The sequence below is a fragment of the Scophthalmus maximus genome, chromosome 6 (assembly GCF_022379125.1).
Source record: "Scophthalmus maximus strain ysfricsl-2021 chromosome 6, ASM2237912v1, whole genome shotgun sequence".
Taxonomy (NCBI): Eukaryota; Metazoa; Chordata; class Actinopteri; order Pleuronectiformes; family Scophthalmidae; genus Scophthalmus; species Scophthalmus maximus.
The window spans coordinates 20,556,668-21,114,666 of NC_061520.1; the positions used below are offsets into that span (position 1 = coordinate 20,556,668).

At 44.8% G+C, this 557,999-nt stretch overlaps 41 protein-coding genes, 3 long non-coding RNA genes and 1 pseudogene across 104 annotated transcripts in view; 30 read left to right on the forward strand and 15 right to left on the reverse strand.

Annotated features, from left to right (window-relative positions):
• Nucleotides 1-7,058: 7,058 nt before the first annotated feature.
• Nucleotides 7,059-10,701, reverse strand: LOC118309481 (potassium channel subfamily K member 15-like). Its single transcript, XM_035631656.2, has 2 exons — nucleotides 10,053-10,701; nucleotides 7,059-8,125 (listed from the first exon to the last, which is right to left on the reverse strand). The coding sequence occupies exons 1-2, from the start codon at nucleotides 10,444-10,446 to the stop codon at nucleotides 7,149-7,151; spliced, it is 1,371 nt and encodes a 456-aa protein (XP_035487549.2). The 5' UTR covers nucleotides 10,447-10,701; the 3' UTR covers nucleotides 7,059-7,148.
• Nucleotides 10,702-15,482: 4,781 nt separating this feature from the next.
• On the forward strand, nucleotides 15,483-19,082 carry LOC118309752 (opioid growth factor receptor-like protein 1). The gene is made up of 8 exons (XM_035632222.2): nucleotides 15,483-16,042; nucleotides 16,548-16,610; nucleotides 17,037-17,078; nucleotides 17,207-17,261; nucleotides 17,357-17,435; nucleotides 17,525-17,591; nucleotides 17,676-17,824; nucleotides 18,180-19,082. The coding sequence occupies exons 1-8, from the start codon at nucleotides 15,605-15,607 to the stop codon at nucleotides 18,508-18,510; spliced, it is 1,224 nt and encodes a 407-aa protein (XP_035488115.1). The 5' UTR covers nucleotides 15,483-15,604; the 3' UTR covers nucleotides 18,511-19,082.
• Nucleotides 19,083-19,754: 672 nt separating this feature from the next.
• Nucleotides 19,755-41,956, reverse strand: dido1 (death inducer-obliterator 1). 3 transcript variants are annotated; one of them, XM_035631470.2, is made up of 17 exons: nucleotides 41,837-41,956; nucleotides 40,254-40,347; nucleotides 38,786-38,904; nucleotides 37,424-38,492; nucleotides 34,320-34,734; nucleotides 33,417-33,764; nucleotides 31,404-31,626; nucleotides 28,099-28,660; nucleotides 27,850-28,009; nucleotides 27,572-27,688; nucleotides 27,273-27,425; nucleotides 26,814-26,961; nucleotides 26,202-26,712; nucleotides 25,910-26,054; nucleotides 25,735-25,824; nucleotides 25,419-25,617; nucleotides 19,755-24,273 (listed from the first exon to the last, which is right to left on the reverse strand). In XM_035631470.2, exons 3-17 carry the CDS (start codon nucleotides 38,865-38,867, stop codon nucleotides 20,330-20,332), a joined length of 8,166 nt encoding a protein of 2,721 aa, XP_035487363.2. In that variant the 5' UTR covers nucleotides 38,868-38,904; nucleotides 40,254-40,347; nucleotides 41,837-41,956; the 3' UTR covers nucleotides 19,755-20,329. The 3 variants fall into 3 exon arrangements, with proteins under 3 accessions (XP_035487363.2, XP_047188677.1, XP_047188678.1); XM_047332721.1 differs by having other exon boundaries at nucleotides 27,318-27,425; nucleotides 41,837-41,901; XM_047332722.1 differs by lacking the exon at nucleotides 38,786-38,904 and having other exon boundaries at nucleotides 41,837-41,896.
• A 369-nt stretch (nucleotides 41,957-42,325) lies between these two features.
• On the reverse strand, nucleotides 42,326-59,709 carry zmynd8 (zinc finger, MYND-type containing 8). Of its 9 annotated transcripts, none has more exons than XM_035631480.2 (22): nucleotides 59,201-59,321; nucleotides 58,954-59,098; nucleotides 54,797-54,861; nucleotides 54,422-54,573; nucleotides 48,822-48,965; nucleotides 48,499-48,612; nucleotides 47,987-48,052; nucleotides 47,697-47,789; nucleotides 47,517-47,604; nucleotides 47,322-47,377; nucleotides 47,154-47,231; nucleotides 46,919-47,034; nucleotides 46,329-46,828; nucleotides 46,105-46,239; nucleotides 45,797-45,952; nucleotides 45,082-45,609; nucleotides 44,401-44,925; nucleotides 44,101-44,297; nucleotides 43,747-43,827; nucleotides 43,584-43,662; nucleotides 43,236-43,475; nucleotides 42,326-43,063 (listed from the first exon to the last, which is right to left on the reverse strand). In XM_035631480.2, exons 2-22 carry the CDS (start codon nucleotides 59,028-59,030, stop codon nucleotides 42,888-42,890), a joined length of 3,666 nt encoding a protein of 1,221 aa, XP_035487373.1. In that variant the 5' UTR covers nucleotides 59,031-59,098; nucleotides 59,201-59,321; the 3' UTR covers nucleotides 42,326-42,887. The 9 variants fall into 9 exon arrangements, with proteins under 9 accessions (XP_035487373.1, XP_035487369.1, XP_035487378.1 ...); XM_035631476.2 differs by having other exon boundaries at nucleotides 48,822-49,043; XM_035631485.2 differs by lacking the exons at nucleotides 58,954-59,098; nucleotides 59,201-59,321 and adding an exon at nucleotides 59,633-59,709 and having other exon boundaries at nucleotides 48,822-49,043.
• Nucleotides 59,710-64,898: 5,189 nt separating this feature from the next.
• On the forward strand, nucleotides 64,899-97,945 carry ncoa3 (nuclear receptor coactivator 3). 5 transcript variants are annotated; one of them, XM_035631474.2, is made up of 25 exons: nucleotides 64,940-65,026; nucleotides 68,603-68,717; nucleotides 82,844-82,911; nucleotides 83,406-83,557; nucleotides 85,066-85,170; nucleotides 85,444-85,604; nucleotides 86,801-86,901; nucleotides 87,069-87,243; nucleotides 87,333-87,518; nucleotides 87,879-87,965; nucleotides 88,832-88,975; nucleotides 89,725-89,872; nucleotides 90,005-90,576; nucleotides 90,722-91,698; nucleotides 91,797-91,908; nucleotides 92,106-92,345; nucleotides 92,547-92,759; nucleotides 92,879-92,996; nucleotides 93,092-93,263; nucleotides 93,750-94,118; nucleotides 94,785-95,003; nucleotides 95,094-95,349; nucleotides 95,452-95,647; nucleotides 95,754-95,952; nucleotides 96,059-97,945. In XM_035631474.2, the coding sequence occupies exons 5-25, from the start codon at nucleotides 85,085-85,087 to the stop codon at nucleotides 96,068-96,070; spliced, it is 4,743 nt and encodes a 1,580-aa protein (XP_035487367.2). In that variant the 5' UTR covers nucleotides 64,940-65,026; nucleotides 68,603-68,717; nucleotides 82,844-82,911; nucleotides 83,406-83,557; nucleotides 85,066-85,084; the 3' UTR covers nucleotides 96,071-97,945. The 5 variants fall into 5 exon arrangements, with proteins under 5 accessions (XP_035487366.2, XP_035487364.2, XP_035487368.2 ...); XM_035631473.2 differs by lacking the exon at nucleotides 68,603-68,717 and having other exon boundaries at nucleotides 64,899-65,026; XM_035631472.2 differs by lacking the exon at nucleotides 83,406-83,557.
• Nucleotides 97,946-100,871: 2,926 nt separating this feature from the next.
• id1 (inhibitor of DNA binding 1, HLH protein) lies at nucleotides 100,872-102,183 on the reverse strand. Its single transcript, XM_035631490.2, has 2 exons — nucleotides 101,685-102,183; nucleotides 100,872-101,466 (listed from the first exon to the last, which is right to left on the reverse strand). Exons 1-2 carry the CDS (start codon nucleotides 102,045-102,047, stop codon nucleotides 101,431-101,433), a joined length of 399 nt encoding a protein of 132 aa, XP_035487383.1. The 5' UTR covers nucleotides 102,048-102,183; the 3' UTR covers nucleotides 100,872-101,430.
• A 24,310-nt stretch (nucleotides 102,184-126,493) lies between these two features.
• Nucleotides 126,494-130,582, reverse strand: LOC118309895. The gene is made up of 4 exons (XR_004793640.2): nucleotides 130,344-130,582; nucleotides 128,814-128,922; nucleotides 127,597-127,666; nucleotides 126,494-126,571 (listed from the first exon to the last, which is right to left on the reverse strand). It is a non-coding gene; the product is annotated as an uncharacterized LOC118309895 (long non-coding RNA).
• On the forward strand, nucleotides 129,368-178,312 carry sulf2a (sulfatase 2a). Of its 6 annotated transcripts, none has more exons than XM_035632515.2 (25): nucleotides 129,368-129,505; nucleotides 131,631-131,674; nucleotides 132,612-132,708; nucleotides 144,432-144,562; nucleotides 152,072-152,140; nucleotides 167,937-168,180; nucleotides 168,904-169,143; nucleotides 169,258-169,409; nucleotides 169,825-169,994; nucleotides 171,779-171,929; nucleotides 172,213-172,388; nucleotides 172,491-172,619; nucleotides 172,937-172,993; nucleotides 173,118-173,247; nucleotides 173,628-173,835; nucleotides 174,219-174,501; nucleotides 174,600-174,696; nucleotides 174,787-174,881; nucleotides 174,968-175,027; nucleotides 175,107-175,273; nucleotides 175,459-175,601; nucleotides 175,780-175,888; nucleotides 175,983-176,016; nucleotides 176,554-176,607; nucleotides 176,993-178,312. In XM_035632515.2, exons 6-25 carry the CDS (start codon nucleotides 167,982-167,984, stop codon nucleotides 177,021-177,023), a joined length of 2,685 nt encoding a protein of 894 aa, XP_035488408.2. In that variant the 5' UTR covers nucleotides 129,368-129,505; nucleotides 131,631-131,674; nucleotides 132,612-132,708; nucleotides 144,432-144,562; nucleotides 152,072-152,140; nucleotides 167,937-167,981; the 3' UTR covers nucleotides 177,024-178,312. The 6 variants fall into 6 exon arrangements, with proteins under 6 accessions (XP_035488408.2, XP_035488406.2, XP_035488410.2 ...); XM_035632513.2 differs by lacking the exon at nucleotides 129,368-129,505 and adding an exon at nucleotides 130,694-130,822; XM_035632517.2 differs by lacking the exon at nucleotides 129,368-129,505 and adding an exon at nucleotides 130,694-130,822 and having other exon boundaries at nucleotides 174,243-174,501.
• Nucleotides 178,313-179,597: 1,285 nt separating this feature from the next.
• Nucleotides 179,598-211,604, forward strand: arhgap46a (Rho GTPase activating protein 46a). 7 transcript variants are annotated; one of them, XM_035630471.2, is made up of 11 exons: nucleotides 186,816-186,920; nucleotides 187,014-187,193; nucleotides 192,083-192,589; nucleotides 200,870-202,301; nucleotides 204,339-205,005; nucleotides 205,243-205,335; nucleotides 207,437-207,510; nucleotides 207,773-207,972; nucleotides 208,644-208,735; nucleotides 208,833-209,002; nucleotides 210,059-211,604. In XM_035630471.2, exons 2-11 carry the CDS (start codon nucleotides 187,105-187,107, stop codon nucleotides 210,251-210,253), a joined length of 3,519 nt encoding a protein of 1,172 aa, XP_035486364.1. In that variant the 5' UTR covers nucleotides 186,816-186,920; nucleotides 187,014-187,104; the 3' UTR covers nucleotides 210,254-211,604. The 7 variants fall into 7 exon arrangements, with proteins under 7 accessions (XP_035486367.1, XP_035486364.1, XP_035486366.1 ...); XM_035630473.2 differs by having other exon boundaries at nucleotides 204,339-204,981; XM_035630474.2 differs by lacking the exons at nucleotides 186,816-186,920; nucleotides 187,014-187,193 and adding an exon at nucleotides 179,598-179,761.
• LOC118308961 lies at nucleotides 190,507-192,015 on the reverse strand. 2 transcript variants are annotated; one of them, XR_004793372.2, is made up of 3 exons: nucleotides 191,890-192,015; nucleotides 191,469-191,739; nucleotides 190,507-190,641 (listed from the first exon to the last, which is right to left on the reverse strand). It is a non-coding gene; the product is annotated as an uncharacterized LOC118308961 (long non-coding RNA). The 2 variants fall into 2 exon arrangements; XR_004793373.1 differs by having other exon boundaries at nucleotides 190,524-190,641; nucleotides 191,632-191,739.
• Nucleotides 211,605-213,309: 1,705 nt separating the features above from the next.
• On the forward strand, nucleotides 213,310-227,604 carry phf20a (PHD finger protein 20, a). 4 transcript variants are annotated; one of them, XM_047332752.1, is made up of 17 exons: nucleotides 213,310-213,775; nucleotides 215,692-215,798; nucleotides 217,054-217,225; nucleotides 217,564-217,648; nucleotides 218,041-218,123; nucleotides 218,244-218,832; nucleotides 218,910-218,960; nucleotides 219,057-219,326; nucleotides 220,203-220,397; nucleotides 220,575-220,670; nucleotides 221,337-221,492; nucleotides 222,059-222,240; nucleotides 222,802-222,901; nucleotides 224,007-224,202; nucleotides 224,365-224,806; nucleotides 225,383-225,566; nucleotides 226,220-227,604. In XM_047332752.1, the coding sequence occupies exons 1-17, from the start codon at nucleotides 213,650-213,652 to the stop codon at nucleotides 226,360-226,362; spliced, it is 3,177 nt and encodes a 1,058-aa protein (XP_047188708.1). In that variant the 5' UTR covers nucleotides 213,310-213,649; the 3' UTR covers nucleotides 226,363-227,604. The 4 variants fall into 4 exon arrangements, with proteins under 4 accessions (XP_047188708.1, XP_035486373.2, XP_047188710.1 ...); XM_035630480.2 differs by having other exon boundaries at nucleotides 213,315-213,775; nucleotides 218,041-218,117; XM_047332753.1 differs by lacking the exon at nucleotides 213,310-213,775 and adding an exon at nucleotides 214,935-214,957.
• Nucleotides 227,605-228,677: 1,073 nt separating this feature from the next.
• On the forward strand, nucleotides 228,678-262,990 carry ndrg3a (ndrg family member 3a). Of its 4 annotated transcripts, none has more exons than XM_047332923.1 (17): nucleotides 228,678-228,861; nucleotides 241,931-242,014; nucleotides 245,520-245,552; nucleotides 255,450-255,555; nucleotides 255,685-255,805; nucleotides 256,077-256,139; nucleotides 256,235-256,295; nucleotides 257,294-257,380; nucleotides 258,598-258,654; nucleotides 259,118-259,221; nucleotides 259,455-259,520; nucleotides 259,626-259,677; nucleotides 259,783-259,830; nucleotides 259,919-259,954; nucleotides 260,048-260,099; nucleotides 261,357-261,395; nucleotides 261,918-262,990. In XM_047332923.1, the coding sequence occupies exons 2-17, from the start codon at nucleotides 241,958-241,960 to the stop codon at nucleotides 262,088-262,090; spliced, it is 1,155 nt and encodes a 384-aa protein (XP_047188879.1). In that variant the 5' UTR covers nucleotides 228,678-228,861; nucleotides 241,931-241,957; the 3' UTR covers nucleotides 262,091-262,990. The 4 variants fall into 4 exon arrangements, with proteins under 4 accessions (XP_047188879.1, XP_047188881.1, XP_035485927.1 ...); XM_047332925.1 differs by lacking the exon at nucleotides 261,357-261,395 and adding an exon at nucleotides 260,487-260,515 and having other exon boundaries at nucleotides 228,680-228,861; nucleotides 261,918-262,124; XM_035630034.2 differs by lacking the exon at nucleotides 261,357-261,395 and having other exon boundaries at nucleotides 228,681-228,861.
• A 1,034-nt stretch (nucleotides 262,991-264,024) lies between these two features.
• On the forward strand, nucleotides 264,025-267,440 carry LOC118308745 (src-like-adapter 2). Its single transcript, XM_035630035.2, has 8 exons — nucleotides 264,025-264,427; nucleotides 265,042-265,154; nucleotides 265,261-265,360; nucleotides 265,446-265,532; nucleotides 265,918-266,021; nucleotides 266,199-266,351; nucleotides 266,459-266,588; nucleotides 267,008-267,440. The coding sequence occupies exons 1-8, from the start codon at nucleotides 264,186-264,188 to the stop codon at nucleotides 267,129-267,131; spliced, it is 1,053 nt and encodes a 350-aa protein (XP_035485928.2). The 5' UTR covers nucleotides 264,025-264,185; the 3' UTR covers nucleotides 267,132-267,440.
• A 240-nt stretch (nucleotides 267,441-267,680) lies between these two features.
• Nucleotides 267,681-279,478, forward strand: trpc4apa (transient receptor potential cation channel, subfamily C, member 4 associated protein a). Of its 2 annotated transcripts, none has more exons than XM_035630031.2 (18): nucleotides 267,681-267,947; nucleotides 270,055-270,183; nucleotides 270,303-270,419; nucleotides 270,584-270,641; nucleotides 270,766-270,821; nucleotides 270,985-271,113; nucleotides 272,347-272,548; nucleotides 272,658-272,843; nucleotides 273,614-273,756; nucleotides 273,836-273,967; nucleotides 274,078-274,136; nucleotides 274,224-274,409; nucleotides 274,610-274,700; nucleotides 274,815-274,955; nucleotides 275,085-275,196; nucleotides 275,869-275,981; nucleotides 276,143-276,349; nucleotides 276,729-279,478. In XM_035630031.2, exons 1-18 carry the CDS (start codon nucleotides 267,822-267,824, stop codon nucleotides 276,864-276,866), a joined length of 2,325 nt encoding a protein of 774 aa, XP_035485924.1. In that variant the 5' UTR covers nucleotides 267,681-267,821; the 3' UTR covers nucleotides 276,867-279,478. The 2 variants fall into 2 exon arrangements, with proteins under 2 accessions (XP_035485924.1, XP_035485925.1); XM_035630032.2 differs by lacking the exon at nucleotides 267,681-267,947 and adding an exon at nucleotides 268,373-268,517.
• A 105-nt stretch (nucleotides 279,479-279,583) lies between these two features.
• On the reverse strand, nucleotides 279,584-294,554 carry myh7ba (myosin, heavy chain 7B, cardiac muscle, beta a). Of its 2 annotated transcripts, XM_035630028.2 has the most exons (44): nucleotides 294,515-294,554; nucleotides 294,037-294,199; nucleotides 293,432-293,535; nucleotides 293,205-293,348; nucleotides 292,916-293,072; nucleotides 292,489-292,516; nucleotides 292,049-292,145; nucleotides 291,468-291,491; nucleotides 291,267-291,359; nucleotides 291,101-291,164; nucleotides 290,906-291,004; nucleotides 290,713-290,816; nucleotides 290,490-290,628; nucleotides 290,257-290,375; nucleotides 289,750-289,899; nucleotides 289,360-289,530; nucleotides 289,087-289,266; nucleotides 288,871-289,003; nucleotides 288,725-288,789; nucleotides 288,284-288,371; nucleotides 288,084-288,201; nucleotides 287,851-287,974; nucleotides 287,520-287,656; nucleotides 285,543-285,798; nucleotides 285,200-285,442; nucleotides 284,857-285,033; nucleotides 284,593-284,738; nucleotides 284,416-284,506; nucleotides 283,943-284,332; nucleotides 283,726-283,852; nucleotides 283,497-283,615; nucleotides 283,188-283,384; nucleotides 282,915-283,098; nucleotides 282,519-282,684; nucleotides 282,299-282,423; nucleotides 282,090-282,205; nucleotides 281,790-281,982; nucleotides 281,496-281,699; nucleotides 281,005-281,130; nucleotides 280,642-280,812; nucleotides 280,431-280,535; nucleotides 280,239-280,334; nucleotides 279,953-280,087; nucleotides 279,584-279,705 (listed from the first exon to the last, which is right to left on the reverse strand). In XM_035630028.2, the coding sequence occupies exons 2-44, from the start codon at nucleotides 294,128-294,130 to the stop codon at nucleotides 279,694-279,696; spliced, it is 5,811 nt and encodes a 1,936-aa protein (XP_035485921.2). In that variant the 5' UTR covers nucleotides 294,131-294,199; nucleotides 294,515-294,554; the 3' UTR covers nucleotides 279,584-279,693. The 2 variants fall into 2 exon arrangements, with proteins under 2 accessions (XP_035485921.2, XP_035485923.1); XM_035630030.2 differs by lacking the exons at nucleotides 292,049-292,145; nucleotides 293,205-293,348; nucleotides 293,432-293,535; nucleotides 294,037-294,199; nucleotides 294,515-294,554 and having other exon boundaries at nucleotides 292,916-292,996.
• A 17,696-nt stretch (nucleotides 294,555-312,250) lies between these two features.
• On the reverse strand, nucleotides 312,251-316,153 carry snai1a (snail family zinc finger 1a). The gene is made up of 3 exons (XM_035631793.2): nucleotides 315,437-316,153; nucleotides 314,378-314,899; nucleotides 312,251-313,739 (listed from the first exon to the last, which is right to left on the reverse strand). Exons 1-3 carry the CDS (start codon nucleotides 315,510-315,512, stop codon nucleotides 313,555-313,557), a joined length of 783 nt encoding a protein of 260 aa, XP_035487686.1. The 5' UTR covers nucleotides 315,513-316,153; the 3' UTR covers nucleotides 312,251-313,554.
• A 1,926-nt stretch (nucleotides 316,154-318,079) lies between these two features.
• tp53inp2 (tumor protein p53 inducible nuclear protein 2) lies at nucleotides 318,080-320,469 on the forward strand. Of its 2 annotated transcripts, none has more exons than XM_035631795.1 (4): nucleotides 318,080-318,243; nucleotides 319,008-319,201; nucleotides 319,530-319,635; nucleotides 319,842-320,469. In XM_035631795.1, exons 2-4 carry the CDS (start codon nucleotides 319,093-319,095, stop codon nucleotides 320,086-320,088), a joined length of 462 nt encoding a protein of 153 aa, XP_035487688.1. In that variant the 5' UTR covers nucleotides 318,080-318,243; nucleotides 319,008-319,092; the 3' UTR covers nucleotides 320,089-320,469. The 2 variants fall into 2 exon arrangements, with proteins under 2 accessions (XP_035487688.1, XP_035487687.1); XM_035631794.1 differs by having other exon boundaries at nucleotides 318,081-318,243; nucleotides 319,011-319,201.
• A 213-nt stretch (nucleotides 320,470-320,682) lies between these two features.
• On the forward strand, nucleotides 320,683-324,412 carry LOC118309541 (glutathione hydrolase 7-like). The gene is made up of 15 exons (XM_035631792.2): nucleotides 320,683-320,805; nucleotides 321,044-321,249; nucleotides 321,325-321,476; nucleotides 321,561-321,678; nucleotides 321,759-321,826; nucleotides 321,908-321,981; nucleotides 322,083-322,264; nucleotides 322,375-322,462; nucleotides 322,547-322,677; nucleotides 322,790-322,878; nucleotides 323,256-323,384; nucleotides 323,478-323,595; nucleotides 323,689-323,826; nucleotides 323,920-324,010; nucleotides 324,108-324,412. The coding sequence occupies exons 2-15, from the start codon at nucleotides 321,079-321,081 to the stop codon at nucleotides 324,239-324,241; spliced, it is 1,683 nt and encodes a 560-aa protein (XP_035487685.1). The 5' UTR covers nucleotides 320,683-320,805; nucleotides 321,044-321,078; the 3' UTR covers nucleotides 324,242-324,412.
• Nucleotides 324,413-325,865: 1,453 nt separating this feature from the next.
• Nucleotides 325,866-331,926, forward strand: cyldb (cylindromatosis (turban tumor syndrome), b). Of its 3 annotated transcripts, none has more exons than XM_035631791.2 (14): nucleotides 325,866-325,991; nucleotides 326,313-326,829; nucleotides 327,170-327,299; nucleotides 327,665-327,912; nucleotides 328,009-328,177; nucleotides 328,802-328,934; nucleotides 329,137-329,241; nucleotides 329,547-329,626; nucleotides 329,752-329,818; nucleotides 329,907-330,039; nucleotides 330,145-330,253; nucleotides 330,372-330,490; nucleotides 330,575-330,779; nucleotides 331,018-331,926. In XM_035631791.2, the coding sequence occupies exons 2-14, from the start codon at nucleotides 326,395-326,397 to the stop codon at nucleotides 331,221-331,223; spliced, it is 2,139 nt and encodes a 712-aa protein (XP_035487684.1). In that variant the 5' UTR covers nucleotides 325,866-325,991; nucleotides 326,313-326,394; the 3' UTR covers nucleotides 331,224-331,926. The 3 variants fall into 3 exon arrangements, with proteins under 3 accessions (XP_035487684.1, XP_035487682.1, XP_035487683.1); XM_035631789.2 differs by having other exon boundaries at nucleotides 325,877-326,036; XM_035631790.2 differs by having other exon boundaries at nucleotides 325,912-326,102.
• Nucleotides 331,927-333,031: 1,105 nt separating this feature from the next.
• Nucleotides 333,032-343,392, forward strand: top1a (DNA topoisomerase Ia). Its single transcript, XM_035630025.2, has 21 exons — nucleotides 333,032-333,182; nucleotides 333,658-333,682; nucleotides 335,744-335,840; nucleotides 335,986-336,094; nucleotides 336,730-336,782; nucleotides 336,882-336,974; nucleotides 337,097-337,166; nucleotides 337,338-337,429; nucleotides 337,570-337,685; nucleotides 337,796-337,917; nucleotides 338,012-338,134; nucleotides 338,975-339,162; nucleotides 339,244-339,388; nucleotides 339,593-339,736; nucleotides 339,909-340,094; nucleotides 340,176-340,244; nucleotides 340,384-340,498; nucleotides 340,662-340,789; nucleotides 341,558-341,652; nucleotides 341,744-341,893; nucleotides 341,994-343,392. Exons 1-21 carry the CDS (start codon nucleotides 333,150-333,152, stop codon nucleotides 342,094-342,096), a joined length of 2,256 nt encoding a protein of 751 aa, XP_035485918.1. The 5' UTR covers nucleotides 333,032-333,149; the 3' UTR covers nucleotides 342,097-343,392.
• An 810-nt stretch (nucleotides 343,393-344,202) lies between these two features.
• zhx3a (zinc fingers and homeoboxes 3a) lies at nucleotides 344,203-357,673 on the reverse strand. Of its 2 annotated transcripts, none has more exons than XM_047332952.1 (3): nucleotides 357,514-357,673; nucleotides 346,372-349,267; nucleotides 344,203-345,822 (listed from the first exon to the last, which is right to left on the reverse strand). In XM_047332952.1, exons 2-3 carry the CDS (start codon nucleotides 349,068-349,070, stop codon nucleotides 345,789-345,791), a joined length of 2,733 nt encoding a protein of 910 aa, XP_047188908.1. In that variant the 5' UTR covers nucleotides 349,071-349,267; nucleotides 357,514-357,673; the 3' UTR covers nucleotides 344,203-345,788. The 2 variants fall into 2 exon arrangements, with proteins under 2 accessions (XP_047188908.1, XP_035485919.2); XM_035630026.2 differs by lacking the exon at nucleotides 357,514-357,673 and adding an exon at nucleotides 357,326-357,460.
• Nucleotides 357,363-374,632, forward strand: fam83d (family with sequence similarity 83 member D). 3 transcript variants are annotated; one of them, XR_004793317.2, is made up of 6 exons: nucleotides 357,363-357,494; nucleotides 359,974-360,540; nucleotides 361,993-362,160; nucleotides 362,281-362,405; nucleotides 362,585-363,586; nucleotides 374,283-374,632. XR_004793317.2 is itself a non-coding variant. In XM_035630027.2 (4 exons), the coding sequence occupies exons 1-4, from the start codon at nucleotides 360,055-360,057 to the stop codon at nucleotides 363,477-363,479; spliced, it is 1,674 nt and encodes a 557-aa protein (XP_035485920.2). In that variant the 5' UTR covers nucleotides 358,917-360,054; the 3' UTR covers nucleotides 363,480-363,934. The 3 variants fall into 3 exon arrangements, 1 of the variants encoding a protein (XP_035485920.2); XR_004793316.2 differs by lacking the exon at nucleotides 357,363-357,494 and having other exon boundaries at nucleotides 358,917-360,540; XM_035630027.2 differs by lacking the exons at nucleotides 357,363-357,494; nucleotides 374,283-374,632 and having other exon boundaries at nucleotides 358,917-360,540; nucleotides 362,585-363,934.
• Nucleotides 371,475-374,632, forward strand: LOC118308952 (protein FAM83D-like; the record flags this gene model as incomplete). Its single annotated transcript, XM_047332568.1, has 3 exons — nucleotides 371,475-371,894; nucleotides 373,491-373,658; nucleotides 373,769-374,632. Coding segments are annotated over 3 exons (840 nt in total), but the record flags the coding sequence as incomplete, so codon positions are not given.
• Nucleotides 374,633-391,775: 17,143 nt separating this feature from the next.
• Nucleotides 391,776-393,665, reverse strand: LOC118309754 (transcription factor MafB). Its single transcript, XM_035632223.2, has one exon. The coding sequence runs from the start codon at nucleotides 393,391-393,393 to the stop codon at nucleotides 392,407-392,409; it is 987 nt and encodes a 328-aa protein (XP_035488116.1). The 5' UTR covers nucleotides 393,394-393,665; the 3' UTR covers nucleotides 391,776-392,406.
• Nucleotides 393,666-396,206: 2,541 nt separating this feature from the next.
• On the forward strand, nucleotides 396,207-399,675 carry si:dkeyp-97e7.9 (DEP domain-containing mTOR-interacting protein). The gene is made up of 9 exons (XM_035631515.2): nucleotides 396,207-396,903; nucleotides 397,053-397,231; nucleotides 397,346-397,469; nucleotides 397,721-397,899; nucleotides 398,097-398,309; nucleotides 398,396-398,533; nucleotides 398,655-398,725; nucleotides 399,305-399,409; nucleotides 399,503-399,675. The coding sequence occupies exons 1-9, from the start codon at nucleotides 396,821-396,823 to the stop codon at nucleotides 399,626-399,628; spliced, it is 1,218 nt and encodes a 405-aa protein (XP_035487408.1). The 5' UTR covers nucleotides 396,207-396,820; the 3' UTR covers nucleotides 399,629-399,675.
• Nucleotides 399,676-399,982: 307 nt separating this feature from the next.
• On the forward strand, nucleotides 399,983-404,244 carry adnpa (activity-dependent neuroprotector homeobox a). 3 transcript variants are annotated; one of them, XM_035631513.2, is made up of 4 exons: nucleotides 399,983-400,402; nucleotides 400,940-401,052; nucleotides 401,273-401,365; nucleotides 401,466-404,244. In XM_035631513.2, the coding sequence occupies exons 2-4, from the start codon at nucleotides 400,945-400,947 to the stop codon at nucleotides 403,785-403,787; spliced, it is 2,523 nt and encodes an 840-aa protein (XP_035487406.1). In that variant the 5' UTR covers nucleotides 399,983-400,402; nucleotides 400,940-400,944; the 3' UTR covers nucleotides 403,788-404,244. The 3 variants fall into 3 exon arrangements, with proteins under 3 accessions (XP_035487406.1, XP_035487407.1, XP_035487405.1); XM_035631514.2 differs by lacking the exon at nucleotides 399,983-400,402 and adding an exon at nucleotides 400,416-400,772; XM_035631512.2 differs by lacking the exon at nucleotides 399,983-400,402 and having other exon boundaries at nucleotides 400,781-401,052.
• A 494-nt stretch (nucleotides 404,245-404,738) lies between these two features.
• On the forward strand, nucleotides 404,739-407,926 carry LOC118309413 (bcl-2-like protein 1). The gene is made up of 3 exons (XM_035631516.2): nucleotides 404,739-404,923; nucleotides 405,601-406,264; nucleotides 407,331-407,926. The coding sequence occupies exons 2-3, from the start codon at nucleotides 405,737-405,739 to the stop codon at nucleotides 407,469-407,471; spliced, it is 669 nt and encodes a 222-aa protein (XP_035487409.1). The 5' UTR covers nucleotides 404,739-404,923; nucleotides 405,601-405,736; the 3' UTR covers nucleotides 407,472-407,926.
• Nucleotides 407,927-411,068: 3,142 nt separating this feature from the next.
• Nucleotides 411,069-415,063, reverse strand: gata1a (GATA binding protein 1a). The gene is made up of 6 exons (XM_035632508.2): nucleotides 414,894-415,063; nucleotides 413,261-413,475; nucleotides 412,656-413,162; nucleotides 412,086-412,231; nucleotides 411,870-411,995; nucleotides 411,069-411,744 (listed from the first exon to the last, which is right to left on the reverse strand). The coding sequence occupies exons 2-6, from the start codon at nucleotides 413,472-413,474 to the stop codon at nucleotides 411,457-411,459; spliced, it is 1,281 nt and encodes a 426-aa protein (XP_035488401.1). The 5' UTR covers nucleotide 413,475; nucleotides 414,894-415,063; the 3' UTR covers nucleotides 411,069-411,456.
• Nucleotides 415,064-419,041: 3,978 nt separating this feature from the next.
• si:dkey-13a21.4 (uncharacterized protein LOC494576 homolog) lies at nucleotides 419,042-422,031 on the forward strand. Of its 2 annotated transcripts, none has more exons than XM_035630591.2 (5): nucleotides 419,042-419,188; nucleotides 419,463-419,589; nucleotides 419,740-419,958; nucleotides 421,118-421,243; nucleotides 421,768-422,031. In XM_035630591.2, exons 1-5 carry the CDS (start codon nucleotides 419,127-419,129, stop codon nucleotides 421,852-421,854), a joined length of 621 nt encoding a protein of 206 aa, XP_035486484.1. In that variant the 5' UTR covers nucleotides 419,042-419,126; the 3' UTR covers nucleotides 421,855-422,031. The 2 variants fall into 2 exon arrangements, with proteins under 2 accessions (XP_035486484.1, XP_035486485.1); XM_035630592.2 differs by having other exon boundaries at nucleotides 419,081-419,218.
• Nucleotides 422,032-422,739: 708 nt separating this feature from the next.
• On the reverse strand, nucleotides 422,740-436,113 carry hcfc1a (host cell factor C1a). 2 transcript variants are annotated; one of them, XM_035630590.2, is made up of 28 exons: nucleotides 436,084-436,113; nucleotides 434,340-434,544; nucleotides 433,622-433,770; nucleotides 432,566-432,726; nucleotides 432,251-432,459; nucleotides 431,952-432,036; nucleotides 431,717-431,823; nucleotides 431,439-431,618; nucleotides 431,085-431,327; nucleotides 430,807-430,955; nucleotides 430,517-430,699; nucleotides 430,211-430,432; nucleotides 429,711-429,815; nucleotides 429,345-429,561; nucleotides 428,801-428,937; nucleotides 428,554-428,701; nucleotides 428,189-428,409; nucleotides 427,029-427,971; nucleotides 426,651-426,796; nucleotides 426,423-426,557; nucleotides 426,085-426,319; nucleotides 425,582-425,857; nucleotides 425,393-425,499; nucleotides 425,166-425,300; nucleotides 424,887-425,072; nucleotides 424,509-424,806; nucleotides 424,344-424,407; nucleotides 422,740-424,246 (listed from the first exon to the last, which is right to left on the reverse strand). In XM_035630590.2, exons 1-28 carry the CDS (start codon nucleotides 436,096-436,098, stop codon nucleotides 424,207-424,209), a joined length of 5,301 nt encoding a protein of 1,766 aa, XP_035486483.2. In that variant the 5' UTR covers nucleotides 436,099-436,113; the 3' UTR covers nucleotides 422,740-424,206. The 2 variants fall into 2 exon arrangements, with proteins under 2 accessions (XP_035486483.2, XP_035486482.2); XM_035630589.2 differs by having other exon boundaries at nucleotides 429,294-429,561.
• A 6,609-nt stretch (nucleotides 436,114-442,722) lies between these two features.
• LOC118308953 lies at nucleotides 442,723-444,976 on the forward strand (annotated as a pseudogene).
• On the forward strand, nucleotides 444,842-449,489 carry opn1sw2 (opsin 1 (cone pigments), short-wave-sensitive 2). 4 transcript variants are annotated; one of them, XM_035631543.1, is made up of 7 exons: nucleotides 444,842-444,980; nucleotides 446,294-446,693; nucleotides 447,429-447,597; nucleotides 447,736-447,901; nucleotides 448,185-448,424; nucleotides 448,961-449,041; nucleotides 449,240-449,489. In XM_035631543.1, exons 2-7 carry the CDS (start codon nucleotides 446,315-446,317, stop codon nucleotides 449,342-449,344), a joined length of 1,140 nt encoding a protein of 379 aa, XP_035487436.1. In that variant the 5' UTR covers nucleotides 444,842-444,980; nucleotides 446,294-446,314; the 3' UTR covers nucleotides 449,345-449,489. The 4 variants fall into 4 exon arrangements, 3 of the variants coding, with proteins under 3 accessions (XP_035487436.1, XP_035487439.1, XP_047188625.1); XM_035631546.2 differs by lacking the exon at nucleotides 444,842-444,980 and having other exon boundaries at nucleotides 444,987-446,693; nucleotides 449,005-449,041; XR_004793483.2 differs by lacking the exons at nucleotides 444,842-444,980; nucleotides 449,240-449,489 and having other exon boundaries at nucleotides 444,987-446,693; nucleotides 448,185-448,768.
• Nucleotides 449,490-454,696: 5,207 nt separating this feature from the next.
• opn1lw1 (opsin 1 (cone pigments), long-wave-sensitive, 1) lies at nucleotides 454,697-457,006 on the forward strand. Its single transcript, XM_035632561.2, has 6 exons — nucleotides 454,697-455,021; nucleotides 455,455-455,751; nucleotides 455,881-456,049; nucleotides 456,137-456,302; nucleotides 456,388-456,627; nucleotides 456,721-457,006. The coding sequence occupies exons 1-6, from the start codon at nucleotides 454,919-454,921 to the stop codon at nucleotides 456,817-456,819; spliced, it is 1,074 nt and encodes a 357-aa protein (XP_035488454.1). The 5' UTR covers nucleotides 454,697-454,918; the 3' UTR covers nucleotides 456,820-457,006.
• Nucleotides 457,007-457,889: 883 nt separating this feature from the next.
• Nucleotides 457,890-464,847, reverse strand: LOC118309341. The gene is made up of 2 exons (XR_004793460.2): nucleotides 464,714-464,847; nucleotides 457,890-463,417 (listed from the first exon to the last, which is right to left on the reverse strand). It is a non-coding gene; the product is annotated as an uncharacterized LOC118309341 (long non-coding RNA).
• tfe3b (transcription factor binding to IGHM enhancer 3b) lies at nucleotides 464,141-473,193 on the forward strand. The gene is made up of 9 exons (XM_035631346.2): nucleotides 464,141-464,315; nucleotides 466,536-466,761; nucleotides 466,862-467,086; nucleotides 467,714-467,809; nucleotides 468,623-468,734; nucleotides 468,860-468,916; nucleotides 469,211-469,286; nucleotides 469,431-469,578; nucleotides 470,945-473,193. Exons 2-9 carry the CDS (start codon nucleotides 466,570-466,572, stop codon nucleotides 471,395-471,397), a joined length of 1,359 nt encoding a protein of 452 aa, XP_035487239.1. The 5' UTR covers nucleotides 464,141-464,315; nucleotides 466,536-466,569; the 3' UTR covers nucleotides 471,398-473,193.
• On the reverse strand, nucleotides 472,766-475,322 carry si:dkey-245f22.3 (uncharacterized protein LOC492819 homolog). Of its 2 annotated transcripts, none has more exons than XM_035631348.2 (4): nucleotides 475,186-475,322; nucleotides 474,392-474,532; nucleotides 473,615-473,851; nucleotides 472,766-473,522 (listed from the first exon to the last, which is right to left on the reverse strand). In XM_035631348.2, exons 1-4 carry the CDS (start codon nucleotides 475,220-475,222, stop codon nucleotides 473,236-473,238), a joined length of 702 nt encoding a protein of 233 aa, XP_035487241.1. In that variant the 5' UTR covers nucleotides 475,223-475,322; the 3' UTR covers nucleotides 472,766-473,235. The 2 variants fall into 2 exon arrangements, with proteins under 2 accessions (XP_035487241.1, XP_035487240.1); XM_035631347.2 differs by having other exon boundaries at nucleotides 474,392-474,535.
• Nucleotides 475,323-475,622: 300 nt separating this feature from the next.
• cxxc1b (CXXC finger protein 1b) lies at nucleotides 475,623-482,326 on the forward strand. 3 transcript variants are annotated; one of them, XM_035630634.2, is made up of 14 exons: nucleotides 475,623-475,779; nucleotides 477,753-477,868; nucleotides 477,969-478,069; nucleotides 478,182-478,324; nucleotides 478,890-479,045; nucleotides 479,257-479,403; nucleotides 479,515-479,622; nucleotides 479,735-479,913; nucleotides 480,480-480,687; nucleotides 480,875-480,985; nucleotides 481,097-481,146; nucleotides 481,228-481,324; nucleotides 481,498-481,650; nucleotides 481,944-482,326. In XM_035630634.2, the coding sequence occupies exons 1-14, from the start codon at nucleotides 475,777-475,779 to the stop codon at nucleotides 482,088-482,090; spliced, it is 1,719 nt and encodes a 572-aa protein (XP_035486527.1). In that variant the 5' UTR covers nucleotides 475,623-475,776; the 3' UTR covers nucleotides 482,091-482,326. The 3 variants fall into 3 exon arrangements, with proteins under 3 accessions (XP_035486527.1, XP_035486526.1, XP_035486525.2); XM_035630633.2 differs by lacking the exon at nucleotides 475,623-475,779 and adding an exon at nucleotides 477,306-477,332; XM_035630632.2 differs by lacking the exon at nucleotides 475,623-475,779 and adding an exon at nucleotides 477,516-477,663.
• Nucleotides 482,327-482,956: 630 nt separating this feature from the next.
• On the forward strand, nucleotides 482,957-496,146 carry mbd1b (methyl-CpG binding domain protein 1b). Of its 4 annotated transcripts, none has more exons than XM_035630626.2 (17): nucleotides 482,957-483,106; nucleotides 483,757-484,694; nucleotides 485,505-485,645; nucleotides 487,355-487,496; nucleotides 487,659-487,945; nucleotides 488,036-488,118; nucleotides 488,227-488,270; nucleotides 488,673-488,813; nucleotides 488,908-488,991; nucleotides 489,351-489,371; nucleotides 489,467-489,559; nucleotides 489,830-489,991; nucleotides 490,077-490,256; nucleotides 490,361-490,438; nucleotides 490,517-490,588; nucleotides 493,345-493,482; nucleotides 493,585-496,146. In XM_035630626.2, exons 2-17 carry the CDS (start codon nucleotides 483,877-483,879, stop codon nucleotides 494,056-494,058), a joined length of 2,958 nt encoding a protein of 985 aa, XP_035486519.2. In that variant the 5' UTR covers nucleotides 482,957-483,106; nucleotides 483,757-483,876; the 3' UTR covers nucleotides 494,059-496,146. The 4 variants fall into 4 exon arrangements, with proteins under 4 accessions (XP_035486519.2, XP_035486521.2, XP_047188611.1 ...); XM_047332655.1 differs by having other exon boundaries at nucleotides 482,961-484,326; nucleotides 484,372-484,694; XM_035630628.2 differs by having other exon boundaries at nucleotides 482,960-484,694; nucleotides 490,098-490,256.
• Nucleotides 496,147-496,501: 355 nt separating this feature from the next.
• ccdc120b (coiled-coil domain containing 120b) lies at nucleotides 496,502-513,627 on the forward strand. Of its 2 annotated transcripts, none has more exons than XM_035630629.2 (11): nucleotides 496,502-497,479; nucleotides 504,306-504,464; nucleotides 504,551-504,651; nucleotides 505,431-505,561; nucleotides 506,559-506,660; nucleotides 506,758-506,875; nucleotides 507,032-507,091; nucleotides 507,432-507,585; nucleotides 507,690-507,791; nucleotides 508,913-509,950; nucleotides 511,056-513,627. In XM_035630629.2, exons 3-11 carry the CDS (start codon nucleotides 504,603-504,605, stop codon nucleotides 511,150-511,152), a joined length of 1,851 nt encoding a protein of 616 aa, XP_035486522.1. In that variant the 5' UTR covers nucleotides 496,502-497,479; nucleotides 504,306-504,464; nucleotides 504,551-504,602; the 3' UTR covers nucleotides 511,153-513,627. The 2 variants fall into 2 exon arrangements, with proteins under 2 accessions (XP_035486522.1, XP_035486523.1); XM_035630630.2 differs by lacking the exon at nucleotides 496,502-497,479 and adding an exon at nucleotides 501,390-501,549.
• Nucleotides 513,628-514,324: 697 nt separating this feature from the next.
• LOC118309896 (SRSF protein kinase 3-like) lies at nucleotides 514,325-522,012 on the forward strand. 5 transcript variants are annotated; one of them, XM_047332941.1, is made up of 15 exons: nucleotides 514,325-514,526; nucleotides 515,655-515,936; nucleotides 516,017-516,125; nucleotides 516,236-516,323; nucleotides 516,557-516,644; nucleotides 516,888-516,994; nucleotides 517,097-517,262; nucleotides 517,425-517,441; nucleotides 517,534-517,590; nucleotides 518,979-519,312; nucleotides 519,413-519,522; nucleotides 520,162-520,269; nucleotides 520,369-520,438; nucleotides 520,526-520,618; nucleotides 520,925-522,012. In XM_047332941.1, the coding sequence occupies exons 2-15, from the start codon at nucleotides 515,705-515,707 to the stop codon at nucleotides 521,146-521,148; spliced, it is 1,803 nt and encodes a 600-aa protein (XP_047188897.1). In that variant the 5' UTR covers nucleotides 514,325-514,526; nucleotides 515,655-515,704; the 3' UTR covers nucleotides 521,149-522,012. The 5 variants fall into 5 exon arrangements, with proteins under 5 accessions (XP_047188897.1, XP_035488412.2, XP_047188898.1 ...); XM_035632519.2 differs by having other exon boundaries at nucleotides 514,326-514,526; nucleotides 517,416-517,441; XM_047332942.1 differs by having other exon boundaries at nucleotides 514,329-514,526; nucleotides 517,416-517,441; nucleotides 519,425-519,522.
• A 2,313-nt stretch (nucleotides 522,013-524,325) lies between these two features.
• On the forward strand, nucleotides 524,326-530,822 carry comtb (catechol-O-methyltransferase b). The gene is made up of 6 exons (XM_035632524.2): nucleotides 524,326-524,528; nucleotides 526,350-526,521; nucleotides 529,391-529,508; nucleotides 529,604-529,797; nucleotides 529,889-530,020; nucleotides 530,105-530,822. The coding sequence occupies exons 1-6, from the start codon at nucleotides 524,341-524,343 to the stop codon at nucleotides 530,282-530,284; spliced, it is 984 nt and encodes a 327-aa protein (XP_035488417.2). The 5' UTR covers nucleotides 524,326-524,340; the 3' UTR covers nucleotides 530,285-530,822.
• Nucleotides 530,823-531,475: 653 nt separating this feature from the next.
• grm6b (glutamate receptor, metabotropic 6b) lies at nucleotides 531,476-544,126 on the forward strand. Its single transcript, XM_035631016.2, has 11 exons — nucleotides 531,476-531,840; nucleotides 532,922-533,518; nucleotides 536,671-536,887; nucleotides 537,909-538,044; nucleotides 538,223-538,377; nucleotides 538,682-538,822; nucleotides 538,916-539,116; nucleotides 539,885-540,024; nucleotides 540,214-540,837; nucleotides 540,908-541,219; nucleotides 542,655-544,126. The coding sequence occupies exons 1-11, from the start codon at nucleotides 531,826-531,828 to the stop codon at nucleotides 542,892-542,894; spliced, it is 2,778 nt and encodes a 925-aa protein (XP_035486909.2). The 5' UTR covers nucleotides 531,476-531,825; the 3' UTR covers nucleotides 542,895-544,126.
• A 102-nt stretch (nucleotides 544,127-544,228) lies between these two features.
• On the reverse strand, nucleotides 544,229-549,229 carry LOC118309190 (TRAF-interacting protein). Of its 3 annotated transcripts, none has more exons than XM_035631019.2 (16): nucleotides 549,028-549,229; nucleotides 548,720-548,840; nucleotides 548,564-548,621; nucleotides 548,372-548,455; nucleotides 547,907-547,946; nucleotides 547,695-547,822; nucleotides 547,503-547,597; nucleotides 547,119-547,232; nucleotides 546,889-546,976; nucleotides 546,704-546,793; nucleotides 546,529-546,617; nucleotides 546,256-546,411; nucleotides 546,115-546,160; nucleotides 545,922-546,026; nucleotides 545,774-545,824; nucleotides 544,229-544,838 (listed from the first exon to the last, which is right to left on the reverse strand). In XM_035631019.2, the coding sequence occupies exons 2-16, from the start codon at nucleotides 548,815-548,817 to the stop codon at nucleotides 544,731-544,733; spliced, it is 1,350 nt and encodes a 449-aa protein (XP_035486912.1). In that variant the 5' UTR covers nucleotides 548,818-548,840; nucleotides 549,028-549,229; the 3' UTR covers nucleotides 544,229-544,730. The 3 variants fall into 3 exon arrangements, with proteins under 3 accessions (XP_035486912.1, XP_035486913.1, XP_035486914.1); XM_035631020.2 differs by having other exon boundaries at nucleotides 548,939-549,229; XM_035631021.2 differs by having other exon boundaries at nucleotides 549,153-549,199.
• A 1,129-nt stretch (nucleotides 549,230-550,358) lies between these two features.
• On the forward strand, nucleotides 550,359-557,532 carry mon1a (MON1 secretory trafficking family member A). The gene is made up of 6 exons (XM_035631018.2): nucleotides 550,359-550,492; nucleotides 551,109-551,260; nucleotides 554,381-554,755; nucleotides 554,839-555,604; nucleotides 555,794-555,941; nucleotides 556,452-557,532. The coding sequence occupies exons 2-6, from the start codon at nucleotides 551,137-551,139 to the stop codon at nucleotides 556,590-556,592; spliced, it is 1,554 nt and encodes a 517-aa protein (XP_035486911.2). The 5' UTR covers nucleotides 550,359-550,492; nucleotides 551,109-551,136; the 3' UTR covers nucleotides 556,593-557,532.
• A 389-nt stretch (nucleotides 557,533-557,921) lies between these two features.
• The window catches only part of mst1rb (macrophage stimulating 1 receptor b), a 16,603-nt gene continuing 16,525 nt past the window's right edge, over nucleotides 557,922-557,999 (forward strand). Inside the window, exon 1 of the mRNA XM_035631012.2 lies at nucleotides 557,922-557,999. This exon is cut by the window's right edge and continues 189 nt beyond it. The gene's annotated coding sequence lies outside the window, so the exon portion shown is untranslated.

Below are 557,999 nucleotides of genomic sequence, written 5' to 3' on the forward strand. Positions count from 1 at the left end.
CGTCTGCTCCTTCGTTGCAACGAGGTGCAGGATAATACCCGGCCTCGTGTTGCCAGAGTGTGTAGGCAGCTACTGGATGACGAAGGCATTGATGCCATTCACTGGCCCTCTCCAGGTTCCCCGCACCTAAATCCAATTGAGCACACGTGGGACGTTATGTATCTTTGCATCCTACGCCGCTAAGTACGACCACTGACAGTCCAGTCATCAGGAACATGCCCAGACGTCGTCACGAGTTCAAGCAAGTTGGATCAGCCTGTGGTTACATTTTTTACTTGGATTTTCGGTGTGATTTTGGATCCAGCCCTCAGTGGGTTGATGATTTTGGCTTCCATTGACCATCGTTACGTCATTTGGTCCTCAACAAATTCTGCAATTTGCATCGGCAAAGATTTTCAACTTGAATAAATTGTTCATCAAGATCTCATGTGTGATTTAAGTGTTCCCTGTATTTTTTGGAAGCAGTGTATGAATATTATTATATGAAACCTTATAATAGTTACTCTCCATGTGCATTTTGTACATATCTGTACCAATACAGGATTATATTATCCTATCTTAATGGATGTGATAATTCAATGAACTAAAACAATAAAGCATAAAGGACACATTTATGTAGAGTAACTATATACACACGTCCCTAAGTGAAGACAGCTGCAGTAAATAAGGACTCGAAGCGACGTGGCTGTAGCGGAGAACAATAGTTTGCTCTAACTTTGGCTCTTGCCATCGCAATCCAACATTCGCTGCCAAACTAATTTACACCTGCCGCCAGCACTCTTCATAGTTGCCTTGGAAACAAAACTTGCGGTAGCTTTTTCCGTTTAGTGAAAGTGAAGTAACTGATGCATTATATGCTAATCAGAAATAACAGTGTGGGTAGGATGGTGTGGATGTTCACCGAGTTGGCATACCAAGCAGATGCAGATGTGTGTAACGCTGTCTGTTTCCCGGGCAGACATTTAATGATGAATGCCAGCCGCAGCTCCGCTGATGGAAACGTCTGCTTCCTGCTCAGCAGACCAGCAAAGACACAGTCAATGGAATATTAAAATCATTATATCTGACAACGAAGAAGAAGAAGAAGAAGAAGAAAAAATGAAAGGACTGGAGGCGGGAGAAAATGCCGTGATGGTGCTGCAGTGATTTTTCAAAAGAAACAATTTCACCGGGGCTGGAGTTTTCTCAGATGCTTCTGCATGCGGTCATCACTGATATGATAAAAAAAATAATAATAATCTCTCTATTTATGGTGGACAATGAAACATTCGACAGGGAAGGACTTTAATTGACAGAGATTCTATAAGATGGTAAACGGAGGAACACGCACACACTGGAAGAGCTGCCGGAGTTCAACGCATCACTTCCCTCTCACCATGTGGACGATGGCTCGAATGGCTAAATAAATGCTGCCGATTTCCGTGGCTGCTCTTTGTTGCCATTGCCTATTCTCAAAAGGCTGCTCCTAATGAGCGCGGCTCTATATATATATATATATAAAAAACAAACATACAGCAGTGACTGCTGATACAGTTCAATGATTTGGGCTCATGCGAGTTGACAGGGAGAAGACAAAAAAGAATAATAGTGGGACGAAACTGAAGTGCAGTGCAATGAATTATTTAGTGCCGGGGTCGGACTACTTGCTCATTTAGGAAGATTAAGAAATGAGGCAAATCACTCTGTTGTCAATCTTTTAAAGTTCTGAGCTGAATAATTACCAATAAATCAGGTTCCGTTACCTCCTATTCTTTGCGAGGGGCCTCTTTTCTTCTCTTCCTCTGCATAGTACGTCTAAAAAAAAAGTCAAAAAGTCAAAAAAGGACGCATTTCTTATCCAATGGCCATTGTGTTCTCCGTGGCCTTATCTCTCTCATTCAGATTGTGCCGCGACAGCACATTTAGAAAGCACATTTGTGCGAGTTCTGTGCGGCGTTGCTGCATATAATGAGAAAAAATATGCCGCCGTCGCCGCCGCCGGACAGGAGATAAGAGTGACCCGTGCGACACCGAGAGGCGTTCGGCCACAGACTTTGAAGAACAGACAAATATGCTCATCTCGCAGCGGCGTATCTTTCGGAACGCCGCTTCAGTTTTCGTTCGACGCCGCTGAGACTTTGTGTGCCATTGCTTTCGTGATAAGCTCTCGGCCTGACTTCGCAACGCAACCTGTCCCGTGCTGTGTTTGGCACACTTTACCGAGAGCGACACTTCCCCACCGATCGGCTCCCTTTCCCCGAGCCGCTGTCTTGTTAACTGGTACAACTCGAGGAGGAAACGGATAACAACCGACCTTGATCAATTTCACACCCCCTCGTCTCGACGGATGTTCTTCATGCTCAGCTCAAAGTTCACCGTCACGTGAGTGACAAGAGAGAGTTCGTAGCCAGACCGGCGTCTTTGTGCTGGCGTCTGCGTGAGGCTGCTTACTTGCAGGGCCTTGAGGTTGATTGCAAACATCAGCATGTTGCAGGTACTTTGGTCAAAACTTAAAGTACTGGACGGACAAACACCGATTATGCCGTTGGTATTAGAATGAGGGGTGAGGTCGAATTGTCAAATTGGCTTAGGGAAGTTTCCTAAGTCTTGAAGTGACCCGGAAGTATTTGATCAGCAGCCATGAGGAGAGCTGTTCGGATTCTCTAAATGCAAAGGAAAGGAGCTTCAATGCTTCCTACACACTGGACCTTCCTTTGTGAGGGTAAGGAGATATAGACGCCCCACAATTCATTGCGGCAGCGGCATTTAACGTGACGCGACACGCACGAACGTAAACGATTCCATCTGAGGTAGAAGAAGAAGAAGAGTGTGAATATGACCCAGAAGAGACGCACGTCATCATGTCAGTCACTGTTACATATGAAGCATTTACATCTGATGTCCCGCGGTGGTAAACCACTCTGAAACATGCTGATGGGGCCGCTGCGCTCTTTTTGTAGTTCGTCTTCGGAAATTTGTAGTTTCACCGCGGCAGACGCACGTCAACGACATCGGCCGTCGCGTGACGACGTAGAATAGTGAAAGTGGCGTCGGATTGTCTGAGCAGCAAGTCCTATGAATCCTCCTTTACACCTTTCCTTGACCTCTTGGCGTTTTCCACTGAGGTCAAGGAATAGTAGATAGGAAGGAGAATTCAAACTCACCCTTAGCTTTTATCCTATTACAGTAGGAACTGCGAATATACGTAGCAAGCGCCAGCCACGCGACATATTCCGCCCTCCGTTGAACCAAGCAGCGAGCATGGCTAAAAAATTAAAAAAAAAAAACATGCAATCAACTCATAACGTGGTCGTATGTGCCTGTGAAAGAACCTTAGCTTCTGTTGTAGCAGGACTTGAATTCAATGGGACGTGGGGTTTTTTTTTAAATTTTAAAATGAAAAGAAGAATGATTGACCGAGGACAGTCAAACACACTACGTGGACACTTGAAGGCTGAGGCGTCTAACCTCCGAGGGGACGCGAGCTTCGAGGGCAAACACAGACAACGGTATTATTCCCTGGACCCGATTGGCAGCCTGTGATTTCTGTCATCGGACTTGTTAGCGCGGACTCGTTGGCCTGTGGATTATGGTGAGATTTCAAATTCTCCACCAAGACTTGAGAGAGACACAGTGTCTGACCGGAGACGAGAACCACTGAGTAAAAAAGCACTGTTTTCACACTGTTCGACAGAAGCAGCCAATTGGCTGGAAATTAAAACTAATGAGCAATTACCCCACCAATGAACCGCTATTAATGTCTATTTCCCCAGTGCTCTCCAACTAAATCCTAATTTCTGCTCATTTGATCCATCTTTTCAAACTTGTTTTTATTTCCTTAATCTTTCATTGTGTTCACTGGGAGCCTCAGACGATTCCCTTTTGCTTTTTCCAATTGCACATCCAAGACTCATAACTCATAATCTCCCAGCCCCTCCTCAAAGACAGTAAATGCAGTGTACACACTGCAAACGCGGGCCTATTTCTCCATAATCAAAACATGGCAACCGCTGTTGGTTCAGTTTATTTGTACATTCATGAATTCTTTATTTGCATGCGGCTCCCATAATGAACCTCCCGACCATATTTCTGCCATATTAAAACTATTTACCCTTTGGAGAAAGTCGAGCTGCACTCTGCCTGAACTGGCTGCGTCCGATTTAATCTCGTAACCCGCACCAGGCTACTGCACATGAAAGACCCTTCAACATGGCACAGTAATGACTTAACAGGGGGTGTTCACACGGAGAAATATCCAACAATATAATCAATTATTCACCCACTCCCTCAGCCCTACAATAACAGCACGGTGCAGGATAGGCGTGTTTGCGTTGCTTTGATAATGGAATTCAACAGTGTGATCCATGCACCGGTTGGGTAAACGGGAGGTTACTGCTGTTTTGGGATTAATTGTGCCGTGCAGATATTAACATGGTGAATTCAAGCTCACGCGCGGTCAGTTCCGCTCTTTCAGAGCCAAGCATAACATACAACGTGGTGGGGATTTCATCCGACAATAAGACAACCACTTATCCCAAAAAGGAGCGGACTTCCCACGGGACTGCATTTCCTTAAATGTGAACAGATGTGAATGTGAGTGGACTCACCTGAAGTGTTCTGCTTTCAGAAAAAACTTTGTGTTTTAAAAAAGATCACTACCACCACCTGCAGCTCACTGCCTGCAATAGCAATGCGCATACGGTACATTGCTCTCCTTAGCATCTTTGTGGAAGACAGCTGAGTGGATTGCCACCCACTTGACTGAGGTCACACCTCCTGACCTCAGTCGTGCGGGAGGTACGCCTTACTCCGCGACGGCGTGTAGCTGCTCATTCTGCACGTCCAATTCATTTTCAGCCATCATTTGCATGGTTTCTGCGTTGTGTTGTTTTGTTCTTTTGTCGGCGGTCTGCATGGATCGTTTTCAATACTTCTAGGCTCGGAGTGCTGGAGCGGTGACGGTCACAGACATGAGGAGCCATCCGAAGGCCTCACAAGGGAATAAAGGGAAGCACCATCTGCAATATTAACGGGGTGATTATGCAAATGAGATACCAGCTGTCGTCGCTCAGAACCGTGATCTTCACGGCACGCAGACATGGCGCTCATTGGTGAGATGTTTCCTCTCCCTAAATCAGGGGCTGATACTCCTGCAGGCTGATTCACGTCTGCACGCTGGTTAAAACATTTATTCCCACAGTGGAAATCTGAGTCGTAGTTCATGTTGCCAGAAGAAGAAACGAATTCCTCCTGTCACGCTTTAAATCCACAGAACAACACTGATGGTACACATCAGAGTGAGGCTCTTTAAGGGCCGTCCTGTGAACGGTTTGACACACAGAGTAATGTGAGCGTAGAAGCCGTCCCTACAGTGTAGTGTCACTTTTGAGGTTCCAGAAATCCGAAAAGGAAACTTAGCCACGCAAAGATTTTAGTCACTACACCTGTGCTGCAGACCTTGAAAGAAGTCCGCTTTTGTTTTTAGACCAATGCTGCTCCCTAGTGTGAGAAATGGGAATAAGGGGAAATTAAATGCAAGACACTGCTAGTTCCAACACGGGGCTGTAAAATAATATTATGTCATGCAAAACTGAAGTGACCCTCATGTTGACCCTCCTCTCTACTCTCTATTCTGATTCAAAAAGGCAGATGAGCAGAGGTAACGCTGGAGCTTCAGTGGCTTTTCCAAGTGGTGCTCAGCAGGGTAGACGGCATCTCTATGGATTGTCCTTGATTTGAATACTGGAATAGGATTCAGCAGGATATTTCTAATTAAGGTGCAGAATTCGAAAAAAAAAAAAAAAAAACCCTCTCCACGATGTCACCCTCCAGAGTGAAAATAGAAATGGGAGAAGAAGAGATGAATGTGAGGCAACATGAAGATGAGTGGACAGCCCACTAAACTTTGTGCTTCTTATATCATACACGGAATCCAAACTATGAACCACGTGTTATTCAATTATTTTTCTGTAAAGTTGGTGGACCCACCCAAGACATTTAAGGGAAGAAAGGTCAAAACTGAAGCCACAGATTCCCTGAGTTTTCGTCCCTTGCAAGGATACTAGATCCTATGTTCCCCATGACGCAGCCACTTGTTTGACCCTTCCCTGCCTGGTAACTGCTCACCATTTTGAACCTCCGCAACCCCCTTTTTACAAGGCAGGTTGTTGGTTATATGCTCCGATCTCAAGACCAAGGCCAGATAACCCAGATGGTGACATGATCACCTCCTAATGACGTCATCTGGGTTTTTCAGAGAAGCTTTAGTAAAATTCCTCCAGCAACACAGGCGATATTATACAATTGTTTTCACAGGCTGGGTTCTACTCTTTGAGACAGGTAAGCTGACCTTTTCTGTATACATTTGGTGGACTACCCCTTTTGAGTTATTTTGTGAATAAATGGCGTATTTTCTATGGCAAACAAAAACAACTTGTTTTTATTCTTAATATTTATAACGTGGGATTAAAGGCCTTTTTCTTCGACTCAGTGGTTTGTATCAAAAAATCTGATTTGAATAATAGAAGCGTGCGAGTCAACCCACACATCTACGAAGGCGATTAAACACTCATTTGGAGACATTTCTAATTTGCCACCACCACTTTCAGGGCAACTTCTCATGTTCCATTCTGTGTGTTGACACACTCATTCATCAGAGGGGACGCGCTCTGCAAATCACAGTTTTAACTGAACGCTGCCTTTACTGCACCGTACGTGTCCGTCTGCAGTTTTCCACTGCGCCAAGCACGGAATGGGGATGGACACGTTACCTAGGGAACCAGCCGGTGCGACAGAGTGTACGTTCCTATTAGAACACGGCTATGATTACTGACTGGAAATAACTGAAGGTCACAGGTGACAACACTGAGGAGAGTCTGAATCTGAAATAGTCACTTATTTTTCCAGTAGCTGGTCACACACTTCGTAGAATAAACCTTTTACACAGCAATGAAAAACATGGGTTTATATATCGCATATTTAGGTTTTTAAACATTTAGTAGACGTTTAGTAGAAATCTTTAATGTAAATACATATATATATATATATAATAAATCATGTGATTTTCAAGATATGCTACATATTATTTGATAATAAGTAATGCTACATTCATGACGAGAAAATCCCAATCAAAGGCCATTTGGACTCAAACTCCGGAACTTCACAAAGAGTTAGAATGACTTCCTCCTGGTGTGAGGATTGATCTTGCCCAGGCAGAGCGCCACGCTACTAGGGGAGGCCTGTGACGACGCAGTGCTGGAGCTGCACGAGGCCCGGTCCACCCTGTAGGAGATGGAGTTGTAAAAGACGGGGTTGCTGTGGCCACGCTCCTGGTCACAGTGAGACGGAGGGGGGCTGTCGTGAACGTCCAGGCCGCAGCAGAGGCAGGAGATCAGGGCTCCGAGTCTGCTGGGTTCAGGGAGCTTCGAGTGCTCTCTCTGTTCGGATGACAAAGGCCCGCGGTCCTCTGTAGGAGTAGGGAGGAGGCTCATACAGCTGGTGCCCCCCTCCATGGGCAGGCTCAGGTTGCACCGGCTGCTGCGTCCATCTTTTCCGTCTTCATATCTCACCCCGGCAGTTCCTGCTTCGGCGTCCGACACCTCCCTGTCCTCCCGCGTGTCTTTAGGCTGCGGTGCCTGCTCCTCTCGCGCTGCCTCAGGCCTCACATCAGGCTGATCTGAGCTTACGGTGAGGAACCTCAGGACCACCAGGTTCAGAAAAGCTCCAATTACTGTCAGCCCAACCAAAATGTACATGAAGCTGAAAGCCACATAGGGGGATCGCCTTTGGAGAGCATTGTTCTTTTGCAGGGCCACAAAATCCCCAAAGCCGATGGTGGTGAGCGTGATGAAGCAGTAGTAGCAGGCATTGAAGAAGGTCCAGTCCTCAAAATGGGAGAATGCCGCGGCTCCGATACACAGGGTGCTCATGCAGGACAGCAGACCCACCAGGACCATATTCCCCATGGACACGTCCACCTTCCGCAGGCCCAGGCCCTGCTTGGACCTACGCAGGAGGTAGCGGACAAATGTGTTGATCCTCTCGCCCAGGCTCTGGAACATGACCAGCGTCAGAGGAATGCCCAAGACTGCGTAAAACATACAGAAGGCCTTGCCAGCATCAGTTCGGGGAGCAACGTGGCCATAACCTACAGAGTCACAAAATGTCAAGTGCGGCTGTTAAATGTCTATGAACATTCTCAGGCATGAAAGATAAACTAAGGCTTTAAACAAGGTTAAGATGCTCACTCGTCTCTTAGCGCAGGCCCAAGTAAAATCCTAAGTCTTTAAATTACGGTGTCAAACACTAAATCATGAGTTTTACAGCCAGCTGACAATTTGATGGGTAATTTATCCTTTAATATGGTTAAATGTGCATAAATCAATATTGCAATCCGTGCAAGTTTAATGTGAATCAGCTCATTGTGGCCAAATCACAGAGAATTATCACAAAGCTCTGCAGCACTTTAGAGGTTCACATTATAAAAGCACAGTATGCTCCATGGCTGAAGAGACACAACCAGCTGGTGAAGAAAACGCTTCTCTGCCGAAAAACATGACAACAGTTCATCTTTTCACACACACACACACACACACACACACACACGTGTACTCACTTAGACAGACCTAAGGTTAAAGTCGCGTTACGCCTCCGTCCTACGAATATCTGCTTGTGGCAGAGTCTGTACACACCCACACAGTCTCACTCGAACCAGTTCTACTCAGGAAAATAAGTGAATACACCAGTGGGTGGGGCCATGAGTGTGAAGAACGTTTAATAACTGGCCAGGAAACCTGAACTTCTGATGGGGGAAAAAAGGGAAACATGAACATTTCCTTTCTGCCTGGCAAGGTGGCCCTCTAGTCCTGATTATGTCCTATTCCTTGTGTTCTTCAAAAGTATACCCATCTAAATATGGCCAACAATAACAAACAGCAGTTGACCTATCTTGAAAGCCGCAACTGCACATGTATTTGGGTAATGAAGGCGTTTAAAAGGTGGGATCTGTTGTCAACAGTGCCACTGTGCGTGGGGAAAGCAGCTGAATTGGTTGTGCCACCGGGCTGCTGTGTTGTGTGTCCACAAATCAAGATTGCGTTCACATTTAGATGCGTTGTGCAAAATCCAAAGGCGAATATTAACAGTGATATTTGATACTTGCCCCTTGTAGAGATGAAAGGAAAGATTGTAATGGAGGACAGAGACTGTCGGTCAACTGGAGCTACACTTCAATGTGCAACCAGTTTTCACAGTACATAAAAACATCTGACAAGTCAAAGAAATGGCTAAGTCCTGCTGCACACTGCTCCCTGCATCTATGCTCAATAGAGTCCAATCATATTTGATCAAAATACATGCCTGCTCACAAGTTGGTCATGTGGCTTATAATGGTGGCAGTATATTCAGCCGTGTTCATGCAAAGTGGTCCTGTTTGAAATAGACATGACATTCAAATTACATGAAATTCATATAGGTGCAAGTGTAGAGCAACTTAGTGGACTGTAGTGGATGAGAAGTTCTACATTGGGTTGAGAAGTCTCTTCTTTGTTTCCCATGTATACCGTGCATGAATGTCACTGTTGGATTTAAACGTGTATGAATGGATGTTTTCTGTGAAGAAGAAAATTTCAAAACTTTTTGCATGCAGCCGCCTGTCAATCCAACACATGAGCATGTTTCACGATAAAAACAAATCACTTTGCCTATCACTTTGATGCGGATTGTTAATGGGTCGTTCATTTGCCACAAGTTGCCATTCAACATGTTTTTATTTTCCCTTTTGAATTATTGTATTTTAATGTGATTTTATGTGTTTCTTCACAATGCTTTTAATGTTTTATGCTAAAGCACTTTTAAATTGCCTTGTTGTTGAAATGTGCTATACAAATAAACTCGCCTTGCATTACATTGTAAAATCATAGTAATGATTTAAACCTAAGTCCCACATTAAAGTTAAGCGCTCGGCACGCGCGCGCTCGCATCCACACACGCGCGCGCGCTGCTTTGCCTCTATTGAACAAGCACACGTGAAAAAGAAAATGTAAGAAAATATCGTAGCCTCCTGTTGTACTTGCCAATCGTGGTGATAACAGTGACAGCAAAATAAAAAGAGCCGGCGAACTTCCACTGCGTCCCGGCGCGGTGCGGCTCCGCCAGCAGCACCACCCTCTCCACCTGCCTGTAGTCGTCCTCGGTGAAGCCGTACTTTCTCTTCAGCGCGTTCAGCTTCTGCTCCAGGGCCCTTCTCCTCGCACCCTCGCTCTCCGACTCCAGCGCGTCGAAGACGGCGGCGCCCACGAGCAGGTAGAAGACGATGGAGAGGATGAGGGAGAGGGTCCTGATGGTGTGCGTCTTCATCCTCCACTCCAAGGTGCGCACGGAGCGGAGGCGCGCGGGCGGGAGGGCGCCGCCGCCGCGGCTCGGGGGCGCACGGAGGACACGGCAGCATCCTCCTCGGGCTCCATCCATCTTCGGCGGCTTGATGTGTTGAGGCTCCCTTGGCCTGATAGGGTTACCTCAGTTAAATAGGTTGCGTGTTGAAATTGTAGCCTCTTCTATTAGGGTGTGATCAGGTGAAATGGCTCCAAACCCCGCAGGGTTACCTGAGATCAGCCGCTGGCAGCACCTTGACTTTCCACAGGATGTTACTGTATAGCCTGCTTAAAGTTGCTCACGTGGCCTTATTTAGTTCATCGCCTTAATCTTTAAAGGTTTCATTCACACGTCTGCAGATTTCATTACAGTCCCCTTCACACAAAAGGGTGTTTTTTTTCCTAATGTCATTCCTGTTCGACTGGATGTTTGTTCAGAGTCTGAGCTCACCTTCAGTCTGACACAAGTTGATTTTGGTGACATCACAAGTTCTGTGGAAGGAAGCCAATCATGGTCCAATATGCAATTTACACAAGATTAATGTGGAACAACCCTCAGTGCATGTTGCATTGAGAAGTGACTTTTATATTAAATAGGAGACTTCTGTGATGGAAGAAGTATTCAGATCCAACATTTAAAAGAACTTATTCACAGAAATTGAATATATTGTTCATAACTGTGTTCATATATGTTTAATGAGCTTCAGCAAAGACCCTATGTTTTTTCGTCAACTTTGAATGAGTTAAATATAGTTACATGAGGTGGACCCGACCTCCGTGTGAGTCGTCATGTTTGCTACGTCGTGTTGAATACTGTTATACAAAACGGTCCAGAATACGTCGCATTCGCGTTGAATTTTCAGCGCTGACGGAAACTGGAAATGGAATCAGCGGTGCGCCACCATAAAGTGTCCTCGTCGGGTACTCAGTTGAATGCGGTTTGCAACTTTACCACCAGATGGCGCCAGAGAGTTACACACTGGAGCTTTAAATAAAAGTAATCAGTTACAAGTGAAGGTCCCGCATGAAGAATTCTACTTTTGTATTTGCAGAGCAGTTAGAGTATAAAGGTAAAATGTACAGTAAAAGTACTGGTGAGGTCCTTCCGTCAAATATATAACATTGTTAGATGATTAATACTAAAGCATCATCATGAGGATATAATTTAAATAGTCTGTACGGTATTGGGCTATTGATAAAATGTATTGTCTGTAAGTAAGTGTTGCAAGAAAAACTAATTTAAAAAAAACTTTTCTATAAATTTACAGGCAAAGCAATGAATAAAAGTTAGTTCTCAGTTACAGGGGCAGTAAGCGATTCTAAAGCAATACTCCTTTTGTGTCAATCAGCGAATATTGCCTGACCGTCCGTCGCTTTTATGCGTGCCGAAAAAAAATCCGGATTTTGGGTGCAGCCCAGGCTCCGGAAATCAAAAAACAAAAGGATGGTGTGGACTGCACCACACAACAATGCAATGGCGGGTTTTATAAACATCACTCGTCGACACATTAGGAGACCTGCTAGCCGGTATCGCTGCAACTCCATTGTTTTGGCCTAGCGGTTAGTGCGTCGGACTCCCATACCTGAGGTTGCAGGTTTGCAGCCTGGCCAGAGCAGTAAAATCCCAACAACAACAAAGAGAGAAACAAGCTTTCTCCAAAAATCGCTTACTGCCCCTTTAAGATACACCATTATGCCAGTTTCTTCTACTTCTTTCAAGTATTTGTACTGAAGCATTAACTTTCCCAGACCGACTTTCTCGGCTGTTGGTCACTGATCCTGCGCGTTTGAAGGGGTTTGGGATGCACAAGTGTCAGTGTGTGTGTGTGTGTGTGCGTGTGTGTGTGTGTCTGTGGCTGCCACACAGAGCAGCGCTGCAGAAACAGCTGGCCTTTCCAGACCCTACTCCCTTGATTATTTTGCCCTGTGAAGCGTTCATGTGTGGGGTATTAACAATGTGCTCGGCTAAAGTATTACTCTGAGCGATGAAGCATTAGCTGCCGGCAGCACTGACCTTTATCAAGCACACTTAGTCGCTGAGTGATCCGCCGAGTCATCGTCATTAACTAAGTCCAACACGGGGACTGGGAGGGAGGGAGAGAGAGAGCGAGAGAGAGAGAGAGAGAGAAGAAGGCGGTGCAGACGATTTGTGGGTATGTAACAGTTCAGCTCCTCGGCAGCCCGGCTCATGGAGCTTCACCGAGGGTTTCAGAGACATCTGCAGGGTTTTTGGCTCAGTCTCATGCTAATTGGGTTCACAGCAGAGCAACCAGAAAATCGGCCGACCACTGTAACCCAACACTGCGAGTTATTCCACTTTCACATCCTACTTGAAGTTCCCATCGCTTTCCAATTTGTGGGGCCTATTCATGCACTAAACCCGGCCATAAAGAGCCAGAGACCTGCCATTAAAATCCACATTTATGGCCCCCTCCCCACCCTACAGAACATATGGCTATCTCTATACTGTGTTTTTATCTCCCAGAGACAGTGCAGGACCTCATCCCGCTGCAGTAAGCACAAATGGATCCATTGCCGAGGACATGTTTTACAGAGTCCCTGAGAGATAACAGCCGCGCCACAGTCCACTCAATAAGAGCACAGAGAGCTTACCTCAGTACTGTGCACAATCAATTCCTCATGCAAATTTCAAACAGTGTGTCATAAAAAATAATAATGTTATAGTCATTAGTAGATACATCAACTCAGCGGTTTACTGAGTAATCACTACGAAGGACAAGTGACTTTTTTGTTAATAAAGGCCCCCCTGTAGTTCAACAACATGAGGTAATGATGCTGCGTTATCGGAAATGCTCATCTCGTTTCCCCGCGCCCTACGGGAAGGTTCATACCTTCCCTTTATCTTCCACAGGAAGACATTACGGGCAGGATGTCCACCGACTGGAGTCGAGGCTCTCATCAGTCCAAGTGCCGTCCGCGTTAAAAATGAAGCGGGGGAGTACACCGCAAACATGATAAGAGCAGTTGACGGCAGCGGAGATAAGGACAGTCTTTTGTGATGATTGTATAATAAAATGCATGTTTACTAAAAACAAGTTAATGCATACATGGTTGCAGGTTAATGTCTTTTTGTTGTAACTGAGGGAAACTGTATTGACTGGCCTTTTGGGGAGGGGTTCTGGCGGGAGGACGACTGTGACAAACAGTTATCATGCGGGTCAGTGTAACTGACTGCAATTATAGTGGTTGTGTCAAATATAAATCTGTTAATGTTTGGCAGCGGGGTCATTTTATCCTACGAATGATGATAAAGGGGAAAAAACTGATTATAATTTAAAATAGATTTTCTTTCATTCTTGCTATGGTATGCTAAGGTTTTTTGTTTTGATATCATTATTTCTTTTGGAATGACGTAACACATGGAACGGATGGATGGATAAGGGCCCATGTTCTCCATTGTTTTTGTTCATGGTTGCAAAAATGACAAGCAATACACTTCTAAAGGTCACAAAACTCACATTATTGTCGATGCAAAAGTTTGAATAACTTTGATGGCACTCAAATACGACTAGATAAATAGTTATATATGTATATATATATATACCAAAAGGAGTACGGTTGCATGGCAATGTTGGTGCCCTAGGCAAGATTTTTGAGCTGATGATGTATTGATTACGCATAAAAAATTATTCAAGAAACCTTTGAGGTTAAGAATAATTTCATCATTTTAGGACTCATTTTGCAGCTGCAACTCAAAGCTAAATCGGGACAGTCTCGGATGGTGGATAATAACTTGCATGCATTGGTTTCTTGCATTACTGCAGACAGTGTTCATCATGTTGTCAGCTCGCGACTGAGAGTTCAGGGGCAGTTTATCTGGACCCGAACTGCAGACGACCAGACTCCATTAATGTTTTAACAGCTTTAATGGTCTTTTCGAGCAATACCGTAGAGGGTAAGGATTGAAAGTGACGACGTTGAGCAGTTAGGCAGAGGAGCTGGGGCAAGGCAGCGTGAGTTCGGCAATTGTCTCCTGACTGAGGCCCCGTCCACACCACAAGATATTTCGAAAAACACCCCCCCCCCCCGCATTTTCCTCAGCAGGGGGCCTGAAACTTCTCCGTAATGATGGACTCATTGGAAAGACGCATCTAGCTGTAGAAACACTGTAGCACCTATTCCCGGCCTATATGTGGCGCTGTTTTCTGCTACAGAACTCCACTAAAAAAAGAAGAAGAGGCGGAGCATACAAATACTCGTAGAAGAAGAAGCCGAACAACAACAACAACAACAGCACGAAGATGAAGATTTAAAAGGATGTGGCGTTTGATTCTGTCCGTGCTCCTTTTTAGCTCATGGTAGTGATATAGTATATAATAGTATATATTGCCCTAGCGACTCAAGAAGAGTCAGCATCTGATGCAGCACCGTCGCAAGCCTGTAGTCCGCCATTGTTGTTGTTGGAGATGCCGCAGGCGAGGGGTGGGGCGGGGTCGATGACATCATCGCATGCGTGTCTGGCGTTCACATGAACTCAAATACACAAACTCGGGGGGCGGGGGGAATTTATCTTCTCCACCCTGGGACCTGGATTCAAAAGAGTGCGTTTCAAGGCAGCGAAAACTCCGGGTGCGTCTGGACGGGAGGCCCATACGTGCGAGACTTCCGCGTATGTACAACAAATTTGCATTTGAGTAGACAGGGCCTGTCTTGGGCTGAGTTCCAGGACTTACATCTGGCACTGCTGGCCTCAGAAACTCTCGAAGACCCCCCCCCCCAATGGAGGACGGCGCCCTTAGCATTCCCCCATACCGCCTATGCCCAGGGCCGGCCCTGTTGCACGCTCACTAACACTCCGAATTCTAACATCTCCGGATCTGAGTAAGACGTGGGAAGGCCTGGTTGTGATCACACGTGACACTGCACTGTACAATGAAACAACAATACAAGACTTTACACCTTTATATGAAGCATGGCAGCCAGAGCTCCGTCAATTTGAAAAGGTGGAAGGGAAATTTGAATCGGCCAATAGTACAAACTCTGTGGACATAACTTGTATTTAATGAATCGTCGAGTAAAGGTGTTACTTGGGACCTGGGTCTTGCGTTTGGGGTCTGACATAGTTTGAGCAAGTTTCATAACTCCGCTGCTCCGTTTGGAGGCGGTGACGTCAGCCGTGGCCGCGCGACTTGCGTGCTTTCTTTGTTTGGTTTTCCAGTGAAACGAACAGAAATGAAAGTGAAAGAGGAAGAGAGCAGGGTAACGCTTCGCCCCACGGCGCCGGCGGGGCAGAGATGACTCCGCTGTCGGGCCTGCTTCGCCTCGCCACACGCGTCTCCGTCGCGGCGGCCTGGTTCGTCCGCGGCCGGCTCTGTCCGCTGGTCGCGTGGCTGTGGCGCCGCAGCAGGCTCTTCTTGGCGTCGAGAGTGTTCACCCCCGCGGCCACGTACGTGCATTTGGCGGTGGGCTGGCGAGGGGAGCGCGGGAGCGCGAACGAGCCGGAGGTGACCGACGGAGGAGACGGAGTCGGCGAGACCCGCGTCGAGGAGGGTCGACGCGAGGCCGGCCCGGGGACCGCGGGCCCCGGGGACACCGACGGGGAGGAAGACGCCGCGCTGTACCGAGCCGATCCCGCGGACGAGTTGTACTGTGGGTACGACTCAACCTGGGAGGCGGAAGTGAGCGACGAGCGCACCCTCGCGGGGAGCTGGCGTCCCGCGGCGCCCAGACCCGTGAGTACCCCACGGGCCCCGGGCTGTTGGCTGTTAGTTTTTATTTTCATGATATCATAATCTAAACCTTAATCTCATGCGAGTAAATGGGTGGGGGGCTGGAGCCAATCCCAGTTGACATCGGGCGAGAGGCGGGGTTCACCATGGTCGCCAGCCTATCGCAGGGCCACATACAGAGACAGACAACCAATCAGTCTCACATTCACACCTACGGCCAATTTAGAGTCTCCAATTAAACTAACCCCATTCTGTGTGGGAGGACCCACAGTCCAAAGAACCCGGAGAGGGTACATGGGGAGAACATGCAAACTACACACAGAAAGGACCTGGTTGGTTCGAACCCTGAACCTTCTTGCTGTGAGGCGACAGCGCTAACCACTACACCACTACACCACCGTGCAGCCGTTGCTGGAATAGACTACCTTTTTGCTTTCTTTCTGCATGAGTATGATCAAAATACTTTGAATAAAAAAAACTGATCTTTCGTCTATTGTCCACTTACCAGTACAAGTTTAGCAGATTTGAAAATGCTGCGAGAGACATGTACAACTACAGGCACGACTACCCTGTAAGTACACAAACACACAAACACACACACTCACACTGCCCTACATTTAAAGGGATAGTTCAGTGATTTTGAAGCGGGTTTGTATGAGTTACTTATGCATAGTTTATATGTTACCTTGGCGCTTGAAAAAAATGGTTAAACGGCTGTTTAAAGCAGTGAAAAAAATACGTCCTCCAGCGTTCAATTGAACGGATGTTTATTTTTTAAAGACGTTTAGCGGTGTGGTCCCCTCTGCAACAGTGCGACTCAGACTCACACTACTTCCACTTCTCCTCCAAACTCCGTTAAATGACAAACGCTGATCCCCATCCCCATAAGCGAACATATTAACTATGCATAAGTAACTCATACAACCCCACTTCAAAATCACTGAACTATCCCTTTAATAAGTCCCGCCCACATTTTTTCTTTTATGTCATCCCACAGTCGCAGATCAGGGTGCAACCCTGGAGCCAGAACGTGCCCTCTGTGAGTACACTTCACACATGTTGACGGGATCTGCAGCAAGGGTGGTGCTTTCATTCATTTCAAAATAAAATTAAAATATCCGTGTTGTATAGCTGTAGGATTCATTTCCCATCTCTTTTGTTGAGCAGGACGACAAGCCTAATTTGTGTTTCTACCTCGGCAAGAAGCCCTCTTTACCTGACGGTAGGCCTACACCTTCTGGTACATTATACACTGGGATTTGTTTTATATATCAATTCAAATGAATTGACTTTTGGATTGCCATTTCTATTTGTGAGGTGTCTACATACACAATTTCCACAACGATTGGTATGGAAACTACGACAAACTGGAGTATGTACACACTTATATTCAATGGTAAGTTACTCTGTAACCAAAGATGGGATGTAACATGTTCAGTTCCCTTTTCATGAAATTAATATTCATTTTTATTTCTTCTTTCAAAGGTTGTTCCCACTGCAAGAACCTGGGATGAACAATGATGCCAGCACACTGACAAAAGGAGAAATTGAGGTCAGCTTCTGAAAAGCTACTTATGTGAAAATTTGCCAAGAAAGTGCCTCACGAGTCTTGACAGAAGTTCTACCTTTCCTGCAGGACTTTCTTGCAAACGGCACAGCGAGGGAAAACCTGCTGAGGTCGTACGAGCTGATGTTGGACTTCTATGGCATCATGTTGTGCAATGAGAAGACGGGAGAAGTCAAGAGAGCCTCACACTGGAGAGACAGATTCTGCAACCTGAACAAGTAAACTGTCTTCAACAATAGCAATAATAAAACATAAGCTGCTGTCAGACAAGCATACAGACTTTTTCAGAGGGGCTGTGAGAATGCAAATGTCAGCCCAATGTTCCTGCCTGGCCCCTAGTAACATTTTCCGCGATTCATGGTGGGCGAGTGGGCATCACCCTCTCACCTGAATGTTCTGGAAGTGTTCCTGCTCCTGTGAATGCATCTGACTGGGACGGTCTCCTGCTGCGTCCTTCTTATGTGAGCGGCAAACTCCGGAAAATTGTCTGAAAAAGTGGGTCGGATATTTTGCGGAGTGTGCCGTTATCTGAAAGTAACAAAAAGTAACCCTTCATTTGTTTGTCATTGACAGTCACACTCACAACAACCTGCGAATCACCCGCATCCTGAAGTGCCTAGGGACCCTGGGGTTTCCCCATTACCAAGCGCCCCTGGTCCACTTCTTCCTGATGGAGACTCTGGTCCGAGGGGAGCTGCCAAACATCAAAGACAGTGTCCTCAACTACTTTGTGTTCGCCGTCCTCGATAAGAGGGAACGCAGGAATCTCGTCAAGTTTGCCTACTTGAATTATGACCGTAAGGATGAGTTCGTGTGGTGCCCGCGGAAAATACAGATGATGTGGTCAGGGCTGTCGGCGTCCGAGCCAGGGGATGGAGATAAAAAAGACGGTTATGAATTATGAGTCTGAGTCATGAGTATCTGAGTCTAGACGACGTAAATGAAGCCAAAGACAAAGCAAATGAAACTGTCAAAGCAGAATCTCTTAACAATGTTGAAAAACCTGTCACCGGGCCCCGCAATGCTGATGAGTGATGACTGCAGTTACAATAGATTTGTCTTGGCGGAGGTGGTCACAAAGCATGACACGCAATTCTGCCAAATTAAATATTCAGTCAGAGCAGGAAAATACAGCTTCAGTTATGATGCCTTATCCAGCGATGCACATGCACGTGATCTTCACATATTAAACATTTTCTCACTAGTTCATACAAATGGTTTACACACCAAATCTGAAAGCCTAATTATGTATGCAAATGCGTTAACTTTTGTATTCAGTTTAATTTCTGGGATTTTAATCATATTTCACTCATTTCATTTCTCCTCTCTCTCTGTTACCATGTATTCATGTTTTACACAGTAAAAGTGCAACATTTATAGAAGTGCTTGTTCCTTGTGGAAAGGTGGGACACCACTCATTTAGGAAGCTTGTCCGTTTCACTGTGATTAATAAAGCTAAAACCATTGTTCCCAGTTCTTATTGTCTAAAATCATCATTATTTATTTTCTTATTCTGTACGTTAACACCCTGTTGTCGGATAAGTGCCCTCTCACTCTTGTTTTTATTCATAATTAAAAGAATTTTGCATATTGATCTTGATTATGGTCAAAAGAGTCAAATAACAGTTCTGTCCTCCTGGGGTTGCAGTTGAAGCCGAGTTGATATCATGCCTGAAACAGAGGGTAGATGCTATTAGAAATTCTGTGCTCAAGCCCGGTGCTATTGTCTTACTGCAGTATCAGTTTTGATCATTAAGAGATTTTACAAAACAAATATTTCTCCTTATCATATCTTTACTTTTTGTATGATTTCCTACATGTAAGGCATCTTTCTAGGCTTAGATTTAAAACTTTCATCACAACACAACGTATAAACATTTTGTTGGTGCTGAGATCCCACCTGTACTTGGGTACATGTAGATATAAACTGCAACTTAAGTATGATCTCTAGTCCAAAACTGATAAATGCTAATACGGAGGTTAAGATTAACACTAAAATTAAGAAATATAAAAGACAAACATACAGGTTATGCATTGGCATAGTGATCTGTCTGTCATCGTATAAGTGAACCACAGTGTGAAAGCAAAGAAATGAACTCACCGAAAACCAAATTTGTAATATTGTTCACAAAAATACATCATGCAAGATAAATGTCAAACTGGTTTTTATTAGTTGAACTGAAACAAACTCAAGACATGTCATTAACAACCACTGAAGGGTACATACTGTAAATAGTTGAAGCCTTGTGTTCAAAGCTGCTTGACATAAACACACATTGGTGTATCAACAGTGTTGCCCCTCCGTCCACGTTATCCATCTCAGATATATGGCTTTGATTTTCTCTACTTAGAAAAGTATGATTAAAAACATCAGTATATACACAAATATATTCATATTTACATATTACAAATGGTCTGTTAATCGGTTGCATTATTGTTTTTTTAACTGTGCTGACATGAGGGAGGTACATGTGATAGGACTCAATGACCTACTTGAAACATGTTCTAAACAAGTAACTTAGACGGCCTTCATTTTTTTTCTTTTTTTCAAACGTGATTTAAACAAACACAGGACCCTTAGGTGACAAAGATAATACAAACATTGTTTAAAGTGGGAACACAAGTGTGGAAATTTAACTAAATGCTGCGTTTACAGTGATGATTTCAACTGGTGAAAGATTTCAGAGTCTCAAAACAGTAATATAGTGTCTGTGAAACAGAGACTAGGACGTGCTTTTGTCTTTTTCTGCAGTTTTATCACCATCCTTGGTTGTGTTGTGTTTATTGTCCTTTCTCTCCTCTCTCTTTTCCCGGCTTCGGCTCTTGTCCCGACGATCTCTGCCCTTGTCCTTGTCCTTGTCCTTCTCCCTTTCCCTGTCACGGTCTCTGTCCCTGCCCCGATCTTTCCCACGGTCACGATCACGCTCCCGGTCTCGCTCCCGGTCCTTGCTTCTGGACCTATCCCGTTTTTTGTCTCGCTCGCGCTCACGGTCACGGTTCTTCCCTCTGTCGTGCTCCTTTCTGTCAGAGTCTCTTTCCCTGGCCTTGTCCTTTTCTTTGTCTCTCTCCCGTTCCCTCTTCTTGTCTGTCTCCTGCTCCCTGTGTCGCTCTCCCTCCATCTCCCTCTGCCTATCGGCCTCCCTCCCTCTGCTGCGGTCTCTCTCTCGGCTGCGCTCCTGAGCCCTGTCTCTTTCCCGGCTGCGCTCTTGAGCCCGGTCTCTTTCTCGGCTGCGCTCCTTAGCCCGGTCTCTTTCTCGGCTGCGCTCTTGAGCCCGGTCTCTTTCTCGGCTGCGCTCTTGAGCCCGGTCTCTTTCACGGCTGCGCTCTTGATCCCGGTCTCTGTCTCGGTTACGCTCTTGATCCCGGTCTTTTTCTCGGATACGCTCTTGATCCCGGTCTTTTTCTCGGTTACGCTCTTGATCCCGGTCTTTTTCTCGGCCACGCTCTTGATCCCTGTCTTTTTCTCGGCCACGCTCTTGATCCCTGTCTTTTTCTCGGCCACGCTCTTGATCCCGGTCTCTTTCTCGGCCACGCTCTTGATCCCGGTCTCTTTCTCGGCCACGCTCTTGATCCCGGTCTTTTTCTCGGCCACGCTCTTGATCCCGATCCCTTTCTCTGCCTCTGTCACACTCTCGCTCTCGGCTCCACCGTTTTCCCTGCCCCCTTTCCCATGGTGGCCTACCAGCATGGGGGACTTCCCGCTCTCTTTCCCTCCTGCGTTCCTCGAACAGCTCCATCACTCTCTCTTCCGGGGGTTGCAAGGGACCAGGATCAGGTTCCCTGTGCCCTCCTTCAAAGCGACTAAAGCGATCTCCAATGTGAGGTTCTAAGTCCTCATGGGTGGTGGTGCTGCTCCTCCTCCTCATTTCAGGAGAGTGACGGCGCCAGTGATCATCCCTGTGCAGATCTGGACTGTGGGCCCCTATGCGACTTGGGGGGCCTATGGGGGCCTCTGGAGGAGTTGGCAGTAGCGGCCCGCTGTGGCGTACAGGCCTCGCCTCATCTGAGAGCCTATCGAAGCGGTAGCGTTCTGATCCTCCAAAAGGCAGAGCTAGATGAGGTCTATTCTCCTGCAGCGGAGGACCTCTGTGTTCATCAAAAGATCCTCGGTGTGGTGGAGAGGAGAGTGGCCTGGAGCTCCCATACTGGTTATGCTGACTGAAGTGTTGTCCACTCATTTCTCCAATGGGAGGTCTTCTATCCTCATACTGCTTAGGTGGAGGTCCCCGGTATGCAGGACCTGGCAGGAGGCCCTGATTGTCTTTAAAGATATGGTGAGGATTTGGATTCTGGTCCAAATTAAGCTTGAAAGAGTTAGATGTGTCTTTGTTATACTGTTCTGCAGGGCCTCTGGGTTGGTCTACCAATTGGGGTTGGGTCCGGAGGTCACTGTACTGAGAGGGAGGGGCTCCCCTAGGCCCAGGGAAGTGTGACGGAGGGGGAAGCCTGTTCTCAAAGTGACCAGGGGGAGGACCTGTGAAAGGTGGACGGGGATCTCTATTTGCAGGGAAACTAAAAGGTGGTGGTGGTGGTGGACCCGAGAATCTGGGCGGAGGTAAGTTGTTTTGTCCATCATAAGTACGAGGTGGGGGAAGCCCTAGAGGGGGACCTAGAGGGGGACCTTGTTGTCCAATGGGTTGAGGGGGATGGGAGAAGTCAAACATTTGAGGAGGAGGACCTCTTTGGGCCACTGGAGGGAATGGTGGTGGTCCCCTGTGTGGCAGGATGTTCTGAGGAGGTGGTCTAGGAAGTGGCTGCTGCTGATGCTGCTGCTGATGCTGCTGCTGCTGCTGCGGCGGCAGTGGCTGGGTGCCTGGCCACTGGTTCTGATAGGGAGGGTATGCAGCCGGAGGTCGGCCATATTGCTGACTGCTGTCACCTTGCATCGGGGGAGGAGCACGTACAGGAGGAGGAACATGGATGGGCGGGAGAGGTCCCTGCATAGGAGGGGGCCCTGACATTGGAGGAAGACCTTGCATGGGTGGCGGCATAGACATTGGTGGAAGCCTCATCATCACGTTTTGTCCTCGCATCTGATGAGGTGGGGGGAAGTTGGATGGAGGGGGAATGTCAGCCTGATGTCTGTACTCACTGTCAAAGCCAGGTGCTGACATGTGACGCGACACGTGATGTGTCTCAATCATTGCCGTGCTCTGAGTGAGCACTGGGATTGTCGAAGTTATTGAGGCGTTTTCAGACTCCTCATAATAGCTTCTAGCTGGTGTATCTTGGCTATTCTCCTCATACAAGTCTTCACCACCTTTTAAAATACTGGCAGCGTTTGGCCAAATACTGTACTTGTCCAGCTCTGTTTCTGTCTCGACTGGCTCCGCTTTCTCATTTTTCACTTCTTTCTCATCCATGTAGTTGACCTCCATATCAGGTTCCACCTCCTCTCCTAATAAAGGAATTGACACCTCTGCCTTGTCTGACTCCATGAAGGGCAGGATCTCACCTTTCACTTCCTCTTGAAGCAGTGCTGTCTCTTCGCCTTGTGTCGAGTCAGGGAGTTCAGGAACTTCGGGCAGCAGTGGCTGTGAGGGAAGAGAAGAATCTGCCAACAGAGCAGATGTCTCCTCTTTCTCCTCAGGTTCATCAGTCGGTCTACCGCCGGCGGAAGCCTGGCGAGGATCCCTGCTCTGACGAGGATCTCTCCTCTGGTTGATCAACGGAGCAACGGGTGAAGACTTTACTAGTGCCTCCACCTGTTTGCCAAGCTGTAGTAGTTGGCTATTGGCCAAAAGGGATTTGGTAGGTTGAGTTAAGAGTGTGTCTGGCAGTGTCTGTGCGGCACTAGGTGTCCCTGCAGATAAAATTTGCTGATCTCCCTGTTTCTGGACTGTCTGATCCGCAATCTGTTTAAGGCTCTCCAGGATCTTTTGTGGATCGGTTTTACATTCAGCCACAGCCTTAGCTTGAACTGGGACTAAAGTTTTCACCTCTTCAAATATGGAATCATCCTCTGGGTCATATGCCACATCGTCAGCTTCACTCGTAACCACCTCGGGCTGCTTGGGGACTTCAGGTTTGCTTACTATCTCAACAGCCTTACTGGGCACATTGTAACCCCTACCGGGATCATACTCTTCTTCTGGGTCATATGGTCGGTCATCTTCATCCTCCTCCTCCAGCACCGTTTTGTCCTTAGGAATCTGTGAATACTGCTTCACAATGGGGTTTAGCATAGTAGCTGGTGGGATTGTGAGTTCTCCGCCCTGGTCAGATGGAGAGTTAGAAGCTTCTGAGTCCATTTTTTTTGTCCTAAAAAGAGTGTTGAGGATGGTCTGAAGAGGAGAGGCAGCTGCTGCAGCAGCAGCAGTAGAGCTGGATGGGGAGTCTTTGCCAGTGGTAGAAGATGTGGGTTGAGCTTTGACAGAGGACAGGAGGGAAAGGATTGAGGCGGCTGTCACAGTGCTGCTTGACGTGTCAGAGGAGCTTGATGGTGGTGATCCTGGGGGAGTTGTACTGAAGGGGATTTCTAGACTTTGCCGTGCGCTTCTCTCTGCTCTGACCGAGGGAGATGGCTTTTGAAGGCCAGTGTCATCAGCGTCTTTGGTTTGAATCTTGGACCGTTTCTCCTCAGTTTCCAATGGAGCACCAGCACGCTTTCTGTCCTTCTGGCAGATCAACAGCCCCAAGAGGAGGTTGGGGCGAGCAGGTTCAAGCCCTGTGAGATTAAAAAATAAAAAATAAAGATCAAGTAATTGTCATTGTCATTTGTACAAAAACTGTTGAGTATTTCTGACTGAAGCAATGAACCAGGTGAAATGAGAGCTTGTAGATTTTCCAAAATACATTCAGAAAGAAATATTAAATATAAAATCAAAATCTTTCAAAGGCAAGATTGTACTGTATACAACAAATGACAATTGTGACTATCTACATTTCAGTGATAGACGAGTGGGTTAGAGTTAGTGGTTTGAGAATTAAATTCATTTTTATCAAACATGCTGACATAAGCACCGGCTGCAGAGAAATCTTTGTAAACATCAGGCCTGAGTTGGTTATTGCAGTGATTAGTAGATGTTCTGCAAATAATAAAGATACAAACCAAAAATAAAACCACTGAATCATCAACTGACTAACTATAAGATGGCAAAAAAAGACTGAATTAAGACTGGAACAAATTATGAACTCTAATATTGTTCTGACTGATACAGAGTCAGATGCATAAATTGATCTCAATAAATTTGATTTGGGATCATTAACTCACTGTTCGGGGGGGGGGGGGGTAGATGTAGGAGTAGATATGTTTGAGATCCTCTGACATGGACAACTATGTACTTACCACAGCTGCAATTGCCATGTGGTACTGTTGAGTGTTGTATTGCCTGCAGAGCTCAGAGCTGCTGACTCTTAAATTAGGGGGGGACATATTTAAAAGAAATATATATTGTTTCAATCCAGCAGTGCAGCATAGTACAAAGTGACTGACAAGTTACCTCATAGCAATTTATGAATTGCACATGTATTCAATTTTGTTAATATCAAGCCAAGTCTTAAGAATCAACAGGCTGAGACTGGACTCAAATGGCACCAACCTGCGATGCAAACTTCCTTTATTAGAAATGTGTGATACAGACTCAGATACACAGCACGGCAGTGCACAGAGGTGTTAACCAGGGGACGTTCGACAAGAAGTGTGAGTGCCCCCTACAGTACAAACCCTTGAATCAAACAAGCTCTCATTTCAACTGGAGTCAAATGCAAAGAAGTACAGACAAATATACTCACCACGTGTACAACACAAAAATAGAGAAACAAATACAATTATATACATAGAAATATTTGCGCGTCCCTGAAACTGCTTACCTGGCCCATCAAACGGTAATAGTTTGGAGGGTAAAGGGTCCTTTGAGCCCAGTGGGATGAGATAGAGGTCTTTGATGCGGCGGTTGTTGTTATTGGCCACCACACCGAATCTTTTCCTGCTGCTAAAGTAAGAGAAGAGAGACACGTACGCCACCTCCTCTTCCTCTGTAGCTGGATGGAAGCGGATCAGACACAGCTCCTGTGAGCACAGGCCAAAAAGAAAAAAGAAAAAGCACAATTTTCAGTATTCTAGTGATGCAAGGCTATTAAAATTAAAATGGTGAACACTCGTCTATGAGCTAATCCTCTCACAAACCTTGGAGAGCGAAGTCTTCAGCTTCCCAACATAGTCCCACACTGTGTTTGGAGGTATTCGTCCTCCAATATGAATGGTGTCTGGCAAATCCTGCAGAACGTCAACAGAACTATGAATGATGTTTGACATCATGAATAAGTCTTCCAATTCGAATTTAACCCAAAAATTAACTGACCTCCTTCAGGTGTTCAAAGGATCCTGACACCAGGTAAGCCTTGGTCACAAACTTAGCCACCATATGCATGTTGATAAATCCTTTCCAAATCTTTTCTTGCCCATGGAGGAAAATTGCCGTCTCACCCTCGGGAGGCTCAGATGAACTGCAAAACAAAAAACCATGTTCCTTTTAGAAAAAGTCAAAAGCTGAATCTCGTATTAGGTTTATTGAATCCAGAGTCCTACTTAAGAAGAGAACATTACCCTGGAGTTTAAAAAATAAATACTACCACTATACTGATATTACACACCTTGTTTTCGATGACTTGGAGGCAGCCGTTGAAGATGGTGAAGCCGGGGGCATCGGCAGTGGCACTTTAGGTACAACCTCCACTGGAGCAATAACAGGAGCAGGGAGTGGTTCTGCTAAGTTGTTGGTGGGCTTTTCCGGAGCAGTGTAGGTGACAGTCACACTGGAGCTGTGCCTGGCCATGCGTGGGTCTCTGCGGGTGATGCTGACACAGGAAACGGCGGGGGCGACAGGTGTGGGGGCCTGGGCTTGGGGCGCCAGCCTGCTGAGGTCCTCCTGGTAAAGCTGCTGCTGCGATTCAGTGACATCCATGTTAGACTGGTAAGACAGAGGGACCGGGTGTTGGTAGGCTGAGGGGTCTTGGTGCTGGTTGACCACGGCGTCCTGTGATTGGCCCACAGAAGAGACATCGTCGGACCTGGATAAATGCAGCTCTTGTCTCGAAGGCCTAGTTTCAGGCTTCTTAGTCAGTTTGGCTTTCTTAGATGCTGGCTCATCTTCCATCCTCTGACCTAGTGCACAAGAATAAAAAAAAATAATAATAAAATGATCTGCTACATAACAAATGATTCAAAAGATTGATTTTTTTACTTCATGTCTGACTCTTATGTACCTGTGCATATTTTACAGTTGAGGTCAAACAGATGAGTCCTGTGTTCTGAAGTGGTGTCTTTGAGCATGTTACTGAAAATGTCTGGCATGCTGCTGCCACTGCCCCCCTCGCCAGCAGAGGACTGAGCTGAGACGGGCTCGTCTTGGTCCTGACGACACAGAAAAGAGGATCACAGTCAAATATATTTCAGTCACTTCACATCCATAATTCTTCATCACAGTGTATTTTGCGCATGGTCTATGCAAGTAGGCTTAGTGCCAAAAAGGTGGTTAAGGAAGATGGAGCTTCAGAGAGAAAGGAATTTACATTGACGAACAGGACAGTTGGCAAGATAAACAACCTGTGAAGTCTTGGCTACTGTTTATACAACAGCCAGAATTCACAGTTTGTGCATCAAGGCACCCAATGTGTAAGTGAAAGGTAGTAAAAGCAGGAAAAGAAGAGCATGCCACCACTTACTGCAGCGGAAGCCATGCGAGATGAAGCAGTGGAGGCAATACATACATCTGCATCGGATGTTGGTGGAGCGTCTTCGGCATCCATGCTATGGGAGCTAGAGTCATGCCTGTTGCCCAGTCTGGACTGGCCTGAATGAACTCTGGGGGACTGGGCCTACAATAGACAACCATACAGTATGTTACTATTTATTCTTCTTGTTGAACGTTTAAATAAAAACAGACTGATTGCCCAACACGGAGCTCTCTGAACCTCATCACTCCACTCGTGTTCCTCATTTAATTAAGAGAAGAAACACTTACCCCGGGAGCGTCAGGTTTCCTCCACTCAGAGATTTCTTTAGAAAGCAACTCCTCGGCGCTTAGTCTCACCAGTCTAAAGGGACTAACCTCACCACCCACAACCCTGTAGAACAGGCCCTGGGACAATCATAGCACACCGTCATTCAACGTCTCAACATGAGGGAAATCAGAAAATCACAGACATATCCACATGGACAAAACTCTAATAAAAGACAAAAACTAGATTTGTACTTCATTTGAAATATATATACTGCATGGCATTCCTATGGATGACTCACTTTGTTTTTAGGATCCTTCAGGTTGAACATGAGGGACCTGTATTTGTTCTTGTACTTGCTGTCGGTGCTGAGGCAGATGTTGAACATTTCCTTCTCAATTGCAACTGCCAGCCGTCCCACCTCACTCTCGGTCATTTTCAGGTCATCGCTGTCGCTCACCCTGGGGGGTTAGGAACACGATACAGAAATGTGTATAGTCAGGGATTTAGAAACAATAAAAGGTATCCTGAACGAGAGTGGGACACTCACCTCTTAAAAAGGATGTCGGTGAGCGAGCGGCGGATGTTCTGTCTCATCTGGTTGTTGGGTGGAGGTGGCATGGTGGACACAGGAGCCGCCGACGAAGGTGGATGCGAGTGTCTGGATGACGATGAGTGGCTGGAGGGAGCTGAGGAAACTTTGGATGATGGGACTTTAGGGGACGAGGAGGACTGACTGTGGGATTGAGTGTCCTTCTGCTGTGGCTGCTTCTTAGGAATGGTGAAGTTGGACTTGATGACTCTCAGTGCTCCCGTGACGTGGATCGGACCCCGAGGGTAGGACGACGAGGCGTGGGCAGGCGACGGGGCTGGTTTCTTGGACTTGGCTGCAGGTTTACTGGGGGGCGTCGCAGGTTTCTTGGAAGTCTTCGAGCTGGATGCTCTAAGGTTAGGCTTCTTGCCCTTCGGGGAAACCTTTGCTGCTTTAGTGGACGGGGATTTCTTGTTTCCTTTGACTGGTGTTGCAGATGCTGGGGAAGGCTTCTCAGGAGCCGCGGCTGGTTCCTTCTCTTTCGGTTCCTTCTCACTCGGCTTCTCCTCTTTGGGAGGGGCTGAAAAATCAAAAACAAAATCCAACATTTTAAAAATACGCAATCATACAATGATCAGCGATGTAGTGCGCCAGTACTTAGTAATGTATACACATTACAGGTAATCACATTGCATTTATAATTCAGAAAGTACAATGTTATATTTTTAAAAAATCCATATAATAGTGAGGTGACATTTTATCAATTTCCCAGTTGACAAAACTCAAATAATCAAACCTGAAATAGAAGAATTAATAATGAAAACCTCCCTTAGGTGACACACACAGAGTTGACATGACTTTGAACACATTGCAGACAACATTGTAAATTAAAGGTCACAGTGAGCAGACCAATGGTCCCTTATTTGCAGCAGTGAGCGCAGATGCACTATTTATGTAGGTCCATTTCAGTTTTTCTTCGGTCCTTCCTCATAAGCAAACTTGTTTCTCAGTACCCATTGATCCTAAAACAACTCTCAGAAGACAAGCTTCTCTCACTTGGAAAGACATGCAGCGTGACATGAATCGCAGCCCCGTGTCACAGACTACTAAAGCAGAAGTAGACTAACACTGCATGTCAGAATGAAAAAGGAAAATGTCATTTGGTAATAATTAAGTGGTTGATTACACCAAAGGCTATGAATATAAAACGTATTTATATCACAGACCATCGAATGATTATGGGATGAACTCTGACCCCACATGCAACTACACCCAAGTTTTGCTAAAAAATTCAGTCATTTGGATAAATCATTAAAGTACATGAATGAATTATATTCACATAAAGTTAATAATGAATTTATCAAGCAATATTCACCAAGACAAATATGTCAACAATACTTCTCAGATCATTCTTCAAACTGTCATCTGCACTTACTAATGCTTCAGCTGTCATGTCTAAGTGGCATATTAAAGCTGCTGTTTTAAGCATTAACCCCACTTGAACATGAAAAAAAACTATGGACACCTAATGCATAAACCACAATGATTTTGTTCAGAGCAACATTTCTGAGACCCAAAGCAACCAACATCAACCCATTTTTCTGAGAATCATAGGGTTTCACAATAAAAAATATCACTCAGCGAGAAAATTGGCTGTGAATGAGAAAATCAATTGGCCATAATTGCCTCACTGACAATCAACGGTCATCCTACTTTCCTGGCCGGACGTGATGCACTTATATTACATTAACATTGCATTTTCCATTCAATCAATACCCTAATGCTGCCTTCAATGACCCCTTATAACGAGAGGCGAACGAAACTGAAAATGTCCAATTTTCACTGCAATAAACTTTTCCCCCGTCAACTTATTTCAAAATCTTATCAGGTGAAAAATGTGAGAACAACATCCAAGGTTGGCTCTCCCTCTTCTGAGTCTGTGCTCATCCCTGGTCCTCCGTCTTCTGCTGTGGCCCTTCTGAACTCGTCTGCAATTTCCCTGGGTGCTCGGCTCTGGACTGGTCTTTCGCAGCACCGTGGACAGAGCGGCCACGCAGGTTCCGGCACTTCACCGTCTGGGGGCTCTTGACGGTCACAGCTCCACATTGTGTGCAGATAAATCAGTTGTATATGCTCGTCTGCGCTCAAGTGGTCAGGATATCCTATGGCAAGCCAACACTGCTCACATAATCAATTGAGGCATCGGAAAATATGTTATATCACCTTTTATTTTAAAGCCAGTTTCCCTCGAGAAGGGATGCATCGTATTCAATATGAATGAAAAAACTTAGAAAAATGTCAGTTTGTTAGCCACAATCCTATGGGCAGGAAGAAAAAAAACAAGGTTGGGCTTAACAGCTGATATGATCAGCTCAACATGAGTTCGCTTCACTGGTCCAATTCAACATTGGGGAAGACTGAAACACCTACCTGTCGGAGAAAGGGAGGGAGGCACCTTTTGTTTTTTGGGACCAACAGCTGTGGTGATGAACCCGGGAAGTGGAGACTCACACAGGCAAATCAAGCAGGTCATTTGAATTCACGCAACAAACAAAGGCGCGCACACACCATCCCATTCATCACATCTCATAAAGCATCAGTCTGCTGACGGCTCTGAATTTGAGATTAACCTCCATTTGTCTCTACCATGTTCCTTTACAGGTTTTCATCTACAAACCTGTATATGGACAAGGCGCTTCAAAGGGCTACTCCTCAGATTTAGTATTAAAAAAAAGAGGTCAAATCAGTGGAGAAGAGACCAAGGTGTCGTAGCTTTTAGTCCAGAGATCCAAAAATGCTGGATCCTACAATTCACATAATGCCTGAATCTTTCCAACCACTGCATCGAGTTTGTAACAGGCTCACTGTTGGAAGCCAAGGCACAGCTGAGACAACCCTGATGACATCATCAGTTTCTCCGACTTCACAAAGCTACTGCGGAGCCAAAGAACACACTGTTTACCTGTTCCCAGAGGCTGAGTAACACTGCACTTTAGCTAATGCAATGATTTGGATGTGTGGGATGTACAGATTGCCCCTTTCAAAATAAATGTCTTTTGGATTATTGAATACTTACCCAGAGCCAGGAGAGACACTTACCTTTGCACAGCTGCCAACATTTCATTGAGTAACAAACTTTACAGTGAATAAACTCAACACCTTCCAATGCAGTCAAAGGTCTAGTGTACAAATGAGTTCATGTTCTTCCCCCGGATGCACGGATCATTTCTAAATGACGTTGGCAGGACAGGGACCACATTTATCAAGGAATAACAACGATGTGGTTTTCGACAACAGCTTAAGACCATCAAAGAGATACATACACTTTTTGTTTAAAACTGTTGGTGATATGGGTGTAGTCTTTTCTGGTGTTACTGCAATGTAATTATGGTCGCTGGACCAGGACGCAGTGGCTGGCGGGGGCGGGTGTTCCTCAGCATGCTCATCTTCATCATCCTCCTCATCTGGATCAGGGCTGTAGTCTTCGTCAGAGTCAGACTCGTCCCGAGTCGTCTTCTGCGTCTTCTTCCCACCAGAGGCGCTCCTCTGCATGGACAAAAGAAACATACATTCAGGCCTTTTAGCAAAAACACAGTGAGCATGGTTTGATCAACTTGTTTGGCTTGTAATCTCAGAATAATAATAAGAAATGATTGACTGAGTCTTTGGTCGTCCTGCTCTCCGTATGGTCTTCTCTAATCACAGTGTGCACAGTATAACTAATGGAAATTAACCTATTGGCACTTCTGAACACTCCCCAGACTGGCATCCTCTTACACTGTACTGCAAGAAGCATCTGAACTTCTGTAAACGTAGACATATTCCTATTAAAAAGCTACACTGCGGACCTAATTATTCTTGGAAAGTACATTTTACTGGTCTGGGCCGCTGCGCCAAAAAACTTGCCGTCAGGACCTTGCATGAGAGAGCAAGTTCACCACGGTCTGGGCTTTCTTCAAATAGTCGTTCTTCAAGTTTAAACACCATGAGGATCGTCTCCTTGACCACACACATCACTGGAAAATGATGCCAGATCACAATTCATTTAGGATTAAATATATCTCTTCAGTGCATCATTGTTTTCTCACTCCCCAATCCTTTAAAAGCTCAAGTTCAGTCCACCAGAGTTCTCCGATTAATAAGACAACAGCATGTTTAATACTGCTATGGTCACATTGAAGAGGCATTGGTTTGCAACAACTGGAAAATAACCTCAGAAATGATTTAACTCAAGACTAGGACTATTGACTCTTGTGGGAAATCTAAAATGCTGTCGGGGCAAAATTATATTACTATCATGAAAATAAGAGATACACAATGTGAGCCCCAAAGTTATAGCAAGAATGCTGCTATATACTGTAAATATATAGTCTAATAACTATAAACATAAATGGTACAGGACATTAGAAATCCAGATACTGTGAAGGCATAAACATGTTTAAACTGCACAATGACAGTTTGTAATTTAACTGTTGTATAGAATAAGTATTAAAAGTTTAAATAAAGTTCATTCAGATAATTCTGTTAAATACTGTTACACAATCACTACGGTGTACGGGAAAACGATTCACTTTCACAATCCATGGCGATGCTTCTATAAAACAATTTGACATTCAAAAAGTCAAACTGTAACTCAAGTTATTCATTTTGACGCCAACCTGTGAAATCTGAAACTAGTGGCCTCCCACGAAGGTTAACAATGGAGTACGGATTACGTGTGTTACATGGATTCATTGTTTGGTTTTACAAAATCAGACAATTTTAAGTTGCTAACCTGCAGCACCTGCCAGTTACCACGTTCATTCTTTTTGATTAGCAAGAAATCCTGACACTGCCAAGACTAATCCTACAATGTTTTAAAAAATTCCAAACTAAAATGACTGTAAAACCATACTTGTCACAACGGTTCCCTAAATGTTGTGTGCATGTATGTATGTATGTATATATATATATAAATATATATATATATATAATGTAAATGATTATTATGATTCAAGTCATCCAGAGACAGGGCACACACTGCAATCCAGTGGTGGATGAGACTAGTGCTAAGCCACACTAATAATAGACCAAACATTCAGCAAGCAATACAATTCTCTTCAGGAAATTATAACTAGAATGTAGTCAAGATATGAGATTAAAAAAATTATATCTATATCACTATGACACAGATTGTTTGGCAGCTACACACAACTTCTAAGAAAGTGCTCTCCGTTTTCGTAACAGACATTATAACTTGTAGTCGTCTACTGCCCACAAGTTTTCCTCGTTAGGTGAAAGGCACGAACGTTCCTGCTTTCAGGACAAAGACCATCGCTTCAGGTGGTCCAAGTTACCTTTGGTGTGGACTTGGTTTTCGGAGCCTCTTTGATGTCAGTGATGGACTTCATAGTCGCGGCAGCGTGTCTCAGGATACAGTCGTTTCCACAGTACACAGAATCTGGCTGGGCGTTATTCTCGCAGCCTGGACCGATACATTTGGGAGAGGCGGAGTCCTCCTGAGGCTTCGGCTTAGACGTCTTCTCTGGCACCTCCGCTGTTTGTGATGTGTTCACCTCCACATTGGACGCCACTTTCTGCTCAATGTCTGGTGATGCCTTCTGCTCTGCTGCGGCCGCTGCTCTCTTCTCCACCACGAGTGCCACTCTCTGGTCTGATTTTGGCAGGGCTGAGTGCTGCAACGCCTGCTCCAGTTCAGTACAAAATAAGATACACAGCTGATGGCAAGGGATCTCAATGAATTTACTATTCATTTTATTGCTGGCAACAGTAATTTGTGAAATCGTGAAGACCAATTATTTGTTTAGCTGCTTTGTGCTGAAATGCCTTCAAAACATTTTTGTCCAGAGATTTATACTTGGTAAATGTCATCAAGAAAGCAGATCTGGAGACAATGGCCTCTGAATTTTGGGTCTGAATCTCCATTCTCGAAAAAATTTAAATTAAAATATGAATAACTCTATCACCCATTTAGACTCAAAATACAGAATGAAGGATAAATAAATACAACTCTTAAGCCCTTTGACAGACTGTTAGCATACTATAGCATGAAATATGAATCAAAACGTTCACCGTGGCATCATAATTGATAGTTTTGATTACGCAGAAAACACTTAACACACAAGTTAAAGTACACACTGGATAATATGTTCACCAACTCAGACAATGATTTGCGAGCTGTACTCGTATAGACAGGGTTACTTAAAACATTTAGGTTGAGATCAGTTGCAAGGACCTACCGGCTGAAAGATCTTTATCTTCTTTTTCCCAGTTGGATTAATAGCTTTCTCTATTCTGCCTTTGATGCCCACATCCTCTGATACAGTTCCAGTGGATGTGGAGGACAGGGCCGCTGCCAAAGCCTGAACAGCTGAAGGACTGGTGTCGGCTCCACTCATATTTGCTTTCTCACCGGTTGCAGACGAGGTCATAGCAGAAGCAGTGGGAGAGCCAACGTCAGTTTTGGTCTTCCCAACCTCTGTACTTGTTGAGAGGACAGATGTCGCGGGCCTGACCACCTGGTTTTTCTTAGCAGTGCAGTTGGGGCAGATGTAGTCCTCCCCATTTCTCTCCATCAGGCGTCCACGGGCCTCGGTGATGCCCACACAGTCTCCGTGGAACCACTCCTCACAGCGGTCACAGCAGATCATAAACCTGGAGAGCACAAGACATCTGTTAGGCCATTTTCCAAAACAATGCTCAACACAAACAGCTCAAAATGGAAATCTGACACAGCATGTGGTTGGTTACATAGGACCGAATGGTTAGTTACTTCAGATGGTTTGTTACACATGATCATATGGTTTGTAAATCTATCTGGCAGGGCTTTGTTGCAAACCATTTGGGGAAAGGCAGGCACTCATAAAAAATATTGGCAGGTGATTGGACAAACCATTTTTCTATCACGGTTGCTGAAACAAGTCGGGAGAACAGCAGAAACATTGCTTCCATAGAGAAAACGCTTCAGTGTCACTCTTTGCGCTTCTTTTGATTTAGAACTTCTCTCCAGTTCTGATATAACCGACAGTATATTAGCGCTTTCCATAAATCCGACTGTCGGCCAAATAGCGACTTCTAATTTATTACTTATTACTAATAAGTCTAGTCGGCTACTTTCTCACCCTCTTTCCTTGATTAGTAACCAGGACCATTATTTAACTCGGCTGCAGAAGATAACATGCTATTATTTTTAGGCAGCCTCATTTACACTTGAGCATTGCCTTAGCGCTTGATGGTAGCCATGCCCAACACTTGGTACTGGCACGATCTCCAAAACGACAACAATCAATCACAATTTCCAGCTTGGGACAAAAATCATTGCCGGCTTCCGTGCTCAGGTACCACGCTAGTACGCTGCTAAAGAGAAGTACGCAGGAAAAAAACTCCACGACCAGATGAACAAATACCATGTTCACTAACTACCTCCTCTCTCCAGGTTCATTTTGACATTTGATATCTGGCGGAACCTGTAGCAGCATTGACGTGAGTTGATTGGCTAGCACCAGCGCTTGAGTAGCTTCAGTAGTTTGGCAATGCATGACATCACTTTGGCTGTCGCACAAATTCGTAACGCCATTGAAGCAACTCTGGTTACCCAGTAACTGCCTCAGAGACTCCTATTTGAAAAAGATGGGCCACCAGCGCCTCCAGAAGTAGATGACGTGGATGACTTGCATTGCCTTGTATAATGGCCGATGTTCAGTCCTCAGATGCAATGTGAGGTTTGCGAGGTTTCCCAGCATCACATTAATTACCATGCACAGTGGGAGCAGGGGACTACAATAAAGCAACTGCGCGAAACATTAAGTTAAAGTTATTTTATGTTTAGTAAAAAAAAATTGTATAATGATCTAATTATGGTGGGACATATATACATATATATATACTATAGTTTGTATCATGCAAACATTGCATATGCATCCCCCCAGGACATCTTTTGTTGCAGTGACACCGTAGTCAGTTTGACTCTGCGGTGGGCGTGACGTGATGGTGCAACCCCTGGTACAACAACCTTAACGGCCCAAGACGTCACCCCGTTCAAAGTGAATGAACATTTTTACCGTTTAAGCCTCCGACGTGCATGTGCGAGTGCTCAGTTAGAGAAAGGCCCTTGTTTCTATTTCCGTTTGACTGACATATTTGAATACCAAGCCTGTTTTTAATCCACCCCTGTGCTTTATCAACCCACCTGTTCAAAAATCAAGTTTAAAATTGATTCAACCGTTCTGTTCACAGTCTTTTGACAGTGAACAGCAGCAGCAGCAGAGGGAGGAGGACGGGAGGAAGGCCTGATAATGACTCATGTCTGTGTTCTTCTCTCTCTAAACTTAACTCAGGAATATCCTTTATCTTACCGAGATGTGTTTTCAGTGACACAATTAATAGTGACTTTACTGTTGTGAAGATTACTGTTGCTGCTCTAGAAACAGTATTTAGTTGTAATGTCAGATGCTCCAGATCGCATTTAAAAAATAAAATGATGTAATTGAACTTCCTGCAATAAGATATATAAATATTTTCTCCAGATCATACATTTAATCCATGATTTATATTTGTTTTTACCCTGTCACAGTCTTTTTCTCCTGCTTTGTGTGTAAGAAATTGAAAGTTCCATCTTAACTTTCTAATTCCTTATTCTTATTTACAATAATTCACTGCATGTTAGCATGGGGGTATTTCGGGGGCAAGCCCCTGAGCTGGCTGGCTCATCCATATGCTTTAACAGCCTCTATGGAAACTGCTACAGGAGCCACTTGTTAACAAACATTTGCTTTTCATTTTTGTCACACAAGAGGCATTTATAGCAGCCAGTACTTCCTCCCAGCTTGGACACAGTGTTGTCCAAACCACTTTGGTTTTGCCACAAGCAAAAATCTTTGGGCCTGTGGAGATGGATTCTTGCTTGCCAAGACAATAGGTTATTATACTTCTTCGGGGCAGACAGGACGCTACTCTGACTCGCATTTACAAAGTGACAAGAGGGGGATGCTTGGATAGGGCCAGCTAGTTAGCATGCCAATTCCATTTAAGGAAAGTAAGTGATAGAAAAAGAAGCAAGAAAAGAGTTAACGTTACCACCACTGGAGACATTTACTAATGAGTAAAGGAATTAAGTCTGATGCTGAACTTGCAATTTTTCTACAAGAATGCTGTTAATGCTAACATTGGCAATGTAACAATAGCAATAACTTAACACAACCCCTTAAGAATGAAAATGACAATATAATTAACTCAATGTCAAAAAAGAAAAGTTATAATAAATTTCACTTGCACATCATCATCATCTTTTAAGCAATCGTGAATAGTAACCCACAAATAATGTCACAGTTAATTAAAAAAATACCTTTTGTTGTGTTTCTGACGACAGATGCAATAAAGGGCATTGGGGTCGTATCCTCCTTCATCAGAGTCAATGGATGATGAAGATGAAGACGAAGATGTTGACGAGTCATTCTCATCATCGATGTCCTCCTGCATCTGGGGGTTGCCAGGCTTTCCAGCCGCTTGGGGAGGTGTAGGTAAAGCTTCCCTCTTGACAGGAATGTTGCACTTGTTGGCAGGAGCTTTAACAGGGGTACTGTTCTTATTGGCTGCCTTCTTTTTGTTGACATAGGTTCTGATTGGTCCACGTTTTACCACCATTGCAGCAGGCTGGTCTGCACTGTCCTCGTCAGATTCCTCGTCCGATTCGGCTTCGTCACTTTTCTCCTCTTGTTCGTCTTTCTCCTCGGCAACCTCTTTCTGCTCAGAGTCCAGCTCTGGCGGACGCTCTGCAGTGTTGGTAGTCCCTACATCTTCGGGCTTGGGGTCATTCTTTTCATCTTTGTTCTCCCCATTGTTATCCTGTAACTGGTCTTCCTTGTCATGATCTCTGCTCTCCTCATCATTCTCAGAGCTGCCCTCATCGTTGGCTGTCGCTCCACCACCCCCTCTCGTCTGCCTGCCACCACGAGTTTGCCTTAGAGTCTGCTTCCTTGTGCCACTTCTCGTCCTCCTCTCCGGGGACTCCACCTTGTCCTCTACAGCCTTGGTGTCTGAATTACCATCGAAGCTGGCCTCTGAGGCGGTCTCTGCATCAGTTGGGGTTTGGGAAGGAGGATCTCCACTTTCCAGACTGGGGGGGGCGCTCCTTCTTAGCCCTCTTTTGGCAGTCAAGAGGAATTCTTCAAGTTTGTCCGTACGCTTTGACTGCCTGCCACTACGCCGTACAGGACAGCGGCTTTCAGAGCTATTGGTTACGGCCTCCACCGGCATTTCTCTCTTTGCAACAGTGGACTGGCGGAAACCCCAAGTCTTCTTTAGCTCACTGTTGGCCTTGGATGATTTCTCTGGTTCCTCTAGTGTCTCTTTAGATACATTCTCGCTTTCAGTTTGAAAATGTTCCTTCTGTTCGCTATCCCCTTCTTCAACATCTGCACACAGAAAATCAGAGCAGGCTGAGAAAAAATCATGGCTTGCAATAAACAGAGTGCAACATAATAACACTGACAAGAAATTACTGATTTTTTTTTTTGCCATACATATATATTAAAAACCAATTTCAAAATGTTTGCTTGACCTGGATTTGACCCTTACTTACCCCTAATTTTCACCCATATACAAAATCAATCAAAGATTACAGAAGCTGACACCACCATTGTGCCCAGTTAATGCTACAACATCCCCACCCCTTTCTCGTGAAGGAAAAGAAGCTCATCCAGGGTACCTTGAGAGCAGCTATCCATACGGTCCTGGCTCTGCTCTGGCACAGGAGCTAGAGAGAGCTCAGGGCTCACATTCTCATCCATAGATGATGGAGTCAACCACTACTTTCAAACTGAATGTCTAAAGTTAAGAGAAGAAAACAAGAGACCAGCTATGAATCACTCTTTTCAGTTCATAACATGACAAAAGCTGAGGGTGCAAGGGCTACAAGGTTTTTATTCATTAGCCAGTATAGGGATATCTCAGAGTGTTGGAAAGAAAAAAAATAGTTGCTTCTGTTACAATCTTGCTCCGAAATAGTGTTAAAAACACGAGAAATGTTGTTGTGCAATACACTAGCTCAACAAATGTAGCTGCTATGAATGAGGGAAAGACACAATACAAAGAGGAACACCAACAGAAAAATGTAAGAGGCATTAAGTATCAAAGAATTGTTGTAGAACAGCCTTCACTGTCAGTGCTGAGTGGTCATAGAACTGTACAAAATCACTTTTTGTTGTCTATGGAAATGTTTGTAATAGAAGATTAAGAAAGTATTAAATTTCTGAATAAAAATTTTATAAAACTGCCTGGGTCTTACATTACACAGCTTTGTAAATAGGGTCAAATTGTATTGCTTTCTTCTAGTATAGATTTCTTCAGTCTGTAAAAACTTTTGCCTGGATTATTTTGTATGACTGTGTGAAGTAGGTTGCGCAGTAGCATTTTGTAATTACGGCAGTGTACTTGCAAAAGTATAGGGCAGATAGTTACTTCTATTACAAGTTTCTCACTCAGAGGGAGCGACCGCAGCACCTGCTGTGTATAGTCACATCATGTGCGTGTCCTCTCTAGTCTAAGGCGAGAGATACAATTGCTTTTAACCATGCATAAACATCATGACCTGTGTCCATTTGGTGCACTGGTAGTGCACATCCTAAGAAATGAACGGGGGGCTAGGGGTTTCTGTCATGATATCGGAAGTAACCATAGGCTACCCTCCTCCAGCAACGCTATGATATTATGTACAGAATGGAAATCTGGTAGTTCTATATGGTCTGATTTCTGTGGTTTGCCCTCTAGTGGAATGCTCCAGTAACACGCGCAGTAAAAGGGTAGTACACAGCAAGTATGTGAACAATTGCACTCAGAACACATCTGGTTGTCTACACAAACGTGTGGCTGAAAAGCAAGTGTATCTTCAACCTAATGCTGCAATTTAGTATCATAATGCCATGTAAAACTCCCACAGAACATAAAAATGATACAGAATTTTATTTAAAATAAAAATGTTTATTGCTTACTAATAAAATATAAAAATATCAATATTTGGTATTTAAACCAACAAACCATTATAAATTATATTATAAAATGAAACGTGTCTTTGTGTAAAGTCTTACTGCAAATAAGAATTAAGAAAAAATAAACTTCATTAAGGACTCTCCTGGGGCAAATCTGTTATTCATTAATTCAAGAGAAAATGACTGTACCTGCAGTTCAGCGGTGATGGGTGGCAGAGGGCGCCTTCAAACCAAACAAAGTCTTTGCAGCAGCAATCATCAGTCTTGGTAAAACAAATTGGATCTGCCAATAAGAGAAAAACACCCGTTAGGACAACCGCTGAAAGGCTAAGATAAAACAACAGTTAAGATAATAAAACGATACCAAATAAAAATCTGGTTATTTTTTTAGAAACTAAACAGGTTTACTCAAACTGAATATTTCCAAAATATGTGCACTCAATTAAAATGTAAACATTAAAAACAAAAAAAGAGTCAAACATACATTAATTTGAATGTACTTTGAACAACACTGTTCAAAGTAACTGCAACCAGATCGAAGAACAGAATGTGAGAGGTTGTGCAAATACGGTTTGAATTGTATTACATCTCCCGGTAGTAGATCATTTAACATACGCATGCATGTGTATACAATTAAGTCTATCATAGTAAGATCGGCTTTTTGTGTTATTCACACTGATTCATTGATGAGCCGTGCACACTGCACCGTCAACACCGAGGACAGAATCCACCCAAAGACTGGAGGCGATCGAGCACTATTCGTCCGCCGGCTTGCCCGTGGTCACGACACCGTGCCACGTGAAGGGGGCTGTTGCCAGGAGAGGTGGGAGGGGCCCGGCGAAAACAATGATTGCGTATATTTTAAACATTCTGGCAAAGCGACAAAACCCACTTTCATGTGCAGATTCTGCAAGACGTCATGTCGGCAGCGGTGCACCGCTTTTTTTTTGTCGTTCGCATCTGTAGGTTGTTGCTCGACGCCGGAGGGAGCAACGCCGCACACGGCCGTAGTGCGCATGATGTATAGCTCACAACTCCGCATCACAACCACGCGTTGATATCGAACGCGAATGGGCTCGCGCGACCTGAACACATGTACGAAACGCGTTCAAATGGGGAAATATATACATATTTCCTTTTAAAAACTACCATTACATTCTGCACATCCACGACGACGGCCGCAAAGCCAACACGCTATCGAACCGCGAAACAACTAGCACATCTACCGTCGGCTAGCGTGACAACCATACACATGAATTTGGATATGAGGCGGGGACGTGTTGCGACTCTGTGCATGCGCTTAAGCACACCTTTGTTCCAGCGCATCGATTCAATTCAAAAAGAAGGGATCGACGGGTTGCAGAACGTGCACCTGTAGCTAGCGAGCCCTGGCTCAAGCTAATAGCCACCACGAGCACGGACATGCTAACAGCGGCCAAGACCTAGCCGTTAGCCGTTCAGATAACCGAACGGACAATTGCCAACGTCACAAGAGACATTTCATATTTACCAATAAGCCATGACTGACTAACTAACCAATAAAGCTGACCGGAGTCAAATGTAACAGCGAGGTCTGACAGTAAACAACTTGAACATTAAAAGCTAACGTCAGGCGCTTCATGTTCAACCTTGCGTCGGATAGCAGAAAAGGGGGAAACCCCCAACAAGAGGACAAAAAGCAGAGGGGGGGGGGAGAACGACTCCCCCCCCCCAAAAGAAAACCCACCGTGACACTACTCGAGACAATAATATGTTGCAATCTACCCACTTACACGCTAGAAATACCGATGATATGCCCTCGCGCTTTCTTCGGTCAATCCTCCATTTTCCTTTCTCGCTGGAGCTAACTGACTGCGGCAGATGGCTGACGGATTACTGAATCCTCAACGCGCCTGCAGCGCCCCCACTGGCCGGGAGGAGAACTGCGGGGTTTATTTGGCTGTATACATGTCAGATAAACTATAAATATACAGCACTCTTTTATATATATATATAAGCTACATATATACTTTAAATACCCTTAATTGAAAAGTGTTTGTGTTTTTTTATTTTGTTGAAAAGAGCCAAGCGTGAATTTGCCTGAATTTCAAGTATATTTCATTTAAGATTTTGCTGTCTGTGACCAGCAATTTTTCAAGATCGTTTTATCTGAAGTTGAGTTTCCGAGAGTGCTGATTAAAGCCTACGTACCTCCTCAAACTATAGTCGAACCGATGCAAAAAAATGCTCAAAACTAATCAGACCACAGTGTATCCATAGAATCAGCTCACTTAAAATGTTTGTATTTGTTACTTTCTTTGCAGTATACAGCAGGCAACATTAGAATAACAAATAAATTAACATAAAATACAAAATAAAATAAAATGTACAGACATTTCTGTCACCAGTCCTCTAACCTAAAACTGAGGTGGTCCAATAACATGGGTTACATTTTTTTCAGTTTTAAACTGTTTTACTGTTGTCCTTTACACTATGTGTATGTTTTGTGACACTCAGCATGCTCTTTAAGATCTTTATACTGACAGCTCTCTATAGGCTGCATCAAAGTGCATCAATATGCAGTATATATTTTTAAACTGCCCCCTCTAGTGGTTGCTAACTATCTGCTGCCAGTCTTGTTTCGACATTTAAAATGTTCAAAAGACCACTGCACTGCGTGCTGGGGTCAGTGTGTGAGCCCTGAAAGGCAGACAAAAAAGATATAAATAAAAGTATTCTGGATTGCTCCCATAACAGCCACTTGAACAGAACAATTTACATGTACATATCCTTGTAGTGAAAAAACAATATATACATTTACATTTTTAAGTACGCTAAGTTGGGTTATGACAGAGTGACAGCAACACTGTCAGCACTTTTCTCCATGTCACAGTCTTTTTCTGATGGTGCAGAGACTGGCATGTCTCTGAGAGAGTTTGGCCCACTGCTAGTCTGCCCTAACCCTTTGTTTGGGGGGTCTGCTGTCGACTCAGCCTCGGGTTCTTGCTGTGGGGCTGTGGCTACAAACAGAGCAAAAGTGGGGGAAAAAACGCATTACATCGATGAAAATGTCAGTATTATGTCAGTAACATGGCGGGTGATTAGGCAGGCAAGCAAAGGAAGGGAGACGTTCCTCCTCCTTTTTTGTGTGAATGTCATGAACAGCATGTTGAGGCTGGCATGTGCTGTTACCTGACTGAGTGCAGGACTTCATGTGCTCCGGCCAGTGGGCCTGCTGACAGGGGTAGTCACAGTAGCTGGTGTTCCAGCAACAGTAGAAGATGGCTTCTTTCCTGCAGTTAGCGCACCACTGTTTCTTCTTGGTCTCATCCACTGCTTGTTGCTTCTCCAGCTCCGTCTGTTTCTTCACCTCAGTCACCAACCGCTCTCTCTCCTGCTCCAGACTTTGCCTCATCTCCGCCATTGTCAGCTCTAAATTGAAACGCACAAACATGAATCTCACACGAGTATAGCACTGTTGACACTGGGAAAAGAGATCTACATGCAATGGATTTTTTTTGTATATTCCCCAGGTCTCACCAAGATTGTGCTTCATTTCTGACAACTCTTGTTGATGCAACCATTGTAATTTCTCTATTTCAATTCTCAATCGTCTTATCTGTAGGAAAAACACGCAGGCATTAAAGGGCAAATGCAAAGCAATGGTCTAATTCATACTGAGTGACACAGAGTAAACTCCTACCTCTGCTATTGTGTTCCCTGAAGTACTCTTAGAAAGGTCATTGTAGATTTCAGTCATTGTACCTTTGATTGCATCCATTATCTGGAAAAGACCACACTATTATATGAATAGGCAATATTAAAATCTGAACAGTTTTTTTTTACATAGTGTTCCTTGAATTCATTCAATCTGGTATGAAGAAATATTTCTGACGTGACATTAATCTGATGGGATCAATATAATTTTGTATATTTTACACAGCACAATGTTCTTAATGTATTTTAGAGTTTATCGTGCTCCCAGGATGACCCAGTAAGTCCTAAAGATACAACAAAAGGGAAGATTGCACCTCGCAGGACAAAAACATTTACTAACTTTATTTGTGTACTTGGCAATGTCTGCAGCCACATCGGCAGAGGCAGTGGGGATATACAGGTCTGTTGCCACTGATGATGAGGAAGCAGCTGTGCCTAGACTTGATGTGGCCATCATGGCAACAGAAGCAGGGGTACTGGTTACCAGGGTGATGGCAGATGTGTTTGTGGTGAGTGGAGTGTCTTTTTGTTGCACCGCTAGAAAACAAAAGACTATTACTCAACAGCACGATTATGGACAATTGATACATGCATACAGTATTGTCCCACACTTCTGTCAAACTAAAACCATGTCGTCTACCTTTGACAGCCTGTCTGGTCTGATAGCGTGTGCTTTGTGAAGACTGCTGTGCGGAAGACGAGGACACAACCGCTGCCGAGGCATTCCCAGCCTGAGTCTGGGTTAATGCTTGAGCCTGGCCTTGCCTGGGTGATGACGGCTGAATTTGGGTGGTTGCCACAGGTTGCTGGTTCTGTTGCTGACGCTGCACCTTCTGCATGTGCCACTTCTGCGAGGAAGTCTGAAACTTGGCAGTGGGATTCCACACCACAGCTCTCTGCACCACCGGCACCGTCTCTCTGGGCAGCAGAGGGCGCTGCTTCTTCAAAGCTGGAGTGGCGGAGGCTGTGGAGGAGGAGGAGGAGGAGGAGGGAGGCGAGGCTGTGGCACTGGACACAGACGCAAGGCTTATGGTTGTGGGGGAGGGAGCAGTGAAGGAGACCATGGTGACAGGAATGGCCATTGGGGACTGCGTGGAAACACTGGAGGGTGTGGAAAGAGCTGCACCGTTTTGAGACGGGACAGTTGATGGGGTCAGGGCTTTGCCTACAAGAAGTAAAACAAGAATCTACATTATTTATCAGTTTCACCCGTACAAAGTTACTAATGCTTCAAATTGAATACTGCTGAAAGCTGACATTGAATACAGTGTTTGTTTGATTAATTCTCTTGGGATCACCAGAAAAAAATGACATCTCTCACCTTCCGCTTTACCAGCCGATAACTCTTTTACGGCAGTGGTGTCTTTCATTCTCCTCTTCCGGTCTTTACCCCCCTGTTCCTCTCCAAGGTCAATAACCAGCTCCCTCTCAGAGTCAGAGTCCTCCACTGGCATAGGCTGCTTTGCCTCCTCCTTCACCTGAGTCTTCTCTCTGGGATTAGGTGATGCCGGAGGTGCTTTGGTCGTATCTGAGCCCTCTTTTTCCGAGATAGTGCTTATTTTCTCTTTAGTCGGAGCATCTGATGCTGTTGTAGTCGCGATGCCTGCTGCGGACTCGGATGCCAGGAGTGTATCCGTTTTACTCTCCTTATCTTGGCTTGGAGAAGGTTTGACTTTACTTTTGGTGGGGTCCTTGTGGGCTTCATGATTCGGGGCTGCACCCTGGTCATCCCTGGTCTTTTGCTCGTCGTCACTGGCATACTCACTGTCACTTGAGTCCGATTTATCAGAGTCTTCTGAGTCACTGTGCTCCACACCTTTATACACATCCACAGATATCTCATCAATACCTGAAAATGTAAGGGAAGAGGGAGGATATTACACTGCAATTCAACATGTTTTAAATCAGAGGTAGGCATATAAAGATGTAACAGGAAACTTCCTATTAAGAGACACATTGGCAAAATGCGTTTTATTAGGCAACATTTCAATGAAGACACACATCAGAATTGTCTATTTGTATTTGTCAGCACTGACCCAACTGTGCCTTGCAACTCTCAATGGTTTTGTCCAGGTTGAGCTGAAAACGGCTCTTAATCTGTCTTTTTGGAGATGTGAGGACGGGTGTGGCTCCTTGCTTCTGCTGAACTGTTTCACTGAGCTCTTTTAGGTCCATTTCTGCTTTGCTCCGATCTGGAACACAAGAGAAAGATATTATTTCTTTATCTATTATTTCCATTTCTAGCGGAATCATGTCCAACAGCCATCTGTATTCGCTCACAGGGGACAGACCTTATTATACAAATTCAGGCTTATTACTGTAAATATTTGGCCTAAAGATTGACCTAGATTGAGGTTCAGAATGCTTCCTGTCGGTGGTGTCTTCTCCTGCTTGGGGCCGCCAGCAGCTTGAGAGTGGAATGGTTTAGGGCTGTCCAATGAACTGCCTGCAGGGCCAAGTCGAGGGTGGGCAGGGGAAGCTGTTCAGAAAAAATTAATGTTAGAATAAGTCTTCTCCCATTAGACACAACATACTTGTTGCTATACAAAACTGTGTCTGGTGGAATACCTGTACAGTCCATGGATTCCTCTCCGGCACTGTACTGGCTGTTGGGGGCTTTTGCCTGCGACTTGTCTGCTGTCTCCTGTTCTCCATCCGAGCCAGTATGAGTAGAGGAGTTGGTGCTCATTGGGGAGCGAGGCATGTCACTGAGAGCGAGCCGACGGCCAACTGTTCCCCCTCCAACCCCAGCCGCAGTCAACATGGTCCTGGCCAACGGGATTTTGGGTGACGCTGTCATATCAAAGCTCAGCTTGATCTTCTCCTGTTTCTCAGGTTTGACTGGGGTGGACGAAGGGTTGGAGGGATCCAGCAGCATCTGGAAGTTGTTGTCAGGGGTGTAGGGCGTCCTGAAGGGGGCGTAGTTAAACACTCCAAACTTCTTCCTCATGTTCTCCACATAGACTTCCATCTCTTGCATGGCACTGTTGAAGATGCTTTTGGTCTTCTTCACAGAGAATGGAATCTCTTTGGACATGAGGTAGCAGTTGTTTAAAGGAACCCATGCCCTGAAAGATAAATATTCACGTCATTATTCAGTGTTACAATAAACATTGAAAGGCTCCTCTGGGCCCGAACTGAGCACAAAGGGCTGATACCTGTCATGTTGACCAAAGAAACGGGCGTCCACCTGTCCATCTTTGTCCCGCAGAGCTTTAGCAGGCCAGAATGGAAATCCTTTCAGTTTGGCCCACACTAGAGGATGTGGGTTACTCTGCAGATGTACAGTAAAACACTAAACCTGAGTGGATGTATTCCACTGCTCTGTGTTTGAATAGTCACAAAATCAGGGGGAATCATCAACAGATACTTCAAGTTACTTTACTAGCTTACACAAGGCTCACAAAACCAGTTGTCTCTCTTTTGGCAAGCAGACAGATAACATTCAGGGCAAACTTCAATCTCGTTCATCTGCAAATAAAAAAAAAGAAGAATAAAAATTTCAGTCACATCTCGAATTTTTAACTGATTAACAAATAATGTTGGGACGTATATACTCACCTCATGTTCACAGATTTTGACTATAACTTTTGCTGTAGCTGTGAGTTTGTGATTGCCTGAAATAAGGTCATACATTTGTGTTAAATTATTTGTTAACAGTGTATTTATAAATATAATAATATTCATTCATATCACATATATATCACCCAGTCTTAAAAGATTATTTTCATATGGTGTCCAGAATTTGCGACATACCTCCATTATAAATAATACAGTTGTGCAAAATCCATTTAGCATCTGCCAAGAAGGCCTCTGTGCAGCCGTACATTTTCTTTTTGATATTCTGCAGAGAAAAAACAAAAGCCAGTGCTCACCTGTCACATTGTTCAATTTATCATCATTTCAAATAAAATTGTGTGACAGCTCATGTTTTACCTTCTCAAGTGTGCAAAGATCCATAGGATGAAAAATGTACTCTGCATAATCTGGATGTTGTTCAAGAGATACAGGTTTCTGGAAGGGTTCAGTCTACAAACATTGAGTAGAGAGAAAAAAGACTGAAGGTAAGCAAACTCTCGGGCCAAACTAACGACACAACCTTCCTCTATATCACATACACATGCTACCACTACTACTTAACTCAAAGAGCCGCTTCAAACAAAAGGAGGAAAAACCAGTGGAGGAGAAAATCATGACGGGGTCTTGTTAGTGGTGTAATTGATTACCCAATTAAAAGTCTTTCTCTGCGTGGAAGCTGCATGGGGGGAGCGAGATGACAAGCGGGGATGATCCTGAAAGAGAGTGAGAGCGGCAGCTGTATCCTCACCACCAGCTAACATGTTTACCCTCATGGTTTCCAGCCATGACAGGCCCATAATAGCACAATGACTGGGATTGTTAGTTCTGTTATTAGACATTATTTGCACATGCAAATCAATAACATACCCAGCTGGACAGATCTTAACATCTAGCACAACTGATGGGAATATGATGATCAGGAAGAAAAAAAGCGTGTCTTTTGGTTGCATAAGCAAACTATAAATTAAAAAAGGCCAGGCGAGAACACATGCCAATAGCCAAGTGATACATCAGAAAAAATGTACAATTAGAAAAGGCAGAATTTTAAAAGAGAATTAACGGGAAAAACTCATCTGCAGTTAAGCCACCTCCCCCAAAACTATATAATCAGTATGATGGCATGGTTTTCTGATACAGGCAGTGGTCCCAGAATACTTACACCTGGTTGTTTCATCTTCTGAAGGGCAAACTTTAGTAGGTAAGACAGCTGGTCTATAGTTAGCATCATCATGGCTTTGCTCTGAGTCTCTATGCACTCGGCAACTGTTATTTTCTAGAAGACATCAAGGGGAAAAGAGTTGAACACTTTGGTTATATCTTATCATTGCACAGAATGTATGTAGTCTGAACACATTTTCTAACTCATGTCCAAGCATACTGAGAGGTCCTCCGTGATTACACAAATATTACAGTGGGTCTCGACCACAGGCTTTGGAATACGTTTCCAACACGCACACACTATGCACAACCCTGGGAGAGTACCTCACACTCCGGACAGAACCAGTCGCCCTCAGGCTCGGCTGGTAGTTTGAGGCACTTGGCATGGTACACCCTGGGGCAGAGCTCACAGCAGAGCACTTGGCCCTCGCGGTGGCATAGCCAGCAGTAGAAGTCATTCCTGCCGTCCTGCGGTACAACATCAACAGGGTCTGTGGTGAGTGCTGGCTGCTTCACATAGTAAAAGGGACCATGTCTTAGTTCTGACTGGAATGCAGGCAAAAGAAACACAAAGTTGGGGAAGGTCAAAATCAGGCCAGAGATTAGAAAAGCCAAGCAGACATGCACCACACCAACAACAGACACACAACACTGGCTGCTGTGCATCCTGATAAGTGTTATAGACTAAATGCGTTAATGAGTTTGCCATAACCATTGAGATTTCAAATTGTGATTGAAATGACATCAAATGACAATGTGACTGTATGACTCAGTTCTGTGATTTTAGTCGGTGTTTGAGGAAACAACCATCAACAATGTGGGTAAACAGCATCGACAGTCGAGATTAAACTGGTAAAATCTCAAATAGTTACAGTGGCTTCTAACCATTTAAAAAACAAAACACATGAGAAGTGACATAGGAAATGATATGATAATATGTGTAATGCTTTTTAAGAAAAAAAAACTAATACTTTTGGAAATACATTTGTAAATGTAAAATAAGTCGTTGGGTATATCTAATATACAAAATAGACAATAAATTGGGAAAAAAGAAAGAAAATATGCATAAAGAGAGAAAGTAAATATTAAAAAAAAATAATAACATACATAACCCACCACTAGATGTTTACTTCATTAGTTATAATACATTAATTATTTTTTTGATCTATTCTTTAGTATGTATGATAATGTCTGAAAATATATGCCAAGATCTGTTTGTTTAAATGTTATTTGAGATCGTAAGTTCTTCAAGAATTTCATTTTAAGAGTATAAAATTTGTCTTAAATGATGACCAAATTATTACTTTAATGTTGATTGCTAGAGAAATCAGAGTTGTAGAAATTTAATTTCCAAAATATATTTTAACATCCAACTGCAAATCATAGCAATTATCTTCTGTATTAATTTAAAGGATAATATCTATGTAAAATCTTAGGCAACATTGTAAATACAATATTGCATGTTCTGTCATCAAGAGCTCAGTCTGTCCATTCATGGTGCAAACCCCCGCATATTATAACAGTCGACCAGGTTTCTAAAATCACTCTCGATGTTTTCTCTCCATCTCTATGAAAAGAGGGAAGTTATGGTGAATGCCTCTCTTTTTATCAAAGATGGATTGAAAATTCCAAAGATCTTTCTGTAACACTGTTTGGTGTTTCATTATGGAAGATATAGATCACTCCTGGATGAGTTTCCCAAAGACATAAACAATGAAAAGCTAAGCAGTGATTATCACACTGAACCTGGTGTATTCACCTTGAGCACTGCTTTTGCCAAGGATGTCCCTGAGATATCCAGCCTTTAAAACATCACAAATGTGTGAGCCATAGCCCAGTTTGCCGCAGCACAAATGTCCTGTACTGAAGCTCTTTTGAACAGTGCCGATAAACTGGCCATGCCCCTGACGGACTGAGCCCAAACCCTAGGGGGACTGAACCCCCTTAGATCTAAAGGCCAGAGAAATCTCCCCAATCCAAAGAGACAGCGAGACTGGTGTGACAATGGCTTGCCTTTATGGGGAGTAGCCCGAGACCCAACAAGTTGATCCGGTTTTCTGAACCCTGCTGTCCTAGTCACACACACATGCAGAGCCCACACTGGGCATAATGTATTGAGACTTTTCGCCTCCCATGACAAGAATAGTGGTGGGTGAAAAGCCAAAAGCTCTACAGTGGGACATCTGCAGGCCGACCTTGGTGAGCCGTGGGGCAAACTACAAGCAGGAAGAACAGATAGAAATAACCTGAAAACACTTACATGTTTTGCTACGGTTGAAGCCAAAACAATAGCGTTACCGAGAAATGAGGGCAACCCCCAACTGTCTCCAGCGGCTCAAATGGATGATGAGAGATCGCTTCCAATACAACTAACAGATCCTACAGAGGAATCAGGGGCCTGGAAACTGAAGCTTGCCGTGTGCACCCTTCAAGACACCGCCAACTCAAGATTGTTTCCCCATTGGCTTATCTCCAAAGACTAAATGAAATGCTGTGATGGCAGATCACTAGACTTTAATTGTATAAACGGCCTGCACCTTATCAACCAATTCAGACGGTTAACAGAGGATATAGGACACCATGACCTTGGGAAAAAAGTGCCAAAAATGCATTTGTGCAAAGAAAACTGACCAAAGTTCTGACAAATTCCATTTCACTACTCGGCCCCACATGGCGGCACCCACTCTGATAGGCACCCATCCGTTGTCATAGTTACCCCGATTTACACCATCCTCAGCACGCTGACGCGAGAGCCGTCAAGTCCTGCCAGACATGCCAGTGTTATTTTCAGCCTCTGGTTGACGTGACAGCGTAATGCTACCACCCAACGCTGAAAATCCCCAGCCCCAGCTGTACAACAGATATTACTAAAGCCATGATGCCAAGCAGCTGTAGGTTCTGAAAGGAATGGCTTGGTATTCAAAGGTTCTGCTCTGAGAGTCCCACCTGAGAAACCTCGTGTGCAGGCTAGACGGCGATGTGTTTGTCGCAAATCAATTGCCTGGGCAGATCACACAAAATTGCACTTGCACGCGTGTTAACATCCTGAACATTTATTTCCATAGATGCAGTCCTTCAATGTGGCCCAGGGAGCATTTAACTCCATGCAGAATGTGGTCTGGGTCATCGGATCTCTCAGGACGGTTGTCAATGCTAGGTCTGAACGGGGTCTGAAAGGGGACACCCCAGAAACTGGAAACCACCAGTTGAACTAGTAACACAGAGTCATCCTCCTCGTCCTCTATCTATTCCGTGTCCCATGGTGTTCCATATTGCTTCTGACAGGCACTTTCTGCCTCCTTTCCAGGAACTTACCTGGCATCGACATGACCGGGGGTCAGCCAGCGATACCTGAGCATGCTTAGCACTCTTGCAAGATATGCATATCGGATTAGGGCCCAGCCTGAGGTGAACAACGTGCATCATGCCAGGCACGGGTGGGATGCAGCCTCTTTAATCTTAAATTCTGAGATTATCTGCCAATGACTGCAAAATGAATACAATAATAAATATTATACTGTACTAGGCATGCTGCAATGTCTTGGCCCTTTCGGTCAATAGTGTTAGCATGAGCCAGAAGTGTACTGTAAGAGTTTGCTCGCGGTGACACATCAGCAGAGCTAATGAAGGAATACAAACTGAAACCGAGTATGCTTGCCATAATGCATTAGCCAGGGGGTACAATGTTACAGTCACTTGTACAACGTTAAGTAAATACAGGGTAAACGTACGAACGGCTCGCCTTTACATGGATCCAGATTATCCTGTTTACGTAAAGTCAATTTCTTGCAAAGAGCCTACTCAGTAAATACAGATTAAAGGCAGGCCCTGCATTTGGCGATGTACTCCTCAACGGGTCGTCTGTGAACCGGCCAGCCAAACTAGCTTGGACGAGCTGAGGGAGCTTGTGCAGTTTCTTCGTAGGAACAAAGCAAGGATGATTTGAGAGGAGCTGGTTGAGTATGATAATATGAGGGAGCCTGCACAGTTCTTCCTGTCTGTCACCAACAGACAGGTAGAACTGTGTGGAGCTTCCAAAGATTGTCCCACCAAGTGATTCCAATCACTGAAAGGGGTTGGAAAAAGGACTGTCTGCAAGTGGAAAATGTGAATGCATTTGTGTACAACACACAATCACATGCCTCTTGTGCATTTGTGAACTGCTTTAAGCACAAAAGCATCAACGCAAGCGCATAAAAACTGAAACTAAAAGATGAGGCACCACATGATTTATTTTTTGGATTGCTGAGACATTTTCTAAAATAGAGGTAACTAAAAATCACCTGTTTGAATTAGAAGTGTACATATAGCATTTCCTCAAAACTCAGTACTAATCACCCAATGCTAATTGAGAATCTTAAATATCGGCTACCAGTGGCGTCCAATAAGATGTGAGATCAACAATTACTTAGAGTGTACGTCAACAATATTTATTCATATTGCAGAAAATCCTAATGATAACACTGTTAAGATGCAAATATGACACATTAACAGGATATACTGCACAATGAGTGAATAATTAGTAAATTGTAAAAAACTCTGGAAACAACAATTGCCATTTTACCTTTCTCAACATACTGGGCCTCAAAAACATCAACAATAAGATCTAAGTGGAGCAGTCTGGAAGTGGAAATATCGGTTTCAGGTACGTAAGAACATGCGCCATCATTCAAATGTCAAACAGCGATATTGCAGACTTCAAAACCTCCAAAAACTGCCTCAGTATCACAAGAACGTATGGTGTATACATATCCCAGTTATACAAATAATATAAGCAGGAAACAATATCTCTGTCCCATCCGAGGGATAAACTGTTGAGTACTTCAGAAGTCAAGGGCAGAAGGAGGTCATTTAAGAAAAATGTACTGTAAAAGTCTACACACACACACACACACACACACACACACACACACACACACACACACACACACACACACACACACACACACACACACACACACACACACACACACAGACACACACACACACACACACACACACACACACACACACACACACACACACACATAATCACTTCATGCAATGAATTTAACTGAAAGAACTTCAACCCGGGCTGCAGGCTGGTGTAGTGGTAAGCACTTTCACCTCACAGCAAGAAGGTTCTGGGTTGGAGTCCCGGTTCAAACCAACCAGGGCCTTTCTGTGTGGAGTTTGCATGTTCTCCCCGTGTATTCGTTGGTTCTCTCTGGGTTCTCCGGCTTCCTCCCACAGTCCAAAGACATGCAGAATGGGGTTAGGTTAATTGGAGACTCTAAATTGACCGTAGGTGTGAATGCGAGAGTGAATGGTTGTTTGTCTCTGTATGTGGCCCCGCGATAGGCTGGCGACCTGTCCAGGGTGAACCCCGCCTCTCGCCCAATGTTAGCCCCCCCCCCGTGACCCTTACATGGATAAAGCTGTAGACGATGGATGGATGGATGGAGAACTTCAACCCTATATCCTGAGTTAGGCAAAAGTTGATTGTAGTGGGTAACTTCTAGGTTTGGATGTGTGAGCATATGTAATGTGTTTTGATCATGATGATGATGAGGGCATTCCTGCAAAACAGCATTTGTGCTCAGTGAACCTACCCTGAATAAATGCACTTCCATCGACAACACAGAAAAACACGTTTCTCACAATTGTGCCATCCAAAATATTGATCATGGAATCTGAAAGCTTTTGCAAATGCTCTATCTCTATGGACACCTTCAACTCATGCTGTAGATCATATCAATGCACCTACAACTCTAATTTCCTGAATCTGAAGGTCTGAATGTAGCAGCTATGTTGATAATATAATATTATTAAATAAGTTGTTGTCTGGTGTAGTCTGAATATCAACCAGTTCCTGAGTGATATTAGGTTTTAAATCCTGTTGTCCAATCCTTTTTTTTGGTATTCCGGGTTGTTTTTATTGTTACCTGGTCTTTGCTGCTGCTGACAGCACCTGGTTTCTTCTTCTTTTTCACTGGGCAGGGAGAGGTTTCCGCGGAGGAGTGACCATTGGATGAGTGAGAGGGACTAGGCATCTTTCGTTTTTGGGCCATCCGCTCTGTTGACCCTGTGTCAGAAACTGCGGACAAAAGTCAGAGATTACACAAACCGTGGAGAGCGAACCCATGAGCCAAGAAAGGACACACCAAAGTTTCCCTGCACTCACATGTACATGGTGGCATACAATACAATATGAAACCAAAATAACCAAAGCAAACCTATTTTGCAAATCCCCGCATTTCATAAGCATAGAAAGAGAGCTTTGCCAACCTGTCTAAAAACCCACGTGTACTGTATGTTACCTTTGGATCGTGTTGAGATCTCCATTCCTTCTGTTGCAGGTTCTTTTCCTTCTTCCTCTGCCACACTGATGCAGAAAAGATTATTGTCAAATGTTTGCAAGTCCAACATTAACCTATAGATAAAGATTTCTCATATCCTTAATTACGCTATTATAATTAAGTGGAAAAAGGTTATGTGTAAACCAAAGGGGTCTCAAATGTTGACCCCTACTCTGTCTGATAAAGGCAAAGAACAGTCAACCGCAAAAAAACAAAACGATGTGCAATGCAAAAGCGGATGTGCAAACTGGCCAGGTTGTCAGTGCTAGGCCCACATTCCTGAAGAAGTTTGATTAAACAGTCTCACTTCTTAATGCATTCCCTTAATCCGACTACAGTTGCTCTAGACAAGAAAGGTCAGTTTTTCAACAGGCTCTCTCTCGACTCTGATATAATTCTGGCTAGACTTGCCCAGCTGGAAACATGAGCATAATATGTGTGAGCCATAGCCCAGTAGCCTCACAATCATGTGATTGAAATGATGTTTTCACCAGTCACAAATTGCTAAATTGTGTCAGATATATGGTTGCGTTTTTCACCAACAATTCATGTGAATGAACATTTCCTTTTGTCAAAAATGTTGAAATACTGAAAAAATAATTGATATTCACGTGATTTCAATAAACGCAACAAACAATTATTTTTTTAAAAAATGAATGTAACACTGTGCTGCATGAATACAAATGACATGAAATAGAAATTCATGTTTCAGAATTTCCATGACTCATCAAAGTTCTAGAATATTGAAAATTCAGCATATCACACAAACCACACATCAGCAGCTTAGACACAACACGTGCACATCATCTATATGCTCAGTGTGTTGTCCCATTCTCCAATTATAAATAGAACTCGCCTTTCTCCACCGGCCACAGGTCTATAAATAGTAAACATGACAACACAGAGCAGAGTAATCTACAGTGTCTGAACCTTCTGAAATCCAGCAAGTGAAAAGCACGCAAACTCACTACCCGGCTCTTTTAAAACATCCAATTAATTCATTGATGAAGTGACCTAATAACAGACCGCGTATATCACAATGGACTTGCACAATCGCAGCCCCAGTTGTGTTGTGAAGAATTTCCTTGAAATGTAAGCCACAGTGTACTGTGCACCACCCTTTATTCAAAATCTGCCCAACAGGCTTTTCTCAGTATCAGTCCAAGGTGATTCACCTTGGCTTGCAGGCGCCCTGTTGTCGATCCCACTACTGTTGCCATTTTCTCTGACGCCACAGCAGAGGCACCGGCCTCGCTGCTCAGATGGATGCTGTTCTTTTTTTTTCTCCAATTAGTATTTCACTTACTCCTGAGCAAAACGTTATTTGGATTTGATTTTGTGTGTCATTCGCTGCAAACGAGAGAAAAAACACTGCTTTCATTTGAATGACTTTGTTCACCAACACCCACACCCCTCTTCTTCCATCACAAAATAAGGATGAAATGACAGACAGAAACACGGCTGATCTGCAGACACAGTGCAGTGCAGAGAGCAGTGAAATGGCTTAGCTGGCCTCCTCATCTATGCTGTCTGGGCAGCCACAGACAATATACCCCAGCAACGTCCTGTCCTGTCCTGGTCAGGAAACACAGCAACAAGAGGCAATGAAAAAAGACATGGACAGGGACGAGGAGGAAAAATCAATGCTGCCCAATCCTGACACAAACATTTTCAAATCAGAGACAACAGAGCACACAACACATTGTGCCTATTGTAACCCACTAAGACACCCCTTCCCACATCCACCACTGCCACCACAGCCATGCTTCGACATAGGAAATTAACAGCATACCTTTTTCCTTACTCACATACAGCTTCTTCAGCCTACTCTGTAATCTTTTTCAATTATTGAGGGCGTTGGGGGATGAGGGAAAAGATGGGTCCAGGTTTCCCAGAAGGCCTTCTCTCCCTGCTGCTCTCTTCTGCAATTGTCAATCTTTAACCTCGGCTGCAGACTGCCGATTGGCTCCACCAACACACGGAGGAGCCTGATTGGGCGCTCAGCCTCGGTGTGCCACACAGGCTCTCTTCTCCCCACTCTCCTTAGCCATAATGCTGCATTGCAGAGAGGACTGATCCTCACGGCTGCTAAGAACCTCCTGACAAACCAAGTCTCTCGCTCCCTTAAAAACCACCATGCAGACATACATGTATACTGCCCGTGTGCCTTTTATCAGACACAGAAAATGCAGCTCTGCAGGCTTTTTTACCGGGAGAGGATCAGATTCCCTCCCTTCGCTGTGCTGTCAGCCAGTGTATGTGTAATGGCGTCTCTCCCTCTCTCTCTCTTTTTCTCTCTCTCTCTCTCTCTCTCTCTCTCTCTCTCCCTCTCTCTCTTTCTCTCACTGACCAATATGTGCACCGCACACACGACACATACACACGGCACCAGTCGAATCTACTGTGAAGGACCACATGCAGCTTATAATGAGCCCCCAGTCTGTTGATATGCAGCATGGGCCCTAATAGTGGACACAAAGACAATGCCTGGGAAATGTCACAGGCCTCCCAGACAGCGTGGAAGGCATAACCCTCTCTCTCTCCCTCTCTCCACTTCTCCTTCAGCGTACGCTCCCTCATACTCTAATTTTTCCCTGGAGATTTGAGTGTGACCAACAATAAGCTGGGGGGGGGGGGGGGGGGGGGGGGAGAGAGAGAGAAACTGGAATAAACTGCTGAAAGCAAAGCCACACATCTCTCTGTAGTCATTTCGGCTTTACCAGCTATATGCATTTTATTTTGTAAAAGTGGAACTTTAAAAAATGACTACAAAACAATGCACACAATTAAAAGACATCGGTGCGGATAGAACTCAAGCGCAAACCACCGTCTAAATCAGACACAGAGGCCAAAATGTCAAGGCCAACTGACGGATCTAAGTCCAAGAAGGTCAGCTGTTGGATTTTTGTTTTGTTTTACAGAGATAAACCAAACTACACAGGCCTAGTGTCTGTGCAATGCAGATTTAAGTGTGCCTACACCATTCCTCGCACCATAGTGGAATGAGGGGATTAAACGCATTACCAAGCGCCATTCACAAAACACTGAGGGGGGGATTTGCTGTTTCAGCCACTGCAGACAGCTCCTGAACCCTGGTCAAGCAACATCATGTGCGCCATTATATGCAGGCCATATTTCCCTTGGTCTTATCAGAAACAAAGCCTCCGTCACACATCATCCACTAATAACGATATAAAATCACATTTCACACCACCTGAAGTCCATTTAATGTTCAATGTTCATTTAATGTAAAATAACAATATTGCTGAGCTGTAGGGAGAAAAAAAAAGATGCAATCCTATACTCAATTGACTGATCTTTTTTGTCTGAGTCATGCACACAGAAAACCAACACCAACACCATTACGTATAAACTGAACTCAATCAAACCTTGTCGACTGCAAACAGGTTTTCAAGCCTCTCTGGTGAGCTGAGGTTTCTGTGCAGAGCCCTTTCAGAGGAAGTCCTTCCCTTCTTCTTTCCTTCTCTCTTACATACAAATACCCAGTGTGCTTGGAGCAGAGGGACAGAAAGGGGAAGCTCTCTAAAATGGCTGACACTCGGCAGCAGAGAACAACACAGGGAGGCAGTGCACACCATTAGGCTCAGGCAATTCCTCCAGCCCTGGGATAAATAAGCTGCCCCGGCATTATTTAGTCTGTAGATAATAAGTATTTCAGATAAACCGGCGAACGGGAACAGTTTACAGGATTAGGTGTGAAAAGCATGTTTTGATTCACACAGATAAAAAGGGACCTTTGGATGAGGTGTACTAGATTTTGGGTGAAGTGGGGACAAATCAGGCAACTAGACCGTTTACAGTCACTTTTTCATTGCCGTGGTAGTAGTCTGCTAACCACAGTGCCATGCTGCCATGCCCTCATGCCAGTGTGAGGCCTATATTAGACTTCAAGTGCTGTCAGTCTACCATCTGTTAATTCCCCCCTGTACTGCTCCCTGTCTCTCCCATCTCTCGCCTGGACTCCCTCACCAGGCCTGCCATCCTGGCAGCCTAGGCCAGGGGAAGCCACAAAAACTCAGTCCTCTTTTAATCTTCACAAAAGAACAGCATGTTTTTCTAAGTCAGTATCTCATGAATATACAGTGCATTGACCTTACACTTGACCTGTGGCCCCCTGCTGCACGTGTCCAGACAGCCACCCAGCGAACAGAGGCGGTCTGTTGCAGTGTGCCATGCTATGCTCTCTTTCCAAGCTCCACTCCTAGGCTGTGGGGTGACAAACACTCTTCCCCCTCCCCCAGTCTGCCAGACAAACATGTATTATTACTCAGGCACGGCTCACACACAGTGGCTGGTGACTTATCAACAGAGTAGAATATGTGAAAGAATGAAAATACGGCTTACCTCTGTGGATGCATGGCTAAAAACTCTGTGTGATATGTCAATGCTTATTAAAACATGGAGGACAGCCCTGTCAGCCCTCACCCTGCTCAGAGCATAGCCACGGCTCCACAAGCTGGCCGACCGACTGCTCTCATGCAAGACACTCTGGGACTGGCCGTGCGTGCCGACCAAATGTAAGGCAGCTGATGATTGGCTGGTGCATTTCCTGGCTTCTCTTCTTTTGTTTAGCACAGGCGAGCTCAGTACTCAGATCGCAGTACTCGGAGCAAGAGAAGCAAGGCCCAAATCCCCAAACAAGAATCAGCACACTGCACACCTATCAGCTACCAGGGTGACTGAATACAGCTGCTCTTAATTCATTTTACAAGGAGTATCAAGCAAGCTTTCGGTGTAGCCGTGAAAGTTAGTCAGCAGAAGGGCATAAATACAGACCTGGGGCTGTATGCTCAAGGAGGAATTTGTCTCACTAGTTCCTGCCCTCAAGTTAAACCAACCCTCGTCGTGCTATATAAATAAAAGCATTGAGTAAACAGGCACAAAATGAAATGCGCTCGTTCTTTGACCTGCAAAGGTTTAATGGCGATGCTCAAAGAAAAAATCAGACTGACAGTCATGTGGTTTTCCTGGCTCGAGACTTTGAACTGGTGAGATCACATGTTAGCAATGTTGCTCCAGATAGGCCAAGATTATACCGTCCAAGATGCTCTACGTTTCTCTGGTATCATTCGGCCATGGGGTCAAGATTCAGCAAGATTTACGCAAGATTTAATGATTTGCATGAAAGTGGATCATGCCTAATATAACCTTGTTAGTACAGTTCTCCTGCATTAATCGCAACTTTGCCCCAAGTTGGAGCTTGGATTTCTTTATTTTGCCGAATGAATACCTTGAACATGTTATGAAAGCTCAGGACTGTTCTTTGGAAAATGCATTTCTAATCACACAAGAAGGAAGTTTCTTGTAGTACCCAGTGTGTGTGTGTAATGTGCATGCACTTCCGACACACATGCAGAGACAACTTGCAGCAGGGAGGGACTAGTGCCTCGCTAACAAAGACTTAACTTTATTTTAAATGTCGGAGGGAGAAACCCAGTTCAAACTGCGTTAAAATAATCAATCAAACTTTTTTTTAAAGAGTCTGCATATAAACTATGTGAAAAAACTAGCAAAGCAAATTACATGGCAAAAGCAAAACACTATTTCAAATGTAAATCTGACATGTGGTTAACACAGACACTTGGTTGATGCAACCTTTATACAAATTAGCCACCAACCTTTATCAAATATGCAAAAATATCTGTCAAATTAACAGGTATTGATTGATATCCATTTGTCCCCTGTGTCCATACGGTGAATGTTTATGAACTGAGACTCAGTCTTCGAAGTCAATACAAAAATGCAATTGCTGACTGAGTAGACTGTAGAGACAGTACAGCTGGCTGGTCCTTCAACGGGAAGAAATGCAGCAGCAGCCTCTTGTGGGGGAAAAACCGTAAAACAGCAGACTACACGCTATAGGCCAGAGAGTCTCAAAAGGAATTGATACCAAATATGATAAGGCAGGTAATACACAGTATATAAGAGAAGGTGAGGCCTTAAAGCAGTAGTCGTTATATTTTCACTCATGCCTCATTTAGCCATGGGCATGTTAAAATGAACCTGCAAAGGGGGGGGCTCAATTTATGTATGTATGCATGTATGTGCCTTGTCACCTTCAACTGAACATCATGTAAAGTGCCCACAGAAGCTACAAAGTGCATATGTTTTTCTGGAATACCACGTAAGCAGCAATGCACCCTGTGTACGTACTGTACAATGTCAACAACACGTACTGAAGGTCTTCGAACGAAATTTTGAATTTCGGAGGGCATCCTGCTGACAAAATGTGAAAGTTCAATACTGATATGAATGTTGAGTTGTGTATTAAGTTTCAGAAACTTGGCTCTAAATTTTGAGTGTGTAGGAAATGGCCAAGGAAATGTGTGGGTTAGTAAATCTACAAAGTCTTAATGATAGCAGCTAGCCAGGCAGACGTGTTTGTTCTTTTGTTTTTTAAAGTAACACAGAACAAGTCTGACAATCAACAATAAACAGAAGATGTTAAGATCAAAATAAAGAAATGGAATTTCAAAATTATGTATACTTGCTGTATCTATATCATACTTAATCCAGGGTCATAGAAAATAATTCTTCAAAGTAAAACCGTGTGCGCTCACGTTTTTTTTTAGGTTTAATGTCTCCATGGATGCGTTGAAGTCTATCATAAAATTATTAAAGTTTGGGGTATGATTTAGAAAATCTTGCCTTATGAATGTGAAAGCTACCAATTATGACGATTGGGTCAACCCTGTAACACAGAGGTCTGTCATTACGTTCAAATTCGGTGATGATGTCTTCGGGCACAGCTGTTTCAGAATGACCAGATTCATCATAGACAAGAAGAGTGGAGACCACGACAAAACAAATGCATCCAACTGTTCCTGGCTCGGCACGTCAAATGTCGAGGAATTTGGCGATTATTGTGTTACACGGGTAGATGTTGAGCGAGATTTTAAACTGAATTTCTCTTATTTTGTCAGAAACGCAGAATTCGAAGGGGCAGTTTGTTATCCAATAGTGAATTCAAAAAAGAAAAAAGTTCCTTATGAGTTTGTTTGAACATTTACCTTCATTTAATGACATTGTGATAAGTTAAATGAGATTTCCAGGCTAACTTGGTCGTTAGCAAACCAATGCAGGAAATGTGTAGTAAAGTTGCCGAAACAAAAAAGTAAACTGGGAATAACGTTGCGTTTCCTCATTTCAACTACATATATTTTATGAAATTGGAAAGCTTTTCACTGTCACATCCCCCCGCCAGTAACATTCGCATAATGAACTTTTAGGCGAATTAGCAAATAAGCAAAAGTTCCCACAAATGAAGTTGGCAGCGTGCTGCAGTCCAAGACTAAACGGTGCGACTCCGCTAATGGCGTCGTGGAAATTAAATGTACAATAGTATGTTCACATCCAGCAATAAAACGTGGCCATAAAAAGATGATCATTTCTTACATGCGTTCATGTCCAGCCAACGACGGTGGCCCACGAGCCTCCCAGTTGGCCGAGAGGTAACGAGCCCACAGTCCACTAGATGGCGCTGCAGTCGGACTTTCACTGCTCCGGCCAGCTCCGTGAAACGCCCCAACTATAAAAAATAAAAATAAGATAAATCTTCCTGGAGCTGTATGATTATTTCTTCTTTTTTTTTTTTTTTTACGCCAGATGCCTTGACATGTATCTGACCTGGCCTTGAAATGGGGTGAAAGTCCTTGACCTACACAAAAAGTTCTGTGGCAATTATAAGAAGGCACTTTGTACACAGTGCTTGGGATTTATACTGTGTTTTTTAAAATCAATTTCAAGGGACTGTTGTGTAATCAGACATGTGCTTTGCTTTATATTGACTTGTGGTTCCTGAGCCGAGGTAACAATCATGAAAAAGGTCAAAACTATTTCAGACAGCGAAAAAAAATAATTTAATAAATAAATAAACATGCAGTTACACCTTAGTGTCTAACTTTCTGTGCTTTCACTCTATTTTTCTTTTTTAGTCCTGAAATTGAGTAGACAATGCAAAGGCCGGAAATACTATATCAGTCATTTGCCCATATCATATACTGGTTTCCTGCTCTTTGACACCATGACAATACAATCAGTCAATCAACTAATCAATCAATGATGAGACAATCAATATGTTCTTTATTGAACGTGTTACCATTTTAGACCCAAGTTATTGTGGAATGAAGGCTGCACTTTTTTCTTTACCTCTCCGTAATTAAGTCTTATTAAGTATGATTATATAAAATGCTAAGGAATATAATCTGAAAATTGTTCCCCCTCCGCTCTTCATTATGACCTTATTTAGCCATAACTTGCGTTCGAGCTGATAATGGACATGCAAGATCTCACTTCTTTTTTTTTATCCCATTTGCATAGTGTCGAGAAGTTGGGGGATGGGAATGTGTTTGGAACAAAGAAAGGCATGCTGTTAGCTGTTTGCAGGTAAACCCATCTGAATACATTAATGATTATGGGGCCATACCCTGTCCTTTCAAACTGTTATCTCCTGTCCTTTCAAAGCAGAGAGGGTGAGTGGGGATGGGATAAAGTGTCTCACACTTACTGAGGGGGAGGTCAGTTTGCCATGTTTTGTGGGGGAAGGGGAACAAACAAGAGGGCCAATGGGCCCCTCCTGGGGTCTCCGTGGAGTGGAGGCTCTCTCACGCAGGCAAACAAATGAAAAATATGCAACATCACACAATTGCAAGCCCTTTTGCAGCTAGTTATTTCATCATGTCATGAATCATCAAGAATCCCCTGACATTAGCAAACAATCTGCACAAATTGGGACAGATCTATTTGTCATCATGGTTTGCATCAATATTGTAAAAAGAAATTAATGAATGAATTACTAATTGCATAACAATTCAGGAAAAAAATGATGTCTTCCCAACAACAGCCAAGTCAATTTTGTGAATTGATTGAATGAGAGAGAACAATGCTAGAACAGTGATAATGAACCTCACTGATTTATCAGCAGATTTGCTTTAACTAAATATATTTCCATGCTGTGTAGACACGTTTGATATTTTTCCTTGTCAAGATAGATAGATGGATAGCCTTTTGGAGAAGGTGCTCTGCTGTCTGTCCAGTGTGAGGTGGAGGGGATGGCCAGGGTTATCCATGATGGATACCAGTTTGTTCAGTGTCCTCCTCTCACCACAGCTTCAAAAGACCCAGCCTTCTTAATTGGTTTATTAGGTCTGTTGGTGTCGCTGGCTGCGATGCTGCTCCCCCAGCAGACCACATAGTGAAGAACAGTATGCATGGCAACAACAGATTGGTAGAACATTTCCAACATCTTGCTGCACACGTTGAAGGATCTCTGGTTTGCAAGATGCCAAAGGGCCCAATGCGACACAGTGGATGGAGTGTTCTTATTTTACAGATGAATATTTGGCAGTTAAATGTATTCATGTTTAGGTCAGGCCACATTACATACCCACGTCATACTTGACCATCAAATTGCCTGGACTTTTGTAATGACCCAGAGAAACAGTGTCGGGAAAAAACATCTTTTACACTGAGTTTCAAAAGAAATTGCTGTAAAAAAAAAAGAAAGAATCAATGTATTCACAATGTGTAAATGTTAACCATAAGAAGTGTCAAATGGTATTAAAAAAACAGGTTCTTAGATATATATTTTTTCATATGAATTTCTCTGTGGGAGAACAACAACAACAACAACAATAAAATACATTTGCATGTATTTATTCTGAAGAACATAATGTAGGCAGGCCACCCATTTGGTTGCCCTCAATGGATATGAAATGATAACAGAGATCCCTGCACACTTGATTCATTTCATTGAGACCACTGCATGGATAGAAGTGTAGGGAGATTTCTGTAGTCACACACGTAATAATTTGGTTGACTATGGTTGTGATGGGTCATTTGCATGAAGCAGCTTTTCCACCAGCCTATAAATAAAATGTTAAATCTCTCCTCTAATAATATCAGTGACTGCTGCTCATATCACCTATGGGCATCGGCGTACGTGTAGTTCCTTCGCGCGGACGTCTCAGACGCTTTGACGGGGCTCGCCGGGCGACGGCAACTACATTACCCAGAAGTCCCCGCGGCTCCGCGACGAGCTGGCTCCCCCCCCCCCTCGCTCTCTGGGAGTGTTTCCCATTTAAACAAACACCGTCCTGCCGAAGATGGCGGAGAGTTTGTAGAGGCGTTCAAAAAAAGAAACTGCTCCACTCAATGAAAGCGTCGAAGCCGGTGAGTTTTCCCCCTTGCAAACGCGCGCTCTGCGCTTCGGTTTGCGAGCGAGGTTGTTTCTAACGCCGGTGCTGTTGTGTGTGTGTGATCGGACGCGCGAATTCGTCTCGGAGAGGGCAGTTGGTGTTGCCTCCGCTTCCGAGCAGCGCTGTGTGGTTTTTTTTTTTTTTTTAAGCTACCGTGATACAACGAAGCACTTACCCGCCGCGGTCTGTTTGTTGTGATCGTTTCGGAACCTCCGCACGCGACACACGAGAGCAATTGTCGGCACGTTCGGTTTCAAACAGCGAGCCGATTTCGTCGGTTCCGCCGTGCGTCGGTTCCGTCCGCCGACTCCAAAGTTTACGAGACCCCGGACTCTGCGACTCGCCGAGGTGCAGGAGTCTAGTCGCTACTACTCCACTCGCTCGTTTTGAGTTTCCAAAACGTGATTGTTAACTTTTTATTTTTTATTTTATTTTTTTTAGCGTCGTGCTTATTGTCCACAACACATGTTCACAAAAAGTCTGGAAACTACGTTTCTTCATTTTTTTTAAATTTTTATTTTTTTTAAAAACCAGACGGTCTGACCTGCCTCACAGATTCGACACAAGTGTGGCGTGCAGGAGTCGTTCACACTAACACCAGTGCTCACACCGCAGCAGTTTGGTTATTGCTCGTGTTTTTTTTGTTTTTTTTATTAAACTTCCACCATGAATTTAACTGGACGGCAGACCCATTTTTAAAAAAAAAAAAATCATATGTCCTGTACCCTACAATGCTTAATCGTTGTCTTTGTCTATACCTGTAATCTCCTGACACGCATCATTTACAATCATGTAACAAATTATCAACACGCTGATTCGCGTGACGTAAAGGCACAGGGGGAAGGTGGGGGGGGGGGGGGGCGACGACAAATGGCCGCTTCTCAGAAAAAGGATGCCACATTTTTCCTGATAGTGTGTGTGTGTCTGTGTGTGTGTGTCTGTGAGTGTGTGTGTGTGTGTGTGTGTCTGTGTCTGTGAGTGTGTGTGTGTGTGTGTGTGTGTGTGTGTGTGAGAGAGAGAGAGAGTCGCAGGTCACGATAAACTCCCCACTGTACATCACTGTCCCCAAACTGCTGACAGTCACACTCCTTGGGTTGGCTGCCCTGGAAAATCCACTGCATCTGTTATTTATTTGCATAGCTGTAGTGAGATTACGTATCCTTGACTGTGACGGCTGGTATAATGGCCCATCGCACTATGATGCATGTTGGTTTTCACTGCTGATAAATCATATTTAGGTACGTGTGCTTCTGTGCGTGTGTGTGTGCAGACTGGCAGAGAGAGAGATGGATGTGTTTTAGGGCCACTGGCAGGGTTCAGGTAGAGTCCAGGTTTTTTTCCCTTTCCCCTCTGCTCCCATAAGGTTTAACGCTGAGCGCTCCGATCTTGACTTGGTTGAAGCACATTCTTGGTGAGTCTGCAGGCAAACAATGAGGAGGCAGGTCGGTCATTCCACCGGAGCGGCTGATGTCTAGGTGTGCTGTCGCTCTCTCTCTGCCCTGGGGCCATCCCTGCCAATACTTGCAGGCATTTACAGCTCAGTGCTCATTTCCACGTGAGAGTCTCCGAAATCATTTAGGTATTTTTTCGGTCTTACCGCTTCACGGTCTGTAGCTACCGAGCTGAATACTGACAAATGCTCATGCTTTTACAATTACATGCCGGCCGCTCATTTAATGGGCTGCCATATCTCAAAAATGGCGTGCAGCTGAGGATGGAGCGGTGACAATGGCGCTCCGGCCGACAGATGAGCCAACTTGTCTTTACTTTGAGTCTGATGGAATGCCATTACTCAAGCCCACGTACGTGGTATTTTTGTGACTGGTCGAACGGCCACTGTGGGAACCTGTCCAGTGAACTGCTTCTGCTCATATTCTCGGCAAACGGAGCCCCCTGTCCCCCATTCTCTGTCCCTTTATCTACCACTTTCTTTCTCCCTCACACAGGGTGTCAGGCGGTGTTAACAATGAATCAATCTTTGGGGGGATTCTTTGACTGCAGATGGGGTGAAGAAGCAGGGGACGCACGGCCTTCGCTCTTTGTCTGCCGGCCCCTGTGCTCTCAATAATTCATTAACTTATCACTTTTTTTCTCATGGGGCCAGGAGAAAGTCTCTCTGTGGTATGATAGATACTGTGGTTACATCACATTGTCTGATTGATAATCGAACAAGCATACATTTAGGGGCATTATTGATTTGGCTAATACCCATACAGCCTGGATTTGATGTTAAATATATTAGCACGCAGTGATCAATGCAATTAAAATGCAGAATGCATTTTGTGACATGGTTACCAAACAGACTTAATAAGGTAATAATTAATGAAATTATGTAAACATATAATAATACAATTTATTTGGTAGATAGATACTCAATACAGTCAAGGCACTGTCTCCCCCCCCCCCCCCCCCCCCCGCTATGAAATGTGTCATTGTAGATGTATATGGATAAGTTTTATTTCATCAAAAAAAGCATGAATTTGCATTCAAATCTTCTTCAAAACAGTGTTTTAAGGAATATTTGGTGAACATTTCTGCTAAACGGAGGCATTGACGTCTAAATATCGACTGGTATCACATAGAAAGAGTGGGAAAAATAAGTGGAGGGCTTGCCAATTTCAGTGTGGCAGAGCCAGTTTTGATGACTGTCTGTAGTCTGTCTTTGTCGAGCTGCATTTTTGCGTCACGGCTGTTTGAATAGACAGCATTCTTTTCGAGTTTCGTCAGCCCGTGAGCCTGAAGTGTAACTAAGAGACGGAGATAATGAGTTTAGTTTCAAGTAGCTGCCAATCAGTCAGATGGTATGTGTTCAATCTAAGAGTAGTCGCCGTGTGGATGAGCAGTGGCTCTCGGAGGAACCCTTGATGACACACAGAGCTGAGAAGACGGCTCGATTGTTTTTGCCTGATTGAAATCTGACTCCTTGGTGTTTGTGCCTTTTTTTTTGTTGGGCAGCAGCAGTACTGGCGGTGCAGGCCTAGTCGAGGATAATGCCAGAGTTGTTGCATCCAACTGGTGACTTACAACAAAGGCTTGTCATTCAGAGAGAGTGTACATCTTTACTGTTAGTTTCTAGTTCTTTTCGTCAGAGTTCGTGTGATTTACCTAGGCAGGTTTCCAGGAGTATTCATCAGTTTTACAGGACTCTCTGAAGCTTTCCTCTGCACCAGTTAGACTTGACTGTGACTCGTCATTGGAGGCTGTTTTACAACCAGGTTAAAGAACACAAAAGTTTCCTGTGGCCAACTGGAGCTGTGTAAAACATCCTGTGTAGTCCCCACATCTCAAGGTCACGCATGCAACGACATGGATCTTCCTGTGTTTGTGTTTGTCAAAGTGTGTATACCTCTCACTGGCGTGTTGGTGTGGTGGCACTCAACAGGTAGTTGGGGTTTTTTTCCGCCTGTCTCTCTCTCGGGCTAAATATAGAAAACTCTGCTAAACAAGACAGTCGTCTTTTCACCGCCGAAATATGTACAGCCAGTTCGCCCAAAACGAGTGAGAGAACGAGGCGAGAGCCGCTCAACCCAGATTTTTATTCACTATTCAGATGACGCCGCGGCCGGTCGGCCCCACTCCCGAGCCAAGCGGTGCAGTTTGCACTCTGACTGCATTCGAAGTCACATCTCATTCATCCCCTCGGTCCCCTCTTCTTCAACTCTGAGGTAATACCCACGTGTTAGGCTAGCTGAGCCATATGTGAGCCATGCACACTTCTAAAAGCCAAACGGGCAGCCTGAAGCAATCATTGCACCCAATTCCAGTTTATAACCAGCAAGGATTTGGAACAGTTCACTCTCTGTAGTCCCCGTTGATTGGATGAAGGCAAGATTTTATTAGGGAAGGGGGTGCCAAGAGCTTTGTCCCCCCTCCTCTCTTTGCCCTTCCTCTTTAACTTCAACTCCCCCTTTAACTTTCGCTCCCCCAGCTGAAGAATGCTTGTAAAACGGGTTCACCTGAACAAGCCAGTGGGAGGGTAGCTCCCCGGCCTAGTTTTGTTACCGTTGTAAAATGTTAGCAAGACCTTGTTTGTGTTTTGTTTAGGGCCCCCTTTTATAGAAAAAAAGTGCTTTGGAGGGGAGACAGCAAGGGTGAAAAAAAGTTTGGTTTGTGAGATAACTGCTACCAGATGCTCTCTCTGTCTGTTATTCAGTGCAAAGAGAAGCAGAGAGAGGATGAAGAGGGGAAGAGAGAAGCAACACCATCATTTCCCAGTGAATATCTCATCTGCTACATTTAAACTTCAATCTTCTCCCTGCCTAAAGTTTTCTTGTCCGATCTCTGCCTCTATCGAATATACAAAAATTAAAAAAGGTCTGTTAGCGCAATTCTCCACACGCCGAAATCTAGCAGTCTCAAATGGTTGTTTGCCCTAATTGTTTTCCTTTTTTCCCCGTCCATACATCTCCTAGATGAAACTGTTTCACGTTGGACCCATGTGGCAGCAGGGTGTGGTTTCTGGGCCGGTCTTGATTGAGGGGCGGCTGTGGCTGCCACCGCACCGCAGCCAATTGTAAGAGGATACGAGTCCACGCAAACAGGGCACCGAGTGTGTCTCCTGTCTTACGTTTCACTGGCAACGTGAAAGTTCCTTTCATTAAGAAAATTAGCCCAAGTTGCAGTGCGCACGCAGACATTTTGCTCACAGCACTGTGCCGGGCCAAATTTTGGATTTTCCACCGAGTGCGATTTCTCCTTTATTGCAGCCTTGAGTTCAAAGAAAAGTCAAGTCGTGAACGACAAACTTCCACGCCATCGTTAAAGGCTCCAGACTTACTACAGCATGTCAACACAGGCAAGGCATGTGTCAGATAATTTATTATTACCCCTTTTTTCTTCAACACTTATTCCTTAATTGGGCTGATTCCCCCCCCCCCCCTCTCTTTCTGGATGAAGTGTAAAATGTTCCTTTCACCATTGCTGCTCTTCACTCTGCCTGGTGAAGTCACCCCTGTTTATGGGGCTTGTCGTTAAGGAAACACTCCAATCAAAAGGTTGCTGCTCTGGAGCTTACCGCCGTCCCCAGAATAGCCGAGCTAACACTGGCCTCCTGACATTGCCACATCATATCAAGCGTTGCACCTATGGCGGAGTTCATATACCAAACAACCCTAAACAAAAGTTGACCATTAGGATGATCCAGTATTTCGTATGGGGGTTATACGTCTGTACGTTTTGGCAAGTGATCACCATGTTTCCATTCCGCTGGCTTCTTGTGATGCTCATGTGATTGCTATTGCCACAGTGGAATAAGTGATTCTATATGTCAGCAGTATGACTAAAATCTGAGAAATAAAGGTCCCCGTTCAACCAGCACCACAGTAACAATCTATATTACCCTGATATTGGATATAATCATATGAGAAGTACAATTTTGAAAGTTTTGACAGTCGTTGGGGTCAAACACAGTCACTGCAGAGCATACACGTGGATCAAGTCAACTGACAAGGTTTTTCTAAGTTTTAATAACTGTTCTTGGACGAACAAGATAAGGATGGTAAAAAAAAGTAGTTTATCAATACAGGATACTAAGCAACGGTGGGCAATATCGAATCATGATCCTCGAACAACAAGTAAGCGTCTTATGTCAGAAAAAGACAAATAAAAATATAATGTATTTAAAACTAAGAGGTTTGGTCTTCTGACTTGGACCAGCTCAAGTAGAGTTTGCATACTTTAATTTTCACTAAATGTTTCGACAGATTGCTGGTGTTACCGGCTTTTTTTGCAAAACATTTTTGACACTTGTGGCAACGAGCGTTGTCTCCATCGATTTGAGTGAAATACAACCAGCCCGTTTAATACCGGGTTTCGATACCCATCTCTACTCGCTAGCCTAGCAACATTAAATGCGACAAATAACCCACAATGCAATGCTCTGTAAAATACCCTAATTACCCCGGGAACTCTCTCCATTAAAAAAATGAATATCTGTTGGATGTTGTGAATATGCGCTAACAAGACTGCATTGTATTAGAGTCATAACAGTATCCGTGTTCCACCCAGCTCCCTCACCCCCAATACTGAGTTGACAGTTACACTCAAAATTTTTAACTGTATTTAAATTAAAAACATGCTCTCTGAAGATTGCTTGTTTATTCCTCCTCAATCTTCCTGTGCTAAGCTTTTTTCCCCCTCATAAAATTAATTGAATCTAATTTCTTGTAATTAGACCTCTCTGCCTACAACAAAATTACAGAGAGTAAATGGCTGCTGGCTCCAATTTGCCACCACAAGGCTGGACAATTATCTCGGCCGCATGCAGATGCTGCTGTCGTGTTCAAGCCTGTGGCCTCCACTGTTAAACTTGACCAGGTGCAGGATTGATGCTTGTGTTTATTCCATGCTCATGTCCAATTTAACACATTTTCAGCCAGAACGTCTGCAACATACCATGATCTTACCGAAAGCTGCACAGTGATGCAGTGCTATCAGAGACACTCGCAGCTTCAAGAAGAAAACAGATTATATTGATGTCAGTTAAAGCCCAAGAACAGTGAGGCAGGAGATGTTCATTCAGTTTCCTGGAGAAGTCTGTGTCACTGCCATTGAATCTGAAAAAAACTATTTCTGGAAGCTGATGATTGTTTTTGCTTGTGGCAGGAACAATAATTACACATATGCAAGTTTTTTGCTGCTTGACTACAAATCATTTTAACATGGCTATAGAGGGGCTACAGTCAGTTTACTTAACAGTAGATACAGAACATGTAATCGTCGCCAGGCAGGAGCCATTTCGATGTATTTTGTATCAGTGTGGGGTCTCAGCACCAGTTTGACAAATCTCTCACTCTACTCAACTTATAGACAAATTGTGAACCCCTACAGGAGAATATTTGATTTGATAAAAGTTGAGTCCAGTCCAAGGCGCCTTACAGGCTCTTGCATGAAAGTATCACAAAATGAACAGCACGGCACTATATTTTCTTTTCTTCGTACATTCGGTTTTGACGACTTGAAAGCCATCCATTTAATTGCGAGCAGCGTGTGGCTCTGCAACAACACTGACCCCTCAATGTTTTTTTCGGTCGGTCGAAACTGCGAAGGGCGTTTCGAAGCATAGGCCGACGCGTGTCAGTGTGTGTCGTCCCACTCCCTTACAGTGTGAGGGACGTGATTAGCAGTGCAGGCTTAATCACTCTGCAGATGGGAACCGAGTGCAGTGTCACCAGGACAAAGACAAACCCACAGTTGGATTATGGTTCGGCCGCGTGTGTTTGTGTGTGTTCAGTGAGACTGAGCGACTCTGATTTGACTCATGAACAACTTCTCCGGAACAAGCCCAGCGGAGCTCCTCGCTTCTTTTCGCCCCATTTGCTTTCTCTGTCTGTCTTTCGACACTTGGTCCTCGTGACCCCTGTATCCAGCCTGTCCCCATAAGTCATTTAAACACACTTTTAATAGTGTTAACCTGGAACCGAGTGGCATGTGGTGGTGGGGGGGGGAAACAGACCGGCTCTGTAAAGCACTCCCGGTGAGGACAGCTACAGAAGCACGACTAAATAGCACAGAAGTAGATCTTATCAAGAGCCACGATGACTGGTGTTACGTCACATCTTTTTATAATGCATAGAATTCTGTGACACCATAGGTCAACCATACCATAGCAAAACTAAAACAGCCTCTTTTGAACTGTAAAATGATTCTCAGATTTTTTATTTAATTGTGTTATTTATTTCAATTTACCATGGTTGAAAGCTCATCACTGGGAGTTGAAAGAAAGCAGGTAGTGATTGTTTAAAAAAAAAAAAATTGTAGTGAGAGTTTAAAACCCCCAGGTCTCCCCCTGCCCTGTTACCCGTCTCACCTAGTCTCTGGAATCTTTTTTTTTTTACCTAGGCTCTGTCAACACATGAAACTGGCCAGTTGCAAGAAAGGAAAAGGAGTAGTAAGGGGAAAAACGGGAGATGGGAGGCGGTGCAGTTGTGAAACTGGCGTCAGACCATCTTTTGAGTGGAATTCTTTGTGGGGGTCAGAGTTCAGGCGCTGCAGTGTGGCGCTGCGATTGGCTGAGGAAAGGTGAAATGAAAACCACAGTAAACTTTTGACCCCGGTGCAGGAGCTCAGCGGGAACGCCCAGCCCCAGCTCTGGTGCGGTGGAACAGAGCCCGCTCTCTTCCTGTGTTTACTCCGCCAATCCAACAGGGACGGCGGGGAGAGGAGGAGGAGGAGGAGGAGGAGGAGGAGGAGGAGGAGGGGGAATGAGCGCAGAGAGGGAGGGAAGAAAGACACGAGCAACAGGGAGGGTGGGAGGGCGGGAGGGAGGAGAGTAAATGGGCATTGCTGCGCTGCAGTCTGAAAATGAATATCTGCCTTTTTACAGAGAGGCACAGTTGAAACGTGTACACCAACGCGCCCGTGGATTGGACTGTGCTCCTTGAAAGCACGGTCAAATCTGAGCGCCGCCCTTTTTTATCAACACGAGGTCGTTAAAAGATATTGGCAAAACTAATTTGCAGTGGTTGACATATCTTCACACTCAATTATCTGCGGCTTCACGAGATTTGTCTACCCACCGGCATCTGCATCAGTTGCCAGTGGAGATGTGTGTGTTATCAGACCGGACAGCATGGAGGCTGATCAGGCCCCGGAGCTCTGGCTCCCCAGATAAAAGGCTGTTTAGCCATTGATTAATGAACTCATTTCCATAATATTAGCCCAGAGTGATCACAGCTGCCTGTATTTTGTTTGGTCACTGTGGTCTCCTCTTGACGTTGCTTTGTGTCTTTTTACTTCGTAATACACGCACGCACGCACGCACGCACGCACGCACGCACGCACGCACGCACGCACGCATGCAACATGTCAACCTTATGGCAAAAGAAGGGATTGTCAGAGATGCAGCATTTGAGCAATGCTGTGCAAAGAGCCAGCAGGTTTCATCTGTGCCGGCGCAGCTCTTTTCCTGTTCCTATCTGTTCTTTGTCTGTATTAATGATGGATAGTTGTTGGAGATGCAAGTGTGACACACACACACACACACACACACACATACACACACACACACGCACAAGCACACAGTGGAATCTGCCATTTCTTTTGTCTCCACCTTCATTTATTTCCCCCCGGTTTTTCTACACATTGGAATTTGTGTGTGCATCACCCATTTTTCTCACACAGTCTAAGCTCTGTGTGTTGTGTGTGCATTGGGTGAGGGTGGGGGATGTTTTTTTCTTGGGGAGGGAAAAAGCAATCCCATGAAGGCAGTTTTCTCTCTGCTTTGAACTACCTTCTCTCCCTCACCACATTCATCTATGGATATTGTGCACGCTACAATTTTGAAGAAAATGCTACTAGAGCGAAAGGCGGTTTGCGTTGTTGTTGTTGTTGTTTACAGATTTGCCTGTTGCCGTTGTGAATTTTGTGAGGAAATTTGTGATATAATTTATGTCAACAGCAGTCACTGTAAATGAGGTGCAGCTGGGTTAGGCAGAGTATAATTTACTGATAATTCTCCCCACATTTTTTTTCATTTGCAATGTTTGTGTCTGCCTTAGATTATTATATTTATAAACCACTCCCACATTGAACATTGCTGGCGTTTTTTTATTGTGTGTGACATAAAGTCGGGTCGAAAGGGAAGATACAGTGTGTTTTTGTGTCATGAGGGCTGGAGAGAGCAAAAGACGTGAAGCGCCAAAGCAAGTTTACATGTGTTGAGTTCAGAAATGGAGATTAAAGATGCAGGATGGATGAATTGGTTCTGACAAGAAAGAACACAATCATCCCTTGTGTCAACCCCAAAATATGCAGCAAAGACACACAAAAGTTGTCACAGAAGGTAGAAGTATCAAGAACACCTTGTGGTCATTTTCAAATTGCAACCACTATAAAACGAGGAAGGCTCAAAATGCTTGTATGACCTTGTCTCCACCCGCACCAAATAAAAGGCCAAGAGGACCAACTCAGACACTGTGACTTCTTCGTTTTCCAAATCTATCAGTTTTTTGTTACTTTGAGCTTTCATTCGGTGAAGTGTCTTTGTTGAGCTGGAGTTCTAAAGAACCGGGGTTACATTATGTATGCCGACATCAGGCCATTGTTTATTCTTATGTAAAAGCTGCATGTGCAGTTTCTTGGCTTGAATAAATACAGTGAAATCCACCGTTGTTGAAATCCACCCGTTTTCATGCACAATTGTTCCAATAGAAATCGCTAATGAATGTTTTACTGCAGACACATGTTTCAGAGACAGCGATTGTATTTGTGGAAGGTTTTAATCAAATATTGAGTATTAAGTGTACCGCGATCGCCTACAAATATTGTTTACAGGCCACATCTCCCTGAATTCTTAAGAGTGAGGCTTCATGCTGTGCCTGATTCTTTTTCTGAAATGCTTCACAAACTTTAAAAAAGCTTCAGTGTGGGTGTGTTTCTGTCTGCTCTCCCAACTCCACCCCCCTGCCCTCTTCTGTCACAGTTACGTCACCACTGTGGTTTTGAAAGCTGTGCTTTATTCCACTGTAAACTGCACTTGGGGGGCTTTGACATCAACCCTAAGTCAGTCTCGCTTGTTGGTGCTCTTCAATTGAAAGACTTATCAAAGTGACAGAGTCTGGTGAAATTAAGCAAATTTGTCTTTTTGTAGGGGTTTTTAATTTGTGTCGATTCACAACTCTGACATGGTTTGAATGGCCCTTCACATTCAAGGTATGCAGAGGAATAAAGTGACAGAAAGGTTTTGCTTTTCACTAGACTCCTTTCAGACAAATGTGTGTTGTCAGTCTGTTTTTTTTTTAAGCTTTGCTGGAATTTCACAGCTGCGTCGGCACCTAAACGGAGGCTTTCTTTGAACAATCTACCGCTCCACTTTCTCAAAATCCACACTTGCACACACATGCCTGACACATGTCCTCCTCATTCCCATCCTTGAATCTCATTGTGTGGCTGCACTCTCCATCCTGACATAAAACTCCGGACTCCGGTTGGGTCCTAATAGTTTCATTAAAGTCATGTGTGAAATTGGCAGGAAAACGGCTAATAAGCAATATTCACCAGCAAGAGAGGAGCACTCGACTCTCAAAATGAATGGGGAACCCCCCCCCCCCCCCCCCCAAACTATTAAGATGATAGACGGCTGCTAAACTAAGTGAAATTTGGTTCTGAAATATATGGAGCAGGAGCAGTAATGTCACCCATGGCTCCATCGTTTTTCCGGCCGTCTATCCCGGCTAAAAATCATTTGTTCTAGCAAAGACTTCATAGGAAAGTTTCCATATGTTAGACACAGCAAGTATTTAATGGCATGGATCCTTTCCTCTGTTAACATTTTAATTCATAATGTTTGGTTAGTTTTTCAATTTGATTTCACGGTCTGAAAATAAGGCTCGAGCTCCTGTGTCTTTTTCTTTTTGTACTTTCTGATTTCACTGACATCACTGACCATCAGCAGTTTGAGCTTTTAGAAGCATTTGTTTTCACCTTCATTCTACTCCACTCTTTCTTCTGACAATAGTTCTCTTTAATTGTGGTTGAGATACTTCCTTGTTCCTTTCTTCCTTGTTGTGGCCCAGAAGGAAACAGTACTTTTGGATATGGACGTGCACACATGTCCTTTTTCAGTGTGTAGTTTAGTGTTTCACTTACACTTTATGGAAGCAAAAGACCCACTTTATTTCGATTCATATCGTTGCACCAAGTTGCAGAGTTAACTGCACAAGCTTGTGTCTCTTACAAGCACCTCGAGAGGCTCCTTATGAACTATTTATTGTTGTTGTGCAGCATATTATTCTGTGCAACATTTTAAACGAGTTGGTTGTAATTGACAACACATGCATGTAACATTTCGAACCAGTTATTAAGGCAGCTCATCCTATGTCGTGGACCTAGGACTTGGTGTGACTCGCGTTACATCAGTCGGTTTAGCTCGCAGGATCTACATCTCCAAAGGCTTCCAGTAAGGACTCTGTTTCAGTGTGAATAGGTTCCTATCTTTCAGGACAGGTTTGCCAAAAACTATTTGGTTTTTTTGGGCATACACCAAACTATTTAAGAACAGGAATTCAGATCAGAGAGATCTGCCTTAAAGCTCAAAATCTATCTTTGGTGGAGAGGGAAATTTACACATTATCCAAATATACTGAATACACACATATATATATTTTATCCCATGAAATTATTAGCACTTATTATAGGGAACATTTAATTAAGGAAAAGTAGATCTTATTCCTGTATCACACTTACTAAATGTTTCGGGGGGGGGGGGGAGAAGGAACACTTTTTAATATTCAGTTATCTTCTTGACTGGAGTCATGACTGCAAGTCTGCAGGATCAAGTTTTGATAAGACGAACAAATTCCAGGATTCCTTGTTAAATGAAGAGACTGAGGGTCTGGATTGGTGTGAGCTCCGATTGCACCCAGTGTACAGCTGCTTGTATGTTCAGTGAGAGGTGGAGAGCTCCTTTGAAGACAAACAGGAAGTCATTCTGTCCTTTTTGTTTCCTTTTTGCACTTGATGTCCCAAACCCTCAAGTGGACACCTTTTGTGTTACTTTATTGCCGTGTGCGTGTGTGTGCGTGCGTGTGTGTGCGTGTGTGTGTGTGTGGGTGGGTGTGTGTGTTAAAGATGACGTATACTTCTAGTTGCGCATGTCTGCCATGATTCCTGATAAGAAAGAAGCTCATTGTCGTCACAGTATTCTCAGTATGTTTGGGCATTTAATTTCGTTGTTCTGGGGGATCTATAATTGTGTGTGTGTGTGTGTGTGTGTGGACCCAGTTTGTCTGTTCTTTGTTTTGGGTGGGTCAGTGTTTATTGTTGGGCCTGCCACTCTTTGTCTCAGGGAGCTCAGATTGCAGGCTTTATTTCAGGCAGAGCAGGAATGTCCTCCTCACTATTCTGGTCCTGACTGACTGACTGACTGACACTGCTGCTGTTCTGGCCTTAAGCCAAATGCCTTCGTATCGAAATAATGCATTTCTATTACACGAACTGCATGATTTAATGGTGCACATTGCAGGAATTGTTGTAGCGTTCCAAGCTTACCTAAGGTATCTCCTCAGCCTCAAATCTGGAAAAGAATAGATGTATTCTTGGAGATCCACAGGTGTGGTCAGCTCTTTTTTTCTTTTGTACCTTCGAGGAATACAGGAAAAGTAGCACAGATTTATATCCTCTAACAAATTCAAATACATTTCATGCAAAGAGTTTCACACAGGTTATAAACTGTGTGCAGGATCACGCTCTGGGAGAAAACCGATCAGGGGGACAGATAGCCTTTGTCCCTGGACTCACGGTGCCCCCTTCATTTATTCATGCGAGTTATTTTTGATGCAAGAGTGTATATATCCTTGTAAGATCATCGTGCCACGGATGATGTTTAAATACTTGTTTTGTAGCGCATGATTGGTTTGGGTGTGGCTGTAATGTTCGCAGATAATTTAGAAGATATGAGGAAGTAAACCCCCCCTTCACAGACAAAGGGCTTAGTAATACTCTACAAATCAGAACCAGTAGTTCAGTGTCAACAACAAAAAATGTCTTCTCAAATCAACAATGTGGTTGTTTGTTAAAAACTGAAAAAATTAACCATTTACAGTACATAGTCTGTCGCACCACTGACCTACTCTTATGACTTCACATAAAAGGCCTGGCAACAAACAAAAAAATGAACCACCTTTTAATTTACAGTATGTCTTTTACAGTCTACGACCTTCTCCCGTGGAGACATGAAGCTGCAGCCCTGTCAGTCTTGCCAGAACTGTCCACACACGCAACAACATTTGACCACGCAAGAGACAAAAAAACACGGTGGAAGCTTCCCCTCTGAAAGTAAAGCAAATCCTGAAGGCAGTTGTTGGGTTGCATTTCAGATTTAAAACCTAAGAAAACAGTGACGAGCTGGACAAAAGCAAAGCCACGTGAAAGGTGTGCAAAATGGAGGTGAAATTCTGTGGAAACGCCGCAAACCTCAGAAGTCATCACCCAGAAACACAGTCTGAAAAAAACGTCTGCTCAAAAACAAATCCACCGGAGAAGCCATTGGCCTTAAAGTTACCAGCCAATCCTCTATGTGCCCAAAACGTAAAGTCTGTCTCACCTTCCGTGTGCAGGGATGTAAACCTACACGGCCACATTGAAAATGATGGCCTCTGAACTAACCATGCTTCATTTAAACAACATGTCAGTAAAGTGACACGTTTCATCGTTCAGTAAACCCATGTATGTAGATGTGAAATACAGCGTCACACACTTTGGGTCATTTCTCTTCTGACATCATTTAGTGTGTTACCAACCACTGTAGCTGCCCTGGTGATGTTGTTGTTCTTCTTCTTCTTCTTCTTCATAGTAGACTGAAGATATGTTTACATGGTTAATATATTGAATTTGTTAGCCTATTCAGGGTTGTTGGCCTGACAGAGCGTAATGTCTCCGCACCACACAATGTGCAATACAAAAAAACTTTATGTTGGTCATGATAAAAAATAATGAATGTAACTGCCTTGGTGTCAATCCCTAGCTGAATCGATATTGAAACGATTTGGAAAATCAGTGGACGATACTCTAGCCCCAATCCCTGATCTATATTCTTCTGAGCAGCAGTTTCCCCTTGTAAATATTTTTCAGCATAGGGCGCACACGCCCAACACTAAATCAACGTGTGTGTGTGTGTGTGTGTGTGTGTGTGTGTGTGTGTGTGTGTGTGTGTGTGTGTGTGTGTGTGTGTGTGTGTGTGTGTGTGTGTGTGTGTGTGTGTGTGTGTGTGTGTGTGTGTGTGTGTGTGTGTGTGTGTGTGTGTGTGTGTGTGTGTGTGTGTGTGTGTGTGTGTGTGTGTGTGTGTGTGAAGGTCCCTGCTAGCGCCTCCAAAACGGAACTGTGCAGCAGCAGCAACTCAAAACCAGTCAGACACGTGTAATTCTTTTTTTTTTTTTTTTTTTTTTTTTTTTACAGATTTAGTTTAGCTTTAACATTTAGTTTTGACTTGCAGTCCAGTGTTTTCAGTATTTCAATGTTTTGAATATAGGTTTTTCTTCTATTTCTTTTTTACTTAAAAACATGATGTGATATTCGACTTAGACCTACTAAGACCCTCTGCATCAAAGTCAAAAACATAGCGTTGCGGGCAGCATGTATTTTTTCTGTGATTCCCTGCACGGTTTAGCTCAGTGCACTGTCGCCTCTCTGCTCCCCTCCCCCTCCCTGTTCCCCTTCCTCCTCCTCGTCCTCTTTATTCTACTCGGTCTGTCTTGACTCCTCCTCCACCTCCTGCGGTCCGTACTCGCACAATTCATGCTCACATCTCTGGGTCTGAATTGCATTTCACTTCCAGGAGTTCCCCGTGCACGAGAGGTGTGCGCTTGTGCTGGTCTCTGTCAGTTAACGCGGTTGGACAGGACAGGGATTAACCAAGTTTAACAGGAATCTTGAAATTTAGACTTAAGGGTTGAAATATAAGGTATAAATCATATGCTAAAGAACAGTAATATGTGGCTTTTTTCACTCTGGTTTCAGTGAATTATGAATTATTTGTTTTGGTGTCCACATGCAGGTATTAAACTGTGGCGGGTCAGTTGACTGAAAGGGAACGTTTTTCTCTTTTTCACTCCGTTAAATTATTCAGCTGCAGCATTAGCTCAGTAGCAGCTCTGTGTTTGGGACTGATGTGATCAGTGGTCTGTGTTGGAGGAACACACACACACACACACACACACACACACACACACACACACACACACACACCAGAAACTACTGCCTACATGATGGTGATTTAGATGAGGCATAATGAGACAAAACCTGAATGGAGGCATTATGATTGATTTTTCTTTTCCATTTCAGTAGTTGACACGTTTATCCATAAAAATTGAATTTTGTTTATTTTTTTCATATTTATATTTCTTTAATGAAATTGTGATTTTTATTTACATTCCTCAGAGAACAGCAAAAGCTCAAAAGTGAATCTAAAGGTCACACGTTTTTGATGTATTATGAAGAATTTGTATTTCGAGCTGTGTGATTATTAATAGATTTCATAAGGGGAAGAACATCTGACGGGCTTATCTCTGTGCAGCGGCACGAGGGTGCTAAATGTCCGTGTTTTTGGAGCAGTTTGTTCCTAAACACCGAAGGTCCTCTGAGTAAAGGACAGGTCTCTTGATATTAAAGTGAGGCCCAAAAAATATATTATATTTGACTATAATATTTTGTTCATCTGTTTTCAGATGTGGGTGACAAGCTCATGAAAGATTAGTTTCTGTTGCTATGATGCAACCTCATCCAATTGCTATGATGAGGAAGTTAGTTTGTCATTTTGCATAAAAGGGGGGGGGCATACTCGGTTGCTTCATGTTTATTACAAACGGTGACAGAGCAACAAATGAAGCATTGCTTACAGTCGAGGCGGTTCTTTGATCAGTCACATTTGATTAGTCTTTGCAGGGACTTTCTGTGAATACTGTCATTTGCACCATGTTGTTCCCTCGGAGTCGATTCGTCTAAGACAATGCCCACACTGTTTGCATTTTAAAATGAAAAGACTAGCGTTTTTAAGCTCCATATCAGAAAAAGTCTCCGACCTAAAAACGCATATCACATGACCGGTCTAGTACCCTGGTCAATGTCTACTCCGTGGTCGGTTGCTCAGTCCCGTTCAGACCTGATAAAACGCATCTGTCCTGAGTGATCTGATCGCAAGCGGTCGGCATGTGAACGCACCCAGGACGCAATGTGGACATTTGAGTCTCAGCCTCAGTTAAAGGACCTCAAAAGTCCGGAGTAGTGTGGATGCCAGGGAAACATGTAGCTACAGTGATGCGTCCGCGTGTGGATGTAATCTAAGCTTTGGAAAGCATCATACAGAAGCAATCATACAAGGTGTGAGGTGAGCCGTGGAGTTTCCCTTAAGCACCGAAAGGCTGGACGCAATACCTATAACATTGAACGGGATGGAGAGTTCTTTTTAAGAAACCTCAAAATCTTAAATTCACAATTCAGAGTTGTAATTACCTGTTCTGTTCATTGTTGAGAGGAGGAACCCTCTGCTGATAATTTGGTTCCAGGTTAAAAACCTCATGAACCCGTGAGCACTGACGGAATCCAATGTTTTAAAATTAAGCTGAGCTAACGTCAGCGAGCAGCTCGGCTAAACAAGCCCACAGCCCCTCCTGACATCCTGTGTCGGCTGAAGAGCGACAGAGACACATTGAAAAAAATACAAATTATTAGAATTTACACGTTTTTCAACACAAAACTTTATTCGGTGGTTTTAATTATTGGGTCCGTTTATTTTGGAGGGGAGGACACCTCAGTTGAATAGTTGGCTTCCAATAAAGGCAATTAAGAAGAGACAAAATTAAGAAACCTAATCTAAAAATAGTTTTTAGACATTGAGGACGACAACTCCAGTGCGGTTTTTATGATGAAAATGAAATGTTGCAAGTGTACAAATGTTGCAAAAATCTAAATCTATAAAAAAAAAAAAAAAAAAGAGCACAGCCTCAAAAGGAGGCTTGTTGAAGAACCCAGTCCCCATGCAGCCGGCTACCATTTTCACCCAGCTGGACATATAATATGTAAATAGGGTGGATGAGTGGCCAGATTTCCAGGAAAGGGAAGTGGTGACGCAGTGGAACGGGCTGAGGGGAGGACGCAAACAGGATGCTATGTGCTTTGGCTTCCTGTGCCGTTTTAGAAATCATGTTTTTTCCCATGAATTTCTGTGAAAGCAAAACATATGAAGACTTCCTGGTGAAAACAGCATTTTTCACAGACGTGCCAGTATCATGTTGAGTCATCCAGACATTCGGAGGTTGCAACAGCTCTTGACCTTTTCGTTTTACCTTTCTGTTTTCAGGAGATGTTAAGACATTGAGGAGACACTAGACCCTGAATGGAGCTTGACTGGGGCTTGTACTGGCCAAGGTGAGAACGTGGTATATGTAGCAACACACAAACACACACACACACACACACACACACACACACACACACACACACACACGCCAGGTCAATAAACCATATCAACCGACCAAACAAAAGTTGAGACCAATTTCATTTCTAACTATGAGATGTAAAACTTCTCACATTGGCAGCTGCTCAGGGTGGACCTGGTGGTTTGTGAACGTCGTTTTTTGTCCACGAGTAAGTTTCACATTGTCAAAACGAGGCTGCTTCAGTTCAGTGGCATACTGCCAGGCCTGTTGAGACGCATCTGTGGTTTTCGGTGGGCTGCTGCTGCTCACAGTCTCTCACTGTGCTCAGAAAGGCAGTTGTCAGATCTCAGTCCTGTCAAACTTTGATAACGTGCAAAATGCAAGTCCACTAATGTCGTGCAGTTGTGTGGATTCCACGAGAGCACCCGGTCGTTGTTGTGCTACAGTTGTTTAAACCTGTTTACGTTTACTCTGGTTTTTCAGCATTACCTCCCCATAACCAGAGTAGAAACTACCCCCACTGTGCACTCCCTGCTCTCAGAACGGCTCCCCGCAGCCCCCTGCTCTGCTGTTTGTCCGTTTCAGGATGTGAAGCTGACTGAGGGCTGATGTCATCTTTCTCCACTGCTGCAGAGGTGAGCCTTAGGACAGAAACCAGGAAAGGAGGAAGGAAGGAAAGAAGGAAGAGAAAGAGACGCGAGGAGGGGGCGCTGGCAGGAAGAGTTGCGGCCAGAGCAGGATAGGTAGATTTAGAGAGCGCTGAAAGATAGACGGACAAGAAGCAATGCGATGCAGATTTACGGCGCAGAGTGCGTCTCGGAGACTTGGTGCTCCTCTAATTGTGGCAGTGATGGTGGCTGACTGGACTGCATGTCCTAGCCTGCTGCTGTGGAGCGGGAGTTGCATAATGGTTCTCATCCGTTCGACAGTTTTCCACTCTGGAATGAGCTCACTCTGTGTTTAAGAGTGCTCGCGTGTGCTCGTGCACACATGCACACACAAGGCAGACTTGTAGTAGAACGGTCGTGGTTGGACAACCGCACGCTACAGCTTTGTGTGTGTGTGTGTGTGTGTGTGTGTGTGTGTGTGTGTGTGTGTGTGTGTGTGTGTGTGTGTGTGTGTGTGTGTGTGTGTGTGTGTGTGTGTGTGTGTGTGTGTGTGTGTGTGTGTGTGTGTGTGTGTGTGTGTGTGTGTGTGTGTGTGTGTGTGTGTGTGTGTGGGTGGGAATTGGAAAGAGCTGTGACCTTAGAGGCTGGCTGCAAAGGTGTCCTCCATCATGAACTCTGCAGGGGTCAGGCGCAGGGCAATGTTGGAGCAAGAAAACAAGGGCAGGGTCCCCAGCCCACTACTGCTACACCCAGGGAGGGAGGGGTTGTCTGAGGATGGTATTGGGGGGGAAATTGCAGTAAAAACCTATTGGAAGAAAGAACGGATGTAGGCACGTATTGGGAATGCTGAGGGCGGAAGAGGGATAATTCTTACCGGTCCCTGGAATATATTGTGAAGCGTTGCCTGGATTGTTTCTAGGCTACACGAACCTGAGCAGGGTTTGTTTTTGCTCATGCAGTCGCAGGCAGGCAGACAGACAGACAAAGACTGGTGAATATGTGCCTTCCTGGGACAGTAGCTACGAGCACTGATCTCTCTTACAGACTTTGCTGCGACATGTCTGTGCATGTAAGTGTGCTCCAAACGCTCTGTGTATGCAGTATGTGTGTGTGTGTGTTGTCGCTGCTGGCAGAGTGGTATCATTCTAGCGGGCACACTGGCTGAACGCAGGATGACCCATTTCCCCCGAGGCGCCAAATCACTACATCATCATCAGCCGCTTCTCGCAGTAGCACAGATGAGATTTCACTTCCATCAAGCACTAAGAAGGAAACAAGGCTGCTTTAACTCACTGGATGGTCCACACTCATCATAAATCTGTAGGAATCTACTCCCACTGCTTCATTCATAACCTCAATAACTTGGGGATTTTGTTGATTTATTTCCCCAATAACTTGACACGAAGCTTTCAGGGTTTGCCTGAATCTAGAGTAATATCAGAGTGGACTGACCGCTCAGGCCACTTGAGCTGTCAGTCTATTTGCACCGCATATGTGTGTATGTATATATGATGTGCGACTGTGGGCTTTTTCAGGTGCTGATATGTGCTGAAGATGAGTGGCATAGGAGACAACTCATTGGAGCCGCTGTGCTCCGACCGCAAACGTAAACTGTCCACCTGCGACACGCTAGGCTTAGGGTAAGTACTGCAAAATTCTGCGAAGCATTGTTCATTTATCAGGCCACTGTGGCTGCTGTTGTTTCTGGTTTGAGTGTCGGCAAGTGCATCAGGTCACTTCCTTCCTCCTGGCCTCACGTAAACGCCACTGCCTTCCTGGTTCGACCGTGCGTCTGCCAATAGCGAAAAACAACTGAGGCATCAGAGCCCAGGCTGTATAGCCTGCATACGGACGGGGCATAGAGAGGTGAGGTTGCCATGGCAACACGTCTAATCCCCTTGGCGCCCCAGCAGGTGTGACAAGCGTCGGAGGGAACAGGAGAGCAAGTACATCGAGGAGCTGGCTGAGCTCATCTCCGCCAACCTCTCCAACATCGACAGCTTCAACGTCAAGCCTGACAAGTGTGCCATCCTCAAGGAGACTGTGAGGCAGATTAGGCAAATCAAAGAGCAAGGTACTACCACTGTACAAATCACTCACACAAGCACACACACTCACTCCTGGTCACGGGCAGAGCATTCTCTGAAAAGTTAGAATTGAACCATGTTTTGACTCCAATCTGATGATGATTTAACTGTCGAAAAATGTTTTCCTCTCGTTTGTGTTTGTATTGTAAACAGTGAATAAAGTTAGGCTGAATCATGATAATGACCCTGCGGCAGGACAGATGATGCCACTGATGAAGTGGTGTGTTTGGTTCATTGCCAGGCTCCTTCAGACTGACAGCCAGGTCGGCTGTTGGTATCACTGGGGGTAAATGAACACCAGTAATTGAGACCAGTGGTTGTGACTGAGGGCTGTCAGTGGCCGTGTTTATCTTTTGGTGGCAAATCCTGTGTCTCAGTGGGAGACTAATGACACTGCTGACTCAGAAATCAGACCTTAAAGAGAATCGCTCGATCCCTAGGCTGTTCAACAATTATATTTGCAGATTCGACGTGATTGCATGAGTACAGGAACATATTTCTTGCTGTTGGGTCGAGATTAGATCTGTGAAGTTAAGTGGGTAAAGAAGAGAGAGTGAGCAATCATACTGGAATCTACCCAGAGGGTCACAGCTGGCTACTGCTGGCCCCGGCGTTGTGCAGCCAGGTTGCTATAGTTACAGGATAGGAATTATGAAGGGCCTCTTCTTTCTCCTCTTTTATGTCTGTTGTCCATTTAACTCACCTTTTCCCTCCCTGTCTGCTCATCTTTGCGTTTACATCTGTTTCACCAGTGTCTGTCTCTAAGTCAGTCGTTTGCTCGTGTAGCTGGTTCAGCTCGAGATGGAATGAAATCCATCCAATGACATATTATTTTTCTTCTTGCTTAGTGTCTCTCACCACAGATGGCCCTGCTATATAGAGTGAGTGGTATCTAACTAAGCATCAAACACATGCAGATTTAAAAATAGAAAGGCACGCCAACCATGCAACCGTAACTCGCGCTGCCACCTGCTGGAGAGAAGAAGAACTTTATTACACTATAGATGAAGCAACTGTAAATCGAAGAATTGCTGGCTCGAAAATATTACAAATACATGAAAATAGAATTAAAACATCCATTATACTGTGGCTGGAGAAGAAAAACACAGCTTATCTTCTCTTGTGAAAATTCTGTCTTCAAAGTGTTTTGATCAGTTGTGCAATGTGCTTCAACTGTCCTCAGGAAAGAGTTCTTGCAGTGATGATGATGTCCAGAAGGCGGATGTGTCCTCCACTGGTCAAGGGGTCATTGACAAGGACCATCTGGGACCACTGCTCCTACAGGTCAGCTTGGGGACAATCCCTGCAGAGCAAAAGACTAACACCAATTAGTTGCCCCTTCAATATGCTGGATCAGTGCTTTGCTGAACATGTGCATATGTTTCTGTAAACACTATGTTTACATGTGCCTCTTTCATCTCTTCTGTCCTCGTTTGCCCCGCTGTTTTCAGGCCTTGGATGGCTTCCTGTTCGTGGTGAACCGAGAGGGCAGCATCATCTTTGTGTCGGACAATGTGACCCAGTACCTGCAGTACAAGCAGGAGGAGCTGATCAACACCAGTGTGTACAGCATCATCCATGATGAGGACAGGGAGGAGTTTCACAAGAATCTCCCCAAGTCCAGTGGTGAGACATGAGTTATGCATGCACACACACAAACTCACACACAGTCATGCTCATGGGTTTACCAACATCCCTTTTTTTTTTTTTCAAAGCACCAAATGGGGCATGGGGTGAGGCTCCCCGGCAGAAAAGTCACACCTTCAACTGTCGTATGCTGGTGAACTATGGTCATGGTCCGAGTCACGGGTTGTCAGATGAGAGACCTGGAAGCCAACGCTATGAGACCATGCAGTGTTTTGCCCTCACTCAGCCCAGGGCAATGATGGAGGAGGGAGAAGGTAAAAGTCAATACTAACAGCTTTGAATTCTTCTTTTCTTTTTTTTCTTTTACAGTTGAAGCAGTAGAAAATAAACAAGTAAGAATAACAGGTGGAGTTGTGGCAACAGTCTATACTTTACACCGATGTCGTGGATATGATTTAACCAGCACGTCTGGTACAAAGTAGGATTTGTTTACCTCTCCAGGTGTCTTGCATACACATAGTGTGTAGCTTTGTGTGTATCTTCTATTATTTTATATTATCAGTGTGTGTGGGTGTAAATATTGGAATTTAATACTGGAACTACAAGCACAATGTCCAGTTTCTCCTCCAGTGTGGTTAAATGAGGACTCATGATTGTGTTGTCTCTTCCCTCAGATTTGCAGTCGTGTATGATTTGTGTGGCGCGACGCATCACTGCAGTAGAGAGAACCGAGAGGTTCAGCACTCGCCATGAACTGTCTGGTAAGTTTCCACTGTGCAACATCTAAGAGATCCCAGTACATTTCCCAAGTGTGTTCATTTTGTATACCAGACATGACCTTTATTTATTTTTTTAAATGTTGTTACGCACACCACCTTACAAAGTCAAAGCTTTGTCATTTTTTTATAAAATAAACACTAGAATTATAATTCCCAATTCATACCATCGGCACCTGCCCTGATATGAGACTGCGATCTTCAATCCACATTATTCTCGAAATGGTATTTCCTGTTTCTCAGTTAAAAGCCAGGTCTCAAATATTATCCGGATGTATGATGTACAATTCGACTGCTTTAATTTTATAAATTCAACAATATGTTATTTTCTGCTGTTTGTTGTTCTGATAACTCATCTTAAGTATTATTGTCTTATTTATTTTTTCACTAATGATGTGTGTTTGTTCATCCTTTAACTCGTCCTTTAAATCCGTCTGGCCATTGTTTCACAATAAAGGCCCTCTTAAGATATTTGGGTCTTTCTGTCCACTGAAACGCTAAAGGACTTTTAATGTGAAACAGTTACAAGAAGGGCTTACTTTGTATCAACATCTTAATGCAGTAACTTTAACAGGGCAGAGCTGATCAAATCCAGCCTCCCTAATAAGATATGACTAATTACACTTATCAAACAGGGAATTAGAAATAAAGGCTGCCTCTAATAAATCCTGTTACGTTCTGCAGATGAGGTGATAAAATAAACCCTCTGCAGTTTCTTTTTGGGAAATACATTGTTTCGAGATGTACACCATAGATTTTGAATGCGCGTAATCGGGAAGTTATTGCTTTTTACCTCTGCCACCACTCGTCATTATCGTTTACTAATCCCAGACGTGCATCTTCTATTGCAGGTAAACTGATTGAGATTGAACACCAGAGCTCTCTTCACACCACTATGCGTCCAGGCTGGGAGGACCTGGTGAGGCGATGCATGCAGATGTTCCTCCAGCACAGCGAGGGACAGCCCTGGTCCTACAAACGTCACTATCAAGAAGGTACGTAATGTGGCATTTGGTACCACACGAAGAGGTGTATGCAATGATAACTTAATTTCCACCACGGTTTTGCATGTGCATGGTAATCTAGAATCAGAGCATTGGCACAGACATGATCCATTATTATGGGAACCAGGAAGGCGAGTTTGAGCATTGTCAAAACGGCAGGAATCACACGAGTACACAATAAATACACCAGAACACAGAGCACCTCATTAAAATGTTTGCTTGGATAGACACAGACCTTTTTTTGGTGAATAACAGTATATCAGTATTAATAATTAAAGAGTACATTCGGTTTCAGTACATTCGGCATTCAGACATCGCAAGACACAAAGAATAGACATTATTTACTTTGTGGGCATATGTCCAGAGATATTTCCATTATGGCTGCCAGAAAATTAGTGAACATTTACGCTCACAAGGCTGCTGTTTTTTTATGTGAACAAATGTAAAAATCAAGTGTATCCTTACAACTCAACACGTTTAAAATAAATCATCACTTTTATGTCATCAAATCAGTTAAAAAAAAAAAAAGTATTTGTATAAGAAAATTTAAATGTTGGTTTTGTGTGTAATGAAAAAACAAAGAACATCACGGAACACCACACCTTTATCAATTATATGGAACGTGTGCGCCCCTGGCAGCTAGCATTAGTGTTATATTTTTGCTTTGTTAATGTGTTTGGTATTTTCCCCATTGTCAGCTATTTCTTGGAGGCTTGAATTATCCTTTTTGTCTACTCCAGCTTTCCATAATGGTCATGCGGAGACCCCACTCTACCGCTTCTCGCTCTCTGATGGCACCCCAGTCACAGCCCAGACAAGGAGTGACCTCTGCAGGAATCCCAACACCAACGAACCGCACTCGTTCTTGTCCACACACTTGCTACAAAGGTTCAAATGCTCTAACAATTGAAACTAGCAAGAACGTGTTTTTGATTAACTTGGGTGAATGCTTGACTGAATTGTACAGCCAAAACTTTGTTCTGTTTTTAATTATTCTTATTTTTTCACATTTTCCTAAAGGGAGCAAAATGGTTATCGCGGAAATCAAGGAGGAGGCATGAGGCCCCAAAGCATGGGTGTGAATAACCCCAACCAACAGATGAGCATGGGCCCAGGAGGGGGCATGGGCATGAACAGGGGCTATGGTATGGCCGAACAAGGCAACATGCCACAACATGCACATAGAGGAGTGCCCCCGTACGCTGGGGGCAACCGAATGAATCCCATGAACCAGATGAACCAGATGAATCCCATGCATCAGATGAACAACATGGGCCAAATGAATCAGATGAATCAGATGAATCAAATGAATTCCATGCATCCGATGAACTCCCCCATGAACTCGATGAACCAAATGGGGCCCATGAATCAGATGGGCCACCATGGCATGCATCAGCAGCAGCACCAGCATCAACAGATGGGTCAGTTCCACGGAGGAGGAGGGGGAGGACCCGGAGGCGGAGGGTACGGTTTGGGAATGACCAGCCCGCCCCAGGCCAGTCCGGGGATCAACGGCCCCACGCACAATGTCATGGGTTCGCCTAGAGTCCGAGGAAGCCCCAAGATGGGTGCCAGCCCCTTCTCTCCTGGTGGTACGCACCAAATCATTTTTGTAACTCTCACTTATCAGCACTGTCCAATATAATGTAGTAAAACAGCTTCTGAAACCAAAAGTCTGCTAATATTAGTTTTATTCATGAACTGATCTCATGTCTTTGGTTGTTTGTCCTTCTGCAGGTATGAACTCTCCCATGAGCTCCAGTCACCCTGGTAACTCAGGGGGGGGAGGGGGAGGTACTACCTTCTCCAGCAGCTCCTTGAATGCCCTCCAAGCCATTAGCGAGGGGGTGGGTAACCCGATGCCCTCCCCACTCACTTCTCCTCCCCCTCACAAACCTGACAGCTCCCCGAGCATCAACTCCACCAACCAGTCAGCAGGGGGACCATGTAAACCAGGCCTCCCAGCCTACTCGGACTCCAAGAGCCCGGGCAGCTCACTCGTGGCTGGAGGAGAGCAGCAGTCTCAGCAGCACCCGCACACCCCAACAAGCGAGGGCCCTCCGGACAAGCCAGACAGCCAGGTCAGCAGAGAGATGGGTCCGGCAGGCGGGGAATCCAGTCGACGGGTCCCTGACAGCAGATCTCACAAGAAGCTTCTGCAGCTCCTCACCTCTCCTACAGATGAGTTGGTGCCAATGAATCACACGTCAGGCTCCGGATCCTCCTCCGCGCCCGAGAGTAAAGATGGCATGGCGGCCGTCACCAGCCCCACTTCCTCAACAGGAGTGTCATCCTCCACGGGCGGAAATCACAGCACTGTGTCCTCCACCGGTGGCGCAGGACATTTAACGAGTCAGTCGCTGCAGGACAAACACAAGATCCTCCACAAGCTCCTCCAGAATGGGAACACCCCCGACGAGGTGGCTCGCATCACAGCTGAGGCCACTGGGAAGAGCAGCTTGGATTCCGAGCCGGGGCCCGCTGCCTCTGGAGGAGTGAGGGGATCCGAATCAAAACAGGAGCAGCACAGCCCTAAGAAAGAGAAGCCCCACGCCCTCCTTCACTACCTCCTCAACAAGGACGACTCGAAAGAAGGCGGAGATATCAAGCCAAAGCTGGAGGAGCTAGAGGGGAGAGGAGCTCAGGGGGCAGGGGTCACCAGCTCCGATCCCCACTGCATGGATGGAAAGGTCAAACTGGAGCCATCTGATGAGGTATGTTTTATTTTTTTCATCCCCACAATTACAAGTCACTAGATGTAGTTTAAAATACCCAGCAGAGCATTGTTTTCCAATCACTCTTGTGTCTTTAGACGGAGACCCTGGAGACCATCCTCGGTGTCCCAAGGAAAAACTCTGGTTTCTACCCTGAACCAGACTCCCGAGCAGGGAAGGAAGTGGGAAATAAACAAGTGAATATGCCTGGTAAGTCAGTCAGTAAAATCTGAAATATCATCAAGAAGTGCAAAAGTGATCATACTTAATGTAAAAAAAAAAAAAAAAGAATAAGAAGACATGTTTAACACTAGGCTCATAGCATCTGCAGCGTGGTACACATTTCTAATCATCGAACCCAAATATTTGAAGGTGTGAAACCTCACCTTGGTACTCTGTTTTTTCAGAAGCGGAGAAAGGCCCCGTGCCTCCAGCTCAGCGTGCTGTCTATCAAAGAGCCTTGTCCATGGATGCCAAGCCCATTGGTGGAGAGGGAGCCGTAGGAGGTGGGCTGGCTATGAGGAGGAACGTCCCATGCCCCACGTTGATCAAACAGGAGAATGTGGATACTCCAATCCGACCCGGGGGCTTACCCAATGGCTTTCCTGGAGCCATGGGTGTGTGTCCACCGCGGGGAAATCCGACAAGTAACTGCAACGCTTCTTTCTTGGCATGCCAAAGACCGACTGACTTTCTGTATAAACCTGGATCTCACAGAATAGACAGCTTGATAGTACTGCGTGCTTTAGAATTTTAAATAAAACCCACCATATTTGAAAATATGGCAGCTAGTCCAGTCCATTTTTCAATATGTCGCAATTTACAGATGAAGTTTTTGTGTTGTTCAGGAGGAGTGGGCAGAGGTATGGGGATGCCCCAGCGCCCTCCCATGGCAGGGCAAGGGGAGTGGGGGATGCCGAGGCCTGGCGGCAGTCCTGCGGCTGGACCAGGACACCCAGGCATGGGCCGCTCTGGGCCAATGGGAGGACCCATGGTCAACCGCTCCAACAGTGTCCCTGCAAACACCAGGTCTATGCTGCAGCAGCAGCTCATGGATATGGGTATGTCACGTGAAGCTGTAACTAGTGAATAGTTTTGTGCTTTTACCTAATTTGTGCATATTTACATAAAGCAAAGTCAATATCTGAATTGGACACATTTTCTCTGAATCTGTTTGCAGGTGCCAACGAACCCAATATGAGCATGAGCCCATTTGGTGCACATGGACTTCCACCTCGGTCCCCCTCCTGGCCTGACTCTGCTATGGGAATGGACAGACCACAGAGTAACACAAACAGGTAAACCACTGATCCCAACACTCTTCCTCTTCATTTTTCCATTTTGGTAGACCTCCCCAGCTGTGACTGAACATCTGTGCCACTTGTATGTTTAGGGAACAGTTTGCGCACCCCCTGGATGAGTTACTGGGGCCCCTGGCCAGCAGCGAGGGCCCGAGTGATGAGCGAGCGCTCCTGGACCAGCTGGACTCTCTGCTCAACACCACCGATGTCATTGCTCTGCAGGAGATAGACCGAGCCCTCGGCATCCCTGAAATAGTTGGCCAGGTACGGGACATGCTACATTTGTGATTGATTGATTCCACTCGTTTTGTTGACAGGACATGATCAGACATGATCAGTGTTGTCACCATGAGCCCATATGATCTTCAGTACCTGCTGATATGTGATACAGTAATAATTGAATAGTGAGATGTGGAAACTTATGATATTATGACATTAAGTGGTTTTTGCTCTCTACATAAGTAAACACTGAGTCAGTGATCATTAAGAAAAGTCAAACTTGTGGTCCAAAATCACTGCATATTAGCATTTCTGTGATCCTGATAACATGTGATTTGAATGTGGACTCTTGTAAATCCTTGACTTGAAGGAGTTGTTAAAGCTTCTTGTTATGTTGATGTAGTACATGTGTTTGTCGTGCAGTTGTTTAATGTACTGTATATCTCATTATCATTACCCAGCTGTGTTAATATTTCTTTTTTTTTTTACTATGTTCAAACTAGCATTACATGTGACTTCTCTGTTCCTCAGAACCATGGGCCTGAAGGTCGTCCGCAAGGCCCGGATCCAGGTCGGGGTCAGCGCCCGCCATCGGAGTCTTTCCCAAGGCCAGAATCCGCCATAGGCATGGAGCAGAAACCCATGTATGGCCAGGGCTACCCCGGGCCCCCTGGGCCTCCAGGGCCCCCCGCCATGGGCATGCAGGCTGCTTATAGCAGCAACACAATGCAAGCTCAGTCTCCCGGAGGCTTCAACCCTATGATGAACCAGATGGGCCAATCAGGGGGCTTCCCAGGCATGGGGGGCATGGGCAACCCCCGCGCAAACATGATGAGACCTCGCATGATGGCCACCAAGCCTCTCCGACTGCAGCTACAGCAGAGACTGCAAGGGCAGCAGGTGATCACACAGATAATATTCAACCTCACCGTACGGGTATATATCAAGGATGGGACGATACCACTTTTTCATGTCCGAACTGATACCGATCCTGCACACGTCAGTATCTGGCAATACCGATCCAATACTATTCTGATTCCCCGCTCGTAAAATAAAATATTTATAATGCATTGTTCAGGATGCACTTTGCTTAACCTAACCATATAAAACATCATACTTAACTGTGAAAAAAATAATCAACTCCCCTATAGTAAGACATACTTAGCCAGCAACATGACTGAGGTATGGAATACTGCTGTTTTATTTCTCACAGAACTTTTAGCAGAATTTTTTATGGTCAGCACCATTCAAACAAGCAAAAAAAAATTTAACTGTAAACTGTTAATTGAGTAATAATAAATGAACATACAAATATGATGCCGGAATGTCGTTCAAGGCTTAATCGATATGTAAATAGGCCTTTATTTGGTATGTCTACTTTAATGTATCAGATCGGATTCTACTTCTAATTTCTTCCGATATCCGATCCAGTCCTTTTGGCCAATATTGCCCCGATACTGATATGGAATATCAGATCGAGGCATCCCTAGTATACATAGCACCTAGGGATAATATTAATGATAAACTTCAAAATATGTAACTGGCATTATGAACTGTTTTTGACAGTTTATGAACCAGACTCGACAAGGCATAAAGATGGAAAGCGCCCCCGGAGGAAACCCTGCCATGCGTCCAGGCATGCAACCAGGCATGCAACCAGGCATGCAACCAGGCATGCAACCAGGCATGCAGACAGCCATACAGCCAGGCATGCAGCCCAGCATGCAGCCTGGTATACAGCCTGGTATACAGCCTGGCATGCAGCCTTCAGGCATGGGTGGTCAAGTATGTATTGAGCACTTCCTCGCACTTAGCCACATTTAACAAAGCCAACCTGCAGAATTTAAGGTCTTAAGTATCGATGTTCTTCTGCAGCCTGGTTTCCTAAATGCCCAGATGATGGCCCAGCGCAGCAGAGAGATGATGACCATGCAGATGAGGAGGCAGCGGATGATGATGCTGATGCAGCAGCAGCAGCAGCAGCAGCAGCAGCAGCAGCAGGGACAAGTAGCAACAGGAGGATTCAGCCCTCCTCCAAACGTCACTGCACCAGGAGGAATCGACAGCCCTATGGCAGCCCCCCCCCTGAACCAACCTGGACAGCAGGGCTTCAACTATGGAGGCAACTACGGTAAGTTGACTGAAATGGAGCTGGTTGTTGTATGTTGTTTTCCTCCTGGATGTTCCACTTTTGACATTCGTGTGACTGGTCCTCTTGTTGTTGTACTTGCAGGGATGAACCAGCAGGGGGACCCGACATTCATGGCTCCAGGCAGCAGCCCATCAGGAACCATGATACAAGGACGGATGGGGGGCCCTCCTCAGAGCCCCATGATGGCAGCAGGGATGCAGGGAACCCCACAGGGAGCGCCCATGTATCCATCTGGAGACATGAAGAGCTGGCCACAGGGCAGCATGCCTCGCAACAGGTACGTGACATCGGGCCTCTTCCACCAAGAACTAGTCACCAAAACCTTGTGTAATATTTCTAAAAATTAAAGAGGTACAATTATGTTTTTTTTTCTGTTTATCCAGCGCATACCCCCAGCAACAGTTCCCCCAGCAGGGCAGCCAGGGCCAGTTTGGGCCCATGATGATGAACAACTCCATGGGTGGACCCGGGCCAGTCAGCGGGGCCGGTGCCGCACAGATGGGACAGATGCCAGGGCAGATACAGGCCCACATGGGCATGAACTCTATGGGAATGGGTAGAATGCCAATGGGACCTGATCAGGTTGATAACACTGTAACACGTTGGAATGTTGTGACTTTTACGTGACACAGCTGATGAGTGTTTTCGACCCTAACACATCTTCTCACTGTTTTTTCTGTCTCTGTAGAAGTATTGTTGAGGACCTTTGGCTGAGCCTTGCAGCTGTAGCAGAGTGGCCTGGACCAGGAGAAGAGCCGGACACACACATACGCACACACGGACACACACACACTCAAAAACACACTTCAGGATTTCCCTTCATGAAATATGACGCAGGAGACTCAACATAACGTACTGTTCATCCTGAAGGAAGTGGGCCACGAGGACAAGCCTGCATCAGGTTTCATCTCCAACTGAACCCTCACAATCCTATATCTGTGTTTGTGCGTGCGTGTGTGTGTGTGTGTGTGTTTTCGCATGAATGACCTGCAGCTGTCGGGCAGTATTTAGCGTCACGGTTGGGCTGCAAAAGTGGGACTATGGTACAACTAGCTGTGGCCGCACTTTACCCGGAGGGTGCTGCGCGGATTAAAGATTGATGCAATATTTCTTCATCATTAAAGCCTTACTAGAGATTCAATGCCTTCACAACAGTGGGTTTCTTTACTGTTTCCTTCTTATCCTTTGGATGCGCCTCATTCTTCTTAATGTCATTGGAAGCTCGAAGCACAGTTTACTACGTTATGCAGACCGGAGCAATAAGTCTTGCCTCTATGCTTGAGACTGTAACTGAGCATCACCGCCCCTGTTATAAGAAAACAAATGGTACTGCAGTATTAGATGTCTCAACTGTCCCTCTGTGAACATGAATTGTAAATAATCTACAAAATATATCATACATGCTTTTTAAAGGCCCATTATTGCACAAAGTATGTGACCTGGTTGTATTTTTGTGTCCCATAGGTCGCTACTGGTTTGGTTGATTTGCTTTTCTTTTCTTTTCTTTTTTTTGCCTTGACAAATATTGCAGGGTTTTTGGGTTTTCCTTTCCTTTTTTGTAATTTAACCTAATGCTGTATTTTTTTTCTTTTTTAAATTTTCCGAAAAAGTAATTTCAAGTTTTTAGCGAGGCACTTTTTTAATCGTGACAAAGATCTGATGAGTTGAAGGTTTTGAGCTTTCACTGTCGGAGATTTTATTGGAAAGTGGTGGAAATGAATTCTGTCAGTAGTGTCCATTATGTCAAATTGCGTGTGTGTGTGTGTGTGTGTGTGTGTGTGTGTGTGTGTGTGTGTGTGTGTGTGTGTGTGTGTGTGTGTGTGTGTGTGTGTGTGTGTGTGTGTGTGTGTGTGTGTGTGTGTGTGTGTGTGTGTGTGTGTGTGTGTGTGTGTGTGTGTGTGTGTGTCCGTCCATCCCATTGTAGCGATCTCTCTCCCTCCCACCAGCTTTTTCTGTCCAGTGTATCTTATTCACAGCGTCTTCTTTTTCTGTCTTCTTCTCGACTCGCTGAATCTACCTTTTTTCAACACGCGCAATCCAAAGATATTTTTCCACATCTCTGTATAGTTTCTAAGGTTTCTGGTGTACATGTTTTTATGATGCGTTATATTATTCTGATGGTAAATGGGTACATATCATGGATCTGTAATCACATATGATGGTTATGTACTGTAAGCGTATCGGCTATCAGCGCAGTGCAAAAGGGGACCAGAAGGTCCCAACCCCGCAGCAGAAAGTTTTTACATCCAGAGAATAAAATTTACAAAAACAGAAAAACATAGCATGTTTTGCTGTGAAAGACAAATACCAATGGAATGAAATCCTCTTAAAGACATATCGATATCTCTTCTATTTTTGGGGGAGCAACTTCATTTTATGTGCAAATTTTGTCACTTCAGGAAAAAGGAACTTTGTAGAGTTTGAAGTACAAAAAGAGGCAAAGAGATATTTAGGTTGGTTTCTCTTTTTCTTTGTGTGGAGGCAAGATAAGCTGTCATTTTACAGGATGTATATTACTTTTTTTTTTCCTTTTGATGTTGATATTGATGTAAATACAAATTTCTATTTAAACACTCTTGAATCTGGTTCTCTGATTATATACTGACTGCGAGCAGTGATTCATGCATGCAATTTACTCGGCAACAGTTTTATATCGGCAAGTATATTGCACTGACATAAGCATCAGTTTGATCAAACAAAACAGAGGAGGGCTGCAGCCTGTCAGGTTATTGGATGAAACGAATGGAGGAATAATCAGTTCCATTTTTAGATCTAATACTCTTCTCTCAGAAGAAAAGCAGTTGTGCTCTGTTCGCTCCCAGCGTAGTGTTGTAATGTAGAAAAACTTGGATAAAATTTCCTATTTCAGGTTATTGCCACTGGTTGAGATTATCACGCGCCCACCTCTGAACAAATGGTTGGTGGAAGAATTCAGATCCTTCAGTACAATCGGGTGAAAGTGGTGCTACAACAGTACAGAAATACTACAGATATGATTAAGATAAACATATTTCGCATACTAGGATATTTAAGTTAGGTCAAGGTAACCGTACCACATTGTAAAAAAAAAAAATACACTTGTTCTGTAGTTACAGTTCTATGCAAGTAAGAACACAGATGTGTAACAGAATGTACTTTAATAATCAGAGGAAAACCTTCTGCCCGTGTGACTCGCATATCATCATATGTGACATTATATACTGTCAATATTCATCATCAGTAGCATTTTACCATTGTAGCTTTTTGAGCTGGAGCTATTTGGTTGCTTAAGCTAGTGGTTCTATAGTTTTAAGAAGATAGTTATAAACGTATTGTAGTGAGTGGTCTAATTCTGTTATTTGATTATTTTTTATCCCAAATTTTGTAATGATGAAGCTGAAACTGCATCATTATTTTTTTTTTAGAATGATTGCTTTTTAAAAATGTAAAATCAGCAAAGTAATGCAGTCGTCACGTAAACATGGTGGAATGTGATGTTTCCTATGAAGTATAGTGCAGTGCAAGTGTGAAGTATTGTTGTATGGACATACTGAAATATTCCTGTTTATTTATGAAGCACTTATAAAACAACCAGAAGTACAAAATAGCATAAATAGCAATTTTACAATTTAAAATACAATTTTGAATCAAATAATTAATATATTTTCGGTTGTATATGTGTCTCGGACTATATCAGAAAAATGTTCTCACGCCAATAATGGGGGGGGAAAGGAATAGCTAAAGCCCAAAACGTACTTTTGCTCAAGTACTGCTCCTAATCCTTAATCATTTTACATCATAAAGCCTTTTTCAAACTCAACAGAGCAACACAGATTCAATTCAACTTTGAACAGAATAATAAAGAAATGACATGAAATATTAATGTTGTAATCTAGCACCCAGTCAGTATAAACTTTAGTCCAATTCCACTGCCACCAGCAGGGGGCGCTGTTGTCCGCTAAGTTCTCCATCATACCCACTGACCCACACCGGCTGCTGACACTTAACGGTGCAGTTCACCTCACGGTCGCCGGAGGGCGCTCACCACGAAGGGGAAGAGTTGGAGGCAAGGGAGGTTTTGCTTCAAGTTTTCCAGACTGAGGGATTGAAATAGTAACAATTGTTTGTAGGGAGGCAGATACATAAACCATGACGCAGCCCTCATCGGATTAATTGTAATACAGTAATAAAAAAACTAAAAAAACGATGGTGATAAAACAAAGTGTTTTTTTAATGGAGCACGGTGTTATTATGGAGACCACAAGCAGCCCGGCCTTCATTTTCATTTTTTCTCCCCAGCTCCACCAGATTACGCAAGAGATGCGTATCTGCCAAAATAGATAATTCTATGTGATTAAGAAATCAAATAATTTTTTTTACGTTTATTTAGTATGATTTAACAGTATAAAGGAAGAAGAAAAAAACAATGAGGAGTTTGTGTATGTACACAGTCCTTATATTCCACTACTTATGGACACTCGGGTTCAAGCAGTGGATGTTGTGAAGTGAAAGGAGAGTGTATATATTAATAGCAAACTTAAAACATACGACTGTACTGTGGGAATCTCTCTCTCCCCCTCTCGCTCTCTTTCTGGGAGCTGGCGCGGTTCCCGGCCCATCTGCGGCCTGGCCCGCGGATTACTGTTTGTTAATGTTTCAATCAGCTGTGTGTTGAGGAATGTGGAGCTATTTAACCTGAACTTCCCCAGGTGTGCCGAGGCGCCGCTCAGTCTGGGCCCCGCCGCCCTCCCCTGCCCTTGGCACAAAGCTATCACACAAACACAATCACACACACACACACACACACACACACTGGCCACGCCGGAGCTGCAGCTGTGCGCATCGCACCGCAGGGAAATGGGAAAAACATTGCACCAGGGAGACAGAATAAATCTCAGAACGGGTCGCCTCGCCAGAGCAATTTAACCCCTGCCGCTCCGGCGGAGGCTGATTTACGCGAGAACATATTGGAACAGCACCATTTAAATTGGTGTTTTATGGAGGGGGGCACACACACACACACCTTTTATCTTATTTATTTTGTCTTGTTCCCCAACAAAGAATCTTCCATCACTTTATCGTTATCGTCGTCTCTTCTAAACACAACGATGCATCATTACTCTTCTTGGGGGAACATCTTTTTGACTCGGAAGATTTTTAAAGTGAGACTTCCTCTTGTAACGCGATGCGTTAATGAGCCATAGAAAACAAATTAGCAATTTAACAGGCTCCGAGCCATCACAATGACCACCAGCTTCGGTTTCGTGTTACCTGATTGGACTTTACAGCTTTTTCGGGGGGCCACATTTTTTTTTAAGTGACAACCACTTCACACTCCTCCAGTACTCCGCTGCACGATCACATATTCAGAGTGATGTTAGGAGGCCTGCGATTTATCACAATGAATAATAAGGACACAACAGGCCATAATAACCAACCCAGATACCACCCTAACATCATATACAACGCCCCCCCCCTCTCTCTCTCTCACACACACACACACACACACCATGACACGGGAGTTCTTGTTCAAAAATAATCTTTGTTTTAATAAAAAACACCAATAGGGTACATTGTAAGAAAACAATATCTTCACATAATTGAGGCATTGTAATATACAATACAGTTTGTCGCTCAGGAATCTGAGAAAAATTAAACTTCTTTTTCTTATACAAAATGCTGAATCCTCTACACACGGTTTACACATGATATAAAGAGCGTAACAGAAAATCATTAGCTTTCTTTAGAAACTCTACAAGCAACAAGCGACGCTGGCTGCACAGAACTCGTCTCGGGTCCCCCGGCGAACCCAGTCTATTCCTGGGACACTACCGGTCCCCCCCTTCTTCTCTCAGGCCCCTCGGATGAATCGAGAGCCGGTGAGGGGTGGTGGGGGGCAGAGGTCCTCGCCGCCGGAGAATGTCCACGCAACGTTATTTAGTTCTAGCATTTTCTTTTTTTGTTGGGAGTTTGACACGTCCCTTACACAGTTCAAGGTTTTTTTCTAATGATGTGGTCACATCAGGTAGCCTTGTTCGTTCTTGGCGCTGCTCGCCGTGGGCTCGCGGGTTCGCCGAGCTGTTAGCGGCACATGATCCTGTCGTCTGAGCAGCCGTTCTACGGAGAAACACAAGAGAAGGAGGGTTAGTTTCATTTTGCTCTGGAGGGGATACTCGTGTAACAAGCCAACCGGTGCGCAAAGGGGCACACTTTTACGCACGGAGCTGGTGGCTTTTACGCATGCCACACGACATTCAAGACGTGTTCCAGAGCGGGGCATGCAGCGCCCTGTTCTCCGAGACACGTGCAGCGGCGTGTAATGAACAGATATTTACCTCCACTGCGATGCTGGCGAGCTCCGCGTTCAGCGTGGTCAGCGGTGTGCGGGGGACGCCGCCGGCGCCGTGCTGGCGGCTCTTCTCCGGCTCGTCCAGCTCGACCTGCAGGTCCCAGATGTAGTCGATGACGTGCTGCAGGATCTCCACCTTGCTGGCCTTCTTGTTGGTGGGCAGGGTGGGCACGAGCTCCTTCAGCTTGCTGTAGCAGCTGTTCATGTCGTGCAGGAAGGCGCTCATCTGCTCGTCCAGCAGCGGGATCTTGCACTTGGAGATGGCCAGGCTCTGGTCGGACAGGCAGCGCACCATGTCCTCGCCGCCGACCTTGCTCTTCAGGGCGCAGGTAGATCCGACAACCTTCATCTCGATTGTTTTTCTGCGGTGTAGTTTCCAAAAGATTTGTGATGAAGAAGAAAACGGAAAGTCGAGCGATCGTGCGGTCTCCGACTCTTTAAAACGCGAGCGAGGCAATGTTGACAGTTCGCAACCTCCACATGGGCAAACCTCCTTCGTTTATAGCGAGGCAGGGGCCAGGGGGGCGTGTCGGGGCCGTCCCGTTTGAAGACGGTGAGCCAGTGAGGCGGCCGTGCTCCCGTCGATGGGCTGGTCCTCGGCCGCGCTCTCGGCCAATCGCGGCGCTCGCCTGGTTATCGGGATTTACAATCTGTTTGAGGGATGGCGTTACAAATGGAAACAAATGTGTGTCTTTTATGGGTAATATGTGGGAATCCAGCTGTCCGCGGCTTGGGGACTCTGCAGGTGTAGATTGCCCGGGGACAGTCAAGGGGTGGTGAATGCCTGCGCCTGTGAGAATGTGTGTGTGTGGGATGGGACACGATGAATGGGATGAATGGCTAATGATAATGAGGCTACCACGGTGCCCTAGATTCGCCTCTCACAATTGTTGATGGCGCTGCAGATGTGGATGACTGTACAGTACAGCGATGACACAGATTGGCCCGACGATTTCTGGGAAAAGATGCATAATTTTTTTTCCTTCTGTTAACTTCAAATTAATTCAAGATGATGAAAGTTTCGTTGAGAATGAACCTTGTGTTAAATGACACGAGTTATATCATCACCATCTGAGGGCTTTATTTGTAAGTCTCACACCACTGCTCAGCCGGACAAAACCTTGTGCTTCGTAACTCAGAGCCTCCTCTATGCTCGCAATTTGCACTTTTTCTTTTTTGCTTCTGGAGGCACAGAGTGTCTTTCTCCCGCGTCTCTGTGCGGTGCTGCAGCCCGGTGTGAGCAGCAGCAGGAGCAGCAGCTTCACGGATTCCTTCACATGTTTCTGCTGTGTGTGTCTGTATGTGTGTGTTGTGTGTGTGTGTGCTCAGCCGTGTGTGTGTGTGTGTGTGTGTGTGTGCGCGCGTCGCTCTGCTCTGAATCTTCCCCCCAGATTGTCCAAACAAGCCCGAGCAGACTGGCAGGCGCCAGCGCGGTGACGTCACCCATTCATCCGAGCCTTGACGCCTGTCAGCCTGGCGCCGCTCGGGCGGTCTCCATGGAGACGTCAAACAAGGAGTTCTCGCACTCGGCGCGCCTCCGCTCACCTGCGTGGCGCGCGGGGGCCCTGAGAACAAAACCGCGCTCCGGAGGCTTTGTCGTTCATTTATCACCTTGGAGCAGCGGGGTGGGATTACGGGCCCGCGCGCACCTGCACACTGGACTGTGTGTCAGCCGGTTACCAGAGGGGGGGGGGGGCCTTTAGATTACCACCGCATTTTAGCACTGAATAACTGTTGCATTCCTGCACACGGCCCGATGTCACTGCTGTGCGTGCCCCTGTGGTTACTGTAGGAGAAAACTGGACAACGACTGATTTAAACAACTACTGAAGCAATTTGAAGAAGTTTCATTTTTAAATATTAATTTGCAAATACAACAAAAAAAAACCCACTTGCATTCCTGCACACAAGCACACTTTCAAAAGTGTATATGCCCCTAAGGTTAAAATAAAAATAATAAAAAAAACATATATATTATTATATATGTATTTTAACATATGGGTATAGAGTATATGTCTGTGTTTGTGTGTGTATATATATAGTGACAGTTAATGTCAAATAGTTCCGTCAAACTAACTACTTTAGGTTTCACACTACAGATACATTTTTATGGAGCACAAGAGGAGAGTAGGATAATAGGTTTTCCGTATTCCATGTTTCCCGTCAAATATTTTCCACTGTGATGCTGCACTTTCTCTAAATATGAAATCAGCTGTCATAATACTGCGTAGAGGAAAAAGTAAAGTCACAAAGTAAACTCCCACGTTTAGGTAAAAGTGGTAGTTGTCGCAAAAAGTACTTATCAAAGTATCAGAAGTGAAAATAGTAATTATGTGAGACAACGGCGCCTGCGAGAGTCACATCAACATAGGTTATATATCGTGCGCTGAGATCATCGTCACGGGTGCATTTACATGTAAGCTGCATTTTTAGATTGTGTTATGTAAATCTATTCCTCCTACTTTGTAAACTGTAGCTTATACTGTAACCGGGCATATGTTTTTCTACGTCAAATGAGCAGTAACGAGTATCTATAGCTGTGAAATAAAGATAGTTGAGCTAAAAGTTAATTATATCTCCTCTGAGATGTAATGAAATTGAATTATAAAATAGCATATAATATAAATAAAGTCTATTTTATAATATACAATCTCTTGGCCTTTGCACAAGCCTATTCAATGCACAGTTTTCCACAAGTTTTTTAATTCATTTGCGTCGCCCCGGGGTCATGAAAGCAGCTCGTTCTCTTCAGATTTGAGTGTGAACCGCTGTTTAAAGAACTTCTGCTAATATCTGCACAGATGTTCCACCATAGTGAGTGTCCGCGTCGCTGTCCTGTAACAAAGTTAACTACCACTGGGACTGTTTTTTTCGAGCTGTTGCAGTAGCCCATAAGAATTTTTTTTTAAAAACTTTTAAAAAAAAAAAGAGAAAACTTTCTTTTTTCCCCCCTCCCCTTTTCTTTCTTTTTTGCCCTCTGTCCTAGGTCGCAGCTGACAGGGCGGAGGGAGGGCCGGGTGGGTAGAACAATGGGAGTGCGGTGCAGGGATTGTGGGAGAGAATCTAGGCTGGAGCCACAGTGTCTGGAGCGCCCCTCCACTCCCCTCATCCAGCTTTTGTTCAGCTGCAAAAGCTATCAGCACTTCCTACTGACACCAACAATAACTCCACACAGCTGGGCCCTTTTTAGCCTGTTTACAGCACATCAAGGCGAGGGGAGAGCGAGGAGACAGAGGGATGGGGCAGAGGAGGGGAAAGAAAAGTGAAACATATTAGCTCCCGATTTTAACTGACAGAATGCCAGTGCCCTCTCCCAGCTCCCCCTTTCTCCTCCTTCATCGCCGACACAGAATTCATTTCCCACCGGACTCTTTTTATATGCGGGGCCCGATTATCACTTAATGTTTTATTTTTCTACGACAGGCTACTGTTTCTGCTGCAACATCCTGGATCCATCACACAGCAGATAAGCAAACACTTGTCTTTTTGGGGTTTTTTTTCCCAGGACGTCGTGTATCTTGGCTATATTTGTGCCAGCACACAAACCGTTTCCCAGTAGCGTTTTTTTTAATTATTTGTTTTATTATTTTTTTCGGGATAAATTGTTCCATTTGGTGGAGGGGAAACGTATTCGCTAAGACGCCCTCTTTATCGCTACGGCAGATAGATCCACAAGAGCACGCTACAGGAAGCCACGAGGGGAAAAGTTGGTGCAGGAATCCACTCAGAGGAAATAGGACATTCCAGCAATGCTTTCACACTTTTGCTGCTGTTATTACTGCTGCTGCGGGGACAATAAGTAATTCTCATACTACTTCCTGAAGCATGAAAGTGACCAAAGCACAATGATGGCAGGGGAGAATAAACGCTTTCTTAGACAGAGGATTTTTTTTTTTTTTTTCTTCAGTTTGATTATTGAGATACACTGTTGAAAAGAAATTGGGAGGAATTTGATAATGAGAGGCAAGCACCACATGCAAGTTTTCAACAATTTTTACTCACATACACGCGCGTTCACACACAAACACACACACACACACAGACACACACACACACACATATACACATAGGCCATCTCCTTGCAGCTGTGGGATTAGTTTCCAGTTCCCAGTCAGGCTCTTCCTGTTTGCTTGATAATGATCACACCTGTGTGCAGGTGTGTGGAGAGGTTCATATGAGTTTCGGAGTGGGGGGTGTGTGTGTGTGTGCGTGTGTGTGTGTGTGCGTGTGCGTGCGGTGTCAGATACAAAAAACTTTTACCACACCGCACTGTCACAGCTATCCTCGGCTGAGTGATGATTTGACTTGTGGCACTCAAGACTCATCAGTCACGGGCACAAGTGGAGGAAGTTTTTTTTTCTCCTGTGTGTGAAAACGTGCGTGTCCCTGCCTCTGTGGGTGTGTGTGTGTGTGTGTGTGTGTGTGTGTGTTATGTATGTTTCCGCCTGGATTCCTGGTGTGCCCTGGCGTGGCCTGGCACCTCCCTGGGCAGCCTAGCCTCTGTAATGACTGAGGACCAGTGGTTGGGAGTCACTTCCTGTGGGAGTCCTGGTTCAGAGATGTGTCATCAGCAGCGCAGACAGACTGGAGCCTTGCCGCTTGTTGGGTGTTTTTCCCTGTGTGCAGGCAGTAGACGGGGTGGGTGGATGGATGGATGCCTTCCCCCTGAGAGCCAGGGGCAGGTTGCAAGAACACTATCTCCGTCTGATAGTTGGTGTGCGCCCCGGAGCCGCACAGAGATCCTTGAAGCCCCACAGGTGTCCAGTGCTCTGCGTCCTTGGCCCCTCACAGGGACAGCTTGGTCTCTATCTTTCTCTCTCACTTGTGTACATGTGTGTATGTGTGTGTGTGTGTGTGTGTGTGCACATTCACCGGATCCAAAACTCACCCCTCCTTCACACCCCTGTGGCCATCTCCCTCCGCCTGGTTCCCACACACACTATCAAAGCCCTTTAATGGCTTCTAATTAGCTCCCCATCTGCTGGTGACAGCGCACTGGTGGCATGCTAAAGCACCCATTGAGAGCAAAGGCATTGTGCTCTGGAATACTTTCCACTCCAGTGGCAATTGCCTGGTGAGAGAGCTTTAGTTGGGGGGGGGGGGGGGTTGCTGGGGTGGGGCTGGGTAAGAAGGAGGGGATGCTGGGCAGGGTTCTCTACGGTCAGGGGCTTGGGGGAGGGCAGGGGTGGAGGGATACACAATGGGAGACAGTGTTACGGCTTGTTGCAAATCTAATAACGCCCGAGTCCCTTTTCCGTCCGCTCATCAACCCCAGCACCACCAACTATGTCACCCCTCCCTCTGCTTCTTTGACTTTAGCAACAGTCTGCCGCTGACATTAGCGGCAGACGCTCGGGCCAGCCTAGCGCTGACTTTGCGCCAGGGGCCACGGTGAGAACCGGCAACCCTGATGAGGTGCTCCATTGTCACCGAGGAGCCCCGCGGCTACAGCTCTCTCCTTTTGAGCCACTATAGATCCACCTCGACAGTGACTGTAAATGTTGCCTAATGAGGCCTCTTCATTAGCGGAACCTGTCTGTGTGTGAATGCTGCCTGTTTGTCTGATCCTATAAGGCATTCTCCTCTCCAGGACTTCCAGCAGGGTCCGGGTCCACTGGTAGCAGAAGGGGCGACCAGCTGTTCCCAGCTGGTAGCCAGAGGAGGCCTATGGGGGACAGGCCTGATTGCTGCTGGCCAACTGCCTCCTGCTGTAGGAGGGAGATGGAGAACAAACAAATGCCTCTTGGAAACCATCAAATCAGCTCCGGTGTTGTCCTTGTTCGATGTCCAGTTTTTGTTCTTTTACCTCTCAGGCAACACTGTTGCACTGAAGGGTGGGGTTGTGGATGAATATATATATATATACTGTACATATAGGCATTTAGCTGACTCAAGTGAAGGAATCAAAACCCTTGAGTCATAGAAATCTGATCCTAGGTCATCGTCAACAGCAACAACAGAAAAGAACTGAGAATGCGACAAGTTGCCCTGAGGGTATTCCCAGGATTTTGTCAAATCAACGAGACAAGCAATGAAACGCTGTAAAAATGAATCATATATTTATAACAACACTGTTTTTACATTTGGGACACACTCCAAGCATTTTGTTTACCAACTGTATTTTTTGAGCACAGAAGAATATCTTCTCATGACGAGGTGTTGACAAGGTGCTGAACTAGTTTCTAGTTTCTATGAAACTCATTCGGGTGTTTTCATGATTCCATGGCAACTGGATGCACCGCTTTGAAATGACAGGAAAGATCCTTGATGTGAAGCCACATATTTGTGTGTGTGTGTGTGTGTGTGTGTGTGTGTGTGAGACGAATGGTCTGTCACCTGACCCCTCTCTCCCCGTCCCGCTCAAACACACAAACGCACATCCCCACAGCTGCATGGAGGCGTCCAGTCAGCACGGCCACGGGACATGGGAGCCAAAGCCCCAACGATGGAGCATGGACAGTGGCAGCTGGGCAGCTGACAAAGCCCCATTGAGAGGGCCCAGGCCTGGGGACAATGGCTGGGCCAGGCTGAGCTCTCTCCTCCACTCTTCCACCCAAGATTAATACTTCAGATGGGCTTCCCAGTGGCAGGCAGGGCTAAAAGGAGAGCCCTCCTGTTTGTCACTGGGCATTGTGCGAGTCGCCTGAGAACCAACCTCTTGGATGGGCTTGACAAATGAGAGCCGCCATTGACAGTGAACAGATTGGGCCTGCCACTTTTGTTTTGATTGTGGAGCGGGTATAATCAAGTTATTTGGGCCTTGGGGAGTTTTTGTTTCTCTCTGCTGATGCTCTTGACACCAAAGTTCCACCTTAACAGTCTCCGCTGGCTCCGCTGTGATCTCCGCCTGTGCTTGAGTTTCCCCTTCATGTTTGTTGTTTCTATTTATCGAAGCTTGTGTAGAGGGCGCAACAGCAAGAGGAAGTTAATTTACATGGGTGTGGGAATCGGGCTATCTATTCATGTGGTCTACAGAAGGCAGCGCAGGTGCAACAGGTGTAGGTGTGTGTGTATTCTTGTCACAGTCAATAGAGCTACAGTGCAGTGTTATTGTAATGCTTTCTACGCAGATGTCCCTTGTTCACCTGACCCCGAATAATGTGTCATAAGAACCAGCCAGGGGACTACAGTAACCAGAGACCCTGTTGGGTAAGGGTGGGGGGTAAACACAAGCAGCTCAGGTGTTTGAGCTGCCCCCCCCCCCCCCCCCCCCCACACACACACACACACACACACACCCTGTTCTCTGAAAGTGCAACGCAGGTGTTTAGCCCCCAGCAAGGCAGCATTTCTGGTTGAACTGTCGGGACGCTGCCCCGCCCCGCTGGAGGTGGCCGCAGAGTACACGGCGTCACACCCGCACACCTGTGCTCCCAGCGAGCGTGTTCTGCTGCCGCGATCGCATCACACGATTTCACAACAGGAAATATTCCACCACGGAGTCTCGTCAGGGGAGATAGTAGTCAGCGTATGCAAATGCCATTTCGAGCCCTGCGGCTAAATTGAAATGACCTTACATTCACTTATAGCAGTTTGACAGAGCAACAAGCAAAAGCTTGAGTCTGTTTTTTTTCATGTGCTGTGGCGACAGTTAGGAAGGCCTGGGGCCATCTGCCCCATCTGTCCCGGTGCTGTTGATGTACATGGTGCAGCCATTCTCACGATAAAGGAATGTGGCCCTTTTTTATAAACACACATCGACCCCCCCGCAAGTGCCACTAACTGCATTCCCGTTCCCCCTGTTCCCCACTGTCCCTCCTCTCATGCCCGGGCGTCCCTTGATCCACCCACAGTCTCCATCACCCTCTCAGACGCCCCCCCACCCCCACCCCGCCCGAGCCCTTGCACTGCCAGTCTCTCGGTCCCCGTGGCTTCCCCCCGGTGAAGGTCCTCCTCTGGTTCCCACGTCAAACTGAGAGACACACAGTTTAAGACAAGCGGCCTGCTTCTCATCCACGGCCCTCTTCCAGGAATACGCTTGTGTGAAACTCCGACGCAGCAGAAGGTGCCCTACTTTTAAACTTCATTCTTCTCCCTGGGATTGTCGCAGGGGCTTTAACAAAAGGGGAAAGAGACTGTGTGTGGGTCATCAGGGGTACGTGTGTGTGCGCGTGTGTGTGCGTGTGTGTGTGTGTGTATGTGCATCTAGGTTATACTGGGGTGCATGTGTTCACATGCACGCCCGTGTTTATGCAATAGTGTGTATGCGTGTGTGTGTGCACGTGAGGGGAGGGCTGGAGGATTATAAAGAGGAAGTGAATGGGAAGTACACACTCAGTGACAAAATAAGAGGGAGACATTCCTTTGGTGCCCCTCCCCTCCTCCTCCTCCCGGCTCCCTCTTTCTCTCCTCTCCCTCCGCTGTGGCCTGGCCCTGGGAAAATCAAACAGGTGGTTTGGGCCTGGCAGGAAAGCTGGATGGGCCCAGGGTGGGCAGGCCTACAGGCTGCTGGGGGCTATCAAAAGCTCTTAGGCCCAGCTTTAGGCCAGCACTCTGAATGGCCCCAGGCTTCATTATCATGTGAATTCTGGGAACTGCCCCGGGCCCCCAGTAACACCAGTGAGCTGCCCATATGGCGTTCGCTTGGCAACTAGTGAGACCCCCCACCCCCCCGCACCTCCCTTCCAGTGCTACTCCTCCATTCCAGCACTCCTGATATCAAAGGAGGACAGGGAGGAGAGGGAGGCAGAGGCCCAGAGCCCCCCAGCAGCAGCCCACTCCTGGGGGGGCTGGACCACACAGAGAAGCACTGGACAGTCCTTAGGGACCCTGGATAACACCGATGCCCTACGGGCCACTACAGCTAGCCCGGCCCGCAGTGGATTTACCCATTGAATTAGCATTAACGACACATTCTGAAGCTGTCAATTTAGCATCAGCGCCAAAGCTCTGACAGATAAAGATGTCGGCAGCCTCTCCACTTCATGAGGGTGCCCCTTCCCCACCCATAATCAGCTGCCCCCCTGACATCCTCCCATTATTCACTGAGGAATTTAGTGGATGATTTCCCCTCTGATTGATCACTATTACGGCCAAATCCATCTTTGCATCTAAACAAAATGTGTTGGTTGTAGAAGATTAGTGCTGAAGTGACCCTTAAAAGGCCTTGTCGGTGAACATGCTGGCACAAGTCAGTCCCTTAACTTCTTCCAGCTTCTTTCTTTCCCTTTTTTTTGTGTTCTGCGCTGTGCTCATGACTCACCCCTGGCATTTTGTCATTGTACATCATTTTATGCAGTCGAGCTAATCAAAGGGGAATCTTTACACGCTGGTATATGACCTGACATTTAGAGAGATAGCGATCTGCGAGTGCAGCGCCAGGTCAAGACATGCTTGTTATCTAATTCATAGTTCAATATCAAATACAATCACATTCATCATTTTACGTCACTGCTGTGTGATGTTTATTATTATCATTAATAATAATAATAATAATAATAATAATAATGATAATAATAATAATAATAGACCCTATTTGTCAGATGCCTGATTTATAAAAAATACTGCGCCAAGAATTCAATTGGCCTCATCCCCAGCCAACTGTTGCTTAATGTTGCTCAAAAAAACAAAACTTTACAGTGGACACTGCACTTCCTTGAGTCATAAAAACAGATATACCTACATTTGTTAGGACTAGTAACTATTACTTATTCAAAATATGCCATCGACATTTTTGGGGGGAAAAAAGCCTGATGGGGTTAATGGGTTCTATTAACAAGTGACATAGCAGTTGTGCGCAGCACATGCAGTTTAAAATAAATGGGTGGGGAGATTAGGATTTTGAGCGCCGCTCATCCAAAATACCTTACAGTCGACACTGGACTTCTGCAGGTCCTCATAAATACACCTGCCAAGTCTGAAGTCAAACGGATGAGCGGTTATTTATTAGTAGGATGATACATGTGCAGTGAGACGCTGTGGTGTCCGAGCAGCCCTCCATAAGCCACGTTCCAGTTACATTAACATTAACACGAGAGAAAAGCAGAAATTTGATCCATCTTAGGTAAATAACCTCGTGAGTCATCTGAAATTTCCTGGATGAGGATGAGGACACTTTTGCAGAGGAGATGTCACTTAACAACAGAGCAGGAATGCTGCTCAGGCTGCTCCAGTCGGCCACCTGTGCTACAGAGTAGCGGGGGAAGGAGGAGGAAGTGTGTGAGCGGTGTGTGTATATGTGCCACATGATCTCATGCTGGTGAAGAGACTCTGGATGGCTTCGGCATTGTTCATTGTGACCACTGATGAATGTGCATTGCATGTGTGCGTTTGTGTTTATATTTGTCTATGTGATAGAGTGGTCATATACCACATACAGTATGTGGAAGACCTAGTCAGCTCACTTCACTGCCTGCACCTGTGATAAAGAATTCTCAATCTGGAGAACAGAAGAGAACAAAACAAGGAGGGAGGGAGGGGTGTGCGGGAGGGAGAGAAAGAAGTGGAGCGAGAGCAGAAAAGCGTGATCTGACTTCTGAGGCACTCTGCTGGTGATTCATTCTTTTACACATGGACAGTCCACTCCCTCCGCAGCTGTGCGGGCCACATGGGCAATAGGATTTCACAACATCTTCCCTTTCCTTGGAAATTCCTTTTTTTCTGTGTTTTTTCACGCAGCCCTCTCACCCCCTCCGCCCCACCGTCAGCGTGCCGGCGGTGTTATTCTGACAGAGAGGCAGGTGCACGACTTACTCATTCCTCTCTTCCGCGAATGGCTGCGTGCTTCGCTGACGCTGTAGTCAGCCACAGGGGCTTGAGCAGAGAGCCCCGTCAGAGTCATGTGTTTATCATACAGTAGGCTTCACAGTGCTGCTGGTGATGGGGCTGTTGTTATCACTCAGCTCATCACCACTCCCGTAGGTGTCAGCAGCCAGCTGGGAGAAGGAACAGTGATGTCTCAGCTGCAGAAACTCGGGTGACTCAGCATTTCTAGCTCCCAGTCGCTACTTTTCACGAACGCGCAGTGTGTTTTGTTTATCTTCATAGTATCAACGTGTCTCTGTAGGATCCGATCCACGCAGTGCGCAGTTATGAACCGAGGGGAGCGTCTGTGGGAGCCCACTCCAGATGACGTGTGTGTGTGTGTTGGGGCTGTGAATCATCTCGCAGCTGCTCCCCTGACCGACTCCAGTTCTGCAGGGGCAAAGCAGCCAAGGTTCAGACTGCTCCGTTGACATCAACCCTACGCTCACAGCAGTAACGTAGGAGCCACAGTGATGCCAGGTTCAATTATCCAGAAACATGATCACGGTGAAAGGGACAGATTAGGGCCGTGCTCGTGTCGGGGGCAGTTCCAGCAGGTGGCACGGGGAGGGACCAAGAACAGGCCCAGGTTCATGGGAAATCAGAAAATTCGAAACAGTATCTAAAATCCAAAACGCTGCACTGCGAGTACTGACAGGAACTAGATAGGGAGATAGTTCAAAATCCTTCTCTTTGCATACAAAGCCCTTAATGACTGAGCCCCACTGTATGTAATAGAGCTCACAGTACTACATTATCCCAATAGATCACATCTCTCTCAAACTGCAGGCCTGCTCGCTTCCCACAGTGTCTCTGAGGGTGGAATTGGAGGCAGGGAGACGTGCCCATGGCTCACGTGACACTTTGCACCTGTAAGGTTCGATCTGGTTAAAACTGCGGCTGAGATATCAGCCGCTGAGCTAGGTTCCATGGCATTGTTTATGTCAAGAGGCTAATGAATTAATGAATTGAATGTTGAAGAGGAGCATTACTGGCAAGTGTAACAGAGAATCTATCCTTCTACCACCTGACTCTAACACTGAAAACTGCAACAGGGTCCAAAAAACAAGGATTAATTGGTGTGGTGAATTAGCACTGGACAGCGTGACTGAATCTTCGATAGGGTAATAGTGGTGATTGTTAACCATGCCTTGTTAGTCTTATACATTCTTTGTGACCAGTGTTCGGTGTAATATAAATGACAGACAGCGAACAAAAAACGCTTAAATAGTAAAATGTTTGGTTATCAAAAATAGGTCGTCGCTGCTAATTTAATTAAGCGGAAAAACCAATAGAACAAGTCTTGTTTTTGTCAACTCGAGTAAGAGGTTTTTTTTGGGCCGATGTGTGAAATCTCAACTCCCCTGTCACAGTGGCTTTAGCAATGGAAGTTTTCGAATGGAACTCAGCCAAAGTCATGAAATGACCTTTGACACGAGTATGCAACGCACAATTTGTAAGTAAGGTTCACGTAACATCTGCAGGTGACGTTGCGTTCTCTTGGTTCACGCCAGGTGGGTGGCGTCTTCACTAATGGATACTAGCCTCTAATGAATAAAACATGATCGATATAGATATAGAAAAACTGTTAAGAGCTGTACTCATTGTTTCATTGTTCTCTCACACACACACACACACACACACACACACCTCTTATCCCTCTTCGCGCCGAAAGAGCCAGCAGGAGAAACTGAGAGAAAGGAGAATGGGCCTTCGAAAGGCAAGGAATGAGAGTTGAGTTGAGGAACAAGTGAGTGAGTTAGAGAATGAGAAAATGAGAGGGAGAGACAGCATGGATTCTTTTCTTTGGGGCCTTAAAGACATGTTTCCCTCAGATGTTGGCTCTTCTTCAGATGCTAATGGTCCACTCTTTTCCCAAGCTGGGCCTTAGCATAACAATGCAGTGGAAGTGAAAGAGCTAAACCTCTGCTTTCTTTAAGAAGCCAAAGCTGGGCTTTTCTTGTGGACTAATGCCCCTCTCCCTCTTTGTGCTCCCAGTGAAAGGCCCGTGGAACGCAAAGGCAAGGTGATCACAGAGTTTACTGAAAATGAGACTGAAACAACACACGGGCCAGGACCAAAATTGCATGGGTGAAGTCATCGTGAGCCAGGAGAAATGACCAAATATAGAGCAGCGCATTAGCTGGCGCGGAGCCAGAAGTCCTCACTCTCCTGAGTACGATGACAGCAGTCGTTTTGAATATTATCAGCTTTTGCTTTTAAAGCTGTGCTGAATTACGTCTGTTGGAAGCCTCCAACCCAAATGTTATGACTGTGTGTCCCGTGCTGACTCCTTGACGCCAAAAGTCCCATCTGAAAAGCAGTTGTGAGCCTGAAGGGTTTTTTGGATGAGCCGCGCTCTGACCTTGACGGGGCCCTGGTAGATACTGTAGTGAGGCCCTGATAGCCTCTGATAGCAAATGGACAGCATATGGTTTTCTGCTTAATCATTTATCAGGGAAGAATGAACAGGATCAAAGGTAAAGGACGAGCAGAAGGACACAGAGACACTGTACAGGTCAGACCGGCCGCACACGCCAGATATGAGATATGATGAGATATAATGATGACATTGGCTTATCTGGGCTTGTGTACAGTCAAACTGTTCCTTCTTTATATATATGACAATATCTATATCTACTACTATATCAGACAAATTTATGCCATTGTCCAAAATGTTTTAGAGAGTTCTCAAAGGGCTACATGTTGTGGTGTCCAGGCTGGCTGGTGTATATTTAGGACATAGATAGCCATATATTATACAAAAATATTGTATATTGAAAATATATATGTTACAGTCGTACAGATTCGAGGAAACAGTCTGCACGCACTATGAAGCACAAAAAGAAAGGTACGCATATCCAATGTTGGAGCAACAAAAAAGGAAGTTGGGATGAAGAGGAACAATACTGGAAGAAATGCATAGTTGATGTGAGTTTTTTAAAAAAAGTGTCACTGTTTCAAGTGACATGTGAACTCTAAAATCCAAATGAGGCTTCATCTGTTGTCCCTCGGGCTTCACAATGACAATAGGCAACTAAGTACCCCCCAATTACCAGGTTTTAACCCATTAACACCTCTGATGTTCTCCCTCTTTCTCCCCCCCACCCTTTATGTAGATGAGCAGTCGGTCCAGGTGCAACCGAGAGGAAGTTAGCGCCTCCTCACCACAGCAACAACACCCCATTTGCATGCAAAACGCCCGGCTTAGTCATGAAATGTGTGAACACAGGTGTGTGTGTGAGTGGGACGTGGTGGGGATGTTGTCACCAGAGCCACAAATCCGTTTGTCCTGACGTGCACCGCGTTCGCTCCGATACTGTCGGATTGCGGCGTTGTGTAATTAGATGTTTTGTGGAAACATGTTTTGCGGTTCTCTATTGTAAGAGATCGCAGGAGGAGAGAGGCAGCTGAAAATATGCCCCTCTCGCAAACACAAGCCTGCATTTACTAGTGCTGAACTGCGCTTTTTGGGCTCTTTTATTTGAGTGTGTGTGTGTAGGTTGAGAGGAAGTCGGTGGTGGCACCCAATGTCATTTGAAGCGGAGCGCCTGGCGCCACGGCATCAGGAACATCACTCCCTGGTGCCGGGCTCATATTTATAAGCACTCGCTAAATGACACACAGCTGGCGGCATGGAGACAGCTGTCACTGCCGTCACTACGCCCCAAACCGTCTCTCCCTCCCTCGATGTGTCTTTCCCTCTCGTATCCTCCTCTCTCACACTCTGGTGTTCAGCTGGGCTGACTCCCTTCCTCCTCCCGCCTCCCTCCCGTCAGGATCCAGACTTCGTGGAGCCGAAGCTGCACAAACCCACTTCCTGGAGCTGGTGTTCACTTCCTCTTCTTTTTGTGGGACTTCCTGTGCTGCCTCTGTGATCAGACCGGTCAGAGCCGACTCTCTGGGAGAGACTTCCTGATGCACAGACAGCTGGGGAGATAATTCTCTCTTTCTGCCGTTGTCAGGATTCTTTTGTTCTATCTCTCTTTCGGTGCCCCCAGAGGTCTTCTCCTACCCCTGTGCTGTTTTTCCATTTACTCTGCTAAGTCGCAGCTTTATTTTGTTACGACGCAAAGCAAATCGGATCCCCCCCGGAGATAGATCATCTTCCGAGAGGGCAGACCTATGAAACTCCACATCACAGGGAAATGAGCCTAGCAGATATCATGCAGCCTAATGATATCAGACCGCGGCACAAAGCGCCGTTCATACCTGCTGGCCTGTAGAGAATTTTGTTTGCGATATCACACCAGGCCATCCCATCCATCAGTACTGACGTTCACCTCATCCAACACCTCGCCCTCCCCTCTGGCTGCGAGCAGAGGAATGTAGTGGGTGTGGGTGTGTGGGCCATGGTGGCGAGCAGAGACTGGCTCTAGTCGGTACGCCAAGCCCGAGAACAGGCAGGACAGAGCACAGACAGCTTGCAAGGAGAAGGCCCCAGTGGGTGAGCAAACACAGATCTGCAGAGGGATACGGAGAGTGGTCGAGGGAAAAGGAGCATGAGGAGTGAGATTGCAGGAGAAATTAGAGTTCCATTTTAGACCCCTCTGTGTCAAATCTTTCTTTTCATCCCGTCCTGCGACACATTATCCGCAAATGTGATTTTATCACATTTATTTATCTCTCATTTTACAAAAATTGAATTCCTGGCAAAAGAACAAACATCCACCAGCATATGTTCACCTTATGCCACTTCCTCTCTTTATGTCCATCTGGCCACCTGGGCCCCTGGTGACAGCAGGGCGGCAGGTCCAGGGTCAGGCCAGAGGAGAGAGGACAGCAGGGAGCAGAACTCGCCTGGGGACCGAGGCATGGGATCCCGGGGCCGAAATAGCCTCAGGTGAGGCTACGGGCCGCTGAGAGAGCAACCACCGCCACCTTAACGTCCCCCCCAGCACAGAGGCCAAACTGTGAGAGGCTCCTTTGAACCGGAGGGATGTGGCTCACATATGGACTCTTTACGGACAGGAACATGTTGTGTGTCATCAGGCTCTGTGCTTTGTGCAACGGACAAATGGGTTTAGTGTGTTGCTCCGCTGTTTGCACGGCTCCTCTCACATGTTTGAGGTTCTCTGAAGGGGGGGGGGGGGGACCTGGGACCTGGTGGGGGCAATAAATAGCTGGACTGGATAACTAGTGTTGTTTCACTTTAACAATCTAGTCAACAGACAAACAAGCCCAAGGGAAACCTATTGAAGGTTCTTCAGGTTTATAGTACCTCAGTTAACATCTACACAGATAGTATCAAGGTGTCTAGAACCTGAACTACGCAAACAGGCAAAAACAGATACTGAACAAGTGAAGGTGCCTTGGAGAGATAGCACTTTTCCGTACAACACCAAAGCTGCTGCAGTGGTGAGACAATCTTATTATGAATCCATCACTATTAAGAAAATGTAGCTTTTTTGGACTCATCCTCAGGGTTGAAGGTTCGGAGGGAGGGAGGACGAGGTCTGTGCTCTGGGCATGTTCCGACGGAATCCCCCATCACTGCCTGGCTCTGGCCCTGGTCCGCACGGCTCGGCCGTTCCCCAGAGTGCTGAGTGACAGGAGTACACGGCGGGCCTCTCCACACGTCGCTCACTTCCTGAGCCACCGCTGGGATCGGCGGCCTTTGGGATCTCCACATGGCAGCGGGCTAAGCACACACACAGGAAGAGGTGACATCTGAAACAGCAAATGCTGCGATTGTTTGTTTGCGGCCTCTTCCAACTGGCGAAAGTTTGTGTCCGTTTTAATCCCGGCGCTGACTCGCCACACGGGAGCGTCTGCCAAATGGCGTCCAGAATTTCAAATTTAACACAAATATATGGATTTTATTTCATGAAAGTGTAATAAACCACTTGTGAATTTGAGTTTGTTCATAATTCATTTGACAATGACAAGAACGGCAATTTCATTTTGAAAGAATGTGAAGTATTATCAGCTGGCCCAATTGTCCCAAAAAAATAAAACAGCAACGAATCCCACATATTTCAGCTGGGAAAACAAATCTGTCAACAAATGTGCGTCAATATCATCTCGTATTTATTACAACTAAAGCTCTAATTTGATTATTTGTTATGTAAAACTTTAATTTTTTTCATCCCCTTTAAAATCACACAAGCTTGCTTTGACAAGTCCATAAAAAAAATCTAATAATGAATTCATGCGCTTCCAAGGTATTAACCAGCTTAGCCCAGAATGTTTTTTTCATATAAAAGGAGATGCTTTAGGAGAGCTCAGGGATGAATGTGTAATGAGCTCGAAATAACCTAAAGCCCTTTTTTTTCCTCTCTTTCCCTTTTACTCCTCTCTTCTCTGTGTCCTCCCTCCCTCCTCCCCTCTCCGTCTTTTTTTCTCCTCTTTTGGGAAACATGCCTTTCCCAGCTGCACAGCCCCCACAGCGCGAGGCCAGGCCAGGAGCACAGCTGGCCAGACTTGGTGGAGCCAGTCGACAGGCGCATGGAGCGCAGCCCGCCCAGGGCCCGCTTCCTCCGCAAACATGCCCAGGTGTGGGGCCTCCGAGCTGGGCTTCTGATCTCCACCAAACAGCACTGTGTGTGTTGTGTGTGTGTGTGTGTGTGTGTGTGTGTGTGTGTGTGTAGGGAGGGACGATGGGATGAGGGATCAAGAAGGCAAAATGGGGGGAAAAGGAGGAGGGGATGAGGGGAGGGGGGTTGTCCCTGCTGAAGCTGTGTCAACATTGTGTGTTAATGTGTGTGAGTACTATGTGTATCTGTATCTGCATGTGTTTGTGTTTCGGGAAGTGAGGGGTCACCCCTGGGAGAGACAGTGGGCAACAACAATTACTGCAGCATTGTAGCTTAATTGCGTCTGAATTGTTGGTCCCTGCCCACAGTCAGCTGTGTGCCAGCAGAGAGAGGCTCCGTGTGGCTACGTAATTACTGTGCAGTGGTTCGTTTTGAAAGATGCAACGCTGCTTGTTAGCAAATAATAGAAACTAAATGATCACCTGCGGGATGAGAACATACTCGTGCATGGCCCAGAGGGGCTGTTTCGAAGAACGTAATTCTGCACAGATTTTCCTGATCGCGTTCCACGCTTAACCATATCTGTCCGTTTTTCTCGATTTCTGCTGCTCTCCTCGAGCTGGGCTCTTAACGCGCTTAAACAAAAACACACTCGTGAACATATCCAGCTCTTTCCAAGGAGCTCGCCCGAGTAACTTTCCCATTAATCACTCCATAAATCACAGCACAAATGTACACTTAAACGATTTCAGATTGCTTCGTAACAGTGACACGACCCGTGGCTGATTTGATATGCGCGCCCCCCCTTACGACTCACGGTGACCTCACCCCGGCCTGGTTGACATCCAATCCAAGCATTTAACGTTATAGTCGGATTCAAACACACCCATGTTGCCCTTCAAATGCATGCACAAGCACACAGACAGGAACAACTTCCACACACTGCACTAAATGAAACATTTGCACAACAGTGCAACAGGAGGCGTATGAGCTGGGGTCAGATCAGATAAGGCCGGGCCAGACAGCCTCAGATAAGCTCTTTGAACAGCTCTATCTGCAGCGTTAGGGAGACGTTCTCCCCTCCAGCCGTTTCACATGATGACTGCCGGCCAGGCGGCTGCTGCTGCTGCTGGCCTGTTTGTGGCCTAGCCCTTCTACTAATTAACTGGGAGAGCCCAAGGCCCTCTGACTGACTGCCTTGTCTCTCGCAACCCCCCCCCCCCCCCCCCCCCCCCCACTCGGGATTGCTCATGCATGCATGCTAACAGACACGCAGGCAAATACACACACAGACACACAGATTCCTATCTGTTGTGGACCCCGGGAGGATCTTAGGTGGTGTAGGTGGCCCTCTTGTGGTACAAAATGGAGGCTGTGGGGGAACAGGAGGAGACTCTCATGTCGTCCTCCTACTGTTTAGTCATTATCATGCTTTCTCTTTAAACTGTTGTCTAAAGAAATAAACATTAAAAGATCACATGTAAGCTCTAAAATGGCATACTGAGACTGCTACTTAATCTTGAAACTACCAATTACTTTCATTATCAAATAACCCCTCAGTCATTTATAGGATTAGGCAATTCATCATTTGGTCCCAGCCGAGGGCATTTGTACCCTAGGGGTTACTTAGGGCAGTTTCTAGGTCTTTGGACAGAATCTGAAAATAGCTCTGCTAGTTTGAAAAGTTATAAATTATGATTTAATTTAAACTATACATCTGCATGTTGAGTCATCCACTGACAACATGTTGTGATTAAGCGTGCCTAAAAACCAAGCAGCATTTTAGAAGGGAAGTCGGAACAGTTCTATAAATGTGGCTCAAATAAATAAACAAAATAAAACGATAAACTATTTTATTTCAATCATTTTTCTACTAATGGTTGAAATAGCTCAATTAAAATAAAATTGTAAGCTAAATGTAAATGGTGGTTGAAACATACGGTGTAAAACTCAAACAAACCCACTTAGAGCCGGACAGTTCAGCTGTATAAAGAAAATATCGTGACCACTTTAAAACAATCATGGTGTTAAATAACATCCGATTCAGCAATCGATATAAAGGAGCACATTCCGAGGACGAGGGGTGATATGAATGAAGCAGTGCTCGAATCTGACAGGGCCGAAGGGATACACCAGACAAATGAGGTAGAGAGCTGTCGGTTTATCATCTTTTCCCAGAGCCTGAGGTCACGTCTTTAAATTGCTTCTCTGGCTTGACTCAGGCCAAAACCCAAAGTTATAAAAACAGAGAAAAGGGGGATATTCTCATATTTTAGAAGCTGAAATCAGCAAAAGTTTTCATAAACATTTTTCCTTACCATTTGTCAGCTGATTGTTTCACCATCACCACTTACTCATCAACATCCCCCCTCTGCATCATTGTGTCAAAGTGTACTAAAGTTTTTCACTCTCTCACTGTACTCGTATTGGCTAGGCCTCTGCACTTCATTGTCTAATGTAAGCCTCTGATTACAGTCCAGTTGGAGGTCAGTGCTGCGTTTCAGCAGTGCTCCCCTCCCACGGTGCAGAGGTTAAAGCCCAGTTAACCTCATATGTCCAGGAGCATTCCAGAAACTGTCAGCTGGCTTTTTCCCTGAAGCTTCCCATCAAGGGTCTGCGCCTTGACGCTGGGAAACCTCCCTTGTATCCCAGAGAAAAGGAACAACACAATCAAGGTGTTTGAACAACCGCAAAGTGCACACACACAGACACACACATGGAGGAGGAGGCCATGTGAGAGCTGCTGCTCAGGGAATCTCACCATTAGTAACCAACAGTATATTTAGGAGGATCAGCTGGGATTTGTGTGTGTGAGAGTGTGTAAATAGGTGCATTGGTGTGTTTCATTTACTGTGTTTGTGTCTGCTGGTTGGACTAAATATGGGGGCTTGCTCACCTGTTCACACACACACACACACACACACACACACACACACACACACACACACACACACACACACACACACACAAACACCCCCAGCAATCTATGTTCACAGGGCCACAGTCACGGCTGAGTATGCACACAAACACACAAACACACACACACACACACACACTGACCTCCACATTTTTCCTCTGTGCTCACCTGTTTGTTCAGAGGATGTCTGATGCCTGATCAACTTTAAACACAGCTCCAATGTTTCCACGCTACCTGTTTGAACAGCTGAGTGAAGCGTTGACTTTAGCACTTTGCACAATAGCACACGATTGGTTTGGAAACACACACACACACACACACACACACACACACACACACACACACACACAGGCCTCTTCCTCCTGTGCTCCTTCGCGCGGACTTGCGGGGATGTGTTAAACGCTGCCCGGTGATCCATTGAAAGCCCCCCCTCTCTCTCCTTCAAAATAGCTCACTCTGGTCTGATGGAGTACAATAAGAAATCTGGTTTAAAGTGCATGTTTGTGGTCTGCATTGCTTACTATATATGGGCCGTGCCTCCCAGTCCAACATCTAATTATGTGTTGAGCACTGATGGGAAAGGATTACACACACACACACACACACACACACACTCACACTCACATCCAGCAGGAATCTGTAATTGTGTAAATGGACTCTGTGGATGTTGGAGTGGATGTGGAGTATGGGAAGCAGTGTGCTATTGAAGGAATGCCCTGGTGCCAGTGAGACTAGGGAGCAGAGCGGCAGTCGAGCTGTGGTGGCGCAAACACAGGAGAGATGGCAGGGTTTATGACAGCGAGCTGCATTCCTCTGTGATCTATCGGCAGCTTCACACTGGTGGACATCGTGTTGTATTTAGAGGAACACGTACACATGCATGCAAAAACTAAGAGCCAAAAACGTATACATCCAAATGGGTGGTGACTCGTAAAACTTGGACCTCTCTATCTCATATAGGCAGCGAGGGAGACTATTACAGGCGTAATGCGGCGCAGCGGGCTCGTCGGCGTCCGTCTGTCGCTGGCCGGCCCGTTTTTGGGGGTCCGGGCGGAGGGGTTTTGTGGCTGCGGTGCTGCCTGAGGCCGGGCTGGGCTGATTTACAGGCGGCGTGGGGACATGTGCCGGGGATACTCCCAGAGCAGCCTGGTGGGGGCCACAACAGCCACACTGCTGCTGCCTGCACATCTGGAGTCTAGACTGAGTGGCTCTGCCGGAGCGCCTCACTCCCTCCCTTCTTCCCTCTCCACATCCACATCCATCCATCCATCCCTCGGCCTCAGCTGCGATGTCCCCCCCCCCCCTTCCCTCCCATCTTCATCCACTGTTTGTGTAGCTGCTGGGGCTCAGTTGAAATTCAAGATCAGCTCTCACTTTTTCCTCTCTCCCACTCACTTTCCTTCGACCCTTGTCTCTCTCTCTCTCTCTATTCTCGCGCTCTTACCCAGCCTCCAACACATCTGATGAAGGGCAAAATTGTCTGAACAGAATGAGTGCACGTCATGGAGCGCATGTGGAAGACATCATAGAGGGGATTGTTATTCCTGTCCCACTGAAAGCCAGAGCCCTAAGTGTTCACAGGGGGACCCTCCAGTGATCTCTCAAGGAATTGAGGATCAGGCACTTGAGCCAAAGAGCGGCCACATAAACATATTGGGTCCGACATACATAATAAACAGCAGCGTGATAAACATGATACTCTGCGCACTCAATCCCTCACACACTCGGCCTGGTTTTTATGGCGGCTCCTGTTGGTTCCAGTCAGGACAAATGTTCTTTGCTCTGCTGGCGACCTTGTGAAGATGAAGACTGCTGACACTCTTTATCCTCCCTTCCCTCACCTCCTTGCTTCCAACACAAAGACACACATTCATGTCTGCTATCACTCATTTTAACCATCTTTCTCGCCTCATACACACACACCCGCACACACACACACACACACACACACACACACACACACACACACACACACACACACACACACACACACACACACACACACACACACACACACAACCACACTCACAGATAAAGCTTCTTATGCTGTAAGTTTTCTCACCACACAAGGGAGCGCTCATTAGTTTTGAATGGGAGCCCATAATGTGTAAATAGAGACGCACACACACGTGTTGACACCGACATGATGGATGAAGCACTCAGCTTTATAAGATACATATGTTTTCGTAAATGTTCTCGGGAAGCAGTTAGGAACTTCTGTGTGTTCTAAGAGACATGAGGTGTTATGCAAATGATCTATTGTGTCTGACAATGTGTGGTTTTACATTTTAGAACTGCGTCATGCATCAGGGTGTCCCATTGGCACATGAGCACAATCACTATAGTGTCTCTCGTTTGAACGGTGGAAATTTGTAGAAGAAACAACTTACTCTCCCAGTAATGAACATGAGCTTTTTCTTTTTTATTGCCATGTTCACTCTATCACATTCACACCGTGTCATACGCTACAGGAGAAATGGCTGCGTTCAAGTCTCTGGTGTTAAACAGGTCGTAAAAAGCTGCTACGTGATACTCTCCAACAAGGCCTGAACCTGTGCGGCTGCTCGCCTGACTGTCGCCTGCCTGCCTGCCTGCCCCGCCCCTCAAATGGAACAAATTACACAGCTACTTGGGTAAAATAAGGGAATATTCATTTTGGAAAGAAGTTAAGAAAGCAAGAAAACATCTGGATAGCACTGGTTGGTGTTTGCCTACTCTGGAAGCCATTAGAACAAACAGTGTTCCTGCTTTAAATGGTCTTCTTCTCTCACTCTCACGTTTCACTCTGGTTGAACCTTGCACATCCTCCCGCCACCTGTGTCAGCTCTGGTTCCCACCCGAGTGTTTTGTCACAGGATAGATATGGATGGTGAGAAAAGAGAGAGACATCAGATATACAACAGGAGGGAGGTAGCACTGAAGACAAAGAGGGCAAGTAGTTCCAAGAGCTAGGGGTGACCTCTTCGGATTACAGGTGCAAACCGTCGACGTGCCTCTCACCTGCATGAAAGCCGCGGGGCTTGAGTATCACACATGACAAAGGTCGAGGAGACGGGTTTGCTGCTCTGCGAGAGCCCCACAGCTCACAATTCTCCATAACTGCTTCAAGTACCAAGTTGACCCTGTCTCATGTGAGAAACAAAAGCTGCTCTCAAATGGCTTCGTGAAACACCTCCCTTTTGTCACAACTAATGCTTAAACTAAAACTTGTATTGGGAATTATAAAAAACAAGTGCAAAAACTGCTGCTGATGTGCCCATTTTTGCCCTATTGACAGCAACAGATCGAGATCTTAATACCAAGTGATCTACTGCAGAAAAGACAGGCGGCTGAATGGATTTTGTTATTTCAAGAGTAAGTGATGAATCATATCGTCCTATTGAGACTCAGATATTGCACAATACTTGTGTATGCATCCAAGAGAGAGAGAGAGTGTTTTGTACTCACGTGTCTGCACAGCTACACACATTTTTTTTGGTACCCTGTTGTTGCACAATAAGGCGTCGGCACCATAGGTGTGTGTGGAGACCTGCCGATTGGCACGGCACTGTGTGAATCATCAGGCTTATGGGGCAACACCGCTGTCAAAACCCAACGTGCCCGACAGGCCTCTGGGAGCGGCTCACCAACTTACCAGTGTGGGTGGTGCACCCACACTGGTATTATTTGTGTTTTTACTCAGAGACTTAGGCAAACACAGACTTAGCATGTCATCCAGCAACTTAGAAATACACTCTGCCTGGTAATAAGGTCATGAAGAAAAACAATCAAACTGTTGCAGGAAGTGAAAAGTAGAGGGTATTTGATCGGACTGATGATGAAGTAACTGTCATGAACGAAGGCACGAAACGAAGAAATTAAACAGTAATAGTGGGTGAAAATTGCTATGAGTTTCATCTGTCTGGTTTCAAGGATTTTTTTTGGCCAACAATTTGGCAGCCAAGTTGCCTCAATACGATGCATCTTGCTCTCTGGTCCCATCAAAAGAAAAGATTTCAGGATGTTTGGCATGGTAATTTGCATTGCTGTTCCTCTTACGTATTATTTTGTAGAACTACGCAACCAACTTTTCAAAAGAAAAGATTTCAGGATGTTTGGCATGGTAATTTGCATTGCTGTTCCTCTTACGTATTATTTTGTAGAACTACGCAACCAACTGCAGTGTAGATAATGTGCTTCCTGTGCACGTGAATGGTCTTGTGATACGCCTTTTAATGTGTTAGGATGGACAGAGTTCTGATACGGAGTTAAAACCAAGTGGCAACCCACCATTACGTCACTCATTGGTTTTGTGAACTACCGCTTTGAAGCCTCTGCCCACTCGCACGCGCCCACCTACACCTGCAACCATACACCGATTGGATGGTACTAGCTGTCAATAGGGCCGTATCCACGCTCCAATGCATACTCTGCCTAATCGTGTATTTTACTCTACATGTGACCTAACTTTACAATATGAATATCATACTGCATTAGATAAGACTATAGCGACTGGTACCATAGACTCAGGAAAATGTTTACTGACTTTATAAATCAAGTGAGAAGTAGAGTCATTTTCTCATAGACTTCTATAGAAATTGACTTATTTTCACAACCAGTGGAGTGCCCTCTGCTGGTCACTCCAGATAATACAGGCTTAACTTGGCTCATTAACAGCTCTTTACTTACCCAGTCTAGAAGAAACGCTGCAAGTTCAGCATCAAACTTCATTCTTTAACTTGCCAGCAGCTGTCCTGTCTGGAAACCAACGGCAATGTTAAATCCTGTTTTGCTTCTATTTTTAGCAATTCACATGCTAACCAGCTAGCCCCAGCCCTCCCACTCTGGTAATAACCACTGTTTGATGGCAAGTCACTGTAGCGTTCAGTCTGTCCTTAGTCCAACATGAGAAGATGTAAGGTGTGGCATAATGATATATTTTGTCTTGTAAACGCAAGTTAAGTAAACAACTTTGCTAAGCAAAGTTTCAGCTCTTCTCTGACGCTATGTCACACTTTGCTGACTGAAAAATGGAAATCCCGAATACAGATTTTCATAACTTCCGTCGCAGAATTCCAAGAGTGTTGTGCCTTGACGTAATTTAACTAACTGTACTAATAATATTACATTTCATTACATTTATTTAGCAGACGCTTTTGTCCAAAGCGACTTACAATAAGTGCATTCTAACATGGGGATATTACTCAACGTGCAAAAGTTAACAAAGTGCATAAACATTCATGAAATAGGCAAAGAAAGCTTCAAGTGCTATTAGTCATAAAGTAAAAGAAAATGCTTTTTTTTATGTGTGTGTGCAGTATATTTAGTTAAATTTAGAATAGTGTATTCAGGGAGTATGGTGCAGTCTGAACAGGTGAGTTTTCAGTCTGCGACGAAAGCATTGGAGGGATTCCGCTGTCCTGGCATATTACTAATAATACAAATACTACCACTACTTATAATAATAATTGATCTACCAAAAGGTTTGTCGGGGGTTAAAAAGTTTCAAGTGATCGAGTGTGATCCGGTTAAAAACAACTCAATTCATTTGATACACTTGATCGAATGTTGTTTTGGGTTTGAATGTGGCAGTGATGTGAAAATGAAAGAGTCTCTCAGTGGTCATGCCTTGTCATGTTGAACCAGACCAGATGTCTCAATGACAGAAGACTGGGTTTTGACACACAACACTACACAACAGTGTCACAGGGTGAGTACAGCTCAAAACAGAATGAACTGAAATAATAGTTTTTGGCCCCAAAGAAAACAAAGTCAATGCTCACCTTGAATTCATGCCAGAAATCTTGTGGTGTAGTTATGGAATCGCCTCTGTTATGGAATCCACCACCTCACCTCAAAAACAAAGCAAGAATTATAGGATTTCTGTCAACACAATACACAGAAAAACCTTGTTCATAGGTTTATTTTCTGAAGGCTAAACTTGCTTCTTCACAGCTCTCAGTAACCAAAAAACAACCAGACAGCTGTAGCTCATCCACAATGCAGAGCCCTCGCTAACACCGAGAAAGTGGAGCACATTACACACAAATCACTGCACTGGCTTCCTGTGGGTCAAAGAATAGACTTTAAAATCCTATTACTTGTCGATAAAGCACTAAATTGTCTCGGGCCAAAATACATCTCTGATTTACTGATACGCTCTGGAACATCCAGGCCCCTCAGAGCTTCTGACACAGGTTTACTCAGCATTCACAGACTCAGAACCAAGCCAAGTAAAGCAGCTTTTAGTTTCCATAACCACCTGTGGAACAAGCTTCCTGAAGTATATCCCAACTATTTACTTGTTTTTTGCTTAGTTTTTAGTTTAGTCATTACAATCTCATGTGTTCTTATTGTTTTATTTTAATTGTTTATAATTACTGATGCCCCTGTAAAGCACTGTGATTTGCATTCTGTATGAATGGTGCACTATAAAACATACCTGCCTTGCCTTACAGCAGTGACTCAGCTGGATCATATCAAAATAAAGATCATTGTTCCAAACTCTGTGCTTGTCTCTAGGTAGTGGACATCAAACCAGTCAGTCACAGCGACTGTGTCAAGTGCCCTGTGTGCATCAGCTCCAGTTGTAAACCACTCCACTGTGTTAACTAGCTGTGTAACCATTTTTTTTTTTTTACAGCTGTGTTATGACGTCCTGCAGGTGGCACTTAAACTTTCGTTCAACTCCTCCTCTCGCTCCTTCTCTTTCACTCACGCTCGGTCTCATCTTTCTTTTGACTCAATCCTCAGTCCAACACAGGAGCTGAAACAAAACATCCTTCTCCATGTGCATCATCTATCGTCCACCTATTGTTGCCATGTGTGATCTCACTGTGCCTGTGACAGTGACGCAAATGTTTGCCAAACTCGTGGTCCTGTAATAACACCTTTATTTGTAGTCACAACAACAACAACAACAACTGTCAGAGACATATTTAAAAAAAGATTATGGGTTCTCCCCCCTGGGTGTGGGCTGTTGTTTCATGTGTAAACCTACGGCTGAAGCGGTCATTTGGTCTTCATGGTTACGGTTGATTTCACGAGCATTGTAGCCTGGATGAGATGCCGTTCACGTGAAAAAGGCCTCTCTTCCAGGAGCTCGGTGCCTTTGGGAAATAATGAAAAACAAACACAGAGCCTTAATGTTGACTCAGAGATAAGTGATCCACAGGTTATTACTGCACTCCTCTCTCCACTGCTCTCCCATGGCTCTTGAATGACTCTATATGTAATGTAAACTGTGTGAATTGTTTCTTTTCGTGTTTGCATTTTATGGAAACTATGTGTTTATGAGTGGCTCTGTGCAGACCGTGGCAAAAAAATAAAAAAGGACAGTTAAATAACTTATCTAAACAGATAGCCCACCCACCCACCCTCCTCCTCCTCCTCCTCCTCCTCCTCCTCCTCCTCCTCCTCCTCCTCACATAACTGGCCTCCAGGGAAAAGGATGTCAGATGCTGTTGTTGTGTGTCATTTAAAGCCATTCCTTTGCAGCTGTAATGGACTGACGGAGGGCGTTTATGATACTAATCTTCTTGAGCTGAGGATTCCAATGCACATAATCTGACCAACACAAATTAATTTTACACCTTTGTATTGATTCTCCAATGACGGGGCATCCCTTCATTGTGGTCATAGACTGGCTATTTGGACCTTTAGCTTCAACTGACATCTCAAGTCCTTCCCCAGGTTGGTCTAAAGTGTTGTGTCACAGGTTTTTGTAATGATACGGTACATTAAGGGATTTGGGGAAAATCTGTTAATGCTATTACCTGATAAACCCCTAAAGTTTTGGCACCAAATTGTAAGAATGCTACTCAGTCTGCTCTTCTAATCAAGCTGTTAAACCACTCAATTCATAATGTTCATGTCATGTACCTGCCATACTGCAAAATGAAGTCTGAGACATTGAAGGCGGGGGGGTTTGAGGGAGTTCACATTAAGCAGAGTTTGCAGATTAAGAAAATTCCAATTGCATTTTTAAGATGTCTGTGAGGGATGTTGGTCCTCAAGTGTACTTCAAACCAGAGCTAATTTCCAGGAAAACCTTTTTAAAGAGACTCCTGGATAATGCATTGGCGTCCTACATTAAACTACAAGTGGGACATTGTAATTAGGGTTTACAGAGGACCGAGAATGGAAAAGTGGAAAAGGAAACCACAAAGAGTTCTCTTAATTATTCTGATATTCATCCAGTCAACTACAGCCCGAACAAGTTTTCATGTTATTGAGAAATATCCCCCCCTGTGTTGTCAGCAAAATCCTGATCCATGGTCAGTCCTGCCCGCCAGCCAAGACTCACACGACTCGTGAACATGATACGAGCCGGTGGCGCCCTCTACTGTCTCAAATTGGTTAGTGTAAAAAATAAAAATATTTAAAAAAAATTCTAGATTTCTAGCTAGAGTTCTTACAAAAAACAGAGGGTTGACTTGTTTAGTGCCGCAGCCGCGATGGACACCTGTCTGTCTGAAACAAACCTAAACTGGGCATTTTCACAAGAAGAGAGAGCGCCGGTGTTACTTACAGAAGGAAGTACGGCTGACGTCCATTTAAGAGTTAATAGTCCTGTTGAACGGTGTGGGAGGACTGCAACAGTTGGAGTCATTATGAGTGATCAGTTATTACCTGCAGTTATTACAACTCAAAACGCCCCCCCCCCCCAAAAAATAAAATAAAAATAAAAATAGAACCCCTGGACCGACTGTGTAGTAAAATCCCTAAGAGTAGTACACCTGTAGCCGAATCACACTTCAGATATCAATCCGCTGCCTTCGACCGCTGGCCTGCCCGTGTTGTCCGACGACCTCCCATTAAAAAAACAGATTGCTGTTGACCTTTTTTTTTTTCCTTGTAGAAAAACAGCAACTTAACCGATTAAAAAAACCCGCCGTTGACCTGCTGATGTTGTTTTATCAGCGAACGGAGAGTCGCCCATGGCGCCGTCAACTGTCGGTAGAGGTCGCTGCGACACCGGAGAGGTTTGATTAGACGCACACGGAGCAGGTGTGTTCGAGTGGAGGGAGTCAGGTGGAGGGTTTTGTTTTTTTAACTTTCTTTTGAAAAGAAAACGACAGACATAATCCTCCCAGAACTGCACTCAAAGTCGAGTATTGTGTCCTGACTGATAACCTACCTGCTTCCCAGTCAGAAGGAACAGTAAGACACGCTGGGAATCATTGTGCAGACATAACGTTGGCAGAGGCGATTCTAAAATGTGTTGGGGCCCTGGGCTCCAAATCAAAGGGGGGCCCCTCGGACCAGCGTTCATCCCCATTATGCTATAAATAATCTGTTTAAAAACTATTCATTGTTTAATATTCACATTTCAGGGATGTTGTAATTTAACATAGTTCCAATACAGACGATTAAACGTGTGTGCTGGAGCCTGCACTATGGCTACTAAGGTTTTTTACATTAACTGCGTAATGAAAACTTCAGTTTCATAAAACCACAGGCCTACTCCACAGACATGAACAAAAACATGTAAATACACTCACCAAACACCAAAGTAAACCAAAAGAAATAATATTATGCTAGTGGAAGTTACGTTATTCAAGTGTCTCTCCCCTACAGTTAATGCAAGACTAGCAGCATTTAGTTATTTAGTAATATATTTAATCATTATTATCTGTTCAATTTACCACTGACCCTCCCCCCCTCCTCTTTCCCCTACTGACCTGGGGGCCCCAAGCAGTGGCTGCTGGCGCCTCTGAACGTTGGTGTTTGAGTTTGGTGTAAAACTTATTGTGTTGTGGGGTTTTAGTTTTACCGACGGTGAACTCGAGTGAACTCGAGTGTTTGTGTTTTGCAGATGTGCCATCGTGCACGCAGAGGGGGAACGCTTTCCACCAGCCTGTAAGTCTGCGAATTTCATATTAATAGACTGTGAGTGATGTTTGGCATTCAATAGACTGAATGAATTATAGATGATATAGTCCTGGAAAATATTACTCTAATCTCTGAACAACACATCAGAGACCTCAAAAAAAGCTGCTTTAGCCTCTTCTTCTTCTTCTTCTTCTTCTTCTTCTTCTTCTTCTTCTTCTTCCAGTCTGCACCAAGACATCCAGCCCAACGACCGACTCTGGTGTCTGTCACAAAATACTCCCTCTGTTTCCCAGAGTCTCTCTCCGTGTGTGTGTGTGTGTGTGTGTGTGTGTGTGTGTGTGTGTGTTCAGTTGTGTGGCTCTGCCAGTTGTTCAGTGTTATCTATCTATCTATCATATACTTACCATCACACTTATCATGACACATGGAAACACTGTGCAGTGACCATCCCATTTATAATACCACTTAAATACACATAACAATAGTCATTATTATATATCATTATCATTAGGGCCCGAGCTCCACTCACAAAAGTCAGAGCGAGGACCTATTATAATTGAATTAATTATTATTATTATTATTATTCAGCAAATGAATCGCTGATTTAAGGCACTTAACGTGCCCGACCTGCCCAAAAATTTGAACATGCATCAGAAATGGTGAAGAATTTGATAAATTTGATATTTAAGGGTTCTCGTGTTTGAAGACACTCTTGTTACCTCGACTTGTGTTTACTTATATTTTATTGAAGAGCTTTATTTTATATTTCTTTTGCTACTTTCTATATGATATTATATACAGTAGCTGCTGATTTTCACATTTCTTTATTTTCCTGTGTAAATCTTTACAAGAGGCACAATGACAATAAAGTTCATGAATCTTGGGACATCTTTGTTACAATATTCATTTGATTAGTTACAGTATCACTCTCTGCATTATACAACATTCCTTTTTTATTGAACAGGTATCCTGTGACAAATGCCGTTGTGTGGAAGCTTTGCCTGATGCAAGTATCAACCATATCGTAACCGAGCTGAGCTGTTGGAGTCATGCAACATGAGGTAGGAGAGATGACTGACAAGTGCTTGAGGTAGTTTTCCGATCTTTTTACTTAACAGTAGCAACTCTACAATGAAAAAATCCTATTTTTTCAACTTAATCAGCAGTTTAATGTTGTCAGTTACATTATACAATGTTTAATGTTAAGCATTTCTTCACATTTATCCAGTTTTGTTTGTAAAGTTTATCTGTAAACTAACCTGTAACTACAAGCAGGGACTGCACACGGTTACCATTTTTTTCCTGCTATAAAAAGAAAATCCTTTATTATTATTAAATCATTAGTCAAACTAATGTTGTAGAAAGTGTACACTCAGGAAATGTTGCCATCAACTACAAGATGAGTACATGTCTTAATCCTTTCCCCCCCATATAGAAATATACAAGTAATTATTTCTCAACGGTAAACCTTAACCTTAAAATCGTACAGTTTGTTGTTGCAGGTATAGTACAAATTCCTAATGAGATTACTCTAATCTCATTGTGTGTGACAAAATGCTCCTCTGAGTCTCCATGTGCAGGAATGTTTAAAATTCACTTCATCTGATGTCTCGTGCGCCCTGAGCTCGCTGTGTTGAACACCAGGTTGCCTCTCGTGTGTCGGTGTGGCTTTGCCCCCCCAACCCCATCCAGTCCCTCCTATCCATCCATCCAGCCATATTTTCGATTGAAGTGTTCCTGCGTCAATGAGCCAATTGTTCTTGAGTTTTGTTCCCCCCGGGGACCGTTGTGCAGCTAACAACATTCTGCTCACAACCATTTTAAAACATATTCACTGCACCGGGGAGGGATTGAGGCCAACAAAACAATAATGCCTTGGAGCATGTACACATACCAAAAAAAAATGCGTTAATGACAGTCGCACTAGCAAAGTGACAGCCCATTCTTTTCCCGTCAATTAGACCTTGGTTATTCAAAAGCAATTTGCAACTCCCTGCAGAGTGAAATGTGTGCCATCTCCCAGGCCTTACTCTGTGATTGTGTAAGTGATGTACTCATTCCATGTCTCTGTGTGCGTCCTAGTTTGAGACATAAAAATAATTCAAGTTAGACACGAGCCCCAGTGCTCCCTCTACGCAGTGTTGTTCCCATGAAAAACAGAAGAAAAAAAATGGATAGGGTTATTTTGAGGTGTGTGAATGTTCCTCGCTGTGTGCACCCATGGCCGTGTGCAAAGGAGTATTGATACAGCTGGCATTCAAAGCCCTGATTAATTGCCATGGCATTTGGCTGTTCTCTGTAAATGCCATATCCCATGCCGAGTGCTTGGTTAATGGATGTCTGCCCATTACAGCCCGGGCATCGGCCCTTTCTCCTTCCTATTTCCCCTCTCGTCTCCCTACTTCCCTCCGCTCCTCTGTCCTCGCCTCGTCCTCCTCTCCTTCATGAAAGGTTAGCTGTGCTATATCAGCAGGGATGGACACGTGTCTGCGCTCTCGACAGTTTCGTCCACAGTGGGCGCGCCACACAAAGGCTCAGCCTCCTCTCAAATTCCTGACGGTGTCAGTTCAGAGGTAGCTTGAGTTTACGTCCTCTCCCGTTCTCTTTAATCAACAATAAATGTGTTCTGATAAGAGCTGGGGACAGACCTCTACCTTCAAGTGTGTATTCTCCTAAGACCCAATTTCAGTTTGTCTCTATATCTCTAAGAAGGGAAAAAAAGGATATGAAGAATTGGCTTTCGTCCTCTAGTGAATTAGTTTGCTCTATCTTAATGAGGTTTGCCATGTCAGAGGGAAGAGTTCAGAGCCTGCATGCTAAACAGACTGAAATTGGAATTTTGGAGTATGAACTCCTTAACTGCAAAAATACCTTCTCTCTCCTGCTCTTATTCCAGCGCCGCCACGCAATTACCCTTATACACAGTTTCATCTTGTCATTTCCAAATAGAAAAGAAAGACCAAGCAGAAGAGAAATCATCTTGTGGGGGGGGGGGTTGTCTCTCGCTTTTTCTTTTTAGAAAAAACTAATTCCAAAATCTAATTAACCGCAGAAAAACATGTTACCATTTGGCTGGAAACATCGAACTTAGTTATGCAAATGGACCCAAGGATTGTAGGATGTGATTTGACAGAATCTCATTCAGGCTGGTGCTGGGCCAGATAGAAAGATTACTCGGCCGTATCTGAGTGGAGGCAAAGAGGAAGCCATGAGCCTGGTAATTTATTTTGTTGGTATTTCTCCTGTTTGACTTCAGACGGCTCATTAAGGGGGCAAGGTGTCATCCAGACAGACAGAAAGACGGACAGGAGCGTTTCCTCTAATGGCCTCTCCTCTGCCCTGTCTGCATCAGCTCTTTCCTGCCTTTTGCGTCGCTGGCTTAATCTCTGACTTTTTTAATATGAGGTGCCAAATAAGATTTTACACAATTCATCATTTTGCTCCTCACGGGCAGAGGGAGATGCTATCTCATCCTCCCACTTGTCTTCAGTCTGCTTACAGCGCTGTTTCTGGGCTGAGAGATGGCCAGAGGGCTGAGATGAGGAGCAGAGGGTCTGGCTCTCTTTTATCTTTTTTTATTTTTTATGACCCGATGGGGAGACCATGAATATTTCCGTGTTGTGACAGTCTGCTAGACAGGTGCTGTAGCTGGCTGGTGGAAGGGGGTGGACCATTTCCTGTGAGAAGCTTGATAAACGTTGTTTCTACCACAGGGAACATGCTCAAATACACACACACACACACACACACACACACACACACACACACACACACACACAACCACACATACACACACACACACACACACACACATACTTGTCTCAATCCACAAATCTGAGGTCTCAGCTCGAACTAGGTAGCCTGGACTAGACAGACTAATACACTCAAATGTGTATCTGTCCGGGAAGTCTCGGTTAATTTTCGGTTTCCAACAGGCGCTACTAACGGACGCAGACCAAAATGCCTCCAGACGCAATTGGATAGATCTGCAACCAGTGAGAGCAACAGATCATGTGACGTCTGTCGAGTGACTAGAGCGTGCAGAGAGGAGATGCCTGTGATGATGATTCAAAGATGTCTGTAAACGAGTTTTGTCATTTTTTGTGGGAGAAATGTGATAATATCGGGTACTTTTAGTCATAAACCCCGCCCATTATCAGATAATCAGTTGTGAAGGGGGAAATTACATCCCAATGGAGGGGATCCAAATGTATAGTCTGGCAGAGCAAATGAAAAATGAGCTCCCAGAATTCCTCTGGGTCCTGGTTCACGTTTCAGAGCTTTCTATCACATATTAATGAATATGTTAAAGATTAACATATTCACACACTATGGTTCCCACCTGTAGCAACATTCTCTGGTTGTGATATCAGTGGCCCTGTTCATATCTGGTATTAACATTCGTCTCAGTTGATCCAATCACAAGTGAACACCTCTTAGCACAGGTGTGAACTCACCCAAGATGCTTTGGGAACTATTTGAGATCCGATTACTCAATGTGCATCCGCACTACTATGATTTCATTTTCGTTTTAAAGGCATCACTGTTGCTACGTTTACACTTCAAGTCCACACGACTCTGGAGTTTTTCGGGCGCCTAAAACAGAGAAGTTTGGAAACACTGCTGGCCCCGTTTTGTTTTGAAAACTTTGGGGTAGCGTTGGAAGAATGGACGAGCAAAAACAGATGTTTGGAAACAATGTTGCCCACATTTGTTTCCTGATTTGTTCTTATCCGTCATGATTCGACTACCAGCAGCGAATGCAAAACATTGTGAACAGTAACTGTCAGTAACAGTTCCATCTCATCGTCGCTCCAAGAAAAGAAATCCCTGCTTTTAATTTTTACCATTGTTGTTTCTCATTCGTAGTATTTTCTGTAACTAAGCAACCGACTGCAGTGTAGACAATCTGCCGGGTGTACTTGAGTGGTCACATGATATACGTTTGAAGGTGTTTGAGTGTGGATGGGAATTAATACTGATAGGGAGTTACAACACTCGTCTGGACGGAGATCACTTTCATTTCAATGCCGTTTTAAAATGAAAACATTGTGTGAATGTTGCCTGTGACCACGTTCGGAGATGGTCTTGGATGCATCTGGCCACATTATGTAGTTCTGTGTGAATGCAAATGCATCCTGGGCCACAGTTTTATAATGAACTGAAAATGTTTTTACACTCTATTTCCCATACATTGATTTTTTTTATGTCCACCACATTGACCACCACGTACTGATTTTCAGTAGTTTTTTTACTATCTCAAATGAGTATTTCATTGTAGATGCACTCTTTCTCACACACACATACACAAATACATTGAGAATGGGACTGTCTCTCATAGTTTGACTGAATTAAAAAAGCACTGGTCTTTGTAAACCACAATGAGTTGGCTACATGTCGAGGGGGAAATCCACAGACCCAGTCACAAGTGGTCACTTGAGATGCGCGTGCAGACGCATGTTAATGCCAGGTATGAACAGGGCCAATGAGTGTTTGTTTGCAGACACAGAGAGCCATACAAAAACCGGGCAAGGTCCACTCCGGTGCAAACAAGTCATTAATTATTGAGGACACCAAACACGACAGCGTGCTAATCTACAAAGCCGTTTTTAAAGCCCCCTTGATTTATAATTCAGGCCGCTTTCACACTCCAGTGAGATTGCCGAGTTTGAAAGGCTGCTGCGGAGGGCAATTGAAACTTCAAGGCGTGTCTTTTAACCGAGGGTCCTGTTTGACTCTTTGCATGCATAGCTGTGCGCTGCAATAGGTGTGTGAGAACAGGAAGACGTGCTGATCAGTATTGACATTAAAAAAGCTTAGCATGTGCACCAAGCAAGTTCGCACAAATGTTTTTTTTTTAATTATATTGTAACACCCCCTGTTTTTAAAGGAAATCAACTCCTGTGCTTCTGCCCTCACAATGTTTTAAAGTGCTTACAAATGTATTTGTGCTGAAAACACTGGGGTGCCTTGTTAGACAAACCCACAAGCGCTTCTTGTTTAATGTGTGGCAGATATTACACTGAGGGCTGCACATTAAGAATGCAAACAACATGGCGTCAAAGGGGTTTTGGTTAATTAGCTGGAGATGTGTTGCTAGTTCTGGCCCATAGCGGCTTGTGTTCCTTGGGACTGCAGACCTCAACGGGGGGCCACGCTTTGATCTGCGGATCCCACGGTCTGCTAACTGTTCCCCAACCTCTGCAATGCTGCTGCACATGGACAGATGGGAAGGAGACGTGCATGCGCATGTTAGTGCACATGACTGATCCACTCTATTGCTGTGGGTTTAGAAACACATATTTCAGTTGAATAAACTTTTCAAGCTTGACCATTGATAGTTTCTTATATATTCAGATTTTTTTTCTCTTTCACAACATGAGAAAAATGTATGCCTGCTTAATGTATTAGATTAGAATGCAACAGCATTTCAAGTTGCTGTCAGTACTTCCAGCGAACCAGTTTAACATAAAATGTCACATTATGCTCATGATGGGCTTCGACACAATTTCAATTTCAGCTCTGATAATGTGAATATTAAAATGTCACTGAGCTGATTCATTCTACAATAACATGTAAGAAACTTACTGAGAAACAAATGAATAAGTAAGAGAATAAGTAAATTAGGATAAGATTTATTGTGAGAAGGAGGGTCTAACTTTGGCGCTAAAACCCCGGCAGGCAGTAGAACACCATGGAAGCTCTGCTCTGAATAAGGTGCTTCAGATATGAAGCTTCCCTCAGGTGGTTGTGGTGATGAGGAATGGAGCATGAAGTTGGGACAACTCATTAAGGGCTTCTTGTCGGACTGTTTGATGGGACGTGACCGGCGGTCAGGTGGTGCAGGGGCTGAGGTGGGTTATGCAGTGATTGCGGTGTTGAAATGACAGCTGAATGAAAAAAGTTTTAAAACTTTGACAGAATCAAGTGATTAGTGCAAGGTGACAGTGTCTGACTGTGATTGGATGAAAAAGAGAACGAGCTGGTGGAATTAAGATATGGTGGGAACTGTGCTTGTGAATTAGGAGGCATGCGCAGGAGCTAGGGTGAGGCTGAATTGTCAAATTTGCTGAGGAAGTTTCCTAAATCCTGAAATGACCTGGAATTATTTCGTCGGCAGCCATGATAAGAGCTGTTAAGATTCTCTAAATGCTTAGGAAAGGTGCTTCAATGCTTCCTGTCCTATCTCCTTTGGCATAGGGTACACTTGACCCCCTAATGCGAAAGGAGAAAATAGTGCCCCACAATTCATTGCGGCAGCAATATTGAATGTAATGCGCCATGCACAAATGTAAACGATTAAATCCAAAGTAGAAGAAGAAGAGTATGAATATGACCCAGAAGAGACACACTTCATCATGTAAGTTACTGTTACATATGAAGCATTTACATCTGATGTCAGACGGTGGTAAAACACACATGATGGATGGAGCCGCTGCATTTTTGTAGTCCATCTTTGTAGATTTGTAGTTTAACCACGGCAGAAACACGTCAATAACAACCGCCGTTGTATAATATAATATGGTATAGTGTAAGTGGAGTCGGCTTCTCTGAGCACGGCTGTCAGCGTTCCCTAAGTCCTATGAATCCTCCTTTACACCTTTCCTTGATCTCGTGACGTTTTCCATTGAGGTCAAGGAATAGTAGATAGGATAAGACGTAGGAAGGACGATCCAAATCCACCCCTAGTCTTCCTGTCTGAACTTTCGCTAAGCTTCATCACAACAAAGCATAATTTGAACTGACATTTATTTCCAAGTCCAAATTCTCGGTTTAAAAGACAACAACTCAGTACACGCAGGTACACGAGGGAACTGGGACATGTCGCAGTGGGCAGACAATTTTCAGCATTACTATTTCAGTGAAAAGAATGAGATATTAATCAACTTTCCAAATGAATGCAATTGTGTCTTCAACCTCAAAGTGATCATTATTTTTTTACACTCCTGATGAACAGCAGGAGATTTATTCCTACCAGACCCGAGTGCAGCTATTCCTGTTGGCTGATGATCAAACAGCACGGGCTCGCTAAGTGAGACTGGCGGGGTGTCCCAATTCTCATTACAATGTGCTAATACACCGTGTACTGATGTTGACAGCAAACTGTTTTGTTGAATAAAGAATACACAATAAATCAATGTAGTGCAGCGTTTTGTACTAACAATGACTGATACAAGCCACGCGGGACGTCAGTCAAGCTGCAGCCTCAGAAAAACAATGATAGAAAATGAAATGAAAATGTGTCCACATGTGATCCGTTCACAAGTACAGGTGTGGACACATTGAAACGCATTGAGGATGCTTTTGAGATACAATCACTCAGACCACTTCATGATTGGGGGTCCAGGATGCAGGACCGCCAACTCAGCTGACGTCCACTCACCGGGTACAGTTTCATAGTGGACCAAAAGCATTTTTATTTTGTGATTTATTTGTGACTGCCGTCACAATATTAACACTGACTGCCACATATTGATTTTCTATTGAACTTTTTCTCAATTGAGCAAAATCTTATTTCAGTGTAGGGACGCACACAACTGCTCCTGGCTCTGCTCCTTCTTTCTCTCTCCTTCTCCATCTCACAAAACCACACACACACACACACACACACAGACCCTGTATAGTCAGACTGGCTAAAACCAACGTCATTAGGGTCTTTGTGAACCGAAATGACGTACATATGTATTTGCATATTGAGCAAGGAAAGTGATATCTGATCACAGTTGGTCACTAGAGATACATGTGCAGATGCACTCCAATACCATGTGTGAGATGACGTTGTACACTTGTGATTGGGTCACCCTGGATGTTAATACCAGGCCTGACTGACTGACTGAAGTCTCTCTGATCTGGTATGTAGCTTATACTCTTCGACAGGAAAAAGGAAAACCCTGTTATTAGTTACACCCGAACTTGTCCATCTGTGACAAGTAAAATATACGGCGTGAGAAAGTTCATAATATTGTCACTTCACTCCAGCTGTCAGCAGCTCTTTCATTTCTGTTGTGCGCTACGTCGTGGTGACTACAGTGTCGTACATCATTGCACATAGATTTTAGTATGCATGGTGGCATTTGAGGTATACTTAAGTTTGGCATTTTTTTCTTTCCAGTGTGAATGTTCTACAACCTCAAAGTGCTGTACAAGATGTGGAATAACCAGATATATGCAACCTGGACACCATAGTGGTCCTTTTTATTTTTCCATAGCTTTGTGCCGGTCTGCATATCGGCCTTTGTTTTTATCCCTGCTCGTCATTTTCAGAGTTCCTGTATAAGAACTAGGAAGACGTCGACACTCAGCAAACTGTCTCGTGAAGGTGCTGGAAGAAAATCTATAGTCTGTAGTACGATGGATGAACAAAAGAGGACATCTTTTATGTTTTATTGCAGAGATTTTTTCAGTCTGAAAAATGTCTTTGACCAAAAGCTTAACAATTAAAGTTGAAAACTGCAACCAAAGGGAACCTAGCCGAAGCACTGATCCTTTTTAATTGTACTATCTAGAGTTGTGGGACACAAATAAATAAATTATAACTTCACCTCAGGGTATGGAACCAACTGCTGAAAAGCGGTGGTTGCTCGTAACTGACTTATTAACTATTTATATCCTCAATGGGAGTGTTTGAAGTGACAGTGACAGAAAGGATGAAATAAATAAAAGCAGACTACATTCGACTTGACAGGACAATGTGCGGCATGCACCATTCACCAGGATCTAATGATGTTGGGGTATTCAGCTAATCCATGCCTGGAATTCAGTCGACCTCCTGCGACATGGGAACTCAGGTGGAGGAAATGTGGTCCAGCAGCAATCGACACAGTGGCAGAGAGCAACTGATTGCCCATTTGCATTTGTGATTAGGCACAAAGTTCTCTTTTCTGGACATGTTTAATCCTCTGTGCAGGCATTGCATTTCATCACACCCTGGAGTCATGTTTATAGCATGTTTTGTGTACGTTATAATGTGCTCAGGGGTTAGATGGCTCTTTGACTATTCTACCTGCGGTACCTGCGGTGCTATTATCAGGACAATACTTTCATGAGGCCGGGTCTTCTCTCATCCTTAGTTCTGTCAATCCTGTGTCCTTCAGCTCCAGAGTTCTTGTCCCGTCTTTTTCTTCTCTCTATGTCAATTTTACTTCATAATGTAGCCATGGTGATGTGGACCTGTAGACCCTCACACTGATAAATATCTTTCTTTTTTTCAACCTGAGATTCAATTGATAGGGGGTATGGTGCATGTGCGGGTGTGGTAGCAATGAAGGGATGTCAGCCTTGAACCCACTAGCCCAAACCAAGAGAATAATAGGAGGATTGCTCTCAGCGATAGAGAGAGAGAGCTCGCCGCGAGGAGGAGAAGACAGTGAGGGGGGTCTGCCTCATTTGCACTGAGTCGTCCCCTGTACACGCTGCCAGCTGACAGGGGATATTTTTATCAGCCTGGCGCACACAGTGCAGAAAAAGGAACAAATTCATTTGTAACGGCGCACTCCCAGCCAAGGACGAGATCTCAGCAGGATAGAACATAGCCGTCCTCCCGCGCTATCAGAATAGAAAATCATTCATCGTTGTTTATGCACCTGCCTCGGCACTATTATGCAAAGGTTGCGCACAAGGCCGTGCCCAATTTGTGTCCGTTAAAGCAGAAAATAAAAAGGCAAAAATCTTCTCCCCAAGGTCTGGACCCTCACTGTGGTTTTAAAGTGCATATTTTTTTATCTCTGCTGACATGCAGACATTTATATTCTTTTTTTCCTCCCCATCTTGGTTTTGTGTCTCATATCTGTCTGCGACCTTTGTTCCTGACCCTCTGTGGGGATTTCTCTGGCCCGTTGGGTCGGTGGAAGTCATCCTTTAGTTTACATCAGGAGTGTATATGTTCATACATGCACTGGTTTGAAGGAGGATTCATCTGTTGATCTCAAGCCAATTAGAAGTCAGTGGGATGACACAGCTTAAGTGTGCGTGAGAGGGAGCGAGAGAGAGAGAGGGAGAGAGTGGGAACATTAATAAACCATGTGCTAAAGTGGTGTCACTGGGCTGCTGTGTTGGCATGTCGGCACCGCGCAGGAAAAACATGTCCGTCTCCGGGGCATCGTCTGTAATCCAGCATGTTGGAGCAGCGAGATGGCTCCTTTATGTAAGCAGGCCCAGAGTCTCAGACATCATCTGATATGCAGTGGAGAAATAAATAGTTATTCCACTTTTTGTTTTTAGGATGATTACGAATATGAATAGCATTAGGGCAGCCTAATCCACTCTTACAAACGGCTCAGCGGTACCAATTGGCAAGATTGACAATGCTCTCCAGGATTAGTGTTGAATGAAGCGATGCAAGTTAAATCAGGATATACAGTATATATATATATAAATTTTAAATGCCATGCAAATCCGCAGTTCCGAATAGTGGACTGTCATATGGACTGTCATGGCCAGAACAATACTGTTTGATTTTCTCAAAGCAGCAAGGTTTAATTTCTTTGTAGTGACGCTAGTGTGCTGAGCTGACAGATAGATGATCCATTACAGGCGTCGTAATTGAAAACACTGAGGGGGAAGGGGGGATTAATCTCGCCTTCTCTCCTTGCCTCAAATTTCTATGAAGAAATACCTTGAAATGCAGATAACAGATAACAGTGTTATTGATTAGGTGGGGGGGGTGCAGAGGTTCTCCATCACTAATCTCTCTGGCTGTGACTGCATCTAAATAACCTGCAGAGAGGGATAAACAGGCGCATCCATCACGGGACTGCTGGCGCCGACAGTGATGGATGCCTCCACCCTCCGCCGCACCTCTCCCTCCTGGTCTGGGATAGGGAGTGACACCGGCACTCAGGAGAAATACCTGGCCTTAACCAGGCAGGGAAACGTCGACGTTAGCTCGCCTGTGCGATGGAAGGATTCAGGGCAGGCTTTGTGTGGATTTGGAGAATTGTACCCTGTCCCCCATCACCTTGTCTCTCCGAGTTTGTCGGATAATCTTTCTTGATAAATCCTATTTGTTTTGCCGAAGACGAAATTGGTTTTGTGTTCTTGTGTGTGTGAGAGTGTGTGGTGTGAACTCACAGCGTGTGTGCTTTTGTGAGCTTATATATACATTGATTTAGGTGTGAATTTCTTTCCTATCTGCACGGTTGTGCACTACGAGCCAAATCCCCTGTGCGTCCTGGACCCAGTGAGCAGGCGTGCCCACGCCAGCTCGCCTCGGAGGTGCCAGCCTGATAGATATGGTGTGTGTGTGTGTGTGTGCCAGGCTGTGCCTTCCCTCCCTACCCCTGCAACATTAAGATTGATCCCTCATTCCCTCCCATTCCTTTCTCTCTCACTCCTCTATGTGCCTCTGCCTTTATGAGACTGTGAATAGGTGAAGCTCAGAGGCTCCAACAGATGGCCGGAGCTGCCCTGTTTCACCGTCCCACACACACCCAAACACACACACACACACACACAATACTTCCTCATGAATGAGAGCCTGGAGAACGCGAGAGGAAGAGGCAGGGGGAAATGCAGAGGTAATTGAAGAAACAGTGAGCAGCACAGGAGAAGAGGGGCTAAAAGTAATGGAACCAGAGTGAGCCGGTGAGGAAAGATGAAATAAGGAGATGGACCGATGGAGTAGCGGCAAGAGCGCGCTGAAAGAGGAGGAAGGGGAGAAACGCCGCTTAAAAAGGGAGTGAGGGCAGAATTGAATTGTAGATTGAGGGAGCCTCTCTCCTCCCTCTTTCCCTCCCTCTTTTATTCATCCCATGTGAAACCACGCCTCCCCCCTTTCACTTGTCAGTGCATCTATAACAGTGAGCTGTCTGCACCGGGCTGTGTGGGGGGTGAGACGAGCTCCTCACTCTGCCGGCACAGGGGACCGGATCTGAACGGACCGGACAGGACCGGATGGTGCTGGACTGACCAGAACAGGTGTGTGAACATGTGTTTTTGCGCGTGTGTGTGTGTGTGTATGTGGTAGATGGCAGACGGCAGCATGTGTTTTCCCTTCAGTGTGTGATCGCTTGTTCCCTCACTCGACTTGGTTCGAGAGGAGTCTAGAGGGAAACAGTGGCGGAGCTTTGCCCTAGTTTACACTTGAATGCTCTGAGCCTTTCTATTCGCTTTCTGAGATTTATGCATGGAGACGCTAACAACACTCATCATCAGGGACAGACGGAGGAGACCTCTGGTTCGTCAGATACACTGGACTCACAGGGTATCTGGCTTTTAGACGGAGCACTGTGGAGAGAGGAGCTGCCGTTTGTCTGGTGGCACTAGTTGGTTCGATTCAGGCTGGATGGTCCTTGCTGTTGTGTGCTGTGTGTCCATTCATTGACGAAATGACGGTCTTAAGAGCTTTTCACATTTCTACATTATATGTGTCATATCAAATATGCTGTTGGACAATAAATACATTGCAGCTGTGTTGAGAATCTGGAAGAAGACTCAGCTTTCACACTTTGTGATAAGTTCTTTGTCTTCCTGTTTCAGTGTTGTTTCGAAATATGGAGCATTCATTGATCCAGCATTGTTTTGTATTATCAACCAAGTATAATTGTTGCAACAACAACTACAGCAGTGAAAACGTTACTTTTCTCAGATATGGGTCTGGTCCAGTTTTGGATTGTTTATCATGTGGGGACCTTTTTTTGGGAACTGAGGAGGCATCCATCACTCAACATTCATTCAAGACTCTCCATCTCAAGAGTTGTAGCCACTCTACGAGGCTGTTCCCAGTGAATATACTCACTATCAGTGTTTTGTCAATATCTTTATGGGTCAAAAGGCTGTGTCATCACCAAGTGGTGGCGGTTAAGAGCAGCGGAGTGGTTGGGGGGGGTTGGGGGGTGCGAGCACTGACCTAAAAGCTGAAATATTCATGACGGAGACAGCTGAACCCCTTGTGCTGTTCGAAGCGCTGTGGGTGGAAGGTTGAACGAAAGCAAGGACGGAGGGATGGATCGGAAATTAAAGAAGCTTCTGAGATCTGTGCCTTTTGAACATTCATTATTTATCACGACGCACTCTGCCATGGAAACTCTAACCCCCACATCAACTGGCCTCTTTTCTCACTGAGCTGCCGGTGGACTGAAGGAGGATGCTCCCGCTTAGTCTACCTGTCAGCTCGTCCCCAGGCACGTTCAATCTGTAGCCGCGTGCCAGACAATTTGCTCATGCACACACGCAAACACACGCGGCAGCCCCCTTCGTAGTCGTACGCATACCCAGATGTACGTAACATTTTGTTCAGATTTATATTCTCGCACACTCCGCAGTAATTGCATTGTTGCAGTCTGTAATGAGGGGCACACAAAATAACAGTCAGTGATTCCTCTACAATGGGGGCACTCAGACTGCATACAACACACACACATCTTTCTTCAGTTCATATTTTTCCCGGTTAGTTGTTCACACACTTTGTCTTGAACTCATAAACACCATACACACACATACACACACACACACAGTCAGTGGGAGTGACGACCTTGGCACCTGCTAATGTTGTCTGCAGTGGCTGTGCCGCCAATACATAAAAGGCCATGTGGGACTACCCTCGAAAATTAGGCGCCTGACATGCCGTTTGCACAAAAAATGGCTGGAAAATGTGCGGGAGGGCTGGCGATGCAGTCGAGGGGGAGACGCCAGCATGAATATGTATCGTATGTTAATGCCGAACACGAAGCTGTTGACTCAAGCTGTTGATGAAAGCAGAGGACACGTCCCCCGCCATCGCCACTCTCGGGAGGAAGCGCCATCGACAAAACCCTGTTGTCGACGCAGCCGCCTCCCTGGCCACAGGCACAGCGTGGTGACAGGTGGCAGATATCAGTGACAGCGGCCAAGGTGACACCGCTCTATGGTCTGTGCAGACCCGCAGGCAGCCGGGGGCAACACCGGTGTCGGCTCATTTTACCGCCGCCTTGACCCTATGTGGTTCGACACAGGGAGGTTAGATTCGAGGGTCCTGAAGCCAATGTCTCTCATTAGCTTCATTCAACCCTCTCAGGACCTTCACCTTCTCTCGTCTGCTCCACTTGCCGTGGAGCGTGTCTGTAGCTACACCAGGTATCACAAAAAAGTTTGCCTGAGATGAATAAGTTGATGTTGCTGTACATGCTTCTTTTTTCCTGCGGACAAAACATGGCGGCTCCACTCCACCAGAAAGAGCTGAAATATAAGAAATGAAGAGAGCTGAGTTTCGTGGATACGCACAACGGCAATTAAATGTTATGGTATGTCATTACCAGCACTTGATTAATTATCTAATCTGTCCGCTCAAAAAGATAGTTATATATATTCACACAAATCTAGTGTTTCATTAAGCGTCCACTCACACACAGCTCCTTGTGAATACATTAGAAGTAGCCTGACAGTAAGTAGCTCTCACGTGTTTCCGCTCCGAGTCCCTGTTCATCTGTTATGTATGAGCTGCTGTTAACAGGTCCTGCGATCAGGCAGCGTCAGGAGATCAGTGTGTAAATCTCTGTGCTGCTGCTCCTCTCAGCTCTAATGATGGAGAGGCAGAGGGCCTCTTTGACGAACACTCCACTCTCGCCGGTGTGAAGACAAGTGAAGAAGTGTGGCTGCGAGGGGGCAAATAAGAAGAAGCGCGTTGGTGTATGTTTGTGCGTGCATGCGACTCTCCGTTATCTTTTTATGCCCGTGTCATATCAGCTCAACACACGTGTGTGAGTATGTGTGAATCCCATTGTTCATGTGTGGACAGCCGTGCGCGCAGTTAGATTTCAATCTCTCCCCTCTACATGGCTGAGATGTTGCGGCGGAGGTATCCCACGGGGAAATGTAATTACACCCTGCTGGCCACAGAGTACGGGCTTCAGCATCACCCTATCTGTCTCAGGAGATGGCGGCTGGAGGGGGCTCCCCTCACACATGCAATATCAAACGGCATAGATGTCACCAGAGGCCTGCCGCATCTCCGAATTTTTCTGTTCAATCCGCGCACCAATCTCCTCCTCCTAATCAGCTTTTAGATCCCGGGGTTATCTGTGGCCTTTTGCTACAGTTTTGTTACAGTTGTGAATAATTTATGACAGAATTAACTGCGGTTTGCTAAGAGCAGTGATTGGGAGGTTTTTGGAACACAGCCAGAGTCTGATTCGAGTTCAAAGCCATTTTTCTCGACAGTTTTTCTGTCTGATAAGCAAAATCTCACCGTGGTGGTTGTGATTATTAGCGAGGCTACTCTCATCCACATTTCCACCACCTGCGGTCCCTCCTGTGGTTTTGAAGAGTTTTTATAAATCAACCTGCTCTGTGTGTTTCGTCTCCTCTACTGCTCACTATTGTCTCACTGAGGCTGCTTCCGCACTAAATAGCTCATATTTTAAAACATTGACTTAAATTGAAAACAAGCTCTGTCGAGAAGACTGTTTTTACTCTGTTTGAGAAACAATGCCTTAAGACGCATATCACAAGACCATTCACGAACTCTAGGCATGCACGTAGAGTTCTACGTGCATTTCTCTGCTTGGACCGACGATGAGGTGGAACTGTTATTTAAAAGCTTGGAATTCATTATCCATGTTGAATTCACGGCTGGTATCGAGGCTGGTGCCATTATTCTTCAGGAAAAGTGTTGAATCAGGGAAGGAAACGTCGTGACTCTGTGTCATTGTTTCCAAAAGTCTCTGCTTGCCCGTCCAGACTAAGACATAACGGAATTTCAGAATTTTCAAACCAAAATGGGGTGCACAACTTTTCATAAAGTCTCTGTTTTAGGGCCTCCAAAACTCAAGATGTGCGTGGACGCTAGGCGTAAACGTAGAAAAGGGGGATAGGTTTTCAAAACATATTGGTGTGGATGTAGCCTGAGGCGAGATGCTGACATGGTGTCCATTAGTAAAACAGACCAAACAGGCACCGCCCCACTCTCATGGATGTAGGTAAACAATCAATGAGAGCACTCGGATATCAGCAGTCTAAGTGGCACATTGATGTTAGAATTAAATGGACACAGGATGCAGTAGTGATGGTGGGACATGCTAAAGCCAAACCAACTGAAACGGATCACTTTTCTATTTTTGAAATGCCATTCCATCCATATTCCTGTGTGCAGCACATCCTCCCGAACCTCCTGCTTTTTTCATGGTTTTAAAGAAGAGACGGGATTATGTAGTGAATGAAAGAAAAAAAGAAGGGAAACAAAAAGAGGAGCTATGACAAATTTAGGACGTTACCAATTGAATTGAGCCTTTGGTGAAACAAGGACGGCGACTTTAACAGCGGTGAAGACTGTAAAATTGGCAATTTGAACATTTCACCTTGTGAATCTTGGTGCGTCACCCGTTTCATCAAACCTAGTCATGGTCATTTACGAGAAGTGTGTCCGTGCCACAGCACTTCTGTCTTCTTTGTTTCCCTAATTTGCTACACTCTGACTCTACCTTAATCTCCATTTCTGTGTTCATCACCCTCTCTCCCTGTCCCTGTGTGTAGCCTGGTCGCAACTTCAGCTCCCAACTCCCCCCTCACAACCTCACCCCCTCCCTCATGCGCCTCCCTTGGTGTTGCGGCCATTGTTGTGCCTAATAAGGTTTATGGAATTACAGATCTCTGAAATTGGATTTTCTCACTCCACCAAAGCACTGGGATTACGGGTTTAGGGCCGGGAGCATCGGGGCACAACCGACCTGTGTCTGAACTGCTTTTTTCGTGACTGCACCCTCAAGGTGGGCAGATCAACGCGCCAACGCTCCAGCAGCTCTGGAGAAAGACAGAGAGGCAGGCAGATCCCTTGTATCTGTATGTACTTGACAAATAAATTGATTCTGAGTCAGACAGCTCTTTGGCTACTGCGCCTGGTTTTTCGTTTTCCTTCGCGTCGACCACTCTCCCTCTCGCGCACTCCTCCTCTTCCTCCCCAGTCTGTCCTCACAACTTTTGACTGTGTTTGATCTCATTCTAATCTAATGAATCTTTTGATCTTCCTCGCCTGACACCCAGACGCCGCCCAGATTTCTACATCCAAACTAGCTGCTAATCCTTAAACTCTTGCGGCTGGTGGAGCTATTGATTCCCAGCGATGTACAGCGATTTGAACTGTCTACCCCGACATGCTTACGTTTAATGAACTGTGGGACTCCTTCGCACACCTTGATCCCACCACCCAAATGCTGCCTCATCACAATTGCAGATCAATTCCACTCTTGTTGTTCATATGTGACTGAGCATTAAGCACATCTCAAGTGGAGGGGTAGCAGACTAATGTGAGAGAAAAAGTGAGACGGCACCAGAGACGGGCAGCATAGCGGAGGCCACATTGAGATGTTGGCAGGGAGGTGGTGTTTATTGGGAGAGGTCCACAGTGGCAGCTTAGTGAACTCTTAATTGGGGAAGAGACAGAGCTGGGGATGAGGGATCAATAGGGGCAGAGCCGGGGTTCCAGCCCACTGAAATCAATCAGCCTCCCGCTCGACAGAGAGAATTCAGCCAGTCCAAAAAAAAAAATCCCCACGGGCTCCTGCTCATTTACCTTTGCAGTCAAACTTCATCAGGATCAGCCTGAACAGACAGACAGCTCATTCCACCTTATGGCAGTCAGAGTCGCTCAATAGATTATTTTTTTTGTCAATGCAGGCATTTGATTTAGTTATTTTGGATTGTCATTGCCGATTTGGCACGACTCCTCCAAGAACAGAAGATTATTGCGATAAAGCATATTTCAATAACACAAGCCAAGGAATGTGAAATGAAACCCTGCCATATTTTAACTCCGCCGTTAAAAATAGTCTTTCTTTCTACTCTTCTTCCTCTTCCCCTTTGCCTGGGTAATAGCCATCTTCTGCCCTGTCACTTTTTGATGTATCATCCTCTTATTCACATCAAGGACAGGGCCAGGTGCTGAATTTTCTCTCCGTTGCCACGCTTGTCACGCTGCCTTGTCACCCGCAGCCTGTTCCAATCCCCTCCCTTCCTCCTCCCCCTCTCTGCCTACTTATATTAAATCTGTCACTCCTTTATTTTAGCGAGAGAGAGAAAGAAAGTAAATCACTTCTGCCATTCGCCGCCTGCAGTGTCTGCCGAATGCTGCGAGTTTATATGGATGTCATCTTTGGCCAAATAAAGTCCTGTCAGGATAAATGATGTCTCTGCTGCATTGTATTGTTGTCGCACAATTCCATCTCTTAGTTTGTTTGTTTTTTTGTTTTTTCTTGGCTTCAAATGTCTGTCAGTTATGTGGTAAGCTATCAAGGAATATGCTTCACTAGAGAGAAGTAAGCGTTGACTGAGATCTTGGGCTTTCTTTTATTGCTCCAGATGGACGGACACAGGCGTCCAGTCTCACCTCTCTTTGATGCCCATGAGTGGCTGGCATGGCAGGCTCAGGCAGCGAGCAGCTGGGGTCAGAGGCGTGCTTCGGCAGTGAGATGTGCATGGGCTTATAAGGCTCTCTGGCATATTCTTAGCTTTGGTGCAAATACCAAAGAGGAGCATGTGTGTGTGCATCCCCACATTGTTGTGTGAAAGATTACACATGAAACATTAGATGCTCCATCAGTATAGAGGAGATTAGGGCTTGAGATCCCCCAGCGTGGTCAGACTTGGCTCGGATGTTTACATGCTTGACACTTACACCTGTCCGATCGCAGCAGGGATCAGACGGCTCCACTCCTGTCAACACGTCTTGACGGGCAGACAACAAACAAGGCCTCGTAGCTCACAGGATCCCAAACTAGAGGCTGTCGAAGACGCGGAGACAGTTTTTCGCCCGCCTCGTTCCATTCAGCTGCCATCTAACGTCGCTGTTTTTTACTTTAGCTGCTTCTGACACCTTGTTTAAAGCGTAAGGATTTCATTTTTCTGCCTGACAGAAAGTGAGCAATGTTTACATGGCATTACAAACAAGCAGACTATTATCACAATCGCAGAAAAATGTCCTGCAGGGTGAGAGGTAATTATGCTCAAAATGAGACCATTTCTACTCTATTTCTGGCTCTAATTAAACCCCCCCGTCTGAGTTACTGCCTGCTCCCTGGGGCGTCACAACATCAGTCAATATGGATTTTATCTTGTGTGAATACTTCCAGAGACATGCGATAAGAAACCATGTAGACTGCTATGCCATGTGTGGTTGTTTATCTCCATATCCTACTGTTGGTCACAGTGTTTTGGTGTAAAACAGATGTGCCACCGTACTCTGTGTGTGTGTGTGTGTGTGCGTGTGTGTGTGAGGGAGGAGAGGCAGTGGAATGACATCTGGACTAAAGAGTGACTTACTGCATCTGTTAGGGAGGACAGAGACAATACAAGTCGGCATCAGGCGCGGATAAATCAGAATGTGTGCAATATTTATAATATTAAAGAGGCCAAATTCCTTACATATGAGACAAGTCTGGCTCTTTTTGATCTCCTAATTGTAAGTTGCATATTTTCCAAGTGTTCATCCACCGTGGACTTTTCTGTGTTTACTTCCAGAACTTGGCAGTCAGAGACTGAATTCAGTGGGGGAGGAGAACATCAGAGACATCTTGTTTAGGAGGAAAGGTAAGGCTGCACACCTACCTACTCTATGAAAGAGAAATCTCCTTCTGCCCTGTCATTTCTCCTTCTCACCCACATACAGAGTTGACTTGCATGTGACGATGGAGATTTTGTTGCTTCTTTACAATTCTGTATATTCTTATTTGGCATGTTTACTCACAGATGTGAGGCAGTGCATGCAAATTTGTGTCTACATCTCCCATCATTGACACTGACCTATCATGCATCTGCTTTTTACATCTATAAACATATTTATCTCTCCATCTATCTGGGTATCACTCCTCCATCTGAGCAGAAATAAGTCGGGTTCTGATTATTGTTCCTGTTACCATAGATTCAACAGATCTCAGAGGAAACGAACAACGCAGCAGGCCCATGCTTATCAACAATACTTTATTTACTGTGGGGAATAGATGTATCCTCCTCCAGAGGCGACTCACGCACCCTCCCGCTGTAGTCAGTCTCACATCACATCACCTCATTTGATCTGCCTGCCAGCTATTAGCATTTCATTCTGCACAAATAAGAGGAAGGTATATTGTTGGTCCCACCAAGATGGAATCCATGATCAAAGAGTGCTGTTAGTTGTGCTGTGGCCACGGCAGATGCCTCCTTAGTGGCCATCGGTTCAAATGGAAATGAAAAGCATCGGAGGGGCAATGCGTACCCTGCACACGCGTTGTATACCAAGCTTCTATATTTACATTGGCGAAAGCACTTTGAAATTACCAGCATTCATGTATAAACATTCTCTGATCCACATTTAAGTTACAAAATGAACAACACACAATCTTTTTTAAGTAATAACACACTGATTATTGCATTGTTCTTGTCCATTTTTGTACATCATTCAAACATTCACAGTGTCAGCTGGAAAAAGTATGTGAACCCCTCGAATAACATTTTCAGCAAAAGCTAATTGGAGTCAGTAGTTAGCAAACCTGGAGTTCTATCAATGAAACTTATTTGGCAGTGTGGTTTGGAGCTACTTTGACTTATGAAAACCACTCAAACATTTTGAGCTTGCTATTCACAAGAAGCATCTGCAGATGTGAATTATACCTCACAGAAAGGAGATCTCAAAAGAGCTACGACCAAGAGTAGTCGATTTGCATGAAGCTGGTTAGAGAGTACTTTAGATGATTTACTTTAGACTTTAAATCAGTCCGCAGCTAGACAAATTGTCTATCAAGGGAGACAAGTTGGTACTGTGAAAACCAGGTAATTCCAAAGGGTTTACATACTATATATACTATCCCTGCCCAACCACAGTTGCATAATTATACTAAACTTTTTACACAACACAAAACATCTCTTTTGAACCTCTGCTTCATTGTCGAGCTGTGTGCAGTTCACTTTGCCCTGATGACGCTCGCTCACTCTCTCGCTCTCTCTCACAATCACATTTGGCTTCATGCAAGAACCGTTTGTACGAACAGATTTGTTCTTAAATCGTGCGCACGAGTGATTTAGGAGAACTTACCAAAAGCAAATTGGTGAATGCAAGTTGCCCAAACCTGTCATAGGAGTCATGTAAATCGGTCTGCTGTTTTATTTTGATTATGAATATAGAACTTTAATATAATATATAAAATGTATATATAAATATTTTACTTACACCTCATTTTGTTGACACTACAGTATGCAATGAATTGCATCTGAATTATGTCTCATCATATTTACGCAGGTCATTTACTCACTTTTCTGAAGACAGAAGCGTGTGGCATGTTCGTGCGCACTCATGGTAGGCCCAAGAAATGTAGGATAAGAAATACAAGATGTTCTTGCATGAGGCCCATTGACAGTCTGCCACAGTAAGACTGACCATCGGCAGCGCCGGGAGAAATCACGTCAGCGTCCAGTTAAAACCTCCATAAAGTTGTGACCGTGTTCAGGTGACAACCATACTGCCCTCGCTGTGCATCTGGTGCTTATGATAGTGTACATTGCATATTCACAGGCAATTATAATACAAAAAAAGTTATCAGTGCCTGATTGGGGTCATTAAATCAATTTTAAGAGGCACAGAGTTTAACCCCCCCCCCCCCCCCCCCCCCCCCCCCCCCCCCCAAATGTTCATGAGCAAATATTTTGTAAAGAGCCAATAAATCTGCCAGATCAGGTCTCGTCCTGACTGCAGGGCTGCCACTGTCCTGTTGGCTGTTTGCCAGGAGCATGCGTGTGCTGCTTCTGCTGCGATCGGAACAGTTGGATGGCAACAGAAGAAGCAGCTCTCAGCACATGTGGGCATAATATATGCACAACTGTGAACAGCTGAATCATTATCACCTCGCAAAAACATCAGTATCAGTGTGACTGTAATTAGTTCTCCTCTTTGATTTACAAATGACTCGCTGTGCGCAACTCCTCGTATAGCTGTGATACGGTTCACTGTTCTGTTTGGGAGAAAAAAAGCCCGGCTTGGTATCTTTTTCGTGCACCGTGATGGCGCATTTGAGAGGGCTGAACTTTGATTCTCCCTTCTCGTTTCTGTGACAGTAGTGAGAGCAGACAGGTGAATGATGCTCCTTTGGTAAGCTATTCTGTTTGAGGACTGATCTTCACTTCAAAACCCCAGCATGAGGACGGCATTCACCTCTCGCTTTTTTTCCTCCCCTCCTTGCTGGCAGCCGGGGCCTTCGGCAGTGCAGGATAAAAAACCCCAAAGTCTTCAAGAGAAACTCTTCAAAGGCACCACTCATCTGCCGATTGAAGGCCTCAATTCAGTTCTCTCCTCCTGAACCACTGTCCCTTCGACCGAGCTCTGGTTGTTGACGAATAGTTATGCGATGTTTCTCCTCCATTCATTGCAGCCGGTTGCATAAGGTGCCTTTAATGTCTTGCGAGTGATAATGGAATATCTTCCCTTAACGCTGATTCCTCACATCCCTCTCGGGGGCATCTGATGCACATTTCGGGACTCTGGGAGCATTTCCCCGACCCTCATTTTCCACATCAGCAAGACGGAAACTGCCAGCTTGCCTCCATGCCCCGGCCTGCCTTCTGCCCACTGATTAAAAGTCAAATATTAAAGTGCTCTGTGGTGAGCTCGCCCTAATTGATTCTTTCCGCCGGGTGCACACAGAATGGGCTGACAGCAGGCGATACCCGGCTTTGTCAACATCGGGCATGCTGCCTGGCATTCAGAATGGGCCCCCCAGTAAGGCCCCCTGCGAGGGTGCCAACCTGCAGCACCACACACAGAGAGGACGCCCGGCTCCGGCCAAGCTTTATAGTAGCAACACAGGAGCTGCTCATTCTTTTGCTGCGCGTCGGCTCCCATCCGTTGGCTGGGAATTGGCTCAGTATTTGTGAGGATGTGAAGAAATTGTGTGTGTGTGTGTCTGTGTCTGTACTCTTAAAAAAAATGTTTCTTCTACCCACTTGCGTAACCACTCAGTTAGACTTAAGGTATCTGGGGCGATGGTGCTGAAAGGAGGCTTCATGTTGCCACAAACGGCCCTCTTCTTCCCATCTGATCTGCAGCTCTCCTGCCGTTCCGATAATTGCTCTAATGGCTTTTAATCACAGCCATGTTTTACAAGGAGATTATCAAACGCAGGATGACACAAAAGTATGTCATCACAGCCCACCCTGTGAAAAATGAAGGGCAACTGATGGAGATTGTGGTCAAAGCCTCACATCTTTTGCTCATAGTGTTTTTACCCTCCGTCAACTACGATTTTGTGATAATTAATTGAATCTTCACAACAGTAAAAAATAGTGCTGCTTTATGGTTCTTAGGCCGGGACACTGTCCCTCTCTCGTCTGCTTACCCCTATGAATTTACAGGGCATTTTATGTGCATCTCGAAATGGCTTTGCTCCCCATTTACTTTTAATGCCTTTATGCTTCACATACAGGAGAGTGCAGCGGCGATCTTGGCGCTATACAACATTCATTAAGTGCAGACATTCATCCACAGCGCGTTTCTCATGAATCTGATTGACCTTTTCGCTCACTGTGATCCACAGTAAAAGGTTATGAGCGCCCATTAATCCCCCTGTGCTTGAAAAGCTGGGTATATCCCCTGTCCCGTCTGATGCTTTATGTTCCATCTGAGCCAACAGGGCGGTGCGAGAGGAAGGTTTAAAGGTGTGTGGGGGCTGAGGTCAGAGCTGGCCGACAGTGCTGTAATGATTCTATTAATGAAATAGGGCCACTCCGTGCTCCGACACAGCGCTAATTACAACACAAGGGTGATGAACTTGATCGAGGTTCGGCTAATTCATGTTTAATAGAAGAGAGTTGGAGAAAGGGGCACAGAGGGGCCGAGCAGGTTGCCATCAGGCGTGTGTGTAGAACATTTTGTGGACGACACAATCACAACATTGACCTTTTTTCTACCCATGTGAAAGTTCACGGAATTCAGCATTACAATTTTTTTTTAACATTACATATTTAGTGTGACTGGTCACCAGCAATAGTCAGGGTCTCTTGACTGTTTCATTGGTAAGGGCCACAGAAGAGTAATCACAACGTCCCCTCCCCTGAGCACTGAGCGGGGGGTTTCATTTCTCCCTTCGTCCTGTTACTTCCTTGCTGTCGGTCCCCAAGGGGTCCGGAGTCTGAGTGGGGGTCATGATCACAACCACAGGGGCGCTGACAGCTTGGCTGCCTCGCTGACAGGAACCTAATAGAGGGCTAATAGGAGATATTGAAGTCCCAGAGACCACTGCTGTGACCTTGACATGAGCCTGGCGAGGGGGGAAGGGGGAATTAGGGGGGCTGACGTGCCTCTATAGAGGCAGGTGGTTTAAATATTTCTCTCTCTGACTCTCTGTCTGTTTATTTGAACTTTGCTTACTTCTGTTGTCCAGTTTTGACCATACAAAAATATAATAGGTTTTGGCATGACATCAAAATAAAAGACAGGGTTTTCAAAATCTTAGTCCTGTTTCACTGTGGATGAGTCATTCAGTTAAGTGTGTGTGGATGGATGTTGGTATGCTTACTTTGATTTTTTAATCAGTTTTTTTTTCTTTTTCATTACTGTTAGTTGTTATTTCCAAAGTTCTCTTTACTGAAAGAAATGTTTTTTTTCTGCACAAGTACAGATGAGTTATTCTGTTTGGGTAAAAACTTGCAGGAATTACAACAGCTTGATCTTTGTAGATAAAAAGTCTTTGAAGCAGATTTCATATTTCTTTCTTGAAGTAGTTTGCTGTCAGTAGTATTTAAACTGAATGACTTTGACGCGCATCTGAGTCCATTAATTATTTGTTTTAGTCATTGACCCCATCTGAACCTTCAAGATGTGCCATGGTATTATGTTTGTAAATAGAGCCTGGCTGATATGGATTATTGGCAAATGGAGCAAATTTATTTTTCAGTGAATATTTTAATTTCAAAACTAAACTTGAAGAGACACGAAATATTTTGCGAAACATGTCTTGAATTATGAAGCTTACCAAAGTCCATTCAGGTAATTCTCTTCCATTCTATATCGACAAGAATGAGACATATGGATTCATAGCAGAAGGAGCCAGAATGTGTTGAGTTCAATGGATTTAGAAGCAAACTGTGATTGTTTGACTTATAACTGAAATATTAATGTTTATGTTTCGTATTGTCAGTCATTTGGACATATTTGGGTGCGTGTGTGTGTGTGAGATTTGTCTCCGTTTACAGTCAGTGATACGGCGCAGCAGGAGGTCAGCCCTGCAGGGACGGCCAATAAGCGTCATGCTCAGTAAAGGGAGCACCACTGCTGCCTGATCAATCTGAGCTCTCATTAAAAGGCTGCCAAGCACTTTGCAACCCGATACAATATCAATACTCTAACACACAGAGAGAGACCTCAAGAGTCGTCAGGCAAGCCGCTCGCAGGCAGCGTTGCTGTCATTACCGGGCGGGCAAAATGCCAGAGACCCCCTTTGTCGGCCACTTAGGTTCCCCCCTATGGTCTCAAACACAGGTCAGGACAGACAGATGGGCTATCTGGGCAGCTGTCCCAGGGAGGAGGCAGAGAGAGGTGGATACCGACCTGTAGATGAGGAGACAGCCTGTGCTCTCTCACTATTTGGAGGGAGGACGTGGGCTGTGTGTGTGTGTGTGTGTGTGTGTGTGTGTGTGTGTGTGTGTGTGTGTGTGTGTGTGTGTGTGTGTTCGGTGCGTGTGTTGATGTGTGCAGTAATACACCACTGTGGTTTCACTTGAGGGTTGTTTGTTTGCTATTAGTATTTTCAGAGTTGCTCATTTACCAAGGATGATTACAATGACCAGAACAGGAACTGACCAAATAGAGGGATCACTGAACTCAAAACCGAAATCAGTCCTGGGTTTTTGGCGTACAGCCCAAGATTCCTGCTGGGAAAACCACAAACTCTGAATCGTGCTCTGCTGTGATTTAGGAATCGAGCAAATGGGGGTTATTTAAGTGGCCATACATAGAAAGCCTGTGTAATTCAGATCATTGTGTTGAGGTCTCCCCTCTGTGCCCTAATCTTAAACCCCTGCGTGGCTCTGAGAGGGGAGGGCAGGATCGGTGTGTGCGTCTCTAAACCCCCAGTAATCCACCGACAAAAGGCCCAGGAGAAAGCCACCGAGCGATGACGGGGGTTAGGACAGAGAATGGGAGGAGTGAAGAGGTAAAGAAGTGGTCGTCACCTCTCCAACCCCCAAGGGAATGCTTAACGCCAGAGAAGATGCCCCCCCACCACCACCACATGGTACAACATCCCTCTGCTGTGTCGGACCTCTTTGAGTAGTCATTGTTTATCAGGCAGAGTGAAAGAATCCAGACTCTGCAGAATCGATCACATGTGCAGCAGCTGAAGCGAAACTTTCAGACGGAATATTGATTTTCCTGGGCTTTTCCGCAATTTATAATAACTGCACACGGCAGTGGTTTACCTGAAGTTGAAACTGTTATCGTCCGCAATCATCATTTCGTCGGGACCATTAGGAGCAGTTCCCACTGCAGGTGCTAATTTGATGATGGGAGAGAAATGTCATGCAATTAAAACACAACTAATGATTGCGGAAAAACCTATAACATGAGTCCTGAGGCCTAATTTTACCAGCCCATCAACTGGAGACAGACAACATTGTTTAGAGATATTTGCTGCATCGCGAGCAGATAAATATCACTGTCCCAGTAATGTTCCTGTCATCAAGCTTCTGTCGTATTATGGAGTTGTTGTTTTGAGAGATGTCTGCATTGTAATGTCACACAGAAGTCACTTGGCTGCACCGAGGTCTCAGTGAGGTAGTTAGGTCGGCGCAACAATGGTCCCCGGCTGATTTGTCTGTAATCCATTTAGCTGAGATGTGACACACTGTAGGGGGCTTTTGCCCCTGGTCAGTAAGTGCCAATAAGGAAACAGCCATCACTCAGCGGGCTGCCCTGTCCACCAGCTTGCTCACTTGTGTCTGCTGTCAACCCCTGTCTCAAAGGAGCTGGCGATTGCGCCGCGCTTTCAGATGCACCACCAGTGGCTTTTCCCATACAAATCTCAATGGGACGGGAAAAGGCACGGACACTCGCAGACTGCAAAGCAGGGACGTTTCCCCTCAGAACGTCTGAATGAGCCCATCTGAAGTGAAAACAGCCACGTATTTACAAAACACCATTGACAGTTGCTCATTCTCTCAGTCTTAAACCCTTGGAGGTTGGGCTATGGGGGGGTTTGAACCCGCGGCAGGGACAATCAAGTCTCTGTTTGTGTTTTTCTCTAACACCACCGTCTTCTCTTTGGGGCTCTCTTGGAGCAAACTGCTGGGGTGCAGTGGAGGAGGGGTAAATGCCATGACCCTGCCGTGGACCCTGACTGAAGCCCCCCCCCCAAAAAAGACCACCACGCTAGCCCCACATGCCACCCGGTTGCTGCTGGAAACGGAGAAGGAGCGAGGTGGACGTGTGCGATAGAAAAATGAAAAACATCTTCCGAGATGAGGACTGAATTCAGTCCCAAACATCCTCGCTGCGGCGGGTTTTGACGTCGTTATTTGCGTCGTGGCAGCGATCCAAGCTCATTACGAGAAATGTCTTCACTCTGAGTGAGTTTGTGAAACCTGGGGGAGACGAGGAGGCGCAGACACAGTAGCTGCGCGATGCCCGTCTAGCGCCGCTGGGGCCGAATAATTTGAGAACAGTACAACGATGCGACACTGTTCATTGGCCTCAGTTTCAGAGATAATTAGCCAAACTGTTGTTCTCTCCTTTTCCGTCCCCTCGCTGGAGAGAGAAATTTGAAGTCTGATACGAGTGTGGGTGTGTTTGTGTCTGTCTGCCGCTCTGTCTGCGTGTGTGTGTGTGTGTGTGTGGGTGTGTGTGTGTGTGTGTGTGTGTGTGTGTGTGTGTGTGTGTGTGTGTGCATATGGTGTACATTTATAGTCAACAGAGAGAAACGAGGGAGTCTGTCAGAGCTCTTTGTTCTCCAGCGAGAACACATCATGGCTGGGCCTTTTGTCTGAACTGACACCATCATACAGTCTCTCTCTTTTCCTACCTCTCTCTCTCTCTCTCTCTCCCTCTCCCTCTCCCTCTTATTTCTTTCACCAAACAATTTTCCCGACATCCCATCACTCTCTCTCGCGTTGAAAGCATTTAAAAGATAATGGGCTCTGTGGATTTTGGAGTCGCAGAGATGGAGATGATTTTTTTCCCCCCTGTGTGTGTGGGTGTGGACAAACTCTTCCAAAGTAAAGCGTGATTACCACAAGAGGAAAGTGTCTCAGAGTTTGTGTTTGCATTAGGCCTGCAACTAACGGTTGTTTTCATTATCGATTCTTCTGTCGATTATATTCTCGATTAATCGGTTAGTTGTTTGGTCTATTAAATGTCATAAAAGGGAAGAGAATGACGATGGTGTTTCCCAAAAAGCAATATGACGTTTTATTTTGTCCACACACACAAATATATATTTGGTTTACTGTCATAGAGGAGCAAAGAAACTAGAAAATATTCACATTATTGGTTTGTTTCTTTATTACCCTACTTCCATGTTACTTTCACTTACATACTACTTGATTTATACTACTGGTTATTAACTTGTTTCTTCCACTATATTCCACAACATTTTGGATCTTTCGCTTTGAAGATTTGCCCCCATTCAGTCACAAGCGAATAAGTGAGGTCAGACGTTGATGATGGGTGATAGAGCCTGGTTCGTATTCACGGCTCCAGTTCATCCCAAAGGGCAGGGATATGCAGGGCAGCCAGGTTCTGGCAAAACAAAATCAGAAAAACATTTCTTTATGGACCTGGTTAAAATATCATTGTATTCTGTAGCACCGCCTGGAACTCAGGGGCATTGTCCAAATCATTAAAGGGGCACGACCAGGAAAATGAATCCTTTCATTGTTGGGTAAAAACTTAGCAATGTAATGTGTGTCTGTGTGTGTCTCTGAGTGTGTGTTCTTTCCAGCCAGAACACATCGCAGCCACACTCCTTTTCTCAGGGCAACAGATTCACTGCAGGATTAATGATGTGTTTAAGTAACTAAAATTACACTCATTCATATTTCACCGTCTGGGCAGCACATTCCACAGGGTATTAAAGGTTAGGGAAGAACATAACGTCAAAACGATAAAAAGAAACACTTTTCTGCAGGAAGCAATACTTTACCTTCGAGTCCCTTCATCGCAGAAATCTCGTTTTCTCACATTTAAAGCCTAACTACTGCTCTTTTGTGCCTGCGTATTCAAACAGAAAATTGCTGCACGGCCTCTGTCTGTCGTCTGAGAATGTCTGCGTGAGTGCAAAGCATATCCCAACCTTGAGGGAAATCTAAATTAAATCTTCCCGGTGAATGGGGACGGCCTCAGCTTTATCTCTTGTCACTCACAACTATTAAGGTTAGTGATTAGGTAGTAACGTGTCAAAAAGAATTTTAAAAACGGAGAGCAGTTGGTGAGTCATTGAATATGATTTCAGGGTTATCCGTCAGAGATCCGAGAGTGTGGACGGACTGTGCTGAGCCGTTAAAGGACATCATCACGCCAACATTGATAGCTGATGAGCTGTTAGTTTAGAGGTCATTGGTAGATTGGTGGAATCGGACATTGCTGTTAAACCAGGATGCTTAAAGCAGCTTTCATGAAGAGACTTTTTCAAGCACCTGAAATGGAAAAGTTTTCTGTAACTTAGTAACCAACTGCGGAGTAGACAGTCTGCTTCCTGTTGACACCCACACGCACATGCCCAGTGTACGTGAATGGTCACGTGATATGCGTTTTCAGGTGCGTTTGTCCGGACGAAGATTGTTTAAGTTTTAAAATGAAACATAGTAGTATATATATAGACATGGAGAGAACATACAAAAGTTGATGATGATGCCATGCAGACACACACTGGGATAAACTAATTCACAATTATTTTAAACAAACTACATTGAACACAACACATGTCAGCTTTGCATGAGCTAAAATTAACTAAGGACAAAAACAGAGTTGTCAGAGAAACAATGTAGTCAGACTAGAACCATCTCCCCCCTCGTTTATGCAGGAGGAATATTGTCAGATGCAACTGGGATTTCTTTTGCTCATCAGCCAGGCAACTGCAGCACCAGCCCCCCTTGCAACTGGTTTCTCATAGAAAAGAAAATTAGCGTCATGGATGTCAAATGCCTTAATTTACTGAAACTAATAAAACTAAATTGTCAAAGAAGATTAACAAAATGTTTGCACTCCAAACTCATTACTGTCAAAACTGCAAATAAAATGGATGACGTTGTATGAAACCAAAATCTGTATCCAGTTATGATCTGTTGCAATAACAATAAACCACAAACTCAGTGGAAGAAACAGATGAGTTATCGCCATGCTTGTTGGTGCAGTGTGTGAACCAACACGGCGGCGGCGGCAGAGCGGGGTGGGAGACATTGAATCCCCCTCCCGCTCTCCGGAGGAGAAGGAGAGTTGGGTACCCGGTGGGCGTGCAGCGCGGCAGCCTAGGGCAGAGGCACCACGACGGCGCTGGGTACATGGTTTCCGTAGAGAGCGAGGCCGGGCCCGATAGGCGACCGGATCTGCCCTCCCAAAAAAAACTAGCGGCGAACGTAGCTGCCGCGCATCGGCCGATGCCGATACACGTAAAAAACGCAAACATCGGCCGATATTATCGGCCGGGCCGATAAATCGGTCGAACACTACTCATGGCACATAGGTTTACAAGCAGAAAAATATAGATGGAGGACGAAGGATGGCAGCAAACCATGGCTTCTTATTATCATGAAAAAAGCATTCCGCACTGTTTGAGAGTTGCAAACTCCTCCTGCACTGCTCGCACACACACACACACACACACACACACACACACATAAACTTTCTTTAAGGCAAAGTTACTCTCACACAGATGCGTGCCGTTTGGAGAATTTGCATCTGAATGCCAACTTTTGTTGGTAAATTCAAGGGTCCTCAGAGATTTTGCGCATTCTGCTCAGAGCGAGGGAAGGGCCAATGGGAACAAAGTCACACATTAGCAAAGCCCTGCCAGCCTCGATTATGACCGAAGGGATCGGCTTGATAGTGTTGCAGCGGGCCACATTCAGAACGGGATGTGTCTATTTAAACCTTTCCTGGCCACTTCCTTTATGCACTATAGAATACAGCGGATGGCATAGGAGATTTGGATGCTCCCAGCCACCGCATTCGTTTTTTATTCTGTTCTGTTTCATATGGAAGCCTTTCGTCTGTGAATCTAGTTTTCATGTTTGTGAAAAATCCATCTGCAATGGAAGTGCCGAGCTTTGTTCTCTCCCGCCTGTATGCCTGGAGGTTCTTTCCCTTTCTCACACTTTCCAAGTCCTTTCCCCTCCATCTCTCTCTCGCTCTGTGTCAGAACATTTGTGATAGGGAATCAAAGAGTTTGCCTTCAAGCTTGTGGCCTTTGCCTCCATATTTCATATGCATTATGAGACAACGCTGATTAAATTGCGAGTGTACTCCATGACTCGTCCTCTTTCAATATGTAATAAATGTCTTGTATTTTCTTTCCCAGGTTTTTCCCATATTCTGTCTGTGTTTCAAGCCTCCTCAGAGGGCTGCAGATTGTATGAATCAGACCTAATGTCTGATTCAAAGCCCAAGGTGTTTTATTTATAGGGGGGGAAAGTACATTAATGCTTCTGAGAAGTCTTTGGAAGATTTATAAAGCACTCTCTTAGCTTCCTCACTGCCTCACTTGAACTATGCTGGGACAGACGGGCGTTGTTGGGCAGTGTAACATACCTGTCTGTCGATCTGGTGTGTGTTTTCACCGCCTCCACTCTTGCCACCTTCTTACCACCATGCCCATGCTGTGACACGGCTAGCTCGGTTGTCACGGCATTTATAATTCAGTCTTATTAATAAAAGATGTGCGGCATTAAGTTTTTATTCGGCGATGCTGTGCTGCTGTCTCTGAGAGCGCCTTTACAAGCAAGTGACTGAAGTGCAAAACTTTCCTCCTCTGTTCTGACTTCCAGGCATCACTTGGCATTAGTATAACCTCAGATGATCCTTGGACCTCGAACATTTTTGAGAAGCTCATTCCCTATGATCTCATATTCTGCTAGCTTACTCCCCAGCCCGTCCTCTCAAAGGCCTACCCCCCCCCCCCCATCCTTTAATGAGTTTTGCTGAGAGTTATATTTACTCGTGTTGTCTTGTGTTTCTGTCTAAATGGCAGAAATTCCTCTTTCATTCCGTCTAATCCGGCTGAATCAGCATTGTCATTTCGCAGTTCCCTCGGTGCAAAAAGCTGATGGGGCCAGAGCTCATTCAGGAAAACAAGCTCCCAATCATCCCGAGTTTACAGAAGCAACTTGCCTCGTCCTGCATTATGAATGTGTACACGCCATCACATGTTATTGGAGACGGAGTACAGCTTGGCTAAGTCCTGCTTTTTCCCAACGGTTGTCCATCTCTGTATTGTCCGCACATCTTCAAGGGTACGTGCAATGGCGTTCTGTCTGTTTGGACGGTCTGGTTTCCTTTGCTTCTTCCTTGTGGCTTCATGTCACATCTGCCACCCAGTGAGATAAACAATACCAGTAGATAAAAGAGAGGGGGGATGTTAGAGAAAACTGAAAAGAAAAGACTGTATGTTTCCGTTAGAGCGGATAAAAGCCTGAAAATCCAATTAGTCCTCAGTATATGGGGGCGGGGGGAGGCCTCATGGGAGTAATGTCTGGAAATAACCACCATCGCAGCATGTCACTAACACAGCATTTACATACTTGTCTATTGATAGTTCCGTGTATATGATTGAGCTGTTAAATCTTGACTATATTTGGTATCGCTTGGTGGGTTTTGCCCACACCAGCTTTTTGAAAAGTCAAACAACGATCAGAGAGAATTACTGTACTTTCCGCACCACAAAACCACTTTAAAACAGGGGTCTTTATTCACTGTCAACGTCCTGGAATCCATTTTGGATGGCGGGCGGGGTAATAACTGTTGAACCCGGACAAAGCTGGTTAAATGTGTGTTGCTCTTTCAATTTCTTTGTTTCCTTTTGGATTTCTTTTGTTGTTGCCTATGTCTTGTTTCCATCCAATGCCAGACATGAAAGAGGGATTCGGGCAGGGAGAGAGCTTGAGAAAGGAGCAAGGACATTTTTAAAAACACAAAGCGCCCTGGGTCAGCGCTCATGTGCTGCTGCGGGGAAGAAAGACCACATGCCCCGGAGTAGAAAACCAGAGCAAACACAGCTGCTGTTGTACACTTTATTTGTGTGTACGTGCACATATTCACAATGTTTGTGTGTGTTCATTTCTTCCTTTTGAGCAAGGCAAGAGCACGGAGGAGGATGGTGGTCATGTGTTGGGTGCTTGTGCGATCGGAAAGACTTTAAAGAGCACAATCTGGATAACCGGTGTGGATCAGAGAGGAAGAGGAAGCTTTGTGTTAGAGACTAATTGTAATTATCTTTACCTTAAATGTTTATTGCATTTTTAGACGTCTTCATCCTGTCTTTGATAAGTGCATCAGTTGTGCGCATGCACATCCAGTGTTCCATCGTTTCCGCTGATCCCAACGTTGGACTATTTTCCAGTTAGGATGTTGTTGAGAGGGAGCTTCAGTCATAGCAGAGACAACATGCAGTTGTGTTGTTGTTATTGTCTTCAATCCTCACACTAGTATCCCTCTGGCCACGTACTTCTAGTAAAAAGACCCCACCTTTCTGTGACAGTGAAGCATATCAGTGGCGTATTCACTCCTACTTGTAAACCATGTTTATGATTATGATCCCTCGGGCGAGTTAGCTGCTCTGTTTATGTGCCATGATGAAATAGCCACACATGTTCAGTATTTCTCTTCAATAAATGTGAGACATCTAAACAGCTCAGTGAAAGGAAAGTGGAATAAAATAGGTTAATTAAATTTAGGCTTTGTTCATTTAAAAAATAATTCGATTTTTGAATGTCCTCCCAATGTTAAATTGTCATTGATTTTATTAAAAAATACACTTTGTGCACTGTAACATGTTTTTAAGACGAGATTTTTCTTTATTTACTGAGATTTGATATGTTTTTAATGTAGCAGCTATGAGGGGTGGGACATAAATTACCTGATAAAAATGAAAATGCTTTCAAATTAATAATGGAAATGCATGTGAATTGAAAAATTTAGTATTTAGATATATTGTCATTTAATTTTAAACTGTGTAGCTCTGATAATCAACTGGGCCGTGTTTCTCTATCCATCATTAACAACAGCCCACCATTTATGACATTAAATTAAAGTGGGAACACTTTCAACACTTCCATTTTTGTTACCATCCCCTTGAGGCTACTTTCCAAGTAAAAACATGGAAAATTATGAAACATGGTTCAGTTTTCATCATATAACAACTGTACTACTCAACTCAGCTTTCAATAAATCACATCACTTGATGATTCATCGCTGAGTTTTTCATTTCACTATCGTTTTTCAGTTCACATGCTTTTTCATCACCTCCATTTTTATCAGTTAATCTTTGTTTCTTCCTCTCCTTAATAAACAGCAGCATTCAAAATTAGAAACAGATGTTTCCATTGCAATGTTTTGCATCTGTTAAATCGTTCCTGCAGTTTCACGCTAATTGTTCATTGTGCTTAAGACTAACGTCAGGTTACCACTGCTCCGTGTTTCCAGGGGAGCATAAATAACAGTTGCCATGGTAAACTCAAAGGGGATATGCTGTTAATGAGGAAGCGTTATTAGAGAGCTAATGGGATTTTAGTGTGATTCTGTTGAACTGCATGTGGAGATGAATTAAGAAAAGGCTCTGTTTAACACTTACTTGACTCTAATTGTTATGTTTAACTTTCACGGAGAGCAGAATTTTTAATTTTCTGCACATCTAGAGGCAGTGTTCTTTTATGGACCTCGTGATATTGCCAGAGTTATTTCTCCTGCTTAGAATTTTTTTCTCTCTTCCACACTGTGTTGACTTGGTATCATGTGAAGTCATTGTTGTTCTTCTCTCTTTACATTGTCACTCTGCTCATTGACCCCAGTCTTCATTTCACTCCTCTCATCCTCTCTTCTTCTGTCTTTCTCCTTCACCTCTGCCCCCTATACCCCTTCATCCACCCCATCCCAGCCCTCTCAGGGGGAGGTGAGGCCTAAGCTGGCCCTGGGCCCAGGCCCATTAGCCCCAGCCTGGCAGCCATGTGCTCATCACCAGAGATCATTACACCCAGCCAATGACACCGCTCTAATGCATCATTAATGATTGATTAACGAGCTGAGCTCAGCCTAAACGGGTGCATTTGTAAGGAAGAGCGCCCTGTAATGGCTGTACGAGGCTCGCAATCGACTATTTTTTGCCATGTTTTGTGTGTATTTTATTTTTATCAGTCTCTCTGTCTCTGTCTCGTCTGTCAGGTTGAGTGAACTGAGGACTGAGGAGGTGACCGCAGGGGTAGCGCGATGGCAGGGCAGGTGCTCCCCGCCCCTCTCCCCCTCTTCCTGCTCCTTCTTGTTGTGGTGGACGTGCTTCCCGTGGCCATGGGCTCTGGCTACCTGTCGGGATACCGCCTCAGGTCTCGTCTGCAGAGGGACCGTCACGTTCGCAACGTCCGACCCAACATCATCCTGATCCTCACTGACGATCAGGACATAGAACTGGGTTAGACCTCTCTCCTCTATTAATATGTGTGTGTGTGTGTGTGTGTGTGTGTGTGTGTGTGTGTGTGTGTGTGTGTGTGTGTCCATGGGTATGGATATTCTCTCCATGTGTATCCAATAGCATCGGCAAGGGAAAGTCGGCCTAATGCTGCCTCTTGGCACCACAACAACTGGCCCACTCAAAGTCATGTGCTCCGTTTGCCAACTCCTCCATCGCTGGCACCAAATGAGGGCGGCCTATGGCTTCCATTGTCCGGGTGCCAAACCCTGGCCATCTCCCTACCCGCTTAAGTCCTTTAGCGGCGTATTGGACTGGAGTGGCTGCATAATGGCCTTGGTGACATCCTTTGTCCTCCTGTGATCGCTAGTGAGAAGACCCCCATTGAAAAGCAGGAATTTATGGTCAAGCATCTGTTTCCCCAAACAATCGCCATCAGCCTGAAAAGCTTTTAGTGCACAGGCATCGAAATGGGTTTTACTTTACCGAAAGATGTATCCGCTCATTTACTTTCGCCCCTTCTGTTTCTCTCACCATGTCCAAAATGTTTTTTGCTTTTACCCCCTCATGCCCCATGTTTATATTTTTCCCTCTCTGTTTTCCTCAACCTCATCCCTCTGCGTCCCTTTCATTTCAACCGATGGCCTTTGAATCTCCTCCCAACCTCCTCTCCCTTCGTAAACAACACCCCCACCCACCTCTCTCTCTCCCCCTATGCTCTCCCAGGTTCAATGCAAGCAATGAACAAAACTCGGCGCATCATGGAGAAGGGTGGCGCGCACTTCTCAAACGCCTTCTCCACCACGCCCATGTGTTGCCCATCCCGCTCCTCCATCCTGACGGGGAAGTATGTGCACAACCACCACACCTACACCAACAATGAGAACTGCTCCTCGCCGTCGTGGCAGGCCCATCACGAGCCGCACACCTTTGCCGTGCACCTCAACAACTCTGGCTACAGGACAGGTGAAGACTGCAAGTCTGCCCCCGAGTAGCATTACACACGTAGATAAGTAGATAGTTTCACAGATTCATTTGGGCTTCGGGGAGAACATTAACATAATCCTGTTCCTCACTCAGCCTTTTTCGGAAAGTATCTGAATGAGTACAATGGCTCCTATGTGCCCCCTGGTTGGAAGGAATGGGTAGCACTGGTGAAGAATTCACGCTTCTACAACTACACCCTCTGCAGGAACGGCGTACGAGAGAAACACAGCAGCAACTACTCAAAGGTATTAATGGCATCACCTCCTCTCTCCCTGCAATGATAGCTCAGCTACCTTTGCAGAATCATTTCCTGCAGTTAAAGTTAAAGAAAATATATCTAGGTTACTTTTTGAGCATTGCTTTTCACAATAACCATCTGTTATAATTGCTACATAAATTGGTACTTGTAATGACACGGAGGCTGGATTTCCCCCTGGTGTAAGCAGCCTGACATAATGAGGAAATAATGATTTCCTTTTTTTTTTTTCAAACTTAACAGCAACTCAAGGTAATTTGATTAAAATGTGGGTTTAAATGCATAAACAGTCTGTTCACCCAGTCAATAATAGGCACTGACCCATCACATTAAGACCTTGACTCCTGCTCTGTCACTCCTGTCACTCGCTGAGCGTCTGACGGACATGTCTGCCCGCTCCACAGGACTACCTGACAGACCTCATTACCAACGACAGCGTCAACTACTTCCGCATGTCCAAGAAGATGTACCCCCATCGTCCCGTCATGATGGTCATGAGCCACGTCGCTCCGCACGGCCCAGAGGACTCCGCCCCGCAGTACAGCTCTGCCTTCCCCAACGCATCGCAGCACATGTAAGAAAAAGGCCAAAACAAACATGGACTATGTTCATAAAGTGTTTTTTGTAGTCTTATCAACCACTCAGAACGCTTTCCAGTACACTTCACATTCACCCATTCACACACACACACACACACACACACACACACACACACACACACACACACACACACACACACACGTTACTACAGCACTGTTATTTTCTGTCACATTCATACACTGCCGGAAGAGCCGTCAGAGGCAATGTAGGGTTAAGTGTCTTGCCCAAGGACACTGGGTGGAAACGGGGATTAAACCGCCAACCTTCTGGTTAGTGGACGACCGTCTCTACCTCCTGAGCCACAACATTGCATATATAATAATAACCAAGCTGTGAGCCCTCAGACTGTTTGGGGATGTTTTATGATAATAATCTCACCTACACAAGGGGAAAACAATTTCGGGACAGAGCCGACATTCAAAGGAAAGCAACTTTGCTCGCGTATGAGTCATCCTTCACATTCACACTCCCTTTCATTTCATTTCATTTTGACCCAGAACGACACAAATTCCATAATCTCAGCTCGATCTTATCTTCCCCTGCCTGCAGTGTGCTGCTGGCAGCCGAGCCCTCTCCGCAGCCTGGGTTTCACTCCAGTTTATTTGGCTCGTGTTGTTCACATTAGCGTTGCCGCTGTAATGAGCGTTGCTAATTTGTACCATTTTTTCAGCCATGATCGGAGAGGCCTGATTGATAATGCACAGGTAATGATTTAAGGGCACGCACGCGGGCATACACACACATACACACACACACATTACATTTACATAAAACGTTTAAGCCTTTGTCTCCCTGACCATCCATGCTTGTGACTGGCCGTATAGTGCTGCTGGCTAATGGCAGACCTGCTATTGGCCTCGAGAGACAGATCCAAGGCCAGTAATGAGTCTGCAGTTTCTGCCCCCTCTCTCCAGCCCCCCCCTCACACCCTCACCCTGCCTCATCTAATCCCTGCAGCATCATTAACCTGTGCCACACAGGCTTTACACACCAAATATTCGGAGAATCCGGCCCTAGTGTCTTTGTACAAACTTTTAATTGCTCTTTCTCCATAAATTTGCCCTCCCTCGGGTGATGTTTTCTGCGCTCGCCATCTTTCTCACTCCATCTCCCTCGGCTGTTATCAACCACGTGAAGCGAGAGAGAGGCAGTTAAAGTCCGGAGCTCCTCTCGTGATAAAGCTTCTTCTCACCTTGGCACCTTGCAGACAGATTTTCACACTACATTAGAGCTGCCACTGTGGACCGGGCTGTGCGAGACATTAGCTTTTCTTCAAAGTCAAATCGATCCACGTTAAGCGTTAAATATATTTCCTTCTAGGGTCACATTAGCTATTCAGCAGTGTTTATTCTCAAATAATTAAAGTTCCACATGGCTCAGAGTTAAATATTGATCAAACTGCGCTCACTGTGCTCAGGCCTATTGATGGCAGTGCTTTGCATTTTACATGATTTATGTAACCTCCGTTTAGCATTACATAACAGTTTTTTTGGCTACTTTGGAAACGAAAGGATAAAGGCAGATAATACTGCTGTAACTGTGCACACACACTGGTACATTTTCTATAATCCAAATTACAGCATTAGAATATGGAAACTGCAAATGCAGAGATTGAAGAAACAGCTGAATGCAAATGTTTGGTGGGACGCACTGACATTTACTGTGTCATGAGTCCCATGCTTTGCTGTTCTCTCTGTTTAGTGTCTGAAAGAAGTAGCAAAAATGTAAAATGTGTCTATCCTCTGCCCACATATTCAGAACCCCCAGCTACAACTATGCCCCCAACCAGGACAAGCACTGGATCCTACGCTACACGGGGGCCATGAAGCCCGTCCACATGCAGTTCACCAACATGCTGCAGCGCAGGAGGATGCAGACCCTGCTGTCTGTGGACGACAGCGTGGAGAAGGTAGGACAGACCAGCGGGGCAGACAGACAGACGTATGCTTAAACACAGAAGCACACAGACACACTTTAAACACACCAGACACACTCACACTTCGTCTGACAGTCTCAAGTCCTGAGAGATCTGTTCTTGTTCTGACTTGGACTGTGTAATGTATTCACTGACACACTTGGTAAATTGTTCAATCCCATTTTCCTTGAAACTGGCACAGGAGGCTTGAGCTTTCAAAACGTGTGCTGTAACTTTTTACACTCTGTGAGTGCGTGATGGGTTGTATCCTCCATAGGTGTACAACATGCTGGTGGAGACGGGGGAACTGGACAACACCTACCTCATCTACACCTCAGACCACGGCTACCACATCGGCCAGTTTGGTCTGGTCAAGGGAAAGTCAATGCCTTACGAGTTTGACATCCGCGTTCCCTTCTATGTCCGAGGACCTAATGTGGAGCATGGTACCATGTGAGTGACTAGGACATTATTCATCATTATATATTCTGATATCTTGATGTTTTGAGAATAATGACAACGTACAAATATCATTTTACTCCTGTTTTTTTGCAGTAATCCTCATATAGTGTTGAATGTAGACTTGGCACCGACTCTGCTCGACATGGCCGGTATTGATATCCCTGCAGAAATGGATGGCAAGTCTATCCTCAAGCTGCTGGACACAGACAAACCAGTCAATAGGTGAACACGCACATCAGCTATTCCGCTCACCGTCTTGGCCTTCAACAGGCAATTGAAGAATGATGACATTTGAAAATGTTGCAGATGGGTGGCAATGTGCCAAGAAGTAATTTACCTGGACTTCACAAAGTTTTACTAAATGTCTGTTCTTGCTTGTTTTCTTGGACATAATGAAAATCTGCAATCCAAATATATAACGTGTAAAAACCTTTACCGTGCTCTACAAAGATGACATTTGAAAATGAACTGCATTTTTGATGTGTCGAAATGTCACAGAATGGTTTGACAGGATTTATTTATTTATTCTCATTTTCCAGATTCCAGTTGAGCAGAAAGGGTAAAACATGGAGAGATTCGTTCCTTGTGGAGAGAGGGTATGTTTTATTGATTGATCTTTTGGGGGTGACGTGTTCGCGTTCCAGGAATTGTCTCCCTGTGACATCAGACTCCTCGAATTTGGTTGTTTCAAAGACACTTTGTGTTTTCCTGTCCTGTCAGGAAGCCTCCACACAAGAGAGCTGATGGGAAGGAAATGGCCCAGGAGGAGAACTTCCTGCCAAAATACCAACGGGTGAAGGACTTGTGCCAGAAGGCAGAGTACCAGACTTCCTGCCAGCAGCCGGGACAGGTAGCTGACCTGCAGGAGCTAAACAGGAGCGATTGTTTAAGTTCGAGGAGAGTGTAGCTTATGCAGGGGGATCATTTGCAGTCTGGTTTACAATTAGCTGCGTATAATGTGCAGCCATTGTGTACTCAGGCTTCCATTTCACATCCAAGTCTTTTTTAATCCTTTACAATTGAGTGAGTTATGTGTGACATGTGTGCATATGTGTTAAAACAAGGTTTATCCTACAAGAATATTGAACTTTTGTTAATTTCTTTTGTTTTAGACGATTACCCCCATAAAGAACGCTCGTAATCAAATGTTTTTTAATGCATCACAGCTGATACTGTACTGTAGCCTGCAGACCCATCATCATCATCACATTTCCCTCTGCTCTGTTTCAGAAATGGCAGTGTGTGGAGGACCCAACTGGCAAGCTGAGGCTGTATAAGTGCAAGGGCATGGCCAGTCTCTTTGCCCCACGTATGCAGGCTCTGATGGCCAGCGGTGCCTCCCAGCTGTCCCTCACGGCCAACTCGGACAGCTGTAACTGTGGAGACGTGGGCCTCAAAACATCGGTCCTGAAGAGGAAGAGGCTGCTCACCAAGAAGAGTGAGCTCCTATTGTCACTCGCATGTACCATTCTTCTGGGAACTATTAATAGATGCAATTTTGTTCAGAGAGACACTTGTTTTTTCCTTTAAGGTGTCCTTGTTGGAGCCTACAAAGCCTTGCCAAACAGGGCCATTAATCTCAAGCTAAAATAGCCAGCTTTTGAAGTATTTATGAGATGGGAATATGTGTCTGTGCTGCCATCAAGTGGTGGACTAGAGTAAATGATTTAACCTTTACTTGCAGGGCCTTAAGAAAAAACAATAATTCATGAAAATATCATCAATATCTATTTGTCATGTGCTGGTCTGCACCTGTCTGCATCATCATAGATCCTGATCTGCAGTTTCGAAATCACACCCCCCTGTTTCCGTCTCATTCAGATTCCTCTGTCTCGTCTTATTCAGAGACGAAATCCATCAAGGCCGACTCGAAGAAGCGCTGGGCTCGTTCTGTGTCCTTCGAGCTGGACGGAGACCTGTACGCCGTGGACCTGGAGGAGGGCTACCGGCCCCTTGGATCCCGGAACAGCAGCTGGAACAGAGACGTGAGGACGGGGGCAGGACATGAGGAGGACAACGACGAGTTCAGTGGTATGGGAGTCACGGCAAAACCCACCGGCAGCAGCAGACTCACACCACCTGCTTCTCTTAAAGTCACCTACAGGTGTGTGTTATGTGAAAATAAATAGTTTGGAAATAATGTGTAGTCTACATTATTGGATGACTTAAGCCTGGCTAATATTTTTGTTTGGGTTCCTGCAGATGCTCCATTCTTATGAACGACACAGTCAAGTGTGATGGAGGACTCTACAAGTCCCTTCAAGCATGGAAAGACCACAAACTGCACATTGAGCACGAGGTACTGATACTGATGCTAAACTCCATTTCAGCTGTTGCTGATATCTTGTGGTGTATAACCGGGTTTGTGCGACTGTGTGTTTGTGTTCAGATTGAAACACTGCAGACCAAAATCAAGAACCTGCGTGAGGTCAAAGGTCACCTGAAAAAGGTGCGGCCAGAGGAATGTCAGTGTAACACTCCCAGGTGAGAACTGGTCAGGACACAACACTGTCACAAGCAGCATTGTGATTTAATATTATATTCGACAGTTGTCTCTTTTGTCTTTTCAGTTATGTCCTGAAGCCAAAAGACACTCTCCGGCTAAATGCAGGACGCATGCACTCACTTAGGTATGAACATTTACTTTGTGTTATTCATCTTTATTTCCTCGGGCAGTCTCACTCTGTGTGAAATGTTTGTCGTCATCAGAATGCCGTCCAAGCAGAAGAGTCAGTGGCTGCAGAAGGATCAGAAGCGCCGGAAGAAACTGCGCAAATTCCTCAAAAGGCTCCAGAACAACGACACTTGCAGCATGCCCGGCCTGACCTGCTTCACCCATGACAACCACCACTGGCAGACTGCCCCCTTCTGGACAAGTGAGGAAACGACATTTGGTTGCATCAAGGGATCTGACGAATATGTTTGTGTTGGAACACACTTTTTGTATTTCCCAGCGCAAATATGATGAAAACAATATTTTTGGAACGCTGTTGTCGTATCCATTGTTGTCCGCTCTCACCCCCTCCCTTCCTCGCCCACTCCTCCTTCCTCTCTCCCTCAGTGGGTCCATTCTGTGCATGCACCAGTGCCAACAACAACACCTACTGGTGCCTCAGGACCATCAATGACACGCACAACTTCCTGTTCTGTGAATTTGCCACTGGCTTCCTGGAGTATTTTGACATCAACACTGACCCGTACCAGGTATGGCATTCGTACAGACAAGCACGATGGCAATAACTTAGTGAATAATAACTATAAAATGATCCCCAACAACATGATTGATGGTGCATTCCTATGAGCATGGGGGGGCAGGGGGGGGCACAGAGTTTCCAGAGTTTCCAAAGCCCTTGCTGACATTCTGTCCTTATTATTCCTGCAGCTGATAAATGCTGTCAGCACCCTCGACCGCAACGCTCTGAATGCAATGCATCAACAGCTCATGGACTTGCGAGGCTGCAAGGGACATAAGCAGTGCAACCCTGAGAAGGGTGAGTAACTTTTGTCTCAGGCAAAAACATGACTGATTATAATGTCTGCATACATTTCAGACCGAGACTAATGTTAGCTGCGCTTTCCTTTCAGGAGGAAAAGAGCGAAACTACTTCAGTGAATACAGGTATATTTTTTCTTCCTCTTACAACACTGCTGATTACTTTGACAAACACTTGCAGATGGAATCAAATTCAGAGAGGTTACAGGCTCCTCAGTGAGTCTCAGGCTATATTTTTTGCTCAGTGACTCACCTGGGGAGTCGAGGGAATATGATACAGTGATTTTTGTGCCGAAGCTGGACCTCTTCAAATTGCCGTGGTTCCTTGCTGTTGTGATCAAAGACTTTTCAGCATGCAGAAGCCTAAAAAGGGCCAAAATATAAGCCTGCATTTCAGCTTCTGCTCTCCCTTTTAGCAATGAAGGCTAATTGCTTGTCTCTGCTGTGTGCGTGTGGGGTGTGTGTGTGTGTGTGTGTGTGTGTGTGTGTGTGTGTGTGTGTGTGTGTGTGTGTGTCTGCTTGTGTGCGCATGCATGTGTGTGTGCACCTGTGTGTGTGTGTGTGTGTGTGTGTGTGTGTGTGTGTGTTTTGTGTGTGAATATACCTGTGTGTTTGTCTACATGCATTTGCCCTGCGCGTGTTTACGTGCTGTGCATGCTTCAGGCCAGTTCATCGTCGAAAGAGGCCAAAAGTGAAGAAGCCTTCGTCCAAGTCGCTGTGAGTTTGTCATAACCCATCTGTCCCCTTGTAGTCAGCCAAGCTCTACTCCTATCTCTGTCCAGATTTTTATTTTAAGCTCGGTCAGATGACCCAACAGCATGCTCCCCCTCTCTCCTGTTCACCGTAGTCCTGCACATCTCTGTTATTACAGTAACTCATCTACCTGCATTGCAAAGCTGCACCTTCATCTCCTTTTTCATTCACCCACACCCATTCATCTGAAGCAATGCAGATGTAAAGTCGTCATGTTTTGTTGTTCACAGTCCTGTTATTGTCATATCTTACTTTTCCTCGCAGTGTTGGTAGGAACAGGCCACAACTGGTTTGCAGTGATTGCCTCTAATGGCACATTTAACTCACAGTATGTCTCCCCCCCACACAGAGGGCAGATTTGGGAAGGGTGGGTTGGTTAACCGCCTGCATCCTACAACCAAGCACATCGGCCCCCTCCGGCAGAGGATGGATATGGGGGAGTGCAGGCAAACCCAAGGACTTTGACTACACTTCGATGGACCATAACCTGAGAATACTCTAATCTGGGTTTTACTTCTTGAGAGAGCTGCTCCTTGTAGCCCCTCACCCAGACAGAGGAGAGACGTTGAGGCCGAGAGGAAGCGTAAAGACTCTACAATTGTCCGTTCTACCTTTGCAAACATTTCACACACATTCGCGTCCTCTGTTACCCACCCAGCTGTCAGGACTGTTAACATCAACATGATGCTGTGAAGCAGGTGGGGGGCAGTTTGGTATACACGAGCCTTTCAGTCTAACCGCACCGCTTGTAGATTTATGTATATCAGCTTTTATCAGCTTTCTTTCATCGTCACATGACATTAGGTGGCAACGTGACAACACACCGCTGCTACGCAACGATGCCACGGCCTCATGTCTCAGTGGCACATGCTTAAATCATCAGTGCTTGGAGTCACAACAAGACACGCTTTCTTTCTCTGCACCGACGTGTCTGCTCATGGAAGTGGTTCAGACTTTTCAAACAGCCGACGGTAACCAACTCTTTCGCCATAATGTTTTGTATCATAGTTGATCTTAATGCTGATGATTGTCCGTAATGAAGCACCATCCTCCTGAGAGGCTGTGAGATGTGAGGTGACTCACCTTGAACGGCCCCGACACTAACCACTATCTCACAATAATACAGTCCAAAACCTCCAGAATGTGTCATTTAGTGAACTTTGCATTGTCAGTACCACACTGTAGGAGTATCCAAAAAGTTTGTTCAGCTCGCTATACATGGTGCTACAGAATAACAATTTCAGAAACGGGAGTCTCGCTGTACAGTACAGTATGTATTTGAATGTATGTTGTGCAATTAATATAAATGTTTACAATATTTTTTATAATCCTGAAGAGGCAGACTTCATTGTGCGATATGAGCTGACAAAAGGAACTTGTAGTGAGAAATGTAGCCTGAGAAATGTAATAGCCCTCAATTTGTATGTTAGTCTTTTCCTTATTTACATTAGAAAAGCACTTAAAGGGTTCACTGTGAAGTTGCTCCATGTACATTTGATGGATGTATAGTTTACTCTGTGCCGGAGGAAAAACACAACGGTGTAATACTTATCGATGTGAACTTTAGCTATTTTGCCTTCGTAAGCTTCTTTGTTTGTTTGTTTTTTAAGCAAACATTTCCATAGACCTGAATGCTGGTAGTAGTCGTGAATAAAGTGTTGACCATAAACATGACTGGACTTTTACTCTGATGGAAATGTTGGTCTACTCGTGTTGCTGTCCAGCAGGTGTCTCTGTTTGTCCACAGCTTAATGCCTGGGCTACATGTCTACTTAAAGCTCACTACAATTACTGTCTACTAATCACCCCGAGGAGATAGTGAAGGTCTACAGCTAGAGTCGAGCTCTACACGGTCGACAGTCTACAACTGAGTCAAGTGAGAATACGTTGGAAAGATTTGCATATCCTCTCTGATATTCAAATATGAATCGTGGCATGCCGCTTAGCAACTTCTTTCCAAACTGGCATTAGACAGGACAGGAAAAAAGTTTGACAACTAGATATCACTGTAAAACTCACCCTGTTGATTTCTTGTATTAAAACAGTTGTTTTTTGTTACATATATTAAGTTACAAGGCATTATCTTATTAAACATGCACTTTACATCCGTGTCCAGAACACAATCATGAAGACTGGATAAAGGCGGGATCCAAATTCTTGTTTCATTTTGTCGAAATATTGGAGCCAAATGTATTTACAGAGTGAATTTTGGATAAAACTTTTTTTTAATCATCCTAAATCAGAAAATATACTTGTACTTGATTGATCCCATACTGAGCAATACCAGTGTTACAGCAGCAAGGTGTCGGGAACATACACCGTCCAAATATGTAGTAAAAAAAATTATTGAGAACTGCAGAACTATACAATTAAAAGGAATACAATATAAAGAATGTGCATATTAGTGCAAAGCAAATACTGTCAACGGCCATAAAAATATAAAAATGTGTACAAAGATTTTAGGAATGAATGATATATGAAAAAACACCTCAAATAAAAAACAACAACACGGGAATATGAATAGGAATAATACTAAGAAAGTCTGGTTCGTGCAAATGCTCCTGAAGTTGAGGTTATTCATGAAAAATAATTCATTTACTTTCATTTGACTGTTACTTTTTGAAACCACCATGACAAATAAACAGTAGAAATATTATAATATTATTAAGGATAAAATATTGTAAAAAAAAAAATCAGTCCATGCAGTTAGTCACAGGGAGTCGGACCTCTGGTTGAAGTTTTATTATTGTTATTTATTTATTATAATTATTATAATATTTATTTATTTATTTTATGACAGTCAACTTACTCTGATATGATAGTTCCACTTTTTTGTAATCTCTATGCTCCTGCTCCTGTCGGGCCCACTCGTCGTGCGGAGGGGGTACGGGGGGGGGGACCCCCATCCCGACCTGTGACGCACGCGAAGGGGCGGGGACTCGGCAGCGGAGGAAGAGTCCCGGGCTCAGCTCGCTACTACACTGACCGTCCGCCGCCGCTCCGGGAGGGAAAACCAGCCCCGACACAGACACAAGCAGAGCTTCTTCCTTTTTTTTTTCTTCCTTTTACCCCTTCGTGTTCGCCTCGTTTACAATGTGAAGAAAATGGCCGGGACAAGGTGAGTCGAGCTCCCACTCTTTCACATGCGAGCGACGCAAAGTTGAACCGGAGAAAGTTGGAGAGGAGCCGCGTCGCCTCGCGCCCCCCTCGCTCCCTCGCTCGCTCGCTCGTTTTCTCTCCCCGCCGCCGCCGCCGGCCGCTCAGCGAGGGGCGGCCAGCAGACGGCTAACACCGCCCCGAGGAGAGGTCGCGCCGCCGCGGCACCTCACACGGTTCACACAGGTCGCCTGTTTTTAAAACTAAAACAAAAAAGTTTCCAGCGTCGGCTGAAGGTTGTTCGACAAGTTCAAGTAGTTCCTATTTCCTATTTGTTCCGACGCCTCGGTTAGTTTTGTAAACGGAAGATGAACTGTTTCTTGGCTCGTTAGCTCCAGGGGAGCTCTGACACCTCAGCGGGCACGTTGCTCCTTCGTCGATCAGCTGAACATGGAGCTTTTTTGTGTGTGTGCCTTTCCTCGTGCTCCTCTCATCACCAGTCCCCATCTTCACATCAAATGTTTGCTTTTCTTTCCACAAGTCCGTCTTTGAAGTCTTTGCTGTGGTTGACAGAGCCCAATAACCCAAACGGAAGGCGTTTGTCCCCCCCCATCATTTACTGGTGGAGGTGTAACTAACCAGCCACCGGTTTGATCTGCACATGCTGCTGCTGCTGCGATCTGCAGATGTGCATTCAAAACTTTAATCTGTTTGCTGGGGGACAGATGTTTTTTTGCTTTTAGTCCAACACACAGTCTATTTAAAGAAGCTGCTGCAGGACAAGCTCCCTCAGCTGTTTAGATACACACACACACACACACACACACACACACACACATTTCAGATGGAGGCTTTTTAGTGCCTGTGACTTTATATCGTTTAGGACTGGGTGGCTGAAAGTGAAGTTCAATTATTCCCTTCTCTCCTAAATGTGGATTCCCCTGGTGAATACTGTACCACGCAGGCTGGATGTTGTTTCTGTCGCCTGAAGCTGTTATTTTTTAAACACACAACGCCAACCTGCCGCACCCTCTCTGTTAGAGCTCATCCCATGAGTGTTGGCCAGCATTCGCCCGTTGTTGGTTCCTTGGTTTCCCTCAGAGGTGTTGTTAACTTCTCTATCTGTCCAGCACTACATCTCTCTCTGTCCACTAGTGTCCACTGCATCGCAAACAGGACGGGATGGGATGAGGCTAGGGATGTCCCGATCCAATATCTCATGTCGACATCGGGGCAATATGACTGGATCGGATATCGGAAGGAATAAAAAGTAAAATCCGATCCGATACATTACAGTAAACGTACTAAATAAATGCAGATTTACGTATCTACTAATAAGCCTTGGACGACATTCTGGCATCATATTTTTATGTTATAACATTTATTATTACTTAATTAACAGTTTACAGTTCAATTTGTTATTTCCTTGTTTGAACGGTGGTGACCTTAAAAAAATTCTGTCAAAAGTTCTCTGAAAGGTAAAACAGCAGTATTCCATAACTCAGTCATGTTGCTGGCTATGTGTATGTCTTCCTTTAGAGGAGTTGATTATTTGTTTCACAGTTGAGTATTAGGTTTTAGATGGCTTGGTTAAGCGAAGTGCATCCTGAACAAATGCATTATTAGTGTCTTATTTTACGAGCGGGGAAAATATTGCATCAGATTAGTATCGGATCGAACACGAAAAAAGGGGTATCGTCCCATCCCTAGATGAGACCATGTTCCATTTGGTGTTTCTCCCTCCTTGAAACATTCATTCATTCACTTATTTGGGACATCGCCTCGCTCGCCGTTTGTCCTGCTCACTCCCAAAAGAGAGCAAAACAAAACAATGCGTTCCCTCGAACAAGGTGAATCAAAATGAGGTCTCCTGACAAAGACATGGCAGGATGTCCATCCTCCTGAGGATCTGACAAAAGACGTGTTTGTTTGCTTGAGAGGGAGCCACTTTGAAGCTTGTGCTACTGTGACATTTTCTTGATATGGGTTGGCAGTATATTAATATTGTACTGATTGTGATTGAGTTTTTCCCGTTTTGGGAGAGTTCTTTTTAGACACGCAACCTCATATCATATTTCCCTGTTTGAATCCTCTTCTTTCCTGTTCCCCGCACTGTAGCTGTCGTTTCTGCACTCTTAGCGCTCCTCACACTTTTTTTCCTCTTCAATTGACTGCCACAATGCCACTGTGATGTAATGAGGTGAATGGTGGTTTGCCCAAACACATTTAACTGTACCTGTGCAACCACTGACATTCTGAGCCTCCGCTCTGTGGGGATTAATGGCTGGTTTCAACCATACGAGTTTGAACCTGATGCTAAGAGAGTGCCGATCATCACTCTCGAGCATTACAGAGGATAATAACCTGTTGGCAGGTTAAGCTGTAAGTGGAACACGTCTATATACTCATAATTAGCAGTATTCAAAGTGCAAAACTCACATTGGATTCTAAACTAGAGACCGACCGATGTGGAATTTTGGGGAGTGTAAGGTTTTAGATACAGATTCATCTGCCGATATATATATATATTTTAATCCGTCAATGATTCCTTTGATGTTGTTTTCAAACCTTAATGACAAAGAAATTTAATTGAGGCTTGATATTTTAGTTTAACCATAAACGTTATCATAAATAACTATAAAGAACAACAAAAAACAAATTCAACCAAATGTATAGAACTTGAATTAAGAAAATAAACATAATTAATTTGACGGAAAAAAATATATATATTTCCGGCCAAGCGATATATCGGTCGGCAAACATTTTAGTTTCTAAAATGTCTTCCTCTGGCACAACCGAAAACTCTGTTGTTTGGGAATATATGAATCGACCCCTACATGTTGCTAACCCCTGCGATGGCCCCCAATTCACCCCAGTCCCTCCCCCCGGGCCTGAGCCCGCCCAGACCCAGCCTTAACGTCTTCACCGGGCTGCTCTGCATTTCTAATCCTGCAGAGCCTGCCGTCTGCACCTTCGCATCCTCGGGAGAACAATCCGGATGCGTCTTTCCCGTGTGGCTCCTCGGCCTGCCTCTGACCCCCCCACCTCAGCCTGTAACTCTGCCCTGGGATTAGACTCTGGCCTCGTTTGTCACGTCAGCAGTGCAGGATTTGGGGGGGGGGGGGGGGCTTTGTGGTCCAACTCAAAATGTAGTTACTTACTGCTGCGGGTGGTAGGCACTAGGCAAGCAGCTCTGAAACTGATTGAGAATGTTGTTTTGGCAGCAGGCAGATGGCGGAGGTTGAACGCTTGAGTTAATTTTCAAAAGGCTGTTCCGTACAGGTCTACATTTATAACACTACATGACCCTGAACGATGTGACAACACAACGTTTGGACAGTCAACGTTTTGGGCTATTAAGCACAATCACAGCCTAATAGGTTCATTCATTTCTCTTGTTTGGACAAGTGACCCCATTGTTCCCCCTCTGACAGCTGGTGTACTGGGCAGAAAGGCCGGCCTGTATGTGGTAAACACCCTGATCCCGTCATCGGCCTCTCCCGCATATGTTCGCCCTCGTCCCAGGTCTCTTCTGACCTGAAAAGTCCCCACGTGCTTGTCAACTAAGGGGGAGAGGGGTGGATTTTTTTTTTGAACAGACGGGAACTTCTGTTTGGTCAGGCTTGCTCCTATAAAAGGCAATTTATTGTCCCTGTCGCCGAGTAGTGTCTGAGACAGGCAGTGGCTGTTCAGCGGAGCAGTTAAAGGGGCCGGAAGTTCCCAGCAGAGAGCTGCAGTTTTCGTGGGAGAAGGCAGGATGGCTGGACAAGACAATACTCTCCATACAGAAAATCGCTGGCCGCTGCTCCTTTAGCTCGTAGGCAGATTGCAGCGAGGCGATCTGAAGTGACATTCAAGACGGCCAACACAAAAATGTTCTCCTGGAACCGGCGGCGAGGTAGGCACAATTATCTACCATCTCATGAAGAATCAGTTTGTTGCAGTTGGGAGGGGGTGAGCGCTTTGGCAGCTACAGGGAATTAATTCACTTAGGCCATGTAAAATTGCTTGTTGGAAAGCAGCATGGGAAAGCGCGGCCTTGCTGGAGGCGGCGGAGCGACCTTGCGGGATCCGGTCTAATCCAGTGCCCCGTGGAGAGGAGAAACTGTCTCCAGTTCTGGATTAGGGCAGCTGTTGAAGGAGGTCACCGCAGACCTCGGATACATGTCCGGAGCTCCTCCCCGGCCCGTCCGTGATTGGCCGGGCCCCGCCTGTGTCGGGGGCGACACGAGAGTTCTCGTTGAGTGAAGTCTGCCTGTTGATCAATAGTCAGCATTGTTCTGTACCGTCGAAGGCTTTAGAACCGGGAGCCTTTCACAGCTTTGTAATGCATACAGCCGTGAGTCATCACAGGACATTCTTCTCAACTAGGTAACCATTTTTTTCCCACAGAGGCCCGCTGACTTATGTATATCAAGAAACTATTGGCAACCGCGGCAGAAAGGAATCTTTTTCTGACTTCTGCAGTCAGATCAGTGTGTTGTCCTTCTCAAGACGGGCCATTGTGTTCTTGTGTGCTGGAGACAACACGGGCTGGGGTTGTGCAGAAAGTTTCCACGTGCAAGAAGTATTTTTTTCATGACCACACCACAGCTTAAAAATAGACCCCATGTCCAGCAGTGGTACACATTGCTATAGGCCGAGCATATAGAGCACAAACCAAAACCGGACCAGCTGGTTCTTGCGGTTTAAGGCGTATGCAGTCACTCTGGTGACTCAGAGCTGCCAATCACGCTGCTCTCAGGCGATACCCGGCAAAAAGATGGACGAGTGCTCCGGACGCATATTTACTCATCTGCACTGAGCGATGAGAAGACTTCCAGCTTGTGGATCTCCCCTGGGGGAGAATTATTGCGCTCGAGTTTACAGAAACTGTCACTGCAAGGCAGTTCTGGCATCGCAGGTGGTGAAACCAGTACGACTGCAGCGAGAGAGGTGGAAACTTGACACACATGCACATCACAGCGCCGTGCAGCGTCTTTCCTGTTTTTTTGGTTTTTTTAAAGGTCACCTCTGACATTACCGAACTCGTCACACCCAGCGTCACCAACAGTCTAATCTGTGTTGGTGTTTTTCGAGGTGAACCAGGTGATGGGGTGAGCGCAGTAATCTCCCCCACTCTGTCCATCATCATCATCCTCCCGTCCTGGCCTCGTTCTCTCTGCCAGGCATTTGGCCGCCCGGCTGTTTGGTCTTAAAGTGCTTTACCGCTCTTCCCCTCTCCTTGGCAACGTGCCGCCCCGGTGCCTGGGTCGGCTCACAAGAGTCCGGCCATATCGCGCCTTACATGTCTTGCCGCGAAAGACGACCCCCCCCCCCCCCCCCCCCCCCCCCCACACACACACACACACACACACACACACACACACACACACACACACACACACACACACACACATCCCCCTCCTCCCCAGCGCACTGGTTTGCCAATGTCAGCAGCACTCAGCGAGTGAGGAATGGACACTGACAACTGCTGCTAAGGGGTGGGAGGGTGCAGGAAGGGGAAAAGGTATAAACCTGTTTGAGGCCACGTCCCCATTCATGTGGCTCAGTTTGAAAACTGTTGTCACTGTGTCCACATTTAGTTTTTCTATCCGCATTAAAATGAAAAAAAAAAAAAAATCCCTCAGCTCTGGCTCTCTTTGTGATAACAAAAAAGATTTCAACATGTGGAATCACACAAACGCCTTACTGTCATTGATTCCATCGTCAGTAGTTTGCCACTGTAGCCTGCTAAAAACAAAATCCTTTGGGAGCTTTAAGAGTGTTTCTGACTAACGAGAATGCAGTTGTGTGACTCGAAGTGCAAAATAAAAAAGCCACCGACAAAGAGTCCGTGACGAGCGACGGTTATCTTTCTGAAATTCTTTCAAAACTGCGGCATTTCTGAATTTATGTTGTGAACAATCATATGTCAAATAGAACTTCTGACCGGGGGACAGAAGGGCAAACAGGACACACTGTGCTGCTCCAGTTTACACAGCACGTCCCTGTGAAAGTCAGAGAACAAGATAAGTGCACACCATCCTCAAGCCATAGCATTAACTTTATGAGGGTTGGCCAAGGCGTCTCTCAGAAGTCCATCACCGTATAACAGACTCAGCAGTAGATGCAACACACACACCCATTGTGCCGTGAGTTGTGGGCGACCTCTAACCCGGGTAACGTGGCAGGAACGGGAGGTGTTAAACAAAAGGGACCAAAGAATGTGTGTGTGTGTGTGTGTGTGTGTGTGTGTGTGTGTGTGTGTGTGTGTGTGTGTGTGTGTGTGTGTGTGTGTGTGTGTGTGTGTGTGTGTGTGTGTGTGTGTGTGTGTGTGTGTGTGTGTGTGTGTGTGTGTGTGTGTGTGTGTGTGTGACAGGTGCAGGGTTTCTGTCTGTCATCTGAAACATGTGCACTCTCCCCTCTCCCTCTGATTGTTCTGGAGGCCTGGGTGTGTGGAGCGCAGGAGCCGACACACGAGGCCCTCGCTGCACGGAGGGCGACCCGCCGACACCTCGTCCCACCTCTCTGCTTCCCTTAGAAGCACACTTGTGCCTTTTTGTCAAGGCTGAATTACGGCTCTGATAAGGACAAGCGCCTCCTTTTAGACCTTGCCTATCAACAGGTACTGGTAATGGAAAAATGTCGCCCGAGATGACACGTTCATTCTTTTTTTTTGTCCCAGTGTGTTATTAAGAGTCTGTGGGGGTGAATGTCACCTATGTCGGGACACCGTTGTAATCGAGGGCATCTGTACAACGACGCATGTTGACAATTTACACTTCAAAGTGGAAAGCAAATTCAGATATAGTTTTTTTATACTTCATGTGCCACGGGCCTCTCAGTTTGTTACGGTGCAGCCTTGTGCTGCTGGTGGGGGTCACACGCGTCTTCACTTCAGTTTAGTGGGATCGTGGACACAGTAGGTTTTCACAGCTACGCTCTGCGTTAGTCACGGCCACTGGAACCGCTGCCAAGCACTCGGCAGTCACTCCGTGTCCCGGCTCTTGTTTTACAATATTTAGATAAGCGAGTTGCCTAGCAGCCGTTCTGAATAGACTTTGTACATGGTTTGTACCAGTCAAACAGAAGTCTTCTTTTGGCAGATCACACCTACTACACCGAGGTTCAGGCCTCCCACTCGTCCCCTTGAGTGAAAACAAATTGCATTTTTAAAAGTTTTTTGCCGATGCTGCAAGGTGAGTTTTCAAATCCTTCTTCTCCTGTGAGTGATGACTTATTATTTCAAGGCCAGTAGCTGAGGAGAAAGGTTGATTTGTGTCTCTAAATAGGAAATGGCAGTCCTGTAAATATACCGGCTGGGGTGGACCTTGGCACTTGTCGCTGCGCCTGGTGAACAGAGAGCTAAGGTTTCCCAGATGAATGGCAGGCCCTGTGTGGGAACCCGGCCCGCCTTGGTCCACAGGGGACAGTCACAAGCAGCGGCTCAGAATACTCCGTTGTTGGAAAAGGTTAGAGGTTACTTTACCAGAGCACTAAATGAGAGAAAGAAAAGAGTTTAACTGGCTCGCTGGTTCTGTCCATTAATCTCAACCTAACAAATTTATGGACAAATGGATGCAGTAAATACCCCCGTTTGTCTCCGTTTGTGAAGGCCTATCTGCTTATCACTGAAGCATAGAGCTGAAGTTCAGCCATAACTAGATTATCTGATGAAACACTGCTGCTATAGTCTAAACTCTATACTACACAGAGAAACAATCGTTTTCTCTCTCTCTCTCTGTATGGTTTATCTTTTTGACGAAATCAACAACTAGGTTGGAATTTGAGTCTCTGCAAAAAAAACCCCAAAGCTGGACAATGACACAAGGCTGCGCGTTGGCCTATTTCTAGTGGATGTATTGTCCAGTCCTCTATGTTTACCGTTGCTGGGAAAGGTGCCATGTACACTTTGGCGTTGGCTTCGAACAATGGGGCAGATTCCATGAGCTATATTCTGTTGTTTCCCTAGCTCTGGGAAACCGCTCTGAGTTCTGGTTATTTTTGGAGCTGACTGTAAATCGTGGATGATAGATGGAAGAATTTTTCTCCCTTCAGAGGGAGACCTCTGGCACATTAGGACTGGGAGTAACAAGATGGTTAAGAAGGTGTGCTCGTCGCGTGCTCGTCTTTGTGTTAATGTGTGTGCGTGTGTCAGTTTTGGCCTCTCCATCTCAGGCTTTTATTTTTAGCCGCTGTGGAATAACCATAGGTGGCTGACTGTACTGTCTCCTTGACCCAAATGGAAGAGAGAGACCCCGTGTGCCCTGGGATTACAGGCTAGAGTAAAAGAGACGTAGGTTTGACTTCACCTGATTTCACCAGGTGAATGATAAACTCTTTACATTTTAACAATGTAGGTTAGAGGCAATGCTGGAAAAAATGGGTTAGACAGCAGGAGAAATCAATTTCTGGTGGCAGCTGTAAAGGCCAACTGTTCCCAAACTCTCTGTGTTCCTCGTGTGTTCAGTGAAGGACCACACGGACCCCGAGCATCATGGGTCGGCTTCAATTAAGTTGAGTAAAGGTAAAGCAGGTGCTGTGTCACAGGACCTTGTTTGTGATAAGTTCATTTTAAATCAATATAAAACCGTTTCTGCTGGATGTTAACATCGCTGGGCTGGTGCAGACCGCATTCCAAACCATTTATGAGCATTCGCAGCACGAGGAGGGCGGCCCCGGCCGTTCGGAGCACTATACTTTTGTGTCAGGGAATCGCCCCTAAGCTAAAGAGGTAGGCTGGAGTTGATTCTTCGAGGTGTTGCAGACGGTAGATTTTCACCAGACGTGTACAGCGACTAGGATCCTGCTCGTCAGGGTTTTTGTTGGTCCACCTCAGACAATTTTATGTCGTTTTTAACGTCAAGTCAAGTTGAAAAAATGAAAACATTTTCATTGTAAAAAGGAGGAAAATGACGCCTTCAACTCAATCCTGCTAGATCGGGCAGAAGTCACGCTCCTTTTCCATTTAACAAACTCATGTAATGGTCATCTGTCCCATGTTGTTTGGGTTCTCCCCAAGGTGATGTTCCAGGAATCTCAGAACCTGAGCACCGCTCTGTCTTCCTGCTTATCTGGTCGTGTCAACAGAGCCCAGCAGGCTCGTTTCTCAGCTCTAACTGCTGCGTATTTACCCAGAGGGAACAGTCCTTATGCAACCGCAACAACCCCTGTGCTGCTAAACTCGTCAGCCTTGGCCTCCGCAGTTGACCCTCAAACCCTGTTTTCCTGTTTTTTTGGGGGGGGGGGACAGGACACTGTGCAGCATGTCGGAGTCTCTGCTGGTTTGGAGAGGGAGACACAGCCGGAGCTTTCTTTCACGCTGTATGTCCGTAAGGGATCGGTTTATTTGGATTCAGACTGCAAACACTGCATTTACAGAGAGAGTAAATGCAACAGAACATCAAGGAAGGACGCATGGAGAGATCCGATTCTCCGTGTGGGAAGGCCTCTTTCGGCCGGGAGCAGGAGGAGGATGACGGCTGTGGAATACTGGGGTGCTGTTGACTGTTTACCCTCCACTCTGAATGCCCCTTTATTTGCTTGGCTTCCCGCCCGTTAAGTGTTGCAGATCTAATCAGCCTGGAAGTCATCTTCCAATAGTTGGGCCACACGGTGGGACCGTATCCCTTTTGTGTGTATAGTCACACTATTAACACTGCCCTACTCTACGCAATCCAACCCCTGCAACACCAACAAACATTCACATTAACATCTTTTAGCATGTTTTTTTGTTTTTTTCTCCAAATGTCCCCTCCGGTCTTCTTGTCATCCCAGGTGGGTTAAAAAAACAGTATAAAACACCCCGACATGTTGAGTGTGCGGAGGTCGGGCTGCTTGCCTTGGTGTGAGGGACTGGACCAGATGGCGTCCCAGCATAGAGCAGTGAGACACATGGGTAGACAGTATGTGAAAAGTTCCTATATCCTCTCTCCATGTTTACCTGCCAGTGTATTCATCCTATGGAGGCCCGTGGCTGGCACTGGCAGCACATAAAAGAGCGCTTGCAACTATGTGCTTGATGAACAGGTATGCCAAGATTACTTGAGGCTTTGCAGTTTAAATAAGGAACAGCTGACGTTCCCAGTGAGCTGTAGCCAACAGGGTGTCACTGTAACCCCGCCAGACCCGGCTGGCACCACACTCCTCCGTGTCTATTTCTGAGGCCGGGGGTGCACACGGGGTTGGTTTGGCGAGGTCACATGCAAAAACGAATGTGGTAATTTGTTGGACACCCTCGGCACTCTTAGCCATGCTGAGCTTCGTGTCCTTTCTGATGGTCGCAGGTAGCCTGGACTGCAGGCTTGTACCACAAACAACCGCGACGGGGGGAGAAGAAAAGCGCTTCTGTCCTGAGAAGGTTGGGTAAAAGAGCCAACGCTATGGCAGATTCTTGTGACACTAATTCCTCCCCACTGGCACTTTGCTCCAAACAGCCCTCTTTTACACAGCCTGTTCGAGGTTGCTCTGTTTAAAGGGTACGAAAAGGGGAACTAGGGGCATTGTTCTGCCTTATTGCCAGCAGCAGAGGGAGTCACAGAACCGGATCGATCCTTTTTCAATAATTATTGCACATTTTCTTCAGTAGCAGTATAACCAAAAGAAGCATCACACACATACTGATGTGTGTGATGCTTCTGCGTTGCTCAGGTTCAATAGGAAGAGCAGTAAAGCACATATGATGTTTTAGATATGAGAGAGAAGAGAAACAAAAATCAGTTTTTGACATCTATCCTGATATTTATTTACATTGACTGACAAGAAAAGTTTCATCATGATAACAGCATTGGTCATGTTGCCCAGTGCTGTTGTTATACTTTCAGCATCCTCGGGGGTCCGCCAAGCTCGGCATGACGTGAATTTTGTCATCAAAAGGTGATAATGAGGCCTATGTGTGGACTGGTTCCAATTGCGCATTTGCTGAAAAACAAAAATGGACGTTTTAACAGAATGCAACAACAGTACACAAAACAGCTCCTCTTATTTTGACATGGATATCGTCATTTCGACTTGATGCGTCGAGCACATGCTCGGAAGCTGTTGGCGCCAATCTACACGTGGAGTGTAATGCAACAAACAACTGTCTGTGGTCTCCTCGGCTGTCGGCCGCTGTCTGTGTACGCGCCTGCAAGGCAGCGTAAACGACGCCTTTTAAAGTCTCGCCTCTGATTTTCGAAAATGACACGAGTCCAGCTTTGTTTGGTTCACTGTAAACAAGCTATGGCGGAATAACAAGGGGGGTTTCTTAATGGCAGTATAGCTGGATTTAAAAAGGAAAGAGAAAGGACCAAGCTTCGCCACAAAGTGGTCATTTCAAGAGGAGAGAAGGGAGGTTTGGCAATGTGATTTATTGGATATTTTGAGTCCCTACTCTGGTTTTGATCCAGATTTGATCTACTGTGTGACGGTGAGTGTGGGGTTAAGGACTGTAGCTGGCTGTTTGCTGTGTTCCCACGCGGATTTGCTTTTGCAGTCACAGTTAAGGCCTGAATTAGACAACAAGATCAAAAGAGACGTAATGCAGCCCGCTGAAAGGTAGCACGACCTAGATATACCAGAAAACTGCAGCTCCCTCCTCGTTTGTCATGTGTATTTATTCATTGGCCTTGATTTTATGTAGGTTGCTGCACACACTTTCACATAGATTTGTATCATTCAGTTACAATATTCCTAACACTATGTTTAACACAGGTTGATCGTTCTAAAAGTTCTCTCGGTGTGTCAGTGCTCGTCTCTCTTATCTGTACCATATTGCCCATGTGCTTTTCTGCCAGGTTGTAGTCTGGGTCTCTCTCGCTCTCTCTGCCTCGGTCTCTTGTTTTTTGCTCCTCCCCTCTCCACTGTCCCCTTTTTTTTTTTTCTTTTTTTTTTTACTGTTGAGGTGTATTGTGCTGAGCTGGCTGCTGTCACCCTGTGATTGTAGTTAAGCTCTATGGGTTTGCGTCAGTGGCTCTCGGAGCGTATGGTTCTCTTCGGGCCCTGCTGACTCGTGCCTGCTGTCTCACTGGGTGTGTCCACCTGTCTCCGTAATAACGAAACACACAAACACACATACACACACACACACACACACACACACACACACACACACGTCATCACATAATCACCCCTGCTGCTCCGTTGCCAAACAAAGAGACAACATCACTTCTAACACACACAGACACTTACAGATGGATACACTCTCACATCTTTGAGCCTTTCAGTCCGTCAAAGCATGCATGTTATTTTTCTGCGTGTCGAGTTGAATATTAGTCGGTCATGCCTCTCTGGTGCATCATTGTATTCTCGCGGTGAATGATCTGTTGCCAATTTTAGCTGCAAACAGCGTCTGACCCTTATGTCTCGTTTCTCTTTCGTTCAGCTCTGATTGGGTGGAAATCCTGGAGCCACGCTCCCGCGAGCGCATGTATGTGAATTTGGCATCCGGTGAGTGCGGCTGGGATCCCCCTCAAGGCGTTCCTGTCCGCCAGGCAGACGGCAACCAGTGGTGGGAGCTGTTTGACGCCCACAGTGGCCGCTTCTACTACTACAACTCTACCGGCCGCCGCACAGTCTGGCATCGACCCCAGGGAGCCGATATCGTGCCCCTCTCCCAACTCCAGGCCATGAAGCGATGCAAGGACGCCAAGCGGACTGGAGGCAGCATGGAGAGGCACCACCATGTCACCACGGGGAGTATCGGCAGCGTGGGCAGCCAGGGGCGGTGCAGCCCTCTGCCCGAGCAGGATGGCGACAACCCCGTCCCCAGAGCCCCGGAGACCGACGAGGAGACTTCCCACCCCGAGATGGACCCAGCGGTGGACAGCCGATCGCAGGGAGACGGAAGCAGCAACGAACTCAGAACAGACGGCAGCAAAGAGCCACAGAGGTGAGTGTGACCAAACCCCCCAGTAACTTCTACAGTGAGTCTGGAAAGAGAATTGTGCTCAATCGTCAGTGGATCAAATTACTTGAAGAAAAGTGGGGAAACGTGATAGTCATCACAGCATGTGGTAGAGTGAGTTGTAATGACTTTCAAATGCCTCTGCTATGAGAACTCGCAGGATTATTTTGACTTTTGACCACTCGAGCCAAACTTAAAAACAGTTTTGTTGTTTTTAAATGTGAATTCTCACTTATCTGAACATTCCATATGTCCCATGTTTCCATAATGTTGCCTCTGAACCGTGCTCAGCCATTTCAGCAAATTGCTACCAAATGGGTAAAGTGGTCAGTTATATTATAGAGCACGACATCCCCACCCCACCCTCACGCTAGGGCTACTGATGCAGAACGGCCCCTAACAGTAACTCATTCAAAGACCCCATCATGTGTTTGCCGTTGTGGCCTCGTCCAAACCACCGACTCTAAACCTCCAAGCCCGGATTCCAGACATGCCACTTCTGTTTCCCCTGGCGCTTGGCCACCGAGGCCGTCTGAGTGTCCTTCTGTGTGCTCGCCATCGCCCCGCTTCAATGCTCATTTCATTTTCCTTAAACAAATATAGGCCCCAGGCCACCAAAGACTGTAACTCCTCTTACGGGCGAGAGACTGAATGTGCATGCATGAGAGGCATGTGAGAGAGTGTTGTCTGTGGTTAATAACAAACAGAACCTTCGCATTCCAGCTGCCTATAAACAAGGCGGACCCCGCTGGGTGTTGTCGACGCTCTGCGGCGGCGGCGACGACTCAGGCTCTCCGGTTCCTCGTGGCTCTTCTTGTACCGCACCTTCACCACCGGGAGGTCTCTCCTCTGACCCACCTGATCCTTTGGGATTATGTAATGGTGGAAGGAGAGCTAATTGGTCAGCCATGGTTTTTTGACTGGAGTTGTTGCATTCCCTCTGGTTTGTGTGTGTGTGGGGGGGGGGGGTCCCGCTCTGCCCCAGTGACTCAACCTTTCCCAGAACCTTGTCTGTCCCCCCTTAAAAACAATGGCCAGCTGTGTTCCTCAAAGGAACGCTGAGGAGTCTTTAACCCACCGAGGCTTGATATCCCTCTCAGCCATATGGCCCCTCCACATGCTCACCCGCAGGTAATTGGAAACCACAACAAATTGCATGTGACAGCTCAAAATGGTTGAAACCAAACTCAGAGACAGCCATTGCCTTCACTTAGTGGCCCCGCCTCGTTGATAACGACAAAGATCAATGCGTAAGAGAAGGAGGTTAAAATTAGGAGTCTGAGCTGTCATAGTGGTGTGAGGTTAGTTAGTTGCTTTGTCCCTGTCAGCACAGAGGAGTGTTACAGGCTTTTTTTTGTGTGTGTGTGATCTTAAAGCTTTTGTCCAGAACGCTTTAGTTCCATAGAGCAATGGGCTATTTTATTGTTCCTCTATGTTTGGTTTGAAAGTCTCAGCTCTTTTTAGACATGTCTGTACATGTTCTTTTTTTCACTTCTTTCTTTTGTCTCTGTGAAATTTCAGCGTCGATGAAATGTTATTAACTTATGACCTTTGAAAAACAATACTGTTCTTTGTGGAGATGGGACAGTCCCCAGTTCTTCCAACACCAGTTTCCTTTTGTTTTGGACGCTATTAATATATCTGTTCGTAATACATAAAAAAGTTTCCAGGTTTCCACAAAACACACCCGTTATGTGTTATTCTAAGCGCCGGTTGGTTGATGCAGCTTCCTTTCATTATTTGTTTCTCTTTTCTTTTAAAAAAAACGAACCTATATCTGTATTAGTCTACTAAGCGCAGGCACATGAGTGTGCTTGTATGTCGACTTGATTGCCAAATTCTGTTATTCATTGGCCAAGTCTTATCACATGTCCTGGGAATTCCTGGGCATGCCTGTGGAGCTCATCAGGGAAGCACCGTGGTCCCCCGGAGGTAAACATGTCAGTCATGTGGGGTTACCGAGCTCTTTCCATGATGTGGGAACTGAAGGTGTTTCAGATCAACTACTGGAGCTTACAACATCTGTATTGAATTTCATCCAGCCTTCAATGCCCCTTCCCAGTGTCTGCGTGTTGCTGTCATTAACCAGGTAGAATCTGTGCAGGGACTTGGTCACGGATAGCGTATGATTTACGTGTACACCGTGTGCGGGCTCCTTTTTTCCCCGGGGCTTTTAAGTTGCAGGAAAAACCTGCTGAGGTTGAGTGGACGTTGAAAAGTCTGCTGAGGGAGGCCTGACAGCATGGAGTAAGACAACCCAGGAATGACCCAAGGTGGTTCAATTCAGGGTCACATTACTCTTTTGTATTATGGACTGGCCTGTAGCCTGGGGTTGTATAATGGACCACTAAAAGAAACAAAGGCCCTCACTCAAAGCCTGTTGACCCTGGGGGGGGGGCTCTCTCTAAGCAGGAAGTCTGGGTATGCTGCACAGAGAAGAACACCAAATGATTTGGATGTGTCCTCTCATTTAGCCCTGCAATGACATAGTGGTGCACTAGCATGCAGTCACACTGACACTAGATTGTCGTCGGTCTTTGGAACCTGTAAAGTCATTCTGAAGCCTGACACTGATTTAGGCGAGTCAGAACCTAAGTGAATGGCTTAGTCCAGCGCTTCTTCACATTAAAAAGGACACCAGATAGTTCTATAAGAGAGTGCAACTGATTTAGTTAAAGGGATGTTGGGATTCATTCCAATGTGATGTATTCGAGGAAAAGTCAGGGGCAAATGTAGAAACCTCTCCGCAAACGGGACAAGTGTCTGAAAAAGCAGGCAACAAATAAACTCCTGAACTGTATGTTCATGTTATTTTCGTTTTTATCTCAGTTACAATTTGTGGGAATTTTTTAAATAAACCATGAACCTAAAAGCAAAAGTATATATATATGGTATAAAAACAAAATCCAAAACAGACTTCCCCTTCTTTTCTTGTGACTTACTGTGACTCATGTTGGAGAAATCACCAAAGGGTTTATTTAGGAAACGAGGGGGCGTCTGATGGGGCAGATAAAGTTTTTAACAGTTTAACGAGTCGCACATTGTCTGTGTGTTTACTGCGAGAGCACAAGCCTCGCCATGTTTTTCATCTCCAGCCACTTTGAGGACGTTAGCCACAGCGCTTTTATGCACACACTGGAAAGACTTGTTTTATCTCAACACCCATGGTGTGGTAAGCACATTTTTCAGTTTCTTCTAAGACTTTAGTTCTATATCTGCGGCCTAATCGTAAAAAAAAAAATTCTCTGTGCTAAATTGTTGCACTCTGACCTCTTGACCCTGAACTGTGCCAAAGAGCTTCAGTGACTGTCCCTATTTAGTTATTTATCTCTGTGCTGTTCCTCTGCACGCTCAAGGTTTCTCTCTCGTCTTTCTCGTAAATGTAAAGTTTACGGCCTCCTCCAGAACTAGATTACAGAGCTACACTTTTACGTGTCTCTCTGAAGCAGTGTGTCAAAAAAACCCTCTTGTTTTATTTTCGCTGTTGCTGCTTTTACAGTTTAACTTCTCTCTGGTGTTGCGTTTTGTAGTGCGGTGGAATATCTGCAGTGTTTTCATGAAGAACCAATGGCACCACATGTGAACTTGCCTCGGGGCGTGTTGCTGTGACCGCTTCAGCTGACTCGCAGCATGAAGATATGATGTTGTTCAGGGTCCCGTCCAGTTTCTCATGGCATATTATTGGTGGTTTTCTGCTCTGCTGAGTTCCTGATCATATCTCTGAGACTCGAGACTGACTTTTGTGGTGTGTGTGTGTGTGTGCGGTGGGGGGGGGGGGGATTTTTAATCATGTCATCCAAACAGTAGTGGGTTGAGTTTCAGATGCACTATCAAATTCCAGAGGCGGGTCCCTCTGGAATCTGGTTGGGTTTGGCCTCATCCTGTTCCTTCAAAAATGTTCTGCGCTCTGACCCGTCGAAGCACTCCTCTGAGGGTCGGGCTGCGGGAGCCACAGACATGCACAGCCGGTAGACATTTTGGCTCAGAGGAGGGAGATGCGTCAGTTCAGCTGTTGCAGGACAGCTGGCTCTCTTGAGGTGTCTCACAGGAACTAAGGGGCTACCAGCTTTGCCCAAAGCCCAAAATGTTAGCTTATGCTACTTCTTGATATTTTCTTTTAACCGATTGTTTAAAAGGGAGATGGAAAACCAGCGATGGACGTGGGCGAGGTGGATATGACATTGTCCTCAGTGAATCCTCTTTGTCTTTTAAATTTCCTTCCTGTACGCAAATCGCTGCGATCCCATTGGTCTGTGCTCTGAGGTGTTTCCTTGGCCTGTGCGACCTCATGTCCTCTTCCTGTCCAGCCAATGTTAATAATAACTCCTGTTTTTCAGACCCCTCTATTCCCAGGGAGTACATTTAAGAACTTCCAAATCCATATGTCCCTGTCCGCCAAAGTGACTCAGCTGATTGCTTTTCCAACAACAGCTATTCCAGGCAGGAAAGAAAGAAGAAACAGAACATCTGCTGACAGCAGAGGGCCTGCAGTGTGCATTTAGTCGGCTATTGAGACGACCTGACCGCAGGAATATTTAGAACGGTGAAGGAGGTATCTGGGATGTGTGAGACACAGCCGAGGCTAAATTAAATTTGCAGATCGTTAAGTTGATTTGCTTCCCCGGAGGCCAATCGGTTTATCCCATTGGTTTCCAAAGGGGCCTCTTAACTTCATTTGATCTTACATTTTTCCGTCTTCCTTAATGTCTCGCATGCAAGCTCCATGTTCTAAAAGAAAGTGTTTGTGAGTGCCGTGGTGGGCGTGCCGCCGGAGTGTGCGCATGCGCCGCGTGTGTCGTGTCTAATCATGTTTGCCTGAGAAATGGTTGAAATGGAGATTATCTCTTTGCAAACAAACCAGGATTTAGAAAATTCTGGAGAGAGTTCTTCGGCTCCCAGTGATAATTATCATGTCTCCTTTTTTAACCTCTGTGAAAAAGTGCTGTTCATAATCCCCTCCTTCAGCCAACATTCAACTCACACCTGACTAGCAGGCAACACACCCTTTCTAAACAACTTTCATTATAGATAGAAAAGGGTCCAGGCCTGTCACGTGTTGTGTAAGAGCCTGCATGTTTGCCTTGACTGTATCCAGAGGTCGAAGATGGCTCTTTCATGTTCAACACTCCCTCCCCTCCTTGCACTCCATTGCTGTCGTTGAGGGGGGAGGCGTCTCCTTGACGATGACACAGCCACGCATTGTGTGAGGCTCCCCACACTGCCGCGGAGGCCTTTGTATGGGCCCTGAGGAATGCCAGCCTTCCCGCTCAATCCCTCGCTGCACTCTCCCACGACTAATCCCCACCCCTTCTCATTTACACATGCTCACACCCTCGTCTCTTGTCTCTGTAGCTCTGTTCTCCTTCACCACCACCACCCATCCCCCACCAACCAAATGTCTCCCCACTCTAGGCCTGTTGTATTTTTTCTCACTATTGTACCGTCCTCGTCTCTCTTCTGGTCTGGGGCTTGTAATCATAACTTATTTGCGAGTTGTTCCAGCTGTTTAATGGGATCGGAAGCTTTGGGTGGAGATGGAAGACACTGCACGGCCTTACCGTTGGAGTTGGGCGACCAGCCGCTAATGCGATGGCGATGATCATCCCACTGAAATCCCTGCTGACATTTAACATAACGTGCCAGTGCTGGAGGGGGGTGAACATGCTAGACCTTTGCTGAGCCCGACCAGGACAATGGCAGTCAAACAACGGAGACAAAGCCTGACAAAATCCCCCTGTCCCCGCACTGTGAGCTCAACTTAGCAGGGTGCTCCTCCTGGGCCTGTGAGTGTATTCAGTTTCAGGCCCCGAAGAACAAGTCTGTTTAATGCTGCTACCAAAATGATCGTAAGATATAATTTAGGGTTTGTATGGACAGGGAGGGAATAACACCAAACAGTGTTGTGATTTTTGGACACAGAGATGAATCTCAGCGGCCACTTTTTGTCCAAGGATATAGAATTATCCATGTACAAAGTCAAAAATGTTGTAAAGCTACACATAAGCCCCCTGTAATTAAGATTGAGCTCATACTTCCGCCCGGGCTCAGTGTGTGAACATTACATTAGGCATTTCCTGTTTTGCTACATATGGGGAAGCCCTTTCTCAAACCCTCGGCAAGACCTCCTCCGACAGGAAGTAGTGGTCACTGCTAGTTCAGGGTCAGTCCTCATGAAATTCATCACAGAGCCACTGAGAAAATATTTGTCTTTTACAGTCAGTTATTACTCTTGCCCAAGAGATACTGAGTTTTTTTCTCTCGTATGAGCAACAAGGTTTGATTTGTTTGTGGATAGAAGAAGAATTAGTTGATTGTGGTTTTGTGTGTGAGGTCTGCTGCGTTACCTCGGCCGTCCAATCAGAGGAAAGCCTTGATGTTTTCACGTGCGTGAGCCGTCGGCGCTGTTGCAAGCCGGTGCTAAACGGTCAGCTGCGTGTCAGCTGCTGAGGTGGAAAGGATTTTGTGGCGTTTGTATCACCTCCTCCCGTTAGACAGGGCCGCAGTGAGAAAACATACACGGTTTCAAAGAGTACAAACAGTGGCTTCTCACGTTTTACAGCTGTCACCTATCAACCCCCTCCCTCCACTCTGTGGAACATTACCCACTCACGCCTGCTTGTAACAACTAAACAGTGGTGGTTTCTGGGGTGAATCCCATCCACCAGAGCGTCTTGTCTTCACACGTGTCCGTCTGTCCGTCAGTATGTGTCTTATGTGTTATTTAGGCAGTAAACTCTCGGTGAGGTGGGGGCCTCAGAGCTCTCCCAACAACGGTGGCTGGGGCCGGCCGTCCTGGTGCTGTGCCAGGTGGCTGAGATCCAGCTGTCTATAGGCCCTGCTCGGATTGGTGAATCTGTGGGACCATTTGAGGATGAGGGCCTGTTTACATTCAAACCGCTGAGGTGGTGTGACTCACTGTAAACCGGGGGTGGCACAGGGTCCTGAGAGAGAAAGAGGGGGGGGGGACTAAAGGAAGTTTGCCGTTGGCTCGAGGACCTCAGGGGAATTGTTTCAGCATTGTTCCAGAGAGATGTGGGGAGGAGAAGGGGGTCACTCCGCCTCCCTCGCTCCTCCCTCTGCGTCCTCTTCCTGCCGTTGCGGACCAACTCTCAGCTGAGCCGAGTGCTCCTGGAGAAGTGAATCCTTTGATCACAAGCTCTGGCTCTACACTGATCTGTGTGTTTGTCTGGATTTAGGACAGAAGGTGATTGGCTTTGATCTAATTACCCCACTGAATGTTAAGTAGAGGTTGGAGTGAGGGAAGGTAAGTCTCCTTTGCCTTCCTTCAAACTTATTGACCTGTTTGGCCGTCGATTACGCGAGAGCACACACTGACCGTGCATATTCTGCGCTGCATCACGTGTCTTGCCCACGCGAGCCACCGACTGTGTTCGTATGTGTATGTGCAATAATGCCCAGCAACACCCATTGGCTTAAGAGGGCACGCTTTTTTGATCAGTTAAGGAATGAAAACTCCTGATTGCAGGGGAAGATTATAAGGCGAGTGGAGGGCAGCGGACCAGAGAGAGCAGCATCACCCGATTGATGGCAGATAGTTTTCTGTTGCTGGGATTAGCAGTGGGCCATTGGGTTTGAAGTTAGCCCAGCTGCTTAAGCAAAAGGAGAAGAATTAACCTCTGATCTTCTATCACATCAGCCTCCTTTCATGTGGCCTGTTGGTTTCAAATGTTCAACCATTGGCTCAGATGGCCTACTTTTGTCACATGACTCAGCAGTAGCTACATCACAGGCGCTGCTGTCAGACATGCACTGAAGTCTGGACATTTTCCCAAATCCTTTCCTGCCAGCCCCCTAGTGATATTTCCAGAAAATATCCAAGCCCATGTGAGAAAACAGCAGGAAAATCTCCAGAGGAGCAAGCGACCGGGCTTCTGAAAATGTCTGGAAAAAAAGCATACACATTATATTATATATTCTGGGCTCTTGGTTTCCACAACACACTTTGGAGTTAATGTCTCATGAGTTTGACAAGGCTGTTATGACTGCCCGACTAAAAATGGAGTAAAGTCTTTGGAGGTCAGCGAAAATGTTTGGAGAAGAATTTGTGGATTGCTGCTGAATTTCCCAGCCCTGTCAGCCTTGGATTTCTTTTAAAAATAAATTAAATGTAACTTCAGGCCTTTGTATGATTGACTATGATGATAGTGCTTTTATGGTTTTGTCTGTTGATTCCGAATTGTTTATTCAGACTTTGAATGTACTTTCTTGCTTCGATAACTTAAGCTCATATTTTGTCTTTTTCAGAGATGCTTCTCAAAGATGGCAGCCCGCACCTGGTTCAAAGGCAGCCATGTTGGTGAAGGTGAACAGCATGAGCCGTAACCAGCCCAGTCCAGCCTTGCAGCAGCAGAACCCCCAGCACAGTGCGCACATCAAAGCCAACACCTTCACCCTGCACCCATCCAGCAACAAGCCCCAAGGAGGACACGTGAGCTCCGCCCAGGGATATAAAACTGCTCCCTCTGGCAAAATGACAGCTGACACGCGTCAGGCCCACCACCTGAGAAAAGCCAGCAATGGCAGCTTCTGTTTGGTGACATCGGAAAGTGGCCACCCCAGTCCACTCCTTCACAGGTCACAGACAAGCACGCCGCGCCCCATATCTCCCCAGTATGGTTTCACTGCTCCAATCTACGATGATCCAGTTACAGAGTGTCCAATTTATGATGAACCCCCAACAGACATGGAGGTAGAGGGGGCGCACCTGTACAATGGACCACCTCTGTCTCGCCTGACACCTACCCATAGCCTCCAGAAGCCAAGACACCTCCAGCCCCCTGGTTCGTCTCATCCAGGGACCAGGCACCGGAGGAATCCTTCCTCCTCTGACTACAGCCCAGCTGGTCTGGAGTGCATCAAGCACATGGTGAATGTGGACCCCAAACTGCTATCAGGCTCTCCTGTACCCACGCGAACCCCTTCCCCTACGACCAGGCAGGACCCTGTCTTGACCCAGCCTCAGCCACATCCCCAGCCCCAGGCCCACTCATTGCCCCAGGCTCGAGGCCAGTTGAAAGACAGAGAGCCAGGCACCCCGGGCCCAAGCACACTGGACAAGAAGCAAAACTGGCGGGTCCTGGAGGCCACTGTGCAGCGTGCCATGGAGGCACGACACAGCAGACAGAGCAGCCAGGCTTCACAGGACTTCCCCTCTTCGACACCGCAGGCCACAGCAAACTATCAGGACTCTGGTTACTCCACTGGCCCCTCCCCAAGCCTGAGGAGAAAGAGCAGGAGGAGGGTAGGAGCCGGTGGCGGCACAGGGGGCAGGCCAGGGTCAGTCGGCAGCAGCGGGGAGCTGTGTGCCCTCAACGAGAGGCTGATGGCTGAGATGAGGGAAGTGGTGAGCCGCTCCAACACCATGAGGGAAGTGAGAGCGGGGCTGGATCCGGAGATGGGGGAAAGGGTTGTCATACCTCGAACGCGCTCCCCTGCAGACTCACTCAGGTGGTACGCAGCAGGAGGGGGGTCAGCAGGCAGGTGCGCGTCACGAGAGGACCTGGCTGGGGCTCCGCGGTCGCTGAATAGGGCCAGTAACCATGGCAACCCTTCCCTGACCCCTCTGGAAATACCAGCGAGGCAAAAAAGGACATACGAAAAGGTGGACACCCTGGACATGAGTGTGAACAGCCAGGTCAGCCTTTCCTCACCGGACACCCCAGGGCCGCCCTCCCAGGTAACCCCACCCCCTCATTATGATTACATGAGAGAGGAAGAGAGGCATTAAGTTACATTTTTGTTAGTAACAAAGCAGACATTGTTATATTAACAATTTCATATTATAGCTAATCCAATATGGTGGTACTTTCCTGACTGATGAAGAGCTTGTCTGTGTTGTTGTGTCTGTTTACCACTTTGTAAGGATTCGGCTTTGTTTGCTCTGGGAGTGCTCTGATCACTGATTGGCTGAGCAGAAATATTCCTCTCGACTTTCGGGAAGATGACATTTCTAAAAACTCCAGACACCACTGTAGAGTTGGTTATATTTGGACCTCTCAGAACACCGAAGTACAGAGAGACACGCGGACGGACAAAATCTTCAAGGGTCCACGATCGAAGATGAAAGAGTTATTTGTCTTCTGAACACAGTTATGTGAGTGGCGGCATGTGGAGCCAATTCCAAGTTCTGCTACTTCTAATCTCCAAATCCCCTCTTGCAACAGAATCACACCCCGTGCCTCCATGTACATTATAGTAGTGTTTTCCAAAGCAGACCCACTGCACCCCAGTAGCTATAATAAGGAATATCTGATTCACCAGGGAGCTCTGGGATGAAACGAGTGAGCCTAATCTGTCTTTTTGAAAAGAACACAGAGCATTTTGAGAGCAATTTCTCTTGCATTCCAATCTTGAATGCCTCAATATCCCCAGGACAGTAGGGGAAGTGGGCAGGCCGGGCGCGCCACCGACTGTAATGGCCTCAGTCCCAGCGTTACCTGTCATCCTCTTACCACCGTCCATCTGCCCTGCACCGCAGGTGCTGTATATTCGTACGCCAGCTCCGTGCTCGGTCATCTGGGGACCATGCCAGTCCAGGAGAGATTCAGGACGTGGCTTCCCTTGGACAGGAAGGAGGGCCACTGTGGCCCATATGGCCCAGGCTTGGCAGTGGAAGGGGAGGCAGGCTGGTACCGAGGCTTATTGTTGCCACTGTAGCTCGAGCATATTAGACAACAGCCAAGGAGCACTGAGTGGGCCCCCTAAGTCTGTCCTGGAATGTTATTCAGACCTGCTGTTATATCACTCGCACAGATTATGGCCCGCTATGTACGAGTCTACATTTTCCATATTTGAACATTTTGTTCTTGCTGAAAGACCTTTTGAACCAACTTCAAAGGACACACTGCAATTCTCTCTGACCATTTCCACAAAGACCATGAATAATTCATTTTTTTCTTATAAACCTGGAGCTTTTTCCACAGTTTCATTGTTGTGTCCCCATCCAGATCATGACTTAATTACCACCCTGTGCTCATATACGTCCCAGTCCACCATAAAAAGCTAAAAAAATTCTTTGTTGCTTTTGGTCTTCTGGCACTGACCTCTGCGTCACCCACCCCAACATTAGCTCAACATTAGCTCAACGCAACTGTTTAGACTCTCTGCCAAAAAATCAGACCGCTCCATTTGGTTGAGAAACCAAAATCTAAAGTCCAGCTTGTCTGGCACCCATCAGCCACGCATTACATCAGGGTCTCGTTGAAAAGGTGCATTTGGATGTCAGTGCGTTTTATGTTCCATTAGTAGATTTGCGCTTTGATTCTGGCTCGGGTTTCGTGTTGTTCCTGGCGGTTTGCAGAGTATATCTGGGTTACTGGTTTTCACTATTAAGGGAGCTGTGGTGCTCCAAATGGTCATAAACTCCACCGCAAGGGATCACAGGGGGGGGCCGTCTGTAGAGTGTAACTTGTGTTTTGCCGGGGAGGTGAGTCTGGTGTTAGAACTGTAATGCCACTGTCTGCTCACCTGCTGCTGAGACCAGGGTTCATGAAGATTTTGGGAGATTTTTTTTTGTGTCCCCCAGTACAATTCTTTTTCTGACATTAGGAAATTAATGATCCTGCAACAATTTCCCCTCAAGTCCCAGAAATGCAGAGCTGCCTTCCTCCACAGTATGAGACTCTGCAGCTGCACACAGACACACACACGCACACACACTCCTACCCTTCCTCTTCTTCTCTCTATCTCATGTCCACCTCTGGTTCCCCTGCAGGCGGGCACCCTAGAGCTGCAGGCCCAGTTGGAAAGCCGAAAGAAAGGCATGGTGGACGGCCGGACCGCTTCCCTGGGCCCCCACCGCCCTGCCAACCATGACAACAGAGAGGGCGGTGATGGGGCAGGAGGGAGAGCAGTAGGATCCTTGTATCCGCTCTCCTATGCCACCCTGCGGCAGCCCCCACCTCCCGACATGGGCATGGAGGACTGGGCCAGCAAGCACCTCAACATGCACACCCAAGGCCTGTTCCGTCGACGCGTCTCCATCGCCAACATGCTGTCGTGGAACCGCGGATCCATCAAAAAGCCCATGCTCGTCACCAGCAACCGAGCGGTCAGGAAGGAGGCCTGCGAGATGTTCAAGCTGGTGCAGGCCTTCATGGGAGACAGGCCTTCGCGCCTGGACCGCCGCCACAGCGCCCTGCTCATCGTTACCAAGTGCTGGGACATGCCGGGGCTGAGGGACGAGCTGTACGTGCAGCTGGTGAGGCAGACCACGGGAAACGCCACCCCCAGAAGCCTGGCAGCGGGCTGGGAGCTGATGGCGGTCAGCTTGGCCTTCTTTGCCCCCTCGCCCAAGTTCCGCTGCTACCTGGAGGGCTACATCCAGAGACACACGGAGCCCACCAGCGACAAGAAATGTGAGTCTCAGACTGAGCAAGAGGGTGGGTCACCTTTCTTTCTTCTGCATCCCCCTGTGTTGTCTGATCATCAGCATTGTTTATTTATGCCAGAGATGTCTTTTTTATTTTCTTGTGTGTTCTTCCTTCTCTTCCCTTATTATCCTGTGGAATTTGATTTAATTTAGTCGGTATGATCATGTTAGAAAGTACCACATTATTTTTGTTTATATCTGACTGACCTTTGGAAATTTGACCTTTGCTATTCTCTCTGTTTCATAGTGACTCTGTTCATACTGGAACAACAGGAACTAAAGCTGAAGAAGAATTCAAAGTCCAGAAAGAAGCGAAAACAGAACACAGAGGAGGAAGAGGGTAAAATCTTTTGTCCGTTCACTTTCTCCTCAGTCCAAAACATCGCTTTGAGAACATGGGATCCTCTTATTTCCCATTTGCACAGGTTTATCTGTTTGACAGAGCTTGAAGTAGGTGGGGGGGGGTCTCAGAGATGTTTTTCTGCTCTCTTCAGAAGCTGTCTAGAGCCATTACAAATCAAACGTATCACTCCCCGTAGAGTGACCACTCTGATAGGGATGGAAAATTCGGCGCTGTGCAGTTTTTGTCAAGATGAGAGTACGTGCTGGTGTTTGCAGACACAATGAATGAATTTCACAGAAAGTTGAACTGAGGAGGGGGAAAGAAAAAAAAAACTCTGGGATGAGAAGTCCTTGCGCACGTACAATGGGCCGCACTGTGAGTCATCTCAGCGGTCTCTCTCGCATGTCAGACGGCCATTTGAGAGGATACCTACTCATCGCCACGCACTTTTATCAGAGCAGACCACACTACTGGCTCTGATGATGATGTCATCGGATGGGAACCCCGTCGTCTCACACTAGACACCACAGCGGCAACCTCAACACATTGTTCAAAAATGACTCAGACACATTGCCTCAAGTGACTAAGAGGTCAGAGAGAGATTTACTGACTAACTGTACAGCTCTTTAGAGGGAGGGAGAGAGAGAGAGAGAATTTATTTTACTCGCGTACAAAAATAGCATAAAAAAAGGCTTCTGTTCACTTGATGGATGTAGGAGCCGGAGCATGTACATTTTGTCTGACCAGAACAACAAGCGGCTGGCAAACGGCGGGAGTGGGAGTCCCATGTTGCATGTGAATAAAGAGGTCATCCCTTGTCAGGCCGGCCGGGGCTCAGGATCTGACCTCTCAGGGGTCCGTTTTCAGCCGGCATAAAACAGCTCATAAAAAACGATAACCAACATCTGACGCGCATGTGTAGACAGGTGCCATGCTGTTCCCTGCCTGCTCCAGTGCACTCCGGCTCATAACGAGCTTGTTTTTTTCTCCTGGACTTTGGTTCCCTGGTTGTTTTCATCACATCAAATGATGTAAATACAGACTGCTAGGCTTGATCAACCCCTTTTCCCCACTGCAGCGAGGGGCTCTGCATTCTTTTTCCTTTTCCTCCTGGTGAGTAAGAGACCCTGTGTTTGGAAGCCCTGGTGGGGGAAAAAATTGACCAAGATCAAGGGCAAATTATTGGTATGATCTCCCTAATTAGATATAATTATAGCCAAACCCAGTCAGTTTAGCAGAAGTCTCGAGTCACCTGCTCTCCTATAAATCTCGGCGGCTTTGACTGTTGAGATCATGCTGGAAAGCGTTTTGTTACTTCATCACATCCCGTCAGCAAGTTTGTCCATCTGGCACCGTCTCAGGTGAAGATTCGGAGAACAGGAATAGACCCCACGAGGGCTTAGTGTGCGATGTGAACCAGAAGGAAAAAGATGGTGATGCATCCTTTTTATGAGCGCACGCAGGCGATGACCTAACAGTACAGGTTTACGGTTTGCTTTTAGTTTGACAACGAAAAGTGCTGAGAATCTTCTAGGGACTTTTTTGTCCCCCGGGACAGATCAGGTGTTGCTGCTACTCGAGTCTCTTGAAGTGCATCCCGCCTCCTTCAGTGCAGTTCACTTCTGAAATAGATCTTGGCCCAACGGTAGCTACCTATAGGGCAGGTAGCAGACAGACAGGGAGCCTCTGTGTTTCTCTTTTTCTCTGGAGACCTTAATGTCTGTGAGCTGATGAATCACCTGAGCGTTGGATGTGGAGGCCGGATCCTGTCTCCAAAGCTTTTGTTCAACGGTCGTAAATCTTCCCTCAGCCTGACAGTTTAGTCGTGCCTGCTCTAATCCCCGTATGCCAGAATCACACCGTCTCCAGAAACCACTGGCTGTCTCTCATACTCTGGTTGACATCTGTGGGGGGGGGACACTGCCTGTCTTGTTTGTGGGAAAGAATTTAGATCATTTATTATTTTTGTGTGTTCAGTAAGGCCTGATGCTTAAGGGTTTTTCTGAGGATCTTAACAGCCGTGTGTATCTTGTTTCTTGTAAAAGTTCAGTCTCCTTGTTCGTCTGTCCTAAACTTGCCTCGTCTGTCGCCCCTACAGGCCTGCCTGTCAGCACATACGCCAAGTTCTGCCATCGGAAACTGCTGAAGGTTGCCATCACTGGCGGCAAAAAGGTGAGCTTGAAGAAAAAGTTAAGCTTTAGATGTTCACGTTCCAAGTTATAAATATAGGACAATATCGCTGAGAAAGTTGATTCATATCTGAGTCATCGTAGATACTGTCACAGAGAGAGTCATAATTACACGTTTGCTGACACAGTCACAGGCCAGAGACATAAACACAGGCCCGGCGCAGCTGCAGACATTATTAGTATCATCGTCCCTGACGTACCCAGGTAGTAAACCCGCCCCTCTCCTTCCCTCTCGCCCCCTCCAGGGTCTTCGCAAGCCCACGTTGGAGGAGATCGACCACAGCAGGCGGGCCATCGTCACCCCCTCCCTGTTCGGCAGTTCTCTGGAGGAGGTGATGGAGAGGCAGAGTGAGCTCTTCCCGGACAGGAAACTGCCCTGGGTGCAGGTTCAGCTTTCCCAGTACGTCCTGGCTCTTGGCGGGGCTCAGACAGAGGGCATCTTCAGGTAAGTCAGACCCAACTCAGCCAAGTACATGCCTCTGCATGAGCAGTGTGCGAGACGGGGAGTCTAAGAAATTAGAAGAGGACTGCATGTGTGTGTGTGCTTGTATTGTGGTGTATATAAACAAGTGTGTGTGGTCTCCTGCACCCCCTAATTTCAAAGTAGGCTCTCCCTGTGTACAATACACAGAGCAGACAGGAGGACAAACACAGCCCTGCTTCGCTCCTGAGACCAGCGCCGTTTAATTTGATACTTCATAATTCGTGTTTACTTTACCGCTTAAGCTTACAAGCACGTTCGAGCAAACTGTGTTTGTGTAAGGTTTTTTTTTTTACCTCCAGCAAATTGAATTCTGTTACATCTTGACTTGTTTAGGAAAACTGTTTCTTATCGTCAAACTTACTATAAACTGATCTCCCTGCAGAAACACCGATCCTACAGTGGGAGTTTCCTGAACAGTCTTATTCAGTTACTTTACGTCTCCTCTGGTTTTGTTTTGTTCTAAAGAGTCACTGCAAAACAAAGAACGGAGTACTTTCAGCCACATTGGAAGCCAATCGGGTGTGCACGTGTAATGGATTTGCCACAGCAGGCGTGGAGAATGTGTAACGATAGGTTTAGAGGTCCCTCTTGTGGCCGCTGGGTGTAACTGACGGTTGGTGTTTAATCCTCAGAGTGCCCGGAGACATCGACGAAGTGAACGCGCTGAAGCTCCAAGTCGACCAGTGGAGGATCCCAGAGAATCTCTCTGACCCCAATGTTCCTGGTGAGGGAGGGAGATGTTCCATATGACTCACGTGCATGTACGTGGGCAATTTGAATATGCATATTGAAATAGTGCGCTAATATATATATATTTTCAGCCTCCTTGATGAAGCTGTGGTATCGGGAGCTGGAGGAGCCGCTCATCCCCATGAACTTCTACAAGCAGTGCGTCAGTAACTGCGACGACCCGGTGGCGGCCATCGCTGTGGTGCAGTCGCTGCCAGAGCTCAACAGACTGGTGCTGTGCTACTTCATCCACTTCCTGCAGGTAACCACCATGCGGCTATAGATACAGATGTATACTCCACTCAAACACAGCTCTTACACTAATCTACACTGTTCCTTAGTCACTGCTCCACAAACACATTCAAGATTAAAGCTGTGCAGGTTTTTGCCACTTCCCTTTTTCTCATCTTACATGTTGTATGTTTATTTTTATTGATGTTGCAGCATGTAACCTTTTTCACAGAAACACATTCAATTGTATGCAGCCCTGAAATTATGGCAATTATGCCAACCAAAACGAATAAAGAGGATACATCTAAAATAGGAATTAACAAAGTAGGTCAAACACAATGAAAATTGTTTATATAATGCCTGGAAGTCAGAATTACAACTCAATGTCTAATTTTCTAGTTTTTTTTTTAATCTTCTGTTTAATTCCATGTAGTTTATTTTACTAACTGGTATTTATGCAAAAACCCATTTACAGTGTCTACTGTGAACTAAAAAGCTGATACATATTAATAATACAGTACATTGTCGCTTAAAAAAAGAGTAAAACAAAACCCTAAACTCTACAAAATAAAAATCCAATTCAAACATAAATACCACTGAAAACAGATTGTAAACTAGAATGGCACTGAATAGACCACATACCCCCGCCAAGGTCCAACAGTCCCCTTATGAAACCACATATACAGATCTGCTAGATCCGTACCAAATTGTGCTCACTCATAGATATCAGTCCACTAAATATCCCAGACATTTCATCAAGCTCCATAAATTAGTGCCTGGAAAATAGATGAGAATGTTAAAAAAAAGCAAACAAAACGCCCCATCTCCCAATTTTAAAGGAAAGCAATGAATAAAATTCCAGGATCAATGCCAAAGTGTAATGGGTTCTTTCTTGGCCCATGTCCCGTCCTTCCTCATGGAGATCCTTTCCGTAGCTTTTGCGTAATCCTGATGAAAAACAAACAAACTAATGGACAAGGGTGAGAGTGACTGTGACTCACGCATGACTCACTGCAGGTCAGAGGCCTTCCTGTGCACTCAGCCTTGCTCATTTGCTCCTCTCTCCTCACCCCCTGATTCTCTTCAGGTGTTCGCTCAGCCGTCCAACGTGGCTGTAACCAAGATGGACGTGAACAACCTGGCCATGGTGATGGCCCCCAACTGTCTCCGGTGTCAGTCCGACGACCCGCGGATCATCTTCGAGAACACGCGCAAGGAGATGTCCTTCCTGAGGATGCTCATCGTCCACCTGGACACCAGCTTCGTTGAAGGGGTGGTGTAGCCGCTTTTAGAGCCTCCTCGGGGGCTGGAATCGGCCCTCCAGCATCTGCAGTTACACACATTTACAATCATTGCACAAACACTATCTCTGTTCAGATCACACTGGAAACTCTCTGGGGGAGATATTACACCTCTTGCGACACAAGGGGTGTGAAAACAGTTTGGACTTTGGACCACTGTGCTCCCCTGCTTTGATACTGAGAGACGCTACACATCACCTTTAGGTGTCACTGTGTGTTTATTAATGCTAAAATCCAAAGTGACAGCTTTAGAGGTGTTCACTCTGATGACTACGGTTTTCTAACCGCTGCATGTGAAAACAGATGTACTCTCGATTCTTACAGAATGGGTAGTATAACAGTCACATTGGTCCACTGCGCTACGTCAAGTGATAGTCTTACAATATTTACTTACAGAAGTGTGTGTGTGCGTGCGTGCGTGTGATTGTCAGTGTGAACGAAAGACACAGCCTTCCTTTATCGTGTACAGGAAATTGAAAATATGAAAAAGTAAAAGAACTCTTGTAACGGTGTCTTCACTAATGAGCTTGCCTGTTCTGTTTTGAGTTGTCGTGTGGATAGCTGGTAGCTGTGTGGCCACAACTGTTCCGGCAAGAGCACAAGAGTGTTCATTTCAAAGCACAGACATGGCAGGATGTGCTTAAAGCTCTTTGTAACGGATGGCGGCGATTTTCCGAGCGAATAAAGTTGGAAGTGCTTTGATTTTTACGACTCTCAACACTCAACTGAAGCCAGACAAGAGCGTTGTAATTAGACTTGATGTCGCAGAGATGCGGGAGGCTGGTTATTCAACCGATAATACTCTTTCTCTATCATATATAAAAAAGATGTGTCTCAATTGGAATGGTGTTCTCTTTTGTTTGTGGTCTGTATGTTGTTGTTTTTGGCTCAGGTCTCATGATTAAACGGGTGTTGGGTGTGATAACTGTACACGACCTCCCTCACAAACTGAACATTTGATTCATCTACCACCAACCCCACTGTACTGAGAATGGAGCGTTGTTCAACTGTCAAGCACTATGAGAATGTAGATTAAGCTCTTTGTGTCCCCTCTCAGGCTTCGGTCGATGTAAATAAATTCAGCGTGTAAATAGTATTAACTCTCCTGATGTGTATTCTAATGATCCAGATTAAGGGTGGAGTAAAATGTTGCTGTAAAGAGCAATAAAAAAAATCACATTTTTGTAATTAACCGTTCATTTTGTCTGCTGTAACAACCTGCCTTTTGAACATAGGACTGATTCAGACCACTTTCCATGTATGTGTATGTGTGTTTGCATATACCTTGTTAAAATATGGAATGACTCCATAATAAAGGTTTGTCCAATTGTAGACTGGATACTTTGTGCTTATTGTTGGGGGTGGTGTTGCCCACCATAGGATGGCTCGTGTGTTTTAACATCGTGTCTGCTTCAGAGGAACAACATTCAGAAGGCTTTCAAAACTGTTGGCACACAACTATGAAGAGTCTTACTAATTTGCGTTGGCCTGTGCAAACAGATACAAGATGCTCCCGGTCCTGTCACGCAGCGTCACCTTCGCTCATCCAATCTGTGCACATTCAGCTCTTTGTTCTTTTCATGCACATCAGCGCACAAACCTGCCGCATGCTTCATCCGTCGCCGTAGTGATAAGTGTACTTTTCTGCCACTGGTGAAAAGCTGCTCAGGAACCCAGCAGCGGGGTGAGAAGGACTGGAACAACAAGTAAAAAAAACTGCAACTTGGGAGAAAAAAGACAAATGGCATTCAAAAGGCAAACTCAGTGACAGAGGACAATAAAATAACCAAACCGCCCAAACTGCAAAAACAAAAGCTGTTTATTCAGAGGGCAGCTGTGCTTTCTAACCTAAAGGCCCTTGTGTTTGTTCATGAAACAGAAAGTTTGTCTGAGCTTTTTCTTGTAGATGAGCCGATGGCTGCTGATCGTTGGGATGAGGTCTGAGTAGTCAAAGAATTTTAAAAGCTTTGCAATGTGCATCACTTGACCTTTCATAAGATAATTAAGGTCTGAGACCTTGGGAGGAGTTTTCTGAGACCTCAAACTTTAAGCGTACTCAAACCTTTGCATGATGCTCCTTTCCCCCCCCCCCTTTTTTTTTATCTCTCTCTCTCTAAAATGATACACAAATAAATAAATAAAAATAGCCTTGCTGAAAATTGTAACAAGAATATTTGTTTAATCTTGAAATTTATGGTCACCACACCATCTCATACTCCTTAAGTTAAATTTTCATAGAAACAAACATATAGATAGATAGATGGATAGATAGATAGATAATATCACAAAAAAAGAATAATGAATATGATGAAAGTACAGTATGGCAGGAGAGTAGTGCAAGTAGTTTGTTTTGATGGGACAACATCAGCACAGTGTTACATACAGATAGATAGATAGACAGATAGATAGATAAATAGATTGATGATAGATAGATAGATAGCTAGATAGATAGACAGATAGATAAATAGATAGATATATGATAGATAGATAGATAGATAGACAGACAGACAGACAGATAGATAGACAGACAGATAAATAGATAGATAGATAGATAGATAGATAGATATACAGACAGACAGACAGACAGACACACAGACAGACAGACAGACAGATAGATAGATAGATAGATAGATAGATAGATAGATAGACAGACAGACAGACAGACAGACAGACAAATAGATAGACAGACAGACAGACAGACAGACAGACAGATAGATAGATAGATAGATAGATAGACAGACAGACAGACAGACAGACAAATAGATAGACAGACAGACAGACAGACAGACAGACAGACAGATAGATAGATAGATAGATAGATAGATAAATATACGTTATACGGCTACAATACAGTGGGTTATGATGGTTTGATGATAAACAGTCCTAAAATGGTGGACAAACTGAAATCCACCAGTGACTGAGTTTGGCTTGGTTTCCCTCTTCCACATCCTGTAAACAAGTAGCATCGGCAGGACGCTGGGTGGCGCTGTGCTCAGTGAACTGTCGTACAGTGTAAACAACGACAATGACTCAGTGGATCCGAATGTAGTCATATCTTGTGTTAAGAGTGGCAAGCTATGATGTGGCACCTAGGCTGGAGTTGTTGTGTTGTTGTCCGTCTAAAAAAGGGCTCGACTTGTTCATTCAGCTCCAGATCTGAAGTCGCTTCGATTCACACAATTGAGCCGGTTTATGGAAATACATAAGAGTAAAAGACACTTTGACACACTTTGGTGAGATAATAACTGTTATCCGTGTGGTCTTGTCCTTCATCCTTGTTCTTCATCCTGTGGCGTTATCGGAATAGATGGGGGGGGGTTACGTTGTACGCGCATGCGCAGTGCCTCGCCACACTGCCCGCGCCGGTGGTGAATCGAATGCGAGGGGGAGAAATTCAACTGCGTGATCTGGAGGAGACAGGCGGAGGCGGCGGTACCTGCACTCTGAAGGGATTACATGACACAATTTTACACCCAGCCGGACGCAGAGTGACTGGAGAACAGGTAGGAAGCCCGATATTCGTATCTTCCCTTCGCGTTTCAGAGTTTCGCCAGAAGCCCCTCGGTGACACCGGGACCGAGGCCCGCTGCGGTCGGACGCAACAACAACGGCGCAACGCGGTGCGATGCCGCATGTGGGCTTTTTTTTGGAGTTCAAAACAAACATGACGGTGAGGGTAATGGAACGGCGCGTGTTGTACGTTTTCGTCGTCACGTGTGGTGTAATGGCCGGTGTGCGCCGTGTGCTTTTGTCACCGGGGGCTTTTTTTTTTTTTTTTTTTATTTCTTTTTTTTTTTTTAAATGGCTCCGGGCTTTGTCAAAAGGGGAAGTTTGACGCTCGGCGCCACCACGCCGCTCGTTCCCCGCGAGTAAAGTATGCGAAAGTAGGCCTAGCGCGAGGCCGCCGCCGAGCTCCGTGAATGACAGCCGCGTGGCCAATCGCGCGCGAGCGTCCCGCCCACACCGGGGCGCGCTGGCCACTCGCGTTCGCCCGGGCCGCCGACGCTGGCGGCCGTTTTCCTTTTCGCGCTACGCCCGCTGCTTATAAAAGGCCGGACAACAAAGTGTCCACGACGGCCGAAGTGTACAACAATAGACCCCGGGGAGGCTGGGAGCACGAGGCGACCGTGTTCCCGCTGCAATTCCCCCACAGTCGATAACACCGCGACCGGTGCGCGCTTTCGGCCGTGCGCGTGAATAATTTAAAAGGGTGTGGGAAGCCGTTTTCTCCGTTTATTGCGGTGAAACATCAACCCACGGATTAATAAGTGGTTCCAAAAACGTGTCCTTTAACGCCACCGTTAAACTGAGGATCACGATCCGTGTCCTCGGCCGATCATCGCACCGTTACCAACTCCCGCGCCCTGCGTCGCCGTCGTCTAGTCTGGCTCTCTGTGCAAGGCCATTTAAAAAAACCCACACCATTTCATTATAAATCTCCCTTTTTTTGTTTTTTTACTGTATATGACGTTGTCCAGCATTGGATACCGTGCTCGGTATCTGCCTGCAAGAGAGCGATCATCACCGGGGCGACTTTGCCATTGTCTCCCATTGTGTCTACACGAGAGATCGGCTGAGCAGAAAAAAACACGTGGGCCGGGTAGTGTGAAGATATCCGGTTTGTAGGCGGCCACTGGAAGACTAGAACGCCGCTCTGGTGAAACGAGTCGCCGCGTGGGGCAGAAGTAAGGCATGGAGATTTACAAATGCAGATCGTTGGGTCGTTTTGGCCGATACCTCAGCGGTGATCTGCGTGCTCGATGAGAGAGGAATATGCTGTTCATAAGTCAGGAGAGCCCGGTGCACAATGGGCCGTCCACTGCGCCGGTGGGGAGTGAAGGCTGTGCCGAGGCATCGTCCTCGTCCTCGTCCCTTCTCGCATTGTGCTTTCCTGATGGGGGATAAATGAACACAGGAATCGAATAAGACTCTTCTTTGTGTGTGTGTGTGTGTGTGTGTTATTGCTCAGGACCCCCATAGGAGCCCGCGTGAGGTTGTTCCCAGATCACCGTAAACATCTGATGTTAGTGACACATTTCACCATCATTCGAGGGGCATGGCTCACCTGTACACTGTTTGCACATTGTTACAACATGTGTAATCCTTTGGCATATGTGTGTATGTTTACACCGACACAGCCTGGACCTTTCTGGCTCACAGTATTTCTCACACCAGAATTGCTACTCTGGGTGCAACGCTGTGCTTTGCCACCATCCTCTGGTTGAATGATTGTTAGGGTTGAGCTCGGAGAGACCGAGTTCGCCTGTGAAGTCCTCGATAGTCGCGTGTTTTGTCCCTGGCTAGAGACACAACATGATTCCAAGTAGTGTATCCAAGGTCATATAGATAGATAGATAGATAGATAGATAGCTTTGATTGGTGTGTGTCGGTTAATATTTGTGTCTGTGTGTGTGTGCAGGAAGGCAGCCTTGATGTGGGCAGTATGAGTAAGACGCCCCCTAACAGAAGAGGGATTACATTTGAGGTGGGAGCTCAGCTCGAGGCCAGAGACAGCCTCAAAAACTGGTGAGTCATGGCCTTGCTCATTTCTCTCCATCCATGTTACTGTTTCGCTTCTGTCCCCCTCTCACTTTGAACTCCCATGCTTTCCTTTCTGGGCCCTGGGTTGGCTATCCACTGTGTTATCAAACACTGAATGGTTAAGAAAAGAGTGCAGGAAGTCTCCCAGACCTTTTCATTGCACCACTGCTAATAAACAACTGCTGGTAGTGGGTGTGTGCGCTCAAGTAGCCAGCATACCAGCCTTCAACCTGGATTGACGATAATGGACTGAAACATACACCTGGGACTCTAAGATCTTATTTATTTATTTTTCTATTCAAAATGACAGGTGACATCAGCCTCAAGCCTTGTGTGGAGTAGTATAACTAATTATTACTACTGAATTTTAACTGCCCCCCGCCATTAAAAGGGTAAAAACATTTGTTTTACAAATTTGTCTACAGTATCAATTATTCATTTCCATTAATCATTACATTATCTCACTCCCTTTTTAAGGACATGCCTATTGTGATTTTACACATGCGCTGCAACCCTGAACTCATCTAGCCATTACCTGGAGGAGCTGTATATGAGAATGTTAGTGTCCAAATCAGTTGGACTGGACATCAAACAGACTCAGCCCTGCCAGCTCCCCAGTACAAAGTGCCTCTAATGTCCGATTGTGTACATGTGGCTGTGAATAGAACCGGTCAGTGTCGGCAGAATTTACCACGAGCGTATCGATGATGTTTCTATCCTGCCTCATGCGCGCTTCTACCCAGCCGTCACCCCTCGCATGAACCAAAGGCAGTGTAGTTCCAGTCGGTGAAAATGCGTTTGCCACTTTCCTGTTGTAAAATATAAATGTAAAATAACAGCAAAATAAAAAGGAACGTCTCCCAAGCACCACTCGGATCCACAACAAGCCCACGTTGCGTGCTGCACCTGTGTCTGGGAGACTGTTGCTAACTGTGCTGGACAGTATTTCCTGGGATTACCACGTTTTGAATGAATTAAAATTCATGTTTCACCATGTCAAACATGATTCATTTAAGTGTACATCATGTGTCGGTGCAAGTTTGCAGAAAGTTGTGACAAATCAGTGACGTCCGGCCTCCTTTTGAACAAACTTACAGCTCCTATGTTCACTCGCTGATGCTGACTGGCTATCGCTGTTAGCTGCTAGCTGTTGTTACACCAGGAACTTGGAAGTACCCTTCTCTCACCTCCTGTCTCAGTCCAAATTGAACATTATTGAATGTTTTCTTTTGTGCCGTAGGTATGCTGCCAACATAGAGAAGATTGATTACGAAGATGAAAAAGTGCTAATCCATTACCGCCAGTGGAGCCACCGTTACGACGAGTGGTTTGACTGGACAAGTCCCTACCTGAGACCCGTGGAGAGGGTTCAGCTGAGGCGGCAGGGCCTGAACGACGACGCTCCTATACCTGTAAGCTAAGAACATTGTACGTTTGTTTTTGACCTGTGTTGCATAGACAAGCTATCCCACCTCTGGGTACTTGTGTACTTCTAGTCTTTGTTACATAGTCAGTTTATACATCATGGAAAATCATCTGTAAAAAACAAAACAAAGGCTGAAACGTATTGCTGGGGTTTTATTTGCATAAGCTACATTTGTATCTTCTACTCTTACTTGAAAGTAAAATTTGAGCACTGTCATTTAAAAATAGATATAATAACTGTGGGGGGTTTGTATTGAACAGCTCCACCTCTCCTGATATTTTGATAACATCCCTCCATATGTCCAACATGTCTGTCCACCTCCAGGGCTTCCATGTGAATGACAAGGTCTTGGCCAGCTGGTCTGACTGCCGTTTCTACCCCGCTAAGGTCATTTCAGTCAATAAAGATGGTGAGTGGTAATAACTTAAGATGTAAATGTTTAGATTTAGAACATTTTTTTGTAAAATGTTAAATGTATGATTTCATTTTACTGATAATAATGTTACTGAGCAGACCTTTTGGAAGATGTGAAAGATATTGTCCTCATTATAAAAGAGCATTATTATTGAGCATAGTCTAAAATTTTCAACTGACTTTCAAAAAGGATATTGTGGTTTTTAATGGCCGTCAAATATAGCAAAATGTTTTTCTCTTTCACTAGAGACGGAGAGATCTGTCTAATGCACAATTATAAAGGTCTATAAAGGGGAATTATCTCAGCGTCTAGCTTTCATTTCACAAGTTGCTGGGGCATATGTCAAACATGGTTTACATGAGTTTGTTCCCCCGTATCCCTCTTAGCATCCTACACTGTGAAGTTCTACGATGGTGTCATCCAGACAGTGAAGGGAATACATGTGAAGCCGTTTATTAAGGAGGTAAATGTAAATATCCAAAATCAATCTTGTATACATATGTGTCATTTGTCACCTGTCGATCATATCATGAGCACAATTTCCAACACTTGTTTCCTGAAACTTCCTCTCTGTCCTGCTGACAAATAGAGAGGCAGTGCTAGTGGCGGCAAGTCGCGGTCCTCTGAAAGGAACATGGTTAGGAGGGCCCCGAACCGCAGAGAAAGGAGGCCCCAGGAGAACGGAGGGCCCAAAAACAAACGAGCCAGACGAAGCACCTCCGACCAGGAGGAGGACAGCAACAGTGAGGATGAGGAGCACGAAGGGGGGATGGTAAATGAGAAGAACAAGAAGGCGAACATCGAGGTAGAAGCTGCCCCCACTATCAAACAGGAAGAGGAAATATCAGAGCAAGGAGATCAGAGCAAGTGCAGGGATGCGGAAAAGGGGACAGGACTCACGAATGGAGTGAAGGGGGAGGAAGATGCTGAAGACAGGTGTCATGTAAATGGAGAGGTGAAGGAGGAGCCGCTGGAAACGGAACAGAGAGGAACAAAGCCATATACAGAGTCACCCAAGCCATACACTGAGTTACCCACTCAGACGTCAGCAAAGACGGAGCGTACGTCCGTCACTATGACAACCACAGAATCGAATGGGGAGGTGGAGACGAAACCAATCATTAAATCAGAAGGCTCTCAGCCCACAGTGGAGGTGCCGCCTCCCCAGCCTGCGAAACGTAAGTGTAAGCTTCAAATTTTCAGTAAACGTCACACAGGACATGGGTATATTTAAATGGTGTTTTCTCAATCCTAGCTGTAAGGAAGCAAGGCTTCCACAACCCCAACAGATTCAGCAGAGAACCACGTGAGTACATCCCAACACTTAATGAACAAACAGTCATCTTTCTGGACTCTTTGAAACTCTTCCTTGACAAGCTCCACTTTTGTTGTTTTCCGTCAGTGTACCGAGTTATCAAAAACCAGCCTCCACCCGTCCTGTCCATCAACCTCGACCACAACCCGTTTAAGTGCAGCGCTCCTGGCTGCACAAAATCATTCCGTAAGGCTAAGCTGCTACACTACCATATGAAATATTACCACGGCGAGGAACAGCCTCTGGAGGAGGAGCGCAGCCCCACCAGGAGCGTCCAGACCAGGGCCTCCGAGAAACAGACTACTGCCACCGGTTTGGACGGCCCGAAGAGAAGACGCACCATCTCGGCCTCTATGAGTGAGTTCCTTTCCAGTTGCACCTTGGGACAGTGGAAGAGGTTTTTTTTTAAAACTAGACCCGTTGCTACTTCTGCATTGCGCAAACAAAAAGCATAGTATATAAACAAATGCTACCATTCAGTTCACAAACGCACAGTGCGCATGTACAGAGCAGGGCCGGTGTTAAGCCAAAGTCTCCCTGCTGCTGAGAATTGTAGCTTGTCGTGTGAACAGAGACAGTAAAAGTAGTATTTACAGAGCTTATGCTGAATTTCTGCTGAGGACACTCAAAACTTAAATGGATGCTTTAACGGGACACCGACGCAGGACAAATTTTCTCCTGGTGCTGCCGACGGATCTGACTGTGACGGACGATCAATTTTTTTGTTCACGGAGCTCTACAGTGAAGCAGTTGCAGAAGACACCTTTTTATGTTGTGCAAAAGAAAATTTTGTATCAAACTGTGGCGAGGCATACTATACATAGTAGCCCATATACAACGCATGTGTAGGGCATGCATTGCCTGTCAAATGGTTTTTAATTTTTTTTAATACTGTTGTGATAGTGGATTCAATAGACTTCTCCATATCAACAGCAGCCATCTTGGTTGTTAAAAAAAAGAGAAAATTTCACAGGCTTTCCTCTGTCAGTCATTTTATTAACGATTAACGTATGAGATGGTTGTTATTGGCCCGACCTGTCTCGGTTCAAAATCATGAGCTTGCTGACTGGTCTTTTTTCCAGGCTACTGTCACTGCAACAATCAAATCAGAAATGCTGAATCATGACACAATGAAATCACTAATCATATGCTTTTACAACGAGGCTAAATTGCAATTATACTGCACCTTTGCCTCTACCTTGTCTTTATTTTTAATCTAATATAATTTGTCAGACTCTGTTGGAGGTGCGGCGGCTCCCCGTGGTGAGGTAAAGACAGCAGGCAGACGCACATCGGCCCCTCCAACAGTCAACAGCCCGGGCCATCAGCACCGGGCCCTGCTGAGGGAGAAGAGCAAGGAGAACCAGCTGGACAGGAACGGATGCCAGCAGCAGGACAAGGATTTGGACAAGAGTGGCTTTGATATTGGTCAGTGTGAAAGTGTTGTTTCTTTGTTGAGAAAACGACTGCATTGTGTGTTTCAAAGAGTTCTACCTGTTCACCGTTAGTTCCCTTCTTACAGTACAATTTTGCTTGTAGAATGGTTACCTGTACTGTTAGCTTTGTTCACAAGGGACTGAACTTGTGCCCCCTGATGGTCTCCAGGGTCCGTAAAGGACAAGCTGAAAGAGAAACCCAAGCAGAAGGACTTCCTCCGCATCAAATTAAAGAAGAAGAAGAAGAAAAAGAAGGCCAAGTCAGGTAAGAAGGGCTCCCTGGCTATCAGGCACCCTCAAACCTCTGCTGCGCTGCATGTGCACTCACCGTGACATTGTTGAAATGGCAAGCCTGCATTGCATGATTTACTCTGTTCACTCCTCTTGGTGTGGTGGCTGAGCCTCTGTGTGGGAGAAGTGTTACATCTGTGGCTGCTCTCCGTCACATCCATTGTGCCAAACAAAAAGCTCAGACTCATTTCTTTTACCGCTGTTAGTGTAACTCTGACTCTTTCATATGACAGTACTAGTGATGTAAAGTCAGATATATCTATCTATATATATATATATCAACCTATATATATATATAGATAGATATATATCTAGTGACACTGATAGTGACTAATCCAAACACAAATTAAACACTTGTTTGCTCTTATTTCTAGATGACATTCACACCAGTGTATTTGGCATGGACACATCTATCTCACACTGATTGGTCATTCCACACAGTTCAAAGGCCTGAAACAAGGGCCACATGGATTTTGATCAAATTGACATTCCCCGATTGTTATTGGGTCTTATCGTGTGTCCTTTATTGTTTTGTTGTGCCACTCTTTGTCACCTCCTGATGGCCGTTTGTTTAGCATTTTTAAAGTTGACATTTTTGTTCTACGTCTGCTTCCCCCCCTCCCCTTCCCTGTATTAACAGACTACACAGGTAGTGAGGAGAATATTGACATCTCAGTATTGGGTCTTCAGTCCAAATTGAATTTTCCACTCAAAAACCCCCCCTCACACAATCACAAGCCCGAGGCCTACCCCAGCAGGCCTGGATACAGCTACACAGAACAGATACATGTGGATGGTGGGTATCTCTGTGTGTGTGTGTGTGTGTGTGTGTGTGTGTGTGTGTGTGTGTGTGTGTGTGTGTGTGTGTGTGTGTGTGTGTGTGTGTGTGTGTGTGTGTGTGTGTGTGTGTGTGTGTGTGTGTGTGTGTGTGTGTGTGTGTGTGTGTGTGTGTGTGTGTGTGTGTGTGTACACACATGGCCTCCTCTCCCTTCCATTCCTCTATTTCCTTTGGATTCAATCCATCATGCAGGTTTTTCATTTGGATCTGCATCACACCTATTTGCCTGTGTCCAAACGTTGTTGACAATAAAACGTCATGACCTGCAGAATGAAACTGCCACCCTCACAGATGAGACCACTTTTTTTTATTTGTTACGCCTGGTTGATTGAATCCAAAGCTGTTCTTTGCTGCTATGGCTTGCTTCATCATGTAATCCACACATATTCATTGAAAACTCTGTGCAACAACATTTGAAGAAAGTATATTCATTGAACTACAATTTGAATTAAAACTTACTTGAATCGTCCACGGATCAGTTGTCAAGTTGTGTCATTACCATGTGTTTGTCCCGGTTACCGTAGATGAGGATAGCATCAGTGACTGGTCCACTGACAGCTGCGGCTGGAGTGACGATGACTTTGGGCTGGATTTAGACGTCACCACTCCTCCTCTGAGCGTGGACTCGGGTGCTGTGGACACCAGTGACCAGGAGATCGTGCGATGTATCTGTGAGGTGGAAGAGGAGAATGACTTCATGATCCAGGTGAGCTAATTGTTTGCTTCTGCTGTCGCCGCTTATAGTTTGCCTTAATTTTAAAGGTGACATATTATGCAAAAATTATGCGTTTTCAGTGTTTGTGCACATAAATGTGTGCATCTGTGGAGCCTGCCAGCCCGCAAACTGTGAAAAAAGACCACCCTGTTTTTGTTAGCTGGCTAAATCCTACAGCCTTGCTCTGAACAACTGGTCCACATTTCTCTCCCATTCTGATGTCACAGTTCGATTCTTTTGGGGTAACTCCGCCTGCAATCTGAGAATCTCCACTGCTCTGTTGAAGGGGCATGAAATTTTCTACACATTTTGAAATCGGTTGACCAATCACAACAAACTGGGCCAGCCGGCCAATCCCAGCAGACTGGGGTTTATCGGGATGCGGTGCTAAAACAAATCTGAACATTAGATCTTGTAAACCAAGTGGTCACCCAAATTAAAAGTATGAACCTGAATATGAGCATAATATGTCACCTTTAGGACATTGCAAGCTTTCATTTTTGATCATAGGGTACTATGAATATGAAACATGATATCTTATCCTTCCCTCAGTGTGAAGATTGTTTGTGCTGGCAGCATGGCACCTGCATGGGGCTGCTCGAGGAAAATGTTCCTGACAGATACACCTGCTACATCTGCAGAGACCCACCAGGTGACGGAAAACCAACCATCTGAATCCAGCATCTTTTGCTATCTATTTTTAACTGTATGATTCCTGTTAGGTTAAGCAACGTACTGTCAGCACACTAGTGGACAGCAAGACAGATGACTTACTATTCGCAGTGGACAGTGATTATTTTGGTGGAAAAATATGGTTCAAACTGATTTTTTTGCCATGAATCAAAATGTTTCCTTGTTTGTTTGATGGCACTGCACAAGAACCTTTGTGTTATTGATTTTTTTTTCATATGAAAACTAAAAATAATCAGCTGTAGCCTCAATTAGATCATAGTGCTTTTAGGGGTCTTGCAAATGTGTCCACAGTAAATGCGGTAATGGAAAGATGCGTAATTGCACAGTTGCTATCTTAGCCAAAGAAAAAAATGTTGTGTAAGTGACAGTGTGCCGACACTTTGCCATGGTGGAGTTCACTCATATTGTGAGAACCACGCATAAGAAAACACTCGGCCTCTAAAATTGAGAATTGTAGAACAAACTACTGTCAAAGGCCTCAGGTTTTTGGACAGTCACACATTTTGTGTTGTTCAGGCTCTGAGCTTCAGTACATCAATTTGAAGTAAAACAGTGGAAACTACATTAAAGTGCCAAGTCTCAGCTTTAAATTGAGTTGCCAATTATTATTTTTGCAACCCTATAATGTTGTCACTGTTTTTAAAGGGCTGTATCACACAAACACACACACACACACACACACACATACACACACAGTACTCTTTAACAAAGTATCCATTATTCAAATTTTAAATTGAATGAAGCTCGGAGCCTGGAGAACAATAAAAGCATTCATTGTCCAAATATTTATGGCCTTCACTGTTTTTGATGTTTGACTCACTGTGCACCAAGTCAAGGCTGTGCAGCATGGTGTACTGGATGAGCACATACTGTATTTACACCCTTTGTGTCTGCGCTCTATAAGCCATTAAGTGTTGCAACCTAACTTACCGACAACCATCAGACATGGCCTAGTTCTCAAAGGATTCTCTTGGATCACCCAAAGGTGGCCTTACATATTGCCACCAAGATATATATATGTGTATATATATTTACTTAATTGCAATTTTCTTCATCACTGTCAGGTAAAAGGCAGAGTCTGCGCTACTGGTATGATCGCGAGTGGTTGAGCAACGGGCACATGTATGGCCTGTCCTTCCTGGAGGAGAACTACTCTCACCAAAATGCAAAGAAAATCACCACCACCCACCAGCTGCTGGGAGACGTGCACCATGTCGTTGAGATCCTCAACGGACTGCAGCTCAAGATGAACGTCTTGCAGTGAGTACAGAGGCTGCATGGAAAGACTTGAGGGTGTTCTGATCACTACAGAAGTTAAATTCAAAAGCAGAAATTATTTTTGTCCAGTGTGATTTCTGAACTCAACTCAGTTTTTTTGTATGGCTTATTTGAGGATCTAATCCTTCTGTGTTCCCCCCTCAGGAGTAACACTCACCCCGACCTGCAGCTATGGCGGCAGCCATGGAAACAGTTGGAGAGGTCACGGACTGGCTTTGACTCATGTCGCAGCAGTGACGCCACACCGTCTCCTGTGACTCCGGATGAGGACATGAGCCGAGGAGAGATTTTAATGTCAAACGCCCTGGAGAAGCTAAGCCGAGCTGCCACGGCTGCTACCTCCTCTTCGTCCTGCTACTCCTCCCCCTTCCCATCCTTCCAGGACTCGTACATTACCAGTGAACACTGCTACCAGAAGCCGCGGGCGTACTACCCAGCAGTAGAGCAGAGGTTGGTGGTGGAGACCCGACAGGGCTCGGAGCTGGAGGACAGCATGAGGAGCACAGAGGAGCTCCTGGAGCGGGAGCAGCGATACGGAAGCCTGCTGGAGATGGACAAGCCCAAATCAACAGGCACCAATAACAAGGTTGGAGTTGATTCCTCAGCAAACAAGGATGATGACAGTGCAGCGGGAGTTCTCACTATAGAGCAGTGAAATGACCATAAACACTCACTTGCCTTAAAAAAAAATAAGTTGGAAAGTTTCCAAAGTGTATGAAGAGTGTATGTAAATGTTTTGTGATAATAATCAGTAGATCACCTTCAGTTATAAATAGAGAAAATATGGATTGTCAAAATAATCGGTTTGGTCCGTCAAATGGCATAAAGTACAGTATCCATGACCTCAGGATCAGTTGCTATGGAGACGACGTCAGCCAGAGGCAGGAATCTAGGTTTTGTGGAATCCCTTGTTGTTGTTGCAGCCACTAACAAAACACTACTCTGGCTGCAGAACTGACCTCGAATGAATCATGATTTCGTATGTGACGTCATTAAAGCTGCTGTATATAGATAAAAAGTTTTATAAAGGTCAACACCATCATTTCCACTTGCTGTTAGCGGCACGGGCATCACATAACGAGCATTGATTTGGCAGAGCTTTCATTAGAACAAGATCTTGGTAATGAAATTCTTATCTGACGATTTCACCGACTGTCTCCAGGCCTCGTTCGGTGGCTCGTCGTGGTCCCAGGCTGAGATAAAGGATGAGGGTGGGAGAGGTCCTGGGGAGGCTGCAGACAACAGCCAACAGCATCAGCAGTGGCAGATCAATCTGCTGGATCACATAGATGCCGTCCAGGATGAGGTGTCGCACAGGATGGACTTCATTGAGAGGGAGCTGGACGGTAAGTGCTGGAGACCTAATTTAGTTATTTACTAAGTGTGGGGAAACTCAAAAGGGCGAAGATGAAACTTAATGTCAACTGTTTCATGTTGGTAACATCATATTAAGTTTCTGTTAAACAATATTGCTTCAGAAGGGGTACTTAAGATATGAAGCCTGTCCGCCTATTGCCGATGAAGCTTCTAAATGCTGAGGGGTAATAAATATTTCCACCTATTTCTTTGCCGAGCCTTACTGTAACACGTTTCTCGCTATAATTATGGAGGGACCAAAACATTGCCGCAAAGTGATAAGTTATTATTCCTACACGAGAACTGTGAACTGTGAGGCGTAGAAGGCTTCACTGAGGTTTGACAGTCCTCATTAAGCTGGGTCGAGCACAGGGCGTCTGTGTGCAAGTTAAGTATCACTCTGTGTTGAATTGAATGTAAACTCATTTGCTCCTGATGAAGCATGAAATTACGCAACAGCCCAGAAGTCATTGATATGTACAAGTAACTGTGAGGCTTGCATCAAACCCTGGGCTTGGCGTACTGAAACACAGGCGTGTGTGCGCACCTGAGAATTGTGCACACCCTTGGTGGGCTAAGAGAAACACGTAATTTGTAACCACGTGCTCATCCCCCTCTTTCTCCCTCTGCTCGTCCTCCTCAGTGCTGGAGAGCTGGCTGGACTACACCGGGGAGCTGGAGCCTCCAGAGCCCCTGGCCCGTCTTCCTCAGCTCAAACACCGCATGAAACGGCTTCTCACACAGCTGGACAAGGTGCAGCAGATATCCCTGTTCAGCACCACATGAGGGCGCCAGAGAACAGCAGCGGCCTTGGTCACCACAAGCAATGCAGAAACAATGCAGCGGAGGAGGCTCACAGGACTCTCTATGGCTGCAGAGATGATATTAATGCAAGTGCAAGGCTCAGATTGTCCGCCACGGTCTCTCTGACCTGATTTCTGCTGCTGTTGCTCTCCTTTTTAAAAAAAGCGTCTATGTGGTGGCATCCGATGCCGCAACCCGCCAGTGTTTCATATGAATATTTATATGAACATGGATGGAACGCTGGCATCATAAATCAGGATTTAACACAATGAGTAACCTCGTAAATGCAGGAGAAAATCCTTAGGACCACATTACACTTCTATGGTTCCCATGCAACTTTAAACCTTCTGAATGCCTTTTTGTCTGATCCTCCAGCTTAAAGTTGCCCCGTCTTTCTCAGTACTCAGTGCTTTACATGCAGAAGCTTTATATTCAAAATTGCAATCGGGTTCCTGAACGAACCGACACGGGCCTCCTTGCAAGTGATTCTTTTTCAACACCTTTTCAAATCGTCACTGTTTTTGCATTTATCGTGCATTTATCCATCGTGCAGTTTTGATCACCTGTCATGTCATGATATGTTCAACCTTTTTGCTCCGAGTGTGGACAGGTAGTAACTTGAAGACATCCAGTATGTATCAACGCTGCACACGCAGTTACTACAAATAATTTATCCTGTGTTTGACCTACTTGAGAGTTTGTTTTACACTGCACTGTGAAGTTATTTTTGTCTGGAATCAAAGGCATCTTATTTTCAGCTTTAGAGACGTGTGATTTTCTGTTTTCATCCTAGAATGTAATTCTTTTTTCCTAACAGTCCTCTCATCAGTTAATCTTTGTGTTCGTCAATGACCTGTAACCTTATTTGAGTTCACTCTTTGCATCGTTGTTGCTGTGGCACTTGACCCATGATTCACTGAAAACTGTAATGTAGGCTTGTCTCTTCTTATCCTAGCATCTTGTGCTTTGTCAATGACAAATACTACTTAAACGACATGTACAATTCTTTTTTTCTGTTCCATTTCATCGGTTTATCTGACGGTATTTCAGCTGTTTGTAAATATGTTATTCGAAAATGTGCTCTTCTTTCTTGAAAACATTCTCCAAATACAGATATTGTATGCTACTGTACTGTAAGTGTCTGGCGTAGAAGCAGGGAAAATGTCCAAAACAATGCAAACAGATTTGCTGGTACATAAATAAACTATCCTTGTTATTAATCACTATGGACACATTCTTGACTTTTTTTTTTCTCTCTGTGCCTCTGACACGCAGAGTAGTTGGAAGAACAGGAAGAGGGATCTTTCTCATCCTGTTTATCCAGCTGGTCGAGATGCTGCCAGTGAAGTCAAGGGTCGCATCAGTCGGTGTTTGATGTAACAGGTTTTCTTCGCATCTGATTTGTGCTCTTACACAATCAGATTGAAATCAGGGGCAGCATCAGTGGAGAGGTTTAAGATGTGAGCTTGTGACTGACTGACTGACTGCAATACAGGGGCGGAGTGCTAAATTAATTCCTGCTTAAGTGCCACTGAAAAAGGCATTTGACTTTACAGCGGCGCTGCTCACCAGCCAGAAATAAATCATTGGTTGTACTGGGGTGGCAAACCTTGAGGGAATTTTCTCCCCAAAAAGAGGGGTGTGCGTGCAGCACTCTAACTGTAATATGTTTTTATTACATAGCCGATTTGTACAGTTACATAATCAGATTGAAAATAGAAACTTGATGGGAAATTCTTATCGTTTAATCTCCAATATTTCAGCCAGCATCATGTGGTGACAGAGCAGGGCGAGTGATATCATATTGACCAAGAGTCAAGCAGCATGTCCCATCTCTTGAGCAAAGATGTTCTTAGGTAAAAAAAAAAGGGAGTTCACAATGTCATCATCATTATTATGATTATGATTATGGGCATTATCATATTGTTATCATATTATTGTTGTTAATTAAATTAATGAAATGCAATTGATTACATTATATATTATCTAATGATTCCCCCTCATTAAAGATGGACGTAAGCTCTTGGGCATGCGCTGTCCGACTTTTAGTTTAACCTCGGGACTGACGCTCCTCTGTCTCATGGGTGAACTCAAGTTGGAAATCACCTTAACGTTTGGTCATGGCAGTGTTCACACTTCCGGTAGTTGAGTCAGTGTCCCCTTGCCTTGGGTCTTGATTATTTCGGAGCGGAGTGAGACCTCTGTCCGCTCCTCCTCCTCCTCTCTGTGCCTGTGCAAGCGCCTCCTCCCATTGGCTCCTCCGCGGCGTCTGCGCTGCGACGACGACGACGACGACGACGCAGCGTGTAGCTCCGCCCAGACTCGGTCAAAGCGAAATACTAGTTGAAGCAGAGGAAGCGACGCGAGAGGGAACAGCGCGAACTGTGCACTGAAATAACAGCGGCCAACCGTCCGAATTCAACGACACACCCGGCAGAGGAAGCGAGCGGGACCCGCCGGACGCGTATTCCAACCGACGAGGTGAGTCCCGGCGCCGTGTTTGTCGCGGAGCGTTCCGCCGCCGTCCCTCGCCTACAGATGTGCTCGATGCCACAGGAGATTATCTCAGCTCGCGTTCACAACCTGTCCGCGTTCGTCTCTCTCTCGAAAGAAAAAAGAAATGAAATGAATCTACTCGTTGATTAAATGAAATGAATGGAGGGAGCACCCGGGTAGTTGAGTGAGAGGGATTCAGTTGGGGAAAAAACTGCAGTTGGATTGAAATGAGTTCACCCGCTGCTCCTCTCGCCGGTGATGCGACATCACCGCCGTTTCCACACGGTGCGCGTGCGTGCGTGCGCGCGCGCGCGTGTGTGTGGGGGGGTTGTACTCTGTTTTTCTGTCAAATGATTACATATGAATGATAACTTGTATTTGTGATGACGCGAGGCCATCAGTCACGATGCGCTACGCGGTGCAGGTCCGAGCTAAGACAAGTGGGGACATGTTCGCCGAACGGCTCGTAGCTGCACGGATTTAATCCACTGACACAAAGACCAATTTGAAACACGTGATTCCCTGTAGAAATATGTATCATCGCAATGTACCCCACTGGCTGGCTATAGTTCTTAAATTGAAGAGTTAAGGCCACATGGACTACTAATTGTTGAATTCAACAAAAACTCCAGTTGTACCTTTTAGGTTTATTAGAGCAATATTAATATGAATATGAACTGTACATTTTTTTCCAAACCCTGTCCCAGTCTACACTTGTCAGACCCATCCTTATTAATCAGATGGATGTAGCTGCAGGCTTTGTGCCACTCAGACGCCACATGAATGATGACAATGTCACCGGTGGCCTTGCGAAGGTCACACAGGTGGGACGTGCAAGAGAAGTGGCCGTCAGGGGTTTCCCCTCTCTAAAAATAACCACTGCCATCTTGTGATAGCTTTTAAAAGGAATGCAGCGCTTCCCAGTTTCCCAGTAACACAGCCAGGATTAAAGTATTTCTAAATTATAGGAGGATTCTACAGTACCATGAAGTACCAGAAGGTCACGATAACCTTAAGTGCCACAGACACGGCAGCTTTAACTGTGAAGTGTAAACATTCTATAGCACGATGTACTCTCATGGCGGCGCCGGTGGTAAATCCAGGTGTCCTATCTCCCACAATGCCCTCGGCGGCGTCATGTGATCAGTAAGGCTCGGATGGAGCTTACACAACAAGCAACAACCAGGCGTTTGTTGTCACTCACAACATTGTTGCCGAACACTGTTGTATCAGTCTGGAAACTGCCGATAGATAACATCGTATTTACAGAAAGCTGGTTTCCCTTTAAGATTACCAGTAAAGTGGTGTTTTGTTTTGAAAGAAGCAGAAAAGGTACTGCAGTAGGTGGGGGTGGGGGTTAGTTTGAGGTTTATTGCCGTATCGTTGGAAGCGTTCCGGTCCTGGTTGATTATTACAGTGAAAACCTACTGCTTAACTAATGGGAGTGTCGGAGTTGTTTATTAAGCCACACATTGTCCTTGGGATTTTGACACCTGCATCTCGGCCTCTCTGGGCTATTAGCACCCACTGAAATTTGAAATGATTTAAAACGGGTTTACGCGAGTTATTATAAAACTTTGTTTTCAGGGGTCAGCATATGAGATTTAGTGGCCTTCTGGGGGGGGAAGTTTCACATTGCAACCAACTGACTCTCCCCTTGCCTCACCTGTCCCTTTCCAAGCACCTGTCCCTACATGAAAGGTTCTCCCTAGAGCCAGTTCGGTTTGTCCCTTCTGGGGTTCTGTAGAAACATAGCGAAGTGGACCTGCTCCCAGTGTAGATATAAAAGAGCTCCTTCCAAGGTAAAAAAACCCATTCCTGGTTTCACGTGATTAAACATGTCAAGAAAAACCTCACTATTAATATTTTATTCCATTTCTGTCAACGGATCCCTCGAATAAATCCTACACTACAAACACTTTCTCATATTCCTTTAAACTGGGGAGGGACTCCTCCTCCTTCCACAAGTGCTCAGAGAAATTAAAACCAAATCACCTCAGGCTCTCAGAGTGCAAACACAGGCAGCGTAATGCAACAGTTCTGTTACTTTGTGAAATGACACTGTAAGTGAGTGGCGTAAATGTTTTGCCGTTGCGGCGCCTTTCAGGCTGGATTACAATGTACACACTCTGTGTATTTCGGGGATTACAAGGTACATAAAAGTGAGAAATGCTCCTGACTGTGTAGAAGAGGATTTTTCTCGCAGGGATGAATGTCAGGGAATGACGCTCACCGGAGACACAGACACAGTAATTAAGCCACCGTGCTGACAGTCAGTCTGCCTCGTGTTCACCCTCACCTCAGCATTACTGTGGCTATTGGTTTTTCAGCCCCGCGGGGCAAAAATCTTATCCGCTGCCAGACAGGGACATTTATTCTGAATCCGTCTCACAGTTGGAAATACCTCCGTTGTCAACAGCACATCTTTGTCTCGTGTTGCCACTGCTCTTCAGTCATCTGGTGCCCGGGTATTATTTTCATTTTTTAAAGAATTCACAGCCATGAGAAAAACATTCACTGTATTGCGTTTCTGTTCCCGCGTCTGACTCTTTCTGCTGGTGCTGCTGTGCTTTTGCGAACTGCATCTATAACTTAGGTTGCACCGCCAGGTGTAGCGTTACAGCACAGCAGCCTTAAGCTTTCACAGCAAAAGCATCTGAGGCGTACGCACACACCTCCGTTCCAGGTAAACGTCTCCAGTTTCCTTTGAACAACATGTACAGGCAGCTAATCCCGTCTGTCCCCGTCCCGTTGCTCTGTTCCGCAGGGACGTAACTTCTAGTGAACACCGTAGACATGTCACAAGGAGGTTTGAGTGACAGTGTCCACACGTTTTATCAGACATTATTATCCGCTGGATCACACAGCTGCTGGAAGGAGGGGAGCTCTCTCTGTCTCCATCAGAAACAATATCAGTCAGTGTTAATGACGAGAGGCAGAAAACAAGCTTGTTGATCCAAAGTGTTGAACACAAGCCACGTTGGACGACTGCCCTTCGGCGCTGCTGCTCAGTTAGGATCATGTGTCTTTGAAAACCGTACCTAACTGTACACAAATCCTTGCATCAACTTTCAGCGTCCTCTTTTCCTTTTGTATCTCTGATATGTGATTTTTTTTTTTCATTCTCCAAAACTACAGCGCTTCCTTAATCCTGGAAGCAAAACAGACAGAATCCCGTGTGGAAAACCTCACTGTTTTTGTCATGAATGTGTGTGTGAATACCAAGAGACAAATCCCTGTCATAAACTGGCACACACACATTATAGGCTCTCCAAAAATATGGAAGCAGCATGCAGTTTTATTTCCACTGTCTCACTGTAAGAATACTTCCATCCTGTACTTGCATTAATGGATTAATGAACACACCGGGAAAATTAAATGCTGTAGTGGTTGTTACTGTGGTGGAGCGAATGCTGGATACAGTGCCCTGGTGGATTGAAGACCCTCCCCTGGAAGCTGTTAAATTCAGAACCGATGATTGGCAAAGGCCCGATCACAAAACGTTGGGATTTTCATGTGAAGAGACTGTGTCCCTGGAGAGTGTGCGCGTAGCTCAGCGTGAGTAGTGACTTGTACGTGTTACACATGTTAAACTGTTGAGCACGCGAGGAAGAGAATTAATTGCCTCTGAAAACGGAACAAAAGCTGTTTCGGCATCCTGAAAGCTCTGAGCGCGAGCTATCGGGTGAAGCAGCCGACGTCGAGTTGGTAGTCACGATGAGAGGAGAACGGCTTTATGTAAATGATAGTGGAAAAAGGTCATTCGATTTCACGAGCGCGACCAGCTGAGCCGAGGATGGCTCAACACCCCCCCCCCCCACCCACCGCGGTTGCCAAGGACACCGCCGACCTCCACAGCAAGTGTCCTCAAGGGAAGGCGCCATAGGAGCAACCTGTGTTCCTGCGGGAGATTGAGTTGTCGGCAATCAGTCATTGTGACCACATCACGGATATCTCCATAAGTGGGGTCTGCGCTCCTGTACGGCAACAAGCATCGTTGCACTGAGTCATACACTTAATAGCGCGGAGACATGTTGTGATTTAAAACCTCGCCGTGTACACAGGCTGCGGACTTTACTAAGGGCTCTCATGTCTCTGTGCCCTGTTAATGTTTTATGGAAGCGGTTCTCTCATGTTTCCCCCGAGCTTGTTGAATTGATGCTGTGTGTGTGTGTGTGTGTGTGTGTGTGTGTGTGTGTGTGTGTGTGTGTGTGTGTGTGTGTGTGTGTGTGTGTGTGTGTGTGTGTGTGTGTCTGTGTGTGTGTGTGTGTCTGTGTGTGTGTGTGTGTGTGTGTGTGTGTGTGTGTGTGTGTGTGTGTGTTGCTCCGTCTATGCAGATGGCCCTCGCTGCTTCCTCCGCAGCTGCCCTTCGGCCAGCCTGTCCGCGGTCGACGGCTCCTGCTGCGCCTCTAGCAGGAGTCCACTGTTCTGGAAGCTCTGCCCTCCTCCTCCTCACATACGCTAGCATCCCTCTTGCACTTTGTCTTTCTCTGTGCCGTGGCGTCTGCACACAGCCGAGGTGGGCACAGGAAATCCCCACAGACTGAGTGGCAGCAAGTCTAGTATAGAAGAAAAGGGGGCAGGTACTCTATTAGCAGCACTGAGTGCAGGGGCCGACAGGCTCGGCCATTCAGTCTTATTTATAGCCTGATGCCGGGAGGAGCTTAGTGAAGAGAGACCCATTCAGCCCGTCTCACACCTTTTTCTGACCGATCACAGCAGATTTATAGAGACTCATCTGTGACGATATGTTCCTTGTTTGTTTGTTTGTTTGTTTATCCCCCCCCCCCAGGACTTCCTTTGTGTGAGACCTGCCTATGCAGCTGTGTATTGATTTATTGATCATGTGTGTCATGTTGTTACATCCATCCAAATCGCTGTCTTTGTTGCCATTCGCTTATTAGTCCATTTGTCATCTTTTGAAAGGATCGGCTACGGGAAGAGGCTTGCAGGTTATTGTGTGGAGTCGAAGGAAAGATGACAAACTCTGTGTGTGTGTGTGTGTGTGTGTGTGTGTGTGTGTGTGTGTGTGTGTGTGTGTGTGTGTGTGTGTGTGTGTGTGTGTGTGTGTGTGTGTGTGTGTGTGTGTGTGTGTGTGTGTGTGTGTGTGTGTGTGTGTGTGTGTGTGTGTGTGTGTGTGTGTGTGTGTGTGCGTGCGTGCGTGCGTGCGTGCGTGCGTGCGTGCGTGCGTGCGTGCGTGCGTGCGACGATTATTCCCATTACTCACACTTAGCACCTGTAATGTACAGCCGGTGATGTCTTTTATAGAGATGGATGATACCACCTAAAAGCTGCATTGCAATAATGACGATGTTACATGTACCTCAAAAGTCATAAAAGTGAAAGTACAGAAGAAGTGCATATTTTTTCCTTTCTCGTAATAATGAGTTGGTTACAGATGAAGTGCAGGGTCCTACATTCATACACAGGTGCCTCCTTAACTTGGGCTCATAGCTGAGAAATAAGGGGGGGCAGGTGGGGATACGAGCACATCTAAGAATCGAAAAACACTGACACACAGACTCACTTTAAATTGGTCTGTGGCTCGCTGTGGGGACCACGTCCTTACTTATACATGAAGACCAAAATAGATGCTTGGGGGACTCTGTGAGGTGACATCACACAATGCACCGAGCAGGGAGAACTATGGGAGGGCTGACTCACGTCCCAGCTACACACGCAAGCACGCACACACACACACACACACACACACACACACACACCCAAGACCACACATATCATACGCATAAAAAATTCATTGCTGCTACATACATTTCCTCGTCTGACACTGGCATAATGGACAAATTGAGCGTCCAGTTTGCGGGTCTGAAACATTACGTCACCAGGAGTAAAATATCGCTGTTGGTCGTTCCACACATTTGTGTAGTGAATTTATCGCGCTGCTGGAAGTTAGGACAAATAGTTTTAGGAACCACAGCACTCACTGTACTTGGTGAAGTGAAGTCGGCTGTCCTCTGAGACGTCTTCATGTGCGAGGTGACGCATGCGGATGATGCCAATAGATAAGCGGTTATAAATCAGTGCGGCCAGATGCTGCTCTTTAATCTCATAAGACCATTAGCAGATAAAGTGGCCTCTCAGGGAATAATGCAATTCTTTAAAAGCCCTCGGAGAGTAATGAGAGGGGTCTTGCACTCGGTGGTCCTGCTGGATTAGAGATGCGTACGTGTGTGTATGAACAGTTGGCGTCACTGTGGGCGTGTCTTTGCAAAAATGTGCGTGTAGATTTCACTGTATGTGTCTGGACGTTATGTGCCTGTTCACAAGGATGTCTGTTGTTGAGTGCAGCTGAGGCTGTCCCCAATCTTGCATGAGTGTAGATGTTAGGGTTTGTGTGGGGAGGAGGATGGGGTGTTCCTCTTTTTGGCAGGCATATCAGTTCAGTGGGGGCTACGTGCCAATGAGTATCTGTGCTGATGGACCAGGCAGAAAACATTCAGGTGATGGACAATATGTTCAGGGTTCAGGATTTTCTCTGTAAAACAACACAGCTTTATGGTTTGACATGTATCGATTTGTCGAGAGACAAAGATCTGCACACTGAGGAGCGGGGTCACGGGTCTCTTCCCACGTGTGTGTGTGTGTTTGTGTGTGCATTTCTTACACCTTCTCAACAGCACTTGCAATATTGTCCCTTCGTGTAATATCCCATGTCTCGACCAAGAATTACCTCTGCTACATTTTTTTATCACTTGCATTTTGAGTTATGACTGTCCTGAGGCCCGGGATATTGAACGTTGGTGGTGACTGAGTGAGTCTGCCTTTGGATTCAGATTTCCAAAGATGGGGATGAGTCAATTATAGTAATGCAGTATTAACGTTTATTAGGCCTTTTGAATCCTCAGCGGATCAAACAAGCAGGCCGGTATTTGAGGAGGAACATTTGTTTCCTTTATTAACTGTCTTAAAATAGCTTCTCTGGTCCAGTGAGATGCTTGTTTTACATTTCCTTTTGTGTTTGCAACCAACAAGGCTTTGTTTCTGCTTTGTCCTCTCTTCTGTCGTCATCTGCATCCGCCTGTGTGCATCCATGTGACCTTACACCTGAGCAGGATCAGTATCTCGACCTCACGCGACCCAACCAAGTGCTTTCGGTTGGATTTCAAAGGCAGAGCTGGGTGTTGTTCTGCGTTTTTAGGTGAGGTATTGACTAAGAATAGATCAGTTTGATAGAATCGTAAGGGAAAAAGACATTAGAGGTATTTCTCACAGTTTTTGTTGTACTGTCAAAAGAGGAAGAACATGATTTGTCAGTTTATCTAGGGAAACATACACTGTAAGGAGGATGATGGAGCCTCAGGAGAGCAAGCTGTTGTTTAATTAAGCAGACGTGAAGCACGGAGAGATGTGTGAGAGTTCCTGTGGGCGTGAGCCGATGTGTGTGCGCCCCAAACCAAGCCTGCCTCAGTGTGTGTGTGTGTGCGTGCGTGCTACGGTGTGTTAGTGTATGTGTTTGCTGACAGCATCAGCAGGGGATGTTCTGTGCTATAGGTCAGCTTTTCTCTGATTGAGAACAAAAGAGCAAAGTCCAGATCAGATTTTCTCCTGGGTCTTATCCCCTCGCCTCTTGAACAGATTGGACACAATTCAACTGTCCTCTCCATCCCCCATGTTGTTATTGACCTGACAGGAGGGCGAGACGGGGGCAAAAATGCCAAACAAATGGATTTTCCTTTTTCTAATTCTCTTACCAAATGTCCCGGGTTAGGGCAGTAATCTGGAACTGAGCCTTGTCACAGTCCATCAGCTTTGCTCTTGTGCAGATTGCTGTAAATATGGCCTGGCCTGGTCTGGTTATGGAAAAAAGATGGAGGGGACAGACATTTCTAGTGACATAGCCCCACTGGGTGGAAAAGTCTCCCAGTCCGAGGCGTGACCACCCTAAACCTTTGCAGCAGGGATAGCTTGTTTCCACTTGTTTGTAGCCCAACCCTGACAGCAAAACGCTCTCGTACATAGAGAAGATCTGTCATAGACGTTACTCTGACTGGTCGGCACGAGGGTCGATCCTCAAGAATTAATTGTGGCCTATTTTCTGTTGTGATGTGCAGCCTGGTGACGTGCTGAATGAAGGCCGAGGCTCCAGTTGAGGACAGACGCATGCTTGTGTTCCTGTGTGTAAGCAACTGCCCATAGAATAATTTGACTCCCTAGAAAAAGTAGAGGGGCAGGAGACACTGCTCCCTCTGGCTGGAAATTAGTTGCTAATTGTCAGTCGCCGTGACCCAAATAATGGGCAGGGTGTTTTGTTGGACGCAGCCCAATATGGTGTGTCCTTCGTTGCTTCCAATGCCTGACTAAACCTGATCCTTTGCCCGTGTTTGGGACGTGTTCGGTATAGAAACGCAGGCTTTTGAGGATCCAGCTGGTAAATTGGGACACAAGAACAATTCTTTGCCTCTATATAGCTGTCACCCCTACATACAGTGGCTGGACAGCTACATTCCTAATGAGACTGTGATGTGGAGGAGGAATAATGGATGACCACTGCTTTTTCAAAGTGATTGTTGTGCCTCCCATAGGGAAAGAATACCACACCATTGGACAATCCATGGTCATATTCCTTTTCTGTAGGTCGACAAAAATACAAGGGTTGGGTAAAAGAATATTTTATTTACTCTTTTTTTTTTTCCTATTCTTCCGTCCAATAAGCTTTGTCTTCAAAACCGGTGGAAACAGTTTGTACTTCCAGAAAACCGAAACATTAAACTAAATGTATGCAAGTTTTGGATTGCATTCAAGCAAGAAGCCCTTTGGCACACCACTAAAAACAACTTTCCTGCAGAGTTTGATCTGCATCAAAGGATCGTATGAGGTTAAAGGAAAAATAATAAATATAGCATAATGTTTTTGAATTTACTACATTTGTAATCTAGCCTGGCATAGCAAAACTAATACTCAAATGCGTATTAGTCTGGGACCTCGGACCTTGCCGGAATTTCCCAGCTTGAGATCAATAAAGTACCTATCTATCCATCTATCTATCTATCTATCTATCTATCTATCTCTCTCTCAGTTAATTTTTGATTTCCAAGAGGCGTTACCATTGGACGCAGACCAAAAGGCCTCTGGACACAATTGGATAGACCTGCAACCAGTGAGAGCAACGAATCATGTGGCGTCTGATGAGCGACGGGAAAATGTCCATCGGCGGGAGCAGAGAGGAGATGCCTTTGATGATGATTCCACAATGTCAGTGAATGAGTGTTGTCGTTTTTGTGGGAGAAATGTGAAGATATCGGGTACTTTTTGTCAAATGCTCGTTTATCATCTTAGTTGTTTGCAAAAGTCTCTTCTCTCTGCGTCACAGTATTAACCTCGCCCATTATCAGTTAATCGTTGTGATTGGATCAGCAAGTTTTCCACAGGAGGGACATCACTTTCCGATGGAGGGGAACCAGACTGAGTTTGGCAGAGCGAATGCAATGAGCTCCCAGAATTCATCTGGGTCCCAGGCTATTGGTAATCTGTGTTGGCACATTTTGTGATTGAAATTCTCTCTTTTGATTTGATTTGATTGCTCGGGTATTAACAGCAAGCCCCTGTCCATCACCAGCGCAAGAGGGCAGAGGCCAACTCTGGGATATCTTGGCTTCATTTTTGTACAGTGGGTGTATAAGTGTACACGTGTTGTCCATCTTTATAATACAGTCATGGGTCTTTGCTGTAAATATCTCCGCACTGCAGAGAGAAAACAACACAAGCAACGTTATGGATTTCGGCTTCATATCACCGTGACAACACGCCTGTTGGCCGAATCAGGACCTCCACAGAGACGCAGCGGTAGGTCAATGGGAAGTCATCGTGGTGACATTTACCTTGGTCAGCCCTGGTCGGAGAGGTCAGACCCAAAGCACAGCCGGGATATGAATGATGATGACAACAGGTGAATCTGAAGTCATGATTGCCATGGCAATAAAAGGGAGAGAGGACTAACTGAACAGGGGAAAGGGAGGCCTAGCGTCACAGCTGGGCTCCCAGTTGTCCATCATGCAGTGTGAAGCCTGCCCAGACTTCCTGACAGCCCAAGGTGAGCTGCACATGAACAGACCAAGACAAGGAGAGAGTGCACAGAGAGGAGGAGGAGGAGGAGATGTGGGAGGTAGGTAGGGAGGGGGTAAAAAAATAAGAAAGGATTAGGGGATGTGTTCAGCGATTTCCTCATCCCCGTCGTCTGCTGACATGGCAGCTACAGGACTGCTTTTTATTCTTAGTAGTGACAACATATATCTATGGTAGGTGTTTTGGCAATCGCTTCTGTAGCCATGGATGTGCATGTATGTAGTCTGGCGCTGGCATGTTCTCTCTCTTCTTACAGCAGCAAAGATGGGAGGATGTATGTGAGGGAGGCAGCGGTGGATGCCAACAGGAGAGGAGAGAGGGCGCGATGCCAAATAAGTTATCCATTTATTAAGCTGACAGATTTCAACACGACTTTGCAATTCTGTCAGAACTGAAAACCTCCTGGTCTCCCGGAGGGAGGCGCTGACCTTCGCCGCGAGCAAGGAGCCCTGTGGTTTTCCCCTTTTCCACGACTCGTATCTGCTGTCATTTGTTCGACGAGCGCGGCCCCCTCGATGCATGATATTAGGCACCGAGGTGAGGCCCTGCCGGCGGCTACACACCGCAGGGAAATGGACCATACGGGACAAATGAGGGGAAATGATGTGTGAGGCTCAGCATGTATATCATGTGTTATGCGTATTCCAGCAGAAGAGCTGAGTAAACCTGATTCTGGCGACAGGGAGACCATTTATGAGAGCAGTCCTGCTGTCGAGGCTGAATAGACTCTCAATCCTCCCCCCGTCCTCTTCCTCATTAATGGTATGATAATAGCAGACAAACCCTGCATGCTGCACAAATTCTAAATGGCATTTCCCTCATGTCACCTGGGACGACTTCTCCAGATTTTCTATCGTGATCGCACTAATTTTTTACCTTCATGTCTCGACAGTCGGCGTGGCCCATTTGAGTCTGGGAGCTTGTTAGGGGTAAATGATGCTGAAAGCACATGTTTAGAGCTTCACTTCACCAATTCCTCTCATTTCTTCCACTATATATACCCCGCGCCTCACATCTCTCCCTTGGGGCTACCCCAGCTTCGGATAAACATCGGCAACCAACCAGCTTAGTCTCTATGGCAACAGCTGCACGGGCTGAGTGGTAGAGCAGGGCATGGAGTAGGCAGCACAGAGTTGTGATGGTGGTGGATGATGCGAAATGTGATCTGGTGTCCTTTAAGGGGATTCGATGCAAGGTTAAAGGGCTGTGAGATCTGCTAGAGCCCCGGAGAGGCACGTCTTTCTCTCAGGTGGACACCAAAGGATCAAGCACAGGATCATGGTGGGTCAGTTGCCCTGGTAAACCCAGTATTGAGGGGTCAGTGGGGTTGGGCTGTGAAAACCACCCAGTCAATCTGTCAGTTGTTTTAAACCCACCCTGACCCCGTCTCCCCTAACACCTCCATTACCCGGCTAGCCGGCAAACAATTAAAGCAGCCTTTGCCTCCATCCCACTCTCTGTGACAGCCTGAGGAAGTGTTGGATTGATCCGGCCAATACGCTCAATCTGCTCAAGCATGCAGAGTATTTGTTTTTCTTTTTTCCTTGTTCACTTGTCTAAATATTATTTAGGTCCACCCTTGAGCCGGATTTGTCAGCATGGGATTTCGCCGGGCATGTTTTCACTCCCCATGTTGACGCCCAAGTACTTCCAGTGCATGTTTTTTTTTTAAACTCCCCCCCCCCCCCCCCCCCCCCCCGTGTTTTATGTAATTTGAGGATTGTGCTCACCCATCTGATTCCCTGGTTGTTTCTCCCCAAAGGTACAGTATGCTGCCAGATTGGGACGACCTCTGACCTGATTCATGCGTCATTGGGCAGCTGTCTGTTCAGACCTCTGTCAGGCGATCCGAGGATGAAACTGCTGGTTGCACAGACGCGATGTGGCTCCGCCATTGCTGGTGCTTCTTACTGTAGCCGGCTGCAAGGCTCCTCACAAACCAAACCTGAATGTTATCTGTAACCAACAGCTCAAGGTCTTTCCAAGGGGGTTGGCTCTGACTCGGAAAGCGATTGCAGCTGCTTCTCTAATTGGCCGGTCGTTTGCCCAATTGCATTTGCCCTTAATTCTTGCCTCTTTTCTTTTTTGTCATCATCATGTGCATCGGATGAGATAAATGCAGTACTCCAAGGCTGATTTGTCTTCCCATTGTAACCACTGACCTCGAGGAGGCAGAGGCTCCCATATGCCATCTTGTGCAACATGAGCCACTCTCCTGGGCACAGCCTGGTAATTCAATAGCACTTCCTGTCCTCACCTTGTGCAAACAGGCGAGGCTGAAGAGGTACCATTTCAGTGACGGTGGGGGAGGGGGGACATTTTGGTGTCAGCCCTCTTGTTCAGTAATTATGTGCACAGACAAACGGCCGGCTTCAGGGGGAAAACAAATGAGGCGGGCTTTTGAGCTTCTTGTTAAACCGTGCCTGATCCACCTTTGCCTGTTTGTGTGTGTGTGGAGGTTTGCACATCACCTGTGTCGTCTGAAAGTGGGGCCTCTCCCCAAGGAACCGATTGAGAAAATGCCCTCTGTCTCTCGCCGGTCGGCTTGTGTACAGAATAATTACACACAGTACATATTAGATTGTGCCAGCATGGAAGCAGGAAGGCCAGGTACCCTTGAGAGGTTGTCTGGACTCGTGACCTAGCTACCTTCCTCACTACCTGTTTCCATGAACGGCTCCTGGTGCAGTATTTAGTCCGTTCTATTTCATTGTGTCTGATATGCTGTAATGGGTTTTTACAATTTTCTTACATTATATAGGTTTAACAATAGATATTTTACAACAACTTATAAATAATCAAATATCAATCAAGACCCTTTGTCAGTTCTGAAGAACTATATTCATTCGTTCATTGAGCTTTTCAAAGGAAGATGCAGCCTATGGGCCTTGAGCTAAAAGGTTGTGGATGCTTCAGATTTTCTCTCCTAACTGCTGATTATAATGTTTTTTTCTTTTTTCTCCATGGACAGAGGGGTTAACAGTGAACAGAGAGGAAGATGGACGAGCTGCAGGATGTACAGCTGACTGAGATCAAGCCACTGCTGACCAACAAGGTGAGTTATAGTGAAAACCTACGCCCCTTAACACCTCTGTTGACACACAAAGTCAACAGATTTGTGTGCTCTAAAAGTAAATGATCACCCCATATGTTTCTCACAGGAAAAAATATACGCTAATATACTAGACATGCACACTCTGCAGTTCCATTCATCAAAGTGAATTATTCATATCTCCTCGACTGTCGGGTGGAAAAAGAAAAGAAGGGAGAGCGCAGGAGAGCAAGACAATAGAAAAAGAGAGGTTGAAGGCGGAATGAGGCAAGATAGGAGAAGAAATGGAGAGCGTATAATAATGATAGAAAAAAACTGTCAGAGAAGAAGACAGTGGAGCTAGAACGGAGAGAGATCAAAGGAGACGCTGGAAGAAATCCATCTCTTAATTTTCAAAGATTCTAACGAGTGAGCGACAGCAAAAACAGATGCACGGAGGAGGGGAAAAAACACACAAACTCAGATGAAAGCTCTTCCCATCCTCTCCCGCGCTTCTCTTGTATTTCTCCTCGTCGGGCTGAGTGCCTGTTAAGGCAGACATCTCGTTTAAGATGACAACGAAGGGATATATATATATACATCATAAAAACCATCTGAGTAAAGAAGACTGGCACTGACCTCTTACTCCACCTAGTGGCCGGCTCATTAAAAAAGACAAAGTAGGAGTCTCGAAAGTAGACTGAGATGAGGACATGATAACAGGCTTCTCATTTTCTCCTTTATCCTCTGTGGAAGAGATGAAAACAAGTGGTGATCACTTTGCAGATAATGCTTCGCTCCGTTATTACACTGATGATGCAGCAAGGTAGCGGGAGTGCTGTTGGCAGAAGCAGAGTAACCATAGCGATGGTAAAGAGCAACCTAACATCAGCAAAGGTTGAGAACGTATGTAGTTATTGTTAGTTTGAATTAGAACATACAGTGGTGTAAAAAAGTGTTTGCCCCCTTACTGATTTCTTAATTTTTTTGCATGTTTGTCACACCTAAATGTTTCAGATCATCAAACAAATTTAAATATAAGACAAAGATAACACAGGTAAACACAAAATGCAGTTTTTAAATGAAGCCTAGATCGCCCTGTGTTAAAAAGTGTTTGCCCCCCCTGTTAAAACATAACTTAACTGTGGTTTATCACACCTGAGTTCAATTTCTCTAGCCACACTCAGTCTGGAAAAGGTTATAAAGCCATTTTTAAAGCTTTGAGACTCCAGCGAACCACAGTGAGAGCCCTTATCCACAAATGGCAACAGTGGTGAACCTTCCCAGGAGTGGCCGGTCGACCAAAATTACCCCAAGAGCGCAGCGACGACTCATCCAAGAGGTCACAAAAGACCCCACAACAACATCCACAGAACTGCAGGCCTCACTTGCCTCAGTTGATGGAGTTCATGACTCCACCATAAGAAAGAGACTGTGCAAAAATGGCCTGCATGGCAGAGTTCCAAGACGAAAACCACTGCTGAGCAAAAAGAACATTAAGGCTTGTCTCATTTTTGCCAGAAAACATCTTGATGATCCCCAGGACTTCTTGGGAAATACTCTGTGGACCGACGAGACAAAAGTTGAACTATTTGGAAGGTGTGTGTCCCATTACATCTGGCGTAAAAGTAACACCGCATTTCAGAAAAAGAACATCATACCAACAGTAAAATATGGTGGTGATAGTGTGATGGTCTGGGGCTGTTTTGCTGCTTCAGGACCTGGAAGACTTGCTGTGATAAATGGAAGCATGAATTCTGCTGTCTACCAAAACATCCTGAAGGAGAATGTCCGGCCATCTGTTCGTGACCTCAAGCCAAAGCAAACTTGGGTTCTGCAGCAAGACAATGATCCAAAACACACCAGCAAGTCCACCTCTGAATGGCTGAAGAAAAACAAAATGAAGACTTTGGAGTGGCCTAGTCAAAGTCCTGACCTGAATCCTATTGAGATGCTGTGGCATGACCTTAAAAAGGCGGTTCAGGCTCGAAAACCCTCCAATGTGGCTGAATTACAACAATTCTGCAAAGATGAGTGGGCCAAAATTCCTCCACAGCGCTGTAAAAGACTCATTGCAAGTTATCGCAAACGCTCGATTGCAGTTGTTGCTGCTAAGGGTGGCCCAACCAGTTATTAGGTTTAGGGGGCAATCACTTTTTGACACAGGGCCAGGTAGGTTTGGATTTTTTCCCCCCTTTAATAATCAAAACCTTCATTTAAAACTGCATTTTGTATTTACCTGTGTTATCTTTGTCTTATATTTCAATTTGTTTGATGATCTGAAAACATTTAGGTGTGACAAACATGCAAAAAAATAACAAATCAGGAAGGGGGCAAACACTTTTTCACACCACTGTACATACTAGGAGAATAGGGTGTTAAATGGGCAATTAACTGCCAGGATAGTTTAACAGTTTAAAAACCCTCCTGACACTCTTCAGCTGTCTGTCAGGAGGGAGCTTTGCCAACAGTCTCTCAAAACTTTGTCAGTATAAAACCAGGAGGTGATGTCCGCACACAAACGTCGGCAATATGTTGTGGCTCATTCATTGTGAATTCAGAGCAAGGAAGTTTCTTCCTGGGCCTTCACCGTGTCCCTGCAATACTGAGCACCTCAGAACGGAATTACAGAAATGAAATTGGATAGATTCCTGCCGATCAGGTATTTCAGCAGGAAGAATAAAAGGGGGGGTCTTTATAGCCACCGTCTCGCCGTAGAGAGTTTGTACCCAAGGGTCTTGAGGCAGATAGTATCTACTGGTCTGGCCTACAACCAAATCGCACAGGAACTTTCTCTGTTGTCTGCTTCCCACTCTCACTTCCCTGCCCGTCGACTGTTCAGCCTCCTGCCGACTGATTAAATCCAAAACACCATGTGGGACAATCTATGATAACACTTCACCATCAATCATGCTAGTCTGCGCAGCAACACAATTCATTTTTATACTAATTGGAAACTGAACTCATTTCACATGCTGTTGTCTGTACCTGAAAGTATTAATGTTGTTGATTTATGATGCATAGAAGAGAAAGAAGCGTGAGGTTTTGCAGTCATAAGTACTTGTGATAAGGATGTTGTGGCACAGTTACTGGAACCAATAGATCCATAAACAACTACAGGAAGTGCTAGCCACAGTAAGCTACGCCCAACCGTATCGTACAAGAACTGCTGCAGATACTCATAGACGTTACGCTAAGCTCAGTTTTCTGTCGTGCGCTGAGTTTGCTGCAAACAGTCCACAGTTCTCCACCTGGATCCCAAAGATACCACACGTTAAATGCAGTATGATGATTAATGTGTTTTTGATCAAATTCTGTATATATATATATATATATAACGTTTCTAAAGAGCTTGTAAAAAGTGGGACACCACCAGTTTCTCTGTTTCTTCACACGTGTTCACACTACCTTCTGGTAAATAAACACACACACACACACACACACACACACACACACCAACAAATAGAAAGAAGAAGCATAACCTTCTTGTGTTGTATGTATTAACTTTCCTCTTCTGCTTTTCTTGCAGAATGCTCGCAACTTTCAAGACTTTGACTGCCAGGTGAGCGGGGCTCTGTGCGTCTCAATGAAGAAGCATTGTTGTACCACTTTTAGGAGGTAGCCATAATGTTTGTGGAGGGGGGAGGAATGGGCTCTGAAACATGGCCCCATTTCATTTGTTTGCTTGCCCTACATCTGAGCCTTACTCCTCATCAGCAACATCTTCTTTTACCATTCACTTTTAATTTTGAACTCGGTTATGGCTGATTCCATTGTGCAAGTAAGCGACAAAGCACAAGGACAACTCCTGAATCGATACACACAATACTGTAAGAGGGTTGTCCATTATAGTTTTGAAAAATGGACATTATTCCTTCTCGACAGGTTGTTTTGTTACACACTGTTCACCGTATGAACCAACAAATCCAGCATTGTTGTCTTTTTAGGTTTTGCATGGATTCATACTGCATCTGTGAGAATTACCTTTTGTTTGCATTCCGCGGTTTCCTTTTAACTGATGAGAAATGCCAATATATTCACATCAGCAGCCTGTTTAGTGGAGTCAGGGCAGTGTTGGATAAATCGACTAAAGACGATTTGGGCGTTAGCTTGGTGGGACTCATTTCTAAAAAGAAGGAAAAGGGCATTGGGAGTGACGGCATGGTCATCCTTGCTATTGCCTCAGAAAAACTGTTAAATCATTCACGAGAGGTTGGGCGCCCTGACGACCCAGCAGCCAGAATGTATGTATGACTCGCATAGCCACTAATTCACAATGTGAATCTTTCTGAACACACTTAGTACATGTCATCCCTCTCTCTCTCTCTCTCTCTCTCTCCCCTTGCTGGTCTTTATCGTCAAATCATTTGATTTAAGCAAAAATAATGTAAAGATAATTTTATGGAACTAAAGAGAAGAATTAGTTGAGGACTTTTTGTACAGCGTTCTGCATTTCATACCACAAAGCAGTGAAAATAAGTATTTGTGACAGGTGAAGAGGTTGTGTGATGGATGTAGGTGATCTTCACAGAGTACAGTATCTTGTTGTGCAGGGTAATGTCTTCCAACAGTACGTTAGTAGCGCTGCAGAAGTTGTGCCTGCCTTTTCACTGTATGTCACTGTGCCTTTCAGCCACGGGCAGGTTGTGACAGTATAAGAATAATTATCATTCAAAAAAAGGGTTTTTTGGTCTTGAATGGCCAGTGGTCCAGATCCCCGTCTGTTTGCATGTGGGATGAGACTGCACACTCTAAGCTGTGCTGCATGCAAGGGAGACCCTGGCATCAGTAGTGCAACGGGCACTCCTCTGTGGTTCAAGAGCGCGTTGACTACGAAGGGTTAAACCTTTCATCCTTCTCCCACATTTGCTTTTTCTGCAGTCATGCCTGCTTCCAGCATCCCACCAGAGCTAAATATAGCTTCTGCATTCAGTGTAGGAGAATACGCATGTTCGCTTTAGCAGGCATGCTGCATTTTCCCCAGCATCCTTTCCCGTCTGCATTATCACTAATGCAGCCATAAAATGCTGCGCTCACCCACCTCTGCCCGTGATATCATCAGTATTGTTTCTTTACTCTCTGTGATTGACGTCCTGCAGTTGTACTGTACAGAGAGAATTGTATCAGAATTGGTCTCGGTGGCATTGAGGTAGACTTAAGTGTATTTGACCTCATTTCCATGGCAGCCATTTTGACCTCACACTGTCACATTCAGGAGTCTCTGGGAAATATTGACATAAATCCTTATAATTCCTTTAAATTCCATTTGGAAGCTTTAATATAAGTAATCTTGACTTAATACCAATAGGTAATAAAGGTTGTTTTTTATTTCATTTTTTTACTAATATCTGGATATATACATGAATAGCAGGAAAGGCACATGTGAATTAATAGTTAATGGTAACTGATTAGAATTCAGCTGCTTCAGTTTCAAGGTCCTGTCATTGAGTGTGCTGCTGTCATTGGTTACTGGGACAGTTCAACAGAACAGAGACACCCTTAATATCATTTTACTATATGTAAAATAATATTAAATATGTTACACCAATACTTACCCTGGTCCAATTGTCTTCTATGACAAAGACCTATTAGATGTACCTGTACATGGTTCATTTTTTTCTTTAACTCAAATTATGGTAGCCTACTTGGCATTTAGCAATTAGCTACAGTTTCTATCTGACTGCAAGCTTTAACTGGTGAAAGATATTAACTACATAAATATGAATTTGTGTTCCACTAAATGTATGTATATATGTAAGTAGAAATGGTAAATATTTTTCCTATTCATGTCTCGTGCACACAGCTGGACGGAACTCAGACACGGTTTGATAGAGGGTTGAGTCTGATGTAAACTTCAAAATGAAGGTGTCACATTACGTAATACAGTAGGAGCCCACATGTGGTACAACACGGCAGTTACGGCAGCAGACTTCCCATGAATACAATGTGTGGGAGGGGCCGTCACCGCTGCACCTTCTCTCCGAGCAGCCAGTGTGACATTCCTCCTTTCTCCTCTGCCGCTAAAGCTCCGACCACAGGCCGCCCACGGGTACTGTAACAGACGTGTCGAAACCCTGTGCACCTGCACACCTCAAGGTGGTGAGGTGAGGTGAGATCATAGAGAAGAACATGAGGGTGTAGTCCTGCAGTCCTGTGGTCTTCTATGATGTCTTACCTACGCCACTGAGAGCTGAGGGTGGGAGGGGGAGGGGGGGGGGGGTGAGTCAGCCTCCTTCACCCTTGGGATCTGCTGTGTTTTAAAGTGCACACTTAAGAACACAGAGTTACTGTACTCCATAGTGATGGTAAGTGCAGTCTGTACACTCTAAAAATAAAACATATTTAGGCAGATGGAGTCTGCTGTGGAGAGTAAACAGTGGACATATTCGTGGCCACGCAATCTTAGCTTGTGATGTTTTAGTTTACTGTCTCAAAATACTTTGTGTGATTGTACATGTGTTAGTTTATTTTCTATGTAGTATATTCATCACTTATTAGGTTTCATGTCATGGTCATGTTCACCTGTGACGCCCATTCTCCTCTTGACCTTGTGCCTCTGCAACACAAAGAGTAGAAGAAGAAAAAATGTCTTAATTTCTTATACATTGGCTGCCAAGCATAGACTGTATGCTGCCAAGTCATGTCTTCTTTAAATTGCCACTGTCTCAATGAGCTCAGCAGAGGGCGCCATAAGCCTGGTCATTGTGAGGCAGGGGGCTCTGCTCTCTTCAGTCTGCTGTGCTTTTCCATGTTGTCACACGTCTTCTCTGAATATCCTAAAGTGAGGCATAGGCATCACAGCTAATTGTTCACATATAGGTGACTTACCATCTCAGAGGAGAATAAAATTGATCATGATACACGGTGGACTCACGGTCAAAACATGTTGTAGACATCGTAATCTATTTTTCTTCTTCCTGTGGAACATTTTTAATGTGCTTAGAAGTATGTAAATCAAAACCTTAGCTACAGTTGAGTGGGGCTATGCACAGCAGCCTCACTGTTGTGTGGGTCCTGCACTTGATGACTCAGTGCATGAGACAGAGGCACCTGCTCTATCCAGGAAGGTTTGTTCCATCACACGTGAGCTGATGTAACCCATGAAGGCATAAATGGTTGAACATCACAGTTTTCACACACAGTTCTCACCACAGTTGGGCTTAAATGACTGGATCAGACTGTTAATCCCATTGTTTTTGCAAACCCTACATTGGAAAAGTGTCCGATGAATTTAAACATTGCACATGCTCAACAAATCTACCTATGGGTGTTAATACAGGAACCTGAACCTGAACCCTCTCTATTGCTGCATCACATTGTACAAAAACCTAACTTTGTATTTAGTAAAAGCATATCATCCATTACAGCTCTGCACTTGCATCACTCACCTGCTGGGGTGCAATCTCTGATTCCCTGATGGGGTAACTGTAACCTCCGGCCGCGAGCTGATGTCCGCAGGTGGAACTTAACCCTCACCGGTGGTTTCAACCCTTAACCAAAACACCCTCCGGTCGGTGCGCCTGCTGTGGTGGCCAATCAATTAAATGACATCAAAAAAGCCAACAAAACACAATAAATAAAAGTGAAATATTGAAATGAGATCCAATGGAAAAGGTAAAAGTAATATGATAATACCTGTATTGTAATATTTGTTTACTCTGGACCTAAAGGTATGCTGCTCTTTGAATATACAGTATGTACAACCACTTCTGTACATGTGTGTCAGTGGCACCCTCTGTGGGTTAGGATAGGAACCGTTTAAAGGAGAAACGGCATTTCTCAACTAAACTTGCTGTTGCATTATATTATTATATTATTATTATATATTACCAGCGAAGCGTCCGCTTGGCAGTGTAGTCCCTGTCTCTCTGTGCCATCTGCGTGTGCGGCATTGGCTGCACAGGACAGCCTGTCTCAAACTAAGATGTGATGTACTGCACTGTCTGCCAGCACTTGGAAAGTAGAAAGGACGGATCAATAAACTATATGGATCAGATGACTCCATTGTAGGGTTTAGAGGAAATAGATCCTTTCATGAAGGGTTGTAAATGTTCTATAAAAAATTATTGTCGGGGGTGGGGGAGTGTGTTTTCTAGTAAGCCTGACACATAATGAGCTCTGTCTTGGACACTGGGGCACCACACGATTTACATGACAATGCAGTGTTGCGGTATGTGCCGACACGCAGCTCAACCGTTTGCTGGTGTTTGTCAGATCTGCTGCATTTAGGCGAGTCCCTCTCAGCGACTCGGTCTTGCGATTGGAAGTCGGTGATCCGATTATTATTTCTGAGTACGGTCATTCGAATTATGATTCATCTCATTTGGATTCCTCTCCTTTTGAGAGGTGATGCTAAAGTGAACCTGAATGCAGTTGTTAAGGCTCAGCGACGAGCGGCCATTTTGCTGACGCAGAATACATTCCAGGGTGAACTCTCTCCTCTCCTTTCACTTTATCAGTATCACTGTGTGACGTTAGCAGCCTCCCCATTTTTTCCTGGACTGCCTCTGCATCCTTTGCACCCCATCACCCCTCTTTCCCTCCCACTCCCCCCTCCTCCTCTCTGTCCTCCGCTAAGCCCGACCCTCTCCCTCTACCCACCTGACCCGCCGCAATCCTATTAAACGCAGTGGATGTAGCGACGCGCTGTGACTACCAAGCGCAAACTGCAATCTCACTCTCCTCCCCCTTCTGTCTCTGTGCCTGCGTTCTTTCCCACCTCTCGTCTCTGTCTCTCTCTCTTGTCGTCTCTGCGTCGTACCCACCCCTTCCTCGTCTGCTTCCATTCAGATTATTTACCCATCTCCTCCTCGCTCCCTCTGCTGTGTCTCTCTCCTCCCTCTCTTCTTCTCCTCCTTGCTCGAACCTCCCCACCCTACATTCCTCCCTTCCTACCAACGCTCCCTCCCACCTCCTCCTCCTCCTCCTGTTGGAGATCTTCAAAGCTGCCCAGCACACACTTGCACATAGCATAACACTCTCCTCTCCTGCTTGGGAAAAACATGTCAGCTATTCTGGACCTGGACCAGATTGCATGCTCTGGGAATGGAGTGGTGAGTGACAAATGCGTCTTGCCTGCCTTGACACACCTGGCTGGGTCTTTGCAGCAAGGGTGGGGTGGGGGGTTCCGGTTCAGATTGGGAGGAGTGGGTTGTTGAGGAGGGTGTTGTTGTGTGTTTTCCCCTAAGACGGGGCGACAGCAGCTGGCTCCGGGAAATGGAAAGCTGCTGGTGGTCTTTGCTGGCTTGCTTGTCACCACCTTCGGCAGACGGTTGAGACTTGGGGCTCTTTCCCCCCTTGGGCAGCTGCTAGCGTGGGTTCAACATTTGTTGTGTGCATGTGTGTCCACAGGTCACACAGTGCCCATGTGCGTGCAGACTCCTCCGCACAGGCTAAGCATGCCCACGGTGCAGTGTTGCAGTTAAATGTGATGATATGAAAGAATCATGTGTGTGTAGTGCTCAAGTGACTCTGAATCTGCAAATGCCACGGCCGGAGCATGTATACGTGCCTCTCTCTGTCTGTGTGTGTGTGTGTGTGTGTGTGTGTGTGTGTGTGTGTGTGTGTGTGTGTGTGTGTGTGTGTGTGTGTGTGTGTGTGTGTGTGTGTGTGTGTGTGTGTGTGTGTGTGTGTGTGTGTGTGTGTGTGTGTGTGTGTGTGTGTGTGTGTGTGTGTGTGTGTGTGTGTGTGTGTGTGTGTGTGTTGTCCATCAACAGGGTCACCGCTATTTGTGTATTTCTTTTAGATCTGGAATGTGTTTCTTTCTGTGTGTCCATTACTGCAGGGATTCATCCACTGCATGGTGAATGGCAGTCGATGGTGCGTGGTGCCAGCATTGTGTTCTTTATTCTGTTATCACTGGAAACAGGCTGTGAGATCAACACCCCCCCACCCCCTCCACGAACACACACACACACACACACACACACACACACACACACACACACACACACACACTGTAGCAGAAACACAGCAGAAACACAGCAGAACCTTCCCTCCCCTGCAGAGACCTTGAGCTTTTTGCTCCAACCCACTGCTTCGATGACACACCCTCACTGCCGTGTGCTGCAGGTGGGGAGGACTGTGTTTGAGTCAAACGGGGACCAGGATGGCGTGTACCTGGGATGATCCCGCATACGTAGAACATAGAGTATGGTTGTGTTGTCTATGTCTGTGCGCGTGTGTACACATTAGCAGGCGGCTGGATGTTTCTGCCCTGTAATTCTGCTCTTCCTGGCAGGGGCGGGGGCAAAACGGAGGGGGAGGGGCAGGAGGGATTGATGAGTGAATGATTGCAGGAAGGGGAACAGCATGACATGCTGCTTTTCTTTTCTCACCTCGTCCCACGTCCTTGCTCGTCTTCATACCCAAGAACTTACCTAGAGAAAGCTCCCGAAGCCCCTCTCCTCCAAGCATTGACCCTCCACTCAGTGTTTCTGTCTCAACTACAACCACTCCGAACATCCACATGCACTCATCGTCCTGCTCCGACCCACCATCAATGCATGAAAGGGGATCGAAGGTTCTTGTCATCATTGCAGTGCTCTCCGTCTTTTTTGGCCCCTTGCTGCCTGGGCTAGCAGCCCCGCCCTGTGTGTGTGTGTGTGTGTGTGTGTGTGTGTGTGTGTGTGTGTGTGTGTGTGTGTGTGTGTGTGTGTGTGTGTGTGTGTGTGTGTGTGTGTGTGTGTGTGTGTGTGTGTGTGTGTGTGTGTGTGTGTGTGTGTGTGTGTGTGTGTGTGTGTGTGTGTGTGTGTGTGTTTTTTCTTCTGATGCCTCTGTGTATACATATATACCCATATGGGTGTGAGCGTGTTTGTGAAAAGGAAATGATGAGAGTCAGAGCTCCCAGATCAATAAAAGCTTGTAAACCGCGCCAACAGCTAAATTAATAGATTAAAGGCCCCACACTCCTTTTCCACAGCCTTTTTTTTCCTCTCCATAATTCTTCGCCCATGTTTGTGGTAGACATGACTGGAGAGACGTGATGAATGAAAGCCATGCAACCCTTCTGTTTTAAGACACACCCTTCTGTTAGTCATTCTCTCCTGTCTGTCACTCTGTCCCTGCTTTCACGCTCTATTTCCTCCCATCCACTGCTAAACTCTCTAGATTTTTTTTTCTTCGATCCATCTCATCTTCACCGACACTGGGTTCTTGCGGCCGATACAGATTACAACCCACTTTATAGGTTGTTCTAGGTTTTGCTCCCGTCATGATTTCGTTTACTGTCACTGGTAGGGGGAACACGTCTGCTTTTTCTGGCACATGTATGGCACACAAACACGGGCGAAGGCCGACATTTGAACCAGTGTTTTTGCATCTCAGAGCAAAGCGTCTTTTCCTATACATGGTGTCCTTGACTCTGTCCTTGTCTAAAATGAGAACTCTGCACCACGACAGGCATTAAGACTTTCCTCTCCGTCTATAAAAGGTTGTCCCCCCCCCCCCCCCCCACACAGTCAGCTGACGTTGCAGAATCCTTTCATTATCCGTGAAAAGGCCTGAGATGAAGGCGAACCCCCGTGTCAGTCGACTTCAAGGTTTATTCCATCTCAGAAAGTAGAGGTCACATTCCTTAGCGGTAGACTGTAGCGCAACACGGTATCAATAGCAGGCGGCGAGTATCTCTATGTGTTATTTTCCTTGTACATAGTTTTTTTTAATGTTGGGTGCGACAGGCTAATCTCTGCACCAACACCTACTCAAATCAAGATGTCTCATTCCAGCAGCTGCCGTGTCCATTTCAAATTGCAGACGCAAATTACTGCAGCCTCGTCCTTGACAAATCAACCTTCATCCCCTCTGAAGAGACTGTGACCTGTGTGTCCGTCGGCCAAACGCCCGCAGCGGGAACACAGGGAGGAGTGAACAGTCCGAGTCACGCTCCCTCTCGATCTGTCAGCCATAACCAGCATCTCTCATCCGCCCAGGCTCGCTCTCTGTATTATTGATGACCGGTGGGCCTTGAGACCAGACGAGCTTTTGGGCTACGCCCGCTGCTCCCTCGCTGTGCAGTGTGCGCGCGCACACACACACACATAACACACACACACACATAGCTACGTCATGGACAGTGTCGTGTGCAGCAGCACCAAATTGTGCGTTCGTGTTTTGATACAACATGATGTTGCGTTTCTGAGGAAAGTCTGGAGACGTTGTTCTTGTACGTTGTATCACTTCCCATCATCTCTGCTGAAAACAGGTTTTTGCTGTCTCATCTTTTAACTACTTTGCCTCCATTTATCTCGAGGAAATAAAGTGTCAGTTGAAATTACCTTAAAGCCACCATGAAAGCGTTTGTTTTCCTGAAGCGGTGTAAAGTACTGATGTACGGCCTCCTCGTGCTTGGTAGTGAATGAAAGAAAGCAATGAGCCTGAACGAAGCTGGTGTTAGCTCTTTGAATATCAATGGGTCTCTCTGCAAAGACTTTGAACAAATCGAATGACTCATAGTTTTGAAAGCGCTGTGGGGTTTCAGTCCGTCGGATACAAATTCTCTTCCCAAATGAAAAGGCCGTTTCTCAGTGCATTGTTAGTCCAAGGGCACGTGGGATGTGTGGTGGAAACGAGAGGTGCACACTCTGCATGCCCAATCTGAGATGTAATACCCCAATGTTGTGTCGGTTCGTGGTTGTTTAATTGAGGCAACATGTTTCTCTTGCGTTTGATTTTTGTGAATAAAAACATCATTCCTTCTGTGTTCAAGCTCTGTGGTAGCCGTGATGTAGGTTGTACATTATCTTGCCACCTTTTTTTCTTTTCTTTGAAAATGCATTCCTATATGGTATAAACTGCTCGTTTTAGCTGAATTATTAGATTTACAATTGGGGAAGACGTGGATTGACTCCCTTAATTACTTTCTTTGTGCTTGGCTGAGATGATGCTCGTGGCTTATGCTTCCATGATCCTATTGAACACTGCTGGTGTTTCAAAACACACTGAGTTTCTCCATTGCATTAGACCTGGACAAATGAGTTCATTCTGCAACTTTATTTTTGCATTTGGTGGTTTTCTGAGTCTGGGCTGGGTTACTGTAGTGGAGGAATATGTAATGCACCCAAATTAGGGATGCACGGCAACCGAAAACAATGAAACACTTGTCGAATTTTTCATTTATTTTGCCAGTTTTTTCACCATTGCATAATTACGTTGCCTTAATGTGCTTTTCTCTTTTTGTCTTGATTTTCAAGGGGAAAAAATAAATATTTATACAACACAGAACATTTATTTTTTCTGTCCAGCAGACAATTTACCAACAATTAACCAACAAAGCACAATTAGACTTAAAAAAATAAATTAGAACAGAATTTAACATAAGATACTTTTAATCTGATGATTATTTTGGTTCTGGGTATGAAAGCTATATCTAAAGGTACACGGACAGATTTGTTTTTGTTGTCTTTCTTATCCTTATTATATATAGTTTAACTCTTTGCTCTTCTCTCCTCTGTGGCTGCAGGAGCATGATATCGAGACTCCCCATGGCGTTCTCCATGTGACGATGAGAGGCGTTCCCAAGGGCAACAGACCCGTCATCCTCACCTATCACGACATCGGGCTCAACCGTGAGTCAGCCAATAACGGACCCCACCGATGCACATAACAATGTCACCTCGGTGTTGTCACACTGGTTTTTGTTTCCAACTCGACTGTTTCAACTCCTGAACTCTTGTCTTGTATCTGCACCTCTCTAGACAAGTCGTGCTTCAATACCCTGTTCAACTACGAGGACATGCAGGAGATCACGCAGCACTTTGCGGTGGTTCACGTGGATGCGCCCGGCCAGCAGGAAGGTGCACCCCCCTTCCCCACTGGGTGGGTGTCTGTTCTCTGATGGATCAGAACTCATTTATTTCAGTGCTTGGTAGACGAGCTGCAATCAATTTATTTCAGTTAGAATGTGAAGTGAGTCGGTGGTTCATTTGTTAATGGAAGCCCTTTAATTATCTGACCAATTAGTCCAAATCGAAAAGTGGTTGAGCTTTCGGATTAACAAACAATCTAATCTCTCTTGATTTATTCAAACTAGAGAATTGAGCCTGTAAGAACTACTCACAGACTCATGTTGTGTTTCATGTGTCTCCAGTTATCGCTACCCAACCATGGATGAGTTGGCTGAAATGCTTCCCTCTGTGATGACTCAGCTGAAGTGAGTGCCTCCGCCTTGTGATCGCTGATCAATGATAACGTGCATAGATTGACTTTTCACCCCCGGTCCCCTGGTAACTGCTGGTTTCCCTGCAGGGTCAACAGCGTGATCGCCATTGGCGTGGGAGCAGGAGCGTACGTCCTCAGCCGCTTTGCGGTGAGTCCACACCGGAGTGCCACCTCCTTTATTTTTCTATTCTTTTCCGTTTTCCGTTTTCCGTTTCCTGTGCGAGTCTTCTTTTTTTGTCCTCCTCTTTGTCCTGACTGTAATAACCAAAGGTTTTCATGCCGCACAGCTTGTTACACTGAACGTTAAAGCATAGCATCAAACCCACACAGGGCATGGAGTTGCTATACAGTCTGCTGCATACACTCGCCATTCCCCAGTCGATGAATCACCTTGGCGATTCTCTCCTTTTCAGGTTGCTTTTGTCTCTTTTCCACTCTCAAAACAGTGGAGCTAAAATAAGCACAATCTGTATACAATCAAGCAGAAGGAGCTGGAAATGACAGGGAGGAGCGAGGGAGCACTGCAGGATGAATAATGAAGAGAAAGGATAGTCGGTTAGAAAAAAAAAACAGGGAAGGTGCTGTGAATAGGATTTGGAAGACTGGGCTCTCTGTCGAGAGTCTGCTCTTGTTTACAATTAATGAAAGAAAATTTATTCTGAAATGCATTTGCTTGAACCCGGCTTGAAACATAATGCGTTTACCCTTGATAGGTTTATAGCAGTCGGTGCTGCATTACATTTGCAGCGCGTTGAAAGCGGCATCCGCAGTGCTCCTCCTCCGGCATTGGACGGCATCGATCTTAGATATCCGCACACATTCTCTCTCTGTCTTCCGGCAACCTCAAAACCACACCCTTTAATTTTAGATGCCCGGTATTTATTCCATATTTATTGTTTCGTGTATTCAATTGAACAGACACACTTTGCTTTTTAGTCATATTGCAGAACACTGCAGTGGTTGATCCGCTTCCTTAACCTAAACAGTACTGTACATGTAGACTAGAATGAAAACTGTAAGCACTCTAAAAACAAAACACCACCAACATAACACTTTCACATTTGTCATAAAAAAAGAAAATCATATTGTTAAGTCTCCTCTTAAGTCGTCTGTTGTCGAAGCTGATACGTGTTCTTCCCTCCCCAGCTGAACAACCCCACTCTGGTGGAGGGATTGGTTCTGATTAATGTTGACCCTTGTGCGGAAGGATGGATTGACTGGGCGGCGTCAAAGGTCTGTATCACTGGCGCATTATGAACCTAGAACGTCCTCAGTGCATCCTACACCACAGAGCTATTACTTGAATAATTCATCTGCCGTTTCAGTTTAGTTTCCAGCCTTTTTGTCAGGTTGTTATTTATGAATGTTGCAGTTCATCTTTTTTGTTTAGCTCTCCATCTTAACCATATAAATTTAGCCTCAATATTTTCGGGGTTATTTATACCCAACATTCAATTGGAATCTATTCTTTTGAAGCAAGAAGTAAATCACTAGTTTTAGACTCATTAATTCCGATACCAAGCCATGGTATACTTAATTAAAATTATGTTTTTATGATGAAGTTGTTTTTTTTTTAAAGAGAACATTTTTGGGGGCGCAAGATCCTTTATACTTTATTCTGTAATTAATCAAAGACACAGGCAGGGGCTCTAATCCTGGGTTGATTTTGATTATACCTGCTGCTTTTGAGTTGAGAACACGCCAGAGTTAATCAAAACCAAGCTTCAGCTTCGACAGAACAAACTTGTCAGAACAGCATATAGAGTCTTTTTGTGTGCACTCATTTTGGATTAGCTTCGTTTTGAGTGGATTAATTAGCCTCAGGTCTAGTGCACGATGGCTCACAATGCCGTACTGTACTTCTTTTATTATAGCGCTTGTATACGGTGTTGTTCGCACTGTGCAAGGTTGTTCAGGGAGAAACATTCTTTACCGTGTTAGTGTCACACACATTCATGGAGCAGAGGAGGGGCTTCTGTCTCATGCACATTTAAAACGCCACACTGCTTCTACTCTACTGATACTTGTTTGGCTCAATCTAACAACATTCAAGAAAAAAAAATCACAATTTCTCTTTAAGAAAATTAGTTGTTGCGGTGCTTTTTATTGGGTAATGACAGTTAGAATGAGACAAAGCAAGAGAGAGAGGGAGATAAAATGCAACAAAGGTCCCCAGCTGAAAGTGAATCCAGGGACTTTGAATTCATGATATTGTGTGTCCCTACCACTTATTCACCAAGACATCCCGTTTGTCACAGTTTCGAAATGTTTAAAATAACATCCCTGTGTTTTTGCCTCCTTCAAAATTTATCATTATACTGTATCTGTCAATCCATACATTTAAACACGGCTAATAGTCATATTGCCATAGCCATAAGTTTCCTGTACAATTAAAAAATGTCAGCTCTTGTTTGTTTTAACATGAACCGTCTCTTCCTCCTTGTGTGCAGCTGACTGGATGGACCAGTAACCTGGTGGACATCATCATGTCTCACCACTTCAGCACTGTGAGTCTCCCTTTCAGCGCAGTATTACTCACCGCGCGCCGTGCCTTGCTGCCGTTGACCTTTTTCATTCACGTTATTAAACGGGAACCAAACCTCAGGTGGCCCTGTTTTTCCTTATTTCCCTGGATACTTCACTCTCATAAGAGACATTTAATAATGATTCTATTTCCATCCTCCTGGATATAGAGAGTGCTAGATTGTGCCAAGTAGATCACCGACTGGGTAAAATAACTGATGGTGCTGAGGCTGAGCACGCTGTTCACACAGATCCCACAGCTTGTCTGGATGATTAATGCCAACAGGACCTCGCACATGCAATGCATGCTACTCACATGCACTTTATATACAGTATGGAGTCTAGCTCTTCTTTATTGCTACTGCTGTACCAAACCAGTCACCACATTACTTAAGTAGGATGAAGATTTTCTGTTTGGATCATATTAACATTGTTTCTGTTCACCAGGATGAGCTGACAGACAACCAGGAGCTGATCCAGACCTATCGTCTCCACATCGCCCAAGACATCAACCAGGACAACCTGGCCCTCTTCTGTGGCTCCTACCAATAGTAAGATACTGCACATACTTAGGAAATGTATGTATGAATTTGTGTTCTTGATTACATTTATGGCTACAGCTGAGGCACGTAAGTGTTTCTGCCACTGTCGAGCTAGAACTGAATACATAGCAAAAAGCAATGTATCACAAAAATGTAAACAATAAGGGTATAATATAAAATCATTCAATCAATCAATCAGTCTCAGCTCCACTAACTAATCACCGATTGTCTCCCTGCACCAGCCGTCGTGACCTGGAGATCGAGAGGCCAATTGTAGGTCTGAATGAGGACACGGTCAACACACTAACGTAGGTTTTTAAGACTCAGATGACACAAACACACATTTGACTCCAAATTCAAACAACGTGTTTTGAGAATGTGGTGTTTTACACACTCATCTGTTTCTATTGCAGGTGCCCTGCACTGTTGGTGGTCGGTGACACGTCGCCTGCTGTGGAGGCTGTGGTGAGTTAACCCGCCAAAAGGCTCGCCGAAGAATTCGTTACAGCAAAAAAAAGAGATGCTGTTATTTCTGTTTTCTAAGTAGTAACCTCTCATTGATGTTTAAAGGTGGAGTGCAATTCAAGGTTAAATCCAACCAAGACCACTCTGCTAAAGGTGAATGTTTTATTATGCACAAAATCTGCAGCATTCGGTTTGCGGTCGTACAAAAGATTTATTAATGGGACTTATAATGTTCTTTCAGATGGCTGATTGTGGAGGCTTGCCCCAGGTTGTGCAGGTGGGTTGTTATTTTTTATTTTGACACAACAAGTCCTCTTGCAGTTTTCTTCTCTAAATCAACATCTAATTTGTATCCTTTACCTTTTCACAGCCAGGGAAACTTGCCGAGGCCTTCAAGTACTTTGTCCAGGGCATGGGCTACAGTAAGTTAACAACAACATGCTCAACATCTCTGACTCCACACAAGTGGAAACATCTTAATGTTTGCTGAAACTGGTTTAACCGAGCTGTGTCCAATTGTCAATGTCCAACAGTTGTTCGCAGACTAATACCTCTTTGTGCTGACGCGTTTGTGGTCAAGGTTTGCCTTGTGTTGTTCACCGAGCTTCCTGTTGACGTGAGTGCAATGACAAAAGTTACTCGCTGATGATTGTTCTCACCGCAGTCTGTTGCCTAACAACCCTGCTGATGGATTTTGGACCGTAGCCATCAGTGCATGAAAAGGCGCCGTTTATTGTCAGCCTGGTCACGGAGAGGCAGCCCGCGCTGCTCTGGGTGGATGCTAACGCCATGTTCTCTGCTCTTTGCAGTGTGTGGCACCCACCACAACCCTCAGTAGGTGAGGTGTATGTACTTCTAGCACGACTGAAATGACAGTAGTAACTCGAGACAGGCTGAACAGCAATATGTGTTCTGTTCAGCTTAGAGTTGGCGTTAAAAACTACTGCTTCTTTTTTTCTTCCCTTTTTGCTGTTGTGCTATTCTTTTCTATCCAGAACTGTTTAGTGTATGCGGTGTCTGTCTAAAGAGACTTACAGTGCATACTTAAACAGACCATCAGGTTTTTGTAGTCATTCATCTGCAATGAAGAAATCAAACAGAATTCTGTCAGAGCACACTGACTTGCAGTGCACCAAACAGTCTCTGATCTATGGATGGATGAAGTCACCAATAAAGTTCTTCTTGCTCTGGCCACACAGATATGACTCCTGTGTGTGTGTGTGTGTATGTCTCTCTGTGTGTTACCGTAATGCTGATTCTAGCGTTTGCTCTTTCCCAATCCCGAACCCTTCACAGTGGGCGGCACTCTGGGGCGTAGCTAGTCTGTCAAATGCCACTGTCGATTCCCACTGTCGACTAAATGCCACTGCAGGATTAAAACAGATTAAAAAGAGGGTGTTTTTTTTTAAGCACAGATGAAGTGTGGAAAATAAATCTTAACACCTCAGCATGTGTCTAAAAGCTGTTTCTCCCTCATTAACACATTGGCACAGTGTGAAATAGGAAAGGGAAAGAAATGAAGCTTCTAGTTTGCACACGAACCGTAATTTGTTGCCGTGACGGAGCCTCAGTTCGATTCGGAAAAACACTGAGGTGGGATAAAGCAATGTAAGAACTACCCTTTTCAACATTTCTCCCTTTTCTCCCTCTTCCTTTCCTTCTCTAATCGCTGCTTACAGTTCCCTACGTTCTCCTCAGTCACCTGAGCAACGAATCAGGTATCGGGTTCTTAAGCGGCTGCCAGACTAGAAGGCTATGAACCCAGTGGCCTCGTAACTCTGCAGTGGATGAATGTCAATGTATGCACAAACTCTCCAGAGAGTAGGTTTACATGGGAATTAAAACAGCAACTCAGTGTGGCGGACGCACTGAGAATAACACATAGTGAGATTGTTATGCATACTTTGACACACATTCATCTCCCTGTAGGAGTTTAGTTTCTCCCGGTAGCATGGAGTCTGTCCTCAGTGTCCTATTTTCTTGCATGACCTGCTGGTTTTGCTTCCCATCAATTGAGTTGGATTGCACATTTTTTATTTTGCTTTTGTAACTGCTTTCATTTTACTACAATAGATACATTCAGTTTATTTATTTTTGTTACGTTTTTTTTTTTATTTGAATAGTCCCCATATTTGAGAGTTGTTTGCATGGTAAGCACTTTTCGTGTGGCTGTCGTCAGCTGTGAGTGCGAGTCTGTGTGCCGTGTGAGTGGCATATTAATGTGCGTGTCTCTGTTCCAGTGCCGACAGTGGGGATGACGCGTCTGGCTCGCTCGCGCACCGCCTCCTCCTCCAGCATCACTTCCATGGACAGCAGTCGCAGTCGCAACAACCTCAACAGCCTGCTGGAGGGCAGTGCCACCGGGGGCCTGGACAGCCAGTCCAGACCCCAGACCATGGAGGTGTCCTGCTAAACCCCACCCCTCCCCCAACCCCCTGCACCATCCCATAGTAACTTATGTGGCCCCCCCCCCCTCCCTCCCTCTCTCTCTCTGTCTCTCTCTCTCATTCCTCTCCTAAGCAGTTCAGCACTAGGAGGATCTGTAATGAACTACGTTATTAGAAAAGCAGGTGTAATAAATATATTAACAGATGCATAATATTAAATATTATATTGAATACACTGTCAAAGTCACATTCTTACCAGAAACCACAACTACATTCAGATGTGTTGTATATACAAATGGTCAAACCACTTTGTAGACTCAACTGTCCATCGTCACCCTCCTGTATTTATTTTTTCCCCCCACACATTGCTCTGTGTATGTTTCCACACACACACACGTACTGTAGCAATCCTCTGTGTGTACAAAGTAACTTTGTACTTTATTTCTTTTCCATTTAATTACAAGGTACTACACTTTTTAATATTGAGCTGCTACATTGATCTATGTAGAGGGATCACTAAAGCTACAGTAGCTGCTGAGACAGGATTGCTCTATATTCAAAATGATGCCACACCAAGTGATGTGGGGGATACGTGAAGGAAGCAGAGCTTAGTGTAAGCACACGAAGTAAAAGCAAGTCAAAGCTTTGCTTTTAGACCCAACAGAACATTCAATGTTGAGGAAAAGTCCCTGTCCCTGTCACTTCACACCGGTTCATTCTTTTTGTAAGTCTCATTTTTCTTTCTGATTTGTGTTTTGATGTTTTTGTTCAGTTGCGTAGATTATAGCGATGTTTTAACAACCTTTTAACAAGTGGGGTCTGATGTGCGAACAGTACGAGTTCCTTCACCGAGCGGCCCGGTCGCACATCTCACTGTCTGCTGAGTCAACTCATTTATATTTCAACTGAATAAAGCTACAACATGATAACATGTCTGGTGTGCTTGATTATCAACGGAATGCCTTCAATTCTAAGATGTGGATGTGAAAGGCGAAGAAAGAGAGAGTACGATGTGTGTCGGTGCAGCATGTGCTTAGTGGAAAAATGAGGTGACAGTGGTGTGTTCCTTTCCAACCACACACTTATTTCCTCACCCAGTGATGGCTGTTGTTGTCACAGATGAGTGGGTCTATATTTAGCACGCCAAAAGAACAACACCGCTCCGCTGATGAGATGAAGAGATTGTTTTAAAACTGAAAAGATGTACAGAACATGGGAAACTGCATTAAATCTGAGTGTTCCGCCGCCCACTGAGGCTTCTCTTATCATGCGGAGTTCTCCTCAACTGTTATCAAATATAAATGAAGTCTAAAAGTATTTTAAATACAAGGCTGGACATGATAACAGCGTTACTCTATTATTGGATCACGGTATATAAGGTTTCCAACCTGTGTGCACGGAAATCTGAATAGTTTCAGACAATAATCTGTCCAAGTGGAACCTTTTTAACCAGGCCTGATGTGGAGGTGAGTATCATGGTAATGAATTGGAAGATGTGTAGTGTCAGAAAAATTGATGAGAAAACCATTTGAAAAAGATATGAAATGAATTGAGTTCCTCATACATAGTGATTCAGCAGAAATCTGATCTGCTGAGGTGAAGGTTCTCTCAGTGTTTCCATCCACTGTTGCTCTTTTGCGCCTGAAGAGAGACACCGCGTCCCAATGAAGGGCGAGAAGGAGAGGAGACTTCCAAGCAAAAAAAAAAATCTTGTCAGCGTCTGCGAGCATGAACATCTTTCCTTGTGACGCCTTGTCACTGGAAAAAAGCATTGCCCCCATCCCTGGTGAACACACATGATCGCGTGCGTCCCATGACTTTGTCCGCACCCAGATGATCGCCGCTGTTGTCGGCCAGATGGCTTCGCAGCAGCTTGGCGCCGGCGTGAGGGAGGCACCTGCGACTGCGCAATAAATCGGCGCAGGAGCGGGCAGAGAGGCGCTCGCCTCGCCGTGCCTCTTCGGCAGGGGGGGGGGACGTGGTCAAAGCTCTCCGCCGATCAGCTGCGGAATCTAAACGTAGCTGTGGCCGGCTTGCGCAAGCCGCCACTGCTGCGCGCCGCCACACTGCGCACCGCGCACGCGGACACGCGGCTGATCGCGCACACGCGCGCTTGGTTCTATGGAGACAAGCGAGCAGCTCCGAGTCCCAACGCGGAGCTGCTCGCGCGTCACAGGAAGCGACGCGCGTCGGTACATAGAGGGCGCGCAGGAAGCCCCGACCCCTCGGGCCGACAGACGCGCTTCGTCAACAGAAGCCCCGAAGGCACGAGCCGCTCTGGAGAAGAATCCCACAGACAGATTTTCCAATCATTTGTTGTTGTTTTTTCCGCACACAATTTTTGGACCCAGACATCGAAGGAGGTGAGTTTGTTACCCGCTCTGATGGAGGGTCCTTCTCTTGAAGGAAGTTTTCTTACAAATTGTTTCCCCCTGACTTTTCCCCCCCTCCATAATAGAAGCAAATGTCTGCCTCATCACTTGTGTCGTATGAAATGTCAACTATTTTCACTGAATAATGATAATGCACTACAGATGCATGGAGGACTCGGCTGCTTTTAAACTGTTTTTTTTTTTTTTGGATTATTCAAGATATTGTCTTAATTTGCTGCTACCGTCACAAACCAAAAAGAAGCAGTAAAGCAGCCTGAGAGTAAAAATCTCTTCTTTCTATTATATTTATATATCTTTTCTCATGCAGCATAAGTAGACTTTGTTGCTCAAGATCATGTTGTATGGAAAGTTAACACAGGATATCAGTGCCTCTTGTTGTGGTGAAGTGCCTTCCTGTATCATCTCGGTCATTCTGACATAACACTGTAGTGTGCAATGCTTGAAAGCCTTCTCGCTGATCGTGATGTGATAACTAGGGGACTAATTTGATTATGAACGTTTTATTGAAGACTTTTTAAGACATGGCATTTTTTAATTAAGGTCCCTGTCTCCCCCCCTTATTTCTTTGTCTCTCTCTTCCTCAGCCACAAGGGCCATTTTCAGTCCGCAAGAAAGCCAGAGAACATGGGCACCTGCCCCATCAAGTATCGATCCAACCGGCCGACCCTTGAAAATCCACCCGAACCGTCATCGCAAGGTAGGTTCAACCCCCGAGACATCATCACACAGAAAATGAAAAACGAGAAAAATGCAAACAAATCGAACTGGGTTTATTATGTTAATCTCCCTCTTTTCCTCTGCAGCCCCTCAGGAAAGCATGATCGTATCCCTCCACAACTACCCGTCCTTTGGTCACTCTGAATCGACCATGTGCATTGGGGAAAGGCTCACCATCATTACAGAGTATGTGATGAAGCGCCTCGTGTTTAACCTCCGCCCCAGTTCTTTCATTTAGGCAGAAGTCATGACTGCTTTCTTTCTGCAACAGCGATGGTGATTTCTTGATGGTGAGATCCACGACCACGGGCTGTGAGAACTACATTCCCACCAACTACACCGCCAAGGTGACACACAGGTATGTATTAGTCACAGAGACATGTGCGTAGACGACCGACTCAGTACTCTGTGCGTGCGTGCGTGCGTGCGTGCGTGCGTGTGTGAGAGAGAAACCAGAGGAGTTATGCGTTAGTGAAATGAAAGGCGGGGGGTTCCCTGACGAGTGGGGGGAGTCTCTGTGTAGGTAAACTTCGTGGAGACGAGCCCTCTGCTGTCTCTCTCTCTCGAGCGATGTGACATCAGCCTCTGCCCCCTGTGGTATCAGTCCTCCTCCGGTTGGGGAATGCACGCTCTGATATTGTTTCCAGTGGATTTTCCGAAACCTACAAACAACAGCCAGGTATCCCGTTTTTGTCTCATTGTCACGCGAGTCTAAACGTAGCCTGCGTCTTCCCTCTGTTCAGGTGGCTGTTCACGGACATCAGCAGGTACAAAGCCGTGGAGCTGCTCCTGCAGCCCAACAACCAGAGTGGAGCCTTCTTGATCCGAGAGTCGGAGACAGACAGAGGTTAGAGGCTTCTTTCTCTCTTTCTTACTTTCCACTTGTAGTATTGAACTCCGTGACGGTACAATGTAATGAGTTTGTTTTACTGGAAAGGCTTCATCTGCCTTAGAAAAATGACTTGTAGTGGTCAGAAATCATTAAGTTTCATCTGTTGCATTTGGGTGCTGTTCTTCTCTGTAGACTGCTATTCGCTGTCCGTCCTGAGGAAAACCAACTCCTCGTGCCTAGACGGCGTGAAGCACTACCGCATCTCGCAGCTCCAAAACGGCTGGGTCTACATATCTCCGGGACTCACCTTCCCCTCCCTGCATCACCTGGTAGAACACTATTCAGGTCTGTACCGAGGATGTCAAAAGTCGTTTCCTCACCTCAACCCCTCACTGTCCCAAAAGAGCTCAAACGTAAAAAAAAAACCACAAAACAACAACCTCCTTTTACAGAGTCAGCAGATGGACTGTCGTGCCGGCTCACAGCGCCTTGCTTCATCCTGGGTTCAGAAAACGCTACAGAGGACAGGCCGATACCCACAACTATCAGGAGGCCCACCATCAACTGGAAGGACATCAGCAGGTGTGGCAGACTCTCTCCAGCTTTGCTTCTCTTCTAATAATGACAACCACATGTCCATGTCTGTTATTTTGGTTTGGAGTATTTGTGAGAGCTCCTCCTGGCCTGCTGGTTAAAATCATATATACATCCTGTACTAGTGACGATTGTCATTCTCCGTTTTGGTTGACTCTGTGTCACAGAGACGTTGATTTGAGTCTACGATAAATTGTGTTCCAGTGTTGAGTAAACTGAGTGAGAAGAGTGTTTATACAATACCGACAAAATACCCCAACAGATCAGATAGGACTGTAGTTGCACTGGGTATCTTCCAGGTCCTGGGTGTCTGCGAACGTACGAGTGTAGAGACATTGTGGGGGGGAGAAAAAGTCTACTCGAAGCACAACAGTGCAGCCTCTATAATCCTCTGGTGTGTCCCCCAGGTCGGTGATCTTCAAGAGGAAGAGGTCGGAGTCGGACAACTCTCTGGTGAGCGAGGGGCTGAGGGAGGCCATCAGCTCTTACATCCAGATGACAGAAGGCAGTCATCACAGCTGGGACGCTTGAGGGGAAGAGGCGGCGGATCGGTCCGGGGAGGACGAAGTCGGACACATCGTGGACAAATGCGGTCGAGCACTGAGCCGCCTCACCTGCAGTTTGGGGGCAGGCAGAAGAGAAGCGTCGTCAGCATGCGGCCTTCGTGTACACACACCGCCCCAGCACAGGCACGAGGGCCGAGACACTACAATGCTTGGAGTCGCGAGCATTGTAGCACTGTTTGTCAGCAAGAGGTGTTTTTATTTGTGTGTGTGTGTGTGTCCAAATAGGCACACAGTGGATCTGTGAGCTGAAAATTAAAAAGGACAGTGATTGCCATTTGTTTTGTGTCAAACGTTGTGTTTGAATGTAACGTCATATGTTACTAAATGCTATGAGTGAAAATGTGATCGATTGTCTTGTGCGTGGTATTCAATGAGATGTGCTAAATGAGCAGCACACGGCAACATCACCACCCCATCCAAGGAGAGTCTGGCCTCTGTTTATTGGATGGTGTTTTATTCGGGGGGGTTGTACAGTGGTGTCGACGGTGATCGACGGTGGACCTGTTGACACGGAGTGCGGACCGGACAGGAGCCACCGGGCCTGGTCTCCGCAGCCTGCGCGCCTCCGCCAGCAGATGCCGCCTGATTGCCCTCCCGCGAGTCATCAAAGCCTTCCACTTCCTGCCCGAGCGCCTCAGTTCAGGAAGGAGTAAGAATGGCGACGCATCTGGGGTCCGAGTCGCCCCGCGCCGGGGGGAAGCGGAGGCACTGCCGCGGCAACGTCGTCGCGAGGTTCACGGCCAGCAGGATCACCGGCCGGGGCTTCAGCCGGGGGACGCAGGTGAGAGGGACAGACGACGGCGAGCGGAGGGCGCGTTCTCGGGAGAGTCGGGACCGGGGACTTGCGCTCGGGATCCAGCCCGAGAGCGGAGACGCGCGTCCCGGAGACTCGGCCGGAGGCGCGGTCGCTCTTCGTCCCGGGGCCGCGGGCTTTCCCAGTCCGCGACATCTCTACAACAACAACAACAACAACAAAAACGACCGACCCCCGATGCCGCGGGACCCCCGTCCGCTCGCCGGCGATACAAAAACGGTGTCAGCGCCGAAGCAGCCGCACGGAGCCTGCTCCGCGTCCATTTGCTCTTTTGTTGTTAGCGCTGCGCTAGCTTAGCATTAAAGGCCGGGGGTTTGGCACGGCACGGCACGAATACGCGTCGAGCCGGAGGTCCGGGGACATGGCTGGTCCAGTCGGGTGCCGGGGCTGTCAGTGGCGCCGGGGGGGCCGTGGTTCGGCGTCGGAAACTCTTCAATCGCCCGGCGCCGATCAACGACGGTAACATCGTTTGCTAATGTTAGCACACAGGGCTAGCTAGCTAGCTAGCCAGCTAGCTAAAGCCAGCCGAGCAGCCAGGTGATTACGTAACGACACACCGAACACAATAACTATCGTTCCCATAAAAGGGTACGCCGCAACAGCTGTTTGCGACCACGTGAGCACGTTGATTTCCCCTATTTTCGACACAGGAACACGTTCACACACACACACACACACACACACCGTGTGTGTCTGCAGCTTTTGCAAGAGCGGTTTCGACTGCACGCCAGTGTACGTCAGCTGTTGTTTTGTGTCGGTTGTGTTGGCTCACTCCTTTCGCTGGTCGACATCGCACCCGTCCCGACACTCGGACACGTCCGGCCTCTGCTCCACACCGGCTCCGCGTCCTTTGCTGCACTGCGACCGAATCCGTTGAATGGCAAAGACAATAAAAAGTAAAATAAAAAGAGAGAGAGAACATGTCATTCCCCTGCAGCGCGCCAGCGTCGTGTCTCTCACCTTCCTTTGCTGACTTGCGTTTATTATTTTTATTTTTTTTTTGAAGTGGACAGATCAAACCTCTGGTGTCTTTGTTTTTTTGGGATGACAACCAGGAAAAATCTCTGCAAATGTCGCGTTTTGACCACTGTTCTCAGACTGCTGTGTTGGGTCAGCTGCCACGATCTGAACAATTTGCAAAATTCACATTACTCATCACATTATATATATATATATATATATATATATATATATATATATATATATATATATATATATATATATATATATATACATATAATGATGTTTGTTGTCGTCGTGTCAGGTGTATACAGTAGTCCATCGACAGTCACAAGCTGCAGCAGAGAAGACACAAAAATTCCCTATTGGGTAACCGCTGTCCTGTTTGCAAAGTAGGCTGGTTATTGTAAGAGGAAACTACTGTGGACACGGCGTTGCTCTTGTTCAGCAATGTGAAATGATTAGTCGAAAGACTAAATGCACAGCCAGCCAGTAGCTTTGACTTATTTATATGTATAGGTTTGTTGAGGCGTTATCACAATGTCCCGTGCACGCGCGTCTCACCTTAGTCACGGACTTTTATCTTTTATCATTGCTGTCACATCCTGGCAGAAAATGTCTGCATGCATTCATTACACGTGGTCAATAAATCAATTTGATAAATATAGCAAAGGTCGTCTCGTGTGACCTCTCCAGCCGCCTCGACTCAGAATGCCCCGCAAGAGTGTCCAGCATGCTGGAGGGTCAATTTATGAGACTCCGCCGCTGCACTTCATGGCCCGGCTCCACATTATATTTGCACTCACTGACCATGAGCAAGGCCAGGACTCTCTGGTCCTGTAGTTTTAGTTATTACATGGCTATCATGAAAAAAATGTGCTGAGGCTGCTTGTAGTTTCTGCTCTCTTCATTGCAGTAATCTGCCATATAACCCGAGGTGTGGCTCAGGTCTAATCTCATTTAAAAGGGCACTGGGTGTTTTTGTGTGTCTCAAAAGCTGAATGCATGTTTCCTGGGAAGGCAGATGGGGATGGAGAAGGGGTTTTTAACACCTTGTATGTGTTAAATTCTTTGAATTTCAAGATGGACGTTTGCCCCTTGTTATGTGTTGTAGCTCCCAGGAGGCTTGCTCCAGGAGAGAGATAAACGGGCCAAGTGGAATGGCATCCCTAATCTGCTGCAGAAGCTCCACGAGAGCAGCCATCCCAACAGTGACCTCTCCCATGCCCACAGCTTTCTTAAGGTAGACACAGCGCTCTGGTCCATCCTGCAGCGGCGCCGCTTGTAGCCACTTGTTGTTGAACATTTTTAATCACGGAGCCTGGCCGATGTAAATTACATGTGAACAATGGTTTTTGTCAGGTATTATCGTCTCACCTCTCCATGGAGGCCATGTCTTTTGTCACGGAGGACAGGAAGACCGCTCAGGAATCCACCTTCCCCAACACGCACACCTTTGACCTCTTCGGTGGAGTCGATGTAAGTTTGACATTCCTGATACCTGATGCTCTGTTATTACTGGACTCTGGAGACACCGAGGCTTGTTGCCTCTGGAGAATCAGTTGTCATGTGTAATAAATCATCGTGAGACACTGTGGACATAAAAACGACATTAGAATGCTAATTTTACTGTTTCCCCGAAGCTGCTTGTGGAGATCTTGATGCGACCCACACTAACTATGCAGAAGAAAAAACCCAAAAGTAAGCATGAATGTAATTACATCACACATATCTGCTGTTTATTGTGAAGTTAATTCGTATTAGTTGTTTTTTTTCAATAAAAAATGATTGAGTTAAATTTAGACTAACGTTTGTGTTACAACAGTGAATGATGACCTGGTCAAGGACTGCCTTAGTGTTCTCTACAACTGTTGTATATGTGTAAGTATCCTTTTACATTTGTGTAATTGTCAGAGGTGTATCACAAACGTTCTTCAACTTAGCACATGTCTATATAACTAAATGATTTTTCCTTATAGTTAATAAGTTAGTTAGGCATCATTTTTACATGGGCAGGATTTAATTAACGTGCACATTATTTCAGACGGAGGGGGTGACGAAGAGCCTGGCATCGAGGGATGACTTTGTTCTGTTTCTCTTCACCCTGATGACAAACAAGAAGACCTTCCTACAGACTGCTACACTTATTGAAGATATTCTTGGGGTCAAAAAGGTCAGAGCTAGGATTTTCTCAGCTCGAGCAAAAACACTCTTTATAGCCCTTTTGGTTCCAGACTTTAAGGGTCTCTGAAGTACGTTAATGCAGTGACATTTGGCAAGCCAATCTGAAAAGCTGATCACCTCTGGTGTCATATTATTATTTCATCTTAATTTCTCAATATTTGCTCTGCAGATGAATTCATAGTATCTGCTTGCTCCGATGTCCAAGTGCAGACACGTCTAATACCAAAAAATGTGTTACTAGCAGAGCTGCAAACACCCTAATGTCACAGTGAGGCCTTCATTTTAGAATCTTGAATTTCTCTTTATGAATCTGTCTCTACATAGCTGTTTTGTGACAAAGCTGTAATTTAGCAGACTGCTTGGCATACTGTGCAGTCCGTCTTTTTGCATTCTTTTTCATATTTTCTTGAATCCAGATGTAATCATTCCTGATTTTGGGCATGTTACTAAATCTTCATATAGGTAAAATCATGCTGATCCATGTGCATCAGCGTGGAGTCTTAAGGCTTTTCAGAATTATTTAATCATCCATATGTAACTGAATTTATTGACACCTCAAGCTTTAGGGTGATGGTTTTAATTAACGGTAAAGATAAGCTTATTGCCCTTTTAGTAATTAGGACAGAATATTCATATTTTGTTAATTTGAAAAGGTGTTTCTTTTAGTGCTATCCACCTCTGCACTTTATGAAACATAGTGAGGAATGTTTAAGTTGTGTAATTAACAATACTGTCTCATTAGAAAGGTGCTTTGCAAAACATGTACATCAATTGCATAGTTTTACAGTGGTTGACATTTAAACCTCTGCCACACCATGACACAGGACTCTTAGATTTGTTTAGAGGATTGTAGCAGCACACAATGTCCCAGGGGTGCTCCACGTGATCTTGCGTAGAAAACGGTGTCATCAGACAAGATGCTACTTTGCATGGATTATTTATTTGACCAAAGGAAGTCAGCGCTTTTTCTTTTGGTAGGCTGTCCTGAGTATTAATCATAGTGGATCAAAACATCAGATGGAATTCACTGCTACAGCCCTTGAGTGAGAAACACATACAAGTGTCAATTGCCCATTGATCTCGGATGCTGATCTGATTTTGTGAATGAAAGGTCTAAATTGACATGTGAAAAACACTGCTATGGTTTTGGCAGGTTGCGAGTGTGACGATGATTCCAATCCACTTTCAGGCTGGTAACGGTTCATGTGTTTGACTTTTTAAGGAGATGATCCATTTAGAGGGCATCCCCAACCTGTCAGGTCTGGTCCAAAGCTTTGACCAGCAGCAGCTGGCCAACTTCTGCCGCATCCTGTCTGTCACCATCTCAGAACCCGACGTAGGAAATGATGACAAGCACACGCTGCTGGCCAAAAACGCTCAGCAGAAGCGCAACTCTAGCCCCTCGCGGGCTGAGGTCAATCAGGGTGAGTTGTCTGTGGAGTACAGCGCTCCAACAGACGACGTGACATATTTTGTGCCATGGCAACAGAAGGGATCATAAGATGTGAACCCTCTGGTGTTGTTTTCCTCCAGTAACCCTGCTGAACATCCCTGGGTTCATCGAGCGACTCTGTAAGCTGGCCACCAGAAAGGTGTCCGAGGCCACAGGAGCTAACTTCCTGCAGGAGCTTGAGGACTGGTACACGTGGCTGGACAACGCTCTGGTGCTGGATGCCCTGATGCAGATGGCCACTGAGGAGGCGGAACAAAGCAGCACAGGTGAGACAACAGTCACGTGTGCAGCTAAATCAGGGATGGGCAACTTTGATGATAGAGAGGGCCCCAACATTTTACCCTCACTACCAGAGGGCCAGAGCGTCGCCGTGCACTTCCACCAGTAGGATGCTGTAACCCCATCATTCAATTAGCCAGTTATAGATACTAAATTAATGAAAACAACAAAATATATACCGTAATCAAAGTTTATCTTACCAACATCTCTATTTTTATATTCAAATGCATTTAGTATTGCTTCTATTCAGGGGGCGGTTTGTGGGAAAAAAAGCAGACTGGGTCATTTGTCACGACTTTGCCACAAACTCACAGCCTCTGGTCTGAGACACAGACTCACTACCAGTGAGGCTCAACTAAAGGCACTAGTGACTGTGACCGTCAGTTAACATGTCGGTGAGTGAGGACTGCACAGCACTCGACTGGCAGACCACCGTTACACATGCACAATAAAACAAAGCATGCAAGAATGAAATCCCCCTTCCAAATATTTGTGCTTGGTGACAATTCTCTAGGTCCAGTTATATATTTTGGCCACTCGTGTCTCTCTTCCTCGTGTGTCGTTGGTATGATGGGCAAAGATCAGATGAGACCGCAGTCCCTTGGCAATTAGCCCCTTGCATTCACGAGGGAGCGCCCTCTAACGGTGGCCACAAATGCATCCCGGGGGCCGCCAGTTGCCCATCCCTGGGCTAGACCATCACTCTACTGAAATCCTCTGAACTTTGATGGAGACATATTTTCCCTATCACTCCCAGAGTCTTCAGATGAGAGTTCCCTGGCCACAAGCCCCCTGAGACATCGACTGCCCCAGTCCATGAAGATTGTCCACGAGATCATGTACAAAGTGGAAGTGCTTTATGTACTATGTGTCCTTCTCATGGGCCGGCAGAGGAACCAGGTACTTGACATCACATCTCCTCTCTCCTTGAGCTTTATAAGCAGAGTGTAGTGCTCTGACCCACTGTCTTCCTGCACAGGTCCACAAGATGCTGGCTGAGTTCCGTCTCATCCCGGGGCTCAATAACCTGTTTGACAAGCTGATCTGGAGGAAATACACGGCTTCCAATCACGTGGTGCACGGCCAGAATGAGAACTGCGATTGTAGTCCAGTATGAACTTTTTAACAAAACATTCTATTTGAAAACTGGTTCTGTGTAATTAAATCAAACCTTTTTAAAGTTAAACCTGAACCTGAACACTCTTTATTCTCGTCGTACAGGAAATATCCTTTAAAATCCAATTTTTGCGGCTACTCCAGAGCTTCAGTGATCACCACGAGTAAGTGGCCCTTATTCAGTCACCTCGGATCAGGCTTCTCGTCTTGAGGTTGAGTTTATCCTGTAAAACACGTTGTCTGTCTTTCAGAAACAAGTACCTCCTGTTGAATAGCCAGGAGCTGAACGAACTGAGTGCCATATCAATGAAGGCTAACATCCCAGAGGTGGAAGCTCTGGTCAACACAGACAGAAGCCTAGTGTGTGATGGGAAGAAGGGCCTCCTCACGCGCCTCCTCGCTGTCATGAAGAGGGAGCCTCCCGACTCGTCCTTCAGGTCAGCTTTGAATGGGCCAACAATCGAGATGCAGGAGATGATGTTGATGTTAGATAGTGTCAGGAAAAAGTTCTACATCCCTACATTCGGAGCAACACGCTCCTTGTTATTTTTTTAACATGATTTCTCAATTTCTGTCTGTCTAGTTCTGCTTTTTTTTTTTTCTTTTCCTTTGCTGACTCTTTCTGTTTTCTGTGTAGATTTTGGCAGGCGAGGGCGGTGGAAAGTTTTCTCAGAGGAGCCACCTCCTATGCAGACCAAATGTTCCTCCTGAAGAGGGGACTGCTAGAGGTAAAGCTACAGCCACATTGTTTTATCTCAATCCGCGGTCCACATCGCAGCAGCTCTCTACTTGATTTTGACTTCTCTTGATTAAATAGTTGCTTACTTCCTTCCCCCCGACAGCACATCCTGTTCTGCATCATAGATAGCGGCTGTACATCTCGAGATGTCCTACAGAGCTATTTCGATCTGCTGGGGGAGCTCATGAAGTTCAACATTGATGCCTTCAAAAGATTCAACAAATATGTCAACACTCCAGAAAAGGTATCATTGTATTCCTTTAATATGCATTGTAAAAAGAAAAGAAAGAAAAGGTATTGTTTAAAAATACCTTTCTCAACCTGTATGTGAACAAGAGTGTTCTAATGGTATAGTTTGATTTCTCCTCTGTAGTTTCGGACCTTCCTGACGCAGATCAACAGCTCTTTGGTGGACTCCAACATGCTGGTGCGCTGCATCGTCCTGTCATTGGACCGTTTCGAGAGCCAGACTGAAGATGTCAAAGGTAAAACGGGAAGAAAAGTTCAGACATGTAGAGTGACGTGACGGACTAGTGACAGAGTATACTGACCGACCGCAGTTGACAGTGAAGCAGTCCCTGCAGTATTTCATGGGCATTGTTTTGGCCTAAAATCCCTGACATCGTATCAGCCCCTTACCCTAACCTTGACCATTACAACTAAATGCCTAACCCCAACAGTTACCCTTACCCTAATCTAAACCCAATTCAAAGACTAAGCCTCAAACAGCCCTTTGGAGGAGTATCAGAAAGTGAGGACCGGCCTAAATGTCCTCATTTTCCACACACACACACACACACACACACACACACACACACACACACACACACACACACACACACACACACACACACACACACACACACACACACACACACACACACACACACACACACACACACACACACACACACACACACACACACACACACACACACACACACACACACACACACACACACACACACACACACACACACACACACACACAGACAGACAGACAGACAGACAGACAGACAGACAGACAGACAGACAGACAGACACACAGACACACAGACACACAGACAGACAGACAGACAGACAGACAGACAGACAGACAGACAGACAGACAGACAGACAGACAGACAGTGATTTCAGTGTTGTGTTTCCCTCCTCAGTGGTGGAGGTTCTGTCTGAGTGCTGCCTGCTGTCCTACATGGCCAGAGTCGAGAACAGGCTCTCCTTCCTCTTCCGACTGATCAACATCATCAACGTGCAGACTCTCACACAGGTCTTGTTTCGTTTTCACTTAGTCACACCAACGGTTGTAGAATAAGGAATTCTAGGTCTAAACGTCAACATCAATTCCAGCAACAACTACAAGTTATATTGCTTAGTATATGTTAGGAGTTTAACATTTTTGTGTCCATCCCATCCCCTCTTTCACTGCAGGAGAATGTGAGCTGTTTAAACACAAGCTTGGTGATCTTGATGCTGGCCAGGAGAAAGGCCAAACTGCCCTTCTACCTCAACGCGCTGCGGGAGAAGGAGTATACCGAGAAGTACCCGGGCTGCCTGCTCAACAACTTCCACAACCTTCTGCGCTTCTGGCAGCGCCACTACCTCAACAAGGACAAAGACAGCACCTGTCTGGAGAATGTGAGTATTGTTCACACTCTTTCCATCTGTTGAAACTCCAGTGAATGTTTCCATGTCCCCACAGTCTACACCAGCCGCATAGAACATCTCTTCAGTGTTTTTTCTGACACATTCACAACGCGATGACAGGGAAATCATTATGAATCATGATATGTATGTGCATGGTGGGAACAAACAAACAGTGCTGCGCTACAGTGTCATGTGATTGTTCCTATTTGTCCCACTGTCCACAAGTGGCCAAAAATATCAATCATGGCTGCTGACCATTAGCACATATAAGCATGTAGCTCACCCGATCCTGTGGTTAGCTTTTAAATGAAGACACAATAATAACAAAAGGTTGTTTCACGGTTCTGACTCCTCTGGTTCCGCTCCTCAGAGCTCCTGTATCCCCTTCAGCTACTGGAAGGAGACTGTGTCAGTGCTGCTGGGCCCAGACAGGACTTCTCTGTGTGCCATAGCGAGCTACATTGATGAGCCTTTCATGGATCTGGACAGAGACCTGCTGGAAGATTGACCTCCAGCGCTGCACTCATTGCTCCGGGGGTGGGACAGGGCAGGGGGTCACGGGGGAGCATGGACACCTAGAGCTGGTGATGACTCGTTTGAGCGGAGCCATCCAGGTGCTTTGTGACTGCGTCTCTGGATGGAAAGACTCGGCAGTTTGCAGTCTGTACTTACGCATGGAGGCTGGCATCGCAGATGGGAGGGGGGCGGGGGGAGATGAAAATTCTCATCTTCTCACCGAGTTACTGCTCTTCTTCTTCTTCTTCTTCTTCAAAGGAGACCTGAACGCCCATCCCACAATCACTCAACATTGTACAACAGACTATTGGGACCTTGGGATATGACACCTGCATTGGTTGTTTGCTTTAGAAGAATTTCAGATAGAGCCTTTTATATAACCTATAGAAAAAAATTCTATGAAAAAAAAAAATATGTATGATTCAACAAATTATATGTTAGGGGGGAAAAAAAGAAAAAATCCTTTAACATGAACTTTGTTTGGAAATGGCCACATATTAAACTGTCAGCCAGATGTGCAGGTCAGTGGTACGTCACAGTGCTTCCAGGAGTCTGTGGCCTCAATCTCCCACTACCTACAAGCTCTGCTGACTAACCCTGACCTGGGGTGGGGGGGTTCTTGTCAAAGAACAGCATTATCTTTTAACCTTTCTGTTGGTCTTATTTTATTAGGTGGCTATTGTTGATTGGTGCTTTCTGGCTCTACTAGGAACATTAAGGTTGCGTGTGGGCCGGCAGACATGTTTCACAGATCACCTGCGACCCTCCACTCTGCTGTGGCTTCAGAAGCCCCACACAGGAAACTCGTCTCTTTTTCAGGTTTGTTTTTTTTTGCTGATCTTTTTTTGTGTTATTGAAAACAATGGCTTTTTAGCTCTGAATGAAATGTAGAATAAAACATTGCACAGATTAAAAAAATGATTTTATTGTTAACACGTTTGTCGATTTAAAAACCACACCTTCATTTTGTACAGAATTTGTATCCATGCTGTTGAGAGATGCTTTGGGGAGGAGAATAAACTATGCAGGTGCTAGTGTTAAGACAAACCCCTTTCATTGTTCCAGTCCACACGCTTTTTTTGTTTCATGCCTTCGGCCCAACATTGACGTCATCATTGGACTGAAAATCTTACCACTTTCTCTGTTTTTCTCTCAAATCTCATACTACAAGCTGAGAATGACAATATATGTGTGATTGCTGCCGTTGCTTGGCGCCACCGCTCGCTCTTTGGTTTGTGTTGAGAAGGAGCTGAGAGCTCAGCTGTGTTGTGTGGATGACGCAGAGCTGAACAGATATTCTCAAGTCTACCCGACCCAACCCCACAAATGAAAGTGCTACCTCATATTTTATCCCGATACCGTACAGATCAAATCACTCCTAAGGACAATTTGTACAGTTTTTCTCCCAACATGTCATGACACATGTTCATGTGAATGTATAAGGGTATTCCAATAGTCGCCCCCCTGAGGCTATGAGCTACTCGTGCTAGGCTGCCTTGGGATGCAAACTCTCGTCCTTTGACACGTCTGAAGCCTTTTAAGTTGCTTTGAAGCTAATTAACCAGAACTGTCTCCTTGTTTTCTAGCTTTTATTCAGCATGCCTTAAAAAAATGTATCTCTTGAATGGTGCGTGTGTGCACACTTCGAATTGGTTCACCTTTCGTCCTTTGCAGTGAAAGTCAATGCAACTACACCTGGCAATGGCTTCTCTTACAAATTCTCAGATTCACGCCAAATACCCAAGATAAACGCTTTATTAAACCCAATGTGATATGACATATGGTCCTGCAGTGGTGTCGACAAACTTAGTATCGATTATATATTATCATGGATCCAGTCATCCATCATGGGGCTCGACGCAGCTAATGCTGTAAAAAACCTGAATGTTGTGAGCGCTCCATCAGAGCGACTACATCAACAGTCCCCGACTTCTGTAGCTTTGTGGTGTGAACTTTCTGAGTGATTGAGCCCTCCATGTGAAAACCAGGGGAACTGTTTCTCTACAGTTCTGCCGTTTGTGTCGTGAAGCTCCCAGTAGGCCTTAGATTTCATACATAACATTATTCTGTGTCGAAAATGAAAAGAAATCTTATTCAACGACATGCTGCATAGTGTTTAATGGAACAGGCTTTCACTCCTATTTTGGCTTTATCGAACTGTGGGTCTTTGTAATGTTTGGCATGATGACGATATTATTTGAGAGTTTTCGCAGCCAGTTCTAAACCCACATTTAGAAGTCGGACCACGTGGTGCTGTTTGATCAATTATTATTGTATCTCACCTTACAAAGATCAACAGCATCTGTGGGTTTGACAGTTGATAATTCATGGTGAAAAAACTGTAGACTCATTGATGCAGAAAATATCTCGTTGTGTTAAAAATTCACTAATGCACAATTCCCGACCACTTGATAATCCTGTTTGACCATCACACAAATGGAGACGATTCATATTTCGGTTTCACGTTCAACTTTAGCCACCTCTGTAACCAGTTTTTACCCCTCACGCTCCTCCTCTAATGCTGGTATTGACCTTCGTTTTCCTTATTTAACAAGTTCCTTGTTTGTCAAATTAATAACACAATAAATTCTTCTTTAGACCTTTGTTGGATTTTTCTAAACTTTGTCATATTCACACGGGCAAATCAGTCACAGTCAAAGATTGAACAAGTCTTCACATATTCACACACAAACACGCAAATCTGTCACATTCAAAGATTGAACAAGTCTTTATTTAGGTGTTCACACAGCGGACCACATCTGTTGCAGCTGGCTGGCTGTGATTTGTTTAGTTTTTTTGCAGCGGTGAGCCTCGTCACATCACTCGGCAAGCTGAAACACACAGGACAGTGTTTATTGGCAACCGCGTACACACTGTCATAAAACTACTCATGACCACCACAGATCACATGAGGGGGCCGTGTGAGGTCGCATTCAAAAGAGGACTACATTCAGTCTCCTCTAAGATTAGATCCTGTCATGTAGCCCGCTGGCTAATTTTAATAGATTCTTCCGCGGGTCATTCGATTCAGCATCACACCGTAATGTATTATGTATTGCATGTATTTAGTTTACCGACCTTGCCCCCTTGGTCGCGGGTGCGGGCCCGGAGCTTGTTGACCTGCGTCTCAGCCACGTCCGCCCTCTCCTCGGCGTCGTCAAGCTCATGCTGGAGTTTCCTGAACTTGGACAGGTTGGCGTTCGCCTGCTCCTCCTGCAGAGAGATTGAAGCCAAGTGCTCAGGTGAAATGAAGGGATGCTCTTCCGGTGCTTTTCCACAATGTTACACTGCTTCAGAATAATGTGATTCGGATTATCATTTGTCAAACGGAACACTAATGGTAAACAACTGATTGTGGACTCACTGTTTCTTCAGCCTGTCTCTTGTAACTCTTCACTTTGAGTTGCAGTTTGTCGATGAGGTCCTGCAGACGGATGAGGTTCTTCTTGTCTTCCTCGGCCTGGACAAACACCAAAGGGAACTTTAACCCTCCTTTCCAATTTGTTTTAAAAACTTTTTGGTTTCATACCCCTGCACGCAGGCGGTGGTGGTTTACCTGGTAGGACAGTTCTTTGATTCTCCTGTCATACTTGCGTACTCCCTTCTGATACTCTTGGCTCTTCTTTTGCTCAGAATCTAGTTCATTCTCCAGTTCTTTGACCTGCCGGTCAGAGCAGCAAATGACCCGTCAGCTCATTGCAAATATGCCAGTTACAAGCATTGGCTAACGAGACGCTGACTGCATAAACTTTAACTTCAGCTCTCACCCGGGCCTCCAGCTTCTGAAGCTGCTTCTTTCCGCCCTTGAGGGCGATCTGCTCGGCCTCGTCCAGACGCATCTGCAGGTCCTTTACGGTTTGCTCCATGTTCTTCTTCATCCTCTCCAGATGGGCGCTGGTGTCCTGCTCTTTCTTCAGCTCCTCTGCCATCATGGCCGCCTACAAATATGGAAGACCATTTTAAAAGGGGCATGAAGCCATCTCTTCCTGGACTGGTACTGACAGCGGCATCATCAACCGGCCTCTGGCACAGATGTCAGGTATTTAGGATTTCTAACAGTCCTCTTTAGAGACATTTTGACTTGATGTATAAAGCTTTGCACATTATACTTTGTCTGTTCTCGATCTTACATCAGTGATGGCCTTCTTGGCCTTCTCCTCGGCATTGCGGCACTCCTGCACAGAATCCTCGACCTCATTCGACAGCATGGACAGATCACTCTCCAACTTCTTCTTCTGGTTGATCAGCCCAGTGTTCTGGAACAAAAGAATAAGAATCATTTTGTGAATAGAAATGAGTGGAGGATACGCCATCCAATGCAAAACTTATTAATTGCAGCTATGCTCTACCCAGTATTTCGAAAACAAAACCACTGAAGTGAGAGTTCTGTCAAGAACTGTTACGCATCCTTGCACATTTTAAGTGTAACATTGCTGGATCTTTCTGAATGAAGGAGCAGGATATACAGCATATAGCATTATGTCATGTAGACGACATCACTGCCTCTTCGTGTCCATCTAATAAAAGTAAAGTGACCTTCCGTTGATAAGCTCAGTTATATGTATTTACCAGGATTTATTGATTAATGCACCGCAGGATCATTCGAAATGTATCTTCTTACCTGAGAGTGCAACAAGTTGACTCTCTCTGTGGCCTCAAGCAGCTCATGCTCAGCCAACTTGCGCGTGCGGTCGTTTTGCTCCAGCAGAGCCCTGAGCTCCTCCACCTCAGCAGCAAGCAGGTTGTTTCGGCGCTCGGTCACCGCAGCCTGCTCCTTCAGCTCATCATTCTGGTGAATAGTCTCGTCCAACTCCAGCTGAATGTCCTGGAATCAAGCGCAAGCGAAGTAGGTTGTTGAGTATAACAACAGAAACGTGTGGTCTCATTAATATGATTGATCGCTGCGTGAACTCACCTTGATCTGAAGCTGCAGGTTTCTCAGGAGTTTCTGGGACTCGGAGGCCTGCCTGTTGGCATGATTCAGCTGCACCTCCATCTCGTTCAGGTCGCCCTCCATCTTCTTCCTCAGGCGCACCGCCTCGTTGCGAGACTTGGCCTCGGCATCCAAGGTGGCCTGCATGGAGTCCAGCGTTCTCTGGTTGTTTCGGCTAGAAGGTGATGAAGGGGCAAACAGAAAAATGTGGAGTGGTCGATGGGGGAAGAATCTTGGATCTGCGGTGAAGTAGGATGAAAACTGTGATCAATAAAAACTCACCGAAGGTTGTCGATTTCTTCATCCTTCTCAGCCAGCTTCCTGTCAACGTCGACCTTCATCTGGTTCAGCTCCAGCTGGATCCTGAGAGTTTTGCTCTCTTCATGCTCCAGAGTGCCCTGAGACAGACAGACAGACAGACAGACCAGTTAGTGGTCAGTCAGGAATATCCCACAGACCACAAAAAGTAGAGAACATCTCAAACGGCCTACTTCAGCTTCCTCCAGTGCAGCTTGAATTTCACTTTTCTCCAAATCCAGACTCTTCTTCATCTTCTCCAGCTCATTGATGGTCTTCGCTCCCTGACTGATTTGATCAGACAGGTCAGCGATCTCCTCTGGTGAAGTACACAGAGAAAAGTAGTATATTTTATAAGTCATTTAGTTTCTTTAATGCAACCATCCAGCTGGGATTTACTGATGTCCGCTCTACCTTGGAGGTTCTTGTTCTCCCTCTTGATGGTCTCCAGATGATCCAGGGTCTCCTCATAAGAATTCTTCAGTTTGAAGAGCTCTGTGCTCAGGCCACGAGACTCCTTTTGAGATGTCTCCAGCTCTGACTGGCACTCTTCATACTTCTGTTTCCACTCAGCCAACACCTGGAGGGTGCAATGAGAATTTTAGAAACTTCGGTGGAAAAAGGAAGAGTTATAGTTGCAGGAGTCCTGCGTTGGACAAACTGTAATTGTACCAGTACCCGACTCATCAGAGGCAGGTAGAAAGTAATTAGGGTTATATCCCTTGAGGGAAGCAAATACAATCCTCTGTAGTAGTTGTCAACAGGTCACACATTTTCAAGATGTAGGTCTCAGCTTCTCTTTGCCAGTACCTTATCGAAGTTGCGTTGCTTCTTGTCGAGGGCAGCAGCTGCAGCATTGGCACGCTCTAGGTCAATGACCAGGTCCTCGATCTCTGTCTGGAGACGATGTTTGGTCTTCTCCAGGGAAGAGCACTTGGCATTGGATGCCTCCACCGACTCTTCGGCCTCCTGAAGACGTATCACCAGCTTCTTCCTAAATGAGAGTGAAGCAGAGATTTGACCGTCACGCCCTCAAATGATCGTTCTGCATAATTGGATTCTGTCAAAGTACATCTGACTCACTTTGCTTCCTCCAGCTCCTCAGTTCGCTGGATGGCGTCAGTTTCATACTTGGTCCTCCACTGAGCCACGTCAACGTTGGCCTTGGACAGAGCTCTCTGCATCTCGCCCTTGGCCTCCAGCTCCTCATCGTACTGCTCTCGCAGGAGATCACAGTCATGTCGAGATGACTGCAGAGTGTGGGCCAGCGAGTTCTTGGCCTTCAGAGACAATCATGATAGTGGAGGGCAGTTAGCTAAACTGAAGTATATCTGCAGCTCTATGAGTTAGATACCAGCCTCGTGAATAACTGAAGACTGACAGGTTTCTGACCTTACTCTCCTCCTCCAGCTGTTTCTTGAGCTCCTCAACATTCTGGCTGAATGAGTTTTTGCCCCGCTGGAGCTGAGAGACCAGGGATTCTCGTTCCTCGAGCTTCCTTCCCAGCTCGGCTGCCCCGGGAGGAGAAGAAGGTATCTGTGTTACTGACCAGTTACTGGTCAGTAACACTGGTTAGTGAAATCTGTTTGTGAGGTTTATAACTAGAATGAACATTGTTTACCACTCTCAGCCTGAGCACGGGCCTTTTGGGTGCTGGTATCGTTGAGCTGCCTCTGGAGCTCGTCCACCTTGGCGTTAGACTCGTTCAACTGGTCTTCATACAGGCGGCACATTTTCTCTGAAGTGGCCTGCACACAAGAAATTGACATTTTTGAGAGATTTATCAAATTTGTGCCCATTCTGCTTGAATTCTCTGTGTTTTTTGTCCCTCGTTCCACCTTCGACTTGGAAAGCTGCTCCACAGTGGAGGCCAGATCGTCAGCCTCCATCTTGGCCTCGCTCCTCTCCTTCTCCAGCTTCTGTTTGACACGCTGGAGACTGTCGATCTGCTCACTTAGCTCTGCGACCCTGTCGGCATGCTTCTTCCGCATGGCTGCTGTCGTGGCCTCGTGGTGCAGCATGGACTCCTCCAGGTCTCGCCGCAGCTTCAGATAATCTGTCTCTCTTTTCTTGTTGATCTCGATCTGGGATGAGGTGGCCCCCCCAGCCTCTTCTAGGCGCTCACTCAGCTCCTCCAGCTCGCGAGCCACATCGCCGCGCTGCTTCTCCACCTTGGCCCGACAAGACCGGTCAGCCTCCAGCTCCTCCTCCAGCTCCTCTGAACGTGCCTGGGGAAAATTAATGGTTAGTTTATTTTATCAAAAGTGTGTTTCATAACTGCTCTGTAAGAGGTTAAGTGACAAGATTGCACCTGTAATTCCTTTATCTTCTTCTGGAGCTGATTGGCCAAGACTTGCTCATCTTCAATCCTTGTGCTTATCGCATTCATTTCAAACTCTTTCCTGGTAGGAAATATTTTTCATTACTTCATAAGTGCTAGAAAGACAAGATGATGATATTTTTTTGGTGTAAACACATGACAACTCACTTTTTCAGCCTCTCTTCAAGTTGCTGTTTGTCATTCTCCAGATCCATAAAAGACTCCAAGGAGAGTTTCAGATCGCCCTCCAGCTTACGTCGGACCCGTTCCAGGTCCATACGCAGTTTCTTCTCTTGTTCCAGTGAGCACTCCAGCTGATTCACATAAGGAAGACGCAAAAAAACGTAACATATTAATGTCATGTTATGCCCTGTGGACAAAATGAAACAGTGGATATTTCACTCTGCCTTTCAAAGCAATAACAAAACTCACATCATCTACTTGTTGCTCCAGCTTTGTCTTGGCTTTGGTCAGAGAGTTGACTTTGTCTTCCTCTGCCTGCAGGTCATCCAGGGTCTGCTGATGGGCCTCCTGCAGAGCCTTCTTGTCCTTGGTCAGCTTCAGTATAGTTTCATCCAGAACTGCCATTTCCTCAATCAGGTTCTTCACCTGCAGGGAATAAGGAGAGAATAATATGGACTCGTTGAAAATGAGAAATTAAGTACACATGTATTTATCAGTGTAGTACAATCCGCTAAATGCGACACAAGTGTTTCTGTGGCCCTTTAGCGCCCTCTGGAGGCAGCTCACCGCTCTCCTTTTGCACTGTCCTCACCTTGTTCTCAGTGGCGTGTTTCTCCTTTTCCACTTTAGCAAGGGTGATCTCTAGATCGTCAATGTCTTTCTTCAGCTCGGCACACTCATCCTCCAGCTTGCGCTTTTTGGCGAGCACATTAGCACTCATCTCCTCCTCATCCTCCAACCTCTCCATGATTTCTTTCAGTTTGCCCTCCAGCTGGATCTTAGTTTTGATGAGCAGGTCACAGCGGTCCTCGGCATCTGCCAGATTGTCCTGCTCCTGTGGGACAAAAAGAGTAGTCGTCGAAAGTGCATTCAAGCTCTACTACAGTACCTGTATTTTCTAAAAGCTGAATGTTTGAATGCTGTCCATCACTTACTGCCTGCAGCTGTAAAGAGAGGTCATTCTTCTCTTGGATCAGGCTGACCTGCCTCTCCTCCAGCTCTTTCCGCTTGACCTCCGATTTCTCCAGAGCCTCCTTCAGCTTGGCCAGCTCCTCCTTCAGAGCAGCTAGCTCTTTCTCGGTGGCGGCGCTCTTCAGCAGAGGCTTTATTTTGAAGAAGAGCTTCATCCAGGGCCAGTGCTTGACAGCATTAAAGGCCCGGATGTTCCACTGGATGATCATTAGAGCCTCTCTGACAATGGGAATGAATAAAAGAAAGGGGACAGAGTGAGAGTGATTTTTCCACTCCAAATAAACATATATATCTATACTATTTAGCAAGTGAGTAGAAAAGTCAAACCAGTTAAGATAAAACAAATGGATAAGGTGTATGGCTCAAATAGACAGATACAAATAATAATTAAATAGTTAAAATATCTAAGTAACTAGCATATAGTAATTGATAAACAATAGAAAGTAGTTACTTAAACCCTCAACTTTAACAGTTCAGTTGTAATAAAATATTCAGCACCCGTCTACCCCCATGTATCTAATCATACACCAAGGGATGCGACATGAAATCATACACCTAATGATGCTTTTGATGTTCCATGACCGTGACCAAACGGGGTTACTAGATTGATTTAGTCTCAGTAGGATGGCGTCTCACAGCCCTAAATATGGACCCGGAGCAGATTGGTCAAGGACTTCTTGTCAGTGTTTAGGGGGTGAGTTTTAAGTGAGCTTGCACACGCCGGGGTGGAAGGTGGCGGAGGGAGGGCGGTCGGGGGGGGGGGGGGGGGGGGCTGATCGCAAGTGCCTCTCAAAGGTGAGTGTCTGTGTTTATTTAGAAACCGAAGCCCTCTGTCCAACGGCCGGCTTAAATCCCCTCTCACCCTCCACATATTCCATCAATGCACTCACTTAGAAGTACAGGCGCCGCGGACAAAAGGGGCCAGGGGCCATCGGGCATCCAGGGAGGGGGCCGAGGGGTTGTATTTTTAGGGAGGGCCTCAGCAGCTGCCACTTGACACATGTCGCCACCTGGCTCTGGGGACACCGTCAGCATTGTTTAATTTAGAGGGAGAGCGGATGGAGAGAATGGCCGGAGACCTGTTAGAGTGGGATGTGTGTGTGTGTGTGTGTGTGTGTGTGTGTGTGTGTGTGTGTGTGTGTGTGTGTGTGTGTGTGTGTGTGTGTGTGTGTGTGTGTGTGTGTGTGTGTGTGTGTGTGTGTGTGTGTGTGTGTGTGTGTGTGTGTGTGTGTGTGTGTGTGTGTGTGTGTGTGTGTGTGTGTGTGTGTGTGTGTGTGTGTGTGTGTGGTGGTTGGGGCCCTTAATAACAGTAGGGCCACACACATGCCTGGTAACCATACAAGGGCAAGCACACGCCTCGCACACACCGATAACACTGCCCTTGCATGCCAGGCATACTGGAGCGAGGGAGTGAACACTAAGGTATAGTGTAACACAAGCCGATCGTGTTGCTATTGAACCTGTTCACTAAAGCAACTGGTGTCTGAGGTCTTTCTTTTTTTTTTGCTGTTGTACTCATTCCTTCACCTTCCGGTGAAGTACCAAGCTGGACATGGAATAATTGAATGGAGTGGATGCTGATTCAGGGAGAAGTATTTATTATAAGAGCTCAATATTGGGAAGACTACACAGATCAACAGGTTCCCAGTGTTCGGCCTCCCAAGATAGTCTGCCCATCCCCGATCTCTATAGTGTATTTCATTTAGAGTAATGTCGTCACTATGACACCTCGAGTGAGACTTCAGCTGCTCAATGATTGTTGCGGGTTGCCATAGATGAGATGACCTTGCTTGGTGCCTGAGAAGACTCGTCTTAACAGTTTCTCAGGGAGGACAGACAAAAATTCCTCAACAGAAGACTCTCCTGTGCCTCTTTATACATTTTATAATCACGAAAAAAAGGTTTTGAAGACAAAAGTAAAAGTCGTCACGGCCCTTTACCTCTTTTCCGTCATCCTATTCAGCTGCCTCCTTATGATTTCGCCCCGAGCGGCGGCCTGCAGCAGTGTCAGGACTTTGACCAAGCGCTCGTCCCTCAGCTCCTCCAGGTGACCCAGCAGGCCGGCCTTGAAGAACACCTGACACGAAGAACATAAGAAGGGACGCAAAGCATTGACGTCGACAGCTCGGCTTTTAGAAATTAAAAACAAAAAAACACACATATAATCCAAAATAAATGAATGGAATAATGGAAACTGAGGAAGACCTATATCTGTGAGTGCATGATCACATACTCAGTTGCATAGATATCGTCAATGCTGCTCCCTTCTACCTTTGTGTGTCCAAACTTGTACTGTTTTGGGTCGATATCCAGCGAGCTCAGCAGCTTCTCTGCAGCTTTCCTGCTGTCAACGAACTTATCCTCTGGAATGGCATGTGGATTCAGGATGCGATAGCTGAATATGTGGGGAGAGAGAGAAAAGTGTTTCGTTACTGATCGCCAGTGAGACTGAATAGCGGAGGAGTCAGTCTCACCCTTTCTCCGTGTTTGTGTTTCTTTCTTACCGCTGTTTGAACTCGGCGTAGAGGATGCGGTTGGGAAAGCCCTTTCTGCAGATCCGGATGCCTTCTAGCACACCGTTGCAGCGAAGCTGGTGCAGCACAAAGAACGGATCCATGATCCCTGCGCAGAACGGGGTTTCAAAACGTTAGGCTCGTCCACAGCACCCGGCCCCCTGACGACATGGGATCGTGCTGCGCGTTACCTGGAGTCTTGGTCTCGTTAGGGATGATGCAGCGCACGAAGTGGGGCTGGGTGCTGCGAAGGTTGGTCATCAGCTTGTTCAGATTTTCCTGGAGTAAAGGAGCGATACCGTAAACTATTTGAACCGAGTCAATAGAAACTCGCCGGCTATTTTTACTATTAAAACATTGTTTATCGCAACAAGTGGGAGCCTTCGTTTTGAAACCTTTTATTTCCCCAGGTGAGAGCCTTGACGTGGAGGAGAGAGGAGCCAGCACAGACTTAAAGTGATGTTCATGTGATCATTGCCCTAAACATCACTGCAAGTCTTAACTGCCTCCGTCCCAGCTGGCCAGAGACACCCGCAATTTCTCGCGTCACCGGAAATGGACGTTATTTGGACGTAAGTCTGTCTACGTTCACGTCAGTAAAGGGCTGTTACACCCTGTGCTTTCAGGCTCACCTTGTGAACCTGGGACACAGTCTGGAAAGAAGCGGCCTTCTTCCTCTTTTCCTTGCCGCCAGACGCTGCCAGGTAATGAGCAGAGTGATCAGTTTGACCGCGTCAAGATCTTAACTGCACACTATTGTCAGGATGGTGTATTGTACCTGAGTCTGAGGCGACATAATTCTCATACAGAGAGGCCAGCAGCTTGTTGGCAGACTTTTGGAAACATGCCACCACCGTCTCGTTGAGCGGGTCCTTGTTTTTGTCCAGCCAGCCGGAGATGTTATATGGCACCTGTGAGAACAAAGCAGGGGACGTTCAAAGGACCGAATTCTGCATGTTACGGTTAATGATGCCAAACTGTGTCTCAGACTTACCACACCAGCATAGTGCACCAGCTCAAAATGGGTCTCGTACTTGCGTTTCTTGTCTGGCCGCGGCTTTTGGAAGTTAGGTGACTTGCCAATGTGATTATCATACAACTTGGCTTTAAAGCTGGTGTCGGTGGCCTTGGGGAACATGCACTCCTCTTCGAGGATGGACATGATGCCCAGTGGCTGGAGGAAGAGCAGCGCGTTAAACCCAATACACCTCTCCCAAACTCATCCGTGAATCAACTTTGCCTGTTATGACTACGACACTTTATTCACCTTCTCAATGAGATCAATGCACGCTTGAAGGTCCAACCCAAAGTCGATGAAGATCCAATCGATGCCCTCACGTTTGTACTCCTCCTGCTCCAGGATGAACATGTGGTGGTTGAAAAACTGTTGCAGTTTCTCATTCGTGTAGTTGATGCACAGCTGCTCGAAGCTATTGAACTGCGACAAAAGAGGAACAGGTGTTCAGTAGAGGCGTTGGACGTGAACAGCGTGAAGAACATAGGATCCTCATCAGAGGGTGAGATACAGACTGAGAACCTGTTTTAAACCGAAGACTGACCATAGAACTAAAAAAACAGTTTGCTCTTAAGACATAGTTAAGAAAAATGTCATATCTGTATTCACATGATGAAATATTTATAATATAGACCGATTTACTTCAAAGATCTCAAATCCAGCGATGTCCAGGACTCCTATGAAGTACTGGCGAGGCAGGGCGGTGTACAGGGTCCGGTTGATGCGTCCCACGAGCCATTTGAACATGCGGTCATACGTGGCTTTGGCCAGAGCACCGACGGCGTAGTTAACCTACAGCACCCATGCAGACACACACACACACACACACACACACACACACACACACACACACACACACACACACACACAGGAGGAGGGAGGCTGTCATTCACATGGATCGCCCCTGTTGCTTAGATACCAGATTCTAGTGTGTGTGTGTCGAGTAGCGAGTGTACTGATCGTCTAAGGAATAAGGAGCTGTCCTTCATCTGTATACTATTCGTTCGGCAGAAAGAAGTGAAGCTGAACACACTGAATTTTCATGACAGTCTAAAGATCCTTTCATACGACAGTTCTGCTTTCATCTTGTTTGACATGCTTCGTTTTTCATCTCATCTTCAGCTACTGTGTCACACGTGCTGTACTCACCTGATCCACATTCTGCCCCTTCACCACATACTCATTGCCCACCTTCACCCTTGGGTGGAGCAGGCCCTTGATGAGGTCAGCGGAACTGACCCCCATCAGGTACGAGGCCTTGTCTGCACCTGGTTACCATCCAGGACGAAAAGAAGAAAAGGGAAAAAAGAAAGAGGGAATCACAAACCTGCTTTTAAATCTGTCGCTGCTTTTGTGCCAGATATCGCATTACTGCTTCTTACTTTCAGTGCCGTCGGTCTCCGCCTGCTCCTCGCGCTGCTTTTGCTTAAATTTCATGTTGCCAAATTGCATGATGGCTCCAACTATTTTATAGCAGCCATTCTTCTCGTCGGGCAGGAAGCCGAGGATGTCCATGGCATGCTGAAGAGAAGAAAAGAAGACCTTTTGCTCTGCGCTCGGGTGCCGCTAATATTCTCTCCTTATGGAAAAGTTTAAAGTTCTCACGTCAGTGGCCATCAGCTCCTCTCCGTCATCCATGTTCTCCACGGTGGTGACGCCCTGGGAGCAGAAGTGGAAGTCATAGGGGTTGGAGGAGACCAGCAGCATGTCTGGAACAGAGAGTTTACAAAGAGTTAACAGGATCATGTCCCAGTCCTGCAGTAGTACGGAATGAAATAAACAGCCCGGAATGACTCACCTAACAGCTCTGGTTTCTTCTGCGACATGATCTGGTAGTAGATGTGGTAGCTCCTCTCACCCGGCTGCTGAAATATCACTCTGGATTTTTCCAGGAGATCTGGAGGACAGGGAGAGGCGTCACATGTTCATATTAGACATGAAAGAAAATGAGAAGTGCGCCGTGTTGAAAGACAGTCTGCGACCATTAACTCACATATATCAATATCAGATGAGGCCAGTTTGCCAGTTGGTCCAAAGTGGATCCTGATGAACTTTCCCTGTGGGAAATATTTGGGATGCGAGAAAAAATTACCATAGTGTCAAGAATATTAAATGTATATATAATAATGCTAGACAGAGGGAAATTTCCTGGCACTCACAAAACGGGATGAATTGTCATTCCTCAGCGTTTTGGCATTGCCAAACGCCTCCATGGCCGGGTTTGCCTCAATGATCTGATCCTCCAGAGTCCCCTAGAAGATACATTTGTAATTCGTTTAAAATTGAATAGGTCATATTATTTTAACATTTAAAATCAGTTAATGTAGCTGCATTCATTTTTTTCTGCAGCGTTAACTCACCCCTGTTTTAGTGGCAGGACCATGCTGCAAAAGAAGAAAGTGAGAAGCCTGTGAGTTCGACATTATGTCAAGTGTGAATAATGCTTTCACAACCAAAGGGAAACACCACGACCAACTGGAAAATTAGAAACTGGTTGTTAAAGCTGTGGTAAAACCAACATATATGTATATATAGGATGAAGTGTGGTGAGCACGGGAGGAAGAAGGGAGGAAAAATCCGCATCAAACAACATTGAAAAGTCAAAAAGCAAAAATCAAAGCAAAGGGAAAATTATGGGAAAAAATTTGGAGCCAAAAAAAAAAAAAAAAGGAATTACAAGGAAAAGGGAAAAGAATGATTCAAAAATCGATGAGGAAGCATAGCAGAGTGGCTGGAAATGGCCGCACAACACATGAGGGTGAAGACATGAATGTAATCAGTTCTCACAGTCACCACTTTAACAGTGAGGAAAATGTAAGGACACAGTTTAAAGGGAATAAACTGAAGGATTCCTGGGACCAAAAAAAAAATTAAATACAGCAAAAAAAGCTTTAAAAAGGGGGTTGGAAAACAAAAATACGGGTTGCCACATCGGCCTTACTCCTTTCCTGGCAGCTGTTTCCCCAAGAGCTGCCACAATGGCAAAATACTGAATGACACGTTTCGTGTTGACAGTTTTGCCAGCACCGGATTCTCCGCTATAGGAGTGTGAAAAATAACAAAGTGCACACACACAACAGGTAGAGTGAAAAAAAAACTGTTCACAGAACTGGTAAAAGGTAGCGTGAATCAAAGTCACTACACTGCAGGTGACAAAACAGAAAAGAAAAAAAAAAGTGAGGAATAGATCAGGACATCAGGTCAATAGGTCAGCCAAGGCCAAAAATGGCTCTTGACATAAAAAATGTCAAAACTATAAAGTGGCTGTGTGTGGACAGTATAACATTATATGGCACCGCATACATTTACAAACAGTTTGTTTCTTCTTTCATTTCTGGCAACAACAAAAAGAAAAATCAGTTTCAAGGAATTAATACTTACGTGATTAGCATGGACTGGTTCTCCCGATCTGATGAAGAGAATAGATACAAGGGTTTATATTTATATACTAGAGAATATGATTTAAAATATATGATATAAATCTATAAAAAGATAACTAGACAATATGATTAAGATATATGAAATTGGTAATGGATTTATTTTTATTGAAAATCTGATTAATTATTAAATTATAAATAATGTAAAACAAGTGTTGGACAGTTTCTTTTGCTTTATGCTTTCATTGTTTGTGAATATTAATTTTCTATATCTGTCCACTTGTTTCATTATTTTCTTTTGTTGTTTTTTTCCTTGTTTTTTTTTCTTTATATGTTCAGAATAATATACACATTTTCAATTCAATATTTGATATATTTTCCAGTGCCTATATGATGTGTGTTGTAATACTTTAGCGCGTGAAAACACTCACTGCGCAGCATGTCGTTGTAGGCGTTGTCTGCTATGGAGTAGATGTGCGGGGGCACCTCGGAGCGGCGCTTGCCTTTGTAGGCAGCGACCACGGGGGCCGTGTAGACGGGCAGCCACTTGTATGGATTCACTGTCACACAGAAGAGCCCGGAGTAGGTCTGAGGAAACAAGAGGACGTGGCATACAGCACAGTTATATGCCGTAAGTTAATCTGATAATTATGCTCTTTGGGGGGATCATGGAAACATGGGAGAGGGGGAAGTACCAACAGGCTATAATGGCACACTCACGTAGATCATCCAGGAAGAGTAGCGACTGCGCAGGTTCCACAGCACGGACGCCTCATTGAGGTGTGTCAGCATGGCCATGTCTTCAATCATCTCATACTTAGGAGGGTTCATCTGCTGGATGTCGCCCTCCTTCACTGTCAGAATCTAAAATTAAAGAACACAGGCATGTATTTGTTGAAGTGGATTGGAATCAAAGGAAATCTGTCGGCGGATGAACGAGCACTTACCTTCCCATCTTTGGTCTCGACAATGACTTTATCACCGCTGACCTCATTGATCTCAATATCAATGTACGCATCTTTTTCATCAGGGATCCAGGCGCGCTTCTTACCTATAACAGTGCGGTAGAGGGGTGTGCATTCAGTGAAGAATCCAGAAGTTGGCAGAGGACAAAATCATCAGAAGGTAAAAGTGTAACATAAATAAGCCTGAAAAAGTAGATCTGTTTTATTGTTTCTTATTGTAGTAATAATAACAATATTTTAAAAATGCAATTTTTTAAAATAAAAAATAAGTTGACAGTGACATAACAGAAACGTCTGACATTTTAGTTTCACAAAACAAATCACTGCAGCAGTTCCACAACAGTTATAAAATTACCTCTTTTTAAAAAAAATCAACACATATTTTGTCTTGTTTCAAGTCTCTTAAAAACAATGATTTCTGATAAACACCAGTATCCGATACCACCTGTTGCACCTCTTTAACCTTATTCAGCAACGGATACAAATTTAAGATTGCGTCTAAAGCTGTTTTTAATTATGGCATGAATATTTTAATGTGATGTGCCCTACAAGGTTCCGTTACTTTGAAGTGTCCTTATTAGGCCTACCGTTATAAGGCGCGTGTGCCAACAGCAAGTCCCGTTCGGATTTGCGTAAAAACGCTGCAGCGTCTCCGAACTCCGACATGTCAAAACGCGGCATGGTGGCACCTGCTCGTCGGACCCCCCAAAAAACCGGACGCACTGAGAGGCTGACGGGCTGTGGGAAATCCTTTGGCAAGGAAAAAAAAACAAAGCTTTGTGTTAGTCAGCAGTTCTTAACGAGTCTAAGCTGCTTTCGTTACTTCACAGCCTTCCGTTATTAACGACAACAATACCTGGCCGTGGAAACACCGCTCGTGCGTAAAGAGCGCAAATCCACTATCACCAAATGAGAGCAAAGCTACAGAGACGTGCAGTGCGTTATCTGGCACGTGATAGCGATGGTAAAAGGTATGACTGCGCCGCTGAGAATGACATTTAGACTCTATAAGACCTTTCAAAGTTCAGCCAGCCCGCGCGTAAAAATGCGTAATGATCAACCTACCAAACAACGGCGAAAAGTTGTCCACTGACCTTAGGGCGACCACAACGAAATGACAGCCTGCTGAGATGTGCCCCCCTTTATACTGTTCTCCTGAAGGTCACGGTCAGTGGACATTTGTCCCTCATTAGCATATGCCACCTCCTCCGACGCCTATTGGTGCCGAGCGTCCGTCTCAATTGACACAAAAGGAAAGCTACGTTTTTGTCATTGCGCTAAACCCCAGCCGGCTATTTTCGTATCCCAGTTATTCTATGCACTGTACACACGCTGCGAGGGAGTGGGAGAAAGAGGTGCATTAGGAGAATCTCCGTGGAGGGGAATTTTTTTTGACTCCATGAAATTTTGAAGGGCAGGGCATCGTTACGTTTACCAGGACAGTGATTTGTTTTTTCCAAAACCCAGCAACCAAATTGAATCTAACGTTTACAGGGAAATCACTCAATTATATGCACAGAATATAAAAAGGAAAACAAATTACAGCTAGTACTCCTTACATTTCTAGAATTGGGTTATTGTTTTTATCTGCCAATCAACCTCCTGCGAAACACAACTGAACGCATTCCACTTCAGGTGACTTTGATTCTCCTGAACTCATGTTGGCCTCTAAGTAACAGCCTCGAGGCTTTTGTGTTGTGAAGTGCCAACAGGGATGTTTGCTATTGTGTGTGGCCACAGAGGATGCAACCTTAGAGGAGATTATTTCAGGAGCAGTGTGGCATTAAACACGGTTCTATTAATACACAGCATTATATTAATAGAGAGAAACATGGCGCGTGGCTTCTACCAGAAAAAAAAATAGAGCGCCTCATGAATTTAAACAAATAAATGTGAGTGACGATTCAACAGAGGGATGAAATGAAATATAAAAAAAATTACTTTTTAGGTTTGTAAAAATGTTTTAGTTTTTTTTCACGGCCATGGTCAGAATCATCTAGAGCTTTGACGCTGTGAGATGAAAATGTTTATCCTGGTAACCGTGGTGGCACAGTGTGTTATAATGTCGCACGCGTTGCTGTTGTAACTTTGGGTGTCCAGTAATTCTGGCGTGAGCACAGCGCCTCTCACACTCTGGCTCCACCGGAGCTGACCTTCAGAGCAAGGGGAGAGGTTGGTGGCTGGTATGAGAGCAGGGTGACAGTGCAGCGTGGGGTGGGTGGTTGGGGGGGGGACCACAGTTTCTCAGAATAGACAAAGCCAGAGTCCAGCATTCCTGATAGGGAGGTTGACTGTTAACTGTTGGCTGCGACAAATTCTGTAAAAGCCACGCAGATAAGGTGAAGATGGCCAAATACAACCAAAGTATAGACACAGTAACTAACCCTGAGAGGTCCTCCTCTGTTATGATAGAAAGGGTTCACTCTCTTTTCTCTCCACGCGCGCGCGCTCACACACACACACACACACACACACACACAGAAACACGTGCGCACGGAAACAAGAAGAGATGGGGAAAGATAGGCTGCCATCTTTGTTGACACCGCTATCTGTTCCCGTGGCAGACTGAGAGGTGTTGCCATGATGGCTCAAACTTTCTTGGGCATCAGTGAGATAGAGGGGGCCGGAGCTATTCTGGGACAAGGAGCTCTTCAGAGGCAGAGGCTGGTTTATGTACTATGTCACTTGGTGCACCATTTGAAAAGCTGGCATGCTGATAACACATGAGGAGGAGATGAATCCCAAAGTCCCCAGAGCCGCTGGCTTTAAATAAGTTCACATACTCAGGCACATAAACACACAGACACACACACACACACACACACACAAAACAAAGTGCATGCAGGGCTTGCGTCGTCCCCCAGCACATCTCTCTGCACCGCTATATTGCAGCCGGCAACAGCTGTCTTCTCGGAGTAACAGCTCTCCTTACGTCCCCAGTGTTCCTCAAAATCATTTAGACCCGATTGTGGCCAGGCTCATTGATGCTCGTGTTTTGTTTATTAGACATTTGTGCAGCGGAATCACCTTCCCATATGAAATGACCAAACTGATGTCCAACTGTAGGCCCTGGCACCGAAAAAAATGTCGGTCCAGAGTCCCCCGTTCATTCTTGGGGATTGGCCGGCCCCGATTGTTTGGTTATATGCAAGTGAGGGGCTGACATTTTGGACATCAGGACTTGATCTGGGGGTCGGTCACAGTTGTTTTAGATCATCATGCACCGAATGCCACCGGGCTTAGGCAGCGAGATGGAGAAAGATTGGGAATTATGACTGCAGTCATTCTCAGCCGCGTTTAATCGCACACGACACACTCAGATCTCTCTCCACGTTCGGTCCCCGCACAGGTGGGACTGTTCACCAGTAATACTACCAAAAGAGGAATACAAATGTGTCTGTCTGTGTGCCTGTCTGTCTCTTTCTCTTGATGTTGCTCTTTATATAACTATACACTCAGATAAGTCAACATTTTTCATATATCATCATGAATATACACTAACATATACATATATATGTACACACACACACGCACACGCACGCACACACACACACACACACACACACACACACACACACACACACACACACACACACACACACTAACACGATATTGTTACTGTAACAGTATATTTTATGTTTGACGCACTTTGGGTCCTTGTTTTTAGTTGTTGCCTCACTCGTCTCTTATACTCCCTTTCCTCCTTCTGCAGTGGGCTCGACAGAACCAGCATCAAGGTAACTCTCTTGCTCTATTGCAGTGTGACCTAAAAATGGACAGTGAAGCAACGTTTCATTTTGGATCAAAGCATTCATTGCTGGCGGATATTTCTGTAATAGCCTTTTGCCTGCCCACAATACCTTGCAGCAACTGTGCGGGCTCAGGTCTTAGCCATCGGTTCATCAGAGTGGAGACGGGCAGACGCGTGGCACAAACACACTCTAAAGCCCCAATTACTCTTCCACACCCACTCCACCCCACGAGAACACACGGCAGACTTAATCAGTCTTTGAGCGAGCCCTTCGGGAGTTTGAGTCCTCGGTTATTAGCCTCTGGCTCCAGACAATACCCCGTCTTTCATTGTGCTAAGTTGTGGTCTGGGTCAGTGGGCCCGCCCGGCCCAGCCAGCCCTACCCTCAGTATGCATGGCAGCCCTCAGCTGTCTTTCTATTTCAGGAGTATGGAGGCATACCTCGGCCCAGCTGGGGCATCAGAGACAATGGGCATGCTGCCTTATCTAAACACAGGCTCGCAGACAATCCGACGCACTCCAGAATCCCAGTGAGAGCCCCGCTGCAGCCCCCTCCTGTGCAAATAAAGCACAAGTAAAGGGTTAACAAGGCTGCACACACACTTAGACACATCACTCCGGAGCTCCGAGTCTTCCTTTAAACACCAATACGATGAATTCTACGATTACTATGGTTCATTTGGTGCGTGGGTCGTTGTGCAATGACTTGAATGTAACGGGGTGTTAACACAGCTACACTACATTTATTATTTGGGCGGTTTTCATATTTCCAATGTAAAATGTCTGCTGTAGATCTTTGTGGATAAAGTTACTACGACTTAATATAAAATTATCAACTTTCAAAGGGTAAAAACTTCAATACATTTCTAAAAGATAACATCTTTTTCATTCATACTGATGGATTACCGACATCACTGATGGCAGAAACAAACATACTTTTTTCTTCGTCTCAACAGCACACTTCACACTACACTCATACTCCAGTTTTTTAATCTTTTATACTTAAGTTTCAATGAAATCACTGTCTTAACTGCGGGCCATGAATACAGTTGCTCTGCTTGACTTTAAATAGCCTTGGAAGGAAAGCCTGTCAGGTTGCCTGGACAGACCTTCACTTACTGACCTACAGCATCTCACTGTCACGGTGGACATAGCTTCAGCTAATTTACTGTCAGTCCTGTTGGGGTCTGTTCAAGATGTCCAGGGATGCAGGTGGCAGTGCTCGGCCCTCTGACCACAATTGCTGTTTAGACAGAGCTGCTGTCACAATGAGAGGCATCTCAGCGAGCCGCGTGGCAGCTCTTTCACAGTTTACACAGGCTCCAAGCCCTTGTATATTTCCTTTATACACACATGTACAGGCATCCGTGCGCGTACCAAATGCACCTCTGCCACGGACGACAGTATCACCTGTCGTCCGTGGCAACTGCTCAAACACAAAGGGAGGGGCGCAGCCGCCCAAGGACACATGTTGCTCCTTCAAATTGACTCGGGTTAGTTCACTTTGGCTCCCGGGCAGAATGCAATCGAATGGACACCGATCACTGGGGAGAGAAAGCCTCAGAAGCAGAGAGACGCACTCCAAAGACCTGTGGCTCCGCCCTCAAAGAGTAATGAGTTCAAATGTGGTCCAATTATGGTCTAGTAATTCTTTAATTTATTCAACCTTCAAGGCTTAACAGCTTTTGGATTGTTAGATTGTGGAAAAACATCTTAAACCAATATATATCCTATATATCCTCTAACATAACTTAATCTTGCACTTTAATTCGGTAGTTTGACTACATTTCCTGGAGGGGGGATGGAGAGCATCCAGACCAAAATCTTCTTATTCACAACATAGTAGTGTACTGTTGATGTGTTGTTGAAGTGAATACAAAATCATATTTATGACGTCTTAACACTTGTTCTTTATTGATTGATCGCTGGCTTTCTAATAATCTACCAAGTCAGAATTTGTGGATGTTAATAAGTAGGTAATAAATGGTAGTGGATGAATCATCTGCTTCCTTCGAAATCATCAAATGGAAATTGTCAAGCTTTTAACTGAAGTAGTGGTTCTTTCTCACGAGATAAAAGGTGTTTGTTGTTGCTTTTATACATCCATCCATTATCTATCCCGCTTTATCCTTTTAAGGGCCGCGGAGGGGCTGGAGTCAATAGCAGCTGACATTGTGCGAGAGGCGGGGGTACACCCTGGACAGGTCGCCAGCGTATCGCAGGGCCAACAATACAGAGACACACAACCATTCACTTTCACATTCACAGTCAACTTAGACTACACCTAGGTGTAGGTTAATTTACCTAACCCCAATCTGCATGTCTTTGGACGGCGGGAGGAAGCCGGAGAACCCGGAGAGAGCCCATGCATACACAGTGAGAAAATGCAAACTCCACACAGGAGGGCCCCGGGATGAGGTGTTGGTCCGAATCATGAACCTTCTTGCTGTGAGGCAACGGTGCCAACCACTGCACCACTGTGCCGCCTGCTGCCTTTCTTCAAATGCATATGTTCAGATATCTGATATTGAGCCGCTGTCTCTCTGGTCAATGTTTTTCTATTTTTTTTTTTTTTACCCTTACATGTTTTCATTAACATGCTAATTGTGTAAATCTACACATATAAAATATTAAAGTCAGCATCCAGAACTTCTAAAGCATAAGGTTTAACGTTTTCAGGAATATGACGGTTATGAAAATAAGTGATATCAGAGTAATCTTTAAATTTTATTTGTGACAAATTATTATAACATTGACGATTTTAGCTCACAGATTTAAAAAATAAATAAATAAATAAAGAGTTCTGTCCGTTGTCAAACACAATTACTGAAACAGAGGGGAGTTTTATATTTGTAGCACAGCGACTGAACACCGAGCAGGCAGACATCAGAGAGTCAGGGACAACAATACATACACTGTCCATTTTTAGGTCACACTGCAAAAGAGCAAGAGAGTTACCTTGATACCCGTTCTATCTCATACAGAGGGAAGATATGAAAATATACAGTACTGGATGTTGGGACAGTGGGAGAGGAGACGGAGGACAAAGACAACAGGCTGTCTGTTAGGACATGGCAGAGACACGCAGGGGACAGCTCAAAGTCTAAAGATCTTTCTTTGTGCATCAACATTCAAATAATATGATGATATCATATGTATCACAGATACATTTCTATAAGATTTCTTCATATGTACACTAAATTGTTGTATTACAGACAATAACAACATTTTGTTCCTTTACGATTTAAGAGTGTCAGAATTATGGCTCCGGGGAGAATCCACTTATCATCTGAGTGATAAGTTGTGTGGGATTTTTCTGAATCAATTTTGATGTGATTCCTTTGGGACGATGTAGGTTTTACTGTGTTGCTTTGTTGGTAGTGGGATGTCACTCTCATACCTGCACCTTAACATTAACCACATGCAAAATTATCCTTGACAGTGTTGGCATTGTGTGTTATTTACTGTAATGTACTACTTCTCATTATGTCAAATAACGTAACCAGAATTCTGGTAAACACATGTCACCCCTTTCTCTTTGTCCAGTTTTTATTTCTCTTTTTGCTGTCAACCATCACAGTAAAGTAATAACAGACATTTCTACGTATAGTGTTTCTTTCATCCGGCTCAGATTTAAAATCCTGGCCTCCACTGATGCTCCTGACATCCTCTCTCAAAGCAAGAATAACAATCCGGTATTCAAGTTTTCTCTTGCTCCGTGTGCATTATAGAGTCTTCATTTACACTTCACACATTCCAGCAACTGTCAAGTCAGTGATTTGTTGCTTGGCTCCATTTTTTTCTCTCTCTCTCCAGCCAGTAGGGAAACAGCCTCGGTCCTACCTATGGCCCCCACCCAGGCCTTTGAGAGATCCTGCCAACATTTAACAGCTAGTCAGAGCTATGTGGGGCCCCAGGACGTGGAGCAGGTGAAGAGGGTCCTAGGGGAGAGCCCTGTGCTCCTGCCTCACTCTCTGAGACGTAACAGAAAGATCAGCTTGGCATTCATAGAAGTGTTAACTTCCTGGCAGCAGGCCAGACACTTGGACAGCTGGCACTCTCCCTCCCTCTCTCTCTCTCTCTGTGTGTGTGTGTGTGTGTGTGTGTGTGTTCTTCTCTCACACAACATTTAGCGCACAATATGGCAGTGTGTTAGCAGTCTGTTGTCATCTCCTAATTGGCAGTGTCAGAATAGTGTGAACATCCAAGGTTGAAGTCTCGGAGGGAGTTTTCTCACCTGTGGCTGCCACAGAAGCAGAGGTGAAAGAATGTGAGGCTGCAGAACTAAACTTTTAGTTTAATGTAAAGTTTTACCACTGAGAGAGTTTCACAGGCCCTAAGTTATTTTCACTGCATGTCAGTCAAAACAGGATAAACAAGAGCACCCGTACAGCGCAGACCTCTACCAAGGCCGAGCGGTCCCCCTCGGAATGGTGAAGAATCCGTCGGAATGGTGAAGAATCCGTCAAAGAAATCTGGATCTGGATTCCTCACCAAATCTGATCACCTGTTACCATGGCTGAGACCGATCTTTGAAAAAATCATTGCAAAATCTGTCCATGACTTTATTTTGAGTAGTCCTGCAAACAGACTAGCCAAAACAATCACATGACCTTCCTGGTGGAGGCAAAAATGTGTAAATCAATGAAGAAAGTTATTGCGTTTCTGATCTATGCTGCCCTCTGCTGTCACGGAGCCATTACTACGTCCCAAATGGAATGAAAAACTTAAAGTTTAAAAAAGGAACAAATGGAGAAAAAAAAAATCTTTTTTGGCAGAGAAATTGCTGTGACTTTATTATCAACTGATGTAAAAGCCAAAACTAGAATATTACTTGATATTATTCATATTTTACACCCCTTTGGTTCTCAGTCAAACGAAATAAAGCAATACCGCCTCAAAAGCTTTCATATAAATCATTTTCCCTTTCCTCTTTTTGTCTGCAGGAACCCAGAATAATAACAAGAAGCATCTGCAGACAGAAGGAAGGAGACAAATATAGAAACATTCCCGTTTTGACTTATTTTGTCATGTAACATTTATTTCCTCTATGTCCAGAAAGATGTGACATTGTTAAGAGGTGTACAGTATGTGATGTTTATTCAAGTTAATATTCTATGATCTTTTTTCCAGCTTTACTTGGAGGTGAAGATGTAGCTTCTTGTAACGTCGCAATATTGTGGCCTGATGTCGACTCACTGGGATCGTGAGTGTAAACATACATCATAGATGCTTGAACTTGATCTCATAAGAATGTGATCTTTGACCCCATAAGAATGTGATCTTTGACCCCAAAGGGTAGCATGCACTTGCAAAAAAAGAAAAATTAAATTCCAACCTTGAATTACTATGCCAAAAATACAGTGTATAGCTGTACTCCCTGTAGCTTTTAATTGGATCTGACCGACCTTGACACGTATGTTGATCTAAGTGTAATGAAACGTCTCCAGTATCAATGACGTTCACTGAAATTTCCAGTGATTTCTTAAAAAAAGATTGTTTGTTTCCATACAAACTACAATAATAAAGACCCATCAGACAATGTCAAGTGTGCGGTCAGTTTAAAAAGTTAAATACAATGTAAAGCTTTTCTATACCACACACAATATTTTTGTGAAAGTTTTACAATGTTGCTTAAGATGGGGTTTAGGAAGGGCCGTAAGTGAAATAAGGCTAGGCGAATCTCTATCTAGGTACATTTTACAATAACCATCAATATCTTGTTGAAGTTTTGTTCACTTTGAACAAATGGATTATTATTGAATTCAACATTTTGAGTTTAATGATTATATATTTAGCAAATGAAAGTCATAATGGCATCACCAATTACCAATGACACATGGAAAGCCTTGTTTGAAGAATGAGTAGAAATCGCATCAACCCACATTTTCAAAAAATAAATACATATTGGTTTAATAATTAGATGTTACCATAGTAAAATATAACAAACTGTGTCAGACATTTCCCCCAAAATGTTTTTTTTGGCTTTTTGTTGATTTTAGATTAACAGAACAAAGAAAATAACTTACAATGACATTCATTCTTATTTCCAATTGTGCTCTTGGTCAAAAGAAAACCCCAACACAAACACCTGTGCTAACAAGAATCATTTAAATATGAGTATGTGATAAAACATGTGCATGGTTGTATCATACAGTTTCTTATCTTCTTTTCTTTGTGTTGATGAGGATTCAATTGGAACTGTTTTTAAGGTTGGAAAATTTGAATTGTTTTTTTAAGACAAACCGTGAAAAGCCAGAGACACAAAGACACATGTTCTCTGCTTGAAGTTGTATCTCGTGCAGTGCTACCCCACTACCTCTAGGGAGCGCTATACTCCTGTATACCACCAGTCACATCAGTTTCAAGTGTGCACATGTGGTCATCTCAGTCTGAGAGGAAGCACAAAGGGAACTTTATTTATGAGTGGACTGCACCTTGCAAGCAGCTGGTTTTACTGAATGGAAATCCGACAGGAGCAAAACACGAGCTACATATTACAAAACAAACCTTTTCTTTAAGGACTTATTCACATTATAAAGCCAGTGTCAGGCTGACACTGTATCTACTGTAGCCTATTACACTTGTTCGGTTTAGTTCCCTCGGAGACTAAAGGTTATTACACCTAACAGTCATCAACATGGAGTTTCTCAATGACAGGAAGGGGCTATCGCATAGGAAGTGGAAGTAGGAGCGTCCCTCTTTCTGTCACACACACACACACACACACACACACACACACACACACACACACACACACACTCTCTCTCTCCCTCTCTCTCCCACGGCCATCCACTCCTCTGCCCATCCTGTGGCTGTGAGCGGTGTGAGCCAGGAACACCCCCTCTTTGGAGGGCTATGGCTGCCTGCTAGTATTTTGGTAATCGTCATCCTCCCTGACCTGCTGGCCCGATCCTGGCGCCAGGAGTCTCCACGCCTCCCCTCCACCTCCCCGAGCCGACTAACCCCCCCCCCCAACCCGACCCCATGGATAATTCAGACCAGCTGTTGCAAGGTGCCTTGGCTGCTCCCACCCGCCATACAGTACACTCACACTTGCCTTGAATTTGTCCCGATGTGGGCTCTTCGGGAAGACCCGCTCTCTTTGCATGGGGTCTCTCTGGTGCACAGAGTCAATCACTGGCCTGGTTCAAATCCAGCACTCTATCTGGATTTGATGTTGCAATATGGAAACACACATTCACTGAGTTTTTTGTGTGTTTGTTGCAGCAATCAAACGCTGATATTTGCCCTCCTGGTCCTCGACGAGTGTCACCGACCTGAATTTCTCTCATTCCTCCACGCGTCGAGTGTTAATGACATGGAATGTGTGTCACTGTGAAATGAGAGTTGTGGACAGAACGGAGTTTTGTTGCGCTATGCCTCTGCAGAGCCATCCCTTCATTGGAGTCACATGAAGAGCATGTGTGTCCTGGATGATCAAGTGATACTGTGAAGGGATTGAGAGTTCCTGCCAAGGAATGTTTGACAAGACGAACAGAATAGAAAAAAGGCCTTGATTTGCCACAGATAATCTTTCCTCCTGTGCTGGATTTGTGTTGCTGGGAAGGAAAGTGTTCTCAGTGCAGTTTTGTGCCTCGTCTTTTGTATACGTAAGTGTTTCTGGCATTTGGGGGCTCTGTGTAAAGTAAGGTGCCTCTCTGTCTATAGCCTAACCACAGTGGGACTTTGGACTGGGATGGAGGGGAACCCCAAGCTTTTGATCCCCAGTCCACAACCCCCAGCACAACTGGGTAACGGCCCACGAGTGAACTGCGTGTCTGTGTGTGTGTGTGTGTGTGTGTGTGTGTGTGTGTGTGTGTGAGAGCGTGCGTGTGCGACAGAGGTTTGGATTGTTTTTTTCCGCAGTGGTGGTGGTGGTAGCTGTGTGGTTGCCTTGTCGAACAGCAGTGGATGGTTGTCAGAGACAGAGGCCCGACAGAGGGGGGCGGGGGACTGGTACAAAGAGCTGTTCTGGTGGAACTATGGAGGAAAATAGTTCATGCTGCACTGGGATTTCCTGCCTTTGCCCTGACTAGCTCCCCCTCGCCTCCCTCTTCCCCCTACCAGCTCTGTTCTCGACGCCCTTCAGCAGTGTGGAAAGTGCTCGGACAATATTTCAGCAGGAGATGGGTGAAGCAATTGAGTTAATGAGAAGCACTGCGGGGATCGCGGAGCAAGCGATTCATTGTTGATCCAGACTTTTGCAATCAGGTTTCCACGATTCCGTTTCCGGCCTTAATCTGTCCACCCACAGGCTTCGGGGCAGATGAATACTTTTGAGCGCGTACAGTGTCTAATCCATGTCTCTCCCATTGACATGCAACATATCTGGATGGTGTTATCCGATCGCCTATCATCCACAGCTGGAATACACATTACTTCACTTTGACTGTGGTCCTGTGAATGGAGGCACTAGGCAGCCACACCAACGCAGCCTGTGTTAAATGGAGAAAGGACAGGTGTGTCACCATTTGGCTGCCCTCACATATATATATATATATATATATGTATATATATGTCGCGTGGGTGTCAAAGAGAGGGTGGAAGGGGGGATGAAGGGGTCCGGGAATGAACACTCTCTTCCAGGACTTTGATCTTAGGTGTCAGCAGCGGAGCTGGGGGGCATGTGTCACTCATTAGCGGTGTGGTGAGAGTGAGTTGGCTCGCAGCTTTTGCTAGTGTGGAGAGGATGCTGGGAAAATGGCTACTCGCGGGGTGTTCCTGCTAATAAACCCTGAGGGTGGCACCAGGGCTTGGGGGTGGGGAGCGGGAAGGGAAGGAGAGAAAAAAAACAAACACTGGAGGGAAGCAGCGCAGTACACTTTAATAACTGTGTTGAGCATCGGTTTCATTACCCCTTTGTGCTGCACACACTTATGCTAAACTGATAGCACAGGAAGTTGAATAGACTATTTCATTGAAAAGGCCCGCTGCCAGGACTCAGTGCCTTGGGAGAGGAGGGAAATAGAAACCAGATGTCTGAGATCCACCATGAATATGTCAAAGCTCTCGGACTATGTCAGTTCCTCCGTGTCCCGTTGGTGGACAGAAACGTTTCTGCACTGTCATCAGTACTGTCTATAATACTCCCTCCCTGTAGACATCGCATACAGTCTTGGCTGCAGCTACAACCCGGAGACTCCGGGAAACAAGCTTTACTATTCCAGAAGATGGATTTTTTTTTCAAAAGTGTTCCTTAGGTTTCAGAACTCACCACATTCCTCAAATTTCAGGGTAACTTCCCATATCCCAAGGCTCAGTCGGGTGGCAAATCTCTCAGCACTCCTTTGTGGATAGATTGCTTTCTCTTGCTTGAGAAAATAACAAGCTACAGAGTAATGACTTAACAAGCAACAGGATAATGGCTTCAACATGTGCAGGACTGAGTGCATGAGCCTATGTGCGTGCATAGACTTGGGATAGCGCGAGGGCTTGCTTACACACTGTGTGTGTATGTGTGTGTCTATTGTTTGGGAACCGACTGTGCACAATCAACCGCTTCTCTGTTTGGTTGGAGTTGTTTGAAAGCTGGACCGCAGATGAATAGATCGCTCTCCTGCAGGTCTGAAGCCCATAAGCCATTTGGGGAATCAGCAGCCCTCGGTGCGTCACAATGACAGGGACGGCCTGTGGGGTGTAGGTGGGCGTGCCGGGTGCTTTCCATCATAACCAGCTGCCGCATGGGCCTCCCACACAGAAGACCACTCCTCAGTGTCCGTCTGTGGGCTCACCTACATTTGTTTGTTTGTATCTAAGGATGTTGGAGACAGTGTAAAAGCATTTGAGGTGATTGATGACAATATGACAGCTGCTGTATGTAATCTGTGTGTGACCGTGTACGTGTACTTCTGTCTTTGTGAGGACCAGTGCATTTTGGGAAAGTGGGGACATTTGGCCAGTCCGCAATCTCTGACTCACCTTCAATGGGATGTTTAAAGGTTAAGACTTGGTTTAAATGTTAAGGTTAGAATAAGGGTTAGGTCACGGTTAGGGGCTCGGGAATTCATTTGAGGTGCTTTCAGACATGCACTGAAATCAACATTGTCCTGAACTTCTCCAGAGGGGCTGTAGGTGAGAAGGCAAATGTCCGCAGATGTTGCTCTGGAAATTCTGCGGAGTTTCTCCTGCCGGCCCCCCTGGGAGAACACCCGAGGGAGTAAAAAGTGACAATACAGCAGGAACATTTCTGGAGAATTCTCAGCGAGCAAGTGGGCGTCGTGATGACTGTAAACCAAAACCCTGCCGCGGAGATTATCCTGCTGTTGTGAAGGCGTCTGGCTCGGACAATCTCCTGCGCCGCTCGTCATATGCGAAGGGCAAACACCAAAGAACGTCTGGATGGCACGTTGTCCTTAGTTTATGTCTGAAAAGCAGTTTATGTTGTGAGTGTGTGTGTGTGTACACGAAGCAGATTTTCTTGATGTTTACTAGCTGCTTTATGTGTCGTGATGCCACACATCTGTTCCTGGGGCTCGCCGCCACAAGTCTCAACTGTCTTTGATCTCCACTGGAACAAATGGGGAGCACTCGACACCTCAGCCTTCAACAGTGACAAACCAAACTCCTATTCCTGCTCCAAACGTGCCCCTCTTTTATACCGGTGTGGCTCTGAGGCTACATCCTCACTACTCCGGGGTTTCTCCAGCACTCTCGAACTGAGGAGTTTGGAAACGCCGAGGCTGCATTGCAGTGTGGACGGGGGCGAAAAAACGGAGATGTTTGGAGACAATGACGCAGTCCCCCGCAGTTGCGTCCTGATTCGGTCTTATCATTCCATACTCGACCACCAGCAGGGAAGGCCAAATGTTGTAAACACGTACTTTAAGTGCTAGTTCCACCTCGCCATCGACCTTAAGGGAAGAAGAACCTGCTCTTACTTTTCATTTTTCGTTCGTAGTATTTTCTGTAACTAAGTAACCAACTGCACAGTAGACAATCTGGTGTAAATCTGGTGTATACAATTCCTGTTTACACGGGTACGCACGAGCTCAAGTGTACGCCAGCATGTAGTTGTATGGATGTAGCCTAAAACTCCACGACATTGTGAGGCTGTTCATGGATGATGGCATACAGACTCTACTGTGTCCAAAATGAGCAGCCCTTTTCCTTTCGGCGATATTCTTGTGTGTGTGACATTTAATCGTGGCATGATTCAGCTTGCCCGAGAAGGTGGTTCTCCCTTTTCATCCACACGTTTCTAAGATTCAGCAAACCAAAACCCAGAAAGCTAAGGAGGCAGTGGGGAGAAAATTCCCAGCACACTGTGATGCTGTTTACACACTGTTACACATGTGACATGTCCCGACAGGAGGGGCACAAATCTACACTACCTCTTTCATAATACTCTGTCAGTAGCCCGGGGCAACAGCTCAACGTCCTCTTGCACCCTGTCTGGGAAAATATGCTCAGGTGCATTCCAGTGTAGCAAACAGGTGAAATTTCCTCCACTGTCAGGTGAAGCATGGGCTCATCACGCGAGGGTGACTCTCTGTGTCTTTAGCGATCTCAACAACCATTGTAAGGGTATTAGGCCTACATTTAGTACAGACTTCCGAATGGCAACTGAATGATATTTCCCTCAGCCTCAGCTCTTCTTTGTTTCCGTTGGTAACAAGAAAATGGAGGCATGCTAAATTAAAAAAGGTGCACATGGTAAAATATCCTCTCTGTTACTGTGACATTAGCATTAAGCTCCGAGGAACTGCTGTTCCCGAGTACAGCCTTGTTTCGTTTAAGGAGAGTCACACTAGAATTATGATGATCTTTTATTTCTTATATCAGAAGAAAATGTGCTCTGCTTGGGTTTGTGCCCTGCAGACACACTGCTGCTCCTCCGCTTGCCAAGATGCCACACAAGAATTTGGGAGTACTGATGGTTAAGAAAGCTGGGTCAGGATACTCCCCTGCGAATCTCTTATTTCCTGTCCCAGTGAAGAAGTTGGGTTTATTTTCTCCCCCCTTTTCCCTAAACGTCCCACCATTCCCTGGTGTGAGGCAATGCCCATTAGGACACACAGAGGAAAAGCAGAGAACTCAGGCGCCATCCATCCTTCCACCTCTCCCCCTTCTCCTCTCTCTCTCTCTCTCTCGCTCTCGCTATGCTTCTCATTGGCATCGAGTCCTGAGCAACACATGTCTCTGATCAAGTCCAGCCTGCGTCATCAGTTAGTAAACTCCAGGCTCCAGGAAAACCAACAGAGAGCACATTCATAGTCGGCGACCCTGTGACTGAGTGTGTGATTCATTACTCTTTAATATGCACCCCTACCCCCATCCCTTAACCCACCCAACCACTTCTCCAGTCCAGCCTTGGGGCAACTCCACAGCCTGATCAAATCCATCATTCGGCATACTTGTGGTGTTACTGCTGTTGGCCCTCTTATTTACCACATGCAGTGGCTGTGTCTCTGGCCCGGTTCGCAGCCCAGTTGAGAGAAATTAGCTCTGGATCCTGACATGTACATCAGCACTCTTTACTGTGGCCGAGAAAGAGAAGAGCACAGCAGAAGATTTTCCAGGGAAAAGGACTCCCACCAAACACAGACAGAGAAAGTAATTAACACCAAAACATTAGAGAGTAATGAACTGCTCTTGAGCAACGTGACACACTTTTGAGAGGTGCTAATCTTGGTGCAGGAGGCCGAGGGAGTAATACATGAGGTGAGAGGTGCTTGGGGAGTACAGCTGAGGATAAGATGATGGCTTCAGTGCTATCAAAACAACACAGTCTGTCAATTCTTATGCATAAAGCACAAGGCTGGCTCTGTTCCAAGTAGCATGGCAAGAGGGTCACACTTTATTTGGATTGCTGGCCGCTTTTCATCATGTGACCGTGTCCTGTCAGTACAATGGCGACTGACTTCCAGGTGACAGTCACAAGTGTGAAATTGGCCTGCGCATATTCAGTGTCTTTGTTTATGGTTCATCTTGAGCAGGTCGTTGACAAAGCAGCAGACTGAACTGCAGTCAGGAGGTTAGGTGTCTGCAGGCTTTTCCCCCAGAGAGTTCTCTCCAGGTCTTGTGTGTCATGAGTGCGGGATGAGTCCTGTTTATGAGATGCTGACAGTTGCTTCCTGTCTCCCAGGCCATGAGTCCAAACTGCTGCTGCTGCACCGAAGACCGATCTTTAGTTCCTGGCCACCCAACTCCGCTCCACGAAAACTTGGCTAAAACAGCAGCCATGGGTGGGACAGCTGATGGGGGGGATGGGACACGGCGGTGGTAGTGGCAGAGTGCAGCAGCAGAAACAGCACTTGAGCTGTGCAGCGCCTCGACCCAGGGCTGCTTTTTTTGGGTAAAGTAGGCCAATGTAAACTCCCACTTCCTGTTGGCCTTGTCTCAGAGGGGGAGAGATGATCCTTCTGTGAAGAGGGAAAGGTCTGCTGCTCTGTAGTGACTGTTACACACACACACACAAACACACACACACACACACACACACACACAAATAGAAATACAGCCGTAGAGGCAGCCAGAGAGTGAGTGGGAGAGAGAGAGCGAGCGAGCAAGAGAGCAAGGAATACACAAACACAGTGGGGTTCAGGAATGTTAAACACATGCTTTATGGCATAAATAGCAGCCACTTTTGGTAAATTACAGTGAGTGCTCTGGCACTGTAAAGCGCACAGCATGAAAACGCTCTCAGATTTCAGATCCAGGCTCCCCCAGTCTCCCCAAGGAACAAGAAAGGGAGCATGTTGTGTTTTCATTTCTCTATAAAAAGGCAGAAAATAAGTACGGCAGTGTGTGATGCAGCAAAGCACCGAGATGTAGTGGGTTTGTACTGACCAAAGGAGGCCGTGCAGCCTCTGCGGCGACGTTGACTTCATAGGAATAGTAAGATGGAGGCAAGACGGGATGAAATAGTGATACTTTCTCTTTGAAAACCCTCCCCTATAAGTAGAGGCAGCTCCTCGACAATAATGCAATTATGAGAGACTTCACAGAAAAACCCCAACAACAAGCAAACTTCAGAATACAGTCTAAATGTGGGACTTGATTCAATTGCCCATGCTAGCGGAGCTAACACCCTCACCTCAGGACATACCAGCTGACATCATCCAAATAGTCCCGAGCTAACCTCTGCAGCTGAGATTTTATTAGCCCCCTTATCCATCCGAGAGCGTCCTGGGTAAAAGACTTTTGAGAAAATATGAAGGCCAGAGAGGAAGCACAGTCAAGGACTCTCATATTAGTTCCACATTAGGGCCTGGTTGGTTTTGGTGCACAGATGTCACAGAAAAGTATAAGCAATTTCGTTTGAAGCACTGAGTGTGCGAGGTGAGTCACTGCTCCATGATACATGGCCGTTCGGGCTGGTAGCAGTGAGCACATTTCCCTGACTCAGAAGGAAATAGGGAACTGTGCCGTGGAACAGCTTACCTCACTCTGTGCTGGCGCGAGTAGGCCTCAGCCCACGCACACCAACTAACCAATCGACAGACTGACTGACTAGTGGCTTGACTTGGAGCACAGGAGCCATGGGAACCTAGAGCTCCAGTCTGGGCAGACTCTGACTCACTGTCTAGGCAGAGGAAGAGGAGAATGTTATACTCTCCCTGAGGAGGAAAAAATACATATACACATTGCAGTCACCGACATAGCTTACTAGAATTCCACTTGAGGACCATTTCATGAGCCGCAGTCAAGCACGTATGAATCCATGTTGAATCTTGGGATTGATTGAAAACAGATGCTCACTCAAGTTGTCTTTTATAACCATACGTGCAAACACGCACTCGCTCCCATCCCACATTTCCAGTGTTTGCACAGTGACTCGTGAGAAGTAGATGGCAGGTGGAAACTGGAAGCAGGTGCATTCATTTGCTCCCGTCCATCAGGAAGTGTGTTCACCTGCACATCTGCAATTCAGCTTCGAAACAATGGTCAGTTCACCCGCCACGCCCAACATCGAGATGTTTAACAGAAACCTCCAAGTTAACAATCAATCTGACTTCTTTTTTTTTATAACTGACGTATCTCCACATTATATCAACCAGGCAATAAAAGGGGGGTTGGTTTTACACTAATTCAATAGACCATAGCAATGTTTTAATAAACATAAATTACTTTATTGAATGAAAATTCATCAGTTACAACATACAAGAAATGGAAGTGAACACACAAGCATAGTACAAATTTGAAATAACACATCGTCTGCACATTGCACTATAAAACACTGCCACAATTTTTTTTTTTAGGAAAGTTAAAAATTCATCTTTGTACTGTCCATTCATAGGATAATGATCACATATTCGGCAACCACGTCTTCATGGTGTAAACTTTAAATTCTTTGGTCCCAGCCTCATTGCATTTTCAAACAGTTTGGTGCTAATTTCTACTAATACTGCAATCATCGTTTTTTTCTAAAGCCACAAATACTGAGGTAAAAAAAGGCACATTTTTGGTTTCAAGAGTAATACAATTTGAAGGCACAAACTCATTTGAGTTACAAAATATGGCTTTGGCTGGTACTAACACTGTGGTAACCTTGAGTGCATGGCTCTGCCATCCACTTTTTCGTGGAGCTGCAAAACGAAGCTTCTTTGGATAATGACAGACGGAACGGCTTTTCCTATCTCGGAATCTCATCAGATTAAAGACATGGATTGGATGTAGTCAAAATAGAGGCTTAAAAGGATCCCCACTGGTGAAGAAGACCAACTGATGCCATTCTTTCTCTTTTTTTTTCTTAAGCAAACCAAGGGCAGTGGAAGTCACCTGCTATCAACCGGCGAAGGTCATGGCTGTGGCACCTGTTAGCACCTCGTCTATCTACACCGCAGTGCCAGAGACAGCTGTGTGTGCATTTGCTTTTGTGTGTCTGTGTGTGTGTGTGTGTGTGTGTGTGTGTGTATGTGTGTTTTGAGGCACGCTGAGAGATTTATTCCACCCACGCACCCCTACCTCTCAGCAGCTGTGTCTAGGCCATGATCCTGAGTTGGCCGGCACCAGGACGGAGACAGGAAAGAAACACCTCTTACCCCAGTGAGTTCACTACATATTTGGTCTTTGGAATGGGCACAATGGCAACAAAGGGGCTGATATCAAGTGAGCGTCGGCATAGCTCAGTTCAGATTTGGTCCGGCCGAAAAGACATCAGTCTAGAGTGGAAGAAAAAAATGTGCCTCTCAGCTGTTTTTTTTTTTTTCATGGAACAAGGAAGCTGAGAGGCTTGTAAAGTCATATCCATAATGAGGCTTCATTCCCTCCAGGTCTCTTAAACCAGGCCATTTCACGCTCTTTGTGGCCCTATAGGTCATCAACAGGCCAGCTGGGCTTGTATAGACCACCTCTATGTGTCCACTGCCCTGAACTCTGAGTGGGTCCCTCTGTCTCTCGCCATTACGTCTCACACCGTGGGGGAGCAGCACCCTGAGGAGCTGTGCTTCTGCAGCAACGACATGCGGCTGAAGGTGCGAGAGCAGACGCCGCACTGGTACTTTTTCACCTCGGCGTGGGTCTGGAGATGAGCCCGCAGGTTGGAGCGGTCCGCAAAGGCCCGGTTGCAGTGGGGGCAGGAGAACGGACGCTCACCTGGACGGAAAAGGTTGAAAAGACGATGTTACATGAATGCAGCAGTCAGGACTTTTTCTTGAGTTCACAAGAGCTTTTCATCAACACACACACACACACACAAGATAATGAAGAAACACATGACAGGCTGGTGGGGTCACAGTCTGACTGAATTAGCATGATTCAATAAGAGCCAAATGAGATTAGCATGCTGACAAGTTGCTGCAGGTACTAAGTGCTCGGTGATAGCAGAGAGCCTTCAGGCAATCTTTAAAGCCTTTTGTCACTCATGTGTCCCTATTTAGTTGTCTTCCCCCAGCAGACACGGTGAGATAGTTAGCCAACGAGCCATTGTTGCTGGGACATTAAACACAATGAGGGATCAATGGGAGCAGGGTCTACAACAGGCTTCCCAATGTGATGATGTCTGCTGATCAAGTGTTAAGCTCATCAAGCTGATTGCCCTGGATATCCCTCTCTCTTGCTTCACAGCGCAGATGATGAGGGAGTGACCTGGTGACTCACTATGACAGTAACTGAAACGTGAATTCGCCGTTTTACTGTCACGTATCACGTACGCGGATTTCTTCACCCTTGTGAGTCGAGTGAAAACAGGCCCTCGTCACATTGTGCGGTGTCTTTTTGACCACGGATCTTACCTGTGTGTGTGCGGATGTGGCCGCGCAGCAGCCACGGCCTGGAGAAAGCCTTGCCACAGGTGGTACACACACAGGGCAGGGTGTGTGAGCGGATGTGCATCTTCAGGGCCCCCAGGCTGGTGTACTCTTTGGGGCAGTGTTTGCAGAGGAAGGCGGGCCTGGCCGCTGTGACGGGCGCTTCTCTCTCCTCCTCCTCCTCCTCCGGGGGACTGACATGAGCCATGACGCCAGTGCATTTCATCCGCTGGCGAGGGGCATACGTGTGTACCGGTTCGGGGCTGGGGGGGTCCGACGTGCGTCCCTCGTCCTCCTCTCCACTGCTGCTGGCGCTGCTACTGAGGCTGGATGGGGAGCTGAGGTCCAGGGGGCCTGGGGTGGCAGAGGGCTCTGTTTGGGAGGTGGGCAGATAGAGGGTGGGCAGAACACTGAGGTCCCACACCAGACCTGCTGTGAAACAGGTGGCCGCAGAGGTGTTGTCTCCTGATGAGAGCTCAGCAAGGGGATACCTCTCCAGTGAAGTGTCTGAGAAGAAAGGGGGAGAGGATGGTAAAAACAGGCAGTGGGACAGTACTAAAAAAAAATCACAGTCAACTGATTGAATTATAGACAACAGACACCGTATTTGCCGATTTTAAATGCATTTCAAATACTTAAACACTTTCACCAATTACGCATGCTATTGGCACTTATTTAGCTTGTAAATTCTTGTTATTCCCAACATGGACTGAGCGTGAAGTTGGAGCCATGGGAAGCTTTCATGGGCCGTTTCCTCCCACGTATTCACAAGGGCTTGTAACATGAATGGTGCTCTGTCTGGCTGCAGAAAGGGGGGAAAGTGCATCTAACGGGCCCCAACTTGAACGGGGAGTAGCCTGCATGGTTTAGTTGAACCAGGCACAAAGACAGTATACTGACAAAATGTCGTTTCATTGGACCAAACAACTGCCCTACACTGTAGAGAACACGAAGTTTTTTTCCCCCCTTTTAATCTAGTTTTACGCACTTATGTAAGGATGCTTTCATAATTCACTCAGGGAATAAAACAGCGTCTCGACTCACCATTCTGGCATTCCAGTTCACTGTAGTTCGGCTTTTGCTTGGCGAAGTAGTTTTTGACCAAGAAAGATCGAGGCATTGTCCTTTTTAAAAAAAACGTGTTAAATAACTGTGCATTTAAAAAAAAAAAAAGAAGAAGAAAAAAAGTATCCTGCGGTTCACGACGCAAAGTTTCACCGAAGAATAAATAGGCAGAAGTCAACCCGTGGTCCTCGGCTCCGCGGCATATATAACACACATGTACTCATGTGGTCCGAAAGTTTAAGTGGACTCGAGTAGACAAGTGAGTGTGTGTGTGTGTGTGTGTCAGTGTGTGTTCAGCATTCACGGAGAATGACTAAATGCTGGCCGCCGTTCTGAAATACTCTGACACAGGCGATTAGGGGTGTGCTCGCCCCGAGGGCCCTCCCCACCTCCCCACCTCCAGTATCACTGCTCCAGTGCGCAGGAAGACGCGCAGCCACATTCAAAGCCAGCACACTGCCAGGCCCATTCAAAGTCTCCAGGTCGCCTAGTCTGCATGTCTGTCCCTCGACTTGTGCTCACGCTGCCCTCTCTCTCGGGGAATGTGGACGCGAATCGAACACACGAGCATCACAGCGTCACTTTCATTAAACGGAAATTACAGCAGGCGGCGTGACTATGTATTTGATTTGGGACGTGGCTCTGGACAGGCCCCGCGCCGTAAACCCTGGAAACTATGTCGATCCGGCGCGAGTTATCGATCCCGTCACCTGCCACACGACATTTATTAAAAATGGCACACTGATGCACTTTGCAGCGTGTCACTAATTAGACAACAGCAGCAGAGTAACGGCGCCATCTTGTGGAAGAAGACGGAGCGACGAGATGTGACCGATTCGTGCCAAGGACCACAGGGTGGCGCAATATTACAAATGTTCAGAATTGATCAGAGCAGGGCCCAAAGTTTTCTCAAAGAATAGATGACAATAAAAAACAAAAACAAACACCGAATAGCTTTCCCCCCCATCGATCACTATGTTTTAAAACATGCTCCATATGATGATACCATAGCAGATGAACAGGAATAATGTAATTGCTTACACATCACTTGATGGCATATAGTTGTCTGAAAATGAATCAAAAGTGTGAATGCTTTCAAGCTTGTAACATAAATCTGATAGAATACAGTGGCCAATAATCATGATGGCCTTACAGCTAGAACGTTTAATATCTGAATTTTTTTTTCTCCAGGCATTTAAACAGCTGCTCACGAAGCGTGCGGGCTGGAAACTTTACGCTGCCCACGTATCTGAAAGGGAAAATCCACAAACAGACAACTTTTACTGTGTTAATCTCCGATCCTTTAGTGTGGACCTGTATGTGATCATAATGCTTCATTCTTTGTTAAGTATCAAGTGCTTAAAAATTTCCTAAACATTCTAATTCAAAAATGTTTGACAAACTTTTCCAATGAATCTGTGAATACGCCTACACCCCCTTAATGTTAATGCATATTATACTAGACTGTTACTTGTATTAACTATAGTATATAAGCATGCGACTTGCAATTATTCTTATTTTTTCCCCTCTGAAAATACCTGTTGATAATAATAATGTGTCATGTGAAAATGTTTGATAAAGGTCTAATATTATTAAAAAATCATTGGCACCTAGAAGCACAATCTTCAACACCCATGGGTAGCATGTTGTTGAGTATTTTATTCTGAGCCTGTAATAACAAACACGACGCTCTCATATCAGAAGATATAGACTGAGGTCCTTCGAACTGGCAGTGCTACAACATACACTTTATGATCTTGTGTCCTCACTTGTTTTTATTAGTGGCATACAGCTACTCTGACATTCCAGAAATATTGACATGCATTACAGGTATAGTATAGTTACACAAGTGCACATTGCTTTTTTAAACACACAACTTGCAATAAATGCTATATTAATTAGACTAATGGCATGTTATGGCTCAGCCATAAGGCCCAGTCTGACTTTCCCCTTGTGTCCCCTCCTGCAGGTATAGTGCCTGAAAGTGAGAGAGCTAGTTTGCCTTGATCATGTCCCACTGATGGGTGAGGGGGTTAAGGTTGTTGGAGCCTCCACTTCGAATCGTCCTTCACCAGCATTCTGCAGATCAAGACACTGACCCCCCCTTGTATTCTTGTATTAAAGCCTTTTTTTCCTATACTGTGAGCCAAGTGTCACAGGCTCTGTTTAATGTAATACTGCCCTGAAAAGCAAAGGAGTAGAGAAGGAGTGCGGTGCTGTGTTGCAGACTGCAGTCAAGCCTGCCTCCACTTCGAAATACACAAAGCTGAATGCAGGTCACATTAGTAGTGGTCCAATGGTGGGTGGAATGAAAGATGAAATTATGAGAGAAAGTTTCGGCCAGATTTGTATTTTATCAACTGAGTCTGGAATATCGTACAGCAGACACCCTACACTACAAAGACACCGGATATTTGCAGCTGAAACAACGACAGACGTTCATCCATCAGCGTCGATGAGATAACACGAAGAAGCGACGAGACGTGTCGGGAGTCATCTTGACAGCACAGTTTGATCTTTGGCGAGAATCAAATCGAACCACGTGCCCACTCCGCAGCCCCTGATTGGTTGGTTTGCTCCTGGTGGGCGGGGACACGGGCGGATCCTCCGCCGCCTTAGATCGGTTGAATATTTGAAACGCTACACAACAGCCCCGCCTGAGTGCCGCAGCAGCTACAGGCTTCACTAGGCTTCTAGAAGGAATTACTGTGAGTTGCCTGTGAGACTTTTGAAAAACGGACACTGCACTATGGTCCGCGAGTCAAACTGAGAGACACAGACGCAAGGTAAGAGCTGCGGCAGACATACAAACTACACGGTAGACGACGACAAAGGTTAGCAGCGTCACCGCTATAGAGATGAGACACATTTGGGTTTTTTAATGTTCACGTGTTTTGTGCTGTCATTGTCTCGTGGACGTTAAAACATTAATCGCTCAGAAAAAAAAAAAACTAGGACATGAAACAATGAATGAAAATGCATCTCACATGAATTTAATTTGCGAGGCAAGGTTGGTTGACAGGTAGTTGAACCCGGCGGGCTGTAGGAATATGTTTTCGTGCAGTTATTTCTCCCGTCATTTCTTTGATGTGGACTTTCTGTGCATGACGTTGGAGGCAATAACAACACAAACTGCTATGTCGCACCATTGCAGGAAGTGTACAAGGCGGAACTGAATTCAACGTCCGTTTAGAATTTGGGGCAGTGCCTCAACCACGGAGCCGTCTCAGCCATTGGGAGGTGCAGACAGATGAGGGAAGCCCCTCCCCCACGTATATCCAGAAACAGATGGACCCAAACAATGATATTCTGGGGGAGTGGGACTCATTATTCAAACCACTGTATCAGAAGACATTTCATTGGCCGGCCCCTGTCAGCTGACCAAACAATGCTTGAATTTTTTGAAAAAATAATCAGGAAAGGAAGGGTCTCGTGGCATCTCCCACTCTCAAACAGTCAAATATGGATTAGCGTTACTGAGGGAAGCAAATTATGATGTATATGAACATACACATGACGCCATGATGGTCATTATTGTCTTGTCCTCAAGCAGTTAAAGACCCTTGGAACAACCGAGCTTCCTGCCAAACAAAGACGGGGACAACAGCGAACACATCGACAGAAGATAGAGAGAGATGTTCAGAACACTCACTCGTCTGATTTTCGGGGGAGAGGAGGAGAACCCCGAAGAAGTCAAATCTGGAGAAGTGGTGGAAGAAGGGTGGCTTGTTGTCAATCATCACGGTCAGTCATGCAGCCTCTGGAGTTTTAGTGTTTTCAAGAAATGATATATTTATATTTGGAATATGACTTAACACATTTTAGATAATCATATTGGTTCACATGATGATATCACATTTCATGACATGATGGAGAACAGAAAAGAAGCCAATCTGAATGCCAACTTAAAAAGCTTTATTTTCCTAAATGTCTGTTTGCCTCATACCACATTTAGATCGCACAGTAATCAACCAGTTATTCATTTACAGAACTGTGCATCTTAATGTTGCGCGCACCTGCTGTACATGGAAATGTAAAGTTGTGTGACAAACATCTACTTGTATCTCCGCAGAGACAAGTTCAGCACCTGAGAACCAGGACGCAGAGCTGACAGACAGCCAACCACCAAACTCCTCTCCTCATGTAGACACGGTCACCACCATGGAAACTGATATAAGGTTAAGAGATCATGTCACATTGTGTAGAAGAAAGAGCTGTACATTTTCTGCAAACATAGATTATTGCAAACTTTTTAAACTCAATTTAACGCACAGCTTTATTCCATTTATATTGTCCCAGCTTTTTAACTTTAATTTAACTCATACTGATGCATGGAGACTGTCAAGGTTGTGAAATTCACACACTTGCCTGTGTTTCTCTCCAGTGTGCCGGATGCAGAGCCTGCAATTCAAACCACCAGCAGCAGCAGTCCAACCATCTCTGGCTCTTTTTCTCACCCCAAAGCTCTGGCAGAGGTGACACAGTCGACCTGCATCCAGAAGGCCAAGGTGTGGGCAGACCGCCACCACGTGTCCCGTAACGCCATCCAGCGCCAGAACCGCGTTCGCCAAGCAGTCCAGCACCACTCCTTCCACCTCCAACAGCCAGGACATCGCAACCTCAGCCACTGAAGCTCTGGTTGTAGACCAGGAAGTAATCTTTCAGTGTACATCATACACATTAAGAACATACTACAACACACACATGGACAGACCTCAATCTACATCTAATCCTGATGTAACCCACGATGACACTTGACAACTGCAGCTACATTATTACCTGTACTGTATATGGATTTGAAAGATGTTTACCTCATGAAATGAGACACTATGTTTTCTTGTCTGTGTGCATTTGATGATTTTTTTTTAAATACATGTGAATGAGGAAAAAGTGCAGCTAATTCAAAATGTATCTTTGAACACCAGTGTTGAGATTTTTGCATTAACATGCATTTAACCGTATGTACTTAAGTTTTAAAACCTCGTTATGGAGCAATAAAAAGTTTGACTTTACAGCTTGTGCCTTAATTACTAGTCAAATCATGATGATATCCGATTGACATTGAACTGCCCAGAGATTGACAGGTGCACGTGCTGCATGTTGAAATCTCATTGGTTTGGAGGTAATTGCACCTGCTGTGCTCATTACACGTTGAGCTGTGGGAAGAGGGCTGTTTCTGGGGAACAGTATTGTATCCTGTTCTTCCTTTGAATTGAGAATGGCTGTGTCTCCTGAAACAAAACTCAACAAGCCATCAACATGTAGTTACAATAGTTTTGCTGATTCGTTCCAATCGGCCAACGGCTTATCACCAGGCGACGTCACCTGTGACTGGAATAAAAAGCACGGTGAGAGGATACAGGTAGTGTGTAATGTGATGGTTTACAACCCCTTGTGCTCGGCACACAGGATGCTGCCGGATTTCTCTCCCATTTCCACCTGCGACAACGTTATATTTGTTACACTGCAGATTGTCATTGAAGAAAACTGGCAGGATCTCTGTCCTGAGGTCCTGGGCTGAAAACTAATGAAGATAAATTCTCTCAACTAAAGGTTTACATGTTGTTACCTTGCTTGCTGCCACAGATCATCATCTCCCGAAAGAGATCCCTCTGAAGGAGATGGTGTCGGGTGGCCCAAATCTCTTTGACCAAAACCTGTCAAACCTCAAAGACACAGACAAGGAGCACTCAAGCCAGGACAGCCTCTTGCCTCTGTGTACTGTATCTATCATCTTTGCCATTGGAGTGACCGTGGCTTTGATCCTGCATTTGAAACTGGGGGAAAGATTGGTATGTCATGCAGTATAATATATGCAAGTTAAACCCACTGCTGCATCATTCCTCCTCATCACAGTTGCTCCTCAGGTGTACGTTAAAGGTGTGCTGGTGTCGGATCACGAGCTCTGCACTGAGCTTGGTCAAAAAGTCCTTCAGGATTGTGGATCAAGTGTGGATGCAGCCATCGCTGCCACCCTGTGTCTGGGTGTCGTGCATCCACATGTGTCAGGTGTTGGTGGGTAAGTGTCCGACTGGCGGTTGACCAAAATATCCATAAACTCTGTCTCATCACACGTTGATCCTTTGCTCTTCTCTCTCTGTAGAGGTGGGGTGATGATGGTTCATGACATCAGTAGGAACGAAACCAGAGTAATCGATTTTCAGGGAGCCGCACCCAAAACACTCACAGAGGAGATGCTGCGAAATGCTTCAGAGCTTGAGGTGAAACATATGTGGGGAGGGGGTCAGAATTAAATGTTGATGATTTCATTATTTAGCTTGAAAACACAATCCCTTCTCAGGCAGGTCTACAAGTAGGAGTGCCAGGTATGCTCAGAGGGTTACATCATGCTCACCACCTGTACGGAAGGTAAAAGAAAATGGATTCAGTGAATTCTTGTATTCAGGTTTTTGTCAAAGTCAAACAAGTCTTACCACAAAATCACTGCAGTCTACTATGGGACGATGTGGTCACCAGAGCCGCCGCTGTTGCTAAAGAAGGTTTCAATGTGTCTCTCAGTCTCGGTGAGTCAAACCATCCCTGATTTGATTTTCTCTTCTCACTCACTCACAATGTGACCCGGTGATGATATAACAGCATGCGACTCCTTTGTCAACTTCTACAGCTGAGGCTATATCGAAAGTAAAAGGTGAGCATCTACCTCAGCGTTTCCTCGATATGTTCTTCCCTGGGGGCCAAGCTCTGCGTGCTGGGTCGTTTCTGAGGATGCCTGTCCTGGCAGGAGTTCTAGAGGCTGGTCTGTCAAACGGATACAGTGGTAACTTCACACAAGACATAGTGGATGAGGTAATCGAAATCGAAATAGCAAACAATCTGGTGTGAAATCTGAGACTGAGGTCCGAGGCATCACTCCAAATTCAGTTGTTTGACAGGCTTTTCTGTGGTTTCATACCAAGGTGCGAGCAAATGGCGGAGTCTTGAGCCGAGAGGACATCTATAACTACACTGTCGAAGTTGAGCAACCGGTTGAAGGCCTGTATAATGGTATGGACTTAACTTTTTTTAAACAATACACTGCAGAGATCTATTCCCGATACCTTGATCTATATTGTGTTTTTTTTGTCTCAGAGTTTATAATCCAAGTTCCCCCTCCTCCATCTGCCGGTGCAGCATTGATATCAGCTCTCAGTTTGTTACAAGGCTTCCACCTCAATGAGAACAATAACACAGAAAATCAAACATACCACTGGATTGATGAGGTAATGGACTGCAAAGCTTCAATATCTCAAGATTTTTTTCATTATAATAGAAACTGGTTGAAATAGTAGTTCTTATTGCTTATTTGAATGTTGATTGTTTCTTTATTTATAGGCCCTGAAAGGAGCTTTAGCTGCGGCCAGTGGTTTGGCTGACCCTCAGTATAACTCTTCAGTGACTGAGCTGCCCTTGGATATGCTGAGGTAAACCGCACTGGGGGAAACAAAATGGCGATTGCAACTACAGATGCAATGACAGATAATTTTCATTGCTGATTGATTTGACCCTTTTCATAATTGGAAGATTGATTTCTTAAGCAAATGTCAAAAAATCGAGGGGAAATTCCTATAATACCCCCAGATGTCTCCGAATATCTATACTTATCAGACCCAACAGTCTCTAGTTCCCAAATATTCCATTTACTGTCATACATGACAAGGGAAAACATTGAATTTTAACATGAGATGGGAGGGATCCCGGGAATATGTGACTTTTTTTACGCGCAGCACCATACAATTTAATCCTTACAGCAGGCATTTTTGCAAACTTCCTGTTGGTGTTCTCTCTGCCTTTGATATAGGACGAGACATGTGGAAGTGCTTCGTCAGAGTTTCAGTCACTCCCACAAGATGCTACCCGAGCAGACAGAGCTGCAGGCTGGACGAGTAGTAGTCATGGGGCCAGACGACCTCATGGTGACAGTGGCAAGGTGATCGTGTTACATAAATGTTCACACCAGGACTATGTGCTGCTGGGCACTGACCTTATTTCATCTTTTCTCTTTATCTCAATGGTCTCACAGTTCCTTAAGCAGGCCGTTCGGGAGCAGACTCATAACTCGCTCAGGTGTTCTTCTCAACAGCCTCGTCCTGGACTTCTCCTGGCCAAACAAAACGAGAGGGCATTTCCAAACCAACCCGGTGCATAAACCACTAGAAATGTCACCTAATCAAGTCTGTCACTTACAAAGTATTGATTTAAATATTCCTATCTGCTTTTCCTTCATGCCACAGAGAAACGAAGTCCAGCCAGGAAAGAGGCCCCTGTCATTCCTCATGCCCACAATTGTGGTGCCAGCCTGGAATAAATGTGGGATCTACATGGCACTGAGCAGCTCTGGTGGACAAGAGAGTCTCAGTGCGATCACCCAGGTTTGACCCTGTTGCATTAAAAAGATTTTTGATGATATTTGGATGGAATTTCAATGTAAAACAGTGACCATTTAGACTCTCTGTGTGCTTCAGTTGTTGATCGATGCACTGACCAACCACGGAGAGAAAAATGTCAGCCTCTCCCTGAAAAGACTCCACCCGCCCAGCAGACTTCTTGTTGACTGTAAGTGTGTGACAAAGTAGCAGTTGAACTTTGACTTGATGCTAATAAGTTTGTCAAATCAGTGATTTACTGTTTTTCCCCAATTCTCCCTTGATAGCTGAGTTTCCAGAAGAGGGGACAGAGTTCTTACATCAAAACATTCGTTCAGCTCAAAGAATGAAGACAAACTCTATTGTTCAGGGGATCCTCAAGAACAAAGATGTTATGAAACCATTATCTGATGGTTTATAGTAGCTTTATAGATCTCATGAACTTTACTTTATTCCACATATTTGGCAGCACCAGGATGAGCTGTTGTTGCACTCAATGATGTAAGTTTATGCTTTCTTATGTACAACGCCCCCCAGATAATCAACAAAAATTGATTAAATGAATAATAAAGCAATGAGACTTTTTAATATATATATATTCATATATACAAAGCACCACAGAGTGCTTTGAGGAGAAATGAGCTCTGCCGACATGCTGAAGAAATGAGGGCTGTTCCATGAACCTGATGTGCACTCAAGATACTGTCAGACATTCATACCGGCTGAGTGAAAGGGTAGAACATATCACATGTCGATTCTGCATGCGCACAAACATGTCACTCAAAACATTGTGCTCATTGGTTACTGTCATGGAGCCGGTGTCCTTCGTCCAATTATTTCCTTGAGGCAATGTTGTTGTGCGCGCTGAGTGGAGGCCACACGTTCCTCCTGCTCGTCTGATCAACATTTATATGAACTGTGAACTTAGGGGGGGTTTGAGAAATACTTGCGGGCAGTCACACAGGTTTTTTTTCTGCAAGTGGACAAAAATTCCCCGACCTGCCTGACCCATAAGACGAAGGAGTGTACTTTCTGCCTAAAATGTCTCTGTGAGTAATGTGGTCTGCTGTAATGTAGTCGCCGCCACAGAGGAGAATGTTTTAGCAGTTGATCCACTTCCATGGCAATCTATAGGTTTTTGTTATACCATTTGAGAGGGTGAATTTGATTAATATGTGAGTGTAAGAAAATTCCATAGATAGTCCTTAATTGAACCGGTCAGGTGACAGGGTATGAAAAAAGTTTTGGAAGACAGGAAACTGGCAGGTGTGTTTCTCACTCCAGGATATTGCATGAGGGTCAGGGCTGTCTAGGCTATCCCCACTAATTGTCTGCAGATGAATTCAAATTGGTTTTGGGTCTCCTTTTTTGTCACGTGTCTGAATACATTTTACAATCGGAAACTAAAACACCTGTATGCTGGCCAATCATTTCCACTCGCACCACCAACCATCCTGACAGTTTCTGTAATTGCTACGTGTACACTCGACATCTGTTGACAGGCAATATTTTCTTTGCGGCTGTTGGTGAGTGATATTCCACTGATGAGGCATCATTAGGATACGGCGACAACCTTCCAGGCGGGTATAGGATGAAGAGAACCTCGAAGCAGAAAATATATGAGCTACTCTCGTGTTTTTAGGCTCATCGTAATATCAAATGACACTGCAATTTATAGGACACAAGAAGAGCATGTCAAAGGTCACGATATGGCATATTAAAACAGAAATATCTGTTGTGTCTAGTTGGTATATATGCATTATCAATATTCATATCAACACAGTGTTGAGAGAATATTGCATATGTTGGATTGCTTTTCCCAGAGTGGTAACTGTTGAGCTGAAGAACCAATAGATGTAATGTTCACTTTTGCTCTTACGGCTCTCAGCGCATTCATTCCCACGTGGGAGTGTTTTTCTGGTTTCCCCTGCAGTGTGACCACATCGACGGGAGGTAGCTGCTGCGCGCTACGAGGAACAACACGTCGCTCACCGCCACAGTCTTATCAGGGCGGAGTGGGCGTGGCGTCGCCGGACCGAGTGGGCGTGGCCCGTCACACGCTGGGGATCAGCGTTTTAAATCCACGCACCTCATCGCGCCTCTGTCATCGCGGCGAGGAGGAAGAGCCCCGCCGAGCCTCGAGCCACCCGCCGCGTGTCTAAACTCAGGAGGAATTTACTTTTAACAGATTCAAAAAAAACTAAAAACTAAAAACGGTGAGTGAGACAATGCCGGGGACGCGCCAGGTGCTGAACTCACTCCGATGATCCGACTCAACAGAGGTGTGTTGGGGCACAGTGCGGCTGCGCGCTGTTTACCTACACAGGTGGAGGATGTTGGCTCCTTGCTGGGACACTCGGGAGTGCGATTCTTAGCTGTTGCAGCGATTTTAATGCTCTAATCTATAACACGTGTTAAATCATTGTGTTTGTATTGTCATTCAAGGGACACGCTTTCCCCAACTTTTCTAACGAAGTTCCCTGTGCTCGCAGCAAGTGTAACAGGACCCTCCTCTCGTCCGGCCGCTTCAGAACCATCTGGCAGACTCCACTGCCGGAAACAAGGGGTCGTCCGATGGAGGCCAAAACTGCAGCCAAGGAGAAGTTCTTCGTCGTCCTGCGCGGCAAGTCGAGGAAAGGCTTCTGCCGGGGATGCGTCGGCCGCGTGGAGGCGGAGACGCAGCGCGGCGAGCTGATGGGACTCCTCTACTGCGGCGGCAGCGGCGCCGGCGGCCCCAAGAGCGGCGGCGTCGTGCGGCGCGAGGACACCTACCCCCTGACCCGCCACCAGGCCCAGCTGCTGCTCTTCGTGCCGTCGGCGAGCCGGCGCCTGGAGCTGCTGTGCAACCCGCAGCTGTTCTCGGCCGTCTGCGCGCTGACGCAGGACGACCTGGTGGTGGTGAGGCACAAGAAGGGGCACCTGCCCGGGATGGTGAGGAACCTGATGCAGATCGGGAGGAAGGAGAACAAAGATGACCTGCACATGCTGGGCTTTGAGGTGGAGTTCGTGGTGAGTAGAGTTGGCTGTGTTTTCGGGTTTTTTTTTTTTCAATCAATGAAATAATTATAGAATCATAATTATGATTATATAATGTGTCTCTGAGGCCAATAACTGCACTCGCACACTGGTACATCTTAAGAAATGCACCTGGACTAAGGATGGCCACGCAATCTCCAGTGATCTGTACGTCTTCAGGCGCACTTATCTGTTAGAAGATTGCCTGAGAGATTAATGCAAATTGTTCACATGCTCAAGAGTGTTCACCCATGTTCTTTACTCTTGAGTACAAAAGTGTTACATGACTGCATTTGCTTTTTAGTCACTGTTACTTTCTGTTCTACCCTTGTAGGACAATGACAACAATCTTTCATCCAAGAAGCCCGCTCCTCTGCCGCTGTTCAGTGCCGCAGACATCGTCCAGGTGGTCCCGTCTTACTCCGTACCCCTCGGACTGCACTGGAGAGACAGCCAGTGTGGAGGTGAGCAATGTGGTCGTAGTCTCTTCCATAGTCAACAGAGCCTCATTGCGACTTTGTGGCTAAGGTTCAAAAAGCAATCCTTGTCATACAGATGTTGGGTTTCGACCCAACACCTGTGGGGACACGGGAGAAGCAGTCCCAGTGCACAACTGGAAAAACTGGTCCTGTTGTCCTGGAATGCAGAACAGTACATTCATCACATGGTCTGGCGTGTTTGCACATCGTGATGTGTGATCCGTCTGCATACCTCATATGTCGACCTGTTAGCCGGAGGTCAATGTGATGAGGCAGCATGTGACAAGTTCAGAAATATGTCATGTGATATTCTAAACATCATCCTCTCCTCCCTCCACACCTCTGGGCAGGGCCAAACATAAAAACGGTTACACGCATCAACTCCATGCCAAACATTGGATCTCGTGCACGTCAAGAGAGGGAGAAGCATGCGGAGCAGAATGCCGCTCCGAGCCAAAGTCCGAGCACGTCTCGCGTGCCTCTGGAGGTGGGATCCATGGTGGAGGTGGTGTCCAACTCGGGGATCACAGTGTATGGCGTCGTCCGGTGGTTGGGTGTCCTCGCAGGAAAAAGTGATGAATGGGCGGGGATTGAATTGGTGAGGCACTCAAAACTCTGTTGCCTTCAGGCTTCTACGATGCCTGTCTGATTGTTTTTTTTGTTGTTGTTGGTTTGTTCACTTTCTTTGCTTTAGGACTATGAGGTGAACGGCTGCTCTGACGGAAAGTATGGAAGCCAGAGATACTTCACCTGCAAAGGGAGCAGAGCTTTGTTCGTTCCTGTCACTAAATGTAGCCCTGATAGCAGGTTCGTCTACTCCTCTACAGGGAGGGAGACCCCAAGACCCACCGAAACACCTCCAGGTTAGACACTTCTCTTAGTTTGTGGTGGTGGGGGGGGGGGGGGGCGCATACACAAGCAAATCAAATTTACACATTACACACACTGTTATTATCAGTATGATTTACTCCCTCTTTTTTCCGTCTATGTGAAATCTGTCTCTGTAAATTTTTAACTTAGGCAAGTCACCCTAGGCCTTAAATTACCACTGACAACAGTGTATGAATGATATGTGCTAGAAAAATTGCCGTGTATAGAAGCTTTGTATGAATGTGCGTGTGAATGGGTGCATGTGACTTGTATTGCAAAGCGCTTTGGCCATATAAATGGTCACAAATCGTGCATTTGGGTAAACTGACTCAAAATTCCTGCCCATCTACCTCTGGCAGGATTTAGTGAAGACAAATGCACCTCAGACATCCTTTTCCCTTGAACCACATTTTTCATCAGTTGAACATGTCTAACAGTCCCGCAAAAAGGAGATTAGTAATGTGTGATTTTTCCAGTCGGGCTGTGCTTAAGCCTGGTGGGAAACGGGTGCAGAATGCTATGTTTCTAAACTCTTACAGCCACCAGTGAAATGATGAGATCTGTGTTAACTCGTTATTTAATAGGAAGATATAAAACATATATTTGTTTTGTTGTAGTTCCCCCATTTGAGGACTTAGAGGAGGATGCATCACCTATCCCTGAGTCAGATGCCTTGTCTTTGTTAGTGGGAAGAATGAAGGGGATTCAGGGTCACATAAACTCCTGCTATCTTGATGCCACACTCTTCAGGTAAAACCAGTTCGGGGCATTTCATTCTCAGGTATCACACTGTCGCCAACTCAGATCCGATTTATTCATATTATAATATATATATATTGTATATAATATATTCATATACAACCAAAAGTAGTATGGTGAACTGTATTCACATAAGCATTGTGTTGATATAAGAGAGTGTGTTTATTTTTCTTCTTTTCTTTCCTCTCATCAGTTTGTTCAGCACATCTGTGACCTTGGATCATATCTGCCAGAAGCCTGCTGACACGGAGCAACCCATAACCTGCACTCTGAGAAAAATAGTCAACCGTTTACGCAGGTATAAACACTGTCTTCAAGGCAGTTTGTGTTTTTTATCTTTTCCTTTTTCCTCAGGATCAGCCACTTTGCAAAACAAGAACATCGTGACATTGTAGATAATGTGAACTGGTAAACATTCTCTCTATCTTAATATTATGGGTACTCCTGTTTTCACAATCTAAAACTGAAGGTACATACGGTTGAAGCCTTCTTACAGTAGAAGGTGTGGCTTTGTGTTTACTCTTGATTGCTTTGGCGTATGTGGCTGTTCCATTGTGTGCGTTTGTGTGATTGCGTGATGGCTGATGGATGTATTTTTTGCAGACAAGGATTTGTGCCAGCTGAGAGTGTGATGAACTTCCGCAAACAGCTTGGCTGCGACACATTTCAAACAGAGGAAAAGGGTATGTACCCATATCTTATAACATGCATTGATTAAAAGAATTCTTTCAATAGAAAGCCATTGCAACACAACATATGACCCCTGATATTAAAGTGCCACATTTTGAATTGTTTTGCTTCACTGCAGACCCAGAGGAGTTCATCACAGTCCTCTTTCAGAAGGTACTTTGCATGGAGCCACTGCTCAAGCTCAGGTATGAAGTCGCACTCAGCTCAGTGTAAAATACCGTGTGGCCTTTGCCTGCGTAAAATTGAGTTACTTAAAAGCGGTTCCCTTTCTAGATCGAGGCGTGAAACATCTCAGGGTGCCTACACCTTTCAGATCTTTCTAGAAAAGGAGCAGATGGGACAGATGCCCACCGTCCAACAGCTGCTCGACACATCCTGCCTGTCAGGCGACCTCAAATTTGAAGAGGTGAGTGTTGCTCATTATCAGGCAAAAATGACCAAGAGAGTTGATCAACTTTTTCCTCTATACATTTCTGTAACCCCAATATTGCCTTCTCCATTTGTCCCCCAGATGCCATCCTGTCTAATTGTTCAGATGCCGAGGTTTGGAAACAAGTACAAGATGTTTTCTCACATCATTCCCTCCACGGAGCTGGACATCACAGATCTTCTATACAACTGTGAGGAACTGGTATAATCCGCTGATTCATATCGTCGCATGTGAATGGAAACCTTTCTTTTAACAATGTTTTTGTCGCGCTTTAAGATGCTTAAGAATCCCCCTACTCTTCCCAACAGCCCCAAGAGAATGTTTTGTCTGTGGGCATTTGGCAGAGTACGAGTGTCTTCAGTGTCTACCGGATCGCAAACTGCAGCCAGGAAGAAGCAAACAGTACTGCACCACCTGCAACACACAGGTAAACCAGATCTATTTTAGTTGTCAAGTTTCCCAAAATGACCATACATCTCCAGTAAAACTTTCTTAAATTTTTTTTTTACAGGTGCATAGTCATCACAAACGGCAGGGTCACTCCCCCATAGCACTACAAGTTCCAGCAAATGTAGCCTCTGACACTCCTGTGCCCAGACACATGATGCAGCTGTTTGCCGTGCTCTGCATTCAAACCAGCCATTACGTGTCCTTCGTCAAATACGGCCCTGACCCTCACTCCTGGCTCTTCTTTGACAGCATGGCAGACAGATGCGGTAAGATGGATTTCACCTTGTTTCATTTACTTCTCTTCTTACTTCTCATTTGAAAATTATTTTATCCTGATGTTCGTGCAAACACTGACTTGTTTTGGTTTCCCTGTGAAGTGAATACACATGACTTTCTGATAATGCTGCCGCGACAGTATTGGATAAAGATAAACTCTGACGCATGCGACTGCCCTTTATCTCTTCTTGAGCGCATGTCTGATCTTAAGGCCGCTCATTCTTACAGGGGACGATCAAAGTGGCTTCAACATTCCTGAGATCCGGGCTTGTCCGGAGCTGGGGGACTTCCTGTCCCAGTCAGAGGAGGAGCTGACTTGGGCCAACCCCTCCCAGACTCCCGAACTAGTGCGCAGGCTGCTGTGTGACTCCTACATGTTTTTATACCAGAACCCAGCCAGGCCACTTTCGAAGCCAAACCATCAGGAGCCTTAAATGCACAAGGATGAGGGCACAATGTTCTCACAACAGTGTCCTTATAACCTTGTAACTCTGCCTAATCAGCAACATTTTGCGTTGGTTACTACATCCAAATAGCAGGAACTGAAGTGGATGTTTTTTTAAAGTCGTGGAAAGAGATGAGATTTCTCAAGAGAAATATAACATTGACTTTGATATTTGTCAGCTGATGTTGGTATGTAAGGAGAGAAAGGATAGGCAGTGACAATATAACACTTTGCTCTGTCCTGTTCAGAATTTCCTTCTGTTCCTCTTGAATGTCTTGTTGGGTATTTTCCAATTATTTATACTGTTTTTATTATTTGAGGAAATTGTAGCATCTCTGTGCAATTGTTTTATTTTCTGTTACTTTGTAAATTAAACTTCACTTAAGTAACTTGGTGACATGCTTATTTTATGTTTTACAATTTTATTTTTGGATTACCACTAAACACTCACCGCAGCCTCTCAGATCTGAGATCCATAATGTATTATTTTCACCCCAAAAAATGTTAAAGGAGCAGCAGTAGAGAATCTGTAAAAAAAAAAAAAGGCAAACACCATATTCTTAATCTGATGCTACCACCAAAGCGGATATACCACAGAATATAAATGTGTGCTTTTGTAGCCTCTTATAGCATGGACTAATATGTAATATGTATGGAAAACGGTCTAAATATAAAGTCTGAACTAAATCTTATGAGTTCCGACAGAAAGTAGTGTTATGAGGCTCTGACACGACAGGATTATTGTAGAAGGTAATGCAATGGACTGCAACGCCCTCTAGTGGATGGGAAGATTATTCCATTCAGAGTCTGCAAAAGGAATTAATCCCAAGTGTGTACAGTAATATGATAACAGGTTAATTGACCCACACTAGTACTGTATAGTAGGAAAATGTATTGACGAAACATATTATTGGCTTTGAAAATTAATTAAGCACTGTAATTTAACAAATATTCCCATTTAAGCTACAGTGTCATTGTAAAAGCCTTGAATAAAATGTAGAAGTCATATAAATACTGGTGAAGCAAGACTAGATTTACAGTTCAGTGACAACCTGTTAATCGGTTTGAGACCCCTAATAAACACATGACACTCTATTTACCATCATAAAGAGCACCTAGTGTGAGACTGAAAACTAAATTTTTAGGGAACTTTCCAAAGGTTATTAGTCTGAATTATGACTTTTGATTTTCAGTTCACAGTGACAGGTCAACTCCATAGTGTGAACCTTGTGTGTCAGAGAGGTAGAGAGCAGCATATGGATCACATAATGGAAACATCACACCAAGGCTTTGACGACAGCCTTAACTGGACCAACATGTGTATATGAACATTTGCCCATTGTGTCAATAATTCTGATAAACTATGAAATACATGTTGATATGCATAATCACTAAATGACATGAGGGTGAGAGGTTCAGAAGACCTTATGACTGAAAAGACAGATCTCTGACTAGATGATGATGATGATGATGATGATAATGATGATTGCTGTTGCTATTTAATATTAGTTATGCCTATTATTGAAATGTGTGCACAGAGCGACTCCTTCCTTTTCCCCTCATTCACTCATTAGATGAAGAGAATCGGAACAACAAACGGAGTGGAGCCCTCTGCTTTGCTTGGAGCACCGCGTGTTCCTGATGCATGTGTACCCTCCGTCAGCACTGCCTGTCTGTCTGTCTGTCTGTGTGTGTGTGTGTGTGTGTGAGAGACCATCAGGGCCTGGACAGCAACACGTTTTTGTCGAGAGGAGGAGCTCATTTTAGGACGCATGCGCAGTAGCGCACAATTGAGACTTTACTCTTACACAACCGTGCCTTTTCTTCATTCTGCCTGCACGTACTCGCCGGTGTGTGGTCACCCTCCACGTTTTTAATTTTTTACTTTCCCCCACCCCAAACAAACGCGCAGGAAATGAGTGGGGACCATTCCCACAACGAGGACCAGGTAACGTGAAGTGTGTTCTGTGGTGTCATCGCTGCTGGTCAACGGACACAGATCCTCGCTCGCCGTTTAATATGTTTGGTTTTGACAGGGTAACTTGCTAACTGTGTATAGTGCCTGCTAGCGCACGTCTTGTCGTTAACAGTGTGTTGGCAAGTTTCCCCACGTTTGTAGTTGTAATGTTGCGGTGAGTCGCCATCTAGTTGGTGTCCAGGTTGATGTGGCTCGGCGTGAACTCAAAGACAAAGTGGGGTAACGCTACATTTCGACCGGGCGCTAGCTGTAGCCAATGCTAGCCGTAGCGGCTTCGGCGTTAGCCTGCCAAGCCATATTCCCATCCACGTTAGCACGTTAGCACCTTAGCCGAGCTAGCAGGCTAGATAGCCAACTGGCTTTGCCGTCCAGCAAGTTCAAAGTTAGTTAGCCGGCTAGTTAGCCACAACGGAATGTAACATTCATCTGTCTTTTTGTTTTTCAGATCGACTGTGGCTCTCGAGTCAATGGTAAGTTCGTGGGGGGTGAGCTGAGAAGTTAAAATGAGTGTTTTCCTCTTGGTCTGACTTGTGTATACTGATCAAATGCAACGTTACGGTAGTTCTCAGTAGAGGACAGAAATGGCGTCCAGAGACTAAGTCCTCTGTCTCACTCACAAGCGCCTATTGTTCAAAAGGGAGGTCTCGTTAGACCTCTTCCGCTGTCAATTCTCTCGGTTGGAACCATTCGTGGCACACACGTTGAGGTGTTTTATCGGTTTGTCGCGTCCGATTCTCTTGTTGGTGAGCGCGTGATGCCGCATTTCCCACCTGAAAGTGAGGGTTTGGGGGTTGAGGACTTAGTCTCTGCGCCATTTTCTTTTTCGCTGTAGCGGCCTGACTGCTGCGAGCTGAACCCAGGCTGCGAGGTGCAGATGGCTGTGGAGGAGAAACGCGAAGGCATGGGGCTTCGTTTAAAACCCCATGTGGTGACCAAGAACGTCATGATTCTTCTTACGAGCGGTCTGAAAAGCCCTCTCCGTTGCTGAGGCTCTCATCGTTTCATTTCAGCCACACGATAGCAGAAAGTGGATCTTTAAAAAAAAAAAAAAAAAAAAAAAAGGAGAAAAAAAAAAGTTGAATCTACATTGAGGTAGTAGACATTCAGTTTTAAATGGCTCTGTAATCCATCATTACACTGCAAACTGTAGATGAATTACTGGCTATTAGATCGCCTTGACATTTTAAAGTATAAAGTTAGTTTTTGTGCCCATATCATTAGAAATCTATTTACTTTGTTTGTGTCTGTTTCTCGTGGGGAAAACTTTTAGTTTTGACTTGGCTGAAGGATAACACGTTCTTTCCCAGATGATGAACCATTACACATAAGGTTTAAAATCTTCAGGGTGTCTAGTATGAGACAAAATCATTACACTTAGTATTTAAGACTCTTGCAGCTCAGTGTGGGGGATTATTTATATGAACTGTGCTTGTCTGTGCACCCTTAATGCAGAAATCATCTGGACAACCACATCAGTCCCCTTTTTTGGGTTTTTTTCATTCTGCAGCGCGGGACACTTGTCTGTGATACATGAAGGCCCTTGCCTTCCCATTGAGTTGTGAGTGTGGCATTTGTTCCCTTCAGACCGGACTAGACAGTGTCACCGTACCAAAATTAACATGCAGGTGTGACATTTTCTACAACATTACTATGACCTGGCTCCAAAAAGATGACATGGTTAGGATTCAATACACAGCCATTTGTGGACACATGTTGTACTTATGCATAAATTAACCGACTATTGTTTGCTAGTGAGCGACACAGGTATATTCTGAATAGGTATTTTATCTGTCAGCTGAGAACTGTGGGGTCAGATATGTTCTCCAGTGCACCTTCAGTTATGTGATGTATTTCAACAGGGTCTGTGCATCACGCAATGATTTGTCTTGGATCTGAAAGGAGAGCAGAAATAAAAATCTGTCATCTTCTGACAATGGGTCAACAAAGATGACCTTTTCTTTTTACAGTGATTAAATGCAACAACAGAGGTCAACTTGTTACTGTTTTTTTTTGTGATTCTTTTAGACTGAACCACTCACTGATTTAATTTTTTCAGCTCGGACATATGAGTTATGCTTGTCTTACACTAGCGTACAAGAGGAATATGGACACAATGTTTTATAGACCTGTTCTTCTCAGGCTATTGGCTTATCGCCCTGTTTGATGGCACAATTTGGGTTAACTTTTCCTAAACATTCTGTAATGGCTCACAAATTAAAGGGTGACAGCCTACCTTGTTCACTTGCATGTTTCAACCTGTCAGTAGTTTCATATTGTCTCAAACAATGAGGCTCATCTGGGCAGTAGGAGGAGCTGAACTACCTTGTAATAGATTTTCTGTTTACTTGCTGCGTGATGTTCAGATTGTGAAGCACTTTCTTCGTCTCGGCCACTCGTATTGATTCATACTTTGGCTAGTATTAAGTAGTTCTTGGTCGTAATGGGTACAAAGCAGTCCCACCTTCATTCAGCCTATCCTCTCAGTCAATGTCTTGTTTGCTTTAATGAACGTAACGCTCTTCTCTTCTCAGACTCTCACAAGCATAAAGACAAGTACAGAGATAAGGAACACAAACATAAGGACCACAAAAAGGATAAGGAACGGGAGAAATCCAAGCATGGCAACGGGTATGGCATGTGCGTGCGCGCGTGCGTGCGAGCGTGCGAGCGACTCAACTAATCATAAATACTTTTGTTGGTGTCTGCTCAAAGTGGACCGGATAGTGTAAGCCCAAACCTCATGTCTTATTAGTTTTTGTGTCTTTAATTATAGCGATTACAAAGACTCCTCTGACAAAAAACACAGAGACAAGGAGAAGGAAAAGATGAAGCACAAAGATGGCAGCGCAGACAAAATCAAGGACAAGCACAAGGAGAAGAAGGTGAATTAATTTGCCATTAATTTGTGGACGAATACATGTGTGGTTGTACAAATAACGTTGTCTTTTTTCGGGTTCACAATTGAATTGAATTATCCAACTATCAAATCATGCACTCCTGTTCATGGCCCTGAGCTATTAGAACTGAGCAAAATGTGTTGCTTATTATTTGTTTGCTTCTTCTGTGTCGATTATGATAAAACTGACAAATGTCCCCCGAATTAGGGCATGGAGATGTTCACAGGAACTTTGTCTTGGTGCCACAAAGATGTACTTGTATTTCAGCGGAATTCAAATACTTGGTTTGCCTCCTCCCTTCCTAAACTTAGACAACAAACTTGTATTCAAATATGGAGGATGTTGAGTTCACTTGGTATCATGACATTATACAGGAGCTGTGCAGATCTTGCACCACTGAATGATAGAAGCCACCAGAGATGTGATCTGAGGCTACGATAACTAGATGAATTAGATTCTACCACAGGTGTGTTTATGCATAGAAGTAGAAAAGGGCGTTTATGATTAACCATTTGGTGATGACTACTGTCATAGCTTTGTGTGAAACATCATAGATGTTTATGATCTCTTGTTAGACTTGGTTTTTATGTCATTGACAATTTGTGTGTAAACCTTTTCAGATAAAGCTCCTTGATGGTAAAATAAAAAAGGAAAAAGAGAATGGCTTTGCCAGGTACGAACCCCACTTTTCTCCCATGTGCTCTGCGTAGGCTACCAGCAGATGCATTTCATATGAAACTAATTGTAATTTGAATTGCTTTATTTTGTGCAGCCCCCAACATGTGAAGTCTGAGCCTGAAGATGACTTTTACTACTCTCCTAAACACGAGAAGTCTCTAAAAAGAGAACGAGATGATGACAATGAGTAAGTGGCCTATGCCGTTAGATTTCATACATGTGTTCTGTCTACTTCATATTGTTAGGGAATCAATATAATTCGCAGAAATTTGATGTATCAGATTTGAGACACCGGCTTCTGTTTTTCAGCTCTGAATTCAAGCCCAAGAAAATAAAGACCGAAAATGACAAGAAGGCAAAGAAAAGGAAACAAGAAGAGGTAGGCAAAGGCCACAACATCGTACAAACCGGGTGTTGGATTTCAATTTTCTGTAAATGATGAAGAGCTCCTGTATTATATTTTGAAGTGCACAATTAGCCTGAAGAATTGGAGAGACCTGAGTCTGTTTTTCTCCCTCCCTGAAAAACTCAGTTTCTCTTCCCTTCTTAGGACATAAAGTCTAAAAAGATGAAAAACAAAAAAGGAGAAGTCGCTGATGGAAAAAAGAAAGCAAAGAAAGAGCCAGAGGAGAAGTGGAAATGGTGAGTTAGTCATGTCAGCTACACAATACCTAATCATCAGTGTGGTGATGGGTACACTTTGGATGCATTGCGTGTTATCGTGAAATGTAATGCTTTTGTTTCCTTCCTGTATTCAAACTCCTTTATTCGGTTGCTTCCAGGTGGGAAGAAGAGAGATACACCGACGGTGTCAAATGGAAGTTTCTGGAACACAAAGGGCCAGTGTTTGCACCACCATACGAGCCTGTTCCCAGCAATGTCAAATTTTACTATGATGGTGAGATTGAATTCTCACCCTTTAACACAAGATAAGGACAATAGTGTTTGACTCCAAGGAGGCAGGTGTAAATTCTAGTGGTAGCTAAACTTTGTTTTTGCATATTGCAGGTAAAGTTATGAGGCTCAGCCCAGAAGCAGAAGAGGTGGCCACGTTCTTTGCAAAAATGCTGGACCACGAATACACCACAAAGGATATTTTCCGCAAGAACTTCTTCAAAGATTGGAGGAAGGTAGGAAAAATGCAACTTCCTTGATCAATTTATGGATATATGGGTTTGTTTAAAGATTCCTGTTTCTGAGTGTACTGTGGTGTCGCCGACACAGGAAATGACCGCAGAGGAAAAAAGTAAGATCACAGACCTGAAGAAGTGCAACTTCGGCGAGCTGAGCGAATACTTCAAGGCACAGTCTGAAGCCAGAAAGTCCAAGACAAAGGAGGATAAACTGGTCAGCTGCTACATATGTCCTGATCGTAGATGCACTTGATGTAGCCCCTGTGTTAACACTGTTATCGATCCAATATACATATGTTAAGTCAAGAAACTCTTGTCCCAAGAGGGTCAATTCAAATGCACATGGAGTAGTTGTCTACTACAACTACTAGAAACAAGGCAAAAACAACACCAGAATAAAGAATGGGGGGGAAAAACGCAAACAACTGTACAAATTCAAATTAAAAACAAGGACAACCGTACAGATTAAAAAAAGATGCCAGCATCAATGCAAATCGCTACAATAAAATTGTAATGAGGTTTATGTGGCAGTGAGGTGTATATATTATCAATGAGATGGCTTAAATGTGCAGCGGCTGCTACAGTTTAAGGTACATATGTTGGTGCGGTGTATGTCTATCGTGAACACATGCTTTTTTTTTTTTCTTCCTTTATCTCAGCCTCTTCCTCCATGGGATCTCTTTCCCTGTTAAAAAGGAAAAGTGGCCACTCAAAGTAAAAGTGGGACAGTTTTTACACATTGTGGTGTCCCTGCCATGGGACATATCCAGAGCAGGGTGGTCTATAACCTCCAATAAAAGTTGCATAGGGTTTGCAAATCTTCTCTAGAGCAATGTATGATTTTAGCCAAATAATTACATTATAATCACAATTATAATTAAAGCATGCAAACCTTTTCTAGTAGCCTCCTAAATAAAGAAATTATGGAACTATAATTAGCCAAAATATGGGCACTTAAATAAGGTTTCATGTTGTAGTCTTTCCTTTTCTTCAGGTGTATTAAGGATTTTTTTTTCAACCCTATTTGATGTCCTGCTTCTCTGCCTTCTTTCAGAAATTAAAGGAGGAGAATGAACGCCTCTTGCAGGAGTACGGTTTCTGTATCATGGACAACCACAGGGAACGCATCGCCAACTTTCGCATTGAGCCCCCGGGCCTATTCCGCGGCCGTGGAGACCATCCCAAGATGGGCATGCTCAAGCGTCGCATCAGGCCTGAAGACATCATCATCAACTGCAGCAAGTGAGCGACGGGTTGCTGGTTTTTTTTTCATTCGTCTGTTGAGTGTTTGTAACGATCTAAATGTTAATGTGTTCCTCTCAGGGACTCCAAGTACCCCCAGCCTCCTTCGGGCCGAAAGTGGAAAGAGGTTCGTCATGACAACAAGGTGACTTGGCTGGTGTCGTGGACGGAAAACATCCAAGGTTCCATCAAGTACATCATGCTGAACCCCAGCTCTAGGATCAAGGTACTTCAAGGACTACATGTCATTTTCGAGACATTTTTTAAAAACTGCATGTAATCATTTTCCAATGTTTTGGTAAAAAAAAAAAGTCTGCTTGCACTATGTTACTGAGAAGGGAACGTGCTGTACCGGGCAACATCGACTTTGACAACAACATGGTCCAGTCTAATTATTAGTTCCCCTCATCTCGTCCGTTGTTTGCTGCAGGGAGAGAAGGATTGGCAGAAGTATGAAACAGCCCGTAGACTGAAGAAATGTGTGGACCGTATTAGGAACCAGTACCGCGAAGACTGGAAGTCCAAGGAGATGAGGATCAGACAAAGGGCTGTGGCGCTATACTTCATCGACAAGGTGAGGTGTATTGCTATTGACGTTTTTCCTGTGCGAGTCGTGAATGTAATTGCTTTTTAACAGTGACTGTTACCCGCCTAGTTGGGTTCTGTGAGTTCTTTAACGCCGGCTGTAGTGAGGGTAATGTCTTTTTATAAGCTGGCTTTAATCCCTCTGTCCTGATGTGCTTTAGCTGGCTCTGAGAGCGGGTAATGAGAAGGAGGAAGGGGAGACGGCCGACACCGTAGGCTGCTGCTCGCTGAGAGTTGAACACATCAAACTCTATCCGGAGAATGACGGTCAGGAGTATGTGGTGGAGTTTGACTTCCTGGGTAAAGACTCTATCCGCTACTACAACAAAGTCCCTGTGGAGAAAAGGGTAAGGACCTTAAAGCGGTACTTTTAATTTTAAGTGTGCGATCTTTTCTTCTGTATTCACAGTTTGTTATGCCTCTTCTAGGTATTTAAGAATCTTCAGTTGTTTATGGAGAACAAAGAGCCTGATGACGACGTTTTTGATCGCCTGAATGTAAGAAAAACAACCCATAGTTTTCTTTGTAAATTTGTCAGTGAAGGTATATGACATAGAGGCAAAATAACTGGAGTAATTTTATCACCCGTAACTCCAATTTCTTTGTAAAACGATTCCACAAATTGTTTCCCCGCAGACTTCTATTCTGAACAAGCACCTTCAGGAACTGATGGATGGTCTGACAGCCAAAGTTTTCCGTACCTACAACGCCTCCATAACCCTGCAGCAGCAGTTGAAACAGCTCACAAATGGTACTGATCTAACTACCTTTTCAAGTGTTCCTAAAGCCAAATTTCTCTCATCCTCAATACTCAGTTAAAATGGAAGACGTGTATCTAAACTGCTTGTTTTGAATTAATAGTGGGTTTTGACTTGACTATTCTTGAGTCAACTGATTATTTTCTCTCAATCTAGTGGATGAGAACATTCCAGCCAAGATATTGTCCTACAACAGGGCCAACAGGGCTGTGGCCATCCTGTGTAACCATCAAAGGGCTCCGCCGAAGACATTTGAGAAGTCTATGCAGAACCTGCAGGCTAAGGTGAGGAAGTGTTTTGTAGACCCGTCCAAGTGAAACTGACATTTTAATTGGCAGTAAAATTTATTTTTTATCCCCCACTGCTTGAGTCTTGTTCTACTGTATAGCAGTTTTCAGACTTCACCTCTAGACGCAGTCTAGAGTAAACCGAGTATTCTGTGGTGTGTGTGTGAAGCACGTCAGAGGCAGGACATGACGCTAATCTCACTTTTGAAAGTGGTGTTTTTATTTACCGTCAATGACAGTGTGAATCTTCAGGAGATTCTCACACGGGCTCACTCGCACAAGTATCCAGAAATTGTACATGGGGGGTGGCGCTGGCAGGAAAAGTTCTGGAAACCGTCTGGAGCAACATTTGCGAACATGTGTTGTCACATACAGCCCTCTGGAGAAGATCAGGAAAATGTTGGCACTTCAGTGGAAGTCTGAAAGCAGCTCATGACTACTGCAATATGTTTATGATTAAAAACAGTACCGCAAATAGAAATTGGGTTGGAATGTATTTTACCCGAGTAGTTTTTTTTTTTTTATCATTATGGGAAATGCATTGAGAGAAAAAATCGTTTAGTTTTACATCACTATCTTGTTCCCGCCACATCAATTTTGAATTCTTAAATTTGTATAAAATCGTATTGACATGTGGCTTACAAATCTGTTTCTGTCCTATCTCGTAACAAGCGTTCATCGTGTTGTAAGTGTAAAACAAGTCAGAATAGAGTTTGTTATTTTGAACTAACCACTGTCTTTATTTTATTTTTATCATTTTTGTAGATTGATGCTAAAAGGGACCAGCTGTCTGATGCCAGGAGAGAACTGAAGAGCGCCAAGGCCGACGCCAAAGTACGGAGGGACGAAAAATCCAAAAAGTATGTATCAAAGGATTTGGTAAAGATGAAGTTTCCCCCTTGGTTGTCAGTGTTGACCACGTGTTAAACCATCTGCACTTCTCCTCCGTAGGACCGTGGAGACAAAGAAGAAGGCAGTTCAGAGGATAGAGGAGCAGCTGATGAAGCTGGAGGTGCAGGCGACCGATCGCGAAGAGAACAAGCAGATTGCCCTCGGCACTTCCAAGCTCAACTATCTAGACCCCCGCATCTCTGTGGCTTGGTAAGATTGTTTTATCTCGTATCTTTTATTATCCCTAAGATTATTTATTTGCTCAACCATCATTGACTGTGCTTAATCTCTGTCTGGTTTTGTCTCCTAGGTGTAAGAAATGGGCCATTCCTATTGAAAAGATCTACAACAAAACCCAGCGTGAGAAGTTTGCCTGGGCCATTGACATGGCAGATGACGACTTTGAATTTTAAATCCCGGTTTTAGTGGTTTTAAATGATACACTCTTTTTTTTTTCCCTCCCTTTAAAAAAAAAAATAAATCTGATACTTGTTTTTATTTGTTAGCTTAGCTGAATTTTGCTCAATGGCCAGAACTGGCAACGAATTTCAGAAAGTCTGAGCAGAAAAACAATGGCGGCACGGTGAGATGAGAAGACAGGGCCATGATGAAATGGCAGGAGGGATGTTGTGGGTACTCAAAACATCTGTCTGAGATCAGGCAACAGGCTGAACTATACCCACAGTTGAGCAAAGGCATAGCCCCAGTAATCAGAAGACCCTTTTACCTTTGTCCCTCTCTCTCTCTCCTCAGGGGCTAAAACCCAACAATGCCTGAACTTTGAACTCTGTGGTCCTACAGCTACTGTGTTAAGCAAAAACAGAAACTGCTTTGTATCATTATTTTTTCTTTGGTCACTTGCTCTGTATTTTATCCCTTCCATGTATTATTAATGAATTCTATATTTTGATAGACAAAGATAAGTCGAATGAATTCCTTAAAATACACCCCACGCGCCTTTTTCAAGGAAATGTTGGCTTGACTTTTGAGGTGTGTGCGTGCATGTGTGTGTATGACGGGCTCGACCATGGAAGCTGTTTGTTTGGGTGAATATTTTAAACTGGACTATGTTGAATTGTTCAGCATGAAAGAGGATGTCTGGGCAGGCAAAGGGGGGAAATTACTACAACCATGTCAATATTTACTTAAGCAAGCAGAATGTGAATATTTTGTTTTACATCCTCTATCAGGGACTTATTTTTCAGTGTAAATGTGAACCAATCATTTGTATCCTCTTGAGTTGCGAGCATCCTCTGAATCTCTTCATAGCCCTGTTTTTTTTAAATGATTTTAACTTAATTTAAAAATTATTCCAAGGAAAAAAACAACAACGTGCGCATCTGTTACTTGAAGATAATGCTATGATGATGTATTTTAAGTCGGAAAATTGAAAGTGTTTTTCTTCTGGAAGGGTAAGTGAGGGAATTAAACTTTGCCAAAAAAAAAAAATCACCAATCTGTTACAATTTAGGCAGTTTTTTGTTTTTTTTAAATTGTGTAAAGGTTGAGGATAAAGTAATGTAACATTTAATGTGAATTATCAGTTCATTTTATTCCACTCCGTTTTCACCTATGATAGGAACGTTGATGTAAGTAGCTGTAAAGTCAACAGCCTATTCCTGTTTTATCTTTTGTCATAGCCTTTGATCATGTTTTTGAGTTTAAATGCTCATTGTAGGTTGAAAAATGAATAAAATCCTACAAGTAAATATGCAGTACAATTTTTTTTTTTTTTAAATCCACTTTCGTGGCATTAGTTTCTTGTGTGTTTGTCTTTTAGGAAATGATCTGTCAAGTGTTTTGCCCAAACTTGGTTTTAAAACCACGGCCCGTCTCCCCGAGCAGCACAGCAGCCTGTTGGTTTTGGACGAGCAGCCACGGAGGTCTTGCCACAGTTGCAGCGTCCTCACATGTGCTTCATCAAACACATCTGATCACCTATCTCAAGAAGAGCTTAGGCTTTCCCTGAAAGCTCTCAGCCTTTCGCACATCCCGCTCGAGCTTTATGTCAACATGCAAACAAACGAATTTAATCTTCTGAATTAAACTGGGGTATTTCAAGTCCGCCATTGGAAAATAAACTGGGATGACTGGACTAAGTTGACCCTTGTACTTTTCCCTGTGATGTGCTCTTGTGCCCTCCTCGAGCAGATCGCTTCTCAGACATCTGGAGGGCTTGGGCTCCCGCCTTTGCCCATAACACACACTTTTCATTGAATACAGAGGTTTAGTCACCGTCTGCATACATACTTGAGACTAAATAACCCCAGATACATCTCGTAGACAAAATAAATGGGCCATTCTGGAAGGATTGCTTGCCATGGAAACAGACAGAAAGATTGTTCCTCCCCAGATCTGTGCTCTTTGTACTGTCGGCTTGTCACCAGCAGGTGAGGCTGTGTGCATTTCCCCAGTCCCAGTGCTTTGCATGTAGGGTTCACATTCATCACACTGAATAATTGACTTGTAATTAATATTCACTCACGGGTGCAAGGTGCTGCGCAAATAATGGGCTGTGGTCGCTTGGTGAGTATTCAGTTTATTCTGTAAAGATTCAGAAGTGTAGAAAGGATGATACAACAGTGCTTATGATCAGACTATTTCATAAAAGTATTTTTTTTTAATTTTTTTTTTTTTTTTAAAGTGATCATAACACCGCAAGTCCAGATTCCATTTATCTCAAACCAAAATAAATTTGTAACATTCGACACAAGTGCATACACTGCTGGTAGGAGATCAACCTCCAATTTCACTTTGGATGGTATAGCACCGTTCATAGCTATTAGCAGCTTGACAAAGATGCAGCTTAATAGGATTCATGTAGTGACGGTATGTTTATATAAACACAAGAAAAATTCAGAGGAGAGCAAAGATCTCCTCATTTGGCTCTCTAGCTAGCACAACATCTCACTCTGTCATTGTCTAGGGATCAAATTGATAATTTTGCTTGAAAACAACATTTCGCCAGTAACAATATTTGATACAATTACAGCTTAAAGTTAAACATCTCCGAGTGTACAGAAAGCAGCACAAGATTTTTTATTCATTTTTTTTTCACAGATATAGACCAACAGTGACCATTGATGCACTGGCTTGTTTTGTTTTTTTCTTCTCTTTTTTTTTCTTCTTTTTTTCAGGACAGCACAGTAGCTGGAAAGCAAGGTGATGGACAGACAGGTCATATAAACACATGGACAGAGCTGAGTAAGGCAACGTTAGCGTGACAGGCTTCTCTCTGTTCAGTTTGCAGGGCAGTGTAGTGTATTGATCTTGACAAAGCTGTCAATACCTTCAATGTGGGGCAGTGTGATTTTTTTTAGCATTGCTGTCATTAGTGCATTGTACAGTATATAGTCTCTTGCGTGTAGCTGAACTGCAACGTGACACCAACATTTATACAGATCTAAATAAAACAATGTTTGATTGCATCTGGACTTACAGTGACTATAGAAGAGTAATAGAATTGGAAAAAAAACCCCCAAATAACGGAAAAAGTTAAATTCAAGGCAGTGCTGAAGTACTGGTTGCTAAAAAAGTAAAAAATATCACAAAGCCAACAATAACAATTCCTTGACACATCTTTTGTTTGTCCAGTCAGTACAAACCCTCTTTTATAGTGCAGTTTCAATTATATATATATATATATATATATATATATATTATATATATATATATTTCTCCCTCTGACCCCAAACAATATCATTCGGCCGTATCCTATCCTATCTTCGCTCATTCAAGTCAGTTTTCCAGTCAGTGTGCGTCTTTTCTCTTTCTTTTCTTTGATCCCTCGTACTGACCTCATTGTGCACCCTCCCCACACAACCACAAAGAAGCATGAAAGGCTTAAACATCACAGAACTCAAAGGTGAGAAGTTCTTTCTTTTGACGATTGCAGGAAGTGATGGCAGATGGAAGAGAAGGCGGCAGAGGAGGAGGGGTGGGGGGTATTCACAGTTACAGTCAGAGTCCAACGGTCCAGCTACAATCACATCTGCTGTCATTATGAACACTCTTTTTTTTCCTTTTCGTTTTTTAAAACCACAGCCAGGGGAGCGAGCCAACCTTTAAACATCATGTTTCTCTGGCGAAACTGGGGCCTCCTTCATCACACCTCCAGCAGCTCCATCCTCAGGCGATCCCTATCAGCAACACACACACACGCGCACACACACACACACACACACACACACACACACACACACACGCACACACACACGCACGCACGCACACGCGTGTGAGTGAAAAACATGTGGGAGGGAGCAGTGTAAAAAGAGGCCTCTGTACGGGTTAACTTGCCTCCTGGAAACCTATCTCACCAAAGACAATTGTCATGATTTATTCACATATATTAGCATGCGCTCACAATCTATAATTCAACGCCCCAGACTCCTACTTATCTAAAAATAGCTTCTTAAACAAAACCTTTGATTGCCCGAATAAGCTACTCAGCGTGAGTACCTTTACACACTTCTCCTGCCTCCTTTTTACTGTACATCACGCCGCAGACGACTACAAACGAGCTGTCACGCTTTCATCACTCCGCCCCGGCTTTCGCTATTTTTTTGTTTCTGTGATTGATAAATAGCGCTCAGCGTGTAAAATATCGCAACAGCACTTGAATGAGAGGTGTCTCTTACTTCAGTAGCTTTTTATCACACTTTATAGATCGAGCACAATGACTGTAGTACCTGGCCTGATTTGCATCAGCCTGTTCAATGAGTGACTGACTGGCCACTGGCTGCTGTAGGTCGTCTGCTCTCTCTGACCAGGGATCCTGCAGGACTTCCGTCTGCGCTGACTCCTCAGCTTGGCCTTGCTCTCCATTCCGCTCAGACCCCATCAGACTGAGCAGCGGTGAGTATGAATCCTGCCACACAACCTGCTGCCCTGAGTTCAGTCCGGCTTCTCCTTCAAGGTGCTTGTTCACGTCTTTCTCTACAAGTTTCTTTTTGGCTGCTTGAGGGCCCTTCAGTGATTCCGCTTCGGCGTCTCCACGGCCCCTTGCTTCCTCCGACTCCGCGGGCAGTCGCTGATAGGTCTCCAGCCATTTCAGCTGCCCATTCTTGTTGCTGTACCTGCTGTCGCTGAACCAGCGCACCACCTCTGATTTGGGAAGGCCTGTCTGGACACTTAAGTCCTCATACTGCTGACTGCTGGGCCAGCGGGTATTGGAGAAAACCTGTCGGAGGATGTGCAGCTGTTGTGGGGTCTTGTTGCCCCAGGGGGGTGAGAAAGACGGCTGAGAGGCAGACACCTCGGCTACCTCAGACTTGTGTTCGTGATGTACAATCTCAGATGGAGTCCCGGGGTCGTTCGTCTTCAGCCTCTTAAAGTTGATCTTGATGGGATCAACTTTCAGCTCTGTGCAGCCTCTTTCCACGGCAAACGGATCCTCCTTAATGAGTTGCTGCAAGATTGACATGCCTTTTATTGGAAAGTTCTTGTTGCATTTACCCTCATCTAAAATGGATGAGATGCTTTTTGTAATGACAGTGGTGCTGGTGCTTTCAGTTGGGGATTTGCTGGCATGGTTCAGGTTAGGGACACTGTCATTACAGGTAGTACTGGGGTATTCACTGCTAATACTGTTGTTGGACTTGTGGACGTAGTTGTTGGCTTCCTTGTCGTGCCTTGCAGCGTGGGCCTGCTCTTGTGGACTAATGATGCCGCTGTTATGATTGTTACAGGCGATGCTGGATTTGCTGGTGTTGTTGATGATCACATGACTCTCTGTACTGTTTGAACCTTCCAATCCGATCGGTAAACTGTTGCTTTTGTCATTTGGTTTGCCGTTGGTGTCAGCAACACAGTGCTCATCATTATTGCTAATGTTGGTAGCGCAAATGGCAATGCTGTTGATGCTGTTTGTCAGGCTGCTGTTGTGCACCGGCTTCCTGGCGACAGTCTCACCACCATTACTACTGCTGGAATAGCTGCTGATGCTGCTGCTACTACTGCAACTACTGCTGCTACTGCTGCTCCGACTGCTGCTGGTGCTACTGACATAACCACTGTTTCCAGCCATGTCCAGGCTGATGCCATTGCTCTTGACAGTCTCCACAGTGGGTTGAGTATTCTTGGTCAGTACCTGTGTTGTTCTGACTACGGGTGGAAATCTTGGGGGGGCAACTGGAGTAGAATACGAGACCCTGGTGACGTGGGGGTTGGTTGACATGCTGGCCTGCGTGGCCATGACTCCGAGAGGCCTTGTTTTTATACTGCCATAGGGAACTTTGGCCATCTGGAAGTTTGGTCCTTTTAAGCCTGGCTGGGCAGTGACAGTGTGGTGGCTTATTATGTGATTGACTTGCCGTTGTGTTGCAGGTTGCTTCTGAGGTGCTCCACCTTGGAACACGGTGTTGAACATCTTCCTCCTTGCCTCTTCGATCTCTTCAGGAGACCAGCTTATGCCTTGCTTGAGCCTTTGGGCAGTAAACCATAGTTTGATCTGCTCTTCAGGGAACTCTGAGACCACCGTTAGGTAGCAGAGTTCGGCTTTGGTCGGGTAGGGGAACTTGCCAAAGGATGTCTTCAGAAAGCTGCTGGTGTCCATAGCAGCATTGTAAGTGGGGATGCTGCTGAGAGGGATCATCACCTTTGGAAGGTCTTTATTGGAACCGGAAGAAGGGGGGGAGTAAAGGGAGGGAGTGTGCTGGTGAAAGACTTGGTTGGGCACTGTCGTCTTATTCACATGTGTGACAGTGGTCCTCGGCATAGCTGGGGCGCCAGAAACACTGAGAGCCCCGTTTTGGAGTTCAGGCACATTTGTCAGCATGCTGGGGTCGACATCCTTTCCAGTGTCTATCTTACGTACCTCCACGGTGTGAGAAACCACAATCTTTTTGTGCTCCCCCTTGGCTTTCATCATCTTTGCAATAGGTGTTTTGGTGAGGGAGATTCCAGATTCTCTGTAGTCTTTTCCGCTTTCCGTGAACAGACTTTGTTCCACAGTTGTTACTCCATCCCTCTTGTTGACAGTTAGGGAGGCAGTGACCAAGCCCTCCATTATCTTAGGATGGGCATTGGCATTATGCAGAGCCAGAGCCTCAAAGCGGACGACGGACACCCCACAGTTCAGGCAGTAAAAGGTGGGTAGGGCCCTGAAGTCTAAGTGGCAGTTGTGCATGTGATCCAAAAAGTAGTTTAGATCTCTTGATTCGAAACGGCAAGTGGAACAGCTGTAGGTACCTCCTCTTTGCATCTCACTGCCACTTTCAGAGGAGCTGTGAGAGAAATGGCCAGACTCTTCTCCAGAGATGCTGAGAATGCTGTCCTCTGGGATGGTTGGTAGGAGTTCTGGTAGCGAGCCCAGTATGATTTCCTCACGTACATGTTTGGATTTGGATGGTATCATGCAGGGTACAGTGGATTTCCTCTTGCTGGCCATTGTGCAGCCTTGTGCAGGTGGGAGAGAGAGTGATTGGTTGTCCGGTATGATGAGAACAGAGGGCGGGTGGATTGTGGAGAGGGTTGAATGGAGTTTAGTGTCATGGACCAGCCACTAGGATATCACAGTGTTGCTTCATGCCTTCTGCCACTTTAGGACTCCTGTCACATGGACACATTTAACAGCTCCCGGGGAACCTGTGAGGATAGAGTACAAAAAAGAAATGTGACTCTCTTACTCAGCCCATATTTAATTTAATGTACGACACAGTCAGCGCATGGAACACAGAGATATAAATAGGAAAAAAAGAGTTTAATAATTAATCTTGAATATGATGCAAATGACGGACAAAAACCTACACAAATGTTAAGCTGAAAGCTGGAAATATTCATACATAGTCCTCTGAGCAGGAAGCAGAGGAAGCAATTGGCCACACACAAAGTAATATGTGTAGGTGGAAATACAGTGTGATCAGTGTAGGTGGTATTTATCAGCAATTACAGCACTGAACAAGGAGTACAGGGCTCTTCTTTTCAAAAAGCCATATGGTCTATGCTTATAATAGAAAATGAAGGTGACATCAAAGTACTGCTTAGAAAGGTGATGGATCTCACTCAGTCTCACCATATTATTTAAAAATAAAATAGAGGCAACTGAAAAATTATTATTAATATCTTTAAATTATATCTGGCTGATTTCCAGAATACTGAAACAATTTCATTTAGGAGGGCACACAAAAATGCTTTTCAATAATGAAAATTAGTTTGGCTTGGATTCTCTCTTTCTCTCTCACACACACATACACACATGTACACACACACTTACGCACACAAACACACACACTTCCACACACACTTCCACACACGCACATACTTCCACACGCACACACGCACACACACACACACACACACACACACACACACACACACACACACACACACACACACACACACACGTCTAATCAATACGGCCTGTCAGTGTTCTGGTTATTTACTAGGATTTACAGACTTCTGTCTAGCTGTCACTTTTTATGAATTCAGAAAAAAAGGAGCATAATAATCGCCAGAGCCAGAAACAGTCTAATCTCAACAATGTTTGTTGTTTTCCTTCACTGCTGCCATAGGGTTGGCTCCTCTTATTACTGATGGCATGCCTCCACAGACTTATTTTTAGCAAAGCCTGATGATATAAAAAAAAAATGTAAGAAGCACTTAGTTTAAAGCTAGAGTAAGACCATATGCAGTAAATGTGATGTCCTGGGTATGAATCAGGGTTATGATTTCATTTGCCAGATGCCACTTGCCTCCCTACAGGAAACGGTTATCATCAGTGAATATATATTGTTCACATTCCAAGTACTGTAGCGTTGGGATTTTGAGTGGGATGCACTTCACCTCTCCAAAGTGATAGTTGCTGGATAACTTTAACAGCTGTTTCACATTGTAACGCTGACTATAATATGCAAAAATATCCACACAGGGCTGCAAAAACACTGAAAAAAATTGGTACTCACTGCCTGTAAATTTAGATAATATTATTTTTAAATGATTTGTATTTACGCAGGGGCAAGAGAGCATCATTTTTGGTTGTTGTCATTTTTGCCAGTGAGAATAATTATTTTACTGTCTCTTGGTTTTGAGCCATGTTTGACATCAGATATTACAGCGTATCTTCGTATGTTTGTGTTCTGTTGAGGGCCTGAAGTATTCCACTGAGGTCTGAGAAGGTTACTGCAAACAAATCTGAAGCCACTTACAAGTCATCTCATCCTACATTTGTTCAACAAGCAGCATGACATCACCCGCGTGCAAATAATCACGGCACACAGATCACAGGCTGCTCAAATCCATTAGCAAACCACATGCAAAGATTTCCCATTCCTATAACACTCCAGCCATAAGCAGAGATGTGGATCGTATTGGCAGTGTTCAACATTTCTCCTCTTTCTGCTCCGCATTATGAACAGAAAAAAGACAACATGTCTCTGTTCAGTCACAAAGCCACAAATATTCAACAGAGCACGTGAGAAAAGACATTGGATACACTCCCGTCAGTGTTTTATTAGCGATACAGCTGGCTTTAATAGTTATTCTACAAAACATGTAAAACAAATGATGAGAAAAAAAAATCTCTGCGGACTGCACCCTCTACCCTCTGCGTGAACTTGTTTCACACACACACACACACACACACACACACACACACACACACACACACTTCACTTCTGTATATCTTATCATCTTCTATCCATATCATTCCAGCTTCACCTTCTCATGCAAACCCATTATTATTCTGGGAAAAAAATTATATCATCCAAATCCAGCCTTCTGTGGAAATCCAGCATACAGTACCGCAACATCACGTACTGCAGTTTCTTCAACATATATTTTCTCGTCACGCTGCTTTTGCACATACTGAAAAGCACTTTAACGGACTTTCACTGCATCCACGTGCGTGCTCACCATGGCCGTCTGGATGGTAAATAAAAGATGAACCTGTTCCAGAATTAAAGCCCTCAAATGACGGCACCAAACCGCACACACTGATCCAAGACTGTGACATCCCCCTTGTAACTACCTCTTTGTCATTTCTACTGAAGGCTGCTGCCAATGACAGAAAGAACTAAAACAAAACAAACAACAACAAAAACTAGGTCACAAGCATCTTATGCAGTAATCCCGGTTCACTGCATCCAGACGTGGGCATGTGTTGTAGCCGCCAGAGAGGTCATGATATTCTCTGACGGTACACTCGATTAACCCCTGGTGAGGACACGGCGTTCATTGAGTTTGTTCCACTGAACCAGGGATTTGGAAGTCAGCTTTCATGCATCAGAGGGATGGAGCCACCATGCATATCTGAAAAATCTGCATGAGAGATGCCATTATGTTATAGAACTTTGTGAAACATCTGTCATGTGAAATTTAGGTGATGGAGAGGGTAATGTGGTCCTGGTGGTGAGCTGTGACCGGTGCAGCAGCATCCAGGGGGGACGCCGGTGTGCAATGAGACAGGCGCTGGCCTGGTACAGAAGCTCCCCTTCCCTGGAAAGAAACCCGCTTTCTGCATGAGAAAACCCAAGACAAGCCAAAAGTTGAGAAAGGTTACGTAAAGAATCAGGTCACCTATCAAAAGAATGAGCTGCTTTATCGGGCCAGTGAGACGTGCGATCAGACACAAGACATGGGATCCCAGACAGGGAGCCATTGAATGGTTCCCTGTGAAAAGCCAGGCCTTGTGTTTCAGTGGTGAGTTAGACAACACTCAGACGATCGCTGTCCCCGGTGTGTCGTATGTCCTCGCACTGGCACAGGGGGATGGGAAAGTCTTTTCATCTCTGCGGACCAGGGGAGTTGTATCTGAAGTGAGGGAAAGTGGCAGAGCTCTCAGAAGTGCTTTCTCGAACACCCACGCTCAGCGTAAGCAGAGGGGCCACATCGGCAAACTAAAACCACATTTCAACCATTCAACTTTTCAAAAAACAAGCGTTTCAAAACAAATGGGATTAGGTTAGGCTTAAATTCTGATGGGGTTTATACGTTGTGCCTGATTTAATAGCAGCTTTAAGATATACCGAGGGAGCCTCCCTTATGTGCGCTCACACTTTAATTTACATAACAATATTATATTTACATCTCATTGATATGGATTTAATTGTATTCTTTATCATTTGAAATGGCAAACAGCTGAGTGGGCTGCTGCCATTTTCCACAAAGCAATTGAAAAAGAAAAAGAGTAGCACGCATCCTCTTTCATCACCTCATAAACTGCTGCAGCGATTACAATATTACAACACGAAAAACATGCCCAATCTACAGCGAGCTGCTGCCAGCGGGAAGGGAGGCGAGGCTGCAAGGAGGGTTGCTAGACATTAAAATTTAATTCAAAATAGTCCACTGATTCAGACACTCCCAGATTGCCGGGTCACCTACAGTTGACATTAACAAACAGAGATTGGTGTGTTTTGTTGTGCCGCCTGTCACATGAATGGGAATGTGGAGGCTGTAGGAGGAAGGACAAAGGAAGACAAAACTCAGACATCTGGGAATGAAGTGAGAGGATGACTGATGATGATGACAGGCTGTGCTGTTTCAATATTCCTCCCCGCTGACACCTCACAGGCACACGTCTCCACACACCGTCCTCACACACTCCCTCCTCACCTCTGCAACATTTAGCACGTGCACGGCTCTGAAAAAATCTTCCTTTGAACTGAACAACTGCCAAGGAGCCGCTTGATGCGACAGTTGCGGAAGAGCTTAAAAAAAGAAAAAGAAAAAAAATTCTTTCACTTATGATAATATTTATTTTGCGTGTAATTTGCTCTGACAGTGATCCGTGGCTGTCTTGAGAGTCTGTTTTAAAAAAGCAGCCCCCCAAAAATCCTGGTGTCCACTGGGGGTTGGGGCTGAGAAGGGGGGGGGGGGCTCCTGACAGATACATTTGAACGACCAAAAAAAAAAAAGAAAAGAAAATCTGTTTAGTGGGAACATTTTCTGCCAAATCCAAGTCCATTAAATAGATTAACGTCATGTGAGTGGATCAGCTGGACACCCAAATATAAGCCAGAGACAGAGAGCAATTACTGTCTTGCACAGAAAAGAGATTGAGAACAATGGCGCCTCATTTATAAGAGAAACGTGATCCAGTGCTGGGAGCCTTTACACGGCCGACTTTCTAATTGCGATTGTTCTTGTTTTCCCGCGTGTCTGGGTGTCTCCTGTGTCCATCTGGCTGCCAGAGTGCACTAATGCGGGGTTCCTTTTGACAGTAAGGGTGGACGTCTTTGTGTGTGAATGGCACTGTACGCTTGCCACACGAATAAGTTTCCGATTCCAACTGTTACGTGCGCTGAAAAACAACGGTGACAATAGTCAGCGGGTCATTAGCACGGCGCTAATACAGCCCGAGTCCACGCTCTCTTCACCGCCCGTCCAGCTGAAGATATGCAGAGACTACCAGTGTGTAGTCTCTGTCTCCGCTGCTTGGGTTTGTTTTTTAAAAAAAATTTCTTTACATGGGTGTGTTTGTGTGCGTATTAGTGTCTGAATGTCTGAGACGCAGGTGTTGTCAGCCATCTCATCCTCCTCCTCCTTCTTCTCCTTCTCACACACACACACACACACACACACACACCCTTACCTCCGTGACTGCAGCCTTGTCCATTGGGAGACTGGTCGGTGGTGCCACTCATGTGTTAACATTGCCATGGCAACCCCTTCTTCCCCTTGCCCACCACGCCACACACACAGCGGAGTCACTCGCCCACACCCACCAACCTCAACACACACACACACACACACACACACACACACACACACACACACACACACACACACACACACACACAAACACACACACACACACATACACACTGAATTCCTTGGACTGCGTCCGGTGCACAAAAAAACTTAATCCACATGCCCTGCCAGCCATCTTTGAAAAGTCCATTCATGGTTTGAGTGTCTTTCATTTAACTTTGGGTGAGGTCCGCGACAATAACTCTGCCTCTTTCTTTCTTGACGAGGTTGTAGCGACACTTAAATCCCGGCTCTGCTGTTCTCGTGTGTGACAGCAGCTGATCAAAGACGTATCGCAGCTGTACACACCACAAATGACCTACCGTCACTGTTATTGTCTTGGTAAATCACTGCTGAGGCCTGGAGACCGATGCAGTCCAGTTGCATACCCACTGAACTCTGCCTGTCTGAGCATCTTTGTTGAATGGTCCTGTTTTGTGTTAGAGTGAGCGCTTACTGTTGAAATCTCACATTGTTCTCCGAACCCTTCTATCTGCTCCGCAGATGAATGTCAGACAAATAAACCATGGTGCGCACAGAAAAAAAAACTCTGAGTCATGCATCCTTTTACATCACTTTTGATGAATAACTTCTTCAGTTCTGTAGCCAAGACTACAGGCATTCATTTAGCGACTTAATACGAAGAAGGACGAAAGATGGCGGCGTACCGCACATTGTAGTGTCCATCCTAAAATGGCTGACATCACAGCCTCCTTTAACTGCCAAAGCCTGGCAAATGCCAGCTCCTGCTGACCAAATCTTTCTTGTATGGGACAGAAAAGGTGGCAGGGGCTCTTTCCCCACTAGCCTCAAGGTCCCCCCCCCCCCCGCCCATCAGTGCGAAGGCGTTTCTTTTGGTTGGAACTGTGCAAACATGCAGCTTTAGGGAGGCTTTTGAGCGGTCTGGGCTTCGATGCGGCATTGGTCCGATGACAAAAGCAAAACCCAAAAAAGGGTGAAAGACCCAAATAAAAGTGAACCTGTATAGACCGCCGTCCTTTCGGGTGGGGAAAAAACGGGGCTCGTCATTGTGTTCCAGCGAATTATCTGTGAGCACCATGAGGTATGCCGCTATCACGAATGCTTGTTTGTATAAAAAAACGGCTGTAAAATAGATCTGGTTGGCATTAGATAGTTGATTTTCTTCTCTGAACTCAAGGAATGTTATACACTCCATGTCAGCTAAATCTGCAAATCATGACCATATGACCTTCCTCGGTATTCTCTGGCAGGGGATTCGTTTTGAGCTGTGGGAGGCACACACAAACATAACATCCACAATGGCTGCAGTCAGAAATAAGAACAGCAAATCCCGAAAAGTACAGTATTCCAGGTCTGCGAGGGGCGGCATGTGCAGAGACACTGTGTTGCTGAGGGGGTGGGCACTCTTGGCCCACTACATTGTGCCTGTGTATACAAACACTCCGCTGTGGCCATAACGAAAACTGTGAGCTGTGCCTAATTGCAGGGAGTGAGGGATGAAAGGCAATATGCCTGGCCTCATTAGAGTGGTTCCGAGAACGAAGATGGAAGACCGTTCCCAGGGATCCACAAAGGGAATTGACATTCCCCCAGTGTAAGCGTCCTGCTGGAGTGAGAAACCTCCACACGCTGAACTCACCGGGCCAAGCTGAACTCAGTCTGCCGGAGCGGCACAGCAAGAGCTCATTTACCTTTGTTTTGCCGGTCATCACACACGCCTGCAAATTAACTATCGGAGGGAAGAAATGCCCACTGGAGGGTGGACTGCACTCCGCACTCGGAGACACTGACCACAGGACCCAACACCTACTCTCTGAGGGAAAGCTCAATGGCAGAAGTGCAGCACATGACCTACATTATATGTGACAAGCTTACGTGGGTCAATAATTAAAACACATTCCCCAAAATTGCCAGCGATTCATGCCTGTCCGGCTGGTTGCTCGGATCACTAAGGGCTGTCTGACTGGATCCACATGATCCACAGAGGCAACATTAGTCAGCACATAGGACCGTTCCCCTTAAGGCAGAGGGAGACACTTGGCATCCAAAGCACTGTCAATATTTATGGACAGTTAGGAAATGTGACTGCACAGGAATTTTCTTTTTTCTTCTAATCCAAAGCCTCACCGATAATCCACAGTTTGCAAAATATCTGCATGCCTCGGAAATGAGCTGCTCCTCTCTCCGTACTGTATATGCCTCAGTGTGAGTGTGTGTGTGTGTGTGAGAGAGAGAGAGCGAGAGAGAGAGAGAGAGAGAGAGAGAGAGAGAGAGAGAGAGCAGGGAAGCACCACATGTTGGTATAGGACCAAGAGGAGGAAATGAAAGAAAAAGTCCTGTGCACAGAGATCCTACAGGCCAACCCTTCTGTTCTGGCAGGGGGAAGAAATGTGTGGGCAGAGTGAGCGATCGGATGTAAATCGACACTTGGCACGCAGTTTGAACACCTATGGACTTCTTCTACCAGGCGACAAAAGCTGATGCAGCGCCCGTGTTCACAAGTCTTACACAACTAAAAAAGCACTGGCGCTCACGGCACAGCGGAGAAGTGCAGCGCGTTGTGCAATAAAATAAGCAGATACGCCACATTGTATAGCGCGAGAAGGAGCGCAAATGCAGCCGGACGGGGGATCCGCTGTAACTGTACCAAACTGACGGGTTAACCCGTTTCACTCCATTCACGAGGCTGTGGGCCAACACACCGCCTCGGAGCCTACTTGCCAGAGGCGATTTGCCACCCTATATAACCTTATGAATATTCCCCCCCCAAAAAAATCCTCCACCCCCCTCCTCCACCTACTGTCGCCATTTTATACATTGGCGACTTCATATAAACTGCCTTGACTACAGCACCAGATGAGAATTCAATATTCAACAGCGAGACGTCATTTCGGCGAACAACTTTCAGAGATCGCGCCTTCGCCATTTGGTTGAGCCGCACTCGCGTTTTCGGAAGAGTAGATGTGTCCTTACCTCAAGAGTCGGCGGGGAAAAATGGATTCCGACATTAATATATAAATGAATAATATTGGATTAGCTCCGATCGTGGCGCTTTGCGAAGAAGAGGAGGCGAGCAGGGGCTGGGAGCTCTCCTCAAGTGAACCCGGTGAACTGGCGTGAACCCGTCAGTGACCACGGCAAGGTACATTACATTACATTACCTTTCCACCCCTCAGCCACACTGTATGGAGACGGCAAAACAACTATGGTCGGCGGCGCAGGACGAGGCAGCTCCAAAAAAATTAAAGCGAGTGTATTTCCTATGAACACGTGATTCGGAGCGTCATCCAAAATCCAAAAGCCCTTTCATCTAAAATTTTTGGAGAGGGGCGGGGATGAGATGTGTGTCTGCGTGTGTGTGCGTGTGTGTGTGTGTTAGTAAAAGGGGAGGAGGGGGGGTATACGTACACTGAGCCCAGTGCACATTTGGGTATGTCGTTATAGGGGTATGGCAGTGCTCGTCTCCAACACATCGGGTTATACATAGTTACAATGGCGCCGCGCAGCATCAGGCTGAACAGATGAGCTGCATTGTGTTGAATTTGGGATTTGACAGGAGTTCAGCGAGCTGCTGTTTCAGTGAGCTTCATCACCCGAAGGGTCCTCTTAATTAGGTCACATGTCTTCTTCAATAGATGGCCGCCGTGATCGTGATGGGCTATACTGTGAATATTAATCGTTGTGGGAATTGTCGTTTAAAGCACAGGGCCTTTTAGCCCGCCGGTTTTAAAATAGACTTTTACGCACACGCGTAATAGTGATGGATCAATTTACACAGACGTGCTGTAATTGTAGCATGGGTGTTATTGTATACATGTTTATGTTTTTGCACTTAAGCATAACAAGACGTTTCCTTTGAATTAACCCTCATGACCTTGTTGGCCCCCTGCGCGTAAAAGCGCACTGAGAAAAGCGCAAAACTGACAGACAAGTTTAGAATGACGGTCCCATAGAAAAGGGGTAACGAGAGGATGAAAGTAATATATATGTTGAGAAATCATATACCAATAAGAGAAATTGAATATTTTTATACTAGCATTAGGTATTATAATGCAATTCTAAAGCTATTTAATACTATGCACACATTAAATGTCTGATGTGAACGATAATACTCATATAGCCGATTTAGAAATGCTGTGTACCTTATGTAACAGGTAGCGGAACATCTGTAACGTGAATATAAAATCCTCAGCTAAAATGCGCGATCACATAGGGCCACTACAGACGCACAAGTATCGTGGATACATGGTTTTTTCTCCTCCCCTTCAGTTTGTCCTGACTAGGTTCAGACGTTGCCTGTAGCTATGGCTGTGTACAGTCAAGAAAAACAAAGATTATCTATGAGGAAGAGGAATCACTCAATAGTAAAAAAAAAAAAAAAAAAGGTTTCGGTCACCTGAGGTGAGACGTGTATAGTTGTGCATTGTGTGGTCTGTTGGCTGATGGCAATCAAAGGCTTTGGTTTGAAATATCTCCGTTTTTTCTTGTTACAAAGCTGATGTGTGTGTGTGTGTGGGGGGGGGGGGGGGGGGGGGGGGGGGGCACTTTTGTCAGGTTTCAGGCAGATACTGCTCTTTTGTTGACTGTCCCATTATAGGCGCATTTCAGGCCCACAGGACATCATTGAATACGGATCATAGGATCCCAAGGAAACGTGAACATTTTTCTCTCGATTATCTTCTGAATTGAAGACTGTATGGTAGTAAGTTTACAGTTTCTTGAACGTTTCAAGGTCCGTTTCTTTCAGAGTTATAATTTGGTACCCACAACGCGCAGCATCCAGCTGACCTACCGTTGCTATGGTTACCTGCACTTTGCGGAGCGCAAGGTGCAACCTTGGTTGATCGGATACTTCCTTACCTCGTTTCGATTAGTGACTGGATTGAAATCCAGTTGATAGTGGGATTAGAGTTTTTTGATAACACAACACCTCTGTAAAATTTTAATTGTATTTATTTTGTGATTTATTTTGACTTTTAAATCAATTGCTATTACTGGGCCCACTTGGATGTGAGCTGCCCCGAGTTCACAGTTACGCACGATTGTTATTCGGCACTTGTAAACAGTCCAGTCTTCTGATAAACAACATGCATTCGAGTCTGGGGCACCGGCTCAGATTCAGTGGGAAATGTGCTGCTTGTGACGCTTCGCGCCATAAATCCAACAAAGTGCGGCTGCTCCTCGTGACTGCGAACAGTCCGCGAGCTCTCCACAGTGTCACAGATGACAGACAGGCAGTAGACAGACGGCGGAAGTTACTTTCTATATGTTTATTTTCCTCTAAAGCGAAAGAGAAACTCTCGCCAACCAATATACTGCGAACGGGGGTGTTCCCAGGGAGTCAACTCGTCCGTGGGTATCAGGAATACGTGTCAGAGTGAGAGCTCTGTGCCGCAGTCTGCTCTCTGCGGTGTAACCGGATCAGGACAGGGCAGACGGGTGTACAGGAGGCTTGTTTGCTTCCGAATGAACCAATGAGATCGGCTTTACATTAGAGTGACAGCCGGACTCAGCGAGTCCGGAGACGCCATTCAGGTTCAACCGCCCCGCCACAGCCAATACGGATCCACGACGCACGGGAGCGGAGGGAAAGAAGAAAATACGAATTTGTCTCCCTGTAGGTCAAAGCCGTTACCTGCCACCTGTGAGACAGAGCGGCCTGCGTGCGGGAGCAAAAGGTGGAAGAAACAGCGGCAACAACCATGGCTCTGTCGCAGTGCTTGGACGACTCTCCTCTGAGACTGTGTCCAAAACGCACCGGGGCCGACGACCTGAACCTTCAGGAGGTGTACAACGAGAGACACCGGCTGGCCCTGGAGGAGCTGCTGTCCGGGGGGCTCGACCACTTCCAGGACTTCCTCGCCAAGGAGAGGATCCCCAACTTCCTGTCGGACGATGAGATCCGACGCATCAGGAGCACCGCGGTGCCGCCCCGCTGCGTGTCCGTGCACGGCGACGACCAGCTGCTGGAGCAGTCGCTCAGCAGCTCCCTCGACTGCTCCTCCGTCACCTATTTCCCCGAGGTGTCGGACGTGGAGCCGCCGGTGCTGGAGATGGGCTGGCCCGCCTTCACCGCGGGGTCCTACCGGGGAGTCACACGGGCCGTGGCGCACTTCCAGCCCAGCTACGGGGAGTGCATCTACAGCTGCAAGGAGGCTGCGAGGCGTCTGATCAAAAGTGCCAGAGAGGTATGCACGAAGAAAAGGGTGTTTCATAACAATTAGCTCTTGCAGTTCCCCAACAGCTGCAAACTGATTCTGTTCTATTATTATTTATTTATCTCAGTTTGATATAATACACTATAATACTAGTGTTTATGCTTGTACTTTCCAATCCCCTATAGTACATTTGAGGCCTATATTTTACATTGGTACAAGTTGTATTTGTGTAGTTGTCCAAAATCCAGACTTCTACTTTGGTAGTCATTCCAAATTCAATTATCAAATAGGCCTACCACCACAAAATACAGTACGTTGGTGTGTGTGTGTATAGTCACTTATTCAAATATTTTTGGAGGAGAATCTCATTTGGATCATCCGTAAAGTACGTGCCAGATTGTCCCCATGGAAATTCCTCGATCCGTCAGAATTTTAGAAGTAGAGGTTTTTGAAATCTTGATTATATGGATGACCAAATGAACAAACAGACAAACAAAAAAAACAGCATTTACACAGTCGTGGTGATGTTTCTGATGGGAGCTGTCAGTCCAGCCTCCGGTTTTGAAAAGAAACATTCCAGCGTGAAGAGTGTGGAGGGAGTCTGCGGTTTCAGCAGCACCTCGGGCCTATGCGAGGCCTGCGTACCAGATGTGACTCGACTTGTTTTGCTCCTCTCCGTGAAAGTTTACAGTCTCCCTTTCAATAGAAAGATTTACACTCGGGATTTACTCCCGAGACATATGCAACCAGTTTTTGTCTCGCTGCCCGTTGAAACCTTCAAAAAACGTCCTCATTCAGAGATCGCCTGGCCTGTTGTCATGTTAAACCACCCACTGCACAAAGTCCTTATTGTACACAGAACACAGACTGTAACACCACACTGTGTATCCACATCGTCACTGCTCAGCCCACAGAAACAGCCTGGCCTCGTGTTTCTGTGAAATTAAACAGTTTTTGCACATTTCCCTACAAATAAGCCCCCAAAGCCCATCATCCAAATAAGGTGGGGAACTGCAGACAAAGTTGCTTGTGTACAACACCAGTTTGAAGCAATAAATCTGAATTATGTAAACAACCGTTTTTAAGCAATACATCTGAAATATGTAAACATCTGTGTTTAATCTTCCCCATACGCAACCTTTACAGCAGCATGTGAAATTACAATCCTAGTGGAAAGAGGAATCTTGGTGCAGGGAATTGAAGGCGATCCTTACAGTGAAGCTACTTGTGTCCTGTACAAAAGTAATTTGTTTGCTGACCAAGCGTTACCGCCGATTGCCATGGCAACAGACCGCAGTCAATAGAAAGCTCATCAGCACACACATTACAGTGAGTGTGTCTGACAGAGATTCTTAGTTCTGTTTGAATAAGGCCTCGCATTTCGATAATAATGAAAACACAATCATGTGCCACATCTGGGAGAGCATGGCTGCAGCCCGAAAAGGAATTCTATTGTATTACCTCTGTATTTTTCCAATGCAGGTGATTGCCATAGTTACAGACTCCCTGACAGACCTGGATATCTTTAAAGATCTTCAGGAGGCCTGTTCCCAACGCAGAGTCCCTGTCTACATCCTGTTGGACCAATTAGGTGCTCCCGCTTTTCTCAAGATGTGCAGAGATGTCGGTGTTCGCCTGGATGACCTCTGGGTGAGTGGTTTGGCTGCAGAGAAAACTCGCATGTAGCACCTTTGAGATTTGATACGTCTGGGTGGATCTTTACATTTCTCTCTCTCCTTTTCTTTGTCCCTGTTTCAAAAATCCTTGCAGCAAATGAAAGTACGAACCATAACTGGCACGACTTATTACATGAGATCAGGAGCGAGGATTACTGGGAAAGTTCATGAGAGGTTCATGCTGATTGATGGAAACAGAGTTGCTACAGGTTCCTACAGGTAACGGCGTGCCAACCACTTAACATTAAGTCACATACACACTGCTTTAGTTGGATATTACACAGCATGGAAATGCCTACTACTCCCACATTTTCCAGACTGTAAAGTAATAAATTCTTCTTCCTAGTTTCACTGCTTACTTTCAGTCTTACATGTTGTTCACTGTGATTCCTGCGCAGATTTAACTGGACTGATGGCAAGCTGAACAGCAGCAATCTCATTGAACTTTCTGGCCAGATAACAGAGAAGTTTGACGAGGAGTTCCGCATCCTCTATGCCCAGTCTCTACCCGTAAGCGCTCGAGGACCCCCAAGTGTCCGAAACAGCGGCATCTACGAGCACCTCCTCATCAAACACTCAGTCACCTCCTCCCCTCACTTGGCCAGAGAGAGGCCTGTGGAGCCAGTGTGTCTGACCAGCACGCCCAGCCGCAAGCCCAAGACCTTAGCGGTACAGCCCGCATGTGACCCTTCGACTCCAGATTGTCTTAAATCCAGCCCAGCGTCTGACTCCTCCACCATAGGTGAGAACTCGACGGAGCAGCGTCACATGCAGGAGGAGATCCTGGCTGGTAGCACCATTCAGCGTTTCCCCGCAGAGCAGCTACCAGTGAAAGAACCCGTGATACCAGGCACCGTCTCCTGCCATGCCTCCACTCAGACCAGCAAGTCGGTGACGGACAGAGACACGCAGACTGACCTCCAGCTGACACAACACCATGACATCACCACACGGACAAGCACAGGACCAAACCAGGCCACCTCTCCCTCCATCTCGTCGTCCACGCAGATCTCGCCCGCCCAGGCAGCTCCAGACGGCACCTTGAAGGACTGCTACCACAAGCTGACCAAGGAGCGTCAGCACCACTACTCTGCCATCCGCTCCAAGCTGGAACACATGGTGACCACACTGTCGCAGAGGCGAGAGCTGGCGGACGTCACCAACGTGACTCAGGGGCTTGGCGCTCACAGCAGGCAGAGGGCACACAAAGACTTGGAGGAGGAGCCAAACCCCAGACTGCTTGTTGAAAGTGCAGGCAAGGGCACATGGCCAAGAGCCAGATGTGTACACTAGTTTTTCTACAGGGATTTGGGTGATGGAGGGTAGTGGGCAAACGGCTCTTGCAAGGTGTCATGGGGATCTTCTGTTTCATATGAAGAATTATTGGGGGGAGGGCGGAGGTGGTTTGTCTTTTCTGCTGTGCCTACTTTTCATGCTGCGTCCTGAGCATGTCAAAACAATATTCGGTGACATGGTAATGCATGATTGTAACCGACACAAACATCTTGTAAATATTAATTTTGACCAAAGACACGGTGCAATAATCACCTTTTTGACTGTCAGTTTAATGAATATCATTTGCTGCGGTGGTTAAGACTGGATAATATCTACTGTAGTATGAATGAAAATGCACGTTTTGGTTATTTGAATCACATTTGGCTGCTGTAACTACATCTGAACGTCGTTCCAGAGAGCAGCTGGCTCTCACTGTGCCTTCCTGATGAATAAAGTAGCATTTTTTGAGATCACATTTGTTTTGTCTTTTCTCACCCTTTTTTCCTCATTGTAGGTAAAAAACTGCAATCAACTCCTCCAGTTGAATGTTGGAGGGAACACCTGTACCTCTGCTGTTTCTGTAGCCAGTCACTTTTTCCTTTCAAGTGAATTTAGACAAGAATCTTTTGTCGCAGATTTCAAGCATAGATTCGGATGAATGCTAAATCAACACTTGTCCGCACACAGGGATTATACAACTGCAGATTCCTTGTTGTATTGTTTTCTATTAATTATTCATTTTCCACACAGATTCTTGCATTTTTTAAATACAGGAGTCAAATAGCAGATTGGCATTTGTGTGAAGCTCTAAATTAGCAAAAATCTACTTAAAGTGAATAATGTCTTCGCGCGGTGACCGTGTGCTGCTAGGCCCGGCACATGCAGTGTTTCAATCTTCAGTCCTCACACTTAAGCACAAAGGTCCCACTGCGAATATCAAAACACATCAACGTCTCAGCTCCTATTACCCTGTTATAAATGAATTACCCAGGCTGAGTTTTATGTGAGTAATGTTTAACCATATTGAGGAGATGAGAGGTATAACCGCTGTGTATCAAGATGTAGATAGTGTTATTGACAGAGGAAGGAGGACTGCAGGATGTGGGTTCAGTAAATGATGGATAGCACAAATCAAATCTGCTTTCAGATGGAGAATATAATAATAATATTACTTTTTTTGTAACATGATTTTCATGTATTAAAGCAAATAGTCTATTACCCTACAATTTATCAAATAATAGTTAAGAATTTAACACAATAAATTTGCCCTTTAAACATTTTTTGCTTTTCAGTACTTATTACTTTTCCTACTCAGTTACTTTTAATAGGCCAACATAAATATTTTTGAGACATTTAATACATACACTTATAGCTGTGTTATGCAGTAGTACTTCTCAAAATCAAGTCAGTCATAATTTCTCTGATTGTTTATCAGTAATTTAATCCAGTGGTGGCAAGTAAGTCTCAACTTCAGTATATTCTTTTTTCTGCTCAACTACATTGTTCATTTTACTAAGCCACATTTATCTGACAGTTGTAATTGCTTGTTACTTTACAGAGTAAGATCTTATAACCAAAGGATGAACTGATCTTATAAATCTGGGCTGCAATAATCATTTTACAGATCAACAGTTCAAATGTTTGGCCTAATAAACATCAGAAAACAGTACTTTTTTACATTTAATGCTGTTGGAATTTTGTGACAAATGCACAATATTTAAATTATTAAAAAGATTATTTGTTATAACATTCTCAGACAGTTTTTAATATCTTTATTATTGGGTATTTGTCATAAATCCACCGACAGATACATTTGGATGTGTGTTCATACCGAGGACTGAGAATGTCTCTGCTTGTTCCTATTAATGGCCAGAGATGGCTCAACCAAAATCAATGAATGAATGAATGAATTGTTTCAACCATATTGGTAGGTTCATATTGATTGAGTTAGACTTGTTTACAGAGAAATGTTCTAAAAGGTCACAATAAAGCTTTTATCATGGTCAAATACAAAAAACACAATAATTCTTTAAAAAACGAGTGCCAGTGTTGTGAATGTTTTCCATTCACAGCACGCCACATTATTACCATTCAAACATAACACAGCCTACCCTTTATACTATTACATGGAAATAAGAAAAGAACACCAAGCAGTTGAGTGGCTCCTCCTGTGGGGCCTGCTTCTCCTACCAGGCAAACACATCGAAAGCCTCTGCACTCATTATGTAAAATGGCGTACAGTAGCTGAAGGGAATCGATCTACTGGTAAATACAATGGTGGTAATATGTGAGAGAACGGGATTTGATTGTAATTGGCGGCTGCAAAGCAACCGCTGGCTGTAATCAGGGGAGCAGTGGGGGATCCACAACACAACAGTCTGCACCTATTAGACTGGGCTCACTGGTAAACAGAGATGCTCACATCTGACAATTAAAAAAACCATGACTATGATTTACTTTTTAATTGATTCCCCCCCTTCCTTGATAGAAAGTGCCTATTTTTTTTTTTTTACACATTGACTGGGATCCCTCTTGTGATGAGCATCCCTGACAGTCAGTGGCAGGAGTCTGCCACCAGAGAGAGCCCTGTCCCTGACTAAAACATGCTCACTTCTCCTTTTAGATTGCTCTGCTTTAGTCCCCTCACAGAGAAGGGTTGCAACTCTGGAAACACGCAAGGTTTGTTTCTAAGAATGAAACAGAACCCATTTCTAAGAATGAAACACCACCCATAAGAGTCTTTTTTTCTCCACAAAGTCTTTGTTGAATGATCACAACTGAATTTCAATTCAATACAAATTTCAAATGCTTTTGCTATACAATAATTCCAGTGACTCTCACACTATCTTTAAGCTGTAAAATGTACATTTTTGAGTGAAGGGGGACACAGCATAAATCAGACACACAGCCACTGTCAGACGTCATCTTCAGGTCACTTATGATCCCCGGAGAATTGTGGCACAACCTTTCCCGTTGCATGTTGGGTACAGTCCCCGTGGATGTCAGCATATCTGACAGAAGGTGTAACATTATACCAAACCAAACATTGTGCCAAGGCCTAATCCAGTTAGTTGGCACACATACAGTAACTTGATAGTGATAAATCAAATCCCTCCATGAAAAGGTAACTTTTAAACTGCAACTGCGTTGAACCAGGGCCGACGGCAGTGATCAGTTGGTTCAGAAGGTTTTACATGCTGGACGCCAAAGGGACATAAATGTGATTTTCTTTTCAAAAACTGTTATGTTTTCATTACATATGCACGTGTGTGTGCGTGTGTAAGTGTGTCCTCACAGCTCTTCAGGGTCCCATAGGACAGAATAGATCAGAATGATATAGACAGACAGCACCAGCCATACAATTGATTATCAGGTTTATATCCATCACTGTGTACGTTTACGTCGGCTCCCTCTGCGTCTGGGTGTGAATGCACAAATTGGACTTCTCAAGTTTGGCTCGACGTACAGTATCTGCTATGACAGTTGAACATCATATATACTGAATGAACAATTGGATCAGTTGAATTTGTGTCATGTGTTCAGATTTTGGCTCTGGCCCCTGGTAGTAACGAACATCAGGTTTGGCTTCTGACACCAACTGACAGAGTTAAATGGCTCTCCGGATGCTGAGCATAAACCTTTTAATTACTGTAGACATGGTTGATGAGTTTGAAGCTTGATTACTTGGCCTTCATTAGTCAGATTGTGAGCTATAGTGACTCCCAGAGGTGCAATTTGCCACCTCGAAACACTGCTAGCCTCTGTGTTTAGCAGATGCATTTACCCTACATGTGGCCTACACACCCGCACAGGCGTGTGCACCCAAACACACACTGCGTACTCTAACCTATGTGCACTCACGCCTTTCATCATCAGCCTGAACAAACAGCACTGGATGCAGGAATTTCAGTCTGTTCTTTAATTTGGAGAAAGAACCTGACTTGAGGAAAACACTGATAAAATGTGCTTAGTGTGCTTACTGAGTCCCACTTTGTCGAGCTGTGCCTGTCATAATGATTTCATGTTTTCTGTGCTGTGCCATCTTGGCCTTGTTTTCCATCAGGGCGGCCGGTGGTTGTCACTACAGTGAGGAGGGAGTGTTCTGCCTCAGGCCACGACACACTGATAATGAATGTTCAGCTCATTGGAAAATGGAGTGTCTGAAATATGTGGTCAGGAGCTGGTCACTGTTTGGGTGTGTGAGTCACATTGGCAAGGCAAGTTTATTCGTACAGCACATTTCAACAAGGCGATTCAAACTGCTTTACATAAAACATTAAAAACAATGAAGAAACACATAAAATCACATTCAAATACAATAATTAAAGAGAAAATAAAAACATGTTAAAGTAGAAGTCATAATTGTTTTAATGTGGCTGTTAAAGTTTAAGTCTGAGTCCACAACTACCTCCAGGTTTCTGGCTTGTTTTGTGGTTTTTAACATAACCGTATGAAGCTCTGTGCTAATTTAAAATTGTTCTTCCTTGACTCCCAAAACAATTACTTTAGTTTTTTCTTTGTTTATTTGAAGAATGTGCTAATGCATCCAGTTGTTGATTTCTTCAATGCATTTACTCAGTGCTTTTATTGGACCATAGACCCCAGGAGATATTGTTATATGAATTTGTGTGTCCTCTGCATAATTATGGTAACATATTTTGTTGTTTTCCATGATCTGAGCCAGTGTGGGCATGTAGATGTTGAACAGAAGAGGGCCCCAGGAGAAGCCTTGGGGTACTCCACATGTAATTTTGGCCCACTCTGATGTGTTATTACCTATAGACACAAAGTTGTCCCTGTCTTTCAAATAGGATTCAAACCAGTTTAATACATAGACACAGTGATGGCGTGCACGGACGTTCAGTTTGCACAACAGTCAGTCACTTCATGCACTGTTATTGCTGATGCCAGGCCACAGCCAGGCTAATGCAGGTGGAAGGTATTGTTGATAGGCTCTTGGTGCTAAGCTGCATGTCAAGCTTTAAAAACACGCTGTCCGGCAGCAGCCTTGCCGCTATTTTTAGACGGGTACAGCTGCTCCTCAGCACCCAGCCTTAAACCAGCCATTCACTGGAGATTTGTGGCAAGAGCCCCTGAGAAACAGCTGTAGTTTCTTGCCACATGCTTGTCCAAGGAGTGCAAGCATGAGGTCAAGAATGATATGATTTGTATGTTAGGTGATGAATATTCGCCTGTATAAAGTGTAGTTGATGACTAAGACCTCGGTCACATCGCTACCTGCGTCCAACACACGTTCAACACTTGTGGCGAGCTGCTCCCCCACATCACCATGTGTCCTGGCGCAGTAGCTCAGCATAATGTTTAAAGCTGGAAATAATAACACTGCAGATTTTCATCAGCAGAAAACACTTCCTGCGGAAATCAAATGAGGGGCATATAGGGCAGGATTGAAATGGGTGAGTCTACTAGCATAAATGGAATAATTGACCAACTTTAAAACAACTTTAGTGTAGTTTAATGTGGCTGATATTTGAGATGCTCCTTGAGCATCAAAATCATTAGTGCATATATCTCTAGCATGTTTCCCCATGTCTCAACAGACAATAACGTCCCACTCCCCTGACAATGAGGATGGATGCCTTGTTGCCATGGATAAAGAGGATGATGGCATAGAGCCTCCCGGGATTACTGAGGAAGCGGAGGCAAACATGGGGTCCTGGCTACAAGAAGGGACCATGGACAGCAGGGAGAGAACAATCTTGGAGTTTCCAGACAAACTTCTATATTATGTCATTCCTCTCACCTTACCAGGAATACAAGACTGCTAAATCAACCCAGAGTACAGAGTAGAAATGTAATTTGATGAAATCCACACCTCTCCTTCAAATAACAGGTGAGGTTGATTTAAGCACTGGGAAATAGATGGTGTAGTTCAAGCTCAGGACTTTTCATCATCTCTGTGTGATTTATTATTTGTCTTGCTTATCAGGTGGAACCGTATCAGAACTACACATGGACCTCCACCTATGGCTAACCACTTTTTCTCCGTAATTGGAAACACCATGGCGGTGTTCGGGGGATTTGGGGGACCAATACGAACGTATGAAATTATAACTTGAATTTAATAACATTATCCAAAACATCATCCACATCATCAATTATTACATCTGCAACTTTCTGTACATTAAATCTACAGCAAAGACTATGGGGGTCAAGTTGTCACATTTGGAAAGGTGCTTCACGGAGAGGATAGAGTTACATCAAAGAGTCCACGAAACAATCACTGGTGTTACACCCATAAAATGCAAGAAAATAGGCTTAATCCTGAAAATAAGCTTGAGTTTTCTGAGTGAAGCAAAAAAAAAAATAACCTGCACAGCCAACCTGTTAGAAGGCTTTATAATTATGTCATGGATTATGAGTCTTTAACCAAGTTAGTGTTTCATCAAACATTTATTTGAGTAGCAAAACATTACACATTTCTTCTTCAAGTCTTAAACCTAAATTGGATGAATGTCAACTGAAGTCTGGGTTCTGGATCTGGACCAGTGGTCCTTATCCAAACCTCCCATTTCTGGCTCATCACCACACCCACGAGCAGGCCAATCACAGGTATGGTTTAATGGTATGGATTAATTCATCGATTCAAGCTTTTCAAGACAATCCATTGTGATTTTATCCATCTTTGATAGTGTTGATTGCAAAAAGAAATTCATGGTCCCTCCCTGGTCTGACAACAAGTCATGGATTAAGACTGTTTTTCTGTCTCCATGTATTTTTAAGTAGGTGGTAGTACATTTATTTTATTTGACATTGAATTTTACTTTTTAAATTCTTCCTATTAGGTTGTCATTGATGATCAAATTATTATCCTGGGAGGGTGTGCAGATAATACTGTGGTAGGTCCCCCCCCCCCCCCCCCCCCTACATTCTAGTATGAGATAATTTCTATCTCCCAGCAAAGATTTGATGTAACTACAGTTTTGACTTTATCTTGTATGTGTATTAAATCCCCTTGAAGATGTCGGGCTGCTAAAAATGTGTGCAACACCATGGAGGTGGCAGCAGCCGCAGGTAGAGAATGAAGATCACAGAGCTCCTGAGCTGTGGTGTCACCCAGCTTGTAGTGTCTGTCCCTCTCAGTTGAAGTGTGTGTGTGTGTTTGTGTGTGTGTACATGAATTTTTTCAATCCATCAATGTGTCTTTTTATTTCATTTGGCCAACTGTAAGAGTAAAACAACAGTGGTATTTTAAAGTCAAGTCTCTGACAAAACCAGGAAGCCAGTGTAAAGTGTAAAGTTATTTACGCCAAGCTTTTAAAATCAGCGCTCGATGAGGACCTCTGCTGGTGAAAGTTGGGGAAAGCACTGTGTCGCAAAATGTTTCACAACCAACCAACACATGAATCTTTGACGCAAAAAACGAATGGATGGATGGATAGATGAATAGATAGATGAATAGATAGATGGATAGATAGATGGATAGATAGCCTCGTTACGCGAGGCGTTGATGATAGTGGCCGACTACAAAGGGCAAGGAAATTAGAGGGATATCACGTCGGCTGCAAATTCAACTTAGTGTGCATAAGTTCGAGAGGCAACCCCCCACATTTGAATGATGTTCACTTTTACAGTAACAGCAAACAGCAGTGGAGCTGTTAATGATGTCCGAGCTCTGGTGCTCTACACATTTATGAGGGGCCAGATGTTCACCCCATTATTCAATCGATCTACAGCACTAGGGGATGAGTGAATGGATACAAAAAATATTAATAAATACAATTGTAAAAGTCATTTTATTCCAAGTAACTAAAGACAGTAAGGATACAATTTAGCATAGTGTATTTTGACATTTTTTAAACCTTTGAATCAGATTTCGAAGCAGTCACGTGGGTGTGTGTGTGAGAAACAGACTGTATATAAACAGGGGTGTGAAAGGAAGCGTCGGACGTCATTGGTCACGTGATTGTGATAGAACGAATCAAGCTCCACTGAAAATCGCTTTTTTTTCTCCCCCCGACACACGCCTCCGAGCTCTGGTGCGACGGGTAACATCACAACCTGCAGGAGGTGTACAACGAGAGACACCGGCTGGCCCTGGAGGAGCTGCTGTCCGGGGGGCTCGACCACTTCCAGGACTTCCTCGCCAAGGAGAGGATCCCCAACTTCCTGTCGGACGATGAGATCCGACGCATCAGGAGCACCGCGGTGCCGCCCCGCTGCGTGTCCGTGCACGGCGACGACCAGCTGCTGGAGCAGTCGCTCGGCAGCTCCCTCGACTGCTCCTCCGTCACCTATTTCCCCGAGGTGTCGGACGTGGAGCCGCCGGTGCTGGAGATGGGCTGGCCCGCCTTCACCGCGGGGTCCTACCGGGGAGTCACACGGGCCGTGGCGCACTTCCGGCCCAGCTACGGGGAGTGCATCTACAGCTGCAAGGAGGCTGCGAGGCGTCTGATCAAAAGTGCCAGAGAGGTATGTGTCACGGATGTGGACTTGGACGAGTCAGGTGTTTATTTCAATGCCGCAGAAGACGATAAACAACAGTATGTTGGCCTCTGGACATAAACTCGCCGCGCACCTCTGCGCCCTCGTCGGTTCATAGCGCGATGTGGGGAGCACGAAGGAGCTACGGAAGCCCAAAGCTGCAAAAAGTTGTCAAGAACGTCTCCTTAGGCAAATTAATTAATACCAGTTCATTCATAGAGGTCAAATTCACATTAAAAAAAACAACCAAAAAAATTAAAAGAATAATTTCAACTCTGTTACATCTGCACAAAGAAAAATGGTGTTTCACCATTATCTTTTACAGTTCCCTCACAGCTGCAAACAGATTCTATTATTTCCGTGAAAAATCACTCTCCTGCAGGCACTGGTACCACGTTGTGTCAACATTTATCTCAGTTTGATATAATATAATACTAGTGCTTATGTTTTTGATTCCAAATCCCCTATAGTATATTCCAGGCCTATATGTTACATTGGTACAACTTGGATTTGTGTAGTTGTGCAAAATCAAGACTTCTATTTTGGTAGTCATTTGGTTTGTGTGTGTGTATAGTCACTTATTAAAATATTTTTGAAAGAGAATCTTATTTGGATCATCCGTAAAGTACGTGCCAGATTGTCCCCATGGAATTTTCCTTGATATGTCAGAATTATAGAAGTAGAGTTTTTTTGATATCTTGATTAGATGGAAGGCAATGACCAAAGGAACAGACAAACAAAAAACCCAACAACAACACAGCATTCGTGGTGAAACTTCTGACGGGAGCCGTCCGTCCAGCCTCCGGTTTTGAAAAGAAACATTCCAGCGTGAAGAGCATGGAGGGTGTCTACGGCTTCAGCAGCACGTCAGGCCTGTGTGAGGCCTGCGTACCATATGTGCCTTGACTTGTTTTGCTCTTTCCATTAAAGTTTACATCCTCCCTTTCAATAGAAAGCTTGAAACCGTCTAGAAAACGTCCTCATTTGGAGATCGCCTGGCCTGTTGTCCTGTTAAACCACCCACTGCACAAAGTCCTTATTGTACACAGAACACAGACTGTAACACCACACTGTGTATCCACATCGTCACTGCTCAGCCCACAGAAACAGCCTGGCCTCGTGTTTCTGTGAAATAAGCACCCAAAGGCCATCATCCAAATACGGATGATAAATAAAGCAATAAATCAGAAATATGTAAACAAACGTTTTTTAGCAATACATCTGAAATATGTAAACATCCGTGTCTAATCTTCCCCATACGCAACCTTCACAGCAGCACGTGAAATTTCAATCCTCCTAGTGAAAAGAGGAATCTCGGAGGCGATGCTTGTGTCCTGTATAAAAGTAATTTGTTTGCTAACCAAGTGTTACCGCCGATTGCCATGGCAACAGACCGCAGTCCATAGAAAGCTCATCAGCACACACATTACAGTGAGTGTGTCTGACAGAGATTCTTAGTTCTGTTTGAATAAGGCCTCGCATTTCGATAATAATGAAAACACAATCATGTGCCACATCTGGGAGAGCACGGCTGCAGCCCGAAAAGGAATTCTATTGTATTACCTCTGTATTTTTCCACTGCAGGTGATTGCCATAGTTACAGACTCCCTGACAGACCTGGATATCTTTAAAGATCTTCAGGAGGCATGTACCCAACGCAGAGTCCCTGTCTACATCCTGTTGGACCAATTAGGTGCTCCCTCTTTTCTCAAGATGTGCGGAGATGTCGGCGTTCGCCTGGATGACTTTTGGGTGAGTGTTTCGGCTGAAGAGAAAACACGTATGTAGCACCTTTTGAGATTTGATATGACTGGATGGATCTTAACGTGTCTCCCTCTCCTGTTCTTTGTGCATCCATGCAGGAGGAGATCCTGGCTGGTAGCACCATTCGGTGTTTCCCTGCAGAGCAGCTACCAGTGAACGAACCCGTGATACCCAGCACCGTCTCCTGCCATGCCTCCACTCAGACCCGCAAGTCGGTGACGGACAGAGTCGCCCGCCCAGGCAGCGCCAGACGGCACCTTGAAGGACTGCTACCACAAGCTGACCAAGGACCGTCAGCACCACTACTCCACTGTCACAGAGGCGAGAGCTGGCGGACGTCACCAACGTAACTCAGGTGCTTGGCACTCGCAGCAGGCAGAGGGCAAACAAAAACTGGGAGGAGGAGCCAAACCCCAGACTGCTTGTTGAAAGTGCAGGCAAGGGCACATGGCCAAGAGCCAGACGTGTACACTAGTTCTTCTACAGAGATTTAGGTGATGGAGGGTAGTGGGTACAGCCCTTGTAAGGTTTCTTGGGGATCTTCTGTTTAATATGAATGCTTTTGACCTGTGCAGTAGATTTTCCCCCAAAAAAACTATTGGGAGAGTGGAGGTGGTTTGTCTTTTCTGCTGTGCCTACTTTTCATGCTGCGTCCTGAGCATGTCAAAACAATATTCGGTGACATGGTAATGCATGATTGTAACCGACACAAACATCTTGTAAATATTAATTTTGACCAAAGACACGGTGCAATAATCAGCTTTTTGACTGTCAGTTTAATGAATATCATTTGCTGCGGTGGTTAAGACTGGATAATATCTACTGTAGTATGAATGAAAATGCACGTTTTTGTTATTTTAATCACATTTGGCTACTGTAACTACATCTGATCGTCATTCCAGAGAGCAGCTGGCTCTCACTGTGCCTTCCTGATGAATAAAGGAGCATTTTTTTCTTATTTATTTTGTCTTTTCTCACACTTTTTTCCTCATTGTAGTTAAAAAATTGCAATCAACTCCTCCAGTTGAATGTTGGAGGGAACACCTGTACCTCTGCTGTTTCTATACAGTCGCTCTTCAGGTGAGATGAAGCTTTTGTCCGTGTTTACAAGCATAGATAATTCAACTGCCTATTCATTTTCTGCACAGATTCTTTAATCAAGTTGTGGTTTAGCAGCCAAATAAAATTGATTTTTTATACAGGAGTCATATAGCAGATTGGCATCCCTCTGCTCTAAATTAGCAACAATCTTCTTCCACATAAAGTGAATCATGGCCACGCGGTGACCGTGTGCAGCGTTTCAATCTTCAGACCTCACACTTGAGCACAAAGGTCCCACTGCGAATATCAAAACACGTCAACGTCTCAGCTCCGATTGCCCTGTTATAAATGAATTACCCAGGCTGAGTTTTATGTGAGTAATGTTTAACCATATTGAGGAGATGAGAGGTGTAATCACTGTGTATCAAGATGTAGATAGTGTTATTGACAGAGGAAGGAGGACTGCAGGAAGTAGATGGAGAAGCAGTTAATACTGTAATCAACTGATAAGTTAAAGCGTTTTTTCTTGCAGTTCAGTTTTATCAAATGTAATAATATTTTCATTTTTTAAAGCAAATAGTCTTTTAGGCTACAATTGATCAAATAACAGTTTTACATGGAGAGAGAGAATTTAACACAAAACCGTTGCCCTTTCAACATTTTTGCTTTTCAGTACTTTTTACTATTCATACTCATTACATTTAATAAGCCAACCTAAATATTTTAAAACATTTATCAAATAATTCTAGCTGTGTTTTGCAGTATTATTGCATCATTATTCTATCATGGCTTATTAGTAATTTAAACCAGTGGTGACAAGTAACTCCGTAATTACATATTTACTCAAGTACAATTTTTGCAATATTTGTACTCAACTTCAGTATTTTCTAACCACATTTATCTGACAGTTGTAATTGCTTGTTACTTTACAGAGTAAAATCTTATAACCAAAGATGAACTGATCTTATAAATCTGGGCTGCAATAATCATTTTACAGATTAACAGGTCAACAGTCAACATCAGAAAATGACTACTTTTTCTCACTTGATGCTGTCGTAGAATTTTGTGACAAATACACAATATTTAAGTTATCAAAAGATTTGTCATAAAATTGTCAGACAGTTTTTAATATCTTTATTATTGGGTATTTGTCATAAATCCTCCGACAGATACATTTGGATGTGTGTTCATACCAAGGACTAAGAATGTCTCTGCTTGTTCCTATTGATGGCCAGAGATGGCTCAACCAAAATCAATGAATGAACGAATGAATTGTTTCAACCATATTGGTAGGTTCATATTGATTGATTTAGACTTGTTTTACAGAAAAATGTACTAAAAGGTCACAATAAAGCTTTATCCGGTTAAATACAAAAACACAATAATTCGTTAAAAAACGAGTGCCAGTGTTGTGAATGTTTTCCATTCACAGCACGCCACATTATTACCATTCAAACATAACACAGCCTACCCTTTATACTATTACATGGCAATAAGAAAAGAACACCAAGCAGTTGAGTGGCTCCTCCTGTGGGGCCTGCTTCTCCTACCAGGCAAACACATCGAAAGCCTCTGCACTCATTATGTAAAATGGCGTACAGTAGCTGAAGGGAATCGATCTACTGGTAAATACAATGGTGGTAATATGTGAGAGAACGGGATTTGATTGTAATTGGCGGCTGCAAAGCAACCGCTGGCTGTAATCAGGGGAGCAGTGGGGGATCCACAACACAACAGTCTGCACCTATTAGACTGGGCTCACTGGTAAACAGAGATGCTCACATCTGACAATTAAAAAAACCATGACTATGATTTACTTTTTAATTGATTCCCCCCCTTCCTTGATAGAAAGTGCCTTTTTTTTTTTTATACATTTACTGGGATCCCTCTTGTGATGAGCATCCCTGACAGTCAGTGGCAGGAGTCTGCCACCAGAGAGAGCCCTGTCCCTGACTAAAACATGCTCACTTCTCCTTTTAGATTGCTCTGCTTTAGTCCCCTCACAGAGAAGGGTTGCAACTCTGGAAACACGCAAGGTTTGTTTCTAAGAATGAAACAGAACCCATTTCTAAGAATGAAACACCACCCATAAGAGTCTTTTTTTCTCCACAAAGTCTTTGTTGAATTATTACAAATGATTTTCAATTCAATACAAATTTCAAATGCTTTTGCTATACAATAATTCCAGTGACTCTCACACTATCTTTAAGCTGTAAAATGTACATTTTTGAGTGAAGGGGGACACAGCATAAATCAGACACACAGCCACTGTCAGACGTCATCTTCAGGTCACTTATGATCCCCGGAGAATTGTGGCACAACCTTTCCCGATGCATGTTGGGTACAGTCCCCGTGGATGTCAGCATATCTGACAGAAGGTGTAACATTATACCAAACCAAACATTGTGCCAAGGCCTAATCCAGTTAGTCGGCACACATACAGTAACTTGATAGTGATAAATCAAATCCCTCCATGAAAAATAACTTTTAAACTGCAACTGCGTTGAACCAGGGCTGACGGCAGTGATCAGTTGGTTTAGAAGGTTTTACATGCTGGACGCCAAAGGGACATAAATGTGATTTTCTTTTCAAAAACTGTTATGTTTTCATTACATATGCACGTGTGTGTGCGTGTGTAAGTGTGTCCTCACAGCTCTTCAGGGTCCCATAGGACAGAATAGATCAGAATGATATAGACAGACAGCACCAGCCATACAATTGATTATCAGGTTTATATCCATCACTGTGTACGTTTACGTCGGCTCCCTCTGCGTCTGGGTGTGAATGCACAAATTGGACTTCTCAAGTTTGGCTCGACGTACAGTATCTGCTATGACAGTTGAACATCATATATACTGAATGAACAATTGGATCAGTTGAATTTGTGTCATGTGTTCAGATTTTGGCTCTGGCCCCTGGTAGTAACGAACATCAGGTTTGGCTTCTGACACCAACTGACAGAGTTAAATGGCTCTCCGGATGCTGAGCATAAACCTTTTAATTACTGTAGACATGGTTGATGAGTTTGAAGCTTGATTACTTGGCCTTCATTAGTCAGATTGTGAGCTATAGTGACTCCCAGAGGTACAATTTGCCACCTCGAAACACTGCTAGCCTCTGTGTTTAGCAGATGCATTTACCCTACATGTGGCCTACACACCCGCACAGGCGTGTGCACCCAAACACACACTGCGTACTCTAACCTATGTGCACTCACGCCTTTCATCATCAGCCTGAACAAACAGCACTGGATGCAGGAATTTCAGTCTGTTCTTTAATTTGGAGAAAGAACCTGACTTGAGGAAAACACTGATAAAATGTGCTTAGTGTGCTTACTGAGTCCCACTTTGTCGAGCTGTGCCTGTCATAATGATTTCATGTTTGCTGTGCTGTGCCATCTTGGCCTTGTTTTCCATCAGGGCGGCCGGTGGTTGTCACTACACTGAGGAGGGAGCGTTCTGCCTCAGGCCACGACACACTGATAATGAATGTTCAGCTCATTGGAAAATAAAGTGTGTCTGAAATACGTGGTCAGGAGCTGGCCGCTGTTTGGCTGTGTGAGTCACATAGACACAGTGATGGCGTGCACGGACGTTCAGTTTGCACAACAGTCAGTCACTTCCTGCACTGTTATTGCTGATGCCAGACCAGGCCGCAGCCAGGCTAATGCAGGTGGAAGGTATTGTTGATAGGCTCTTTGTGCTAAGCTGCATGTCGAGCTTTAAAAACACGCTGTCCGGCAGCAGCCTTGCCGCTATTTTTAGACGGGTACAGCTGCTCCTCAGCACCCAGCCTTAAACCAGCCATTCACTGGAGATTTATGGCACGAGCCCCTGAGAAACAGCTGTAGTGTCTTGCCACACGCCTGTCCAAGGAGTGCAAGCATGAGGCCTGTCAAGAATTATATTTGATTGTATTTTCTGTGGTGAATATTCACAACAGCTGACGCCGGTATAAATTGTAGTTATCAGTGAGTGGGATGCCTCGCAGGGTTGGACGTTTTAACCACAAGCTCGGAGCGTCCGGTGCTGCAGCGATGACTAAGACCCCGGTCACAACGCCACCTCAGTCCGACGCACGTTCAACACTTGTGGCGAGCTGCTCCCCCACAGCACCATGTGTCCCGGCGCGTTAGCTCAGCATACCGTTTTAAAGCTGGAAATAATAACACTGCGGATTCTTCTTTTTTACCAGCAGAAAACACTTCCTGTTTCTCATGAAAGAGGCCCGGTGGTTCGCTCGTATGTGCCCGGTGAGGACAGAAGATAGAAAAAAGGTCCCCGATACTTATCTCCCCTCGCAACTAAAAACACTGATGTGATTTTCATTTGTTCATTTGCTGTTGCTTTAACACTGCGCTCACAGTCCAGTCCACCAGAGCCTCAGCATGACTGTGACTGTCACATGGTTATAGCTGTGTTAAATTGGCAGCAAAGTGCTGTGGAGCTGCAGTCTGCAGAGAAATTGTCCTGGTGGTGGCTGCCTTTATGAGTGTGTGTGTGTGTGTGTGTGTGTGTGTGTGTTTTGGGGGTGGGCACTAAGCACGCAGCTCTTGCAAGCCACACTGTAGCAGCTAAGCTTGAGTTTAGCTGATCACTGTCAGTTTGTTGTCTGCATTATTCAGAAGGACACCTTATCAGCTGGGGCGACTCGTATTAGCCCTCTTCCACTGTGAGCTCCACACAATGATGCTCCACACTGCTCCACATCAACCCCGGTGTCTATTTCACCGGCTCTCTATCCATTTATTGACGCATGTTTTCCATCGATCCCGGCATTGATTTGCCATGCAATCCATTACCCATCTGTCTGTTTCCGCGGGCTTTTAAATTATCCGTCAGATTGAGCTATTAAGCGTGAGTCGTGGTGGAGTCCAAAGGTTGGTGATACATTCAGGGAGAGAGGGGTGCTGTGTGTGTGTGTGTGTGTGTGTATGTGTGTTAGGGGGGGTAGAAGTGTGTTACATGGTGTTATGAAATGTAGTACAGACTGCGGACGTCATGAACGTAACACAGTACAGAGTTAGTTCGCCTAAAGATAGGATGTAGGGTGTATGCAGGGAGTTTCAAAAACTGTCAAGTACCAATGTGTCTAATTTAAAATGTTATTATTGTATTTAACATCCATAATAACGAGTTAGATTAATTGTTGTGCTTGTGTTCTGCATATCTAAAGACACATTTAAAAAAAACTGTTGACAGCCAAAGTACAGCGTCAAATATCTGCTCCGGTTTGTACTCTTGTTGGCTTTTTCTTTGATTGGATGATTCCCATTTTTTTCCTCATCTCATTTTACACTCTCTCCTGGAAAACTACACATTTTTGAACACCAGCCCGCTTTGACTTGTATTATCAATTTAAAAGAAAATTAATTTCTTAGAAAAACATGTGATTCAGGTTTTGAATCATCAAGTGTTAGCTAAGAGGCATTTGTTTAACTTAACATAAAGACATCTTGTGTCAACAATATTTTTTTCCCGCAGTTCCACAGGGAGTGAGGTACATGCGGACAGTAAGCTTATATTCTCCCGGCTCTGACTTCATACTTAACCAACAGAGTGGCATCAATCTTCTCATCCGAGTCTTGGCAGGAAAATGTTGAACTATTCTTTCCAATATAATGGACTTTCATGGCGTGGAGCTCATGAAAATATTCCACAATTTAACTGGGTAAACTTAAAAATGCTCCGTCATCAAGCTAAAAAAAAAAGAAGAAGCAGATTGTGTTTTATCTGGCATTTTGGAGGCTTTCACCTGACACCAGCAGTATTATGGAAAAACACATCCTTCACACCGCAAACCTCTTAAAGCTCCTGGAAGTTGATTTAACTGGGATTTTTTTTTCTAAAACAAAGATAAAAGTACTCTGGTATTTTTGATGTTTCATGCTTTTTTGAATTATGGTGTGGGGTTTTTTCAGGGCAACACTTTAATCTTCCTCTACGAGCACACTTTGAGGAAACAAAGAAAGTGCCACCAGCCAAACATCGATGTGCGCCGCTTAGACGGGAGGGGTTTCAGATTGAGATGCAAGATGGATTCATATATATTCATGAATTCAGTCAGAAAAGTCAAACGGAAGCAGTATGATAATCTTGCAGTAATTGCATTTTTTCCCTCCAACTGTTTTTGGCAGAGCTGGGAGCCGCGTCCCGAGACACACGACGGCGGAAATCAGCGGCGAGGAGTGTCTCACGGCGGTGAACAGTAGATACACTCTGACCCCGTACCCAAGGCCAGGGAATCCGCAGCGAGGTCAAGTGGTGGTTATGCCAAATCCATTGGATTCATGGGTGATGGGATGGCATCATTAGTCCTGGGATGGTCAATTATATGTTTAATTAAGCAAGACAGACGTCTGATAATTGAACTATTGACTGGCCTGGGAGATACATTTGTCTTCTGACACGGGGAGGAGTCAGCCGGAGTCATATCCGATGTGATTGGAGATGCTGATGAGAGTGGATGTAAAAATCCACGCCTTTTAATCACTTGACAGATTCGTTTGATGTTCAGACCTCTGCCTGGCGAACCTTTTGCTTTAATTTTTCCGATTGTGCGCTCTTTCTCTTCCAGGCCTCAGGAAACTCCATTAGAAGTCGACACACACACACACGCACACACACACGCACCAAAGGAACATCCAGAGGACCATATTTCAAGTTTTTTTTTCTCATACATGTCAGTCTGCTGGATACATGTCAGCTGCCGTCTGAAAAGTGCTGACATCGCTACCCTCCTGTCCGGCAGCCCGCTCCCTCTGTGTGAACTTGGATTTAGCTCAAGGGTATAGCAACCCTGCTAATGTGATGTAGCTCCAAGAAGGAAACAAATTGGCCTGACATCTCATACACTGCCTTGTCTTGATTGTGTGATGGCTTCTACTGCTAATGTGTTACGATGGCTGGACCTGCACGGGTAGGGAGACGAGTCTGTGTGTGTGTGTGTGTGTGTGTGTGTGTGCAAGAGAGAGAAAGACAGAGCGAGAGAGAGGGAGAGAGAGAGAGAGAGGGAGGGAGGATGGGGGAAGGGCCTCAGTCTGCAAGATCAGCACAAGTGGAATTGCATTGATTCAGTTAACTGCAGAGTTGGAGCGTGATGTGGAATTCTGTTTATCAAGGGTGGAGTTTACACGATAGACTCCATTTTGATCTTATTTTCTACATTGTATTCACAATCAGCCCCTGCTCTACACTATTCGATCGGCCTCACACGTCCACCTCAGCTCCACCTGGAGTTACATGTTATTTACGACAAAATGAGCAGATATGTGATTTAGAGTCTTTATCAGGGACTGATAAATCAGAATTTATCAGTCCCATGTTATATTCCACGGCATCATAACAAGAGATGCTCGCAGCTGCTCAGATGTGATGATGGCAGACACGCACAACATCACAATCTGTATTAATCGACAAGATCAGATGCAAACCACTGACATCATGTTCTGTAAATCACCAGAAAATGTGCCGCACGTTCCAAGTAAACACCGACTCATATTTTATGTTCAAAATTAAGCCCTGAGCTTAAAAACAACATCTGTCGAATGTTAACAAAATGCAAAATAAATCCCAAACGTTGTTTTAGTCAAACAGAATAAAGCACCAATTTGTAGCCTGTTTTTTTCTATAAATATATTGTTTCAAAATATGTTGACAAAAGATGCGATGTATTACTTGTGCTCAAAGCACAAAATGTAAAAGATATTCTTCAGATGAATGACGTTCATTTATGATGGATCCGTCTGAGACCAATTTTCTTATATATAACAAAGAGAAAAAGGAAGAAAGAAAAAATGCTGGTGTTGTATGTTTAAAAGCTGTGTATCTGTGCTTTCGGGAGGGGATATGCATTTTCTAAATTAATGAGGCTCTCTCTTAAATATATATTTAATATGGGCATGTCGCAGATGTATATTTTCTCTTCTCTCTTTTCATTCCTCCTCTGTCTGGCACAGGGAATTTGTCTCTAAGGGTTTATCATGACTGCCTCATATTCCCCCCCCCCTCCCCTAGTTTGTCATTTTGCTGATCCAGACGCTTTTCCATATTTCTGTATTCTTATCATCCACTGGCAGTAAGATGATCCATTTCACTTATTTCTTAGAAGTGTGACTGTGGCCTAAGTCAATATCTACAGAATGAATTCAGCAAAAGGAAGGCTTGCTGAGGAGGGGCAGCTTGTTAGCAGCGGCGGCGGCGGCGGTGGTGGTGGTGGTGGTGGTACTGGTGGCGCAGGACACTTTTTTTATCCAGAGTCAGCAAGGGTAAAATGTCAAGCATTTCTTAGGGAAGCGGCTCCATAGGATTCCATTCTAAGCTTTAATCTTAATTGAGAGCATCGCACATTGATATTCCATAGGCCTCTTTGCCCTTCGCCTCTCAGCTACTTTCATTTAGAGGACAGCCGTGTACTGCACTAGAGCATGGGGATTGCTTTGTCAGACAGCCAAGAGGCCAAAGGCAAGGTCAACCTCTCTTTGTAATGTGGCTCACTGTGGAGTGAAGGCATCACCTCTTTGATGCCGTCAGTGCTTTTGTGAAACATTTCTGAGTCGACTTCAAGTAAAACCCAAATCAAGTGTTTCACAGACTGACCTTATATTGGCATGAAATATTGGAGGAGGACTCGTGTTTGACTTAAGACACTTTCACAGTTTCCAGACTTGTGGATCTGAACACACCACTTCCCATCCTCCGGCGGCCCGAGGCCACACAGAAAGAGGATTTAATCCGGTGTGGAGTAAAAAGAAGATATTTGCATATTTAGCAGTCAGAAAGGGTTCATCGCAGCAGTCAAAGAGATGATTTAATTATGCTCAAGTTTATCTGGAATATTCCTTTAACTCTAAATACGGGTCTACGTGTGTTAGAAAAGTCCCAAATTGGTGTTCCGTGGCTCCCAGCTGGGGCAGCAGCAGCGTCCCCTAATCCTCAGACAAAAGGGAAAGGACTGAACTGGTCCGGGCAGATGCAGTGATAAGGCCCATATCATCAAGTAAGGTGAGGAGAGGAGGAAGGTGTGGCGGGACAGCAACGCTCCCGCCGCTCCTGTGGGAAGACTCGTCATGCCACCTTTACAAAGGTGATGAAAACAGATGAAATAAGGACTCATCAACCACACACACACACACACCCCCACACACACGCGCTCAGAAACTGTTTACGGGTGAGTGCACAGCCCGCATCTGTGGGACTGAGGACCGAGCTCGCCTCCATTTCTCATGCTCCCTTCCTCAGCCCGCTGCTGACGCAGATATACTGTAAAGAGATAGCGGCACAGATAGGTATGCATGTGCATGTCAAAGTAGCCCTGGGGCTGAGGCTGTCTGAAAACACAGTGTGAAGGGAATGACAAACAACCCATGTGCCACACTTCCCTCATTAATCTCAAACTCTTATGTGACACTGAGTTGGGGAGCTCAAGATAACAAGTGCAAGTCTTTGCGGCAAACACAAGTGTTTCTTCCGCTGATGAAACACTGAATCAGGATTAAAGGATTAAGCTCTTCAAAGATTGTTTTACCAGGACATACTATGAATAACAGGTTCCTATGGCGGGGCTGTAGCTTCTGACAGATTTATCAGTTGATCAGGGTTTGATAAAGCTTTGGAGGGGCTGCTCCTATTTCAAAGTCTTCTCCCCTGGTTCTGTGGGAAAGCCCAATGCTCCTGCTTTCCACTGCTTCTACCAATCAACCAGAGCGGCCCCTCCACCAAATACCTCAGCTGCCAAACAACAAATCAACACGGTTAGCCTCCAGATCTATCCAGACAACAAAGCAGCTGAACTTCTCAGCTGGACATTGGGAGAGAATCTTTAAAGGAAGGGTTCACTTCATCTTACGGATCAATAAAATCTATTCCGACCAGGCAATGATACTCTAGTCCTGCCGATAATACGTAACCTACTTTGTAACTTATCAGGGAACAGGAGAACATTGTCCGAGCTTATTTTCTGCTGTTCTTTTTTTTCTCCTCTTTTTCCACATTTACCCCTTTGCCACTGACCCTTATTCCAAAAGTTGCTGTTTGACAGCAATATTCAACCAGGATATTTGCTAGTTCAGCAGAGTCAAGATTACACAATGTCTTAAAAATAATTATTGTCATTAAGTCACATTGATGGTGGCAATTTTATTTAACACGAAGTTGCAGTTTCACTTATCTGCATGGAAAAAAGAATGCCTGTTGTCCGCACATGAGTCAAGGCTGTTCCTCTCCTTGGGGATTTAAATATAGCCTCACTCACCATTACTGCTGTCACTCACAGACTTATAGTGACCTTTTGACCCCGCCTGTACAAAAGAGACTTGACGCTGACATGCTCACTCCAAATGTTTTTCACCAGTGCAGCCAAACAGAGACACATTTAGAATAACTTCTACTGGACTTTGATGTCAATTTTCCCTCGTTTGCCTGATTTACTGTAGCTTGATTTCATCTGTGTTAGAGTGGACGGTGTGAACGAACGGGAGGAAGGCAGATAGCGGGTTCCCGCGACAATCGGACGGCTGAATGTTTCTCAACACCTGATGTGCAGGCTGAGGTCAGAGTTTGTTGGGTTTCAAGGCAGAGACCACCAACTGGCGTTGTTGGAGATCTTGGAGACGTTACAGCTGCAAGCCACGTCTTGGCCATGTGGGGGCGATGTTCTCCTCAATACACACTTCACTTTCTCTTCTCTGTCACTGGCGTGCTGCTTGCATCTCGACAGCCGTAAAATGCACGTTTGGATGAGTCCGGATGACTCTCGTGTTCCCTTGCCTTGTGACAAGTGTTGATAAGAACCAGCATCAGGTATTTTTTTAAATCTCTCAACATTTATGCAAGGGATTGGCACAACATTTGGTAGATATTCACAATCCTCACAATGATGCAGGATTCAAGTGATTACCACCATTGTGTTTTGAATGAAATGACGTATTGCTATCTAATTTGGCCCAGGTCAATGACTATGTAAAAGTGAAGCTCGAAAAAAATCTCAATCACATTCTGGGGGCCGGCTGCAGTGGAGGCCATAAACTCTGCAATTGTTGGTAGTAGCCATCCTCTGCTGTATGTTCAACGGTTCATTTGATTATTTTTGATGCCATGAAAATAGGGGGAGACATCATGATTTATAGCTGAAATTGACTTACGATTGGTCGCACCAAGTATTGGCAGGACCTCAATTCTGTGGCTCCACTCCACGATAAGTAATGCACAGACTCAAGCTCCAAATGACGTCACCGGCGCACGAGGGCAGCGGAGGAGGCGGAGACATGTAGTCTGTCTCGTATAATCATTAGTTTAGTTTTATAATTTGTCTAATCATTTTATGATGTCGAATGACGAATACCTGCAAAACTAAAAGTCTCAAACTGTTCTTTGTGTTTGATGCTAATTAGCAAAGGCTAGCAACGCTAAACCAAACTTATATTACTCGTCCAGCACCAAACCATATCAATTCCATATCATAATATAGTTTGACATTTTGGGAAATGGGTTAATTTGCTGACTAGTAAACTCTCAGGTCTGTACGTTTAATATGAAGATTCCTTGAGTCCTGTAGTATCTGTGAGATTGAGAAGCATCTAGCAGAGACTATAAGAAGTCACTGCAAGTACCAATTTATGAAAAATAAAATGGAGCATATCAATAAGTCAGCTTTATAAGTGGATTTTGTTTCCTTGCACATGATTATGAGAACTGTATTTCTGTTTGGGTGACCAAGTCTCAAGAGGCAGATCTGTATGTGACTGTGGGTAGTAACGCTGTTCGTTAGAAACAGTGTTTGTCTCAGAAGTCGACTGTTAAATTCAGTGGGAACAGTTATCACACCCTCAGTAGACTTTGTTGTTTTCCTGTAACCTCTCATTTGATTCTTTTGAGAAGTAAGGGTTTCTCTTTTCTTCTGCCGTTAGATCCAATAACAAGGAACTTCCTGTATCTTGACCACAAGGCAGCAAAAAAAGTACATGGGTTTACTGTAGTATAAAGGCTTGCCTCCCCTTAAATAGATCCCTTATAAGCTCTGTGTCGGCCAATGACAAGCCTCTCTCCCCGACGGTCCGGCCACAGCAAACAGTTGGTTCGTCCTCGGTTGTTTTAGCGGAGGTTTAACATCGAGCACGATGACAAAGACGGCCAGAGAATCAAAGAATTGGGCGTGTGAACATGTGCTCTGCCAAATCCTCAAACTGCGTAGAGGGCACAGAAGGTTCCATCGGCACTTAAATCAGCTGAATAAAAAAAAACAAAAAAGACGTGGCTTTACATTTAGCGCAGTGCTTCTGAGAAACATGAAGGAAGAGTTATGACACGAGGGAGATGTTAACGTGACACATTAGTGGGAGAGTGACACACCCAATTCCAAGGAGGCCTGCGAGGCTTCACCAGAGCACATGACACTGCTGCCATATTCTCGTGTCAGTGACACCCGCAGGAACTTATGAAGCAGGGTGTTGAATGGTACATGTTCGGTGACAACTGGGGTATCAATTTCAAGACGCATCATCCGTCTCGTCTACTTTTCTTATTCTTTTTTGGTAGAAATCTAGGTTTGTACTTAGACAATGTAAAGAAAAATTGCAATCCAATTTGCGGGATATACTTTGTTGTTCTCACTTTTTGGGGTTTCCAAAAAGTTTATTTTCGCATCTGCAACACTCTTCCCAGATGCCAGTATATACAGGAGGGACTAAATAAGCTCCCCGAAGGCTGGACCTACTTTCCAGGTTGTGCAAAACCCGTCGCGGTGCGCATGCTGTTGTCCGATCACAAACTGAGCCTTAATCAGCGAAAGCTCTGTCAACAGCAACTGAGAGCCACAATTATCTGCCCTATAGATAGGTGGGTTGTGCACTGGGGTCTGGGGGACTGTGGAAAGGGAAAAGGCTGTCAAGAGGGGAAGAGCCTGAGCTAACCTCTGTGTCTCGTGTTTCTACTGTGCACTAATAGACGCCTGTCATCATTATGGACAGAAACAGAAGGGCGCCTGCCAGCTGCATGACCCCCATAAAACAGGACAGGAAATCCTAGCAGGGAATGAAAGGGAAAGAGATCTCCTCTCTTCTTCTCGTCTCTTCTCTGCTCTTCTCCAAAAATCCTCCCTCCACTGTTTGACCTGTCATTTATGTTGTAAAACTCCGGTGTCTATTGTAGGAAGGAAAGTCAAAGTGTTGGGGGTTCGGTAACCGAAATGCACACGACGCGGTTTGTCACTTTCACATCAGCTGAACAGCTCATTTACCATGTTGTGTTTGCCCGTAAAACCGATCTTTTCACCTCTGTTAAACAGGCTCAGGCTGTTTTATGTCTCTGTCACGCTGGGAAGAACCTGTATAATTATTACATACAGAGGTTCGCCCTTTGCCCCGCAACCAAAGTCCAGGGTCTGTAATGTAACGGGACTTTGTCACACGTCTCTCGGTGGTGTCCACTGAAACGTGACGAGCACTTTATCACAGTGCCTTCCTATCAGATCCCCAAGAGTCCACGCATGAACATGCTGAACACAACGTCCCCAGGAAGCCAGATTCGTTATTACAGCCAATAAGATAGCAGAGCCAGCTTTATTGTAGTTCTGAGGCTACACATTAATCCACTCTGTTGAATACTGTTGAGCGCATCATGTGATGACTTCAGTCGTTTACAGTGCTACAATCATAGTTATTGCGGAATCTTTCGGGAACGTGGCAACCGAGACAAAACACCTCATAGTTGACGCAGGAGCAAAGGCAGGAAAAAAACTACACCAACGACCAAAGTCACAATCACATGATTGTACAAAAAAATATAGTCTGTGCCTGAGTGTGCGAGAGAGCAAGAACGTGCACATGCACAAGAATATCTGTATTTGCACACGCATGTCTGCTGCGTGTGTGTATGTGTGCCATGTCCATGGAGACGTCTGTGTGCGTGTGTGACCACTGCGTGATTCACAGTGTCACAACTGCGCGCAGAAACGACTGGACATCCTGAGCGGAAACCGCAGCCGTCGAAGCTGCGTTTTCCTGCGACATACAAGCTACCACTCTCACAAAGAGTCACTTGACTGGACCCTCATATAGGAAGTGAAAGAGGAAGCCCCTCGTCCATCCTGTCCTCCATCCCAATCTCTTGCTCTGCGCTTCACGTGAAGCCACTCTTGTAGACGATCACACAGCGCGAGGCACCTAACTGTTGCAAAACGACGGCGAAAAGAACTGGCTGGGGCTGGAAATGGCTCCATGAAGGTCAAATGTCTGGTCAGTTGACATTTAGCCACCGAACATGAGTGAAAAATCATTATCGGGAGTGTAGAATTCACTGATTGGTCAACAGGGTTTGTTTAAAACAAAAGAATATTTACTTAGCTGGTCAACTGATGCTTATTTGGCGAGCCCTCTCTGTATCTAATCTCTGACAGTTTTTTTGGCAAGTCAGTCTGGAGCTTTTCACGGAGATACTCAGTGTTTAGAGAGGCCCAGCTGGACCAAACCAACACAGTCCAGGGGTGATGGGTATGATATCACAGATGGAAGTGGCGAGTGTTTGACGGTGGCCCACGGCTCGAGGCCTCTGGCTGTGTTCATTGGTGTCAGTGTACGTAGCCTGGCAGCCTGCATTCCTCTGCCGGTCCCCACACAATGGTGAGTATCTGCAGCATTCCTGTCTGTGTCCGCTGTCTCAGGCCTTGGCAATAGCCGGGACTCAGCCAAAAGGTTGGAGCTATGATCCACAGACTCACATGGCCACGTACAGGTGTTTCACTGGACACCAGTCATTCACACGGTGAGCGTTATTTACCGTGTAGACGTGTGTCACAGTCAAATTTAGGGGAAAACATTCGTTTTTTTCCCCTTATTAGCTGCTGTGAAATAGGCATCTGCAGGAGAGATTTTAAAATAATTTAGGAGATGAGGCTTCCTGTTTAACCTGCTTAATCATCTCGTTCTGACCTTCTTTTTTTTTTTTGCAATCATTCCCTTTCTCCATCTGCTAAATAAAATTGCAAGCATGTCTCTTTCTCCTTCTCCGGCTATTTTGCTTTCTCTCTTGTTCTGATGCCACAGCCGTGCAGACACCTTTCCCTCCTGCTGACTCAGTAACCAGCCTCAGGCGCTGTGGGCTCGGGGTGTTGGTGGCGGGGAGGAGGAGGAGGAGGAGGAAGAGGGGGGTGGGGGAGGGGAGGGAGCGGGAGGGAGGGGGTGCGAGGCTCCCACATCAGGCCCACCAGCCTATCACATGCGAGGGAAAAGCGCTGGCTAATCGTTTCTACAATGGCACCCTGCACACTGTCACACAGGACCACAAACCGCTCTCTTCGCCAAACACTTCCACTGTATTATTCTGCCGTTGCTTGGAGATCCACATGTGATGCCTGCAAGTGAACAAAGAAAAAACCCGGCTGTCAAAATGCATCACAACATTCGATGTGAAATATATGCAAAGGGGAACATGTAGATGCAGCCGTTGAACACAAATTTTCTATGTGATCTGCAAATGTAGACTTAGACTTGAGGTATTTCAGTCGAAAATCCTATATAATTCTGGACATTTTTAGTAGGTGATAAGCATGAAATGTCGATGTCATCACCAAGTGACTTCATGACATGTAAAATGATACAATTAGTCTTTCTCAATAAAAAATTGAGGGTGAATTTAGCTTTTTGGATCGTCTGATAGGTTTACTTTTAATGCGTATAACTACTACTTTCCTTTAAAATAGAGGAAACCACAGTTCAGAATTAGGTGGTGCCTGTAGATGTATTCTTATGGCATATATAGGGGCCACTGATTAATGACGACTTCACAGTTACGTTGAAAATAGTGATTCATTGCTATAACCATCTGGTTGTTTTCTGCTACATGGTGATGCTCACAAACGCAGTCACCTACGTCATACGCTGCCAGTGCAGCCGGCCGACCTTCAGGGATCGGGCCTGTTTTCAGAGGGAAAGTGCTTTTGCACCTGTGGTGTGATTTTAGAGCTGCGTTCCCCTCAACAGAGGGTGAGGTCAAAACTGCCAGGGGTCACACTTGAAAAGAGAACCTGGTTTCCCGGCTAAAGGCCGGTGCCATTAACCGAGCCACCTGCCCAGCCGAGGTCTTGCAAAGGGGGAACAGTGAGAAAGTCTCCTCTGACAGGGAACAACTCATCGCAGAGGTTATAAACTCATTTTACAATGTAGCCACTTATCACACTATTATCACAGTGGCCTTGGGACTATTACGGCCATCCAAATATTATTGTACTCCTGAACTGAGAATGATCTGCGTTCAGGAAATTTGCCTGAGGATTTTCAGAAAAACATATCAAGTGAAACGATTCCTGTGGAGCTGGCGAGAGGAGTGGCGAGCTGTGTGGCGTCGTTGTTGTTCCTCTCTTCCTCTGTTAATGAATGCAGAGGTGATCTGTTTGTCTGAGGAAGAGAGCAGAGGGGAAGCCTGATTTCCACTCCATTTTATCTGTGCCCCACAGCCCCTGCCAGTCAGCCCCCCGTGCTTTCACATGCCGGGGTCCCACAGGAAGCAGCACTCCATGAAGGGCAAAGGTCAGAGAAGGAAAGAGAGCCGCTCGTCCTTTCATTCACCACCAAACTGACAAATGCACAACGCCGTGGTTATTTTTTGGTGCTGTCCAGTAAAAACAATAAAGGAACGTGACTTTATGAAACTCACGCTGTGGGTTTCTTTTCAAATGTTATAGGGTCATAATAAAGTTTTTAGAATAGATTTATAGTGCTTGCAGTTTCTTCGTGCTCGTAATCTGCACTCTGCACAAATAAGTCCATTGACTTCCTCATTTATGGGCAATATGCATGAACTGACGTATTTCAATACCTTAATTTTATGTGGTGTGCAAACGTCTCGTGTTGGATGTAGCTGCTTTTATAGATTTAGTATTTAAAAACAGTTTTTTCCTTCTTAGTTTGTGAAAAAAACAATAAGTACAATGTTGGAAATAGGTCTCATAAGTATAACAAATTACACTGCCATGTGGTGGAGACTGCAAAGAAAATTATGCATGTGAGGCAAATGTTTTCCTGTAAAGACAATTTTTTTGTGGGACAGTAATTTGTCAGCAGATGAGACACAGTTTTAAAAAGTCACAATAGGTTTATTGATCCATAGTAAATGAAAAACAGTAGATGAAAAATGATTAGCATAATTGTATATTATATTTAAAAGAAAATGTGAACAAGGAACACATCTGTCCAGCAGAATCAGTTTCATAAAAAACAATATGAACGTCATTTCTAGCATCAATCGTTTGAGTTGTTGTTGTTTTTTCTAATGTTTTCTATTTTAGGGAAGCTGAACACAAAATATAATTTGAGCTTCAAAAAAAACACCAAGCAAAGCAAAATCACCAAAACAAAAATTCAGCAGTAACTGAAGCAGAAGGATTAAAGCTGTATATCAATAAAAGGGAATATTCTCTGATTTCAAGTATCTTCTCTCAGACAAAATGCAGATATGCCTGTAAAATAAAAATAAAAACATCTCATACATGTCCTGCATGCATGCTTCATCATTTCCATTCATAACTTGTTGCCCTGTTGTAATCTAGTAGGCTACAATTATTTCAGTGATATCCTTTAGTTAATCAAAACTTGATGCATCCACAGAGTTGTTTGCTATAAGGAGCCAGGCGATGCCCTCAACAAACAAAAACAAAAAAATGCCTCCCGGTGGAAAAGACTCAGTTCTGCAGGAGATGGACAAACTCACATTAAATACTCGGGCGAGGAAGGGTTGTCACTGGTGGACCCAGTTTCGTGGTAGCAGTTAGCACCAGACAGTTTCTCACATTTCTGTTTGTAGGCATCCCGCTCCCGCATCAGTCTGTTGAGTTCGTGCTTGAGCTGCTCGACCTGTGACACCAGGCTGGTCTTTTCGTGCTCCAAGACGTGCTTCTGCTGGACGCGCTTGTAGCGGCAGGACTGTGCGTAACCACGGTTTTTCAGCGTCCGGCGCTTCTGCTTCAGACGCATCACCTCGTCCTTGCCGAGGCCCCTGAGGAGCCGGTTGAGCTCCCTGACGGACATGGACACGAGCTGGTCGTCCGAGAAGTGCGAGTCGGCGCTGGATCGCCGGTCGTGGCGGCTGTGCTGCTGCTGGAGATGGTGGTGCGCATCGAAGACCTGCTGGTCATCGGGCGACTCGGGCGACTCGCACTCCAGGTCATCTTTGATGTAGGGGTCTTGGCAGTGGCTGCTGGGCATGCCGTGCATGTCGGGGTGACCCGTCAAGCCCGGGTAGTGCTGGACAGGCTCGTTCAGCTGGCCGTACCCTTCGTATTCGCCTTGGAAAGGTGCAGGATGGTGGCTGTGGGACGCCGACGGGTGTCCCTGCTGCGCCGTGGCGCCGATGAGGGCCTCCACCGCGTCCTCGGCTGTAAGGCCAAAGGATTGTGGGTACATCTGCTGAGGGTAACCCCCGTTGCTGGGTATCCAGAACTGCTCGCTCCCGGGGTTGTTTCTCTGCTCGTTTAGATTGAGGTTTGGTGATGCGGGTACCGAGTTGCAGGGGGTGCTGCCAGGGGTGGAGGAGACAGAGTCTGGTCTCTGGAGCTGGGTGCACGGCCCGATGAAGGAGCGGTCTACCCCCTGCATCGCCTCCTTCTTGATACCGAACTTCATTAAGTCGAAGTCACTGACGAAATCCATGGGGGGTTTCTGCAGTCCCAGATGTGAATGCGCCTCGGCGGTCATATTCAATGGCAAACACGGTCTCTTCAAAGAGCTCAAGAAGTCCGCAGCTCTCTCATGCAGTCAGCGAGGGCGCACTCACTTGGGGGAAAAATGGCAGTAATTCCAAACTTTGATTTCAGCTCGGAATGGAAACAACACACATGCGTGCGTAAAAGGCTCCCAGCCTGTCAATCTCTGTGCCAAGTGGCGATTCTGCGACGCGCGGGCCGTTTGGTTTCAGCAGCCACGAAACTAAAAGTCCACGGATGCTCTGGCTGCTCGGGAGAAGCGCACATACTTCATAAAGCCGCATTTGCATGATGTCACGCCTCCCGGACTACACCTCCACGCCCCTCACCAATGAAAACACAGCGAGGAGGACAATTTGCATAAAAGCTGCTACGAGTTCCTCTCCACGAGCTGTTCGTGAGGATCATTTGACCAAAACCTATAAATGCACAGAGGCACACATTCTCTTCTTCTCTTATCTCTTATTTCCCCTGTGCTCCATTTTTTTTTACATGGGAGCTTAATAATGCCATAGGTTTTTCAACTTCAACAAATATTTGTCTGGGCAGTGCGTTTGATTTTCAAGTTTATTCTTGAAATCTATTGTGGCAAATACACACACACTCACACACACACACACACAAACGCGCGCGCGCGCACACACACACACATATATATATATACAGTATATATATATATATATATAATATTATTATATGTTATTATAATTACTCATTCAGCTATAACTTGCATTGTTATTTCGATCAAAATTTGGTTTATATGTTTTTGAATCCGGGGTTATGAATAAGTTGCCACGACTGCATGTTTTTACGTCAACAACAAAAATGAGGCTGCAAGACGATTCGTTTCACACAACCCTGCGTGTGTTCCTCACAGTTAGTTCACAGGTAAATACTGACACCTGGCGGCCAACAGTCCACACTGCAGGGCCCTCTGAAGCCTGAACCATGATGGGTGAAAGAAAGAGAAATTGTATTTCTGCAGCGTTGTTTTTTAAACACACACACACACACACATATATATATATATATATATATATATATATATATATATATGTATATTTCACAGTTACAAAGCTATGAACTCTGTAGGTCTGTGGGACTGCCCACAAACCGTGTGGAACATGCGCACACAAAACATCTGTGGCCTGAGTCCTTAGACACATGTTGATTTTACAGTAGGTTGACCCTACACCCCCGTCAGAATGAGAAGTGGCTGACGCTGTGATCAATTCTTCTCCGCAATAGTTCTGACACCAGCAACATTCCTGGCCCCCCGAGGGGCCCCCTGTGTGGTTCAGGGTTGTCACCCCTAGTGGTGTCCAGAGGTGACACAATTGCACCGGATCTCAAAGGGTTAAGCCGTGTTCCTGCCCTGAGGTGCCCCTCTCAGGCAGTGCTTACTCCAAACATTGTGGAAGCTTCACTGACAAGAGAAAGGGGACTCGAGCCAAAACCAATAGAAGTTGCTGCCCGAGAATGGCGAGGAATTGTTTTGTGCAATTCTCACTGCTGGGAAGAGCGGAAGAGAGGAGACAGTGTGACTGAGTGAGGATGGCTCAGGGACACGTACTGGGATTTGTGCCAGCAGGGCAAGGTCACAGTATGTAGCATAAGTTATGCTAATGATAGGATGCGAACAGCCCAAGTGTACATCACCAGCAGAGCATTAGATCATATTTCACCACAACACATATGTGAAAAAAGGCAAACCTCCTAAACCTAAATTGAATTACCATACACCAACCTATAATCATGCACTATAACCATACCTATTTTCTTACACCTAGGCCATATAACCAACAAAATCCTCTGAAAACCAGCAGCTCAATAAGATCTTATAAGATACACACGGTATAGTTTAAATCTAAGTTTTAGCACTTTGAGATTGCTTGTAGCAATGAAAAGTGCTCTATAAATGAAATGTATTATTATTATTATTATTACGTACCAAGTAATTATAGGATAATCCGGCAAAGCCGGCAATATTGTATATTTTTGTTGCTGTCAACAAATATCAAAACCTACTATGCATTTGTTTCCCACTTTCCTTACTTTCACATAGTTCCCCAGCCCGTGTGTAGCCTTCAGCCCAAAGCCCCTTTGTTCCTACCGAAAATAACATATTTTGGAAAAGTTGTCACAGATATATACACTTCAATCTTCAAAAACAGCAGTACTATTTTCTTTTTCTTTTTAGAGAATGTCACACGATCACGAATAAAGGTTGTATTTGTTTGGGAGTATTTTCAACAGTAGAACAGTGTATGTGGGACTGCCTGAAAATAACCTAGCGTGTGTGTGTGAGAGAGAGAGAGAGAGTGTGTGTGTGTGTGTGTGTGTGTGTGTGTGTGTGTGTAATGAAGAAAGATGATGGAACCTGTACAAAGGTATGGCTCTTCCATGTGTTTTTAATAGTTGTTAGACAATAATGGAGGTCTATACCATGGAAGAGGAACAGTCATATGTAAGGCTTTGGCAACATAGAAAACACGAGCTATAGGTTGGGTTGTTGGTCTGCCAATTCTGTTGAACCAAGATTTCCATGCAGCCTGAGCGCAGGGGCCTCCTGAGCGGTTGACCTTAGGACAGCAGGCCTTTCTCTGTATTCACGAGGCACACTTACACAACCTGCGCTGTCATTGGTTACAACACTGACTCAGAGCACGAACACCGAAAGAAGAAAGTGCTGTGGCCGACACAACTTTCTGTTTTTCTGTTGCCAAACACTCATACAATGGCTCTTTATTTTCCACTATTGACTCTTTGGTCACTATTTAATGTGACCATCTTCAGAGTCATCTGGCTGACACACAACAGAGCGTCTTCTACAAAAGCTGTGACACTCAATAACATCCATATAACCCTCAGATAACCCAAGGGCGCTGCTCTTGAAATAATCCAAAATGATTGCACAGTGCTCCTGAAGTACTTTCTGTGCAGACTTGTACACTAAAACAAACAGACCCTTCAAAACCGCTGCCAAAACACCCAGCCTTCATGACTGCATCCATTAAGTGGCGGTGGCCGGCTTATTAGCACCATGAAGGCAATTAGCAAAGGGCTGTCATGAGGATTTCAACAGTCATTCATTTGATGCTTCCAAAAATAATAAGACATGTGACCGCTGGACAACAAGGAGAACAGGTTAAAGAGATCACAGTAAATACTGTCACAACAACATACAAGTAAACATAAAAACATAATTTCAACATTTAGGGACAGTCCTCAGCCAGGATGCCCACTTGCCGTGGTATTTTGGCAGAAAGGCCCCGTATGTTGGTGTCTTTCTCTCTGTATACACAACATCTATCCCACATGGCAATGGGGCTCTGTGTGTTTCAGGGGCTATTTTGTAAACACAAAGGCGCATAACCAAAAGTGAATTTCACTTACGCTCTGGTCCAGAGATAACAAACATGGAGCGAGCAAGTAGCAATAGGAAAAAAGCCATGGCGAGACAACATAGGGCCGAAGTCATGATTGCTGGAGAACAACTCAGGTATGAGCGTAGAGGAGGCAGACGGACTGAAAATATTACCATTTAAAATATATAAAATGCTTAATATAAGATTTGAGAATCAAGTCCAGACGTGCGGCTGGTGTTAGGTCAAGATTTTGGTGAATTTGAACTTTGAACTTCATTTCAAGGTTGAGACTACACGATGGAAAACTGATAAAGGAGCGACGCTACCACCTGCGCACGTATCCCAACTGTTTCGTGGCACAGGAGCTTATAGACTGGCTTGTGAGACACAAGGAAGCTCCAGAGCGAGCAACAGCTGTCTGTCTCATGCAGCACCTCTTGGACCATGACATTGTTCATCACGGTAAGCAGGGAGCACGGAGGCGAGCCGCAGCAAAGAGAGATCCAGAGATCTTTTGCACAAATGTCTCTGATCTCTAAGTCCTCTTGTTGGAAACTTTGTGTTGCCTTTTCTCAGTCTGTGATAAGAGGTCAGTATTCAAGGATGCCAAACTGCTGTACCGTTTCCGGAAGGATGATGGCACAGTTCCCTTCAGTATCGAGGTGAAAATCTTCATGCGAGGACAACGCCTGTACGAACAGTAAGAGCCGCTGTGTTTGTGCTGGAAATCTCTTGCTTACGCAGGATCAGCTGACCTTGAAGTGTAATGTCCATCACACTCATGATTAATAGGCTTGGGTTCAAATTCCTCCCAACAATATAGTAATGTCTTGTCATAAATTTTGTGTATCTTGGTAATTTTGTCTGTTTAAATGACCCTTCCTGATTTGCAAAGTAACTTGCCTGTTATGGGAAAGCCGATCTGCGTTTTTTGTGTCTTGCTTCCTTCAGTCTCATTGGGGACAAGAACTCCATCCTGCAGCTCAGAGAGGAGCACGGTGTGGCATATCAGCGAGCCTTTCCTGGCTACCAATTGATCGACTGGCTCCTTCAGAATGGTGAGGCAGAGAGCCGGCGTCGGGGCCTGGAGCTGAGCCGTGCACTGCAGGAGCATGGCATCATTCAGCATGGTGAGGGGAGCAGGCATTCACCCTTTGATGCATTAAACTTGGAATGAGCAGGCCCTCAGTGGCTGCTCGCAGTGGGTGGCCAACTTTTTTGCAATCTTAAGCAAATATAGTCACCAAATCTTTGTGGAAAATTCCCATTAATTCTTAAAGATGTTCCGCTGTTGCTTTGTGCTCTCTCTCTCTATCACCCCCACCAGTGGCAAATAAGCACGATTTCTTCGACAGCGGACTACTCTATCAGTTCTGCATCAATTTTCGCCGCAGACGCCGCCTATCTGAACTATTAAATGAAAGTGAGCAGGATAATCACGAGGGTGCGGCAGTGTCGATCCAAGAAGACAACCATTCTGACAGTCCATTTGTTGTGCGCAAAAACCCACCCCAGGAGGGCAACAGTGCTTTTCAGTCAGGTAAAAAAATTAAACTCAAATAGTCCTGCCATGCTTTGTGAATGCTAATTACTGCGTAAACAATTTCACCACTGATTTAATCCCAGTGGGGTCGAGTACAGACCTAAAGCAGGTTACGAGTGGGCGTCGGGGCAGCTTGAATTCCCTTCAGCTTCACTCTGCTGGATTTCCACCTCTTGTCCAGCTGTCCTCAGCCTCAGCGGGGAGATGCAATCCTAAATCAGGCAAGTGTGTGATTAAAATTCATCCGAAAAATGTTTGGAAATTTTATTTAAGTGTAAGTATTTAGTATATTCAGGCTTGCTCGCGAAAGCATATAAACTACATCTTTTTACGACTTCACAGTCCTCAGGAGAAGTTTCACATGTGAACAGTTATTGGCACCTGGTGCACCCTTCATCAAGAGAGTGTTGACGGTGAGTTACTGCAATGTGTTGACCTGGGCTATTTCTGGTGATCACAATTTTATTGCATTTTTACATGATATCCGGCGTAAAAGTCTAAAAGTGTGAAATCAAAGCAGTTATCTTAGATCTAAATAAGTCATCTATTTAATCTCAAAATTTAAGTCACTTTTAAAAACCCATTTCTTTAGACTTGCTTTTATGTGATTAGGTCTTTTTCTATTGTCTTTTTCTATCTTGTTTTTTATTTTTAATTTTTAAACAGATATATGCCCTGAAAACCGTAATATTGTTGGAATGCTGATTTTGATTGTCTGTGATTTGTATGATTTTGTGAAAGTACTTTGTGAAAGGTGCTATATAAACAACATTATTAATATTAAATTGTATTATTATTATTATTATTATTATTATTATTATTATTATTATTATTATTATTATTATTATCTGTGATGCCATTATAAGTACATCATCAACTCAAAACAAAGCAGTGGCTCAAATGAAGATGTACCCTATCTCACCAAGTATAAACAATACAGATTCCACTTGGTTCCTACTGAATGTATAATTTGTCTCTTGCCATGATCCCAGGTGATAGGAGACGTGCTGGGCTGGGGCTTCGTGGTCAGGGGCATGGCTCCCTGTTATGTGCAAGCCGTGGACCCTGGGAGCCCAGCAGCGGCTGCTGGAGTTAAGGTCAAATTTGCGTGTCACACGTCAAACAGATTCAAAATGATGCACACCACAAGACTAAAATGTCACCTATGTACCTGATGCGATCGTGTGTAGGTGCGGCAGTTTGTGTACCAGGTGAATGGACAGTGCGTTCTCCACCTGGACTACAGGACCATGACTAGACTGGTGATGACCGGACCGCGCACCATTGTGCTGGAAGTGATGGAACCGCTGGAATGACAACGACTTGAAGTCTGATGCTTATTGTGGGCACGACTAGATCAGCTGGAGCTGAAAAACAATGTCATAAAACTTTTTCTCTTTTTTTTTTTCGAGTTGTGTAGTTTCCCGGTTGACCGCAGGCGTTCATGTGCTCATTTATAGGAAACAACCCAAATCTGAGCAAATGCTTGCGTTGCTTGCAGCAGGAGCAAGTGAACTGAAAATGGTTGTGTCTTATGAATGTGAGCGTTTTATAATGATAACATAAAGCATTGTGATAATGGGACGGCGATGAACGCAAACTTTTGGCCATTCATCCTGTGCCCAGCTCCCTGCTACGACTTCCGTCTTTTTGTCGTCGCCATTTTGGATTGAGAGTTGGCTCACTAGGTAATGTTAGCTAGCATGCTGCTGGCCTGACCACCGGTGCGAGCAGAAGAAGTAGTCAGAGGACATCGGGTGCCGGGCGGTGCGGGCAGCCCTCACTTGTGGGGTCTAGTGTTTTCGTGACCGGTGCAACCCTCTGCCTGGTCCTTTGTTGTCCCCCCCACCAACCCACCCCCAGCTAGCTAGCTAGCTAGCTAGCTAGCAGCTGCAAGCAAAGCAGATGTGACAGCTAACTAGCCAGCGTCGCTAGCTAGCTGTGGAGCTGCAGAGCATCAGCACCGGCGTTGAGGAGAGCGAACATCCCCCCCATCAGCCTGCGCGTCCCGACCATCTCCTCAACTCCCCGGTTGACCATTTATGTAGCGAGCCAACCCGTGTGAAGTGTGTCTTCGTACGCATCACGAGGTGAGTGGAACGCATCGAGAGATTTCCTCCGAAAACGGAAGGAAACCGAGAACGCTAGCCGGCTATGCGTCGCTAGCTTAGATTGCTAAGTAGGTGGCCAAGGCGACGAGAGCGGGCAACGGTGCTAAGTTGAGCTAGCATAATAGCGCTAGCGCACAAAGCACAAAGCACAGCATGTTCTATAAAGCACTCGTGCCGGAAATCAGTGGACGCGGTGGAGCAGGAGAGGTCACGGGGAAGCTCTGCGATTCAGTCTCGATGCCCAGAAAGCAGCACTCGGATCAGTGAAGAAGACTCATGCCCCTGAAGAAACTGCAGCTCTGAACACGAGCCGGTGCTATTTGTCACCATAAGGAGATAACGGACAGTGGTTTGTTGAATGAGGAAAAGTAATGAGAGGGCGTGTCGTCTGATAATAAAGTCACTCTTCTCGGTTCCCCTGAGCTGTGGTGTCGAACTCTGTCAAACTCTATTTTAAACGTGAGGTCAAAATGAATGCTGCATCCTCAGACTAATCAGTGATGTTGCGTTTGTCAGGAGAGATGTATCAGCTCCCGGTGAACAACCTCACGAGAATCAGGAGAGCGAGGAAACAAGTGAAGAAAGCGCTCGAGGACATTGGACTGGAGTACTGCAAGGAGGCAGCGGAGGTGATGTGTTCTTGTTTGTTTGCGACAATCATAAATGTCTGTTGAGAAAAGATTTGATCTCAACTGTGAAGAAAATGGTAACTTGTTGTGTTTAAAATAGTAATTGGACAAAAGCCAGTGTAGCTCATAATTAGAAAGTGTTGTGTGTTGTCAAACAAGACATATTTACACTGACTGAGAATAACAAATGTGTATTCATCTTGTCAATTTCATTCTACAGGGATTCAAGGAGTTTTGCCCCAATGAGCAGTTTGTAAAGGGATCTCTTTGCCTTGATATCTGTGCATGGGATCCATCATATTCAAAAACACAGGTAAATCTAATTCCTGTTCTCCAAACCGATTTAACATGCTCCTGCACAATTCACCGTACTTACCTTAATGCCGTTGTTTTGTTCCCCTCATGTTTGTCAGGAATACAGATCAAAGCCATTTTGCTGCACAGAGTGCCCGTTTTCTTCCAAATACTACTCAGGCTACAAGAATCACTTCCGCAATGTACACAGGAAAATCTTTGACAGTAAAATTCTGCTCAACTGTCCATACTGCACATTCACCGCAAGCAAGAGGACTCTGGAGACACATGTTAAAATATTCCACATACCCAGTTCAGCCCGACAGAACTATGGGAGTGCACAGAGAACTGCACTGCAGAAGACGGACAAACCATATCTTGATAGAGTCAGACAGGGAGACGGTGTGGAGAGACCCATGTACTTTTGCAGAAAATGTTCATTCCGGGACAGTCTCTACAACGTTGTGAGGAGGCACATCTATAGGGAACATTTTCAGCATATTGTGTCGCCGTATCTTGGTATGGTGCCTGATTCTTCTGTCAAAAATGGCGCAAATTCTGTCAACGGTAACAACATCCTCTGTAAACGCTGCCAGTTTTCCACTCGTAGCTACGAGGCTCTTGTGCAGCATGTCATAGAGTACCACGAGCGCATCGGTGCTCAGGTAACCACCATGATTGGACACGCTAATATTATTGTCTCCAGGTCTCAAGCCTTACCAAGTGCCCCTGTGGTCATTAGCAGGGGCCACCCAATTAGAGCGGAGCAAACAGCACAACCAGCCATTGGCTATTTGAAGCCAGCGGCCACTGTTGTCAAAACCCAGCCCCCCGTCGTAGCCAAACAGGTGCGTGTCACAGTTCCTGGCAACAGCACTGCGGCTGAAAATAATGCTACTGGTGTATGCACAGCGCAGACACAGAAGTGGAAGATATGCACAGTCTGCAATGAGCTTTTCCCTGAAAACCTCTATAGTGCTCATTTTGAAAGTGCACACAAGGCAAAGAAAGTGTGGGCACTGGCCAAGTACATCATGAAGATCCACAACTTCACTAGCAAGTGTTTGCTTTGCAACCGGTACCTGCCCAGTGACACACTGCTCAACCACATGCTAATTCACGGGCTCACGTGTCCACAGTGCCACTCGGCTTTCCACAGTGTTGAAAAAATCCTGGAGCACGTGAATCAGACTCACCCCGATGACTTTGTGGGACCCCCAGGTGCAACGCCGCTAACCTTTGATCTCACAATTAAACAAGATAAGTCCAGTAATGTTCAGCTTGCTGTTCTCACCTTTAACATGAAGGAGTCTGTCAACGGTCAAGATCAGTCTGCACCTTCTAAGAATAGTGTTCCCCCTCCGGTCAAGCCAAGCACTCCAAGAGTGGCTGAGAACAAAAGTGAACAGCTCACTAGAAGTTTACCAGCTCACAAGAGCGAGGTTGGGAAGACGCTGTGTCCGCTGTGTTTCACCATCCTTAAAGGTCCTATCTCTGATGCATTGGCCATGCATTTGAGGGAGCGACATCAAGTGCTCCAAACGATGCACCCCGTTGAGAAAAAGATGACGTACAAGTGCATTCACTGTTTAGGAGTGTACACCAGTAACATGGTGGCTTCCACAATAACACTGCATCTCGTGCAGTGCAGAGCTGTTGGTAGAACCCAGGCAAGCCAAGGCTTCAAGTCTGCCTTGACTCTCAACTCGTCCGGGGCGGGCTTCCTCAAGAGGCAGCCACCAGTGCAGGCCACGTCCGGTCCTAAGAGAATGAAGCTGAGCAAGGAGTCCAAGATTTTGACCACCATTGGACATCCGGCTGAATCTGATGGTCTTGCTCTGGATCCGAGAAGCTATGAGCACAAGACATATGAGGCCAGGAAAGATTTCCTCACGGCCTACTTCAACAGGCGACCGTACCTCTCTCCCCAGGAAGAAGAAAAGCTGTCTGCAAGTCTGTGGCTGTGGAAATCCGACATTTCTGGTCACTTTGCAAACAAGCGAATGATGTGTGAGAGACACTGTAAGACCAATAAGTTGGCTGTGCTGCTTGGCTTCGACATGCACGCCCTCAAGAAAGTGAAGCATGAGCTGATCTTTGAGGAGAGCAAGATTGTGGCCTCCTCAGCAGGCAGATCTGTAGGACTCAAGTCTGGCACTCCAAGCATAGACCAAAACAAGCAGTGTGAGACACTAAACTGTACTGTTAAAATCAGCACAAGCACAGAGACCATTTCCATTGACTCGGACAGTGAACCAGAAACAGAAGATAGACCTACCGAGAATGGAAATGTTGACACAAACCAACAGGAGAATATAGAATCCCAGGAGCCACAAAACCTGACCGAAGAAGCAGCATCTGTAAACACAGACGAGCCCTCCAGGGAGAAGGATAGTTCATTGCAAGATGGGAAAGCAAATGCATGGATGACCTTCTGTTAGTGTGAAGGGTGTGCCTTGGTGGAGCGGCAGTTCATTTTTAAAAGAGTGTATCAACTAAGACGAGGGAAAAAAAAACAGGTCTACAGATAGTTAAATATCAAATGGCATGTGTCACTAAAACTATTCTTTCCATACAACCTCATTACGTGTTGAAAAGAAGGAAAAAGGACCACATTGAAGTGCAGAAATGGATGGCTTATGTAAGTGACATTGTATATATTTTAGCCATTATCCTTAGTCTCTTCATAAAATCTGTTATTCACTGGTTATTGGTCATGAGTTAGGATTATACCAATTGACCTTCTTCCATAGTTTTTTTTCTCTCCCTCAACTGTGACAATGAACTGTATCATGTTGTCATTTCTCAGTAGAAAGTGTAGAATATGCTAATTGCTTATGTACACATTTTAATAAATGTTTGTTTAATAAAAAAAGATATTACTTTTTTTCTCCTACACCAACACTCAAGTATGTGACAAAAACGTTTTGTGCCACATCTCGTAAAAAAATGGAGCTTCAAACGTTCAATAGGGCATAAATAGCGTCCGATAATTTTTAATGCAAGGACAAGAAACTAACAATATGATTGTAAATTTCAAGTTTTTATGAGGTGAATACATTTTTGTGGTTGCAAAATAAGCTTTTGTAAAAGTCAGTATGTAGGGAGTATAAGGGGATGTTAGGATCAATAAGAGGTCATACACTTCTTTTAATACATAAATGACCACCACTGTGTTAATCCATACTTTCATATTGTGGTACAACAATAACAACAAATACACAAACCCACCACACTGTTTTGTTTCGAAGATGAAAGGATGACAGCAGGTTTGCACTCGGTCCACTCAGATTGGTCAAAACGCGACCAACGCGTCCGTGTCCTCCAATGGTGCTGATGTCACTTAACGGGCCCCCGAGTTTCCGGCGTGACGCGGACGCCGATTGGTGCGCGCGCGGCAGGAGGCGGGACTTCTGCGCGGTACAGTGGCAGAATTGGCCAACCGCCAGCGTGCATCACTGCGAGGGCCGCGGAGTCTGCAGCTGCAACAATGTCCATGTTGTGTCTGCGTGCACACGCACAGCGTTTACCAACTCCGTAGCTGCACGCCGAGGGGCACAAGGAGCTTCCAGCAGACGTGAGTATACCTGCTGGCGACCACGGCCCCTGACCAGCCCACTGGATGCTGTCAGCGGTTGTCTTTGATGCGTTTCCTGTGGACCGTTCATGAACAGCTAGTTAGCACCTGATGCTAAACCTGGCACTACCTACGTGACTTGCAGCTGTCAGCGGTGACAGGCTGGCATCTGAACACACGCACACATATCCGCCTCGAGTCGGAACGATGTCATGCTACTCGATTCCACGTTGCTCATCTTGCAAGTTAGCCAGCGAGCTGTTGTTTGTGAGCTCGCGTTTTCTTTTCATTAAGTGATTTGTGATCCCGTGATTGGATTTTCATACCGCCCGAGTTATCCAGTAGTTTCCATTCATCCCTGTACATCATCCGTCAAGTTTGCTGAATCACACGGGGGACTTAACGTCTGCTTTTCTGTGTTCAATAATTATCACTGTGAGCTACTGCAGCAGAGATTTTCCGAATCACTTTGCAATTGATCTATAATATCAGCTTTGATGACGTGACTGGCTGGATGTGTGCAGATCTGATTGCACAACTCCAGCAAGTCTCCTGATGGATTTCCACACTATACAAAAGTGAATGGGAACAATTGATCAATTTATTTCAGCAGAGGTTGCATCAGTGTTTGCTGACATGAACTAATGAAACCCTCTCTCGTCCCCGTGTGCTCCCAGACTGCAATTGTGAGCCGCAAGATCGGGCGAAGACGCGCTGATGTGACAGCCGACAGACTGCGAGGAATGGCAGGAGAAACCGCGGGGGTCTGACTAGGCTTGGCGGTGTGTTGGGGGGTTTCACAGTGTGGGAATAATGTCGGACAGTAACAGAGAGCTGGTCGAGTTCTTCATCGGCTATAAGCTGTCCCAGAGGAACTACCCGACCTCTCTACTGAGGCCGGAGGATGCTGGTGGAAGGACTGAGGGAGACAAGGCCAACTCAGCTGCCAGCAATGGCTTGTTGGTCGACGGCGGCAACAGGTGCGGTCAGCTGGGGACTGACCCGTTGCCCCCGGACGGTGGCGTGGGGGCTGTGAAGGAGGCGCTCAGGGACTCCGCTCATGAGTTTGAACAGCTCTTCAACCAAGCGTTCAGTGACCTCTCCCTGCAGCTCGACATCACCCCTGACACGGCCTACCAAAGCTTTAAGAGTGTGATGGACGAGGTGTTCAAGGACGGAGTCAACTGGGGACGTATAGTGGGCCTGTTCGCTTTTGGCGGCGTGCTGTGTGTGGAATGCGTCGAGAAGAATAGGGGCGAGCTGGTCGCCCGTATCGCTGACTGGATGACCATGTACCTGGATGAGCACATCAGCCCCTGGATCCAGAGCCAAGGAGGCTGGGTGAGTCTCCAGAGGATGAAGCCAACCACAGCCTTATCTATGGTCCTGTGACCGTGTCGAACCAGTACAAAAACTGGGAGCAGGTTGGGTGTTGGCCATTATATGACTCATACAATACAATTATTGTAAAAATTATAATTCTTAAACCTTCCCGCTATTGGTTTAGTTAGGGTGGGCTGTCAACTCAAGTTACTTGTTTCACAGCAATCACTAGCTTCAAGTTTCTTTACATTAATAGGATAGGATAGGATCCACACAGTGAGGTGACCACATTTTAAATGTGGGGAAGGAAAGAGCACTGCCATCCGATGCCCTGGGTCGAGGTGTTTTGATTATTTGGGGAGAAAAAAGTTGGATCCATGCGTCCCACACAATTTTAATGGATAGAGTAGAAAGCCTTTGTTGTCACGGTATTGTTCAAAATACATTGAAATGTAGAGTGCTACTCCTGGTTGGTTGACAACACATTGCACACAATATATCACACAGCTAAAAACAGTATCAATAAAATCAAATGTATACAAAGTGCCACAGTCAGCAGATGGCATAGTCCACAGTAGTTGTTTTACAGTCCACACTAAGAAAGGATAATCCTGTATTCGTCCCACAGCCGGGGAAATTGTTTCAAATTCAATTATTTCTTACAACTTTTTAAAAAGCTATTGAGGTTTTAATATAATCCAGTACTTTGTAGGATAAAATTAGAAAGAAGGATTCGTTTTTGTATGTTAGCTTCCTAATTTGGTTCCACTGCGAACCCAAAAAAGACATCTGCGTATTTAATTTCTACAATTTTCTTGGAGATTCTTTTGAAAAAAACATGTACACATACAAACATTTTTGGCCGCAACATTAGAGTATTCCTTTTAAAGGGGCAGTAAGTGATTCTAAAGCAATAGACGCTCGCCCATACCTGAGTTCACAGAGCCAGAGCAGTAAAATCACAACAACAACAGAGAGAAACAAGCGAGAAATCAATTTACTGCCCCTTGGAAATGTAAATATTTCCTAATAACAAAATCCCCCCCCCCCCCCCCCCCCCCCCCCTTTTTCCTCTCTATTCCAGGGCTGCTTTGCGGAGATTTTTGGGCAAGGCGCCGGCGCAGAAGCAAGGAGATATCGGGAGAGCGTGAGGCGATGGCTGCTAGTTGGAGTGGGGATGCTGACAGGAGTGCTGATTGCTATGTTCATCGCTAAGAAACAGTGACGCTGCTGCGTCCTGTTCACCACGGCACGCCCTGTGTAATGCTACGCCAACGGAAATACAACTAAATACTTAATGTTTACAAAAAGGCCCAGTCTGCTAGTGCACTGACAGAATGTGGAGTGTCCATAACATGTAGCTTGGTGAGCTGTCACGCTTCTCACCCGCTTTGTCCTGTGTCTTTAATTTCTTTTTTTAACACAGAGCAGAAATTTTTCACCTGTTACAGGCTGATAACTCGCCAGACTGGAAGTGATTTAAATGAACCCGATAAGCTAAGGAACGGTGGAAAAACAAGGATGTGGTTTGATGAAACGGATTATTTTACTTTTTTGAAACTGACAGAACGTGTAAGTTATATTTCAGTTACTTTTCACTGTGTAATGCTCAGCTCCTTTTGTTGGCTGTACTGGAGTTTCAGGCATGCTTCGGAAAAAAATAAATATATTTATGTTTTTCTTGTGGTTTTTACTTTGTTTTTTTTATCAACTGCCTATGAAGAGCATTCGGAAAACACAACAATATATTATAGCAATATATCCACCAAACTGTAATGGTACATTATATACAACACTGTCAATTGGTCCTGCTAAAATTATTATTTATTATAAAAACTAAATATTGTATACAGTAAAGTACTTTGGTAAATGGACTGTATTTGTATATAGTGCTTTCTAGTGTTATCAACCACTCAGTCACATTCACACACTTCTATCACACATCATTCACACACTGATGGCAATTAAGGGTTCAAGGACACCGAGGCGTAAGGACTAGAGGAGCTGGGCATCAACCCACTGACCCTTGAGTTAGTGGACGACCCGCTCTACCCCATGAGCCACAGCAGCAACTATCCAAACCTGAGGAACCGTCGTCCAATTGTTCAATTTATTCAGCAAATTAAATCTTAGAATCAAGTAAAAAGAAAAGACAATTTGGCTTAATTATCAGGCAGGACATTTAGATTTCGAGATCTTTAAAAAAAATATTAGTACAGGGGAAACAGATTCACATTAAATTATGTCAATCCTTCTGGTGAAGTTTGCTAGGATGGTCTATAGATAACTTAAGATTTGAATTTATTAAATTAAATTCATATATATATATATATATATATATATATATATATATATATATATATATATATATGCACACAGACGGCATGTTAATGTCGGCTAGATCCTTGTTGAGTCCCCAAAAGATGTAAATAGTCTCTGCATCTTAAGAAGATGTATACAAATAGGCTGCTGCATACAAAAACAAATCCATTCAAAATTGATAAGTATATCTAAATAGTTAAAAAACCACACATGACGGAATTAATTGATAATGTGTTCAAGCAGAAGGTCTGTATAACAGGTATGTTCTAGGCTATAATCATAATGTTTCATATTCTTGACTCGGTCTTCTTGATGTCATAGTCTGAAGAGTCGAGTTGAAATGTTCTCCTCTCGGTTCACGTTCAGTTCATCAACAGCGTCGATGACATTGAAAACCACAGACATGCACTGGACTGCGCGTTATCTCTAAACTGCAGTGCTCAGGGTTTTACATCCTGAGCTCAGCGTCAGTTGGGGGGAAAAACTGGAGCTGCAGTGTTGCGGTTTCACCACTTGGCGGTGCTCGTGATCCAGTCATTTCAAAATGATGTTACTGAAGATGGAGCTAAATTAGTTGCATTTAGTTCTCTAGTGTATTAATCAACTGTAGATGTTACTTTGTAGTGTTGACATTAATTAGAAAAATGCATATGTTACGTCTGTCAGCGAGGATAAAATGAGGCACAGTTAAAACAAGAATGTTGAAGGGGTTGGGATTATAGTCTATCTAGAAGTGTCTCCTCGTCAAACAGATTAATAAACAACACCTTATCAGATCACTTGCTCCCCTGCTGTTGGTTTTTTTTTTTAATCTGCTACAACTAAGGACAGAACAGGCAGAATGGGGAAAGGAACAAGCGCTCTATTTGAGAGAAAGGGCCACTAACGGACGGCCGTACGAGAGAACAGGAGCAGAGGCCTGTGGTTGCTAATCTATCCTTGTCATTTGTTGCCATTTCCCCAGAGCAGAGCTGGCAGCTGCAGCAGATAAACACCAGATAGAAACAGTTAAGGAAGAGTATAAATTATGGACTTACTTTCAATACAATATTGAATATTTCACATTTCACGTCCCATGTTTAACACTCAGGTTGCTTGTCTCAGGATGTCTTGGACAGAGGGAAATGATGAGGTCTCAGGGTGATTTAGGGTAAATGTTTGGTGGTTGTGCTAAATGGATTCTGATATTTAAAAAAACCTTGTCTAATTATGTTACTTCACAGGTCATACATCACATATCAACATCAAGGTCCTGCAGGAATCATGGGGTGTTAAGCATTACAATGGTTGACTGCTAAAGAAATCAAAGACGAGAAACTTAAAGGAAACTAGAATTAGTTTATCACCAGTACACTTCACTGTGTGTGTTTCTGTGTGTGTGTGTGTGTGTGTGCGTGTGATACGGTGTCAGGAGGTCTCATGAAGCTGAAACCAAATGCATGTCTTATTTTTCCACATTTGCACTGAAGTGTGAACAAACCAAATATGAAAACACGTGACACAATGTTTGGTGTTGATATACAGACTGAAGTGCTCTGTGTGTGGCCACAGATTATGAAACCCAGGTGGATTCATTCAACCCAGACGTGATATACTGATTTTTCAAACTATGAGTTGACTCTTTGGTGCAAACATATGGAGCTGCCTACAAGAAGTGTTTTGTTGGCCGCCGGATGACACAGATTATATATGTATTTGTCTGTCACAACTCTTCTGAGTGTCAGGTCGAAAAAATACCTTGAGGGCTGGCGGCGCCCCTCTCTGACCAACTGACAGGGAGTGTGAGAGCGGCGCTGCCAGCAGCAGGTGGATGGTCCAGTGTCTGTGGCCTCAGTGATAACTTATCAGTCACTCCCCAGTCCTGAGTGAGCTACCCATGCCCTACTGTTGCTCAGCATTAAAAAAAAATACACTGCACACACACTGTACATACACACTGTGCTGTGTTTACTGCATGGTGTTTCGAACAAAATGCTAAGTTAATAGCACTTGGAGGATGATGAGTTGGAGGTCAAAGGTCTCAAAGGTCAAAACGAGTCGCTGATAACTCTTCGTCCTTCTGGTTTCTTTCTTTGGAAAGAAATAAAACAACTTGTAAAAAGCTATGATGTCATCAAACATGTAAGTTGTCATCATGAAACAAGACCCCCCCCCCCCTCTTGAGCATACAAACCCTGGTGAGTAATTAGTAACATAAAGATGACCTTGTGTGTAGATTTGAACTTGAAACCCTCTCACTCATCGGCTGGCAGCACTGGTCTAAATATAAAACCAGGTGTAAGTGTTGCACTTTAAGTTGAATGTTGTCGCTTCTGTGGAGCGGCGGATTTGCATACCCACTGTGTTCAATTACACTGTCAAAGTGGAACTCGTCCTGTACAAAGAGGCCATTGTACCTGAGCAGGAGAGGACAGTAACGCCACACGGCGGAGAGTTTAACTGCGGTCAGGCTGGATGAACTGAGAATTCAAATGATTGTAAAGACAAATGCCCTCATAACTCGAGCAGGATAAGTCACACGTTTATTGTTTCCTCTGCAGAGTTCAATATGATAATATCGATCATGCAAATACAAGACAGACCCACTAATCCCAAAACCAAAGTGTAATTACACGTCATGAACAATAAAAGAGACAATGTCATATCAGATTTGTGATTGTATTTACAGATGAAAGAATTTCCTCATCGGTGTGTTTACATGTGCAGCAACCCCTGCAGAGTGATGTAATGATCATGATAATATCCACAAAATGTTGTTTTCTGTCAAAATTCCATTCACGTAGCATAATGCAGCATAGAAACGTGTATGTACAAAATTCACACTAATAAGTGGCAAGCAAGCGAGCGAGCGATTCCCGAATATCCAAAAAGGTGCCGCTTTTGTCATTTCACACGAGCGTGGGCACCATGCCAGTGTTGAGGTGGTGTGTGTAGGGCAAGGAGGCCGAGGGGTGCAGAGGGGAGGGCGCTGGGAAGAGGTGCGGCGCGTGGCTGTAGGTCAGGAGGGTTCCGGGGCCGAGGGAAAATGGCCCCCCGTTGTCGTCCAGAGAGGACGGCTGAGTCACCTCAGAGTACTGCTCCAACATGGCCATCTTCTTGCTCTTCTTGTTCTTGTTGGAGACCTTTCTGTTGCGCGTTTGAATGCCGTCCTTCTTCATGGTGAGAGGCCGATTGACCTGAGAGAAGAAATGAGACTTTGAGATTCTTTGTTTTTAAATGTACAAATAGATTGAGGGCGACGTGCTCGGCAGCAGTTTGTTGAGAGGTTCGTGTGTATTTGATCTCTGAATGGGCGGCTCACATTGTGCAGTTTAAAGTAGAGTCCACACGCGTTACACACGGGCTCTCCATTGGCGTTGCGTCTCCACAGGGTCGTTGTGCTTGTGTGACAGTTGGCACACATTGTACCTGCCCGCTTGCTGACAATCTGAAACACAGAAAAGGGAAATTGTTTGTTTTTTGAGATGACTCGGACGATGACAAATGATCAACTGAAGTGTTTCCTGGGGAGCCCTACCAGTCGTTTCTTGGGCCTGATCAGGGGTCTGTTTTGCCCGTTCATTTTATGGTACAATCCACAGGCGTTGCACAGGTAGTGCCCTGTACCGTCGCGACGCCACAGTGGGGTAGCTGTGGCCCCACAGTTCACACACTCTCTGGCCTCTGTTCGAAATCAAAAATGCAGAGTTACTACTTCACGCTTTAGGTGAAATTAGGCCCTATTCATAGTATGTAAAATTGTATCCCCCCAAAAATGTGTGCAAATCTCTTTCACTGTCTTTTATTCATGATACAGAAAATATAGGAATAGTTGATATTTCCTCATTGAACAAAATATTTTGTTTTATTACCCAGGTGCCCAGTTGTCATGGAAATGTAGACATTCAAATTTATGAGCACTTCTCCTCCCTGTTGACGTCAAGGATGAGACTGAACCTTTCTTTTTTTGATTTACATTTCCACGACTACTGGGCAACTCCATCTGCTGAGGAAAGTCGTGATGTGACTGAAAGGTCCAGAACAGCCACTAAATAGACTTCAAATGGTGACATTTGTCTTGTCCACTGGTGTCTCAGTGTATCCTCACCTGGAGTGGATATCCGCATCTTGTTGCGGAGTTTAGGAGAGTACGAGGGGCTGATCCAGGCCCCGGGGCTGGAGTACAGTGCAGCAGAGCTGTACTCCTGTGGACCGGTCATGTAAGAGCTGTAGGGGTTCAGCATGTGCGGGTGGGAGTGAGGTGACGCTGTGTACATGCTCCCGGCGGCAGGAGTCAGATTCAGAAAGCTGCTGCTGACACCCGACCCACCCAGTGGGCTCAGGCGCTCGACCTTCAGGGCCTCCTGAAGCCGGGGGCTCTCCCTATTCTCTCTGCCCGGAGAAGAGTATCCATCTCGGGAGGCGGTGAAGGAGGAGGTGAGTCCCGGAGTGTAGAGGGAAGTCGGGGCGTGTGAGTGCAGCGGGGCCTTGGTGAGAGGACTGCTGCTCCATGTGGAGGCCGGAGGGTTGTAGGGTGAGCTCAGGGAGTGGGTGGCAGGCCCGTCCAGGAGCTGGAGGTTACTGAGGAGGCTCGGTGAGGTGAACATCGGCCGAACTTTTGAAAAGAGGGACAGAACGGATCAAGTCAGATCATGATTTATAGAGTGGATGCGGGGGCAAATCTGGTGGGTGACAGCGGGTGGGAGCTCTTACCCGAGCTGTGTCTGTAGGCGGACGATGCTCGGCTGTGGCTTGGGTTGGAGAAGAACGAGGAAAGGCCGCTGTAGTCCGCGTCCTGGCTGGAGAAGAAGGCCTCGCCCTCTTCCACTGGTGGCAGCAGGCCGGGCTCAGAGGAGAAACCAGCGAGAGCGTCTGAACTGAGCAGAGCTGGGGACACCCAGTGGGACTGCTCTGAGGAATCCTCCATGCTGACAGGGGTCGAACATGATAAAGATGTGAGACACGAACAGCGCTTTTTCTGTCAAATGCATCTTCTCAGGACCATTGAAACTCAGAGGAAAATTCAGATTAATGAATTTTGGCCATGTTTGAAAGGAGCAGTTTGACCAATAGTAACAACTGTGTGATTTACAGCAACTGTGATTGGAGCAGACACGTTATCACCACGCTCTTCAACCTCACAGCAACCAGTGTAACTTGAACCTATCAAGGAGGAGATCTCTCGACAGCAGGTTTCTTCAAACTTCCTTTTCTAGGATCCTCATTTGACTGTGGCTGAAAGTAAAAGCTAAAAATAAACGGGTCTATAAATGTAGCGATGCAGCCAGTGACCAAACGGTTACTGAGTGGCCTTTCTACAATAGGTGTGTGTCAGAATGCAAAAGATATACGCCCTCAGGGAGGCTCTGCAGGGTGGACAAACAGCCCCACACTCCAACAAGAAATAAAAAAATAAATAAAAAAACACGCCTGGCGCTGGGTTTGCAGACACATTTTAGAAGATTATGTGACATTTCCACACCAGTCCCATAAATGTGTGATGTGTGTATGTGTGTGTGGGGAGGGGGTGTTTTAATTTAAAAAAGCATGAAAGGCACATTTGATGTGCAAAATACATCATTCAAGAAGTGACCAACAGGTGCAAAGAGACTTATAGCTAAGAATGGAAGAAAGGTTGAATGGGAACAGCAGAAGCAGCGGAGGCCGCTCTTGCTCCATATCTTTAGAGGAAACAGAAGAGGCTCATAGAGTCTGATAACGTGAGAAAATCTGATAGACAGCATTATTGTTCAGCTAATTATATCCAGCTCCACCGACACAACATGAACCTAATCTCATCTGATTAATAGAAATCTGTTAGATGGGAAATTCAGGCGGGATCAGTTCGAACCAATCCTCAGAAATAAGGATGTTGATAAAACCTCATTACCTCAATTGTTGTCCTAAGTGCATATGATGTATTTATTTCTATCAATATGTACACATGACATAAACAGGATGATATATTTAGTTTGATTTTAAGACATTAAAAAGCACAATTATATGATAATAATAATTTGTCGGAGACAAAAAACTAGAAATTATCAAAATCAAAATGTTTGGGTTTTTTTTAAGTTTAAGGGACAGTCTCCATTTCATTGAGAAAGGAAACAGAATGAATGTCTCCCCAAAGCACAGTCCTCACTCCTCACCTCTACAAGTCAGTCAACCAAGCAATAAATGGCCTGAGGTGATATTTTACCGGGTGAGGTTTACTTCAAATGTAAAAATGTGCTTCCCTCCGATATTTCTTGCCAGATGAATTGGGTTTGACACCGGTGTTCACTGGAGAACGCCAAGACCGACAGGAGACAAACAGCCGGGGGTGGGTGGGGGGGTCACCTACCTTTGTGGGTGTCACAGACGAGTGAGGTGGGCAGCGCGGCTCTGGGTCGAACGAACGCAAGCCAGGTGGAAGGTGCCGCAGTGTGACAGTCTACCTCGGCGTCGGCTGATGACTACGAGAACAGCTCCTCCAACCTCCAGCAAAGTTTAGGGCAAAGAGACAGTTCGTGGGTGGAGTTGGGGACAACTTCTTTCTTTTTTTTTTTCGAAAGACACACCTCTTTTGTCCAGAGCGAAAGCACTTGTATTGGGGACATAATATATTTACAGCCCCTAATTTCATTTGCAAATACGACAAATACATTCTTATCAAAGGTTTTTTTGGCGTCTGGAGCATGTGCCTGAGGTGGCGGTGTGAGCTTTAAATCTTGGCTCCTCAGCTCTTCCCGTTCTGGCAGTGTGTATGCTGCAGTGTAGTATTGATAACATGTTTGTATCTCTGATATGTTACTGTATATTATAATGTGACGTTGTAAAACGCCTATCAGCACCAAACCAAGGCTATTATCAAGCAGTTAGGTGGTGGACAGAAATGATCAGACCATGTTTATTGAATGTGACATATCTATATTTGTCTAATGTTTACTCAGACACATGAAGGCAATATAAAGGGTGTCATACAGCAGTCCCAGGCAGGACAGGCGGCACACAGGAACGATGGCCGCTCTTTGTCTGTTGATGAAATGTGCATACAGGCCCTGATAAGACTGAGTCCCGCATGGAAAAGAGTTTGACAGGCATTTGAGCAAAGCAAATATGAAATGCAAAGACGCAGTTTCTTTGTGGTCCAGCAAAGCTTATAGTGGAACGCAGTAATGCAAATCGGGGGAAAGAGCTGCAATCATGGGTGAGAGATATGGTCAGGACATGGCCTGGCTGTGCACAAGTCCAACCCTGTCCCAGTCATTTGCTAGGCAAAGCAGGTCCCCAACTTTCCTCTGTCTTTGTTCGTTTACAGTTTTCAGGGAAATCAGGGGGAAACTGTTGGGAAGAAACAAGGACCCTTTTTTTTTTTACATTTTACATTTCGCAGCTCTGGGTAATTTTAGGCAGCAGTTAAATTGAAATTATATCCTCAAAAGGAAGTGATGGAATGATAAACTGCATCAGTTAGGCCAGATGCAAATCAATAAATAGGTAACAGGAGCGCGACGTTGTAACTGTGCCTTGGGAGTGTTGCTAGGCAAAGAATTTCCATCCTTCACCAACAGAAACAAAAACTGCCTAACACTGTAAATAGTAAAGGTCAGCAAGGTCACAGGTTAGACACAATTCCATGGAATATTTGATGAGATGGGAGTCAAATACAGAGCCAAGCTGAAACTTCCCCGCCATCAGAGCCATGTCTCCTGAATGTCTGCTGAGAATGTTGAGGATTAGAAACTGGTTACCTGGTGTAATGATCGCTGATTATATCAACGCACATTTTGCCACATCCAGAATTTGGGCATTTTCCCCTCAATCAGACAGACAGCCGGTTAGGAGCCGACAAGAGGAAGCAATTGGAAAATGACACCTGTGAAGAATGTACTGCAGCCTGCCTCCTGCCCATTGCATGCTGGGTAGGCTCCAGCTTGCCACGACCCTGAGCAGGATGGGAGGAAACATATGAAAAGATTTATCCCATTTTCCCCCTCGGCTGTGTGCATCTGTCTCCGTGCACAGTTTTGTCTCGGAGACAGTAATATGAAAACTGGGAGAGAGAGAGAGAGAGAGAGAGTGAGTATGATGCTGGCGTGAAACGGGGAGTTGCAGCAGAGTGTGTGAATGAGACTAGTGTGATGAGTGAAAGAGTGATGTGAGTTCTCTGTGGCAGCGTGGACAGCTGGGCAGGGATGTGGCCAACGCCGCTGCTGCGAGCGGGGCTGCTCTGCTCTGATAAGGGCCTATCAAGATGAAAGAAAGAAGCCAGGAATTACAGGCCCTGCCGCTCACTGTCATGCAGCAGCGCAGACATACACACAGACCTACAGGACATTGCGGCACATCCGTGGTCGTGCCATGTAACTCACATAAGCCTGCATATGCACATGCATCTAAACAGACACACACACACACACACACACACACACTCACACACAGAACATGCCTGTTCCGTTGACAGTATCTCGACAGACGCACTTCGATCTGACACTGGAGTGTGTTGTTGGACAGTTGGGAGGTGGTGTGAGTGAGCGTGTTGTAGCCGGGGGACGGATGGTGTTGTGTGTCACCAATGGACTTTGGGGCAAAGCTTTCTAATTCCCAAGAAACAGGCTTCTGGGTAGGCGGTGGTCTTATCTCTGCCATGCAGAGCCACAGAGACGTACCCAGGAGAGCTCTCTCTCTCTGACTCTCTCTCTCTCTCTCACACACACACACAGCCCCCCCCCCCCCCCACACACACACAAACACAAACATGCGCATAAACTCTTCTCCCCATCTTTCTGTAGTTTTGCTCCTTTCTATCAGCAGTAACTTACATTTTTAGTCAGCAAAGAACAACTGTGCAGTATGTGTGCGGTTTCGTTGACACGACATGTCGATACGCACACGTGACCTTCTGTGTCACAGCAGTGTGATCTGAATGTTTGTGTCTCCGCAGTGCCTAATAAAGTCAGGTGGTTGAGTGGCCAAAGCTTTCACCACCAACTGAGATATCGCAGCTTGATATATATATATATATATTTCTGATTTTGTGTAATCTCAGTATCCCGCTGCGACTCGGACAGTCTCAACAGAACACATAGGCAAAAGCAGATGAGCCAACATAAATGTAATTGTGTGTTGCTGTTGTTGTTGTTGTTGTTGTTTTCTTTAATTTCCACATTGGTTTGCAGGTCTTAAGTCCTGCTGCATATCTTTTTATTCATATTTGTACATATTATGTATTATGTTTCTTTGGGTTAGAGTCTTTGGTGGTCAGGTGTAAACTTTTTTTAAAGAATTATTCAAATTACCTGTGATCCACTTCCCCCCTTCATATGCTTCTCAAGGATAATTAAGTCGCTTTAAGGCTTAAAAACATTCCACAGTGTCTGAGACAATCCCACACATTGAAATATTCAAAATTCCTCGCGCTCCATTTTAATTTTTTCCCCAATTCCAAAATCTAACCTATTGGTTATCTTTGAAAACTTTGTTATCTCCAGTTGAATTTTTAAATTAAGTTCTGTGAGTTTGATCCTAGTTTCCTGCACCAGATGAGTCGACTGACTGGCTCATCAGCGGGTCAGTGATATTCAGGGAGTTTAAATGTCACATATCTGTGCGATTTGTGGCGTGTTTGACAATTATAAATGTAATGTTACACTGGTGATTTTTTTAAATATTTTTTATTCTAATTCATTTTTCTGAATTCAAATAATCGCTTACACATTGAAATATTTAACTATCAGCAAACGTGTCGAAGATAACACCACCACCTGCCAGCGCCAACAGAAAGTCGTGGACCACCTGAGGTCTTGCCTGCCCTCTAGTGGTAACATTAAAAACAGTATTACATCCACCCCCCACCCCACCCCCCCCCCAGGTAAATTTAAATTTAGATCCAAAACTACTGTTTTACTTTACTAAAAAACGTACAACTAGTACCGAATCAGCTTTGTCTTTTTAGAAGTGAGAGAAAAAAGAGGACAGAGGTCAGTGAAGGCTGCTCTCATGTGATGCCTTCAATAAGCATAGGCCACCACAGTGCTACACTATCTCTGTGTAGTATATAGACTGTATACAAACATGTAGTGTTGTCTGTGAATAACACAGAGGACACCGAAAGTCATGCTCAGAGTCATAGTTTTGTTTGAGACTTTGGGAGTTTAGGAAGCCACAGAGGATGAACTTTTAAATTGATAAAACGTTATGCAATTATCTGACTAATTCTAGTATTTCAGTCCTTACAGTGTTAAGAGAGGCAACATGGGAAAAACAAAACAGAGATTTAGCTGTTAGATGCTGACAGTACAGAGGAGGCTTCATGACCCCTATTCATTTTATGAAAAATATAGTTGAACAGCTGCTGTGACAAAGAAAAAATCAAAATGATACATTATTTTTTTTAAATGTTTACCTGAAGGAAAGAGGGGATTGGAATTTATGACAACGGTAGTTTATTTATTTAATTTGTCTTTTTCTTTAAACATTGCCCCCGATTGAAACACTGCTCCTGTGACATGGAAAAACCCCAAAATTACGAGGAGCACTTGAAGGCAGCATCATCAGCGGCTGGAGCTCCGGTCCGGCGGACACGGACCTGAACATGGGCGAAGGAACAGCCTCAGGTCCGGTGACTCTGAAAGTAATCCTGATCGGGAACTCCGGGTAACGTCGACGAGCTTTCTGTCTCCAAATGTAGTATTTTCTTTTCACGAGTTTGTTTCACTTTCATTTTTTGCGGGGATCGATGGGAACGCGAGTTGTAAATGTTCCTGTGTGTGTGTGTGTGTGTGTGTGTGTGTCTGCGCGCAGACGTTTTGTAAATATGCGGTGAGAATAAGTGAGTTTCTGTTGGAAAGGGGGACCGATTGATTGTGCTTTACCTTTTCTCTGTGTGTTGTGTGTCTGTGTGTCTGTGTGTGTGTGTGTGTTGACCCAGGGTGGGAAAATCCTCCTTCATGAACCGATATGTCAATCACCGCTTCACCAACATGTACCGGGCCACCATAGGGACTGACTTCCTGTCCAAGACAGTGAACATAGACGGGGACACAGTGACCCTGCAGGTAACTCCTTCTGTCCACCTGCACAGTCCCAGTGAGACTCTCTCTCTCTCTCTCTCTCACACACACACACACACACACACACACACACACACACACTCACTCACACCCTGCTCTGACATGCCCTCTCCTCCCTCCCTGTGCCTCTGCCAGATGTGGGACACGGCAGGGACGGAGCGGTTCCAGTCCCTGGGCACGCCCCTGTACAGAGGAGCCCACTGCTGCATGCTGGTCTTCGACGTCACGTCCAAGGCCACCTTCTCCGCCCTGGAGGTTTGGAGGAAGGAGTTCCTGGTGCAGGCAGAGCCGCAGGACCCCTCCGACTTCCCCTTTGTTGTCCTGGGCAACAAGAGTGACCTGAGCAACCGGGAGGTAGGACGGATAAGTTGACTTAAGTTTGATGCTTTTTCAGGAAAGGAGCCAATCATACACCCTTTAAATCTCTGTGCTTCACTCACGAGTATATTATTGCTAATTTTCTTCTTTTTTTTTTAAAGTGAGTAAATAAAAGGTTTGGTTGGGGGGTTAGTTAATCAGAGGATATCGATGAATACTGAGTCAATGGGGCAGATGGAGTAAATCTTATTATATATTTATATACTTACAAATATCTGTATTTGATATGTATGTATGTTAAATGTTTGATTCAGTGCTTCTACATATTAAAGTGTGAAATGACACATTTGATGAGTCCAACTTAAAACATATTTGAATATGTATTTATTGTAATCATAAACACATAGTGCTCAGAGGATGTAAAGTGAAAAGGAATAATTGAAGGAGTGGATGCTGATTCAGGGAGACGGAAACCGTGGATGTCTTAAGCAGAAGTATTTATTATAAGAGCTCAATATATATCAAGGACATTTCTGGTTCGCTCACACAGATCAACAAGGTGGTCAGTGTATGGCGCCCCAAGACAATCTGCCTGTTCCCGGTCTCTGTAGTGTATTGTAGCTGCATGATGATTGTTGTTGCTTGCCACAGACAGGTTGACCTTGCTTGGTGCCTGAGAAGATGCGTCTGAAAAGTTTCTCAGGGGAGGATAGACAAAATTCCACGACATAAAGAATATTAGAATATTGTCATTGAGTAGAAACTGGGCAGTGAATTGACTGATACACATTTTTTCATGAAGTCACGCTCATTCACAGCTGTCGTTGAAAAGATGAGTTTAGTAATCAATTAGTCAATCAACAATTACCTGCAGCTATTTCTGAGAATTGATTAATTACTAAGTCTTTTTTTACGGTAGTGAAAAAGTGGAATCATTATCTGGTTGCAGCTTCTCGCCCTGTTTTCCGTCATTGTGAACTAGACGACTTTGAATTAAAAATAGTTTTGAACATATTTGAGAACAGACTGGTAAAGGCTTCTCAGGGCCAATGACGGAAGAGCTCTCCGACATATTGTTTTCCATCTTTATTGTAGAACCGAATTTTGAGATTATGTGCGGTAATCCAATGATTTCACACGGGTTACGGTTGCTGTCCTGTCAGTGATCTGGCTCTAACGTGTTCTTCCCTTGCAGGTGTCTGGCAGGAAGGCCCTGCAGTACTGTGAGGAAATAAGAGCCGACTACTTTGAGGGAAGCGCCAAAGAAGACGTGGGCGTCGAGAAGGCGTTTCTGAGAGTGGCTAAGAGCGGACTGCGACAGGTGATTTAGTCCAAATGTTCTGTTCCTATTAGGGGTCGACCGATTATCAGCCTGGATATTATTCGAATCATCCACGTTTTAAGCCGATTTGCTAGTAAGATAATTTCATTATAAAATGCGTTCCTTTTGCTCTGAGGCAGCCGCAGTCATTCCTCTCTGGACTTTAGCAAAGTCCCGTCCATGTTTGTTTGTTTGTTCAACCTCATAAGTATGCTGCTGACAGCTCCCTGCACTTTTTTTGTATAGGTCATGTTGAAGGGTTCTGTGATTTAAACATGCTTTTAGGCATTTTAAGTTTTGTGTTGAGTTTGTAATATTCTATATTTTGACACCTTCTGACACTATTTTACTGCTTAAAAAATATATATATTATATTATTAGTAATAATAATCGATATCGGCCCTGAAAAAGCAATATCGGTCGACCCCTATATGTTTTGCACAGAAGAAAGACAGCCAGCCAGCCTCTCTGTTATGTTTAACATGTTTATTTTTTGATGATAAAAGATACATTACTCCCTACAGTACAAAAAACACACATTGGAAAATACAGGACATTTCCAGATAACCTGCAAACAGCCGACAGAAACTCGGGACACCTGTGAGTGCTGAGAGCAGCGCTCGTCCCCGTGTGGGAGGGAAAGTTCAGAGAGACCTCGGCACTGCTGATGATGACCTATCTAACGAGGGTGCAAAAATAGTGACCCAGCAAAGGTACTGTGGAAGGAAAAGGACACAATTGTATACCACATGGAGAGAGGAACAAACTCATTAAATGTTTTTTCATTTTTTCGTTTTTTGTTGAGAACCTTCAGCTTAATGGTCTAACTTAAGGCATCACTACTAAAATACACTGCTTTTGCATGCATGTCTAGTTTTGTTCAACAGACACACCGACACGCACAAAATCATGAATGCATATGAAGAGAAAGTTTGTTTTCTAGAAAGAAATCGGGAGAAACCACAAACGGAGACCATGGGTGCGAGCCGCAGAAAAGGCGGCAGTCGGACACCTCGGCTCTGATCGTCCTTCCTGGCTGTTACCATCACAACTGAATCCCCCCTTAAAAAGTAGATATACACTCATGTCCAGTCAGAAACCTCCTCCCTGTACAAAGTTTGTACTGTAATGAACCGAGCAGTGATTCAGACTCCTACAGTGAATCAGCTTGACAGAAGCAACTTAGAACAATCAGGGAGACTATATATATTTATATATATATATATTTGTTTCTTTTATAAGTAAAGACACAGAAGGCAATCGAGAGATGACCAACATGTAAAAACAAGTTTGTTACAGGTAATTATATAAAAGGCCAAGATGTTTTTTTTTTCTTTTCTTCGTTTTATTCTTTGCTCTAGGAACGAACTAATTTACAAGTGAGTACACTCCGGCTATGTAAGCTTTCTTCCCAAGACATCCCCATTCAAAGACATACGGGTTTACACGTCACAGTGAGCTTGCACACCATCTGTAGTCTGAAATACAGAGCCGTGGAAGGAAAAAAATTAAAATTTATTAAATGGATTCACATACATCAAAAAGGATTGGGAAAATAGGTCTACTAATATAATTTGCCATTCTAAAAATTAAAGAAAGAGGTGAGACACCACATTCATGAGCATAAAAAGCGTAGGACAACTGACTGGGATATTAAGGGGGGGGGGGGGGGGGTATGAAAAGATCATGTTTGATTTTCCACATACCCCCTCCGAGAAATTCCATGTTTGGCAAAACAGAGCAACACAAGCATTGAGTAGTAAACAAAAGTCAAAAACTGTCCTCTCCCTGGGTCCACTTCAAAGTTCCCTTCAGTCCTATAACCTCTGCGGTTCTACTTGGAACAGATACAAAAGTCTTTCTCTCTTTCGCCACCGTCTGTCAACAACAGGAACATACGGCCAACTGAATGAAGATTTTTTTTTTCTTTTAAAAATATAGTGGCAACCTCAACGCAGCCACCCATCTTCCCACGAACACAAACTATGGGGATGAACAACAGTTAAAAAAAGTGATGCTTTTTAAAAATGCACACAACATACACGTACACACAGGAGAGAAAAAAAAAAAGCTTAAAAAATACAAAAATAAACTACACAAAAGATCTGCGTCATTGCTTGCTAATTTTTTGGGAAGGTTTTTTGCAAGATTTTTTTTTTCTGTGTGCTGCAAGTCTCAGTTCTAGCAAAGTCTGTCGTTGGTTTTCTACAAATCTCTTCCTTTGTCGTTCTGTTTTTTTTTGTCCACTTCGAAGTGTCGGCCACCAGTCCTCATCTCGGGGTAAGAAGCGCACAGTGATGACATTACCAGGAGACTGGAGTCCAGTACGATGACTATACAGACTTGGTTCTTGATGATGCAAATTTGTTTTGAGCAAAAAGAAAGGAAAAAAAATTGGATGTCCTCGTTCATTGAGGACAAGTGCTTTATTTGTTTCCATACCGATTTTTTCCTCTTGTCTAAACTAATGCCTCCGCAGCCTTTTTCAACACTGTACATCATTTTATGTAGTCTCTGTCTACATCCCCCCAGGATTCAGAAAACAAATACAAAAAAAAGGTAACATTGCGCTCAGGCTGACTCCCAGTTTGTGAAAAGATGTAAATGCTTCTCTATACTGCTCAACTACTGAAACAAGCCAAAAATAGATGTTAAAGGATGGAAGAGGATGTGACTGAAAAAGATAATGTGCTTCTAAGTTTGTGTTGCTCTAAAAATAGTACGACCAACAGAACGAGGAGGAAGGAGGTTTTTTATCTACAGAAAAATCTCTCAGATTGACTTTCAACTTCGGCTTCATTCGGTTGTTCTGCCTCCACTGCTGTCTTGATCTGAGACTTGAGGGTGGAAGATGAGATTAGGATGAGGATGAGGTGGTGGAGGAGGGGTGAAGGTCAGTCTTCCTGATAAAAGGACAGCAAGTGGAAAAAGGACAAAAGACTGGGAGGGGTCTCTGGGCGACCTCACTGATCCGTCCTTGCTTTCTTTGGACCAGTAGCCTTACTGTAAAGCACATAAATCGAGAGTAAGCATTGCATGTTTCTCGTCATTAGTGGCATGTTAACGTGGAGCGTGTATGGAGCATGAATACTGTACTCACGTATCAGGAGAGGTGCCTGGTCTTTTGGGGGCCGGTTTTGCAGAGGCAGCATCTTTGCCAGATTCTACAGAACAAAACATTTGTTAAAATCTTTCTCTTCATCCACTAAATAACTGCTCACTTAATGAAATTGAAGTGTTTGTGCTTGTGATGCGCTGTGCTGACCCTGCAGCCATCGGACTTGAGTGGCAGGACCGTAACCCTTCTCATTGCGGGCGGCGATGCGGAAGATGATGGCAGGCTTGGTGGTGTAGTCGATGTGGGCATTGGAGAGGCTGGACGACTGCACCAAGCACGAGGGGTTGGGTCCACAGTACACTCGCATGAAGGCTAGCTGGGCCGGGGTGGAGGCCTTGGCTTCAGCTGTCTGGTTGCTCTGGATGGCCAGGTACACAGAATATTCGATGATCTTCCCTGATGTGACCGAGGGTGGCTCCCAGGTAAGGTGGGCGCCGTCTGGGCTCTGCAGAGGAATGGTGAAAACATCCAGTGTTATTGTCTGTACAGTTTGGACACCTTCGAGTCTGATTCAAGACTATTTACCTTGCTGATTTTGATGGCACAAGGGGCCCCTGGGAAACCTGGTAAGCAAGTCTTGAAAGCAGAGATCTCCGAGAAAGACCCGCGACCACAAGCGTTGATTCCGGCCACGCGGAACTTATATGCCGTTCCCGGCTGCAACTCCATTTTCTTCATCTGGCTGTAGTCTGGCATGACGCCAGAATCGTCCTGCCAAACAGAGAAAGAGGCTGTTAGAGATGCACTGGGAAACCAAATCAGTCCAATCATGTGACCACAGAGAAAGCCTCCCCGGACACTTACATCTCCGTGAGAATCATCTGCTGGCACATAGAAGTGGGTGACAACCATGTTTGTCACTTTTACGATTCCGACGTCGAACCACTGATTCTCTTTCTTCACGACGGGTTTCACCGGAGTTGGCTGAGGCGCCTGCTTCTGTTTAGACAGAAAAACAAACAATCAGTTGCAATTGCTCTCCTTGACCTGGCCAGTCCAACCAGATGTACAGTAATTATACAATGACTCACCTCTCCCTCGATGCCATTGGCGACCTCTGTAAGAGCAGCTGCTGCTTGCAGCTTGGCTGGACTTGCCACCGCTACAGATGGCGCAAAGGTACTTGATGGAGCAAGTGCTGTGGAGTAAGAGTAAAACATAAAGGTCAGTCTATTGTACAAAAAAGAAACTTAAAAAAGAAAGAAAGCACCAGGTCTTACTCTCAGCAGTGGTGCGCGGCAGCAGAGATGCGACGGCACTGGTGACTGCGGCAGCCATCTCGTTGTGTCCGTTGCTCTCCACGGACGGGTCATTGAGGCTGTCGGCGGGGGCCAGACCCTCGGTGGGCAAGCTCGTGTCCACGGTGGCCTGCTGGGCCGCAGCCTGCGCCTCCTGCAGCTGCTGCTGCTGCTGTACCAGTGCAGCGAGCTCCTGCTGGGTCAGCATGATTGGGATGGTGGTGGGCTGCTGGCTCTCCCCAGTGGAATCGCTTTCATCTGTGAACATGGGAAATATTTAGAAATTCATTCACGCCACACCTGCGGCAGCTTAATGAGAATCACGATTCCTGCTGAAGGTGCAGAGTTAGTTCTGCTGAGGACCATCCAGCTGTTCTTCAGCACTAACTGCCTTTTCTTCAATTAACTACAGTCAGATCTTGTCCCCCTGAGAAAGTACATTTGCAGACATAACAAGCTATACGCAGGGTTATGGTCGGACTCACTCATCACAGCCTGCTGGGCTGCCTGGAGGACAGCCTGGATAGCGAGGGCCTGGGCTTCTTCAGTGGCTGCAGCCTGGGCGGCGGCCTCTGCTGCTGCGGTCACAGCCAGCTCCTCGTCCGACAGCCCCGTCACCATGAGCGTGGCTCCCTGACCCTCAGACATCAGCTCGGAGGGCAGGTTCAAATCTGTTGCTGCTGCTGCTGCTGCTGCTGCTGCTGCTGCTGCCGCTTCTCCCTGACAGAACACATTTCAGACGTTTGAAAAAAATATTCATCGATAGGTTGGAATTTCATAATGTGGGGTCAACACCGGCTTTGTGACGTTATGCTGCATTTACTTCTGCTTGTGTCTCCATAGCTGTAGCTGCCTCCTCGGCGGGTGCAGCTTCTGCTGCTGCTGCCTCGTCAGTCTGCATTGGTTCCTCTGTGGAGCTGGCGGCAGTACTCCCGCCCTCTGTGATTGATGAAATCGACTGGACAGGGGGAAAAAAAGACATGTTTCTCTTACATCATATCATCAGATGCACACATGCAGCCCCCAGACAGTAAATATGTACTTTTCTTACCGGTACAGAGGGTCCAGGGGCTGGTGTAGACTGTGTGACAGTAGTGATGGCCCTGCCCTGGGTGTTGGTGACCGTGCCAGTTGTTGCAGTGGTAGAGGCCACTTCTGTGCTGCTGGTACCTTCGCTTTCTTCCTCTGTCTGCTGGGCTGTTGATGGGATACAAATACATGATTTAAATTTGACTTCATTCTCATTAATTCAACTTCATTACCTGAAAATAAGGCAAGAATCGACCAGGTGGCAAGTCAGCACTTGTCAAAGTACTTAACTTTTACTTTGTGTCAGTAGAAGTGCAAGGACAAACTAAGAATAATTCAAATGCTCATGATTTTCAATGTATGGCTGAATCAATTACTTAAAAAATATGATGGTGCCTACCTGTGCCTTCGCCTGTCTCCATGTTGCAGGTGGCAGTAGTGGCCGTGTTGGTGGTCCCAGTCTCGTGCGTTTCGCAGGGCGGGTTGGAGCACACCCTCTGGACCTGGCCCGATGGTGTGCTGGTCTGGTCACCTCCCATACTGGAGGTTGCCGTGGACGAGGTGTTGGTGGTCCCCGTCTCGTGGGTTTCGCAGGGCGGGTTGGAACACACCCTCTGTACCTGGCCCGATGCTGTGCTGGTCTGGTCACTTCCCATACTGGAGGTGGCTGTGGAGGGGGTGTTGGTGGTCCCCGTCTCGTGGGTTTCGCAGGGTGGGTTGGAGCACGAGCTCTGCGAGGTGCCCGTCTGACCTGCATTCATGTTGGATGCTGCCTGGGTGGCTGTGTTGGTGGTTCCCGTCACGTGGGTCTCACAGGGTGGGTTGGAGCACACCTGTGGGACCCCTCCCATGTTAGAGGATGCTGTGGTGGCTGTGTTAGTTGTCCCAGTTTCGTGGGTCTCACATGGCGGGTTGGAGCACACGCGGAGCGCTGACATGTTCGAGGACGCAGTTGTGGCTGTGTTGGTGGTTCCTGTTTCATGGGTCTCGCACGGTGGGTTAGAACAGACCTGTCCGCCTCCAATTGTAGCAGAGGAGGTGGTGGCTGTGTTGGTGGTTCCCGTCTCGTGGGTCTCGCACGGTGGGTTAGAACAGACCTGTCCGCCTCCAATTGTAGCAGAGGAGGTGGTGGCTGTGTTGGTGGTTCCCGTCTCGTGGGTTTCACAGGGGGGGTTAGAGCAGACCAGGGTGACGGTCCCTGAACCTTCACCAGCTGCTCCAGCCTCAGTGGAACTGGGCTGCTCAGAGGTCGGTGAAGCCAGGATGGAAACTGGTAGATCCTGCACTGGTTGGGCTTCTACTCCACTGGGAGTTGTGATCAGAGTCACCTGGGTTGGCTGGTTCTGAGGAGAGGACAGCAATTTCAGACTCAATGTTATTCTGGCAGAAGCTTTCCATCATTACAGGAATAATTATCACTACTGTGAACTTTGCAGCCTTTGTCTTTTGGTTGAAGTGTAGTAATTAAAAGCTTCTGGTGCCAACTGTTTGCCATTATTTCACTTCCAAATGATTAATAAGCTACATAAGGCCTGAGGGATGTCCAGTACTGGGGCTTACCTGCACTGTCATGGTAGAGGAGGGCAGTGAGGAGGCAGAAGTCAGGCTGGTCTGAGCAGCTGACACAGTTATGGCAGCTGGGCTGATGACCTGGCTGGACAGGGTAGCAATGGTCCCTAGTGTGGTGATGGGGGTAACAAGGGAGGCGTTGGAGCTGTCCACAGTGCCTCCTGCCAGGCTAGAGGAGACTGTGCCAGTGACTGTTCCAAGGGTGGTGACACCTTGAAGGGAGATAGGTGGCATCAAACAGAAGAAAAACAAACAAAACAAAACCACAACATACACAATGTATACAATCTGTGATAGTGACTTTAATGTCACCCAATAATAAATAATTTTTTATAGAAGAACATGGTTATGGTTACCAGTCGTCCCCTTCACAACCAGAGTGGTGACAGTTGGCTTCACAGCAGACACCGTCACTGGTGTAACAAGTCGAACGCCACCCACTGTGCCCATGGGCAAAGTACGCAAAATAGTTCCTGGTTGTCCGGGAGCACCCTTCAAAACCACCTTTAAAAAAAAAACAAGTCAGGATTAGTCTCACAACAGAACAGGGTCCTCTGTCACAAAGATTACATCTAAACCTGTGCACACACAGAGTCAGTTTACCTGTGTCAATCCTTGCTGGCCGGCTGCAGTAGCAAGTTTGGGAACGGCAGTGATGATTTTACCAGGAGTTCCAGTGGTCATCACCTTTGTAGTAAGAATTGTGATAGGCGTTTTAATGCCTGCACTGCTTGTTACACCTGCGTGGACAAAAGAAAAAATAAATTAATTCTCACCTGTTTATGGCGTGATCTGTTCGTTTATTTTTGTAATGATGAATTGTATTAAAAATTACTAATCAACAGGATTATACAAAAAAAGGCTTAAGGCAACTCAAGACACACTATCTTAATCCCAAACCTAAATCTGCAAAAGTCAAAAAGGTTTCACGTCGATTCGTATGAATCATTCTTTTCACTCCCCTTGAAAATCAACCAGGAGACAAACACAGAAAATACTTTCTACCAGATATTCATCTTGTTTGGGATTCCCTTCTATAAAAAAAATTGTATTGACATCACTTCATTAAATCATGCAGATCTAAGACAAGACTTGCAGGCTGTTGAGGCGTGTCGTTGTAACGCAGCCAACGTGAGTGAGTTTGGACCTGTGGCTCCAGACTGGGACATGATGGCTGACATGGGGATAGTCTTAATGATGGTAGTGCCCTGCTTGGTGGTAGTGGGAGAGACGCCACTGATGTTGAGGATAGTGGGCTTGTTTCCTGTGCCCCCTGCCTGGGAAGTGGTGATGATGGTGGTGGGCTTGCCATCGGCAGAGGTCACCAGCTTCAGGATGGTGCCAGCCGGGAGCTGACCCTTTGTCTGGGAAGAGAGGCACCTGTTACACAAACTATCTAGAGAAAGACATCTGGTGCCTGTCTAAGGAGTTTAAACTACCTCCTGTTTTTTTAAAAAAAAAATATTATTATTATTATTATTATTATTATCTTGCACTCATGCAGATAGCTGACCTGTATGAGCTGTGTGAGAGGGTTGGTGGAAGCCTGGCCTGTGATAGCTGATGTCTGCACCGGCTTGGTTTGTACCACAGACATCATCTTGCCAAGGTTGGAGATCTGCCGACATAGAAGAGAGAGACTCAAGTTCATGAGTCACCAGAAAACATCTGACAGTACAGAGAATTCAGGTGGACCACGCGACTGGTGGCTCTTCGAATCATTCCAGCTCTAACTGATAGAAAGTCATGCAGATCACTAGCATCATGCTGCCTGTTTTCTCCAACAGTCAATGCGGGCCAACCTTTACTCCCTCCCCCACTGTTTCAAACTCAGCGCATCATGTCATGGTCTTGTGACAAGATATAAAAAACAAAAACACACTCATACACTCACTGGGTGTGAAAAACAATTTACAGAACCCATGACTTACAGCATGCGTGTGAATGCACCAACATGTGCTCTCAGAGTGATGGTTTAATATTGCATTGTTCTAAAGAGTCCTGTTTTCTTACCAGAGTGCCACTGCCGCCCATAGTGAGGGGACTCTTGACCAGGGTGATGGTCTTGGTGACGCCTCCCACCACAGTGGTTACCACCTGGGCCTGCTGGGCGACCGTGACTGCACCAGACTTGTGCACAGTGATGATGGGTCTGGTGTTGGTGGGAGAGGATGCAGTTGCTGTGCCCACCTGAGCTGCAGCAGTCTTCAGCATCCGGGTGGCCGGGTTACTGACCTACAAACACAACATTGATTCAACTATTGATCTGTACAGAATGCACACAATGGTAGAAATTATATTGATTGGTGATCTCTGTACCATGACCGGTGAAGCCATTTTCACTGTGGTTGTGCCGGGGGAAACGGCTACCGTCTTGAGTATGGTGGCACCCCCAGGAACATTTAGGACAGTGCCTGCAGAGGAGGGTGGGATCTTCTGTGTTGCTGCAGCTGCTGCAGCTAAAGCTGCCATGCCACTCATCTGAGGGCTACTGCCAATTGGCTGAAAACATGAAAAGTAAACAACCATGGAACCAATTTGCCTATCTGATTACATACCTCACGCCAATTTTTGAACTTGAAAAAATGCTGTGCAAAAATTGCCCATACCGATCCTTGGGTGGTCTGGGCAGGCACTACCATTCGGACACCTGGAGGAAGAGATGTCACAGTGACGGGGGATTTCCCAGGCTGGCTGGGGCGGACTGTAACAACAGATGTGCCTGTTGCAGACTGCTGAGCTGCAACTTTCAAAACGGCTGTAAAATAGGGAAACAATTGATTTGACTGTATGCATAGTACTAGTTGTTTGGCTTCCTGGTGAAATGACAACGATTAACAAAGAAAGCATTGGAAACAAAAGGAGTCGTTGGTCATTAGTGTAATACCTGTCTGTGGCAGGCTCTGAGCGGAGGGTGCTGCTGCAGCCAGTGCAGGGCTCTTTGGAGAGTTCACAGGCTGCGTGGGGGCTGTGCTCATGGCTGGTGAGGCTGCAGCTGGAGTTGCAGGGATGTCATACTTCTGTAGCTGGAGTAAGTAGGTGTCAGCAGTGGAGACAGCACCCCAGCTCACCTCCAGAGAGTTTGTGTTGGCACGGACTAACTGCACCCGGGCAGGGGCATGTGGTCGCTCTGGGGGGGAGAGAGAGGACAATAAATGTATTAATAATGACATTATTTAATAACCTGCGCCACTAAAATGACTTAAGGACAAACCAATCAGCAGTGTTGCAGCACACCTACCTGTTTCCAGGTACCAGAGGTCTTTACAGCAGACTTGGTTGTTCCAAGCTTTACGATAACCGTCACGGCCACTCCAAACATAGAGTCTGGAATTGATGGCCACAGCACAGTGACCAGCACGAGCCCTGGGGATGTTGTCTTCAAGAGTATCCATCAACACTGTCTCCCAACACATGGAATCTAAAGAAAAAAAAAAAAAAATTTCATCAGTGAAGGCCATTTTTTTTACTCAAGTCTTAAAGTTAAATCTAGGATAATAAATAAGGAGTTAGACAAACCAAGATTTAGGCAGGCTAGAGTGTTTGTGCACTTCCACTCCTTCTCATGTGTGGCCACTTTGACGTCGTCCATTACCAGAGGAACCCATCCTCCAAAAACGTACATCCTGCAGAGTGAGAACATGAAATCAGAGTGTGAGACTTTGCTACGAAGCAGTCTGTTCCACAGGGAATTCACAAACGATTAATAAGCAACAGTCAATGTGTTACTGGCGTGGTGAAGCAGTTGTCTCACTTGTTTGTGATGGTGGTGGCAGAGTGAAGACTTCTGGGAAGCGGTGCTGTGCCGTTTACAGATGGTTTGTTCCATGTCAGGGTATCTGGAGAATAGAAAAGCAGTAGGATGTTACACAAAAGAACGCATCCATTGACACATGCAACCAGATAAATTATTACATTACAGTTAAATTGATGATGTTCAATTCCCTTTTGGGATGACTGGGTGTAAATGACAAGCATCATCTCTTAAGACAGCCAAAAAGGCATTTATAATTTTAGTGCTGTTATTTTTCCATTTACACCTTCGAGACCCACCAATATCGAGTGTCCACAGATCTCCGAGACGACATCCGCTCATCCCTCCGTAGATTATCAGGCGAGATTTCCTGCTTGTCTTTTCTGTGTAAACCACAGCAGTGTGGCTCTCACGCGGAGGAGGCAAAACTCCGTATGTGATTGGAATATCCCATCCAACCACACTGGAGCCAGCGCGAAGCTCAAGTGTGTATAGATCATTTAGGTATCTGAGAATTAAAAATCCAGACATTAGTCACATTCATGTTGCTGGCAAGAGCAAAATTTCAAACAGCAGTGCATCTGTCTGGCCTCTGGTGGAAAAAACATCTGTACCTGGGAATGTTGTTTTTTGGGTCCTCACTGTCATTGGCCAATCCACCAAACAGGTAGCACTTGTTGCCAACCAGGGAAAAACTGTGGCCAAGACGGGGACAAGGAGGGGGCCCATTCTTCGGGTTTTTAGCTTTCAATTTTTTCCATTCCCATCTGCTGGCCTATGTCAGAAACCACGGTCAAGACATGTTATCAGTTAAATGGGACATAGCAGAAACTGTAAAAAAAAAATTAAAAAACCCCCAAACAAGACAAGTAACAACTTGACCTCAATCTGCAAATCTGATTGTAAGGATACAACTTTTCTCTCAAATCTGGCACTTTCCCATCTTTTATGTAAGGACAGGTCCACAGTCGCAGACTGTTTCCCAGTGCCCAAATGGTTATTTAAACATCAGTGCATTGCTGAGTATTTACTAAAACCCTTCAAATTCTTATATAAGGAGATTTACCCACCACACAGGAGGGAATCATATGTATCTAAGAAACAAATTTTTTGACTGTTGAGTGATGGCTTAAGTCATCTGACTGTATCAGTAATTCTATAGAGTGCACAGTAAAGATGGAACAGACTCAATGCAAACTCTACAACTATGAAACACACCCCCATCTCTACATTTAACTTCATGGTTTCATTCTAAAACTGTGTCCAGTAACTAACTTTCTATAGCTAAACAACACACATATTAACATGTGCAGTGGGGAAGATTATGAGATTTAAGTACCAGTTGGCCATATACTTTTTCTATTTCCTTTGCCATCCTTGATATTCCTCAAGCTGAAATGTATGCATTGTGTGAACAGATAACACCCAGCAGGCTTTGATCCCACAGTATAAGAATTGACCCTCCCGCATCCTTGCATATAAGCAATATTTTTCTGTTTTAAACATGTCCATCTATGTTGGCATAAAGGGCAAGTACTTCATATCAAACAAACATCTGGAAAATGTATATATGAGGTGAATATTTAAACCATCTGAGATCACCAGATATATATTAAATGTATAATCATCTATATTAATGTAAAGTGTTATTCCTTCAACAGACAGATTACCTGTAGCTCATAGAGATCGTTGCTGTACTTCCCATACTCCACCATTCCTCCAAACACCAGCAACCTTGTGCCATCACAGACAAAACCATACGCAGCACAACCAGGGGGTATATCGCCACGGACCGCCGGGATAAACCACTGGTTTGTTGCTAGATATCGAAACACAATAAAGACATTAAGTTATCATCAGAGGTGTACCTATGTGAGGTCATTCAGATCATGAAGGATGTCCGTTTAGATGTAAACAAGTGAGCAAATTCCTGAGTGGTATCAATTATAAACAATCCTCTTTTTTGCATTGGAACATAAACTTGTGTCTGTAGTTCAGGATGGGAATACATGAAGCAGATTTGCTGAATTTGTCGTTACTTATTGGTTTAAGTGCATGAAATTGGGGGCAGAAGATTCGTTTAAACCAACCACAATCATCCATTTTACTGTAGCCCGCCTTTTTTTACGTGTAGTAAATGCTTCTCTCCAGCAGAGGGGGGGGCACATTGACTTGGACCGGCTCCGCTAGGCCTACCGAGGCCTACGCGCTTTGTAGTTCTGCACATCACGAATAGATCTTTAAAAATAAGACTGAACTGTTTACATGCGAAGACTCGCCATTTAAAAAGCGACATCATTCATTTCACATGTGCGGACTCGAGGAATAAAACTCTGTGCTCGACGACGAAAACAAGAGCTTAAGTTGTGCACACAAAGTTAAACTTACCGGTGTTGTATACGTGTAATTCATCCACAATTCCTTCGTTCCCACCACCGAAGACGACCATGAGCTCCTTTATAGCCACAGCCCTGTGTCCGTGCCTGGGCCGGGGAACTGGGCCGGACCATCCGAGGACCCGTTTCCACCGCGGCTGCAGAACCGACGCCGTGGTCCCAGACACCGCAGAGCCAGGGGCAGACATGACTTGTGTCTGGGGGAATGATAGAGGAGCATTGGTCGTGAATGATTGTTATTTAAGTTAAAGGTCGCAGAAACAGACGGGCAAGCGTGTGGCGGTGCACTGCAGGCAACTTCTGAAACTGTTTGTGCGGCCACGGCGGAGCTGAGCGACAAGCCGCGGCAGGCGAATGCATTCGGTCAAAAAAATCATAATCAAAGTGAGAGCTTTCGAGCGGCTAACGGCGTGTGATCCCTGGCGTTGATTCGGCGTTGCAACTGTGCAAAGAAACTACTGAAATCGCCCCGAGAATCCGAGTTTAATCGGAGTTGTTTCTGACCATTGAATTCAGCCCATGGAAGCAGCCATCTTGTAGCCAAACAAACCGCCGCTAACGCCGCTGCCAGTCTGAAAAATGGCGGAAGCGAATGAAAAAGAAAAATGCAAGATAGCTAGCTAACCACGCCGGCAAAGAACTGCGCTGCAATAAAAAACAACCCCAACGCACTGGTGGCAGACCAACGAGCTGGAACACAGCACGGGCGCAACACGGACTTAATCCAGAGTTAAATCCGTTAGCAAGCGTCGGCTATTTTCATGCTTCTGTGGGAGTCGCCATATTGTAGCTAGCAAGCTTAGCATCTCCTGCATCCAATTTAACGCGGCTATTTGGTTTAGAGAATACTACAAACTCCAGCCAGCCACCACGGATGCTATGAAAAACACACGTTTCAACTCACATCGGATATGTAACTTAAATGTACAGAGACGGGTGCAATCGCGCTGTTCAAACGGATTCCAATGTTAGCAGTGCTCCGCTAGCGCTAGCGGCTAGCTGCTCAACCTAATTTGCCCAAGCTAACGGCGCTAGCTGTGCGGCTGGCATCTGTCAAAGCGTCCCTTAATTTTTGTAATTAAATGCAATGTAATTTCATCACCACGCCACATGCACACTTTACCTGGTACAAATGCAGTTGCAACGGCACTGTTCAGATGTGGCTAAACTGAGTTCAAGCGCATGAACAGAGTGTTATTATGTTTCATGCCGTCTCTGGAAGCAGCCATCTTTCGACAATCGGCCTACTTCTATAGCTCCCACAAGAAAAATGGCCGGGCGGTTTGCCACAACAAAACATAACAAACCGAAAAAAGCGAGCGCGTTAAACATTTTCACTCACGTATTTCGATGCAGTAGTCGCAAAAACGCGGATAGGTGGTCTTCACTAGCGGTAATAGTCCAAATTCATTCGATTTGTGAAGAAGTATTTCCTCTCATGCCTGCCTGGAAGCTGCCATCTTCTTGACAACCAGAGGCGGAGGAAAATGGAAGAGAGTTGGCGTCACCCACAGTAAACATGGCGGCGGAGACCCGCTCACTGACCGTTTCACACACAAACGCATTCGCCGCTCATGTCGTTTACCGCCGCGAGTCGCCCTGCGAGGCTCTTTGTGGCGAGGCGCTGTCGTGGACACTGCGCACTAACGATATACTGCCTCTATGCAGTCCCCGCATCACGCGTTTCAGCAAATTTGAACAAGTTGGGTCACAGTACTAGGCTTATTGTCCCTTACTAAAGATGGCGACATCCGGGCTGGAGCCCCATGTATTTTAATTTTGTAGGCGATGGTGACTTTATTCCGCTCTTATCACACTTAGAGATGCACGTTACATGCACAAAAATGGTGTACACGCACTAATTTACAGTTTTGGCGCTCACGCGTATCAAAGTTACCACGCCCACACTCACCATTATTGCGCCCTCCTCTAACAGTACTGCATTACTACACTATCAACAGTCAGGCGCATTGTGTGTGCGATCAGCCCAATCTCTCGGCTGGAGTTGTAGAGAGAAGAACATGTTCCAATAGATTTAAGTTTTGCTATATGAAGTCATACTCTAACTTTGAGACAGGGACATTAGACACATTATTAAACTATTGATGATGTTAGTTTTTTTTTAAAGTTTTTTTTTTACAAAGTATATATTCCCCAGGGGGGTTATTATATTCCAGTAATTGTGGACATTTGAGTCAATACTTGGGTGCATGTGGATACACCCATAGCATTTATTTTCAATTGCACAAAGCACTTGATGGTTTCAAAAACTACACTTGTGAATCAAATTTCTGTGGACGCAAACACAAGTCACAGTGTCTGATGGGGATATATTGTATCATTGTAATATAGCACCTTATAATTCTCCCCATACTACTGAATTTTCTATCAAGTCCTATCCTATCAGGTCATATACTTGCGGCTGTTCATCGCCCCTTGATTTTTAAGCCTCACATATGCTTTAAACTTTGATCATCCACTAGTGTAATGAAATGTTAACATTTGGCAGCGTTCAGATAAACCGAATTTAAACTCCGGTGGCAGAAAGAGATTTTTTGTTTTCTTGAAAATTTTCTGTAATTATTTATTGGTGCAGTGACAGAAATGAGCCACATACTTAAAGCACAAATAAAAGGAAGGTGTATAGAGTATAAGGCACTGTCTGGCTCATGAAAGGATTCATCTTTGTTTGGAAAACAAAGTTGTCCTTTGTTGCAATTCAGTATTAGTCCATTAGATGGCAGAGGTGTGTTGTTTTGTATTGTTTGAAGTCTGCAGCTTAAACAAGTTATTTCCAAATCCAAATCCAACTCAACAAGGGGAAAGGAGGCTTTTGTTGCATCATTTAAATATTTCATTAATGATACATTAATGTGATTGAGTAAAGGAAAGCCCCGCATACCCACGCAGGTGTGATATAAACCTCTCGATTCCATGCACCAGTAAGAAAGATAACTGTATAATTTGTCAATAGGTGCAAAAATTATAACAGGAATCAGGCAGATTTTGTCAAATACACAAATATACGGGAACAGGGTTCCATGAATTATAACAAGCACTGAATTAAATCAAGAAGAGCTTTCCGGTAGCAGTAAATTTCAAGAAGGGATTAAGGAGCGAGGACGCTAACTCAAGACAGCCTCATTTGTTCCAGATTTTTGGGGGTTCTGAGTACGAAGCCTCCGTTTCCTTTCATTTTTAACCTGGTCTCTGGAACAGCAAATAGGCCTATGCCTGAGGATGTCAAGCTACATAAAAGTTCATATGAAATGAAAAGGTCTAAAATATAATTGATAAGGGCCTTAAAGGTAATCAACAAATAGGGAGCCGGTGTAAAGAGGCCAAACTAGGTGATCGTACCTGTAGTTTTCCGTGTTTTAGGGTGAAGGTTGCAGAAGTCAAGGTTCGAGGAGCTGTACAACATATGGCATGAACAACTGTTTCTAGAATTTAAAATGGATCTTGTTTTTGCGATAATCTAAGGTGATATAAACAATATCGGACAGGCTTTGTAACATGTTGCGCCAAACACATATGGCTCTCAAACAGGACACTAAGAGTCCTTCAAGTAATGTAATAGGTAACTAGCATATGACAGCCCAATAACAAGGATTTATGTTTTATTAGAGTTGAGCTGAAAATAATTTAAAGACATACATCTTTTCAACTCAGCCAGGCAATCCTATGAAGAACCCAGCATACTGAGTCTATCTCCCTTCCATTCATAAAGGATAGTCCAGTGCACCCTATGTCGAAGGAAGTAAGAAAGGAAGCATTTAAGCTCCTTTCTGTCGAATTTCAACCAACCCTCTTATCATGGCTGCAATTTACATACTTTAAGGTAATTTCACTTCACTTCAAAAAAATAAGTTTTGACTGCAGCCCAGGTCTCATTACCTGCAAAATATAATCACCTGCAGTGGTATATATCCAGAAGGCAGGGCTTTTAAATTAGGTTGTTTCATATCAGTTATGCAGGTGACTCTTATTAATATGTTGACTGTATAATGAAACAGTCCCAGTCAGACTTGAATGTGCTCACACATTTTTCTGACTCAGAGTCAGTTCAGATCCAACGGTGTGGCAACAATGCCCCAGGGTGTCGGATCAGGACACTTAAGTTGTGTTCAGGTGAGTGTGCAGACGAAGGAGGGATGCGGAAACCAGTTATTGAGTTCAGACTTTTTATCTAGATCCAGTCCAACATGCCAAATACAAGGTCATCACATTTTAGGTATAATCCGAATGAGAGAAAAATGTGCATAACCTCCAGAAGGAGTATCAAAGAAGCCTAATTCTGAGGAGGATTCATCACCACTTATGTACGAGGAAATCCCAGATCATAGGAGTATGTGCCTTTGATCGCTTTGATCGCAGGTGTGGGTGTGTGCTAGATGTCAGTGCGGTGTATGCCTTTGATCCTTCGATCTCAGGACTGTGTATACCAGATCACGGGAATGTGTATACTAGATCACAGGAGAAATTATGCCTTTCCTTACATCGATGGAATTGCTGGTTAACAATTGTCGAGAATTGGAATGAACATTAATAGACACATAAATCTAAGAAAAGTAAAATGCATACAGCGGGAGTGAGCAGATCACTGTCTAATAATTCTGAATTACTATTACATTTGATGAACAGAACAGAGTGCATAGAGGCATGGCCTATGGGAATTTGCTTTGGTAACTGGTGCATAACAAACATAGTGAATGAAAAAATAAGGGGAGGATGAAACAAATTAAATAGAAAAGCAAGCACTGTAAGTACAAGGAGAAGAGCAAACTATACAATAAAAAAATAAGTAAAAAGTAAAGCTAACTAAGGTCTTGCAATATGACAATTGTGCAATTGTGAGATTTGCCCATCTACAAGACACCCCTAATTTACAAAACACATATCTTCTTACGGTATATGATATACAAAACATCTGGAAATAAATAAAAAACAAGGATAAAACAAAACAAAACAAAATGTAATCATACATGTGAAGCCCCTGTGGTGTCTTTGCTTTTGTCATTGTAGAGGTGTGTCTCTAACCTGTGCCTCCCATTTGCAGGTGACTAATTAGAGTAACTCTTAAAGGTCCCATATTGTCAAAATTGAGATTTCCTGGCTTTTTTCATAATTAATAAGGTCTAGGGGCTTTGTAAGTACCGTGAAAGTGTCAAAACGGTCAATCCACAGACAAATACGCCAAGCCTGCATTCGGCAGCTGCTTTTTTTTACGAGGCGTCAGGACTTCCGTAGGAATGTGATGTCACAGCTAGACAGTTGCCGCCAGAATTATTTTACCTTTGCAAAATTCATTGGTAACCGGTGTCGGCCGCTTTGACTCTCGGCCGTGGCATAGAGGGAGACACACCGCCGGTCCGCCCGCTTCTTCACCGTCTAGAACAGCCGGCGTCTCTGCCCCAGCAGCAGCTCCATGTCACGTCGACTTATTCCAGCATCCAGTCCCTCAGCAGATCGCTCTGGCCCCGACACCGGTTACCGATAAAGAGAAGCAAAAACAAAAGTAAGTCATCAGTGTGGTTGTCATGCACTGCAGGAGAGAAATTTATTTTGATGGCACAGAAGTACAAATGTCATGGAAAGACTGATTTTCTCTATTCCATATAAGGGGGCTCTGCTATGGAACAGTTATATATCCATATTGCACTTCAGTGTACCTCTCTAAAGAATTTCAAATATAGGCTAAAGAAGTGTTTGATGAACCAAACGTTACTATCCGAAATTACCATATCTTACTATAATTGAATTTATCTCCTTGCTTGATCTATACTACATACGTTATTTTTGCTGAAAAAAAGCATCTGCTAAATGAATGAAATGGTTCCTGATCTTAAGGTTGCTTCTTGGTTTATGCTGTTGATTATATGACTTTTGTATTTTCTGTAGACTTTTGTATTTTCTTGTAATGCGTATCTAGGTGAGATTGCATTTATAAGCCTCCAGAGGTTTTCTTATTCTCACCTTGTTATGTTTTTGCTGCGTTGTGTTATCGTGCTAAAAAATAAATAGAAATTAGGATCATCATTCATGTTTGCATGAATGAATGAGACATTTTTTCCTGTTCTTATATTCCTTTTCATTGTCACAGTGTGATGTGCATCATGTGTTCATACGTGTGTGTATGTTTCTTGAGCAAAGCAGCAGGTCAATCATGTCAGTGGAGCTCAGACAAACACCCTGATCTTCCCTACTGCTCTGAGCCGCCGGTAATTGTTTACGTACGATTAGAGTCCCAGGAAACGGCTGGAGAACTCTGAACTTTGAAGGCCTTGGGAGGTTATGATGTAAAACCAGTGGGAGGTGGAGGCCTTTTGGGAGCGGCTTAACCCACCGTGTAATCCTTTGGTGAAAGACTGCTTTTGCGTATGAGCCTAAAGTTTGTTGCCATTTTCTCTAATGAGATCTGTCACAGATTTGTCTAAAATGAAGGCAGACAAAATTAACATGCTTGTAAAATCAGAAATCAGAACAATACAGGCGTTTAAATGACAAGGATTTGAGAGTCTGGTGCTTACACTTCTCGAGTTTAAACAATCAACGGATTCCGGTCCACAAATGTTTTTTGTGCACCTGTCTCAACAAGTACAGGTTGAGACAGGTCTTTTTTTCTCATCTGCCAAATGTAGGTGTTGCAAAATTAAAGTAAAAATGACCTCCCAGTCTAGTGACTCATGTCACTGTTGAGGTTGCTCGGGCTTTTTGCTCTTCTCCTGGCATTGTGGCTATTTGAGTAATATGTGAAAAGCGTATACCACATGAACATGAACTCAATAACAGTGTTTACCATTAAGGGAAAAAGTCGCATCCTAATGCCCTTGTAAGCCACTGTTTTCTATTCTCAATGCTTATTACCCTAATTGCCTGTGTCATCGGATCTTCAAGCTGTTTGAGATGGCGTCGCGTGTAAAGCCTCTGTGCCCCAAGTGTCCTCTTAACTTCAACAAGAGGGGGCAATAGTCTTTATATACACCAATGTATAGATGTGTAGATTGTATATAAAACTAAACTAAAGATGTTTTCCAGGCCCATTCATTATCAACAACTTACAACAGATATGGTTTGATAAACTTTGGCTTTTACAGTCATTCCTTTAACCAGCCTTTTATTCTGAATGTGGTTAGCTTGTCCTTTTCAACATTACCTATGCCTATACATCATGCTATTGGTAGTTTGTAGTCTGTTGCAAAGGTCAGCAACAGGTGTATGAGAAGCCTTTCTGATTTATATATTTGGTACAGGCTGGCCTTCAGGTACTGCAGAAGCCAATAATAGAGCAAACGTTATTTGCACATACAATATATGTTTTTGTCCATTAGAAGCATCCTTCAAAACAGGAAGTGCATATTTAGGAGGCTGTACTTCAGAAATAAGTAATGTATCATTAGCTTAAGCAGACGTAGGCGAATGAAAATATTCCTGATCTTCGACACAGATGTTTCCTAAATCATCTTAGTCCGAAAAATGAAAAGTTCCACTCTCTGCTGAGATCCCTTGTGCTGAGATCTATGCTCCCTATGGCGTAATCCCTCTTGATCCTTTCTTGATCCTGATACGATAACGAAGGTAGAGATCATCCATCCTAAGACTAACGGAAAGTAGGTTACCCAAGAACAGATTGATGGTGATTAGCAGTCGTAATCCCGCTGATGACTGGATAAGCTTGTTTCCCACACAACATCCTTCCTTGCAGACTGGATCCAATTGATGGCTCCTGCTTTGCTTTTCCCTTCTCCACCCGTATCTTCTGCTATGCACAGCTGCTCATTACACTGGAAATGAGGGAAATGAAACAAAGAGAATTGAAAAAAAATTTGACTCATGGTTGTCATGAGAATCAACTCGCTTTCTTGACATCAACAGAAAGCTAAAGACAAGCTGCGTCTGCCTTGACCCAGAAAGCAAAGAGAGAGCTGACCTGACATGGTGCTGGGTTTCCTGTTACCGATGATAATGTCCTTCTGCCATCTACATATACACATATGCCTACATGGCATGTCCGACAGCTTACACACCTTTTTAGTTCTTATAAGGAGAGAAAGGGTCAAGAGGTAACGCAAAGCTTGAGGTAAACCTGCAGAGTGGATTACAAAAGGCTGCAGCAGAAGAGATTATCAGACTAAAGGTTAATAGAACCCAGATTAACACGCAAAGAACTGCTGTGATCTTTAAGAAAGTGGGATCAACCTGTTTAATAAGGTTTTGGAGAGAGGAACAAGTGTTCAAACTTGCCTACATTAATGTATGGTGTACATATTTTGGCATGTATGTTTGTGTGTGTGTGTGTGTGTGTTCCGTGATACAGATGTGGGTAATGTTTCGTGAAAAGAACTAAACCTTGAAATTCTTATAGTGATCCCAGCATGGTGAGGTTCTCAACAGCAGAATGTGGGTAACTTTCAGTAAAACATAGTCATAATTTATATCATTGTCTTTATGTTGTCTTCTTTACCTACTACATCTCTTAAGCCATAGTTAGACACAGTGAGCACCAACGCATGCTTTCTAACCATTGGCACACACTTAATGTTTTCTGTATTTCCTAATGAGAGCAACACTTTAAGTTTCTTAATGCAGCACCTGACTGTTATGTCTATGAACGAGTGGCAGAATTTATCCTCAAACCTTCAGTCAACATTTAACACCAGAGCTATGTGTGACCCTCAGCAGGGGAAATCACTAAATGACTTGCGCCAATTAACGCATGCAAACCTAATCAATTAATCACTCAAGTCGTTAAAGGGGTCAATTTGCTCATTAAGGGGGATGAGTGGCGTCGCAGGGGCCGTTATAAAAGCCCTCCTCAAGAGATTGACTTGGACGCACACATTGTAGCATTCCTGTCTGCGTCTTCAAACGTTTTTTATATGATATACAGGAGGTGATATTTGTAAAAACATCACCATTACCAAGAGTAACATTTAGGAGGTGCAACGGCCTTGATCTGCAATCATACCGAGCAAGAAGAGGTCAAATCGTTGTTTGGAGCTGCCACAAGACTTCTGGATACCCATTAATCTGGACACCAACAACATCACATTGCTCAGCCCTTTTCCTGGTCCCTCTGGATCATCTTGGGGGCAAGGGCGTCTTCTACGCCATGGCAGGATTTATGCTTTTCGTTTTTGTGACTGGCACTGCCATCAACGGCCTCACCGTCGCATTGGACCATCAAATGCAAGAAGCTCCGGTCCCACCTTAACTATATCCTGGTGAACTTGGCCGTTGATATTTCATCTTTGGTCCTCTAGGATGCAAGATAGAGGGTTTTCTGGTAACACTTGGTGGTAAGATTTACAAGCAATGCTGCTGACCTCCTTTTACTGGACTAACTTGTTGTGATCTGAAAAAGGGGCTTACATTGCTGTTGCTGTCATTCCAGGTATGGTAGGCCTGTGGTCTCTGGCTATGGTGGGTATTGAAAGATGGCTGGTCAACTACAAACCGCTTAGTAACTCTGTTTTCAAGCCCGACCATGCTTTAGCTTGATGCCTATTCACCTTGGTGTTTGGGCTTATTGCCTCAACTCCTCCACTGTCAGGTAAGCAACAGGAACCAATCAACACACTGACATTCACAACTAGGAAGTTGAGACGTATACTCGATGGCCTTGTGATTATCTGTCCAGGTATATCCCAGAAGGCCTGCAGTGCTCCTGTGGACCAGACTGGTACACCACAAACTACACAAACAACAAATACAACAGTGAATCCTATGTGATGTTCCTTTTCTGCTCCTGCTTTGCTGTTCCCTTCGCCACTATTATCTTTTGCTACGCACAGCTGCTCATTACACTGAAAATGGTGAAGATTGAAACAATAAGACAACAATCACAACAATAACTCTTAAATTAACATAAAGCCTAAATATAGTTACTTTGATTCACTGAAAATAAGTTTTGAATTCATAAAGGAAAATTCATACACGAATGCATGTTATCTTTTTTGTTACAGGGGGGTAACTGATTTTAAAGCACAACACGTTTTGTAAAAAATCTGCAAATATTTCCTCACCATCCGTTAGCTGGCGCTTTTTTTTTTGTTGCAAAAACAGGTTTTTTGGCACAGCCCAGGCTCTATAAATTACAAAAAAGGGTGCGGACCGCACCACAACACTATGAGCACCGCTTGTCAACGTCACTAAGAGACGTGCTGGCGGGTGGCATTGCAACGCTGCGGTTTTGGACTAGTGGTTAGTGCGTCGGACTGCCATACCGAAGGACCTGGGTTGGCGCCCGGGCCAGAGCAGTAAATTCACAACAACAACAAAGAGAAAATCTATTTTTCTCCAGAAACGCTGACTGCCCCTTTAAAGTAAAACGGAAAAAAACGGTGTTTCTGTAGAAATGATTTGTAACAGATTCAACTCTGCTATCCCTCAACGGGCAGGGAAGGCCCAAGCAGAGTCGTCCTCCACCCAGAAGGCAGAGAGGGAAGTGTCCAGGATGGTGGTTGTCGTGGTGATGGGCTTCCTGGTGTGCTGGACGCCTTACGCCTCGTTTGCTCTATGGGTGGTGAACAACCGTGGGCAACAGACCTGAGAATGGCCACCATACCCGCCTCGCTTTGCAAAGTCCTCTGCATTCTACAACCCTGTCATCTACATCTTCCTCAATAAACAGGTCCGTCAAATGTTGTGGAGAAAACCTAATTTGAAAAGGGAAGCACTTTTTACTTTGTACCAGGGAAGCTCATATGGAATCCCTCTCAGCCCTAAATAGTCTCCATCGCCAGTGAATGAAGTCCCCAAAGTCGCGCCTGCTTAGACTGCATGTCAAGACTTGGATGGATTTCCAGCCACTAATGATTTGTCAGTTGTAAATAACAATGGATATAAGTATGTTTTGTCATATGAAAAAATGCGTGTCTAATGTTATAACAAACTAAGAATTTGCAAAAAATTGAAATATGTTCATAGTGTTTGTATATTGTTGATAAAGGGAATCACTGGTTTGGACCTGGTGTGGGCATTATGTTGCAAGGCACGTATGAACTGCAACACACAAGAGGCTGTTACACAAATTGTCTCGTGAAACCAGGTCATTATTTTCCGAGAAATAAAAAAAATGCAATGTTGTGACCGTAAGGTTATTTTTTTGTTAATTGCATTTTTTAGACAGTAATGTATGAAACTTCCTTCGACTTCCACAAGAATCGTTTCTTGAGGTGTTTCTTTATCATACTGTATTATTGTCAGGGTTTAGATATCTTCTGCCCTATCATTGTGGTGTTTTTTCCTGCCCGTGTGTGTCTATTCATTCAGTCACATGGAGCAGTAAAATACTGCACGTGCTCGTTGTAAGATTGAGCCTGCAAGATACCGATAGTATCTGCCAATACTCTGCCATGTCCAACCTTCTTTCCGACGGCACTCTGGATCTGTGAACTGATCTTTAAACTGCTTTTCAGTCACCAGGCATTGGTCTGCCAGCCTGCTCAAATCGACCCCCTTTTTAAAAAGCCTTTGTCTTTACAATGTAAAATGTCTTCTGCCTCTGTCTGAGGCCGTTGATGGCAGTGCCAGTCACAAAAGCGAAAAACATAAATCCCGCCATGGCGTAGAAGACGCCAGTGCCCCCCTCAGATGATCCTGAGGGACCAGGAAAATTGCTGAGCGATGTGATGTATTGAGATACTTAACCTTTAACACTTAGCTCATGGGCGTAGTTATGGGAGTGCCAAATGTGTGTGGACATGTGTAGTATGCGCAGTCTGTGTGTGTGATCTATAAACCAAAGCTTTAAATCCCCTCCTTGAGCCAATTTAGTTGAGCCTGAGTAATATTTAAGGTTCCTATAAATGTGGCTTTAACCGCCCATCAGACAGAGACGAACCTGCACAAGAAGACACGTTACACATCAAATCTCTCAAATTCGAATTAGAGGGACATCTTCATTGCTCTTGATTGATATCATTTTCACATCTTTTTGAGCAGAGCTTGAATTCCCAGAGAAACATGAGGGGAAATCGCCCTGTGGAGCTCCCAGAAGACTTCTGGATCCCCATCCCCCTGGACACCAACAACATCACGTCCCTCAGCCCATTCCTGGTTCCCCAGGACCACCTAGGAAGCCCCGGAATCTTTTACTCCATGTCAGCTTTCATGTTCTTCCTGTTTGTGACCGGTACGGCCATCAATACGCTTACCATTGCATGCACTGCTAAATACAAGAAGCTCCGGTCTCATCTGAACTACATCCTGGTGAACCTGGCGGTGGCGAACCTCATTGTGTCCTCTGTGGGCTCTTTCACCTGCTTCTACTGCTTTGCCTTCAGATACATGATCTTTGGTCCACTCGGATGCAAGATTGAAGGATTTTCAGCAACTTTAGGTGGTAAGGAGGCAGTCATTTTCCACCATTATCATACCATAGAGGCAAAGATTTTTTTATGTGTGCTAATTGCTTGTAAAGCACATGTTACAGTCGAGCTGCAAGCGAATAGGTCTAAACAGGGATTTTTTTCTTGCAACCTTTTTTCTGCAATCAAACAGTTGAGTAACAACACTGGACTGGTCTCTTCTCAATCATTACAGAAAAAAAAATCACGTAGTTAGTATCATGATTTCAAAGTGTTGTTCATTTTATATCAAAGGCAAGATGGAACAGCCCCTTCTTACGTCTTCTTTTCTACAAAGTTGCAGTTACTGAACAATCTTGTGCAAAAAAAAAATCAAGTTCAATGTTTTTACATTAGTGGAGATTTGTTGCCTGATTTATAGATTTCAGAGCTTCTCTAGCTACCCTTTGGTAGATTTCTCTCCTTTTCTCTCTTAATGAAGCTGAAAGCAACCTGAGCTCCCCAGACAGTAGACTAAAGACGTGTCACATTGAATCATTTACTATAGTTTTACCTGCTTTAAATTGTGGTTGTGTGTAAATCTGGACAAAATTTTAATTACTTCAACCAAACTGCTCCTGAAGTCTGACACAGTGAGACTATTATTAACTACTATTTAAGATGGTGCTGATATTTAAACCCCAGCTTCACCTGTGTTGCACAAATACATGATGTTATTAAGTTGTTGCAATCAGTATCTGCCTTTTTATTCTTCTTCTGTCTTGTCCCAGGTATGGTAAGCCTTTGGTCTCTCGCTGTGGTGGCTTTTGAAAGATGGCTGGTTGTCTGCAAGCCACTGGGGAACTTCATCTTCAAACCTCACCATGCAATAGCTTGTTGCGCTCTCACTTGGGTCTTTGCTTTGATGGCTTCAGTTCCTCCTCTGGTTGGATGGAGTAGGTCAGTATACAAAAACCAAACGTACACAACAGAATTATTCAGTTTTTTTTAAGTAGCCCTGCTATTCTCAGGTAAATCGAAATTACGGCTTATTGTCCTACACACATGGGTGGAGTGATTCAGAGTCTTTCTCTCCAGGTATATCCCAGAGGGCATGCAGTGTTCCTGTGGACCCGATTGGTATACAACTGACAACAAGTTCAACAACGAGTCCTACGTGATGTTCCTCTTCTGCTTCTGCTTCTCTGTCCCTTTCTGCACCATTGTCTTCTGCTACTCACAGCTGCTATTCATGCTGAAATCGGTAGGGATATTTCTTAGTAAGACTAAGAAAAAGACTATTTTGTGAAATTGGTTTGGGAGCAAAAATTTACGTCATTAAAAAACAGCAGGCATGCACCCGCCTGATTATTTGGGTGGGTCGCGATTCCAAAAGGTTGAGAACCACTGATCTAGGGTTAAGGCTCATCCGTGTAAAAAAAAAAAAAAAACTATTGTAGAAATAAACCCGTAACGATTTCTGAGATCTGAATGTGAATGAGTCGGCCTCAGACCCATCACGGCGTTCTGTGCTTCTCCCTCAACAGGCAGCAAAGGCTCAGGCTGAGTCGGCCTCCACCCAGAAGGCAGAGAAGGAGGTGACCAGGATGGTGGTTGTCATGGTGCTGGGCTTCCTGGTGTGTTGGATGCCTTATGCCTCCTTTGCTCTTTGGATTATAAACAACCGAGGGCAACCATTTGACCTGAGACTGGCCACCATACCCTCCTGCCTCTCCAAATCCTCCACAGTCTACAACCCTCTTATTTACATCTTCCTCAATAAACAGGTGGGTTCTTCGGAAAATAGGAAAATAGGAAACCATGAATAAAAGTATCCAGCCTGGAGAAACTGAGAGACCGTTGACGAATAGTTGCCTCAAAATTCAGATTCTACCGCCTCGCAAATCAACATCATAAATATACATTTCTGGTTGCAAGGAAACTCAACAATCACGAAACCCCTGGCTGAATATGGAACAAAATGACTGCCAAGAATAATTGATATCAGATACCCCTAAAAGACATACAGAGCAGTGATTCGGACAGCTTGGTGGAAATGCAACAAAATCACTGGACACACTTTATCAGAAGAATTTGGGATCATAAACCACTGTCACACAAGTAATAAAAAGTAGGAATTACACATCACATTCTTATCGTATTTGATTATGGCTCATTCCATGATAAAAATTGCTATGACCATGCTGTCCAATTTTATTTAGATATGTGCCATATCAAGTTATGTATAACACTTTACTTGTAAACTTAATTTATACTGAATTTAAACAGTGACATAAAAAGGAGTGCTTTTGAATAATCACAGAGAAGGCCACTGGCGCCCTCTAACGGTTCCTCTCAAAACTACAGAAAGCTTGCTCCGTCCTCAGAGAGAAACCCTGGCATGGTAATAAAAGCTTCAGATTGTTTTTTTTTATTTCTTGACTGATTTGAATTTTGTGTGCAGAATCTGATATATAATAATTAAGTTCAGTTTAATTGTTATGTATTCCCAAAGAGAGAGACCTGCAAAAGTCACACTGCTATTGAATTACACAGTGAAGGAACGAGCAGCAAATGTTTCTTTTTTCTTTCTTTTTTCCAGTTCCGCTCATGTTTAAAGGAGATGCTGGGGATGCGTGGAGGCGATGATGAGGATTCATCAACGAGTCAGTCAGTAACTGAAGTCTCTAAAGTCGAACCTGCTTAGATGATATATTGCTACATACTATAAATAGCACTGAAAGGAAAAATGCCATTTCAACTGTAATCATGTTATTCTTGGAGAGAATGAGTTTCATTGCAAAGAAAAAAATACTTATAAAAAAAGCAATACATAAATAATGCCAAATGAACAATATTGTGATGGAATTAATTATTGACTATGATATCCACTGCAGGAAAAAAATATACACAATATTTTAGTCTTGTATTCTGTCTCTTATCACTTGAAACCCAGTTATTAAACAATTTCTGTGCTGCATTTGTCAAGGGAGCATGGGCAACTCTTACTGTGGATTTACTGTGTTCAAGAGAGGAGTCCATATGAACGCCCTAGCGATTGAGAAAATGTTTATTGACATCATGAATCAAGAGAGAAGTAGAATCATTTTTCTCATAGACTTCTAAAGAAACTGACCAGTGAAGTCGCCCTCTGCTGGTGATTCCAGAGAGTACAGGCCTCAGGCCCCCATGCATTGGTTTCATATTCCGGACCCGGTGACTACGTCCATTTGTTTAATACCGTCTATGGTTTTCACCTGTCGCCATTCTGCACTTCTCCTTGATAGTGTGCCGTTGGCTGCATGTGGCCTCCATTCCCTGCTCCTCCCATCTACTCCCACTCCCACCTGCTCCTCATTCCTCAGTCATCCACTCACTTACCTGCAGTATTTAAGGACCAGTCACCAGAGCGCCCCTTGTGGTGTTTAGGGCCAACTCCTTCTTGTCTTTGAACGCGTCTTGGAAACTTTGCGTTTTTGTGCGTGTGTACGTCAAGTCCCACGTCCTCAGATTCAGAATCATTTTCTGACTTCTAATGTCCCTTCCTCATGTTGACACTTGTATATCATATGAAGGGAAATCAATATGAGCTTTAGATTGTCTCTTTAGCCCTGAGATACCTTGGAAATTAGTTATTCGGATCTTATTTTTGCTGATCTTTACTTTCGTCAGCTTACTCAGCTCCAAAAGATAATCATCTGGAGATACCTTCCTAGGTAATATTCCCACCTCATTTTGTGAAAATCTACTCATGCATACTGTACATAGATGGCACAATATGATTCATGGAACAATTTGGTGTGATTTGATGAAATATCTGAAACTTAATGTAGACATTCATTTGCCAGTATAAACTATAATGGATTCGCCCCTTTTTTCTGGAACTGTGCCAAATTGTAATGGTTCTTTCTTGGGCCATGTCCCAAACACGCCTGAGGGAACTGACCAATCAGAGCACACTGGGCTTTTTGGGCGGGGACACTTATAAGAACAGGAGCTAAAATTGAGTGTTTATGATCTTGAGAGTCAAAAGTGACGCTGTAGCAGTGTACTGTACAAGAAGAATAAGGTTTTCCGAGCCTTAAAGGGTGTAAACCTACTCAAGCAGGATCCACAAATATGTAAAAGTATGAACCTGAAAATTAACATTTGTACCCTTTAAAATATGCCTATGTAGGATTGAATGGGAAATTGTTATGATTTTGATGAGTTTTAGTTTGTTTAGTTTTTTGTTTTGGGGCATGCAAGATACAACTGGTGATTAATTATAGGCTTTAGCTTATTAACATTTGTGGTCCCTGATGAGCGATATAAAAACAACAACAACAACACAGTACAATATGAACAATTAAAAGAAATACAATATAAAAATTAATAAAACAGACTGATGTGTTCAAATACTCTAACACAATAAGTGATGGCTCAACATGGAATTACCCATTCACCTCAGTCCTGTGTTGGCACAGATCAAAAGTTGTTATGAAACATAAAAGGAAAGGGATTAGTAGGGAACAGTATTAGTGTTAATAATTATATTTTTATCGTTTACATTCATGTAATATTGCAAATAACCTATTTAATAGCGATCATATACAATGTTGTTTAAAATAAAACTTCCCTTTTATTGTAACAAATACTTTCCCATATAATCATCGTCATGTAAAACACAAGCAGGCGCCAGTAAAATTCACACAATAAATCTGAATATATAAAAAGTATAACATGTGGTTGCATTTTATCTGCCTGCCGCGCTGCTGAGAAGAGAAGGAAACCAATCCGTTATTACTTGAAGAGACCATCGCCACAATGGGGGGCTTTTGGCCACGGTGAAACAGCTGTGCTGCAGGGGAGGGCAAACGGGAAAAAGAAGGATATGGTCAACACAGCACCACTCAACGATGTACAGTACGCACACCAATCTGAGAACAGCATTACGACCGGATCTGAAGTGAACACAAGATCGTATGAGTAGCAAAGGTGGACTCGGCTCACTTCACACCAGTGTAATTACTTATGGCCACAAACTGTCGTTACTCATGTCGAGCAACCTTCTGCTCAGACCGTGAGAGAATGAACCAGAGTACAAACCAAGGTCATGGTGGCCACAGAGATTTCCGTCGGTAGTCGGGAGCAAATCCGAGTTCTGCTAGTAATGAATTTTTAACCAAACATGAATAGTTCAAAACTAGCGGAATTCCAGACCTACCCTCGAAATATCGCAGCACCACATGAAAATACCAGTCAAGAGGGGTTTAAAAAAGCAATAACTAGCATCATTCTACCTCTTGGATGACTTAAAAATGGACACTTAAGATGCTGAAAGTGATACTCTCCCCTAGAATATAAATCCCACATATGAAAAATCTGTTTGTCTAAACAAACATTACTACAACTATAGTGAACATTCAGTTAAGTACACACACACACACACACACACACACACACAAACACACACACACACACACACACACACACACACACACACGCACACACACATATATTGTAAATATAGATATATCTGTATATATTGGAAAATTGAGGAAAAAGTTTACAGATTTCTTCAGTTTCAGGATCCGTCCCCTTCTTGAAGTGGAGTCCTTCTCCCACTTGGACTCCTTTTCAGAGCTGCGAGTCAGCTAACTGTACGAGAAGAGGACAAGAGAAAAACACAGAATCAACGGATTACAATAATCCATGATAGCAGCTTTGGAAAAAGTTCTTCTTTCTCCTGAAGTGAACTGTTGCTCCGGAGAGATTAAAGTGTTACGGAGTGACCATGCCAGAAGTAATTACTCTGTGTCAATGTGTTTTGTGAGGGGACCTGAGTTGTCAGGTCAATCGGCTTAGGTCCGATGGGACATAAGAAATCTTGACCTTAATGACGCCATTAGATAATTGTTGTCACCGATTAAACAAGAGATCCTACCGAGTAAAAAACCTCCACACTCTAAAAAACGACCTAAAAAAATGTCTTGCAAATTATATTTAATCTCTTTCACGTTGTGTCTCATTTCCACTTGATCATATCAGACTAAAATAATGATGGGATTTTTTATTTGCCATTTGCCTTAAAAAGGACAAAGAAAAGAGAAAAAGTAGATTGTCAAGTCTTAGTGTAATTTGGCACAATGCCATTAAACCTACAGTATGTGCTCTTTCAACCATAATACTATAATCTCTGTATATTACAATGACAAATTCAGCCAACAGCAATACAAACTGTAAATGGGATTTTACTCACCTTTTTTAATTTTCAGTAGCAAGACACACATAAGCGGGCAGAGGGCTTTCTGATGTTATGGCTTCCAATGATGCTTTTTTTATCATTCTCCCCCACAAAATGCCCATTCGAACCAAATGCTAATAAGAAATAATACGTTCATTACATAATAATAAAATTTATTACACGACAAATGAATGTTAGACAATCTGACATGATTTTTCCTGTTTCTCTTGTAGTAGCTCTTTTTCACAGCAGCTTTGTGTCCCTGATAACATTAACGATGAATCCTTCGTCTTCATCTGACAAAGGGGAAACATACAGATGTTGCAGCTATTTGTTAACGAGCAAAGATTCATGAAATAAAATACCTGCTCAGTCGACACGCTCACTCTGCTAGTCGTAGTCTCAGGGACAATTACTATGAGGCAAACTGAGAACACAGAAAGTCTGATTATTTTTTTGGAAAAAGGGACAAAAAAGTGATAAGATATATTCATGCATGTGTGCACATTGTCATTATTGCAGAATGGTTGTACCCCTTTTATGTACCCCCCTCCCCCTCCCCCCAAAAAACTACTACACATGAAGAAGTGACAGAGGTAGACCTTGTGAAAGAGGAGGAATCTCTCCTTCTTTCACACTTCGACATATGTAGTTGAAATCTGCGAAAAGTGGCTGTGACGGTAATATTGTGTATTACGGAAAGTTACAAACATGTCGGATGCAGCCCTGCCCCCGGCTCTGACATTAGAAAGGGGTTGCGGATGCGTCAGACAGATCGATGAGCACCTCCTCTGTAGCCTGTCTTTGAGTATGCATAGGTCTCTAAATTCCCTTATCCCTGGTTGTTATCCATTAAAGGTACATTATCCTTTTGGGAATACCCAGACTGGGCTTTGGACAGACACAGCTGTCAGCCAGCATCACATCGGCCAAACTGTGCACAGCACAGAGCTAAAAAAAAAATCCTGAAAAATTGTCACATATCCACACGGACATCTCAAATAGTTAGCAAACTCCCCTCAGTCTTAATATGTTAACTTTTCTCTTTGCCAAAGTGAGTCTGTGCTTTCAGAATGAATGACAGCAATGAATAAAGAGCAGCAATAATCTGACTTTTCCAGCTGAGCGTCATCAAAGCCTCCCTCTGTATTAAAAATATAAGTTTATTCAAATCGCTTTGCGTTTCCTCTCCACTTTGCTCTTGCCATAAGGACAATGACGTGAGTTGTAGGATCAAAGGACTGTTGGAAATCCAATGTTCTCCAGTGACCCCTCTTTCCGGAGAGATTAAACGTGTCTTACTTTCCTCACACGTCAACAACTCAGAGTGTCACTATCATGCCTCCGCGGACTTCCACTTGTTCAGATAAGCAGCTTTAAGACATGTCTGCCCTCGCATACCCACTGGGATCCACATGTACTGTACACCCATCAATGTTCTACACAATTTGAAACGAGGCCGACGCGCACAATTGTACATCGGCTGTTCTAATTTCAGACATCAACTCATTACCATGCGACAGATGAAGTTCATGATGTAGAATTATTCCCCGGCTATCCGAGAGTGTAAGAAAATAAACATTTGCTTTAAAGCTTAGATGATCGTTTGAGACACGAATTCAGTGTTGCTGTGGAACTGTTTTAATTCTACTTTGCTATAGTTTCACGCAAAAGACGATTTTGTTTGTAGACTAGAAATTTACGTTGTGTGTTATTCAAAGTTCAAAGCGACTAATCTCCACTGTAAGTGAGAGGATGGAAATCCGCCTTCAAACAAGATTATTCTGGCATTTTGCGTCCTTAACCTCATTATCTGATTTGGCTTAGTTTTAGCTGGGTTTTTAATTACAGGTTAAAAATACGGTCATTGCATTGCTTTCCTTTGTATCACTGCGGAGTGGCACAACCCGGCTGTAAATGTATTGACCTAATCCTATCAAGAGGTCTCTGGGGCACGAGTATAAAAGAAAAAGTCAGACGTAAAGTAGCAGTCACCCAAGGAGTCTAGAAGTGACAAGAAAGGCCGACTGCTGAGGCCATCCTGCTGACATCAGAATGGCAGAAGATTGGGGAAAACCGGCATTTGCTGCCAGGCGGTACCATGAGGACACAACAAGGGGGTCGGCCTTCATGTACACAAACAGCAACCACACCAAAGGTACAGTACTGTCATCATATTTTCTGAACAATTCAATGGGAATGTTTATTACAGCTCAGAGTGAGGAACTTCAACAAGAAATGACCTCTGTTGTTTGTTGAATCTTGAGTCAGCATGGCTTAAATTTCTTAAATTGAAAAATTATTATAGTTTTTTTGAATAGGCTTTCATAGACTGACTTTGTTTGGAGGTGCAAATATGATTTATAGGATAGCTTGAATAGCTGAATTCCCAAAACTAGGTGTTTTTGATACAAACAAGTATTAATACAGATGTATCCCATTTGATTGACATTTGACATAGTTTATTATCATTGTACAGTATCAGACATTCATGTAATTTCATTTATTAAAACGCTGTATGACATGAACTGAAGATTTCAACTGAGACAGGTCGATAGCTTTATCTCACTTTGGGTTTTTTTTTACCCCAGATCCCTTTGAAGGTCCCAACTACCACATTGCCCCTCGATGGATTTACAACCTTGCAACACTCTGGATGTTTGTTGTGGTCGTCGCTTCCGTCTTCACCAACGGTCTCGTCTTGGTGGCCACGGCAAAGTTCAAGAAACTCCGACACCCACTGAACTGGATCTTGGTAAATCTTGCAATTGCTGATCTCGGAGAAACCGTTTTTGCCAGCACCATCAGTGTATGCAATCAGTTCTTTGGTTACTTCATTCTGGGACACCCAATGTGCGTCTTTGAGGGCTATACTGTCTCAGTTTGTGGTAAGTAGTCACATTTTTTTTCTTCTCTTTGAAGTTACAGTGTTCAAAATTTTCATACGGGAGGATTCTTGGTCAGATGCTACAGGGCTGAGAGTGGAATCCCTTTTTTTCTCCTACTTTTTTACACAGGAATCGCTGGTCTCTGGTCCCTCACTATTATCTCCTGGGAGAGATGGATAGTTGTGTGCAAACCTTTTGGAAACATCAAGTTTGACGCTAAATGGGCCACAGGTGGAATCTTGTTCTCCTGGATCTGGCCAATAGTGTGGTGTGCACCCCCAATCTTTGGCTGGAGCAGGTAGTCTGCAGTTTCTTTTTTAATTTAAAAAAGAACAACCCAAAACAACAGCAACGGAAACATAAGCTAAACATTGTCTTGTATCAGGTACTGGCCTCATGGACTTAAGACCTCCTGTGGACCTGATGTATTTAGCGGAAGTGAAGACCCTGGAGTCCAGTCCTACATGATTGTTCTTATGGTTACATGTTGTTTCCTTCCCCTGGCTATTATCATCTTGTGCTACCTTGCCGTCTGGTGGGCTATCCATTCAGTAAGTTACCAACAGTTTAATTCTTCAATTAAAGGAGATAACAGCCTGGCAGACTCTCACATTGTGTTGACTTGTTGTATCACAGGTTGCATTGCAGCAGAAGGAATCAGAGTCAACCCAGAAAGCTGAGAAAGATGTATCCAGAATGGTTGTTGTCATGATCTTGGCATATTGCGTATGCTGGGGACCTTACACCTTTTTTGCATGCTTTGCTGCGGCCAACCCAGGATATGCCTTCCATCCTCTGGCTGCTGCCATGCCCGCATACTTTGCCAAGAGCGCCACCATATACAACCCAATCATCTATGTCTTCATGAACCGACAGGTGGGCACAATAATTACAACGCCAGTTGTCCATGACTAAATCAAATGTGTTGGATTTACATTTACATTGACTATTTTATTCTCTCCCCATCAGTTCCGCACATGCATCATGCAGCTCTTTGGCAAAGAAGTGGATGATGGCTCTGAAGTATCCACATCAAAGACAGAAGTCTCCTCTGTGGCTCCGGCATAAACGTTGTGTTTTCTGTTTGAAAGAAATAATAATAATGACAACCATTGCGATGTGTACAGGAAATATGTAATGTTCATTTTTTTTTCTTTTTTAGTAATATAGCTTCATGGCAAATGGAAAATGTAAAAAAAAAATCATCATTATCACTGTTTCCTTTTTTCAGATGTAAATAAAAATATCAAGCAAACTGGAAGTTTGAGTGATTCTTTTGACTATGAGTGCAGAAATCATTTTCATTGCTCTTTATACTCCACAACTGTTAAAATGTTTGGTTATGGAGCATCACGAGATTGTATTGGCTGTTCTACAGTAGAACTTCCTAAGAGAACAAAGGGTTTGGCATATTATCGAACAAGTTGTGCCAAAAGTAATTGACTATTAAAGGAAAAGTTATTGACTCCAGAGTCAAAGATCATCTTCCTGGAACGTCTTTGTCTTCCACCTGGGAGTGAAGTTGGCTAAGTATGACTTCATGATTCCCACAATTCAAACCCAAATAAACTTTGTCAGTTACAAAAGTGATGATCCTGATGAGAGCGCTGTATGTAAAGGAACATACTGCAAGCATGTCAATATAATTGGCTGGAGACAAACACATACTTCCCCTGTATAATCAGTCTATAGTTTGAAAATATGACATATTTTTTATTTTTCAAACCGTTTTTCAAGAGAAGCCAAACCCATTTCTCTCTTTTAAAATTGCATGAATCTGCTGAACATTTGCAAATGCTAATGTTGACATATATGTGTGGTATGTGAAATGGTTTGAAAGTTTTTAAAAATATTTACATTCATGTGGTTTTATTAGCTCTATTTCCAACAGCAGCAAATGCTAACAAACCCACTCTACCCTAACTGTGCAGTAGTTAATGACAGAAAGGAACTTAAAACTAGTGACCATCAAGTTACATTAGATGTTCATAAAAGGCCACGGCCAAGGCAGTTTCCAGTAGTGTCCCCATTTTATGAAATGAAACAACACTGTTAACTTATGAATTGTGAAATGGATCAATAAGACAGTGTAAAAGTCGGTCATCTTTTCATGATGATTGAGCCTCAAGTCATCTCAATAATAATAATAATACATTTTATTTATGGGCGCCTTTCAGGATACTCAAAAACACCTTACAAGATAAAAACAGATGGACAACAGTAAAAACAGACCAGACATAAATACAGAGCAATAAACAACAACAACAACAACAGACAAATAGAGCACAGTTAAATACTAAAACATTCCTAAAAAGTTACACAGAGTAGGGCCATACTGAATAGGTGTGTTTTCATGTTTCAATGTGCAGGTCTCAAATTCAAGGCAGGTTTAATCCAGGCTATCAATAATCTTACCAGTTGCAGGTATAAGGCTGTCTTGACGATTTCAGAGAAACAGCTGAACACACATAGAAAAACATATACACATATATTTGCACCTAATTCAGGGAAGACTATCAAATATCAAGTGGCTTGACTCTGGGGTTTTTGGCCATCCGGGTTACCTGTGTTTGGAGTCATCATTTGAGACTATAGTCTGATCTGTGGAAGTTACTCTTCTCGAAATGGAACGTAGTTGTGAATGAGGCGGTTGCCTCTATGTTCAGTGTCATCACCTGTCCAGAGTATAACCGTCTCTTGCCCACTGTTTGCCAAATTGGTGCCAATATTTTTTTCTCATTTGCTTGTGGTGTGTCTTTTTCTGTGTGTTTTCTTACATTGCAGCACAGTGTTCACAGAGCCACTGTAGTTTACTAATTATTAGGTGGACATTCTTGCTTTTGAGTGAAATATCTTCACCATAATTGAATTGCCATGCAATTTGATATAAGGTATTTAAGGTCCGCAGAGGATGTGTCCTTATGACTTCCCTCAATTTTTCTTGTAGCAACATAAGCAGGTCAACAAATGTAACTATAACAGCCTATTTAATACTAAGTCTTTATAGATAAACTATATATTTAGAAAAAGTCTATAGTTAATAAATAATACACAATTCTTAAATGAATGATACAGACCCCACTTTAAAAGTGCTTTGTTATTGGTGAATCAAAGGGGTTTTGATACATTATTATTTTATTTTTAATTGGTGTGGCCAAAATTTGAGCGCTCTTTTATTTTGACATGTAGCCGGATGTTATGTTATGGCGTCATCACGTGCGCCCGTAGCCTACACGCTCTCATGCCACACACGTGAAGTGGGAGAGCAGGGCGCTGGTCGGAGCAATGTCCAAAGCAAGTATGTACTTCATCGGGTTTAGACTAAATGTGTTCACTCTTTGTACAGCCGTGTGTGATGATTCTGAACGGACTGTGTCGTTTGTCGCACTTCACAGAACAGAAGCGAGCGAAGCGCCTCGGCTTCCTGGGGAAGTGTAAGGTGAGCGCTGCTAACGCGGCTAATGTTGTCTGTGGCTAACTGTCGCGCCCTCAGCTTTTACTTTCCACAAATGTCAGTGTCACACGCAAATCCCTGAAGGTTAATGTTAAGGAGAACACACTCACACACTAACACACACACACACACACACACACACACACACACAGGCACTGACAGTACATCGTTCTGACTGTAAAACACCTACAAGGTAATAGGGTTATATGAACATTCAGCTGTATTAGTATGTGGCACTACGGATCTGTATGAGCAGCCCACACAGTTGTAGAGTGTCTATAGATCAGATACAATCAAACATACTTTATGCTTCTCACCAAATTCCATCCAGTGTTTAATTCAAGGCCGGCTGATGAACTGTCTGTCTACACACTCGGGCCTTCATTATTGTGGCAGGAGCCGATACTGATTTTAGGGAGTGAAATAAAATTCTAAAATTAAAGTTATTGATCACTAACTAAGGCACCACTGTCTGCTGAGCTGTGATGCTCTGCTACGTGATCCGCAGACGGTACTGAGAGTGTTGTAAACAGTTTAGAGCTACAACAGTTAATAAATAAGTAATCGACTACTGAATAAATCTGCAACTTTTTTGATAAACGATTAATCGATTCTAGTAGTTTTTGTGGGGGGAAAGTCAAAATTCTCAGATTTTAGCTTCTTGAATGTGAATATTTTCTGGTTTCTTTGCTCCTCTATGACGGTAAACTAATTATCTTCACCGTCTGGACGAAACAAAATATCATCTTGTGGTTTGGGGAAACACATTTGACATTTTTCACCATTTTATGGATCAAACACCTAATAGATTAATCGTGAAAACAATCGACAAAATAATCGATAATGAAAATAATCGTTAGTCGCAGCCCTAAAACAGTGCAGTCAGAGCTTGTTCAGCCGGATGAACTATGTGATAGCACCATTTCTAAATCATCCAAAGCATCTTTGTCGTATCAGCCAACATAGAAGCTTATTTTGATATATCTATGATTGGCAAATATTGGCTTACTCTCATATTGGTCAGGCTCTAGAAAAAACGCATTTGGATGACTGACCATGTGATAAAAACACTACATGCTTGGTAATCATCTCTTGTGCTACATCGTGCTGTGTTTATTCTTTTACAAATCAGATTAATTTGATTTTCTCTTGTATTGTCGGTTATTGTGTTCACAGAGCCTCGCTTATATGGTGTGTTGATACGTTTACCATATAGCTTCACAGCTTGCTTTGTGAGGCCTTTTCAATCAACGGTGGTCATAGGAAAATATTGCACATCTTATTTGGGATGTTTTTTGTCGACAGGCTAAAGATGGAAGAAACGGTGATGCATCAGGGTTGACCAAGATTACAGAGCAGTCATCTGTGCATCACGTCAACAACAACCACAGAAGACAAGAAGAAACCAGGAAGCAAAGGGTAAATCTTCGAATGTCAAGTGCTTTCTCATATCCGAGCTGACGTTCCCGTTGTTTTCTTGAAGTGAACAAAACCTTTGTATTATTCTTTTCCTAATTAGCTCCAAGAGTTCCAAGAGAAGCAAAAAATCTCCAGAGAACGAGAGCTGATGAAGCGCAGAAATTTGCAAAGCTTTCAGAATGACATCCTGCAGCGACAGCGACAGTTTGAGCAGAGGGTAAAGATAAGCCTATTCAGTGCTAATGGACTCACTGCGTATTTTCAGTTTGCTGTGGTCGTGATTTTTTTTTCTTCCTTTTTTTTGTTCCGTAGGAGACGGAGATGCAGAGTTTGGAGAAGAATGTGAATTTTGAAAATGAGAACTCAAGAAAAGCATATTACAGAGAATTTAAGAAGGTATGAAGCCAATCCACATATGCCACAAACTGGTCCACATCGGATTAATTTTACACATTTAATGTGTACACGTTTTCTTCCGAAAGGTAGTTGAGGCTGCAGACGTGATTTTGGAGGTTTTGGATGCACGTGACCCTCTGGGCTGCAGGTGTCCTCAGGTGGAGCAGGCAGTCATTCAAAGTGGGAGGAACAAGAAGATAGTTTTAGTACTTAATAAAATTGGTAAGTTAGCTTAGACTTTATTTCTGTATATTGGAATGGGACAGATATTACAGGTTTTGTGTGAAGTATTTGATGCTTGACTTTAAAGTATTATATTCGATTTTAGACCTGGTGTCAAAGGAAATTGTGGAAAAGTGGATCAAGTACCTTCGTAATGAGTTTCCCACCGTGGCGTTCAAAGCATCTACACAGCAACAGGCCAGGAACTTGGTATGTAATTGAATATTTAAGTTTGGATAATCTGAAATAACTCAACCTCATTCCAAATTCTTAAAGATAAAGAATAACATAATTTCACATTAAAACTAAACCATTTCCCCCTCCCGACTTGGACAGAAACGCAGTAATGTTCCAGTGACACAAGCCCCCACAGAGCTTCTCAGTAGCAGTGCTTGTGTTGGTGCAGACTGCTTAATGAAGCTACTTGGAAACTACTGCCGCAACCTGGACATAAAAACGGCCATCACTGTAGGTGTTGTAGGTAAGCATTACATCCAGCAATACACCTGGTTTTTCTAGTGGATAACGTGAAGTTGTCCTACGTAAAATAATTCTTTGCCGTTTATTTTTTGTAGGTTTTCCAAATGTGGGCAAGAGTAGTTTGATTAACAGTCTCAAACGGGCCCGAGCATGTAGTGTTGGAGCCACTCCTGGTGTCACCAAGTATGTACACGTTAAAATGTTGATACCATTCCCCTGCAAAACCCGGCTTGTTTCCTGTTTTACCAATGGCTGTGATGGATTTCAGGTGCCTTCAAGAGGTGCATCTTGACAAACACATTAAGCTTCTAGATTGCCCCGGCATCGTTATGGCAACTTCGACGACTGATGCTGCAATGATTCTTCGTAACTGTGTGAAAATTGAGCAGCTCGTGGATCCCCTTCCACCAGTTGAAGCCATTCTCCGACGCTGCAACAAGGCGGAGGTGCGTAATGCCGTTACAACCATCGCGAGCGTTGCTTGATCGTGCGATTTGCATGCTGCAGTGTTACAGTGTTTCTGTTGGACACACAGATCACGGAGCACTACGGAGTTCCAGACTTTCACACAGCTCTGGAGTTCTTGGCATTGCTTGCACGGCGCCAAGGCAAACTAAGGAAGGGAGGACTGCCTGACACTGATAAAGCAGCGAAGAGTGTGTTAATGGACTGGACAGGGTGGGTTAAAAATCTGGGTTTTTCACGCTCTACAAATGACATTTAGTCAGTGTTCTTATCACTGTGTTAATGTCCGTGTGTTATGTTATTCAGGGGAAGGATCAGCTACTTCACACACCCCCCAGAGACGCACACCCTCCCCACACACGTCAGCGCTGAGATTGTCACAGAGATGGGCAAAGCTTTTGACTGGGATGAGCTAGAAAAAGGAAATCAGCAGGTTCTAGCAGGTAAGAACATTGTTCCTGCTACTCGGGATAATCTTCAGACCTCACCGTCAACAGTTTTTAGTGGGAAAGGATATCGTTGAAATGATAAAAAATGATAAAAAAATTGCTCAGAGGTCTCAAGCCTTCAGACCATGGAACTGAAATTATCTGAATGCTTAGACTTCACTAAAAGTAAGATATTTTTTTGTGAACTGACCATTGAATGTTATTTGTCTTTGTAAGATTTTGCGATTAGTTAAAAATGTAACAACTGAGATGTAATAACATTATGATCTTGGCATTAGGGGATAGGAAGGTGGGGGATCCTCAAATCACCTTACTCTGTTCAGACTATCAGGTTTGTGGTTTTCTTAGAATTTTAATTTTGCTGTCCTCTCAGAGTCCTCTTGTGCTGACATTCAGATGGGATTCTGCATGGAGACCACTGGAATGACGCAAGGTGGCCAGGGTGAACCTCCTTCTGACCTTGAAATGGAAAGAGGTTTCACAGAGAAGCCAGAGTTGAATGAAACTGAATCTATGCAGGATGACCAGGACCCAGAGGTGGGAAATAAAGCTGCCTTCACAGCTTCAGTGTTTACTGGATATTTGTAATGTAATGAACGTTATGGCCTTATGGTTCCTGCTTTTCATTTCTCATGTTCAAACTAGTTTGGACCCATGACAGTGGAGATAAAATCTCAGAAAATGAGGACTGACTTACCCACAAATGATGCTGCACCCAGGGCTCCAGATCTGAAGGATATCCTGACCGTCGATCCTCTTCAGCAGGGCCAGGCTCTCCTGGCTGCCAGCAAGAAGAGGAAAAAGCAACAGAAAAGAGCTGGTTTGTATAGTTATCAGTCCCTGTTTAGCATTGTACATCATTTGATCAGATTTCTTCAAATTCATCATATTCTGTCTTCAAGTATCATTTAGTTTACTCAACAGAAAAGTTGGGGAAAAAAGTATTAAAGGTCTTTCAAAACCTGGTAATGTCACTTGTTCATAGTTGGGACTTGGCACTGGGTTTTGATGATGCTAGGCAGGTCTGGGATGTGGCTTTATGCAAGAGAAACACACACACGCACACACGCAGGCTTGTGTTAGTTGTGATGCAGTTTTCTCTTCATCTATCACTCATTTTATGTAAAGATGCAAATGAAATTGAAACGGTTTTCTCTTTCCTTTTCCTCTATAGATAAAATTGCAACCAAACTGTCTGACACCTTGACATCTGCAATGGACTTCTCATTTTCAGACGACTGAGTAAAACATTATTTCAAAAACAAAAACAAAACAATGTGTTCTGTCTTTATTTGGTGTATGTGTCATTATGGTCCTTCACTTGGCACTGTTTTTTGGGGGCATATCTTTCACCCATGATGCCACATAAGTTCCCCGACCCCCCCTTTTTTTCTTTCTTTTTTATTTATAAATAAAGACTCAATGGGTTTACAAACGGTGTTTGTAGTCCCTGTGCCTCGGGTGTGAAAGTGCAGTAAACTCCCTGCTGTCAGGTTCCGGGTAACACGCGCTACGTAGTGACGTCAGCCCCCTCGGCCCGAGGTAAACAAGGCTGAGAGGTGCTGTGGCTAGCGACTGTCGGAGGAGCTCGTATTCACCGACTCGAAGAAAATGGCAAAGAAAGCGGAGGCCTTTGGTGATCTGCGGCTGTAAACACGCTAAACAAGTCTATTCTCGCAGTGAGTGTCTTTTTTGTTGTTTTTTATCAGAGTTCTTGAGTTGTCTTGCTAGTTAGCATTAGCTCGCGAAACTGACGGATGCTAGCCTCTTAGCCAGGAGGAAACTTCCTTTTTTTTTTTTTTTTTTTTTTTTTTTACTTTGCCTGGAAAAAACACCACTGTTTCTCAACTGAACAGCCTTCTTCCCTCCCGGTGGAGAGGGTCGTTGAAGCCGCTGTAAACAAACCACAACAAAAGGCGTCTGCCGTGTGAACGGCGGCCTTTGGTTTGTGTGCTGTCGGTCGCTAGCAGCGCCGAGCTGTCAAAGTCAACTCCGTTTGCCAACTCTCGGCGCTACATTGGCGCGAGCTTAAAGTAGAGATTACGACAACAGCCATAGACGCGGGCTGGCTACTTACATAATGGACGTGTTTAAAAGGGAATTCCGAGTTCCCGCGTTGACATTAGCGTGACTTCGGTCCGGCCGTGTCGTCGGCGTGCTTCTATTATAGGGGACAACGATCACATTTCACGGGCACCACGGCGCTGTCAACTTCACATGAACGTAACTGAGTCGTATGGAGAAGCGATACTGTCAGCTAAAGATACACGCAAGCCCAACTTCCAAGCAATGTGTTTTTGTGTGATCGCACTTGTTTTGCTGGATGTACTCAGATCGCGAAGCCATGCTACTCCGAGAGAGTGAACAGAAGTTTCTGTGTACAAACTCCCAAATCGGTGTCCATGCTGCTACTACGGGACCTGCAAGGCTTTGTCAAAGACACTGTAAGCCGCGTGGTAAAACTGTAGTGTACGTAGGTTAAGTCCGTACACAGTGAGGGCCACCATGAGTATAGATTATGGATGCAGATGTGAGGTGCAATGGCTGGTTCGTATCCACACTATCTCTCAGAGGGAGGTTTTGGAAAACCTGCTCTGGGGTTAACAGAAGACGAGGGTGTCACCATACCCACATTCCAATGGAAACCTGAGGAAGTGATTGCATTTGAAAGGCAAATATTATGAAGGACTGAAACGAAAGAAACCAGATGTGAAACTCTCACTGTCTGTGGAGCTTTCAACTGGCATCTTAAACTTGTCAGAGGTGCCAAGACAAATGTTAGCCATATGCTCCCCATGATCAGTTTTACCAGTTGCCAGGTTGTTGTCGACGAGGCAGACTGACTTCATGTGCAGCGCAGCATCCGCTGGAATCAGGCACGAAGGCCGTTCAGCGAACATTACATCAGGAAAGAAGGAAGGCCAATGTGATCCTTGTCATTGAAGTAGAACTACTAAACAGTGAACAATGATCCTGAAGTTTACCACACGCCCAGATATGTTATACAGCGCACCACTAATCCACCCCGGATACTTCTGACTGTAAACTAGGCACAGCCTTGGCCTGAGTAGATGGATGTTGAAAAGGAGTTTCGACCAGTTTGATTGTCAGGTTGCTGGAGGATCTGTGGAGGAGGTGGTGCAGAAAAAACCCCAATTTAGAAATGCACGATGCTGAGCCGTAGATCTGCGACATGTTTAGGTTGCGTCATGCTCTCAGAAGTCTTAAATTCAGCAAACGCTCCTGGGATTGGAAAAGAGAATTCAAGAATGTAGTTCTGGAAGTGACTCCTTTCCCATAGCATTTCAGTTCATACAGAGGATAATAAACAACAGTTAGGTGAAGTCTGACTTTCATTGCTTATTGTTAAATACCAATAACACCTTATAACATCACAACTATGAATTCTAAAGTTGAAGTTGTATAATATTAGAGTGTAGTATTATATATATATGTATGTATATATATATATATATATATATATATATATATATATATATATATGTGTGTGTGTGCGTGTGTATATATATATGTATATATATATATATATATATGTGTGTGTGCGTGTGTATATATATATATATATATATGTGTGCGTGTGTGTATATATAAATGTATGTTTTGGACAGGTTCACAGAATATTAGATTTGTAATCATGGTTGTATGTGATGTTTAAACAATGTAAAAAGTATGATGATTTGTCCATGTGTTATTTTTCGATGGCTATTGAACTTATTGTTATACTCCAAACGAAACAGAATTCCCATTGGAACGGTGTTGTAGAAACCAATGGGTGCGAGTAAAGTCTCTATATGTCTCAAAGAAGACCAAAATACTGTAGTGGATTATTTCAAAGATCAGTATCTATAATGCTTCTTTGTTGTGTTTTGGTTTTCCAGCTCCATCCCTAGATCAGTGTCTCTCTCCTCAGCCATGTCGTCACGTGTGTTGCTGCGGCAGCAGCTGATGCGAGAGCAGGCCCAGGAGCAGGAGAGGCGTGAGGCCCAGCAGCAGGCCTCTGCCTCTCAGCTCCGGGCATCTGACTCCACTCCAGCCATCTCTGTCACGCTTCCCCCAAATTCTGCCCGTCCTCCACCAGCACAGGTTCCCGTGGAGGTGCTGAAGGTTAGTGCATCCTAGTTTTTATGTTAGTCACTCGTATTCTTTATTTTTTGTGTCTCTGGTTATGTCTGAACATTTGCCCTGAACAACTGCAAATTACCAGGTACAGACCCATTTGGAGAACCCCACCAAGTACCACATCCAGCAGGCGCAGAGGCAGCAGGTGAAGCAGTACCTTTCCACCACCCTGGGCAACATCGCGGTTACTCAGACCCTGGGTGTGTCCCCCATGCAACAGTCCAGTTCTGCACCTGAAGTTGCCCCTACCGCAAGCAGTGTCCCCAACAGTCCCATGGCTCTGCTCAACATTGGATCCAACAAAGAGGAAGTAAGGAAAATCCCTGTTAACAGTTCGTGTGTGTGTGTGTGTGTGTGTGTGTGTGTGTGTGTGTGTGTGTGTGTGTGTGTGTGTGTGTGTGTGTGTGTGTGTGTGTGTGTGTGTGTGTGTGTGTGTGTGTGTGTGTGTGTGTGTGTGTGTGTGTGTGTGTGTGTGTGTGCGCTCGCTCACCAGATTGCACAACCTTGTCTAAAGGTTGCCTTTCTGCAAAATCACAGTGGATTTTTTTTGGTTGTTGAGCCTTCTGCTCACTCCTTTCTTAATTACTTTTTGGATTTTCTGCAGTGATATGCCCAAAGGTCCCACTGTAATGATGCATGCCTTTTGTCATCGTACCCTTGCTGACCTGTTGTCACAATAACATGTTAAATACTGCACCAACTGTTTAACCATGCGAGTTCTCCTCTCGCACAGTTTCCTGCCTTTGAAATCGAGCTGTTACGTTGGTTTACAATTGGTTCCAATGATAAATGTTGTTATTCTCCATTCAAGACTGTTTGAGATTACAAAGCACACTATATAAATACATGTAGTGTTGATTACCTTCACACATTTAACCCTGTGCTTTACTTACTTTTTTTTTTACCTCTGATGTTTTCTCTCCTCTGCTTTATCTAGATTGATGATGTGATCGACGACATCATTAGTCTTGAATCCAGTTTTAATGACGACATCATTACGTTGATTGACTCAGGTCTTCAGTTGCCAAGCACGGTATGCAGAACAATGTTTTCTGGGAGTACTTCCTGAATACTTCCTCTTTAGAAATCCCTCTAAAGTTCACAGTTTTGTTTGTAATTCTACAGTGGTAGAATAACACTGTGGATTTCAGGCATGTCTGTCGCATTAACTTCTTATACCAAAAGTTTGTGTGTGTGTGTGGGGGGGGGGGGGGGGGTTATTGGAGGTTTCTTTTATGTGTGGAATTCTGAAGCCGTGGGAGTAAATATACACTTTTGGCACTCAGATACTATTCGTCACAGAAGTGCTGCCTGGGCGGGGTGAAAGCTAGAGAGCTCAAGACAGGGAGAAGCGAGACTAAGTGGATTGTGCTCCTAAAAAATTGGGTATTATAAAGCAGCCAGGTTAACAGCCATTTTTTTCCGCTAAGATAATTTTGCTGTGAAACATAAAATGAGGATTATGGTGATGTTGGAGGAAAAGAAAAAGAAGCACACTGAGGTAAAAACGCTTTGTGATTTTTGACCTGGTCTTGTTTTGTTTAGCTGAATGTAAATCGTATGATTTTGTGTTTCATCTTCAAACAGCATTTGTTCATTGGAAATTTTCACTGTAATGTGTGACTTTTCTTTGTGGCACAGTGACATTGTGCAACATGTACTAGCATGTTTTTTCGATGTCACAGAAACCAGCTCTGATTCTGTTTTTAACTGGAGGAACTGGTGGCTCTGAACATTTGAAACAGAAATGAGGAACAAGCCCTTTTAACATATTTGCCTCTAGGTTTATAGCAATAAGTAACAATTTAGGGCTTATGGTATGCGTGAACATGTATTTTTCCTGTAGCTCCCAGGAAATCTGTTGGATGTATACCATAGCCCTGGAATGGCAGCACCTACTCTCACGGTCAGCAACTCCTGCCCTGCTGATCTTCCACAAATTAAAAGGGAAATTACTGGTACAGTAACCTACTTTCATGAACTCACATCTTGTTCTTTTGATAATCGAGAGAACCTTCCTTTTTTGTGTGTGCGTGAAATGTTTTCTCACATTTCATGGTACGAAACACATTTTGTCTTGCAGATGTCGATGTCAAAGTGCTAATGAAAGAAAGGCAGAAGAAAGACAACCATAACCTCAGTAAGTCGAGTTTTATTCAACACCATTTAGATCACTCGCTCCTTTTTTTTTGCTCCATCTGAACGCAACAACAGCAGGAATACAGTTAGATCATGTGTGACATGCAGTGAAGGACAGTTTGCAACATTCTGATGACATTTATGTACTTTTCTGTTTAAACACCAGGACAGTCCATTTGATGTCTTTATCTGCTCATGTCCATGTTCATCAAATGCTTACGTAGAAAGAACTTGCTGGAGGTAAACTTGTGTCTTTGTTTTCCCTCTCTGCCTGCTCATCCGTGCGTGTCTACAGTCGAGAGGAGGCGGAGATTCAACATCAATGACCGTATAAAGGAACTGGGTACTCTTATACCCAAGTCAAGTGACCCGTAAGTGCTGTCCGGTGCTGTCATTCTTCGCTAAGAGTGGATAAAGTTAGAGTCTGAAGTTGTGTGTTCAAAACAAACTCAGTATTCTCATTTTCTGTTTCTCTGTTTCCATTCTTTGATTTACTGATGTGACAATGACGACAGTGAGATGCGTTGGAATAAAGGCACCATCCTGAAAGCATCTGTAGACTACATCAGGAAGTTGCAGAAGGAGCAGCAGAGAGCTAAGGACGTGGACATGCGACAGAAAAAGCTGGAGCAGGCCAACCACAGTCTGATTTTACGCATCCAGGTCCGTGTTTGTTGGTGTGCTGTGTTTGTGGGTAACAAATCCAAAACTAGAAATACAACAGGTTAAGTACCTTAAAGGCACACTGGGGAGGAAAATAACGTTTTGATGAGTGTGATCCTGAACTAAAGTGCAAGGATGCACATGCACACCACAGTCACAGGTGACACACATCTCAATACTGACTGAGACGATAAAGCAACCGTGTGGAAGGAATCTGGTTTTACCGAGTCATTATATGTTAAGTTAGCATGCTGCTGAATGGGCTTCTATACAGACTTCATGTGTTGTGATCCTAAAATATTTATGGGTCAACATTTTTAAAACATTCTTACTTGTCATCTCATCTGTTGGTAGCTCGGCTCGCTGGTCTCGTGCTGATAAATTAAATGAATGAATGTAATGAAAGGGGCTGTACGAGAATCATTGGTCACAGTAATTTAACATCAACCAGTGACGTGCAAATAAAAGAGGCTTAAAAGAAGGTTGCTAGCTGGTGGCTGTTCATTCTTCACAATGTTGAATAAAAAAAACATATCAAATTTAAAAAACAATTTCTTTTGCAGGAAAACACCAGTTTATTATTTAAGTAAACCTACCAATATCTGTGTTGGGTGCAGGCCTATAGGCAGTAAAGATTTGACTCGGTCCGGTGCAACCAACTAAGCACCCGACAGGGGACACTTTATGGCAGCGCACCGCTGATACAATTTCCGGTTTCCTGCAGTGCTGAAAATTCAACGCGAATGTGGCGTATTCTGGACCGTTTTGTGCAACTGTTTTGGACAGGACGTAGCAAACATGGAGACTTGCATGTCCACCTCAAAGTTGACGAAAAAACATAGTTTCTTTGTTGCAGGTGATTATACATGTATGAACACATAGTTATGGACAGTGAAATGGAATAAGTGATGGAGTGGATGCTGATTCAGGGAGACGGAAACCGTGTATGTCTTAGGCAGAAGTATTTATTATAAGAGCTAAATATCGAGGAGACTTCCGGTATGCCTCTCCGGTCTCTGTAGTGTATTTAGCTTTGAGTAATGTCGTCTCCTCCCCGCAACTATGACACCTCAAGAGAGACTTCACCTGCTCTCTAATTGTTTCGGCTTGCCATAGATAAGATGGAAAGCTTGTCGCCTGAGAAGACTCATCTTAAGAGTTTCTCAGGGGAGGATAGACGAAAATTCGACAACAGACATTATATTCAATTTCTGTCAATAAGTTCTTCTAAATATTACACACTGTAGCTTTAAGATGATATTTGATGTAGCATGCAAAAGAAGTAAACAGCTCCCGGTTGTTGAATTGATTATCAGTCATTCCAGGACACTCAATCTGAATGTGAATATGCTGCTGCTCCTTTCAGGATCTGGAAATGCAGGCGCGGCTCCACGGCCTCCCCAATTCGAGCAGCCTCTCCTCTGGTCTGAGCTGCGATCCCTGCCTGCTCCAGCAGCAGCCGCTCCCACAGGGCGGCCAGTCTCTGCCTCCCGGTGCAGGAGGAGCCTCCTCCCAGAGCCTCCTCAGTCTGGGAGCCATTGGACAGCCTCTGCCCACCTCCTTCCTTTCCCCGCCCTCCTCGGACTCTCCGGCCGGCGTCACCATCAGCAGCCCTCTGGACTTGGGCAGCCTTAGCTTCGCCGAGCTCGACGACGCCTCGGCCTCGGCGCTCTACCCTGACGTGGGCTTGGGGGACATTCTTATGGACGATGGGTGCACCTTGTCTCCGGAGAGGGGGGCTGACCCACTCTTCTCCCCTCTGTCACCAGGTGCCTCGAAAAGCAGCAGGAGCAGCCTTGAAATGGACGAGGACTTGTGATGAGCCCTGTGTGAAGTCAGAGACTGTCTGTAGGGACGGGAATGTCAGGAAGTCCAGTCTATCCTTTAATAAACGTGAGTCTGTTTCTAGGACTATAGTTTTGAACTTAGCAAAGCAAAGCTAGCTTAGATAAAAATTACATCGACATTGCATCAGGAAAACATGAGTTCCTCTTGATTTTTTTTGCCATACAGACCGAATTATAATTGTTGCAGTTTCGAGCAGGTCAGACTATGTCTGGATTTCTAAATGCAATCTTATTAAAACTGAATATTGTATATAATAAGGCATGGACTTAGCATTAAGAAATAATACATTATTAAATAATTTTTAAGAGTTTCTTCAGAGATTTAACAGGGATACAAAGTTTGCTTAAATTTACGCAATGAGCATTTGTAGGGAGGAAAGCTGTGAGGTTTCTTTTTCAAAGCAATGGCATAACAAACTTATTAAGATATGCCGACACACAAATAGATGTTTTATTTCCTTTTTTACTTTATTTTTTTTTTTCCAACTGACTGGAATCAGGGTCTGCTAATAGCCGTCGCACGCTCATCTATGTTGGGTTGTTTCACCAGCAGCTACAGAAGGGATCTTTTAAAAATTGGCACATTGTGGAATATTTACTGCATATTGTATATAAGAATATTTTATTTTCAGCAATTTTTATTGCACCTTATTGTATGACAGTCTATGCATTTTATGAGAGCTTTTGTCTGTTTGTATTACTTTTACACACACACACACACACGCACATGTTGCATGTATCTGTATCTGTAATAAACATGAAGAGCAGTGGTTAATCACGTGCTGCTGCAGCTAGTTAGCCAAAGCAGGACTTCTTCCAGAGTAGCTACAAATTACAAATCAGCGTTTTATTTTTTTGAATATATCCACTCAGTCGGTGGAAAGGCGAGATCGTAGGAGAATGCAAAACAATTTTATCCTTTTACAATTGTACTGTAGTTCATATGTTTTTTGATACCTGGATAATAGTTTGATAGAGTTTAGTTTCTCCTGACTAATATCTGTGTTGTCAGTAATAGTGACCTTGGCGATCACCGAGTGATTTTATCTATTAGCATGTTCATCCGAAATTGTGGCTTTTTCTTTTTCCTTTTCGACGATCAAAATTGATATATCTAATAATGCATTATTGCTCACTGTAGTGTGAAGTCGGAGGGCCCTGTCCTTCTTTTAAACCAACCACTAGTTTCACCGCTGTAATAACAAGGTATACCTGTTCGTTGTGTAAAAAAACCTGCAATGCAATTATTGTTCTATAAAATTGCCACAAATTTTAGAAAGGCATTTCATTTGTCAGATGCTCAACACAAATTCATGTACAGTCAATGAGCGTGTTTGAGAAAGTAACTTCATATATTGTTTTTTTTGATTTTTGTAACACTGATGTACTGTATTCCTTTTCCAACACAACCTCCATGTTATTGGTACAGTTAAATTTTAAACTATTCTTTGAGCTGTGATAAAAATGGGATTATCCCCAAAAACAAGTGATTTTAATGAGTCTTCTCCTGTTCATTCAGAACTTGGAGGTACTTTATTTCTGAGTCTACTCCATAGATCTGTTGCGCTCGTTGTGTGTTTCTTAAGATCAAGTACCTATGCTCAGCTTTTTTCCTCTCATACTTAATCACTCTCCACAATATTAACCATGTCTTCTCCTGGATTATATTGAGTGCTAACATTGACTGTTAACCATAAACATAACATTTGTGACTTGTCCCTACAAGTTGGCTTTCAGAGGGTTTTAACAAATAAACGATTCCCATTGCTTCATGTGTCTTGATGTGGTTATTATTGGCTCAAGGACAGTGTCAGTGGAAGAGCATTTGAGAGATCTCCATGGCGAGGTCCAGGCACTCGGTAGCCTGGAGGCAGATGTCGCAGATGGGACAGTCGCACAGGAAACAGCGAGCACCGAGACATCTGCAGAGGTCACAGTGGTGGGTGACGTCCAGGAGGGGCTGCAGGGTGGCGGGCTCGCAGCCGCACAGGTAGGAGCACAGTGACCAGACGCACTCGCTACATCCCCCCACGGTGGCCAACAGGCAGTCCAGTGGGTGACAGAAGAGACATGCCAAAAGGATTGCAGCACAGAGGTCTCGCGTAGGACAGATGGTGAGAAAGAAAAGAGGCAAGTTAACTTAACAAAGAAAACAAAAGCAGTGAGACGCAACAGTTTAGTGTCCTTACCCTCTTCGTCTGGCTCAGTGTGCACACTGGTGGTTTTGAGGCTTCCCTGACTCCTGCGCATTGATGGGATGGTCTTATTCACTTCATAGACCGTGCGAGTCTCCATGACGGAGGGTGGCAGCAGGGCACACAGAGGCTTCGGCTGGGCTTTCTCCACTGAGCTCGGGCTGCGGGTGGACACCTCCCTGGACACGCCACCGTTTGGGTTATTCTGCAAGTTTGATTCAACGGGGTTTTCTGCACCAGACATGAAAATGTGCCAATCATTAGGAAATTATCTTTGCTCGATAATAACCATGTGAAGTGTGTTTGTGTTTTCAGGTACTTTTACATTGCCTGAGTATTACTTTTGTATGCTTTGTTTAATGATGCATTTACAGCAGTACATTCTAACTGATAATCCAATAATATAGTATTGCACAGTGACAGGGGGTTACTCTACATGATGAGTACTTTTGCCTTTGATACATTTTGCTGCTTATACACCTGCCATTTTGATAAAGTAGATTTCACATGCAGGACTGTTCCTTGTAACGGAGAACCTGAAGGAAAAAGATTGAATTACTTCTTCCACCACTGTTACTAAAGAAGATACAGGACAAGATACTTGCTTGTTTTGTTTGCAAGTTGAAAATAATGATGTGTCCTCAGGACATCTGCTCTGAAAAACTATTGATTACAGTCAAAGCCTCTGTATGATAAACCAGGATGGGAGGACCTACAGTGTATCAACAACTGCAACCCGTCACACGCAGTACCTCTTCTCTGTGCCCCTACCTGCAGTGACACAGTCAGCTTGAACGTGTTCCTGTAAATCTGTGGTTTTAGAGTCACGCAGCAGTCGTTTGTCAACACTCCCATCCTCCACCTTTCCATTCACATCTGCAGAATTCAGTTTGGCATCCATCATGGCATTGTCTACTTCAAGAAAACAGAAACACTGACATAACAATTTGTATTGCTTTAAACTACTGTTTTTTTACCCCCACTTTTAATTGACATAACTCAGTCATTGGTCTTATGATACAAATGTAAAGAATAAACTGCATCATTCTGTGTACGGCACGCCCAAAGTCCGATATATTGCTGAGGTTTTGTAGCTGTTTGTGATGAGTGGACATGGTGGAAATTGCAGAGAGGTTAATCTATTATTCATCACCATTTTAGAAACATTTATAATGTAGATGAAAGGCAGCTCACGGATATCCTGACAGGTATATGAGAATGTGCGATCTTGATTTTGCTGTCATCAATAATTCATGTTTTTAAGTAATACTTACTTATGGGTGACAGAGTTTTATTTTATTTTTTTGTGGGGGGGGGGGGGGGGGGGCAGGTAAAACAGAGGAAACACATACTGTAATAATATGGAATACAAGGGACGTAAACAGAGTATAATGCAAACCGAGTAGGTCAAACCAAAATTGCGCACATTCAATAAACCTTCATTCGGTGCATCTGATGAATGGAATTAATAGTCACCACCATAACATTTTGAACATTGTGTTTCTAAAGGCACATAATACACATATAATCCACAAAGAGTTGGTTAGGAAATATGTTGTACTTACTTTTCTTGGCATATTTGAGATGTAGCTGATGCGGCATACAGCCTTAATCACAGACACATCCTTTCAGTCACCTGTCAGCAATGGTGGTGCAAATGCATCACACTTTCACAGCCCCCCCCCTCCCCTCTCACTCTCTCTCTCTCTCTCTCTCTCTCTCTCTCTCTCTCTCTCTCTCTCTCTCTCTCTCTCTATTTCTCTGGTGTTTTGTTCTACATCTAATATTACATAGTAGTTGCAAGTATTATGATTATGATTATGATTATTATATACTTAATGTTCCCCTGCTGGCCTTGAATAATAGTCAAGTAGAGTGAATGTGTAAACGTCCTTTATAACAAATCCAACAGGTGGCGACAGTGTGCGGTTGAATGCTAATTCACCAAAGAAGAAGAACAACACCGACCAATGACGGATGGTATTTTAACGAATAGTAATCCGAGTTCATCCGATTGTGAGCGATGCCACATCCGGTGTAAACCATTTTAGCAGGACGCTAGCTGCCGAGCTAACAGAGTCTCTCTTTTTTTCCCTCATATCTGTTGCTTTTTTTGCTTCATTTGTAGAGCGACCAGAACTGTAAGATCTAATATAATGGTAAGTACTTTGATTATACTTAAATTCTATCAAGTCTATGATTATGATAGCTAATTTAATTTGGCCGACTAAAAGGTTTCCACGGCCCTAACAAGAGTTTTGCTAGTTTTGATCCGACTGTAGTTACGACGTTGGAATAGTCGTATTAAATCTGACTTTTATAACATATATTTGTATTGACTGGTTTGTGGCAACGAAAGCAAACTGACAAATGTTTTCTGTACATGTTCAAGTAGCTAATGCTAACCGAATAACTACCATCGGAGCTAGCGTTAGCACGTAAAGTGACCTGAGGTTGGGTTGTAAACAAAGCACCTGATAATGTTACACGTTTTTTTCCTTCTCTTACGAACCGACAATGTTTGTATTTAAACGAATCAAGTTTTCTTCCCAGACACACTAATGGTATAGCTGGTAGTGAATATGCTAGCAATACGTTAGTTATGAAATCAACACGACTTCTGCTTTACTTTAGTCTCAATCGTTAGACAGCAATACGTGGTCAGATTTACAGTGTAATAAACATGATATATATTTTTTCCAAACTGTGGGAGAGTAGAGAAAAAATATGAAATATGCAGAATAGACTATGTTCAGTGTACTGGAAAGGACTCTACTGTTACCAATTAGAGCCTAACCGATAAGGATTTTTAGGGGGCCGTTATCAATATTTTGGAGTAAAAGATTTGCCGATACCGATACATCGGCCTATGTATGTGTATATAATATATATATATATATATATATATATATATATATATATATATATATATATTAAAAAAAAACCGGACAATGATTCCTAAAATGTCATTATCAAACCTTTTTTGACAAAGACATGTAATTGAGGCTTGATATTTTAGTTTAACCATGAACTTTAGCTTGAATAGCTATATAATTGAAAATACAAATCCAACCAGATACATAGAACGTATAACAAACATTTATTTTACAATGTAAACATACACATACAAAGGCTCAAAATCAGTTGGCCGATAATATCGGTCGGGCTCTTGAAATATCGTCCGATACCGATATGTCCGTGAAAGGCTAACATCAAAGGGCTCTATTAACCAATGTGTGACAACAATTTCTAGTTATTGAGCAGCTGACTTTGTGTTACAGCAAAGCTACTCTGCACTGTGCTTTGACACTTGGATAGTTAATACGCACAACATATATACACTCATAGAGTCCTCTGCTGTCCTTGAGAAAATGTCCTACAGTTCATGAAAAATAGTGCATGAGTTGTGTGCTAGTTGGATAGTTTGCATCACTGTGGCGTGAAGAACAACTCTGGGTTTGCCTTTACAGATAATGGTTCCAATAACCAGGCATTGTTGCGATGAAGAATTAATTTATTATTCCTTTAGGTGTCTGCATATGGTTTCTCAGAAATTGTGCTCGTCTTTCCGGGTGGTGGTCTCCGTCCCGGGTTTGTATCTTCAAATGTGGTGAAGTGACTCAGTGTCTCGCCTCTGTTTCTGCTGTAATTCAAATGGGATTCTGAGAGGATCCACTTCCTGAAGTTCCTGTTATATGCAATGAGATCACAGGTTTGTGTGTGTGTGTGTGTGTGTGTGTGTGTGTGTGTGTGTGTGTGTGTGTGTGTGTGTGTGTGTGTGTGTGTGTGTGTGTGTGTGTGTGTGTGTGTGTGTGTGTGTGTGTGTGTGTGTGTGTGTGCGCGCGCGCGCATGTGTGTGTGCGTTCATTCCTTTAATCCTTTAATCATTGCCTCAACAGGGATTGTGTGGTAGGATTTCAATTAACGACTATTAAGAGTTCGAATGAACATTCAAACTGTGCAACCTATGACAGAAGACAACTGTCTTGGTGCTAAATAGAAACACTAACAGAGTGTGCATGGAGGCGTGGCCTTTATTATGGGTCAGTGCAATGAAGCCGAGCAAAAAACTAAAGCTTTGTGAATCTCCTTATGTATTAATGTGGGTTGTCATGTGTTTTCTGCTTTTCAGGATAGCGACTTGTCTGATTTTGAACCTGTACCAGGACCTGAGACCAGTAGCATGGAGGGGGAGAATGCACCAGTTTACTGTATCTGCCGGAAACCAGACATCAACTGCTTCATGATGTACGCTCACAGCACCACTGTCAACACATCCGTCCAACGCAGGGTATAGACACGGCAACGTACAAACCTTAATTTCTTTTTTTGCTTCTCCCACTGACAGTGGTTGTGATAACTGCAATGAATGGTTCCATGGCCACTGTATCAACATCACTGAGAAGAAAGCGAAGGCCATCCGCGAATGGTACTGCATGAGGTGCAGAGGTGATGACATTTTACACAGCACTTAAGCGTGCCTTTTCATAAAAAAATGTCATCATGAAATATATCACAATCGTGTAATAAGACATTATTGCTTTATTCTCCCTGTAAACAGATGCAAGACCCTCATTGGAAATAAAGTACAGATCAAAGAAAAACGACAGAAGAGAGAAGGAATCTGAGCCTGAGAGATCAGACAGAGGTTACAGCACCCCGAGTACCCCAGACTACAAGAGTGAGAGGAGGCGTGGATCAAAAGTAAGTTGTATTTCTGACTTAACAATCTGATTTTTTGCAGTGTTATCTAAAGAGCATCAAAAAAGTGTAAACATTAGGTATCTGGATCTTCCAAATTCATGACATGTTATTCCTCATGAGAAAAATTATCATAGATCATTTAGCACAGAAATTTTAGACACGTCATCTTGAAAAAATTTACATATTTTTGACAATTTTTAAATGAACTTTTGAGAATATCCAGACTCAAACCAGCCCGTGGACTAATGTAGTCACAAAATTTAAAACACAATATTAAAGACACAGGCATATCATACAATGTATCTTAAATGTGCATCATCAGAATTGAAAGTATTGCCAATAATCTTGAAAAATAGATTGGTAATAACATAATAAAAATTTTATATAAATATATTGTATAATCACTCATTTCCGTTTCTTTCCCGTGACACTGTAATTATCTATAAACACTGTATATTTGCAGGTTGACCTCTTCGTTTTTAAGCATTGTGTGGATATTGCATGATGTAAAACTTCCCATTTCATAGAAAGCAGTGGCTCTAAATGTCCATTTTTATTTTTTCAGGTTAAGCGTTCAGTCCGAATGTGTGGTGAGTGTGAGCCCTGCAGACGGACTGAGGATTGTGCTCAGTGTGACTTCTGCAAGGACATGAAGAAGTTTGGAGGCCCTAACAAAATCAGACAGAAGTGCAGGTTCAGGCAATGTGAGGTTCGAGCCCGGGTAAGTGACTTCAGCTCTTGTCTCGTCTTTATGTTTCAATAATCAGAATCAGCTTTGTTGGCCAAGCATGTGTAAACATACAAGGAATTTGTCTCCAAGTTGTAGGAAGACACTAGTGCTAGGGTGCAGCAGAGATGCTGGAATAGATATGGATGATAAACTGATTACTACGTATTAAATGTACAACCTCTTGCCTTTTGGTTTTGTACAGAAAATGCTGCGTGTGAAGGAAGAGGAATTATCTCTGCGGGAAAGGAGGGACAATTCCTACCACAGACGGAGACGGTATTCGGACGACTACGACAGTGAGGCCGATCTGTACCAGCAGTACAAGTCGGCAGGACTAGACGATAACATGGTAGCAGAACGCCTGACACAATATTGTTGCATATACTGTAAACCTGCTAATTTCAGATGCAACTACTACATTGATCATTATGTTGTAACTATTTGATGCCGTCTCACCCAGGCATGGGCCACTGATGACGACGAAGAGCCGCCGTTCAGCCCCGTCATGCGCAAGAAGGCAGTGAAGGTGAAGCACGTCAAGAGGCGGGAAAAGAAGTTTGACAAGAAAGTAAGACTTTCAATCATATTGATTCATTATTATTAAATGCGGCCAGATGTCAAACAAGGTAAATGGTTGGTGACACACCGGGTGACATCTGGTCTGCTGCCTTTGTTTGCAGAAGGAGTCCCGTCGCCACAAACAGAAGCAGAAGCACAAAGACAAAACCAGGCATAGTGACAAGGGGGAATTGCGGGATAACACTGGGCTGCGTCAGTGTCTGGGACCGACCTGTGTGGAGGTAGCAAGACCCAGCTCCAAATACTGCTCTGAGGACTGTGGCATGAAATTAGCTGCCAAGTAAGAACAATACTTTTTATTAATTTTATTCTTTTTACTTACTAGTATGTTTCTGTTAGCTTACATACACTGAATTCCGGACAAAGGGGATGATCAAAAAACCTTTGCTTGAACTATTACTGCCTGTTTTTCTTCAAATGACAGTACTACTGCTCCACCTAGTGTTCAAAGTTTTAAATGTCGGGCTTGGTTTTAAAATAATTAGGTTGATACAAATTTTCCTCTTGAATGATCCTATATTGATTTATAAAATCTTTTAATATGCAGTGTGCCTTTTCCGGTGGATGCATGAAGCTTTAATCCCATTAGCGTTGGTTTCCTGCGATCTGGCCACGCAAGAGACATAAAACATGGCAGGCGCGTTTCCACTGAAGTCTGTTTGCGATTCAAATTTAAAACACAAAGCCGTCTGTGAGATGTGCACAAATATTTCAGTGAATCTTATCAGTAACTTTGTGAATCAGATATAACTTGATTCAGGAAATCAGTGGTGATAAGGCTGGATATCACCCTTTTGCACTGAAATGAATTAACCCGTGTGATTTTAATTTTAATTTTATCCAAAGCCGGATCTACGAGATCCTTCCACAGCGTATCCAGCAGTGGCAGCAGAGTCCCTGCATTGCCGAGGAGCATGGGAAGAAGCAGCTGGAGCGCATCCGCCGCGAACAGCAGAACGCCCGGATGCGCCTCACGGAGATGGAGCGACGCTTCCACGAACTGGAGGGCATCATTGCCAAGGCCAAGCAGCAGGCGGTTCAGCAGGACGAAGATGTGAGCTGACGCAGCCTTGCATATTATTTTTCTGCATTGAATACTTTTACTTTTGATAATTGCTCTTGTCAAAGTAGGCCAGCTCTGAAACTGCAATATCAGACCTTTTTGTTTGTGAGATGAGCAGAAGAGCACGGGTTACATTTCTCTCTTTCTCTGTCTCTCTCTGTCTTTCTCATGTTTGCAGGTGAATGAAGCTGACAGCGAAGACTCGGATCTGCAGATTTTCTGTGTGTCTTGTAGTCATCCCATCAGTCCAAAAGGGGCACTGAGACATATGGAGAGATGTTACGCAAAGGTGATTATTTCTGCAGTTTGTGTTTCTGCCTCTAGGCATCTCGTATACAAGTACAAACAAAAGCGTATAGGCTAATGGTAACATTTCTCTCCCTAATGAATATCTCGACAGTATGAGAGTCAGACCTCCTTTGGTTCCATGTACCCTACAAGAATAGAAGGGTAAGAGGAAAGAAATACTCTAGAATTGTATAGCGATTTTCAATAGTTCCCTTGATTTACCACCAATTTCCCCCCCCACAGAGCAACCAGACTCTTCTGTGACGTGTACAATCCCCAGAGCAAGACGTATTGTAAGAGGCTGCAAGTTTTGTGTCCGGAACATTCCAGAGATCCCAAGGTCAGTGAACACTCCTCAGTTTTTTGTTATCTTGCATTATAATTTCCAACACTCCCTAATAACTGCCAACCTGGTCTTATACTTGAAATACAGAAAGTAATAACCTGTTTAATAACCTTAAAAAGTGTTTTGAGCTGACTGATTTTTTTCTCTGTCTCTCTGTCTTTATCCAGATCCCAGTAGATGAGGTGTGTGGTTGTCCTCTCGTGAAGAGTGTGTTTGAGCTGACGGGGGATTACTGCAGAGTCTCCAAAAGAAAATGTAACAGACATTACAACTGGGAAAAGCTGAGGAGAGCTGAGGTGGACTTGGAGCGAGTCAGGGTGGTAAGTCAAACTTGGGGTTATTTATTGTAAATTCTCTACATCTTCAACAGCAAATGCCTCCAGGCCCTAGACCCACAATGAGTGAAGTGATAAATATCTGACTTTGCTGTTGCTTATAATAGCAATTCATCATATGGCCCATCTGTGTTCTTATCTTCTCCGTTTTGTCTTCTCCTTCTCACACTTTTGATTAACCTCACTGGCAAAATCAACAGATTTCCACGACAGCGCTTATTAGCTTAAACGTCGATTACACAACCATCAGCATTAACCTGCACTTCTGTTCCCCACAGTGGTACAAGTTGGACGAGCTCTTCGAACAGGAGCGTAATGTCAGGACTGCTATGACCAACAGAGCTGGATTGCTCGCTCTGATGTTGCATCAGACTATTCAGCACGACCCCCTGACGACGGATCTCCGTACCAACAAGGATAGGTAGTTTACCTGTCGGGATCCTTGTACATAAAATGAGATGTGTTTCATGTGTTTTAGGATTTAAACTTAAAGAACAATAACAACCCATTTTCTAACTAGATAATTATTTTAAAACCTTTGTATATTGATTAACTTTGAGTGGTAAATGGATATATATATTTTTCCTGGCTGGTAGATGAGCTGCTGCTGAATGAAAAGTGCTGTTTGGTATGAACACCCTGAATAAACACCTTAAACTTGCTCCAAGCGAGGTGTGTGTGTGTGTGTGTTACCGATGAACGTGTTCTTTTCTCTATCATTTCTGTGGGCCTTTGTGCAAACAATGTGCAGAGGGATGCCTTGAATACGATTATTACAGTTTGGCCTGAAACTAAACCAATAATCTGTGCTTTCTTGTAAGACTCAAATCAAATATTAAACAACTTCTACAACCACGTCAGTCGAAGTTCCCAGAAGTAAAAAACGAAGCAATTAAAGAGATGATTATCAAAGATGATGGAAGTGGAATGAGATTGATGTTTCTTTCCAAACAGGCTGTTTGGATGAAATTAGTGATTAGTGAAATGCTGTTTGAAAAGAGTGAACAACGCGTTGAGTTCAAAGTGAGTCAATAACCATTCAGTGAGTGGCTGTTGTTACAGCTGTTACTCGGGGAACTAATATTTCGGTTTTTAGAATAGATTATGGTGGATTGCAGCGCTTCCAATTGCATTACAATTATTCACCCACTTACATCAAAACCAAGTATATATATCAATGAAGAGTCGACATTTGATCCTGACGTCGCTGTGTGACGGTGGGCCTGTCTCTAAGCGGGATCAGGGTCAGAACCATCGTTGACGGTTCATGCGGAGTTTCCTCTTGACTGTTTCGTCGTCTTTTGTCCTTCCACCGTTCCCGTTAGTGCAGCGCAAGCTACTTGGTAGCTAGCTAACTTAGCGGTACACCGCGGTGCAGTGAACGGACGCATGTCGCGGCTGGAGTTCCAGACATCTGGAGAATGACCAATGCCCCAACGCTGTGAGTTCAGTGGGCCGCCGAAGCGCAAGCATTTGAAAAGCGGTCGCTGCGGATGCACCGCTCTCAACTCGGAGGAAATCGCTGTGGCACGGGAGCCATGGAGGAAAGGACGCTACAGCTAGCTGTGGCTAAAGCTACTCCCATTTTCACTTAAGAGCTTTTCTCTGCGGCTGCCTTGCACAAGTGGTTCTGACCTCGCACTGCTGCTGGTATAATGTATAGTGAAATGCATATTAAGAAACAATCGGCTTCTGCATTTGGATAATAATCCGGGCGTTTACAGCGGTCAGAGCACTCACAACAGTTGGGGTTAGCTAGCATGGCATTTGCTGGCCAACGTCTGCTACGCCCCAGTGCGTTGAGAAATGCTAGCTACGTGTTCGCGGAAGCTAGCTAGCGTTGAACAGACGAGGGCGTAACGTCCCGACCCGGTCTCTTTGGTCGTGTTTGTGTTCTGGATAACGTGTGTCTGCTCGTGCAGTCCCAGCTATCGTGTCAAAAAGAACCAAAACCAACTCGTTATTTAAAGCTAACACTGCAGCACCAGAACACCGAGCTAGGCTAACTGAGTATACTCCAGGGGGGACGTGACGCGACGCGACGCGACGCGTCTCGGTTTTATTGACAACGCCGTCGTCTCTCGTTTCCAGGCGCTGGCAAGCGTGTGATTCCACGCCGCTGTAGATGGGACCACAGGCGGACTGTGGGGGACGTCTCGTTTGTCATCGGGAACACACCGTGGGCGGATTGTAGCCCGAGCCGGTGCATCGATGAGCGAGGGACCGCTTGTGAGCCCTCTCGCAGGCGGGGAGCCTGCGTGGGAGGACGTGGGGCGAAGCGGCAAAGCAGAGGGCGCCTCTGAGGCAGCGCCGGCGCAGGAGCCCTCGGTGCCGCCTGTACCCTTGGGGCCCTCGGCACCCTCTGTACCCCCTGTAACCTTGGTGCCCCCTGTACCCTCGGTAACCCATATACCCTTGGTACCCTTGGTGCCCCCTGTACCCTCGGTAACCCATATACGCTTGGTACCCATGGTACCCTCTGTACCCTCGGTGCCCCCTGTACCCCCTGTACCCTCGGTAACCCATATACCCTTGGTACCCTCTGTACACTTGGTGCCCCCTGTACCCCCTGTACCCTCGGTAACCCATATACCCTTGGTGCCCTCTGTACCCCCTGTACCCTTGGTACCCCCTGTACCCTCGGTAACCCATATATCCTTGGTGCCCCCTGTACCCCCTGTACCCTCGGTAACCCATATATCCTTGGTGCCCCCTGTACCCCCTGTACCCTCGGTAACCCATATATCCTTGGTGCCCCCTGTACCCCCGGTCACCCATGTACCCTTGGAGCCCTCGGTGCCCCCTGTACCCTCAGACAGTCTCCACACAGGGGGAAACCCCGTAGGGGAGTCCCTGGTCGAGGTGAAGGAAGAGCCTCCTGCCGATTGGTTCGAGCCCCTCGAGGACGATGAAGATGACGATGCCCTCAGCTTCGGCAGGAACGATGCAGAGGAAGAGAGTCTGGCAGGAGAAAGTGAGCGGAGCGAGAGCGTTGCGGGCAGCGAGAAGGCGCACCGAAAGATATATCAGTAGGTTGATTCATGTTGTGTCTTACTTTCTCCACTCTGTGATCATGTGTTGGTATTGCAATGTGCTGTCTGCAGAGCCCTTCTCTTGTACTGCGATGTGTAAATCAGCAGCATTATCTCTTGAATTTAATTTGATGGCATTTCATGTGCTGCATATTTGCAACACTGTTGTACAAATACTACTGACTTACTTAAAGGGTGTGTGTAATTCTTTAGATAAAGACATGGTTTCAAGTTGAAGTACACTAGCAAGGGGGATAGAGTTATAAAAGGTATGTGGTAACCAGAGCTGCAACATTTAATCGATTATTAATCAACTACTAAAATAATCCCCAACTATTTCGATAATCTGGTTTCTTTGCTCCCCTGTGAAAGTAAACTGAATATCTTTGGTGTGTGGACAAAACAAAACATCATCTTGGTGGTTTTGGGAAACATGATCAACATTTTTCACCATTTTATGGACCAAACAATAATCAATTAATCAAGAAAATAATCGACAGATTGTTCGATAATGAAAATAATCGTTAGTTGCAGCCCTAGTGGTAACACGTATATAGCGTATGTAAATATATTGCTTTCCTAAGTTAGTGTTCTTACTCACTTCCTTTTTTTAGGGAGTCAGCTCAGCTCAAACCTGTAGGCAACATTGCCTTCATCTGTAGAAAGAACAAACACGCAACACAACATGGTTATCATATAAGAAATATCTTGAGTGGGTTGCGGAGCAGTATGTTTTTTTGTTTAAATTTAGTATAAAGATTTCTGTCTGACATAAATTAAATTCCTTTCAACTCTTTTTAATTCCAGGCTTCAAATTCCCCGCCGCAAGCGATCGCATCCCGACGAGGGATGGGAGGAGTGGCCCGTACTCGGAGAGGGCTGGAAACGCAAAGAAGTTATTCGGCGCTCAGGAAGCAGTGTTGGTCAGAAGGATGTGTATTATGTCAGGTAAATATTATCTAGTAGTAGAAATAATATGTAACACTGTACATTTATTCAAAATTCTGAGAGCAGGACATATTTTATTATAAAATTATCACTCTTTGTCAGGCCATATATTGTACCATAAATTCTTTGTCCAGGACTGCATTATACTGAGACCCCCCTCAGCATTATGTTGTCCAATGCAACCGCGTCAGCTGTGACCTCAGTAATGAACTCAGTAATGAACACGCGGCAAAGGTTCTGCATTGGATTGCATTACATTGTAAGCAAGGCAAGTTTATTTGTATAGCACGTTTCAACAACAAGGCAACTCAAAGTGCTTTACATAACACATTAAAAGAATTGGGAAGAAACACATGAAATCTAATTAAAATACAATGATTAAATAATGAAAATAAAAAAACATGTTAAAGTAGAATAAGACAGGTGATAAAAGTTATAGTGCAGTACAAAAAATGCATAAATAGTTTATTTACCGAAAGGCAGCAGCAAACAGAAAAGTCTTGAGTCTTGATTTAAAAGAACTGGGAGTTGCAGCAGACTTGCAGATCTAAGGGAGTTTGTTCCAGATATGTGGGGCATAAAATCTGAATTCTGCCTCCCCCATGTTTGGTTCTGACTCTGGAGACAGAAAGCAGACCTGACCTGTCCCAGACGACCTGGGAGGTCTGGATGGTTCATAGCAAAGAAGAAGATCAGAAATGTATTTTGGCCCTAAACCATTCAGTGCTTTGTGAACCAACAGTAGTATTTTGCAGTCAATTCTTTGACAAACAGGAAGCCAGTGTAAAGATCTGAGGACTGGAATAATATGATCTACTTTTTTGGTCTTAGTGAGGATTCGAGCAGCGGCGTTCTGAATTAACTGCAGCTGTCTGATTGACAGTCCTTTAATCCTTGATATATTCTTTAGGTGATAGTGGGCTGACTTTAATGTGCCTGTTGAAGTTGAGGTCTGAGTCCATGACCAAACTGAGATTTCTGGCTTGGTTTGTGGTTTTTAATATTACTGTTTGAAGCTGGGTGCTAACTTTAGATCGTTCTTCCTTGGCTCCAAAAACAGTTATTTCAGTTTTTTGTACCAAATATTACGGCCACTGATCACATATTTACCTGGTGTTCAACAATGATGATTTTAGTTTTAAATAACCCTTCCAGTCCCGTTTTAAAGTATATAAAAGGACAAAGACAGAAGAAAAACACTTTTTTGAGTGGAGGGGGACTTGGACTATAAGTAATTTCTTACACTTTTTCTGGTAACTTAAGTGTGTAGCAGTCACACAACTTTGTGTGTTAAGGCTATGCAATATGTCATAAATAATTTATCCAAAATAATAAATTGCCAACATGTAATACATATAAGATGTATTCTCAAATTGGAAAATATGCTGCTTTCCTCCCTTCATTTTCCATTTATAAGATGAATTCATGTGGGGAGCTGCCTTAGGCATTTTTGTTACTTTTTATTTTTATTAATTGATCAAAAATGAATCAGAAAATCAGTAATATTTATATAATATACATATACGATCAGTATTAACAGTGATAGTTAGTTGCCCCCTCGTTGAATTACAAAACGGTCAAATAAATGAATACATGCTAGCATTTGGATTTCAATAAGGGAAGCACATGAGCAGATAATTACAGGATGTTGTAGTGTTTAATGGTTGTTGTCCACCTCTTTGCAGTTGTTTGTTTTTTTTCCTTCCCAGTCCACAAGGTGATCGAGTGAGGAGCAGAGTAGAACTGGCCACTGTGCTGGAGGGAATTCTAAACTTGTCAGCCTTCGACTACAGGAGCGGAAAGTTCTTAGAAGGCCAAGCACCACCCATAAGAATTCGAAACAGAGCGAAGGTATTGGGCTTTTTTATCAATTAGAACTCATTGCTTATTACATAAACCTTTTGTCTGAAAGCATCTTAAAACTATTGTCATCGACTATGGTTTGCTGGACTCTGTGAGCAGCTCTACAGATGTGAATGTCTCACAGTTAGTTTCCACCTTGTCATCCTTTAGAGAAAGATCCGGGAGCGTTCGTCCTCAGAGTCCAGCTTCATGGAGAGAGGCGAGGGGGCAGACACTCCTGACTCGTACCACAGGCTCACCCCCAGCCTGGGGCCCAAAAGCATCCAGTCCAACCAGACGGGCTTCTCCTCGTACAGCACACAGGGCACTCTAAAACAATACTATCGCCACGATGATCCGTCAGCGGAGGATAGAATTAAACTTCCTCTTCCCTCATCATCCCAGCGGCACACACTCCCCTCCATCAAAGGAGAAATTGGGACAGAGGACAGTACTCTGTGAGTCTCATTACTCCTGTTAGCATTTCTGTTCTTTATCACCAATTTACACTTAGTCATAAGTCCGTCCATCACCGTGTGTCACTGCAGGGTCTGTGCCAGGTGCGGTATTTCCTTCACAGGAACATGGTATGACAAACAAAGGAAGAGGCCTTGCTGTCCCTCCTGTTGGGGTATGTCTGTGCATGAGTGTGCTATATAATCATTCTTAGCTCAACAGATGTAGAGTATAAGCTACTGCCGTCTCACAGCTTTCCTCTCCCTCATCTTTTGGATCCCAGCAGCCTCAAAGACAAAGGAGCATCCGATGATCCGTTTCAGAAAGGTAAAGCTTTGTCTGTGAACAGGATCTGCGCACGAGCAGCTGCATTGTAGCCACTGTAACTAGTCATTACGTCAGAATATGGTCCACTTGAAACTGACATGGAAGTCATTACGCCATAGAATCAGAACTCCAACAGTATGTGATTGTTTTGTTTAAAGGCGAATGTTGCATTGTTGAAAACTACAATGACGGAACTTTTTGTCACTTTTTGCCATATGAACGGGTTTTCTTTCATCTGACATGAAGAATACGTGCATAACAAAAAGAAAATCCACTTTTCTTCCAGCACAAAGAAGACAAGTTCCCTTGTATGTTTTTTGTCTCCAGATTTAGGCTGCTGATTGTTGTGTTATATAATACTAACACAATCTGCTTTTTTATTCTCGGTCACGTCGACCGCAGTGGATTCCTTGCGGGCAGTGTGTGGGATGTCACAACACCATCAACTGTGGGCAGTGTGCCAACTGCAAGCACGGACTGCAGAGCCCCGAGTCCCGGAAACGCATATGCCGAAAACGCAAATGCATATGTCCTATTCGCAAGGTAAGATGCAAAGGTACACAATAGCCGTTTGGTTGTTATTATCTTCGATTGTTACTTTTAGACTCATGCCCTTTGTGTCGGTATGTTACACCAGGGACCTGGAAGCGGAGGCCTTCTGCAGCAGAAGTCTTACAATGACGCTCCTGAAAACTTTGACGACACGTGCATGAGTTTTCAGGTAGGAAGAGCTGTATTTCTATTTGTTTTCTGTTCCTGCTGGAGGGTCGAAGATCACCATGTGCCCCTCTCACTACACATAGAATGCATGTGTAAATTGGAGGCTTGTAATGTAACGATATTATTTTATTTGATTATAATGTAATTATATTTATAGAAGCACAACTCTTTCAAATACACAACCCCTGGTCAACCACAGGTTTATAGTCCAGGTCCGACTTGTTTCAGTTATTCCAAGTTGTCCCCATCTGAATACAGACTGTCTACTTGTGGGTTGTGATCACAATGTTCACACTGAGTAATGCTCTGGGATTTTGACAAAGACTCTGTTGATTTGATTTAAACTGTTTTATTTTACAGAGTGAATTTGCAGACTCACAGGTAACTTTTTGTAATATGAAATTAAATGATATTTGTATTCATAGTACTCAGTTTTAAAGCCCCCCACTGTCACTGATGATGTTTTATTGCTGCAGCACCCGAGTCTCAAAAGCAGCGACACGGAGAACTTCTCGGTCAATGTGGACGTCGACGATGATGATGATATGTCAACTGACGACGACGATGATGTGAGTAAGACATATGAAGATTATCTAAAGCAATATAGAATGTCACTCAGTAAAGCGCAGACCTCCACCAAATCCAAGCAGTCCCCTTTAATTCTATTAAGCCGCACCAAATCGCAAACACTCACAGATTTTAGGGCCCCTAAATATGCCTGATTTAAGAATTCCTTACAATTCCTAACCACAATGCATGTAATTATCACTCCATAGTGCACTTGATTGTTTCATGACGCCTTTATAATTGCGTAAAAGTTATCTAATTCCTGTTCGCAGTGGCACAAGAAGAGGAAGCGGCGCTCATGTGGAGAATGCAATGCCTGTCTCTGCAGGAAAGACTGCGGCACGTGTGACTTCTGTGTAGACAAACCCAAGTTCGGAGGCAGCAACAAAAAGAGGCAAAAGTGTCGTCTGCGGCAGTGTCAGAGGCAGGCGATGGTAAGATCATACCAACTGTGAGTGAACGTGCCGTAAATTATGGCGTAGTGTTGGAGCTAAATGTTTCTGTGCTGGTGTTTGACAGAGACACCTCCTGCCGTTCCAGATGGGACAAGGAGACTATGGTCCAGAAGGCCTGCTGATGCCGGGCAGGCCCAGACCTCACTACACGTACAGTCGCAAGTCCAGTTTAAAGAAGAACAAAGGACCACCCGGCAGCTTGGACGTCACCGACAATGAAGATGATGACCATATCTTCCAACCAGTGAGTGCACATAATATCTTTTGTTTATTGTTTAGTGAGAATGTGTCATTCTCTTGCAGACGAAACATTCGATCACATGTTAATTAACTATTTGCTTGTTTTAGATAAGTTGGAGCTCTGAGCCTGCCAGTGGCAGCAAACACAATGAACTGAGTGCGAGAAACCACCACTCATCTATGGAGGTTTGAAAATGGATTATTCTCCGCACAGCGACCATCTCCAAACCAAACCAGATTGTCAACTTCATTTTTGTCTTTCAGCCACTGAATTATTCAAATATCGGACAGCGGAACGGAGTCCCTCACATCAGCAACCATAACAACAGTCAGCTGGTAAGTTTACCTTCTTCCTTCTCTTTGTCTTCGTAAAAATGCACATTCTCTGCAATAGGGGAAAAAATATAATCAATAGAAGCGTCTGTGTTTTAAGTCCAGGAGCCTTTTCCTTGGGATTTCTTTTTGAATAGAATTTTTGTTTAAAATACTTTATTTCGAACGTTAGAAAATAATAAAAATATATATGTGAAAATATATTATAAAACAAAAAAATATGCATGCTGTGTACATCACAGTCTTTCACAATATACCTATACATTACCTGTATGAAACAGAGTAGGAGAAGCAACATGCTTATCCAGTCCTTCCCCCATTCTATACAATAATAGTTTTAATAATTCTGATAATCAATAATTAATTGTTTCCATAACATATTCAAGTGTAAAGGTAAAACACAAGCAAAAGAATATACAAATCACCACAACAATATCCCCATTAGTGTGCTTCAAATTCATCTTCCTCATTCCTGTATCTCTCAAAAATATATATTTTTTACAGTTCTAGTAAAGATATTTTGTTACTATTCTGGTCAAAATCTTGCTGCGTAATTATCAATTCCTCTCGACCGGACTGATCATGAGCCATCATAGCCGTCTGTTTACACCTCCCTCACAAATGCTTCTGGCACCCTGTCTGTGTCCTTACATATCTGTTGTCATGCTGTTCTTGTGGCAAGCCTGTGGCTTGGGCTCTGTAAGGTAATTCCAGGCCCGGATCCAAACTCTGTTTGACTCTGTGTATGTTTTTTTTTTATAAACTAGTGTATCGTGATGCCATCTGCACCTCTACGTGTTCCATTTGGGTTTGGTTAGTCCTTTTTTTGCATCGGGTGTGTTTTGAGTAGTTTTCTGTTGTCTTGCCTCAAGCTGACTTGATGGGACGGTTTGACAGTGGTTAGACATGCAGCAGCAGCACAAGCAGCAGTGGCCCTTAGATGCTGTTGAACTGGGGACGTTGCACTTGGCACCAGGCCTCCCACAAAAGTGAATTTGATCTTTATGTAAAAGACGCATATCGCTGCCAAGTGGTTTGCTCTCTCTACTTGTCACTCTTCTTGGCTGTCCTTCAGTATGTTCTTGTGTTTACCTGTTTTTCCTGTTTTTCACTTGATCTGATGAAAATATCTGACGCTCTGAGATACATCACCGATACTGTAGCAGTCAGGTACTGCGTGATTTGAGATTTTTGCATTATAACATCATTTTATTAATTTTTCCTTGTATTTCCCATTAGGTAACACTGTGCTTAAAATAAATCATCATATTCCACACTGTCTGACAGTATAATATAGCTTCTGTATATCAGCGCCGTCTAACAAAAAGTGCTTTACATGTCTTGTACACCATTTTGTTTACAGTTTCCCTCATAATTAAACCATATTTGGTTTCTTTGGAAAATGTTGGGTCTCCGTTGGAAAGTAAAATGAAGCAGGGGTGAACTTTCTTTCGCTAAACAGCTCTTAATATCTATACAATATTAATAAGGGGTTAAAAGGTTGCTGCCACATGCCCCACTTCCTCTTGCTAATACAAAACTGCAGTGTTCATGTTTTTTAGTCAAAGGCTGTGGAATAAAGCCTTTTTTTTTAAATTTGTTCTACCAGAAATACAGATACAACTTCTGCTTTTAGCATTTGCATCACATAGAGTTGGGTCAAATTACTTTGAAAAGTGTTCAGCTGCTTAATACAAATAACATTACATTACATTAGTAATGTTATCCCATGTTTACAAAATGAAGTGATAGTGATGGTGATATTGCCATGACTGAATGTCTACATATAGACACACTTTGTCATTATTTAATAGCTTTGTTTATCGTGGAAAAACATTTATTCATTTTAAACCTGCCAAATTTCAAACACTTAACTAAAATGCATTCATGAAAACTTAAAAAATGTAGCTGTAATTTATTTATGATAAATGAAATTACACATTTTTCAAGCGTAAATTGGATTAATTATCGTTACATATGTGTTATTGTGTCTAATCTTTTACCACCCAACGTCGAACACATACAAAGTCTCGAACCCTGACGGGCAGACTTACAACGACACATCGTTTGGGGATTTTTAAATTGAGCAAAAGAAATCTTTAAAGAAAAATCTAATCTTATACTAAATCCTAAAGAAGTCCAATCCTAAACCCACATCAGGCTGATGAGACACCAACTGACTTGATCAACCTTATGCAAATCCCTGTAAATAATCTTGATCTCCTCTGCTCTTCACTTTCTCGCTGCTCCGTCCCCTGCTGACCCCTCGAGTCCTCACTTCCCCTCCGTGTTGCCTCGAAAAGGGTGTCGAGTTTATGAGAGGGCTTCTGCTGATCAACTGATCAAAGTCACTTACTCTTGTGTTAACTTAGTCGCTGCTGAGTACAATTTGTTGGAAATGTCAGCGACCTATTATATAATTGTATCCGCATGAATAATATTTTTTCATGCAAGACAACAAACAAACAATCATCAGCTCACTTGTGTTGCAAAGACAAGCGGCGAGTCATCTTTCCACCGAAGTTGGTTTCCTCCCAGTGGAGGTTGTGGGTACATCCCAATACCAGACATGCTGGTATCCGATATGGTTTGATGCATGGTTCTTAATCAAACACATTTAATAGATGCATTTGATCTCATACTCTGCCTTTTTGATGCAGCTGTGATTCAATTTTTGAATAAGTTACATATTGAGATTTGAACGACAGTAGTTTTAGTTAAAGGTTTAGCTCATATAAATGTCATCCTTGTTGTTCCAGGAACAGCTAAGTAGATGGGATGCAGAGAGATCGTACCTGGGAAGAGACGGTCAAAGGCACATTGAAGAAGACTACTACGATGATGAAGAAGAAGAAGAAGACGAAGAAGATGAGGAGGAAGACGACGAGTTCCCCATGGTAAGTGTCCTGCTGAGACTTTTCATGTGGGCTCTCTGGACAACAACGGAGAACGTGAACATGTTGCGTGTCTGTTGTCATGCTGATTCTGTCGTCTTGCAGATCACACAGATCTTCAGTTTGGCGGATAACTCAGCCGGGAGCGGTGCGGATGTCGAGAATCAGCTGCTGAAGCTGCTGCACTCACTGCGCTCCTCCGCACTACCAATTCTCTGGTACGCCATCATAGTGGATGGCCCACAGCTGCAGCTCACCCAGTGTTCCAAACAGTCCAACATGACGGACACCATGGTGCTGATCGACCCCGGCTTCTTCTATCAGGTCACTGTCCAGAAGCAGCCGCTGCTCCCCACCCACCCGCTGTACGACAACTACCCGGCGTGCCTGACCTCGGCGAGTGAGGTGGTCAACCTGCTTCTGGGCCTGGAGAAATACTTTGTGTGCCAGGGTCTGTCCCCCAAAGAGTCTTCGCCTAAAAAAGACCCAATCATACTGGAACGAGCGTCGACGTGCGACTTCCTGGTAAAGAAGAATGTGAGCGTCTGTACTAACTGCAGAGCGCTGCAAGGACTTTAACTTCAGCACGGACAGACCACAGTGGAAACTCCAGATCCACTGGAGTAAATGTGTGCCATTTGTGTTTGTTTGTCCCATTTTTATTTAATCTTTAGGTAATACTATGTCTTACATTATGGAGATTTACCTCTGGAGATGTGATGATGAACCAGCCAGTTTGGGCAGCTTGATGGGTAGAGCTGGAATCTGACTGAGCCACACTTACTTGGGGGAATATGAATCCGTCACCCCCTCACGATTATTAGACAATTGAGTGAACATTTAAGCCACATTTTTTGTCAGCCCAAAAATAGAATTGAACTTATAGGTAATTAACCCACTTATCTTTTCACAGGCAACATTGGCCATCTCATTTTTCTAGCATAGTGTGCTCCGGAATTTGATGGAATCAAAAAGCAGGCTGAACTTTAGTTGACAAAGGGTTTTATTTCCATCTTGCCCATGATTTTTCAATTTTGTAGTAAATTATATGATCTATAAATACGTTCCCTTGAATTAAAACATTCGGGAATTTTCTTTTATGCTCATCTGGTCCATTTGGCAAATTGGTTCCGATCATTTTTGTTCAATACTGACCTTCTTTTTTAACATCTAAATTATGGTGGTATTCAGATGAAAGCATTAAAAATTAGACGATGACATATACCGTGTATACTTTAGTGATTTCATTAGATATATTACACAGTGAGTATGAAAACACATCCACCCCCCCGGACGTCGTTTTAATTTACAAAGGTCACACAATATGATAAAACGTATTTACAACAAAAAAGTGAGGAGGACACAAAAGTATTTTCAGTATATTCAATATCACATTGAGCCTAAAGGTCAGTCACGATGACCCTCGTGGCTCCGCAGCTGAGACGGGAGACGGTGTCCAGACAACAACTGCTGCTCCCACAGTTGCAGCTTTAGGTCAGAGGCAAATAGAGAGCCACTGTAAAAAACACAACAAAAGAGACTCGTCTGAGGACGAGATGTGAGACTGAAAGAAAGTTAATGGCGGTTCTGGGGTCAGGTGGACCCCTGGAGTCCACACATCAGTTCTCTCAAACATCTACTGCTCCCTACATAATCTGACTGTTAGTTTTGCAAAAAATAACTTCCCCAACACTGTAAAGACTCCACAGCAGTTAATACTTCAAACAGTTTTTTAGGGGTTTCTCTCCAGATTATCCCTCCTAGATGCCTCATTGTGTCCAGTTTCACCATATGTTTTAAAACTGGTAGGAAGAAGGGGGGCACTGTTTTCTGTTAGAGCTGAGAAAAATGGAAAAATTAATACAGCTGTCTTACAGACGAGGCTTGATGGTACGCAGGAACCCAGAGGGAGGGCACCTTAAGGGGCATTAAGCGATTTTAAGCAATACTCGTTTTGTAAAAAAAACAATATTTCCTCACCGTCCGTCAGCTGTTGCTTTTGGGTCCAGGTTTTCAGCTCAGCCCGGGCTCTTTGAACCGAAAACAAAAGAATGGTGCGGACCACACCACACAACACTGCGAGTGCAGTTTGTAAACATCACTTGATGATATGTTCAAAGATGTGCTAGCGGGTGGCGGCTTTGGCCTAGTGGTTAGCGCGTGGGTCTCCCATACCCGAGATCGCGGGCTTTGCGTCCCGGCCCGAACAGTAAAATCACAACAACAACAAAGACAGAAACAAGTTTTCTCCCAAATCGCTCGCTGCCCCTTTAATCAGTGTTGGTTTTGGTTGTGCCAGATGTTGTTTGCACTTCACATGAGATAGGCTTCTGAAATAGGTTGACATGTATTTTTGCAAAATTATATCTAAGGACAACTGGTCTCGTGGACAAAAGTCATTGCGTTCTTTCCCCTATGATGATTGGTGGTTGATTTTGTATTTTAAGTTTTGATGAATTTCTTTTTATAATTAAACCACAACCTATTGAGTTACGAGGGTGGTTTTATTTTAACTATGTGAAAGTTTATGCATTCTTAACATAAGATATATTTTTTTGTTATCTTGGTTTCCTCACGTTACTGTGCACGTTTTTAATGTTTGGGCTCTGTTGATCGTTCTTTTAAAAGCTTATTGAGTCTTTAAATTAAAACATATTTTTAAAAATATTTGAAACCCAATGGTTTTTTCCTTGACTTTGCCTTTTTGAAAGCAGCGTGCAAATAAACCTTCCCCTGCTGTACTTTTTTCAATTATATTTATCCAATGTCTGATGTGCACATCCTGAGATGACCTCTGACCATTCCATCGTGTGTGTGTGTGTGTGTGTGTGTGTGTGTGTGTGTGTGTGTGTGTGTGTGTGTGTGTGTGTGTGTGTGTGTGTGTGTGTGTGTGTGTGTGTGTGTGTGTGTGTGTGTGTGTGTGTGTGTGTGTGTGTGTGTGTGTGTGTGTGTGTGTGTGTGTGTGTGTGTGTGTGTGTGTGTGTGTGTGTGTGTGTGTGTGTGGGGTGAAGCAGCTCCAATATGTCCTCCGAGACCAGGTCAGTTGATCACAGGTAGATCAAGTTTCATATGCATTAGTTCACAGAATTTAATTTTATGATAGAATTAAGTGCTACATATTTTATGATGTATTTCCGGTGATATACATATATATAGCTATAGATATATATCTATATATATATACATTCTTAATGGTAAATTAAGCTTAACATATCTTTACTAATTTAATGTTTTATATTTTCTGGATGTGCAAAGACAACACACTTTCATGTTGCTTTTAGGCAGAAAGCTAATTTAACTATTTTAGAACATATATTATACATTTACATGAGTGTTTTCCTGCACCTGTACACGAAATACTATTATTTTTTACAGTTTTAAGAATTTGATGATAAAACCTTGGTATCTGCGTCTCGCGGGAACCACCACTTGACGATTCATCCTAATGTTGTGTTTATTTATTTATTTGTTTTTTTTATACTTCCTCCGCGTCATTCTGCGCGTGCCCATAATGCAACAACTGGACAACAACATTCAGTGTGAGTGGACCGAGCGATACACCGGGACGGCACGCGACATCTGGGAGGGGCGGGGTTTGCTGTGACAGTGTGGAGTCAGTGGGTTTGTGTGGCCAGAAGAAAAGAAAGGGTGTTCATCCGGTGCAGGAGAGAAACCGCCGTCCCCTCCGGTCAGAGCAGGTTCGCGCTCAGGCTCGCGGGCGCACGGAGCCGACGCAGCGGAGGTTCGCGAGGCTGCCGGGTGAATTGCAATCGGGACACGGAAGCCACCATGAACCAGAGGGCACCGCGCATTCTGATGAATTGAAACGCTCCCCGGGATGGTGATGATGATGATGATGGTGATGATGATGATGATGATGATGATGATGGTGGTGGTGATTTCCTCCCGTGGTCCGACGCGGGGATGATTCTCCTCGGCTCGGCGTCGCGGCTGCAGAAGGAGCGCGGAGGACCCGCGAAGGCATCGGTCATGCTCCCCGGTAAGAGGGGCTTCTGCTCCAAGATGTCCTTCTCACCCATCGCGCCCGGCTGCAGGGAGCGGACACAACCTGTGCTCAGTGTGGAAATAGCCCGGCCTGCACGGGACTCGTTCTTCTTTTTTTCTATGCATGTATTGTTATTCGTTTCCGAACCGTGCATTCACCTATGCACATGTAAAGACAGAGTTAGCCACCGCGTCAGTCGGTGGCCCAACCTGCGACGCGTTGGCCCAGCGCCTCCCGTTCGGTTATTCCGGTGCGTTCCACCGGGAGCCGGTGTCCTCCGTCCGCGTCTCCCCACTACGCAGATGCGGGACGGCCGCCGCTGCAGCCTCGGACGCGGGGCTCGGTGTGGCGCCACGCGCCGTGCCGCATGAAAAACCTATCAGGCCTCTTTTCATTTGCGCTTGTATTGTTTTTTGTTGTTGTTGTTGTTGTTGTTGTTTTTTACAGCGCCCGTAAACAAGAGCGCATTGTGGGGTTTTTTGTTTTTTTTGCGTGGCGCGTTGATTCGAGCGCAGGGAAATACCGGGTGGGGGGATACGGGGGGGGGGGGGGGGCTGCGATCGCGATCTGCACGAATCCGACGGGCAGCCTCAAACGAGTAAACATCTGTGTCATGCCTTTTTTTTTTTTTTTCTTTGAGGAGGAAGGGGGGGGGGGGCACACAACTTCTCCCTGTTGCTGCGATGTTGTGGAGCAACACACAGAGGAGCTGCCCGCTGGGCCTCATCGATTCCACCGCTCTCAATTTATAGATGCCCCCCCCCCAGGGTTATGGCAGAATTCCTGTACGCGGGTGATGTCTGTCTGTCTATCTGTCTGTCTGTCTGTCCATCTGTCTGTCCGTCCATCTGTCTGTCTGTCTGTCTGTCCGTCTATCTGTCTGTCTGTCTGTCCATCTGTCTGTCCGTCCATCTGTCTGTCTGTCTGTCTGTCCGTCCGTCTGTCCGTCTGTCCGTCCATCTGTCTCTCCGTCTGTCTGTCTGTCTCTCCGTCTGTCTGTCTGTCTGTCTGTCTGTCTCTCCGTCTGTCTGTCTGTCTGTCCGTCCATCTGTCTGTTTGTCTGTCTGTCTGTCCGTCCGTCCGTCTGTCTGTCCATCTGTCTGTCTGTCTCTCAGTCTGTCTCTCCGTCTGTCTGTCTGTCCGTCTGTCTGTCTGTCTGTCCATCTGTCTGTCTGTCTGTCTGTCTGTCTGTCTGTCTGAATGTGTTAAAGAGAGGAGGGAATAAACGAACACGCTGAAGATAAACGGGTGGTGTGTGGGTCAGTCAGCGCCTTCGGGGTGATTCCCTGCTAATCCACCTTTTGGTATGTCTGTGGGGAAACACCCCCTCCTCTGTTTACGGTGGAGGATTTTCCCTTTTTTCTTCTTCTTCTTTCTCCTTCGCTTCCAAGCATTTGTGAAAGTGCTGATCGTTCCTATTTTAGGGTTCTTGTATTTACAGGGCACTTTGCATTCACGGGCCATTACGGGCCATTTGCAAAGAGGGTTTGGTTTACTGCAAGGGGGGGGGGGAGACCGTTCATTCACCGTTTCATCTCGATCAGGGCGGTTTTGACACATGTTGGTGTTTGTTTTCTCTCCTCTCTGTGTCTCTGTCTATCTGTTCGCTGTTGTCTTGTGGCTCTCTATGTAAAGAGCTTCCATGCGGTGTTCATGCTGCTCTAACAATTCAATCAAACACTGTTACAATCGGACCTCGATCCAGATTGGCTCAAACACAAGAGGTGTCATTTTCCCTTTGTTGCATCAAGGTGACACAGCTCCTTTAGTGATGCCCCTAAGACATGGACTGACATGAATCGAGCATCTGGTTCAGAGTTTTAACGGGCAGCAGACCCCGGACCTCTTACCTGGACATTTGGCATGGGTTTAAAATGAAAATAAGGCTTTTGCCCTCATCTTATGTGTCGTGGGGGTGTGGGAGCTCATGGGAATCAAGTCCCAGTTCTTACGATGGGTTAAAAATACAGTCGGACACAGGAGAGAGAATCCACCCACATTTCCTGGGCTATAAAGAACTTGAAGAGGGCACAAAAGAATCAGATAAGGCTGTGATTCATGTATAACAATGAACGTAGCTCGCATGGCCGCGGATGCTCATCGCAAGCAGCTCTGAACTCCGTCCAAAAGCAACAGAGCGGATTACAGCCAGGGTGGAACACGAAAAAACGAATCTGGGATACATACGGAAATCCCTTCAGGTGTTACAGAGCAAAGGGAAAATTGTATTGGAATAATCCCTTCAGATGTGAGACCCGCATTCCTTTCTTTATTACTCCCCCCCCACACACATACACACACACACCTCACCTCACCTCAGCTTAGCAGAATCCAGGTGGATAGCAATCGCCAAAGATTGGAGGAGTGGCCGGCCACGTGATTGGTCAGTCCGAGCTAAGCTGTCCTGCCGGCGGGCCGATAAGCGCGCTATAAATCAGTATTTCATGACTGTATGGGAGTACATGAAGGAGATCACATACGTGTTGGGGCGCGGTGGGCAGTGTGGGGGTGGGTTCCATCCGACCTTCCTTAAGCTCTCCACAGTTCTTTGGTTAGGGGTCGGTCAGGTGGAGGTAGTTCAGCGATAAATCCTCTGGACAGAATCAGCCGTAACTGACTCTATTTTTCGTATGCCTCACTTTTTCCCCCCTTAGGTTGAAAACATGTAGGTGTTGACATTTCTATTCCTGATCCACATCGTCACATCTTACTAGTGTGTGTGTGTGTGTGTGTGTTCGTGTGTGTGTGTGTGTGTGTTCGTGTGTGTGTGTGTGTGTGTGACGTCCTTGGATTGTGATGTTGAATGGCAGGAAGAGCCAGCAGAGAAAGGGCACAATGCTGGTTCCGTACCAAAGAAAACAAAGCGAGGGGTCAGAGGTCAGAGGCATCGGGGAAAAACCACCGGAAGCGTCCGGCGCGAAGGAATTGCGAGAGTCGAATTCGCAAAAAATACAAAATATTTACAAAATATCGAAGCTCCTCAGCCTTGTCACACTATTGGCCCGCATTAGCTGTGACTCGTTCTGGGACCTTGCGTGCTCGTTCGAACAGCGGCCGTGTAGCTGCGGCCCTGCTCCGGTTGCCGTGTGTAAGTTCACAACAGCAGCTGTGTCCACGACAGCAGTCAACACGAGTGGCTGCCGGGCCTCACCTGTCCGTGCTCAGCTGGGGGGGATATTTCAGCTGCCCTCTCGCGTCTCAGCTGCTCTGCGCCGCCTGTTGAAAGAGACCAACAAACATGTTGTGCATTTTTCAGCGGCCACGAGGTCGGTACCAGAGGCTGCACTGCAACACATCAAGACGCGCTCCGTTTAAAAGTCATGCGTTTGTCTGTTACAGCATATAGATGCCGTTGACAACGGCAGCCTGGCCCCGGGACTCTTTGAGGGCCTGATAAAAGCCGACAGCACAGAGAGTGACTCTCCTTTAAGAGCCAGGCTGTTTATTAAAGGGGATGAGAGAACTGTTGCCCGTAGTAAAATTGAGGCCATTGCAATGAATGTCGTGATCTAACATGTGTGACGTCTAAGCTGCGGAGGGGAGCCGTGCATTTTCCTTGTGCGGACGCGGTGGGATTGGACCCACCTTCCAGGCTTCAGTGTTTAGCCTGCCGGACTTGAATATTAAACTCCTCGCTGAATTTGCATTCGTGTGATGCATGGCGCGCACACACACAGGGCCCCGGCTCGCTGTCGTTGCACAGCTCATGTTTTAATCAGCTAGGCTCCCTCCTCACTATCTGTACTTCCATCCAGAGCCCGCGCCCCCCCCTCCCCCCCCCCCCACACACACACACACACACACACACAGACACATGTTATGTCAACATGTGTTTGATGATGGTGGTGCGTTCATATTTCGTACGCACGTCTTCCCCTGATCCTTCCTTTGATGTCGTTCTTCGGGACTCTTGTTTTATATCTGGTTCTGCCTCGTCCCGCCATCTCTCCCGCGGGCTTCTTTTCTGGAATGCGATCTACCTGTACCTCGGCGCACATCTGCACACCAGATGTTTCAGAAGTCGGCGCTCGACTTCGACCGGGCGAGACCACCGATCCTATCAGGTGTGTTCTTTGTTAGACTCGCTGGTAGTTGATTCTCATTCTTCCTCTAGCCCTTTGTGATGCACCAAAGCAGTGCTTGAGATCGTGGTGATACGGGAGAGCCTCGTTGTGTTTTGTTATTTTTGGGCACATTTGGTGCATTACTCTTAATATGGCAGTAATTTTGTTCTGCACTTGTGGCTCATTTTGACATAACTCTTGCTTTTCTTTAGCCTTTCCTCTGGACTTGCGTTTTTTCGGGGGGGAGTAATTTTTTCTTTCTATAAGTAGCACCATTTCTGTTTCAGCTATTTGTCATTGCTATTATCACTATTGCTGCTAGCTCGCTACTAAACTGCTGGCCTTACAGAATGTTATAAGTAGCCCATGTAACACATGTAAAAGTTTTTTATGAACTGGTTAGGCTGTAGATCATACAAGAGTGAATCTTAAATGTATCAGTAGCTAGTAGTACACTGTACGGACACTGTACAGACATAAACAGTAGTCAAGGTACAGAAGTGAGGATTTGTTAAATGTGATAAAAGAGCAGTGGTGTGTCAACTCGGGGAAACAGGACAGTAGCCGATCCTGACGTGTTGCATTAAGACACCACTGACGTGTGTTGCCCTGTAGAGAGGTACCAAGAGGAGAGTCTTTAAAGATGACATATGATGCTCACATTCAGGCTCCTAATTTTAATTTGGGTTACCACTTGAAAAGGTTTAAGTGCTCTAATGTTCAGAAAAGGCATCAGTGTTCTGATACTGCCCAATCCTGCAGCTCCTCTCTTCACCCTCTGTCTAAAACGCCTGGATTTATTTTAGCCCCGCCTCCCGATAAACTCCAGTCTGCTCTGATTGGCCGGCTGGCCCTGTCTGTTGTGATTGGTCAACCGATTTCAAAATTTGTAGGAAATTTCATGCCCCTTCAACAGAACAGTGGACATTCTCAGATTGCAGGCGGGGTTACCCCTCAAAGAGTGTAACTGTGACAGAGTGGGAGAGAAATCTGGACCAGTCGTTCAGAGCCAGGCTGAAGGGTTTAGCCAGCTCACAAAAAAACGACAAAAAAAAGCCAAAATGTGGCGTGGGCCACTGTAGGAGAAGGATCGTTAGTTTTACAAAGACATGAAGGGCACATTGTAGTAAGTGAAAAGGATGGCACCGCGTTTCCAAGCAAATGTTCTTGGTTACTGGACGAAGCCAATCGCAAGAGTCATGGCAGCCTTTTGGCTCAGGCCGTGATCTTCACGGTGCCGGTCCAGACGAACACGGAATGTCTCCGTCTGTCTTCTTGACTGCTCCCCTCTGTGGGTTTTACTAGCCCACTGTTCAACCGAGCACCGACATGACCCTGCATGCACGTTCCCCGGTGAACGTCCTTCTCCTCAGTGCATTAGATCAACTTAGAATCTGATAATCATGGACTCGGTTTTGTACAACAGGATCCATGTGATGAGCTTTTTGTCTGAGGGCAGTCATAACTCCAGCCATTTGTTTGCGTGCAAGGCTCCTCCTTGTCTGTCAGTGGGAGGTCAAGCATGCCGGGGGTTTTCACACGTATAGGAGCAAACAGCAGTTACTGGTTCAACCCCAGGACAGGGGCCAACGCAAACTCCAGAAGAAGTATTTCAAGTATGCCTTCACACAAAGTCAGCCTCATCCTTTATGATGTTTGAGCGAGGAAAACGGAAAACTATGTCTTTCTGACCCAGTAAGAAGAAGAAGCAGAAAGCCGGTCAGCTGTGATTAGAGCCTTGAGACAGCTGTCGAGATGAACTGATAGATAAATGTTTCCGTTTGAAAGACGTGCTGCTTGGCAGAAGGCCTCTTTTTTACGGTAATTTTCGATTCAGCCCCCCAAGGCCTTCCGTCTAGATTTGTTGAACAGAGTCATTTGATGATTTACTCGACTGGCGAGGAGACCGCAAGATGCTTGTTTATGGCAGCGATTTGTGAGCAGCGTTGAGTGAGCGGCTTTTGGCACAAAATGATATCGCTATTTTGGGACGTCAAGTCTCTATTGGGTGTCAGCGAAGAGGCTTTGTTGGTAATGAACCTCCATTATGTGCGGAAAAGTGCACATGAAACATTGCTCACTTGCTACAGTTGGGGGGGGGGGGGGGGGAAAGGCAGTATCTCTTGTCTACGGTTGTAAAAAAAACATGTTGTGTTCAGTTTTCAGCAACAGTTTTTATCCTTCTCTATTCCTATATGACCAGCTATGTAAGAGCTATAACGTAAAGTGAAGGTACCAACACTAAACAGAAATAAATCTCATCTAATCCTGGACATTTATGACAGCAGCAAAGAGAGACACTCCCTTGAATATTGCTTTCATCCATTGCCCCTGTTATTTATTCCTTCACTTTGTGTCTGGCTCTGTTCCTCTGGCTCCTTCTGTTTTTGTAGTGGTTGCTGTGTTGAGCTATTGAGACATAAAACACACACACACACACACACACACACACACACACAGCGGGTTTAAGTTTCTCCCCCTCCACATCTCCCCATGCATTATTAACGATACTTATCCTGTCTCATTTTTCCATTCCCTTTGTAAATTAATGGGTTGCTAATTTAATCTGGCAGCTAATTTTAGATTATTGCTCTTTTTCATTTTTTTAAATATATTTTTATACATGTATAGTCAAATCTGGGTTTACAATGCTTTTCATTTTTACAGAAATTGCTGTTATTGCTTAACTACAAAGTCACACTATTCTTTTCTTATTAAGATTGTAATTCTTTTTCTTTTTTTTTGATCTTTTCAAGGATTTGTCTTTAGATACCTGAGCAGAGCAGCACTGGCTCCCCCTGACGGCACCTGGCATAATCAGATCTAGGAGACACCCAGGCTTATCAACTGCTGACTTGTCAGAAATGCATCATCCGACTCTCCACCCAAAGACAACATATGGCTGAAACCGCGAGGTGAGAGAGGAAACGGCACCTAAGCCCGAGTACAGTTTGTTGATGCGTCTGGGCTGCGGTTTAAACCGCAATTCCTTTGTCTTCAGGTGAGGGTGTGGTTTGGGAGTGTGAGCTGTAAAGTCCCAAGAAAAACATCACATGGAGGTCAAAGGACATCTGATCACTTCGATGGGTCTGGGGGCTCCTGGTGAGTGCAAAGACACGCACTGTCCTGTCTGGACAAGTCTGAAACGCTCTGGCGGACCCGTCAGGTTGTGTGTTTTTTTTTCCTCGCAGTTCAGCAGAATGAAAGTGTTTCCCTCGAGGGAACAGCCAGCTGAAAAAACAGCTGTTACGTGTGAAGGCCCTTTTGTTCACAGACCGTCACCACAGCTGTCAGATAATCTTATCAGAGCCCCGAATTACCGCGAACAGACGTCATATTGTTTGAAACAGACAATGCAAGACTGTTTTAAATCAGGCAAAGTTCCTCAGTTTCATTCCTTGGCGTCTCGATTCCTGCAACTTGGACTCAAATCTTTTCTCAAACCTGGCGTTTTTCTACAAATGTCCCAAGGTCAACGAAATCCCACGACAAGACAAAATCAATTGTGTTTGTGCGTATATCGAAAGTGTGCCGACTTGGATGTGACTCTTTAAAAACAGGTCAAAATATAAAGTTTTATCAAAAGTTATGCAAAACAACCGGGGCTCTTAAGTTGTTGGTGAACTCTCCTGAAACACACGACTATTTAAAGCAGCAGGTCTGAATCAGAATGACTCAAAATAAACTACAGCTCATTGTGCAAGGTGCTGGTAATAAGGAACAGGTCACTCAATTGCAATTGTGTCGCTCATTGGTGCGTCTTCAATAGGGTTTAGACATCTGGCATCGGATGCGTTGACACACAAAAAAAAGTGTAGAACATTTTCCAGCCATATCCTGCGAATCCTCTAATTCCTGCTGGTGTGCTCTGTGATGTGCAGATGTTCAAGGGAGCCAGGACAACAAGCTGCAGGCGGAGAGGATCGCAGCATTGCAAGAGAGGAAGCAGGCCCTGGAGGCTCTGCTCAACAGCAGAGTGGGAGAGCTCAAACATGTCTGCTTGCAGGAGGCGGTGAGTAGCTCCGCCCTCAACCGCTGAAACATACACGGCTCACGGTGCAACATTCTCACTCCATAAACCTCGAGGTGTTTGGATGATAACTGTAGTTTGTTAATTTATCCATTTTATTGCATCAATACTGACGATTGAGAATGACATTGTGGTAAATTAAGTGTTAGATGCAACTCATTGAGAATCAGCGAGAACTCTTTTCTCATATAAAATGGATCGCGTATTAATAATTGCGTTACTGCGCCGGAGGACTCGCCGGCACATCTTTTCACTAACAGCTGTTTAACATATTCCTGTTTTCAGATTGATGTACAGTGCACCGCTCTTGTCTGGGTGGGCTTTTATTCTTTAATGCGCAATCTGTTCCTATGATTTCATTCATCATGTATCAAGTATGAATAAATGAAGACGATCCAGACGCACCTTAATGCGCACCGGAACTTCTACTGGGTGAATCTCTCAGCGCTGTTCCCGCCCGACACCGTGGCGGATGAATGCTTATGCAGCTGTGCACAGGATTATCGGGTTGAAGTTGTATCGCTTTTGTCAAGTATATGTACGTTTGAAGCTCTACTCATCTGCAGGTGTTATCCTGTTTTTGCTTTACATAGTGGTAAACGGATTATATTTATATAGAGCTTTCCTTGTCTTATCGACCACTCAATGCACATTTAAAGTGCAAATCACATTCATACAGCACAGCTTTTATATGGGCTTTTTCTGTCACACTCATACACTGCCGGAAGAGCATCAGAGGCAATTTAGGGTTTACTGTCTTGCCCAAGGACACCTCGGCATGTGGACCGGGGGAGGCGGGGATCGATAAAATGATGATAGCAACCACATTTTGGGGATGTAAATGTCAATGCAGTAAACTATTTAAAGTGTTTTAATTGAGTTCAATCTGTGAAGTGATATCATTTTATGTAAAACCTAGGAGCTCAGTAGCCAGCGAGAAGGATTGCACTAACTGGAGGCTAATGAATGTCCTCTACAGGAGCTGACTGGGAAGGTGCCACGTGCGTTCCCCCTGGAGACGGGGGAGAAACCCCCACTGGTGCAGCGCAGAGCTGGCCTGGCGCCCAACACCAAGGCAGAGGCAAGTCAACATCTTGAATATCAATTGTGTTAAGGCAGCAGCTGTGCTGCTTGTTTATACTAGTGGTCTGACACGGCCGGCTGTCCCCGGCTTGCAGGATGAGGCCCAGAGGAAGCAGATGAAAGCCATCTTCACCGGTGCTCTGTACAGACACTCGGAGTCGGAGCGAAACGTCCCGAGTAGCAAGAGGACAGTTCATCGGGGGTGTCACACAGGTGAGATTACACGGCGACAAGCGTTCAAAAATAAAAGACACCTGGGATAAGTGAATAAAAACCAACCCAAACACATTTACCGCTGCGCGTGTGTTCCGCGAAGATATCAAATATCATGCTGCGTTGTCTGTGACCTGAATGGCTGTTGTCTTACAGAGGACACTATCATGTCGGAGAGTACAAGCTCCATGTCAGATTCAACATCCCATGACAACGGTGAGTCAACCGCGTACAAACTATTCTTCGTCTCTCCCTGCCTCGGGTGGATACTCGATCGTACAGTATATCCATGCTCATTTTAAGGAAGAGCGACCAGGAGGAATGGGTTGTGATTTTCGTTTCACACTCAAAATACACGCACACACGTAGTGGGCGTGAAGCCAATTATCACTTATGGTGACACCATATGAGAATGTGCCATCACATTTCAGGTGTAAAACGAAAACGGCACACTTGGATTTCTTGTAACCTAAATGAAGGTGAACGTTTTTTGTCATCTGTGAGGGGTGCGCAATAAAAGATCATCATCGTCTCTCTGTTTTCCTTCTCCCAAAAGAGTCTTCCCCCAGCGTGGCGGCTGACCAGCGCTCTCTGTCTCAGCCCCGGCTCACCGTGGGCAGTCCCGACCACCGGATAAGTAGGAAACTGTCTCCGGTGGAGATTTACTACGAGATGAGAACACGCCGCAACTCTGTCACAAGCTCTGTGAGGTACTTAGACAGACAGTGTACATATCCTCGCTCATGATTGCTTTTTGTATATATTTGTGACGAAACATGAATGCCTCCATGTCCTCTTGTGTTGTTTCTCACAGCCCAACTCACTCTTTGCCCAGAAGTGCATCTAATGTTGAGGGTAGAAGTGTTCCAGCGACTCCACTCTTGGCACGAACGGCTCCGATCAGCGTGCATGTCAGGTAACCTGGGATACTGGGCCGCTCGTCACTCATGCACCGCGGCCGAAGCTCCTTCTCACCGTGTGTGCTGGGGAATGCTTAATGACTCAGACACAGAGTCAGGACTGTAGCAACAATTGAGCTGCTTTCAGACGTGCACTGGTGTCCAGACTTTTGGTCTGGACTCCTCCGGTGGGGCTTTATGTGAGAACGCAAGTGTCCAGAACATCCTGCTGCTCGACCCAGACGCCACAGACCGATTTTGCTGCTGTTGTCAAGGCGTCTGACTCGGACATTCTCCTGCTGCTCTCGACATATGTGAGCGGCAAACCGCAGAAAATGTTTGGATGCAATTTTGCAGGCATTTGCGGGGTCCATGTCTGAAAACAGTATTTTAACTAGCATCGAATAGCCCGGCGTAGCCAGACTAATCCTCAAATGCGTATTAGTTTGGGACCTCTCGCTTCATTTTCTATTTCCAAGAGGCGCAGACCCAAATCCCCTCGGACGCAATTGGATAGACCTGCAACCAGTGAGAGCAATGAATCATGTGGCGTCGGTTGAGCGGCGCGTCTGTCGACTCTCTGGACTCTCGCAGTCAACGGTCTGACGATTCCACAATGTCTGTGAACCAGTGTTGTCGTGTTTGTGGGAGAAATTAGAAAATATCAGGTTCTCTTAGTCAAATGCTCGTTCATCAGCTTCAGCCTTGGTTGTTTGCAAAAAGTCGCTTCTTTCCGCGTCACAGTATTAACCCCGCCCATTATCAGATGATCGGTTGTGATTTGACCGGCAAGATTTTCAGCCGGAAGAAACTCACTCTCCTATGGAGCTAAACCAGACCGTATTCTGGCAGAGCAAATTTAAAAGAGCTCCCAGAATTCGTCCGGGTCCGGGGCTAAGCATCACCGGCTCAAGCTCATCATTTGGCTTCAAAGCATTAAAATTGAAGTGATTTCCTGTGTTACATGTTACATGGTTTTCCCTCATATTGCTTTAGCTCAGTCTTTGACCGTAGAGCTTGTAATAATAATAATAATAATACATTTCATTTATAGAGCACTTTTCATTGCTAAAAGCAATCTCAAGTAGTCTTCTCCTAATATAAGCTCGGTTTTTTTTTGCTCTTATCTCTACCGTAGGTCGGACGCATCGGGGGGCAACGGGTTGAAGCAGTGGTCTGGCAGCCTGGATGTGCCATACATGATTCCTCTGGCCCAGGAGGGCTCTTCCTCTGACCGCCGGGGCTGCCCGTACAGCTCCCGGGCCAGACGCAGTAACAGCTCAGAGGCCCTGTTGGATAGATCGAGCCTCCCTGATGACCCAGCACCCAGGAACGGGATGCCCCCGCGAGGGGGACCCTACAAGAGCTCCGAGACACTGACGGATGGAAAGCTGCGACACATTCACTTGGGCAGCCCGGAGAGACACGTGGACGGCTCTGTGGAACAGGCCAAAATGCGTCTCTCCATGGGCGGCAGAGGGACTGGGGGAGGCTACAATGAGCTATTAATGGACTATATCTGGGGGAAGCAGCAGAGGGTGCAAGTGCAGCACCCCTTGTACCAGTCCACAGGCAGGATCTGGCAGGACTTGTCCTCTCCCCGCTCCTCCACAGCGGCGGCGCCCCCCCATGCCAATGGCTTTTCTCATTCCCAGGTGCACCTCCCCAGCGCCGCACCTCCTTACAGCCCGATGGTCCTCCGAGGGTCACAAGCCGAGCTGCGCAGGGTCAAAGTCACCCGGACCAAATCATGTGGACCTTTTATTCCTTTGCAGCAACACCCCCAGGATGCAATCCTATTATCAGCGTACGAGTCACCCCTTCCCGCCTCTAGCACCACCACGTCCTCCATCCCCAACCTGCACCCCTACCAGACGGAGCTGTCTGGCCCCTCCTTCAGCCGCAGGCCGCCGCAGTTCTCTCTCCCGACCCCGGAGGACTCGACCAGGAGCCTGCACAAGGCCCTGGCCCTGGAGGGACTGAGGGACTGGTACCTGAGGAACGCCCTCGGCTACCCACCTGCTGCCCCAAAGGGCCACGATACAGGGATCTCTCGCCTCTCACACCCCCACCCGTTGGTGCACCAGGCCCAGTCTGTTCAAGGCGAAGCAGCCAACCTCAACAGGCCTCAGATACCCCAGTCAGCCAGCTTCCACGGTCTCCCACTGCACGGAAGGTCAGTCCTTTTTTTAACCTTTCGTTCTTTGTCTCTTTTACACCTCTGCAGTATGTCTGTCAGTTGAAATAATGATGCACACATTCATTCAAGGAGTCAAACTTTTTCTTTCAGTGTTGTACATTGTTTTGTGACAATTTCATCACGGCCAAAGCAGAGGGAACTTACTATCACATTAAGAGATGTTCTTTTGTTTGGTTTTAGCTGGCGCGCTGTATGTTTTAGGGGCTATGTAAGAATAATGAATAACAAAAAATACCAACATTCATGTTTCTCAGACACAGTCACTCCGTTTTAGATTTGCTTAACCCTGTTTCTCACTGGATATTGGCATCAATATTTCCAGCAGAGGATGGTGCCTTTACTTTTACCCTGTCCCCAACCAACCCATCTGTCATCCTGACTTGCCCTTTTGTTTTTTGGCATGGTCTGCATTATCTCCTGCAGCTGGCTGGCTGGCTCATGGCAACCTCCAGGCGTTTGGTTGTTTTCTGATCATAAACTCTCCCTCAGATACTAATCATAGGTCTTTTGCTTATAGTGGCCCATGAGGGACAAGAGTGACGTTTACACCATAGACAGTATATAAAGATGGACGACGCACCTCGGCTCCCGTTTCACAAAAATTAAGCAAAAAAATATTTTTGGATTCAAATGCTGCCACCTTGAGCTGGTGACGCCATTTTTATATTTTGACATGTATGCTGACGTTTTAGTTTGGTCCACGTCCGACTCACTACCATGGATGAGGGGTTTAGGACCTATATTTGCATCCAGCCACCAGGGAGTGATCAAGTTGATTTGGCTTCACTTTTTGCAGAACTGTCATGTCGTCCATCTTTATATACAGTTCAAGGTTTACACATGTAAATGGGAACATGCATAAATGTCCCCATTAATTGCAACGGATTTTTTTCTTTCTTCCTTAATTTCAAAGGGATTTTTTATTAATTTGCCAGGGAGCTGTTGTCTGAGCTCCATCATATTCCGCCTATGATTCATACTCTTTATTTCATGAAGATGTACTTTCACTGTGGTTTTCCCGCTTCACTGCGTGCCTGTCGTTTGTGGAGTGTTTTATTGATTTGTCTTGCCTCCCTAACAGGTCGATGGAGTTCTCTCTGTATCAGGAGACTCCTCATCCACAGATGCAAGAGGTGACCCCAAAGGAACCCAGTGCAGACCCAGGCACCCTAGTCTGAAGCAGCAGAACACACACACACACGCACGCGCACACGCACACACACACACACACGCACACACACACACACACACACACACACACACACAAACACGCACGCGCACGCACACACACACAGACAGACTGCATAATGAGCAAATATACTGTAGCCTCACACACACACAGACATATTGATACAATGTGACCTCAATTGCAAAGCAAAACATGGCAACCTCAGCAGAAAGAGACTGGAGCAAATGGCAGACTGTAGCTGTGCAGTGTGAAAAAGCCTTGGCAAGTTCCCCGTGTTATAACTGATTCCACCAGTATGAAATTCAAACCCAGTGTTCTCAATGTGGATGTGCACGGGTGTCGACTGACAGTTTATGTGCCAACAATATGGTTGTGCTGTTCTTCATAATATTGATATTTCTGGTCCAACACGAGCAGTGAAACCCTTCCTAATAACCCAGAAAAGTCTCCCAAGATATACTTTTTTACAGAATATATACAAGTCTAAATCCTATTTTGTATCTTCTGAGATATAAACAGTTATATTCAAGAGGTAATTTATTGCTCATTAATCATGTGATATATAAAAATGTTCTATGAACTCACGTCATCTGAAATCTATTAATACATGCTGGTGAATGTGTGTTTGTAAACTGTAGAAAATGCAAAAAAAAAACATGCTTCAGTCCTCATCTGCTGTTCATTTCACAGCATTTTCCACGTTTTGATAAATGAAGCGGGCCATGAACTGTAGCGTGCCGTGTAGCAGGACGGGAGTGCCTAAATATGTTGTTATATCAAAACTAAACCCTGGTTAGAAAACTTTAAAGAGCTTTGTAATAATCTGAACCGCTTGCATGGAGCCTCTGTGATCCTAGATGAATCAGAAAACTGAAAGCAGTTTACTTGTCACAAAAATTTGGGTATTTGGAATGATGTCATATATATTATATATATATATATATATATATATAGTGATTTTTCTGTTTTGTTTTCTAGATTCAGCTCAGTGCTGGCTGATAAATGTAGCTTTCTCTGTGCTGACCTTCCCTGAAAAATTTGACCAATTTTTGGAAAAAAACAACCTGAGGGCTTGTTATGAAACCTACTGTATGTCAGTAGCACACGACTGTATGACAATAATTTACTCATATTAAAACATATCTTTCTGCATTTACTTGTGGAGGATTTGAGTGTCGTACAGAGCACTTTATGAACATCTTAAGCCTTAATTTCCTATGAAATTGTCACCAATGAGAGATGGCGGGCAGTCGGAAGGTTAAGACAGGGTTTATAATGCGGCGAGCGAGTTTTGTCAACATCTGCTGAAGGTCTATCTGAGTGTTAGTCTGTATATAGCGTGGATTGTACTGATGAGTTTCAAGACGATGTTTTATTCCCATACTAACTTTGAACAATTTTCAAACTAACCACAAAAACAAGTATTTAATCTCAAGAACCTCCCCAAGTCTTTCCACCCCCGAGTGAGCACTGTTGAATTGGTAATAAAAAGTGAGGTTGATGGTGTGAAGAGAATAGAACTGCTGCAGTACTGAATGACGGTGTGAGCAGGTCTCATACCAGTCAATTTGAGAATGGGAATTCATGCTTGCTGATTTTTGTATTTGTAAGGATTTTAACTCATTTCATTTGTTGTTGTTTTTTGTGCCGTTTCAAAAGAAAAAAATTAACAATACATTTTTAAAAAAACAGAGTAGTTATTCATAATAATATATTTTTAAACTTTTTCTAATCAGCGTCTCTGTAGATTTCTGCATCACAAAATTAAGAAAAATCAGATTAAGATATAAAATCTTAAAGGAATTAAAAAAACAAACAGAATTCATTACAGATCTTTGGTATCCCCCCCCCCACTTAATGTTTCATGATATTTCTTTGGACATCTTAGGGCTCATCTGAATGTAATTCTTTATGTGTCATAGGTGATTGTTTTCTACTGTTACAAGCTGTAGCACACCACAGAATGTTACCTGGTGTCTTCTGCTGCCTGATGTGTTCACATCCTCTCAGTATCCAGCTTCATAGAGCTTCTTCCAGCTGGTTAAAAAACCTGAAATCAAAGACCAAACTGCTGTGCACTGGGGGTCGTAAATGTATTTTTCATATGACGTACTCTGTAAGTTTAAAATAAATGATATAAATTTAGCTCTGAAGCAAATTTATTCAAACTATACTATATTTATTAACCTATAACATTTTGTAGCTATCTACTGTAGCTCTTTCTCATCAGTGCAGAAAACGGTAATGTGTGATCAAACCACTTCATTCAGCAGTGTGATGTGTTAATATTTGATCTTTGCGAAAACATTTTTTTTTTTAAAAAGATCTTTAAGTGCAGCTGTTTACTTTTTCACTCCTCTCTTTATAACCAGGCCTATGAATTAAGGCTCAATAGACCTGCCCTATACTGTATGTATGAGATTGTGCATTCATTCTACTAAATAAAGTGTCATGTTGAAATGAACACAGAATGTGTCAGACATGTTATGTTTGTTTGTAGTGAGACAACACGCCTCTCTCACAGCAGACACTTTGACATGTCGTGAGAGGAGAAGCACATGGGTAAAAATCAAACCGTTAATAATGGCTCTCTTTCATTCACTGTACATCAGTCGGCCATGTCAATGCACAAACAGCCATTGTGAGTATGATCAATTACGCCGGTATAATTAGATTGAATCTAATCTAATCGAATAATTCTAAATCATTCTGAATCATAATGTCTGGTTTAAGTGCAACCGCGGGCCATTGTCACATATCCGTCCTTCTGTCAATCTCTACTGTCTGTGGAATACATGATACATAATAATGTTCCAAAACTGTTAACCTTTTTATAATTGGAGGCAGTTATAGATTAATTCCCCTTTTATTTAAAATGTTTTTGTTTTTTTGAACTGCAATGCTGCTTTACACAAGTAGTGAATGTCATTATGTTTGTGGGATTTTAAAAAATCCTATGGCATTACGGTAATTGTTTTCTAGGTGACCTGTGGAATATCTGCACTATTACATTTAGTCAATGTACATGTAAAGTGCTTTTATTATGTTATTGTCTGTTGTTGTGGTTGTGTTTGCCTGATATTTTTTTTTCCTGCTCAATGTTATAGCCTATTTGAAAATAGACAATCCAAGGTAAAATAAGATCATGACCATCCTCAGCACCTCTTGAAGTGGTAGCCACATAGTGAAACATGTCAGATACAGAGCAACAGCAGCAGTCTGCTATTCCTGGACCTGACTGAGTTACAGCCAATCACGGAGCAGAGCAGAAGACGCTCAGGGGCTCCACTGTCCTCGTGCTAGGCTCGTTTTGTTTCCCCGCGTTACGAATAGTATAACTGGATTCAATCATTGACAGCAGTGGTAAGTTTTTGTTGAGTATTTAATCCCAGTGTTTTTTCTGCAACCAAATGTCTTAAAACCAGCAACACGTAGAACAAGTTTTTTTTATTATTATTTTTTTTAGTCTGGCACTAGAACAAACTACACTTCCTGTAAGAACCTTCAAAATAAACGCGGTGTGTGGTTCGGTGTGGGAGAAAAAGGGGCGACAGAAGTCGGTCAAGAAATTGCAAGTATACAGGCACGAAATACATTTTTCTACACTTTATAAAACGTGAAATGTAAACACTAAACTAGATGTAGGGGAATGAATGAAGTTTAGCTAGCACCAGAGAGCGGCTACGTTTTATAAACAGTAGACAGACACTCCACTCACTTGATGCGAAAATACTGCCCACGTTTTGAAATGTTCATTCACTCAACTGTATACTCAATATTAAACTGAAAAATAGAAAATAATAGTGGCAAAATGGCGGCATATGGTGTAAGTGGCATTAGTCTATTGGAACAAACAAGGTAACAGCAGTTGAAGGTTGTTGTTTTTTTTGCTGTCTGCACTGTTAGTATGTCAGGCTGTGGCTTTGTCAAGCTAACCACTAGGCTACTGATGGACTGTCGGGCTTTTATTTTGAAGTTCTTGGTAACGCTTGGCATTTTTCCATGTCAGATGACTTGATCGCTTGCAGACACCACGAGTGTGCGACCAGTCAACGATGAACCCACCTTAGTGTGGGCTGGAGTGTGAGCTGTGTGATAGACTATATTTAAGATCACTTGGCTGTCACAATGAAATAAATGAAATAACTGCCTGACGCATCTAGCCAGACATCCCTTGGAATGGATGAAACGGTGAATTCATTTGAATTGACAGCCCCAACACATGTTTACAACTGTGGCGTCCCCTCTGTTGCAATGCAGCTTCAAGACGAGCTCGGGTGTTGCAGCCGGGTCAGTGTCAGGAGCTATTTACGTTGACGTCCCACTCATCCACCTAAAAATAAACGTACACATCCACTGGCCCCCTTTTGAAATGTCATCGCAAAACAACTGGCCACAGTCAGCACCAACAGCCAGTGGATTCTCGTTTCAGACGTGTGGGGCGTGATTCAAGACCTTCTTTTACTTTGTCCAAATGCCTTTTTGTTGCAGCTCTCTCCCTGAGTGCTGCTGTCACCCGGGCTCGTCTGCAGCAGTTAAACATGTCGTCATCGTACGCTGCTGCCATATCAGCCCTCATTTCAGCGGGATCTTCCAATTCAAGCGTCAAACCCGGCCCTCAGACCTCCACGGGCAAGGCAGGGACTCCTAAACCTTCCCCCCGGCCCAACAAACCCCCTCACCACCCTCCGGCTGCACAGATACACCCTCACTCGCCCGAGCCTCTGGCGGCGTATGAGGAGCAACAGGAGAATCCCGCCGACTACGGCACAGGTAGGCCGCACCCCGGTGCCAAACAACCCACACACTGGCGGAGATCCCTTCTCTGATGCAGGTGGCCCGTTGTGTTGCAGGTGGTTATTACCCCGTTGAGATTGGAGAGATTTTTGTTGACCGTTATCAAGTGGTTAAAAAGTTGGGATGGGGTCACTTCTCTACTGTGTGGCTCTGCTGGGATATGGTGTAAGTACAGGGTTGACATTTTTTACTTGTAATAAATCACATAATGTTAGTTATGATGTAATATGACATTAACATAAAAGTGGCTAACGACCATACTTGTTTGCATGCAGGAACAGGCGTTTTGTGGCTCTGAAGGTGGTGAAGAGTGCTCAAACATACACAGAAACGGCACTGGATGAGATCGAACTTCTGAAATGTGTCAGTATGACTTCATGGATTTTCTTTTAAGTTATGCATTCACGTTGTCTATTTCTTTTGGTATGATGTTTAACTCTATTCACAGTGAATACACAGTATATTAATTATGCAAACACCTGTGACTGTAGCTTATATTGTAATAGTCAAATCAAAATGGCTGCCAAGTAATGATGTAATATGTTTTCGTATCACTTTCAGACAATATTGTGATATTTTCAATTAATGATCATCAGGTGAGGGACAGCGACCCCAAAGATCCCAAGCGAGAGAGAATTGTGCACCTCATTGATGACTTTAGGATCTCTGGAGCCAATGGAGAGCGTATCCTTTACAGAGCACAGTGTCCAGCCACAAACAGTCTCACTGTGATCAACTGTCGGTACCTAGTTGATTTTAAATCCTTTTGTTCACAAGTGTGCTTACAAAGAGACAGGTAGGGCCTTGCACTATAGCGGTGACACTTAAAGTGTATGGATGATGGCAGTGGTTAAGATCTCTCCAAATGCCCAAAGAAACTCTGAACCAAGTGTGCGATGTGAGACAAGGTTCTTAATCGCCCCCCAGATGTGTGCATGGTCCTGGAGGTTCTTGGCCACCAGCTGCTGAGGTGGATCATCAAATCCAACTACACTGGCCTCCCCCTGCCCTGCGTGAAGAGCATCCTCAGACAGGTGCTGTCCAAACCCTTTATTCCACCTTCAATCATTCTCCTAGTCTTTCACCACTCACTGGGCTCTCTTTATGAACAGAGCATCTTCTTTTCTTTGTCACAGGTTCTGCAGGGTTTAGATTACTTGCACACCAAATGCAAGATCATCCACACAGACATCAAGCCAGAAAACATCCTTCTGAGGGTGGACGAGATGTATATTCACAACCTGGCGGCCGACACCAAGCTGTGGCAGCTGCCAGTTTCCCCTGCCATCACTTGCTCCTCAGGTTAGCAATGCTATGTTACTGATTACATAGGTAGGACACTGGTCCTGTGTGTTCTTTATGTCAAAATTATATTATAGGGGAACACATGTATATGATTTTTTTTTTTTTTAATTCTGTGCTTCTTTTCTTTTGGGGAATTTTCCTTTGTGCCAGTTAACAAAGGCTTCAGAGAAAAGAAGGTGTGTACCCTGAAAATCTGCCCCCCCTGATCATTTTGTATTTTGCTAACAATCACGTTATCATTTGTGCCTTCCTGCTATGACTCCTTAAGAGTTTGTCCAACTTTCTGGGGAAGCTGACTGGAGTTTTCCACACTCTTGGGGAGTGGGTAAGATGGATGTTCTGTTGAGGTTTTTGCACCCAAGCTTCTTAATTGCATCTTGTCAGGAACTAAAACCCGGAGCACAGTAAAGGATATATGAGGTTGTGAAAATGCAAGGCACCAGACATTTACTTTTACAACTACCTTTGGGGCACGTAGTAGCTGTACCTCTCTTGCTATCATAATTTGACACTAAAGAGACAATGGGAATCCCGCAGCAATATTGTACAGTTTACGACGTAACCTTAATATACTGTATTTGCAGGGAGCAGCTCCACTGGCTCCTCTCTGTGTTGGAGCAGAAACAAGACATACGTACATGTCTTATTGGACGGTTCCTGTATTCATTCATAGATACAGTATATAGGTAGCAGACTGATAAGAATCTATACCTATCACAGTTAGAGTCCAGAGATAGAAATATTGAGATCTGACCACATTGTGCATGTCTCCATGTTGTCTCATTACTACATGCTTGTGTTGAATTTCCACTCAAATTCATTTGCTTGCTCTTGTGGCATTGCTGTGTTGCCACCAGGCTCCTGTAGCTCAAGTGGGTGAAACAAGGGTGGTGGACATGACACATGCACATATTTGAAATGTCCCTCCAACAGCCTCCACTGTTGTTTAAATTAGGCCTGTCATGATAACTACTTTTTGTTGCACTATATAATGTCCCCCAAAATTATTGCGATGAACTTTCTTATCATCCTTTTAAGACCATTTTTTTATACTGAATATATGTGAGCTTGGTCGTTGCCTGTGCAAGTCCTACATGATTTGTGTTGCTCCTGAGAGAAATGTTATCCAACATTTTAGAAAAATACTAAGAAATCCATATTTTCTGACATTTTATAGACCAAACCAGTGATTTATTAACCATAAAACGAGAACAAATGAGAGGACAGAAGTAATGAGAATTGTTGGACTGTTGTCGACATTCATTCTTATGTCAACAAACACAATGGCTGTTGTTGAGGTCAATAATATGAGTACATATTCATGTATCATACGTCAAATCGATAATGTAATTATCGTGACAGGCCTAGTTGCAATAGAGCCACTTGACTGCTATACAATGTGCAGAGAAACTGGTTCAAAGTTCATTGTGATACATGGATTTCATGCAAAACTCGTAGGCACATAGTAAAAACAGAACATAAAAAACATGGATGCATTGCTGTCTGCCTCAGTGTCTCTTTTTGATACGACCACTAGGGGGCACCAAAAGCCAAAAAACTCACAACCCACTTAAAGGGGTTGAATGGTTTTCTGCACTTTCAAAACTGGCATGAAGTTGATGTGATCATGATTAAAATGTTTCATCGTTATTATCTTTTTTCATTCCATGTTCATCTCATCTTGTTTCCCTCTACTGAATGCAAATCCTTCAGGTCCCCAGGAGCCCAATCAACCGACTGACGAGGAGAGACAGGAGTCGACGAGGACAGGAGAACACATCAGACCACAAACACAGAGACAAACCTCGCGTGACGTTTTCCGATGTCACCCCTCCCTGTAGTAGCGCCCTCGGCTCCAGCTGTCAGTCGAAGCTCGCAGGTCCTAACCTCAGATTACGGAGGCAGACCCTGCTGATGGAGGACGGACGGGACTCGCCTCCACAAAGCCACAGACACTCCATCTGCTCGTGGCCACACCTCAACACAGAAGCTCCAGTCTCTGGCTCTACATCGCTGTTATTCCATCAGACTGCGTCCCCCCCCTGCAGTTAGTCTCATAACATTTGTCTTGTTGTTAAAACTATGATGTGTATGATCATGCTGTACGACGTTTGTCTACAGATCCCGTTAGACGTCACATTCTTCAGATGTGTTTTCAGGAATTGGTGACTCTGATGTACTTTTGGATCTACTCAAGCCACAGAACGCTGATAAAATCTTTATCAAGATCGCTGACTTGGGCAATGCCTGCTGGGTGGTGAGTGGTTCATCCGACAGGCAAACTAATTTTGTAAAACTGTACAATAACCATTGAATAATTTCATCCCCCAATTAGAAAACTCAGAGCTAAACAGCAAACTGGTTTTATAAATGGTCACGTCTAGTTTGTGTCTTTGTGTGTTTCGTGCTAATTAGCCATTGTTTGCATGTTGACATACTAATCTGATGGTTAGCATTAAACGCCTTAATGTTGGAAATGTTTATGTTAACATTTCAAAATTAGCATTAGCTTAAAAGCGCAGCTAAGTACAGACTCAGAGAGATGTTATTGCTGTAGACTCAGTCTGGTCATTAGAAATATGCTTTATTTAATATTGGGGATTTTTCTTCATTTTTGTAGTCTTTAAGACATACAGGACTAATATTTTACATCTACATAATAATTATTGAGATAATATTGTGTACTAACATAATATAGAGTAAGAAAATCACATGTACACACTTGAAGAATGAACAGTCTGTAAATTCAAGCTGTAGCTATTTTTCACAAAGTTGAACAAGATTACAGTCTTTGTATTTAACAAAGAATAGTTAAATACATAACTATAATAGTCATACAGTAGACGCAGGTCATTTGATTGAAAAACATAAAAATTGCAATTTATCTTGTTGTCAGCACAAACACTTCACCGAAGACATCCAGACCTGTCAGTACCGCTCTGTGGAAGTCTTGATAGGCGCTGACTACCACACACCAGCTGACATTTGGAGCATTGCCTGCATGGTAAGATTTGTGAACAGAAGAATGTTGTCCAGCTAATATTTTTACGTTGCCATTTCTAGTTTTTCCATCACTATCTTTGTTCCCTTGTGTGCTCTGTAGGCTTTTGAGCTGGCGACTGGGGACTATCTGTTCGACCCCCAGTCAGGAGCCACATTCTCCCGGGAAGAAGGTTCGTTTCAGTCACTCCATCCCTTTCGTCCTCGATTGACCTCGATGTATATACAGTATAATACACTATCTGCCCTTGTCCCCTCAGATCACATTGCCCACATCGTTGAGCTGCTGGGACCCCTGCCAACACAGTTTTCCCTCTCGGGGAGAAATTCCAAACAATACTTCAACCGTAAAGGTAAAGCGAGTTAATAAGACAGTTGTAAAAAATCAAGTTATGTGCCACATGCTGCCAAATTAACTTTATCTTGATATTTGTACTCTTCCACATCTCAGAATATAATTTTCACATTTTATTTGCTTTTAATTCTTAGCAATGATTAAGTGTTTTCTTACTACATACTCTTCTTACTATGGTGGAGCCCTCACACTTGTGTTTGTGATAAATTACAAAATATATTGAAACAACATTTATCTTCAAAAACAGTGTAATGACTAAAAGGAGACAAAGCCGACGTATCAGTCTACCTTTTACCTTGTCTAGGACAACTGCGACACATCTCTAAGCTCAAGCCGTGGAGCTTGTTTGAAATCCTACAAGATAAGTACGAGTGGCCGCGGGAGGAAGCCGTCAAGTTCAGCTCTTTCCTCTTGACCATGTTGGAGCTGCTGCCAGAGAAAAGAGCCACAGCTGCCCAGTGTCTGAAACACCCCTGGATCAACTCCGAGACACACGGGCCCGGCATCGCTCAGAGCCCAGTGGACTAGCTCTCTGCTCAGCGGCGAACTCGCATACGGGATGTGACACGGGAACTGCGGCAGCTGTGGGAGTAATCTGGTGCGGGCATCATGTGCACAGCTTTCATTAATATTTATTAGCTTGACTAAGAGCCTTTTCCCAGTTGATTAACTTGCGTCGTGGGTGGCCAAATCACAAGTGGACAATCCACCAGCGGCATTAGAGTGCGTTCCCACAAGTGTCCCAAGTAACCTCATGTGATGGGATCTCACTTTCCTGTTCGACATGCTAAGTAAGACAGCGCTCAGAGGGAGAGAGCGCATACTTTTGCTGTGTTTAAGAAAGTGAAAGAGGCAATAATAATAAAAACAATTCATATTTTCTACCTCTTCCCCTGTTGCGTTGACTCTTGCTGCTGCTGTGGGATTAAAAGTTTTATCTTATCTTGTCAATAAAGACTGGCGGTCTATTCCTTGGTGTGTTCCAGGCAATGTGCCAATGAGTACAAACGAGTTTGCACTTCCAATAATGCAGAGGACATCAGTTGAGTAGGCAGTTCTTCATTGTGGCCCAGGACACATTTGCATACACATTGGTAAATGCATGATGTAGCCATATGCAGCCCGGACCATCTCTGAATGTGGTCTGGGTGATCAAATCTCAATTAGTCCTCAATGTGTCTTGGATGAATTCACACCTGTACTTAGAGCTTGTGAACCTCTGATTGGATCACCCAGGTTGCATGGTAATATCAGGTAGAAAACAAGGCCTTTGTATTCAAATGGCTCTGACTCAGGCACAGCATTGACCAAAGAGGAGTTTTATCTTATTGGAAAAGTGCCTTCTAGCGTGATGTTAAGGTCCTTGAGTTTCAATAAACTGACATAAGATTGCTTTGGTTCTCTGGTAGTTATTGATAAGACGGGTGAGCTGCTTCCTTTTTGCACACTTTATTGGTTGTAGATTTAACAGTAAGTTTAATGCCGCCTCCAAATGGGATCATGTTCGCCAAGCTGGAAGAGTCCATATGAACTTCGTGTGGTATTTGTGACCTCGGAATATTTTGAAAGGTGCAAGTTCACAAGTTTGCTGACATTTTCAGAAATGCTGAAGGCCACAGAAGTTCATTTTTTGTTGGATCATTAGTTCATATATTATGAGTTTTTCTTTTGTTAGGATTCTGCCCCCAGGAACTATGGGACTGTTTAGTGTTTTGTTTGTGGAGTCTTGTTTTTGCTTTATTTGCTTTTGTGGTGGTGTTCTGTGGTTGTCCTTGTGTCTAGGTTTTAGTTAAGTTACCATTGTATTTCCTGTTTTATTTTTGAGTCCTGTTCCTCGTTTCTCTGCACTTCCTGTTCCCCCGTGTTTTTGTTCACTTTATTTGGCCGCTTTATTTTTACCTTTTGTTGTTTTTTGTTTTACTTTGGATATTTGTAAGTTTGTTTGGTTTTCTATTTTAATTAAATTTCTACTTTGATTTGCAACTCTGCATTTGGGTCCAATTCCTGCACCAGCGTGACAGAACGAACCGGCCAATGCAAACATGGATCAAAAGATTGCCATAAGGACCTTGTTGCAGGACAAGGCAGATTTCAGGCCATGGCTCAAGGAGTGGTACACTGTGTTTCGACACCCCGGTTGCTGCTAGCCCCCATCCGGCCTCTGCGTCGGCTAGCATCGGGCCTGCCAGCCTTCAGTCAGCCACCAGGTCAGTTAGCACCGGGCCTGCTAGCCGCCATTGGAATTTACCGTATTGCATTACCTCACTGCGGGTGTGCTGGCAATTTCTGTGAAATAAAGAGTCGACTCTGGTCTTTCTGTAGGTCTGCAGATTGGACCCACAACACATTCAAGTACATGAAATCCACAATGAGAACAGAGAAAAGAAAATACCTGCTGGTTGAGTCGCATATCAATTAAGCGGTGATTTACACGTTGTCTTTGTCATAGAATCTTCTCCTCTCCTGTGTAAAAGACTGTGCTTGGTGCACTGTGCGAGGCCATCTTATCTTTGGCAGGTCAGGTCTCTGTCTCTGGACGTCGCTGCCTCTGAGCGTCATAGTCTTAGATTATAGTTTAGACATCCTGATTCTAAGGAGCCATTCCATCTGTTTAATGACAATCTTTGTACGAACCACAAATCCCCTCAATATTAAGCTCCCGTAATAGATACTTCTGCCGAAGACATCTAAGGCCTCCATCTTCCTGATCCAACTGCATCAATTTTTCCCATCACAGTCTTCACTTTGAGCACAAAAACAGCATCTTAGGGAATGACGGAGAAAATCAGGTATTGACTGAGGTACCAACAGCTCCCTGTTTGCCGAGACATTTGACAAAGAGAAGTGAAACCTTCTCTGCTTGGTCAAAGTGATTCGGCAGTTGCACGGTTGTTTCCCTCAAAGCCTGGTGGAAGAAGAGCTTCGGATATCATCTTCAGGACACCACTGCCAATCCATCTGACACCCAGGCCAAAGTTGGAGCCCGTGCTGTTGAGAACAAAAGCCAACTTGTACCGATTAAAAATCCTAATAGCTTGATGTGTGAAAAAAGAAGGCTCACCTTCGCCTTTATCCATTCAGTTTTGACCCTAATTACCCCAATAATCAGACGACATCTACTTTAGCCGAGCAAGTGGCTTCGTTCCCGTGTGCTCACACATTTGATGCGCTTTGGAAAAGTTTTCAGAGATAAAAACCTCAAGTCTTGAAAAGATAAAAACGAAAGAGTTTTAATCTTTCGTTTATCTTTAAACAAGCCGGGGGGCTTGTTTAAAGCCCCCCAGCCGGGGGGGTGTCCTAGCCGACGGGGGATTTTTAACTGCAATGCCGTGAATGGCCACTGGGAAACATCGGCTGCGCGGCTGAGGCTTAGAAGCTATTCAAAATAAAATATCCATCAGAATATACCATTACGCTTTCAGCCAACCTATCTAAAGAATAAAATGGATTCATTGGGGCTCAACCTGAAGAATTACCTGAAAAAAAAATGAAGTCATACATTTTGGTGTATTGACAAGAAACTGCACTTTAACCGTAACCTAATTTATGGAGATAAGGGAATTACAATTTGTTATTAACTTACTAAAATATCAATTTAGACATCTAGATGTGATGACGAGTAGTGGCTGCAGTAGCAGAGGTAATCCTAATAAATTAGGAAATAAGTCGTTTTCTTTCCTTTTTTTCCAGCACCGAATGTGTGTGCGCGCGCGCGTGCGCATGCGCGCGCTCCCGACCATTGAGATTCAGGTCTGCGTTCCGTGCATGCTCACATTCGGCAGAGGTCCTGCGAGGGCGCTGGGAGGAAGGGGAGGGGAGTCCGACACAGCCGGGGCAAACCACCCATGTCCAGCTTTTCGGAGAACCCGATTTCCTCCCACAGCAGCTCGAGGCTCCGGCGCGCACGTGTAAGTCTCAATCTATTCTTGATGAATATACACGATGGCGCTTTTTCTTCGCTCGTTTTGGTCAGTGTGTGTGTGTGTGTGTGTGTGTGTGTTGAGACCAGTGCTCAGACTGTTTTCTAATTCCTGTTATTGACTGAACACATACACACACACACACACACACACACACACACACACACAGACACACACACACACACACACACACACACACACACACACACACTATTGTGAGATTCTCTCCTCAGACACTATCACAACTACTACTGTAATGAAGCTTTTTATTATATACGCCGGTTTGGGACAATCTAACTTTTTTTTTGCATTCCTGCCCCCCTCTTCCTGTTCCCCCCCCCTTTTTTTTTTGGGAGAACTTATCATGATGAGATTGAGGTATGGTTCGAATCCTTTTAGGTAGAGTGCACACCATGCCGAGTACATACCCAGTCCCCCACCAGTATTTGTCCAACACTGATCACCGACAGAAATCATGCACCGTGCAGCAACTGACATGTGCAATATGCAATGATATATAATAGTAAAAAAAATATGAATGATGTATTAATGATGAATGACTCAAGAAACCTCTGAGAACTCTTAGGAATAATTTCATCTCTTCTCGACTCCTTTCGGAGCTGCGGCTCAAAGGCGGACCTGGACGGCCTTGGATGGTGCATAATAACCTGCATGCACTTGTAACTTGACAAAAATCTGTCCCTGCACAATGAAGAAAGACACGGGTGTTCATCGCGCCCGCGTCAAGATTACTCTGCTCTGCATTTCAGTGTCCGAATCCCTGTCATGCGTCTGCGGTGAGCCAGAGTAAAAGGTTAACGTCTCGGTTCTCTGCCTCTTGTGACACGGCTCTTAACCCCCCCCCCCAAGCCAGTTGCCATGCAACTCAAACTCCAGATCAGAAGGAATTACCTCAACCACCATTGGTCTTTCGCAGTTGCATTATTAGTCCAAGGCAATAGAGCCGTTTTGCAGCCGTCCTCTCCGCTGCTTTCCCCTTCTTCAGGACTGTAGTGTCTTTTTGTCAATATATGTAATGTGAGTAGCACATGTGGTTTACATTTTCTAACTCTTGAATGTTATGTTGGGGGCCTCCCGATGACCCCCTCACCTTTCCTTTTGACCCCTCTTTGCTCTACGTCTTACATAGTATAACCCAATTTGAACCAGATGTCCCTTTCTTCAGAAACAACGGACCTATATAAATGCAAGCCCGAACCAGTGTCTGCAGAGCTGTCCTTTTGGCCGGACACTCTCCAAGCTCTGCAGTGCTTGAATTGATGCTGGTCTTTTTGTAATAAACCTTTATATCCAATCAAGACGGTGTCGGCGGACCTCTCTTCAATACATCTTCACATCATCGCTACTCAGTATACAACAGGACTCTGCTGTGCTTTTCTCCCCCCTTTTTTTTCCATCTGTGCTTGAGATATCTAAACAGACCAGAGCTACACACAAATCACTGGGTCGTGTGTGTGTGTGTGTGTGTGTGTGTGTGTGTTTGCCAGCGCTTATTGCAGTAGTTATTAAATGATATCCCACAGTGATACCATCACTTTGAGAGGTGTGGGTGCGCAGCTGGAACCTGACAGCAGCAGCAGCGTCGGCGGTGGATAATGAAAACAGGAGCAGTGACAGTATTGCTCACTGCATAGTAAACACCCATCTCATTAGGCTGGACACAAAGGGAGAGGTAGAGTGTGGAGAGAGCTCTCATTTATCTCAAGCAGACTGTGTTCCCGTTGCATTTTTTTTCTCCGTGCCCCATTCATCACACCGTGCTGAAATGATGTTTATTCTCCTCCGCAGGATGTGGCTGACTCTCATTTACAGTTGCACCGGCGGAGCAGCTCTCCTGTACGCTCTGTACAGATGGGTGATCCCTGCCGCCGTGCAGTATCATGGAGGACTGGCCCTATTTTGGCACGACGTCGTCGTGGAGCGGATGCTGGACACACTGACCCAGTCCACTCGTCCTCAGGTGTGACTCAGTGAACCCGCCTACACCGAGAGAAGCCCCAACACGCTCGAGCCATCATGACAGATTTGCACTGCGGTCGGAGGGAATTAAGATAGTTGAATCAAATCAGCCTCAGATAAGAAAGCCGTAAAAAAATTTGAACTGGAACTGGAAGTGAGGAAATGAGCAATATGAATATAGCTTAGGTGGGTGATAATGTCGGGATTAGGGTGATAATGCAAACATGTCTGTGAATGACATTTTAAGCTTTATGATTCTTGTAAGGACAGTGAAGCTGACGACCTAATTCCTGTCCTGATTTGTACCTGAACACTTAAAGAAGCGATTGGCATCGGCCAAGACGACACAGAGCGTTTAGAAATCGGAAAATGTTTAGAGGCAGGTGGCTCGAAACAAAGGAGAAAAAAAAACCCTGTGTCGTAAAAAGAAACAGATTCTCCTCCAACCTCTGTTTTTTAATTCTAAGGTTCCACGTCTCTGAGCGTCTTTCTTCCACTCTGTCTCCATCTCCGCGGGAGGAGGAAAAATGATTTTGGGACATCTGAAATTCAATCAATCTGCAAATTTAAGCGCAAAGTCCACTATGCTCCTTTCACCAGGACCCGTTAAATATTATCCGTAATGTCTAACATTTCTAACACCATGCAGCGACAAATACAGGGGGGGTTATGCAACAGGTAAATAAGATGGAAGATGATTGCTTGATTCCGTATAATGAGTCGACAATATGCTGCAAGTGTTTGTAGACAACAAAGCATCTATGGTTGCAGTTTCTTCATGGGGCTTTACTGCAGCCGTCAGTCAGGATAATAACCAGTGACGAGTCTTATTGAGGTCATTGAGTTTGGTTTGAGTTTTGAGGGTCGTTGCCTGTTTAACCCCCACCACTAATATGACCAATGCTTATATCTTCTTTGACGTCTTTTTGAAAAACTTGTTACTGGTTCCTGTCCCCAAATGATAGTTTCATTTTGAAGAGAGAAGGGGGGGGGGGGGGGGGGGGATTTGCCAGAGTTAAAGACATTCCTCATCTGGGGTCAATGGGTGTGTGTAAAAAGGATCCCTCCAGTAGTTGTTGAGATATTTCAGTTTGAGCCAGTGTGTTGGGTGCTGACAGACTGACCAAGTCAAAACTGCACCTTTGCTGAGAAAAGAAAACCAAAGCTTCTGTTTTAGGTCGTGCTCTCTTACTTGCCCCACAGTGAAGGCATTGTTGAGCTTTACTTCCATTATCACGCGCTGATGTTAGAACTCCTACTCAAGACAGATTATAAGAAAACAGGTCAGGTGCAAATGTCACAGTTGTAAATATTACCATTAATAATGAACATCAAGTTAACCAAGACATGTTACAGTCATGTTACACCTGTGGTTTTTCTGCTATGTTGAACCACAAGCCTTTAACATACTGCTGGGCAAAAAAATTATCTGTGAACATTGATTACTGGAGTAGCTGGTGATAAGCTGGGTTCTGTTAGTGAACAGTGCAAAGTTGTGGAGAAAACTAGACAAATGAAGCCCAACGTAAGGTGCACGGGTAGATGTTGCAAAGTTCGCGACTGGCCCGCTATGATAATAATACAAGGTGGAACTAAAATGTGAATAACTTGTAGTATAAAGTACACACGGACAAAAACAAGGGCAGATCTCAGTCTCAGCATCATGTGACATCATACATATAAAGTACTCATACACACAGTAGGTACACACACAGTACATATGTGAAGCCACACGTGTTTGTCCTTTCCTTTTCTTCCAACTAAATCATTTTGGCTGATGCTTCTTCAGCTGCCATTAATGAAATCAAAAAAAAAAAAGTATATATATATACACACACACACACACCTATATGAGTTGAATACAGGGCAACTGGACTTGGTCGGTCCCAAACCTTGAAGATGTTTCACCTCTCATCCAAGATTTTTCTTCAGTCCTGACCGGACTTTTTTTGTAATCCCGGGGTATGAAACATCTGTGGGGTGGATATCAAGGCCGTTGGGTCTCTTGGTTCATTTGTGCTTCTCCCTCGGGCAGCAGACGCAACAGTTTTACTTACACCTGAAAGATAAGGGACACTCCTTCTAGGACAACAACGCACTTGACTAGGGGATTGCCAGGGAGGACAGAGACCGTCGCCCGACAGAGGAGGAGGTCTACGACACCACTGCAACAATGCCTTCCTTTCGCCCCGTTCCGGGAGACACTTGGCCTCAACAGCCAGGAGCACTAATGAACCAAGTGATGCCGACTGCCTTCATGTGACCCTTAAGAACCCCCCCCCCCCCGCCCCACAGTTAGTCAGAAGTGAAGAAGCCTGTTGAATGAGAGGTGATACGGCCTAACCCTAACCCAAGTCCAGCTGTCCTCAATTCACACCCTGAAATCATACTTCTCATTTAAGATGGGACTTATTGGTTAAATTATGAGACACAAACAACGCTTTGCTATGCAAAACGTACACAAATGTCCCCATTGTTTGACCAACAAAGGGATATTTTATCTCGTCTCATCTTATCTTACACGTTGTTGCGTATCAGCTTGAGGAGGTCTAGTTTTGGTTTATTTGGCTGGCAGACTTTGGTGTACCTCAAGACTTTTGAAAGTTAATCTCTTTACATACAGTATCATTGCTCCTTAATGATATCCAAAGTCAAATCTTCTTTGGAAAATCCAAGTTAAAAGAGACGGAAGAACAAGAGGACAGGCACCAACTAATCTCTTAAATGTGGGGTCAAACATGGCGCCCCAAAAGTTTTCCAATGAAACGATTTCATTTCATTGATGCCTTAATTATCAATGGGGAGTGATCAGTGACAATGATTACAAGTGCCCACTGTATGTTGTGCTGTGTGTTGTCCCCTCTCCTCAGCGGCTCCTGGGTGCAGTTCAGAGGAACGCCACTAGAGGGGACCCTCGCAGCGTGGTCAAAGCCATCGATCAGTTCTGCAGGCAGAAGGAGTGGGCCATGAATGTGGGGGACGAGAAAGGTACTGATGTTTCATTCCGGGACCCTTTGATTTTAAATGTGTGACATCATCACCTACTTACATGACCCGGCTGTATGTTTTGGCGCCTGCCACAGGCTGCATTCTTGACTCGGTGGTGGCAGAGGTGAACCCCGCCGCTGTGCTGGAGCTGGGAACCTACTGTGGCTATTCCACGGTACGGATGGCCAGCCTGCTCCCCCCGCACGCCAAAATCATCACTCTTGAATTTAACCCCGCCAATGCTGCAGTGGCTCGTCAGGTCATTGCTTGGGCAGGAGTAGAGGAAAAGGTAAAAGTTTGATGTCTCCTCATGAGCAGAACAAAAAAAGATTTTTTTCCATAGTGTTCAGGTCACAAGAAGATGTCTTTCTCCTTTCTAGGTCCACTTAGTCGAAGGCGCCTCGGGTGACTGGATCCCCAAACTGAAGGAGCAGTTTGGGATCAAAACATTCGATCTGGTTTTCCTGGATCACTGGAAGGATCGCTACCTCCCGGACACAAAACTAATGGAGGCAAGTTTGTCGTGTGCTCATGTTTGAGCTGAGCAAAACTCTGCATCGGACAGTTCAGACACTCACTCTGCTTTTTGTTACCAGGAGTGTGGCCTCCTCAGGAAAGGCAGCGTCCTGCTGGCAGACAACGTCATCTGCCCGGGGACCCCCGACTACCTGGAGTACGTCCGCAGCAGCCCCCTATTCAAAAGCCAGTACTTCAAGTCTCACCTGGAGTACACCAAGGTGGAGGACGGCTTGGAGAAGTCTGTCTTCTTAGGGTAGGCGTCGTCCCCCCCCCCCCCCTTTATTTTACACAGGTACTGGAAAACTTCAGACCGCTGTTGTTCACTTTGGGCCCGAAACACACAATATGTCATTTTCTGCTGCTATTGCTGTAAAGGAACATGATGAAATAAGATGGAGTTTGGTGACACTGTGAAGTAGAGTGGGATGATGGGAGTAGTTGTGTCTGAACCACCATTGCTGTCAGCGCAGTCCTCTCCTTGAGAAGATTGCCCCAGTGTTAATATTTCAGGTAGGGTTTTTTTTTAGTTTTTTTTTACGAGGAGCTGGATTATCTGGAGCGGCGTCCTCCTTTCTAGAAGAGATGACGTGTATGAAACAATCCGTGATTGGAATCACACATTTCTTTCTTTCTTTTTTGGGGTTATGTGAATACATACCTGAACAAAGTATATAACATGGTCTTTTAAAGACATTTTAATGCAGAAGAGAGACATTTTTACACATTTCAAATCTGAAGTTTCCAATACACGTGTTGACTTGAAATTAAAAGTGACATGAAGGGAGAGGCAAACAATCCGTGTTGCGTGCTTTATTTCTCACACCGCCGAATGATGGAAGTTGATGCGCTCTTCGAGTACTTCGGCACGCGCTGGTACAGTGGGTGGCGACGGCGATACTGGCTCCTTATTGACACATGATCAGCTGCAAACTGATCTGGGGGCTGCTTTTTTTTTCCCAGAGCACCGACTGAAATCAATAATAAACCTTCCGTGGTGCACATGGACCCCTTTTCTGCTCTGATATTCTCCGCCGTTGTGCCAGTGTTGACAGGTGTGAAAGAGAGAGAGGGAGAGCGTTTGTGTGTGTGTGTGTGTGTGTGTGTGTGTGTGTGTGTGTGTGTGTGAGAGAGTACGAATCAAATCGCTGCTCATCTAATCTCTCAAAGTGACAGAGTTCCATCATGCTGGGCGGGGGGGAGGGAGGGGTTCTGCATTTGGTTCAGCCGTATGGAAAAAAAAATAAATATATATGGGCTAGTCCACCTAGTGCTTTCTTCACAGACGCCTGCATGATAATCCCAATCTGTGGCCATTAGTGCACTGAGAGAACGAGCGAGGAGTGGGTTCAACAGAGCGAGGGAGCGAGAAGAGAGAGAGAGAGAGAGAGAGAGAGAGAGCGAGAGAGTGAGGGGGAGTGCCTGGACAGAGATGCACACAGAGGGGAAAAAGAACGAGAGAGGGAGAGCTTTTAAGGGATTTGGCAGTGATTTGTAGAATCTCACTGCAGTAATGTTTCGCTCTCCCTCTACTTTTCCCTGACCCTGCCACGATACCACAGCCTCAAAAGTCAGTGAAATCACACCTACTTCTTTTTTTTATTTTTTGGGGGGGGTGACCATTGTTTTCGGTGTGTTGTGGTGATTTTCGAGAGTGCACGGTGGCTGTCTGAGATGATAGCGGATTTACTTTCAGTGAGGAGAGGAGAGCCTTGCCTCCAGAGTATATAATCACATTTTGGACCATGGACGCAGGCCTGTGTGGAGGAGCTCATGTGATGGATGAGATCAGGACCGGTCGATGAAGAATGGGCAGGTAAGAAAGTGCCTTTTTATTCCTCCACTTGCAGGTTGATTGTCATTTATTGACAAAGGGAGGACGTTGACTGCAATGGCTGCGGAATTCATGCGCCTTAGATTTCCTTAGATTAAGATAATGCTCTGATGGATTTGGAGAATATTTTCAACTAATTTCCATGAGTTAAACGCCACGAGCCCAATAGAAAAATAAGTATGAGTTTAAGTATGAATACAGTTTGAGTATGGATTGCTAATTGTTACACACGTGGATTCGATATAAAGGTTTTTGACAAAAGGATCATTTAATCCTGCCTGGAAACATTCAATATCTTTTCACTTTTCACGTTCTGTTAAGCTCAGTTGATTACTGTGGATTTTGCCAGTGATCCTCATGCAGATATAATTAACCTACTCCAGCTTTTGGAGCATGAAATGCGGCGAAGGTTCACTTGATGTTTTGTGTTTTGCAAAATTTATAGTCTTTTCCATCACCGCCTCTCAGCTCTCTGTGATAAAAGCTTACAATATTAACCGGGTGTCCAAAATCCTCCCTTTATCCACAGCTTCTTCTTTAAAAAGAAAAACAAAATGCATACAGATGTGTCTTATATTTCATATTTTTCTTACATTTTCTGAGTTCTGATTCATGTCAGACTTCAGGTGCAGCCTAACAAAAAAAATAATACAAGAAGCTCCACTAGATCTTTACAAGCGGTTACCTAATACGGGAATCATTTTCAGCTTCGACCACACAGACCCATTGGCAGGTTTACAATTACAGTATCATGTTATGTACTGACGTAATGTTCAAACCCAATAATGATTGGAGAAAAAGAAAACTTCATGATGAAAATTATTCATTTTCATAGACATTTATATATATTGGTGTGACATACCAAGCCAAAGTACCACAAAATGATGAGTTGTGGTCAGAACTTTACAACTCATAAGATTAAACTTGAAGGGGATATTGATAAAGATTGTAGTAGATAAATAGCACAGACAGTTTGTAGGTATCTGTGGCAGACTATGAAAATTGAATAAATTACGATAAGGAGATGATTAGACCCTAAAGCCCCCTCTGTGACTGTCCCTAGGTGTCAAATGTAGAGGGAGTGGCCTGGTGCTGTCTGTCAGTACCTCCGCTGGTCATCATAATGACATCGGAGGCCTGCTCATCCCATCGGTGCTCCTGGCTCAGTTCACTGTCCGGATGCCCGACGTGGTCCGGGCCGCTGTGGGTGCTGCTGGTGGGCATCATCTCGGGCTCACGGGCTCAGCAGGGCATCCAGCCCCAGTCCATCAAGATCGAGGGCGACATCACTCTGGGCGGGCTGTTCCCCGTGCACTCCCGCGGGCCGGCCGGGGTGCCCTGTGGTGAGGTCAAGAGAGAGAAGGGGATCCACCGACTGGAGGCCATGCTGTACGCCCTGGACCAGATCAACAGCGACCCGGACCTGCTGCCCAACATCACTCTGGGGGCGCGGATACTGGACACCTGCTCCAGAGACACCTACGCCCTGGAGCAGTCGCTCACGTTCGTCCAGGCCCTCATCCAGAAGGACACCTCAGACGTCCGCTGCTCAAACGGAGAGCCCCCCATCATCCCAAAGCCAGAGAGGGTGGTCGGGGTGATCGGGGCGTCTGGCAGCTCGGTGTCCATCATGGTGGCCAATGTGCTCAGACTGTTTTCGGTGAGGTTTCTTCCACTAACTTCATTTAACACTGACAGGGCAACATATTTGGGACAGTTCCACCTTGGTGAAAGCCACTATCCGCCACTGATTTCTCTTTTTGAATCGATCCACGAAGGCAACATAGGCACATGAGACGAGCAGTAGTTCCCAACCCTTCAGGATCTGTCAGTGGGTCCCCAAGATACTTCAGAGTGATCCCGAAGGTGATTAAAGGGATAGTAAAAGAATTAAAATACTTTTATGTTTGCTTACTTTCTATAATATGCTTAAGCAGCCTCTGAAATCCTTCACATGAAATGATAATAATTCAGAAAAAAACTTTTGGGCTAACGGCTCGTGTCCACACTAAGGCCATTCATTACATTGGATTAGTGGTAAAAAAAAAAAAAAGAAGGGAAAAAGATTAAAAAATCACTGACGAAGAACTGGGAATCAGCCGAGTCTGCGTAAAAGTGGGTGCAGGTATCAATAATACGTCTATGATATTGTGTATTATCAGTTTGTTATTATTTTAGCCACACTGTAGCCACCAGGTCTGCTCAGAAAGAGGACCCCAGATGAGTGTGGAAGTAGCTTTATGGCTCGAACTTGCATTTTTCTCTACCGGAACTTATGTGTAATTGTTTGTGCTGTTGAATTAGTTCGCCACAGAACAGGACCGGGAGAATACGTAGTTTGTCCACTCTCTCCACCTTGGCCATCATTACATTTCATCGATCTATTGCAAACCAATATGAGAGTACTCCTCACATTTGATAACATCGCCTCATTCTAGTTGGACACTTGATAATATTGCACGTATCATCATGTTGCTGCTGCGCCGACACGCGTTTTAAAAAGACTGAGTCGCTTTGATGCCACTCTTCACGCGATTGTGAATCCATTGTGGTGGATGGGCCCGCCGCGGGCTTATCCATGTCGCGCTCGGCGTACAGTTATTTCTTTAACAGCTGACTGACCCGTTGTTAATTGATCACACTGCTCATGGGGATTGACGGAACACGGAGTCGGTGTAAATCCCACTCAATGTGGTGTCCTCTCGACTTAATGACGCAGCCTGCCGGAAAGGTAAATGGATCTGACAACAAACACCAGCCGGAGTCAAATTGGCCAAAATTCTTTTACAGACCAATGTATTCCTACTTGTTGCAGCGTTCTTTAGACGAGGATGCTGAGTTGAGAGCCAAGGAGGGGAAAGCTTGCATACAGGGCAGATGTTAACTACAGAATTATGGATCCCAACCTCCACTAAGCCCCTCTCAGCAGCTCAGGACCCTGGGCTGAAAATAGAGCATCGGGGCAGCGGGATGACATTGGTTCTAGGATAACAGCAACTTGTGGCTGGTGCGGAGCAGATTTAGCTAAATGGTGTGTTTCCTCCCACTGTCCATATGTGCTGCTCTCCGGACCGCGGACGCTTCGAGACTGACACTCACTATCCATCCAACATCTGCTCTTAGCCAGAGCAGGAGATGTTTCAGCATCCGTCACTGACACCGTCATTACTTTGGTTCTTCAGTGAGTGAGCACAGCCTCTGGGTTCTTTTATGGACTCCATACTTTATCTCTATTCATGGATTTTGTATCTGTTGAGCCTGTTCAAAGAACAGGAGTCATCCAATTCCATTTTTGTCGGAAGCTTTTATATAATGACCATTATAATGACACAGATTATCAACTGTGTGTGTTTTACATCACTGTAAATGCAGGATCCGACCGCCCGGACCAAAATAAGCAAATGAAAGATTCTGTACCATTCTTTTTTTGTGTGTGGTCATTTTATAGCTGTAATGATTAATGATGGCCGAGAGTGAAAATAGTCATTATTAGCAATTTTTTGAATATCCATTCATACTCATGTTTCAATGCATCATATGATAATAAAGTATATTAATCATAAAAAAATAGCTGTTAATTCAACTTTCCCGAAGCACTTGGTATACATTAATATTTGACTGTTCACTAAGTAACTCATATCCCTTCATCTCTACACAACATTTGCATTTCCTTGGCTTGGCTCCACGAATACCCCCGAAGGGTTTCACTCGTTTACTGAATGTGCGAAGACTTCCGCAGGACGGGACTGTAACCGGATACTTCCTGTGTTACTGATACGGCTCATTGATTTTAGAGAGTGAATTGGTGCAGATGCTTCTGCGGGATTAATTTGGAGAGGATTACGTGATGTCTTGTTCATAACAAATGAGTGCGCAAACATGGGGATCTCTTCGCTGACTTCGGAAGTCTCCATGGACACCGATGTCTTCTTGTCTCTCGGGTCGACTCGTCGGAGAAAAGTTCACTCCTTGGATGAAGCTGCGCTCTGCAACCCGGAGAATGTCGAGTAATTTCTTTTTATCTTGACGGGGCTAACACAGAGCGGCAAATTTAAGCTGCACGTGGCAATCAGAATTAAATATATTGTATGGCTTACAGCAGAGAAATGCGAACCTTTTTCTAGTCTCTTGATCTCTGTCTCTCCCTCTGTGCTTAACGTAATTTGACTAAAACCCCTATAATCCTTCCAGATAATCTGTGAAATGGTTCTCTCGGTCCTCTCTCCTTCTCCGCGCACTACCCCTTGTGTCTACCTTTTTTCCTCGTCCCCTCCAGAGGGCCCAACGTTAAGCCATGCTGGGGGACCGGCATTAACAGGGTCAGGGTTGAGACTGTCGATATAAACGGTGTCATTAAAGAAGTAGAACACCAGTAAATTAATCTTCTCAACCATTCCGCCCCCCCCCCCCCAAACAAATGCTTTTATAGCCGTGGTTCCTACCATCTGTATTTCACTGTGGCGTTGGGTGTAATCACAAACCAGCTCTGGGCAGACAGCACTGTGAAGTTGACTCAGTTCTGAGAATTACGGTGGACATGGACTGTTCGAGAGATGATCTCTCTCTATGATAGTCCAATTTTGGGATTCTAATGCACTCCGACTTGTTAGTATTAATGAGGAAGGCCTCCATTTAGACACTGTTAAGGTTTTGTCTGTGAATAAGTGGTGCATCATCCTCTGACATGGTTCACTGCCCCCGCTCATTATTCCCTCTACCTTTGGATTCCCCATTAGCCTAATAAACAGCGCTGCACATGTTTTCCACTCGACCCGACCCTTTCGTCATCACTGACCCATCCGTGTGTCTCAGATCCCCCAGATCAGTTACGCCTCCACTGCTCCGGAGCTGAGCGACAACAGCCGCTATGAGTTCTTCTCCCGCGTGGTGCCTCCCGACTCCTACCAGGCCCAGGCCATGGTGGACATCGTCAAAGCCATGGGCTGGAACTACGTCTCCACGCTGGCCTCCGAGGGAAACTACGGAGAGAGCGGCGTCGATGCCTTCCTCCAGATATCCAGAGAAGCAGGTTGTGTGTCTGGCTGACTGCTCAGACAATGAGGGATCACTCAATCGTCAAGCCATGTTGTCCTCACTCATTAAACGACAGCAGTAGGACAGACAATTCTCTTAAAACGCAGGGACCAACAGGGCAAGGAGAAGTCAACACATTTGAGTTTAACGCTCAAATTATGCTATGAAGGTTCAGATTTCATATTAGCCATTAAGCATGTTGTCTTTAGTCGCTATAGGGATGGTGTGTCGGTCCACCTCTTGGGTCCAGGATGAAAAATCTGATCAACTATTTGGATTGATTGCCATTAAGTTCTGTACAGATATCCATGGTTCCCAGAGGATAAATCCAATTGACAATGTTGATCTCTTTACCTTTCCCTTAGTGCCACTTTGACATTGACATTCGTGCTTTTCAGTAAGAATTATTAGACAACCATTAATGAAATGTCATTAAATTAGATTGACTTTCATGTTCCCCTCAAAATTACTTGTAATAACTTAAACTCCTTTAATTAATGCCATCAATCTGTTTACTGAAATGAACATTTAGCTCCAAGCAGTACTGCGTCATTGTAAAATCTATTAGAGCTGCGAGCGCGGCAGTACATTCATAGTCTATAATAAATAATTGGTATTACTCAATCTAATGAATTATTACACCTGGTTGGTGGAACTTTTTAGTCATTAAGACATGTTTTAGACAACAGTTTAACATGTTATATTGGCTAATTAGACTGACCGCCATTGATTCTGAAGGCACAAATTATTGGACACATTTCAATTTTGAGTCAACAGGAGGCTAGATGAAAATTCATCGCCGTTCATCCCGTAGTCAGTGGAACATGCATATTATAAGTTTATGCAACAGCACCATTATGCTCTTTATCATATTAGTATTCTGTAGTACACTCTTGCAGTTTTTTTAGTTCCGATTCTGATTATTAGATTGTGCAAATAATTATTTTGTTTTGCTGTGAGGGGAGAAAACAGGAATGGACAGTAATGCCAACAGATGTTTGACGTGTCTGTTACAGGAGGGCTGTGTATCGCACAGTCCATAAAGATTCCCAGAGAGCCCAGACCAGGGGAGTTCGAAAAAATCATCAAGAGACTAATGGAGACCTCCAACGCTCGTGGCGTTATAATCTTTGCCAACGAGGACGACATCAAGTGAGTCGAGCTCTGCTGCATGCCAAATTAGAGGAAATCAGCCAGATAAATAAAATGTGCACAAGCGTACTTTCTGTATACAACATTCCAGGTCTGCTGTTTCCTAATTAGACTCGGCTCTTAGCTGAGGTGTAAGATGGAAAGTATGTTTGAAGAAGTATATTCTGTCCTCTTCCAGACGGGTATTGCAGGCTGCCAAAAAGGCCAACCTGACAGGACACTTCCTGTTTGTTGGCTCCGACAGCTGGGGGGCCAAAAACTCCCCGATTCAAGACCAGGAAGACGTGGCTGAGGGGGCCGTCACCATCCTTCCAAAGAGAGCTTCTATCGATGGTAGGATTATTACATCTGACTCGAACTAGCCAGGTGCAAAAGTAAAGTCTGTGACATGTGACGTTGATGGATGAGTCTAATACCCCAGCAACAAATCAAGGAAATGAATGATTGTTGCGTCTGATAGTGATACCAAAGCTCTGCCAGTAAAGATTGAGTAAACTGAGTCGTAGCCATATTTCATTTAGCAAAAAGATGATTTTTTTCTTCTAATTTTAGCGCAATACTACCATATCAGTCAGAGTGCTGTTATTTCAAAAGATGTACGACCTTATGCTGAATTCTGGTTTCTGAAACAACTCAGGGTTTGACCAGTACTTCGCCACGAGATCTCTGGAAAACAACAGGAGGAACATCTGGTTTGCAGAATTCTGGGAAGACGACTTCAAGTGCAAACTAACTCGTCCTGGTATAAAATATGAACCTGGTAGAAGAAAATGTACAGGTATGATACAAAACGCACACTTTGAACATGACATTTGGACTATTTTGAATGCGTGCCGCCTCTTCCTTGTGTGACACTTTGGTCGTCTGCCAGGGGAAGAAAGAATCAGTCAGGACTCTCAGTACGAGCAGGAGGGCAAGGTGCAGTTTGTGATAGATGCTGTGTATGCCATGGCCCACGCCTTACACAGCATGCACCTGGACCTCTGCCCCGGCTCCATGGGCGTCTGTGAGAAGATGGACCCCGTGGAGGGACGGATGCTCTTACAATACATACGCTCTGTCAACTTCAATGGTAAGGGTTCAGCATTCAATTTATTGTTTTTTCTCCTCTCTCTTTTGCAATGTGTTGATTTCGATTGAAAAAGTTCGATTTTTGGGGGGATCAAACTAGGTAAACCCCCCCCCCCCACCGAGTGAGATGAAATTTGTGTTGGCTTTCCCACTGCTGCTCTCTGTCACTGCAGAAGGTTTGAAAAGAGTTGCATTTTGAAAAGGAATCGGTAGAATGGAGGTCAACTTGAAGAGGGCGGCCTTGAGATGTTTCTGTTAATGTACCTTGCTCCAGAACACAGCACATCTCTTCAAAGCACATCCCCTCCCTGGGGCTGCCTCCTCGCTCTTCGCTTTATACAAGGCTCCTGCTTTTCATTCTCTTCTTTCATAAAAAAGTCACAGTTTGGAAAGAGAGAGAGAAAAAAAATGTGTTTCTATGAAAGCATCCTATCTACTGCTCTGCTCTTGCTGAATGACCTTGGCTTGTATGGAAGATTTTCTGATTGAGCGCCTGCAGGGACCTGAGAGGAACATTCAATCACGTTAGGGCAACAGAGCAGAGTGCACTGAAAGACTGTGCGCATGGAGGAAAGCCTTCACTAAAGAGCATCCTGCACTCAGCTTTCACATGACTGCACAGGTCTGAAGACAGCAAACACTAGAAGTGTGTCGGGTGTTTTCCCTGCCACTGTATATCCAGCTTAGCGAACTTGAATCTACCTCTGTCTCACTTCACGTCTTTTTTCCATAAGGCACCGGCCATTAAATCTCTGTCTCCGTCAATCAGGCAGCGCAGGAACTGGAGTGATGTTCAATGAGAATGGAGACGCTCCTGGACGGTACGACATCTTCCAGTACCAACTGTCTAATGTCAGCAACCCCGGATACAAGGATATCGGTCAATGGACGAACCACCTCCGAATCAATGTAAATATGTTTTTGGGGTACAATTGAGCGTACAATTCTAGCATTGCAAGAATACTGGAGACAGCTGGAAACAGCTTGCCTAGTGCTGCTCAAATTAAGAAAACCAACAGCCCCAAAGTTCACAAATGAACACTTGTTATTTAATGTGTACCAAAAAAGTGTTTCAGTGTTGGTTTCCTTCCACCCTAGCCTGAGGAGATGCAGTGGTCAGGAGGTGACCGGAAGGTCCCCGAGTCGGTGTGCAGTTTCCCCTGCGAGTCTGGTGAGCGGAAGAAAATGGTGAAGGGCGTCCCCTGCTGCTGGCACTGCGAGCTCTGCGACGGCTATCAGTACCTCCTGGATGAGTTCTCCTGCGACATGTGCCCCTTCGACATGAGGCCCTTGAAGAACCGCACGGGCTGCCGGTCCACGCCCATCATCAAGCTGGAGTGGAGCTCTCCCTGGGCCATCATCCCCGTCTTCCTGGCCATTCTGGGCATCCTGGCCACCAGCGGCGTCATCGCAACCTTCATCCGCTTCAACGACACGCCCATTGTCCGGGCGTCCGGCAGGGAGCTCAGCTACGTGTTGCTGACAGGCATCTTCCTCATCTACCTCATCACCTTCCTCATGATAGCTGAGCCCAGCGTGGCCGTGTGCGCCTTCCGCAGGCTGCTGCTGGGTCTCGGCATGTGCATCAGCTACGCTGCCATGCTCACCAAGACCAACCGGATTTACCGCATCTTTGAACAGGGCAAGAAGTCGGTCACGCCCCCAAAATTCATCAGCCCCACCTCTCAGCTGATTATCACCTTCATACTCATCTCAGTGCAGGTAAGTGTGCTTGTTTCACGTAGATCATGTGGATCTTTTTTGCAGGACTCTAACTCTCCTTACTCTGCAGGTACTTGGGGTGTTCATCTGGTTTGGTGTGATGCCCCCCCACACCATCATCGACTATGAGGAGCAGAAGCCTCCAAACCCAGAGTTTGCCCGCGGCGTCCTCAAGTGTGACATGTCCGACTTGTCCCTCATCTTATGTCTGAGCTACAGTATTGTACTGATGATCACCTGCACGGTGTACGCCATCAAGAGCAGAGGGGTTCCCGAAACCTTCAATGAGGCCAAGCCCATTGGCTTCACCATGTACACGACCTGCATCATCTGGTTGGCTTTCGTACCCATCTTCTTTGGCACAGCGCAGTCGACTGAGAAGGTAAGAAAATTCAACATGTTCAAAGCCTCAGTAGTTCTGTTACTTGGGGGAAAATCTCAACTCATCTTGCTTGTTCTTGAGCTTTCAACCGAGTCCTGGTCCTAGGCCTGGGCCAGAGAGTGCTCAGAATTACGGGACATTTGAACATCTACCCTTTAATTAAAACTGAGCGTCGGCTGATAAAATAAGATACCAATAGTACGAGATCAAATTAATCCTTCAGTAATATGAGATCGTTGCCCGTCATATCATATTTGCTTCCTGCTGTACTCGTGGGACATACTGCCTCCTCTGTACTCTGAGTTTAAAATTTTCTTGTGGGCTATTTGCTGCCATCTCACAGTACAAGACTGTTGGGGGGAATATTTGAAAAAAATGGAGATATGCTTTGACTAATAGCGAGCCGTATTATGAATCGGTCAGGCTGAAACAATTAAAGCCTGCGGTGCTTTCAAAGTCTTTTCACCTCCTCCAAATGGATATGAAGTGAATTAAGAAAGAAGGGGGAGAGGAGAAGAAAGGAGGTCAGACGGGCCGAGGGACGGCAGGGACCCTTCATACACCAATTCAGCCATCCCATTCAATAAATCATCACTTAGAAAAAGAGCTAAATATAGACTCCAACTTTTGTCTGCCTCAAGAAAACGGCCGCTGTTATGCTCCCATCATGTGTGGGCCCGCGTAGAGCAGGAGGTGATTTACCTGCTGGAGGTCGGTGTTGACACGTTGAGGAACCATTCACTGATTCTTAGCCAGTCTCTCCACTCGCCTCGGGGCCCAGCCCATGAATACAATCCATCCAACCCATGAATTACAACAGCTCCTTTTTAGAAATGGAGAGGTCAGTGAGAGGGGCCGGACGAAAAGCAGGACAATAAAGGACATGTTTGATGTGAGGACACCAGCCTGTGAGATGACGCTCCACGCTGAGGACGGTGTACAATTTGACTTACTGACTTATTTATGGCACAAATATATCTTATTTATGGCACGTATGGCTTGATTTATTTATGACCCGTACAGTTTGCTTGAATAATGAGTTCATAATTCATTGGAGGCAGATCTCAGGAGAAGTGTTTTCTCATTATTACTGTTGGATTTGCAATGGCAGGAAGAGCAGTGAGGAGTAGACATGGTCAAAGCCCATAAATAGAGCCCCCTCTCCTGACTACATATACCAGGTCATGAATCATTCATCAGAGGAAAAACACTGCCTCCTGTGCTTTGAGATAAAAACCGTAAAGACGGCTTTGTGACAACCTATGAGATTACATACAGTGTGTTCTATTCAAACTGCATAATGATAAGAATCAATTATTAACTGCACACTGATGAAGACCTTTTCTAAGAGGAATTGACAGCTGGTTCAGTAGTAATAACCACAGGTGGGTGTACGTGTGGCAATTCCGTCTGACCTGCCGTGTCTCTGCCGCAGATGTTCATCCAGACCACCACCCTGACGGTGTCCATGAGCCTGAGCGCCACCGTGTCCCTGGGCATGCTCTACATCCCCAAGGTGTACGTCATCATCTTCCACCCGGAGCAGAACGTGCAGAAGAGGAAGCGCAGCTTCAAAGCCGTGGTGCAGGCAGCCACCGTGTCCACGCACCTGTCCCAGAAGTCCAACGACAAACAGAACGGAGAGTCCAAGATCGAGCCGGACAGATCACAGTGAAGCGGCACGGAACGGCGCCACGCTTTCATCACCTCACGTAAGGAGCCCACGGATGTGCTGGTTGACGGTCTTGTTGGCTGGATTCGTTCTTGTCACTTCTTCCCCTCAACTACGGATTTAAAACACCAGCAAACGCGTTCTCGGTTTCTTTTCACACTTAAAATTTCTCAGAACTACTACACCTGGAATGGAGCACAAAAGGAAACAAAAAGGCTCACCCTAAAAAAGGGGCAGCTTATTTCTTTTTTTTTACACTTTGCACAATGATTTTCCCATGTAACATGATCCACAAATACACCTGACACTGACAAAGGGTTATTGTTGGCTCGAACTCTCCTTGGGAAATGCTGAGTAGGAAAAAAATAAGATGCGCTTAAATGGCGACCTTTGCCCTACAGGAAGATGTACGTGTGTGTGGAGTCCCTCGGGGCCGATGAAATGTTGTTTGTCGTCTCCAAAAGCACTGCATGGATTGTGTGTTTATGTGTACATGAATGTCTTGAGAGATTGTTTGTATGGGGTATCGTGACTTTTTCTTCTGATTGCACTGGAAGGAAGTAGCTTTTAAAGGGCACCACCGCGTCCTGTTACTATTTCTGATGTACACCTGTGGGAAGGTAGAATCAATCACTACACTGAAACCACTTGTGGCAGAACCTTTCAATAACCAATCTCTAACACGACACGGCATTTTGCTGACATCTGTGTTATGTGTACAATCAGTTTTAACTTATGCCGATTCTCACTGTGGAAACTGTAAATTCAAAACACTGTACACAAGTGACTGTGAACAGGAAATGTATCTTTATCTTCTGGTACGAATTCCACAGCAGGGAAAGACTACGTTTGGCATTTCCCTATATTGTTCCTCAAATTATCAAGCAGTTATGTATGGCAACATGCCAAACTCAAACACAAGCTGCTGTTACGTTCATGCATGGAGAACCTCGTCAGAAAGCTTCACTGCATCAGTTGAATTTGATTTTGTGCCATGAATGCTTTTCTATAAATACAAAAAATTTCTCATTTCTGCAAATATTGTAAAACATTTAGCATGAGGCAAAGTCCTGAATTTGACAACAGTCCCTTATTTACCTGTGTATTATTTGCTGTGGGCTTTTTTTTGTTACTTGATCATGATGTACATTGTACAACTCAGGTTTTACTGAAGGTGTTTGGACAAATGTCTTGTCTCAAGGATTTACCTCCTGTACTGGTGCAGCTGTGAGAAAACAGTGTTTGTACTGCCCCCTGCAGGAGAGCACACCTCAGTGAACTGTTTGTGACTAAAAGCGCAGTCGAGAGGGAATTTGTTTGTAGACCCCACACAAATGTTAATAAAAAAAAAAATTGTTTATTATTTGAGTTGATTTTATACCTGGCACGACCAGTTAAATAAAACAAAAAATAATAAAAACACCTACATGACATCCACATGTTGGCATTTGATGAGACTGTTTACATAAGTGCGAAAAATAACTAATTATTTTTCGGATGTCAAAATATAGATTTGTACAGCGATGATCAGGGAGACACACTTATAGTGCACCGACCAGCAAAGGCTGGGCAAGACATAAGTCTTCACATACAAATTCTAATCAACACGGACACACACATAAACAGCAGCTTTGTTGAGGTCACTAAATAGCCCAGCATCAGCTGTCCAGAGGAAGGTCAGTTACTGCTGTTCAATCAGAAAGTCCTGTTTGTCGCTGACCGGCATAACCGCTGCCAGGTCGGTTCTCCGTGCCAGAGCAGCACCAGTGTGTTAACGTCACAGACGGCATCCTGGCCTCCTACCCCACCTCCGGGGCGGACGGGAGGAGAGGTCGGAGTTTACTCGAGGAAGCTGTCCAGGGTCAGGCAAGTCTCAATCTTGGGTGGAGGCCTGGTCACCTTCTTCCTTTTAACCTTCATCAGTGGGCGGATCTCTGATAAAGGAGACTGGAGCGGAGTGCTTTGTTAAGGAATGATGTGGTCGAGTTTACACAACTTTTTATCTCTTTTTCCATTACTATTCCCTGTCCTCAAAATGTCAACCGCTTATATCATACAAATGCATTTTTTATTTAAAGGAAGCAACATGAACACCTGTTTTGAGATGTTACTTGCCACCTGACGAATGCATTTTAAGGCCAACATCCACTCTTAATACTTCTTCTCCACGGGGAAAGATCAGGCTCTTTAGCTACTACATTTACCATTGAGTTTAAGTCGCTAGTTGCTGACAGAGTCTGTCTACTGTTTGGTGTTGAGCAGGTAGTGTACATTGGGTACAGAACATTTTGAAAACAGCGGAGTGCTCCTGCTGCTAAAAATTGGGTTGTTAAGAGGCCAAACACCAAAACAATGCAGCAAAAGATGCTCATAGTTAATAAGAGGAGCTTTAACTTCAGCTGAATCGTTCATTCATTTACAGTGCCCCCTAAACAGGCACTTTTATTTGGGATAACATTTCAATGAAGGTAGGGCCCAATATGTCAAAATGAGTATTAAATACCAACTAGAGCGGCAACAGTTAATCGATAAGTAAATTAATCACCAAATATATTGATAATCGACCAATTGGTTCAAGTAGTTTATATGAAAAGGGGGTCAAAATCTCATATTTCAGTTTCTTAAATGTGAACATTTTCTGGTTTCTTTGCTCCTCTATGATAGTAAACTGAATGTCTTTGGCGTGGACAAAACAAAACAAAACATAATTTCGGGGGTTTGGGAAACATTACTCAAGAAAATAATTGATTATGAAAAGAATCGTTAGTTGCAGCCCTAATACCAACCGATTAATAAAAACTCTACTAAAATTACCCAATCACTGATTAAGTAAAGAAACACCCTTTAAACCTGTATACTTCACATGACAGGTAAAAGGATACAGGTTGGATGAATTTAGTCCGTCCTCCTAATCCATCGTAACCACTTCTCACCTGAAATGAGACATGGCGTCTTTCATCAAACCACCAAAAGGACGAATGACATATTAAAACGCATATAACTGTGAGCAGGTGGGTGTGTTGTACAAACCACTCCGGGCTTCCTCTGAGGGTCCAGCATGCTGCCGAAAGTCTTCTTCCTGAAGAGGAGGGAGTTCCTGAAAAATAGATCCATGGATCCACCCTCTTGTTGAGCCTAATGTACAAAATTCTCATTTAATTAAACACACACACACGTTAAATTTGGGTAAATGGACCTTGTGAAGTGACTTTCACAAACCTACCTTGGTCAAAGATGAACTTTTTTCATTGTGTTTGGACATGGATGTTCTGAAGATGAAGCATTTTACGCATTTTTAGTGTAAAAAACACAACTCACCAACTTCAGCTGTGAATAATAATAATAATAAAAAAAAAAAACTTGCCCTTGAGAGTCAAGACGCATCTTCTTAGACGGGACCTGCTTCGGTCTCTTGGCCACATCATCTGGTGTGGTGATGTCATAGGTCATATTGAGGTCAATATCCTCGCTATCTACAGGCTGGTGGAAGCGAGGCTGCTTCAGATCCAAAGGGGCCGGGCTGAGAGGTAAGCAGAGAGAGAAACCTCATCAGAAAAATCACACATGGCTTTTGTTTTAATAAACAATGCATCACAAGTGTGAGGAGACGTCGGCCCAGCAGCATGGTGACACTCACCTTTCAAAGACGAGCCGACTGAGGGTTTCGTTTGTTCGTGTTGGCGTGCTCAGGGTCTTCTGAAGAAACTCCACTTTCTTCTTGAGGCTCTGAGGAGATAGATATGCGTTTCGGCGTCATGACAAAGGCTTTTCTTTTCATTAAACAAAAACGAAAATTTGGTCGATTTGCTTACAGTGATCTCTCTGTCAGCGTTTGCCAGATCCTTCTGCAGAGACTCCATATCCCTTTTGGACTGATTCACCTCCACTGAGGCTCTTTGTAACTGCAACACAAACACTTTTAGAGATTCGAAATTCCCTTGTTCACGACTCAAGTTCCTCTGGATGTCGAAAAAGTCACTCGCTATGAGAAAGTTACCTTGTTGTTTGAGGAGAGCACCTCTCTCTTCAGCTTCTCACACATGTCATTTGAAGACTTCAGGCTTCCCTTTAGATTATCGTACTCTCTGGAAAAAGGGAAATGGCATATAATATCTTCTTTGTAACTCACTTTGGACAGCAGCGTCGGCTAAATGAATGTGGCGTTAGTGAAAAAGAAAATGCACTAAGTGAAGAAGTGGGGGAGAAAATAATGGTTTGACTCCTTACTTTTTGAGAGAGATGCAGTAAATGGAGAGCTGCTCCACTGCCGCATGGCTGACGCCCATGTCTGTGATCATGGACTCCACCTCTGTTCTCTGACCCTGTAACAACACTTCCAGGCTGAGGACAAACCGACACTGTTAGTGTACAGTACGAGTATGACTTTATATATATATATATATATATATACACTGAAAGAGGATGCTATGCAGAACTTGCTAGCTGAGGTAAATTAATAATAAATGTCACTTCTATCCAGGCTTGTGTATCCAATTTATTACTAATGATTTTACGATATTAAGGTACACAAGACCATTTAAAGAATAGTCAATATTGTGATTATTAAAGCAGGCCCTTAAATTCTGACTGTGATTACGTGATTGCAGACACCTTTCAAACGTTTTCATTTTGGTCCGAAGTCTGCGGACCTCCTCCTTGGCGGCCTGGATGTCATTCTGTTGTGTCTCCATGTACGTCATCTGCTTCTGCGATAGGCCAAAACATTATACCAAGAACAATTACGCGGCGGGCATGAGTCAGTACAGACAACAGGTTCAAACGTTGAGGAACAGACAAGCGTACCCTGAGAGCCGAGCAGAGCATCTCCTTTTCCATGATCTCTTTCTTCACGCCGTCCAAGTCTCTCCTCTGCTTGTCCACGGTGTCCTTCAAACCGTCCACCACCTTCTGTTTGTCCCGCCAGTCTCGCTCTGCAAACAGAGCAGACAGATTATTAACCAATACTGTCCACTTGTAACAGTCAAGCGACCCCATAACACAACATAACTTCTTACCTTTAGAGCTTAAAAGCGCCTTCATTCTATCAACTTCATTCTAAGGATGGGAAAAAAAAGACAGTGAGAACGAACCTAGAGTCAAAACGCACCATTAGTCTGAGCATAACTAGGCCTGTCACGATAACGACCAAACCAGAGAGAGGACAGAAGCAGCAAGACTGGCTGGAAAGTTGTTGACATTCATTATGAACACACACACACACACACACACACACACACACACACACACACACACACACACACACACACACACACACACACACACACACACACACACACACACACACACACACACACACACACACACACAGGCTATTGTTGAGGTCAATAGAAATGATAGAGTTCATATTCATGTATCATACGATAAGTCGATAGCGTAACTATTGTGACAGGCCTAAGCATGACATTGTCTCCGCCGCTCCGTCAAACCATTTCTGGTATAATTATTTGGTTGTTTGGTACCTGCAAGCTTTCCGGGTCCGCCGTGCTCGCCTCCTCTCCACCAATGTCAAAGTACAGCTTGGTGATGATGTGTCTGGTGCTGACCTAAACAAAAGATGATGACAGTTGTGTATTTGCTTTTCTCTGGCAAGTTGGCTCCGTGTGGGCCAGAGGTAGTCTGGTGGTCTCTGGTAAGGTGGACAGTAGCTGTACCTGTTTCCTGCACTGCGGGCAGGTTTTTGTCGGGGCTGTCTGAAACCACTGGAGAAGACTGAGGGGAGACAGGAAGAGGTGATCAGTCAGCCGCAGCGTAAACGTGTCGTGGAAATGTGAGTGCCGTTGACTGTGGGACTGTAAAGATCGTGTCACCATTCATAGTGGAACGTGTGTCCGCAGTGGATGGCAGCAACGTCTTTGCAGTGATCGAAGTAATCCGAGCAAATTGTACAATATGCTCGGATAGGCATCGTGGTGTCACAAAGGGGTCGTCCTGTAACGAACACAAGAAACCCCGTATCAAATAAACCGCCCAGTCAACTCACAAAGATACTTTGTCCTCGTAACCTGGATGTGTTTTTGTAATGCTACCTAAACGTCACGCTCGGCGACGCTAGCTAGCCAAACGTAAAGCTAACTTTGAAGGCTACGAGCCGCCCGTCATCATTTACTCCACTTACCAAACGGAGGCGTTAGGTTAGTGCGCGGTCCTTCTTTGTGAGGTCAAACATCCCCGCCGTTACCTGCAAGATGCCATTTGAACCAACTTAAAGCAGTTCTCTGAAACACAAGCTTGCTAGCTTACACAAACACAATACGCAGCTCCTCTATCCCCGCCGTACGTTTGAACACAAGCCCCGCCCCTGACGCTGTGAACAACGTTGTCCGCTTCTTCTTCTTCTTCTTCTTCTGGCTTTCCGGCAGACTAGATGCCTTGTGGCACATTGCGGCCTCCCACTGGTCAGTTTAGGTACTATTTCCAGGTATCGTCGTTTTCAGAGGGGTAATCCTGTGGCAGAGACACAACCCATGACCGCTTCCACTATCTCCATCTGGTACTCAGGGGTTTTTTAGTGTGTCTCTCAAAGTCACATTCTGTATTCCTATATAGCATAATGCAATATATAATCTCTTTGATATTTATATTGCTGACAATCCAAAATTATATGTTGAACAGTTTTTTGCTGTTTGCAGGTTCCAGAAAGTCCATCCTCATGCTTGCCCATCTTTGCTAGATCCCAAGCAAGTCCACAATGTCCGAGTCTCAGCCTGGTCATTATTACGGAGTGTCTTCTTTCTTTGCCCAGGTAGCACTGTGCTGCCTGTACCCTGTCCTGAATTGAAAAAAACTGTGCTACCTCATTCCCATCCACCCGACATGGGCAGAAACCCAAAGAAAACTCACCAATCCTCCAGCCTGTTCGATACGGGTTTCCCACTACAGTCTGGTAGGTGGCGGCGATACCTTTATATACCTGCTAAATGTACACGAAGAAGAAAAAGAGAAGACGCTGCGTTCAAGTGCATGCACAATGTCTCCGACGGGTCGACTTCTGTCAGCTGTAACCGAGTAATATAACATAAATAAAATAGCTTACACAGCCAATGCTCTTATAGCTTACACAGCCACATTTTTTTTCTCTCTAAATGATGATACTTTCACCAGTGACACTAATATTTACGAGGGCCAAGCACATTTATCACCACGTATTTTCTAGAAATAAAATTAAGTTTTAGTCTCTACTCAGAGGTATTCAATGTCCCTGTGTTGCCATTATTCCTCAGAAATGAATCAATCCCTCTGAAGGAATTCCCGAATGGCATTGACGTATCTGGGCAATGAAGAAGCTTAGGGATTTGAATGCACCATCAGGATATGAAACTAAACAAAAAAGTACCCAATACAACATGCAACATACAATAATACATAACAAATGTCCTTTAAATGTATTTCCATTCCACTCGAATCAACTTGGCGCGTGTACTGCGGTAGTAGACCCTCTGGTAGAGAACTCCATTTCCCACAATCCCACGCTTCCGCATGAAGAAGTACAACGGTCCTGCGTCTCTTGCTCGTTAGCTCGCTGCGGCAACTGCGAGTCGCGGAGATCGCCGACCAAATGTACTCAGGCCCGGAAATGAAAGGTAATGATTTAAAAAAAGAACAAAGGGAGAGATTTATCAGGAGATCAGTGTCGGGACGAGGGGCGAGTTAAAGCAGACGCGGCTAGTTTGGGATGTTGTCGATACTTTGCTGTTGTTGAAAGTGGCCATCGAAGTTCTTGCGTCTGCACCGTCAGACGCGTCTCTGTGTAGAGGGAGGATGTCAACATGAAGGACAGCGGGCTTTTGTCTTTGTTTCACTGCATGTCGCTGCATGTAGCAACAACAGGGACACTTCGGCCACGTCGTGACTACAGTACCTTATACAGACACTTTGATTTTGAATCATGGCCTATGTCATGACGCTTTTGACCTTTGGTCCCACAGCTCTCTCTCTCTCTCTCTCTCTCTCTCTCTCTCTTTCAGTTATTTTTTTTGGTTGTTGTTGTTGTTGTTGTTGTTGTTGTTGTGTGTGTTTTCCCCCCCATTTCATTTGTAGAGGACCGTGATGTTCATTGGTAAATCTTAATAAACATTGTTTTAAAAAATCAAATATCTCTCTCTCTCTCTCTCTCTCTCCCTCTGCCTGCCTGTCTTTCCATTTATCTGTCTCTCTGTCTCTCTGTCTGTCTGCCTGTCTGTGTGTCTGTCCTGCCAGGCGTGTCTGTCTGCCATAAGTAGCAGCGATGGATGGAGAAGCCCAGAGGGCGACTGCGTCGTGGGAGAATGGTACCCTGGCTCCCTTGGACCGCCTCCGCTCTGAGCGGGCGGACAGCCCCGTCCCGGGTCTGGTGGAAGGAACCGAACCAGGTGAGGCTGAGGAGGCTGGTCCACGTTCTGCAGAACGACAGACAGACCCACAGATCTCAAATATAATGGAATTATTTTGCACTGTACGTGGGCCCCCCCCCCCCCCCCCCCCCCCCTTGCAGGCACTTTTCACCTCAAGTTGTGGCATCAAATTAAGGTGACAGGTAATAAAGGCATCGGGTAACAACTATCAATGGTATGTTTTAGATAAGATAAAAAAGGATAAGATGTCCCTTTATAAAGGGGGACTTCAGTTTGACACATTAGCTCAAGAGAATGTTGTTAACATCAAAGAAGGATGTTTCCATAAATGCCTATACATCACACTTTCAATCATACACAATAAAATAGATCTATATGTGTATATCACATGAACAATATTCCTATTTCCTTATATGTATAAGAAAAAAAAAGCTGTGGCTCTTGCCACTCTCAGGTTCATGTTAATTAATGCAAGTCCTGCTTTTAAAGCAGATGCGAGTCCATGTGGTCGTCCCTGATGCTCGGTACTGGGTGTCAGACTGTGAGGCTTGGTCCGACCTCGTACAGTATCCGCTTGTATATTCATGTGCATCGTCTGTAGTGGTGACAGTTTAGGTCTGAGTGGTGGCGTATGGTTGTGAGTCTCAGTCAGTGGAGGTTGGAGACACCGGGTGCTGTGGTGTTGTCTGAGTCTGATGGCTGACGGCACAAAGGAGCCCCCAAAGGCCCAAAGCACTTTGAGGCACGTGGCTGGATGAGCCTGTGGCTGAATTGTGACGCGTCAGCGCAGCACAGGAGAGGAGGATGAGAGGAGTTGACCTCGACAGCTTCTCTGTCACTGCCTCCACCCTGTCCTGTTCCATCCCCACCGCAGAGCTGGCCTTCCTCACCAGCTTGCTGAGTTTGTTGGCACCACGAGTCGAAAATGCCCCCATCCAAGCTCCTGGATCAGTAAGCAGCCAAGTGTACACGGCATGCTCTCTCCTCTCCTATAGAGCGCACCAGTGCGGTCTGACCAGTTCAGATTGTTGTCGAGTTGCTTTCCCTTACTGTGCTGGAAGTCCACCACCAGCTCTCTTTGGTTTTCCCCGACATTGAGCTGAAAGTGATTGCTGTCACACTATCCTATGAATTTTTCCCTCTGGTCTTTTTAATTTGTGAAACAGCCGACAGTGGAGGAGTAATCGGAGCACTTCTCTAAAAGGCGCAGAGTAGAGTTTCTGTCCCCGTTTGATCCGTGTTGTTGTGATTACGGCGGAACGTGCCGGTCGAGACAACACCCTCCGCCTCAGAGAACCTGAAACCCTCAGTGTCATCCCTGGGGTCTTCCTGAAACAGTTGTCCAGTAACAATCCACCAGCGCCTCCTCTGCCCCCACAGATGAGATTACTGCTCCCTCCCGCTAACATGTGTTAGGAAACAGTCCCATCTTTTGTCCTTTCTCTTATTTCAGGTTTCTGAGTCAGCGAATGTCTCGGGGCTCGGAGAAGCGGAGGAATGACAATAATAGATTCATGTAAATTTCATTTAAGTGCCATGCCATCTTCGTGGCCCATCCCTCATGGGGTTATAACGCAAAACATCAGACGTGTTTACAGAACACGAGGACAACGTTTACATTACACCACTGTGCCCTGTACAAAGAGACGGCCTCCATGTGAGCTGATCGTGCATCGGTCCACAGACAACATCCACTGACAACATTCCGAAGTAATAACTCCTCTGCAAAGTGTCATTCGATATAAAACTGAACCTTGTTTTGTTTCCTCATTTGGCAGCTGAGGCAAGAAGGCACTACACTGCAAAACATCGCTTCTTGAATCAACCACATGTTTGAGAAGGAAAAAAAAAATCTTTGCAGTGGCAATTCCCTGTAACTATATAGATTTTTTGAATGGATCATTTGTCGTATCATGACAAGAGGGAAGTGGTTTTGTGTAACTTCCCTCATGGGTGAATTGTGTCCCATGAGTAGACATCGTGCTGACCACCTGTTGCTTGGCAACACATGGACACAAAAACCACATTGTCTTGTTTCCAGCTTGTAAAGAAAGTTCCCCATTTGGCATTGTTACAACCATGCAGTGTAAGGTTTGGCCTAATACTGAGCAGTGTGTGTGTGTGTGTTTGTGTGTGTGTGAGTATGTGTTTGTGTTTGAGAGAGAGACACACAGTATAAACAGACACATCCTGTTTGTGTAAAGAAAAGTTGTAACATATAATCCCTATAATCTCTTTTGTAATCTTCATGTCACTCCAACCGCCATTTTGCTGTCAGATTCCGGGCAGTGGTCTTGTGATAAACTTGTGATAAAATGTTTGACTTAATGACCATGGTCCATCTTTAGTCCGGGGCTCTGTGAGACTAGAATGTAATAATCTCTTCAAATTGTACCCTTTCATACAAACATTATAGTAGTAGGGAAGCTCTTTCATATTCTCTTGCAAGAACTATAGTAATGGCGTGTGTGTTTGTGTGACCCTGTCTTTCCATCTACGTTTGAACTAAGTTGTGAGAAAAAAGCAAGAAAAGTTGTATATTTGCGTTTCGTCAGAATGTTTAAAAGAAAAGGTATTGTGCGTTGTAAATTTATTTAAAAGGGGAGAAATCATGAAAACCAATGTCTTAGTTTTGCACGTGTGATCAAGGTCTACCTTGGAGTCGTCAACAGGGACGCCGACTAAATATTTGTATGTTGCAACCATATTCATACTCTCTTGTGAAAAGTCAGATGGTAGCCGCTCTGCTCAAAGTCTGAATGTAAACCTCCTGTGAGAAAGTTTTATGAAACTCTGTTGCTGACTATGTCACACACTTTATGGGAGAAAAACTCACGGAGGTGTTTTTTGTGGCGATCTCCGTGGAGTTGGGGAAGTTAACCATATCTGCATTTGCCAAACCAAGCAGTTGGTGTTCACCCTAGAAGTTTTTTTCTCATGTAAAAGTGACAAATTTCATTTGAAAAGACTTCCAGTGACGTATATAACTTTAGTCGCTAATGGAAGTTTGATTTCAACCGATGCAGAGAAGCCAATGCACCGGCCTTACGGTTTTCTAGGCGTACTCATTCATTCCTTAAGCATCCATGCATCACACTGACCGACATTTGACCGCCACTTATCCCTACGTCGATGCAGGTGCCGGTCAGAAGAGCGCTATGTTCGTCCATGCGCAGTCGTTTGAGGATCTGACTGCGGAGGCTCGGGGGGATGCTGAATTTGACAAGTCGGAAGGGGAGAGCGCAGAGGAGCTGAAAGGGCTGGTGGAGGTGGACACCATAGAAGAGCAACGTGACAACAACACCTCGTCGGAGAGCAAGTCGAAGGAGGAGGATGTGTCCAGTGAGGCGTGGAGGAACCACAGAAAACACGTGTTTGTGCTGAGCGACGCGGGAAAGCCGATCTACACCCGCTACGGCACAGAGGAGGCTCTGTCCAGCACCATGGGGGTGATGATGGCGCTTGTGTCCTTTGTGGAAGCGGAGAAGAACATCATCCGCTCTATCCAAGCAGGTCAGAATATACAGACATACTGTACGTTTCATGTGTGAAACAACTGGATCAGAAGGGCATTAAATGAAATCTGTTTGTTTCAGATGGCTGCAAAGTGGTTTTCCTCACCAAGAGCCCCCTGGTCCTGGTGGGCGTGTCTCGGACGTGCCAGTCAGACAAGGAGCTGCTGAGGGAGCTGCAGTACATCTACTATCAGATCGTCAGCCTGCTCACCCTCACTCAGCTCAACCACATCTTTAAGCACAAGCAGAACTACGACCTGCGCCGCTTGCTGGCCGGTTCGGAGTATCTCACCGACAACCTGCTGCATCGGCTGGACCGGGACCCCGGCCTGCTGCTCAGCGCCGTCACCTGCCTGCCCCTGGCCAGCTCCGCCAGGGACGTGGTGTCGTCGAGCCTGCAGGCCGCCAAATCCAAGAGCCTGGTGTTCTCCATCCTGCTGGCGGGCGACCGGCTGGTCACCCTGGTGAGGAAAAAGGACCAGTTCCTGCACCACATAGACTTGCACCTGGTCTTCAACCTCGTCGGCTCCTCCTCGGCCTTCCGGGAGGGTGAGGGCTGGACGCCGATCTGTCTGCCGAAGTTTAACACCGCGGGATTTTTCCACGCCCACATTTCATACTTGGAGCCTGCGTCGGAGCTCTGCCTCATCCTGGTCTCGACGGACAGAGAGGACTTCTTTAACATGTCTGACTGCAAGAAGCGTTTCCTGGAGAGGTTGAGTAAGCGCAGTGCCTACCAGGCTCTGAAGGAGGCGCTCAAATGTCCTAGTTATCCTGTGGCGCAGGTCGGCATCCCAGAGCTCAGGCACTTCCTGTACAAATCAAAGAGCTCGGGCCTGTACACCAGGTGGGTAGAAAGAAAGAATATCTATACTCGTGATGGCATATGCCATCAGTGGCAAAGGAAATGAGCTAAACAAAAATGGATGTTTTATGATTTTCTTTAACTTCCGGCATTTGTTAGAGTAGAGATCTTTATCAGTGCAAATCTTCAGGTGCGTCACCTCGGAACATGCCCCTCTTCCTCTTCCTTCAGTCCAGAGTTTCCTGAGGTGTACCAGTCCGATGAAGAACAGGAAAGGCTGATGGGTTTGTACCAGGACCTTCACAGCTGCTTGCACCATCCGACCAGACCTCTCCGTTCCTTCTACTGCTGTCGTGAAAAGGAAAACCTGCTGGCATGGGTAAGCCTGACATTGCTTTCAAATCTAACATGTGAACACGGTGCGAAATTTGGAGAAATATTGTGTTTATCAGGTCATCTCATTTTGTATAGCAAAAGGAATAAATGTGCACTTCGTTCAGAAGTCATTATTTGAAATGAGAGTAATGATTTTTTCTTTTATTGATGATGTACCTTGATGTACCATGAAGTTGTACTTTACACCAGTGTAAATTCTTTTATTCATGCAAGGTAAAACAATGTCTGACTACACTTGTGTGTTTAACAATAATAAGGAACATTAATCCTGTTATGTTGAAAAGCAACCATGCACCAATTGGATGGTACTATCCGTCAATTAAGCTGTATCCACACCCCAATGCATACGGTGCTTTATCGTCTATTTGACTGTAATTTTCCCAAAGTCTTCAATAGAAACGGACTTCTTTTTGCCACCGGCACGCTGAAACAAAATACTGCATTTGAATGGCCTAGTGATGCCCCTCGTCTTGTTCTCCATCATTTGCTGCAGGTGACGAGCGGTTTTGAGCTCTACCTCTGCTTCAGTCCGCTGGGGACCAAGGCCTTAGCGGTCTCCGCTGTCAACAAACTGCTCAAGTGGATCAGGAAGGAGGAGGATGGCCTCTTCATCCTGAGTCCTCTCACATACTGAGCCCCCGCTGGCGCCTGACCACCCGGAACGAAGAACGTCGCCCCGGACGCCGACTGGCCCGGCGCTATCAACAAGCTGTGGATGAAGCAGTGGTAGTTCAGTGTCAGCACACTGTCTTGATTGTCAGAGCTATGCATTTCTGCCTTCTGGGCTCCTCTGATTTAATTCAAAGGTAAACTACAGCTGTATTTTAGCCGGCTAGATTTTTATACGTTTTGATTGGGACAGAAGAAAGTAGCATCAGCACCGTCAATAATAAAAGGACCTGTGGTGACTGTATGCTGTCGAAGTTGTTTCATAAATGCTTGTTTTACTGCAACAGACCTTTTTTGCCTCTAAGATTAAGAGAAATACCGTCCGTCTTTTTAAAAACATATAGCAACTCTTGAAAATCTAAAACAGAATTAAAAACTGGAAATGCAGTATAATGTATTTTCACTTTATGCAATGACCAATAACTGTAAGAACCACCATTGTTTTCTTTGTTGTTTTTTTTACCTCTTTGCCTTTTCTTTATGCAGAAAGCACTCGCAGAAATGTGTTCATGAGTCTGACGTGTATTGTTAATGTCAATGTAATTTTAGTCTGCTAATCTTCAAGTGTCCATTAGTTTTAGCCTTAAGAGATATTGATAATTTTATCCTAATATGCAAAATATACCACAGAAAAATTTTGTTTTACATGTGTGTTTTTGCGTCTAATCAAAAAGCTTAATTGTATTTCATTGGGCTTTGCTTGAGGAATCCGACGTTGCCACATCTGCCTCCTTTACTCATGCCTTAACTAATGCTCATTGTGCAATGACAATATGAGGTTGTAACATTGCAGAGCTGTTGCTGCCTCAGGACTCGAGAATGATGAGTATATTATTCAATTAATGATGACTCCTTATCTGATTCTTTGTCATGCTCGATTCAAACATTAAAGAGTTTGCACCTGGTCATGAAAGTGCATGGGTCTCTGTACTATAACACCTTTATTAGCATTTACTCTTGTTATTGTTCTATGATATACAATTCAATGCAATGTAAACCTGTGAGACCTATTTAAAGGGTTTCTGTTCTTCCAGGTAGATTTATGAGCATCTACATCACATTTGTGGAGACACACCAGTACACATGCTGGCTCAGGTGAAAACATCTATCATAAAGATAAATGGAAATCAGATTCGGAAAAATGCAAAAAAATAAATTGGTCTATGACAAACGCGTACGTTGACACCGAAGGTACACAACCCGATAGCAAGTGGGCTCATTTGGTTTTATGGTTTATGGCTGAGTGAGGATCCGTCAGCCAGAAGCGCCGAGGGGAGGAGCGAGCTGGAGGCACCTCCGAGGCGAAGGACACCGATCCACACCGGCAGCCGAGGTCCCATCCGAAACCACCTCGGCGTCCAGCTCCTCCCAG

Bases quoted from the DNA above. Each gene is read 5' to 3' on its own strand.
- LOC118309190 (XM_035631019.2), bottom strand. From the start codon at position 548,817: ATGCCTATCCGAGCATATTGTACAATTTGCTCGGATTACTTCGATCAC. The intron at 548,622-548,719 runs GTGACACGATCT...GTCTCCCCTCAG, and splicing joins CACACGTTCCACTATGAATG to TCTTCTCCAGTGGTTTCAGA. The intron at 546,412-546,528 runs GTGAGTGTCACC...CTTACCTCTCAG, and splicing joins AGTCGGCTCGTCTTTGAAAG to CCCGGCCCCTTTGGATCTGA.
- zhx3a (XM_047332952.1), bottom strand. From the start codon at position 349,070: ATGGCCAGCAAGAGGAAATCCACTGTACCCTGCATGATACCATCCAAA. The intron at 345,823-346,371 runs GTACTACAGTCA...TGTTGCTGATAG, and splicing joins GCTGATGCAAATCAGGCCAG to GGATCGCCTGAGGATGGAGC.
- snai1a (XM_035631793.2), bottom strand. From the start codon at position 315,512: ATGCCTCGATCTTTCTTGGTCAAAAACTACTTCGCCAAGCAAAAGCCG. The intron at 314,900-315,436 runs GTGAGTCGAGAC...CTTTCTTCTCAG, and splicing joins TGAACTGGAATGCCAGAATG to ACACTTCACTGGAGAGGTAT. The intron at 313,740-314,377 runs GTAAGATCCGTG...TTTTCCGTCCAG, and splicing joins CCACATCCGCACACACACAG to GTGAGCGTCCGTTCTCCTGC.
- gata1a (XM_035632508.2), bottom strand. From the start codon at position 413,474: ATGGAGGATTCCTCAGAGCAGTCCCACTGGGTGTCCCCAGCTCTGCTC. The intron at 412,232-412,655 runs GTGAGGATACAC...GATTTCGAACAG, and splicing joins GATGCGGATATCCACTCCAG to AGGCCAGAGAGTGTGTGAAC. The intron at 411,745-411,869 runs GTGAGCCGCCCA...TTCTTCTCTCAG, and splicing joins TCTACTTTAAACTGCACAAT to GTCAATCGGCCTCTCACCAT.
- cxxc1b (XM_035630632.2), top strand. From the start codon at position 477,640: ATGGAGGCGTGGCCTTTATTATGG. The intron at 477,869-477,968 runs GTACGCTCACAG...TCCCACTGACAG, and splicing joins GACATCAACTGCTTCATGAT to TGGTTGTGATAACTGCAATG. The intron at 479,046-479,256 runs GTAAGTGACTTC...GGTTTTGTACAG, and splicing joins AATGTGAGGTTCGAGCCCGG to AAAATGCTGCGTGTGAAGGA.
- arhgap46a (XM_035630471.2), top strand. From the start codon at position 187,105: ATGGCAGGCCCTGTGTGGGAACCCGGCCCGCCTTGGTCCACAGGGGAC. The intron at 207,973-208,643 runs GTAAGTCAGACC...TTTAATCCTCAG, and splicing joins CAGACAGAGGGCATCTTCAG to AGTGCCCGGAGACATCGACG. The intron at 208,736-208,832 runs GTGAGGGAGGGA...ATATATTTTCAG, and splicing joins CTCTGACCCCAATGTTCCTG to CCTCCTTGATGAAGCTGTGG.
- LOC118308745 (XM_035630035.2), top strand. From the start codon at position 264,186: ATGGAGACAAGCGAGCAGCTCCGAGTCCCAACGCGGAGCTGCTCGCGC. The intron at 265,533-265,917 runs GTATGTATTAGT...CCCTCTGTTCAG, and splicing joins ACCGCCAAGGTGACACACAG to GTGGCTGTTCACGGACATCA. The intron at 266,352-266,458 runs GTCTGTACCGAG...CTCCTTTTACAG, and splicing joins CCTGGTAGAACACTATTCAG to AGTCAGCAGATGGACTGTCG.
- LOC118309413 (XM_035631516.2), top strand. From the start codon at position 405,737: ATGTCGGACAGTAACAGAGAGCTGGTCGAGTTCTTCATCGGCTATAAG. The intron at 406,265-407,330 runs GTGAGTCTCCAG...TCTCTATTCCAG, and splicing joins TCCAGAGCCAAGGAGGCTGG to GGCTGCTTTGCGGAGATTTT.
- id1 (XM_035631490.2), bottom strand. From the start codon at position 102,047: ATGAAGGTTGTCGGATCTACCTGCGCCCTGAAGAGCAAGGTCGGCGGC. The intron at 101,467-101,684 runs GTAAATATCTGT...GTTTCTCCGTAG, and splicing joins TCGCCAGCATCGCAGTGGAG to AACGGCTGCTCAGACGACAG.
- tp53inp2 (XM_035631795.1), top strand. From the start codon at position 319,093: ATGTTCAGAACACTCACTCGTCTGATTTTCGGGGGAGAGGAGGAGAAC. The intron at 319,202-319,529 runs GTCAGTCATGCA...GTATCTCCGCAG, and splicing joins GCTTGTTGTCAATCATCACG to AGACAAGTTCAGCACCTGAG. The intron at 319,636-319,841 runs GTTAAGAGATCA...GTTTCTCTCCAG, and splicing joins ACCATGGAAACTGATATAAG to TGTGCCGGATGCAGAGCCTG.
- phf20a (XM_047332752.1), top strand. From the start codon at position 213,650: ATGCGAGGGGGAGAAATTCAACTGCGTGATCTGGAGGAGACAGGCGGA. The intron at 222,241-222,801 runs GTGAGCTAATTG...TCCTTCCCTCAG, and splicing joins AGAATGACTTCATGATCCAG to TGTGAAGATTGTTTGTGCTG. The intron at 224,203-224,364 runs GTGAGTACAGAG...TTCCCCCCTCAG, and splicing joins CTCAAGATGAACGTCTTGCA to GAGTAACACTCACCCCGACC.
- LOC118309541 (XM_035631792.2), top strand. From the start codon at position 321,079: ATGGTGTCGGGTGGCCCAAATCTCTTTGACCAAAACCTGTCAAACCTC. The intron at 321,982-322,082 runs GTGAGTCAAACC...CAACTTCTACAG, and splicing joins CAATGTGTCTCTCAGTCTCG to CTGAGGCTATATCGAAAGTA. The intron at 323,596-323,688 runs GTGCATAAACCA...TTCATGCCACAG, and splicing joins GGCATTTCCAAACCAACCCG to AGAAACGAAGTCCAGCCAGG.
- ndrg3a (XM_047332923.1), top strand. From the start codon at position 241,958: ATGGACGAGCTGCAGGATGTACAGCTGACTGAGATCAAGCCACTGCTG. The intron at 257,381-258,597 runs GTCTGTATCACT...CCTTGTGTGCAG, and splicing joins TTGACTGGGCGGCGTCAAAG to CTGACTGGATGGACCAGTAA. The intron at 261,396-261,917 runs GTATCGGGTTCT...TCTCTGTTCCAG, and splicing joins TCACCTGAGCAACGAATCAG to TGCCGACAGTGGGGATGACG.
- opn1lw1 (XM_035632561.2), top strand. From the start codon at position 454,919: ATGGCAGAAGATTGGGGAAAACCGGCATTTGCTGCCAGGCGGTACCAT. The intron at 455,752-455,880 runs GTAAGTAGTCAC...TTTTTTACACAG, and splicing joins CTATACTGTCTCAGTTTGTG to GAATCGCTGGTCTCTGGTCC. The intron at 456,628-456,720 runs GTGGGCACAATA...TCTCCCCATCAG, and splicing joins ATGTCTTCATGAACCGACAG to TTCCGCACATGCATCATGCA.
- mbd1b (XM_035630626.2), top strand. From the start codon at position 483,877: ATGAGCGAGGGACCGCTTGTGAGCCCTCTCGCAGGCGGGGAGCCTGCG. The intron at 485,646-487,354 runs GTAAATATTATC...TTTCCTTCCCAG, and splicing joins AAGGATGTGTATTATGTCAG to TCCACAAGGTGATCGAGTGA. The intron at 493,483-493,584 runs GTAAGTGTCCTG...GTCGTCTTGCAG, and splicing joins AAGACGACGAGTTCCCCATG to ATCACACAGATCTTCAGTTT.
- si:dkey-13a21.4 (XM_035630591.2), top strand. From the start codon at position 419,127: ATGGGCGAAGGAACAGCCTCAGGTCCGGTGACTCTGAAAGTAATCCTG. The intron at 419,959-421,117 runs GTAGGACGGATA...CTTCCCTTGCAG, and splicing joins GTGACCTGAGCAACCGGGAG to GTGTCTGGCAGGAAGGCCCT. The intron at 421,244-421,767 runs GTGATTTAGTCC...TACTCCCTACAG, and splicing joins CTAAGAGCGGACTGCGACAG to TACAAAAAACACACATTGGA.
- tfe3b (XM_035631346.2), top strand. From the start codon at position 466,570: ATGTCGTCACGTGTGTTGCTGCGGCAGCAGCTGATGCGAGAGCAGGCC. The intron at 468,735-468,859 runs GTACAGTAACCT...TTTGTCTTGCAG, and splicing joins AATTAAAAGGGAAATTACTG to ATGTCGATGTCAAAGTGCTA. The intron at 469,287-469,430 runs GTAAGTGCTGTC...CAATGACGACAG, and splicing joins ATACCCAAGTCAAGTGACCC to TGAGATGCGTTGGAATAAAG.
- si:dkey-245f22.3 (XM_035631347.2), bottom strand. From the start codon at position 475,222: ATGCCGCATCAGCTACATCTCAAATATGCCAAGAAAA. The intron at 474,536-475,185 runs GTAAGTACAACA...GTTTTCTTGAAG, and splicing joins TCTCAAATATGCCAAGAAAA to TAGACAATGCCATGATGGAT. The intron at 473,852-474,391 runs GTAGGGGCACAG...TGTCTGGTGCAG, and splicing joins AGCTGACTGTGTCACTGCAG to AAAACCCCGTTGAATCAAAC.
- cyldb (XM_035631791.2), top strand. From the start codon at position 326,395: ATGGAGGCCAAAACTGCAGCCAAGGAGAAGTTCTTCGTCGTCCTGCGC. The intron at 327,300-327,664 runs GTGAGCAATGTG...ACCTCTGGGCAG, and splicing joins GAGAGACAGCCAGTGTGGAG to GGCCAAACATAAAAACGGTT. The intron at 330,491-330,574 runs GTAAACCAGATC...TTTTTTTTACAG, and splicing joins GCACCACCTGCAACACACAG to GTGCATAGTCATCACAAACG.
- opn1sw2 (XM_035631543.1), top strand. From the start codon at position 446,315: ATGAGGGGAAATCGCCCTGTGGAGCTCCCAGAAGACTTCTGGATCCCC. The intron at 447,598-447,735 runs GTCAGTATACAA...CTTTCTCTCCAG, and splicing joins CCTCTGGTTGGATGGAGTAG to GTATATCCCAGAGGGCATGC. The intron at 449,042-449,239 runs GTAATAAAAGCT...TCTTTTTTCCAG, and splicing joins CAGAGAGAAACCCTGGCATG to TTCCGCTCATGTTTAAAGGA.
- dido1 (XM_035631470.2), bottom strand. From the start codon at position 38,867: ATGGATGAGAATGTGAGCCCTGAGCTCTCTCTAGCTCCTGTGCCAGAG. The intron at 26,962-27,272 runs GTAAGTGGTGGC...CTGTGTCGTCAG, and splicing joins CTCGCATGGCTTCCGCTGCA to GACCAAGACGAGCCCGTCTC. The intron at 25,618-25,734 runs GTTTGTGAGAGG...CTGTGCTCACAG, and splicing joins TGAAGACTTCGCTCTCCAAG to GAGCTGTGTCTGATCCGCTT.
- LOC118309752 (XM_035632222.2), top strand. From the start codon at position 15,605: ATGACTCCGCTGTCGGGCCTGCTTCGCCTCGCCACACGCGTCTCCGTC. The intron at 16,611-17,036 runs GTAAGTACACAA...GTCATCCCACAG, and splicing joins ACTACAGGCACGACTACCCT to TCGCAGATCAGGGTGCAACC. The intron at 17,436-17,524 runs GTAAGTTACTCT...CTTCTTTCAAAG, and splicing joins GTACACACTTATATTCAATG to GTTGTTCCCACTGCAAGAAC.
- top1a (XM_035630025.2), top strand. From the start codon at position 333,150: ATGAGTGGGGACCATTCCCACAACGAGGACCAG. The intron at 339,389-339,592 runs GTACTTCAAGGA...TGTTTGCTGCAG, and splicing joins ACCCCAGCTCTAGGATCAAG to GGAGAGAAGGATTGGCAGAA. The intron at 340,790-341,557 runs GTGAGGAAGTGT...TCATTTTTGTAG, and splicing joins TGCAGAACCTGCAGGCTAAG to ATTGATGCTAAAAGGGACCA.
- myh7ba (XM_035630028.2), bottom strand. From the start codon at position 294,130: ATGCCGCGTTTTGACATGTCGGAGTTCGGAGACGCTGCAGCGTTTTTA. The intron at 283,385-283,496 runs GTCAGAAACCTG...TTGTCTCTGAAG, and splicing joins AGCTGGAGGAGGAGAGTAAG to GCCAAGAACTCGCTGGCCCA. The intron at 282,685-282,914 runs GTACTGGCAAAG...TGCACCCTCCAG, and splicing joins AGCAACGCAACTTCGATAAG to GTGTTGGCTGAGTGGAAACA.
- mon1a (XM_035631018.2), top strand. From the start codon at position 551,137: ATGGATGGAGAAGCCCAGAGGGCGACTGCGTCGTGGGAGAATGGTACC. The intron at 554,756-554,838 runs GTCAGAATATAC...TGTTTGTTTCAG, and splicing joins CATCCGCTCTATCCAAGCAG to ATGGCTGCAAAGTGGTTTTC. The intron at 555,605-555,793 runs GTGGGTAGAAAG...CTCTTCCTTCAG, and splicing joins AGCTCGGGCCTGTACACCAG to TCCAGAGTTTCCTGAGGTGT.
- sulf2a (XM_035632515.2), top strand. From the start codon at position 167,982: ATGGCAGGGCAGGTGCTCCCCGCCCCTCTCCCCCTCTTCCTGCTCCTT. The intron at 175,028-175,106 runs GTATGAACATTT...TGTCGTCATCAG, and splicing joins GGACGCATGCACTCACTTAG to AATGCCGTCCAAGCAGAAGA. The intron at 175,602-175,779 runs GTATGGCATTCG...TTATTCCTGCAG, and splicing joins TCAACACTGACCCGTACCAG to CTGATAAATGCTGTCAGCAC.
- grm6b (XM_035631016.2), top strand. The intron at 533,519-536,670 runs GTGAGGTTTCTT...CGTGTGTCTCAG, and splicing joins ATGTGCTCAGACTGTTTTCG to ATCCCCCAGATCAGTTACGC. The intron at 541,220-542,654 runs GTAAGAAAATTC...TCTCTGCCGCAG, and splicing joins CAGCGCAGTCGACTGAGAAG to ATGTTCATCCAGACCACCAC.
- zmynd8 (XM_035631476.2), bottom strand. From the start codon at position 59,030: ATGGCACACTGCAACAGACCGCCTCTGTTCGCTGGGTGGCTGTCTGGA. The intron at 45,953-46,104 runs GTCAATCTTTAG...CTTGTGTTCCAG, and splicing joins CATTCTGAACCTCAATCTAG to ATCGGAGCAAAGCAGAAATG. The intron at 43,828-44,100 runs GTTAGTAAATGT...GGTCTTTTCCAG, and splicing joins TTGCCAAGTACACAAATAAA to ATAATGGATGCAATCAAAGG.
- adnpa (XM_035631512.2), top strand. From the start codon at position 400,924: ATGTTGCGTTTGTCAGGAGAGATGTATCAGCTCCCGGTGAACAACCTC. The intron at 401,053-401,272 runs GTGATGTGTTCT...TTCATTCTACAG, and splicing joins ACTGCAAGGAGGCAGCGGAG to GGATTCAAGGAGTTTTGCCC. The intron at 401,366-401,465 runs GTAAATCTAATT...CATGTTTGTCAG, and splicing joins CATCATATTCAAAAACACAG to GAATACAGATCAAAGCCATT.
- ccdc120b (XM_035630629.2), top strand. From the start codon at position 504,603: ATGGAGGTCAAAGGACATCTGATCACTTCGATGGGTCTGGGGGCTCCT. The intron at 507,586-507,689 runs GTACTTAGACAG...TGTTTCTCACAG, and splicing joins TCTGTCACAAGCTCTGTGAG to CCCAACTCACTCTTTGCCCA. The intron at 507,792-508,912 runs GTAACCTGGGAT...TCTCTACCGTAG, and splicing joins CCGATCAGCGTGCATGTCAG to GTCGGACGCATCGGGGGGCA.
- comtb (XM_035632524.2), top strand. From the start codon at position 524,341: ATGCGCGCGCTCCCGACCATTGAGATTCAGGTCTGCGTTCCGTGCATG. The intron at 529,798-529,888 runs GTAAAAGTTTGA...TCTCCTTTCTAG, and splicing joins GGGCAGGAGTAGAGGAAAAG to GTCCACTTAGTCGAAGGCGC. The intron at 530,021-530,104 runs GCAAGTTTGTCG...TTTTGTTACCAG, and splicing joins CGGACACAAAACTAATGGAG to GAGTGTGGCCTCCTCAGGAA.
- LOC118309896 (XM_035632519.2), top strand. From the start codon at position 515,705: ATGTCGTCATCGTACGCTGCTGCCATATCAGCCCTCATTTCAGCGGGA. The intron at 516,126-516,235 runs GTAAGTACAGGG...GTTTGCATGCAG, and splicing joins TGGCTCTGCTGGGATATGGT to GAACAGGCGTTTTGTGGCTC. The intron at 519,313-519,412 runs GTTAGTCTCATA...CACATTCTTCAG, and splicing joins GACTGCGTCCCCCCCCTGCA to ATGTGTTTTCAGGAATTGGT.
- trpc4apa (XM_035630031.2), top strand. From the start codon at position 267,822: ATGGCGACGCATCTGGGGTCCGAGTCGCCCCGCGCCGGGGGGAAGCGG. The intron at 272,549-272,657 runs GTGAGTTGTCTG...GTTTTCCTCCAG, and splicing joins GCGGGCTGAGGTCAATCAGG to TAACCCTGCTGAACATCCCT. The intron at 274,137-274,223 runs GTAAGTGGCCCT...TCTGTCTTTCAG, and splicing joins AGCTTCAGTGATCACCACGA to AAACAAGTACCTCCTGTTGA.
- LOC118309481 (XM_035631656.2), bottom strand. From the start codon at position 10,446: ATGGATGGAGCCCGAGGAGGATGCTGCCGTGTCCTCCGTGCGCCCCCG. The intron at 8,126-10,052 runs GCAAGTACAACA...GTGACTCTGTAG, and splicing joins CACTGTTATCACCACGATTG to GTTATGGCCACGTTGCTCCC.
- si:dkeyp-97e7.9 (XM_035631515.2), top strand. From the start codon at position 396,821: ATGGAGCGAGCAAGTAGCAATAGGAAAAAAGCCATGGCGAGACAACAT. The intron at 398,310-398,395 runs GTAAAAAAATTA...ATTTAATCCCAG, and splicing joins CAACAGTGCTTTTCAGTCAG to TGGGGTCGAGTACAGACCTA. The intron at 398,534-398,654 runs GCAAGTGTGTGA...ACGACTTCACAG, and splicing joins GAGATGCAATCCTAAATCAG to TCCTCAGGAGAAGTTTCACA.
- fam83d (XM_035630027.2), top strand. From the start codon at position 360,055: ATGGCTCTGTCGCAGTGCTTGGACGACTCTCCTCTGAGACTGTGTCCA. The intron at 360,541-361,992 runs GTATGCACGAAG...TTTCCAATGCAG, and splicing joins TGATCAAAAGTGCCAGAGAG to GTGATTGCCATAGTTACAGA. The intron at 362,161-362,280 runs GTGAGTGGTTTG...AAATCCTTGCAG, and splicing joins TTCGCCTGGATGACCTCTGG to CAAATGAAAGTACGAACCAT.
- LOC118309754 (XM_035632223.2), bottom strand. From the start codon at position 393,393: ATGACCGCCGAGGCGCATTCACATCTGGGACTGCAGAAACCCCCCATG.
- ncoa3 (XM_035631473.2), top strand. From the start codon at position 85,085: ATGAGTGGCATAGGAGACAACTCATTGGAGCCGCTGTGCTCCGACCGC. The intron at 87,966-88,831 runs GTAAGTTTCCAC...CTTCTATTGCAG, and splicing joins CACTCGCCATGAACTGTCTG to GTAAACTGATTGAGATTGAA. The intron at 93,264-93,749 runs GTACGGGACATG...TCTGTTCCTCAG, and splicing joins TCCCTGAAATAGTTGGCCAG to AACCATGGGCCTGAAGGTCG.
- hcfc1a (XM_035630589.2), bottom strand. The intron at 431,824-431,951 runs GTGAGACAACTG...CTCACTCTGCAG, and splicing joins GCCACCACCATCACAAACAA to GATGTACGTTTTTGGAGGAT. The intron at 425,500-425,581 runs GTAAGACCTGGT...CTTACTCCACAG, and splicing joins GCCGCGCACCACTGCTGAGA to CACTTGCTCCATCAAGTACC.